General features: G+C 50.7%; 129 protein-coding genes across 129 annotated transcripts; 65 read left to right on the top strand and 64 right to left on the bottom strand.

Moving 5' to 3' along the window:
- Nucleotides 1–16,160: 16,160 nt before the first annotated feature.
- Nucleotides 16,161–19,625, top strand: KVR01_006895 (uncharacterized protein). Its single transcript, XM_044785937.1, has 5 exons — nt 16,161–17,369; nt 17,432–17,554; nt 17,615–17,662; nt 17,747–17,923; nt 18,014–19,625. Exons 1-5 carry the CDS (start codon nt 16,713–16,715, stop codon nt 18,554–18,556), a joined length of 1,548 nt encoding a protein of 515 aa, XP_044644326.1. The 5' UTR covers nt 16,161–16,712; the 3' UTR covers nt 18,557–19,625.
- A 4,075-nt stretch (nt 19,626–23,700) lies between these two features.
- KVR01_006725 (uncharacterized protein) lies at nt 23,701–24,755 on the bottom strand (the record flags this gene model as incomplete). Its single annotated transcript, XM_044781537.1, has 3 exons — nt 23,701–23,818; nt 24,050–24,214; nt 24,697–24,755. The coding sequence occupies 3 exons, from the start codon at nt 24,753–24,755 to the stop codon at nt 23,701–23,703; spliced, it is 342 nt and encodes a 113-aa protein (XP_044644156.1).
- A 263-nt stretch (nt 24,756–25,018) lies between these two features.
- Nucleotides 25,019–28,251, top strand: KVR01_006587 (Elongator subunit ELP2). The gene is made up of 2 exons (XM_044782556.1): nt 25,019–27,705; nt 27,836–28,251. Exons 1-2 carry the CDS (start codon nt 25,277–25,279, stop codon nt 27,969–27,971), a joined length of 2,565 nt encoding a protein of 854 aa, XP_044644018.1. The 5' UTR covers nt 25,019–25,276; the 3' UTR covers nt 27,972–28,251.
- Nucleotides 28,252–28,256: 5 nt separating this feature from the next.
- Nucleotides 28,257–29,646, bottom strand: KVR01_006798 (uncharacterized protein). Its single transcript, XM_044794429.1, has 2 exons — nt 29,067–29,646; nt 28,257–28,925 (listed from the first exon to the last, which is right to left on the bottom strand). The coding sequence occupies exons 1-2, from the start codon at nt 29,311–29,313 to the stop codon at nt 28,657–28,659; spliced, it is 516 nt and encodes a 171-aa protein (XP_044644229.1). The 5' UTR covers nt 29,314–29,646; the 3' UTR covers nt 28,257–28,656.
- Nucleotides 29,647–29,736: 90 nt separating this feature from the next.
- Nucleotides 29,737–30,779, top strand: KVR01_006977 (uncharacterized protein). The gene is made up of 2 exons (XM_044781919.1): nt 29,737–30,200; nt 30,283–30,779. The coding sequence occupies exons 1-2, from the start codon at nt 29,955–29,957 to the stop codon at nt 30,643–30,645; spliced, it is 609 nt and encodes a 202-aa protein (XP_044644408.1). The 5' UTR covers nt 29,737–29,954; the 3' UTR covers nt 30,646–30,779.
- Nucleotides 30,780–30,788: 9 nt separating this feature from the next.
- Nucleotides 30,789–33,655, bottom strand: KVR01_006745 (actin). Its single transcript, XM_044787367.1, has 8 exons — nt 33,369–33,655; nt 32,939–33,277; nt 32,711–32,741; nt 32,481–32,536; nt 32,343–32,373; nt 31,505–32,276; nt 31,203–31,434; nt 30,789–31,137 (listed from the first exon to the last, which is right to left on the bottom strand). Exons 2-7 carry the CDS (start codon nt 32,943–32,945, stop codon nt 31,204–31,206), a joined length of 1,128 nt encoding a protein of 375 aa, XP_044644176.1. The 5' UTR covers nt 32,946–33,277; nt 33,369–33,655; the 3' UTR covers nt 30,789–31,137; nt 31,203.
- Nucleotides 33,656–35,033: 1,378 nt separating this feature from the next.
- On the bottom strand, nt 35,034–38,097 carry KVR01_006600 (mitochondrial 54S ribosomal protein YmL7/YmL5). The gene is made up of 3 exons (XM_044783362.1): nt 37,744–38,097; nt 36,976–37,678; nt 35,034–36,897 (listed from the first exon to the last, which is right to left on the bottom strand). Exons 1-3 carry the CDS (start codon nt 38,004–38,006, stop codon nt 36,790–36,792), a joined length of 1,074 nt encoding a protein of 357 aa, XP_044644031.1. The 5' UTR covers nt 38,007–38,097; the 3' UTR covers nt 35,034–36,789.
- On the top strand, nt 35,654–36,424 carry KVR01_006962 (uncharacterized protein; the record flags this gene model as incomplete). The annotated part of the gene is made up of 1 exon (XM_044794844.1): nt 35,654–36,424. The coding sequence occupies one exon, from the start codon at nt 35,654–35,656 to the stop codon at nt 36,422–36,424; it is 771 nt and encodes a 256-aa protein (XP_044644393.1).
- Nucleotides 38,098–38,263: 166 nt separating the features above from the next.
- KVR01_006669 (uncharacterized protein) lies at nt 38,264–40,102 on the top strand (the record flags this gene model as incomplete). The annotated part of the gene is made up of 3 exons (XM_044784915.1): nt 38,264–39,233; nt 39,299–39,622; nt 39,740–40,102. Exons 1-3 carry the CDS (start codon nt 38,865–38,867, stop codon nt 40,100–40,102), a joined length of 1,056 nt encoding a protein of 351 aa, XP_044644100.1. The 5' UTR covers nt 38,264–38,864.
- A 70-nt stretch (nt 40,103–40,172) lies between these two features.
- Nucleotides 40,173–40,502, bottom strand: KVR01_007074 (uncharacterized protein; the record flags this gene model as incomplete). The annotated part of the gene is made up of 1 exon (XM_044788875.1): nt 40,173–40,502. The coding sequence occupies one exon, from the start codon at nt 40,500–40,502 to the stop codon at nt 40,173–40,175; it is 330 nt and encodes a 109-aa protein (XP_044644505.1).
- A 1,609-nt stretch (nt 40,503–42,111) lies between these two features.
- KVR01_006585 (exocyst subunit SEC8) lies at nt 42,112–45,867 on the bottom strand. Its single transcript, XM_044793943.1, has 2 exons — nt 43,005–45,867; nt 42,112–42,948 (listed from the first exon to the last, which is right to left on the bottom strand). Exons 1-2 carry the CDS (start codon nt 45,584–45,586, stop codon nt 42,282–42,284), a joined length of 3,249 nt encoding a protein of 1,082 aa, XP_044644016.1. The 5' UTR covers nt 45,587–45,867; the 3' UTR covers nt 42,112–42,281.
- A 343-nt stretch (nt 45,868–46,210) lies between these two features.
- Nucleotides 46,211–47,792, bottom strand: KVR01_006576 (uncharacterized protein; the record flags this gene model as incomplete). Its single annotated transcript, XM_044791395.1, has 2 exons — nt 46,211–47,550; nt 47,630–47,792. 2 exons carry the CDS (start codon nt 47,790–47,792, stop codon nt 46,211–46,213), a joined length of 1,503 nt encoding a protein of 500 aa, XP_044644007.1.
- A 3,494-nt stretch (nt 47,793–51,286) lies between these two features.
- KVR01_006516 (uncharacterized protein) lies at nt 51,287–52,414 on the top strand (the record flags this gene model as incomplete). The annotated part of the gene is made up of 2 exons (XM_044787600.1): nt 51,287–52,200; nt 52,321–52,414. 2 exons carry the CDS (start codon nt 51,287–51,289, stop codon nt 52,412–52,414), a joined length of 1,008 nt encoding a protein of 335 aa, XP_044643947.1.
- Nucleotides 52,415–52,611: 197 nt separating this feature from the next.
- Nucleotides 52,612–55,139, top strand: KVR01_006950 (decapping nuclease; the record flags this gene model as incomplete). The annotated part of the gene is made up of 6 exons (XM_044792266.1): nt 52,612–52,662; nt 53,600–53,842; nt 53,916–53,947; nt 54,180–54,451; nt 54,567–54,863; nt 54,943–55,139. The coding sequence occupies 6 exons, from the start codon at nt 52,612–52,614 to the stop codon at nt 55,137–55,139; spliced, it is 1,092 nt and encodes a 363-aa protein (XP_044644381.1).
- Nucleotides 55,140–55,871: 732 nt separating this feature from the next.
- Nucleotides 55,872–58,073, bottom strand: KVR01_007064 (uncharacterized protein; the record flags this gene model as incomplete). Its single annotated transcript, XM_044785508.1, has 3 exons — nt 55,872–57,632; nt 57,695–57,862; nt 57,954–58,073. 3 exons carry the CDS (start codon nt 58,071–58,073, stop codon nt 55,872–55,874), a joined length of 2,049 nt encoding a protein of 682 aa, XP_044644495.1.
- Nucleotides 58,074–63,294: 5,221 nt separating this feature from the next.
- KVR01_006719 (uncharacterized protein) lies at nt 63,295–68,436 on the top strand. Its single transcript, XM_044791072.1, has 2 exons — nt 63,295–64,131; nt 64,242–68,436. Exons 1-2 carry the CDS (start codon nt 64,057–64,059, stop codon nt 67,959–67,961), a joined length of 3,795 nt encoding a protein of 1,264 aa, XP_044644150.1. The 5' UTR covers nt 63,295–64,056; the 3' UTR covers nt 67,962–68,436.
- A 261-nt stretch (nt 68,437–68,697) lies between these two features.
- Nucleotides 68,698–73,057, bottom strand: KVR01_006572 (uncharacterized protein). The gene is made up of 4 exons (XM_044787733.1): nt 72,614–73,057; nt 71,547–72,559; nt 71,382–71,496; nt 68,698–71,323 (listed from the first exon to the last, which is right to left on the bottom strand). Exons 1-4 carry the CDS (start codon nt 72,666–72,668, stop codon nt 70,389–70,391), a joined length of 2,118 nt encoding a protein of 705 aa, XP_044644003.1. The 5' UTR covers nt 72,669–73,057; the 3' UTR covers nt 68,698–70,388.
- On the top strand, nt 69,089–69,925 carry KVR01_006581 (uncharacterized protein; the record flags this gene model as incomplete). Its single annotated transcript, XM_044789353.1, has 1 exon — nt 69,089–69,925. The coding sequence occupies one exon, from the start codon at nt 69,089–69,091 to the stop codon at nt 69,923–69,925; it is 837 nt and encodes a 278-aa protein (XP_044644012.1).
- Nucleotides 73,058–73,818: 761 nt separating the features above from the next.
- KVR01_007066 (uncharacterized protein) lies at nt 73,819–78,878 on the top strand. The gene is made up of 3 exons (XM_044788095.1): nt 73,819–76,662; nt 76,728–76,862; nt 76,928–78,878. The coding sequence occupies exons 1-3, from the start codon at nt 75,270–75,272 to the stop codon at nt 76,972–76,974; spliced, it is 1,575 nt and encodes a 524-aa protein (XP_044644497.1). The 5' UTR covers nt 73,819–75,269; the 3' UTR covers nt 76,975–78,878.
- A 147-nt stretch (nt 78,879–79,025) lies between these two features.
- Nucleotides 79,026–85,667, bottom strand: KVR01_006598 (uncharacterized protein). The gene is made up of 2 exons (XM_044794439.1): nt 85,121–85,667; nt 79,026–84,837 (listed from the first exon to the last, which is right to left on the bottom strand). Exon 2 carries the CDS (start codon nt 84,773–84,775, stop codon nt 79,787–79,789), a length of 4,989 nt encoding a protein of 1,662 aa, XP_044644029.1. The 5' UTR covers nt 84,776–84,837; nt 85,121–85,667; the 3' UTR covers nt 79,026–79,786.
- Nucleotides 85,668–86,448: 781 nt separating this feature from the next.
- On the top strand, nt 86,449–90,552 carry KVR01_007070 (importin-alpha export receptor). The gene is made up of 8 exons (XM_044781551.1): nt 86,449–86,664; nt 86,799–86,941; nt 87,016–87,183; nt 87,247–87,417; nt 87,472–88,781; nt 88,845–88,927; nt 88,980–89,283; nt 89,355–90,552. The coding sequence occupies exons 1-8, from the start codon at nt 86,595–86,597 to the stop codon at nt 89,980–89,982; spliced, it is 2,877 nt and encodes a 958-aa protein (XP_044644501.1). The 5' UTR covers nt 86,449–86,594; the 3' UTR covers nt 89,983–90,552.
- Nucleotides 90,553–90,828: 276 nt separating this feature from the next.
- KVR01_006651 (uncharacterized protein) lies at nt 90,829–93,336 on the bottom strand. Its single transcript, XM_044788904.1, has one exon. The coding sequence runs from the start codon at nt 93,289–93,291 to the stop codon at nt 92,041–92,043; it is 1,251 nt and encodes a 416-aa protein (XP_044644082.1). The 5' UTR covers nt 93,292–93,336; the 3' UTR covers nt 90,829–92,040.
- Nucleotides 93,337–101,346: 8,010 nt separating this feature from the next.
- On the top strand, nt 101,347–106,114 carry KVR01_006782 (uncharacterized protein). Its single transcript, XM_044790128.1, has 5 exons — nt 101,347–102,908; nt 103,638–103,847; nt 103,916–104,075; nt 104,199–104,701; nt 104,760–106,114. Exons 2-5 carry the CDS (start codon nt 103,685–103,687, stop codon nt 105,434–105,436), a joined length of 1,503 nt encoding a protein of 500 aa, XP_044644213.1. The 5' UTR covers nt 101,347–102,908; nt 103,638–103,684; the 3' UTR covers nt 105,437–106,114.
- A 376-nt stretch (nt 106,115–106,490) lies between these two features.
- Nucleotides 106,491–110,076, top strand: KVR01_006575 (uncharacterized protein). Its single transcript, XM_044787472.1, has one exon. It carries the CDS (start codon nt 107,133–107,135, stop codon nt 109,971–109,973), a length of 2,841 nt encoding a protein of 946 aa, XP_044644006.1. The 5' UTR covers nt 106,491–107,132; the 3' UTR covers nt 109,974–110,076.
- A 240-nt stretch (nt 110,077–110,316) lies between these two features.
- On the top strand, nt 110,317–113,431 carry KVR01_006711 (mannosyl-oligosaccharide glucosidase). Its single transcript, XM_044791879.1, has 3 exons — nt 110,317–110,713; nt 110,789–112,758; nt 112,865–113,431. Exons 1-3 carry the CDS (start codon nt 110,470–110,472, stop codon nt 113,108–113,110), a joined length of 2,460 nt encoding a protein of 819 aa, XP_044644142.1. The 5' UTR covers nt 110,317–110,469; the 3' UTR covers nt 113,111–113,431.
- Nucleotides 113,432–113,972: 541 nt separating this feature from the next.
- On the bottom strand, nt 113,973–117,400 carry KVR01_006965 (GTPase-activating protein GYP7). The gene is made up of 4 exons (XM_044791722.1): nt 117,007–117,400; nt 115,496–116,903; nt 114,853–115,434; nt 113,973–114,784 (listed from the first exon to the last, which is right to left on the bottom strand). Exons 1-4 carry the CDS (start codon nt 117,184–117,186, stop codon nt 114,366–114,368), a joined length of 2,589 nt encoding a protein of 862 aa, XP_044644396.1. The 5' UTR covers nt 117,187–117,400; the 3' UTR covers nt 113,973–114,365.
- Nucleotides 117,401–118,073: 673 nt separating this feature from the next.
- On the bottom strand, nt 118,074–118,862 carry KVR01_006705 (uncharacterized protein; the record flags this gene model as incomplete). The annotated part of the gene is made up of 1 exon (XM_044781327.1): nt 118,074–118,862. The coding sequence occupies one exon, from the start codon at nt 118,860–118,862 to the stop codon at nt 118,074–118,076; it is 789 nt and encodes a 262-aa protein (XP_044644136.1).
- Nucleotides 118,863–120,288: 1,426 nt separating this feature from the next.
- KVR01_006507 (uncharacterized protein) lies at nt 120,289–120,929 on the bottom strand (the record flags this gene model as incomplete). Its single annotated transcript, XM_044793984.1, has 4 exons — nt 120,289–120,368; nt 120,427–120,475; nt 120,537–120,735; nt 120,850–120,929. The coding sequence occupies 4 exons, from the start codon at nt 120,927–120,929 to the stop codon at nt 120,289–120,291; spliced, it is 408 nt and encodes a 135-aa protein (XP_044643938.1).
- A 398-nt stretch (nt 120,930–121,327) lies between these two features.
- On the bottom strand, nt 121,328–122,870 carry KVR01_006872 (ribosome biosynthesis protein MAK16). Its single transcript, XM_044793654.1, has 3 exons — nt 122,767–122,870; nt 122,426–122,705; nt 121,328–122,353 (listed from the first exon to the last, which is right to left on the bottom strand). Exons 1-3 carry the CDS (start codon nt 122,798–122,800, stop codon nt 121,684–121,686), a joined length of 984 nt encoding a protein of 327 aa, XP_044644303.1. The 5' UTR covers nt 122,801–122,870; the 3' UTR covers nt 121,328–121,683.
- Nucleotides 122,871–123,077: 207 nt separating this feature from the next.
- On the top strand, nt 123,078–126,338 carry KVR01_006495 (uncharacterized protein). Its single transcript, XM_044789241.1, has 2 exons — nt 123,078–124,967; nt 125,041–126,338. Exons 1-2 carry the CDS (start codon nt 123,229–123,231, stop codon nt 125,057–125,059), a joined length of 1,758 nt encoding a protein of 585 aa, XP_044643926.1. The 5' UTR covers nt 123,078–123,228; the 3' UTR covers nt 125,060–126,338.
- On the bottom strand, nt 125,555–125,728 carry KVR01_006689 (uncharacterized protein; the record flags this gene model as incomplete). The annotated part of the gene is made up of 1 exon (XM_044782443.1): nt 125,555–125,728. The coding sequence occupies one exon, from the start codon at nt 125,726–125,728 to the stop codon at nt 125,555–125,557; it is 174 nt and encodes a 57-aa protein (XP_044644120.1).
- A 4,667-nt stretch (nt 126,339–131,005) lies between the features above and the next one.
- On the bottom strand, nt 131,006–133,075 carry KVR01_006755 (uncharacterized protein). The gene is made up of 2 exons (XM_044792549.1): nt 132,068–133,075; nt 131,006–132,012 (listed from the first exon to the last, which is right to left on the bottom strand). Exons 1-2 carry the CDS (start codon nt 132,969–132,971, stop codon nt 131,561–131,563), a joined length of 1,356 nt encoding a protein of 451 aa, XP_044644186.1. The 5' UTR covers nt 132,972–133,075; the 3' UTR covers nt 131,006–131,560.
- A 2,124-nt stretch (nt 133,076–135,199) lies between these two features.
- KVR01_006665 (uncharacterized protein) lies at nt 135,200–138,872 on the bottom strand. The gene is made up of 3 exons (XM_044786623.1): nt 138,065–138,872; nt 137,834–137,998; nt 135,200–137,762 (listed from the first exon to the last, which is right to left on the bottom strand). The coding sequence occupies exons 1-3, from the start codon at nt 138,125–138,127 to the stop codon at nt 135,993–135,995; spliced, it is 1,998 nt and encodes a 665-aa protein (XP_044644096.1). The 5' UTR covers nt 138,128–138,872; the 3' UTR covers nt 135,200–135,992.
- A 7,064-nt stretch (nt 138,873–145,936) lies between these two features.
- Nucleotides 145,937–148,732, bottom strand: KVR01_007008 (uncharacterized protein). Its single transcript, XM_044794197.1, has 7 exons — nt 148,473–148,732; nt 148,016–148,398; nt 147,462–147,953; nt 147,128–147,405; nt 147,009–147,061; nt 146,787–146,947; nt 145,937–146,609 (listed from the first exon to the last, which is right to left on the bottom strand). Exons 2-7 carry the CDS (start codon nt 148,159–148,161, stop codon nt 146,300–146,302), a joined length of 1,440 nt encoding a protein of 479 aa, XP_044644439.1. The 5' UTR covers nt 148,162–148,398; nt 148,473–148,732; the 3' UTR covers nt 145,937–146,299.
- Nucleotides 148,733–150,006: 1,274 nt separating this feature from the next.
- Nucleotides 150,007–153,854, top strand: KVR01_006831 (uncharacterized protein). The gene is made up of 5 exons (XM_044790624.1): nt 150,007–151,805; nt 151,871–152,286; nt 152,345–152,825; nt 152,883–153,027; nt 153,081–153,854. The coding sequence occupies exons 1-5, from the start codon at nt 151,127–151,129 to the stop codon at nt 153,130–153,132; spliced, it is 1,773 nt and encodes a 590-aa protein (XP_044644262.1). The 5' UTR covers nt 150,007–151,126; the 3' UTR covers nt 153,133–153,854.
- Nucleotides 153,855–154,288: 434 nt separating this feature from the next.
- KVR01_006764 (dynamin-like GTPase VPS1) lies at nt 154,289–158,439 on the top strand. Its single transcript, XM_044782722.1, has 4 exons — nt 154,289–154,788; nt 154,929–155,063; nt 155,144–156,886; nt 156,970–158,439. The coding sequence occupies exons 1-4, from the start codon at nt 154,736–154,738 to the stop codon at nt 157,136–157,138; spliced, it is 2,100 nt and encodes a 699-aa protein (XP_044644195.1). The 5' UTR covers nt 154,289–154,735; the 3' UTR covers nt 157,139–158,439.
- Nucleotides 158,440–159,985: 1,546 nt separating this feature from the next.
- Nucleotides 159,986–163,553, top strand: KVR01_007015 (uncharacterized protein). The gene is made up of 3 exons (XM_044782517.1): nt 159,986–160,468; nt 160,525–162,540; nt 162,616–163,553. Exons 1-3 carry the CDS (start codon nt 160,150–160,152, stop codon nt 163,062–163,064), a joined length of 2,784 nt encoding a protein of 927 aa, XP_044644446.1. The 5' UTR covers nt 159,986–160,149; the 3' UTR covers nt 163,065–163,553.
- On the bottom strand, nt 163,351–165,820 carry KVR01_006539 (Zn(2+) transporter ZRG17). Its single transcript, XM_044793430.1, has 2 exons — nt 164,969–165,820; nt 163,351–164,883 (listed from the first exon to the last, which is right to left on the bottom strand). The coding sequence occupies exons 1-2, from the start codon at nt 165,341–165,343 to the stop codon at nt 163,663–163,665; spliced, it is 1,596 nt and encodes a 531-aa protein (XP_044643970.1). The 5' UTR covers nt 165,344–165,820; the 3' UTR covers nt 163,351–163,662.
- Nucleotides 165,821–166,385: 565 nt separating this feature from the next.
- KVR01_007062 (uncharacterized protein) lies at nt 166,386–167,537 on the top strand (the record flags this gene model as incomplete). Its single annotated transcript, XM_044785817.1, has 1 exon — nt 166,386–167,537. The coding sequence occupies one exon, from the start codon at nt 166,386–166,388 to the stop codon at nt 167,535–167,537; it is 1,152 nt and encodes a 383-aa protein (XP_044644493.1).
- A 2,272-nt stretch (nt 167,538–169,809) lies between these two features.
- Nucleotides 169,810–171,988, top strand: KVR01_006885 (uncharacterized protein; the record flags this gene model as incomplete). Its single annotated transcript, XM_044789646.1, has 2 exons — nt 169,810–170,070; nt 170,135–171,988. The coding sequence occupies 2 exons, from the start codon at nt 169,810–169,812 to the stop codon at nt 171,986–171,988; spliced, it is 2,115 nt and encodes a 704-aa protein (XP_044644316.1).
- Nucleotides 171,989–173,847: 1,859 nt separating this feature from the next.
- On the bottom strand, nt 173,848–175,707 carry KVR01_006557 (uncharacterized protein; the record flags this gene model as incomplete). The annotated part of the gene is made up of 5 exons (XM_044785467.1): nt 173,848–174,479; nt 174,567–174,732; nt 174,850–174,911; nt 175,225–175,465; nt 175,510–175,707. 5 exons carry the CDS (start codon nt 175,705–175,707, stop codon nt 173,848–173,850), a joined length of 1,299 nt encoding a protein of 432 aa, XP_044643988.1.
- A 1,858-nt stretch (nt 175,708–177,565) lies between these two features.
- KVR01_006560 (uncharacterized protein) lies at nt 177,566–179,823 on the bottom strand. Its single transcript, XM_044793963.1, has 6 exons — nt 179,727–179,823; nt 179,579–179,671; nt 179,450–179,519; nt 179,029–179,370; nt 178,247–178,976; nt 177,566–178,184 (listed from the first exon to the last, which is right to left on the bottom strand). The coding sequence occupies exons 1-6, from the start codon at nt 179,790–179,792 to the stop codon at nt 177,989–177,991; spliced, it is 1,497 nt and encodes a 498-aa protein (XP_044643991.1). The 5' UTR covers nt 179,793–179,823; the 3' UTR covers nt 177,566–177,988.
- A 244-nt stretch (nt 179,824–180,067) lies between these two features.
- On the bottom strand, nt 180,068–182,050 carry KVR01_007097 (uncharacterized protein). Its single transcript, XM_044783298.1, has 4 exons — nt 181,526–182,050; nt 181,227–181,470; nt 180,623–181,156; nt 180,068–180,561 (listed from the first exon to the last, which is right to left on the bottom strand). The coding sequence occupies exons 1-4, from the start codon at nt 181,791–181,793 to the stop codon at nt 180,528–180,530; spliced, it is 1,080 nt and encodes a 359-aa protein (XP_044644528.1). The 5' UTR covers nt 181,794–182,050; the 3' UTR covers nt 180,068–180,527.
- A 433-nt stretch (nt 182,051–182,483) lies between these two features.
- KVR01_007057 (uncharacterized protein) lies at nt 182,484–184,522 on the bottom strand. Its single transcript, XM_044786810.1, has 5 exons — nt 184,369–184,522; nt 184,292–184,313; nt 183,708–184,129; nt 182,979–183,629; nt 182,484–182,901 (listed from the first exon to the last, which is right to left on the bottom strand). The coding sequence occupies exons 1-5, from the start codon at nt 184,513–184,515 to the stop codon at nt 182,734–182,736; spliced, it is 1,410 nt and encodes a 469-aa protein (XP_044644488.1). The 5' UTR covers nt 184,516–184,522; the 3' UTR covers nt 182,484–182,733.
- A 3,635-nt stretch (nt 184,523–188,157) lies between these two features.
- On the top strand, nt 188,158–190,998 carry KVR01_006662 (uncharacterized protein). Its single transcript, XM_044789041.1, has 7 exons — nt 188,158–188,685; nt 188,812–189,057; nt 189,152–189,552; nt 189,615–189,687; nt 189,743–189,933; nt 189,999–190,301; nt 190,373–190,998. Exons 2-7 carry the CDS (start codon nt 188,850–188,852, stop codon nt 190,787–190,789), a joined length of 1,593 nt encoding a protein of 530 aa, XP_044644093.1. The 5' UTR covers nt 188,158–188,685; nt 188,812–188,849; the 3' UTR covers nt 190,790–190,998.
- A 1,300-nt stretch (nt 190,999–192,298) lies between these two features.
- KVR01_006694 (uncharacterized protein) lies at nt 192,299–193,675 on the top strand (the record flags this gene model as incomplete). Its single annotated transcript, XM_044792702.1, has 2 exons — nt 192,299–193,203; nt 193,309–193,675. 2 exons carry the CDS (start codon nt 192,299–192,301, stop codon nt 193,673–193,675), a joined length of 1,272 nt encoding a protein of 423 aa, XP_044644125.1.
- A 132-nt stretch (nt 193,676–193,807) lies between these two features.
- KVR01_007028 (uncharacterized protein) lies at nt 193,808–195,279 on the bottom strand. The gene is made up of 2 exons (XM_044783086.1): nt 195,175–195,279; nt 193,808–195,114 (listed from the first exon to the last, which is right to left on the bottom strand). The coding sequence occupies exon 2, from the start codon at nt 195,106–195,108 to the stop codon at nt 194,293–194,295; it is 816 nt and encodes a 271-aa protein (XP_044644459.1). The 5' UTR covers nt 195,109–195,114; nt 195,175–195,279; the 3' UTR covers nt 193,808–194,292.
- A 604-nt stretch (nt 195,280–195,883) lies between these two features.
- Nucleotides 195,884–197,357, top strand: KVR01_006736 (bifunctional triacylglycerol lipase/ester hydrolase). The gene is made up of 2 exons (XM_044789134.1): nt 195,884–196,906; nt 197,006–197,357. The coding sequence occupies exons 1-2, from the start codon at nt 195,928–195,930 to the stop codon at nt 197,074–197,076; spliced, it is 1,050 nt and encodes a 349-aa protein (XP_044644167.1). The 5' UTR covers nt 195,884–195,927; the 3' UTR covers nt 197,077–197,357.
- Nucleotides 197,358–197,570: 213 nt separating this feature from the next.
- Nucleotides 197,571–200,243, bottom strand: KVR01_006674 (uncharacterized protein). The gene is made up of 9 exons (XM_044794498.1): nt 199,690–200,243; nt 199,593–199,628; nt 199,486–199,535; nt 199,386–199,427; nt 199,202–199,334; nt 198,694–199,124; nt 198,342–198,637; nt 198,223–198,279; nt 197,571–198,160 (listed from the first exon to the last, which is right to left on the bottom strand). Exons 1-9 carry the CDS (start codon nt 199,972–199,974, stop codon nt 197,889–197,891), a joined length of 1,602 nt encoding a protein of 533 aa, XP_044644105.1. The 5' UTR covers nt 199,975–200,243; the 3' UTR covers nt 197,571–197,888.
- Nucleotides 200,244–202,128: 1,885 nt separating this feature from the next.
- Nucleotides 202,129–204,534, top strand: KVR01_006684 (uncharacterized protein; the record flags this gene model as incomplete). Its single annotated transcript, XM_044786055.1, has 4 exons — nt 202,129–202,731; nt 202,791–203,213; nt 203,874–204,044; nt 204,124–204,534. The coding sequence occupies 4 exons, from the start codon at nt 202,129–202,131 to the stop codon at nt 204,532–204,534; spliced, it is 1,608 nt and encodes a 535-aa protein (XP_044644115.1).
- Nucleotides 204,535–206,050: 1,516 nt separating this feature from the next.
- KVR01_006643 (uncharacterized protein) lies at nt 206,051–207,761 on the top strand (the record flags this gene model as incomplete). The annotated part of the gene is made up of 1 exon (XM_044786393.1): nt 206,051–207,761. The coding sequence occupies exon 1, from the start codon at nt 206,253–206,255 to the stop codon at nt 207,759–207,761; it is 1,509 nt and encodes a 502-aa protein (XP_044644074.1). The 5' UTR covers nt 206,051–206,252.
- Nucleotides 207,762–211,784: 4,023 nt separating this feature from the next.
- On the top strand, nt 211,785–213,180 carry KVR01_006905 (uncharacterized protein; the record flags this gene model as incomplete). Its single annotated transcript, XM_044791056.1, has 2 exons — nt 211,785–212,660; nt 212,752–213,180. 2 exons carry the CDS (start codon nt 211,785–211,787, stop codon nt 213,178–213,180), a joined length of 1,305 nt encoding a protein of 434 aa, XP_044644336.1.
- A 913-nt stretch (nt 213,181–214,093) lies between these two features.
- On the top strand, nt 214,094–216,418 carry KVR01_006543 (uncharacterized protein). The gene has a single exon (XM_044786532.1). It carries the CDS (start codon nt 214,531–214,533, stop codon nt 215,851–215,853), a length of 1,323 nt encoding a protein of 440 aa, XP_044643974.1. The 5' UTR covers nt 214,094–214,530; the 3' UTR covers nt 215,854–216,418.
- Nucleotides 216,419–216,928: 510 nt separating this feature from the next.
- On the top strand, nt 216,929–218,567 carry KVR01_006824 (uncharacterized protein). The gene is made up of 2 exons (XM_044786903.1): nt 216,929–217,083; nt 217,140–218,567. Exons 1-2 carry the CDS (start codon nt 216,973–216,975, stop codon nt 218,520–218,522), a joined length of 1,494 nt encoding a protein of 497 aa, XP_044644255.1. The 5' UTR covers nt 216,929–216,972; the 3' UTR covers nt 218,523–218,567.
- Nucleotides 218,568–219,218: 651 nt separating this feature from the next.
- Nucleotides 219,219–220,808, top strand: KVR01_006534 (uncharacterized protein). The gene has a single exon (XM_044789442.1). It carries the CDS (start codon nt 219,563–219,565, stop codon nt 220,757–220,759), a length of 1,197 nt encoding a protein of 398 aa, XP_044643965.1. The 5' UTR covers nt 219,219–219,562; the 3' UTR covers nt 220,760–220,808.
- A 4,647-nt stretch (nt 220,809–225,455) lies between these two features.
- Nucleotides 225,456–225,869, top strand: KVR01_007093 (uncharacterized protein; the record flags this gene model as incomplete). The annotated part of the gene is made up of 1 exon (XM_044787116.1): nt 225,456–225,869. The coding sequence occupies one exon, from the start codon at nt 225,456–225,458 to the stop codon at nt 225,867–225,869; it is 414 nt and encodes a 137-aa protein (XP_044644524.1).
- A 1,071-nt stretch (nt 225,870–226,940) lies between these two features.
- KVR01_006691 (uncharacterized protein) lies at nt 226,941–230,109 on the top strand (the record flags this gene model as incomplete). Its single annotated transcript, XM_044790244.1, has 10 exons — nt 226,941–227,008; nt 228,028–228,096; nt 228,176–228,260; nt 228,377–228,482; nt 228,557–228,629; nt 228,858–229,025; nt 229,149–229,242; nt 229,330–229,659; nt 229,759–229,921; nt 229,985–230,109. The coding sequence occupies 10 exons, from the start codon at nt 226,941–226,943 to the stop codon at nt 230,107–230,109; spliced, it is 1,281 nt and encodes a 426-aa protein (XP_044644122.1).
- A 134-nt stretch (nt 230,110–230,243) lies between these two features.
- Nucleotides 230,244–230,863, bottom strand: KVR01_006682 (uncharacterized protein; the record flags this gene model as incomplete). The annotated part of the gene is made up of 1 exon (XM_044791313.1): nt 230,244–230,863. The coding sequence occupies one exon, from the start codon at nt 230,861–230,863 to the stop codon at nt 230,258–230,260; it is 606 nt and encodes a 201-aa protein (XP_044644113.1). The 3' UTR covers nt 230,244–230,257.
- Nucleotides 230,864–232,231: 1,368 nt separating this feature from the next.
- Nucleotides 232,232–234,053, top strand: KVR01_007051 (uncharacterized protein; the record flags this gene model as incomplete). Its single annotated transcript, XM_044794545.1, has 6 exons — nt 232,232–232,323; nt 232,401–232,683; nt 232,747–232,927; nt 233,044–233,303; nt 233,378–233,594; nt 233,965–234,053. The coding sequence occupies 6 exons, from the start codon at nt 232,232–232,234 to the stop codon at nt 234,051–234,053; spliced, it is 1,122 nt and encodes a 373-aa protein (XP_044644482.1).
- Nucleotides 234,054–234,121: 68 nt separating this feature from the next.
- On the bottom strand, nt 234,122–236,768 carry KVR01_006887 (uncharacterized protein; the record flags this gene model as incomplete). Its single annotated transcript, XM_044793477.1, has 2 exons — nt 234,122–235,514; nt 235,675–236,768. The coding sequence occupies 2 exons, from the start codon at nt 236,766–236,768 to the stop codon at nt 234,122–234,124; spliced, it is 2,487 nt and encodes an 828-aa protein (XP_044644318.1).
- A 3,246-nt stretch (nt 236,769–240,014) lies between these two features.
- Nucleotides 240,015–241,501, top strand: KVR01_006984 (uncharacterized protein; the record flags this gene model as incomplete). Its single annotated transcript, XM_044786406.1, has 3 exons — nt 240,015–240,651; nt 240,721–240,790; nt 240,853–241,501. The coding sequence occupies 3 exons, from the start codon at nt 240,015–240,017 to the stop codon at nt 241,499–241,501; spliced, it is 1,356 nt and encodes a 451-aa protein (XP_044644415.1).
- Nucleotides 241,502–241,697: 196 nt separating this feature from the next.
- On the bottom strand, nt 241,698–243,400 carry KVR01_006679 (uncharacterized protein; the record flags this gene model as incomplete). The annotated part of the gene is made up of 2 exons (XM_044787515.1): nt 241,698–242,147; nt 242,216–243,400. The coding sequence occupies 2 exons, from the start codon at nt 243,398–243,400 to the stop codon at nt 241,698–241,700; spliced, it is 1,635 nt and encodes a 544-aa protein (XP_044644110.1).
- Nucleotides 243,401–244,199: 799 nt separating this feature from the next.
- KVR01_006698 (uncharacterized protein) lies at nt 244,200–245,900 on the top strand (the record flags this gene model as incomplete). Its single annotated transcript, XM_044785666.1, has 6 exons — nt 244,200–244,436; nt 244,499–244,625; nt 244,747–244,870; nt 244,954–245,414; nt 245,535–245,815; nt 245,874–245,900. 6 exons carry the CDS (start codon nt 244,200–244,202, stop codon nt 245,898–245,900), a joined length of 1,257 nt encoding a protein of 418 aa, XP_044644129.1.
- A 1,339-nt stretch (nt 245,901–247,239) lies between these two features.
- Nucleotides 247,240–248,633, top strand: KVR01_006983 (uncharacterized protein; the record flags this gene model as incomplete). Its single annotated transcript, XM_044792685.1, has 3 exons — nt 247,240–247,913; nt 247,973–248,124; nt 248,212–248,633. The coding sequence occupies 3 exons, from the start codon at nt 247,240–247,242 to the stop codon at nt 248,631–248,633; spliced, it is 1,248 nt and encodes a 415-aa protein (XP_044644414.1).
- Nucleotides 248,634–249,266: 633 nt separating this feature from the next.
- Nucleotides 249,267–251,137, bottom strand: KVR01_006761 (uncharacterized protein; the record flags this gene model as incomplete). The annotated part of the gene is made up of 5 exons (XM_044793866.1): nt 249,267–249,534; nt 249,641–249,871; nt 249,957–250,541; nt 250,651–250,865; nt 250,970–251,137. The coding sequence occupies 5 exons, from the start codon at nt 251,135–251,137 to the stop codon at nt 249,267–249,269; spliced, it is 1,467 nt and encodes a 488-aa protein (XP_044644192.1).
- Nucleotides 251,138–253,887: 2,750 nt separating this feature from the next.
- Nucleotides 253,888–256,592, top strand: KVR01_006859 (uncharacterized protein). The gene is made up of 6 exons (XM_044786131.1): nt 253,888–254,190; nt 254,260–254,543; nt 254,599–254,725; nt 254,788–255,240; nt 255,296–256,068; nt 256,130–256,592. Exons 1-6 carry the CDS (start codon nt 253,983–253,985, stop codon nt 256,166–256,168), a joined length of 1,884 nt encoding a protein of 627 aa, XP_044644290.1. The 5' UTR covers nt 253,888–253,982; the 3' UTR covers nt 256,169–256,592.
- On the bottom strand, nt 256,483–258,628 carry KVR01_006718 (uncharacterized protein; the record flags this gene model as incomplete). The annotated part of the gene is made up of 3 exons (XM_044791094.1): nt 256,483–257,629; nt 257,690–258,301; nt 258,375–258,628. 3 exons carry the CDS (start codon nt 258,626–258,628, stop codon nt 256,483–256,485), a joined length of 2,013 nt encoding a protein of 670 aa, XP_044644149.1.
- A 2,722-nt stretch (nt 258,629–261,350) lies between these two features.
- On the bottom strand, nt 261,351–262,166 carry KVR01_006717 (uncharacterized protein; the record flags this gene model as incomplete). The annotated part of the gene is made up of 1 exon (XM_044794018.1): nt 261,351–262,166. One exon carries the CDS (start codon nt 262,164–262,166, stop codon nt 261,351–261,353), a length of 816 nt encoding a protein of 271 aa, XP_044644148.1.
- A 2,365-nt stretch (nt 262,167–264,531) lies between these two features.
- KVR01_006578 (uncharacterized protein) lies at nt 264,532–265,711 on the bottom strand (the record flags this gene model as incomplete). The annotated part of the gene is made up of 2 exons (XM_044787275.1): nt 264,532–264,954; nt 265,031–265,711. 2 exons carry the CDS (start codon nt 265,709–265,711, stop codon nt 264,532–264,534), a joined length of 1,104 nt encoding a protein of 367 aa, XP_044644009.1.
- A 412-nt stretch (nt 265,712–266,123) lies between these two features.
- KVR01_006716 (uncharacterized protein) lies at nt 266,124–268,274 on the top strand. The gene is made up of 2 exons (XM_044787188.1): nt 266,124–267,196; nt 267,304–268,274. The coding sequence occupies exons 1-2, from the start codon at nt 266,534–266,536 to the stop codon at nt 267,613–267,615; spliced, it is 975 nt and encodes a 324-aa protein (XP_044644147.1). The 5' UTR covers nt 266,124–266,533; the 3' UTR covers nt 267,616–268,274.
- Nucleotides 268,142–269,566, bottom strand: KVR01_006898 (bifunctional thymidylate/uridylate kinase; the record flags this gene model as incomplete). The annotated part of the gene is made up of 2 exons (XM_044790281.1): nt 268,973–269,566; nt 268,142–268,692 (listed from the first exon to the last, which is right to left on the bottom strand). Exons 1-2 carry the CDS (start codon nt 269,184–269,186, stop codon nt 268,142–268,144), a joined length of 765 nt encoding a protein of 254 aa, XP_044644329.1. The 5' UTR covers nt 269,187–269,566.
- A 62-nt stretch (nt 269,567–269,628) lies between these two features.
- KVR01_006640 (uncharacterized protein) lies at nt 269,629–273,163 on the bottom strand. The gene is made up of 3 exons (XM_044787215.1): nt 272,299–273,163; nt 271,297–272,190; nt 269,629–271,159 (listed from the first exon to the last, which is right to left on the bottom strand). The coding sequence occupies exons 2-3, from the start codon at nt 271,379–271,381 to the stop codon at nt 269,991–269,993; spliced, it is 1,254 nt and encodes a 417-aa protein (XP_044644071.1). The 5' UTR covers nt 271,382–272,190; nt 272,299–273,163; the 3' UTR covers nt 269,629–269,990.
- A 5,112-nt stretch (nt 273,164–278,275) lies between these two features.
- Nucleotides 278,276–279,848, top strand: KVR01_007096 (uncharacterized protein). The gene is made up of 4 exons (XM_044782033.1): nt 278,276–278,525; nt 278,604–278,727; nt 278,801–279,596; nt 279,682–279,848. Exons 1-4 carry the CDS (start codon nt 278,292–278,294, stop codon nt 279,842–279,844), a joined length of 1,317 nt encoding a protein of 438 aa, XP_044644527.1. The 5' UTR covers nt 278,276–278,291; the 3' UTR covers nt 279,845–279,848.
- Nucleotides 279,849–288,413: 8,565 nt separating this feature from the next.
- KVR01_006727 (uncharacterized protein) lies at nt 288,414–289,439 on the top strand (the record flags this gene model as incomplete). The annotated part of the gene is made up of 3 exons (XM_044792785.1): nt 288,414–288,439; nt 288,511–288,653; nt 288,796–289,439. The coding sequence occupies 3 exons, from the start codon at nt 288,414–288,416 to the stop codon at nt 289,437–289,439; spliced, it is 813 nt and encodes a 270-aa protein (XP_044644158.1).
- Nucleotides 289,440–291,033: 1,594 nt separating this feature from the next.
- On the top strand, nt 291,034–292,179 carry KVR01_007044 (uncharacterized protein; the record flags this gene model as incomplete). The annotated part of the gene is made up of 3 exons (XM_044787714.1): nt 291,034–291,219; nt 291,299–291,562; nt 291,631–292,179. The coding sequence occupies 3 exons, from the start codon at nt 291,034–291,036 to the stop codon at nt 292,177–292,179; spliced, it is 999 nt and encodes a 332-aa protein (XP_044644475.1).
- Nucleotides 292,180–293,268: 1,089 nt separating this feature from the next.
- Nucleotides 293,269–294,468, top strand: KVR01_006546 (uncharacterized protein; the record flags this gene model as incomplete). Its single annotated transcript, XM_044793306.1, has 3 exons — nt 293,269–293,426; nt 293,504–293,681; nt 293,736–294,468. The coding sequence occupies 3 exons, from the start codon at nt 293,269–293,271 to the stop codon at nt 294,399–294,401; spliced, it is 1,002 nt and encodes a 333-aa protein (XP_044643977.1). The 3' UTR covers nt 294,402–294,468.
- Nucleotides 294,469–294,728: 260 nt separating this feature from the next.
- KVR01_006530 (uncharacterized protein) lies at nt 294,729–297,485 on the top strand. The gene is made up of 8 exons (XM_044785411.1): nt 294,729–294,952; nt 295,012–295,094; nt 295,205–295,923; nt 295,990–296,122; nt 296,194–296,412; nt 296,484–296,639; nt 296,716–296,920; nt 297,003–297,485. The coding sequence occupies exons 1-8, from the start codon at nt 294,866–294,868 to the stop codon at nt 297,432–297,434; spliced, it is 2,034 nt and encodes a 677-aa protein (XP_044643961.1). The 5' UTR covers nt 294,729–294,865; the 3' UTR covers nt 297,435–297,485.
- A 240-nt stretch (nt 297,486–297,725) lies between these two features.
- On the bottom strand, nt 297,726–299,120 carry KVR01_007007 (uncharacterized protein). Its single transcript, XM_044794058.1, has 2 exons — nt 298,846–299,120; nt 297,726–298,792 (listed from the first exon to the last, which is right to left on the bottom strand). The coding sequence occupies exons 1-2, from the start codon at nt 299,041–299,043 to the stop codon at nt 297,818–297,820; spliced, it is 1,173 nt and encodes a 390-aa protein (XP_044644438.1). The 5' UTR covers nt 299,044–299,120; the 3' UTR covers nt 297,726–297,817.
- Nucleotides 299,121–300,576: 1,456 nt separating this feature from the next.
- On the bottom strand, nt 300,577–301,961 carry KVR01_007052 (uncharacterized protein). The gene is made up of 3 exons (XM_044785459.1): nt 301,613–301,961; nt 301,330–301,532; nt 300,577–301,262 (listed from the first exon to the last, which is right to left on the bottom strand). Exons 1-3 carry the CDS (start codon nt 301,888–301,890, stop codon nt 300,595–300,597), a joined length of 1,149 nt encoding a protein of 382 aa, XP_044644483.1. The 5' UTR covers nt 301,891–301,961; the 3' UTR covers nt 300,577–300,594.
- Nucleotides 301,962–302,444: 483 nt separating this feature from the next.
- KVR01_006506 (uncharacterized protein) lies at nt 302,445–305,591 on the bottom strand. Its single transcript, XM_044790797.1, has 3 exons — nt 304,593–305,591; nt 304,367–304,539; nt 302,445–304,314 (listed from the first exon to the last, which is right to left on the bottom strand). The coding sequence occupies exons 1-3, from the start codon at nt 305,533–305,535 to the stop codon at nt 302,650–302,652; spliced, it is 2,781 nt and encodes a 926-aa protein (XP_044643937.1). The 5' UTR covers nt 305,536–305,591; the 3' UTR covers nt 302,445–302,649.
- Nucleotides 305,592–306,456: 865 nt separating this feature from the next.
- Nucleotides 306,457–307,291, top strand: KVR01_006785 (uncharacterized protein). Its single transcript, XM_044788293.1, has 2 exons — nt 306,457–306,821; nt 306,894–307,291. Exons 1-2 carry the CDS (start codon nt 306,729–306,731, stop codon nt 307,194–307,196), a joined length of 396 nt encoding a protein of 131 aa, XP_044644216.1. The 5' UTR covers nt 306,457–306,728; the 3' UTR covers nt 307,197–307,291.
- A 1,185-nt stretch (nt 307,292–308,476) lies between these two features.
- Nucleotides 308,477–309,901, bottom strand: KVR01_006765 (mitochondrial 54S ribosomal protein YmL2). Its single transcript, XM_044794575.1, has 2 exons — nt 309,614–309,901; nt 308,477–309,480 (listed from the first exon to the last, which is right to left on the bottom strand). The coding sequence occupies exons 1-2, from the start codon at nt 309,849–309,851 to the stop codon at nt 308,525–308,527; spliced, it is 1,194 nt and encodes a 397-aa protein (XP_044644196.1). The 5' UTR covers nt 309,852–309,901; the 3' UTR covers nt 308,477–308,524.
- A 156-nt stretch (nt 309,902–310,057) lies between these two features.
- Nucleotides 310,058–312,555, top strand: KVR01_006802 (uncharacterized protein). The gene is made up of 2 exons (XM_044792119.1): nt 310,058–310,401; nt 310,473–312,555. Exons 1-2 carry the CDS (start codon nt 310,212–310,214, stop codon nt 310,664–310,666), a joined length of 384 nt encoding a protein of 127 aa, XP_044644233.1. The 5' UTR covers nt 310,058–310,211; the 3' UTR covers nt 310,667–312,555.
- KVR01_006490 (uncharacterized protein) lies at nt 311,245–312,156 on the bottom strand (the record flags this gene model as incomplete). The annotated part of the gene is made up of 1 exon (XM_044791337.1): nt 311,245–312,156. The coding sequence occupies one exon, from the start codon at nt 312,154–312,156 to the stop codon at nt 311,245–311,247; it is 912 nt and encodes a 303-aa protein (XP_044643921.1).
- A 12,173-nt stretch (nt 312,556–324,728) lies between the features above and the next one.
- KVR01_007054 (uncharacterized protein) lies at nt 324,729–326,493 on the top strand (the record flags this gene model as incomplete). The annotated part of the gene is made up of 4 exons (XM_044787918.1): nt 324,729–324,821; nt 324,911–325,282; nt 325,929–326,011; nt 326,109–326,493. The coding sequence occupies 4 exons, from the start codon at nt 324,729–324,731 to the stop codon at nt 326,266–326,268; spliced, it is 708 nt and encodes a 235-aa protein (XP_044644485.1). The 3' UTR covers nt 326,269–326,493.
- Nucleotides 326,494–326,903: 410 nt separating this feature from the next.
- KVR01_006622 (uncharacterized protein) lies at nt 326,904–328,593 on the bottom strand (the record flags this gene model as incomplete). Its single annotated transcript, XM_044793006.1, has 2 exons — nt 326,904–327,697; nt 327,801–328,593. 2 exons carry the CDS (start codon nt 328,591–328,593, stop codon nt 326,904–326,906), a joined length of 1,587 nt encoding a protein of 528 aa, XP_044644053.1.
- Nucleotides 328,594–332,570: 3,977 nt separating this feature from the next.
- On the bottom strand, nt 332,571–334,235 carry KVR01_006586 (uncharacterized protein). The gene is made up of 3 exons (XM_044789343.1): nt 333,596–334,235; nt 333,174–333,521; nt 332,571–333,117 (listed from the first exon to the last, which is right to left on the bottom strand). The coding sequence occupies exons 1-3, from the start codon at nt 334,214–334,216 to the stop codon at nt 333,025–333,027; spliced, it is 1,062 nt and encodes a 353-aa protein (XP_044644017.1). The 5' UTR covers nt 334,217–334,235; the 3' UTR covers nt 332,571–333,024.
- A 359-nt stretch (nt 334,236–334,594) lies between these two features.
- KVR01_006835 (uncharacterized protein) lies at nt 334,595–336,547 on the bottom strand (the record flags this gene model as incomplete). Its single annotated transcript, XM_044783882.1, has 3 exons — nt 336,385–336,547; nt 335,868–336,324; nt 334,595–335,799 (listed from the first exon to the last, which is right to left on the bottom strand). Exons 2-3 carry the CDS (start codon nt 336,280–336,282, stop codon nt 334,595–334,597), a joined length of 1,620 nt encoding a protein of 539 aa, XP_044644266.1. The 5' UTR covers nt 336,283–336,324; nt 336,385–336,547.
- Nucleotides 336,548–343,877: 7,330 nt separating this feature from the next.
- Nucleotides 343,878–344,900, bottom strand: KVR01_006734 (uncharacterized protein; the record flags this gene model as incomplete). Its single annotated transcript, XM_044784824.1, has 2 exons — nt 343,878–343,934; nt 344,001–344,900. The coding sequence occupies 2 exons, from the start codon at nt 344,898–344,900 to the stop codon at nt 343,878–343,880; spliced, it is 957 nt and encodes a 318-aa protein (XP_044644165.1).
- A 1,102-nt stretch (nt 344,901–346,002) lies between these two features.
- On the bottom strand, nt 346,003–348,779 carry KVR01_006588 (uncharacterized protein; the record flags this gene model as incomplete). The annotated part of the gene is made up of 9 exons (XM_044782270.1): nt 346,003–346,139; nt 346,300–346,399; nt 346,499–346,605; nt 346,715–347,453; nt 347,525–348,006; nt 348,063–348,107; nt 348,202–348,285; nt 348,531–348,559; nt 348,718–348,779. The coding sequence occupies 9 exons, from the start codon at nt 348,777–348,779 to the stop codon at nt 346,003–346,005; spliced, it is 1,785 nt and encodes a 594-aa protein (XP_044644019.1).
- Nucleotides 348,780–350,768: 1,989 nt separating this feature from the next.
- Nucleotides 350,769–352,759, top strand: KVR01_006911 (uncharacterized protein; the record flags this gene model as incomplete). The annotated part of the gene is made up of 2 exons (XM_044781607.1): nt 350,769–352,253; nt 352,329–352,759. The coding sequence occupies 2 exons, from the start codon at nt 350,769–350,771 to the stop codon at nt 352,566–352,568; spliced, it is 1,725 nt and encodes a 574-aa protein (XP_044644342.1). The 3' UTR covers nt 352,569–352,759.
- Nucleotides 352,760–353,178: 419 nt separating this feature from the next.
- On the top strand, nt 353,179–354,369 carry KVR01_006858 (uncharacterized protein). The gene is made up of 3 exons (XM_044789039.1): nt 353,179–353,718; nt 353,795–354,144; nt 354,227–354,369. Exons 1-3 carry the CDS (start codon nt 353,308–353,310, stop codon nt 354,327–354,329), a joined length of 864 nt encoding a protein of 287 aa, XP_044644289.1. The 5' UTR covers nt 353,179–353,307; the 3' UTR covers nt 354,330–354,369.
- Nucleotides 354,370–355,509: 1,140 nt separating this feature from the next.
- On the top strand, nt 355,510–357,444 carry KVR01_006680 (uncharacterized protein; the record flags this gene model as incomplete). Its single annotated transcript, XM_044786549.1, has 5 exons — nt 355,510–355,660; nt 355,726–355,873; nt 355,945–356,059; nt 356,122–356,156; nt 356,217–357,444. The coding sequence occupies 5 exons, from the start codon at nt 355,510–355,512 to the stop codon at nt 357,442–357,444; spliced, it is 1,677 nt and encodes a 558-aa protein (XP_044644111.1).
- Nucleotides 357,445–358,641: 1,197 nt separating this feature from the next.
- KVR01_006616 (uncharacterized protein) lies at nt 358,642–359,930 on the top strand (the record flags this gene model as incomplete). Its single annotated transcript, XM_044789062.1, has 5 exons — nt 358,642–358,783; nt 358,839–358,944; nt 359,008–359,168; nt 359,352–359,546; nt 359,731–359,930. The coding sequence occupies 5 exons, from the start codon at nt 358,642–358,644 to the stop codon at nt 359,928–359,930; spliced, it is 804 nt and encodes a 267-aa protein (XP_044644047.1).
- Nucleotides 359,931–360,540: 610 nt separating this feature from the next.
- On the top strand, nt 360,541–362,045 carry KVR01_006580 (uncharacterized protein; the record flags this gene model as incomplete). Its single annotated transcript, XM_044791104.1, has 4 exons — nt 360,541–361,043; nt 361,105–361,364; nt 361,577–361,675; nt 361,879–362,045. 4 exons carry the CDS (start codon nt 360,541–360,543, stop codon nt 362,043–362,045), a joined length of 1,029 nt encoding a protein of 342 aa, XP_044644011.1.
- A 249-nt stretch (nt 362,046–362,294) lies between these two features.
- KVR01_006913 (uncharacterized protein) lies at nt 362,295–363,859 on the bottom strand (the record flags this gene model as incomplete). Its single annotated transcript, XM_044782406.1, has 1 exon — nt 362,295–363,859. Exon 1 carries the CDS (start codon nt 363,780–363,782, stop codon nt 362,295–362,297), a length of 1,488 nt encoding a protein of 495 aa, XP_044644344.1. The 5' UTR covers nt 363,783–363,859.
- A 515-nt stretch (nt 363,860–364,374) lies between these two features.
- KVR01_006853 (uncharacterized protein) lies at nt 364,375–365,333 on the bottom strand (the record flags this gene model as incomplete). Its single annotated transcript, XM_044788477.1, has 1 exon — nt 364,375–365,333. Exon 1 carries the CDS (start codon nt 365,287–365,289, stop codon nt 364,375–364,377), a length of 915 nt encoding a protein of 304 aa, XP_044644284.1. The 5' UTR covers nt 365,290–365,333.
- Nucleotides 365,334–367,032: 1,699 nt separating this feature from the next.
- Nucleotides 367,033–368,954, top strand: KVR01_006956 (uncharacterized protein; the record flags this gene model as incomplete). Its single annotated transcript, XM_044784236.1, has 4 exons — nt 367,033–367,247; nt 367,561–367,632; nt 367,689–368,049; nt 368,127–368,954. The coding sequence occupies 4 exons, from the start codon at nt 367,033–367,035 to the stop codon at nt 368,952–368,954; spliced, it is 1,476 nt and encodes a 491-aa protein (XP_044644387.1).
- Nucleotides 368,955–369,905: 951 nt separating this feature from the next.
- On the top strand, nt 369,906–370,462 carry KVR01_006724 (uncharacterized protein; the record flags this gene model as incomplete). Its single annotated transcript, XM_044785791.1, has 2 exons — nt 369,906–370,164; nt 370,227–370,462. The coding sequence occupies 2 exons, from the start codon at nt 369,906–369,908 to the stop codon at nt 370,460–370,462; spliced, it is 495 nt and encodes a 164-aa protein (XP_044644155.1).
- A 1,987-nt stretch (nt 370,463–372,449) lies between these two features.
- Nucleotides 372,450–372,982, top strand: KVR01_006584 (uncharacterized protein; the record flags this gene model as incomplete). Its single annotated transcript, XM_044785675.1, has 3 exons — nt 372,450–372,456; nt 372,562–372,672; nt 372,732–372,982. 3 exons carry the CDS (start codon nt 372,450–372,452, stop codon nt 372,980–372,982), a joined length of 369 nt encoding a protein of 122 aa, XP_044644015.1.
- Nucleotides 372,983–373,104: 122 nt separating this feature from the next.
- Nucleotides 373,105–374,247, bottom strand: KVR01_006981 (uncharacterized protein; the record flags this gene model as incomplete). Its single annotated transcript, XM_044787653.1, has 3 exons — nt 374,162–374,247; nt 373,232–374,104; nt 373,105–373,182 (listed from the first exon to the last, which is right to left on the bottom strand). Exons 1-3 carry the CDS (start codon nt 374,201–374,203, stop codon nt 373,105–373,107), a joined length of 993 nt encoding a protein of 330 aa, XP_044644412.1. The 5' UTR covers nt 374,204–374,247.
- A 1,385-nt stretch (nt 374,248–375,632) lies between these two features.
- Nucleotides 375,633–379,074, top strand: KVR01_006501 (uncharacterized protein). Its single transcript, XM_044783539.1, has 3 exons — nt 375,633–377,386; nt 377,445–377,846; nt 377,914–379,074. The coding sequence occupies exons 1-3, from the start codon at nt 376,544–376,546 to the stop codon at nt 378,850–378,852; spliced, it is 2,184 nt and encodes a 727-aa protein (XP_044643932.1). The 5' UTR covers nt 375,633–376,543; the 3' UTR covers nt 378,853–379,074.
- A 180-nt stretch (nt 379,075–379,254) lies between these two features.
- KVR01_006828 (uncharacterized protein) lies at nt 379,255–380,029 on the bottom strand (the record flags this gene model as incomplete). Its single annotated transcript, XM_044787429.1, has 2 exons — nt 379,255–379,496; nt 379,591–380,029. 2 exons carry the CDS (start codon nt 380,027–380,029, stop codon nt 379,255–379,257), a joined length of 681 nt encoding a protein of 226 aa, XP_044644259.1.
- Nucleotides 380,030–380,865: 836 nt separating this feature from the next.
- KVR01_006700 (uncharacterized protein) lies at nt 380,866–382,542 on the top strand. The gene has a single exon (XM_044790078.1). It carries the CDS (start codon nt 381,079–381,081, stop codon nt 382,111–382,113), a length of 1,035 nt encoding a protein of 344 aa, XP_044644131.1. The 5' UTR covers nt 380,866–381,078; the 3' UTR covers nt 382,114–382,542.
- A 2-nt stretch (nt 382,543–382,544) lies between these two features.
- Nucleotides 382,545–384,425, bottom strand: KVR01_006820 (uncharacterized protein; the record flags this gene model as incomplete). Its single annotated transcript, XM_044784471.1, has 4 exons — nt 382,545–382,865; nt 382,939–384,072; nt 384,160–384,309; nt 384,372–384,425. 4 exons carry the CDS (start codon nt 384,423–384,425, stop codon nt 382,584–382,586), a joined length of 1,620 nt encoding a protein of 539 aa, XP_044644251.1. The 3' UTR covers nt 382,545–382,583.
- A 917-nt stretch (nt 384,426–385,342) lies between these two features.
- On the bottom strand, nt 385,343–387,368 carry KVR01_006571 (uncharacterized protein; the record flags this gene model as incomplete). The annotated part of the gene is made up of 4 exons (XM_044788953.1): nt 387,187–387,368; nt 385,937–387,088; nt 385,524–385,863; nt 385,343–385,472 (listed from the first exon to the last, which is right to left on the bottom strand). Exons 1-4 carry the CDS (start codon nt 387,260–387,262, stop codon nt 385,343–385,345), a joined length of 1,698 nt encoding a protein of 565 aa, XP_044644002.1. The 5' UTR covers nt 387,263–387,368.
- A 5,481-nt stretch (nt 387,369–392,849) lies between these two features.
- Nucleotides 392,850–395,863, bottom strand: KVR01_006797 (adenosylmethionine decarboxylase SPE2). Its single transcript, XM_044790367.1, has one exon. It carries the CDS (start codon nt 395,297–395,299, stop codon nt 393,725–393,727), a length of 1,575 nt encoding a protein of 524 aa, XP_044644228.1. The 5' UTR covers nt 395,300–395,863; the 3' UTR covers nt 392,850–393,724.
- A 351-nt stretch (nt 395,864–396,214) lies between these two features.
- KVR01_007042 (uncharacterized protein) lies at nt 396,215–397,852 on the bottom strand. Its single transcript, XM_044787555.1, has 2 exons — nt 397,581–397,852; nt 396,215–397,489 (listed from the first exon to the last, which is right to left on the bottom strand). Exons 1-2 carry the CDS (start codon nt 397,635–397,637, stop codon nt 396,599–396,601), a joined length of 948 nt encoding a protein of 315 aa, XP_044644473.1. The 5' UTR covers nt 397,638–397,852; the 3' UTR covers nt 396,215–396,598.
- A 252-nt stretch (nt 397,853–398,104) lies between these two features.
- Nucleotides 398,105–401,861, top strand: KVR01_006805 (uncharacterized protein). Its single transcript, XM_044788116.1, has one exon. The coding sequence runs from the start codon at nt 398,762–398,764 to the stop codon at nt 401,627–401,629; it is 2,868 nt and encodes a 955-aa protein (XP_044644236.1). The 5' UTR covers nt 398,105–398,761; the 3' UTR covers nt 401,630–401,861.
- A 115-nt stretch (nt 401,862–401,976) lies between these two features.
- On the bottom strand, nt 401,977–404,465 carry KVR01_006978 (uncharacterized protein). Its single transcript, XM_044792039.1, has 3 exons — nt 403,943–404,465; nt 402,610–403,870; nt 401,977–402,528 (listed from the first exon to the last, which is right to left on the bottom strand). Exons 1-3 carry the CDS (start codon nt 404,220–404,222, stop codon nt 402,171–402,173), a joined length of 1,899 nt encoding a protein of 632 aa, XP_044644409.1. The 5' UTR covers nt 404,223–404,465; the 3' UTR covers nt 401,977–402,170.
- Nucleotides 404,466–405,854: 1,389 nt separating this feature from the next.
- Nucleotides 405,855–406,484, bottom strand: KVR01_006861 (uncharacterized protein; the record flags this gene model as incomplete). The annotated part of the gene is made up of 1 exon (XM_044790112.1): nt 405,855–406,484. One exon carries the CDS (start codon nt 406,482–406,484, stop codon nt 405,855–405,857), a length of 630 nt encoding a protein of 209 aa, XP_044644292.1.
- A 4,620-nt stretch (nt 406,485–411,104) lies between these two features.
- KVR01_006518 (uncharacterized protein) lies at nt 411,105–413,170 on the bottom strand. Its single transcript, XM_044783562.1, has 2 exons — nt 412,772–413,170; nt 411,105–412,565 (listed from the first exon to the last, which is right to left on the bottom strand). Exons 1-2 carry the CDS (start codon nt 412,956–412,958, stop codon nt 411,217–411,219), a joined length of 1,536 nt encoding a protein of 511 aa, XP_044643949.1. The 5' UTR covers nt 412,959–413,170; the 3' UTR covers nt 411,105–411,216.
- A 181-nt stretch (nt 413,171–413,351) lies between these two features.
- On the top strand, nt 413,352–416,211 carry KVR01_006704 (uncharacterized protein). Its single transcript, XM_044789906.1, has 3 exons — nt 413,352–413,664; nt 413,754–414,485; nt 414,542–416,211. Exons 2-3 carry the CDS (start codon nt 413,772–413,774, stop codon nt 415,916–415,918), a joined length of 2,091 nt encoding a protein of 696 aa, XP_044644135.1. The 5' UTR covers nt 413,352–413,664; nt 413,754–413,771; the 3' UTR covers nt 415,919–416,211.
- On the bottom strand, nt 416,189–419,346 carry KVR01_006886 (uncharacterized protein). Its single transcript, XM_044788092.1, has 3 exons — nt 418,669–419,346; nt 416,840–418,578; nt 416,189–416,683 (listed from the first exon to the last, which is right to left on the bottom strand). Exons 1-3 carry the CDS (start codon nt 418,920–418,922, stop codon nt 416,367–416,369), a joined length of 2,310 nt encoding a protein of 769 aa, XP_044644317.1. The 5' UTR covers nt 418,923–419,346; the 3' UTR covers nt 416,189–416,366.
- Nucleotides 419,347–420,186: 840 nt separating this feature from the next.
- Nucleotides 420,187–421,666, bottom strand: KVR01_006513 (uncharacterized protein; the record flags this gene model as incomplete). Its single annotated transcript, XM_044788650.1, has 4 exons — nt 420,187–420,620; nt 420,713–421,149; nt 421,353–421,493; nt 421,630–421,666. 4 exons carry the CDS (start codon nt 421,664–421,666, stop codon nt 420,318–420,320), a joined length of 918 nt encoding a protein of 305 aa, XP_044643944.1. The 3' UTR covers nt 420,187–420,317.
- Nucleotides 421,667–423,127: 1,461 nt separating this feature from the next.
- KVR01_006846 (uncharacterized protein) lies at nt 423,128–424,073 on the top strand (the record flags this gene model as incomplete). Its single annotated transcript, XM_044791029.1, has 3 exons — nt 423,128–423,424; nt 423,498–423,801; nt 423,856–424,073. The coding sequence occupies 3 exons, from the start codon at nt 423,128–423,130 to the stop codon at nt 424,071–424,073; spliced, it is 819 nt and encodes a 272-aa protein (XP_044644277.1).
- Nucleotides 424,074–426,800: 2,727 nt separating this feature from the next.
- KVR01_006946 (uncharacterized protein) lies at nt 426,801–428,055 on the top strand (the record flags this gene model as incomplete). Its single annotated transcript, XM_044782128.1, has 1 exon — nt 426,801–428,055. The coding sequence occupies exon 1, from the start codon at nt 426,877–426,879 to the stop codon at nt 428,053–428,055; it is 1,179 nt and encodes a 392-aa protein (XP_044644377.1). The 5' UTR covers nt 426,801–426,876.
- A 700-nt stretch (nt 428,056–428,755) lies between these two features.
- Nucleotides 428,756–430,370, top strand: KVR01_006570 (uncharacterized protein). The gene is made up of 3 exons (XM_044781507.1): nt 428,756–428,995; nt 429,106–429,669; nt 429,738–430,370. Exons 1-3 carry the CDS (start codon nt 428,842–428,844, stop codon nt 430,196–430,198), a joined length of 1,179 nt encoding a protein of 392 aa, XP_044644001.1. The 5' UTR covers nt 428,756–428,841; the 3' UTR covers nt 430,199–430,370.
- Nucleotides 430,371–432,398: 2,028 nt separating this feature from the next.
- On the bottom strand, nt 432,399–435,981 carry KVR01_006919 (uncharacterized protein). The gene is made up of 2 exons (XM_044791676.1): nt 433,193–435,981; nt 432,399–433,111 (listed from the first exon to the last, which is right to left on the bottom strand). Exons 1-2 carry the CDS (start codon nt 434,981–434,983, stop codon nt 432,647–432,649), a joined length of 2,256 nt encoding a protein of 751 aa, XP_044644350.1. The 5' UTR covers nt 434,984–435,981; the 3' UTR covers nt 432,399–432,646.
- Nucleotides 435,982–436,269: 288 nt separating this feature from the next.
- Nucleotides 436,270–437,317, bottom strand: KVR01_006929 (uncharacterized protein; the record flags this gene model as incomplete). Its single annotated transcript, XM_044794249.1, has 3 exons — nt 436,270–436,742; nt 436,836–436,955; nt 437,017–437,317. The coding sequence occupies 3 exons, from the start codon at nt 437,315–437,317 to the stop codon at nt 436,270–436,272; spliced, it is 894 nt and encodes a 297-aa protein (XP_044644360.1).
- A 730-nt stretch (nt 437,318–438,047) lies between these two features.
- On the top strand, nt 438,048–439,001 carry KVR01_006606 (uncharacterized protein; the record flags this gene model as incomplete). The annotated part of the gene is made up of 4 exons (XM_044787741.1): nt 438,048–438,099; nt 438,175–438,560; nt 438,643–438,810; nt 438,897–439,001. The coding sequence occupies 4 exons, from the start codon at nt 438,048–438,050 to the stop codon at nt 438,999–439,001; spliced, it is 711 nt and encodes a 236-aa protein (XP_044644037.1).
- A 1,116-nt stretch (nt 439,002–440,117) lies between these two features.
- Nucleotides 440,118–441,343, top strand: KVR01_007036 (uncharacterized protein). Its single transcript, XM_044786258.1, has 2 exons — nt 440,118–440,494; nt 440,590–441,343. Exons 1-2 carry the CDS (start codon nt 440,266–440,268, stop codon nt 441,219–441,221), a joined length of 861 nt encoding a protein of 286 aa, XP_044644467.1. The 5' UTR covers nt 440,118–440,265; the 3' UTR covers nt 441,222–441,343.
- Nucleotides 441,344–442,320: 977 nt separating this feature from the next.
- On the bottom strand, nt 442,321–445,027 carry KVR01_007091 (uncharacterized protein). The gene is made up of 4 exons (XM_044789222.1): nt 444,578–445,027; nt 444,381–444,509; nt 443,212–444,309; nt 442,321–443,156 (listed from the first exon to the last, which is right to left on the bottom strand). The coding sequence occupies exons 1-4, from the start codon at nt 444,614–444,616 to the stop codon at nt 443,076–443,078; spliced, it is 1,347 nt and encodes a 448-aa protein (XP_044644522.1). The 5' UTR covers nt 444,617–445,027; the 3' UTR covers nt 442,321–443,075.
- Nucleotides 445,028–448,566: 3,539 nt separating this feature from the next.
- KVR01_006667 (uncharacterized protein) lies at nt 448,567–450,811 on the top strand (the record flags this gene model as incomplete). Its single annotated transcript, XM_044785750.1, has 2 exons — nt 448,567–449,434; nt 449,511–450,811. The coding sequence occupies 2 exons, from the start codon at nt 448,567–448,569 to the stop codon at nt 450,809–450,811; spliced, it is 2,169 nt and encodes a 722-aa protein (XP_044644098.1).
- A 1,562-nt stretch (nt 450,812–452,373) lies between these two features.
- Nucleotides 452,374–453,831, top strand: KVR01_006954 (uncharacterized protein; the record flags this gene model as incomplete). Its single annotated transcript, XM_044785538.1, has 3 exons — nt 452,374–452,585; nt 452,716–452,845; nt 452,953–453,831. 3 exons carry the CDS (start codon nt 452,374–452,376, stop codon nt 453,829–453,831), a joined length of 1,221 nt encoding a protein of 406 aa, XP_044644385.1.
- A 1,172-nt stretch (nt 453,832–455,003) lies between these two features.
- On the top strand, nt 455,004–456,005 carry KVR01_006963 (uncharacterized protein; the record flags this gene model as incomplete). The annotated part of the gene is made up of 1 exon (XM_044781851.1): nt 455,004–456,005. One exon carries the CDS (start codon nt 455,004–455,006, stop codon nt 456,003–456,005), a length of 1,002 nt encoding a protein of 333 aa, XP_044644394.1.
- Nucleotides 456,006–456,243: 238 nt separating this feature from the next.
- Nucleotides 456,244–458,116, bottom strand: KVR01_007075 (uncharacterized protein). Its single transcript, XM_044789216.1, has 2 exons — nt 457,732–458,116; nt 456,244–457,656 (listed from the first exon to the last, which is right to left on the bottom strand). The coding sequence occupies exons 1-2, from the start codon at nt 458,038–458,040 to the stop codon at nt 456,334–456,336; spliced, it is 1,632 nt and encodes a 543-aa protein (XP_044644506.1). The 5' UTR covers nt 458,041–458,116; the 3' UTR covers nt 456,244–456,333.
- A 798-nt stretch (nt 458,117–458,914) lies between these two features.
- Nucleotides 458,915–459,415, bottom strand: KVR01_006829 (uncharacterized protein; the record flags this gene model as incomplete). Its single annotated transcript, XM_044792340.1, has 1 exon — nt 458,915–459,415. One exon carries the CDS (start codon nt 459,413–459,415, stop codon nt 458,915–458,917), a length of 501 nt encoding a protein of 166 aa, XP_044644260.1.
- Nucleotides 459,416–459,676: 261 nt separating this feature from the next.
- Nucleotides 459,677–461,685, bottom strand: KVR01_006535 (uncharacterized protein). The gene is made up of 3 exons (XM_044788255.1): nt 461,488–461,685; nt 460,933–461,417; nt 459,677–460,864 (listed from the first exon to the last, which is right to left on the bottom strand). Exons 1-3 carry the CDS (start codon nt 461,602–461,604, stop codon nt 459,859–459,861), a joined length of 1,608 nt encoding a protein of 535 aa, XP_044643966.1. The 5' UTR covers nt 461,605–461,685; the 3' UTR covers nt 459,677–459,858.
- Nucleotides 461,686–473,163: the final 11,478 nt, after the last annotated feature.

The raw sequence follows: 473,163 nt of genomic DNA, 5'->3' as shown, positions 1-473,163 counted from the left end.
AGACACTGTAAGTCTCAAAGGTGTTGTCAGAGCTGATGATTACAATGGAAGTCTTTATGGCTGCCGATTTGGGTAGCTGTGTTCCAAAAACTCAACCACAACGGCTCCGCTAGACATTCGGAGGCGAGCCTCTTGGATACTGGCATTTTGTTGTTCAGGGCAAGTGCTTAAGTGCCTCGTTCTCACGAGAAGGTCTCCTTGGTAGAGTCGGCATGCTTTCAGATTCAAAGCAGCGGCTTCCGAGTACACCATTCCTGAGAGTTCGTGCTGGTAATTGGTTCTGTTTCTGTTCCGTGTACATCCGAAGCCATATGCGGCGAATCCATACAGTGGTACATGACCATGTAAAATCCATGAAATTGTTCCACTACTGGTTTTTACTGACACAATAGCTATGGTGCCCTTTGTGAACACAGCACATACCAAGACAAGTTCCGAGTCGATTGTCTACATTAACCTTGTAGCCGAGTCACAAACTACACATGCAAATATCCAATACGTAAATATTAGAATGTAGTGTATTGCAACAGTTACTACTCCTGGTAACATTACAGGGGTCCTATTCCCAGTCCCTGAAGTCAAGTGGATACACATCACACGTACCTATCTGTTCATATAATTGTAAGTGAATTTCCGGTACAAAACCTAGCATCCCATTCTATACTATGTTTGGTTATTTTTCTGGCCACAATTTTGACCGTTAGTATCATATCAGCACTATATATTATACATGGGCTATGCTTCTGCCTCGTCTCTAACAGCTTCAGGCGCTCGTATCTGTCATGTCTTCATCATCATCATCACCACCACCACGACCATCCCCTGACATCCGAATCTTCGGCAAATAGGAACTGGAGCCTTTGACCATCCTCTTCCTCGGCCATGGTCTCTGGAGTGCGCCCGAGTCCAACAGAGTATGCGAATAAGTCTTGCAGTATTGGCCGCGGTGGATACGAGAGAACAGCAAACTTATCGCTCCCTAAAGGCGACGTCCAGCTGGCGTAGCTGCAGCGTGTCAGGTCGAGAACCCCTACCAAAGTGCTACGCACCGATCAGGGCGGTCGGGTCGATCGAGTCCCGCTCTCTTTGGTCATATACAAGAGTCTGGCGCCTAAAGGGCTCCTGCAGTGCATTTCTTGCTCTCAGCGAAAGTGAAGTTCCTGTGCGGGGATATTTCATAAAGAAAGGCCATAGTACCTAGTTATGAAAGCATGCCGCGGATAAGGCGCATAGATGATGGCCTTCTTGGTGAGTGGGCCAAGGTTCGTATCCCTACTCGTGGAGCTCCCTGTCAGCCAACGTTCCATCGACAAGTAGACAGATGTTGTTGATCTTCTCGGAGCGCAGACTGCGCCCCGTTGCTGGGTCCCTTCCGAACGCGTCAAATGCATAGTTTACCCAAAGGAACTCGGAGTTCTCGACGTTCTGTCTCTGCTTACCGGGCTCTGTCCCACCAAATATTCGATTCATCTCTAGAGCGCGGAACCTCTGAGAGGTCTGTCTCCGGTGCCTGGATATTTTGACCAGGCGGCTAACGTCTGGGGCCAGGCCCAGCGCAAACACCACTAGCTCATGTCGACCCTGTTCCCATCGTAGATCCCACGACAAGCGTTGATCTGGCCTGCCGTCTCGAGTGTAAATAAATCGCTGGTTACTGTGAGTGAATTTGTAGCTCTTGTCAAATCGCTTTCTTTTTCCACTCGGTGACCCTGGCAGGCACCCGGCCCTCTAGCCGTGCCTTACATGTCTTGCCTACAACGCTTTGGTGCTGGTCTATGACCGAGTCGCTCGTAGTGATCTGGGTGGACTTAGACTTAGGCGCCACTCGAGGGATGCGAAAACCAAGTTAATCGTCGAGGGGCCTCCGCTGCAGTAACGGGAGTAGATTAGCAGACGGACGACCAGCCTGGTCATGTCTCGTTATTATTATGTCCACAGCGTCTGCCTTCTCATTTTATGATGTTAGTAACGCCTCTATATTATTACATTTGCTGATTGTAGCCTCGCCGTATGACTGCTTCGCCGACTATTAGGTCATGGTTCCGTTTCTAATCCCCATTAATTGATGTATATGAGATGTATGTGGCGCCTTTACATTGTGGTAAACGCTCAAGATCGAGCGTTTAAAGAAATATAATACCAATAACAGTACAGAGAGAATACAATACCGCCGCCTATTAGCCCCTAGGCTCAGCCGTACCCTCGGGAGCGATGCCTCCCGAGGTCCTAGCCTTGTCTGTGCGGCACGAGGCTGAGGCCACGTGCCCACAGACGTATTGTATTATGTCTGTACTTTCATTGGCAATGTGCTTTTTTAAAAACATGAAGGCGGCATGCATATCCTCGGACGTATGCGGAATAGAAGCGAAACCAGTTGTTCCCGAACCACTTGAGCAGTCGTCTTGATTGCAGTAGGTGGCTCTATTACACCTTAATCGTCTTTTTATTGCAAGGTTTTATTCTACACAGACACTTGACCATCTTGAGGATTCTAGAGACACATTCCACTTGGTCTAGTATGTACATATTATTGGTATTCTGTAATCTGCCCTGATAAATTCAGTTAGTCCAGTCACGGGATAAATGGACGACGTGTGTGTGTGGGGGGGGATGAAATTTTTCATACTGAGACAGGTTTGTCCTCTTTATTGTTGATAAAAGAGACCACTCGGCTAAAAGACTATAATAACTAATTCAACAATTAGTTACAGCTTTAGCCACACTATATTTTTCCTTTATACTATATAACTATTTATTTCTTCCCTAGTTTAAAGTTTATATATAAAGTCTTTAATAGCTTTATATATATCCTTATAGTTTTCTTATAAAGGAACTTTAAATCTATTTCTTTATTATATTTTTTTATATTATTAAAGAGTTAATAGTTATTAATAATAAAAGTATAAATTTAAAGGAGAATAAACTTATTATATCTTTTTTTTATCTTTTTATAAATTACTTTTAAAACTTTTTTAAAAGTTTTAATATTTAATTATAAAAGTTTTAAAGATAATATATAATAATTTTTTTATTTTAAGTTCTTTTAAAGTTAATAATTATATATTTAAATAAAAGTTATAATATTAAACTTTATAAGTTTATTTAATAAAAGTTTTATTATAAAGTATATATATATATTTAAAAGAATAATTTTTAATTAAGTTTCTTTTAATATAATTTATTTATATAATAATTATTTTTAAATTTAATCTTATTATATAACTTTTTATAATAATTAAATTATAAGTTACTTTTATTTATAATTAATATTATTATTAAAATAATATTTTTAACTTTATTTATATATTATAAAGTTAAAGTTATAAATATTTATTATATTATAATTATTATTATTAATATTATATTTTTTTAAGTATTAAGTTTTAAGTATTTATTATAGGAATAGTAGGCTATAGTGGATTAACTATTATAAAGTTAGTAGGCCCGTGCTTATATATAAACTAAGCTTAATTAATAGGTTTAACTAACTTAACTAAGCGCTTTACCGCTTAATTAAATAGACCTTTAATTATTATTAATATATATTACTTTAATTAACTACTTTTTATATATAAGTTAAGCTAATTAATATTAATTAATTATTAATTAGCTTTTAATAGTAAGGTAAATTATTTAAGTTATTTAAGTATTAAGTTTAAAAAAAATAAATTAATAAGGTTATTTTATTATTATAATTTAAAGAAGATAAATTAATAATACTACTATTATTATTATAGTCTTTTTAAAAGGTAAGTTATTTAAGTTATTTAAGTGTAAATTTAATTATTAATTAAGTAAGACCCTTTTATTAAATAAGTTTTATAACTTTAATAATAATACTTTTTCTTTTATAATTAATAATTTAAGTTTATTTATTAAACTTTTAAACTAACTACCTATTAATTAATTTATTTAACTACCTATTAGTTAATTTATTTACCTACCCTTATATTATTTAAGTAAGTGATTTTTATATACTCTCTCTTTCTCTTTCTCTCTCTCTCTCTTTCTCTCTCTTATAATATTTAAGTAGAATACTTTAATATTATAGCTACTATAGTTCTAAGTCCTTTAAAGATAAAATTATTTATAACTATTATAAGTGTGTGCTAATAGTGTACCTACTTATATTACTTTAATAAAAAGAAGATATTTAAGTTAAAGAATAAGTTAAAGAAGTATATTAACAATATTTATAAGGAGGAATATATAGTTATTAAGTTTAATAATAATAAAGTTTAGTAATTTATTAGTAACTTTATTAGTAATTTATTTTAAGGTAATTTTAATAACTATTTTTAATATTTTTATAAGACCTTTAAGTATTAAAGTAACTACCTTAAATAAATTAAGTTAGAACTTTTTAAGGATTTTTATAATAACCTTTATTTAAATAGTGTTTATATTAGGTTAAGTAAGCTATTACTTAACGTTTACTTACTTTTATTTAAATACTCTATTTAAATAAAAGGAGATACTATAACTATTTATATAGTTAATTAAAATAAAACCTTTAATTAAGTATAAAATAAAGAATTAATAAAGTAAGTAATAACTTTTATAAATAAAGTAGTAATATATTTAATAAAGAGGATTATATTTATTAAATTAATTAAGTTATAAAAGAAAAGAAATTATTAAAGAATTAATTAAATTAATTAATAGTTATAGATTAATTAATAATTAATTATAATTAATAAGTAATTAATAATAATTTAATAAGTAATTAGTTAATTAATAATTTAAACTTAATTTTATTTATTAAAGTAATTTAAATTTAAGTAATTTAAATACTTTATAAAAATATTAATTTAAAGTGTTTTATAATATTTAAATTAAATGAATTATAATTATATATTTAGTAATAATTTTAAGTAATTAAAGCGATTTAATTAAAACTTACTTTATTAATAAATAAAGCTTTTAATTAATTAAAAGGAAAGAATAAAAGATTTTAATTTTAAAAATTAAAAGTTATTAATATAAAATAATAAACTATAGTAAATTAATTACTATAAGATTAGTAAGTTTATACTTATATATAAATTAAGTTTAATTAATAAATTTAATTAATCTAATTAAATACTTTATTATTTAATTAAGTAGACCTTTAACTATTATTAATATATACTATTTTAACTAACTACTTTTTATATATAAGCTAAGCTAATCGACACTTATTATTATATAAAGGCGCTATATATATCCTTAGATATATATAGAATAGAAGTGAAACTATATAAAACTATAACTATACAATTAGTTACTCCAGCAGTCTATAAGCCCATACCGTCACACACCTAGGCATCCCTAGACATTAGGCAATGTTACCGCCCACCACACTTAGTATAATCAGTGTTAGTATAGTGCGTGTAAATAAGCCCACTACACCCTATTTCACTAAAGGAATTTTAAGTTCCATTACATTACACTAAAGAGTTCAGTGCGTAAAGTACAGTGTACGGCAACACTGATATTGGGGGCTACAAGGTGTTTCGTCCACTCTGCAATTTCGATGTCACCTTTATGCGCACCAAGCATCTAAAACGCCTGGATCCACAGTGAGCAGTTTACACAGTAATAACACCGTCCATTTGAATGGGGCATGAACCAAAGATGTCCTCCCTAGGTGTTCTGACAATTAAACGCACACAACAGAGTCCGGAATACATATCGGGCCGCGAGTAACACAAGACACACAGTTCTGATGTATTTTCAAGTATTCTCTGGCTTATGGTAACAGGAAAAAACTCTCCGCCTTCATGATTCGAGGGTGCGGGATCAGCAGAGGAGCCCTTTGCGAACAGAAGATTGCGGGTCCACGTACGAGAGAGAGACAGAGAGATAGAATGAGCTTGGAATGCGCTGAATCCATGTGGATGAGTGAAAGAAAACCCAGAGAGTGTCTTTGTGGACTCCAAATTCGGGAGCAGTCACATTCCGAGCGGAGAGGTCGAATGTGTGTTGCCAGAACCGGCAATCTACTTACTTTTACGACAATATTTCATCTCTTATAGCTTTTCTGTGTGTGAAATTACTGCTCTTCACTGTCTACTATATAATCCAGAAAAATGAGTCCTCCACATTGCTGTTACAATAGGAACATCGGCGGCTCTTGTTGCAAACGTAGCTGTCAATCATCAGGACTCAAGCACTGTCCCACACTTTTTAACAGTTGCTTGATCTTTGTCATTCAAGACATCTGGGGTCCTCAAGAATAAGAGATCCAGGCCACAGAATCAGAATTAGAGCCTAGATTACATGATGTCAACTACTATCATCAGGAGATCATCGTATAAGTAGTTCAATGCGCACTCCCTCTAAAGCTTTATTGATTATCTTCTTGACTTCCTCGGCGGTACATAATGGATTCTTCCTGGAAATTCTACCTCATATCCAAAGTAAAATCTAATCATCGCCGTCAGATTCGGTAACGAAACCAATATCGATCACATCTAGGGCCGCAAGCGGCCTGGCTGAGTTGGGTACGACGCTGACAGCAAGACAAGGCTTCCAGACATTCTCAGTTACCTCCCACTAACACGTACGCCCGGGCGATGTGTCGCCTGTCCTGATACAATCATCTTATTCATGATTGCAGTGCGTACAACTTTAATGTACCCAGGTACTCATCTATGTGACAGAAAATAGACGCGATACCTAGGTACGAGCCGTACTGAGGCATACTCGCTCCCATGGATCCATCAGCAAGGCAAGCGAACCGCTGCGAGACCAAAACCGACCTGCCAAGATATCACATGGGCTAGAAAAACAGTAACATCTCTTCCGAAGCCAGCCGGCCGAGCATGGAACTCAGCCAGGTGGGATGTGAATTCCTGTCTCAGCATCTATACTTGACCATTTTAACAGTACCCGTCGTTGGGCGTTTGCTACTCACTGTATGAAGGCGCCGTGTATGGCTTCGGACGTATGCGGAATGGAAGCGAAACCAGTTAAAAATAGCCATCCATCCCCACTGATCTGTTTGACCATTGATTGCATCTGACTCAGTAGAACATGAAGTCTCTGCTTCCTGACGGCACCCTCCGCTGGGGAGACTTCAAACCTGGACCTCATAGCAGCCCTGATAATACTGGGCAAAACCCGAGCTATGGGCGCCTGAGAGGCTGAAGGATCCCCTACCGCTAATGCAACCTTGCACTCTGACTCTCTTGCAGCTTAACCAGTCTTGCGCGCCATGACCTCGAGCATGCCTTCCCTGGGCACGAGGGTTGAGATTGGTCAGTTCGGTTGCGATGGTCATGACATGACTCAAAACTGATTCCTCGGCGTTTAGTAGGTTAAAGCCTTTCAACTTGTAGGCAGCACAAGCTGCGGCTGGGCGGGGCCAGTCGCGAAATCGGATGATGCTTCCTTGGATACGGAATGTCCCTGCATACACTCGGTTTCGGGAAGCCAACCAGCAGACAGAAGAACATTAGTGCTGAGCTCTCGCCTGGGCACGACGGTCTTACGAAGCCGAACGACGATGCACTCGAGCTGCAATCGGCAGATGCCCCAGTAGATAGAACGGCCCAGTCTTCTCGGGTTGTCTCTGGAGTCTTTCACTGAAGCCCATCCCGATCGAAATGCCTCTAATAGACCCGAAGTGTACCCGTGAATCCGATCGCTGCCAGAATATTCAAATATACTCACCATCGAGTTCCCCCGAGCGACACACCTCTGAAATGTGCCCGCGGCACTCCGCGCAGGAAGGCGGCAACTCATGCAACATGCGCCAAGCACGGCACGAAGAAGCGTCGTAGGGCTGGGCGATCGCCCGGTACCGAGAGCTGCCAGTGAGAGGATGAGCCGCCTCGCTTGATCGCGCGTGGCTCTCTGTGTAACTAGGAGTTCGCCTTAGATTGGTGATGCGTATCTATCCTTGGAGGCGGCTGGTTCGCTCGAGGCGGGCCCTGAGGCTCCAATGCAGTCGGAATATGCGAACCATAGCTGTTTGGTCTCGGCCCGTGCCCGGGCGGCGGCGACATAGACCTACCGCGTATGATCCATCGGTGGCGCGGGGCGTCCCAGACTCCAGAGTCTCTCCTCCCATCGGGTCAAGACAAGCCGTGGCCAGAAGCATCCAGCGACCCTCGTTCCCCCACAGAGAGATAGCCGATACTGTTCGGACATGCAGTGCCGGAGATGGGCCTGGTGTACGCCTGTCATCTGAATCGAATACAGCAATCGGCACGCCATGCAGCTGCAGTCGACACGTTGACCGGGTCGATGTCGATATCACCTACAAGGTCTATCATAATCGACTCGTCAACATTGTGCTGCATCTCAGGGCTGGATCTCGCACCGATAAACCCCTCCAGAATCTCGGTGCTGCTCCGACGCTTGTCGAGCGCCTCACCGACAGTCCCACGCACCACGATGCACGTGTAATTGCGGAAGTGCTCCAGGCGCCCCCGCGGCTCCCATCGCGTGCAGGACAGCGCCAACTTGGCCGCGTGCGCACTGCATAACTCTCCTTTTGCCTGTATCACGAATGACGGCGGTAAGCGAGCGGCAGGCGCGGAAACGGCCCGGCCCCCCTCCCTCCCCTTTCAGCGGGCGAAGCTGATGCATATGTCGTTGCATCAGTGGTAGTGAGGCGATCGCGCCCTCAACACCGCCTTTGATAACCGCCACAGTATCGGTAGGAAACGCCTAGAGTACACGGAGGCGAGAATGTAGTGTGCACAGGCACACCTGCCCCAATGGCTCTTAGAGCCGGGAAGATCCGTAGTTGACGTGGCACCGCGGCTGTCCATCCTTTGCGGGGTTCCAGAACATCTTTGACAGGTTGGCGATGGGGCAAGGGTGACTCTCGCTGGCAGACTCAACGGCGGCAGGCCAGCTGAGATGTATAGGAAAGACCAACCAACTTGTGGTGGACGAGAACCAAAGCGAGATTCCAGCCTCAGTGCCTAGAGGAGTGGTCATCGTGACGGGCCCCAGGCTGCTCACACGGAAGCAAATTGTGCAGTAGATGCACAGCTGGTTGATTTGGCGGTGTAGTGGTGAAATTAGAATCTCCATCAGGATACCGCAAAGTACTGCATGCAAGTTTGACCCGTGAGCTCGTCAGTTTCGCAACTTCCCACGCCCTTGTGGGTTTTGATCCTTAGGCCTGCTGAAAAGGGTCGCAATGCCCGTTAGATCGACGGAGCCAGTCCAGGGGTTTCTCGGGCGGGAAGCATGCAGCTGCAGGCCGGACTGTCATTCCGCTCAGCCGGTTCTCCTTATCCAGGTCGCCATCTCACCGGTTGAGATCTCGCTAATCTGGTACTCGCTGCAAGGGCTGCTGCTACAGGCCGGCCCCGTCATCCTCAGCTAATAAGCAATCTGTGTTTGTGTTCGGCGACAAGGTCGGGAAGAGGTATTCGACCACCTTGGACGCGCCCTGATCGGTGACTCGAATCTTCTGGCTGGCTCAGGTGGCCCTGGCCAAGACTCTGAGGCTGCCGGGGATGTTGCTCAGTCGGTTCCAAGACCAGTCTCTGGCAAGTGTGGGAAGCCACGTTGATGTCGGTGTGCTTCAACGACAGTGTCTCTTCGCAGCCACTTTCTTGGGTGCCAATACGAGGCAACCCTCACGTAAGCCATGCTGCCTGATGAGTGTCAGAGGGGACCCATCGGCTTCCCTTTTGGCGTCGTGACGGGCTATGGTGAGGCTGTTGTGGAAGGCAGACCATCTCTTTGTGGAAAAGAGCCGCAGGAAATCGTACGTTGAGAATACGTCGATCGCCGACCTGTCTGCTTTGGGGACTGCAATCGAAGTACGGAGTACACACATGACTGCGCTACGGCCGCCGTCTTGGCAAAGCACGGTGGGAGACCCAGATCATGCCTGCACCTTCCGGAGGCGAGAACTGATGAATCTGAAAGCTGTACCGGATTGTGGATCCCGCGCAGGCACCCAGCCAGCCCAGCCCAGGGGAGAATTGAGAACTGACAGGAGCTTGTCAAAGTTTGGTTGCAATCGCGAGCGAGATTAGCGCTGGGACCAGGCCTGACCCACCTGCCCACCAGTGCAAGATGTTTACAATTTGATTAATGACCGATGCTGGCTGCCACGCTGCCCGATGCGTTCAATTGCCTGTGCTTGCCGGGGATCACACTCATCGACCTAGTTCGACAGGCTGACAGGTCGTCTCCGATCTGTCGTTATGCGGCCATGCACATGTCGTCCGCAAACACCAGCATGCAGGTTAAGAATCATTTCAATCGGTCACACCTTGTGGCGTGTCAGCTTCACACCGTTTGTGGTGTCCGAAGCTCGCGCGCAACGAGATTTGGGTTAATTGGCATGCTGGAATTCCCATGTGACCTTACAATCCCAAGCCTATGTGAGTCGGGTGCTGTGTGACGAGGGAGGCGCTGAATGTCTGTGCTCTGCTGTTGGATGACCTGACAAGTTCCCGGCTTCCCGCTGTTGGCGCCACAGCAGCCTCGGGGCGCTCGCGCACAGAACAACCCTGATGGAGAAATGAAACCTCAGCCAGCGCAGGGCAAGACGAAGCGGGTGAAGCGGGACGGGTCGTGGCGGGAGCCGCCGGGAGTTGCTCCTCAGCAAGGACAGCGAGAGCAACAGCCCGTTTGCCGGCAGGAAGAAGCACGACTGACACCCCGCCCAAATCCGGGCTGCAGAGAACAAAACGATCGCGTGCCCCCGGGCTTCCATTCCAATCTATCCGAGGCCACGGGGATGGATGGCTTTCTTCATCGTGATACACCTCGGCCGATACGTCGTTTTATCGCCCGATTGCATCGCGCGCTCGCAGTAAGTACAATGCATCAAGAGCATCTCGGCAGATCGAGACACAGCAGGCCGCATAGACAAGAATGCATTGTGCGGAGATGAATAGTGCACCCCTTCAGTGTCCTGCGCAGGGTCCGGAGATGCTACACCAGCACAAGAGTATCATCAGTCGAGCTGCCGCTCCCCTCGTTTCAGTTGGGCCATCATCACGAGGAGGGTTCTGGGCCCCCACGCGGTGTTTTCCAGTCGTTTAGTCATTGCTTTGATTCCCGTGACGCAGCTGCCGGGATGATAGCTCCAGGAGAACATTTCTTTATCGATATGGATGATACATTTACCGTGGTACCAGGCGTGTGGGCACTGGCTCCCGGTGGGCGTGGAGGCTGCCCGTGGGCGCAGGTTAACCCTCAACAGGGCGAGACCTTGATCAACCCAACCACGTGTGCGTGTGCTTCGGTGCGGAGGATTTCGGTGAGTGACGTTGCTCAAGGCGGCGGCGCCTTGTCCATGTAGCAACGGCGCCGTCGATGCTGGTCAACCGCCGTCTGGCGGGTTGGTGGAACCCAGCCAGCCAGCACTGGGCATTCTGGCTGCGGAGGATGCGGTATTAGTCGGAGGCGCCACAAGAGCCAGGCTGATGGGAGGGCAGGAGGGCTGATAGGCCTAGTTGGACCTTCAGAGGCTTGTCCCTGTTCATTCCGCTGCAGAGCACCCAATGAGATGGGGCCTTCCCGATCAGATCGTCCGATATTCCAGAACACCGGGAATGAGCGCAAACAAGGTTGCAAGGCGCCGAATTAGAGAGCTAGCCCTGCTGGGAAGCACGGTCGGGCGCATCCCACCACCCGCTATCAGGGTGTGCCGTAGCCAGCGGCCGCCAGAGAAATGCCGACTTTCACCCCCGGGCGTCTGCTGGTAATAACAGGGGACCACCACTTCAACAATCACATCACATCACGGCGGCACACGTCGTAGTTCCCTCGGGGCAGGCTCAAAATTCCCATTCAGGCGTGGAGCTCGCACCGGCCAGGGTTGTGGCAGAATTTTGATCCGGAATTCCTTTGAAGTCCAAATGGCACTGCGCGTGGTCTGGTCATGAGTATACTGGAGTACGACTAAAAAGGCGTTGGGTGTGTGTGCGCGCGCGCTCGCACCGACGCCTGCATGGCCCTATCAAAGTCCCAATCGCAAAGAAATCAAGCCAAGGTCTGAGTCTAGTTGAAGCGTGCGAGTCATAATTCTGTCGTTCTAGTAAGTCTCATGCCTAACGCAGTGAAACCGACACGAAAGACTGCTGAGTGTCTCGGGTTTGTGCCTCGTTGATCGCGCTTCACGGCCGTGTGACCATGACATAAGATCGAAACAATCTATTGACTGATATTTTCCTTCCGCAGATACTGGCTCGAGCGCGGACTCGTGGGATGCAGATACGGTATGAGCGTGGCAGCATCTGCTTGAGACAGTTTTGATAAGCAGGGCCAGAGACCAACCACACGGTGGCCGGGCCGCGGAAGGGCTGAGCCGGTCCCTGGTCACTCGCTGATGGGAGCACTGAGAAGAGCATGTCTATTGCTGTGTGTCTCTGCTGTTCCTTTTTCTCCGTTCGCATGCCGACGCAGTGACCCCGGCGGCGCTAGCTTGGCGGATGCAATGCGCCGAGGACTCCCCTATTGACGACTCTGATAATGGCTGCTCGAGGGGCCGTCCGTAGTATGCAGCCATTCGTCGCGCAGGCCGGTTTTCTTTTGATTTTCTTTTCTGATGGCATCGCGCGTAGGCCATGATTAGAGTCTGCAAAGGAAGTTGCTCCCTGCATCTTGACCGCAGCGTGTACCTGTGTCTGTATCTAGGTGGTGTGGACCGGAATACTGTCGACTGCGTCCGAGCCGGGGGAGCAGGACAAGGTATTTCCAGGGGTCATTACGGGGCGAGCCTGTCGCAACCCGGCCTGCATGTACATGATGCGCGTGGAAGTTCGCGTATCAAGCGAATGCTGTTTAAAAGGTGACAGGTCAACCGGGTGGAGATCTGGAATGCGGCGGGGAAGTGAAGAAGGACCCGGTGGATGCACGCGTGTACCACAAGATGATGCCGCAGCCCAGAGCGCGTGGAGGAGGCCGGCCAGGGCCCCGGCGACAAATTTCAAGAACCACAGCAGTTGTTTGAGGAGTAAAAACGGGGTGTTGTATGCGCATCGGGCATTCCGGAACGGACTGGTGCTTGCCGCGCGATGCAGGATGTCTGTCTGACGGGTGACTGACGAGTAACTGTTGCAACGACGAGCCCTAGGTACCATGAAGATGGGAGAAAATTAGCATGGGGCGCATCACGATGCGTAAAGTGACACGATGGTGCGCCCCCCAGCATGTGCTCGCCGCATCGAGTAATCGAGTGTCATTAGGCGATGCGCTTTCGGAGTCGAGCCTCAAAACAGGCCGGCGAAATCAAGACCAGCAACTCGTGAGTTATTCCTCCGACGGGCTGAGACTTGTGTGTCGTCCAGTGCGTACTCTCTACCGTGCGCGGATGGTTATTGTGAGAGGGCGAGCACAGGGCTTGTCGTCACAGGAAGCGCGCCAGACCCTGGGCGTCAGGTCAGGCTCGGGGACTACTCATCCCTTGCTTAATTTGACCAGCATAATACGAATGCCCGACTCAGCCTCAAACATCAAGATAGATCTAGTAGGTGGCCAAAGATGTCGTCCATTTGTGGAAACGAGCATGGGCCGGAGGATATTCCCGGGGTTCTTCCAGAGGCCAGGAGCAAGCGGAGAGGCGGCAGGAGTAGGACAAGAGGCGCGCCAGCAGAGAGACATGCAGCTCTAGACGCTGTACGCCCGAGCCCGTTTGAGCGCCGCCTGGGTCCGGAGCGGCACAGCGGCTAGCTGGAGGACGTTGAGGTGTCGTGAGATGCATTGTGCGACCTGGGCCGCCAGGCGGGGGCAACAAGAAGATGCTGTGGCTTGCTGTCAGTCGAGTCGGGGGTATGTGGTGATACTCTGCGCTGCGATGTTGTGAAACGGGCTGGCTCGGGATCGATTGCTGCGGTCCTGCTTCCCCATCCATGCCTCGTGCTGGTGATGGAGGACGGTAGAGACACCGGGCCGGCGCGCAAGACAGCTTGACCAGAGTCGAGATGCGATGAGTCGCGATGCGACGGCCGATGCGATGGCATGGTACTCCGTATGCGCTGCTATGCGCTGCGCTGCGCTGCGATGTGGTGATAGACAATACCAACCAGCCTCTCCACGAAGCCCTGTCGAGGGCTAATGCAAGCAATCTTAGAGTCCCCAGTCGCAGATGCCGCAATCACATTCGCTGGGAGGGGCATGGCGTCAGGGCGTACGGAGTACTGCGCTCTCTTGCCTCTGTACACGGTAGAGTCTACTGTGGGCGTTGTACTTGCAGGCTGCCTCGGAGTTGCAGGGCGACGTTTGTGGTCTAGGCTGCCGTCGCTGCCATGGTACTGCGTCGCTGTAGTGGGATGTGGTGACCTCCAGACCAAGGATTTGATGAGTGGGTGGATGTGAGGGCGAGCGAGGGTTGATTGCGAGAGAGAGAGACGAGCACGAGAGGGCAGGGGTGGTGAGAGGCGCAGATCAGTGGGGTGGATAACAGCAGCATGGGGAGCTGGAGGGAAGGAGGGGAGGAGGGAAGGAGGGGGGAGGGGGGAGGTGTGGGCATAGCGGGGACCGGGTACATAGTACATGCCTACAGTACAGGCTGCAGGCTGCAGTACCTACCCACCTTAGGTAGGTAGGCATGTACTACATAGTACTACATAGTAGAGCCCCAGCGGGAGGGAAGAAAAACACCATGGGCAAGGAACCCCAGTTGCGCGTGGAGCCGCGGTCGAGACATCGCGACTGTGGCACCCGCACTTCGCAAGCATCTGCAGTCTGGTCGAGTGCCCTCCACTTTAAGGCGTTTTAGCGCCTCCGAGAGACCCTTGTCGCCGAACCCAAGCGGCTGCCACACCTTTTTTTCTCGACGTCCTTCGCTGGTGCTGGCCGTGTTTGTTTGACCGGGCTGAGGGCATTTGGAGCGCTTCTCTGATGAGTGCCCCTGTCTGCTGTCCTCCCGTCTTCCTTTTTGACAGCTATCACACTGCCTGTCTGACCGTTTGACAGCGCCTGCCAACGCGGTCCTTGACGCTTGCCACGATCAGGGCCACTGCATTCTACCTGGCCTGGCCTGGTCTGGTCTCGACTGGGCTGTACATACACGACACCACGTCCGTCTGTCTGTCTGTCTACGTACAGACAGACCACAGTGTTGTGTCGGTACTGTGGTGGGCAGCTGGCTCTGCCGCTTCCCCCATGACGACAGCAGCGTCCATCTCTGTCTCAGTCCCGACTCGGCTCAGCTCTTGTCTCGACCGGGTGGAGTCTCCTCGATAGAGCTGCGGTGCTTCCATTCCAACCCCCCAAGGCTCGTGGCACGCTTCTCTCCCGCTTCTCTCTCGAGTCTCCTTCCTCATCCGCAATCCCTCATTCGTCATCAGCGCCAGCACATGTCTGCCTGTCGTCAATGCTCCGTGGCCCCAGGGCCCATGGTCCATGTTGAGCAACCCCCATGCTCGGTCATGGAAGGCCGGCTAGGCAGGGAAATCTCGCAGCTACCCAAGCTACACTAGATCATGCATCCTCGCGAGGGTCGAGGGTGCTCTGTGTGCCCTGTGCCCCTTGCCCCTGTGGCTCTGAGCAGCTCTGAGCGCAACCTGTCTGCCGAAGCCTTACCCTCAGCTCCATCGGGGCCACATCCCGGTCAGCCTTCACACCACATCGCCGCCTAGTTGAAACTATCCCTGCCCAACGATCAAGCCCGCCAGCCCGCCAGCCAGCCTGCCAGCCTGCCAGCCTGCCTGAGCTGCCCAGCGGCAGAGGGAGCACCAGTGGTGGGGGTGGCTATCCTCATCGCAGAAATACGGTGGCCATGTGTGTGATGGGTGGGCGCGCGTTGGGTGTCAGTGTGTGTGCGTGCTGCTGCTGCTGCCGCTGCTACGTACTCCTCCTGCTGTGTTTGCTCGAGGTACCCTCCGCCATGCCACAGTACAATGGTACTTGGACCCTTCCCAAGCCTCCACACAGTACTCCTTCTCCACACCCCGTCTACACTACTACCACCCTTCATGTACACATGTATGCATGCGCCTGTTTGTTTGTACTTGTGTGTCTGGGTCTATGTACAGCAGCAGAGAGACCAGGGGGGGAGGGGTGTGTTGCAGGGCAGGGGCCCGGGTGGTGGACTTTTTTGCCCAAGTGTGTGCAAGGTACTCGACCACCCCGGCCCCAGTGCCCATCGTCCAGGGCCCTGTGGGGAGCCCATATATCATCATGTATGTCTGGTCGCTTGTATCTAAGTACAGTAGAATATGTATGTGACAGACTTCCCAATCTCTCCTGCACGACCCAGAGATCTCGGAGTGCCATGCCATTTACTATCGCCCCGGATACCCAGATCTAAACCTCCCGCAGTGCCGCACCCTGGCTGCACATCACACACCCATCCACCCTCTGTTCCACCCTGACTATATCATCAAATACCTTCCTTCTCCTCCTCAGCCCCTCCCAGACATCATCAAGCCTCCCGTGTGTGCTTCTTCTTCTGCCCGCAACAGGACAATACACCACAGTCCCTCCTGCCCATCAACCTGCCCACGCTGCCTGTCAGCAACTCTCCTGCCAGCTCGGTATTTTCGTCCACATCGATATTCACATCTTCGTATTCGTCCCCACGCCTTCTCACACCCAAACCTGCCGCCCTCCCACTCCTGTGCGGTCTGCCTGACCCTCACACTGCCCCCTTCGCGGACAGACACGATCGAGTCGACACGACATACGGCACTGAACATACTGTCTTGCCAGCCAGCGGCCGGCCCGAGCAGCTGAGACTGTTTCTTGCAACCCGCGGCAAAGGTTCCTGCTCCATCAAAGCAGGATCCAGCCTCTCAGTAGCAATGGCACCATACCAACCACACCCTGCCTCCCACAGCTGGGACCAGCGCTGGCCTCAACACCAGGCTGGCTCAGACTACGTGATGATGAACGACATGGTGGGCTACGACACGAGGTCACTCCCGTCCTCGGCACCTCTCCAGCGGCCCATCATGGCTCCGCAGTACGTCATGGGAAACTCGTACGGAGACAGCCCAGTGACACCAATGTCGGCTTCAAACTATCCAGGCCACTCCCAGTTCGGAGACTACAGCTCCTACAGCCAGCCTTCGCCTTCATTGACCTCTCCTTTCCAGCAGCAACCCGACCGATTCGCGCACCGACCCATGGCACCGCCAACACCACCGCTTGACTCGGATAGCCATTCCATCTACTCAAGGGACGGCCAGACAGCATACAGCTCTAGAGACACAAGCCGGAGGTCTTCTACAAAGCCGGTGATCGTGGTCAAGCCGGAGGATGCCAATGCCTCGAGGACGCCAAAGACCATCGAGCCCTTCAAAAAGGAGGATGGCTCACTTCAATGGGAATCCAAGGAGAAGTTCGATTGCCTCCTGCGAATGATCCCCAAGGCTCTGAAATTGGAAGATCCCAAGGATCAGCAGCAGGTCCCAGAGCTCAGCAACGTCAACAACCCCACGAGCCTGCCAATGAAACAGGTACGAGATCACCCCAACCCGGTCGATAGCTCCTGGCTGGGTGCTGACCGTGAAATCACTAGGACCCCGGGGCCAAAGCGCCAGTGAAGAAGTACAAGTGCGATTTCTCAGGCTGCAATCGGAGCTTCGCTCAGAAGGCTCCTTGGAAAACACACATGGACACCCACAGGGGAGTCAAGTCACACGTGAGTTCAGTATCCGATGCCAGACTCCCAAGAACATCACCGCTAATTGGGCATCGATAGCAATGTGACGTATGTGGTATTTGGGTTTCCCAGGCAGGGAACCTCCAGGTATGTCCTTGAGCTACCCACTCTGCTGTGGCAACAAAAGCGCAGCGAAAATTGCAGGACACTCTATCTGACAATACCTTATAGACGCACAAGCGCTGCCACACGGACGAGAAGCCTTTTGCATGCGGAGTATGCGGGAAATTGTTCAAGCAAAGAGGGAATGTCAAGCCTCATATCGAGAATGTCCACGACAAGAAGAACAAATCAGTCTGCAACTTCCCTCGCTGCGGCAAGCACTTCACGACTATTGGGAACTTGAAGGTCGGTGCCACACCCTGCAAGGATGGGGCACATTCCCCTGATTTTGTAATCTTATGTCCGTGTCACTAATCATTGGATCATCTCGAGCAGAATCACATTGGCAAGGTTCACAAAGCAGTCCTCGAAGAATTGGTCTACAAAATTGAACGCAACGAAGAGCTTGAAGACAGCTGGAAAAAGCTTTTTCAGGAATACTGCGTGATATTCAAGAACAGCAACAAGGGCATCAAGGGCCGAGGCCACAGTAATGCAAAGACACTGAAGCAGGAACAGATATCGGTCAGGTCCAGGATCAATCCGAGACGAGAGGCGACTCAGCAGATGACGCCCGTGAGCCCTGAGCCAATTCATGTTGGCGATGTGGCTCACAGCAGGTCGCAATATTACGACCATCATCAGCCAGCTCAACAACCGTTTCATGGCCTCCCATTGCCCGCACAACAACAGGCCCAGCCGCAGTTCCATGGTCTGCCGCTTCCTGCTCAGCAGCAGCAGCAGCAGCAACAGCAGCAGCAACACTACCCGACTCCTCAGTACACACCCATGTCGACGCACCAGACGCAGAGCCCACCCTACCATACCCTACCTCAGCCTATGGGGAACAACATGGGATGGCCCACACAATATCAATAGACGTACAAGCCACCAGCCACAACGAGCTGGAACAAACAGACATCGCATTTCACCGGGCGTTCCTGAGTGGGCAAAGAACAGATACATGGACACGACGGTTTACACGGATTTACGGACATGAATGAAGAAAGGGTGCAATGTGCACCCGGATGATTTGACATCAACAACACAACAACAACAACAACGGCGTCGGGGAACGGGGTGGTGTAGATAAAAACCAAAACGGCACAAATCGGACAAAAGGGAACGGACCGGAACGCACACGTGCGAACCAAGGCATTACATACACTTCGGTGCTGGGCGTTTTACAACACGACTTATCAGAGTTATACCAGGAACGAGGGAAGATCCAAAAGTGAGTTGGGCAAAGGAAAACCATCAGGAACGGCATTTCACGCACAAGCCCCGGCTACTAGGCCTGGCCGGCGTAACAAAGTGGGGTCATCTTTTCCTTGTGCTCTGGAGCGGCTGCTTAACCATGATCTATCTCTCTACGCAACTTCTGTTTCTATTCTGCATCTTTCTTTTCTGCTATTCTTCCAACACATCCAAACAGCATGTACAACAGTGCTCAGCCCTCACACTGGAGGGGGAGCCTGCATTCAAACCATCATGTATACACCCTAGCAAGGCATTGTAGCCTCTTCTCAGTCACCTCACTTGGTCTGTCTCTTTTCTGTTTCTACTTTATTCTTTTGATCTGGGTTTCACATGTCTGTTTTTCCATATTCTTCTAACGACCTCTGGCGACTCGATACCAACATCATTATGACATGATTGCCATCTATATACAGCACATACATGTGGAAAGGGAGCGAGCGGGGTTTACACAAAAATCCGGAGTGGGAAAGGGGAAGGAAGGGGAGGCGTTAACCAAAGGATATTGCGCCGGTGCGTTCCCTTGGATGGATGTTGGCGGGGACGGAAACCCCGAGAGACACGCATCGTTGCGCGTCCCAGCTACTCTGTGGCAATGAGTATAGCGGGAAGCCGCGTTGTCAATACTGTGTAATGTATCATGTCATCAGAATTGACGAAGGGACCTCGAGTCCCAGACTATTGAGTCAAATGGCTTCCAGAAAGTTGATCTATGTGCAATCTAATTGAAACAAACATGAGAGGATCGTACTAAAGCGCCTGATACTAAGCCCCAATTCCAAGAACGGCATGTCTGAGAGATTTGGAGACCAAGACCAGCTTCATTCCTGCGATAAAAGGCGTCCAAGTGAGCCCCTCCCGTTGAAACATTTCTGTAGGGCTTTCCTGCAAATATCTATTGCTTCACTGGGATCCGCCCTTGAAGCACATGTGTCATCACTGCTAGATGCCAATTTCTGACAAGACCCCCGGGGCCAGGAGCTGGCGAGGTTACATGACGGGCTAACAGACGTCCAGAGTAATCTCACACAATCCTTTTCAGGGTTCAAATGGTCTGACTTAAGACGCCCAGCACTCAATAGACACGCTGCCATGGGGACCACCAACCACAGCCATCAGGATGTATGTCTCGCTCCTGTACTCCCGCCTACTACCAACATGGGAGTCTGCCACTAGATAAGGAGAAAGTGAGGACAGTGGACAAGGACAGTGGACAAGAACACAGCCAGCCCGCCAGGCAGCCCGCCAGGAGCCAGCCCAGCGCAGCCCAAGGCGCAAGATTACGTCTGAGAGACAGCATTTTGCATGGCCCCCAGGCAGCCCAAATCTGCCAATCTCAGATACGCGAGGTGTGGGGGACAAGTCGGCTGCGTCCGTGCAAGGTGACAGGTCGAAGGGTGTTTGCGCGGGTGGGTGTGGCAGTCCGTTGCTAGGTACGATACAGGCGACCGACACACACCTGGGCACACCCACACCCACACCCACACCCACACCCACACCCACACGAGGAAGGATTTCCCCGTCCTGTGCCTGTTGCTTCCCCGGTTTTCTGACCACCCACACCTTGGGCACCCGTCCAAGCCCCTCCCTAGCTGCCCAGCCCAGCAACCTAACACACCCAACACACACCCAACACGCCTCCCCACTACCTACCAACCTCTGCCACTTTTCATGTGGCTTTGACGTGCAATTACCGTGCAAGCAAGGCACACCGTTGCAAAAAAGCCAACCGGTGTGCCCTGTCCACTTTTCCTTGCCCCTGCGCGACGATGCGATTTGCGGGAAAAGATTCGTTTCCTTGTAACACAAATTCGGAATGATTTAGTGGTCTACCTATAGGTATGTTCGTGTGTGTACGTGCGCGCGTCCCCCATGTTGAGAGGACTTCTGGAGGGGAGCGGCGCCAAGATGGATTTGTGACGGCAACATCTAAGGTGCTGTCGATGGATTTCCCTATCCGATACCTCGAAAAAGGTCCCGGCGGAACTGCGGCAAGAAAAGGACTTTGGACAACACACACACACACACACACACACACACGCACACGCACTCGCACAAGACCCGCGTGCGGTGACACAAGCTATCGGCCCCGTATAGAGAGACCGTATACCACATTAGATCACACGTACTCAAGTACTTACCTTGTGCGTCTGGTTACCTCTTGGACGGGTGGTACGTGCCCAAGTGCGTGTGTTTGTACCACGCAACACAGGACATTCATTCTGTAGGGCCAGCTGGCCAAGATCGGCAAAGACGCCTGTCTGCAAGATTGATGTGCGATGAGGCAGGTAGGTGATATGATTGATAGCCACCAGGGGGGGAGGGTGTGTGTTTCCAAACGAGGCGCAACGGCATTGGCCGCTCAGCTCGTACAAGGAGACATCTGGACATAGTACTTGCAGTACCTCGAGTCTTTGCAAAAACAAGTACATGATACCTGTTCGCAGGAAAGTCGAAAGCAGCCAATAGACCAAGCCTGTCTGTCTTCCCTACTGCCGCCGCTGCTGCTGCCATATATGCTGTTTCGCTTGCCCGCCTAATCTGAACTCTGTGCATCAGGTAATGTACATCACTGACATGGGGGGAGGGGGCGGGGGCGGGTATCGAGGATAGAAATGAGCAAGAAACAAACAATAATTCTGCAAGCCTGTCATGTCGACATTGTAAGAGGAAGAGAAAGCAAAAAAAGGGGGGTGGCATGGGCTCTTCGAGAAGCCTGTCTCTCTCCCTCACCGCCCGTCAGGAACACATAGGCCAATGAATGGTGGCGGCGGAAGGGGAGGACAAAACGATTGTCCAAAACTGCAAGATCTGAAAAGCAAACTGCAGCAACAAGTTACCGTCATGCAATGCGGGCGCATCGCTGGTGAAAACGACAGCGCACACACACAGTTCGTGGCTGCGGCGGCCTGTCGTGAGGCCTACAGGGGCAGATACAAACCATGCGAGTCTCACCGCCGCGCTTGACAGAAGGCATTGTAGACAGTGTATTTACGTTTGTAACGTACGGATGTACTGGATGTATCTGCAAGATCAGTAGTCCCCGGGCCGGTTGGTACACATCGATTTTCAGGAACTTCAAACCGATCCCGCGGCAGTAATAGTGACAAGTCCAGGGCAGACAGGCAGTCCCCTGTCCAGGGGAGAGAATACGACAAAAGTTCAAAAATAGAACGCCAACCTGAAAGTCAGACATACATATCTACACACATACATACATACCATACATGAGGAGACCACCGGACTATCCCACAATATACATAGTCTATGTCCAACCTAACTAGGCCCAGACACACCCACAAGCCGGGGAATTAGTCAACCGCCACCGGGATAAAGACCTCGTCTATCTCGGAAAGGCGGATCAGTGTGGACACGAACAGCATGGCCGGGCCAGGCCGCGAGATTGAAGGAGGTCCCCCGGCAGCTGCAAAGCCCACGGACAATATGCTGCCCTGCCTGTATTGTATGTACTTGGGCAGGCCTTGGGCCGCATCAGCACCAAGCATGGCCCCACTCAAATTCCCCCTTGGGCCCTGGGCCCCAGCACTTACATATACATACATCAAATGACATATACACACACCCAAGCCCCACATATACACCACACAAAAACCCCGTGACCGCACAACGTCACGATACCTCCCCAGGCGCCCCGGTGACGGAGGGGTGGGCTGGGCTGGAACTTGGAACTGAAGCTGGCTGGGTCGATCCGGGGAATTTCACTTGATTCAGAGTCGACCGGTAACCTCCGCCCACGGCCCCCCTCCCCCGGTGGCCTGACCTGCATGCATGCAATGCAAAAAATCCAGACTAACACGCCCATCCGGGATCCCGGCCCCAACACAAGCCACGAGAAGAAGGGGAAAAAGGAAAAAAATCCCACACCCCCAACCCGCACGCCCCAGTTGCCGTCTCGTCCCCCGGGCGGGAGAGAGAGAGAGAGGTGTGTGTAATGATGATAGACCAATATGCTCTCGAGCCTCCTGCCCTGTCTCTCGGGGACCTGGCCTGGGTGCGGGGGACCTTCTGAGACGCGGGCTGGGGTGTGGTGGGTGGCCCACCCCCTTCGCGCGCCCAGATACGAAGAGATGACGGGCGAAACGCCCAACCCCCTCCCTCTTGCCCATCGTCAATCAGCCTTAGCCGCATCGGGGCCCTCCCCACCGGCCCGCACCCGTAGAGCCTAGGAGCTCCGTCGCCTTGCGTCAGATAACGGGGGAGGCAGATACCGCACGGCGGTCTCCAGCCCTCTATCTCGACGGCCGAGACAAAAATGGGGGCGGGAAGCTGAGGATACCCGTTCTCTCTGAGCAGCAGGCATCATCGCTGGGGCGGACTGAGCCATCCATTCGACGCCACGGCTTGTTGTTTCCGGTAGAAAACGGTTTGGTTGGGTTGCAGGGCCCAGAAAGTGAGAAGGAAGAAAGGGGGGGCGGTCGGGAAGCTTGTCTGCCCAAGCGAGCGTCGTTCCCAAGCGAGCGTCCCCATGTGCCCTGGCTGCCGTTTGACGAGATAGGCCAGCGAGAAGGAATGTAAATCACGATCCCCCGCGCAAAGCGTCGTACTTCCGGATCTGCCCCTCGGCCAAGCCAGGCCGGGATAGCCGTTCCCTCGCATCGGGACTCTCATTGTCTCCCACCTACGTACGCACCCACACGCGCCCACGCAGTACGCACACACACATTCTCTGTCTCTCTCGGTCTCCCTCCGTCTCTCCCACACACTCTCTGCGGAGGCTTGCGCCCGGGCTTGCTTCCACAGCACTTCTAGCCCCCGTGCAGGGTCGACACGAACAGGATGTTGTCACCGCTCTGGACCTCGTACGACTCCTCGCCCTCTAGCTCCCAGTCGGCGTCGTTGATCAGAACCAGGATTCCCGGGCGGCTGGAGGCGGGGAAGCCAAAACGGCTTGAGCGTCAGTTCCTCTCTCCCCCAGTGTGAGTGCATTGGAGGGTGTGGATGCATCATAAAAACGCCTTACAAGTGTAGAGTGGCGAAAACAAGGAGGGAAAATGAACGAGACACACAAACAAGCTGTCAGGGCAGCCAGCCAGCGAAAATCATGGCCGCTGAGAGACAGGGGACTGGAAAAGGGGTTCGCGCAGGAGTACGTACATGTGGTTATCTAGCACGAAGAGTTCTTTCCTGCTGTCCTTCATGACGTGCTGGCAGAGGTAGTCGATGAGATAGGCGATGGTGACAGGCTTGCTGTCCTTGTCATGGGCGGGGATGGCGAGCTTGTGTTGGCGTTGGTCCGAGAAGAGCATCTCGAGGCCGCCCCTGAGCCAGGTCAGTACAGGAACTATTCCCTCCTTCGCCCCTTTGCCCCTGAATTGGGTCTCTCTGCACGGCTTGGTGTGTCTGTTGTTCCTGTGTTTGCCACCCGGCCCCTGTTCATCACTGAGACGGTGACACCCCATGATCGAGGTGATCAGAAGATGCCGTACGATAGAATCGGGCAGTGGATTCATTCCCAATGAGACACCAGGGAACTGACCACCTTGGGTCGTCCCGATCATCTGTCTCCCCAGACACACATCTGATGGTCTGTGACCAAGGCCTCAATTTTCCCTTTTGTCGGTGTGTGTCATCCTTGGGGATTCGTGCCGTCGCCATGGAGAACAGCATATGATTGTGACATGTTCTTTTTGAAGTGCTCATGATTGGTGGCTCGTGCAATGGGTGCGTGCCCCAGGACGGCGAACCCGTTGGCGGATTGGCAATGAGCTAGGAATGACAGCGAAAGAGCAGCGGCAACTCACGAGAACTCAACGGTGATGGACACCATTGGGGTTTCCTTCTCAGCAGTCGCCTCGGCCATCGTGGACAGAGGCCAAGCAGTCGCCTTTGAATACGCAGTAGGTAGTCGTCTTGCGCAGGATGGTCGGTGCACAGTCTTTGTGCGGCTCTGCGGGCGTCAAGTGGTAGCGAAAGTTTATTTTTTGAGTCGGGCCAGGGCTCTGATGCACACTGTACATGGCTAGGTACACCACGGGCGATGAAGCTGGGGTGTTGTGCTGACAGGGAGCGGGCACAGTGCGGGTTGGAGGCACAGTGCCGTCAAAATTTGGAGTCCCGAACCATCGCCAACAGCCTCACTCACAAGGTCAAGCTGCAATGAGGATGGGGCATAGACAAAACACAATTGTCATACGAGAAATACTCACTGGCTGTATCTGAGATACCTCATTACAATCCATCCATGGTGCATCGCCACAAAAATAGCGACCGGAAATCCCTCTGCCTAGGCCCGGAACGACACTGCAGCATCGTCTCGAAAAAGAGTGCCCCACTGCCTGCGATTCCTGCCTTACACACACATCTTATCATGTTCCCGAGACCATGACTTATTACTCGATAGGCGCCAACCGCCAGACAGCAGCTTCAGACTGGGCTGACTGCTACGGCGGCGTCGTGGCATTCGGCGCAGACGTCAACCTCGCCCTATGGCGTCCCAAGGACCAAAGGGTCTGGCACCCCAGCACCCCCGGCCACAAGGAGCTGGTCAAGGCCGTCAAGTTCCTGCCCGCACGTGCAGACGACCAGTCCTCTTACATAGTCAGCGGTGGCGACGACAAGTGCGTCAAGCTGTGGAGGCTGGACCATGCCAGCGGGGAGGTTGACTGCGTCCAGACTGTTGAGGACCACACGGCCGCCGTGAACTGCATCGCGAGCTTGAAGCCGGGCTGGACTGGAGGAGCTGATACAGGGTCTCTGTTCGTCACTGGTGCGGCCGATGCCACAGTGAAGGTCTGGGCGTTCGACGGTATAGAGATCAGGGTCCTACAGACTATCAAACTGTCGCCCAGATACCTCCCCTTGGCCCTCGCCGTGAGCCCGCTGGGGAGCAGCGGCAGTACATACATGATCGCCTCCGCCGGGACCAAAGACACCATCCAGATCTTCACCGGCACATTCAGCCAGGACTGCTCCGACTTCCGTCTACAGGCGACCCTGTCCGGCCACGAGGGCTGGATACGCTCCCTCGATCTCACCCCCGAGGCCCCAGACAGCCCAGACGGCGACCTGCTCCTCGCCTCAGCCAGCCAGGACAAATATGTGCGTCTCTGGCGCGTCCACCAGGGCAGCGAGCTCCCGGCGCAGGCGGCCACCGCCTCAGACCCCACCGTCGGCGCATACCTCCCGGGGCGGTCGCCCAGCAACAAGGCCTACCGCTTCCAGGCCCAGGACGATTCTGACTACTCGGTCACGTTTGAGGCGCTGATGTTCAACCACGACGACTGGATCTACAGCGCGCGGTGGAACCGCAGCGACCAGGGTGTCCTGCGACTCCTATCCGCCTCGGCAGACAACTCCCTCGTGATCTGGGAGTGCGACGCCGAGTCGGGCATCTGGGTGCCGGACGTGCGGCTGGGCGAGATATCGCGCGAGAAGGGCGCCACCACGGCCACGGGGAGCATCGGCGGCTTCTGGACGGGCCTGTGGTCGCCGGACGGGCGCTCCATCCTCACCCTCGGGCGGACGGGCTCCTGGCGCCGCTGGGACTGGGACCCCCAGGGCGCCACCTGGGAACAAGGCGTCGCGGTGTCGGGCCACACCCGGGCCGTCACGGGGCTGGCGTGGTCCCCCTCGGGCGACTACCTGCTCTCCACGAGCTCAGACCAGACGACGCGCCTGCACGCGCGGTGGGCCGAGGACGGCCGCTGGTACGAGATGGCGCGCCCACAGATCCACGGCTACGACCTGAACTGCGTCGACGCGCTGGGCGAGTCGCTCTTCGTGTCTGGCGCCGACGAGAAGCTCATGCGCGTCTTCAAGAAGCCCAGGGCCGTGGCGAAGATGCTGCGCGCGGTGGCGGGCATCGGTGCCCAGGGCGAGGGGGCCGAGGAGGCAGACGACTCCACGCCCGAGGCGGCCAACATGCCAGTGCTGGGCCTGTCCAACAAGGCGACGGTCGAGGCCGACGACGACGACGCGGCCGCCGCCGCGGCAGCAGCCGTGAACCCGGAGCAAGACCGCAGCGCCGTCGACCCGGCGAGCATCGTGCGCCGGTCCGCGCTGGACGGGGGGCACCCGCCGCTGGAGGAGTCGCTGTCGCGGCACACGCTGTGGCCCGAGGTCGAGAAGCTGTACGGGCACGGCTACGAGATCAGCTGCCTGGCCGCGAGCCACGACGGGCGGCTCGTGGCGAGCGCCTGCCGCGCGTCGTCCCTCAACCACGCCGTCATCCGCATCTTCGAGACGGAGCGCTGGACGGAGCTGCGGCCGCCGCTCGCCTGCCACACCTCGACCGTCTTCCGGCTGCGGTTCAGCGCCGATGACAAGTTCCTGCTGAGCGTGGGCAAGGACAGGCGCTGGGCTGTCTTCAAAAGGAGGGATGGCGAGGAGCAGGCCGCGAAAGAGGGCGGGGCCGGCGGGGGCATGTCCTACGAGGAGCTCCAGAACGATGAGAAAGGGCACAAGAGAATGGTCCTTGACGCAGCTTGGGGTCCATTGATGCCGAACGTCCCAGGTCGGAGATTCTTTGCCACTGCTAGTAGGGACAAATCCTTCATCGTGTGGGCTACGGCAAAGAGCGGCAGTGGCTCTGCAGATGGTGAGGAAGGGTCGGACAGATTCCAAAAGTTGCAGAGCGTATCCCTGGAGGATCCCATCACAGCAATCGACTTCCTGCCCCGGCCGTACCAAGATAAATATGCCGTGCTAGCTGTCGGCACGGAGAAAGGACATGTCCGCACATATGTCTGGGACGTCCTTGAAGGCTCCGGGGTGCCATTTTCACCGCGATCCTCAGGCGAGCAATTGACTCTGTAAGTACCTTGCGCCCGGTCTGCGACACTTTTTCACACTGAGCCCCCCTTTACACACTAGTCTCTTGATTCCTTCTCCCCTGTCCTTCCGATTCTTTCAGTGGACGTTTACTGACACGCAAACCTGCAGAATTGAGCTCGCCAAGCCTATCCGGCAGCTCGCCTGGCGGCCAGGTCAGGAGGAGACGGCTGAGCTTGCCGTAGCCGGCGAGGACGGCTCGGTCAGGATATGTAGCATTGATATCAAAGTGCCGCAAGGGGCGTGAAAGCCCAGCAAGCAGGCTCTGTGTTTACATGTGTGGAATGGTTGTTCTGAGCCCTGGGCACGTCGGTAGCGCGTAGGGCGATGAAGGCCTGGCAAAGTCGGATAGAGAAATACCAGCACGGTGTTGAGGGTTAGCCGCACCAGTTGAGGACAGCAAGCACTTGTGGAAACAAGGCTATCTATCGCTTACAATACCCAGTGGGTTAGTGACCACAGTTGTCAGTGAGAACTTTGACGGCGAAGCTTATCCAAGGTTGCCGAGACACTCTGGAAAGCCCTGCAAGACCTGAGAACAAGAGCATTGTAGCTTTCCTTTCATAATGGTCCTGAGACCACAGTCTAAACATTAAGTAACGTATCTATATCATGACATGCTATGCTATGCAGAATTGCGATCTGCTCTAGCTGCAAATATTGTATTCGTGAGACATCAAGAAGAGGACTCACGGCTTGAACCCATCTCTAAGAGTATGTATACAAGTCCAAGACAGAGGATTCGACATGGGCAGGCCATGTTCTCTCGCACCAGCCCCGACCGTTCCCCTATCAGGTAATCACCATGAAGCCTAGGTGGTCCGTCGAGCCCCCTGGGGCAGACACCCCAGGCCATCCGCCGACCTAGTGCAGGACCCGGGGAAGGTGCCCCTTTTTCACGCAACTACCCAAACACAAGAAGCAAAGCCACCCTACAGCTCGGCCCTGGCTGCCCCGGCGCCCTCGGCAAACGCCTGTGCCATCTCGGTGGCGATGGCCTGGGCGACGGGCGTCGTGGTGGCAGCAGCCGCGGCACCGGCGGCCTTCTCGGCGAGGGAGCGGGCGGTCTCGCGGGCGGCCTCGACGGCCGAGTCGCCGTGGATGTAGAACCAGGCGCGGCCGGCGAGGAACATGATGTGGTGGGGCAGGTAGAGGATCGTGGCGATGGCGGTCAGGGAGAAGAGGAGGAAGACGAAGGACCCTGGTTCCCGGAGTGTGTGTGGTTAGCGTGGGGTGGACACATGGTAAATGGACGGGTTTGATGGACGGACGGCGAGTAGGAGGCCCGAGTAGGAAACAACACATCATCAGGTGATGGAGATGAAGGGGAAGGTGGACGTACAGAAGATGAACTTTTCCAGCGGCGTGAAGATGTAGACGCTAAACGTCACCTCCACTTGGTAGAGCTTCAACGAGAGCCACTTCGTGAGGGACTGGAAGGGCGAGGATGAGGAGGAAGATTGTGATGAGGCCATCGTCGTCGAGTTGGTGGCCTTGCGACTACCGATCTGCACAGTGCTTGCTGCGGATGTCGTTGGTCGAGAGGCAGTGGTGGTAGAGGATGAAGCAGGTTTGGGCTGTCGGGTCATGCGATTTGCGATGCGGCGGCGGTAGATAGAGGACAGTAAGTCGAGGGTGCAGTCGTCGAGTGAAGAGTCCTAGTAATTACACATCGTCGAGTTGTGGTTTGCAGCGGTCGAATGTCAAGATTGGAAAGCGGATCGACGATCGAAATGGTTGGCTGTTGGGATTCTAGTTATCGAATCGACCAGGGTAAAATCGCAGGACGACCGGTGACGAAGGAGATAGTCTAGAAGGAAAGTCTATTCAGTGCAGGTCGATGGATGGTGCATGGAAGTGAGAATAATCGCAAGCCTCGCATTGAGAGCAAAATGGCCCATCTGACCCTGGACCCGGCTCGATCCCAAATTCCAAGCACCCGACCCAGAGAGGGCTGCAATCAAAAGGGACGCGAGCCGGGGTGTCCGCGGCTGCTGCAAGCGCGACCCCTGTCCGTTTCCTCGCACCATCTGTCCGTACCACAATTACGTCTTCCGCCAGTTCTCAGAGTCCCCACCGTGCCGGGCCCGGCCCAGTCGCCGCGGCACACCCAGCACCACCCACACTCGCTGCCTCTGGCGGGCCCCAGTCACCGACCGCGAACACCAGCATAGCTGCATGGCACTACGATGCCTCCCAGGAGACAGAGACAGGACAGCCCAGCCAAGCAATGGGGTGGATGAAGGCTCTCGGCCCCGCCGGCTTCGCAGTACGCCGCAGCAGCCGCAGCAGCAGTAGCAGCCATGGCAGCCTCTTCTGCCCTCCATACATGATCGCTGCAGCTGCCGCCCCCTTCTCGACAACATGCCCGGCCAGCAAGGCCGCAACCCGGTACCCACCCCGGCCCAAACCGCCGCCCGAGCACGAGTTCACCGAGGTCTACCTCAAGGGCACCGGGCCAGGCGGCCAGAAGATTGTATGTCCTACCATGTATACCCATTGCAGTTCGCTACTCGGCTACCAACTCTAATACATCTCTTTGTTACAAAAAAAAACAGAACAAGACCAACTCGGCCGTCCAGCTCAAGCATATCCCCACCGGCATAGTCGTCAAGTGCCAGGACACGCGCTCCCGCGAGCAGAACCGCAAGCTGGCCCGCGAGCACCTGGCCGAGAAGATCGACGACCTGCTCAACGGTGACCAGAGCCGCTCGGCCATCGTGGCCAGGCTCAAGGCCAAGAAGAAGTCCAGCGCCGCCAAGAAGAGCAGGAGGAAGCATCGCGACGCTGCCGGAGGGGGAGAGCAAGCCGATGAAGGCCAGGTCGACGACGACGAGGCTCCGGATGGAGAAGAGGCGGGACTTGAGCCAATACCTGACCACCGCCCGAAAAAGGTCAAGATCCAGGAAATCAGGCTCTGATCGTGGTGGTGCCTATCTGTTTTGTGACCCATGATACTTAGTAGCATAGGAGTGGAGTACCAGAAATGTCAAATATAGAGAGAGGGCTTGTCTGTTCCCCACACTGCTTGCTTGTCACTTGTGCAAATGGTTTCCTCACAGGTGGGTAATCTTCACTGTATTGCTCTAAAAACACCTCGACCTCTGCTCATGGCACACCACGAAGGGACTATTTCAATCCATATGGGGCAGGAAAACAATAAAGGGGGTTTGATCAGCCTCGATTGTACGTTGTTGTTCGCCCCTCTATGCACAACCAATTAAGAAACCAAAGGCCATCGTTTTCCGCCACCGGGACAGCCGGGGCGCCACCCAACTGTCAACCATGACCAAAACTTTTCGTAAGCATGAGACGCTAGTAGCGCGCGAGCGCATCGTGGGCTCTGCATCTTGGCCGACCCGGTCGAGATCCTCACACGCTCGGCATCGGCTGGTCTTCGTTGTCTCGAGTTGCTGCCGCAGGTTGTTAGCCGCGTTGCGTGTGGCGAGGCGGACTGTCTGTGGCCAGTATAGCTTACCTTAGAAGCACTTGCGGTGAACGATCGAGGGACCGCTCTCGTCGTACTCCTGCTTGGAGATCCACATCTGCTGGAAGGTGGACAGGGAGGCCAGAATGGAACCACCGATCCAGACGGAGTACTTTCGCTCGGGGGGAGCGATGATCTTGACCTTCATGGAGGATGGCGCAAGAGCAGTGATCTCCTTCTGCATACGGTCGGACAGACCGGGGTACATGGTGGTACCACCAGACTAGGGGTGCGTGTTAGCACGTGCTTACGGGGCCCACAATTATTATCCAAAGGGGGGTCTCAAAACATACCATGACGATGTTGCCGTACAGGTCCTTACGGACATCGACATCACACTTCATGATGGAGTTGAAAGTGGTGACGTGGATGCCACCGCTCTCAAGACCCAGCACAGAAGGCTGGAACAGGGCCTCGGGGGCACGGAAACGCTCGTTTCCGATGGTGATGACCTGACCGTCGGGAAGCTCGTAGGACTTCTCGAGGCTGGAGGACTGGGCAGCGGTCTGGATCTCCTGCTCGAAGTCGAGGGCGACGTAGCAGAGCTTCTCCTTGATGTCACGGACGATTTCTCGCTCGGCGGTGGTGGAGAAGGAGTAGCCACGCTCGGCCAGGATCTTCATCAGGTAGTCGGTCAAGTCACGACCAGCCATGTCGACACGGGCAATGGCGTGGGGCAGGGCGAAACCCTCGTAGATGGGGACGACGTGGGTGACACCATCACCGGAGTCGAGCACGATACCGGTGGTACGACCGGAGGCGTACAGGGACAGGACGGCCTGGATGGAGACGTAGAAGGCGGGGGCGTTGAAGGTCTCGAAGACGATCTGGGTCATCTTCTCACGGTTGGACTTGGGGTTGATGGGGGCCTCAGTCAGCAGGACCGGGTGCTCCTCAGGAGCGACACGGAGCTCGTTGTAGAAGGTGTGGTGCCAGATCTTCTCCATGTCGTCCCAGTTGGTGACGACACCGTGCTCAATGGGGTATCGCAGGGTCAGGATACCACGCTTGGACTGAGCCTCATCACCGACATAGGAGTCCTTCTGGCCCATGCCAATCATGATACTGTGGGATTTCACATTAGAACCGATCGGGGTGGTTTTCAAGCTATTTTTCGAGGAGGATATTTACCCATGGTGGCGAGGACGACCGACAATGGAAGCTGGCGAGTTTGTTAGTTCATCGTTGGGTCTCGCCGGCGTGGGCAGCTGGGTAGCCGAGCATCGGGAGCGGCGCGCAGCCTGACAAGGGCGAGCGGGGTTGACTTACGGAAAACAGCTCGAGGAGCATCGTCACCGGCGAAACCGGCCTTGCACATACCCGAACTGCACTCAGGTTAGTCTGTCATGTTCTCGAAACTCGCCAGAGATCGATGCTGTAGATGCAATTGCGCTGGGACGATGGCGTCCACAGCTCGCACGCCCTCTTGGGAGATGTCGGTGAGAGGGCCATCAGCCGAGAGGGGGCGATTTTGGGGGTGGTTTGGCAGCCGGTCTTACCCATTGTCGATGACGAGAGCTGCAACTTCTTCTGCAGGTTGGGAAATAAATGTCAGCGATGATCAAGCAGATGAGAGTGGATTGCGGATTGCATCGTGATGGCCTCGACCAGCCACGGCCACTGCTGGTTGTGGTTGTGGCAGCAGCAGGGGCGGCGACAGTCGGGCGCTGGGTTGCGCAGTGCGCGGGCACGAGCAGGAGCAGGAGACAAAGACGTGGCCAACTTACCCTCCATGGTGACAGATTACGTAGTAAAAAGAGTGGTAGTGGGAATTAGGGACTCGAGATAAAGACGAGGAAGAAAGAAGGCAAATAAGAACCGGACGATGTGATGGTCGAACGGAGCACGAGTTGGTGGTGTCGAGGAGTGTTTATGTCGCTGACGACAGGAAGAGTTTGGGTGGCAGACGGTGGTGGTTGGGTTGATAAAGGGGGAGGTCCAGGTGCGAGTGAGAGCTAGGTGGCACTTTACGTTGAGATTTGAAGTGGGAAAGAAGCCATCGCACAGGCCGGGCCAGATTAAGTGGGGGTGGCCAGGAGGAAAGGTTGATGCGACCCTGTCAGTGGCTGCACTGCAATCAGCCAACCACTGGAACGGGGGACAAGTGGGCTCCGCCCTGGAGGAGTCTTGGGAGAGGAGGGGGGCAGGGGTACGTACCTTGAGTGAGTAGGGGTAGCAACCAACTCACCTCTGAAGCCACCTGCCGTGAGATCATTCTGTCTGGGGGATTATTACGCGCGGGCTGGACGGGCTGATGGGACCGGAAATGGGACCATTGTGCTCTTCACAGTCTGCTGAACCCTTTCGTGACTCGATCTGCAGGCCCCGTCAGGCGGGAGAGGGCGATGAGTTGTGTGCGCCGACGGAGCACGGCGTGCATCTCCTGCATGGACGCGGAGCTGTCACTACTCGCTGGCAAGGCTCTCGACGATTGTCGGTGTGGCTGGCTGTCAATCACTCATCTCTCTGCCAATCCGCCAGAACTAACACATGCCATGCCATACACACATACATGTACATGCTGTACATACTGCCTGCCTGGTCTGCGCGTATATACGTATGCGTACACGAACCAACAGCAGCCAGCCGTGTCCCACCCGGGACAAAGAGGCTGGTATGCACAAATCTATTTATTACAGCTGTGCTGCGGAACTTTGCTTGATATGTCTAGCTTCCACTGCTCTGCTCTGCTCTGCCCTGCCCTGCCCTGTCTCGCCCTGCCACAACAGTACGTCCGATGGCGATCTATCTGTGAGGCCTCATCGTTGATAATGGCCCGCCGCTTGTTTCGAGGGCATGGTGAAACAAGTCGCATGGTTCCGACCCTAATCGGTGTGAAACGGTAGAGGATACTGACGGACAAACATCATAGGATGAACACCTGCAGGCGAGAGAGAGAGAGAGAGACAGATCCCACCTTGCTGCTGCTATTGCTACTTCGACCCTGTCGTGCATGCACAAAATCCCGCCGGCCCAGTGCGGTACTTGGCTCACAGACGAGCTGTTCAGGACATTTGCAGGCATCTCGGCTCTGCCCTCATGGTGGGCGATGACGTACTGTCCTAGCTAATAAGCTTAAGGCTTATCTGTGCGTGGTGCACCTAGGATCAAGGCATGACGGTCCGTTTCGGCATGAACTCGTCGTCTGATGCCGAGAGCTCAGGCAGAGACGGATGGATGCCAAGCCTGAGTCGTCGTCAAGTGAGGCCGGGCTGAGTTGGGAGGATGAGGTTGATTGCGCAAGCAGAGGCGAGGCAGGCGAGGCGCCTCACTCCTGTTGTTGGCCGCCGCCGTAAGCGCCCTTTGGACATGGAGCACTCGGCATGTAGTTAAAAGGGCTAGAGTGCATGGTTCAAGGCTGTGTTCACAAGCTTACACAGTAGCAGGAGCAGGTCGAGTGGGCGGGGATGGCCAGGCTTAGGTCCGAAGCTCGACGGTATGTACGGCTGCCCGGTACTGTGGTACTCAGACTCGGACATGTCGATGCAGAGCCCATCGCCATATTCACGTGTCCCATACCGACGATGCCTCAACGGTGGTGCGACGCATGTGTCCCGGTCGCCAAAAAGGGGGCTGCTGCTGTTGGTTACTTGCTGCTTTGAGCAGGCCGATGGCGGGGCATCAATTTGGCGGGGTTCCCGAAGCTCCAGATTCGCTTCTAGAAAGAGGACCCCTGACTGGAACCGACAACGGGTGGTGATCAACGGTGGGCAGGGCCTGTGCAGGCCCGCGGGCCCGGCAGGATGAGCTGGCGGCAGCTGGACACAGGCGAGAACAGGCGAGGCGGACACCGTGAGATAGCCGCTAGCATTGTAGATGGTTGTAGATACCTGGGTACTGTGGTACAGTGCCAGTTCAGTCAGCCCGTTCTGGTTCATGAGCCTCCAATTCCGCGGCTGGGCTTGCGTCCCGCAGATCGCCATCACTGCGAGACCCGCGGTAATTATAGGCCAGTGCGTCTCCCCGTGGGAAAAGGAACCATTATAGCTTCCAGGCTTGTGCAATTGCATTCCCAGCGGCCAGCGTGGCTGGCAGGTCCTGGCTGGCAGGCTGGCAGGCAGGCTGGCAGGCTGGTCCGTGGCTTCCAAGGTTGCCGGTCCTTATTAGTTGACAGGAACGATGGGGACCCGCGCTAGTCCGTAACGGTGCAAGAATTTTCGAGAAGCTTCCCGAAAAAAGCAACAGTCGAAACATTTTGGGATAGCTCTACAATCCCGAGGTCACCACGAGCAAACTTTCACAGAAAACAAAATCGTGCCGATCCCCATAGCAGACCTTCCAATTTCCATTCCAATCTCTCGCAATAATTCAATCCATTCCTCGCCGGAACAAACACCCGCCGAAGAACACAATCTCGGTTCATCACAGGCCAGATCCAAAACAGCTCCGATCCGAACGAGACCAAGCCAGAACAAGCCGAGCCCAATTTACCACCCCTCACCATGGACAAGAATCTCAATGAGCTCCTCAGATGGAGCATCGAAGCACAGACCGCCGGGAACGCCAACTCGAATGGGACCCCTTCCACAACCGCAGTCAAGGCCATAGATGCGCCCGCCACCGCCGGGGAGAACACCACGGCGGCAGCAGCAGCGACGACAGCCAGCCAGGCCGCCCCCTCCACAGCATCACCAAATGGCCTGAACCCAGAGATTCTCGCCTCCCTGCTGGGTGGGCCCTCAGACGCAGACCTGATGAAGCAGTCCATGTCCGTCATCACCAACACCAAGGACCCGGAGGTGACGCTCGAGCACCGCCTGACAGCCTTTGACAACCTGGAGCAGCTGATCGAGTCGCTCGACAATGCCAACAACCTGGGGCCTCTGGGCTTGTGGGCGCCCCTGCTGTCGACCCTGTCCGACGCCGAGCCCGACGTCCGCCTGTACGCCGCCTGGGTCGCCGGCACCGCCGTGCAGAACAACGAGACGAGCCAGGAGCGCCTGCTGGCCATGGGCGGCCTCCCGCGCCTCGTGAAGCTGGCCGTGGCGCCCGAGGAGAGGGCTGACGTCCGCCGCAAGGCCGTCTACGCCCTCAGCTCTGCCACCCGGAACTACCAGCCCGCCATGGACGTCGTCGCTGCCGAGCTGGAGAAGGGCGGCCAAAGGCCCGCGGGCTCGGAAAAGGTCGACGCCACGAATATGGACGCTGTCGATGCGGTGATGGAGGGGCTGAAGGAGCTTGTCAAGAAGGACGCCGCGAAGGCTTCCGCCTAGGTATGAGTGGGACAAAAAAAGAAAAGGCACATTGGTCAGGGCGGATGGAAATCGCATTGGGACCCACGAGGCCATGCATAGACGGCGTTAGGGGCGTTGTGGCAGACATGAGACTGCAGGATCCTATATAGACATTGGGCATGGTTACAAGCTGCATCGGAGCCAGCTACATGATATTATGGAAATTGGGGAAATGAGACATGCCATTTTGATGCCATCCAGATGCCCCGGCCGTTTCTTCCACTTCTATGATATGTGACAGGAGGCTTTACAGTTTATGATACAGCGAAACGGCAGTTTTGCAGCATGGTCTCAAGCTCGACTTGCATATGCTCCATCCGAAATGACAATTAGGCTATCGCGCCTCATTTGAAGTTGCCGTGGAACGGTACTCCCAGCGCCTGCATGAGGAGGCGAGCGTGTCGGTCGGATCTGGCTGTGGTCTGGACATTGACTCGGCATCCGGGAATCATCTGGACACAAATACTAGTCAGCATAACTGGTCGCACCTGAGTTCCTCCCAGCGTTCCAGCAAACAGGAAGCGACTCACCTTTGCCGGGTAGGCGTCATAGTTGGCCTGGATCTCAGGGAACAGCGCAAACTGGTCGGGCTCAAACCCCCACGACAGGTTCCCCGACTCGTCGCCCGTCTTGCCATCGACGCCGGGCCACTCCTTGATCTTGGGGAAGACGAGGTGAACCATCTTGTCCATGAGCTCGTAGGCCTGCTCCCCCCACACGGTCACCTTGCAACCGGCCGTCTGGCCCTTGCTGACACCAAACTGCGAAACACCATGCTTGACGCGCGTGATCTCGGTGCGCCCGCCGCTGACAGCCTGCAGCGCCGCCCTCGCGGCAAGCAGGTACGACCCCTCCTTGGCGCCCTGCGGCACGTACGTCGACAGCGTGATGGCCAGCAGCCCCGGCACGTTCTTGAAGTCGATGTCCTTCTCCACCAGGCGCAGGGCGCCGGTGCTTCCACGGGGCCCCCGAAGCGGTCGGTTCTTGTGGTACGGCGATGAGTCGTCCCACTCCCGCAGCCGCTGGCCTACGGGGCCCTTTTCCGTGCCGGGCGGCGTGTGCTCGTACGTCAGCGTCAGCAGGTCCGGCGCGATCGTCGTCTGCCACGTCTCCTTGAGGCGGGGGAAGTAGAAGGGCCCTGCTTGGAAGTCGCGCGCGATGGGGTCGGAGGACGGGGGGGACTGGACGGGATGGAGGGCGCCACGGCGGAATTTGGGCGGGTGGTATTGGTATCTAGGAGGCGGAGGGCATTCGGGTTAGTGGGAGCGCGCAGAGGCCTGACGGCAACGCGGCCGTACCTGTTGCTAGGAAGCTGGTATTTCCTCTCCTCTGCTCGCTTCTTGGGGTTCTTGAACTCGTCTATTTGCTCTGGTGACGGGCCGGGGGCCAGTTGTGTGGAATCCGGCTCGAGGTCGCGGTATACTGCCGGTGTCTCGACCGGCGCCGCAGCCGCAGCTTCTGCCGAGTAACATCTCCGTGGACAGGCCGGCCTGGCTTGTCGTGATATCTGTGAGACCCGTAGTTGCCGCAGCGGGCGGACCGCTTCCCTCCAGCTCGCCATCTTGTCTGGTTTGTCGCGTTGCTCGGTTGGCTGGCGCAGCTATGCGGTGTCAACCGGTCGTCGAAGAAGCTCCAAAATTTTTGGAATACAGTAGTCGACTGCTCCCGCACGGGCCACATGCCAATGCCCCGACCCCTTCCACTTCAGAGCCCCTCGACATGCATGTCTGGCATTTTATTTAAGGTCTTAGCCAATTGTGAGGGTGTGATTTCAATGGGGAATTGATAGCATGGAATTAATCTCAAGATATCACCTCTTTTCAAACATTTCGATTGCAAATACAATTGTGTTTGTTTCCACATCATAACTACAAATTACCCAGCTACTCAATTGGTACTCATTAATGACAGGCACCTGGGCACACATATTTTTAATTACAGCTGAGATGCCTCCTGAAATCATTCTGAAACATAACAGACATTATAGTTCTTGTAAAGACGGTGGGTATATGCTACTGTTCCTGTATTAAAAGACCGTTCAATGCGTTTTTGATATCGCTTACCCTCATCTGACAGGGTCACAATCCAGAAAGTCCTCCCTGTACTCTTAAGGCTTTTCGTTTCAACAAAGCACGTGTGCACCTCTGACAAGAGTTGTGTGATCTAAAGGATCACCGTCCCCAGAACAGACACCCCAATTTTACCTCTTGAACAGGCGAACTTCCTAGACCGTACCTATACTTCGAAAATCCGTGGTGACCAATTCCTGGGTGCTTGCGTCCTCGTTTCCTCCGCACAGCTCTCGTTCACCACTTTCTTCCATCACTGCAGAACCACGTCATCACGCCTTCGACATCTCCATTCTGCTCTCAGTCCACTCACAGCATCTACTTTGCAACGTCGATCTCGAAACAATACCATGGTCAAGCAGATGCCACTGAGGTGGGAAGCTCGGCATCGCTCCGAGGCGCCGGATCCCCTGTATGTGACCGTTCCCCCTCCAGAGTTCATACACAAAAGTAGGGTAGATCAAGTCCTCGACGATGCCCACCAACAAGCACTCGACAGTGCGGTAATGAGCATTATCTCCACACCAATTGCGGAAGAGACATTTGCCCAGATCGTGGACGGGCTCCCCTTGAGAAGCGTGGCCTTGGGGACTCAGAACCGTCGGGTTATACGGGGGGACCCGATCGACAATCATCCTGATATGTGTCCTGGGGCATTGGAGAAGGCCAGAGAGTTCCAAATGAGGCTTAATACGAGGGGCCTGGAGGTTGCATCAGCCGTAAGTAATGAAGGATTAAGAATCAAGAATACTACAGACATGACTAGTGGCTGACTAGGTTCTAGGCCCTCCAGCAATATCAAAATACCCCTATCGGCTCTAAAGCCTCCAAGATGCCTTTCTTGGAGTTAGTAGCGGTGACTATACATAATATTGCCGTAGAGCTCTTCAAACTAGTTAACGGGGGCTTTCATAAAGATGTCATATGGCCTAGCGACGAAGCCTATCAAGAGCGAAATTGGTCGAGGTGGCCAACGCCTTTCTGCCTGCTTCACTATTCAAAACCAGAGCAGTACCCTGATGGAATTGCTGACTTGGCGGGATACTGGGCTGAAGACCGAATCTTTGGTGGAGTCGTGCTTTTTGGTCGAGGTACCAACGATACAGGCGTATGTTCCACTTCCAACCCCGCTACCCTTGTCCCAAGCAGATTGAGATTGAAATACGTCGTATATGAAGGATCATCCAGTCGAGAACTGATTTGCTTATATTGTTTTGTTTTCCAGTCTACTTACGATGGTATATGGTTCCATTCTCACCGGGACGACGTTACGAAGCGGATATATGCGCTTACAGAGCAGCAGACAGCGAACCTGCTGCAGTTCCTAGAGAAGGGGCAGATTAACGGGTCCGTATGCCCATTGCCAATCCTGGCAGACATCACGAACCGGCGGCGGGTGGATGAGGAGATTGCTATCCCGGAGTTCAACGTGTACCGGGACCGGTGGGAACGAACAGTTGACTACCGAAACTGGAATGACTATCGTTCCCAGCGACACCATTGCAGAAACGCCATAGACTGGCCGGAGATCCTGGACTATCAGGAGAAGCTAAGGCTAGAGGTTAATAGTGGATCGGACAGGAACTAAGACTTCCGGTCTGTGAAATTCCAAGATCAAATCCAAGGTGTTACGAGTACATCAGTGCCCATATTATCCTTCATTTCTGGCCCTTGACTACCTTCAGTTCCTCCGTCAGCTTCATGAAATCGTCCTCATCCGAGTATTTCCCCTCAATGTGCGCTTTTCCAACAATGGCACCCGCAGCGTCGGTCAGCTCGGCCAGCTTGTATCTCTTGACGAGCAAGGTCGTGACCAGGATGAGATTTTGCCACCTATCTGAGACATCACCTTCTCCAGTAGCAGGGTCCAAAACGCTGGAGAGAGTCCTCATGTTGACAGGGCGCTCTGCCTCGCACAGGAAGTCTCGTAGCGTGATGCCGCCATCCCTCCGAACCATCTGTACTGCCTTGACGATCTGTCCGACCATTCAAGATTATTTCTCATAAGCGAATCGGACGTCAGTAGGGGAGAAAATAGAAGACCTTTCAAATGAGATAACATAAAGCACCAACAAGTCGGAAACCCTAAACGAGTTGGACAATTCTAAGCACTAAGAGCACAACAACCCAAATTACAGCATCACAAGCTGCTCCTGCTGTACTTGTGACTCGAGATGATGAAAAAGAAAATGCTCAAATACCCGACCCTCTCTTTACTGCATCTTCCTGATATTCTCCTTTTCATCTCTGCAACATATCCACACAGCCTCTCGTCTTTTCGCCGATCTTCGTGCACACCAGGATCCCACATATTCTTCCCTCAAGTGCTCCCTCAGTACCCAGGTACCACGACTAGTATGCCACTTGGCTGTCTTTCCATCACAACCCTCCGCATTCCCCCGGCTCCCAGAGCCCTCACCACGCCTCAGAGCAATCGCACTCGACGTCTTCCCATCTGTCTCAGACCTACTGCGCCGTTGATACCACCCCACGGGAACCATGTAACTAGCTGCTCCGGGCAGGTTCACTGCCGCAGTGCTCGCGAAGTTGACGTTGTGGCCGGCAGTCATCACAGACAGATTTTCAAGGTGGGATAACTCCACTCCTTCGTCTCGTCCTCTATTCCCCTCCTTTCCCTCGAACACAGGCACCTTGGCATTGATGAAAACAAATATAAGCCCCCTCTGTCTTCGGGCATGGGCAACATGAAGCGCAAGGCGCACTGTGTGACAGACAACCTGTGGTAACGCCGAGTGATGGGTTTTTTTTCCTTCGAAGATTGTTCTCTCGCCCAGGTACCACCAGCTTTATGACGATGGAAAAACATGTTTCTCGGTTTTAGGGTCTCATGGGGTCACAAGATGCAGCCCGTACAATCCTCGACTCGGACCGGTCACGGTCTAGGGCGCGACGAGCTTTGAACCAGGAGGTGGTGGTGGGACCTAGTGTTCTTTGTTTGATATCAAATCCAGGGCCGGGTTCAAATAGCTAGCTAGTTCCCCCTACACACAATACAAGCGACCATTTCCACCATCACATCGTACGCTGCAAGCACTTGAGAGCATGACTTGGAGCACATGATATGTTAATCTTCTTCTGCGGGTCTCGTACCTGTGCTTTGTTGAGGATCGTGCCTATAGTCGCCTTGACTCAGATTATTTGTGTATTTAATCTGCCATCCTAGTCAGCGGCGCCGTCGGGAGCGATGCTTCCTAGCCTTGTCTGTGCGGCACGAGGCTGAGGCTACGTGCCCACAGACGTAGGTGTTGTATTCTCTCTGCACTGTTATTAGTATTGGATTTTTTAAACGCTGGGTCTTAAGCGTTTACCAGCGTATAAAGGCGCTATATACGTTTTATGTGTATGGGGATTAGAAATAAAACTACTTCAAACTATTCAATCTCCCTTCAGATTTGTCATTTGCTTCAGTTACACTTCGGCTGTGGGGGGAATGAGAGAACATCACAAGGCGGCTAATTGGCTTCGAGCGTCTGGCAACTCCGTCTCAACATGTCAAAACAACATTCACAGCACATATGCAGTACTAAGTAGGAGACCTGAGAACACTGCCCATCACCATCGGCGCCGCAGGTTGTCTGTCATATGCACTGTATATAACCGGGGGTGCCTAAATTGTAACTCCTCGCTCCGTCCTGCTCGAAAGACGCATTGCTATCCCATAGCCAGGATAGTCTATAGACCAAAAATAAGGTACCCCACCAAACCCAGACCCTTCTTTTCACGGTGCCACGTGCTCCCGAGACCATCTAGCTCTGCCACATGTGCTCGCTAAGCTCGAGCAACCGATCAGCCATGTTCCTCTTGGCAGCATTAACATTACCCCGTTCCGCACTCGCCAGCGACTCGCTGTAGCAAAGCTCGAGGAGAGACTTGAGTTCGTCATACGTGAACCGGTCCGGGTCCCGACCGATCGGCACGCTGTTCTCCTCGGCGGCCTTGGCGGCATCCTCCTTGGCCTTGGCGACGATGGCGTCGGCCCCGCCGTCGAAGAGAGCCCAGTAGTTCGCGGCGCGCGCCATGTCGACGCCGGCCTCGATGTTCTTGAGGTTCTGCTGCAGCACCAGGATGTTGAGCTGCATGCGCCCGGAGCCGCGGGCGTTGATGGGCGCCACCATGGACGCGTTGGCGATGAGGAAGGAGTTGATGAGCAGGCCCAGCCCCGTCCGGATGAAGGCGACCTCGCGCTCGCGCAGGAAGCGCACGATCGTCTCGTCGTAGGCGAGCAGCTCCGAGTTGAGGCTGAGGATCTGCGGGTCGGGCTCCTTGACGTCTTGGTCGAGGAGGTATGGCGCCGTCTTGGGGTCGAGGGCCACCCGCAGCGAGTAGGCGATGCGGCAGCGGACTTCCATGTGCAGGTTTAGAAGCGCAGTGGCGGCGAGTTCCTCGTAGGACGAGACGATGCCGTCGAAGGATCTGTGGATTACTGTTAGCGTTTCACGCTCAATGGAAACGTAGCGAGTCAGACTTACTGGACTGTCTCCAGTGTCATCGGAAGGAACACTGGTCCTTCCTCGGAGGTCGCCTTGTTCGGGTCATTCAAAAGAGTCCACCTCCGCTTGCCCGGCTTGGGTATACTGGAGCGATTTGAGTCCGTCTCATTTCGTGTGATGTGCCTCAGCGAAGACACCTTGACAGACAGCCACTTCATGCTGGTATACAGTAGACAAAGGGACGAGATGGTATCCCTATCCGATATGATGTCACTGAGCTGTAGTGGTTTCTCATTCGTCTCCGTGATCAGCAGTGCCACCTCCTTATCCAGAAGATCCTGGTCCAAGGTGTCGGCGGTCCAGAGCTTCTGAATGGTATCGTGGATCTCGCCACTCTCAGTTGCCATGATGGCTGACGAACGTAACGCCTGGGTTGCCGTGCCATCCTCCTGCGTTTTGGTGACCAGAGTCTTGTACCAGCCGAAGCACCGGTCATAATACCTCATCATCTGAGTGATGATCAACGCACTGAGAGCCTGGTCGTGTGGGATCGTATCAAGCATCCTGCAAAATGCCGTGACCACAGCAAAGAAGTCTGTGGCACCTTTGAACACCGGTTTCTTTGCGACCTGACTCCAATCTGAATCTTGCTGGAACGCATCTGCTTCGCCGAACACGGTATCGCTCAACTTGCCCAGTGTCTCGTCCAACTGCGGCTGGAAGACATTGACCAAGAAATTATCAAGGAAGGTTGTCAGAGTGCTCGTCGCCAGATCTGATCCCGGTGGTACAATGTTCTTGAGCCTGCCCAGGAAGACCAGAGTCGGCGGCAGCAGCAGACTCATGTTGAACACGTTCGGCTCAACCAGTGATTTGTACGTATCATTCTGTTCGCGGCCACCATATAATGGAACGGCGCTCTTTCTAGCATCGGTCTTCCCGGATTTCTTGTCGCCCTTGCCTTTGGCCAGACCACCGGTGAGGCCGGGAACCGCGTCCTCGATGGTTTCGTTGAGCTTGTCAAGCTCCGTTGTCAAATCCACAGCCTTCGGATCTCCCTCGGTGAACTTGAACAAGTGCTCCCTGTGAGCATCAATGACACCGTTCGTCGTGCCCGGTCTGGGTGTGTTGAACTGGTACAGGTCCGCGTCCGTGGTTACATAGTTGTGTAGTAGTGACCTGATCTCGTTCTGATATAAGTTCCACAGCTCTTTGAAGCTCCCAAGCAAGGCAGCGTTGTTTCCGCCGCCCTCCCGGCGGATTAGAGCCTTGATGGATTCGTGGAAAAGACGGTGACCCTCGGCTATTGCCTCGAACTTTCCGTACAGTGTCCAAAGCAGGTCGTATATCACATCTGCTCGCATTTGTGTTTCTCTGTTGTTGTAGATGTGCAGCCCACCTGTGCTCGACGACACTCCACGCAGTGAACTGGGGTGTTTGTGGTCAATCTCGTTGATCGTGTCATTAACAACGCTGAACAGCTCGACCGGCAGACGCTGCTTGATGGTGTCGACGGCAGTTTCGAGACGTCCCAGCTTGTTCAGCGCCTCAACCAACAATGCCACGTAGGAGAATGTGTCGGACTCGGGGTTCCTGCCAGGGTCCTCTTGTACGTGAGTATCGAAGTCCATGTTATTCAAGACCTCGAAGAATGGTACTACTGATCCTGAATCGGCAATGTCGTCGCGGAACGCGCCTTGGGTCTTGGCCAGGTTCTGCCATCTCTCCTGGCAGTATGGGGATTTCAGGTACAGGTGCTCATGCAGCTCCTCCACGAGAATGTCCATCAGTGCCGTCTCCTGGTTGGCCAAGTAGCTCCTGAGGTCGCTCAAGGCGGCAATGTCGTCCAGCTCTGGCTTCCTCAACCTTCGCAAGGCATTCTGCAGGACCTCGACTGCCGTGAGGAACCTCTTCTCCGATATCCTGGCCTCGAGCTGGTCGGGCACCTGTCTCAGCTCCTCGAGCTCGTTCAGTGTCTGCAGCAGCTCGTCGTACATCTGGCTCGTGTTGTAGAGCTTCTTGAGCTCGGGATCCGTCGTGCACAGGGCGACCTTGCTGGTTGCCAGGTTCTCCTTCAGCATGCGGACCTTCTTCTGGCTCTGCATGATGCTGCCCTGGATCTTGTGGAAGGTACCGATGGAGCTGTTGAAGCCCTGATGGTAGTCGTGGACGATGGCCTTGAGGGAGTCTTGTAGGTATTGGTGTGTCTGCTGGAAGTTCCTGTACTCGTGCGCCCTGCCCACCGAGCTGTTGTCGAGCAGCTGCAGGGCCAACTGCACGGGGATGCAGTCGGTCTGGCACATCTGCGGCCAGTCCTTCTGTATGATGCCCAGCACCTCGTTGATCTGTCTCTCTGCGTTGGTCCATTGCTCCTGCTGGGTGAGCTGCTGGGCCTGGAGCTGTGATCTCGAGGGAGGGGCGCGGAGGGAGGACGGGGAGGGAAACGCGCGTCCGCCCTGGGTCGGAGGGGGTGTCCTGTAGCGATCGCCGCCGCCGCCGCGGGAGTCTTCTCCGAAGGGGTCGTATTCTTGGCCGTTGCCATTCGATTGTCCGAAGTTTCCATAACCGTTGGTGTTGCCGCTGCGGCCGTACATGCCGGCGCCGCGAAAGCGGTTTGCCATGGCGCTGGCTGGTCGGGGAGGGGCAGGGAGGTGTCACTTGGGCCGAGGAAGCCAGGGGCTCGAAAGCTATCTGTCAAGGTTCCATGCGTATGGAAGCATCATCGGCAAGCAAGACAAGGATCGAAGCTGTCTGGTGGTCGTAGCGTGGAGCTTGTGATGTACGAAGCCACGAATATGGTCGCGAACTGGGGTTTGGAGTCGAGTTGTCAGGAGCAGATCAAGGTGGCCCTAGCAGATGCAGGCAGATAGTACCGAGCAGCGTTCCCCGGGTCCTGTCGTCACCCGCCTGCAGGTCTCACCCAGTCAGACCAGTTGACCAGGTAGGTCCTGCACCCCTAAAACGTCGGAAGGCGGCAAGCAACTTTAGCGACAAGTTTCAAAACCTGGCCGCATCACATTTCAGATCGGCAATGGCCCCGAGTGCAAACTGACCTGTGGTCTGCATGTTGGTTATTTCCCCTCATTGTAAGTACCAAACAGGAGCACTTCCAACACTTGTCAATATTCTTCCTTGTTCTACAATACTACTATATTCACTCGACTATCAATTATGTACAATTGAATCACACTAGTCGCCGCCTCGCACACATGCTGCACACTCTCTCAGCACACCCCGGCCTGAGACTAAGCATTCGACAGGACCACATTGCCAGGGTTCAGCTCCCGCAACCAAGGGCTCGTCAGGTCCGTGTAGAAACTTGCGCCCTGCACCGTGGTGGGCGCATCAGGAACAGTGACATTGCAGTTTTCCACAAAGCTGCCCGCCGCCTCGAGCTTATCCGAGACGTACTGGGCATAATCACTCAGGAGGCACGACCCGCCAGGGCCGTCCTGGCAAGACGGCAGGGTGTATACGGCGTCGTTAAGCCTGATGCGGACGTAGGTCGCATTTGATGAGGTGTTATTCCCGTACATGCTGCTGCCGGCGAGGCAGTTCAGCCTCTCGAAAGCGACCGTGCCTCGCATGGAGGTGTAATGGGAGGCGACGAAGAGGCGGTCTGGGTTCATCTCCGACCCGGATAGGGCGGGCTCGTCGTCGAACACGCCACTGGATGCGACCAGCTCGTTGAGCTGCCCATCGTTGAGGAACGTCGCCAGCAGGCTCGGGAGCGTGAAGCTTCCTCCGTCCTGGGCGGTGCCGTTGATGCCGGGCCCCTGTTCGAGCAGTCCGATCAGGGCGTTGAGGTAGGGCAGCATCATGGTCTGCTGGAGTTCGGTGCCCGGACCGACGCCGTAGTAGTATCGGAGGTCGTTGGCGTACTCGTACTGCTGCAGCTCCTCGTCGGTGAAGACGCCGCACCACGGGGACAGTCGGCCTGTGATCTGGCTCTCGAACCCGCAGAGGTAGGGGATCTGCGAGATGTCGTTGTCCTTGAACGTGAAGTTGCCCTCGATCAGGCCCTGCAGGCGTTCCTTGATGGGCGGGATGTACACGCCTGCCCATTCTGCGGCGTAGTCACCGCCTTCGTCGTCCTCGAAGTTGGGGCACTGGTCCGACGGCCCGAGCGAATTGCCAATGTTGCCGGTGTATCCCTTGGATGTCACCGAGATGACCTTGCCATAGGTGCTGGATGTGAAGCCGAGATAGCCCTGGACGAACATTTGGGCGGTCTGGAGCACTCTGGTGTAGTTGTTCGCCCAGACATAGAAGTCGTCGCCCTCGTTGTAGAGCTGCGGATATCTCGTGCGGAGTGTGTAACCCATGTCTTGTGCCTCCTTCGCACCGGTCGGCGACTCCATGGCGATCTGAAGTGCAGGGTTGGTCAACACGGTCCGCCACTCCTTCATGAACGATAGGCTGCCGCTTGGAGTATAGTTGCCGGACGAGAAGCGCTGCTGCATGTCGACCCATCCGGCGTATGCGCCAGTATCGGGGAAGCGGGAGCCATGGCGTGAGACATATGCAGCCTGGTCAACATAGCAGTTCTCTGGGACCTCGGAAGAGATGTTGTACACATTGGGCCCTGTTATTCCTGTGAGCATGCTGTCCTCGAGCCCGCCACACGTCTCCTGGCACATCCGTCGGCAAATGGGGGGTCTCACCAGCGAACCACGGGCTGTTGGCGCCCAGCCATTTGAGGGGCTCGGAGGCTGTCTCGCTTGCTGGGAGGTTGATGTCGTTGATGGGAGCCAACATCTGAGCCGCTGAGACAGAGCCCACCACCGCCAGGGCGGCGGCAGTCTTGACAGCTGATGAAGCAGGCATCGCAACTGTCATGTACTGTGCTCGGGGGGGAGTATGCCAAAGCAAGAGCAGCAGCGTTCGAGGTCAATTGAGCAAGTGGACCAGTAGGCGAGTCACGAAGCTGAGGTCTGCATTTCCAGGAGGTCTTTCGGAGGCGAGGACACTGGACTATATTTATTGTCTTCACCCATGATCGCCCTTAAACTCCACACTCCACATGACGTTGACAGGTACCGGCAAGGGTCAAGGGCAACTCGGAAGTCGGCGAGGGCTATCGCGGGCGAGGAGCCCGGATTGGGGATGGGGAGTCAACGCTATCATGTCCTCAAGACTTCTTGGGGAGGGTTGCAATCTCCTTGGCCACCGACTTCCCTAGCACGTGTGAGCACGTGTGAGCACGTGTGGAGGGAGTTGCTGGTGGTTTGCGGACGAGCCCGTTGGGACTGAATCAACTTGCAAGCACCGGAAATTGGATGGGTCCACTGATAGGATACCCCTGACCCATGCTTCCCCGTTTGGCCGGGTCCCCGGGTCCGGTCCGGTGAAGCTTGACCGAAATCGAGGTGAGGGAACGGATCGTCGCCGTGTTTAGTACTGTGTATTTATTAAATCTGCGAAGGATGGTCCAGCTGGCGATAGACGCAAGATATAAGTAGTCGCTACCACTTGCCGAGCAGGATTCTCGCAACCAGTGATGGTTCTCGTTTCTTTCAATCTCGGTATGTTTCGCTCCTAGTTGAGAACCATTTCAATCAGGTAGGTCTGCAACGCTAAAATTCAGGCCCTATAAGTAGGTCGTGCAAGGCCCTACAAACCCACATTTCCTTAGGTAGGTATCTGCGATCTCCGGGAATAAGAGTTGGGGAAAGGTTGGACTTTGATTGTTGGTGGCATACCTGGGTATCGAAGTGTCGAATTGGACTGTGTTAGAGAGAGTTGATTTATAGAATTAGGCGAAAGTCGAAGCGATGATCCCTGACCTGAATGCACGAAGTGTGTATAATAACATTGAAAGACCACTCGACGACCTGATGTGACCATCAAGTGTAACCGATGTGCACGGAAGATGGACGAAATGTTCTGCACGCTGTCAATCATTCCGGCCGACTTGCACTGCACAGCCCCCATTATAGGTTTTAAATTTGTTTTTAAATCCTCCGGTCCCATCATTGGACGATACCTGACTGAATCGAGATATTCCAGGCTGAATCTCAGCCTTACGTATATTTCCAGCCGGATTGAACGAGTCTCGTAGGTGGTCGGCGTTCTGTATCTGCCGCGCAGATTCTCTGGATCAACTGGGGGAGCCTAGGGTGTGTTGCCACCTGCCTTGCGTAGTGCACGGAGTGTATGCGGACGGCCTCTGAAATCGACTCCTTGCTATGAACTAGCCAGAGCTAGGGCTTATTCAAGTGCGAGCAGATGTTTCAGATCCACATTAACTCTAATGTCTTGGTAAGTGATATCTACTGTAGTATTTCAGTTTTCAACAGCCTCCAACATCTAACTCTTCGTCTCTCTGGTGCGGATTCCAAGGCGTACACTGGGCTTGGGGATGATAGCAGTCTTCCAACTGAAGGTCCTCTTCTCCCTGGCCGTATCCAGGGAAAATTCGTAATTCTCCAAGAGGGCGACGGTCAGCAGTCTCAGTATATCACTAGCAAAGAAACGTCCAGGACACGTTCGCCTCCCCATGCCCCAGACAGCGAGTTGCTGCTGATAGATGACATCTGGATCAATGAGTCTCGTCACAGGACTATCCTCTTTGTCCCGCTCTTCTGTCATTGGGTTAGGAGATTTTGATGTTGCCATAAATCAATAATTATCAAATACGTTCGGGTTGTGGAAGACCTTAGGGTAACTTTGAACGACACTGAGGGGCAGACATACCCACGATCCTCTTGGTACGACTGTTGTCCCCAAGACTCAAGTTTTGGATAGCCTTCCGTCGAACGACTATGCTATCCGCTGGATGTAGACACATGGACTCTTTGATGAAGCTGTTAAGCAGCGGTAGCTCATGTAGGCGGCTCACCCAGTCATTTGACTATTTTACCATGCGCATCTGTTCGCGAAGAAGGAGCGTATACTCGGGTTGATCCACAAGTGAGAAGATTATATGAACGAAAGACTTGGTGCATGATTATACTGGGGTTCGACTTAGAAACCCAACTATTGAAAGTTGATGGATATTATGTACCAAACCACAGCGCGAGAACTTCTTGGACCACCATCTTCGCGGTCCAATGCTCTTTCGTGGGAGCTAGGTCAAGGATCCACCGAATCACGCCCTTCTACAAAGTCAGAGCATCGTTAGAACTGAAATCTCTGTAGATCTTGACGTACCGGTTTCTCTACTCGGGTCTGGCTGACTGTGTCTGCTGCCATCGTTCTTTGATTCTGGGAAGGAGGTAACGGTCCAAGTCTTTTATAGCACGTCCACACTTGCTCGAGCACCTTATCACAATCGATGTAACAGTTATTGAGTCGAGAATGTTAATCACTTAATTTACAAATAATCGAAGACTGAAAATACGTTCACAGCACCAACCTTGTTAAGATCGTCCTAGTAGGTGTGTATTGAAGAATGTCCCCGGTATGGACATCAGACACGAGCATCGTTTGGATACTGAAAGGCTACATATGTAGCTCCCAAAACTCCTGCTCGTGATCGTACCCTGAGTGAGCAATCCAACGCCAGTCACACCCTTGGTGTATTCATCCCCCACCTCTTTTTCTTTCACATTCTCCAGATCATACCTACCCAAGTACCTAAGTAGGCAGTCGGGGTGCGGGTCTTCAAGCGGCATGGGAATGCCGCAAGAGGAGTCCTGACTCGTGACGATATTGGGCGATCGCACAGATAAGACTGGAGCCAGAGGCCACTGTTCCCACTTGCTATATCCATTTTCTTTGATTTTCACCAACAACACTCTGCTAGGCGCCCGATGGCGGTCTAGAGTTACATGGCCATTTGAACTGTCCCCATCGCAGCGGCAGAACGTTCAAGTCCCGTAGAATTGGGGTGCACGCGTACTCATCGCGTCCCTGTCGCTTCAAAGCACTGAGAACACCTGTTTGGCTGACTTTGAGCCGCAAAACCTCCGACACCATTCGTTCATGCCTGCCAGGCAAGTGCGACCTCGCAACCTCTTTGCAGAGTAATGTCTCCTCCAGTTCCTCGAATATTAATTGTGGATTCGTTTACCCTAGGTACCATTTAGTATATACTACCAACAGAGTGCCCAACGTGTAACATGTGGGCCTAAGTTTGCACATGTGAACCAACTTTTGGGATCCACAAGATTATATATAGCCAGGTCTTTGAATGAAGACTTGATGGCCAGCGCCCATGTCCTTCGACCCTTCAAAACGACCAGGCATGGTCATATTGCTGCTGCATCGCAGAACATCGACAGAAGTTGGCCTCGCCTTCCAAGGTTCTTACACACACATTCTTCTTCCAGGCCACCTTTTCTCATAGCGCTTCAGCATTCATTCCTCCTGCCAACAGAATGGCTGATTATACCAAGAAAATTTCTCTCAGTCCCGCCATTGTCACCGGCGGATGTGGATTTCTTGGGTCCCATCTAGTCGAGCAACTGCTCAAAGACCCCGAATGTCAAGTGCACATTCTTGACATCGAAACTGACCGCAATCGATTGCCTGGGGCTACTTATCACATTTGCGACATCACGTCCGTTGACGATGTGAAGTCTGCTTTTCTCGAGATAAAGCCCAAAGTCGTCTTCCACGTTGTGTCTCCCGATCCCCTGTCGCACGATCATGTGCGCTTCCAGCGCGTCAACGTCGATGGAACGCACAACCTTCTCCTGGCTGCCAGAGCCGCCCACACTCAAGCTTTTGTGTACACCTCTACTTCATCAGTCGTACATAACCACGTGGACAACATGCTGGATGCTGATGAAACATTACCTGTACTTCGATACCCGGCCCAGACGAACGTCTACACCTTGACCAAGGTCGCAGCAGAAGACAAAGTCCGGGAGGCTAACCGGGAAAATGGCGACGAATCTTTGTTGACGGCAATACTTCGGCCTGCTTCTACTTTCGGCGAACGAGATTACCTCAACTTCTGGTCTATCGTTACAAAGGCCAGGGCTGGACGAGCCAATGTCCAGATTGGTGATGGCAAAAACTTGTTTTCGTACACGTATGTGGGTAACCTCGTTGACGCGCACATCTTGGCAGCTGAAGCCCTCGTGCGTGCCTATGCGAAACCGCCACCGTCCCCCGAGTGGCGCGTTGATGGCGAGGCTTTCTTCATTACGAATGACGAGGATCACGACTGGCATTTCTGGGATTACCAGCGGGCTGCAGCTGCGGCTGTAGGGTACCCCGTGAAGAAGGAGGATATCAAAGTCATTCCTCTTACATTGGCTCTAGTCATGGGGTTTGTTGCTGAATGGTGGGTGTGGGCTATGTCTCTTGGGAGGAAGGAATCAGTGCTAAGTAGGCAGACTGTGCGCTACGCCTGCATTCATCGGACTCTAAGCTGCGGCAAGGCTAAAAGGGTTTTAGGATATAGCCCAAAGGTTTCCATGTCTGAAGCCATCAAGAGGACGGGAGAGTGGTTCATTGAAGAGGCAAAGAGGTCTGAAGAGACAAAGAAGCATGCTTGAAGCTGTGGTGCGTAGATCTCTTCGTGGCCGGATTGCAGAGACCATACCACACCTTAGACTAGATATCATATAATCTGAGGTTTCGTGTTCCGCTGTACAACAAGAGGCATGGCCACGAATGACGCAGTCTTGATCAGCTAGTCGAGGTTTGGTTCAAATAGAATTCACAGTGGTGACATTGATTCCACCGCGACTAAATGCTCAAGTGGGACATACAGTGGCTTAAAGCAGCTTGCTTGCCAGAATTTGTACAAATACACAGGGAACACCAATTCAGCTCGCATGAAGCCGACGTAACCTGACTGCACCTGTCTGCTGGGGAGGGATCTTTCCGCGTCGACAATTCTAGCAGGAGATCCCCACTTTAGCCCACTGAAGGATGCCCATCCGGGTCAAGCAATGATGGGTTGCGTTTCCCGAAATTCCACGATTTTTCAGCCGTTTAGGACCACTTCAGTTCGGCTGGTCTGGTAGGTCTACAACGTGAAATATTAGTAGGTCATTTGGGTCCTCTAGACATGTCGTTAGCTTTCTAGCCTCTTGTCTGTTATTTTACCTAACCCTAATCTGTAAGTACCTAATATAGCTAAAATGACCCAATGTATTACCTATTTAGGATTAGATTCATTTCTAATTGCCTTTGAGCTGCACCCCTGGAACTGCGGGATTCTCTCAGAATGGTGGCCAGACCCCACTATTTCACCGTCACTGCTCGCAACTGGTACGCGTTCGTTTATTATAGCTCCTATAGGCTGATACCCGGTGAGCCTGTCACACCTGGCATATACTTCAGTGACTCCCTGCAGGGCTGATCTGCAAAACTACAGTAGCCCTACCCCTAGAACGCACTGGCCACCGCTTAACTGCAGGCTCTCTAGGACCATCTGCATCTCAGGTCAACCCGACAACACGGTCGAGGGAGAGACCCTGGGCAAGCAGCATACAGTCTAATGCTTTGGCTCCTCACGAAACGACAAGCTCGCGGTGGATTATCGGACGGGGCATAACGTGGTCCCTTGAAAGGACTCAGGCATAGCAACTACACCATGGACCACTCCTTTTCAATACAGCCCATCGGCCGATTCGCAGGTCAGAGTGAGCCCGTCAAGAGACCAAAGGCAGGCGCACCGCATCTATCGCGTGATTCGCGTCTCAAAATGACCCGAGTTGCTAACACGACCCCAGGAATTCGCATGCTTCTCCTACGACGATCAGCATCAGTACCACTATGGAGACCGGTCGTTGAGATGGTATTACACACCACAGCTGGGAGCAGACCTGTCTCAGGGGTTCGACAAGTTCGTCAAGCACGATGACAGTGTTGCAGAACACCTGGATAGCCTGCTCAAGACCATCATGCACCACGAGAAGGAGACCAAGAAGAAGATCGACGCCAACGTCGTGACCTGGCGTGGAGTTCTCACCAAGGTCTGCCGGTCCTTGCTACTCTCGCCCAACATATACTATCACCACCCTGGATTACTGGCTAACAAGGCTACAGATAATGTCAAGTCCATTCGACGACCGTGATGGGTATGTACATGGTAGCTGACCATGGGATCCAGCCGGGCATGCCCTCCGCTGACAAGCTGGCAGGTTCGAGCTAAACGCTACACTTTATCAAGTGCGCCCACCTCTCACACACCTGCCCTTCAGGAGATAGACCACTATGCTAACCGGCTGTACGCAAAGGACTGCATGTACGCACACACAGCCCCAACGGGAAAGACGCGGCATGGCCTGACAAAGCTGACATGAAATCCAGCTTCATCGAGGAGAACCATGCTTATCGGATGCGCTCGCAGGCCGAGCAGGCGGCCCAGCCCTGGCACGGGCCCATACCCCAGGAGGTCATGCAGTTCTGGGGCTACAAGTTCGAGACCCTGGCGACGCTGCCCGCCCCATGGGGCGAGACCAGCCGTGACTATATCGAGGGCCGCGAACACGAGGTTGTCAACAACAAAGCGCAGTACTGCTCGGTTGTACGGACCGGCCTGGGCAAGACAGTGTTGTGTCTGGGCGGCGAGGTTGATGCTGGTGAGTTGCGTCTCGTCCCGTAAATCACCGAAACATGAAGACAAGAAGTCCTTCCCAAACCAGGTACCCGCGAGACCAAAGCTAATATATCCCCCTTATTCCCACCCGCATGCAGTCTGGGACTCCAAGCCTCCAAAGCCCGGCGACCCAATAAACTGGGTCGAGCTCAAGACATCTGCCGAGATGCGCGGCGCCCGCGACCACGACAACTTCGAGCGCAAGCTGCTGAAATTTTGGATCCAGTCATTTCTGCTGGGGGTCCCGCGCATCATCGTCGGGTTCCGTTCGCGCGACGGTATCCTGCAGCGCGTCGAGGATATGGATGTCGCTTCGATCCCGGACACTGTCGCGCGGCGGGGGCGGCAGTGGGACGGCAACATTTGCACCAACTTTGCGGCGTCATTCCTTGAGTGTGAGTATCCCTTGTGCTGGCAGGTAGACAGACGAAGTGCAAGTGAGAGCTGACCCGTGGCGCTTGTTTGTCTCTGCAGGGCTCCGGGCCAGGATCGACGACGAGGGCGTTTGGAGAATCCGTCGGCGTGCGAGGGACACTCACATTGAGGTGTACAAAACCACCGAGACTACGGGTCACGGGCGGCTTTTAACCGACGAGTTCATCAACCACCGCATCAAGCTCGCCCTACCACCTGCCCCGGATGATGACGATCCCGGCGCTGGGCCATCTTGAGGAGACGTGATTAGCACATTTGCCATGAGGGCTTGAAAGGGCCACAGCAAGGGAGGAGAGGACACGGCATCGGATTCAATGCAAGGTTACCATATTGATCTTGTTATTTGACCAGGTCGAACTATCTACCTAACCTAGGACGCCAGGCTACAACAAAAACGTGCGGAATGCCAGAAAGCTTGAACCTCGCGGGAGGGCCCACTGAGAGAAACCTGGCTTCTTGAGAAACTGGGAGCAGCGCAGACCAGACTTGAAGAAGCTGCGAAAGAAACCTTTGAACTTCGCGAAGGATGGCCGGCCTCTCAAATATAAAGAACCCCTCTCTCCCCTCTTCCCCTTTTCTTTTGCGTTCAATCCAAGAGCCCGCTGCTTTTGGTAACCCCTTGTAAATGCCAAAATGGTGGTACAGAACCGTACAATACAATTCCACGAGATCCCTCCCCCTCAACCCTCTTTACTGCTCATATGCTTGCGCGTCTCATCAACGAAACCAGAGAAAACGAAAACCAGGAACTCGAAATGCGTTTGCTGATGCGTTGCCAAATGCGTACACCTCCCAATCGATCCAAACGTCTAAAATGCACATCGGCATTCTCCGAGCAACCGGGCGCATGCGCACCACCGAACCCTCCCTGCGCTATGTGAGGGGAGAAGAAGAAAGTAGGAAAGAATGAACAAGAAACAAAATTGAACCGTCGTGCTCGAGGTTCCGACGTCCCTGACGCGCCCGCATCACGGCTCAGCAGCGATGCCGGGCCACCGGCCCTGGAGGTTCCGCACCCACCGGCCGTACAGCAGCTCCGACAGCTGCCTGCAGTGCTCCATGCCGGGCTGCGCCTCCCTACCGGGGAACCGGGCCTCGAGCGCCGCCTTCTCCAGGTCCTGCTGCCTCTCCTCGGACCTGGTGTTGTCGCCGTTGGCACCGTTCCTGGATGGGGTGGACGGCGGCTCGGACGAGTTGGAGGACGGCACCGCGCTGCCACGCCGCTTGCGGTTGGCCTTGGCCTGGAAATTGTCACCCTTGCCGTTGGCCCCGTTGGCGGCGCTGAAGAGCACCTTGGCGGGGCTCCCCGGCGCAGCGGCCTTGTTCATGTTGATGACCGTCCCGTGCGTGTACCCTTCGGGAACCTTGGCCGGGTCAACCACGGGGCTGCCGCCGCTGCTCCCCGGGCCCTTGGGGAGGAAGGCGTGGCTCAGCTTCTTGTCGTGCGCGACGGCCGACACCAGCCCCTGCATCAGGTGGTACCCGCCCTCCGGGTCGACCGAGTCGAGCAGCGCGAGGGCCTCAGACAGCTTGGCGAGGGCCTCGCGCTTCTGGAGCGCCGACGTCTGCGCGTGCAGCTCCGCCAGCGCGGGCTCCATGGCTTTCGTATAGAGACGGTGGCCCAGGATTGCCTCCTTGCTGGACAGGTCGCGGCTGTTGTTCGCCTTGGCCTCTGGATCGCGGTTCTCGGCGTTGGAGCCGTCTGACGTTCGGGAGGAGGCGCTGGGGTGGCTTGAGTCTGAGTCGTCCGAGGCTACGCGGCGGAATAGGCGCTGCGTCGAGCCTGTGTTGCCGAAGGACATGTCTGGCTGGAGAGGTCGTCGGCCGGCCACTGACGACCGCGGCGAGCCGTCCGGGTCGACGTGGAAGACTGAGTCCTGGTGTCGCCGGCGCCCGGTAGCGTTGTGCCTCACTGTGCCTCTCCGGACGGTGCTTGGTGCTGGGGAAGCCATTTGAAGAGGTCCTTCGTTAAGCTCCAATTTCCGCATCGCCTCGTCTGCGGAGAAGATGGACGAGTCCCGGTTCTTCGAGGTGGCCTTCTTTGGTGGTGGTGTTGGTGGTGGTTGAGCAACGGACCTGACGGTGTCGAAGGTCCATTCTTCGGTGTTGTCATTGGTGGACAGGCTCTGGAGGGTCTCCTGGTAGTAGACCGGGTGCAGCTTCCTGGTCTGGTTGGCATCGTAGATCCGCTTGCGCTCTACCAGCTCCTGCAGCGCTTCTACCTTGCCAGCCCCCGAGATGAATTTGTGCCTCAGCAGCTCCTTGGCAGTAGGTCGCTGCTCTGGCTCCTTGTTTAGACACCGTGCGACAAAGTCTTTGAAATATTTGCTGAAGTTGCCCTCCAGCCGTGGCGGTGTGTTCTTTGGAATGTGGAATAGAACCTTCATCGGGTGGATGTTGGCAAGAGGCGGCTCGCCATTGGCCATTTCCATTGCTGTGATGGCCAAGGACCAGATGTCTGCCTTGAAGTCATAGCCAGCCTGCTGGATCACCTCGGGCGCCATCCAGAAAGGGGTTCCGACGAAGGTGTTGCGTTGTGACTTTATGTTTGTGAGCTGGGCGGCAACACCAAAGTCTGCGAGCTTGACCTTGCCCGACTCGGCCAGCAACACATTGGCAGCCTTGATATCACGATGGATCTTGCCCTCGGCATGGAGGTACTCCAGGCCCAGCAGCAGCTCCCTGCAGATGATGGCAATGAGTGGTTCTGAGAAATTGCCGGGTTTGAGCTAGAAAAATGAATAAGTAAGTGGCGTTACATGTGATCGAAATGAGCGCGCCCAGTACTGACCAGATCAAGACAAGAGCCACCGCCCAGATACTCCATCACAATCCATAGTTTATGGCCCCTCAGGAAGCTTGCCTTGTACTGCGTGACGAAAGGGCTTGCACAGGTGCTAAGCACCGATATCTCCTGTTGGATCTCCTGTATGTCATCCTCGCTGGACTCGAGGTCGATCTGCATCCAAGTCTCAGTATTCGGGCTGGCTCGGCAAATTGGTGAATTGGCGAATTGACAAGGCTGTCTGTCTCGTCACTAAACGACTTACGTGCTTAATGGCCACTGTCTCGCCCGTGGCTCGCTCAATTCCCTTGTACACAACGCCAAAACTACCACGGCCAAGCTCCTCCAAGACCTGATAATGGCTGGCAATGTCGTCGCCGGCCATTTTGGCGAAATGAAGTCGAATGCACACGCGGGTGCTACCAGACTGTGTGGATTGTCTGGGGGAGGCGGTCAGAGAGCCGGATCAAGTGGAGTGGGTGGATGGGCCCTTTTGGGTGACGCTCGGCGGCAGCAACGTCGAAGCGCGCGGTTACAGCGGGCCACCACCAGGCGAGATGGTCTGGCGATGCAGTTGGAGAACTCCTTGGGGGGGAGGGAAAGGATATCTTGGACGACGGCGAGTGAGAGAGGACCGCAACAAATCAGCAACAGATAATAAGGATGCCTGAAAAGCAGAATGTAAAAAAAGGCTCCAGGTATGGCCGTCCCAATGGCTGTGGATTGTTCGTTATAGTAGCCAGTATGGGCAGTGCGGGTGGATTTCACAGGCTGGGGTTGGCCAGGCGACCCTCTGGGGTGGAGCTTGGGCCAGCTGGCCCAGCAGGCCTGGGACCAGGAGCCCTGCACACCGTACACCGTACAGTACTAGCGAACCAAATGAGCGCAGAGCGGAGGACCCTTGCCCTGGACCTGGGTGTCTGGAGATGAGAACGGAGACGTGCAAGCCCTGGATTCCTTCTGGGTTATAATTATCCTCATGGTGGACCTTTGGGCAACACGGAGAGGTGTTACTCTAGTGCAGGAGGGGGGAGAGGGAGGAAGAGGAGAAGGAGAAGCAAGATTGAGGCAACAGGCAGGACGGCAACGACGGCGACATATATATGCAGGCCTCTTGTTGCATAGATCGATCTATTAGGATGCGACCGTCCAAGTGCTAGCTGCATTCCAGCACAACATTTGAAGAGAGAGGATATGTCGCGGCCGCAGGTCGTGTGACCACCTTTGTTCCTGTCAGTCGGTCAGCCTGCCAGTCTATCTGTCAGATGTTTCCCTATTAGTGCGTACATAGGTACATATGTACTCAAGGGGACACAAGGCTAACGATCCGAGGACCCGGCAACCGTCCTCGTCCCTCGGCACGACAACTGGCCCATTGACAATGGCTACTGTGTAATCAGAGGTTGCCGGTCAGACCAGACCCAGGCAAGACAAGACAGTATGTCGGTGGATGGGAGAAGCTGACAGGGACTGTGTTTGGGAGTCAAACCATGTCAGATTGCAAATTGCAGAGTCAGGATGGCGTGGACAGCAAGTGGACACTGGACACACAGACCAGCACATCTCGGAAACGGTGAGAGGCGATCTAGATACGGATTCAAACTATAATGTCAGATCTCAGAATGCCATTACCACAAATAGAATCGAGCCAACAGCACAGCACAGGCAGAGTGCAGTCTACATCGGCTCATTTTTACAATCCCAATTGTCTTGACAAAGAGGCCCGAGCAAGCAAGTAAGCAAGCAGGCCGCATTGATGGGTGGCTGGACTCGATTAAGCTTGACTCTTAACCTTGACCTCGGAGAAATCCCTGCCCGGCAACAAAACGAGAGGGGCAGGAAAAGAAGGACAGAAAAGGAAAGAAGAAAGAAAAAGAAAAAGAGACCTGCAAGGGGAACCTTGGTCACGGTATCCAGTTACCGTGCAGCAACGGCAAACACCAGCAGCAACAGCCTGAACAGCTGATATCAACACCATCAACAACCCAAAACACGGTCCTGGAAGTGCACAAAGCCAATTGAAGCTTGACCCGATCAAGCTTGGTGCTCCTCCGTCACCGTAGCTCCAGGGGGGGTGACATCACGGCCGGGCTGCAGCCCCTCTATTTACCTGGGTCGGGCCTGTTTTGGAAATAAGCTGGCTGGGGCTCGGCTGGCAGGCAGGGGAATCCTCTTTTGCGTCGCGCCCAAACGTGTTGCCCAGACGACGCCTGATGGTCTGCTACGGGTACTCTTATATCCTCTACCACTAGTATCCCCTAGTGTAGCTAGGACCTTTTTATTTCTAAATAACTACTTATACTAAATAGGTATAATAAGAACTTAAAGGTAAGGTTAAAGGTTTTAATACTTAATTAATTAAAAATAAAGTTTCTAATATTATTATTTTAAATATTATTATTAACTTTTAAGTATTTATTTATTTATTAATTTAACTTATTAATATATTAAGTTTAAAAAAGTAATTAAAAGTATATTTATATAGTAAAATAAAAAAATTCCTTTTAAGCTCTTTCTTCTCTCTTAAATAATATTCCTATTTACTCTTTTATTTTTAAAATTTATAAAAAACTTACTAATATAGTAATTTTATTACTTAATTTATCTTAATTAATTTAATTATTTAACTTTAAGTTATAATAATATAAATTCTATACTCTATATAACTCTAACTTAATCTTTAATATTAAGGAATATTATTATTATTTTAATAGATTTAATAATTTATATAATTTTATTTTCTTAAATATAAAATATAAGTTTTTATTTTTATATATTAATAATATTTAGTATATTAATAAATATAAAAGGCTCTAATAATAGAAAGTCCTTTTATACTTTTTAATTTAAATATTACTTTTATACTTATTATAAAATAAAAGAATTAATAATTATAATTAATATATTATAAATATTAATTTATATACTATATAGTTTTAATATAAAAAATTATATTATAAAGGAGTTAAAAATAAAAATAATATTTATTATTAATAAATTATTAAAAATTAATTTAATTAATTAAAATTTTTAATAAAGCTAATTTAATAAAGTTAATAAAAAGTTAATTAATTAGTTAACTTAATAAATCTCTTTTAATTTTATAAGTTTTATAATAATAATTATAATATTAACTTTTATAACTTTTAAGTTTTAATAATAATATATAAAAATTAGCTTTTATTATTTTAAGTTAGTTTATAATTTAAATAAAAAAGTTAATAAAACTTTAAAGTAAATAAGGAATTAAAATACTTCCTTTAATAGTTTAATATTTTTAATAGTTATATTATTAATAATTAGAATTAAAGTAATTAAAAGATTATATTATATAAATAATAAAAGAATATAAATTATATAATAGAAGTTCTTATTATATAATAAGCTTATTAAAAGGATTAATAAGTCTTTTACCTATTAAAAGTCTAATATCTAATTAAATATTAAAGTCTAAAATACTTAAAAGCTTTTAATAAACCTTAATTTATTTAATAAGTTTATCTCTTTAAATAATAAAGGCCCTATAAGTTAGTTACTTATCTTCCTTTTAATAAAAATATAAACCTATTTAAATATACTTTAAAGTAATATAGTAACCTTATAATTATAAATATAATCTATTAAATTAATAAACTATTTTAATATTTATTTACTTTTTAATAATTAATAATAATAATAAATAATACTTTAAAGTATTTTTTAATTTAAAATTAATAAATATATTTAATTAAAACCTTATTAAATATTATATATAAGTTAATATTTAATTAGTAATTATATTAGATAATAATAGATAATTTAATAATTAAATAAAAGTAATTTATTAATTTTATTATTTAAAAGTTTTTATTTATTAATATATTTTTTATTAAAAGTATTAAAAGTTATTAATTTATTACTATCTTACTTTATTAAAGCTATTAAAAGCTATTAATACTTTAAAAAGTATTATATATTATAATTAATAAAGAAGAGTATTTAAAAGAGTATTAAAAATAGTTAAAGTAATTTTAAGTAAAATAAAGTTTAACTATATATATAAATAGTTAAAAATAAATTATTAAGTAACTATAATTAATAGGCTTTATAAATAAAGTTAGTTTACTTTTAATTAATAAAATAAAGGCTAACTTACTTTAAATTTACTATTTCTTTTCTTATTTATATACTTATGACTTCTTTTAGGGCTTTTATAAATACTTAAAGAGTTAAAACTTTAAGGTAATATTTTATTACTTAATCTTTATAAAAGTAATTTAATAATATCTTTATATAATATATTATTAATAAAAAAGATTAAATAGTATTAAAAGCTTAAATATTACTTAAAACTATATATTATTATTTTTACTTTAAAGCTTTAAAGTATTTATTATTAAACCTTTAATAGTAAATTATTAAATAAATTAATAAAATAAAATAATAAAAGGATTATAATAAACCTACTTTTATAAGGTTAATATTTAAACCTTTAAATACCTTTATAAAAATAATACTCTATAAGGACTATTTATATAAACCTTTAATAGAAGTATAACTTTAAAGGTAAATTAATTTCTTTATAAATTATATAATTATTTATTAAAATCTTTAAAAGAGAAATTAAATAGCTTTATAATAACTTTAAAAAGACCCTTTAATTAATAAAAGTTTTATTATTAAAGATTTCCTTTAATAAGAGTAATAATAAATAAATTATTAACTATTAACTTTAATAGTTAACATTAAATTAGGTAGGTTCTTTAAAAATACTTTCTTATTAACTTCTATTAAACTAATTTATAGAATAATTAATTTAACTACTTTAAATAGTTATAAAAGTACTTTTATAATACCTTATAAATATTAGAAGCTTATAATAATAGGGTTTATTTATAAAAACTCTTTTAGTAAAATTAATAAAAATAAAGATTTATAAGATTATTATAATTAATATATTAATTATTATATTTATTATTAAATTAAATATAATTATATATATATAACTAATTAATTTATAATTTTATATTTTAAAATTCTTACTATTAATACCTTATAATTAATTAGCTATAATACTCTTTATATTTATATTTTATAAGTAATTAATAACTTAATAAATTACTTATTAATCTTTAAAAGTAAGTAATATAGGTAATACCTATAATACCCTTTTAAAGGTAAATTAACCTTTAATACTCTTTTAATAATTAATTAATTAATAATAATTTAAATATATAAATTAAGTATATCCTTAATATAATAACTATATCTTTATTTTTTATATTATAAACTATTAATTATCTATAAGTTAACTTAATAATAATAATATTAATTTACTTTTTTTTATTAATAAATAAAAAGACTATATATAAACTTAATAATATACTTAAAGTTATATTTAATATAACCTTTTTTTAGCTATAATTAATCCTTAATAATAGTTATTAGGGAGAATATTAAGATAGACTTAATATTATAATAAGTATTATATATTTTATTTAGGGGGGTATGGCTAACTAGGGGCCCCTTATTGGGGTTATAGGAAAAGTGGGTAGTAGAGGATATAAGAAAGGTTGCCTACTATACCTCCTCTGTACCTCTCTACACCTCTCTGCACCTTTGAAGTTCTGGGGTTGATCTGTGACCCCGACCCACTGAGGCTGAACATCCACCCCAGACTGAAGGGAGCCACCAAGAGTGGGGCGCTAGACCGGGTAGTCACTTCCAAGGTTCCCAGGTTGTTTACTGGACCACCGCATCGCACCGCTCGCCGGCCAGCCAGCCAGTCTCTCAATCTGAATCTGTCGTGAGTCGTACAACACACGCCCACGACCACGCCCACACACCCACACCCACCCACACCCTCGCCCACCCTTTCTCTCACCCCTCCCTCCGGGACCCATGATATTCAATCTGCCACCCTCGTCCTTGATCCTGCCGCACCACCCGCCGTCTGCGAGCATCGCACAGGCGCAAGGTCGGCCATAGCTCCCAACAGTCCGTCCGCCTCACCACACACACACAACACCGGCGGCCACACCGCAACATGCCCATGAGTCCATGATAGCTATATCTCTATTATTCTGCTGAGCAGCCCACTGGCATTTGACCAAATACTCTTTTGCAAAACACGCCTGGCCGTTCGCTTTGCAGGCCATACACTCGCTCAACAACAACTCAGCTTAACTCAACCCAACCACACAGCGCAGCAGCGCAGCAGCGCAGCAGCGCGTATTGTACGCACCAGCACCAGCACCAGCACCGAACCGGGACCCAGACCAAGACCTGCGACCTCGACCTCGATCCGTCTCCAACCCGCGAACTAAGATGCTGCTGAGTCGGTTGAGTTCCTGTCACTAAACAGCTCGCTTCATTGCCCCACCGTCGAAATGGCGACTGCGCCTCCGGGCCTACCTCAGCGGTTTCCTTGCTGGTGCAGGGCGGTGTATTCTTACGGAGGAGAGGTGCGTTGAATACTGGCCCTGCAACATGTCCACCCTCCGGCTGCTTGGGACAGGACCGGTCTTGTTCCCGGGGGGATCCTCTGCTTCGTGCTGACGCACCATGTCTGTAGTCAAAACGAGATCTTGGTTTCATAGAGGGCGACCTGATCGAATGTCTCAATGCCGGCGACGGATCGTGGTGGACGGGCAGACTGCGCCGAGACAGGAGAATGGTCGGCCTCTTCCCGTCAAACTTCGTCGAGGTTCTCCCAGATGACTTCAGACCTGTCAGCAGGTCGACAAGCCCCATGCCCGTGCCCCAGAGCACTCCAAGTCCCAAGAACACCCCGCAGAAACAAAAGACCTTCCGAAAACCATTCGAGGCATATTCCAAAGCGCCACACTATACCGCCGCAAAGCAGCCCGAGACCTACAGACAGAGCCCCGTGAGGCCATCGCAGGACCTCTCCTCGGCACCACCGCCAGCAAGATCACCATTCAGGCAGTCCAATCGCAGTGTGCAGTCAGACATAGACAGGATACAGACACCGCCTCGAATCCGTGGCTATGGGTCTAGGCAGCCCTCACCAGCCCTCCTCGGACCTGCATTCGCGCCTGCACCCTCGCCTGTGCCTTCGTTCAATGGGCGTTTCCAACAACCACAGTTCACTAACCCCTTTGACGGCCAGGATGATGCCCCACCCCCGCCGCCTCCTCATCGACATGTCGGTGTCCAAAAGCACGGTCCCAGCCTTTCATATGACAGCCATATACAGCCAAGGCTTTCGGGAGAAGTTAGCAGGCATGGCTCAACCCTCTCGTACGACGCAAGGATACCAGCCGAGCTCAGAAGACATGGCTCCCGCGCCTCATATGACAGCCGAATGCAGCCCGAACTGAATCGGCATGGTTCTCACGCGTCTTACGATGACCGCGCCCATCAAGATATCAGCAGGCATAGTTCGCTTGCTTCTTATGACGACCGGGTCGGGTTTGAGCGGCGTGGGTCACATCTCTCGATGCACCAGCCAGCCCCGATGCAGCAGCCAATGTCAGGTTATCATACGCCCCGGGCGGCTTCTCCTTGCCCCCCCTCTCCTGGAGGATCCGGCGTTAACATGACCCCTTCCCCACTCAGAGAGGCCATGGACGGCGTGATGGAGCAACTGGACGCCCTTGGAACGCACGAGGCGGAGTCGCCCGAGGAACCAGCATTCGACCCGTGGTCCCCCGAGTCCTTCGACATGGTCAACCAGCAGTCACGACGGAAGCGGAGGGAGGCCACAAGACCCCAGACCTCCATCGGCATGGCCTTACATCCCGATTCCGGCTATGGTACTGGAAGCGGCGGTTCCTCCCGGGAGCCCACCTATCATGGCGGTTACCACCAAGATGGACACCTGCCCCAGCTGAGCAGCTACGTGGAGCGGATGGACGCACAGCTGCGCAACATGCACGCACGCAACCCGGAGACGGCCGATGAAGCTGATTTAGAGCCTCCTCCCCCACCTCCTAAGAGCCGGTTGGTCGAGAGACCCAAATCTTCCATGGACACTCGTGCTGACGGCCCGGAACGCAAGCTACGACACAAGAGATCAGCCAAGGAGGTCGGCAAGATGATCGGCCGGACATTTACCACCAAGACGAACTCGTCCTCAAGCACCCGCGCAACCGATAGCAGTACAGGCACACAGAGCACTAACAGGAGTCTGATGAGCGGGATCTCGGCTGGCGGTATCAGTGCTACCAGCGCTGGCAGTCTGGCGCGCAAGACTAGGGGTCGCGCCCAGAGTGCGTTAGGAATGCATGACCTGGGACTGGACCGACCAGAAACCCCATTCAGTGGGGTCACTTACCACAGTAGCCATGCCTCCGATGCTCAACGACCGAAATCCCAAGCGGCCTTCCTGGACGATCCGATGGGCAATGTCGGCGGCCTTGCTCCTCCAACCCCAAAGAAGAAGAACTTCCTGAAGAAGCTCATGGACTCGGCCAAGACGGGGGTGGCAAGCGGGCGGTCCAGTATCATGACAGGCGGTAGCAGCGCCGGCTCTTTACAATCGTCGCCAATGCCCCCAACAATGGCAGCATCATCAGCGGGGATCTCCTCGGTTGGCTTTTCTAGCCCCGCCGTCGCCAAGGATGCTTCCCGTGACATGGGACTGGCTTCTGGTACGGACTGGGTCCAGGTCCGGCGGGATGTCAACCGATCAAATACTCTGAGCCGAAATGAAAGAAACGAGCGCAAAGATAGGTGCATGATGCTTGACTTCCCGGCTCTCGACCCAGTGGACGAGCTGTACGGAAGTATAGAGGGTGATGAAGATGCGGATGGTCTACCTGTCCAGAGACCCATGGACTACTCGAGCATTAACTTCACGAACGTGGACAAGAACTCGCGTTTCATTAAGAGCCTGCCACCCATGACAACTGCGATCACGCTGTCTACGACCTATGTCTGCAGACCATACAGAAGCGACGTGCAGCGATTACGAGCCATCTTCACCTGGGTTGCCGAATTAGTTACCTGGGAGGAGGACTATGAGGGGGATGTTGACACACGTCGGGTCATTCAGACAAAGCGGGGGTGTGCAGAAGAATACGCGGTCCTAGTGATGGAGATGTGCGGTGCTGTTGGCCTGCACTGTGAGGTAGTGCGCGGTTACCTCAAGACGCCTGGCGAGATTCCAGAGACCAACATGCTACCCCGTCCGAACCACTGGTGGAACGCTGTGCTGCTCGATGGACACTGGCGCATCATGGACTGCTGCCTCGCGAGCCCTTCCAACCCGAAACGTGCTCTCTTCTCCAGCGTTGGTAGTGGCTCTGCCGACTTTTGGTACTTTCTGGCCCGGCCGTCGGAGATATGCTGGACCCATATGCCCGAACATCACGAGCAGCAGCACGTCTGTCCTCCCGTGGCCAATGAGGTTCTGCTCAATCTGCCGTGCGCCTGCCCGCCGTACTTTACCAACAGCTTGCAGATGTTCGACTACAACACGTCCCTCACCCGTATCGAGGACCTGGAAATGGTGCACATCAAGTTCAACGTTCCCGCCGATGTTGAGGTTGCTGCGGAGGTCGAGGTCCGCGCCCTTAGTAGGGACGAGGATGGAGACTTCTTCGAAAGCGGTGACTTGGTCAAGAAGCGTGCCCTGGCTCAGTGCGAATGGTTCAGCGGCTCGAAGCGCTACACCGTCAAGGCTCTGCTACCTGGCGACGAGGGCCATGGAACTCTCAAGATCTACGCGGGCAAGCGTGGTCTGATGCATAGCATCAAAGACATTCCGCACCCCATGGCATTTGCAATCCCCATCATCCACACCGGCGAGAACCCAGCCTATGAGTTTGTGCTGCGACATCCCACACCTCACGCACAGCGACACGATATCTACGTTGTCCAGCCCCAGTGTCAGCGCCTCGCGCTTAATAACACCTTTGTGTTTGCCATCCGGCAGCACCCCAGCTCGGCACCCGACACCCCGTCCTCCAACCTGGGCGGTGCTAGCCCCATCCCATTCGTGCGGCCGGGTTCAGCCATGAGCATCAGCGCGACGTCGAACCCGAGCAGTTACAGCGGCAGCGGGTCGGGCAGCAGCAAGCCGGCGAAACTGGCGATCCAGACGCCCGGCGGCAAGATCCTGCGGCTTATGAGGAAGGAGGAGCGCCGCCACGGCGGCGCCGGCATGGGATCCTCGGCACGCGGCCTGACCAGCGAGGAGGAGGTCGGCGACGGGGGTACGTGGGAGACTATCATCAAGTGTTCTGAGCGCGGCGTCTGGAGGGGTCTCGTCCTTGCAGACCGGATTGCGAAATGGTGCGTCTTTGCGGAGTGGCATTGCGTTGGATGATCTCGGTAATGAACTTGTGGGCGAATTTTCCACCCCATCTTGCTTGGTGTTTGGGAGGCAAGGAGTTTCAAAAACTCATAATATCTGGTATCTCTGTGGACTCGCACTCAATCGGCATGTCTCAAACGGAGTCTCTGGCTGGTACTATTTTCGGCTTGCATGTCAAAACGGCGTTTGTTCTTGTCGACATCATCAATCTTTGGAACATGGAGACGAGGCCTGGATGGTCTTGGTCATCGGAGAAGAGAGAGAAGCGCGCTTGGTCGCGTGTGTACGTGAAAGGAAAGGGAAGGAGTTCCAAGGATATTCTGATGCTGGAATTTGTGGTCCATCGGCCAGCCTGGTATAAGCGAAGTTTTGGCGTCTTTTTTTTTCAATAGGCCTCGAAAAAAAGGCAGCCTCTGGAAAACCAAGTGTACGAGATAGCGCCCGTTCTGTATGAGTATGGATAATGGCACAGTATCTGTTAAAACCATTCAATCACTTCATCGTGCCATTGCTGTCCGTGATATGTTGCCTGCCCAGGTGGTCAAATGAACATTCGGCTTCCGAGTTTCCTCGCCATTTCGCGGCCCGAGAAGGACCACAGCAGGACCAACTTAGAAGACATAGAAACAAGGGGTCACGAGTTGGCGGCCCTAACCCTTGGCTTACAACCTCACGCCATGGTGGATTTTGGGCACGATACCGGCAGAGGTGCAAGCTTCGGAGAATCGAAGTGTGCAAGTGATTTGTCATCGATCTTGACTTCTTCCTCTGGCGTTACTTTTCTCCTGTATGTGTGTACGGCCTCACCTGTACGGTAGATTCGTGCAGTTGATTCAATTGGTGAGCTCACACTGTTGATATTATTTTTTCAAGGGGACAACACCGTACCTATCTCCCGGTTTGTTCGCGCTCAGCCTTGACCAGTTTCGACTTCTCCATCGTCATAGACTGACTGACTCATTGGGAACTCGTACAGCCTCGGCATCATTGGAGCACATTCTCTTGGAGAGGAAGCATCACACAGCCCTGTTCCGTAGCACATCGGATCTGAACTCTTGGGAGACTTTGAGATCAACATCACTTTTGCCCTCACACAACCATCCCAACCCTTCCTTCCTTTGCACGCACAAGAAGAAACCATGGCCAAAGCCCCCTCCATCGAGGTAAACAACCTCACCTACTCCTTCGCCGACTCCTCCCTAGGCGTCCACGACATCACACTCTCCCTACCCCCACGGTCCCGCACGCTGCTGATCGGCGCCAACGGCGCGGGGAAAACGACCCTCCTCCGCCTCCTCGCGGGCAAGCGCCTCGCCCCCTCTGGCGCCATCTCGGTGTCGGGCGTGGACCCGTTCAAGGACGGGCTGGAGGGCGTGACGTACCTGGGGCTGGAGTGGGTGCTGAACCCAATCGTGCGCACCGACATCGGGGTGGTCGAGCTGCTGCGGTCCGTGGGCGGCGACCACTACCCGGAGCGGCGCGACGAGCTGGTGCGGGTGCTGGACATTGACGAGGCGTGGCGGATGAGCGCCGTGTCCGACGGCGAGAGGCGCAGGGTGCAGCTGGCCATGGGCCTGGTGCGGCCGTGGACCGTGCTGCTGCTCGACGAGATCACGGTCGACCTCGACGTCCTGTCGCGCGCCGAGTTCCTGGCGTGGCTCAAGGGGGAGACGGAGAGCCGCGAGTGCACCATCGTCTACGCGACGCACATCCTCGACAACCTCGCCGGCTGGCCGACGCACCTCGTCCACATGCACATGGGCGGCGTGAGGGAGTGGGACACCACCGACAAGTTCCTCAGCAGGCTCGAGGGGGACACGGGCAACTCGCGGCTCGGGGAGCTGGTCCTGGGCTGGCTGAGGGACGACCTCAAGGACAGGGGCCCGCGCAGCCAGAACCGGAGGGCGCCGGAGGGCAAGACTTATGGTATGGGGGGTGCCGAGCTGGGCGGATATGGGCTGGAGGCCAGGAAGTAGGAGAGAGGTGTGAGGAAGGGTGTGTGGACGTCACATTTCAACACAGCATGTTGCGCGGAGTTTGAAGACTCGTTTGGCACTTTGGCAATGGCGTGTTTAAAAGGGGGGTGGGGTTACCACGAAGCGCATTTAACATGGCGTTGGCAGACAGAGGGCAGGAATATGCCTTTCAACATGTGCTCGCGGAAGAGAGGGGGCTTCAACAGGTGGGCGGTCTTTGGTAAACGGGAGGTATGGTGAAATAGGCGTTGCGGCTGTTTCCATCGGATTATACCCCTCATCGGGTGGGTCAGAGAGACGGTGTACTTTAACATTACACGTTGGAATTGTAGATCAGACAGACTCGATTACAGATGAATAGACTCATCGCATGACATGGGAAGATAGTCTCGAACCACCAATCTACGTTGTCGTCTTATGTGGATATCCGAGCTCTCTCAAGTCGAGTGAATTGCATCTCATGTCAGCCCTTGGCCTTTGCGTCCAACAGGTTCCGCATGGTGCTGTACATCAGCTCCGAGATGCCCCCGAACCCCTCCGCCTCCAGGTGCCTCAGCACACCCAGTCGATAGTCCTGCCATGTAAGCTCGAGCCCACCCCTACGCGCGAGCTGACCGAGGCTCTTGGCCGTCACAGGCCCGGCGTGGCGGACGCGCAGCACAACGTCCTCGTCCTCTTTCTCCTCGAGCCGGCGCAGGTGGTCTGCGGCCTGCATGCACAGCAGCGGGCTGTAGCTCATGGTGAAGAGCGTAAGGAGGGCCATGTCGCCCGCGCCGGAGCCGGACGAGAGCCCTGCGACGTGGGCGGTCAGCGCGGACGCGGGCGAAGCGGACAACATGCAGCCCCTGGCATGGGCGTCACGCGTAGCAAACGCCTTGCCCCGCCACAGGCAGTTGCAGATGTCCATCAGGAAGCCGTTGAAGGTGTTGACCTGGGCCTTGTCGTACTGGGGGCCCAGCGCCTTGGCCGCGTTGGCCATGTACGTGGCAAAGGCCTGCTTGTAGGCGGCCAACACAGAGCAGAGCCGCGACTCGACCGCGAGCGACGTGGTGAACTGCAGCGTGTACACGAGCGGCACGGGCGGGATGGTGATCTGCAGGGACCGCAGGAGCGTGCCGTTGGAGTAGACGTGCGCGGCGCGCTCGTAGAAGTCAAGGACACTGAGGGCCGTGTGCGCCGTGGGCGAGGTCTGCAGGGCGGTTAGGGCGAGCTGGTTTGCGTGCGAGATGAGCCTGTCTATGGACTCGGATGCGTGTTTGGGGATGGAAGCCTCGGAGGCCAACAGGATGACGTTCCAGTGGCGGAGCATATTGGTGTATAGTGCCAGGAGGTCCAGTTGTGACGCAGCGGAGCCGTCTAGTATCGCCGTCTGTAGCGTGGACGCCATGAAGGAGAAGTCTGTGATGAGTTTTAGTACCGCTCACATGCTGGACCAGCAGGTTCCCATGTCAATTACCTTCAGGGCCCATCAGCGGCGCGTAGGCGAGAAGATCGTGTACTCGAACATCAGCCTTCAGGTGCAGGCGCAGTCCTATCATCTTGATGATGCCGGCGAAAAAGGGTGATATATCCTATGCGACTATCAGCTTCGGCTCAACCGGGACGCTGGAACAGTGCCGACCTTGGTCGCCCGTGCATATTCGAGAATAACTCTGAGCGTGTCCCCGACAGTTCGATCGTCCGCGTCACCGTTCAGAATCTCGGCGAGTTGCACGTCCATCCAAGCCGACGCCCTCCTGAGGTTCAAGTCCGGGCGGAGAATCATAAACTTCTGGAGGAGCGGGTCAACCAGGACAGCAACAAGGTGATCCGGCAGCTCAATCTTGTCGAGATTCGCGGCCAGGCTTTCTGCGCTGTCGATCTCCTCCAAGGTGACCGATTTCTCATGTGAATTAGATGTTTGCACGGGCGGAAGACCACCCAACCCGTTGCCCTTGGAGCCAGTCAGGAGTTGCTGGTTGATCTTGAAGCCATCTTTAGGGCCTTGGAGGTTACTCTGCTCTAGGTCGCGATGCATTTTCTGGATGACGGACAGCCTATCCCGCCACTCTGGGTCGGGGACTTTGAAAGGGGTCCCCTTTGCGGTATTGCCGACTATAATCTCGGGGTAGTAATTCCTGAAGACCCGCAGCAAGCCTTGCAAGTGCCGGTCGTTGCCAGCCTGCCTCGACAGGTTCAGCAGAGCTTGTATGCGGTAATGCTGGACATGCTTGCGCCTTGTGATAATTGCCAGGATGTGGAACAGCTGAGGCCTGGTGGCAGAAACATCCAGGAGGTTGAACAATACGCCGTATGCCCTGGACAGCACGGCCTGCGCCTTGAGGTCGAGAACATGGTAGACCTGGATGACCCAATTGAGCAGAGCACTCTGCAGGGTGAGAGATGGTCTGATCTCGCCAAGGCCTAGGCACCCGACTGTCCTGATGATAACATCTTCGGAGACTTTGCCGGTGGGGTAGAGATTCTTGATGATGGAGTTGAGGCTGGCCTGGTCCAGGTGGGAGGGCGAGACGACCAAGTCGATGAGGTCAAGGAGCTCATCTGGAAGCAAGCCTTGGCTGTACGCGACGGAAGCCAACTCTGCAACTTTTGGCTTGACGTCGACGACACGCCTCTTTGCAGGCACTTTAGAAGCTGGGCAGGGTTGTCAGCAATAGTCCGTATGCGCCGGCTGCTCCGAGCACATACCTTGGACGACATCATCAATAAGTGACCGTGTCCTGGTCTTGTATTCAGCATCCATGCTGGCTGGTGTTGGCGGAGCTCAGCCCCACTCAGAAGGCATGGGTGGTATTTGTGCTAATAATTGTCATGTTCTCATGTTCTCATGCTTGGTCGTGATTGCTTCCTGAGCGGGAGGCGCGACGAGACGCGCTGCGGCTTAGGGTCGCTTGACGCGTTTCGGCCGGCAGCACGGAGTAGGCGGACAAGGCGGAGGACAGGCGGGAGCTAGGCCGTGCACGGTTGCCAGAGGCCCCTAGTGCTCCGGCTGGGCGGCGCCTGCCAGATAAGGCAGGCAATGAAGTTGCCCGCATTATTCTTGTCTGGCTCACATCAACACCAACAACCAACCCATCATCACTGTCGACACAACTCAGCAGACTGCGGTCTGCCTGATCTCGACGTCTCCAAAGATGCAGACACACTGCCAAGGCCAGAAAGTGTTGATGGCCGTCGAAAGAAAGAGCCCGATCGAGGCACGGCAGAGGCGATCCCCCATCCCCCCATCCCCCCCCTGGCCAGCTCTGCCAGTGTCGCTTGTCCGGCGTTGCTGCCGTGTAACCCTCATCACTGCATCAGCATCCCCACTCCCTTGACTTCTTGACGACAGCCTGCCAGCCTGCCAGCCTGCCCGACCCTGTCTTCTTCTTGACGTGCCTGACGTCTGCTCTCCCACCCAAGCAGCAGCCGACGCACCCGCTTTCTTGCGTCTGACAAGTCGCGTGCGTCTCGTGCGTCTCGTGCGTGCGAGCCAACGCCGTTCGCCGTTCCACAGGATGGCTTGGATGGATATTACATTACAACTTGACTCTCACCGCGCACGTCCAGCGAGCAGGCTCGATAGCAAAAACTCGCTTATGCCGGCTGACCGTCTCACGGCGTCTCTTGTCTTGCTCTCCTCTCTTTGCCGGTCCCTGCTCGACTCGCTCTGACGGGACGCCCTGCTCGGAGCGAGGGCGAGTGCGACTGCTGTGCCTTGCCCTCCTCTGGGGGCGCCCGTGGGCCACTGTCGTGTGCAACCAGACCTCGCGGATTGAGTCAAGTCGCTGCGTTCGTCGGCTCCTCTCCGAACGCGCCCATGTCACGCATGCTATGAATAGACGACTCCCTTGGTCAGCGGCCCGCCCGCCTTGCACCATAGTTCGGTAGCTGGTTACACAGGCCGGGTTTCTGTGCGACCTCCTGCGCCAGTTGCCTCGTCGAGTCCACAGTCCAGATGCACTCAGCCCTCGGGTCATCTATTATCTATGTGCACAGCCGCCCCGACGACCTATGGTCTACTGTGCCATATTCCGTACGGGCAGACGGGCAGACAGGGCACTCGACGGCCGGCTGTGCAGGGCCATGCGGAATGTCTGGCAGGACCCGTCCGCCCGTCTCCTCTCCTACCCTGGACGACAAGGGCGCCGCCATTTCCGGTGCACAGGTCATGCAACCTCTCCAAGATGCAGCATCTGCACTGACATATCATCGAATCCTTCAGTGTAACTTGAGATGCTTTCAGGACGCCCAACTCGCTGAGCCGAGAACACACGCGCCAATGGGCTGCCCACACAGATGTGACCATCCTGCAGCCTCGCTGAGCACAGTCAGAACGGGAAGCTCACCCCTGGAGCCGAGACCTTCATTCCACAAGCTCCAGGCCTTGCTACAAGGGCGGCCTTCCAGCCAGCCATCAACTACGCAGCTTGGGGGCCTTTTTGCTGCAGGTCGGTCGACACAGATGCCCTTCAAGTGTGCCAGTGTCGTATGGGCATAACCCGGGGCCGCCCTACCTCGGATTTGTGCAGGCCGGCCGTTGGAACTGCCCGCCCTTGCAGGGCCGCTCTTCTCACCAAAGAAAGGCACCGCCCCGCCCTGCCATCCGTCATAACTCCGAGCTTACAGCGCGTACATTGGCCGTTTCCGTGCAGCGGTATATTCAGTGGCTCGTACGGGCAAGGTATCAGCAGGGCGGAGCCCTGGGTTGCACAATATTGTCCCAAACAGGATCTTGACACCTGCAGTTCTCCCAGGGTTGCAGTACTGACGCAGCCACCGAACCTGTTGGTCCGGGTGCGTCAACAGGCTTCCCTCGGCGCCTGTTGCCGCATATTCAACCGCACAACAGCCGTTTTTATACACCCATCAGCAGCACCCGTGGCGTGACGAGCAGCAGAGCAGTGCAACACACTTTATTTCGTCCCGTGTCATCTTTGCCAACTGTCGATTCGCCAGCCTCCGCCGCTCTGCTTCACAAGGAGCAGCCCCACAAACCGAGTGAGCCCGCGGCTGCACCGCCGGCCATCTCCTGAGCCTGCTGCGAATTTGGACCCTGAACATTCCAGAATTCCTCCATCCGCGGATCTGCGGCGACCAGTCTCACTCGGAACCCTTCTACGTGAGAGCGTGCGTGCATTAATTTCAATTCTCAACAATACGGGCCCAATTATCACAAGGTCTCGCTGACGTCGTGGTAACCAAGCCACCAGTCTCTGATAACCCTGAACTCATGGTCAGTTCCCACAACCGGGGGCTGTGGGCTGTCCAGGGCGCGCACTGCCGACTAACACGCCCGCTAGCATATATAACCAACCCCAAGTATCCGCTGCATCCCGCGGAACAATGACTACGGGTCTTGGAAATGATAACAGGATATGTCGCCGACACGCTTCCAGGCACGGATCAAATCAAAAGGCCTGGAGCGATGCTCATACAGGATGCTCCGTCCCCCCATATTCCTTTTTCAAACATTCTTGAGCATGGAGATATCGTCCTCCTGCTGACACCGGTCGTCCGCCCTGTCGATCAAGGCTCTACCGAGGACCCTTTCGAGCCTCTGGGAAGAGGATTGGCAAGGTACCACCCATGGATTCGACACGTCCCGTATACAGCAGCGGCTGGCATCACCAGCACCCATGTCGCCTTCATCAAGAGGGCCAAGATCGTGGTGTTTGTCATCACAGGACCCCCGGTCCCAGGGCAACCGTCGCAGGTGGCACTGTCTAGCATTGCGCAGGCGGCCGGAGATCGTCGTCCGCATGTGGTCGTCGCCTGTTGCGATGTACAGCAACTCGAATCCGCCACGACAATTTTCCCGACTATCGTGCAGCTGCCCGGCTACTCGCGACACGACCTGGATACTGGGGCAGACATTCTGTACCATGGACAGCCCAGGCACTCCGCCCCGCCGCCAGAAATTCCAAGCGTGCAGCCCAAGGATTTCACGCAGAGATGGGTCGTTAAGCCTTTCAACGTGGCGACGGATACGCAGGCGGTCTATGATCTTTGGTGCCAGAACATGCCGAAACAATTCGGCCTCGATCGGTATCGTCTCATGAACCTGTTGCAGCGTGATGGCTATGCAAAGCATTTGGTCGCACGTGGCTCGGAGACTGGGCCGGTTCTGGGGTTCTGCGCCACCTACATTACCTATTTGGATAGCAAAGGAGAAGCCCTGGTAGGGTCAATCGCTGCCATCGTCGTTGATTCTTCGCACCGCGGCCGGGGTATCGGCCGGATCCTACATGACACGGGTGTCAAGGAATTCTCGAGGACACGAGGCGTCAGCCGGCACCAGTTGGGAAGCACGTTCCCTCGGCTTCTGTACGGCCTGCCGGTCGATGACCCCTCTGAGGTGTGGTTTAGACGGCGCGGGTGGAACATGGATTGCACCGCGCCTGGCACTGGGCAGGAAGTCGCGGACTGGGTGCTCACGTTCAATGAGTGGCCAACTGGTGGGTTTCCACCCATTGGTGTCACTTTTCGGCCCTGCGGATTCATGGACTTCGACAGGGTTCTAGAGATCGTGGAGCAAGACTCGGATCGAAAAGGCAACATGGCCTGGTACGACCAGTATGCGAAGCTTGCTGAATCCATGTCTATGAGCGATATCATGGTAGGCTTCCGTGGCGATGAAATTGTCGCGACGGCCATAACATATGTTATGCGTTCTGAGAACCCGTCGGCGGACGACATACCTTGGGCTGGTACGATTTCAGAGGACACAGGGGGTGTTACGTGCATTTGTATTACTGGTACGTATCTTAACTTACTGACTAGGTCAGGGCGGCGGAAGACTGACATTCCTTAATCTACTTAGACAACGATGCATCGAGGAGCGACGCGATCATGGTCAGGCTCCTAGACGCGTGTGTTCAAGGGCTGCGGGAGAGGGGCATGGGGAGGATGTACATTGACGCAGCAAAGACAAAGAACGCCGGCTTTCAGTCAATAGGTACGCGACGCATGAGCTTCAACTGTCTATGCTTAGTCTTTGCACAATTGCTGACATTTCCCTAGGCTTCCAAAAGTGGGCCAGATACAGGGACATTTGGCGGGATGTATAATTCGCATTCACTTTGAATCCGCTAGATTGCGAAGTTGGGAAGTTAGGCATCATCTAAAACGACATCATATCAGCCAGTCATGGCAAGCACACAAGCTCATTGATTACGCAAACAGCCACGACAAGCTCCCAGCATTTACCCAGGCACCTGTCTGACCGTATCCCAAGAATGCAAGCACTCGAAAAGCGTGAGAGGACGAACCTGCGTGCACTGCTTCGCGCTCGCATATTGCAGCCTGGAACCGGCGCCTAGGCTTTCTCGCACACCGCAGTTTCTGATCTTGTGCCTAGATGATGGCGATGCCGACGGTGAACCCACGGAATGATACCCACATGAAGGACAACTCACACATAGATTGCAGCCTGACCACCCAAACGAGTCGCACAAGTGGTATTCAGTCCGACCCATCGTGGAGCTCTTGTGTGACGGTAACCCCAGGTCTCCCGGCGGATAGGCGGGCGAACAGGTTCAAGCTGCACGACCATGAGACCCATAGTAAGGATTCCAGACTGCAGGTGTTGGGCTCCCGCCCCCTATCCCGCCGCCAAAGCATGTTGAATCCTTCGTATGGCAGGATGAGCTCTTTTCCTTTGCCTTGACTTTCCTTATTCCTCTAGCAATGTGTCACCTGTCCTACTCGCATGCTGCCCGGGGTTCAAAGCCTACGCGACTCCTCATCTGGTCTGCCCTCCCCCGGCTGGTCCAACCCCCAATCAGGCCACGGGCCATTCCGGCTTGAAGGATCCGTCGTACATCGGGGCCGAATGCCGGGGTGTTGTTTTTCTGTACCATACGGCTGGTAGCTGGATTCATAAACAATGGTGTGCAAAAAGACCCGCCCCAATTGGCTTAATGTGTTGTTCTCAGCTCCCCCTGTCGTCGTCCCCTCCTCCGCCCTTTCCACCGTTCAAACTGCTGCCGCGAAGGCCCCTAGTGTGAGAGGATTGGCGGTGCATATCCATGCATGCATGGCGCTTTTGTGCCCGCGTGTGTCGCTTATATAATGAGGCTGGCAACTTACACATCACCGCGGGCCTCAGCGAGATGCCTAAAAATAAAAGCCAGCACACTCAAAGAGACACAAACGTACATGCCATAAAATGGCTTCTCCGTCCGTTCCCAGCCGCTCACTGACTGCCGCCGCGTGGGGGTATACTTTCACAATCTCCCCAGCTAGTGCCTTGTCTCAGACCGTGTACCGCGCGCCGCAAAAGTGCCCCAGGCGCGTCAGGAGGGCCGGTGCCGTATGTCCATGGAATAGACAAGAACCGTTAGTAAATCCTGTGCGACAGGCGCCAAGGGGGGCCGTCCCACCCAGACGGCGCCCGAAGAATCCTTCCCTTTTTGAGTCTGCATTGTCCGGCGGTCGGCACTGCCATGTGAGTGAGCATGGTCACACGATGGGGTGAACTAGTTTGGTTGACTACTTGACCCCCCCCCTCCCACCGAACTCGTGCATGGTAAGGAATGAGATGGGTTTATGGGGCAGGACGTCTATACAGTATACAGTCACGAGGAATGGGAGGAGAAAATAAAACAGAAAAGGATTCCAAAGACGGCCAGCCCTCTGTCACCACTGTGCTACGTCACACGATGCACCCGATTTGCCAAGGGATGGCCATACCGCCTTCGCAGCCCTTATGATAGCATGTGTTGCGTCGTACGGACCCCCGTCTCCCGCGCCTGTCGCGTCGATGCTTTACTTTTTCCTTTGCCATTTCCTTGTTCCTTTTGTTCCTGTCTGACCTCGCGTCCCCCGGAGGGGGGCTGTGTGACAAACGATAGATTGGGAACACCCATATCCACACGAAGGGGCGGGGAGGATCCAGCCCATACGACGAAGGAATGGCGGTATGCACCTGGGCAGGCGGTGGGAGACAGATGTGAGGCCACGCGGGTATGAGACGGGCAACGAAGGGAAAATACTGTTGAGGCCTGTCAGCACAGCAAGCAGCACGCACATGGAGATACCTAGGTAGATAGATGGATGGATGGATGGATTGTCTCTACCGGACACCTGCACAAATATGAATCCTCCGAACGGAGAAAGGCTTTTTGTACAACACCATTCAAGATCGTCAGTTTAGTGTGACCGCAAAGGAATCAATACGGTGGTGGGCTAGACCAATCCGTTCCCTTGGGGTGAGTGAGTGTGGGTGTAAGTCGTGTCATTGTCCGGGGTGTTCAGTGGGATCCCTCCGCACCACCACCACAGCTTACAATCGTCCGCATCCGACACGTGTTTGTTGTGCGATAATGGGCACGTACGCTTGGGTCTGTATCACACACAGACAAGAATACTTTTGGCACGAGCAAGGAGGAATAGCCGTTTGGGTCGGAGCGAAGTGATTCACATTGGCCCGTCTTTTCACCTTCTCCCGTCATGGCGCGACGAACTGACTGACTGCTCGCTCGCTCTGCCATTCCGGGCTGGTTACATCTCATACATGCTCTTCCACCACTCGCCCTGTCAAAGAACCATACACGAGGATATTGTAGAAGTGGTATGGTGGCCGTTGGGGGAAAATGATACTTGAGAAGTGAAAAGGAAAGCAACAACTTTTGTGGTATAGTGATCAAAAACAATTCCCTCACAATTCCCGAGACTCCTGCCTTCCAATTTCTGCGACGGCCGTTCCATCACGGCCGAAAGTGCCCTTCGTCATGCCCTCCGTCATGATCATCAAGATTCATCTCCGTTATTCCGTCCCAACCATACGCACCGATTGTCTCTTTTCTCATTGCCCCTTTCCGTAGACAGGTCAGACGCTGCTGTCCTTGATAGATAAAATCCACGAACTCGAGGCAGACCTTAAGCCCACTTCGAAAAGTCCAGACTCTCGACCAATGAGTCCAGGTTGAAAGCCTGCATCATCATCTCCGTGTCTGCCGTCGAGTTGCTCATGACCGAGCTGCGATGCGACTGCGAGTTCTGCTCGCTAGTGCTCGTCAGGAACGTCGCCACACTGGCCCGGCGTAGGTCACGCATGCTCAGTCCAGACATGCTGTCTCTGGCGACGCCGCTTGAGGGCCGGCTGTCAGTATTTGCCTGTCCCAGCTGCTGCTGCTGTTGTGCAGAGGCAAGCGCACTACTGAGCGACATTGGTGCCGGCGTGCTGACAGCCGATGCCTGAGGACTCGTGAGAGTCGACGGCGATGTTGCAGCTGAGGGCGCAAGTTTGGGTCCATACCGCTCACGCAAGCGACTTATCTCCCTCAGACGACTGCGCCAGGCGGATGGATAATCACCCTGATCGCGGTGGGCCCAGACGACAGAAAACACCGACGCATTGAGGGCGAGCAGGCGGACAAAATCTGGAAGTGCCTTCAGGCTGACCATCTTGGTTGCGGCACAAGGCGAGATTTCAGGGAACCCTTCCTTGCTCATGACTTGGACCTTAAAGAAAGGCGTGTAGCCTCCCGTGTTGAGTGCCTCTGCATTGTCTCCATCCTCTTGCTTCTGGGCGCTGTGCTCGCGAGTAGCGACAAATGATGCCCTTGACTCCGGTGTGATGACAATGTTGACATAGTTGAACTCGGACGGGAACGTGTCGAACTTGAAGGGCAGGCCAGAGTCGTTGAATATGATATTCACGAAGTCGTTGCCTATGTGCCTCTTCTTGCTGATGCATTGAGGGTCATGGTCCAAATTTGTAGGCATCTGCGTCGTGACATGGAAGATGATCTCTGTCACTCTGTCGCGCCAACAGAACGTGTATTGGCCGTCCGTGTCGTATTCGCGGTCGAGGCCTTGAGTATTGAAATCTGCGCCCTTCAACTTGGTGAGCGACCCGATTCCGTTCAAGAACTCCATGTAGTCTGCACTGCCTGACACGTTGGAGAGAATCTCAGTCTCCTTGGTTTGGTTCTCTCCTATGTAGATCACGCCCACCTTGTGGCCATCCACAGTGGAGAGACGGTCAAAGGTTCTGACGCTTCGGCCAATAGCCTCTTCATCTGGAAGGGGGAGTGGGCGCAGTGCCGGTTCATGACTTTGCGGCGTGGACGAGAGAAGATGAACAAGCAGATGGCTAGGGATAGTGCTATTCGTGGTTAGTGGGCCCGTATCTCTGCTGTCCCCGAACGTATTCGCTTGATGGGGAGGTGGAGGTTTGAAGTTCTCGCGGACAGTGAAGAAAGACGTGCCTGTCGGCTGCCTCTTAGTGACCTGTGCCCACGGGGTCGCCTTCGACTGTTTGATGGACACAAGACTGTTGGCGATGATCCACCGTCTCTCAGTGTACTCTGAGGCTTTCCTGTCAGAGAACCGGGGGTTTTCCGCTGACTCGTCTGCTTCTGCATATGCAACTCTCTGAACAAAGTCCATGGTTGTGAGCGCCTGCTCGTCGGAGACCGGATTGCCATCTGGGCCCTGAAACAGCCTTTTCGCTATCCACCCTACATGTTTCGCTCGATCACCCAGGCGCAGGGCTAGGAACCAGAAGACGATGACATGATACGCAAGTGCGTGCACATACTGCGGCAGCTCCTCGTTGTTGGTGGGCTGCCCTAGGATGTCGTACTCGTGAGTCGTGTTGATGGTAGCAGGCGCATTGTCACTTGCGGTGCTCGTTCGCACATACCGCTTCTTGTCGCGTACAGTGTCGAGATACCTGAAACACATACCAAAAACGACGCGAAACTCATCTTCAATGAAGTTGCTGTAGAGTGCTGGCATACGTGCGAGCCCAGCCAGAAACTCCAAAATGTGCATGGCCACATTGGCCTGCGTGATAACCGTTGACATCTTCTGCAGGATCGTCACGAGAGCTTTGGAAGTAGCAAGCGGGAGCTCGTGGCAGCAGATGGTCAGCGCATGGATACAGGTCTTGGCTGTAGAGTGCCCAATGCCCTGCATAAACGTTCTGACAAGATCGTCTTCGTCGCTTTTCTGAAAGTACTGGTGGTAACTCATAATAGTCGTGAGAATTTGGAAGATGCAGATGTTGACTTCGGGCCGGCGCAGCCCGGTCAGAGGCGGTGGATCCTGAAATAGGTTGTGCTTGCTCTGCTCGCACAACACTCGACGCGCCTCGCGTATTTGCGGGATGGCGCCTCTGAAGAACGCGTGGTTGCTCAGCTGAGACGGAAGGTGAACCAGGTTGAAGCTGTAAACTTCCCAATCACTCCCGTGAGTCAGATTATGGATGATGGCCTCTAGCCATGAGGCAACATCGATCGCACAAGATTCCTGTGCCGCTGTTTGCATTTCTTCCTCGCCTTCAACGCCGGACTCTGTCGTCTTCTCCATGTATGAAAAGAGAACAGGGCTGGCTATGGGAGAAGGTATTTCTGGTAGCACAGTAGAATCCGGTAGAGACCAAAGCTGCTGGTACTTTTGGCCATTTGGCTTGGTACCACTAGCTGACCGACTTGGGACCATCCTATCTTGAGCTGTAGAGCCAAACGAAACTCCTCGTGACGACCGCGATAAGCTTCCATGATCGCTCCTCAACCTGTGCGATGTGGCTGCGTCCTCTGCGACCTTTCTTGCTAGTGAGGCTTCCGTCCTGTGGAGAACACCAGCAAGACTTTCCGATTCAGTGAAGCATGTCAGGTATATACGATTTGCCCAGTCCGCTCTCAGTCGAAATAGCATCTTCATGGCCGTAATCCGAGCATCGGTCGACTGACCGAACTTTGCAATGTATACGAGGAGTTGAAAGGTCCTTGTTGCTTTTTGGCTATCCGTGTTCATGGTCTTCATAAACAGTAGAACATAACCTCGCGTAACCACATTAGCTGGGCTCTGGTCGGCAGCGCTTGCAACCTGGTCCGTTGTTGGAGGTTTCTCTTCCACAAATACCACCGGCGAGTTTATGCGATCGCTCGTGACGACTCCTTTGAGTGTCTCTACGATGTATTCGAAGAGAGATAAGTCGGCGGCCATTGCGACAGAAATCATGAACGAGACCGTCTCTTGAAGAACAACGGTATTTGCCTCGTCAGAAATGCCTGAGAGGATGCTCTTGACAATGTCGGGCACTGTATCCTCGTCAAGTTCATCCTCAACCAACTCCAGCATGTCGTAGACCTCGGTGATCCCCTGGAGAGCTGCGATACGGATTGCCGTGGAGCGATCGCGCTTTAGGTAGAACCACTCCAGAACCAAGTTGAGGTTCTGCTCCCAGTCCAGATCAGACGGATAACAGCATCGGAACTCTTTGAAATGTTCCAAGACGAGCTCTGCTGTGGAATCCGGGAGGACGTGAGGGATCCTCGCCATGAATGATATACACTCGTGCCTCTGTATGAAGTCTGAACCTCGCTGTCTGGAAAGCCCTTCCAGTCTCCGCAAGAGGGTCTCGAGCTCCTCCAGTATGGGGCCTCCTTTCTTCAAGTCCTGTACAGTGAGGCTGCTTGCAAGACTCGTTCTGGAGCTGTTTGGGGTGAGGCCGAAATTGACCCGACCGGCACACTTTTCAGCAACTTCCAGGACAGATGTCCAGTCCTCACCTTCGAGGAGCGGATTCAGTCTTTGTTCTCCGTCGTCGAACAGAGTGTTGATCAGCTTCAATACAGAGCCGGCTATCCGTGTGGAGGGTGACTTCTCGACAACATTGCTGCATCCGTCAATGAGTATGGCCAGTGGGATCGACGGGTAACCTTTCTCCGAAGACTTCCAGATCAACTTCTGGAGAACGGTCAGAGAGCCCCTGACTGCCCTACTCGTCTCTGACGTCTCCTGCCCGTTTCGGAGATATTCTCTGAGAATGTTGAGCAAGATCCGGACAGCCGCCTGGCCATTGTGCGACTTCAGCAGGTTGGACAGTGTGTGCCAGGAGGTCTTGGACAGCTTGTCGACGAGGCAGAAGATGGAGCTGAGGACTTCCACGCAACGACTCAAGCTCCGCTTGGGAACCGAGGCATACGTTATGATGGCATCAATCACCTCAATGCAAGATGTCAAATCGTCTTCCGTGCTCGTCTTCATGCAGATCTCGAGAAGTTTGTCGATCAAGCGTCCCAGAGTTTCGTCATCGGCGACCCTGAAGTTGAATTTGAGGACCTCGAGGATAAACGCGAACAACATGGAGAAACTCTTGTCCTCGCCCAAAGCAGCAACTGCTGGCGCAACGCCTTTCCCCTTGGCGCCCTTTCTCTCGCGCACTGCCTGCTGCCTCCGTGCCACCCTAACGGCATTGTAAGAGTCCTGCAGCCACGTTGTCAACAATGGGATGACGTCGTAATCGAAGCCGGAGAGATTGCGGCCATGGTTGGTCAGGTCGACCAGGGCGGCCAGCTGAAGATAGAAGTCGTCGGGGTTGGCGTGGAAAGACAGTGTCTGGAAGTATTCTTTTCGCTCGAGATCGGTCGAAGAGGGGTTGCGGACGCACTCGGTCAGGAGCTCCCAACCGGCTATCCTCGCGTGGCCGGGTTTCGATGGCTCTATCAAGTCTTTGCCAGCATCCCATATCTGTAGTACCGGGGCCAGGGGGTAGTCGGCAACGGACAGTCGCAGGGACTCGGCGGCCGCGATACGTTCGCTGAGAGAGCCATTCTTGAGCTTCTCCAGCGCCTCGCCGTGGTGGGGAGGCAGGCCGGTGGCAGCTAGCGAAACAGTATCGACTCGCTCGGAAGATAAATGGGCAGAAACGGTATCGGTGGACGAAGAGGGCACAGGCGGGACCTTGGAAAGCTTGGAGCCCCCAGTCAGGCCCTTGAAGACGCTGGCCAGGCCTCCGGCGCTCTTGTGCTCTGACGGCGGAGCCTGGTCATCGGCGGATGGAGGCATGGGGTCGCCAGGAGGGGCGTCAGGGGCATCAAAGCCCAAGGAGGCTGAGGCTATGCGTCGAAGCATGATATCAGTGTTGGGTCCATGGAAACAAGGCGCCGGTGGGGCGGGGAGATGGGCGAGCAAAACTGCAGAAACTGGAGGTTAAAAACATTCTGGACTGGGCAGCACGAGAACAGCCAAAGGAAGAGACTAGCAGTCGTCGGCGCCAGAGCATACATGCATGCAATCAGTCGTATACCACGACGTCGAGGTACTATCCCCAGCCAGGGTTCCGGCGCGAGGGCGGAAACAGGCAAAGGAGGCCCCACACAGATTTGATAGGAACAGGAACAGGAACAGGAACAGAACGGAACGGAACTGAAAAGAACAGGGCCAGGAGGGGAGTCGACAGTTGGTGATGGCACTCACAGACAAGCCCCTAGTCTATTCGCATCTACCGCTGTGATAAAGAGGGGCTTATGAAGTCAGGATCGTCATAGTGGCCATCAAGATATGTTTTGTCCGGTCAGGCTGGCCGCTGGACAGCCCGTCGAGTCGAGGCCGTCGAAAGTGCAGAGTTATGCACGTCGAGGGTCCAGCAAGGTTGAATCCAGGCAGGGCTCTGGCGCGGCGCGTTGTAAAATGGATGGGGAAAGAGAGCTAGGAACTAAGAGATAGACAATAGGGCCACCCGAAACCGAGATGCAGATGGAGATAGAGCTAGGAGCTATCGGATAGAAAGGGCGAAATGACTGCAACCATGTAGCTTCCACCACCACGCACGCACACTCTCCAGTCGCTCGCACTCCTCTCTCAGCCTGGGAGGACGGGGTCTGCCAGAGATATCTAGCGGCGACCGTGCCTGGGTCAGATGCTGTTGAGGTTGGCAGGATGTATGTAGACTTTTTTTTTTCTGACAAGGGTAATAAACTGGACGGCAACTGGCAGATGTCTGAGGGAGGTTGATTGGTATGCGCATGTCTCGAACTGCGGCCAGCTGGGTCTGGGTCTGGGTCTCGGGAACGGGGGACGCGAGGAAAAGGTACGCCGGCTGCACCGTGCACGGATCATGACCGTCAATCATGAGGTCGGCGGGGACCCACTCTGGCGCCGTTTTCGACGGGGCTTACTGGTTGCTTTCGCCGTCTGCCTGCCCGCCTCTGAGATTTATTGCGCGTCGGCACCGAAGATTTCGTCACATCATGCCATGCACTGTAGTAGATACACTACACTATATGCGCAATAAAAAGCCTGTTCCGCACCCAGCCAGGCGCTCCGTACTTTACGTACTGCATGTACTCCGTTCCTGAAAAGTTCATCGCAACCTCGAACCAGACCGGAGAAGGCTGTTTTGCTGCCGTCACTGTGAATTGCATTTGGAATCCGGTCAACTCCTGGCAAGACACAACACCAAGCACGGCAACACGGGCTCTGTGTCGATTCAGGGATGTTGAAGGGGAAAATCTGATCTGTATTGTGTAGCTAGCTGCTTAAGCAGCTATATAGGCATTTATTGTGCTATTATAGTATACAGCAGTCTCGCAGACCTGCTGTTCAGGGCACGTACTTGGGTACCTAGGTAGACTACTAAGTGCCTAGGTACTCTGGTACTTCAGGCACGGGATGTGGTGCGTGTAACAGGGTCAGGGATGCTCCAACGCCGCCCCTCGTCACTTGCCCCACTTCTGCTCGAACAAAGCTCGCCTGCCATTCAGCGCCACCAGGCGCCTAGCAACGGAACCACACCCCGGGAGCCCGTTTACTTTCGAGCTGCTGTACCGAGTTGCAAGGTTGCCTGCAACCAGACCTAGACCTGCAAAACTTCTTGTATGGACTGAACAGCAACAGCCCAACCAGCTGTCTCCCACATAGTTGATCTTAGTACAACAGGCTATTAATCAACATGGCGGCGGACATCGCAAGCATTGCTCAGTTGCTGGACGCAACTCTCGACTACAAGCAGCAACGCAAAGGTAGATCACCCCTCCAATCCGCTGCCGTGTGTTGATGTTTTGTTTGCACCATCTTGGGAAGGACGCCTGCCACACGCACGCACGCACGCACCCAAGACTCTACACGATGAGCTAACGTTTCTCTCTACCACCAGCCGAGTCCCTCCTCAAACAGGAAGAGAGCAAGCCGCAGTACTCGCTCCAGCTCCTCAAGATCGTTGCCGGCCCCAACTTCGCAACCACAACCCGCCTGGCCGCCGCCCTCGCCTTCAAGAACTACGTTCGCCTCAACTATGTGGTACGGCCCAGCCCCCGGCCCCCAAACCCCTTCAAAGAGACGCTGGGACACTTCTGACAGGTACGGGAATGCAGGACGAAGATGGACACCACAAGTTGCCCGCGGAGGAGGTCGCCACCATCAAGCAGGAGCTCGTCGGTCTCATGATCCTGTCGCCCCCGAACATCCAGACCCAGCTTGGCGAAGCCATCAGCGTTATAGCCGACTCCGACTTCTGGAAGAGGTGGGACACGCTTATACAGGTTCGTGAGGTTCTGGGTCGGCAAGTGAGCTGGACATCCCGAAACTAAGTTCGTGTCTTGTAGGACCTTGTCAGCCGAATCTCGCCAGACAACTTCAAGGTGACAAATGGAGTTTTGGAGGTTGCACATTCCATCTTCGTGAGGTGGCGGCCTTTGTTCCAGTCCAACGAACTTTACGAAGAGATCAACCATGTCGTCGAGCACTTTGGGGAGGCCTTTGTACGGCTTCTGGCGGTGAGTCCACCAGTGGCCCGGAGCTTGAAGTCGGGGTGCTGACAAGATCTTAAGATTGCCGACCAAAAGATTGAGGCCAACACAAACAACGCCGCGGAGCTCAAGGGTTGGTTCGAGACCCTGAGTCTGTTGGTCAAGATTCTCTACGACCTGACCTGTCACGATCTCGCTCCCGTCATCGAGCAAAACCTGGCGTCCATCTTTTCCCTGCTCGAAAAGTACCTGGCATACAAGAACCCCTTGTTCGACGGCGATGATGACGAGGCCACAGCCCTGGAAAATGCCAAGGCCGATATCTGCGAGGCTCTGACTCTATTCACGACCAAGTACGACGAGGACTTCAGTGGCTACTGCGAGCGATTCATCACATCAGTCTGGAACCTGTTGTCCAATCTTGGACCCGAGAAGAGATATGATCTCGTCGTCAGTAGAGCTCTCCAGTTCCTCACTGCTGTGGCATCAGGGTCCAAGCACGCTCAAGCCTTCAACGATGAGAACACCCTGGGTCAGATTGTGGAGAAGGTCATCCTCCCCAACGTCACGCTCCGCGAGTCGGATCTTGAGATGTTCGAGGACGAGCCGATCGAGTTCATTCGAAGGGACCTGGAGGGATCTGACACGGACTCGAGGAGGCGGGCGGCCACAGACTTCTTGAGGAAGCTGTTGGAGAAGTTCGAGGCCCTCGTGACGCAGGTTGTTTTCAGGTACATCGACCACTACCTAAAACAGGGCCAGACAGACTGGAAAGCCAAGGACACCGCAGTATACCTGTACCTGGCCATTGCCGCCAAGGGTGCTGTCACGGCTGCGCAAGGTGTCAAGACAGTCAACAGCCACGTCAACGTCGTTGAATTCTTCCAGAACCACATTGCTGCTGATCTTTTGAACGTGGATGGAGTTGCAGCAATCTCCAAGGTTGACGCCATCAAGTACCTACACAACTTCCGAAGTCAGTTGACAAAGGATCAGTGGCTGGCTGCGTTCCAGCCCTTGATCAAGAACCTGGCGTCCGAAGAGTACGTCGTCTACACTTACGCCGCTATTGCCGTCGAACGTGTCCTTTATCTCTCAAACGACGCTGGCGAGCACTTGTTCTCTAGGGCGGACATCGAACCAGTTGCAAAGGATCTACTTGACCATCTGTTCAACCTGGTCGAAAAGGACAAGACCCCGCCAAAGATGCAAGAGAACGAGTACCTCATGCAATGCATCATGAGGGTTCTGATCGTGATCAATACGGGTGTGCGGCCTATCATTGATGGTGTATTGGACCACCTCATCGCCATCATCAGCGTGATCAAGGCCAACCCTAGCAACCCGCGATTCTACTACTACCTCTTCGAGGCCATCGGAGCCCTGGTCAGGTGAGTGACGTGCAGGGGGCGAGAATCACTCCCGGAAGCAGCCAGACTGACATAACATGATAGGTTCTCCGACCCGAGTCAAGAGGCGAAGCTGCACGCACGTCTATGGGAACCTTTCTCCTTCATTCTAAATGAGGATGTGTCAGGTAAGCTGCGTGATTGAGATGCATCGCACCGATCTGTCTAACCACATCCTAGAATTTGTTCCCTACGTCTTCCAGATCTTTGCTGCCCTGCTCGAAGCCGCCCCGACGAGTCCACTGCCTGCGGATTTCAGCTCACTGCTCGGGCCTATTCTTGCGCCAACAGTGTGGGAGACTCGAGGCAATGTGCCTGGGTGCGCGCGTTTCCTATCGGCCATGGTCCCCAAGGCGAAACAAGCCATAGTGGAGTCCCAGCAGCTGGTGCAGATCCTGGGAGTATTCCAGCGCCTTTTGGCCAGCAAGAAGACCGAGGGCAATGCCTTTGACATCCTGGAGTCGGTTGTTGCCACCTTTGATGGGTAAGTCTTTTCAGGCGTGAACAGTGTGAGCCTTTCCTTTTGCCCTTCCATTTCACTAATTAATTATCTAGAGCTACACTGGATGCATACTTCCCTGACATCCTCACTCTCACTTTTACCAAGCTGCAGTCCAACCCCTCAGATTCATACAAACAACGGTTTGTCCGTTTCTACCACTTGGTGTCGGCGAACACAGCAGCCGGTATGGGTACCGACTACTTCATCAACCATTCCGAGAAGCTGCAGCCTGGGGTGTTTGCACAGCTTTACCCACCGGTCATCCTGCCAACCACAAAGCAATTTGCTCGTCCAGTCGACCGGAAGCTTGGTGTGATTTCGTACACGAAGACGCTGTGCGACTCGCAAGCATTCGCACAGAAATATATGAAGGGCTGGGCCAATACTGCGAACCACCTCCTGGAGCTCTTGCAGAACCCACCCAAGGTGGCCGGTGGCTTCGGAGATGAGATCATCACCGAGGCGGATGTAGACGACATTGGATTCGGAGTGGGATTCACGCCTCTCAACACGTGCAAGCGCGGCCCGCGCGATGACTTTCCGGAGATCGACAACGTCCAGGCCTGGGTCAGTGAGTATCTCAAGGCAGGCAACGCGCGCCAGGGTGGTGCTGTCCTCAAGTTCGTGCAGGAGCGCATGCAGCCGGACGCCCAGCAGGCAATTGCGCCGTACCTGCAGTAGGACAAGCAGGGTTACCAGGTGAAGCAGGTGCTCACAGCCATGCTGGACACCACGAGCAACCATTACTACTATGAAGATGACAAAATGGCGTTGGAGGAAATGTAATAAAAGACGTGGAACCGCGGACGAGGCGAGCGACTGCGCAGGTAGATTCCCCGTGGCAGCATTGGTGAGGGCCACACAGTCAAAACATTCACATTCGTCTAGAACTTGAACTGCTCCCCGTGGTGTGCTTCGCCCGAAGTAACGATACATATCCACGGTCTTAGGCTGTGCCGTGCTTCCTTTGGTGTCAGAAACCTGCGGCTTGGATGAAGATGAGATGTGATCACCGTATCAGTAAATGCGTACGAATCAGTCTGCGTCATAAGGCACTCGGCCCCCTGGTTGGGAGCTTGGAGTTACTTGTGTGATAAATGGGTCGGGTCAGTCGAGCTATGGTAGGCCGAGATGCCAGATATAGAGCCTGCCCGTCACAAACAGTCCCTTCCGCGCGGGAATGTTTGTGGCGTTAAAGAAAAGCCCATCCCTCACATTATAGGGATTCGAGCATTCAGTAAGGGGTTGTGCGGTAGGTATCTCATAGATGCTACAGCTAATGCAAACAAAAACATATGGACCGGATAGTCAAGCCGGAAAGCTGTCTTGTCTTTGTAGTGGCGGGTAGATGTAGTTTCAGCAGGGCAAGGGCCACCACCCACTTACACGTGTCGGAGCCAGGGCCTAAGCTTCTCGGATCAGGTTCTGGACCGATTCGGGGCCAGGAGGGAGCAGGACAGCAGGGTGTCTAGCTTGAGCTTCGCCCTCAAGGTTTCGGGGGCCAAGTCGAGAGAGCTAATGATGCCTGTGAGTGCATCACCTTTCCCTTGCCTCACACCGCAACGGCTGCCGGGAACCACTCATCCCTTCACGGATACACCTCCCCTACGCCCCTCCAAGCCAAGTCCCTGCCGCTATCGATCGGGTGGGGGATCGGGGGATCTCCGCGTACGGAGCATTTCACTCGTGCCCCATATGGTTGGTTCTTCTTCACATGTCTCGGAATCTACCATCTCACCTTGAGCAGCCCCCCAGCCTTGTCGCGAACACACTCTCATTCATGCTCACGCATTGCGGATAGACGGTGAAGGGGGGGGTGTGTCGAGGCACCTCTATGGCACCATGCAGCAGAGTCCCAGTCTGATTTGCCCCAATGCGCGCATGCGCATGGATGCGCTTCTGCATTGTACATGCAGGCATCGGAAGGCTCTGCGCTCGACTCTTGCTGCCCGTGCAGGGAAGCCTTGGTGACAACGGGAAGGCAAGTTGACCAGAAGTGGGCTGACGAGAGTGCAGGTCTTGCTGCTCGGCTGGTTTGAGCTCTGTAGCTTGTTTACGTCAAGAACCTAGGACCCGGGAGCCGGGTCCTAGGAAGGTTTTGGGACTATCTATTGTCCATCCGTATCCTCCTATAGCTTGCCCGTGCTTGCTGTCCCCTACCTAGTGGGATGTCCTGGACGGGCTGGATCTTTTCTTGTCTCACATCTGCCTGAGTGGTTCTCCCAGGACGGGTTTCCCTTTGATCACCCATCCCGTGCTTTCTCCTCTCTCGAACCACAGCTCCATCCTCAACACCTCTCACAACCATGGCCTCCTGTGCCTCATCTCGAGAGTCCGCCGTGTGCCAGTCCCGAGACCGACCTCCCTCGCCACGGCCGCCGAAACCTCCTCCACCTAGCCCGGCCCGGCGATTACAGTGGGTGGACTGGCCGACAATTGATGAACAAGGCTGAACAAGAATATACTCAAACATGCAAGCACTCCATGGCACGGGGTGAGCACCACCTCGTTCCATCTTCAAAATACGCCGCTGAGACCGACCACAGCAGCCCTTTTATTACCCATGGGCGATACAGCTAAGCGGCGAATGCCTCAATCACATTGTGTCACGGCGGATAGCGAGGGATATAGACTGCACTGGGGAGCCACATGAGAGTAAAGGCCCAGAAGATACAGTATAAAGGGTCAGGGATAGATGGGTCTTTCAAGGATACAGGCTGGCGTTTGTTTTCTGTCTATTCACAATTTAGAGCTTGTCGTCAGAACTAGACCGCCGTTCTGAACATCATACTGCCTCCCCTTCTCCCACCCAAGCCAGGCCCTGAGTGCCTCCTCTCCGCCGTCCCCCGGCGCCAGTGGCGTGCCCTCATACCCATCGCCAGGGACACCGGGGCCCTGTCCACGGCTAGCCGGGTCCGACGAGGATGGCCTCGCCCCGGAGTCGACAGCCAGGCACGGCGTGTCCCGCAGCGTGACGGCCGGCCTCTGGTCGCCCTCGCGCCCGTCCCCAGCCGTGGCGCCCTCGAGCTCGGCATAGTCCAGCACGGGCGTGCAGCACGCATCGGTGCCATCAAACACGGCCTCCCACTCGGACCTCGTCCGGCTCCCAAACGACCTCCCAAACACGGCCTTCATCTCGGGCCAGCAGTCCCTGTCGAGCCTCCTGTCCTCCCACCCTTGGCCCTCCAGGCCCAGGCCCTTGATCAGCTCGGCGTAGAACTGCGGCTCCAGCGCGCCGACGGCCATGTACCCCCCGTCGCGCGTCTGGTACGTGTCGTAGTAAGGACAGCCGCCGTCAAGGACGTTGGATCCCCGCGGGCCGTCGCCCATGGGCGTCCTGCGCGAGAGCCGCGGGAACGTGGCCAGGTAGCCGGCGCCGTCGACCATGTTGGCCTCGACGACCTGGCCGCGGCCGCCGTTGCGCGCCCTCGCCAGCAGCGCCATCAGGACCCCCTGGAAGAGCACCGCGCCGCCGCCGGCAAAGTCCCCCAGGATGTTGGTGGGCGGGGCCGGCCTCCTCGCCTGGTCCCCCGCGGGCGACGAGCCGTCGCCGCGGCCCCACCCCAGCATCCCCAGCACCCCGCTGACGGCGAGGTAGTTGATGTCGTGGCCCGCCATGGCCGCGTACCGCCCGTCGCGCCGGAACCCCGTCATGCGCGCGTACACCAGCCCCGGGTTCGCCGCGCACAGCTCCGCCGGGCCCAGGCCCAGCCGCTCCATGACCCCCGGCCGGAACGGCTCGATCACCACGTCGGCGGCGAGCGCGAGGCGCCGCGCCGCGGCCTTGCCCTCGCCGGTCCGCAGGTCTACTGCTACCGAGGCCTTGTGGCGCGTGAGGAGGTCTGCCGTGGGGCTGGACGACGCGGAGGGCCGGTCGACGCGGATGACGGACGCGCCTGCGTCAGCCAAAAGGAGGCCTGCGAAGGGTCCCGGCGCCAGGCCGGCGAACTCGAGGACCTTGATCCCCTGTAGGGGGGGTGGGCTGGCCATTTGTGGTTTGTGGGTGCTGAGAAGATGGTGGTGAATGGAGTTGTCACGTTGGTGGCATTGTCACCTGTGCAGTAAGTGTTTCTCTGTATAAGCCACGAGGAAGGTGATGGGGAGCATCCGGAAGGCCGGAACTCCATCTCAACCCCGCATGGAAGCTCCGAGGTGCCGAGGCTCCTTGGACCCGGGCGGGGCGCACGTGGCGGGGCCGGGGGGCCGTAGCGGGCCGTCCGACGGGGCCCGTCATTGTGGGCCGGTTGTCTTCACCACGGCACACTCATTCTCAAATCCTCTCACAGCCTTCACCCGACATCCCCTTCAGCCTCCAGTACAGGTCTCTATTCTTTTCGTCCCTCAAGTCCAAAAACAACCCCATTTAACAGATGACACACTACCGCGTACAAATAAGTACATCTATCTGTCCGATAGTCATTCTACTATCTCTTAATCCATAGCATTGTATTTACGTCTAATCAGCATGATTCTGCTATTTAAGGCAGCGTAATAATTGCTCGTGTAGCATAATTTCTTCTATGCACAAGAGTTATTCAGACACTCTACCTCTTGGATCTAATTTGAACATTGAGATCAGAGATTCGCACACCCATTTCTAAGTAAGCATACCACCCTAGCTTATCAGAGCCTGGAGAGGTACTAACTTATTCGTAGAACGCAAAGGAGGCAGTCCTCAAGCACATGTCATGCCTACCAGCCCTACTCACGGCCTTTCACTTTACTTTCAACCTCACCCCTTTCACCCTACTAACCCTTTCACCCTTTTTTCACTTTTGAAAAATATTACAAAAATAGAAAGTACTTAACTTTTAGGTACAAGACATCACGGGTGTGCAGGCTCTAAAACTAGGTCTGTAAATCTCTACTATCTAGAACTAGAAAAGTATAAATGATTTTAGTGTGGCAGTCCCTTTGTTGGCTTAGTCAGCAGGAAAGCACCCTCCTACATAGGCCGTTCAGCTCTCATAATCACAAAGAATCAACCACATTCAGCTTCACTTCTTCCAACTCTTATATATATAAACCTAGCTATTATTAACTATAAAAAATGTAAAAAAATCAACTTTTAACACAGATTTGAGGATGACCCGATTTGAACGGATAACCTTCTGGATACTCCAGAACTGGAATCAGATGCGCTAGCCGTTGCGCCACACCCCCATTTGACTGAAATATTTGCTCATTTTGCTCCACTATCAAGGAAGTAAGCTCTACTTCTCGTAAAATAAAGTAGTAAGTAGTTAGTCTCTCTAACTATCTAATATACTAGTTTTACTTAAAATTAATAAATATTTAAAAATATTTAAAATATTATTATATAAATTTAAAGTTTTTATTTTTATTTTTAAAAATTTTAAAAATAATATTTTAAAAATATATTAATAATAAAAATATAATATTATTATTAAATTTATATATTTAATATATTAAATTAAAGTTTTACTATATTTATTAAATTAATAAATTAAATTTTAAAATTAATAATTTAAATTTTAAGTTTTTTAAATATTAAATATATAAAATACTTTAATATATAGTTTTTAAAACTAATAGTCTTTAAAGGAATAATACTTCCTTTTTTAAATATAAGCTTCTAATTAATTAAGCTATTATAAAAGAAAGATAAGGTAAAAAGTAGGAGGGGGGAGGAGGGAAGATAGTATATCGGTAGGCGTAACTGCTAGCTACACGCTCTCTCATCCTACTAAAAGACTATATTAACCAATCTACCTAATTCGCTATTCCTAGCAGTATATAAGTACCATACCATCATTGATAGAGGAGGTGGGAGGTGGTGGGAGGTGGTAGGTGGTGGGAGGTGGTAGGTGGTGGGAGGTGGGAGGTGGGAGGTGGGAGGTGGGAGGTGGGAGGTGGGAGGTAGGAGGTGGGAGGTGGGAAGAGGGTGGTGGGAGGTGGGAGGTGGGAAGAGGGTGGTGGGAAGAGGGAGGAGGGAAGTGGGAGGAGGTAGGAGGATGTAGGAGGAGATAGGAGGTGGGAAGTGGGAGGAGGTAGGAGGATGTAGGAGGAGATAGGAGGTGGGAGGTGGGAGGAGGTGGGAAGACGGAGGAGGAGGGAAGAGGAAGGTATGTGGTTTCGCTTCTATTCCGTATACATCCGAGGACATACATGGCGCCTTCATATGGTGGTAAGCGCTCAAGATCCAGCGCTTGAAAGGACCCGATGTCGATGATGATAGTTATAATACGATAGGCGGACACCTAGTAAGCTGGAACAGATTCTAGGAGTGATCCGCTTCTAAACTCATGCTCAACTAGACAAAATTATAACCCGGGTATTGTCAATTCTATGGATGCACTTTCTCGAGATTCACTGCCAAGGTTCCCACAAACTTTGCTCTTGTGACTGCTCCACTGCTACATCATTGTTTCAAAAGGCTAGCATCCATTTCCTTATACCTTAACTTATAATAGTATAGGCTTATATAGTTTTACTTCTATTCTATATATATCTAAGAATATATATAATACTTTTATATAATAGTAAGTACTTAAAATTTAATATTTAAAAAGAATATAATATTAATAATAATAATTATAATATAATAAATATTTATAACTTTAACTTTATAATATATAAATAAAATCACAAAATATTATTTTAATAATAATATTAATTAAAATTATAAATAAAAATAATTTATAATTTAATTATTATAAAAGTTATATAATAAAATTAAGTTTTAAAATAATTATTATATAAATAAATTATATTAAAAAAGTTAAATTAAAAATTATTTCTTTATATATATATATATATATTATAATAAAACCTTTATTAAATAAATAAATATTATAATCTTTATTTAAATATATAATTATTAATTTTAAAAACTTAAAATAAAAAATAATTTATAATATATTATTTTAAAACTTTTATAATAAAATATTAAAACTTTTAAAAAAGTTTTAAAATAATTTATAAAAAATAAAGAAAAAATATAATAAATTTATTCTCTTTTAAGTTTATACTTTTATTACTAATAATTATTAACTTTTTAATAATATAAAAAATATAAAAAAAATAAAAGAAAAAGAATTAAATATTTTTCATAAAAAAACTATAAAAATATATATAAAACTATTAAAGACTTTATATATAAACTTTAAAGGGAAAAAATAAATAGCTAAATTAAAAGATAATTATATAGTATAAAGGAAAAATATAGTGTAGCTAAAGCTGTACGGGCTTATAACTATTGAATTCTAAGCCTGGGCAACTTGGCATTATAGTCTTTTGGCCGGGGTGTCTGAGCGGGCAGTGTGTAGATCCGTCTCAGAACCCAGCCGTAGATAGCTGAGTAGGGAGGTTAAAGCGATGTAATGTGAGCCCTCGAACGGCTTCATGAGAGGACATCCAAGGCAAAGAGTAGAACGGTGAAACCTCAGGCTACCAAGGTCTCAAAGCCTCAAGAGCTACGAATAAGGGTGGCTAGTGGCAGTGTATGTTATCACGACGACCCAATCTACTTGAGATGACGTTTCTGGGAATCTGAACATTTGAATTGTTGATCCCAAAGCATGATGCGCACGATTTAATGAGTAACGGCTGTGTAAGACGCTGTGTAGCTGGAGTCTACTTAAGTAGTGGCCTTTCCATACCTAGTGTTGTGCTCTTGGTAGATGGCTCTAGATGCCCTTGTAGCACATATCCCTCTAGACTACCGAGGAGGATGGTAGAGGAGTGTGACTTATCTAGAGCTTCTACACGACCATTCACAATGGTGCTCGGTCACAGGTATGCGAAGCGAGCTAACTTCAGATCTTCTGCCTTCCACTGATCTAAGTGGTAATATAGGTTCTGGCATGGAACTGATGACATGCATGTCAGTCCACAAGACCCCCGGAGACCACAGGACAATGGCCGCCAACAAGATCGTGCCAGAAATCCTGGCTTTCATATCGTGAGCAACCATAGAAACAAGACGAACAGCGGCCAAATGTTCGGGGCACCTCCCATGGACAACCCCGTCTCAGATATGCTCCTCTAGGGTGGCATAATAAGGGATACACCTCGCTACAGCAAAGCTCATAGGATGGTCTTACTACCCAAGTGGTATATCAAATATCTCCATATCCTGTGACCGAGTAGCAGTTGTCCGATTGAAGCTTCTCAAATCGTAGAAGCAGTTAGGCATGATGGATGAGCTTAAGACGTAGTGCATGGATATAAGTCTGTTTGAATGGACGAGTGATTTGATGTGGCTCTAATTTCATGCCCATGGCCTATGTGGTTACCTACGAAGTGAACCAGACATCCGCCCCTACGGCCGGCACAATTCAATACTATCCTAGCCGCCCATATTTCACTTGTCGCATCTGTGTGTGTGGTTTCGCTTCTATTCCGTATACATCTGAGGACATACATAGCGCCTTCATACGGTGGTAAGCACTCAAGACCCAGCGCTTGGAAAGAATGCGATGTCGATAACAATAGTTATAATACGATAGGTGCTTGTGGCCTCAGCCTTGCGACACACCAAGGGACTCTATACCCGGTACTACTGATGTGAATATTTCCATTCTCAGATCGATTTTGGACCTTGGAGTTTAGGAAAGCACGCGTGCACGAGCGCCTCGACGGCTAGGACCAGCGCTAAAGGGGACGAATACGTAATACAGGGCAAACGTAGGACTCCAGAGGTTTAATGAATCATTCTTGATGTCTTCATGGCTCACGGGGACCGGACAGGTCTAGTTGTTCTCAGAATTGCTTCCGTCTTGTAGTTCGTCACAAGTAAACCCCGAGCATCCAGAGCTGCTTTTTGAAACCCGAACGTTTGCTGCGATATCATCGTTTAAGTGTCCCCATGCTTGCATTCCCATGTCCTTTTCTTTTGTTGCCTGACATCAATGGCAGTGAAATAACCACCACGGCCCTAATAGGATTGATTGCCTTCTAGTGGTGATGTTTTGCGATGCGATCTTGAAGCTGTGGCTATAGCACAAAAAAGTGACCTCGAGCTCACACAATTAATTTCACCACGCCAGATCTTTGTCTACTGATCAAACATGAAGGGGAACAAGACGCATTGAGCAAACTGAGCCCACCTGTGACAAAAACTTAATCGTGTTGCCCCGGCTCACGACTCAAGGAAAGAGGCAGTGCATTGCGTCTACCCGCAACCGCACACCGCGGCAACACCGGGTGGTGAGTGAGCATTTTCCCACCCAACAGGCTCGGATACAACCAGCCGGCTTAGCACCAACAGACAAGCCTGCGCGGCCGGGAGATCCGAGCATGGGGCACCATCACAGGACACAGAAGGCACACATCAAGCCTCGGGTGAGGACGATGCCATCCGTGAAGCCCATCTCTCGCGTAGGGCACTTGACGAGTGCGAGATAATTATCCCGCCGGGGCGCGTGACTCGTGGCGAGCCATGGGGGCCAACAGACAACGCCAAGCTTTCCTGCCAGTCGAGCCAGCCTGCCAGCACGGGCAAAAGGAATGGCCGGCGATCTCAGCACTGGCGACGCCGAGTCCGGAACGGGGGCTGGCCTGGGCACCTGGGGGGGAGGGGGGAATAGGGCGGGCAGAGGCAGCCTTGCGCCCCGTGCTGTCGGCCCAGCCAGATGGGCGCTAACAATAAGACCGGACGAAGCAGATGCGGTCAATGTCGGCTGTGATCCTACGGGCGGTCTCAGCCGAGGGAGAAAGGGGGCAGACACTTTTAGATAGCAACCTTGGGAAGTAATTGTGTTATCGTTGGCCCTCGTTAGGGTGGCCGGGACATACATGGTGGGCGCGGTCATGTGTTGGGCGGGCTGCGCAAGCTACGGGATGCTCATTTCGGTGCAATATGAGGGCTCCTGGGCTTGGTGCGGTAAATGGGCGCATACGTACCCACCATTGTTCATCCCGAGGAGGGCATGCCATGCCGGGGCCCGCAGGCGGCTGCCGTCCACTTGTTGCATGATTTAGTCGGACGTGTGCCGGACCTCGGGAGAGTCAGCTGGCCATTATTAGCCTGGGAGGCATAGCATGACATATGGAAGTGGAATGGGGTGTTGGGAAAGAGAGAGAGAGAGAGAGAGACTAGAAAGATAGGCCTCCGTAAGACCAAAAGAAAAGTGGTCCGTCGAGTCAGGGGCCAAAGTGAGGGCTGTGTAGCGACATTGGCTGCCATCTTTAACCGGCTAGCTCCATTCTGGGAATGAGAATAGCATCAACTGAGTGCCGTAAATAGGTCGTGTTCGTTCTTGGGCGGCAAAACGGTCAATCATTCGGTGTTCCGTGTTGCCAAGAGGAGGAGAGGAAAGTGTGTGGTTGGACGGGCGATGATGAAAGGGGGCTCTCGGGAAGTCCCTCCCCTCCCAGACGTCGATAGTCCGTCAAACAATCAGTCATTCACTCAGCCTGACGATAAGAATGATGATGGCCAAAAGTACGGTACGGAGGAGAACGGAGTAGTACGGAGTACACTAATACATAGTAACGTGGGGCGTGCAGCGCACACGACGGCTGGACGGACGCACAGAGATGCTGAAGATCGGTCGTGAGCCGAGGAGGCAACTTTTAGGGTCCCTCGTCAGCCAGCAGGGGACACCCCACAGCCATCCCGGGCTCTGGGCAGGGGATCAAAAAGGGGAGCAGGCGTGGTGATTGGCCGTGTTGGCCCTATGAAACGCGTTCGCAAAGCTTGGCACAGCCTTCTGCCCATCCCACCTGGCCCGGGCTGGCTGGCTGGCTGTGCCGAGCTTGACAGTTGCCCCTTTCTCATCTTGGAGCCACCCCAAGGGTACGGTGTACCGTGGCCAGCCAACCAGCGTACGAGCTGACGCACATCATCCGAACTTGGGCCTGTCGCCCGCAATGCTATTGTCGAGCCTGTTTGCCTGTCAGGCCTGTCCTGTGCGCCTATCTCTGGCAGTCTGACTGTGCCCGACGGGATTGATATCACAGGTTCGTCTCGTGCTGGCCTGTCGGAGTCAACCATTCGTCGACATGGGTCTCAGCCTCTGGGGCACAGACAGCCCGCCCTCTGGCCTGTGTTTGCTAGGCGCCCGTCCATGTCTCTGAGACAAGACTACGGCATGTCTCCAGGAGATGCGGCGGGGTAAGAGGAGGTGAGCGAACATGAGATTGTGGTCAGACAGGCCGGGCACAGGCGTGCGGAATAGATGGAGGATGCGGCAGATGCGGCAGATTCGGTCCAAGATTGGGTACAGATTACCTCGAAAAATGATGGTCGTCGTCGCAAAATCCAGTCTTGCGATCCACCTCATCTGGTGATGAAGCACTGTGAACCGTAATAATAAACCGACCGGCGGATGCACCTCTGATTGTGCTCATCACTCTGCTGATCAGCGATTGTCAGCCGCCCAGTGCTGATGAGCGCCCAGGTCATTGCTCCCTTTGGCGGTGGGAATTTAGATCTTCGCGGCCGACCCCGCCAGCCCCCCCTTGACGAGACCTTTCCTCTCAGCCCAGGCACTGCCAGACTGCCGGAGCGTGCACATCATCCCTTTTCCTGCGGCACATCTGAGTCGCCGCACGCCCAATGGGAGCCCACGACGTCGCTGCTGCGCACCTCTGTACCTTTTCATGTGTGACAGCTGCTGTGCCGTACGGAGGGCAGGGAAGAGCAGGCTGGCAGGGCAGACCAAGGTGAGGAGATGAAGATCGTAGAAGCGTGCGTGGTTGGTCCTGCCTCGTTGCCTCGTCCTGTCAGGCATGTGCGACCGACCATGACTGCTACGTTTCGACTGCCCATCTGTTCGCTGCCCCTCAGCCCCTCAGCCCTTGTACAACTACAACATGTCCCTCCGCGCGCTTGTGTCGCAGCTGTGATACTTGCCAGGCAGGGTACAAGTCCATTGGCCCGTACTCAGTACTCCGTACTCCGTACCCCGTGGGCAGGACCAATTATTAACTCTATCTACCAAACCAAGCGGCTCAGGATCTTGCCCGACGAGCCTACCAGCCTGCCAGCCCGCCCGCCAGCCCAGCCCTGCCACTCTGCCCTGTCCCTGTCAATCAAGGGGTCTTTCCTACCACACTTCAGCCACACCTGCTTTAATGGTGCTTTAGCCCGCTACCCGCCCGACCTTCAAACACAACCACAGACTTCCTGACTTCTGAGCCACCCTGGAAGGGTACATCCCCAATCCCTGGGCAGGCCTTTAATTTACTTGGTGTAAACCAGTCGTCTAGTCTGCGATGCGTGGCATCACCACTCGATGCTATGCGATGCGATACGATGCGATGCGATACGATGTGATGCCCGATGGCAGATGGGCCACGACAGAAGCAGCAGCAACCCTCAACTCGAGATCTGTCCGGTCGTGTCCCCTTCGTGTGTCCCGCCCATCGTGTGTCAATCGTATTTGTCCAGTTTGACTGTACAACAACAACAACAACAACAACTAGCGGAATTGCTCCTTCCTCAGATCCTCAGCAAATGCCACGCCGTGAGTGGATGTGAGGGATGTGGGAGTGCAATGCCGTTTGAATGAATGCCCAGCAGAACTCGAAGCGGCAAACTGCCCGTCCCGGGATGGTCTACCGTGCTGATGGGTCCCGCTTGCTGCCCGGCCCTCCCATGCATCACCCACTCTGCCACTGCGGATCCCAGGTGCAACGTCCAGGTGCCAGGCCACCCAGGCCAGGGTGCGCTGTCCTCCTGTGAGGTGTGAATGGCAGGTGTTCGTCTCGTCTCCTTTACTCCCCACTGCACTACGCGAAACGGAATGAAAATCGCCCCATCCTGCGCCCCGTTGTTTCTGTTCCTGGGCCCTGCTAAAGTGTGTCTCTCCTGCCCTCCTTCCCTGACTTACACCCTTTACCTTCCTCCGTTTCCTGCCCTCACTTCCTCCCTTTTGGCATCTCCCTCTTGCCAAACTTTCTGGTTCAGTGGCAGCCCCCACCCCGACGGTCTCTACCTCTCCCATTCATTCCCTGCCCTGTCCCTACTCCACCCATCCACTCATTCAGTCTTGAATAAGTCGTGCCGCCCCCCTTTTCCTCCGAGACGCAGATTTGTTCTTCTCACCCACAACGCTCTCTACAACCGACCGGACGGACAACCGTGACACTCCTTTTTGTAAATTCAACCACTCTCCTTACTTGGCCCTTCCGAGCATCGTTCGTTTCTAAGTGTTGATCGCATCACTCAGTTGGGGGAAAGTTGAGGATCCTGCTCGAAACCAGTGTTTTGGTGGAAATCGCACATCGGACAAGAACTAGGACTTTGAACTTCGGAATTTCTGGAGGAACAAGGAATCTGCGACGACGCTTCAGCATCCTTACGACAACTGCCCATCGACGTGGTGTTGACGACATACAAGTGTTGGCGCAAAACGAGTTGATATCTACCTTACCCGCTCGCCACCCCTGACTTCCACTTTGGGAAGCAACAACCTACCCACCAGTCAGCTTTCGAAAAGGTACCGATCGAGCAATTCCCGACCGATTCTCGGATCGCATTCTTCAAAGGACCCCGTGGTTAACTTTTTTGGGTGGGATCTCAAGTATCGACAAGACATTCTATCATCGCGCTTTGGGGAGGCTGGACTACAACGGCTTTGTCTCAGACTCAGCCACCACCGCACAAGCGCCCGTCCTTGACAATCAGCACCATCGAGGTCAGTACTTGGCTTTATTGACGACTGCTGGACTGTTTCCAACCCCTGCTGTATTGTGGTCTGAGCTCCCATTTGAGTTTTGTACATTCGTGTTTGTGGTTGAAGGACAATTGTGAGCCATCGTGGTCTGGTGATCATGATGATCTGTGCCCCATGGGGCCACCAGGCTAGAAAGAATGCTTCAGGATGGAAAGGGAAGGAGGCTCTGGCTTGACAAACTTCTTATGCCCAAGTGGACTGGAGGAATATCGGGGAGCCCATTGTTCTCAAGCTATCAAGTGTTAGCCTTCCTGCTGTTGAGCTCTGCCCAGCTGGCAGCCTGGTTGTCGCACCCCGGGCAATGGCCCACCGAGCTTTCATCCACAAGCTTGGGAATCAAAACATCTGCAGCAACCGCTCCCCAGCAACACCCCATACCCTCGAGGATCAGCCCCGTCTTGTTGTTCACGATACACTTGGTTCTCGGGCCTGCGCCCCCGTCACATCTCCTAACACCAGTCAGGGCGCACTTGTCAAGTCGCCCCCAGGACTTTTGAGTCCAAACTACACCTTTCCATCCTCTTGGATCGCAGGTTCGTCAGCCATCTTGACGCAACAAGAGTCCCAGCAACCTTTTTGGAACACCATCACTATCCCCTTACTTGTTATGACTTGATTATCTTGGATCCTGTTTGAAAGCGAATTGTTAAAACTGTCATCGCAATACTGACCACGAGCAAGCGTTTGCAGGCTCACTCTCAAAACATCACACTCGAGTTCATCATCGCAAAGCCACCATGAACTCCAAGCAGGTCCTTGCACTTGTCGCCCTTATGGGCGGCGAGGCCCTTGCCTTTTGGCGCATGGAGTGCCGTGGCACCACTGCTCAGGCTCGTATCGATCCTCTGGTCAATCCAGGAACGATCGGCCACCACTCCCACCAGATCTTTGGCTCTGGCGGTGAGTTTCCATCTCCCATACTCCCCATGTGGCAACACGAATGACGGAGCTGACGAACCATGGCACAGGTTTTGGCGAAAGCGCCGATTACGCGGCTCTCTCTTCATCCAACTGCACCTCGTGCATTGCCACCCAGGACAAGTCTGCCTACTGGACCCCGATTCCCTACTTCAAGGACGAGGCTACTGGCGAGTATGAGGCCGTCGGTAATGTCGGCGGTATGCTTGCGTAAGTTGGACTCCTTACCTGCACCGTTTGTGCTGTCCGTCTGGCCCAGGCCGCAGCACTTCCGTCCACTGCTCGTCCTGCCTCGCAGGTTCTCTGATCTCGTGGCTGACCAAGACCTTGTAGGTACTACTTCTTGAACGGAGAGGACATCAAGGCTTTCCCCAAGGATTTCCGAATGATCGCTGGTGACACTGATCGCCGCAACTACTCGGTCGGCACTGGTGACTACGAGCAGCCCGACCCTGACAAGTCTCTTTGGCGTGCCCTGAACCAGGTCACCCAGACTGACCTGAGCCAACGTGCGCTTGGTTTCAACTGCCTCGACTACACCAAGGCTGCCGAAGGCTCTCTGTACCGTCACTTCCTGCCCTCCAAGGACTACATTGATGCCAACTGCCCCGATGGAATCCGCTTCGAGCTCATGTTCCCATCCTGCTGGGACGGTAAGAACATCGACTCTGACGACCACATGAGCCACGTGGCCTACCCGGACCTCGTTATGAACGGTGACTGTCCGGCGGGCTTCCCTGTGCGTTTGCCTGGTCTGTTCTACGAGACCATTTGGGACATGGCCAGCTTCAAGAACAGGAAGGGAAGTTTCATCATGTCCAACGGTGACCCTTACGGTACGTCCTAATCTCACAGCCGCCAAGGAGTTTAATAAAAACTGACCAACAAATGCAGGATTCGGCTACCACGGTGACTTCATCATGGGTTGGGAGGAGAACGACAGCTTCAAGCTTCAGGACGCAGTCGATCAGTGCACCTCAACTAGCGGTAGGGTGCAGGATTGCGCTCCTTTCAACCTGCAGGAGCTGGACCAGATGCAGTCTTGCAAGCTCGACCTCCTTGGCCAGCTGCTGAAGGAGGACGTTGTTGGACCGATCTCGGGCCTCCCCGGAGGCGTCAAGGTCTCCTGGGGCCCAGGTCCCGCAACCAGCGATGACGGTGACGACGACAGCGCTCCCAGCTCCGTTGCCCTCCCGACCCTCACCTACTCGGCTGGCTCCACCGCGTCGGTCAACGGCAGCTTTGTTCCAGGTAATGCCTTCAAAGCCCAGGCGACCCCCGCCAGCGCCCCTGCCCCCGTGGACGAGCCCGTCAAGGGAGCCGCCGTTGTCACCCCTGCGCCCCCTATGCCGTCCGACCCCACCGAGATCGTCCTGTCCACGGCCTACGAGACCACCACGCTTGCCGATGGGACCGTTTTGGTCAACGAGGTGGTCTACGAGGAGGTGATCGACTACGTCACCGTCGAGACGACCACCACCGTCTACGTGGAGCCCACCAACGTGCCTGAGGCCCGCCGCCGAAGTGCTCACGCTCACGCCCGCCGCCACGTTCACGGTCGCGTCCACTAAGCTTGGGCGAGCCGTCACTGGTCTGATGGACAACTGACCGTTTTGCAATCTTCCTGCATACTGCATACGAAGGAGCGTTTGTTTGGCCTTATTCTGTACACAAATCTGCCGTCGAGATGAACTCCCGATTTGAAATTCGATTCTTTTCCCCACTTCGTGATCTTTCCATACCAGTTCTTGTCTTTTTTTCCACAGGCCATTGACCGTGCCCTCGGCCGGATAGGCTTGGAGGCTCAGGCAGTTGCAGGCACTCATGCCAAGGTTCAACGGCAGGTGGATTTGTTCATCTCGTGGGGGGATCGATCAATGGAGGCTCTCAGAAAATCCATTTGGCAGAGTTCGCAAATTTTAACAACCAGTACCCACAGAGTAAGAAAAGCGGCCAGATGCCCCTTTGGTGCAAGTAGCATTGACTGCGAACCCAATGATGGTGGCAAACAGCGACAAAAAAAGACAATCTGCGAGGGGAGGTTCGTTCTGCTTTTTCCACAACTGGCGTTTCACGTTCAAAAGGCCTCAAGGCAAAGGGCGAGCATCCGTGGTCTGGTAGCATTTCTTGCATTGCACGACGACTTGATGAGATACCTCTGATACCTTTGATTCATAAAACGAGTCTGGCATTGCACTTCACATTCCTTCCTTATCAGTAGGTAGATCAATTGAAGCTGCATCCACACACAACTGGAAGAAGATAATTGCCATTTGTTTTAAAAGCAAGCAACTTAGCATAGGCTCGCTCCCTGAGGTGGTTCTGGCCTTGGTGCTCCGCCCTGAACCCTCGCCAGGGTCGACATGGGTTGGGGGGGGGGGCGGGTTGGTGGAGGAATTGGTGTTACACGGCCCAGGCTGAAAAGAGGCTGAAAGACTGACCAAGGCTCCAGATTGATCTACCGCATAGTGCTGACTTAAACGACCTTCATGGCCGGCCCAGTCCACCTGACAAACAGGGCAATCAGCCCAGCTTTCTCCCAGCACACATGGACAAATTGGACATGTGCGTGGCGGCGGCGGCGGGTGGGCGGTGGGCGGTGGGCGGCGACCGGTTTCTGGAACCGCAGCTACCTGGAGTGAGTGTCTGTCGGCCGCCCCAACGGGCCTGCGAGAGTGTCTCACCTTTGCTTGGAATGCGATCACCTCTGGCAACGGCTCCAAGCAACTCATTCCAGGCAGTCGTGGGAAGGCATGACGAATAGACAGGCGGAGAGATGTTGATCTTGTTGTCGCCCTCTATTTTGTTCCCGGCCACCCAAGGCGTGCATGTGCGCCTCTTCTGTCATCCATCCATCTCTCTTCCCTTCCTCTGCCTCTTGATTTTTGTGTTTCCCATCCACCTAATATACTATTGTTTCCTCTTATATTTCCCCCCTAATTACTATTGCTCACTTGACACCCTCTCTACTACCATCTATACCTTTACAAAAATAATAAGGGCCATCTTACTATATACCACGTTCATTTGTCTTGGTGGGGTAATCCGGCTTGTTCAGCTTTCAGCTTGGGATACTACTCTGCGGAATAGCCTCGCCTTGCTTACACCGGGAATGGCCTCGTGACTGGCCCACGCCGTCACGGCCACCTGCAACCAACCACAGCAGGGAGAATTAATCGCAACACACATAATTAACTTACCGTGGGCAGGATAATAGCCCATATGGGCGCCGGGCAAAACAAAAAGATCATTTAAACATAATTTGAAATGGCGGACATATCCGCCGCGGTGGAAGATATCAAGGACGGCATCACGGACGCGAGCAAGCGAGTGGCAGCGGCGCTCCCGCTGTGGGTCATCATCGTCATCGTCGTCGTCGGGACGGGGCTCCTCGCGCTGCTGGTTGGCCTGTGCTGCCTGTGCCTATGCCGGCGGCGCCGTCGGAGGAGGGTGGTGGCCGGAGGGGACACCACCGTCCACGGGTACTCGGACATGACTGCCGCGGCGCCGCCGTCCGAGGCCGGGGGCAGCCGCAGCAGCGAGGAAGGGGGAGGGCCGGGCGGCCGACACAAGCTTCGCAAGAGGCCGCCGTCCTCGGCCTCGTCGTCTTCCTCCTTTGGGAACGACCGCGACGGTGTTACGGTCACGGTTGACGACAGGGGCGTCGAGGTCGAGGAGGTCGAGGTGGGCCGCGGCGAGCCCGAGTTCCGCAACATGGCGATGGCGCCCGCGCGCAAGGCGGGCCTGCTGGCCATGCCGCCGCTCCTGACGGGGCTGAGGGCGAGCATCGTGTCGATGGGCGGCGGGGGCCGGAGGTCGGCCGGGCGGGGTGAAAGTGGCGGGCTGAATATCAGCCACGACGGCGCGACCAACAGCAACAACTGGCACCGCAGGCGGACATCCGAGGCGTGGATCGACGATGATGCGCTGCACGGGCCCGAGGTGAGCCCGACGAAGCGGTCATCGGCGGCGGCGAGGAGGAGCAGGACCAGGAGGAGGAGCAGGATCAAGTCGTGGGGTGCGTCGATCCGTGAGAGCTGGCCGCTCAAGACGCCGAGCCCTACCCTGCCGTTACTGCCGCACTTTGGCAGCTTCACCGGGGGCCAGGGGGCCGACGCCGGGCACGAGAGCTTTGCAATGTTCCAGTATGGCAAGGACTGCGACGCCGACGACGCCGCAGGCGACAGTTTCGTGCCCAACCTCCCGCCGCCGCTGGGTGCCGCCGCCAGGCAGCGCAACGGCCAGCTCTCGCCGCCCAGGCAGCTGCCCAAGCCGCCGAGCCAGGCCCTGCTGGCCGCCAACGCGAGCACCGCGGGCCTGAGGCCGGTGAGCAACCTGCCGGGCGTGGCAACGGCGAGCAACTCTCCCCGGGGCAGGGGCCTGAGCTACTACAAGTACGAGGACACCGACCAGCCGGTCAAGCATTCCGGGTCGCCGTCGCCGCGCTCGAGGGTGCAGCGAGGGGCCGGGGTGGGCACGGGCGTCGTCGGGCCCAGGGGCAGGGCAGCGCCGTCGGCCGACTCGACAATGACGCAGATCCTGAAGGACACGGAGAAGAGGCTCCAGGATGGGGTGGCAACGGGCGTTGCGATGCGCAACAGGCCCAGCAGCAGCCCGCCAAAGCGCCCGCCGCCTCCTCCGCTCGGGCTCGGGCCGGGCGCCGTGACCGTGGCCTTGGTCCGGTCCCGGTCCCGGTCGCGCACGCCGAGCCCTGCCAAGGCATCCGGCCGGGCGCACGGCGTGGCGCCCTCACACGCCCGGCAGGGCTCGCAGGCGTCGTTTGCGTCTGAGCCCGACAGCCTGTTCGGCGACCCGTCGCCGCCCTCGTCGCTGCCGTACCACGGCCTGACCAGCCCGAGCCGGTCGAAGCCCTCGCAGCAGTCGTCGCCGCACAGGAGACGGCCGTCCCTGGTCCCGTCCTTCACGAGCAGCGCCTCGTCGCTGTCGACGATCCACAGCGAGACGGAGGAGGCCATCACCCCGAACACCACGGCCCCGAACAGCAGCATACCTTTTGGGATGAACCAGATCGATGGCCTGGGCGACCCGTTCATGCCGTCCAAGAACTCGACGCCAGCCAGCAAGAAAGCCCCGGGCTCGGTGGGCAGGGACCCTGGGGAGAGGTCAGACAGCCCACTGTCGCCGGTGACTGGGAACATGCGGTCGCCCGACGCCACGCCGACTCGAGGGGGGAACCGCAACGTGGCGGCCACTCCGATATCAGGCCTGTCCCCGACCAAGGTCAGCGACAAGGGCACCCCCGTGCCGCTCTTCAAGCGCCTGAGCGACCTGGCACCGCCGTTCCGCAGCAGGGACGAGACGCCCGGCGTGGTGCGCCCCAGCCCCGCGCTGCGAAATGCCAATGCCAGGCTGTCGAGCGTGTATGACTTCTACGCCGACATGCCCGAGTCCTCGGGCCAGCAGAAGAACAGCCACAACCTCAACACGGACCCCACCAACAACCGGAGGAGGGCCGGCGGCGGCCAGGCGAGGATGGTCTCGTCGTCCGCGGCGTCCGTCTCATCATCGCTGTACTCGGACACGAGCGCCGCGGAGCGAGAGCGCGAGCGGCAGAACGCGGCCCTCAGCCGCATCAGCATGCTCCTGAACCAGGAGATCGGCCAGCAGCGGGACCCCAGCGGCGGCCAGCCCAAGCCCACGATGCGCGTCCCCTCCCAGAACTACCACGGAGGAGACGCCCGCGTGTCGGCGACGGTGGCGGCGGTGGCGGAGCTGCGGCGCATGAACAGCCAGGTCAGCGCGTACAGCACGGCGGCGGCGAGCGCATACAGCGACACGTCCTCGCTGGCGGCGGCGGCCAACATCCGGCCCGAGAGCGTGGTGCCGCCGCGGGGAGGGGCGGCGGCGGCGAGGAACTACCTCGCGCTGGGCAGCCCGGTCAAGAGCAGCCCGGACCGCGAGGTCAGGGGGAGGTATGAGCTGGGTTATGGGGAGGAGGAGGGGGATGATGCAGTCACGCCGACGAGGAATAACAACAGACGGGTCCTGGGGGTGAGTAGCGAGAGTGGCAGTGAGGACGGGGTGAGTCTGTATGATCAGGACGGGTTTTATATCACGCCCGCGCGGAGGCACGGGCTGAGGTCTTGACTTGTTTTCCATGACTTGGATAGCTATGAATAAAATAATACTAAATAATAAGTAGTTGAGTCCCTGTCACTGGCTTTGGCAGTTCGTGGATCATTGAGCTTGGGGTGAGCGTGAAGAGGCTGAGGAGACATGAGTTGAGGTCCGTTTTAGTCTTCCAGACGCCCAGGGTCTCAGGGTCCACTGTCCCCTGCAGGAAAAGGCTAGCGGGACGTGCGTGGGGAGCGGCAGGGGTTGGTTGCCACACCCCAGGTCGGGAGCATCCCAGCTAACAGTGCGTACAGTACGTGTGTACTTGTGTTGCTAAAGAACAGCTGGAGCTTCACGACTGGTTTGACAACAAGATGCTCGCTCACTCTTCTCACTCCACTCACTCACAACTCATCTAAACCTCTCACTCCTACACGACCTCATTTCCAACATTGCATGTCAAGGTCAAGACCATATGGCAAGTGAGAATTGAGCACCAATTACTGAAAGGAACCCCTCACAAAAGACCATGGCGAGCTTCCGCCCGCTGGCCGTCCTGGTCGGCGTGCTGCTGTCTCAGCTGCTATTTGCCTGTGTGGCTGCCAAGGATGAAGCTGTCCTCAGCGCCGAGATTGGCAGGCTGAACAACCAGAGCCTCCTCTGGGGGCCATACCGTTCAAATCTCTACTTTGGTGTCCGACCTCGCCTTCCTCACAGCCTGATGACCGCGCTCATGTGGTCCAACCTCGACACATTCAACGGGCCAAAGGACAGTCAGTCTCACCCCTCCTCCTGCCCCTTCACCCGCCACGAGTTGCAACACATATACTGAGTATTCCCACCGCCAGATCTCCGTTTCACATGTGAGCAGCACCAGGGCATGGACGGCTATGGCTGGGATGAGTATGACACTCGTCGCGGAGGTGTGCAGACCATCCACGATGCCGGGAATGGGATCGATATCACCACCTCTTTCGTCAAGGTCCCGGGCGGCGGAAACGGCGGGAGCTGGGCTGCGAGGGTCAAGGGTGTACCCCGACCTGGTGTGCCCGACAGCATCAGGACCCAGGTCCTCCTCTTTGTCTCCCAGGAAGGCCTGGGCAGTGAGTTGGAAATCGCAGCCGATGGTGATTCCAACGGTTTCGCCGGGCATGTCACCCTCAACGGTCGCTCCGACCCTCTTGGCGAATTCAAGCTCGTCATCACCCAAGGCACTGGCGAGCACCCTCAAGGAGGCTCCGACATCGATGATGAGACCGACTTCGACAAGACGGTTGTGCAATCTTTTACCCTCCCGCCAGAGTATCTGTGGCAGGGCAAGGGCGTTGCCCTACGTCAGTTTGGCGAGCGCATCCAGAGTGTCGTGGACAGCATCGATAGGGACGCCCCGCCCCCGCCGCACCACATGTACGCCCTGCAGAACAAGCCCGACGCCGGCAATGGCCACCTTGTCCAGAAGATCTTCGAGGGCCCCTTCGAGTTCGATATCCTCTTCTCCAGCAAGTCCGCAGGCAAGGACCTGACCAGCGAGGACCTGACCAGGGAGATCAAGGAGACCACCGAGTCTTTTGGACACCGCTTCACCAGCGTCTTCAAGCCGCAGGCCCCGTTCACCGCCGACAAGTACGCGAAATTTAGTAGGAGCATGTTCTCGAACCTGATCGGCGGCATCGGCTACTTCTACGGACAGCAGGTGACGGACCGCTCCTACGCGCCCGAGTACGAGGAGGACGATGAGGGCTTCTGGGAGGCCGCCGCAGAGGCGAGGGCACGCAAGGAGCAGAAGCTCGAGGGCCCGTACGAGCTGTTTACGAGCGTCCCCTCGCGCCCCTTCTTCCCGCGCGGCTTCCTGTGGGACGAGGGCTTCCACCTGCTGCAGATCGCGGACTGGGACATGGACCTGACCCTCGAGATCATCAAGAGCTGGTACAACCTCATCGATGACGATGGCTGGATCGGCCGCGAGATGATCCTCGGCGAGGAGGCCAGGAGCAAAGTGCCCGAGGAGTTCCAGGTGCAGTACCCGCACTATGCCAACCCGCCCACGCTCTTCTTCGTCATCGACGAGTTCATCTCCAAGCTGAAAAAGGTCGCCAACGGTAGCGCCACCTCTGAGAAGGAAACCCTCTCCCAGGACCAGACCCTCGGCACCGCCTACCTGGAGAACCAGAGCCTCGCCCTGGACTACCTCCGCCAGCTCTACCCTCTCCTGCGCCGCCAGTTCTTCTGGTTCAGGAAGACCCAGTACGGCGACATCAAGTCCTACGACCGCGAGGCCTACTCGTCCAAGGAGGCGTACCGGTGGAGGGGCAGGACCCCCCAACACATCCTCACGAGCGGCCTGGACGACTACCCCCGCCCGCAGCCACCCCACCCCGCCGAGCTGCACGTCGACCTGATGAGCTGGGTGGGCCTGATGAGCAAGTCGCTCATCAACGTCGCCGAGACGATCGGCATCGCCGAGGACGCCGACGAGTACAGGAAGATCCTCGACGCGATCGAGCACAACCTGGACGACCTGCACTGGTCCGAGGAGGAGGGCTGCTACTGCGACGCCACCATCAACGACTACGAGGAGAACGAGCTGGTCTGCCACAAGGGCTACGTCTCGCTCTTCCCGTTCCTGACCGGCATGCTGCCCGCCGACAGCCCCAAGGTCGGCAAGACCCTGGACCTCATCGGCGACGAGGAGGAGCTCTGGAGCCCCCACGGCATCCGCAGCCTGAGCAAGAAGTCCGAGTTCTACGGCACCGACGAGAACTACTGGCGCAGCCCTGTGTGGATGCCCATCAACTACCTGGTCGTCAAACAGCTCTACGTGAGTCCGCCAAAAAGGACCCTTTCCCCTTCATTTCCTGCACACGCCCCCCCCCCCCGACCCCCCCTCGGTTCTTTCTTACTAACATGGCATCGCACACCCGCAGGACGTGGCAAAGCAGGACGGCCCGCACCAGGCCAGGGCCGCGGACCTCTACAGCCGCCTGCGCAAGAACCTCGTCGAGACCGTCTACCAGAGCTGGCTCGACACCGGGTTCGCCTGGGAGCAGTACAACCCGGAGACGGGCGCGGGCCAGCGCACGCAGCACTTTACGGGCTGGACCAGCCTGGTCGTCAAGATCATGGCCATGGAGGACCTCTCGGGCTCCGGCCACGTGCGCGATGAGCTTTGAGGAGGGCGGCGGGGGGGGGGATGAGAAAGGCAACGCTTGTGCCTAGTATGTGTCGGGGTAGGGTATGGACCTGCCGGCAGGATATCAATCAGGGTTGGTTTGGAGGGTGGATCTCGCGCCCGCTCGGGAGACAGTCGATCGCTGTTGGACGACACGGTGCAGAGGGGAGAACAGGACAGGCGCATCTGCAGCGGGCGAGATGCCAGCGTGACATGTGACCCGAAAATAAAGGCTTCTGGGGCGTGGTTGTTGCCGCGCTTGACTGGAGGCAGACTTACAGAGCGCTATAGAGAAGAGGAAATGGTCATGATCTATCTCGAGTCTGACCGATTGCGGGACCGTGTTGCTGCTGGCAATTGCATATTCCCTATGATATCGTAGTCGCATCCCAAGACTGGAACCTATGAGCCACTGATCACTCGGTCTCCGTACCGATCACCCAGGGTCTCAAGCGGCATTCGGTAAAGCACGGAGCAACTGTTTACACAAAACCTTCATAGTCAGTCCAACTGACGCGACACCTCACCTCACCTCCTTAAAACCATATAAATACCGATGTTTCCCACTACCTATCTTATTTTCCTTGTCCATTCACGCCCTACCTTCGTCCATATATACATATATATATATATATATATATCCACCACCGGACTGGGGGGGGGGGGGGTTCATGCTCTCCACTCCGGCCGCACAGGCATTATTCAAAGGGTGTTGTTGCTGTGTTGAAAAAAAAGGTGAAGATATCTTTGTGATAGAAAATCCCAACGACCTACACAAAGGCATTGGGGCGAAATACTAGTTCTTGGAACCTCATCTCTCAAGGCGTTTCCCCTACGCATGAATAGAGAGAGGTGTGACACAGTAGATATCAACGTCGTTTCAATGTTTTCTATGGTGACGATAAAGAGAGACATCGGAGGCAGAAGGGCACACGGCTTTGGTGCCCACCAAACTCCACCAGTTTCCGCGATTGACCACGCCGATTCAGCCCTACAGATACTCCGAAGCGCCTAGCCGCAAAGGTCTTGGGATTGATGAGTGGGTAGGAGACAGAAAGGATACATGCATTTATTGTTCAGCAAGTGAATGGCCGGTACCTCCGCCATGATGCTCCGGTAACACCATCCCAGCCCAACGCCGACGCGACTTACTTGCTGCAGCATCCCCAAGTATGTATGTGTACACGTCAGAGACCAAATGCGCTCGTTTCTACTAATCCCAAAAAAAAAGCCAGGTAAAGAAGGCTGGCACATCCTTAACGCCCTGCAGGCTTCGACAGGATACCGTCGCCCTTCTGCGCGACCTCCTTCCTCGGGAGCACCACCACCTCCCTGCTCAGTAGCTTCCTCAGCTCTGGGGTGATGACCTTTTGGCGGCCGCCAGGGCTCTTTGGCGGCTCGGCCTGCTTGCCCTTGTTCCCTTGATCCTGCTGGTTACTACCGTTGCTGCCGGAGGGCGTGGTGGGTCGGTCGTTGGTATTGTTGCTGCTGTTGGTAGTCGAAGGTGATGGCCGGGGTGGGAATAATGATGGCGCAGCCGTGCTGAGGGTGAAGCGAGGGGCCGGGAAGTTGTTCTTCTTGTCAATGGCTTCGATGAGCCGCTTGAACTTCCTGAAGAGCGCTTCTGCGCGGATGAGTGTTGATTCGAGGTCGATGGTACCGGATAACTCGTTGACTACGGTGGTCAGGTTAGCAAGCAAATTTTCCTGGAACACCAAAAAAGGGCTAGATTTTGGAACATACCGTATTTCAACACCTCATCAAAGTGTTGGAGGTGCGTCAGGATCACGTCCCGATGTTTCTCCAGAATGGCCAGTGCCACGAACAAGTGGAAGCTGCTGGTCAGGTAGTCCGTCCACTGGGATTCCCACAGACGCAATATGTCCATCCAGGGGAACTCGCGCTTGTACCACACCAGTAGCATCCTGAAAAAGAAAAAGAAGTTGGTGCTGTCGGCCTTCTCGAGATGCTCCCACAGCTTGGGATCCATAAAGTGAACAAGCTGGTCGAGCGTGGTCAGCTGCGTGCGCATGCCGGACTGGTCGCGCAGGAAATTGCGTTCCATGCGGTCCATGAAGTGCTGAAAGGCCCAGAAGGCTATGGCATCGTCCTGGATTACGGCATAGATGGGCGCCAGCAGATCTGACATGCCCTGGACATAGCCGAGCTCCTTGTTGTACTCGTTGTAGGTGAGGAGGAGATCCTTCATCTGCTCCATGTGTACGTTGGTGCCGACTTCTGCAAAGGGGGAGTCAGGATCCGGGTGAGGAATGTTCTCGCCCGCAAAGATTGGGACATTACGGTCGGTGCGGTGGACATCCTTTTCTATCCACATGGTCAGCCAAGTCGATCAGAATGTGGACAGAATCTCCAGGGATGACCTTACCGATTCTCGCACGTTGTTCCCTCCACCATTCGCCTTCCTCTCCCTGGCCGCCGAGATCGACAAGTCTCTCCCACCACGAACCTTTGAGCTTCACATACGCATCCCTCAACGAGGCGATCTGGGCCTTGCGCTCGGCTGCAGTGCTATGCCAGTCGTGAACACCCAGGAGGAACAGCCATGCTTCCTTCCGTACGCCGTCCTCTGCATCCAGCCCGCCGTGAAACACCCGCTCCTTGACCTCATCCACTGTCACGGACAGCCTGCCCGTCCTCTCGTCGAAGAATGTTGCCCATTCCTTGGATGTGACAGGCTTCCTCCTCTCCTCCAACGAGAAGGAGCTCGTGCCCTCCAAAAGCTCGAACTCACCCACATCGGTGTCCTCCATTTCCATGACATCCTGTGCAGTCCATATCCTCTGGCGGCGATCCCGTTCGCTCTGTTCCGCTATGCCCATCGCCCATCGCGCCAGGTATATCCTCGCACTGTCAAATTCATCCTGCAGTGTCTTGACCTCGGGGTTGCGCAGCAGGCTCCTCACCTGCGGTGGAACCCGGGGATTGTCGAGTACGTCGTTGGCAGCATTCCGGGTGAAGGTGGTTACCTTGCTGAACTTTTCCATGATGTTCCATCCGGTTTCCTTGACAAATTTGGTGAAGGGGTCCATCTGCGCATCCCTGCTTGAGCCAGCAGCAGAGCCTGGCTTTGCCCCAGCAGCACCGCCCACTGTGATGCCACGGCTGCTATCACGGCGCCCGATAGAGGATGGCGTGCTGGCTGTGGGCTTGCCTCCAAAACCCTCGCTGTCTTCTGTTGAGGGTTCGACAAGGTAGATGTTGGGCTCGGCCTCGCTCCTTTCAATTTTGACATATCTCCTCAGCCACCTCAGGACCTCGTCACCACCCCAAAACATCTGACCGCTCTCCCCGAATGGATCAAACTTGTCCTTCATATGCTTCTTCTTCTGCAGTATCGTCGACTCACACTCGCTGTCGTGAAAGAACAGGGCCGGGAAACTGTCCCCAGCCCTGCTGTTGATTATGACTGACCCGAACCACCATCCTAGGCTTGGTGGGCGCACAAGCAAGCTGTAGATGGCGCTGACCGGGATAGCAAAGGAATAATGGCCGATGGAGCCACGGTGGGTGGTGACTGTCGGAGGGGGCGGGACGAGGTAGGACTGTTTAGGCGGGGAGTCGCCATCGGAGAGGTCGACCTTGACATAGGTGCTGGCAGCCTCGCCCAGCTGGGACTCGGGTAGCCATGCTAGCAAGAGGTCGGAAGAGGCTACTGTCTGGGAGTTTCGGGAGTCGGAAGAGGTGGGCCTGGCGCCGCGACCCGGCTTCTGCTGAAGGAGGGCTATGAAGCCGGGGATATTGTCCTTGGAGGAAGGAGTCGGGTGGATATAAACCTGCGTTGGGTGGTGAGCTCGACTGGTGCTGAGACACGATATACATGTGACAGATATGATAATGGCATGATGGGTTGTGTAGCATCAAGGAGCGAGGACTGACCTTGCTCTTGGAATAGAGGAGTTTCACGCCCCTCCCCGTCTCGGTATGTGTAATGGTATTGTATTCGCCCTCCTCATCATCGCTCATGGCGTAGAGGCTCCCCGGCGGTGAGACCTGCTGTGCCTGTGCTGGGTGTGTATCTCGAGCTTCTTGTGAGCGTGACAGCTCATCCGACGTCATCGTCCCGGATCCGACCTGAGAGGCCCGAGCAGGGGTGACGGATATTCAAGATCCGTGTGCTGAGGTTGTGGTCGGAGGAATCAGGCCTGGCAGTTGCAAATTTCCCCAGGTATCGACGTGTGAAATAGGATATCTTCGTAGGAGAATGACTTGTTAGGAAAGAAGGAAGGCGGATTAGAGACTACCTTTTCAATCATGTGGTGTCAGTCGGCGGGCGACAAAGCTGACGGAGGCCTGATGGATGCAAGAACCCCGCGACTTGCTCCACCCCGGTCGGTTTGGAGGGGCGAAGTGCTGCAAGCGGAACGCTAATCGCCCCGACCCCAGCTGTGCGCTTGCTTGTGATAGAGGCTACCTCTCCGTTCTTACCACAGCAGCCCCTGTTACCTGGGGGTACGGACGGGTCGTCGTCATCTGCCCTCTCTAGACTCTCCCAACTGGGCGTGATTAGGTTTCAGTGCCACGCTCTTGTTGTACGCAGCTCGTGCACGCCAGGATCATCCAGACCAGAAAATGGCTTCACTCGTCTTGCCGTCGGGCCAACACATCAGTGGGTCCGGGTAAGACCACGCGTACTCACTCGCACGAGAGAGAGATGTCTATTTTGTACTATAGAAACGCCTGGTTAATTATAATAACTGTCTGGATTTAGCACAACTAACTACACACAAGAAGGATGCACGTGTATCCCAAACTCCGGCCGCCTTCTCTATGTCTACCACAATTCGCAGATCCCAAAACTCCATGCATGCTGTTTCTGGAGGACCCAAGACGTGATTGATTATGTCTGTCCCATTCGTACGCAGACTCTCGGAGACGTCAAGACTGCCAGAGTGATGATGTCCGCGGGCCGCACTGTATAATTAATCGTCCGACATGCCCACCATCTATCTCATCCGTGGACCGCTGGGGAGCCCACCCATCCTTCTCGGCCCAGACGGCAGGCCACCGCCGCCAAACCTGTTGCCTCCTCCTCCGCCACTGCCACTGCCACTGCCAGAGTCAAACTGGCCGCCCGGTCCGTAGGGGTCATAATCGCCACTGCCCGAGTTCGCTGCAGACCCCCCTCTGCTTCGTGATAAGCCACCTCCCCCTTGCTGCGGCGGCGGCGCGAAGGGGCCCGTAGAGGACGAAGGCGACGTCGTCCTGGCACCACCCCCATACAGCCGCTGCCGCAGCCTGTCCTGCGCGCTCGACGCACCGCCTCCTCCCCCGCCGGCGCCCATGTCCACGCTGTTGCTCTGAACGCTGCCCGCCCTCTGGCTCGGCAACGGCCGTGCCTGGACTGGCGCGGGATCCGGCGTGGCGGCGTTTCGTGCGAAGGGGTTCCTGCTGCCCGCCGCACCGCCGGCGGCGCCCCTGCCCGCGCCGCGGTTCTGGTCCCACAGGCTGCTCAGCCCGCCCTGGGCGCCCCCTTGCTGTGGTGCGGCGCCATACCGGGACGCCGCTGGCCCGGAGTTCTGCTGGACGATGGGCGCGGGCGGGGGCGCCTTTGGGTCTGGTGGGAGCCAGTTGGGCAGCGGGCGGCCGTTCTCGGTGTAGTACTGCCGCAGGACGCGGCAGACGTGTGTGTCGTCGTCGGTGTCGCCGTCGGCCTCGGAGGCGAAGACTGAGCGCTGGAGGTTTGTGATGCGGGAGGTGGTGTTTGTGAGGATGTTGGAGTACCAGGACGCCATGTTTGCGGCTGGTTGCCCTCTTGTGTTTGTGTGCTGCTTCGGGAGGAGGCTCAGCTGGACTGCAGCAGGGGCTGCCTTGCGGTTGCTCGTCGACGACGACAGAGGGTGCGTGTGCTCCGTGCTTCTTTTCGCAGGTCGAGTCGGTGTGGAAGGAGGGTACAGGGCCCAAGTGGGATAACGATCGGCGCCGCCGTGAGCTGATGCGAGTTCGAGGGACTGTCTTTCGCCGTTGTGTTTGTTGCGGGGGATGTTTCTGCCAAGCAGACTGTTCGCTGAGACTTTTAGCTTTTGCACGTTGAACTGACAGTGCAGGGTAGCCTGATCCGTGGTCAGAAGTGGCCCGTGGATGTGCGAGTTGTGAGATTGGGTTTCGGGGGTTTGGGGTTTGAGGTTGGGCCTAAGTGCGGGCGGCGTTGTTCCTCTCAAGTTGTCCTGTCTCAGGTTGCGCTTTACACCGAACGGCTGGCCCCTCCAACGACTGGAGCTGGATGGACCAAGCTGAGCCCCTGTAATACAGAACCTGGGTTACCTAGGTAGCTTCGGCCCACCACAACACTCTCTATGCAACAACGCCCAATTTGACTTACGAAAACCCAATTGTGCCGCTGAACAGCCGGACTCACGATGTCCTTCGGAATAATACCTGAATATTACTTGCATCACACGCGTGCGCAGACTTTCTCAAAAAGGCTGGGAAAATGCGGACCTGAGATTCCAGCAGCGGGTTCAAAATGAAATGCCTCGCGTGCTCCCTCACGTGGCAAAACTTCTGCCAAACCACTGGCAGATTGAATCGGCAAAAGTTACTGTGCCACTACGTCCTTTGGGGGGATTGCCTACTGACCGCTCGCGGCAATCTCGAGCTGCGAATGGGTGGGATGAACGGGGGGATGTCCGGTCGAGGCACACAGCACGGGCGGAGTGATTTCAGTTGATACGTTCCAATGCACGACAGGCCTCGGATTCAAACACTCCGGTTGCGCAGATATTGTCTCTCGGTGGAACAAGCACGTGTGATACTTTCGATCTAGCTTGGAATCCCGTAGCCCGTGGGGCAGTGTCGTCGACGACACTTGTTGAAGGCAAGCGCGCGCCTGCCGAGATAAATCGTAAAGCGTCTTCGCGCGCAAGGCCGGGCGTGCAAGATAATCCAAGGCAGCTCGTTGTCGCCGGATCATGGTTCGGTGGGTGGTCGTCGTTCGGCCGCCGTTGTCAATCAGTTTTGTTCTCTGGGTATCATTGGTGCGATGGTCCCACAGAAATCTCTCAAGGCAGGGCGTGTAGGCTTGTGCGAATCGACGTTTACTCCATTTTCTTGTGTTGCCTGACCGTCAGGCCCATTCTGCTGGTTGAACCAAGATACGAAGCCATGCCAAAGCCAAGCCTATCAACGCCCAGTCATCATGCCCCCATGTTCGTGACCCGTTTATTTGTCCTTCTTCGCCTTCGCGCCCTTGACCTTCGCGGTGCCGCGCAGGGTCTTCATACGGTTCTTGCGCTGCTTGCCTGTGGTCATAGTCAATATCGGGTTCGGGGTGTTGTGACTCCATCGGCTGGTACGTACGCTGCTGGCGGGAAGCTCTCTCGGGCTTGACAGCGAGGCCGACACGGACCTGTGGGGATCGTTAGCATGGCTGCGGACAAGTGTACGGTCGGGATTGTCGTTGAACATACGAGACGGTGTCGTGGCTCGAACTTCTTCAGGGCCTCAACCGAGTCGTAGACGAGCGCAAAGCCGCTGGTCTTGCCACCACCGAAATGGGTCCTCAGGCCGAAGACGCTGACCTGCTCCTTGGAAGCCTTGTACAGCTGGGCAAGTCGCTCGCTGAGGTCGGACTTTGCGATGCCGGCGTGGCCAGGGTGAAGGATGTCACTGGATCGGTATGTTAGCATCGCTCACGGGCAAACAGGTCGCGCGAGGGTACTTGCACCACCATCTGCTTCTGTTTGGGCTGTTAGCATTTTTGCAACTCAATTCCAGACAAACGCGGGGGAAATACATACGCGGCCAAGCAGGGGGTTACGGATGAACCGCCGCGTACGGATCGTGATGGACGAGTCGGACATGTTGGCTGTGGTGTTGAGTGCTTTGGTTGAAGGGTGCAAGACTGGTTGGCTGGCACAATTGCGAAGGCACTCAAATCTTTTCGAACGCTCGCTCTGGTGGGGGCACGTGCTGCCGGCTGGGCACAGCTGGGGCCAGCTGGCGGAACGGCCCCTGCGGCGCTAGTCCGGCCTGCAGGTATCCAGGTATCTGTACGTACTAAACGTCAAGAGGTCTCTGTATAATACGTACCTAGGTATCTTACACCGGCCATTTAAAATCACTGTGCATGCATCAGAAGGACAATTAATTGATGGATCAGTCTGGACGCATTCTACCGCCTCTACATCCCTAGGGTAAGCAAGAATGACTTTTCAGAGACTCCACCTTCAAGAGGGCTATGAGATGTAGACAATTGTGATATCATGGAGATCATTAAATATTGAAATTGTACGCTGCATGCTGAGGGTATCTCACATGGCTTCCTCGCATCCATCCAGACCAGTTCAGCAGCCTCTCTGTTGCCACCCGATACTGACAATGACAGTGAAAAGCTTGAGGGGTCACCTCAAGGACATCGCGGGGAAATGACTCCATGGCTCTCCTCCCTCCGTCGTCTCAGCCCCGGGGAAATGACCAATGCAATGAACCGCCCCCCCTCCTCCGCCGTTCAAGGGGCCCGGGCCAAAAGAAGATCGAACACCAACCAGTTCAATTTCCCCAACTGCAAGACACGCCGATTTTCCTGTTCCTTTAACGCCTTGCCGGACTGTGCCACTAGAAAGCGAGCAACTTCTCTCTGCTCGTCTCCTCCTCCAGCTCCTGCTCCTTGGTCTTCTTCCTGCCCTTCAGGACCTTCTTGGCGGCCTTCTTGCGCTTGTCACCAGCCTTGGCCTTGCCTGCCTTGCCCGCTTCTTCCTCGCTGTCCTCCTCAGAGTCGTCCTCCTCGGAATCATCGTCGTCTTCGCTGGCCATCCAGTCTTCAAGATCGGCCAGGTCCTCGTCGCTCTCTTCGACATCACTGACATACTCGACGTTGCCCTCGAGCTCGTCATCCTCCTCCTCGACCTCCTTCTCGAAGTCTTCCTCCTCGTCATCCTCGACACCCTCGTCCAGGTCCTCGTCGCGGACGCCCTGGCCCTCCTTCTCGAGACCCTTGAGGACCTTCTCCCAAATCTTTTGTGACACATTCAAAGGTTGGTCGCCGTAGGCTCCCTGTCGTAGTCTCTCCAGAAGTTCCCTCTCGATGGTCTTCTCCAGCCTGGCAGCCGCCTCTGCTTTGCGCTCACGAGCGGTTTCACGGTGCTTAACCTTGGGTGCAAGCTTGGGCACAAGCTTCTCTCCAAGACGCTCTTCCTCGGCGGCCAGTTTTCGCATACGGGTCGCCACACGGTTGAGACGCCACACTCGTTGTTTGGCTTTTAGTCTGAGAAAATCCGGCCAGTACCTGCAGAGGGTGCAGAGTCAGTAACTGCACGACTTATTGCCTGCATCAAAGAGTCTTTGGAGGACTTCTTACATCAATTTCTCGTCAACCATCGCCAGCGCTTCCTGTGGGTTGGCCGGCAACCGTATCTTCTCCCACAAGCGGTTCGGCATGTGCGCACGTTCGACGGTCTTCATGTAAAGGTAGAGAACGTTGGGCTTGTCCGGGTGGGGCCTGACAGAGGCATATCGACTGTTCGCCAGAGGGCAGGATTGTCGGTTGCAGAGTCCGGTGACATTGTACTCGTTGCGGCAAAAGTTGGTCTGCTTCTGGTTGTTGGGCGTCCGTATCTTGAATGCGCAGAAATTTTGGTCTGCAAGCCAGTCAGCCGTCCGCTCTTGGTTCAATTCTATAGATGATCCATTTGTTCATACTGATGTATTGCCAAACAATCTCATCGGAAGCCATGGTGGGCGGCGATCACGGTGTCGTGACGTTTCTGTCCTTGAAGGGGCGGAGGGGGTGGGATGGATGCTCAAGAGAACGGAGGCGCTTCCCTGAGGAAAAAAAATGGTATCGATAAAGTCCCTTGCTATCGAATCCTACCTGCGGATTTGCAATTGTCGACCAATCAACTGCTGCGTGGTGGTGGTCTGTGGGCCCGTTACGGACCCCAGCTCCTGCACCTTTCAGTCCCTAGCTTCACTGTAAACTACACCCTATGCTTGCTTATTAGGCCCAACTGCACGTACTGTACCTTTCTCAGACCCTTTGGCTAAATCAGCTCAACGTCCAACCAACATTGTCTCGCGCCATCGACCAATCCACCCGTCTCCATTGCTCTGTTGACAGAGACGATAATCAGAAATCAATTCTCTCCCAACAGGAATTGGTCAATGTACCGGTATGGCCGCATAGCCACTATAATTCGGGCCTCTGCGAGGGGTCTCGAAGCGTCACATTTCACCACACCCGTGCGGCGTGCTGTCTTTGCTCGTCGACATGTACACATAAGCGTCCCACGGCGCTATCAAATTAAAGCCAATCGGCAGGAACATTCAAAGTGTGGCATCGATGTCATAGTGGGCTCTTCAAAGAATGACACTATCTACGCCCTGTCCTCGGCCCAGGGCAGGGCTGGCATAGCTGTCATCCGAGTCTCTGGACCCGCATGTCTGGACATTTACCAGAAACTATGCCCACGCATGCGGCTACCAAAGCCTCGGTATGCCACCGTCAGAACGCTCCATGATCCAGACCATCAAAACGCGACGAATGTCCTTGACTCAGGAGCCCTGGTCCTCTACTTCCCAGCCCCCAACACCGTCACTGGTGAGGATGTCCTCGAGCTTCACACCCATGGTGGGCCTGCCACCGTGAAAGCCGTGCTGGGTGCTATTCCACGATGTCAGTCGGTGTCAGACCCTATGACCAGCATCCGCTACGCCGAGCCTGGCGAGTTCACAAAGCGTGCCTTCCTTCACAATCGCCTGGACCTGTCGCAGGTTGAGTCTCTCAGTGATGTGCTGGATGCCGAAACAGAGCAGCAGCGCCGGGCTGCAGTGCGCGGGAATTCTGGTTCTCGCGGGAAAACCTACGACTCCTGGCGCGAGGAGCTTCTGCTCGCCAGGGGCGAGATCGAGGCGCTGATCGACTTCTCGGAAGACCAGCACTTTGACGAGTCGCCTCGGGAGCTGTTGCGGAACGTGACCGGGATGGTTCGGAGAATCCTTCGATCGATCGACATCCACGAGATGGCCGGGCAGAGGACGGAGCTTCTCAGGAAAGGAATCCGAATTGCGCTCCTGGGCCCGCCGAATGTGGGAAAGAGTTCGCTCATGAACCTGATTGTTGGGAGGGAGGCCTCGATCGTATCCCGCGAGGCAGGCACCACGCGAGACATCGTAGAAGCTAGCCTCGATATCGGCGGCTATCTCTGCACCTTTGCCGATACGGCGGGCATCAGGACTTCTGCGCTGTCGACCGACGGTGCCATCGGGCCAGTGGAAGAGGAGGGCATCCGCAGGGCGCGCGTCAAGGCCCTCGGCTCCGATGTCATCATTGTTCTCGCTTCGATTGAGAGACACATGGACGGCACGCATTACATCAACTACGATGCGGAGACATTGCAGCTGGCAGCCAAAGCTGAACAGCATATCATTGTGGTCAATAAAAGCGACTCGGTCAACAAGTCGATCTTAGACTCGCTTCTGAAGGACTTTGCCTCATCTATCCACACGCATGCTGGGACCCTAGCTGAGCCTCGCATTATCTCCTGCGCAAAGGCAAACGATCAGACCGAGTACCTGGACAAGAATGACCCTAGTGGCATTCACGCCCTCACTCAAACCCTCGTCCATCGGTTTGAGGACCTGACATCTCTGCCTGAAGATATGCAGGACCTACTGGGCGGGACAGAGCGGCAGCGACAACTCCTGGCGCAGTGCAGGCTACATTTGGAAGACTTCATGCTTCAAGCTGAGGCCGGAGGCCTGGAGTCGGATGACCTGGGTGACGAGCCTGATATCGTCCTTGCTGCTGAGCACTTACGTTACGCGGGAGATTTTCTGGCCAGGATCACCGGTCGTGGGGATGCCGGCGATGTGGAGGAGGTATTGGGGGTCATTTTTGAAAAGTACTTTATCCTTCTTCGTCTTTCGTTGACCTAACACTTGCGCGGTGACATTCTTTGCTGACTCGTCTGCCAGATTCTGTGTAGGAAAGTGAATTATGATTAAGACGCATGTCTTAACTATTCTAGTCTTGTCTAGAAGCCCCAACGCCGACCCAAGATATGAAACGATTGTGGTGCTCAGTGCATCCGACTCTATTCAACCAATCTCATGGGATGGTTTACATGACCAAGAAGTCCGGTTTTCTAGCCCTTCCGATTCTAATCGCCCGCCCAAAATCAAGGTGTAGTGAAGGGGTAGGGAACAGGTGTGTGTGTGTGTGTGTGTGTGTGCCGAGGGGATAGTATACAAGGGGAGAACCATAATTGGTTGCGAATGTGACAGGGATAGTGAAGTGACAACCGCAACGCCGATCTCAGTCTGAGCCTCTATATTCTACGGGGTGTTGGTATACAACAGCCAGTGCCGGATATCTGGGCCGATCCCGATCTGGGGATGCCCGTTCAGGGACAGAGCCGGCACTGGTCATGGTGACTCGTGAGGAGTCGCCAGTGAGGTGTGGGACTCGAGCCGGCAGAAGACATGCCAATTACTCGAAGTTGAGCGACCTCTTGTTGTCCTTGTCGTCATCGTCGGGCTTTGAGTTGTAGCCGGAGCGACCTTGGTTCTTGTCGTCATCATCGCCACCGTTGGGCTTGGAGTTGTAGCCGGAGCGGCCGTAGAGCATGGGGCGCTCGTTGGAGATCATGGAGAAGACAGCCATTGTATTGGTGGTGGGGTTTTGTATGAAGAGTATAAAGGTGGTGGTGATGGTGATGGTGGTTGGTTGAGAGTTGTTGGTGTGTTGTGTGTTTTGAATGGTTTGCTAGTGGGTGTGGTTGTGAGTGATGATGATGATGAGTTTGTTGACTGGATTTCAAGGCCAGGCGATGGGATCTTATATAGACGAGGGATATGGGATATGATGCTGCTGAGGTTGTATGCTCGCCTCACGGCATGGTAGGCCACACCAGACTGCGTTCTCAGTCAGATCCGAGCAGACTACATTCTCAGTCAGACCCTAACCGCCCGTCCCGTCTTCAGCCTCTTCCATCGATGGACCGGCACCACCATCATTCGCAGTAGGCGCATTCTCACAGCCTCTCACCCTTGCGAAGGATGACCTAAGGATTCAGGGTTTCTCGGATGCACAGGATGCGCCTCCCACGCCAGGGAATGACACCCACGGCGACGCTCTGGGCACACCCACTCGGGCCCCCTGCTGCCATGTGGTAGCTGACGGGCTCAGGCAGCGAAATTGGAGATGACAGATGCAACCTCAGGCCCCAGCCAATCCGGCTGAGACATTCGCCAAATGCCTGGCATGGAAGCCATGGAACACCCTACAATAATACATGGGGTCTATTTTGGGGGCCAAGGAAGGGGGCAGAACGGCGGGGCGACTTGGCTGCTTGGTCGTCTAGTCTATTCGTACCGTTGCAGTGGTACAGCAGCCACGATGATCGACACACGTAGGGCTGAGGACCTACAGCAGAGGCGCCCGCGCTGTCCGCTGTCCGCTGTTTCTGTTTCTGTTTCTGAGCTCCCCATCCCAGACCATCCCAGCACATAGGACTTTGCCCTCGGGATCTGACTTATCACCTCCCAGGCACACACATCACAGGACGAGACACTGGAAGACTTCCCTGCTCAACGCAGCAGCAGCCTGCATCAAGGTGGCTGACAAAGTGGACACGCGCCCAGTGTGAAGCGGAAATGAGGGTGTCGTTCCCAGGTCCTTTTGTCGCTATCACAACACGTCTATTGATGGGCCGGGTCGTTGTTTAGTCTCACACCGACACTGCCCTCCTATTTCCACCTACACCTTTGGAATTACCTAAGCCCTTCTTCCAGGGTCCAAGACTGGTTTCGAGCCGTTTTGTCATCATCACCATCACCGATGCGGAAGTTCGTCTCACCCAAACATGCAGGTCAGCAGAGTCACCGGTCCCAAAGGAGTCATTCCAAGGTTGCTACCGTGGCGTCGGTGTGAAACTGCTGCCAGATTGTCGGCCAATCCGCCGGTCAACAACAGCCACGGCGGATGGATCCGAACACAACGATGCCAGTATCAGAATGATTCACGACTCCCCAAGGGTTATCTCCCGGCCAGCTGGTTCCGTTGCTTACGCAGCACCTGCATCGGAGGCGGCGCATCGGGAGCGACCTCCACCTGGGCACCCCACGGCTCCGGACTCCTGGGCCCTGGCCTTGACCTCGACATCTTCACCGCAACGTGAGTTGAGAGACAACGGCCTTGGGAACAGGCACCCTTCGGCAACCGAAAGTGCAACGTTGACGATGAGGCTCTTTCGCACACCACATCTGCCTCATTGCAGCGTCCTGCCTCCATCCTACTGCTGTCTCTCGGACGAGTCTCGCATGCCAAAATGCAGCCCTACAGCCTTATCGTCATCAAAGGATCTCTCGCGCCGTAGATCCCCCAAGCTCTTGTCTCGGCCAGAACTGGAGCATGGCGCAGGGGCGGTGCGCTCATCTCAGCCTGCAGTGGCGTGGCTGCATCTCGAACGAGCACCACAACGTCCAGGCACGCACTATGGATTGCGCCCCCAGGTGGCCGTGGATGTCCCCCATCAACCTGCACGGCGGGTCATACTGCCGTCGTCACCCGCTGAAACCTTGAGGCTCTGCGAGCCGTATGCCGACAAATGATGAATCCCGTTGCAGTGTCAAATGTCACGATCCTGCAGCCCCGGACGTCAGGCTCCCACAGACAGCCCATGGGGTATGGTATGGGAGACACAACATGTCTTCTAATATGGCCTTTTGGTACCTCCGTCTAGGTCTCAGATTTTGAGGCAGAGTCCTCGGGGGGGGGGGGTCAACATAGCCGGTCCCACGGCGGCGGCTCTATCTACTGGATAGCCTCGCCCGAGGCTCGGTCGGACGAGGGCTTGTACACCGGGCCATGAGCTCATGTCTCACCCTCGCGTAGATTGCGGGTCCGCGATGCCGCGAACGACAGTTCGCCGACTCCTTGGCGACCCTGGAAGGCGGCCAGCGTCGCAGAGACACGCTAGCTGCCCTATGAGCATGCAGGCACACTGCGACGACGGTCAGAGTCCACACCGGTAGTTGAGGAAACAGTAATCACCACCACCCCAGGCTGCCAAAAACCACCCCGGTCCCAGGCTAAGTTAAGGATGTTAGTCATTCCGCGTCGGTGAACGTGGCACAGCCCCTCGAGGACCCCCGAAGGATATTTCCACCGTCTTACCTCGTCGGTGACGCGACGCCGGGACACCTCGAGGGAGACAGGCACACGAGCCAATTATATCCGATGCGCCGGGCGGCCTGGACACTGAGACCCCCCACGCGACAGCACTCCTTGCAGAATCTCCTATGCCTCATCTGCTCGCTGCATCTCACACCGCCGGTCAGATCCTGGGAGGACGTGTCGTTTCTCAGGTTTCCCAGGCCCTTTGTCACCACCACCATTACCACACATCACTACCATGGGCCATGCTTATTACAAACGGTGGTTCCCACCTGTGCCTGCGTCCCCCCCCCCCAACCCCCGCCTGCGATCAGGCAGCAAAGTTTGGAGTGGTTTGCGACCGGGGTGGGGGTTTGCGCGCATCTCCTGTTGCTAATTCGGTACCCTTCTCTCGAGGTGACCCCCTGTCGCAATGTGCGCCCTGCCAAGTATTTGTGGGACCGTGGGATACGCTTGTACGCCCATCAAGCCTGCGGTATCGAGCACACAACAGCAGCCGTGTGTCTGTGTCTGGGTCTGGGTCTGGGTCTGGGTCTGGGTCTGGGAAAGGGACCGTCGCGCCATCAATTTGACAAAGTCCCCATGACGAGACAACGACCTCTGTCGGCCGAAACCCACAGCCGCCTTCTCTTCGAGGCGTCACCTGGGGCTATTGAGTGGTAGCTCCCCTCTAACCTCCGCCCATGTGGCAGTGCCCCCGTCACCGGTTACGCATCGCGCTTACCTCATCTTTTTCTCGTTCATACGGTTCTTAGTGGCTTGCTCCCATGCCGAGACAGGCGTTGTTATGGCTGGGGCTGCGCCCCCTCTGGTCGTATTCGTCCTCTTTTTCTTAATTTACAATTGTCGCCTAAGTGGGCGTGCAGACACGCAGAGAAGGACGCTACTCGTTCGTCTTTGCTCGTAATGTGTGTACAGAGGGTACAGGGTACAGAGAAAGTTGAACCGACCCACAATGCCCCGTCGGTCACACTGCCCGTCCTTCCGCTGAGGAATTGGTGAAACCGCACTTGAGCACTTTCGTTCCGCTTTACTAGTACAGTAGATGCCCCAGTCAGTGTATTTGCCCATTGGAGTGGAGTCGGCGTGCCACGTGACGCCACTGTCGGTGGTCCTGAGGCCGGAGGAGGAGCCGCCGTGGTAGGAGATGAGGGTGCCGAGGTTATTCTTGGCCTCGCTCAGTGTGATGGTGACATTGTCCCAGCTGAAGGCGAGCAGCGTGCCGCGTGGAGCACTCTTTGGCACTGTAGATGATCTGTGGCTTTATTCCCTGGGCTGAGTAGACGGCGCATCGAGGCGCAACCGATCCGCCTCATGCATGGCTTTTTTTTGTCGGTTTGTCCGTGACCATAGACAGAGACAGCCTTGGTGTGTCAAATGGTACCTGTAGACCTTGGGGTCTTGGAGAGGAGAGAACTCACAGTCGGACAGCTCTGAGACCACCCTTGCCGTTCGAGGATACTTTCTGGTCGATCCTCTTGGTTTCCGCGTTGACGGCAACTGGACAGGATTAGCCGAGTTAGTAACAACAGCGGAACCTCCTAGAGCCCTCCCGGAGCCGCAGCCGGGCGGTGTCAGTGGCGAATTCACTCTCAAAGTCGAGCCTCGCATCCTTGGGCACGGCGACACAAGCGTCCTCTCGGGCGTATAGGTACTGGCGGTGACATACCACTCGGCGGCGGCGTCACACCCGCAAGACTTCCAGTCGGCTCACCACCTGGGCAGTTGAGCAAAGTCTGGACGAGATTCGCCTAGGACATATCTAGCACGATCCAAATAGCGACCCAGAGAGACTTGTCGAACGTGTCGTGGTCCTGGATGACGGCCGGCGCGGGGCTCAGCGAATATGTCGCTTTGGTGATGTAGGCGTTGCCGACCTAGGACCCCAGGTAGAATCTGTTGCCGAACCTGGCGGGTGTGGTGGGTAGCAGGCAGGCTGCAGCTTTGGAATAGAGCGCCGTCTAGGTGAAGGGGCTGCGTGATGGTGACATGGTAGTCATTGGATTGGAGCTTACGAGTCCCACGGGGTGTGAAGCGTGAAGCAATATGGAACAGGTAGTCACTGATGATTGATGAGAACCAGGAGGATAGTACTCAGGACGAGAACATACTCGTCAGAGAAGTATCATAATGCATGAGAGCCCTATAGTTCACCGGTATAGAAACCACACGATGGCAGCATAGACAGTGGGGCGGATGGGAACAGACAGACTGTAGAATACTATGAGGCCCGTACAAATACATCGTACTGAATCTCTCATATTCACAAAATAAAGCCATCGGCCCTCATGATGTGAAGGACTCTTTCCCTTCCGAATAACGAAGAGGGATGGAAGGATGCGACCTGTGGACTGAACATTATCATCATGAACACCCTGACTATGCACATGTGAGATCTCTGGGCCGACTTCAGGCCTCCCAAACCAACCAGCTTATACGGTTCTCTATTCTGACTAGAAAAAAAGTCATTGGGAACGCGGTAAGATGAAGTAATAGTGCGGCTAACGGGACCTGTCGCGGTGTGTGGGCTGGCGCCAGGGTCAAAAGCACTTGCGCAAGACCGTGGGCCCACAATTCGTGGCTCTTCAGCACTGTGCAAAGCAATGAGGAGATCTATGAATGCTGCCTGTCATTCTCACTATGTGAGGCCGTGTGGGTATCGCATGGCAAGGTTGAGCCTGCGTGCTCGGCACTTGCTGGGTTCAGGCTCTTCGGGGCGGTCGCCCTGCGGACCCAGAAGCGGGCGGCTACTTCCGTCTCATCGTCAGATGGTTGCCCGGTGGGTCTGGATTCTTACGACTTGTCGTCCTCGAGAAGTCCATGGGATGGATGTTGCGCGTGAAGGTCTGGATTATCATGGGATATGTGGCTCTTGGTATGGTTCTCGCTTCGTGGATTCCGGCGAGGGTCGTCTCTCTCTATATATGTACTGCATGCATGTATATCTATCTCCTCGAGTCCGCTGTTGAACTCGACCGATACAACTGTCTTTCACAGTGTCCAGTCGTCTATATCAACGATGACAGCATCAGCGCGCGGGTAATCAAGCGAGCAACTCCAAATCTCACATCTGAGGTGCTGACTCGTCACTCCTCGTCCTTCGTACGTCTACTCCGTGTGGCAACAGAGTGAGCGCGCTGGATGCCCTATGTGATGAATCTCATGTTGTTCTCGCGTAGACGGGCTATCCAGCGTCGCTCGGGATTCCGGCCCAGGATTCTCCATTAAACTTCTCCAGGCATCCGGGCTGCTAGGACACCGCCGGTGACAGGCCAGGTCGTCATGTCGTCAATCTCATGTCGCAGATGTTCCGTCATCTCACTCATCCAGCGCCCCGTCCGAGTAATACTCAAACGCAGCAGGGACCGGTGCCTCCTTGCCTTTACCATCGTCAGGATCCGCGACCTCATCCCCGCCACCAGGTGCCTCTCCGACGGGTGGTGGCGCGTCGATCTTGCCCACGGGCATGACAACCTCGGGGGCCATGGCACGGTCGCCCCTCAGAACGCGGGTCATCCATTGTGCCCACTCCCACGGCCTGTCACGGCCGCCAGGCAGGCTGTTGAAGTACTCCCAGCCCATGACGCCGCCGAAGCGGGCGTGCTGGCCGACCATGAGGGGGATGACGGAGGCGAGGATGTCAAAGGGGATGAAACCGCCGCCGTTATCGGGGTTAGTCACCAGGCCCACGACGACCTTTTCTGGTGCCCAGCCTTTCATGAGGAGCATCTCGTACATGATGGGATTGGAACAGTCGCCCCACCCACAGTCTGGTCATGGTCAGTGCTGTAAGGTAAGACAAGAGACGGACTGGGCCCAACTCACAAAACTGGCAATTATACCAGGCAATCTCGCGGCCCCTCATGACCTCCAGGGCCTCGTAGTCAAACCCACTGAGGTTGTTCCTGCTGTTCAACAGGGCCGCCGCAACAGGCGCGAAGGTGATGATGAAATCGGGCCCAAAATCCGCCCTGAGCCGATCGACCAGCCTGACCGCGGCGCCAAGGCCCATCTCCTCCTCGACGTCCAGGTCCAGCCCATCGAGGGCCCGCGCGCGCACGAGGTCCCGCAGCGGAGCATAATAGCGCTCGAAGACGGCGTCGTCGTCGCTGCCGAGGCGGTCGACTGCAAAGGTCCCCTTGGCGGCGCCGCCCAGCATGCCGAGGACGCGCACGCCGCTGGCCTGGAGGACGCGCATCTCAGCCCATAGCGTGTGGAAGCGCGGGTGCGAGGGCGGGTGGTCGTTCAGGGTGATGGCGTGCGGGTCGCCGTTGATGTGGATGGCGGCGAGGATGAGGTGGGTCAGGCGGATGCCCGGCTGGGTCAGGAGGGGGAGGGCCGAGATGGGCTTGCCATCGTGGGTGTGGTGGGTTTGATAGTAGGTTATGATGCGGGGCAGGGCTGGGGGTGGGGGCACGGGAGGCATGGTGGGATGGTGGCAGTCGAGATGACGAGGGTGAGGGTGAGGTTGGTGTTGAGAGTCGTGAGTGTGTCGTTGGTCATCTGCCAGTGCTTGGAGGTGGGGCGTCGGCGGCGCTGCGTGGGGAAAGAGCAGCCTCTTGAGGACGAAATACGGGTCGAGTGTGACAAGTGTCTTATAAACCACCAAAAGCCTCCATCTCTGCCTGGCCGCGATGAGAACGGATCTGAGGCTGGGCATCAAACGTGAAGAAGTGAGCTTGAAGGTGAGGCCCGCGGGTGAGATGCCAGGGACTCGCACCGCTGGCATACAAGTCGGCAGAGTGGGTCCATCTTACTGGAGTAGCTCGGCGCCCGGCGCAGCACCACTGCCTTCATCTAGGCAGTTTGATAGCTTGGTAAGGAGGATGCTGCGGAGGCTAATCATGTCCCTAATTGGAACCAGTTGCAATCGAATACATCTTTGATCAGTAGAGAGGGGTGATGGCTCTCCATATTAGAAATTCAGGACATGTCTCGATGACACGGCCGAGTGCGGTGGTTTCCGGCCAAGAGCACCGCAACACACAGTCCACATAACAACTAGAACAAGTCTAATTAAGAACATTACTATCAGTTAGTTTAGAGTTAAATTAATATTTATTAAAATATCTTTCTTTAAAAATTATAAGGAATCTAATATTCATTCCTAGTTATAATATAAAATTAAAGTAAGTTACTTAGATTTATTAAATCTTTTAAGGTATGAGTTAGCTATGTTGCTGTGCTTTAATACATTGTGGCTATCAACATGACTCTATAATAGAGCTGCACGACTGACTCTTCATGAAACAACTTGGTTGTATAGTGTAGTTGGTTATCACATCGGATTCTGATTCATTAGTCAGTATCCTTCCGGTGACCGCGGTTCGAATCCGCGTACGACCTCATCTTTTTGGGACCCTTTCAAGAGTTTTGACAGCTCTTTTGAGAGTGGAATGAACGTGAACAGAGCTGGTTTGACTTGGGGAAACCATTTTGTTTTTAAAACATTTTTTAGATTAGAGCCATGCTTATAGAACATTTCTAGATGTTATATGTCTCCTTTCCTCAATTCCTAGGTGGGCACAGTAAGGTGAGTTTAAGTGTGGGTGTGTGGGTAATTGGGGCTCTGCTGCACCTGTCGTGCGTAGCGCAGCCTGTGCACAACGCACGCCGGACCTGCCCCTCATAGTTCTGCCAAACGAACCTCAATTGCAATACTAGAACAGCTGTTGCGACGGCTCGGAGCTTCTAGACTGCTGGGAAATTTTCTGAGGGATTGGAGATTGGGTCTTTTGGCCCGGACGTATATGAGTGCGCAGTCCGTTTCAACTGCCTTGTGTTTACATCTCCCCTCGTAACACCTAGGACAATATCCCCTCTGAGGTTTGGACGTTCCGAGAGGCCATCCTACAGGAGGGTGGCCTATACAAAGCTACTTGGCTACCAGTATACATGCAAGGTTGTCTTTCCTATTGCAGAGTGTCTTGTGCAGGATTGTCCCGCCCGGGTATTGTGATATATTTTATGAAGTAGTCCCGTGCGAGTTCAGCAGATAGACGCCACGGCGTGGCCTCCATCCGGGCAGAGCTCGTCGGAATGACCAATGCAGTATGCAACGATGCATCACCTTCGGTCACAGTCTCAAGATCTCCAGATGATCGGCTTGTCTCCTCTCAAGCTTTGCCGTGGACGGAAGGACGCACACATGCAAGGTGACGAACTGACTGATGGCCAAGCACACGTTCCCGACGCAGGAAGGCGCGGCTAGGGTCCGCGGTCCCGATGTGCCCATGCGACGCAACAGTGTTGTGTGCATGCATGCAAACCTGATGCCTACTACTGTATATCTCCAGAGTCGTAGGCTGGTGGACCCTACTAGTACCTAGTTGCCTACCTAGGTAGGTAGGCCCGCTCAGGCCCTCGGCGCCCCCCGCGGCAGTCAGATTCCACGGGGACGGTGTGGCGCGTGGTGGCGTACCATCCATCCAACCATCCTTATTACCACGCTGCATGCATACACACTACCTGACTACACGCCCGCAATGCGCGTGCACGATGGATGGAACGGGCTTCTCGAGATCTGATCTCAGCGCATACTTTGGTACGGGGCCAAAGGGCCGCGCATCCAGTGGGATGTGTTTCATCTACATGTGTGAATTCTCGCAGTGGCGACCTGAGCGCTCCCATCTAGGTATTTTCCGGCGCCCTCCGCGCTGGGATCGGGATCTAGGATCTGGATTACACGTGCAGCAGCTAACATATAGTTTGGTCCTAGTATATGTGACGTGCACGTCTATGCGTGCGAGTTGGGAGTGGATGGGGTTTTGAGTTTGGGTGATTGGAGAAAGACATGTACAGTGCATTGTTTTGTACATACGATGTGGTTCATGCGAATGGAACCTGTTCGTCGCTGAGACAGCCTGCTCATCTGCAGCCCGTCTCGGCCTCACGAGGGTGAAACGGGTGGAAGGGAGGGGTTTAAGGCTCACGATGGATGACTGCGTGAGCACAGAGTCATAAACCAGCAACGCCCTGGAAGGCGAAGGAAAAGATGAAGATTATAGCTACAAAGAAGGTAAACCATGATATATACTCAGATATATAGGTGTGTATACAAGTGTATAGATGCAAACGTGCCCGCCTATACTCGCCATACAAAGGCTTTTTGGTTTTGTGTCGTTTTTCTTCCTATCTTGCAAGACGTCCCGGCCCCTGGTGCCTTTCCTGCGTCTCTGTCTCCCAGCCCCAGAACTCTTCAATGCAGAATAAGAAAATGTGTATATTTGATGCCTCTCTGTCTTCCCCACGTCTTGCCCATGGAGTAGGGGTGCGGGGAAGGTTATTTTTGTGGTTTTGAAATGACAGTTGCAGGCCGGCTCGGGATATCGGTGTGGGAAAGCATTTCGAACGCCATGGCTTATAATGTTTTGAATGTGATTGTGTGTTCTTGCACCACAAAGCTCCGGCCGTGACGAGAAAGATGATTGGATATGGGGTCATGACAGTCATGAATGAGTCTCTGATTGGAAAACAAAAGGTGAAGACAAGCATTACAATGATTGGTAAGTTCCGCGTGAAAGAAATGAAGCACGACCTGGAGTCGAGCAGTCAGCCGGGATGCGTCATGTCCCCTGGTGGTGGCGCAGGCCATATGCTGGCACGTTGTATGCCTGGCCTTAGGTGGTCGGATCGGGAGCCCCCCGGGCGATGATTCACTTGACGGAGCCTTGAACGTTTCGGCTCTGGCAACGCAACGGATATCGAGCCCACGGCGACATCGATACCCGTCGTTTTGGGCGTGATGTCATCACAGGAAGCCACCCTCGCCGCTGAGCACACCAACGCCGTTTCGCCAGCTGCTACAGGCCTGATCATGGGTAATGCGGTCCGCAGCACGATCCCTCTCGAACTCGGGTGATTTGAAGAGGGACGGCGGCCCACGAGGCTGCATTGGCGAACGAGTCGCACCAGCGGGCTGGGTGTCCGTCTCGCCACTGGGGTTGCCGTTGAGTAGTAGGCTACCGGTGCTGCTCAGCCTTCTGGTGAACTCGGTGAAGCTGAGCCTCTTGTTGCCGTTGCTCGCAGCCGATTGTCGCTTCTGCCCTTCGGCTGCCGGGGTCGTCCGGTACACAGCCGCTGCCGGGTTAAGTCCGCCTACGCTCTCCTGGACCGAGGTCCTGCGTGAGGTGACACTGCTCCTGCCGGGCGACACGTCGAGGGGTTGTTGGCTGACGCCTAGGCTCAAGCCGTCGAGGCCGCCTATCTGGGTTTGACTGTATGATCTCTGAGCAAAAACCGGTCTGTTGGAAGAGCCTCGACCAAGGTTGGACCCACTGTTCAAAGCCATCAACGCCTCGTTGTTGAAGGCGATGGGAGACCGAGGTCCCGTTGTGCCACGAGGGGACTGAGATTGAGGCGTTCGTCGCCCCGACACGTAGCCGAGTGTCCTTCGTGACTCCGCACGCTTTCTTGGTCGATCCTGCTCCACATCTTCCTCTCTCCCGTATCCAGAGTCACCATGAGTCGAGTCCGAGTCCGAGGCTTCCGAGTCGTCGTCTGACGAATCGTCCAGGTCCCAAGCACTTCGTAGATGAGACTGTTGCAAAGAGTGCGGTGGGGAATCCGGCGGTGAGGCCGGCCGCCTCATCATTGTCTGTGGCCTCTGTTCCCTATCCTTCCTCTGCTCGTCGGCCTGTTGCATCAACGCTTCAAAACGGGCAAGCGAACTCAGCTTCTCTTCGCCTGGGATCTGCTGGTCAGACCCCGGAATGCAGTGCAGTTGGAAAGCCCTGTCCAGGATCGTCTCTCGCGGGGCTGGCGGTGAACCAGATTCTATGGTGGCTGGTGGGGAAAAGGGAGGCATGGACCCCATGCTGTCGCGTACGTTTCGCACCGGGGAGCTCAGGGTCGAAGATCGCCCCTGCGCTGTTGTCCACCCCTCTATAAAGCCGCCATAATGCCCACCAGATGTCGCAGGTGAGGGCAAGTCTGATGGCATCACTGAAGCATAGGTGTGCGGCGCTAGCGGTGGCACGTTGATGCCCGCCAGTGACGAGATGTCACTGCGCCGGGATCGCAAACTCGGCGTGTCGGAGAAAGTAAGTGGTCTTTCCCGGCTCGATCCCGTTGTCGTAGACGACTTGTGCTGCAGCGATGACTTCGGGGCGCTGGGGGGCCTGTTTTGGTGATACTCGGACGCGTCGCGAGGCTGTCGTTGTGCGAATGGGCTGTTGAAGCTGTTGGAAGCCGGAGACATCGGGCTCATCGGGGTTATTTCAGGCATATTCGGTTGGATCATGGCTTGTATAGCCCTTGCCCAGTCGTGAAGGGTCTGTCCATCGCGGTTAACCTCTTCGGCTCGAAACCACAGCTGCATCGGGCCGGACTCTCGGCTCGCGGCAACGAGACCTGCTGCCCGGCTCGACCGACGCTTGCGAAGCTTGTCTGTTGCTGGATCAGGGACAATCGTGATGATGAGGGTCGGCAACACTGGGCCTTGCTTGCGATGCGCGGCCATCTGAACCTGGCATTGGGCGATGGTGCTGACGGCATATTGTTGCATAGGCTCTCGGTCATCCTAGGCCAGGAATCTGATCAGTCAAGCTTTCTCACGGTTGCAGGCGATTACACAAGTGTGGATGCTCTTACCGACGCCTTGTATATAGAAAGGTAGGTGTTGCCATCAAACGAAATATTACTCTGGCTCCGTGAAGATCCCCGGCCCTCCCTGCCGCGCGCGCTCGATTGGGATTGTGAGGGCGAGTCCTCTGGCTTGACCTCCCGCTGAGCGCCCCCAAGAACTATATAACGGGCCTGTTCTCTCGGTCAGATTAACAACAACGACAGCAGGGCTGAAGAGGGCGGAGGGGTGATGCACACCTTCCACAGCGCCCGTCCCAGGATTGTTCCCCTGTCGGGCGGGACAGTGAGATAACCTTCCATATTGTCTTGTTGTACAGACCGGTCGGATGTTGGTGTGGGTGAGCAACCTTGGCGGGTTCACCTTGAGAATCCTCAGATCCTCTGTGCAAGAGAGCTGCACAGTCCAAGGCAGGTTTGAGAAAAGGTTGCGGAGTAATGATCAGGCATTAACCGACACACATGATGAAGAAGAAATGCAGAGCAACTCAGGTAGGTACACGGGGCCAGGCCGGGATAAGGGTTGTAAGGTATGTGTTTCTCGCTCTTACTCGTCCTTGATTTTCTTCACATCCAGCAGAAGACAAGCACACCCTGCCCTTCACCGAGGAGCCGGTCAAGGCAGCGGAGGGGAGGGGAGTAAAATGGGTACGAACGGACGGATTCTTGGGAAGGTGAAGGGGTCACTGCCTGCCAGCAATGCAGCAGGGAAGAAGGATTACAGTCTTCTTCATCTGGATGCGGGAAGGGACAGGGACAAGCCTGGAAGAAATAACCCATGGGACGCAATCTAGACGAGACAATTGGCCGATGTGGTCATAAAAGGTGGCCTCCATGCATGTCGTCCGTTCATTGATCAAAGGGGCGGCTTGCAACCAGATCGTGCATGTGGGTACGATACAGATTAAACGAAGAAGTGGAAAGAAAAGGGACCGGGATGTTTGTAATAAAACAAGATGGATATTGACAGGCCTGAAACTGACCAGGGCAAGAACTCTCTGGCCAAGGGGCTGCAGTGTACTACTACGGAGTACCAGCGCGGTAGATTCCTCCTAGCGCACGGCTAGGACTTTTCTCTTCTGTGGCAGTCGCCGCGTGTCCGGTTTACTTTTGAGGCACACGCACATCATACATGGGTCAGATCCGGTTCTGGGTTGGGGGCGATGCCAATAACCCAGCGCAGGCCCGGAGCGAGCTCCCTCCTCAGATGCAGGTGGGTCCGCTCGATCAAGCGAATTGAATTCTGCAGTCGGCAGGGAGAAGTCGCCATCCAGGAACCATGGGATGCAGGGTCTGCCAATTTCCAGTTTTCCACTGGGCGGGAGAAGACCCCACAAGCTTCCATTGCCGATCAAAGACGCCTTTTGGCATTCTGCGGGAGGTCTAGGGAGTGAGAGCCATGTGCGCACCCGTCGTGGGCGTAAACGCATTGTTTCTGATTGTGCGCACACGGCTTGAAAAAAGCCGGACCGACGCCGCCTGTTGGAAAAGAAAAACCTCAGCGAGCATGCCTGAAAGGACGTTGCGGCCACAACATCCGACCCAGCGATCAAGTAAGGTCTGGATCACACCAGGCACGCTGGCACGCTAGGCTTGCGCCCTTGCAGGTGTGCTGGCGTTGTTGGGGGGTCAAAAGTGTGGACCAAGAAGGAGTCTCAAGGTCAGGTGAAGGTGAAGGTGACCAACCCCCCGCGGCCGGCTGCATGTGTGGCTTGACATGTTCTGACCGTCCCAGCCGTCGGGCTTCGCAGTTGCAATATGACCGGCCGGCTCGCTCTGTCATAGGGCTCGGATTGGTCAGATTTATCTGCTCTGCGGTTGCGTTGGAGCCCTTTGATGTAGGTACCAACGATTGCAATGCAACATGATCCCCTGCTCGCAAATGCAGTGTAACAGGAGGACGCAGGAGCTTGGATTTACTAGTCTGTCGGTGCGAGAGACGAGAGAGATCTACCACAGCATCCCGGGGAAGCTTGGAAACGCTTCCGCATTACTCCCGAAGCTGCTGCAAATTGTCAATGCAATCAGCGACAGAGCTCTCTTTCGAGCAACAATTATCTGTCACTGTTCCTGGGGGGAGGGGGGTTTGGAGGAGGAGGAGGAGGAGGAGGAACGCAGTCGACAGGGGTCAGCGGGCCTTGGCTGCTTTCTTTTCCCTTGTCCGTGTTGTTTCTTTTCGACTGCAAGCCCGAGGTCGCCTGGTCGCCTCGTCACGCTATGACTCTGGGGTCTCCGTCCTGCTTGCTGCATTCGTGAGACCCGATGGGTGGATTCCAGAGGCCCTTGTGCTCGGGCGTACTGTACTGGACTGTGATGTACTGTACTGCGCTTTGCTGCGCCGTGCTATGCCTCGATGGGCATTTATCGCGCGCATTGCGGCACGGATCGTCGTGAGTGAGTTGCAGTCGTGGGTTTGGACCATGTTACCCTGTTTGGGTGAAGAGTGGCGGATGTGGCTGAAAGTGCAGAGTCTGAGAGCATGTACTGTGCAACTGTGGTAGACTACCTACTTAGTCCCTGGGCATGGTGCGTGCCTGTCGTTTTACACGGCAACGTCCTGCGTGTATGGATGAAACGGAGATGCTGCGCATGCAGTTCGCAGCTCGACTGCATCCGCTGCAACGCGCGCCCGTTGCACTGCACGACACCAGCAGGGGGCACGCACAGGTTGTGGTTGCGATGCCGTGCAATTGCGCACCAGAGACTGGGTCTATGTAGAGTATACGGGTAAAATCCAGTGATGCTTGCTGTTGTTGCCGCCCGTCGGGTCGGCCACCGCGGCTAGTGCCGCCAACCGGCCCCATCGTCATTTGTCGGAAGATGATCGAGGATGTCGAGGTGTGGATTTGGAGACTGCTTGTCGTGTCGCATCGTAGAGTGATTGCGAGCGGGGAGGGTAAGGGTGGAAGAGGGTTAAGGTGAAGAGAGGGAGGGCAGGAGGGGGGAGTTTGCCTGCCGCCTGCCGCCTGCCCTGGTGTCTTCACGTCGGGCCTTGCCTCTTGCACCAGGTCTGCAAAGTGCGAAGGAGCAAGTCGCACCCTTGTGGCATTCCCGCACATGCCCCTTCCCGTCTGATGTCTTGACGCCTGGACGCCTGCTGCTCACTGTCAGGCAGTCCTGACTGTGTGGAGTCTGTGGACCCCTGCAGAATCATCGACGGGTCTACCCGAATCAGGCTAATAACACAATGCCAACTTCAATAACTTCAATAACGAGCACGTCGTCGATTCGTCAACTCGGCAAGCCGTCGAGTGGACCCAGAAGCAGCCGTCCTCTCTTACAATCTCCAGCCATTACCACCTCACCGCTTGACTGCAATCTTACTACAGACCATGGCCCAGCTGCTGCGTACTCTGCTTGTCTGCGTACTCGTAAATGCCCGAATCAGAAGCCCAGAGAAGATTCTATTCACGGACGGAGCTACGGGGCATACGGGGCACTATGGACGGCAGCTGGGCATCGCAAGCGTAGCCCCGAGCGATCTCAGCTGCCTGGCTGCAAGGTTCAAGCTGTCAACGCTGTCAACAACATGAGCTTTTCTCGCTTATCATCTACTGTGTGACAGGTTGTGTGTGTGACTGGCTGATCTGGGCTGGGCGTGCAGGCGTGCAGGCGTGCAGGCGTGCAGGCGTGGTGGCTTCAGCGATCGGTCCAGCTGTCAAACCGTCCGAACCCTTGCTCCCACTTGCTTTTTCTTCGGCACTTGACGGTTTTCAGCGTCTGACGGCCTCGACACTTGCTTTTGCATCATGCCGACTTTCAATATTTCAATTTTGGCCGCCTTTGCACCGACCGGCCCGATCGTTCGAGACCTGGCCCATCACAACGCCAGCACGCCGCCGAACCCAGCTTCCACCGTCACAGTACTTTTAGCATCCGGCAGCCATTCGGCCTGCGGAATTGACTGTGACCCTCCGGTGTGAGCATCGTTCCGCATCCGAGATGCGTGCACCTCCCAACTAAAATTAGGTGTAGACCAGATCCATTTGGGGTGTCCAGCCCGGCCGCGTCTTGCTCCATTTGATCAACACTCGAAGACTAGAGAACTCTGCTCGAGGCTCGCCTAACCCAAAACGCGCCCACCTACGAGCTGCAGGCAGCCACAAGACACCAGTGTCGATGCTAATGTCAGACATTCCTGACAGTCCCGTCCACCCAGTGCAGGCCAGGCCCCCAGGCCCAAGGCCCCATCTCGCAGCCTTGCAGCTCTCTGTCCCCATCCATCAGCCCCTGCATTAGGGACTGCTTCTGGGGACTGCTTCTGCGACGGGAGGGGAGGGCAGTGGACAGGGTGGGGAGGGTTCCTGACTCGAGTCACACCCACCCACCACTCCTTCACATAACAGCTCCCTGCCACCAGCCCAGCCGACCATGCTCGCCCATCTTCCGAGCGTTGGTTCCGACCGCGCCACGTGGTGTTTACCCGCCAGAATCACCCCCAACCTCGGGGTTCTGAATTGGCTTCGCTGAGCTCGCCGGTCTCGCGACTTCAGGCCTGAGGCTGCCTCGGTCCACGAGCCCCTGCGTCCTGGACGCTCAAGAGCCTGGAGGATTATGACAGCCCGGGCCGCATGCATTGATAGCCTCACACGTGCCTAGCCAGTGCCGTCGTGGCTCTGCTGGTTGGTGATCCTGTCTTGCCGTGCTATCCGACGACAAGTCGTGGCTGGCACACGTTAAGCCAGCAATACCGTCGTTGACTTGCAAATTCTTTTCCCCCTCCAAGACCTGACCCCTTGGTCCCTGGGCGATCGGCACGTCAACAGCATGTTTGGGATACTGGCGACACCCCGGTGCCTCCGAGGCCCTCTCCCCTCGGCCCGTTCGGACACTTTTCTACGGAGTTTACGACTCGCAGTGCCCCTACCTGCCAGGGCTTCCATACTACGGCTCTCGCTTTACGGAGTACTGCTCTATCGATGCGGGATCAAGCCGGAGCGATAGCTTCAAATCCCAGTGTCATTCCAATGGGGTTGAGCCCGCGATGTCCTCGACATCCGTCCGGCTCCGCCACTCAGGCTGCCACATGGACACACAGTACAGAAAGATATTTTCGAGTCCCAGGAGCAACCGGGGTCCTTGGCGATGGTCCCAGAGTGCTGGGATGCTGCCGAGGTCCCTTCAAGACAAAAAAAAAATTCCCGTCAGCTGTGCGCGCCTATGCAGCTGCACACATAGCGCAGGGGCTAAACACACAACTAGAACGGGTCCGTCAGAAGTGGGTTCGTCTCAAGAGAAACCTGCTTGCATGCGCCGCAAGCCCAATGTCGTCGTGTCTTACCCCGGATCGTACCAGCCATGTGGTTCAACGGGCGGGTTTTGCCTCGTATAGGTGAGACGGCCGGATTCGGAAGGCCTACCTACCAACGACATGATTTCTGTGGAAGCGAGGCGCGTGCACGCTGTGACAGTTGCGGAGAGCCAACAACCGAAAAACTTATCTCTAACCATGCGGACGTCATGTCCATACTCATGGTGACTCGTATCACGTCGGTACGCTTGTCTGCCCAAGGGCCCATCTTCACTCTCGGTGAGATCATCTCACTCTGCCACAAGCATCTCTTTTACGCACTTTCATCCACTTTTGCACTGTCCTCTCATCAGACCCTTGGAAGATCCCCAGTTTTATTTGCTCTTGGTGGCTCTAGCGTGTAGGCTTGCGCTGGGCATCTCTACCCAAAGGCTGAACCCGAGTCTCTGGGAAGCACGCACGGCAAGCAAGGGGACCCGCATGTCGCAAGGCAAGCTACAAAAGGACCACGATCGACAGGGTGAGGCAATCCGGGTTGTCGGTAATGTGAAATGACATGATCCACACCAACGGGTCCCGTGAGGTCCATTCTGCATTCGGCTCAGCGACACCCGGCTGGTCCAGGCAAGGATGGTCACGATCATGGAGGGCTTGACAGCTTGCTCTACGGCAGCACAGTATACGCGGAACTGGCCGTGCCACTCATCTCCTCGTCCAAGTCTGATGTGACCCATCCAGCGATGATCACCACCACGGGCTGACCTGCCTGCGCTGCCTGCGCGCCAGCTGAGACGAGATCACTACGAGATCACTACCTCCCTGTTCGCAGTGACGCATTTCCAACTTACAGATCAGACCCCTCGATCAATATCACATCGTACGCTGTCCAAAGGGGGCCCACCCGAAGAGAACGCCCCGGGCGCTCGAGCCCTTCGCATCCCAGGCAGCACTTTACGGTACCCGCCAGTCAGTCTCCTTCTTTCTGAGACGGGCCTTTGCTTGCTCAGCAACTCATTCAACCTGGCATGGCCACGAGTAATGGCAATAGCAGGGTGAAAAGCACTGCCTTCTCGGGAATAAGGGAGGGGCATGCCGTCAACTAGGCAGCAACACCAGCAAGGAGTGTCCATGACGTCTGCGTTTGCTGTTAATAGGATTTGTTCGAGCAGGGGGAGGGGAACAGGTCAAGTGACGAGAAGAAGCTGCTGGGATCCCGTCTGCCCCAGCTTTTTTGGGTCTCCTGTCTTACCGATTTTGCAAGGGTTGCATCCTTACAGCTGACCTGGATGAGATTCTTATATTCCTTCCAGCCCAGGTTTGCGCACCCCTGGTTCTCTGACGGGTCACACCTGTGGTTGTTATAAATGATATCTTATCGGGGTTATTGAGACCGACCACTCTCGGCTATGCACTAGAACGGGGTGTTGAGTGCTATCTGCTACCTCTATAAGGTAACTGTTGGTAGATAACGGCATTTTTTGTTATATGGTAGATTTTGGCGAGCTGTACCTAAGGCATATGGGCCAGAACAAGTGTCGGCGCCCCTGCGCAGATCATCAGAGTTGTTTCAGCCTGGAGTTCTGCTATCAGTTTCAGATGGACCATGTCTTTGTGATAACCACGAGGCTATCGTCTGTGGCGCATAGTGTTTACAATGGTTCATGGTAAGAGAGATGCGCTTTCGGGAATTATTCCGACAGAGCTGTTTGGGTCATGTCGCCGTCCCAAGGGTGTGGGTGGTGCTCCCCATGATACCTCCTGATCAACTTGTAATTTCAACCCGCCGTCCTGGTCGTGGTTCCACGAGTAGTCGATACTGTTTCATACTTCTGAAACATTTTCGGATAATTCCTCGTGTAGTGATGCCCTGGTGGTAGCATTCTCCCTCGGGATACCAGCTACCAGCAAGCAATGCTGGCTTCAACACCATGACGCTTGACTCCCTGTTGAAGCCAATCCATCGACTTTGCCAAATTACTTCCAGCGATCGATCCACTGAAGCCCGGATGTTCGTAACGAGATAAATGCCCTACTCACGTGCACCTGCATGTGTGAGAGGGTGAGATCTCAAATATGCGGTGTGACCGTATTGAACGTCGGCAGCGTGGTGGGCCTTTGAGAAAGCGAGAACTGAGCAAGGACGGGTTGCACTCAGGCATGCTTGTTTCGTCACGACGTCTTTGGGGGGGGGGGCAGAGGGGGGATGGAGGCATATGTGTCAAGGGGGCAATGTTGCTGCAGGATTGTGGTGATCCTTGCTAACCTTGACAGAGGTACCGGTAGCGCAGGGGGGAGGACGGAAGGAACACATATCTTATGGAAGGCTGAAGTCGTTTGCGAGGTTGATGCCGGTTTTGAGAGGTTTTGTTTCTGGCAACGCAGGATCTCCAGCCTGATGGTTGGATGGTCGAAAGAGCTAGACTTATGACTGCGTTGTAATCTCTGAAGGACACGCGAGGTCGACGGCCTTCGACAACTGTTTCAGGGGCATTTAGCGCGTGTAAAACTTGACAAACTAATCCAACAGGAAGCCTAGTTGCTGGAGTACTTCGTACGTTACACGATGCTAAATATCGCTCTGAGTCAACTTGCGCAGCGTCCATAGGGTTATTTGCATGCTGTAGCTAGGTATATATGTATATACCCATGATGATGCGTTGCATGGACGGGTCCGATGGCAAGGACAGCTTCAGAATGTTCTTCATCTATCGTGAGGATAGTTCAACATGTCTAGATGAGAATTGAAGTAGATCTAGTGTGCTTTTGGACGACAATAAGTATCGTAAATGATTGACGAGCTTAAAAAGATGCTTTCTAACCACGAGACGAAGTATGAGCTGTTCCATGTATCGAAAGTCAGATTGGGCGATACGTAGTCAAGATTGTCCTTTGTAAAATACAGAGAATGAGTCAAGTTTGGGAGAAGTAGGGGGACTAATAAGTAGATATCATCCCAGCCCTAATACCCACGGTGCCACCGGTCTGAAAAGTGCAAGCTCCATTGCTTTTGGCTACCGGTAAAAGAAGCACGAACTCGAGGACGAGGATGAATGGGAAAAGTTATGTACAAGATGGACCGCCGCGGATTGCCCAATATCCATCCCAAGGTTCTCAAGTCTCGAGAGGAGCGCCAGCATGAATGCCAGCTGTCTACTTCATCAGACCACAAGGGACAAGCAAGCCTAGCAACACCAGCAAAGCACACCCGCTCACACCTCCACGCCCTAACGAAAGTTATTCTCAAACCTCTTAAAGGTATACCCAATAAAAGGCAGCGTCATCTCGGGCGTCTCGTGCTGGTCGGGGGCCGCGGCGGCCTCGAGGCCCCCGCCGTCAATCTCCATCGCGTTGGCGGCCTGCTGCTCTAGGTCCTCGGTGGGGAAGTAGGCGGTGTCGATCTCGGACGACAGGCGCGGCTCGAACGGGGCGCGGAAGCGGCGGAGGTTGTCAAAGTCCACGCCGGCGAAGAAAGGGTGGCCCTTGAGCTCGTGGGCGCCGGCGCGGCCGAGGCGATTCTCGCTGTTGCAGACCAGGCTGTGTTTGAGGTTGCTTAGATAAATGCGCCTTTTCTCTTGTCCCTTCCATGCCGTGTCTTTTTTTTTCAAGACATGGATCGGGGTTTCGATTTGCAAATCAAATCTCGATGAAGAAAAGAAAAATGTCAAAAATGTATGGATGGATGCTATGTGCTGCGCATGTATGGGGACGTACCTCCGAATTAGATGCTCGGCGTAGTGGCCAACCCGAACGTCATCGGGGAAGTAGAGGCAGTGTTGCCAATTTACTATCTTGCGATAGACGTCACGTCGGTCCTCCGCACAGAATGGGGGCCATCCAACGAGACATTCGAACATGATTGTGCCGAGCGACCACTGCATTCAGGCCAGTTAGATTTGGTGCTGAGGCGGAGGGAAAGTGGACATATCCGCGTACCCAGTCACAGTCAAACGAGTACCCATTGCCTGTCAGGATCTCGGGCGCGATGTCTGCAACAAGATCAGTGATCCGTCAGCGGCGTTGGAATACGGACTCAGGGGCTATCTCTGTCTTACAGTCCGGCGTGCCAACAGCAGAGTAGGCCATCAGCCGGCGCGACTTGCGCCACTCGTTGATTTGTGCGCGGTTGCTAACGGTCAGGCTGATCTGATCGATGTTCACGGAGTATCGGTTGAAGTTCTGGGAATTCCGTGATGGACCATCTGCACCGCCGTTCAAGAGCTGATGATAGTAGTTGTTGTCATGTAGCTTCCGGAAGCCGGTGGAGAGGCCGAAGTCTGTGAGTTTGACGTGACCGCCCCGATCCAGCAGGATGTTGTCTGGCTTGATATCTCTGTCTCTAAAGTTAGCTGGTGAGAAGTATGACGTTCTGGCGGCTGGTGGATTTACCTATGGATAAATTCGAGTTTGTGAACAGCCTCGATAGCCATTATCATCTCAGCCACGTAAAATCGTGTGATATCCTCGCTGAAGATGTCATACTTTATCAACATAGTCATCAGGTCCCCTCCCTGGAGGAATTCCATCAACATGTACAGAAACCTGGTGTCCTGAAATGTCGTGTACAGCTTGACGACCCATGGACTGTCAGACTCTGCGAGTATGTCCCTCTCGGCACGCACCCGGGCGACCTGGTCTCCAGCAACCATCTGGGTTTTGACCAAGGACTTGAGGGCATAGATCTTGCCGTCCGTCTTCTTGCGGACCAGCTTGACCTCACCAAAGGCGCCCTTCCCAATGAGCTTGATGGTCTCATAGTCGTCAGCCTTATTGCGGGTCCTGAGAAACCGCAGGTACCTGGCCTCCTGCCTCCCTGCATTGATCCACGAGGTCTCGTGATTGCATCTCGGGTCTCTCAAGCGTTGCTCCAACTCATTCTGCCTGGGGGTGGCTTCAGCACGCCGATCGACCCAACAGCGCGGCTGGGGCTTGTGGGCACTTACCTTAGATTCCGCTCGCGAGCCCTCTTGACACTGTCCCTGAAGAAATCAGCGGCCAGCTGTGAGCATTTTGCCCTGTTCTGTCTCGCCCTCGGTCCGTAGAGGTGAGGGTTGCGCTCAGGCGCCGGGGCAAAACCCTCGGATAACATGGGTTCCGCGGCCCGCTGGGCCAAGGTGTAAGCCGGGTGCTACTATCAATGGTGTATTGTGTATTACATGTACACAGTGAAGAGGAATGGAGAGACTTGATCAATTACTGAAGTACTTAGGTGGGGCACCAGAGTAATGGGGGAAACAGCTGGTGAGATGGGCAAAACAGGCTGGCCTCGAACGAACAAGAGGCAATGCATAGCCGCCGGTTGCTATTGTCTCAGGTGCGCTGGCCCCTATCATTGGGCTTTCTTTAAGCCTCCAAGTCCGAGGGCGAGGACGGGCTGGAGAGGAGGAGGGGGTTCCCAACCTTTTCGCAACCCAACCTTGGAACCTTACGGGTGCTACGCGAGCAGCCGAGAGAGGCGAATCATGCGTCCAGCATCGCAGGCGCGCCACAGAGCGATGAGACAGGCAGCAGGCAGGCTTTCATGCCGCCCACGCCCAGCTGAGGTTGGATCCAATCGCCTGGGGCACGCCAGCTGGCTGTAACTCTAGCGTGCCTGGCCCGTCGCCAGCGCCCGGGTCGAGGGTGTTGAAACATTTGGAGACACGGACGAGGCCCGCAGCTGAGTACGGAGTTTGAGAAGAGACAAAGGATTATTACCTGGTGGGGGGCTGCAAAAGGCTGCCATATTAATGAGACTGAATGAACAAATACAACAGCTGGGGGGCGTTGGAATATACTCTCTCGGCTCTGCAACTCGGCACCTCACCCGATCCAAATTTATTGTGAGCCTGGTGAATTGGAAGACTCGACGGGATTGCCTCCAACACAACGGGAGCAGAAACGGTCCAGCAAGGCAAGTGAGAGTGTGTTACCCCTCCTCAGCCGCCGTTGGCGCCGGGCAACGCATTCATTATCTTAGTGAACGGTCCTGACGAGATATGAGCCGTCTTTTAGCTAGCTCGCACCGTTGGTGCTGCTCACATGTGACGCCATTGAGTAGATGGACTACCTAGTCCTGCTAGTAGGCACTCTGTGTAAGGCCAGGGGGAATCATTGCGGTCACACACAACGAACCCAACCTTTGAGAATATGCTTCGGGATCTTTTGAGGGACAGGTCTCGGTACTGTTGTTGTTGTACACGAATTCGACTAAGGGCCGGGCTGCTATGCTTCGTACGGAGTACTTACCTACAAGTACCTACCTACCTAGGTAGGTAGGTAGGTAGGTACCGTACCGCGCCCCTAGGGGTTTTTGAAAATCGTCCCCACCCTATTACGGTCTGGCGACGGCTATAACTCCCAACGGTCCTTCCTTCCCCAGTACCCTCTCTGAGTAAGAAGGAGGTCTTCGGGAAGAAGACCAGGTCTTCAGGAAGAAAACCAGGTCTTGAGAAGCCTGGTCTTTAGAATTCCCTAATGTTACCCTTTTGCTTCGGCGTAAAGACTGGCCGAGAGAGAATTCCTCTCCCATTCCTCTAGTAGTCTTCCCCTCTGGAATAGACCTCTGGCTGGCCCTCTGCTTGCTTGCTTGCCTGTCTGGCCGTCTGGTTGGGTTCCTTCCCCTTCTTTTCTAGGGCTCTGGGTGAAGGTCTTGAGGGGAAAGGGAAGGTCTTAAGAGGAAAGGGAGGGTTTTGAAGAATCCTTTGGTTTTGAAGAATTTCTAGTCTTAAAGAAAGATACTGATGTACCTTATAGCCGTCGCCGGAGAGTATTAGTAAGGAAACAGTTCTAAGGTACCAGGGACTGCCTAGGGTGCCGTTTTGAAGCGGAAGGGACGGTCTAGTAACCGTTTTCAAAAAACCCCTAGTGAGCGCTATGGTAGGTAGGTAGGGAATAATAAGGTGTCTTTCCCCACCACCGTCCCCAGTCCCAGCAGACAGGCCGCCTACCCCCAATCTTCTCCAAGCCCAACGAATCCCTGTCCAGAAGGTACTTGCCGGGTGGGTGCTCAGGTGTGTATCCCACCTTGTACAAGTTGCTTCTTTGACCACATGTGTCGGTCCCCCTCAACCAGACCATCACCTCTCCCGCAGCTGGCAGTGCTCCTGTGGTTGGACAACACCACACCACTACCAGTACCACCGCCACCACCACCACCACTACATGCATCAGCAGCAGCATAATCTGTTTTCCTCTTTCTGACGCTGTCGATAACAGGGAGCAAGCCAGGCCAGGGCAGGCCAAGCTAGGGACGATCAGCGGGAACGGGAGCAGCAACAAGCATCAGCCATGATAAGCAACCTCTGCTAGCAGCCTGCCGCACGTCCAGATGACCCACGCCCTGCGGTGCCGTCATCCAGGCCCTCCTGACCCTTCCTTCACTTAGACTCCGCCTGCACCATAAACCATCCAGACACGCAAACAACCACACGCCTAGCACCATCTTTCCCAGGACGACTTTCCCAGACACTCCCCCAAAGCCGGACGGAGAGACGGACGGAGAGAGACGGACGGACGGACGGACGGGCAGGCAGACCAACTGAGGAACAGCTCCGGAGACCCTGTTCTAGCAGCCAAACGACGCTCACCTGAACCAACACCCACCACCTACCTGCTTTAGGCCCCGACATCCCATCACCCACCTCCTTCGTTTCCGCCCCGTCAGCGGACGTACGCAGCGGGAGATAGAGACTCCTGCAGAAGACGCCGTGGCGGAACGAAGCCCTCGTTCAACCGCCCCCATATCCACCCCATCCAGCGCCGAAACCCCATCAACCACGACCCGCCCTCCATCTCCTCACAGCACTGACATCTCTACCTCACCCTCGACCCGAGCTGCGGCCTCCCAGCGCCACACCACCGACCCAGCCGTGAACACCCCCAGCCCAGACCCGACGAGGCACAGAGCTCGTGGCTCGACCGCAGACACCGCCGCCCGCCAGGTGCTCGGCCGGAGACGACGGGCCGAAGCCGACGACGGCTCCGCCCAGCCCCCCGAAGGGGCCTCGAGCTCCCCCGCCACGCACACCACCTCGAGCGACTCGCGGGCGTCCAAGCGTACGCGCACAGGCAGCATGTCAGCCGACGGCGATGGAGAGGCAAGTTCAAACGGGACAACCAGGGCGGTCACCACCGAACCTCGGGCACCACAACGATCCTTCCCTGTGCCCTCGACTAATGGAACACACAAGGCTGCTAGTTCTTCGGTAAATGGTTCTTCGGTGCAAAATGGGAAGGCCGCGGCCCGGGACCCCCCTCGCGACTACATCGGCCATGACCGGGAGGAGGTCACGCGCCTCATGATCCAGGCCCTCTCCGAGATGGGCTACCAGTCCGCTGCCGAGAATCTCAGCAGGGAGAGCGGCTACGAGCTCGAGAGCCCGACGGTCGCCGCCTTCAGGGCGTCGGTGCTGAGCGGGAAGTGGACCGAGGCAGAGCAGCTGCTGTTTGGCGCCGCGGCTGCTGGCGACGGTGCGAACCGGGCCGGGAACGGCCTGGTATTAGCAGAGGGGGTTGACCGTGACGATATGAGGTTCCGCATACGCCAACAAAAGTTCCTCGAGCTACTCGAGCAAGGGGACTACAGGCCCGCCCTGACGGTACTACGCAATGAACTGACACCTCTGAATCGCAACGGCGCCGAGTCGCTTTCGCCTCTTATCATGTGCAGAACACCAGAAGACGTCAAAACCAAGGCGGCTTGGGACGGAGCGCATGGTGAATCCAGGCACAACCTGCTGTCCCAACTATCCAGTATGAGCCAGACCCCTGGCCCGCTGTCATTCGGCTCCGGGGACTCCAGCTAACGCCTTCTACAGGATGCATATCACCATCAGTCATGTTACCAGAACACCGGTTGGCAGTGCTGTTGCAGCAATTCAAGGACCAACAAGCCGAAAGCTGTATATGGCACACAAGCTCATCCTCGCCATCTCTGTACTCGGACCATACGTGCGACCCCAGCCGCTTTCCCACCGAAGTCCTCATCGAACTCGTCGAGGCTCACGTGCAGAAGAAAGAGATCTGGCAGGTGCGCTTTTCCCACAATGGCAAGTTCCTGGCAGGTTGTGGCAGTGCTGGCACGGTTTATATCTGGAACACGGAAACACTTCAACTGGCTCTCGCCTTGACCGACCTGGGTGGTGCTGGCGTCGGCAACATAGCGTGGAGCCCGGACGACACCAAGATTGTGACATGTGGCCGGGACGGTTATGCTCGGATATGGGACATGACCGTGAGTGGATCCAACCCCGGCACTCAACCAACATTGTTACTGACATGTACGTCTATAGAATGGACAGGAGCTACAGCGACTCGAGCGATTCTCAGAGCCTATCAGCAGCTGCGTTTGGGCCCCTGATGGCCGCTCCTTTGTACTTGGTGCGTTCGACAGAGAGCGGTCCCTATGCACGTGGAACCTCAGAGGTGAAAAGCTGTATACTTGGAGCAAGAAGAACCGCACTGAGGACCTGGCCCTCTCGTCCGACGGCCGCTACCTCGTGGCTATGGACGACGAGGTCCACGTCCACGTGTACGACTTCCCCGCGAAGACCCTGAAATACGACATGCCGCTGCCTTGTAGGCCTACGTCAGTGAGCATTACCAAGGATTCCAAGTATCTTCTGGTCAACCTCCAGGACGGGGAGGCTAGGGTGTATGATATTGCCAGCAGGACGTGCGTGCAGAAGTACAAAGGCCACAGTGGTGGCGAATTCCTCATTAGAAGCAATCTGGGCGGCGCAAACGAGAATTTTGTCGTTAGTGGTTCTGAAGGTAAGGGTTTATCCGCCTCGTCCTGAAGGCGCCTCCTGGCTAACGGGCACAAAACAGATGGAAACGTGTACATCTGGCACAAGAACAGCGGACACGTAGTCGCAAAGCTGGATGGTCACCGACCTAGATGCAATGCCGTGGCGTGGAGCCCTACTAACACGTGCCTCCTCGCATCCTGTGGCGACGATGGTATTGTTAAATTGTAAGTCCTTGGTCCATGAGATTTACCCATGCATAGTGTCTGACATTTTTCAGATGGTCGAACAAGGCTCGAGTTCTTGAGCAGAGCGAGAAGCATGCCGAGTGAGAGCGAATGAACGAGGTAGAGGGCAGCTGTCGCCAGAAGTAGGATTTTGGCTGGCCCGCCCACCCCAGCCCATCCAGGGGGTCTCGAGGCCTCTACCCGGCCAGCGAATGGTACCGCTTCATGTCTAAGGACGGTGCATGGGTGGGATCCAGGCTGTCGTGATACCAGGCGCCCAACCCTGAGCTGGCATTCAGGCTCACAGATGAAGGCAGGCGCTGATTGCATTGGTCATTGGCCTTGTACATACAAGTGTCTAATCACATTAGTTAGGAGTTTATCTTTACCGGCGATCCCTTTCCGCCCGTGGCGTTCAGGAGGGCTGCACAGGGGGTTAATTAGGAACACGCGGGAACTAAGCGGCCACAGGAGTATAAGAGCCCCTGCTCCTTGGACAGATGGAAAGCCGTTGGCGAAAGTGGAATACAACCGGGCCAGGAGGATGAATTACCGCGGAGTCTCGGATCACAGAAGCTGGGTGGAGCAGCTAGAGTTCATCATTGTGATGGGAATGGAATGGAGGGAGGTCCACGTGGGATGGAAGGGGCTTCTATACCCATCGTGACTCACCGTCCCAAAGCCTGGGTGATCGAGGGGTTAAGGACCTCGATTGGGAAGTGGTCAAGTATAGACACATCGCAGCGTAGCCAGTTGTTTCACTGGTGAATCCCCAATCATAGAAGCATCGTGCATCAGATAACGAAATCTATTTACATGGACTGCAATGTTTACCCTGGCTGTAGACTCGACTGCGATCCAGGCATGTGACGAGTGGCAGCACGCAGTACGGTGTTTGTCGCACAGCGCATTACTATTACGGCGAGGAAGCAAACCCAAGTCAATAGGAGTACTATTACATACTTACACTTCACCCAGACGAACAAGTTACACAGTAGAGATGGACTGGGACAAATATTGGTCCATCTGACCCGAGACGGCCCTGGCCGCGTTACCCCTGGCAAGCAACAGGAGAAGCATGTGCCTGCTGCTGGCTGACTTTGGGGCCCCAGTTCGTTTTGTTGGAGACAGGCTGCCTCGACGCTTCAGCCACAGCACCTACCTGCCCGCCGTCTGCCCCCCCCTCAATTGTGGCCCCCAAGGGCCCGCCCAAGGTGGCTTTTCCTTCCTCACAACCCACGCTAACCCTGCAAGGTTGGCTCGGAAAGCCAGCAAAGCACCTGGGCAGGCCCGATACGCTACCTACGTACGTACAGCACCCTAGTACGTCAACATAGATCGCCTTGTGACTGACTGCCGGCCTGCTTGTGCTGCACCCTGGAAATCAAGACCAGCTTCCTTCATCAGCAAAATCCCCTCCTTGATGCGATCCCCTCTGCGACGGGCTCGTCTGTTGCTCTATTGCCGACTCGCACCTTTCTGAAACCCATCAGAGCTCTTGATAGTAGACGAGAAGATCTGCAAAGGAGAGCAAGGCCCCTCCTCCCTTGCGACGCCCACCGCCCCTTTGTGACGATACCCAACCGTCTTTGCGAAACCCAGCCCAGCCCAGCCCAACAACCACAACACACACATACAGCCTGTTCGATTCTGGCATCCCACCACCGCCGCCGGCTCGACATCGCCAACACCCGCCTCACCACCCAACATGTCTGGCAACTTCTCCCAGCCGGGCGGTATCTCTGACCCTGCGCTTATCACGTACGTGCCATCACCGCTATTACCCCCACCATCGTGGCAATCAGTGCGCCTCCTTTCCGGAGGGGTCTCAGCCTGAGTCACCCAGCGGACAAGCTTTCGCAGCAATGGGTTGGAATATAGATGCTGACAACCAGCCTCAGACTCGTCAACAAGCTTCAGGATGTTTTCACAACCGTCGGTGTCAACAACCCCATCGACCTCCCCCAAATAGTCGTCGTTGGCAGTCAGTCCAGCGGAAAGAGTTCCGTACTGGAGAACATCGTGGGAAGAGACTTGTAAGTCGGGCTCCCATATCACACACACAGCGTTGAGGCAAGGATGTCCCAGGAGACGCAGCTGACCCTCTGTCGCGCAGTCTGCCTCGAGGTTCAGGAATCGTGACGCGCCGACCTCTCGTCCTGCAACTCATCAACCGTCCTGCTACTGCCCAGACCAACGGCGAGAGTGAAGGCGTTGAGGGAACTACCGACAAGGCCGCCAACGTGGACGAATGGGGCGAGTTCCTGCACATACCAGGGCAGAAGTTCTACGATTTCAACAAGATACGAGATGAGATCAGCAAGGAGACCGAGGCAAAGGTCGGCCGCAACGCCGGCATCTCGCCAGCCCCTATCAACCTGCGCATCTACTCCCCCAACGTCCTGACCTTGACCCTCGTCGATCTGCCCGGTCTCACCCGGGTACCTGTTGGTGACCAGCCGCGCGACATCGAGAGACAGATCCGCGACATGATCGTCAAGTATATTGCCAAGTCGAACGCCATCATCCTGGCCGTCACGGCGGCAAACATCGATCTGGCCAACTCGGATGGCTTGAAGCTGGCACGTGAGGTCGACCCTGAGGGTCAGAGGACAATCGGTGTCTTGACCAAGGTTGATCTTATGGACGAGGGTACGGACGTGGTCGACATCCTGGCAGGGCGCATCATCCCGCTGCGCATGGGATACGTCCCGGTTGTGAACCGTGGCCAGAGGGATATCGACAACAAGAAGCCCATCCAGGCCGCGCTTGAGGCCGAGCGGGCATTCTTCGAGAACCACAAGGCCTATCGTAACAAGAGTTCTTACTGCGGCACACCATACCTGGCGCGGAAGCTGAACCTGATCCTGATGATGCACATCAAGCAGACGCTGCCAGACATCAAGGCCAGGATCTCGAGTTCCCTGCAGAAGTATACGTCCGAGCTGGAGAGCCTCGGGCCCTCGATGCTGGGAAACAGCGCCAACATCGTGCTCAACATCATCACCGAGTTCACAAACGAGTGGCGGACGGTGCTGGACGGAAACAACACCGAACTCTCCAGTACCGAGCTGTCGGGCGGTGCGAGAATTAGTTTTGTCTTCCACGAGCTGTACGCGAACGGTGTCAAGGCGGTGGACCCCTTTGACATGGTCAAGGACGTCGACATCCGCACCATCCTCTACAACTCGTCTGGATCATCCCCTGCCCTGTTTGTCGGCACCACCGCTTTTGAGCTCATCGTGAAGCAGCAGATCAAGCGCCTGGAGGAGCCCAGCCTGAAGTGCGTGTCGCTTGTCTACGACGAGCTGGTCCGCATCCTCACGCAACTGCTCAGCAAGGCGCTCTACCGCCGTTACCCATCGCTCAAGGAGAAGATGCACAACGTTGTGATTGGGTTCTTCAAGAAGGCAATGGAGCCGACCAACAAGCTGGTCAAGGACCTCGTGGCCATGGAGTCTATCTACGTCAACACCGGGCATCCAGATTTCCTCAACGGCCACCGCGCCATGGCCATCGTGAATGAGCGCCACAACCCCAAGCCTGTGCAGGTGGACCCAAAGACCGGCAAGGCCCTGTCGAGCACCCCTGTCCGGGCTGCCAGCCCGACCCTGGCAGAGTCCAACCTAGGCGGCGACGGCAACAGCGGCTTCTTTGGCAGCTTCTTCGCCGCCAAGAACAAGAAGAAGGCCGCCGCCATGGAGGCCCCACCACCGACACTCAAGGCCTCGGGCACGTTGAGCGAGCGCGAGAACATCGAGGTCGAGGTCATCAAGCTGCTTATCTCGTCGTACTACAACATCGTCAAGAGGACCATGATCGACATGGTTCCAAAGGCTATCATGCTCAACCTCGTAGCGTATGTATCTCTGAAATGTGCCCTGAGACAAAATGGACAACCAGCAATCTATTGGTTAGAAACGTGCTAACACCCACCTACAGGTTCACCAAGGATGAGATGCAGCGCGAGCTCCTCGAGAACATGTACCGGGCGGCGGAACTGGACGACCTCCTCAAGGAGAGCGACTACACGATCAGGCGGCGGAAGGAGTGCCAGCAAATGGTAGAGTCCCTGGCGCGCGCTAGTGAGATTGTCAGCCAAGTGCAGTAGACGAACACTCTCCATCTACCGTGTATGATGTGGTGGGCGTGCATCGGCTTCTCAAGAGTAGGCACGCACCGAGGGCGTTTAAATCCCCCCCTTGAAAATGTTCCTCTGAGCACGGGGCTGGTGGAGGCTTGGCTGTACTTCGTTGGCGGAGCCGAGTTTGGATGAACGATGCAACACGTAACATAAAAGAGAGAAACACCTTTGCACGGCGCAGCGGGCGGTTTGGTTCTCTGTGTTTTCCCAAAACAAGATTGGGCAACCGGGCTTGTCGCGTTCTTCATGGTTTCTCCCTCTTGTTCCGTGAAATTTAGACTGGGTCGGTGGGGTTTGGCTGCTGCTGCTGTTCACACACATGGAATATATGCGTTCACGAACGGAAATGCATGCATGATACGGCGGGGGTTCTTGGTCTGCTGCCCTTACATGTTATGATGGTTGACGCTGGGACGTGGTGTGGCGAGATTGGCGGTCGAAGAGGGCCGGCCGGTGAAGGTTTGAAGGAAGACTGGGACTTGGGACTTGGTGGTGCTTCGTTGAAGGTGTGCACATTTTTTTTTTAATAGACCAGGGCGTGTGCGGTGTGTGTCTGGGAGAGAAGAATCCACAAAGTACAATGAGGAGACGAAGGAGGCACGACGCAATGGAACACGAAGCGGATGCTATACCGAGCTGGCTCACACACTGGAGATGGGTGGATTGGGCAGACAGACATACAGAAGTTGTTCGACGGGAGGACTTCTGTTTGGTGTTGCTGGGTTTTGGCATCTCCAACAGAATGTACAGTGTTGTTATGTGTAGATAGACTGGATGACTGACTGGCTGACTCCGGTTTGATTCTCTTTCCTTCTTCGCCATGGCTCTCTGTGCGTGTGGTCGGTCCTTTGCCCGTGGATGCGAATCCGGGTCGCCATCTCCAAGCACCGTGTTGTGCCGTGCGGGTGTGCGAGACGGAGACAGTCGTGGCCCTGGGCCGTTCCTGCACCGCGTTCAAGCAGCAACAGGTCTTTCTTTCGTTGTAAGATGAGAAGGGATGGACCAGGTCAGCAACGGCCTAGAATGTACATCGGGGAGGACCATCGTTCGGAAGAAAGAGGGTGGCAGGCCCTGACTGGCGCTGTTGGTTTGCTTTTCTTTAGGCAGCGGATCCCGACCACATGCAGCTTTCTCTTCTCTCCTCCGTAGGTAGCATCGAGACATCCCCTAGCCTCGAGACATACTTCAATCTGGAAATTGGACACCCACGAATATGGCCTTGGTATTTGAAAGAAAAGAAATACTGCCACAGCCGCCGTAGCTGCTGCGGCTGTTCTGAGAACCTTGGGATTTAGTAGGAAGACATATAAGAAGTATTACCTACTTCTAGTAAGGCTAAGGAAGTCCTATGAAACTTTCTATTTCTTACTTAAACTTATTACTTTTAATTATATATATTTATATTTAAAAATAAGTTTTATTACTTATATTAAAACTAATATTAAAAAATATATTAAATTTTTAAATAATAAATAATATATAAATTATTTATTTAATTATTAATTAATTAAATATTTATTTTATTTAAAACTATAAATTTTAGCTACCTTTAGGTGCTGGTTTGTGTGTGATAAGATGAGAGCTGGCTTCTTCGGACTTAGTGACTAAGCTTTATAAAGTATTAATTCGGGCTCCGAAACAAGTCGAAAACGGCTACGGCCCCGAATCACGCTGTGATAGCTCAGTGGGCAAGTGATTTCGTTCCCTAACCACCAATTGGACCTTCAATTCTAACTAAATTAACAGTAGAGCATAAGATTGCAAATCTTGGGGTCCCGTGTTCGAACCACGGTCGCAGCTCACATTTTTCCTTTTTTACTCTATTTAATTAACCTTAGAAAGGTTATAATTATAAAATATATATAACTTAAACTTTTATTAACTTTTTATTTAAATTATTTATATTAAATATTTTAATATTTTTTTAATATTATATAAAATAAATATATATAAAAATATTATTATATTAAAATATTTTAAAATATATAATTAATCTTTAATTATTATTTATAGAATTACTTTTATTATATATTAAAAAATTCTTTTTAATTATTTATAACTTAAGTTAAATAATAAGTAAAGTATAAGAGTTAGAAGAAGCTTAACTATTATTTTATAAAGTATTCTAGATAGAAGCTTAAGTATAAGCTATAGTTAGGATAAGTAAGCATCTTAGCTAGATTAAACAGTGGACTTAATTTATACGGCCTGTCAGTGATAGATAGTAGGGTTAATATAAGAGCTAGGAGCCAATACCTAGACGCTAAGAAAGAGGGAGAGATGACCATAGTTGAGATACGGGGCCTTAAGATTCACAATGTTCTACTCTAAATCCTATGGTGAGAAAGGTGATGACAACAGCGACGCCGACCAGGAACATGCCCATTTGGACGAAGTCGAATAGCGTTGGATTTGAATGTGCGGCTAAAAGGGTTGCATGTAATGCAAGGCTGCTTGCTTGCATTGACGCGCGAGTTTCCTGGCAATTTGGCATGGCCGTTAGTCTCTCAAGACGCATACCACTGTCCTTACGTCCAACTGTGCAAAGCGACATCAAGGTGAGATATAAACATCGTGATTTTGCAAGTCAGTAAGAAGGGTCTCATCACTTCTTGTGGGGTAGGCAGTGCATGTGCAGTAGAACAAGTTGACGGTGAATAGCTGTGTTACCGGAAAAGGGAAATGGGGGTGCAATGCAGCGACGACACGACGGTGGGGTAATAAACAAGAGGCCAAGCTGTAGTGTACCTACTACTGTGTACCAAGCAGGTATTATGCGCCAGGTAGCTCCACACGCCACCCACCTGTGACCGCATTTGCTTGCACCCGATCATGCAACAACTTTACAACTCGGCAGACACGCATGCCATCCCTATTCCTCCAGACGAACCGAGTTGACAAGCCCACCCAAACTTCCGACGTACCCAGCTTTTTATGCCATCCCCAACCTCACTGCGATCACCTCAACCGCCACCGCCATGAGTGGACGGCTCCTGGCAGCGGGGATACTGCCCCTTGCCACGCGCCGCGCCGCGGCCTCCCTCCCTGAAGCCGCCGTTCGACACTACCACCGCTTCCGACTCCCTACCGGCGGCCTTCAACGCGCAGACAGAGCCATTCACGCCACCAGGCACCGCGTCTGGCCCCCTAGCAGTGCCTTCCACAATGCCGTCATCGTGCGGAACGCCTCCTTTGCGAGGCTCCTGCCCAGGCTGCTGGTCAAGTTCGTCAGGATACCGGCCATGTTTGGCGGTTTGATGATAGGCGGAGTCGCATGGGTGCAATACCAGGCCATACGTAAGATTCGACATCAGACCCGAGACTGGACGGTCTCGCTGCTAACGTGGCTACAGAGGTCAGCAACTCGGCATCGGAAATGTACAAGAACATGAAGGCGACAGCCGTCGATACCGCGTCGGACATATTTGGCGGCGCAAAGGACATCGCTAGCCAGATAGGAAGAGGCTGGGACAGCACAAAAGAGTCGGTGGAAATGCCAGAGTGGATGCAGAAGGTGCTTCGGCTGCAAGAGGATATCGGCACTGGCAAGGGGGGCCCAGACCCGGGAGAGGAGCCGCCAAAACAGAGCAGGTCTGGCAAGGTCATGACCGGTGCGGCGGCAGCAGGCGCATGGACCCAGATCGTCGACGACGACAGGGAAGCAGAAGAGATCGCCAACGACGACCAGATGATGGTCCTCACCAAGAAGATGATCGAGATCCGGAATATTCTCTCCAAAGTCGGCCAGTCCAGCGCCCTCACGCTGCCGTCTATCGTTGTCATCGGGTCACAATCCTCGGGGAAGAGCTCGGTCTTGGAGGCCATCGTGGGGCATGAGTTCCTGCCCAAGGGCTCAAATATGGTCACGAGGCGGCCGATCGAGCTGACCCTCATCAACACCCCCGATTCCAAATCCGAGTACGGCGAGTTCCCAGACCTCGGCCTGAAGACATCCGACTTTTCCTCCGTGCAACGCACTCTCACCGACCTCAACCTGGCTGTTCCAGACAGCGAATGTGTCTCGGACGACCCCATCAGGTTGAGCATCTACTCCCCCAGCGTGCCAGACCTGTCTCTGATCGACTTGCCCGGCTACATCCAGGTCGTCGGCCAGAACCAACCACTGGAACTCAAGTCCAAGATCGCAGAATTATGCGACAAGTACATCCAAGCACCCAATGTCATTCTCGCAATATCCGCCGCGGATGTCGACCTGGCCAACTCCACAGCATTGAGGGCAAGCAGGAGGGTAGACCCCAGGGGCGAGCGAACCATAGGCGTTGTCACCAAGATGGACCTGGTGGACCCTGTACGGGGCGCGGCCATACTGTCAGACAAGCAGTATCCCCTCAGGCTCGGGTATGTTGGCGTTGTCTCCCGAGCACCAGGCGTGAAGGCGCTGTTCAACAAGGGGTTCGGGAGCAACCTCACTACTACGATCGCCAAAAACGAGAATGCCTTCTTCTCGTCACATCCCCTGGAATTCGGCCCCGACAATGACCTCAGCCTGGGCACGCTGACGTTACGAAAAAAGCTGATGCACGTGCTTGAGCAAACCATGTCTGCTAGCCTGCAGAGCACGCACGATGCGATAAAACAGGAACTCGAGGAGGCTACCTACGAGTTCAAAGTCCAGTACAACGATCGGCCGCTTTCGGCAGAATCGTACCTGGCCGAAAGCCTGGATGCTTTCAAGCACTCTTTCAAGCAGTTCACAGAGGAATTTGGCCGGCCGCAAATGAAGGAGATCCTGAAGAAGGAGCTTGACCAGCGCGTCCTAGACCTGCTCGCTCTTCGCTACTGGAATAAGCCCATCACTGACCTATCACAACCGCCCCCCGAGGTTGACACTCTCGCGGACCTGCCCAAGGCCGATCCCAACAGCCCTTACTGGCACCGCCAGCTCGACGCCTCCACAGCCTCGCTGACGAAGCTCGGCGTAGGCCGTCTGGCTACCAGTGCCGTGGCCGCGACGATCCAGCAGCACATCGAGCAGCTGATTGCACAGTCGACATTCGCCAACCACCCTTTTGCGCGCGAGGCGATCACCAACGCCGCGTCGAGCATCCTGAATGAGAGGTTCTACAGCACGAGTGACCAGGTGGAGAACTGTATTAAGCCATACAAGTTCGAGATCGATGTCGAGGATAGAGAATGGACTGCTGGTCGGGAACACGTCAGCGGTGTGCTCAAGGGCGAGCTTGATGCGTGCCAGAACGCCCTGACGAACCTGGAGAAGGCGGTTGGCGGGCGGAGGAAGATGAAGGAGGTCATGGGCTTTGTAGACAAGTGCCGAAAAGGAGACATCATTGTCGAGGGCGATGGAAGGATCGGCGCAGGCGGGTTTAGCGCCGCATTGCTGGACAAGGGTAAGTCAACAAGCCCACCCTGGAGTAACGCTGAATTTCAGAGAAGCGATACAGGCTAACATACCTCACACACAGGCCGCGAGGCAGTCTTCCTGCGCGACCGCGCAGACATCATCAACATGCGGCTGCTGGCTGTCAAGTCGCGGCAGTGCAAGGATCTCAAGAACAAGTACTACTGCCCGGAGGTGTTCCTGGATGCGGCGGCGACCAAGCTGGCGCAGACGGCGGTGCTCTTCCTGAACGTGGAGCTGCTGTCCGAGTTCTACTACAACTTCCCGCGCGAGCTCGACGCCCGCCTCGGCCGCCACCTCTCGGACGACCAGATCGAGCGCTTCGCGAAGGAGGACCCCAAGATCAAGCGCCACCTCGAGGTCATCCGCCGCAAGGAGCTGCTGGAGCTCGTCCTCGACAAGATGGAGAGCCTCAGGCAGCTCGAGGGCCCCCGTGGGGCTGCTGGTGGGTTCGTTGGGTCCAAGGACAGGGAAGCGAGGAAGGAGAAGGGCGGCCGGTGGGGGTTGTTCTGATTGACCGACTCGTGACTAAATGATCGATTAGGACTCGGAACCCCGAGCGAGTACTGACCGGTCTCTCCGGGGTAGAAAGGATATGCCTGGTGTTGGGTCGTTGGGCGCCATGACTTATGATATATTCATCTCATCACATCAGTGGGGGGCTTTTGCGGGCAGGAGTTTCTGTGGCCGGTGGTCGTCGTTCATTGAAATTTGAATTGTTTAGGCTCCTCCTACCCAGCTTACTTTTACTTACATCACATGTATACACTTAAGCTATGAGCAAGTAGAAAGATAGCCAACCTCAAGGTCGTACATTCTGTCGCGTGGTCATCCATGCTTACGAATCTGTGGACTACAAGTACACGACTGTACTCTGGCAGGTCATGTCAAACATCAGATGTTTCCTTTCCGCTTCCGGGGGCACACTCGCTCGCTCGCTCGCTCGCGTTTCCTAGAAGCTGGACCAAGTTTGTCCATAAAGTCTATTCGGCCCATGGAGGGCAGCTTGTCATTCATGATGAGTCTCGTACAAATCTACCGCTTGCTACCGGAAAGTGTAGGTGAGAAAACAGAAAAACAAGAATAAGACTCGCTGCGCCTATCATGTCATTCACGTTGCATCCGTACTGGTCTGCAGCGTAACCTCCCACCGGAGCGCCCCTCCCTTGCCATACCCCTCGCCCAGCCTGTTCTGCACGATCCGGGCGACGCGCTGGCGCAGCTGGCTCAGGGCGGCATCGTCACAGCCGCGGTTCACGCACAGCTTGAGCGTGGCCATGCACAGGCCATAGTGGACCTGCCAGAACTGGGCCTCATCGACACGCGCCACGTTGGGCTCGGACTCGATCTCGCGCACGACGGCGTCCGCGTCGCTGCTGCTACCGCCAAGGGCCGAAGCCGTCGCCCCCACTGCCGCGGAAGAAGAAGAAGAAGAAGAAGAGGTGCTGGGCCGGTGCTGGCGGCCGTTGTACGACATGAGCAGCATGAAGCCCTGGGCCACGGCGAGGCGCATGCCCAGGACGAACATGGACACGGCGATTGCGACGCAGATGAGCTTGTCCAGCCAGGCGAAAGACCCCACCGGCAGCGCAGGGAGGAGCAGCATCAGGAAGCTGAAGAACAGGGTGAGGGAGTGGAAGGGGTTGGCGAGGATCTCGGGCAGGAAGGAGGAGAAGTAGCTGGGCCGCATGACGCGGCGGATGCGCGCGTGGTTCTTGAGCCCGTACGCCGACACGAGGGTGCTGAGCACGGCGGCCAGGGTGGCCAGGTCGACGGTGCCGGCGCTCACGGCGGCGTCGCCGTCGGCCCCGCCGTGGCCGTGGCCGTGGCCGTGGCTGTGGCCGTGGGGGTGGTGCGGCGCGTGCGACCCCATGCTCTCGAGGACGTGCTTGAAGTTGTGGCTCAGCAGGTCGAAGCCGCCGAAGACCAGGAAGACGCTCATGGCGAAGCCGGCCAGCACTTCGACGCGCTGCAGGCCGAAGGGGTGCCGTATGGAGCTGCGCCGCCACACCTCGAAGTTGCCCAGCACGTCGACGCACACGCAGATGGCGGCGGAGCCGACGTCGAAGAAGACCAGGTGCGACAGGGCCGTCATGGCGAGGGAGCCGCCCGCGCTGAAGAAGACATAGCCGGCCACGCAGGCGTGGCACATGCTCCAGTACAGCCGGGCCCGCTGGTCCTTGTGCATCGACCCCCAGGCCTCCTTGAGCGTGGGAACGGGGAGGGAGGCTGGGAGGACGGGCGGCGCCCGCGGCGGTGGTTCCTGGAAGATCTGGTGTTGGGCGCTTATGGAGGAGTGTTTGTAACGGTGACCACGACGCTGGCCAATATTCTGAGCGGCGCCATCAGGGTCAGCCGAGCTTGGCCTACACATTGGGCACATTTCCATGGGCCAATTAATATGGGGGGCAACATACCGACCTCACGGGCGAGGTGGACATGGACTGGGTCTGGAAGTTGAAGGGCCCCGGGGCCGTCGCCGCTGGGACGAGGCCATTCTCGGAGAGGGCCGACTCTGTGGACATGGTGCTGGCTGGTCGGCGAATGCTCCGTGGCGTGTCGGGGCTGAGGAAGGCGGCGCTGTTCCTGGGGGAGGGCAGCAGGCCGCCTATGTCATTCCAGTTGGCGGTGCTGCTGGTGGCGCTGGATCGCGAGAGGGGGCGGTCGAGGTCGGCGTCCAGGTCGATTTCGATATCGGCGTCGGGGTCGTCGTCGTCAGGGGGTGGCTCGACGAGAAGGGGAGGGGTTGGGGAGGGCGGCTGGGGGAGGGCTGACGACAGGCCAGGAGCCATGTGCCTGTCGAGGGGCGGCGAGGACGGCAGGGTGAAGGAGGAGAGGCACAGGCGGGATCTATTATCGCTTTGAGGGCGGTTGCGGTCGCGATCGGTCTGGGGATAGTGGGCCTTGGAAGAAGCAGCCCAACTGCTGGATCCAGCTTAGCGCATTGCAACCACACGGGCGGCGATCTGCAGGTCTGGTTGTTGGACGGCGGGAGGCTTTCAAGTTTCTGTGTTCTGGCTGTTGAAGATCTGGGTATATACGTGAATAGAAAAGAATGTCTGACGGGGCCTGGGGCGGCCTTGTCGTGAGGCTGGAAGGAGAGGCCATGTTAAACTCCCGTCTGCGCCCACCCATTCCACCCCGCGAACAGTGGGAATGCACTGGCATCATGATTGCCTCCCTCCCTGCACGCATTGACTTCACTTTCATTGCTGCTGGGCCAGCAGCCAGGTGCAAGGATTCAGGGGAAGTGGTCGCTAAGTCAGGGGTCCTGACAGGTCCTCTCGGCAGGCCTTATTGGTTCTGGACCAGCACGGAGTTCTAGTGCAGCTAGCCCTGCTAGCTGGGCTTACCGAAAGAGCACTTATCTAGGTATCTACGGAACGGTATTTTGGAACAGGTACGTACCTGGGTAGTCTACCTACCGAGTACCGCGCACTGCAAGCTAACAGTAGGTAGTCAAGTAGTCTACAATAAGTGCAGCACAGAGTCGCATCGACTTGCTGGTGTCCCTGGTCGCGGGTTTTCATCCAGGTCACACCCCATCAGGCACTCGAGATTAACCACCATGCTGCCAATTGCTCTGGCCGCAGATGCCCCTGGCATTTCCAACATCCTCCTCCAGAATTGACCACCTCCTGGATCTTCACATGTCCCCCATTCCAGACCAACAATGTGGGGCGGGAGCTGCCTACCCTTCTTACCCCATCTGAGTTCTGACATCTGACATCAGTGGTCGGCCTGTGGTCTGTGGCCTGTGGTCTGTGGCCTGTGGTCTCGAAGCTGTCTGCCAGTCCGGCCCGGGCGGACCATCTGCGCCGCCACCGAGCCATCATGGAACCGTTACCCTCCACCCAAGACACCCACCAAGGTGCTTCTGGTGCCACAGATCCGAGTCGCCCTGTCCACAGGCGCATGTCCTCTGGCGGCGGCCTCCTCTCCAAACTCTCCTTCATGCGAGCCCATTCCTCTTCTTCATCCGCCGCCGACACCCCAACCGAGCACGACGGCTCCCGCCCTGCCCAACCGCGCGACAAGGAGAACCGGACCCCTCCCGACCCCTCCGACTCCTCCAACATCTACATGCCCGTTCCGCGGCCGTCCTCCTCAATCGCGACCGCGTTGCAGCAGCAGAAGACAAGGCGACGCCGCGGCTCCCTCCGAAAGGTCGCCCTCCTCGGCCGCGGCGCCCAGCGCGAGCGGCGCGAGGCCCACCGCGCAAGCCTGAGCATCGATGTGAAGCAGGCCGAGACGTACAGCATGAGCACACCCACCGAAGAGGGCGGCGCCTTCGGGCTGGGGATATCCGACATAACGCCCCGGCCCTCCATGGACGGCTACGCCAGCCGCAACGCGCCCGCGCCCGCGCCCGCGCCCACGCCCACGCCCGCCGTGGAGGCCGCGACCAACCTGCTGCGCGGCGGCGCGGCGGCAGCATCCTCGGCCCTGCCAAAACCCAAGGTCGAGGTCGACGAGCCGACGCCCACGAGCCCCACCATGAGCTACACCACCACAGACGACGAGGACATGTTGCACATTGGGAGGAACGCGGGGGGTAGGAAGGGCCCCGAGCTGGCTAGCCTGAGCTCCGGGTCAGACGGTTATTTTGGCTCTCTGCCTCGCCGGCGGACAATCAGCCGCGCTCGGTCACCGCTGAGTCTGTCCGGGCTGGCATCTACACCACTTCTCCCTACGGATGACGACTGGGACTATTCGGAAACGGAGTGGTGGGGGTGGGTGATCCTCATCGTCACATGGGTGGTTTTTGTCATCGGCATGGGCTCATGCTTCAGTGTCTGGAGCTGGGCCTGGGATGTCGGCACGACGCCGTACGCGCCCCCCGAGCTCGAGGACGATCCCACGCTGCCGATTACGGGGTATTATCCTGCTTTGATCATCTTGACATGCGTGATGGCCTGGGTCTGGGTAGTGAGTGCGTGGGTCGGCATGAAATATTTTAGGCACGCAAAGATAAGTGGCGATTAGAGCCCTGTAGATACAAATCCTAATTTTTGTTATCCTTGAACTACGACAAGTGTCACCCTCTCCGGTTGCTTCGTGTGTGGGTACCCGCGATATTCCAAATTCTTTGCCCGTGAGGAATGTTGCTGAAAACGGCCCCGAAAGAAGCATGCCGCACCTGTAGCCGTCAAATGAAGACTTCGTAGGAGTGCATGCGTCTGCTGGTGACCCTCCGTATGGAAGTTTCGCAAAACACTTGATGAACTTCTACAATCCGCAGCTTGGATTTGAAACACATAGAAAGCAACGATGGTAGAGACGGCCTGTTACCGGAGGTATTGGTCGCCATGTGTGACGATCGGTCAGTATTCGAAGGAGTGGTTGGTTGCCTGAGCTGTGAGCGCCTTGTCCCCACACTCCCCCATGGCAATTCCCCCCCGAGAAGCTCCTCGAAGGAAATGAAATGTCATATTTGATCACTCCCTTGGTCTGACGGGTGCACAAGGCGAAGCTGAAGCCACTGCGTATCCTATGAGAAACACTCGGGCGCGGGAGAGACTTGTAAGATGATCCTGGGTCGTGCTGTCTATACTCTTTGTGGTTAGGCCGCGGTGCTACCCGCGCCATATGGAATATTCTGGATGGGCGGGCAATACCACAGGCAGTCTGCGCTGGGTAGACAAAGAAGACGTGGGCAATGAGCGGGTGGGGCCTGTGGTTGCTGTTGACCTTTGTGCCTACAGCCAACACAGAATCGAGGCCCTTTTGGCCCGTCGAATGAGGGGCAAGGGCTGCGCCGAGAAGCTTCTCCGTGGGGCGGCTGGGCGGCGTGCTGGTCCCTGCGCAAGGCTCACGAAGTTTCTGGCATACCTACGAGGCAGACAGACAGACGGACATGGAAACTACTGTGGATGCCTGGACCCCGTCACTACGAGCTAGCGGGAGTAGGGTGCACTCACAGCCATGAGCTCCGATAATGCCCATCAATCAGCCTGGCTGGCTTGGGTGTATGTGTGTGTGTGCGTGCAAATCCGAGATCAGTTCTTCGATGCGGGCGACCAATGACCGTCGTCTACGATTATTAGATGAAATGTGAGATAGACCAGACTCGGCAATGATGCATGGCTGTGGCTGCCATGGTCTTGTCAAAGAGCTGCTCAGCGATTACAACCGGCACTTGATGAGATGCATTGATGAAAGGTTCTGCCTGCCTGCCTGCCTCCTGCCTGCCCTGGTGACGAACAGGAGCTCTTCAGCCTCACTTCCCCAGATGGGCGGTTGCTAGGCAGAGGGGAGGTGGCACGGACCGGGCTGCGGCCCCTGACCCCGAGGTACCTAGCTACTGTGGGTTGCAGGTGAGGCTGGCCGCAGAGCTGCGAACGCAAACGGGCAGCTTCTGGCGCATTCTGAGCTCGTCGAGCAAGCCCCAGATCATTCCACATTGCCCATGGACAGTTGAAGGACCAATGAATCAGGAATAGACCCTCTTCCAGATCCGATCTGCCCCTCTTTTCGGATTTCAGGTCATTGCAGGACGAACGGCTGCGGCGAGCAAGGTGCATCGATATTTTGCATTTGCAGGGTCCCTCAAGTGCTCCAGAGCCTAGTGGGTCCACCGCCCCCCTGTCCAGCCAATCAAAAGGGGAAAGGCGCCATAGAAACTCGAAGAATTTCCATGGGCGAGGCGTCCATGTACGTATTTGTAGCTCCCCTCTGCCTGCGACTTCCGCAACAGCAACCTTTTCTTCCCAACCTCACAGATTCCACCACTTCCCATCTTCATCAACTGCCAAAAAACCTCTTCTCTCTTCCCTCTCAGACACCGCATCGTAAGATTCGCTCTGTCAAGATTTTCTTTCCCCTTCGCTTTCAGTGATACCCAAAGGTACGCAGACCAAATCCAAGACCCCACCACCACCCACCACCACCTGAATCAGCTCTACAATTCCCATCCCCCTCCTCAACCTGGCCTGCGCCTGTGCGACATCTCTCCAGCCTCCTATGCTGCGCAGAGAGTTGCAAGTGGTTATGGCGACAGGGCATCCGTGATTGGAAACGCATGTGCTCTTGTGTTCAATCGCAGGCAGCCAGCTAGGAGCGGCTTAGCAACTCAGCAAGGCTTCCGTTTGCTCTCGTTTCCATAGTGACCCACCAAATTCTACACCCTGCCACTGCCCCGGTCAATACCTACCTCTCACCTTGCACTTTTTCCTCGTCCGTCTTTGATTTGCAACAATCTTCAGCGAATGCTGACTTTGCGGCCTACAGTAATTGACGACGTTACGAAACCTTCAAGATGTCTGGCGAAACCTTCGAGTTCCAGGCTGAGATTTCTCAGCTGCTCTCGCTGATCATCAACACTGTCTACTCAAACAAGGAGATCTTCCTGCGAGAGCTTGTCTCCAACGCATCAGATGCCCTTGACAAGATCCGATACGAGGCCTTGTCCGACCCCAGCAAGCTGGACTCGGGCAAGGACCTCCGTGTCGACATCATTCCCGACAAGGAGAACAAGACCCTGACCATCCGTGACACTGGTATCGGCATGACCAAGGCTGTAAGTCATAGCCCCACCCGCTTAGACTGCCCCACCATCACAGGTGACTAACTGTTGCGCGCAGGACCTCGTCAACAACCTCGGCACAATCGCCCGCTCCGGCACAAAGCAGTTCATGGAGGCCCTCACCGCGGGTGCTGACATTTCCATGATTGGTCAGTTTGGTGTTGGTTTCTACTCCGCCTACCTGGTGGCCGACCGTGTCACGGTCGTCTCCAAGAACAACGACGACGAGCAGTACATCTGGGAGTCCAGCGCCGGTGGTACCTTCACCATCACCACCGACACCGAGGGTGAGCAGATTGGCCGCGGTACCAAGATCATCCTCCACCTGAAGGATGAGCAGGTCGACTACCTCAACGAGGCCAAGATCAAGGAGGTCATCAAGAAGCACTCCGAGTTCATCTCATACCCCATCTACCTCCACGTCACCAAGGAGGAGGAGAAGGAGGTCCCTGATGAGGAGGCCACTGAGACCACCGAGGAGGGTGACGACAAGAAGCCCAAGATCGAGGAGGTCGACGACGAGGAGGAGGACAAGGAGAAGAAGCCGAAGACCAAGAAGATCAAGGAGACCAAGATCGAGGAGGAGGAGCTGAACAAGCAGAAGCCCATCTGGACTCGCAACCCCTCTGACATCACCCAGGAGGAGTACGCCGCGTTCTACAAGTCCCTGTCCAACGACTGGGAGGACCACCTGGCTGTCAAGCACTTCTCCGTCGAGGGTCAGCTCGAGTTCCGCGCCATCCTGTTTGTGCCCAAGCGCGCCCCCTTCGACCTGTTCGAGACCAAGAAGACCAAGAACAACATCAAGCTCTACGTCCGCCGTGTCTTCATCACCGACGACGCCACCGAGCTCATTCCCGAGTGGCTGAGCTTCGTCAAGGGTGTTGTCGACTCTGAGGACCTGCCTCTCAACCTGTCTCGTGAGACCCTGCAGCAGAACAAGATCATGAAGGTCATCAAGAAGAACATTGTCAAGAAGGCCCTCGAGCTCTTCCAGGAGATCGCCGAGGACAAGGAGCAGTTCGACAAGTTCTACACTGCGTTCTCCAAGAACCTGAAGCTCGGAATCCACGAGGACTCCCAGAACCGCCAGATCCTGGCCAAGCTGCTCCGCTTCAACTCCACCAAGTCTGGTGACGAGCAGACCTCTCTGGCCGACTACGTCACTCGCATGCCCGAGCACCAGAAGAACATGTACTACATCACCGGCGAGTCCCTCGCCGCTGTTGCCAAGTCCCCCTTCCTTGACGCCCTCAAGGCCAAGGAGTTCGAGGTCCTGTTCCTCGTCGACCCCATTGACGAGTACGCCATGACCCAGCTTAAGGAGTTCGAAGGCAAGAAGCTCGTGGACATCACCAAGGACTTCGAGCTTGAGGAGACCGAGGAGGAGAAGGCCCAGCGTGAGAAGGAAGAGAAGGAGTACGAGGACCTTACCAAGGCTCTCAAGAACGTCCTCGGCGACAAGGTCGAGAAGGTCGTTGTCTCCCACAAGCTTGTTGGCTCCCCTTGCGCCATCCGCACTGGCCAGTTCGGTTGGTCCGCCAACATGGAGCGTATCATGAAGGCCCAGGCTCTCCGTGACACCTCCATGTCCAGCTACATGTCTTCCAAGAAGACCTTCGAGATCTCCCCCAAGAGCCCCATCGTCAAGGAGCTCAAGAAGAAGGTTGAGGCCGACGGTGAGAACGACAAGACCGTCAAGTCCATCGTCCAGCTCCTGTTCGAGACCTCCCTGCTGGTCTCTGGCTTCACCATTGACGAGCCCGCTGGCTTCGCCGAGCGTATCCACAAGCTCGTGTCTCTGGGTCTGAACCTGGATGACGAGCCCGAGGCTGCTGCCGATGCTCCTGCCGCCTCTGACTCCACGCCTGCCGCCGAGACCGGTGACAGCGCCATGGAGGAGGTTGACTAAATCAATCGATTACAGAGGGGGCACTCGGGAATGGCAGGACAGGCGATCGCATAAAAAGTGGTTACAGGAGTTTGGCACGGGTTTTCTTCGGGTTTTGACGCCTCACACTGGCAGGTAGCTACATGAGCGGTAATATCGTCCTTCAGCCTGGATGTACTGTAGTAGTATTTCAGAGAGGATAGGATTGCCTCTTTCCACCACAATCCTAGTAGACGATAATGAATTTGACGCTTTGAAGACAAATACAAATGCCTGTTCCTGCTGCCTGAGTGAAACGAAATGATCATGCCTGGCCAGGTTTGCCAAGCGATTTGAACCTCCCTGGGCTCCACTGCTCCTGAAATCTTAGAAACGGCAGTCCAAACCACCTCCAGAGTGGCTCACTAACTGTTGACACTACCTGATAGCACCTCGAATCTCATGACCAGTCTAATTTTCTGAAACAAGTCAGAGGAGAGGTGGTGCTGCTCATGGCTTCTCCCACATTCCCTGTTGGTTCTAGAAATCTTCAGCACTCTACAGCTTGTTCGCTGGGGCTGGAGAATCACTGTCCTTGAAGACTGTCTGAGAAATCATTCCAGACGCTTCAGTCTTCACGTTGCTATATTTTGTGGGATATCGGTTGGAGGGGGGTTATGTTCTTGTTCTATTAGTATCTAAAATTTATCTAAAATTTTAACTTCCTACGTGAACCTTTGTCTGGAGACCCTATGTGATCTCATCGTGCCTCGCGGCAACCTTGCATCACCTCGGGAGCGTGGACGGGTGTACAGTAAACCCATCCAGATATTTGCACGCTCGGCAGGGCCTACTGCGGTCAACGTTTGAATTTGGTATAAACCTTGGAACAGTTCTCCCGCTCATTCCGAAAGTTTGATCAAGGTAAGAGGAGCCAGACTGATGACGAATTCATTGCTCAAATGTTGGGAAAATGCTGCCTCGTAACGATACAACAGTGACTCCACGCACCATCATCAATTATAGACAACCAGCAGGCTCTTGTTTTCCGTGAAGGCGAGTGGGAGCCGCAAGGTCTTGCACCAGCGGAATGGAAACCCTTCAATGTCCACTCACCACTTAGGCAAATCCTTGGAAATGGCTGGCCAGTCAAGAAAAATGGCTTGTTGAGGATGAGACGCAAATCGAGACCCTGACTGACCGATGAGAGCAATAATTCTACTTTGGCATTAAGCATTGTAGACTACATATGTACCTACTTAAGAGGGCACGGGTAGTTGGTCTCTGATCGGGTGGTATGGTTCTCACAGTAGCCAGCAAGCCTGTTGAGGCTGAAAGAGGCTGCTGGCTCCAATGAATGATCGATTTGCTCTAGCTGCAAGATCATCTGTGTAATTGATGAAGTTGTACACCTGGGTTGATAGAGCTGGCTCTGTAGGATGGAGTGTTTCCTGTCCTTGAATGTTCTGATTGTGGTTCCGGCTCAAGAGAGAAAATTGAGAATACAAATATTCTACAACACATATAACAGGTCCAATATATTAGCCAATACTTGCTTCCTTCTGGTTGTGATCACTCTAAACCAAAGATGAAACAAATTACTAGATAACTAGGTACATGGGTGTGTTAATGTGGAGGGAGTTTTGATGAGACGATGCTCTACGAATGGTGGACGCCCGGGCGCTCGTGTGAGTTTTCTTTTCTGTAATGCCCTTTTCAACCGCATTTCTGTCTTGTCTTTTCTGCGCATGATCTCTGATACCCCCCTTTCTTTTGTTGGACGAGTTTGGTACTGCCTTCAGCCTGTCCCCAGTGAAGTTGGCCAGCCCTCCCCTACCTAGGTAGGGTAGGTACGTGACCAACAACCTTGGAAGACGGAGGTAGGAGAAGGCATCAGGTCTTTAGAACAGCAGAGAGCGCACCACTAACGGCACAGAAGTGCGGCCGGGCATGTGAATGGGACTGCTTGGTGGTGGCTCGGCCCAAGGAACAGCGTCGACCATGACAAATCCGTCATCCTCATTGATAGGAGCAGATCCGACATCCTGGACCATGATGAAGTCTTCCTCATCGTGAAGGTCGTGGGGGAGGGTATTCAGAACGACGAACCCGTCCTCTTCGCGGGAACCCAGTTGCAGGGTGCTGGTAGAGAAGGTGTCCGTCACAGACGGTCGGTCCACGGCAGGTATAACATCCTTGTGGGGACTGGGAACGCCGTGAATAGTGTTGCCGGCATCATCAGCGCTGGAGCTCCTTGCATTGCACATCGCGCGGCCGGCTTTGATGACCTTTACAGCGACCTCGTGCATCATTCCAAAGATATGCGTCACAGCCTGACGGGTGAACAACTGGGTTAGGCGGTGGCGGATGCTGGTGAAAGCCATTTGGAGACACATTTGCTGAGGTCTTCCATGGTTGGTGTTGGCGACGGGCTTGGTCTGTTCGTTTGGCTTGTTGGCAGTTGGATTGGGCAGGATCTTGGGGGAAGGCGCAGGAGGTGTGGGACTGGATTTGACGGCGCTGGTCTTGATACCTGTAGCGAGGAAGTGTTACCTAGGCAGAGCAAAGCTGGTGGAGCCCGTTTGTGGCCGAGCTGTGTTCACACAAGAAGTAGGCTTACCAGTACCACTCTTCTTGGGCTTGTAGGGAACGCGCTCGAGGTAGATATAGCCATCTTCGATATCCTCGCGCTCACGCACCTTTTTCATATTGAGTTGATACCCCAGCATGGTGTTGAAAGCTGTGGGTGCAGTGGTGATCGGGGTTCGAGTTTCAGAATGAGTGGCCTGGTACAACCTTTGAAGGCGGAAGGAGTGAGGTTGACTCTACACGCAAACAGCAATGCTGACTCCTGAAGCTGGGCAGCAGTCAAGAGATGATTTCCTCAAATAAGAGAGCAAGACAGGCGAGTAAGAACAGATGCTGATTTGGCTTCGTACAGTATTGATGACTGAGATGATGGGCGCTGACAACGAAAAGAAGTAATCGAGTGTGTGAACTTGAGAAGAAGGACGAAAAAACGGAGGGAGACCACCTGGGTTTATATATTTGTGCAGAGGATATTTCTGCCGTAGCGCTCGTGCGGATGATCTGTGACCGCTCCCTCAGTGAATGTGAGGTGATTCACATGTTGTGTGTTGAGGATCGAGTGACAAACGGAGTGTGCGAGCTTGCACCCAAACGAGTGACCGCTACCTTTGAGTTGTTCGCTACCTTTGAGTTGTTCGCTGCGCATCGCCCTATGAATGTATCTCCATTCCAAAGCTCTCGGCCTCCACTTCTCGACAAAATCGGCATCCCGATTTGTTGGAGCGAGAAACTGGCTGCCACAGAGGCCATAGCTGAAGCCTCGAAAACGTCGTGGATACAAGCTGGCATAGCAAAGATAAGAGATCCAAGGAAAGTGTTCCCGGTGCCGGTTACATCGACGATAGTTGAGTCATCTTCGTAAAAGGCTGGGAGCCAGTTATGGCGCCCGGGCATTGAAGTTGATAAAATGACCCGGGGAGGCATCAATTTCTACCGGCGCAGATGATGACAGTGCCTCTACCGCCTAGCCCAACACCGGATTCAAGAAGCTTTTCCGTGCCATATTCTAGAAACGTGCGGTTGATTCGCCCGTCTCTAGATACGGGTTCTGAATTTTCGAACAGTTCTAGAAACTCGAGATGGTTCGGCGAGTAGATATTCACCAGCTTCGCTGTGGCGAAATGCTGATTCCTAGCCGGTTTCGCTTCTATTCCGTATACGCCCGAGGACATACATGGCGCCTTCATACGGTGGCTGATTCCTAAGGCCTGACTAACAGGACCCTAGTAAAGGTTCCCAGACAAGAAGCGGACGGCTTTCTATGCCATCGCTCTGCCTGAGGCCGAGGAGTTGTTGGATTTGTTCTCGGGCGAGATCCGGACTCGCAAGGTGGAAAGCTGAGGAGCCCAGTAGAGAGGACGTAAGATCACTTGGCATGGGTTGAAGCCGCTCAGTTGTGTATTGAAACGTCATTTCTTAGGCAAGTCAACATTGAACTCACAGAAACGGTGTCGTCACTCAGGCTTGGCTTACTCCCGAATACATTATCTTCGCAAATTAGCAAGCAGCGGGTAGATTGGCTCGCAGTTCTCCTCGATAACACTAGGTCCATGCCCCAACTCCTGAATCCAGACAGTGTCGACTCGGGGAAGTCGTCACCGGCCATAATAACACAGCCGACCTCGTGTGACCGCTCCTCACCAGCCACCAGGCGTACACCCAGAATGCTAAAAGCACCGGGGCTTCCCTTCATGTCACGTAGAGTTGGCGCATGTGGGAAGCGGAGCTCGTCGAGGACGACCATACCAAGGGAAACGAAGCGAGGGGCCATAGTCTGGCAGTTCGCCTGAGGGCCAACGATATTTGGTGTGGTGTGATGCCCGAGGCAGAATGAGATGCACACTTGTCGCTTTGTGAAAGTTACACAAACGTTTTATCGTAAACATGACTAGAAATGCCAATAGTTGGGCTTGGTTGATGAGCATAAACGTGACTGTTAGTGGCAAGACGACGCTGGCCTTGAATATAGTAGGTCGAATGGACACTATAGGCAAGCAATCTGACGCAGCAAGCGTGCTGACGAAAAGTGTTTACCACAGTACGACCTGACTCGATACGGAAACAAATCGTCGGTAGCCTACTGGCAACTGCTCTTCATCCCAGTCATATACCGGACGTTCTCGTTTGTCGGGATAGTCACCGCCTGGCGGGCCAGTCAATCTATGGAGCTTTGTGATGGGATCCAACCTCTATCATCGGCCTATGGACAAATCGTGCTGCCGCATTCGGCCTCGCGACATTGGGCACGAGTGTATCAACAAATTCCATCGCAACGAGCAATGACCTTAGGTTTCTCATCCCACGGTGGCTGAATATCCGGAGAGGAGCGGGCTTGACTGCTTTGGTTGGAGGCTGGGCGACATGTCCTTGGAAAATACAAGCTAGTGCCAAGAGTCTAACTGCGTTTCTCGACGGGCACATTATTGTACTAGCCCCGGTGGTACCTAGGTAGCTATCATGGTAAATTGGATTCATGGTCGGCAACAGGAAGCCCTTGGGTTTCTAGACAAAGCTAACGGACGATGAGCGGCAGATCTGTGACTACTGGCTCATCCGTCATCGCCGACTCCACGTCCCCATGTTGTACCAGAACAACTGAACGGCATTTACCATTGCTCATGCGGCATCAATGGGCGAGCCTCAGTCACTTTGTTGGTAGTGGTTCCCGTCAACATTCCAGGCTTTATTTATGTGGTTTTGCTTCTATTCCGTATACGTCCGAGGATATATATGTTGCCTTTATATTGTAGTAAGCACTTAAAACTTAGTACTTAAAAAGAATATAATGCTAATAATAATAGTTATAATATAATAGGTATTTATAGCCTTAGCCTTATAATGTATAGATAAGGCTAAGGGGTACTGTTTTAATGACGATATTAACTAGAATTGTAGATAGAAGTAGCTTATGGACTAGTTACTATAAGGGAGTTATACGGTGAGACTAGGTCTAAAGATGGTCGCTATATAAATAAATCGCACAGAGGGAATCCCAGCTAAAAGGCTTTATTTATGTCATCGACAATAGTATCAATATCGCAAACTACTTATATTTCTAAAAGCGTTTCTTCTACCACCGCCTCTATCATCTTCAACAAATTGACAGGCTGGACACAGACAGCGCATCGTGATCGACAGCAACGTTCATATCGGGGGCCATATATCTGATGTCATCTCTGATCATGCCTCCGTACAAGACGCTTGTTGCCGAAAATGATGCTGGTGAAATCGAGAACACGGGCACCAATGACAACCAAGTTGAGAACAGGTTGGCTGTGGGAGAAAAGAACTGAATGGAGGCCTCAAATGATGAAGAGGTTTGAAGACCCAATAAGACAAGAGAGCCATAAATTGATCCACACATGGATCGGTGGCTCTGCCTGTCCGATATAAACCATGAAAGAATGAGTTGCCGGCTTATGACACAGCTGCGTGCACAAATCGCCCCCCAAATTAGACAGCGAATTGCCGTGGATGAAACTTGACCAGCAGATCGGGCTTCCTCCATAGACCGAATGATAAGCACGCGTGGTTCCAGTCCTCGATCTCTCGAGATACCAGCTCCATATCATAAGCAAAGATCATCTTTGCCAGAGTTATCCGAAGCTCAACATAAGCCAGGTTTATTCCTATACAGGCGCGTGGGCCACTGTCATATATTGAATGAATAAGCCAAAGCCAAAGTACGGGGCCTCATTAAGGACCACTTACCTAGAAAATGGCTGGAATGCCCTCTTATCGTCCCCGAACCCTTCACCGATCCACCTCTCCGGTTGGAACAAATCCGGGTTGACCCAATAGCGAGGGTCTCTGGCCAAAGGATAGTTCTCACAAGCAACAATGCAACCAGCAGGGACATACTGGCCGTCGATCATGGCGCCTGGGCAGACGCGGGGCAGTCCGTGGGCCACTGGAGGGAACAGCCGGAGGCCCTCTTCGATGACTCCGTGGAGATATTCACATCTTGCGGTGGCATCGCCCGTGATTTCATCCATCGACTTGAAGGTGCCCCGAATCTCGTCCGTCAGCTTCCGCAGGCAATCCTGGTTCTGGAGTAGGTACCACGTCGTCCCCGCAAGGGAAGTGGCCGTCGTTTCTGAGCCCGCAGCGAGCAGCACCTGCGCGTTACCCATGAGGTAGTTTTGGCTAATCTCCTTCTTCTTGATCAGGTGGCCAAAAAAGTCTACCCGTTTCAGGGAATCTCCCATCTCTATGCGTTTTTGGGCCTTCTCTCTCGACAGCATCAAGTACGCAGCAGAATGGTTTTGCCATTCCTGCATTGTTTTGCGGCCCAAGGAGAGACTGATGACGGGTTTCAGCCAAGGCCGCTTCTTGATGGCGCTGTCGACGCCCTCGATTACCAACGAGTCCATTACCAGCTTTACCCAATGATTTGAGCCGGTCTCCAGAGCACCAAAGGGCTCCCCGAAAGACAAATCACCTGGAACAAATGACTTAGTAAGATCTTCAGCAAACAATAATGTCAGACTCACCAATGATATCAAAGGTCAACCAATTGTATGCATCCGTAACATTGATTGGCTTGAGCCCGCCCGCGCCAAAGTTACCAAGCTGTTTGATGAACAGGTCGACGTATCCATGGACCACATCTTCCTGGTCTCGCAGAGCCCTGGCACTGAAAGCATGCGATAGGGCCTTTCGCTGCTCCGCGTGAACGACAGGATCCCTCACGGAGGATATCCGAGGCTCGTCATTGTCGTAGGTGTCGGACTTGAGGAACCTCTCCTTTCCTGTCGTTTTGTGGCCGTAGATATCGCGGTAGGCTTGAAGCGACGCGTAAGACAACTCGTTAGGTGCAATCCGTATGACATCACCTGGAGATTGTGTCTGGTCAGACGTGCTCTGCTCTGCATCATGAAGTGGGCAGACCGAACAACGGCACTGGCAACGCACCGTATTTCTCGTGTAACTCTTGTAAATAGAAGACGTTTTTCCCCGACATGAGGGATCTCCATTTCCACATCTACAGCATCATAGTCAATGGAAGCTGCCACGGCTTGGCCGTCTGGTTGAAGGACTGACCTCCGTCAGGGAAGCTGCCACGGGCCCTGGAAATTTGGCCAGAGGATGGAAGAAGCGTAGGTAGATACATTGCGCAATCAAAAAGAGTAGAGACTGTAGATGAATTCAGCATTTTCACGAGTCGAGGTGCGGGTGCGTCGAGACATACAGAGCCTAGCGCGAGCCAGCCGATAGCCGCTGGACTTAGGAATTGGAGGTGCTGCAGTTGGATCATTTTGGGCACTTGTGATGAAGTAAACAACGGGTTAATGCCTTGGCTGGTCAACCGCGGACTTGAATGATTATTATATACAACCAAGTACAGACGTACTCGTACTCGTACCCCGGACTTTTGGGTTGCTCAAGACGGCACCTCAATGGTGCGACCTTGTGCAGCCATCCCCGCATGCTGTGCACGCTTTTTCTGAGTTTCCCGAGTTTCCGTCTTTGGTTCATACAGTGGCACGGGGTTTCCCGGCCCCAGCTTAATAAGGTTGCGGAAGGGGGTGGCCAAGGTTCCATACCAGTTTTGAGCTAGCTGTTTTCGCGTTCGTATTTCGTATAACCACGTCCGAAGCCATATACGGCGCCGTCATACAGTGATAAGTATTGTTGAGCTAGACTTGATAATTTCGCAGGCATGCCGGCGGAGTTGCATGTGAGTCGGGTCTCGGGTAAATTGTCTCCTTTTCGTTTGCTTGTTTAGTTTGTGTGTTGGTGTGGACTCATCCTCCCGCCTTACTACTACTCCAGCTCTGGGCTTGCGACCTCCCCGCCACCAGCGACCCAACTCACTACTAGTCACCCGTACTCGGATCAATTGGTCCCTCAAAGACTTTACGGGTCTCCATCGCGTCTGTGGCCTCTTTCTGTTCAAGCACTCTCTTATGCTCGAAGCTGGGCCGGCGGAGCCAAATGTGCCCGCTGATGACGTAAACTCTTCAAAAGAACGCTCAGTGCACTCAAGATATCAGCTTGGGGGCTTTTGACCATATATAAAAACACTAAGAAATTTGTCAGCTGGAGCACATGATTCAAGGGCAAGGGCGATATTGTCCACCCTACATTTCTGCGGAGCCATCGACGCTGTTGTCCCGGAGCTCTTGTCGCACCTGTGCCAACAGGACTTGGATCTCTTCCTGAGACCATCCAAGACGAGACAGAGGCCGGAGGGCAAGGGCCTCGACGACCATTATGAAGTTCTGCTTGAGCAAGATACCAAGGTTCCGGGAGTGGCGCCCATTTGCCCACGTCCCAAGCGGCCATATAAACCGCTTCTCCTCGACATTTACAAAACCCCTCTCCGTCATGTGTCTTTTCATATCCATAAAGCCAGTGACACTGATGCCCTGGCTCTGTGCGCCTTGGACAATCAGATCGCAATATTTCTTAATTGCGCTCCTATTTGCGGCCTCGCCGTGGAACAAAGGCCTGTGGTTGAACTCCTGCATCTCGAGCCACCCGCCAGGCTCCAATGCCTGGTAGGCCTCGTTGGCGAGCGCGGCGTAGTTGCGCCAGCAGAGGACTGATGCGCGGGCGTGGATGAGGTCGAACCTGGTCCGGAAGTTCCACTGATCCTCCGCGTCGTCCACCTCGAAACTTATGGCTCCCACCCGTCAGAAAGCTGTGCATTGATTCGCTTTTCGGCGCGTAATATTGTTTGACATACCGACAGTTGACAGGGACGTATTGCGGTTGTATGGGGCTGAGATCCGTGCCTAACACGTCGCACATCGGAAATGCATCGGCAAAGTCGATCGCCCAGTTCCCCGTTCCTGTCATCAGGTCCAGGCATCTCCTCGGGTTCTCCCGCACTGGGGCTAGGAACAGCTTCCCGTGCGTCGTTTCTAGGTACAAGAGATGCTGCAGGTCAAGCCTCTCTTGTTCCCTGGTATCATTTGGGAGCAAGTATTCTTGATGGAGGCTTTAGTCAGCAGTCCTATTCAATTTGGGGTAACATCATCTTACTTGAGGCTTTGTAGCTGTGGTATGTCCTGCCGTTCTCCTCGATAAATGTGAAGAACTCGTCCGGCGCTGTCATTGTCGATAAGATGTCAGTCTCACTGGCGATTGCCGAGTCCGCGATGCTGTCCGAGTCGGAGGCGGCATCTGGGCCATCATCATGCGTTTCCGGAGCCAGTGGGCCGTGAGCCAGAGCTTCTCGGCCGGGGTTTTCTGCGGCTTCTGAGTCTTCTGGTGACGGCGCCTCGGAATCTCCGGAAAGGGGGTCGCTCATCGTAAGCAAAGGGGGGATACGCCTGGACGGCTACATCGACGGGGAATTCGACGTTGCAGCATGCCTTTAAGCTCTAGCAAGCCTTTGAGGCTGGGAAGGTTGCGGCCCTGGTTGTAACGACTTGGCTGGCTGAGGTGATGCAGGTGAACCATTGACAACGTGGGAATCAAACGATACACATAGCAAGAAATGCTGATGTGGGCCCGGCCCCTCTCCTAGCTCTTATTGGGCCAGGACGCGGCCCGAGGGAATCTGTTGGTTCTCCGCTCTCCCAGTTGCCAATATATCGATGCATGCCAAAGGCTTATAAAGCTCCGATATCATGCGCGGTCGCGGCCACCTGCAAAACACGTGGTATTGAACAGGGTCAGTGGAGAACACTTGCATCTGCTTTCCAATGGAAATGTCAGGCAATTTTAGGCATGGCTTGACAGGTGTCGCTGCCAACAAAAATTATATCCGGAAGTGAAACCCGTTGACTCGTGGGCGCGGCCCACACATCCCGATACGACGACCCATCACGGCCTTGCCGAATCCGGTCGCGATTGCTGACGATGGCTGAAAGATACGCTGGTGTTGCACGGCTACACCTGGTCGAATCACCACAGAAGACGCCCTTCCAATAAACTTTGCGCGACTTCAACGGTCGACTCGCACTTGTTTGTTTCGGCTGGCGAGAATGGAGAGCAGTTTCTAGTGTTGGTAATTCATCATTGCTGGAGCTCACATATCCGCCCAGCAGTAAACTCTAAACTCTACCTCGAGGTCTTGGGTATAATACACGTGATAACCGACCAAGAAAGAAATTGAGCAACAATGCAACGATGAAGCAGCATCGGAGCAGCTCACCAATTACCAGGATGCCCCTTCCGGTACCCAGACGTGCGAGTCGTGCATGTCCAACCATCCATTTCGTTGGAGGGCAGCACCTCAAATAGACTCAAAATAAACTTCCGGCCATGCAAACCCCCAACATCGTCAAGATGACAGCCTGCAAAATGCCCATCCGACTGGCCAATGGCGCTGACTCAGAGCCCGGGGTGCTTGCCGAGCCGTTCGTCCCATCGGAAGGCGCCGAAGCATTGACAGCCGATAGCGTGGTCGCGATCTCGAGAAGAAAAAGGCGTAAGAATAAAAGGGCAACCTGCTTTATGCTCGGGTAATGCTGCGGAGCGTGTTACTCACCAGGGGCCTCAGGCCGCCGTTGATGAACTCTGGAGACCTCCAGTCGGACCAGTCGTGATTCAACAAGCCCCAAGTCTCGTTGTAGTCCTGCTTGCCTTGGCGGACGTAGTAGCTGCCTGATATCGCCCAGATCATCCAGCCCTGGTCCGGCACCTGATCCCTGAGGAACGCCTGCACGCACTGGGCATACGTGTCGTTCTTCCAGGTCGTGGCATCGTTGGGGAAGCCGAATTCTGTCATCATGACGGGGAACCTGTTGGTCGCGTTATCTCTTACCGCTGAGTATCCGGCGTCGAAGAGGTTCTCGTTGTAGAGCGGACAGTTGTCCACGCTAAAGACAATGTTGTAGCTGTGCAGCTCTAGGACCAGCTTGTCATCGTACCCGGCGAAATCGGACCTGCTGAACGTCCGGTTGCTTGGCTCGAGGACTTCGCCGTTCACGATAGTGGAGAGGTCGACGTCTCCATTGATTCCCGATAGGAAAATGAGCACATCTGGATTAGCAGAGTTGACGGTTTTTGAGCCCTTCTTTACCTGGTCATACCAGACTTCCCACGTGTAGTTGAGGAGAGTTGGTGGCTGGGGCATGGAGAATGGTGGGCGCAGCTCGTTGTAGAGAGACATGGACATCAGATTCGTCCAGTTCCTGCCCTGCGTATGACTTAGTACCGATCAACGTACCTCAAATTCAGGTGGCAAGTACACGGGAATATCGGAGGGTGGGCCTACGTGTTCAGCCATGAAGGCAAGACCTCGCGTCCAATTTGCAGGAGAGAAATGTGTATCGCCCCACCAAGCATTTCCATCCCATGGAGAACAGCACCAAGACGCTTGAGAGATGTGGTTGTCCAGATGGACGTAAATATTCTGACGAGCACATTCCTCTGCGATGGCGTCGTAGACCTGGAGCCTTGTCGTATTCGAGGTGAATGAGGGATTGTTGGCGACCACTTGGTTGAGTATATGAGTACCGTTGTCCTGACCCAACGCGCTGATGAATGACTGCGAGATCGGGACGTCGGTCATGTTGTTCATGTAGATCTGATCGACCAGCTCGGTAGCATAGGTCAGCCGTATCGAGTTCATGCCCAAGCTTTTGATCTTGGACACAATGGTCTCGATCGATTGGTACTGCAAGCCCTCTGGTACCACTAATTGCGGCATTGGGCGTCAGCGGTCAAAGAATTCAAAGAGTAAGCTATGAGGTGGCTATAGCCTGTCTTCAAACATGCAGGCCCTAAAGTCCTCCTTGTACAGACTGAGAATGGGGTATTCAATTCTTGAAGGGGTGGGGATATCCGGAAGCTGCTCACTGGTCTCCCCGGCTCCAGGCCACTGCATCAATGGGGTCAGTCAGCATCAGGCAGGGTCAAGATGCGAGTCAACTTACGTTCACACCTGCATACGTGACCCGATTACCGCTCGCATCGAGAATTGAGGAGCCCTCGGTGACAAAGGGTCCGTTGGGCCATGATTGAGCTGCTGATACGGCGCACAGGATGGCTGCCAGCAACGGCCTGAACGCTCGTGGTGACATGATCGATGATGGAGTGAAGACCAATGGTCGATATCAAGCTAGAAGTCTTGGCTTGCAGTGCGGCACTGGCTAACCTTAAATACTGGGGTGGTGGCCGTGGCTTGCGGGGAACTGGGGAACTGGGGAACTGCAGCCGTGCGATCGCTCCTCGCTATGACGTCCCCAAGCAGGTGCATGGGCCACGGAACCTTGGAGTTTTGTGTTGTTGTGAATGGCCAAAGTCCTTGGCAAAAATTATCTGTAACTGTGGTTTATGAGATCGGATGACGGCACGGTCTACGGTACTTAAGTAAGTACTACGAGGTTCAACATGAGATTTTTCGTCATGCAGACTCTAGGAATCCACTAACCCAAAAGCCCTGAAAATGTGTCAAGTGCTACCGACATAGAGCCTCGACGGAACTAGCGCGAATAGAGCAAGCAGGTGCGGCCCAGCCCAGCACCCAAGACCTATCTATAGTGCGAAATAGTGGCCTCTCAGAAGCCAGCGATTTGGGCAAGATTGCAAGCCATAATGTAAAGAATTAAACGGCACGATATCAGTATTCTATCTCTTTTGACGCTGGATCTTCCAGCGTTTCTCACCCATTGTATGAATGGACTGTACGCCTTCAGCATTCATATGGGTTCAGAACGAAACCAGTCCGTTCCATGTTATTATTTGCAAAAACACACGAGCCGCGTTAGGGCATCCGCCGAAGCAGCCACATCGTCTATCCCACCCGATCTCCTATAAGACAGTCTTCTATTAGAGCCTCCTATAGTAGAACCTCCTTGAGACAACCTCCTACATCCTTGAAAAAAAAACCTCCTCGGGGTAGGTATAGATAGACGGTTGACGGAATAAATCCCGTTAAGCCACCTGGGAGCGGCAGGCAATCCATCAGGGCTCTGGTCTGATATCATACAAGTGGTAGTGTCACGCTGACGTTGTATATGATCGATAAATGCGGTTCAATATCCACGTTCTCGAAAGACTAAGTCATGGTGGGGAAAGGGCTGTAGTCTACCAACCGTCTGCGTCCCGCACATGGAATTGACCGAGAAGCTGGTCTCGATACAATAAACTCCAGTCATTACCTGCGTAGATTTTATCGCCCTATCGATGTCCAAAGGTATAATAAAGATCTTGGTTCTTGGGGACCCTCGGAGAGAACAAAATGCACTCACTGTCCGTGAAGATCGCGCTGAGTTCCGCTGGAAGTCAGAGATTCAGGCGCGGGTTTCACTCGTAGAATACCAGACTTGAAGAACACACGAGTAAAATGTGGTTCTCAATTGTAAGTTGACTAGTATTTACAAATGGAATGATCACCAAGAAGAAACGGCGCTGTAGCGGTTGTTGGACAGGGACGTTTGGACAATGTCTTGAACAGGATTTTCCATTTCTTTGTTTGTAACAGGGCTAATACGATTCAAAACGATACACCTTCTGAACTCCAAATAAATTTCTCATTGCCCCGAGGCTTCGTGAGAAGAGGCTGTGCTGAACTGTTTGAACCTCGATTACTCGGGAATTCGTCGACTTTTACTGCTCGTCGTTTATTGGTGAATTAGGCGAAGAAGTAGACAGAGGAGCAGCTGATAATCGAAAGAAGAATATGTGATTTCGAACCAGAGATACCCTAGGGTACTTTCTCATGCGACATGTGACAAATGTTCCCAAGGATTCACAGTAGCTTCTCAGATATGATCACCGCTGGAGATGTCTGGCTGCCATGTGCCTACGGGAATATTCACCGGATCTAGTTCTCTATATTGAAAACGGATACAAGTTGACCGCTCTTATGAAGCGTAAAGAAGACACTTAAAACATGTCTCTACACCATAATTATGCTTGATGTTACCCCCTTGGCCTGCTCACTTGGACATTCTGCCAAAAAGCACAAGCGGTTTGTCCAGATACATATTGACATACGACAACTTCGTACAATCTTGTCCGCCAACAAGCTCGGGATACCTGATCGGGACTCTGATCACCTGTCTCAACACACTGCAACCTCACCGCGCAGTTGGGGAACCTTCTGTTGGGTAACACCAGGCGGGCCGTCGCGGCGCCACTCAGTAAGTTATACCCCATGCATTGCGTGGAATGGTGGGTAGGATCGAAGAACAGCTTGAGAACATGTGGAGGGAGAAGTTGGGGGTAAAGAGTCATTTATGGGCCATCTGGAAGCACAAAGCTCATTGGGGTTTGTTATTTACGTCTTGGGTGCCACGGCTCAGGCTCGACAGTATTTGGCCACATCATGCTAGAGGCAAGTTTTGAATGGCAGCAACTGACAGGAGAAATAGAGCCACGATGCGCTTATTGATGTTTCCGCTCGAACATGAAATACGGAGACAGAACTGCAGGATGCACGGGCGACGCGAATGATCTAGGGTGGCAAGAACTGATGGCATATAACATTACGAGTCGCGGTATTGGCGTATTCTCCGCCTCCGGAAACGCGTACAGCGTGACAGGTATGAATGACTGGCTCACTTGTGGGCACAGCGCCGCCCAGTTCCTGTGGCGATGTGGCGGTTACGCCGGATAATTTTCAAGACTTCCCCGAAACTGTGCCTACTGAACTAGTATGGCCGGGTTAGCCACCTCTAACTGGGTTTAGTGCAAGGCAATACCAAGAGTAAAGACCAATACCAAGATCGAAATGTAACAAAGGAAGCAGATCTGGCGGCAGGCTTGTTGAAATGTCCCCACAAAAGGTAAGCCGGGAAAAAGTTCCGCTTGGAATGGGCCAGAGGGCAAGACGGATTGCGGGCTGAAGGCAGTGCTTGAGCCGAGGGACGACATCGTGAGGCCCCCACGACTTGCGCCGTGGGAGGAGATGAGATTTTGATGGACCGGAAGGGGTTCCGGAGACCCACGCGGCTGGCCCTCGGTTAATATGAATAAATTGGGTTGTCCTTGGCGTAGGACGCACGATGGTGTGTGGTACCATTCGGTGTGCATGACTGTGAAGGAAGAAGTTGCGGTGATCCGGCAGCATCCGAAGATTGTCCAGCCGCAGGGTGTCATGCAATATCGTATCTTGCATCAAAAAGCATCATCCCACTTCGGTCGAAAGCATGTGTCTGGGCCACATTGTCCCAGCGGTTGCGTCACATAGACGGGGACAAACACAGCTACAGCGGAACAAGAGGTCTGTCTCATAGCTGCGCCACGTTCTGATCCGGACCTGAATGTAGGTTCCCGCCCGAGACCCGAGAAGTATAAATGGAGAGAAGGGCAGAAGGTTGTTACTGTTCGCACCGCCTTTCCGTAGCTAAGGCGCCAAGTGGCAGCAATATTGCCAAATCAGCGTCAAGCACTCTTGTGGAAGCTTATTCCAACTAAGCAGTCCTAGACGACCTTGCTGTCACGAGGACTCTGGCCGTGCAGCTTTCTTGCATCCAAAATGATGGACAGGGGCAATTGTGCAAGCCTGAATACGACCCTGACAGTGCTGGGCGGCTATTTGTAGCTTAGTCTCTGGACCTTGGGGGCGGCTACATGCATCTAGTTCCTATCTTCCTCGGCGAGGCATCTCCGTGTGTCTGGATGTGGCCATGACCCCGGCCAACTAGCCCGGTATCGCCCCAGACCTTGAGAGCCTCATCAGACTTGTTAAGCTTAATTCATCATCTGGTCCTACCCAGTCCACACTACCTCTGGTCTAGCGCCCGTTGGAGGGGTGGCATGGTCAGCTTCAACGAGCTGCCCAGATTCACTCCTGCATGGCTTATTGTGCAAGTCTACGAGGTATTTCCGGAACCTGCTGGTGATCACAACCCCGGCATTGCCCAGCGGTCTCGCCTCGACCAAGATCTTCGTCCCGAGGATCTAGACAGATTCCTCCACGGCGCATGTCATTCCTATCAACAACAATGATCAGACTACTTGCTGCAGTAAGAAGCAAGTCTGGGAGATGCGTGCCGAGAAGCAGTGGCCAGACTTTCCAGCAGAACCCAGGAACACTCCGTGTGACCCCTAGAAAACACTAGCTTCCCTTTCCAACCACACTCCACGGCCCGTGAACCGTCATTACTTGTCTCATTTCAGGAAAGACTAGGGATGAAGGGTCACGATGATCCCGCCCCCGTGGGGCCCCGCGCGAAGACCTTGATAGCGCCGCCCTGAGCTCCGGGCCGTGGCAAGTTCACGAAGGCATTGGCATCTTAGGCTATGTGAGTTCTCCGGAATATACCTCCGCCTCTCAACTCGACATGTGGTGTCTCGAGATTCTTATAAAAGAGTGTTTGTCCAGCTCCAAATGTCCCAAGGGTCTTGTCAGTCTGATCACCAAGTTCCAGCTTCTACTCCTTGACCATCCTCACCCCAGCACTTCACCATGTACCGCGAACTTGCCGGTATCTCGGCCCTCGTGGCCACTGTCTCGGCTCAGGCAGCCTGTAGCCTGACGGCGGAGACTCATCCTTCCCTGACCTGGGCCAAGTGTGCAGCGGGCGGTACCTGCACCAACGTTCAGGGTTCAGTTACAATTGATGCGAACTGGAGATGGGTTCACAGTACCTCTGGGTATACCAACTGCTACACTGGTGAGCCATGAACAGCGTCTACACACTGTGGACTTCCCTGAGCCCGGAGGATGGTCTGAAGATACACAGGACCGACTGACCATGAATAATGCAGGAAACCAATGGAATGCAACCGTTTGCTCAGACAACAAAGCTTGCGCGGCCAACTGCTGTGTGGATGGATCAGACTACAGCGGCACATACGGCATCACCACGACAGGAAACGCCTTGAATCTCAAGTTCGTCACCAAGGGTTCCTCTACAAACATTGGCTCTCGGACCTATCTCATGGAGTCAGACACCAAGTACCAGATGTTCACACTACTCGGCAATGAATTCACCTTCGATGTTGATGTGAGCAACCTGCCTTGTGGCTTGAACGGTGCTCTGTACTTCGTGTCCATGGACCAAGATGGCGGTGCTTCTAAGTACCCCACCAACAAAGCCGGTGCTAAATATGGTACTGGGTACTGTGACTCTCAGTGCCCTCGGGACCTGAAGTTCATCAACGGTGAAGTGAGCTTGCTCTCGAAGCACCCTAATTTCCACGGGGGATACATTTTCTGACTTGAATCTAGGCCAATGCTGAGGGCTGGAGCGCGTCAACCAACGACCCCAATGCGGGCCATGGTAACTATGGCTCATGCTGCTGTTCGTGCATCCCCGTCTGTTGTCTATCGCAGTGTGGGCGACTAACTCGTACTAGCCGAGATGGATATCTGGGAGGCCAACTCGATTAGCACGGCATATACGCCGCATCCATGCGGAACAGTCGGGCAGGACCGATGCGAGGGTGATAACTGTGGAGGCACATTCGCCACCGACAGATATGCCGGAACCTGTGATCCCGATGGATGTGACTTCAACTCCTACCGTCAGCAGAACACCACCTTCTATGTAAGCCGATGCCCTTCACTGTCAAAGAAAATCGTAGAGTTTGTCACTAATTCGGAATATTGCAGGGCCCCGGCTCCGGATTCACCCTCGACACAAAGCAGAAGCTCACCGTGGTCACGCAGTTCCTCAAGGGCAGCGACGGCAACCTGGGCGAGATCAAGCGGTTTTACGTCCAGAATGGCAAGGTCTTTGAGAACTCGCAGTCCAACGTCGCCGGCAACCCGGGCAACTCTATCACCGCCGACTACTGCACTGCACAGAAGAAGGCTTTCGGCGATACCGACATCTTCGCCCAGAAGGGAGGTCTCGCCCAGATGGGCAAGGCCGTCGCAGCCCCCATGGTGCTCGTGCTCTCGGTCTGGGACGACGTAAGTATCCCGTTCTGAACATCCACTCCATCTTGCGCGGCGAATCGTAAGCTGACCAAATATGCCTTTAGCACGCGGTCAACATGCTCTGGCTTGACTCCACCTTCCCAGTCGACAAGGCCGGCTCCCCGGGTGCCGCCCGCGGCTCCTGCCCGACCACCTCCGGTGTCCCGGCTGAGATCGAGGCCTCGGCCCCCAACTCCAACGTGATTTACTCAAACATCAAGTTCGGACCGATTGGCTCGACCTTCAACGCCCCGGGTGGCGGCAGCGGCGGCTCCTCGTCCAGCACGACCAGGTCGTCCACCACAATCACCACCTCCACCCGGACCACCTCGACCGCTGCCAACCCGACCACCTCGTCGCCAGGTACCAACTGCGCGGCCAAGTGGGGCCAGTGCGGTGGACAGGACTGGAAGGGTGCTACCTGCTGTGCCTCTGGCAGCACTTGCCAGGTCAGCAACCAGTACTACTCTCAGTGCCTGTAAGCTGCAGGCCGGACAAGTGGTCAAGGCAGGAAAAGGATTCCCAAATTTCCATTCACTCGCACATAGGGCCTTGATAGAGGAAGACCGTAACCTGTTCTCCTTTGAAAACATGATAGGCGGGTTTGAGCATTAGTTAAAGACGGAATTCGGTCATTTACAAATAGGCGCCAACGTATATACTTCGCCATTTAAATTCTGGTAGATATTACAATTCATCATTTATCCATTGCTCACAAGTATCCACCCCTGGCATCAGACATATTGAATCCCATGCCTCTTCGTTCTGCTACTGTGAAAGTGCATAACCTATCCTATCTGTCATGGAATTAACCTATGATGCTAGATATGTAGAAAAGGAGGTGTCTCAAATTGGAAGATGCGCCATCCGGCCCCGTGTAATATCACTGGCTTTGGTATTGACAGTGTCGGTACTGGTCATTGGTACTGCTCGCTGAATTTACTGCTCCCCACAAGCGGCTGTCCCAGCCGCCACGGGTCCTCGGTATCTTAGAATTTTCCAACTGCATATTTATTCCTCGTAATGTAACCGGGTTGCTCCAGACAGTCACTGCTCGGAGAGCCTCTGCTGCCACTACGCCCATCGGTTTCTGCGAGTCACCGCCACAACCATTACCGTTTCAGCCACGAATCCCACCAATAGCATAAGTCGTGGGTTCGTTTTGAATCGTATGAACTCGTATGGTCCCTTGCGGCCACAGCCTCGTGCCGCACATACAAGGCGAGGGAGCATCGCCCCTCACTAATAGCATAACCACTTCTTCTCATTGCCTAGGATATCGTAGCTTGTTGGTTGAATTTATGTATGTAAGAGTCATGTTTGTGTGTGTAGGTTACTTGATCAGTTGGCGTGACGAGCGGCGGCTTCTCGAATCTCGTTGATACCATCTACCGAATCACTCTGGTAGATTACTTTTTGCCCGAGTGTGTGACTGCCATCAAGCGAATTCGATCTCGTAGTTAGTTTCCGAACAGTAACTGGTCCGAGTCGCAAGATTGGAATCTCATTCACAAGGCATAGCCATTGCATGCGTGCTCATTTTTAGGACGCGCAAAGGCGCGACAGAGTGTTTTCCCAGAAAACAAAGCATGCAGCTCTCCGATAACTTACCATTAACTTGAATCCGAATCCGTTCCTTCCAATTATGATGCGTATCAAAGGATATGGAAATGAACTCCATTTCATCGCAACTGAAAGCACATCATACAACACTGCCTTCCAACACTCGACATCTGTGTTGATACAGAGGTCGTCGGTACCCTTCAAGCCATCTGTCTGAACAAAGAAAAGGAAATTGCTACCACGAGCGGCTCGACTCATCCATCACGTCGCTCTGCAAAATGGACCTACGGGGCATACGCAGAGGGACTGCATCGCAAGTCTGCCCTGCTTGCAGAGTCTCTCGACCCTTGCAAGCCTTCATGCATGGAGAGGAGCGAGTCTACAAGGTGTGCACAAACTGTTTCACTTCCGGTCAAGCGTCTTGGGTCATGCCCAAGTGTTCTGCTACCCCTTTGCTGGTTTACATTCTGGCAGCAATTAGCTTCCTCGTCGTCGCTGTTGCGGCTGTTACCGTCATTCCCTTCCTGCTCTTCGGCGACTTCGAGTTCGGCAACTTCAATGTCAACGCGACGGCAGCCTTCTGGTCTCTTTTTGTTTTTCGCTACTTTCGACTTGCTGTCAACATTTTCAGTTATCTCATACTGTACAAACCGAGTCTCATACCGGCCAATCCGTCGCACACCTCGAGAGACGTGTCTGTACTCATTCCGACCATCGAGAACAACGAAGCATTCATCAACTGCGCGCGGTCTATCTGTGCAAACGACCCTGCCTACTTATTCATAATCACTGTAGGCAACGAGATGCGTGCCAGCATTGAAAACTCGATGCAACAACTTCGCATTGCATTTCCCACGGTTAACATACAGGTTCACAACACCGATGTTGCGAACAAGCGCCGCCAGATTGATACCGTCATTCCGTTGATCCAAACGCGACTGACAAGCATGGTAGATGCCAACGTCATCTGGGGCCCCCGATTTCTCAGATCAGCCCTGGCCCCACTCGAGGACCGCAACATTTGTCTCGTCGGCACCAACAAGCGTGTACGACGGGTCCGCCACGCCGGCTGGTTTGCCTCATTCTGGAACTTCATCGGCTGCCTGTATCTTGAGCGCCACAACTTCGAATGTCGGGCCCAGAACGCAATCAGCGGCGAGGTGTTTGTCATCTCCGGCCGCACCAACGTGATCCGCACGGCCATTATCCAAGACCCGAAATTCAGAACCGGTTACCTGAACGAGCGGTTTTTCCTGGGGAGATTTGGTCCTCTGGCGGCGGACGACGACAATTTCATCGTGCGTTGGATTCTGAAGCAGGGCGGCGGCATCAAGTTCCAATACGATGACGATGCCCGCATCGATATCGCCCCCATCGGCGAGTTCCCGCGCTTCTTGGGCCAGTGCCTCCGCTGGTCAAGGACGACATGGAGATCCAGTCCGGCCGCTCTCAAAATCCCACACGTATGGATCAGCCAACCATACTCTGTGTACTCGATTTACCTGACGTCCTTCTTCAACTTCGCCCTTCTCATTGATCCGGTGTTGGTGTACCTTTTGGGTCATACCGAATACGTACATGAGTCAAACTGGACATCGATGTGGCTGTTGGTCATCTGGATCCTCTGTACCAAGATGGTGAAGCTGATCACGTACTTTTACCGTGAGCGACGGGATCTGCTGTTCTTCCCATTCTACATCCTGTTCGCCTACTACCATAGCTGGATCAAACTGCGCGCCCTTCTGACATTCTGGGACGTGGCATGGACTGGCCGTAACATTGTTGTTGATAAGCCACTAGGATGATGGAGTTGAATGGTAGCAGCAGTCGAAGTTGCTAGGCTAGACCTCTCGTCAAGGACGTCTTGGAGCCATGGGAGGTACGCACAGGCAGACCCTTTGCACATGATGAAGACATCTGGAGGGACAGAGCTACAGTCGGGGATAGCCAATCAATGGCCAAATGACGTGCAATGTTCTTGTCTGATCGACCCCGTCTGTGCTCAAGTTGATCTCATCTGGGAAGAAGGGTCTCAGAAAGCAAAAGATTCCACCCTTCATTTGTACATACGTCAATGGATATGCGGTGCCTCTGAACATGTGATAAACGTGACAAGTAACGCTTGTGCATTAAACAGTAGTGTCATATCTGACCGCCAAGGTTCGCCGCAGTCCAAAGCTTTTTCCCAGGTACAGTAAAGGTAGTTTCCGTGTTTGAGCGGAATAATAAGTAGGTGAAATCCTTAGGTACTAGAGCTCCAGGGCTCTTTTCCGGTTTGGTAGGCCCAGGGGGGCTTTGCTTCCCAGGAGGACAGAGAAATAAGCGAGTGAAACCCAGGGCTTTTCTTCAGAGATTTTCAAAGTTTTTGATTTCCCATCAGTTTTCAAGAACAATTGGTTTTCGGAATTCTTGGGACACGAGCTTAATTGGTCTTGGGTGCTGTTGGCAGAATCTTGTCCAACACAGCGAAGACGGCTTCCGGACCTTTGTGGAGAGCTTGGCCATCAACAACCCGGGCTGGGCCACCGCTCTTCGACATGACGACGAGTTGTGGAACTCCCTGGATGCCCAGCTTGTCAAGGTCGCGCTGTGTGTGCTCGATACGTTGCAGCGCTCGAGCTTTGAGCGCCTCATCATTCACCAGTCTCTTTTCAAATTCAGACTGGTCGAGGCCAAGCCCTGACGCAGCGGCGACCTTTGCGACCTCGGCCGGTTTTGAAGTATCCCGTCCCTCCACGTAGCGGGCAATCTGAAGCTGATGGAGAAGACGTGGTTCCAGAGCTCGGTCGATCTCTGAGACGGCGACCAGTGCCAGCGTCGCGGGCCAGGAGTCGAAGATGCCGTTCGGAGCGAGCAAGACGCTTTTGCGGTATTCCTGGGTGAAGCGCTGTCCGGTCAGTTGCTGTATGGTCTGGTCGTTGCGCCAGGCCATATCCGCCATGGACGAGACGGGAAATCCGCTCGTGAACAAGCCTGACGGCCGCATGCGGAGCAAGTCTCGATACCGCGCGGCAAGGCCCTCGAGGGCTGGAGCGCTCGCATAGCACCAGCCGCAGAGCGGGTCGAAGAAGTAGTGAAGCTCAACGGCGTCCGCCATGTCGGCTGCTGAAGAGTAGTGGCGATTGCGAGAAACAGAGACAAGATTTCCCCAGGTACCTGAAGAGCGCGGGATAGAGGTCACGGTGTTCCACAAACGCGCCCTTATATTCACGAATGTCGGCAAGCCGCACTGACTCATACGTGGCTGTAATAAATGAGGTGAGAGGTGATTACGCACGCCAGTGGGGCTGCAGACTGGACGTACGACTTCAGGAGTGATGGATCCAGCAACGGCAGGTCAGAAAAATTCGGACATGGCTCATGCGACGGCGTCTCGTAATGCACCAAAATATGTAGTCGGGGGCTTGATCATCGACCGACGCCAAGAATGGTCCGAGTCCGACTCATTGGCCGGCGAGTGACGGGCGAACGGCCGCAAAATACCCTAGGGTGCCGACACGACCCACCTGGTGGACGGCAGCGCGCGGAAGCCCCTGCAGACGCGCGCGCTGTGTAGGTCCTTTTCAGCCTTATGTACTCCAGGGAGCCAATCTGTCCACCTTGTGCACCACAGCATCAATCAGTGCTTGATCAAGGGGCGGATGCGATCTAGACCGGTTGGGAATTCAACGTAGTAATTACCAGGGTAGTGCCACACCTTGAATGGGCGTCACATCGCCAATTTATTGAAAAGCTGTGACATTTGCCTCAAGTGCTGTCCTATCGCTGACGACCAGGGCAACTCGTCGTCCTTGCCGCACCTCAGGCAAGAAACTCAGAATGCGCATTTCAAACATTGCCCATTATCAGCCACATGCAGAAAGATCGAGCATGTGAGTTTGGACCCACTCGGAGCGTTTTCGTGTAAGTGAATGGTAAGGGGACATCTGAGAGGACGAGTTGTAGGGTTGAACCCTTGCCGAGGTTTGGATTTCCCAGACTACCGCAGATATCTGTCCGTCTCACCAGCTCTCCGTCGAAAGCTGAATTGCCAAACCAACCACAAGCCGGGTTTGAAATGGCCATCGAGGTCACCTTGCCGTCCCCCCACGCGGCGCAGGACGGGGCAAAGACCCGCGAGTGCCTCATCTACTTCCTCACCGGCAACCCCGGGCTCATTGACTACTACGAGCCCTTCCTGCGGTTCCTGCGCAGCCACCTGGACGCAATAGAGGCCAAGCGCCAGTACAAGGTAGCCTTCCACATCCACGGCCGCAACCTCGCAGGCTTCGACGACAACGACCATGACACCCCCTTCAACACGGGCTCCAACCCGCCGCACAACGTGGAGCACCAGCTGCAGACCTGCGCCAAGCACCTGGCCGCCGCCAACGCCGTCCCCGCCGGGAGGCCCCGGGCAGGCCAGCCCTTCGACGACGTCGTGCTGATGGGCCACTCCCTGGGGACATACCTGGCCCTGGAGCTGTTCCACCGGCACATGCACGACCCGAGCCTCAACCCGGACCTGCACCTGCGGTCGGGCGTCCTGCTCTTCGCCACCGTCGCCCACCTCGCCCGGTCGCCCAAGGGCGTGCAGCTCAACCTGCTGCGGCGGATCCCCGTCGTGGGCACGTACGCGCCGCTCGTCGCCAACAGGGTGACGTCCCTGCTGCCGCACGCGCTGCTGCGCTTCGTCACGTCGCGCCTGCTGGGCATGGACCCGCACGCCGCCGCCACGACGGTGCGGTTCCTGGCCAGCCGCGACGGGGTGCACCAGGCGCTGTACCTGGGCATGGACGAGATGACCTGCATCGCCGAGGAGGCCTGGGCCGAGGAGCTGTGGGAGATCGCCGACGAGGCTGTTGCGCACGGGACTGATGTGCCCAAGTTCTACATCTTCTTTGGGAAGAATGACCACTGGGTTGCGAACAAGACCCGGGATGAGTTCATCGTCCGGAGGGAGGAGCATGCTACGCGCCAAGACGCGCCGAAGCATAAGAGGGCCCGGACGAGGATCGAGATTGACGAGGGGAATTTGCCTCATGACTTTTGTATTAGTAAGTACTATTTCCTTCGGGCCCCGGCAGCTTTAACGCGGGCTATCTCCCATGGAGCGTCCGACCATTGTGTGGCCATTCTGCTAACCTCCACCCTAGCAACAAAAGACAGCGAGACGGTTGCTGAGAAGGTTGGCGTCTGGTTTGACGAGATTGCTGAGCACTTGTGATCGGTCTGGGTGACTGATGAACGGAAGGGCTGGAGCCCACACCTTTGGTTGGCGTTATGGTAGGCTATAGAAAGATACAAGGATTCCCGTACACAACAACTGCAATGTCATTCACAACCGCGATAATCTTTATTTGGGAAAGGGTTCAAGGGTGAGGGAACGGTATAGAGCTTTATATAATATACTGCGGAAACAACTCAGGCTTGGGCTCGGGGACGCTCGCATCAATTGGGATACTTTTGCGTGGAAGCGCAATACACCTCTACGAGAAAGTCCGGTGACGGCATGTAAAAGAGGACTCCTCAGAAAATTCTCTTCAATTGGGTAGCTCTCGCCATCCTACGAGCCCTCGGCGTCGTTATTCTGGCCCTGGCCTCCATAGTACCGGCTGTGCACTTGACATCTGAAACTGTGAGACCGAGTCCTGCGTGCCATCATCTTCGCAAGCAGTGGAGCCCGGCACAAACCCGGCCCTTCGCTGTAGAACACACTACCTCTGCTCGAGTGCCCACAACGCCGCCACAGTGTCTATTCCCCTAACTCTTATAAAGAGCAGCACTTATGTATATGTGGGATACTCATCGGATAAAATCAGTGGGGTCAACATCCTATGAGAAATCCTACAGGACAGCCTCTTAGATGATAATCTATTAGAGGAGAGCCTCGCAAGCTCCCTCAGAGCCACCTGACACAAGGCAATACACCAGAGGGAAGCAAGATGGAAGCGCTCTATTATGACATTATATAACATTTTGAAGATGTTGCAGTGTTACGGTAATAGTGCACGTGACATGTCTGCCGCTGGAGACTCGTCACAGTCCGTTGCTGGCACAGCTAAAGACACCTCCCGACGAGGGATCAAAGTCCAGCAATATGCTCTCGACACTGGCGTAGGTGCCGGGCCCCAGGAACAAGATGCCCGTGAGGATGATGAGGATGTTCAGGCCCGCCTCCGCGTAGCCCCAGATGCCGCGCTGCTTCATGAGCGCCAGGCTGCCGTCGACCTTGCGCATGCGGAAGTAGGCGACGCCCCAGAAGATGAAGCCGAAGAAGCTGTCGAACAAGGCGGACATGAGGGAGAGGACTGGCGTTTGAATGTCAGTACTGGTTTTCTTCTTGCGTCTGGGGAATCAGGGAAGATCTTACGGTCTGAGAAGAAGGGGATTATCTGCGAGATGATGAATGCGACGACCCAGGTGGCCACTTAACGTCTTGTTAGCATCTGATCTTCCTTGGTTCAGCGACAAGCAACTCTGTAGACTTACAAAGAATGGCGGCCCAGGTGGCCCAGCCGATGACGGTGTGCTCGTTCTTGTGGCGAGAGTTTTGGAAGATGCGGAAGAAGACAAATCGGGCCGAGACGGACGCGTACAGGACGCCGAGGAAGATCAGGGTCGGGATCATGAAGGAGAAGGAGACCTTTTTGTAGACATTCTCGAGAGAGCCAAATGCTGGCGCGGTCATGTACTGGTTGCCGGTGTAAACATAGATGATGGAACCGACGAGGCCAAACACGACGATCTCGGCGATTGTGCAGGCCCAAAGTGCCTTGGGGAAGTCTCTGCGGCTTGATGTCAGCTGTTTAAAGTCAAAATGTTTGGGGTGGATTTCCCATACCTTGGCTCCTTCATCTCCGCGATGAAACTGGGCAGAGTGATCTGGCCGATGAAGGTGTAGCTGATATTCAGGAAGGCGCTCATGCCAGCGACGAAAGTGGTCCCAGCAACCGGCAAGGCAGTCCAGAGAGGATCGCCTCCGACAGCATCCTTACCGGCAGCGGTGGTGTAGGAGGGCCGGGGATCGTACCCGGCCGGGTGTGGCTCGACTCCTGCGAAGATGGTGGCCAGCAGCACTGAGACGAAGGTGAAGGCTGCGGAAGCGGCGCCAAGCTTGGAGAGGGCCTCGAATGTTCGGGGCAGGCTGCAGATCCAGCAGAGGATGAACATAATGACCGAATAACTGACAGTCCGGCAGGCAACATTGTCATCGGCGGCGGTCATGGTGTTGAGGTACTTTGCGCCGACAAGCACGTGCAGCCCTTGGATGAACTGAGTGGGGTTTAGTTTTGAAACAAGGAGAACTGGCTCGGAGAGCACCGGCGCGGAGTTGGAAGTGAAGAGCCTACAGTGTTGTTGAGCAGGAACATGACAGCAGTGAACCACCATGCCCATTTTTGGTTCCAGAAAATCATCTGGCCGATATCACAAACATCACGAACCTCGGGATGGCGCAGACAAAATTCCCAGAGGATCAGAGACCTGTAGCGCTTGTCAGAAACTGGGGTGAATTCGTGGACGCAGACGACTTACGTATAGAGCACAAGCATAGACACCACGACGGTCAGGAGCAGGCTGGATGTAAGTCAGTAAGGGAAAGGCCTCGGTGGCTGCAGAGATCAAGGCAACTCACCCGGGGAAAAGTCCCAGTATGCTATACGACCAAGGAAAGCTCATGATGGCCTGTTACATGAGTCAGCAGGTGCGCGCGTGGGTGGGCGTATATGTAGAGCAGCATACCAGACATATATACTCTGAGAAGAGTAGGGCAGCAGTCTACGGACACAATTAGCAAAAAAGACGGGCGGATGAGGGCGGCTCGAGATCTCGGGCATACCATCTGCCAACTACAGCTCCGGTACTGGATGTCAGCGCCCTGCTCGGCCTCCTTCTGGCGGTGCAGGATGGCGCTGGCGCTGTCGTCGGAGTCGTCGGCGGCGAGGGTGATGCTGTCGAGGACGGGCCCGATGCGAGGGCCGACGGTGGTCTTGGGCCCGCCGAACCACTGGGCGAGGCCTTTCGGGGCGGCGGCCTCGACGTCGACGTCGGTCGGGTCGCCATGACCCTTGCGCTCGGGAGACAGGCCGCGGGGGGAGTCTTTTTCTGATAGTTTCCCCGACATGTTGGCGGTTGTGGTGGTGGTATAGGATATGCGAGGAAGAAGGAGGAAGAAGAAGAATAGGGCTAATAAGCACGAGTGCAGTCGATAAGTTTTAGGCCCGAATGAGAGAGGAGAAGCGGCACGGGGATGAGATGAGCATGCATGGACATGGGTGGTGGGATGGCGGTGGCACCAAGGATCTGGTAACTGCAGGAGGCAATGTGACGCTGGCTGGGGGTGAAGGTCAAAAGTAGACTACCACAGCAGTGGTATTGTCGATGGGATAAAATACTTGGTACGTAGGTAGAAAAAGAATGTGGGGGGGGGGGGGCCAGAGGGCGGTCTGTTTGTACGCTTGACGCTTGTTCCACGCTTGTGCGAGGCCATCCCAAAGCATCCATTTTCTTGTTGGAATCCGGGGGGCAGTTGAGAGGTATTGCACGATGCTGACCGCGATTGACCAGTCTGTCTGCCTGCCTGCCTGCTAAGGCTGTTTGGCCGTCAGGCTGTCTGTGCTAGTAGGAGCAAGTAGCTACTCGAGGACCTAGGTAGATCTGCACCACATGTTGGTGGCGAGGTACATGGGCTGTTCCTGGTATCTGCTAACAAAGTTGGACTTGGACCCCACTCGCCACCGAGCAATGTTCCGTCGCACTGGTTCAGCAAGAAGCCGTCGTGCTGGACTGGAGACGGACGAGAACCGGCGCGAGGAGACCCTTGCCCTGGCTAGAACCAATGCATGTAATGTCCATCATCCATGAATGAAAGACTGACGGATTGATTGATTGATTGACGTTGTGCAGCAGCAACAGCAGCAGTCAATCGGTCACAACAAAAAAACCAAGACGGCAATTCGACAGCCAAGAATGGCCATCTCAGACCAAGCTCCGTCAAGCTTTTCATCAGCGCGGAAGCGAGGAACACAACGTGCAGCCATTCTCTTGGCCCTCGACGCCGCCTGGAATGTGATTGATGATGGGGCGAGTGTGGAGGGGCAAGAGGGGGGACCAGGGCCCGCGCCGCTTGCTGACCTTGCTCCACAGGCTCCACCACCGAACCAGCTCCACCACTCCACACTCGCACACGCGCCAAGCCACACCAAAGGAGCGCCACACCAGGCCCTGCAGGCCTACCGGGACACCAGCGACCACTTCAAGTTGAGCTGACAACAGCCTACGGATAATCCCCGTGACGTCAAGGCAGAAGCGCCATCCCTCCCGGCTGCCCCCGAGGACTTTATATTAGCGGACCGTCGCACGCTGCACAGCCTGCCAGCCTGCCAGTCCTGCTGCAGCTGGTCGGCGGCCCCGTGCGCGGGTGTCGGCCTTGCGTCGTCCAACTTGCAGATTGCGTGCTTGAAAGACCGGTTCGGGCGGCCATCAATGCTGGGGCTTCATTTTAACAACCGACTGTTTGGGCCTGACTTCAAGTCAGTCCTATCGTCCAAGACAGGGTAACCCTTCCCGAATGCTCACGCACTTTCAGATGTCGCACGTGGCCAGTGATGATGTCTGGGCTCGTGGCACACAAGGACGACCAAGACTGCCCCTCCAAAAAGCACTGACTGTATTCGAGAAACCATATGCAATGATCAGTATCATACCACAGTACTTCACAATGGCAGCACCACTTGGGGGTACGAGCCCCTATTTCCGTGACTTTACTATACTGTGCGGCTGGAATCATTTGTCAAAGAAAGGTGTGCCTTAGCTAGGGCGTGACCAGGTCGAGACTCAGTCGCCAAAAGGATCATTACCTGAGGCAAAAAGCCAACAATAAACCCGGCTAGGACGCGGGACAGGGTGACACGACCACCTACCCTCGTCCTCTCTGGCCAACTGTCCCAGCGCGGGGAATACGTCGTGTAAACACTTTGATGAGAAATTAAATTCGTCGTCCAGATTACTGAGGAACTTTATGGCCATGTGTGTATATGTGTAGTTACCTAGGTATTCATGTGGTACTTTCTTTTAAAAGATCCGTTCCGATGGACCGGAACCGGACAAGGCTGCGGAGCTCCCTCTGCGTCTTTGTCAATCTACCATACATACCTGGGTAGCACTTCTTCAACCACACAGCGCGAGGAACCTGTTGACTTGGACAATCGGCCGTCGGCTCCACCACATGTGCATGATCACAACATTTGTTCGGTATTACGTCTGAAATTTGTCAACAATGGCAGCACCACAGAACAACTTGAACCTGGCGGCAATAGGAACGAAGGCCCACTTGCTCTCAGAATCGCAAGCATATTCCGCGCAAAAGTTCCACTATTATAGGAATGGGATTCCTGGCTACGAATTGACCTATTGGGATATCCAGAACGGGTTTCTCAATGGAGATCCTGTGCTGACCCAACGATGGAATGACATTCAAGCTCGAAACGGTTTAAATCCACCACCAGTTCCGGCCTTGGCTCGATTCCAATTCACCGCGAACCACAGGGACCGGCTTCGTACGATTGCCGTCAACAATCGGCTCCCCCTCAGGGCAATGGTTGCTCCGCCGAATGCCCCGATCGATCGTCGAGCACGCCAGACGGTGGCGCAAGAGTACACCACTCTCTACCCGCGGATGCGTGCTACTTTTCGCTACTTCAAGTGTCTTGGATGGGGAGGCGAAGGTATCACTTCTCTCTGGAGGTATTCGCCGGGGCCAGGCCAAAACCACATGGTGGTGATGAAGATGTCGACATCGGAAAAGACTATTCAGGTGCCTAACGCGAGGCGACGTGTTATTGACACAGAACATATTGACAAGGAGAGGAAAATGATATCCGTGAGTCAGGATTGAGTAGCAGATTAGCCCCAAATGCTGAAACAGTTGTTGCCCTTCAGCAACTCGGACGTGCCCCACATATAGTCCAGCGCTTCTACACGGCACATCATCCTAGAAATATAAATCCCAACAATGCCAGGCGGTCTGCTCGTCGAGCCCAGGCCGTGGCAATGATGGCCCAAGCAGTTGATAGTCAATACGGGTCTAGCTACTTCTTCATGGAATATTGCAAACTCGGCGATTTGGAGGCTCAACTTCGGAGAGCAGCCAGAGATGGGCCGAACGGGAGGGAGAGATATTTGCCAGAACCTGTCCTCTGGCGCTTCTTCGACTGTCTGGTCAAGGGTGCCATGGCGATGGAAGAGCCCCCAATGCAGAATACAGTCTCGCAGACTTTACCAACAGACTCGCGAGGAGATTTCCTCCCTGAGCAGATTACTGCCAACAACCAGGGACGTGAAGGCATAGTGCATATGGACCTAGTAAGTTGGGATTTGCGTCGATGTTTGCTAAGCAACAAAGTCTTATTTTACTCGACACTATGGATCACTCCCTTTTCCACTTCTGCTCCTGAAACACCAGCGAGCGCTCGTCATGCCCCGGAAATTCCGAACAAGGCTAATATGACATTTTAGGACACATCAAATGGTATGGCTCCATAATTCCTCACCAAAACTATGATTTGTCCGAGTCCCATCAATGATAGACATGATTACACCGTTCCCTAACAAGCACCTAGTCTTCATCTATGGCTATGATCCGCTGACTCTACCCACACCTCTCGTTCCTGGGCATCAAAACCTCCCTCGCTTACAGGCAAGCAATCTTCTCGGCCTTCCCCCGTTAATCTGAAGGGAAGATTCTAACCAAAGGTCATCCAGATTGCGGACTTTGGACTGGCCATGGACGAAGCCACGGTGTTCGAGTACGCGCGCCACCCAGCATTAGGACATCCATTCGCGCCTAACCCTTTAACGACTGATGAATATGATCGCCGCATCGAGAGGTGGAGCGCGAGACACCTGGGCAAATGGTTCAGCACACTTCCGGTAAGACAAGTACCGAGCCCTCTTTTTTTCTTTCTTTTTTTTTTTTTTTTTTCAGGACTGGCCCACGCGCTAATGTGGAAATTGCGCCTCTAGGAACAATTTGCCAAAGATTGGGATCTGGTTCCTCGCTATGAAGACCCTTCTGATACCCATTCCGCTTCGAACTGGCCGCCCCCCTGGATGCCGCCGTGGGGACCACCGCCGCCGATCACATCTGGTCCTGCGAGGTACTCTGCCGCGTCAAATGTGTGGCACATAGGACTGGTCTGCCATTCCCCTCCCTGATCAATCTCCTTGTTCGCGGGACTTGTTTCGCAGGGCTGACGTCGCACGAACAAACTAGATCATAAAAACTGCCTTGACACTGTTGGACCCGGACATGCCGCCCTACGCAGGGAGGATGACAAGCGCAGAGCCCCCAAATGTAACGCCTACTCAAGAGCGCTGGACATACGGGTGGTCGCTCCTGGACCCCCTCGAGCCGTGGGCTACCAATAATATGTACTCGCAGGCGCTGCGGGACGTCGTGGCGGAGTGTCTCATGGCAAAACAGGAACACCGCCCTACCCTGAACAATTTACAACAAAGGATTACCCAGCAGCTGGCCATGGCGGCTAACCAAGTGATCCCACAATACTGGACAAATACGTTCTTTCGTGAACCACGACGACCGAGGCAGCCGCCCCCCGACACAGCGGACGTCGACACTATAGATCCATTCTGGGACTATGAGAATGCCGAAGCCCTGCAATGATATGTGCCTGGAGGCTGGGGCGGCGCATCGCCAAAAGCAGGCAAGCAAGATAGGGTAGTAAAGCCGGAGGCTGGAGCAAATGGTTTATCGGTTATATTCTACGCCTTTCATTTATTGGGCATAAATAAGACGCTATAACGAGCAGTGTGTATATATGTATTGGAACAATTGATGAGCCTTTTGCACAATTGAAGTGTCTCAGCAAATTATAAGCCCGTAATGGCTTTGTGCCAACTTCCAATTTTCACAGTAGCATTTTCACAGTGGCAAAATCATGTCTTCGCCTTGTAATCGTGTCCATTCAAGAGAGGATAAACTATCATATTACCTATCTAGGTAAGTATCCAGATAGGTAGGTTGATAACCCGTGTGAGAGATGCGTGGGCCGTCGTAGCCACTCAAGCTGTTTTGAGAAGTCGCAGTACATAAGTGCTACTATCTCCACATGCGCAGTATGGAAACATGGCCTATGGTGTCCTTGGCTGTATGCACTGAAAACTGATAACGGAATGGGGTGGTGTGGCGCCCGGTAATACGAACACTGCCAGTGTCTGTGGCCTCTGAGTGGTGCCCCTCCTTTCCGAGTCTTGTGAAATAAGCGACATCAGCTTACCCGAGTCTTTGCTCACTTCCGGACCATCGCAACCCAGGGTTTCAAGAAGCATTTTTCTTCCAGACAGAAACGCCATAAAAGACACGAAAAGGAAAGCAAAATGAATGATGTTCGTGATCTTCCAGTCGAGCCCACCTTTGCGAACAATCGGTCACGCGGATCCTCGAGAAGCACGTCAACTGCGCCTTCCACTCCTGGCCCCGCAGCGAGACACAGGGGACTCTCGATATCGCTTACACCATGGGGTTCCAGACTGCCTGCGTACGAGCAGCGTGTCCTCAACTCACCCTATCTTTGCGAAGCATGTTCATCTATTCTCACCATTGATGGCTTGGAGATTAATAGACCGTACGCTCATCATAGCACCCTTCAAAGTCTTTTGACTGCACATCAAATGGGTTGCAATCTGTGCAGACTCTCTCTTTTCGAAGGGACGCGTATCAAATACTGGGTGGGCCTGGATGAAGGGGCGCTACCAAAAACCATGCCTGTGGACCGAGACCGCGAGATAGTCGAGAACACCTCCTCTCCAGTCGAAAATAAAAGGCGTAAAATTGAAGAGTATTGGGAGTTTAGCGATGACCGGGAGCCCTTGGTATCTTTCACAGGACTTTGGGTTTCGTCAAACGACACGGACAGCATGGTGGTCCGCGTGCGTCTGAACCCAGCTTATGGAGCATTTGTCCCGGTCGGCATGAAGCCTTACGAGAGGACCTTATGGGAGAGATGGGAATCGCTTGCGTTCAAGCTGTTAAGAGAAGGAGAGTGCGAAATCATCACTGCTCAAAGCACGTCCAGCCCGGTCTAGATACATTGACGTGCCGCCTACGGTATAGCTAACGTACTTACAGGACTATCTCAGTTGGGGATTGAGACAAGTCTTTCTTCAAATACTGGATCGATGGAAACGTGGTCGACTATTGCCACGTGGTTTCAGGAATGTACTGCTCATCATCGCTGCCTAGATCACATCAGGACAAGCTGGTACCCAACCCGTCTCGTCGAGCGCGTTTCCGACACTACATTCAGAGTTATACGCTCTGAGACGGCTAAGCCTGGGCAAGGTTATGTGACCTTGAGCCATCAGTGGGGAGGCGACGACTTCATGAAACTTACGCAAGATCAGGTCCCGGCTTTCGAAGAAGGCCTGCCAATCAACAAGCTGCGAAGAACATTCCAAGAGGCTTTAGTGGTTGCTCACAGAATGAGGATTCCCTACATTTGGATTGATTCACTATGTATCATCCAGTCGGGGGATGATGGCATGGATTGGGAGCGTGAATGTGCCACTATGGCCGATGTCTATTCCAATTCCATTTGCAACATTTCTGCCGACTGGGGCACCGAAGAAAATGGGCTTTTCTTTCAGAGAGATGTCTGTGAGACTTGGTGCGGATTCGAAATGCGACTGAAAAAGGGAGCGTCAGAAAAGCGCTCATATTGGCAGGAATGGCAGTCCTGCTATTTGTTGCGCGGATACAAATGGATTGACGATTTCCTCAGATCACCGTTGAATCACCGGGGCTGGGTTACGCAGGAGAGGCTTCTAGCCCCAAGGGTTCTGCATTTCACACCCCAGCAGGTGTCTTGGGAATGCACGAGAATGCTCAGATCAGAGAAGTGGCCAGCGCAGAATTTTCGTTCATCATCTTTACGCCGCCTAGCCAGAGAGGTGGATGCCTGCTGGGAGGAGCGGGAGCTTATGGAACGCCTCAAGCTTCACGACCCCGGCAAATCATGGAACCACAATAATCTTGTGGACTGGTGGCATGATCGAGTCAGCCACTACACGGCTTGTTCTTTTACCAAGGAGTCGGACAAGCTCGTCGCAATTGCTGGTATTGCGAAGAAGTTACAGCCCTTGGTGAAGGACCAATACGTCGCGGGTCTGTGGGCGAAGTCTTTGCCTCGGGCGTTGGCATGGCGAAGACTCCGGGAGTTCGATCGTACAACTCGGATCGTTGATCAAAAGAGTGTTTACTGTGCACCAACCTTTTCCTGGGCAGCCGCTGATGGATACGTAGAAGTACCCAGCTCCGCGGTCGCTAGACGTTTCAACTCTCTGGTATCCACCGAGTTCATCAGTTACCGCGAGAGGAACTCCTCCACGGAAGCCGGAGAGCAGCCCACAATGGATGACGAAATTTTGACCAAAGACGTGCTCGGCCTACCGAAGAGCCTCGAGGTGGAAATTCGGGCGCGCGGAATCTTACGATCATGTCGTCTGATCGCACCCGAGGAAACAGAGAACGCCTGGGGTCAGCGCGAAATAAGCCTATCCATTGACCTACAGCGCGGTTCCATCTGCCACAGGATGGATCTAGATTGCGATCGGGCTGCTGAATGGGAAGGTGTAGTCAATCATTGCCTGTACTATTATGCACCCATATGCTGGGAGTGCAGTATCGACCACTTCCCAACTCTCATAATCGAGCGAGGACTGTTGATGCGGTCTGTTGATGCTAGCATGGGTCGCTTTGAACGTGTTGGATATGTGTCGACCATGGATGCAGGTAAGGACTTCCAGGGGATTAAACAACTCGGAAACGAGAAGTATTTGCCGGCTTGGAGCTACGATGAAGTCATGAAGGAGCACACCTTTTACATAGTCTAAGCCGCCGGTGGATATTTGCTTTCAATCAACATGGAGTTTAGTTCTCCAGATACACATGTGTGTTGAACGGCAATCACTGGCCCCGGTTGGAATATTGTCATTTTGCCTTCTGCACGGTATATCCCAGAGATATATGTTGTATTCAGTGTTTGGTCTATAAGCTACAGTTTCTCTTTCAGCTTGTTGTGAGAATCTAAAACAATTTAAGGACGCCACCGAAGTAGTTATACCTTGGTAACGTCCGGCACCAACCGAAAATATTGAACAGTTGTTGGTACAGTCTACACAGCTATGACATCTGGACATCCAACGCAATTGGTAGAGGCTGTGCATTCAACACAGCCATTTCAAGTTGAGAAATTTGTCTATATACAAGGTTTTCAGTGTTATTCACTTTGGGCGGCATTCAACCCATGAAAACCAAGCTCGATGATGATATATTGCAAGTGCTTAGACAAGTGTCAGAGATCCGATGATATAGTAGTCGCCCGGAGATACTTACTCAATTTGTGTAGTAATTGAAACCACTCCCATCTTTCTATGTGAAATTACTGTAGTGAGTCTTATTTTTCTCGAAGGGCTGAATGACACTGGAGTGTAAAGAGGCACTGGACCAGGGGCTGGAGTGGGACGGTGCTGTGTTGTTCACTCTGGCCTCCAGTTCATTGCGCTTCCTCTCAGACACTTCTCGTTGCTTGCGGGCGTTTCTTCTCAGTCTTTTCATGTACTTACTGCCCCAATGAAGCCCTCCAGTGGGCCTCAAAGGAGGCATCTCTCCTTCCTCATGCCGGCGCTGCTTCTCTTGTAATGATGGTTGAGGCGTAGTTCGCTGCTGCGCTGGAACGAACCTTCGATCGCGTCGGATTCGCTTGACATGCGCGTCATGCTCAGTTTGCTCGGAGGGTATGATCTCTTGCAGCACCCGCTTGTCGTTCTGATTAGGTCCGCGTCGTATCATTGCCAAAAATCCATCCAGCTTTTTTTCCAGTCGTACCGCCTCGCGTGACTGTTCTGTGGTAGCCTGCTGGGGCACCGTGGTCTGGTGGGATGCCATGCATTCGTCCCACCAATCTGTCCCGGGGAATACCACTGCGTTTCTTGACATATTTGGTTGGTGGAGGAGAGCGCTTTGGAGATAGGATGAGATGAATTTGTGCCTTTACAAGCTACCTAAATTAGTAGAGCAGGTGCTGCTGATCACGGCCGCCAAATAGTGATTGGAAAGACGAGTCCTTTCAGCGATTCGCGGCAACGAACGGACCGGGTTGTATTGACAAACAAAGAGATGTTTAACAACGCTGAGATATTTCTCAAAATGTCTTTGATCTAGCTGACCGGAAATGAACCCATAGAGGGATAAGGCTCTGGGAGAATCTGTCCCTTCTCATCTCAGTTTTCACCAATCAATTGATCTCTTTCAAAGAACTACTAAGATGACCCTACCAAACTAACCTTAATTCCTCCCCGTCATCGACGATGGAGCAATAGAGCTTTGCGCCCTACGAGAATCCAGTGATATGCAATTACTATGTAATTCCTATGCATAAAATCACATTTATACCCTTGCACCATCTCAGGCTGGATGGCCCCGTCATTCCAACAGCCCTAAAGCCTTCCAAGGTTTCTGCTGGCATGGACACGTCAAGATTCGCCCACATGGTCCTAGAACTTTGCCGTTTTTCAAGGCTGGTTCGAGTCTCTCCAACCTTGGAACGAAGTCATCAAACCGGCTGGCCAAAACCACAGTAAACCTATTGCACATCTTTGCTCTTTTCAAGGTTTCCCCTTTCTTGTTGGTAGGCAAGCAAATATACAGCTTGACTTTCAACCGCTTTCAGCCTGTCTTTTCGTTGCCATCAGATGTGGAGACTATGTAGAAGTCGGACCTCTTTTTATCTATCTTTTCTTATTCTTTTCCTTAGCAAAAAGAAGGATCACGATGCTAAAATGTAATTCTAGAGCTTTTTTAAATCAAGAATAATACTCTTAGCAAATGCAAAATGGAGAATATAACTTGAGTTAATATATTAATAAAGCTTAATGCTAGGCTTTTCAGCGTTTATGAATGCGTCAAGGCACTGTGTACGCCTCTAGATGTATAGGCATTTAACACTAAAATATGGTTATTTATCAAGTTAAACTGACACTACTTCGTTTATAAGAATGAAACTTGTGAAAATAACAACTTCAAGGAAATATTTTGAGCTCAAGTGCTCCCAGGAGAAGTCAAGACAGGAATTGAACACCAGACGGGACCTAATCCGCAGCATGGGTGGAGTGGCAACGGCGCCGAGAACACTGCTAAGCTTTTTGGCGACATCGTCTTGGGATATCCCGAGATTGTCAAGAAAGATGCCAACCTTTCAACGTATATATACGCACGCACATAATGATCTGATTATTCAGCCACCTCGAGAGCACAAATACTTACGCAACTGTCGTAGGAGCATTTCTGCCAGCCTCCCACTGAGGACCTGATGTTCCCAAACCTGTCGCCCAGCGGAAAGGAGATACTAGGACTCTAGTCTCTTCCTAGAACGCTTTGGAGGCTTGTCGGACGAGGTATCCTTGACGATCCTGATTTCCCTTTTGTGGAAACTTGCTGTCAATATTGAAGTCCTGGTAATCGATAACCTCATCCAGAGTAGCCATATCACGTACTTCCTCCCGAGAGAGGGATACGATGCCTCGAAGGAGGCTCTATCTTCAACACGGTACTTTCTAAGGTTTGCGAAAAGCTTTTCTTATCGTCTGCCACGTATTGAGTTTTAAATGTACACAGGTAAGGTTTAGTGAAGGAATTAGTCCTCGGCTCACAGCCCTGAAAGCTTCACGAGCGGGCATGGCAAGCAGGGCTAAGCCCCTGAAAAATGTCAGGTAGCCGTGTCTTTCTTGTCAAGTTCATCAACGGGCCACCCTACTCGGACCAGACATCCATCAGGCCCATTCACACTGAACTCAAGTAAGCCCCACTCTTTCACCTCGGGTTTCTTTCCCGCTTCAATGATTTCTTCAGCAAACTCCACACCCAAGGACTCCACATCCTCAGAATACACGTAAATTCCGAAGGAGTTCTTGTTCGGCACCAGCCACCCTTCCTCGTCTTTTCCAAGCTGGCGTAGATGAATATCAGACCCGTTGGGGTGAGACAGAAGAAGGTACTGATCCCACTCATTAAGCTCGTCGGTGGTAGGAGCGGTAAAACCCAGACGGATGAAGAACTTAATGGCAGAGGCCATATCGGAACACGGTAGGATGGTGGTAATTCGCGGACGCGTTTTCATATTGAGGGATTCTTAGGGGCAAGTAACAATGCTTGGACGGACTCAGTCGAGATAGTGAATATTCCTCAGCGTCAGTGAAAGAACCACCGACTGAGTAGATGAATATAGACTTTGTACAGTTCAAGTTGTGAACGGAGGGGCGGTGGCAAATGTTAGCCGGGAAACCGTCGTGAGCCAGTTAGGTCTACCCCGAGAACAGCATCTCACGTGACTTCCCTAAGTATACATTCCTCAAACAGATATGTACTGTCGGTTCCTAACGGCGACTTGAATCAAACCAAGAAAGAAAACCAAATTTATTAAGGATAGGGCATCCATAGTTCTGGTTCAGACCTCTCTATCCTCCTCCTGGCAGCTGCCTGGCAGCCCTGGGGGCCAAACTCCAGGCTCGCATGAATGCTGCGCCGCTTGATACAACCCTGTGCTTATCAACGATCTTCAACCTATAACGTCGCAATGACATTCAGCTCCGCGTGATTGTGGATGGTGCCCGACTGGATAACCGCGTAAAGACAATAACTCGGGAAACCTGGTGTTCCAGGACAAGTCCCGAGGTCCGAAAATCCCCACAAGGCTCAGTACGAGTCCACGCCGCCGCCGTCCTGATACCACCTGCGCCAGTCAATCGCAGCCCCTATTCCAACTGGATCACTCGCTGTGGACTGGACACGGCTCGGAAAGCTTGTCAAAAGGTTCTTGTCAAAAGCTTGAGTACTACACCCGACTTGGCACACCCGACATGATCGCCACCACAGCGCAAAGAACTATCCGCATCGCCATCTCAGGCGGTGGTCTCGCCGGCGCGACCCTGTTCCACGCACTCCTTAAACACCCCCACCTGGACGTCCAGATCTTCGAGTCGGCTGAAGCATTCAAGGAAGCTGGCGCTGCGGTGGGTATCGCCCGCAATGCCCTCGCAGCCTTAGACCTAATCGGTCCCTCGGCGACCGCAAGCCTCCAGCGCGCTGGTGCGGTGCCTCAGAAGGGCGTGCGCTTCATGTTGGCCCAGGGCCCTGATGCCGGGGATGAAGGCGTCATGATCGACGAGATCGACGCCGAGATCCACCAGAAACAGGTCGTGAGCATCGTGCACCGTGCCGCATTCCTCAGGGAACTTCTCGCCGAGGTGCCTCCCAGCAGGATGCACGCGTCCAAGAAGCTCACGAGGGTCGACCGCCACGATGGCGCCGGACCCGGGGCACCCATGACGCTGCACTTTGCTGACGGGTCCACGCACGAGTGTGACGTCCTCATCGGAGCGGACGGTATCCACAGCGTCGTCCGGGGGATCGTTCTCGGCGACGGTGACCCGGCCGCGAGTGCGCGAAATACGGGCTGGTGGGCCATCATGGCCCTGGAACCTTTTGCCGCGGCGCAGGCGTGTCTCGGGGAGAGCCTCGTGAACGCGGAGGATCCGCGGCAGTATGGCTGGACCGGTGACGGGGCGTATCTCCTGCATGACGTGCTGAGCGACGGACGGCTAGTACAGATCATCGCCTGCGGCATGGACGAGGATGCTCGCGGCTCGGACCGTTGGCAGACCACTCTGAGCGCAGATGAGATCCGCGAGCACTTCCGGGGTTGGCCAGCACACCTGACGAATGCTGTTGAAAAGGTATGCTTGCAATGACTCTAGCCAACCTTTCCCAAGTCCATGCCAATTTCAGGCACATTTTCTTCTTGGAGGCAGCTTACAAGTCGCGCAGCTACTCTGTGACGAGCCGGAACAGCAGGCGCGGTACCTGTGGGAGCATCCACCAGCCAGCACATATGTCTCCGATTGCATTGCTGTGATGGGCGACGCCGCCCACGCTACCACTCCCTGGCAAGGCTCTGGAGCGGGCATGGCGATAGAAGACAGCTTGATACTATCTACTCTTCTCGGCCACGCAGAGACGGTTGCTCAGGCATTATTGGCTCTCAGGGTGTACGATCAGGTCCGCCGGCCGCGCACGCAGCAGGTTGTTGAGTCGAGCAGGGGGACAGGCATGATGCGGACTGGACTAGACAATGAAGTGGGTCTGGATGTCATGAAGTTCAGGCAAAGATTGCTTTCCAGGTGGGATTTCATCATCGACTTTGACAGCAAACAACATTGTACCGATGCATTGGCTATTATGAACGACCTTTCCTGAGAGAGTCAAAATAATTCTTGTGCCGGTCGAGAGAGATGTACAAGATAGTTTGCGCACCATCATGTGGTCCGATCTTCAATGGTGTTCTACCTTCCACTAGAACCATTTTCTTCTACCTTTAATTCTCTTCGCCCACTTACGGACCTCGTATATTTCTCCTTCACTACTTGACTACCTGGGTATAGACTTCTACTCGTTCCTAAAGTTCCTTTAAGATGAATCGTACAATTGGATTGTAAAATATTAGGTAAAACCTAAGACTTAAGATTCTGTATCATCATTTTCAGTAGGTAAGTTCTATCATAGTTCTGCAATTTGTTGTATACCTAGGTATCTGATGATGGCTCAACGCAATATTCCAGGGCTAGTAGCCTTGGATTCGACCTCGAATTCTCTGGTAGTGGTTGACGTCTGATTGTGAACGGTACTCTTTGATTGCCATGCATCATGGACTGGCACATGGAGCAGTCATGGCAAAGAAGAGGCATTGGGATATTAGATTCATAATACAATTCGGAGAGTCTCTAATGTCTAGGTCAGGACCTCGGGACAGTGCTAGTTGATGTTGACCAGAGGATGATGACTGGTCCAGGACGGCACTAACAATTTCGGGCGTGGGTGTCACCTAGTTCTGTTGCACCACTGGGCGCAAACACGACTATACCTCAACTCCATCAATTGATCACGAAAGCCCACGGCCATCGTCAAGGTCGAGCATTTCTACCCGAGGCACTGTGTCTGCCTCGAGCTAACACCTGTGGCTGCCACTTCGCCCCGGAGGCAACTTGAACGCGATGGCTGTGGCTGTGGCTGTGGCGTTCCCAGCGAGCAACACTTGAGCCACGCCCCAGCCTCACGACATGCCGGCCACCCCCAGCCCCACCCTTTTCCTCGATACTCGGCCGACAATGGTGTCATGACAGCCAGTCGTTTCCAAGGTCTATTCCTGACAGCGCGTGCGTGCGCCCCCGGTGGCCCATGCCAGTTGCAGATGGGGCCGCACGGCTGCAGCCTGCAGCACATTTCAGGGGGCCAGCAAGAGGGTCGGCCAGATCAAGTGAAGACACGCCCAGCGCGACACGACTTCCAAGGCTGGTTTCTGACGTCGAGGCCCACGTCGACGGCCTCGCTTCGCTGGCCTTGGTCACCACCAACCGCCCTCTGACCCACTCGCTGCTCTGCCGTTCCTGCCGTTCACTTGCTTCTTCCTGCTTTGCTGATTTACTACTTCACTTTCATCTGCTCTGCTCTGCTCTGCTCTGCTCTATTCTATTACATCCTCCAGTGTGCATCCTTATCGAAGCAGCTGACGAGTTCAATTGACCTCCTGACTTGGTTGGTCCAACCGCCATGCCCTTCGTAGCCAACACGCCCGAGTCCCTCGTCAAGCGGACCGACTCCAAGGATCCTAGCACCACATGTCGGGGCATCACCTCCAGCGGGCGGCCATGCAGGAATGCCCTCGCTCCCTCTGACAATCCCGCGCCCAAGTCTCGGAAGAAGTCTCGCGCCCTCCCCGACCCTTCCAACCCAGACAATTACTGCTGGCGCCATAAAGACCAAGCGACTGCCAGTACACCACCGCAGGCCAATGGACCGATCCCCGAGGGCCGGACGAGCGTCGATACCCTGACTGGCCGTCTCGGCCTCCTGTCGACCAACACTGCCCGCCCCGAGAAGCCTTCCCGACCGCACAACGGCTCTGGCTCCTTTACGCGGCCCTCGAAGCCATCCAAGGAGCTCTCCTTCTGTTGCTTCAGCATTCCTCTCGACTTCATCGAGGAAGAGCCAACACCCCCGCCTCGACCTCACTCCTATCCCGTCCAGCCCTCCGGGTCTCCGAAGCCTTCCAAGCCCTCCTCGAACCAGTACCTCGGTCCTACTTCCTCCAGACCCAACAAATCGAGCCGGCCGAGTCTTGCAAGTCAGACCCCCTCCGGAGGCTCTCAGACATCGCAATACCTGTCACTTATCCCCCAAGATGCCCCGCCACAGACGGCGTCCCAGCTGATGGGCGAGCTGGCAAAGCCACTGTCGGAGAGGGATGAGGCAGGCTACATCTACATCTTCTGGCTGCAGCCCGAATCAGAGCTCTCCTCGGCCCCGACGCAAAGGGCCCGTTCCTTCCTCGACGAGACCGCCCGCGCGCTCCCGGACACCGAGACCAACACCCGCTCCATCCTGGACCCGTCCGCGCTGGCCCGCCCCACCGGCCACGAGCGCCGGCCTAGCGACATCCTGCGCTCGTTTGCCGACCAGGCCGACGCCATCGGCACCCGCAGCCCCACCACGACCCGCAGCCGCGGGCTCAGCAGCGGCGACGACAGGAAGACGCTGCTGCTCAAGATCGGGCGCGCCAACAACGTCCAGCGCCGCATGAACGAGTGGAAGCGCCAGTGCGGCTACGACCTCTCGCTCATCCGGTACTACCCGTATGTCCAGACCGGGTCCGTCGTCGAGCCGCGCAAGATGCCGCACAGCCACAAGGTCGAGAAGCTCATCCACATGGAGCTCGAGGGCCTGGGCCTGCGTGTCGCGTCCAGGGGCCCGTGTGAGGCCTGCGGGAGGGAGCACAAGGAGTGGTTCGAGGTGGAGGCTTCTAAGAGCGGCGTCATGCGGGTTGATGAGGCCATCAAGCGGTGGAGCGATTGGGACGAGGGGAGAACGTCCTGAGGCATTAAACTTATGTTGGCTTGGCTTTGTTCGGACTCCACAGAACCTGGTGCTTTTTCCTTTTACTCTAGACTCGGATTGCATGCAGCGAGAGACTGACGGCATGTCATTGGGACTGGGCACGGCGTTCTGCATTTTCTGTTTGGCATAGCAACAGGCGCAACTAGCATGGGCTATCTATTAATATGTTCACTTTACTAGCCAACTTGGCAACTTTTCGATCTCCTTTCGATCTGCTTACCATTCTTGCGTGTCGGTGTCAGTTTGCACTCAGCTTTGCAACTTTTGATCACAGGATAACCACGGTTGTCCTGACGGGGTCCGTAAGGCTGGCTGACGGCGAGTCGTCCGTCAACTGGTGTCTTTACTAACAAACTAGAAACTCCCAAACATCCGCAAGGTTACAAATGATCCGGACAACGTTAGGTATAGGAAGGGACGGTTAGTACAAGTCTTATACAAACTGCCTATGTACCCGGTAGACGCGCAGATGGTGAAGCGCACGAGCAAAAGTTGCGACTTCTTCAACGTTTCCGAGTTGTGCTAGATGCAGTAGACTGGCCACTATGTACAAGCGCTTCTGAGTTCAATTTTACATGTAACAAGACAATGTTACGACTAAGAAATGCTGTGGATGGCATTAGCCCCATTGCCAGTGCTCTTCAGCCAGGACGTACGATGTGCTCCGTCTGGGCCAGCGAACTTAAGACAGACAGCCTCGCTGTCACTACGGAGTACCAAGGTTCATGAGTCACCGACTAATACATTATGAGTCGAAATGATCACCATATGAAGTATCCATCCACGGGAATACACTCATCCGGCAGCCCGCTCGAGTAAACATGTCAGCTACAGATGGTAACGGACACGCTGACGCGGGGTACCAACCCCCTGGCGGTCCTTTTGAGCTGCACACTTCGTAGCCTTGTATACTAGATCTGGTCAAGCTTGGGGTACTTGGACGAAGGCCTTTTGGTCTGACTAAGAACTACATTACGTACAGCATGACTGAGAATGCCATTTCGGTCTACGCCATAGGTACGATCCTCATGGATATATAACTGCTGTCGCGGAAGTGAAATATAGTCGTGATCCAGACAGTCTGCCTTCTATCTCAATATGGCGTTCAAGACGGCTGAGTTCGACCAATTGGTCGAGAGACTGATGGAGGAGTGGCATGTCCCGGGCCTGTCGATTGCAGTCGTCCAGGGCGATCAGATCGACGCGAAGGTGAGTTGATATTATTATTCGGGACGTCTATAATATAAACACTGAACAAACCTCAGGCCTACGGCTATGCCAAGTTCCCCCACGAAGAATGCACCACAGAGACCATCTTCGACCTTGCCAGCGTGTCCAAGTGCACCACGGCAGCCGCGGCCGCCCTCCTCGTCGACGACGACAAATACCCAGACATGCAGTGGCAGACCCCAGTCTCAAAGCTCATCCCGGAAGACTTCGTGCTGCCCACGCAGTCTCTCACGGAGCAGGTCACCCTCGAGGACATCCTCAGCCACCGCTCGGGGATCCCGACCCACGACGAGTCCTACATGGGCGTGACGGCCGCCCGGCCGGACGACGCCCGGTCCCTGACCCGCAACCTGCGCAACCTCGCCTTCGCCGCGCCCCTGCGCACCAAGCTGCTGTACTCCAACATCATGTTCAGCGTCGCCACGCACGTCGTCGAGACCGTGTCCGGGGAGGACTACACGTCGTTCCTGCACTCGCGCCTCTGGGGCCCGCTGGGCATGCACAACACCTACCAGGACCGGCCCGACGTGCGCCCCTCCGCCCGCGCGGCCCAGGGCCACCGCTGGGACGACACGGCGCAGACATATGTGCCCGTGCCCATCCTCGCGTCGCCCGAGGGCCGCGGCGCCGGGTGCGTGCTCACCTCCGCCGGGGACTACGCCCGCTTCGTGCGGTGCCTGGTCAACAAGGCCGCGCCGCTGTCCGAGGCCGCGCACGGGGCGCTCGTGCAGCCGCGCACCATCGACATGGTCGACGCCGAGGACGTGCTGCCCGGCGGCGAGGACGTGGCGCTGTACGCGCTGGGCCTGTACCGGTACACGTACCGCGGCAACACGGTGATGAAGCATGCGGGCGCCGTGCCGGGGTTCCGGACCGCGATGGCGTTCCTGCCGGGGAAGAAGTGGGGGGTTGTCATCTGCACGAATTCGAACCCGGGGGAGCATGTGCATGCGATCCTGGAGAATGTGCTCGTGGATGAGGTGTTGGGGGTGAGGGAGGACGAGAGGACGGACTGGGAGAAGGTGTTCAAGGAGATTTCAGCGAGGTATGACGAGGAGGATAGGAAAGACAAGGAGAAACCTGAGTTCACCGTGCCTGAGGACCCGGAGCCGCTGGGGGTGGCGATTCAAGGGCTTGCCGGGAGGTACTACAACAAGGGGTACAAGGAGCTTAGGTTGGAGATGAAGGAGGGCAAGGTGGTGGCGGACTGTACAGATCGATGCTTTCCGTTTGTGGTCACATTTGAGCATCTCTCGGGGAAGAGGTTTGTTGCTGATATGCACGACCTATGGGATGACTTTCATTTCTTCAAGAAGGCCGCGGTGAAGGTGGATGGGGAGGGTAAAGTTGTGGCTGTTGGCGTTCATTTTGAGACCGACCTCGAGGAGTTGATTTGGTTCGACAGAATCGAGGACTAGAAGCATAACAAATTATGCATAGGCTTTGCATCTACAGCCCCAAAAGAAGCACATATCAACCTCCGTTGCTCAAAGATCTCCACGATTTGAGTGTGCCAGCACACCTGTAACTATCTGCGCCCCGTGAAATGTCAGCCACATCTGGCTTCCCCAATTCCTTTTATTTATGCGCAACTACATGATCCAGGCGAATACCCGAGATTGTTGCTCTACCAACTCGATCATACCCTCTGGTAACGGGGTGGGCATAACAAACCTTTTTGGCTGGGTGCAGTTCTGGCTTCGGGACCGGAAAGCTTCCAAGATTGTCTAAGACGAAGTGGCTACAATGTTGAAACGGAATCGATTACTGGCTGTGTTATTTTTCTTTCATTCTTCTCAGCTTGGTAGCCTTTCAAAGTGACACATTTTTGGATCTCTAGGTCTGTGCAATTTACAAGATTGTTAATTCCCAATAATCTGAATGCTCTGGCCGCCCAGTAAAGTCCGAGTCTTCCTCTCTGCTTACTGCTTGCAGGTCTGGTAAAGCTTACCTAGGTATGCTAACAAGTAACCTAGGCTACCTAGATAGGGCATTAGTACATTGGTACATAAGTGCTAGCGGGCCTGCACGCCTACATTTCGATTGATCAGCAGCCGCCGAGGCGAGTCACTTCCCGAGTCAATGATAAGCAGTAGGCAACGTTAATGGTACAATGGCTATATGTGCTGAGTCCTGATCGCGATACGAGAGAGGACAAGGTTGACATCTTTCTTATCTACATCCCGTTTCGGCACGCCGAGATCCTACCACTAGCTGCCGTTGGCTGCATCGGACTGAGACCTTCGCCGTGATGGATCGGGCTCACGGCGAGAGGATTCACATTTTTACCTCATTGCCCAGCTAGATTGAGGCATTATATATTTCCTGAAAATAGCCTCAGCCCAGTCTGCTCTCGCTCAGCCAACAACTGAAATATTTCCCATTCCTGCCTTCCACTTCCCCCTCTTTGCAGGAGAGCAGAGCAGCTCCTGATACCCATAATTCGCCCTCTTCAATCATGGCTGCCGATCTCGAAAGACGCCTCCAGGAGCTGGTCGACATCAAGAAAATCCCCAACGCCATCCTCTACGCATGTGACGCCACAGGCGACTTCTCATATTACAGTGTGTTTGGTTCCTCATCTCCCGTCCCTGGCTCGCCGCCCCTCACGGAAGATGTCTACCTGTGGGCTGCCTCATCCACAAAGCTCTACGTCAGCATCGCTGTCATGAAGCTAGTTGAGGAGGGCCGCCTCAACCTCGACGACACAGTCGACGCCGTACTCCCTGAGCTTGCGGGGCTCAAGATCCTCACCAACAAGCAGCCGCCCTGGGAGTACAAGGACCCGGAGACCAAGATCACGTACCGCTCGCTCCTCGCGCACACGTCCGGGCTCACGTATTTCTTTCACCACCCGCACATGATCGCCTGGAAGATGCAGCACCCTACCACCGGCGGTGATGTCCCGAGTCGGTTCGGGTACCCGCTCAACTACGAGCCAGGGACGGGGTGGGAGTACTCGTGCGGCATCGACTGGGCTGGTCTGGCAGTTGAAAGGATCGCCGGCACAACTCTCTGCGAGTATCTACACCAGATTCTCGGGCCTGCCGGTGTGGCGCCCGAGGACATCACCTTTTATCCTCGGGACCTGCCCGCCTCCGAGCCTGTGGCGACCATGGCGCAGCGCGCAGAGGACGGCAGCGTCACGGCTGGCGACCAGGGGATCCCACCCCTGCCGGCCAAAGGTGAGAACTTCTGCTACGGTGGCCACGGCGGATTCGTGCGCCGCGGCGCGCCGATGAAGGTGCTGCGAAGTCTGCTGGCCGACGACGGCAAGATCTTGGGGACCGCGGCCGCGGCGGAGATGCTGAGGCCGCAGCTCAGCCCCTCGCAGAAGGACTCGATCAACAACGGCCTCATGTACACTGTCCCGGCGTTCGTGCGAACCGCGGCCCGCGAGGTGAAGAGGGGCACGATGGATCACTCGCTTTGCGGGAACGTGGATGTTGAGGGCCAGGCCTGGGGAAGAGGGAAAGGCACTGTCATGTGGGGCGGTGCGCCGAATATCAAATGGTTTCTTGACCGAGAGAAAGGCCTCTGCGGGTTCTTTGGAGCGGCGCTGCTGCCCAGTGGTGATCCGACTTATGTTGACATCGAGCTCGAGTTCGAGAAGGCGGTTTACGAGTTGGCTGGCAAGGTTGCCCCGGCGAGCTGAGCCTTGAGTTCAGGCAATAGATGGTTCTTCTGTTAGGAGCGGGGGTTTGTAACGGTTGAAAATAGAATGCTGCTTAGCACTTGAATACTTACTGGGACGAGCTCTGTAATTGGTATTGTGTTCTTTAAACGGCCGGTCTTGAGCGTTTATCACTGTATGAAGGCGCCACATACAGTTTATACGTATGGGAATTAAAAACGAAACCACTCTCCCAATTCCAGGTCGCTGAGCTCAAGTTCATGTGACTATCTACTCCTAAAGTATTTCGGCCAACAATATGGACACGAATATGCAGAAAGTCAGCCTCTGAAGTGGATGATGCACAACAAACGAGCCCATACATCCCCAGCCACCTTTTACTTGATACATAAGTGCTGTGATAGAAAGGAATGTTTTCTGTGCTTAGGACAGGGGGGGCTGGAAACGGGCTTGCATTGACCGCGAGTGGCCGTGGTTCCAATGTGGAGTGACTGTGCTCACCCATGAAAGTATACACGCTTTTCTCATCATCCTCCAGGTTTCTAATGATAGAAGCGGTATAGATAAACAACACTATATTCACAAAGACCGGGGAGCGGGTGAGGTAAGCACCAAGCGGCTCGGGCGATGCGGCGTGTACACGTTGTTACTGGAGTATCTAGGTACCTAGGTACATTGTAAAGACGCACAAGTCAACGGTCACTGAGATTTTAATGCGTTCTTAGTCGTGGTCAACAACATAATGTCGTTAACACTCGGGCCGCTCACTTTGGGTACCGAGCTATTTTCAAGTTTTCAGGCAGGAACGGGCCCATGATCTGTGGAGGGATCCTCGTCACTTTGGAAGTTTGCATATTGAGACACTTCATGCAACGGATTGAAAGCAAGAACTATACATGTACCCGGGGGTCAGACCTTCGGTTGCCCCCTACCCGTGGGCCTTGGCTTCTATTTACCCACTCCTGGCGGAGTGGGTGCCAAAAACCCGCAACGGCCAAAACCTCACAACACCCATACCCTAGCTATTTCTACTATTTTTACCTATAAAAAGTTACTTTTTAATTATATATATCTTCTTAAATAAAGGTTATATAACTATAAAATAAATACTTTTAAAATCCTTATTTTATAAAAATTAATAATAAAATATTTTTAAATTTTTAAAGTTAAAGTTTAAGATTTTAGTTTTTTTAGTTAAAAGTTTTTTAAAATTAATATATCTACTTAAATAAATTATATTATTAGAAAATAAAAATAGTAGAATATTTATAGAATTATTTACTTTATATAAATAATATTTTAAAATTAAAATTTAATTATAAAAAATAAAAATTAAAGTTTTAAAAAAATTTATAATATTAAAAATATTATAAAGAAATAAATTATAATAACCTTAATTTTAAAATAGATTTTTTAAAAATAATATTTATATAAAATAAATAATTTTATAAATATTCTTATATTTTTACTTTTTAATAATATAATTTATTTAAGTAAATATACTAATTTTAAAAAACCTTTAATTAAAAAAGCTAAAATTTTAAACCTTAACTTTAAAAATTTAAAAATATTTTATTATTAATCTTTATAAAATAAAGATTTAAAAAATACTTAAACTTTTTTTATATAAAATTTAATAAAGAAAGTATATTTAATTAAAAAATAGGTTTTTATAGGTAAAAATAGTAGAAATAGGTAGGTGTGGGTGTTGCGAGGTTTTGGCCGTTGCGGGTTTTTGGTACCCACTCTGCCAGGAGTGGGTAAATAGAAGCCAAGGCCCACGGGTACACCTCCCGGCGTAGGGGGTGCCAAAACCCCCGCACAGCCAAAACCCCCACACACTTAAGAAGAATAAAACACTATACTTAAATTAATCTAACTTATTTAAATAAAAATAGTATAATATAAAAAAAATATTTTTATAAATCTTATTTTTTAAAGAATTTAAATAAAATAGATATAAAATTTTAAAGTTAAAGTTTAACTAAATTTTATTACTTTTTTATATTTATATTATTATAAATATTAACTTTAATTAATTTTATATAAATATAAAAAATATATTATTATAATTTTTATAGAATAAAGAATATTTATAAAATAAAAAATAAAATTTAAAATTATAGTTTTATAATAAACTTTTAAAAAAATATATTATATTATTTTATATTTTACATTTATATATTATTTAATATTAAATTAAAATAAATAATTTAATATTAATATAAAATTATTTTATTATAATTTTTATAATATAATAAATATTTATAAAATAATTAAAAGATTTAAAATTAAAGTTTTATAATAAATCTTTAAAAAATATATTATATTATTTTATATATTTTTCTTATTTATTATTTAATATTAAATTAAAATAAATACTTTTAAAAATTAAAGTAATTTAAAAATAAACTTTATTTAAATTTAATTTTATTATATAACTTATAATATAACTTTAATAAATAAATATATTAATTTTAAATATATTTATTAATTAATTTAATTTTAAAGATTAATTTATTATATTTTATAATTTTAATTAATAAAATAAATATAAAATAATTAATATAAATATAAAAGTAATATTATATATATAAAAATATATTATATATATATATATATATATATATATATAAATATATTATATATATATAATTAAATTTATAAAATAATTTATAAAATAAAGTTCTATTATATTTATTTAATAAATAAATTAATTAGTAAATAAATAAATAAAAATTTATTAATTTATAAAATAATAAAATAAAATATTAATATTTAAATTATTAAATAAAATTATTAAATAGAATTATTAAATAGAATTAATAAATAAAATTAATAAATAAAGTTAATAAATAAAGTTAATAAATAAAATTAATAAATAAAATTATTATTTTATTTATTTTATTTATTTTCTTTACTTTATATACTTTATATAAGTTATAAAACCTAACTTTAAAATTTATTTTTTATTTTATAAATACTTTTTAGTTTTTTAAGAATTATAATAATATATTTTTTATATTTATATAAAATTAATTAAAATTAATATTTATAATAATATAAATATAAAAAAGTAATAAAATTTAATTAAACCCTAACCCTAGAATTTTATATCTATTTTATTTAAATTCTTTAAAAAATAAGGTTTATAAAAGTACTTTTTTTATATTATATTATTTTTATTTAAATAAGTTAGACTAATTTTAGTATAGTGTTTTATTCTTCTTAAGTGTGTGGGGGTTTTGGCCGTACGGGGGTTTTGGCACCCACTGCGCCAGCAGTGGGTTCCTCGGAGTGAGAGCGAACCCACGGGTAGCTAGAATTGTTGCATCAATGCCGCTTCCGGTGAAATTCAATGTTCGCTTTGTTCCGCCTCAAAGCATCCCAAAAATTCCAAGCATGATTACTGCAGATGAGGAAACTCCCTTGATAGTTTTACTCTTGTCCCGAGCTACATGTAACTATCAGACATGCTGTTGTTATGCCCAGAGCAAATCCCTAGCTTTCTATTTCAAGCCCTCATCCAATTTCGTCAAATGGGCGGAAACATCAATGACGTTCTAGTGAAAATATCCTATCTGGAATCCCGAATTCAAAAAGCGGCAACTCAGTTCAAACCTCATTCATCCATAGAAATCCTGAAAGATGTCTGGGCCTGTCAATGATGCGGAGAACCGTATCGTGGGTGTGCTGGTCGGGTCGGCCATTGCCGACGCGATCGGAATATACACAGACCAGCTCACCAAGAAAGAAGCCACAGATGCGTACGGGCGGCATGCCAGGATTTTCGCAAGCTACAAGGCTAATGAGCTCACGATTCATTACCCTGATGAACACCGGGCCCAGTACGGGGTAAGTTGTTCTACACACAGTGGCAGGTTCCCAGCGAATCCTCCCCTACGATACCTAGTTATGCGTCTTCTACAGCTGATCCGAAAAATAGGATGGCAACTGGTCGGAAATTACCGAAATGGCGCTGTGCACTCTTTTCAGTGAGGTGCACGACCAGGATAAGAGCACTCTTCCCGTTCGGCTTCGATATCTGTCCCGAAACGGCAATAGAGCGTATGGTCTGAAGCCTCTGCCCTTGGGGCAACCGATCACTGAGATAGTAGAAGCGGACGGCTATTTGAACGACCCCCAAAGTACCGCGCTGCAACAATGGACGACCTCGGGTGATCGCGAGCAAGATTACCACACTGGATCGAATGCGCCACTGATCAGGATTCATCCTTTCGCAGCCTGTAAGAAGCCTTTTCCCAGCCGACGCACACTTAAAGATATGAAATTCTTATAGTTCGCATAAATTCAAGAGCTAATATCATGTAAACTAGATGCCGCTGTCGAAAGCAATTTAGATTTATGTCTACAGCTTGCCGAACTTAATTGCCGTTTTACCCACGTGGACTCGCGTTGCATCATTTCTGTCGTGGTTGCCGCTGCGCTACTTCGCGGGTTAATACGCGGAGAAGTCCAGACCGAAAATCAAATCAACCCAGTCGTTCAAAAATGCAAAAGGTACATAGAATCTCAGGAATTGAGATACGGTATCCATGAAGATCAAGAAGGGCTGTATTGTGATATCAGTGATGAGTCCTGGGCTGAACTCAGCCGCCTCTTGACAATTCGATCACTGCCAGAGCTGGACCTCGAGAACAGCGGCGGAGAGGCATGGAAGTGCTTGAGCGCTGGAATCTTCTGTCTGAGAACTGCCATGACCAGTCTCGAGAGGCTGTCCGATCAGGCGCGCGAGGACAACCGGAAGGTCCTTTTCGCCGAAATCATCAACAGCGTTGCTCTTGAGGGTGGCGCAGCACAGGCCAACGCCGCGTTTGCAGGTGCCCTACTCGGTGCTTACCTCGGCTATGACGCCATTCCTGAGAAGGCGAGAAGGGGTCTCAGTCGTAGAAGGTTCCTCATGCGCAAGTCTCAGATTTTTTGCGAGGTCTTTGGTGTAATCTCGGGTGATCTGGATATGGTCGAAGAGGACTCCGAGATTGGAGCTGAGCCGGATGAAAGACACAGAACGGCCATCCAGAGGGCGATTCAGCGCGACCATGATTTTAGACTTGCCATGCTGATCAAGAGATGGGAGCGGAGGAGAGATAATATGCCAGCGAGCGCTTGAGTCGGATGACTGTTTATGAGTCACTCAAAGTTCCGCCAACGGGAACCTGAGCCAGCATCGTCGGTTGCTTATGAATCGCTGCTGTGTTCCATTCAGCTTTTGGTTAGGAGCCTGCTCAGACTTTTAGAAATATTCAGATGCAGTGCCAAAAGAAAGGTGTCTATCAAGATTTCGCATTAACAAGCACTTGATCTAAGTAGTGGAAGAAATACTAGGGTGGAGTCTTCTATGTGGCCACCCCCCGGCGCACTTTTAGGAAGCCATGTCCTAGACAACGGGTAAAGAAGTCTTATTTTGTTTTCCTGCCATTAAACTTGAATAATTGAGATGAGATTAGCACAGTAGCTCCTCAGATTATCTATACTCCTCAGATTATCTACATATGTATATCTACTAATTCACGTTGAGTCCCATGACACTTACTACTGCGTGGTTTCGCTTCTAGTTATTCCACATTCGTCCGAAGCCATGCAGTGGCAAACGCTGAAAGACCCATAGTTTAAAAATACTATAAACTGCCAATGATATTTGAAAAGTTGCGCGTTGAAGGCATTTCAGGATCCAACAAGCGTATTCTCTATGGTTCCAACCTGGCTTGTAGCAATCTTAATCACATCGCCTGTTTTCAACCAAGGCGGCGGCACCCGTCTGCTTGCAATGCCACTCGGCGTGCCGGTCATGATGACTGTCCCTTTGCGCAACGTGTACCCGTTACTCAAAAACTCGACGACTTTGAAAACGTCAAATACCATGTCGCTTGTGCTCGTGTGCTGCCTCTGCTCTCCGTTCACCCACAACGTCATGTCAATTTGCGACGGATCCACCCCAGGCGCATGCGCATTCAAAATTGTCGGTCCAATGGGCGCAAATGAATCAAAACCCTTGCCGTAGCAGTATTGGCCCCCCGAATGCGGTGGCCGCTGCCAGTGCCGGGACGACAGGTCGTTGCCGCCCGTATAACCCAAGATGTACTCCTTGGCCTCAGAGGCTCGTACATTCTTGCAGTCTTTGGCGATAATGAGGCACAGCTCGACCTCATAGTCCATCAGAAGGGCGTGCGCGGGGATCGTGATGGCATCAAAGGGGCCGGCGAGCGCATCGGCGGGCTTGACGAAGACGACGGGGCTTGGGGGGACTTCGTTCTTTGTCTCAATTATGTGTGCCAGATAGTTCATGCCGACGCAGGGGATCACGGGTGTTCTGTCGAGCGGCGCCAGAACCTAATATGACTGCGGTCTTAGAACACTAGGCAGATATCTGGGTACTTTTGTATCAGAAACGTACCTTTTTAATGGTTGCTGTCTTGCCAGTTACTGTCAGACCACCATCTAGGGGATGGCCGTCGAGAACCGCCGCGGTTGAACCAACAAGGCTGTCAAGTTTATCCGGCGATGCATCTCCCCACTGAATTTTGCCTGTCTCATCCTCAAAGCGGACTAGGTTGGTGAACGGTTGTCCCGCCATGATGAAAGAAGGACCAAATGCCTGGGGCTGTTAAGAGGAACGATCTACTACTGAAGGAGACAAATGAATTTCTCAATCAAGACCAGACATAATATACTCCTGCGTCTTTATAGTGCTACGAACCACTTGATTGCACCATTGAAATCTCATCGCAGTCCATCAAAATACACCCAAGCTCGTAGCCTAGGGTTGTGCGTGGGGGCAACTCAGGAACAATGGGGTACCGAGCCTGTTTGAACCTTGAGCCATGCAGCCACGAAATCGGGTCTACAGCGGGCTTAGATTACGGAGTACTGATAAGATCGTTGGAATGGGGATTTCATTGGCTGTTGGGGTTTCTGCAGCGCATAAAATAGGTACCCGGAATTCAATGAAATGCCGACGATACAAAGCAGTCAGGTCCACGATTTTGTCGCCGAGCTTTCATGATGATGTCTAAGACAGCTCGAGTGATCTTCTCACGTCATACAACAGGGCAGCAGCAAACTCACATTCAGTCTTTGGCGAGAATGGCGCGACTTCAGACAAGCGGCTCTAACAATGTGGCAGCTTTTGAGGGCTTCGACTTACCCAAGCCCGCGGCGAGGGTTTCCTCAACACGGCGAGATATATGGCATGTCTAGTGATCGAGCCCTTGTTGGTCACAGGGGAGAATAATTTAGAACTGAACTGAGGCTAACCTGTAGTTCTTCAGGTCCATTGTGAATGACGCTGCTGACTCTAGCCCTTGCCAACCCGTCATTAACTTGGGTCAAGGTTTCTTGTGAGACTTCCAAAATCGTGTTCGAATTCGAACATACTCCTCATAATTCCAAAAATTACTAACATCTTTCTCTTTTTAGCGGTTACAATCCTCCTCAGTTCGTAATTGATGCTGCCAAAAGCGTCTTTGACCGTGTTGATTGCAACCAATACGCCCCAACAAAGGCAAGAAACACAACCTCCCCAAATATCATAGGTCATGTACCTTGTTTAGGGCAAGGGAGCAAAACCTACGAACTTTGCAGACGAATATCTGACTTACGGCCAACTTCCTGTTTTAGGGCAGAATGAGTCTTAAGAAAGCCATCGCGGATATGTACTCGAAGCTCTTCGACCGTCCTATAAATCCAGAAACAGAAGTGACCATCACGACGGGTGCAAACGAAGGTGCGTAAGAGTGAATGCTCCAGCTACTTTAATTCCGGGACTAGGAGAAATCTCTAAGCTGAGAATGTCAACAGGAATGCTGAGTGCCTTTATGGCATTTCTTGATCAAGGGGATGAAGTCATCGTTTTCGAGCCCTTCTTCGACCAGTACGTTTGCGGGACATTCCTTCATTATTATGGACAGCTTGACTCTCTGTCAATAGGGCTGCCATGCGTTTTTCTCCATAAATGGCTGGACTTCACAATGAAAAGTGGTGGTTTCGCTCTTAATCCGTGTACACTCCGAAGGAGTACGGTCCCTTCATTCAGTTGTGAACGCTCAAAGAACCAGCCGTTAAAAGTACACAGTGCTCACAATGATTAATCTCGTTCTAGGTATATCAGCAACATCCAAATGCCGGGGGCAAAGGTCGTGTACGCCTCGCTTGTGCCTCCAAAAGTCGGCGGCAGAGAAAGGACATCGGCCCGGGATTGGACTGTGGATATAGATCAATTGAAGGGATTGATCACTCTAAACACGAAAATGATCGTTCTGAATTCTCCGTGAGTCTCACTTTTGCATCTTGACACCTTCCAAGGTTGGCCTTTGCGAGATTAGCCTCTGTGGCCAGAGAAGAAAGGCACTGGGTTGGGAAGAGAAAAGCTGACATGTACTTGTAACGGAAGACACAATCCCATCGGAAAAGTCTTCACGCGAAACGAGCTGCTTGCTATCGGAAACCTCTGTGTGAAGCACAATATCATCATGCTGTCCGATGAGGTGGGTTATCAACATACTTTCGCCCCGTGTAATCCGCATTGAGTGATATGACCAGCTGACACTTTCATCTAATCTCTGCGTTACAAGGTCTACGATAGTCTCATGTATGTCAAGGGGACACGACTCTCTACACTATCCCCTGAGATAGAGAGACTCACTCTCACGGTCGGATCCGCGGGAAAGATGCTCTACTGCACAGGTTGGCGTGTAGGATGGCTCATCGGGCCTCCGCATCTCATCCAGTACGTCGCGGCCGCCCATACACGCATCTGCTACAGCAGTGTAAGCCCGCTCCAGGAAGCTGTAGCAATTGCCTTCAAACAGGCAGATAGCCTTGGATTTTGGGAATCGAGTCGCCTGGAGATGCAGGGCAAGATGCGGCGGTTCAACGATGTTTGGGATGAGTTGGGGCTACCGGTGGGTTCTTCTTTTCTGCAGAAGGAAATGTCAGAGAGAAAATCATCGCAAGGTGACAGAGGCATGTTAAAGCTATGGAACTAATGCCAAAGACCGTAGTATTCCATCCCAGAAGGTGGCTATTTTGTTCTCGCCAACTTGAGCAAGGTCAAAATACCGGACGACTACAAGTTCCCTCCTCACATTTTGGAGAGACCCAGGGACTTCAAGCTCTTCTACTTTCTTGTCCAAGAACTGGGTATAGCGGCTGTTCCTCCTACAGGTATGTAACTCTGCGTTGTTCCAATGTGGTTGCTAGCTACCTAAGGCTGACTATTGACACCAGAGTTCTACATTGACGAGCATGCCCACATGGTGCATGATCATTTGCGGTTCGCAGTATGCAAGAATGACGAGGTATTGGAAGATGCAAAGGAACGACTCAGGGGTTTGAAGAAGTTCATTGTTTGAAGAAGTTCATGGCGGCGTGATGCGCAGTCTCGAACCGTGGCGGTTCTCAAATCGACATTCAAGTTATATTCGGTCCCCCACGAAAGAGTAATTGTCAAATAAAAGGTAAAGATGAGATTTTATTCGTGTAATGTCTCGACTCCAAGATTTACGTGACAGCGATATAGCCAGTTGCCCTTGACGTCCTAGGCCCGATGTTGGCCCTCTTCTTGAGCTCGAGAACGCTTTCGCCACTCTCCAAGCGCTGAATAAGCTTCTCAGGTACGAAATCGACCCCCATCGGATTCTCAATAAACGCCTCACTATTCATGAATTCCGTCGCCTCCTCCGCTGTGTCAAAATTGTCCACCTGTGTCTCGACCTCGTTGCCGTCCGGATCGGCGTAGTAAATGCTAGTCGTGGGCCCATGGTTGACGCACCACGAGGGCTTAATCCCCAGCTTGCGGCGCTGCACATACGCTGTCAGGAGCTCGTCGAGCGTATCGTAGGCAAATGAGACATGCGCAAGCCCGCACGAGTTTGTGGCATCGCCGCTGCGCGGGATGGTACCCGGACGGCCTGTGATGGCGATGCGGTGGTGCTCCTCATCATAGGTGATAAAGCTGAGCACTTCGTTGCCCCAGACTACACGCCCGCCGAGAAAAGATACGTACCAGTCGACCATAGGCTTGTATTTTTCGGGCTGGACGCGGAGGACAATGTGACACATCCTCTTAGGACTGAGGACGGTGCCGCTTGCTTCTTGGATGGCCATGCTTGTCTCTGGTTTAGATGAAAGAAATGGCGTCGCGAACTACCAGTCGGGAATCTAAACGGTTGTCTACGACCATTTTCAATGCTGAATTTGACCAGTGCGTGAGTGACCTCATCCTCCAGCTCCGCCCACCTGGTACCAAGGAAATAGCTGTGAGGCCCTTACGTTTTAAAGTATCTTCCTAATTAAATATCCCACTTATAATTATTAAGATAAGCTAGTTTCTTATAAAAGGATTTTTAATAACTTATTATTTTATTATTTTTTATTAAAGTAAAAATAAAATTTAAGAAAAAATAATTAATAAATAAAAAAATAAAAATTATTAAAAGCTTTTAATATATAATTAATAATTAAAATTCTATTAAGTTAGAGACTAAGGTATATACTCTTATTAGTAAGATATGTACTTATTTTCTATACTAGGGTTAGTGGATAGTAACAGCTAGGTCGGCGGACGTCAGTTGCTTATGCCTAGTCTACGTGCCTCATACATTTTCGGATAATTGGGGAACCGAGGAGAGGGATAGTAGTACTCGGCGACGACACGACAATTCGGAACCCCAAGAGCATCATGCGGGAACGCGGCACCTGGGGTCTCCCGACACTGCCGGTCTTGGCTCACAGGACCGGATGCCGCACTGCACAGTGTCCGGGTCTTAGTTACCCTAGCCTAACTCCTTCTAATCAGCTAGGATTAGAGTTAAGATAGGAAAATTAGTATAGGATATGCTTTTTATATTAACTATGTAGAAACTTTTAATCTTTTAACTAGTATAATATTAGTTTATAATAATAATTATTATTAGTAGTAGATTAATAAATTAGTTTTTTAATATATTAATAAATTTAATTAATAATTAATAAATATAATATTAAATATTAAATATTTAATAATAAAACTTAAATAGTTAAACTAATATAATAACTTAATTATATTTAATATTAAAATAGATTCCTTGGAAGAATTTAAGAGGATAGTACTTATAATACTTATAGCGTGAAGTTCTAGTGCTTAAGTGAGGCACGCACTTGTTTGACCAACTCTGCGCCGCTAGGGAGGCAAGTCGAATGTAGATCAGGGACGGCAAGGTCAAGCACTGTATGCATGCAGTAACAACGGTAGGGACTAACACCTGAAGGATGTCCCGCACATAAGGCAAGCTTCCTGTTCAGCCATAAATGGGGCAAGTAAACGGAATAGCAAGCAGCATTGGGGAAATGGCATTGACGTCAACAGTTGCCCAGGAACGTGACTATCCCTCTTGAGTTCATCCTTGTTTTCGGCTATTCATTCCCTCTCCTTGCCCTCCTCTCTTACTCTCCCAAGGTTGTTTTACCCTTCTGCTGGGACACCTGCCGATCAATATGACTGGACGAGTGGCATTCGTGACTGGAGCCAATGGCATTAGCGGAAACGCCATCATAGAGGAACTCATCCGTTCAAAGAAGGAGGAATGGTAGGCCGCCTGTTCCTCTCACAGTTCCCACGACCGCTGATACATGATCGTTAATACCTTCTGACAACTACACACAGGTCCAAAATCGTGGTCACGTCCAGGAAGCCCCTTTTGTACTGTTGGCAAGATCCTCGTATCGAGTTTGTTGCCGTGGACTTCTTGAAGCCACTGGACAGCATTATCAAGAAGCTCAGTCCAGTCTGCAAAGACGTCACGCATGCGTACTTCACGTCGTACGTCCACGTCGCCAGCTTCAACAGCCTTCGTGATGAAAATGTGCCACTCTTTGAGAATTTTCTGCAAGCGATAGATAATGTGGCACCCAAATTGCAGCGGGTATGCCTTCAAACGGGTAATAAGGTAAAACTCGTTTTATGGGTAAATATGCCAGGTACAGTTGAACGCTAACATCGGCCCACCCAGCATTATGGAGTTCACTTGGGCCCGGTCCCACTTCCGGTCAACGAGTCTCTTGGGCGGTTGGACAAGTCCGGCACAAACTTCTATTACGAGCAAGAAGACATCCTATTTGAGCTCGCGGCAAAGCGACCATGGTCCTACAATATCGTGCGACCTCATGCCATTGTGGGCTACGCTCCTGGAGGTGAGTACGCCCTTACTGTGTTAGCTACGAGTCTGAATGCTAGGGCGACACACGGAGGAAAGTAAAACCACGAAGAACAATAAGCCAGTACTGACATTTACGCTTCGCTCCAAAAGCAAATGGCATGTCTCAAGCGACCACTGCCGCCATCTACTTTCTGATCTGCCGGGAACTGGGCGAAGAGCCCAAGTTCCCAGGAAACAAGATAATCTACAACTCCCTGGATGACAGCTCTTCTGCAACCAGCCTGGCGGATCTGACATTATTCGTCACGACGGAGGAGCGAGCCAAGAACGAAGACTTCGTACACACCAACGGCGATGTCTATATGTGGCGTTATTTCTGGCCGTTTCTCGCCTCGTATTTTGGTCTAGAGGTAAAGCCTTCAGACCCTACACGTTTATCCACTCACTATGAAAGGAATGCTAACGAAAGTTAAATTGGAAAAAGGTCCCAACCACACAGTTCAGCACAGCTAAGGCCGCTACGGAGACCTATGAAAATGAAGTCCTTCTGGTCGAATGGGCCAAGGACAAGAGGCCTGTCTGGGACAGAATATGTGCTAAGTATGGCGGTAAGCCAGAGGCTTTCGACTGGGGCACATGGCAGTTCTTTGAGTGGTCCTTGGGTAAGAGGTGGCCCACGATTGCGAGCAATGCCAAAGCGCGCCGGTATGGCTGGAAGCGCATTGATAACACCCATGATGCGTGGATTGACACATTCAAGACGCTCTCAAACGTCGGTGTTATTCCGAGCCGGGGGGCCCTTCTGGCTTCTGGGAATGAGAACGCGGCAAACTAGGGCTGAATGCGGCGGACGGAGGTATTAGGCTGGTGAAGACTAAGAATACTGGCTAAGAGTGATTGTGAGACTATTGGCGTGTTGGTATTTTCTCTTAGGATTCTGATCTCATGTTGATGCGCAGCTGTGTATGATTCCGACTTTGTCGAACTAGTTAGTTATTGGCGGCGGATCTCAAGCTTGAGAGGAAGTGAATATGACATATTTTGTCTGCAATATTGTATTTGACCGCAGAGACTGGGTTCTTCCTCTCGTGAAACCGGTGGCACAGGTACAGTTCACATCACACGAGAACCTTCGCTTACATCTACTAAGCCCCAGGTGACAAATTGGCAGACGTATTGGGAGGTATGGGTTGAAATGTGGGCAGCGTTCATACCTAACACCCCTTGCCTATTGTACTATGTTACCCTGTCCCAGCCTAGTAGTACTCCAAGCCTGCTGCAGCGTCTCTAACTTGATCCGAACCCCAGTCGTAAACCATGTATTCCCCTCATCCGCATCAAGTAGTGCAATACACGCCCCCAGCACCCTCCCTGGCTCGCGGTCCACACGCATCGTCACCGCGCCCCCGTTCAGAAGCACCGGCAGGCCCTTCCCCTGGCGCAAGAACCGCTCCACCGCCGGATCCCCCGGCAGCACCGAGTCGATGGCGATGAGCACCTGCTTGCCGCGACCGCTGCTGTCCTTCTCACGCGATGGAGGCGACGACGGCGGCGGCGGCGATGACGAAGACGAGGAGGAGGAGCATTGCTGCATGCTTGCATAGGCCCACAGCACCAGTGCAGCGCGGTACACGGCCGCGCCCCACCAGGGCGGGCGCCTCGAGAGGGCCGTTTCGCGCACGAGTCGGAGGACCTGCCCAGCGTGGTAGAGGGCGTCGTGCGGCGCAAAGACGCACTGGGCGGCAATGTGGCGCTGGCGAGTACGGAGGGAGATGGCGTGATGGCCGCCGGCGCCGCTGCCGCCGATGTACTCGGCTTCATCGCTGCTGCTGCCGGCGGAGCAAGATGGGTCTTCGCCGCGGGCAAGGCCCTCGATGGCTTTGAGATCGGCGTACAGGTTTAGGCTGATGAGGTGGAACAGGAGGAAATTGGCGCTGGGAAGCACTTGGTCGGATTCTGACGGCGGCGGTGTGAGTGGCTGCCCGGGATCGGCTGTGACGGCGGGGGCCCGATGCTGGCACTGTTGTGCGAGGGCCCACCAGTTCTGTAGGAGGTTCTGCAGCTCCTCGAAGCGCAGGAGGGATGAGGTACGAGTGGTGGTCTTGAAGCTAGACGAGGCACGAATTTGCTTGTCGGGGACAGCGTCCAGTAGTTGGCTGTGGTGGAAAACAAGGCTTTGGATGGGGTACAGGAGTAGCCGCAGGCGGGTCGGCGTGAGGTGGTAGGAGTCTAGGTTGATCTCGTTGGCGAGGCAGAGCTGGAAAACCTGGCGGAGCGAGTATTGAGGTCGCGAGGCGTTCTCGCTGTGACAAAGAGCCCTCCATTCGTCGGCGCTCTTAGCAAGCCAGAGGGCGTCGATCTCGGGGAGGGGGGCGCGGAGCTCGGTGATGGCGAAGGTAGGGGGTTGATCGTAGAAGAGGCTAAGCTCTTGGTCAAGCATGACCCAATCGTATGCAAGTCTGCTCTTGGATGCTTTTGTTAGTGCTTGTGTAGACAATGTCGCACGGGACTTTATTGTCGGATCAAACTTCCCTTCGCCGGCCTTCCTGCTCAACCCATTTCCGCCACGCGGCGTGGACACTTGTGCGTCTATCAACGGCGACCGCATCCCAGAGAAGGTTCTGTGTCTTCTTTTGAAAGTACCCAGAGTTTCGAATCATCTACAGACTCAATGTGTCAGCTCAACTCCTCCCACACCTGCCGGTCCTCCTCGCAGGGGCAACACTGTACGATGTTGCAAGAAAAAAGAAAGAAAGAAAAGGAACACTGACCGCAATATACATGAAGCGGTGGCCCGCCCCGATATCCATCTGCCACTTTTCGCCGCCCCAGCATGACTGGATGGTTAGCAACAGACTGCACTGCAGGATCAATGGCACCGTCGAGTACTGATTGTCCTTCTCCACCAAATCCGTGAGCGCGATGCGACACACTTCGGCCAGCCCCGCGCCAAACCGCCTTGCCCTGGTCGCACGGTTGCATGACGCCCCAATGGCCATCATGAGCAGCAGCAACAGCACCGCGCCCTTCTCGTTGCCGCTGGCGCCGAGCAAGTCATTGGGGTCGAGAGTGTGCGTGGGCACAAGGGGGTAGAAGGGTTCCACGCAGCGAATGTAAGTCTCGAGGAAGATATCAAGGTCCGCAGTGGGCGGCAGCAGGATAAACCCCGACGAGCCGAACCATTCTGAGGCGTTGCGGTTTAAGGATGATGCCGAGGCCGAGGCCATCCCGTGCATCTCGAGGGCCCTGGGGAAGAAGGTCTGAGTGATGGCGGACAGCCGCTCTCGCGTGGACGCCGAGAGCGACACGTTGCTGCCCACAGGCTCGGTGCTGCCGCGCGTGGGCAGGCTCCAGGGGCCGGCCGAGTTGCGCAGCCTCGAGCTTTCTTCGAGGAAGGACAGGTGGGCGGTTGCGCGGCCGGGGGATACGGAAGACGGAGTGGGACAGCACTGGAACATGGTCCAGTGCTCAACGTCCTTGGGGAGGATCCAAAAGTCATCCTCGCCCGTCTCTCTCACGGTGAGGCGGGGATGTCGTGCTGTTGTGTCTGAGCCAGGGGGTGTATCAACTTCCACTGTTGGTGCATCCATGTGCGGCTCTGGCTGCGGCTCTGGCTGCGGCTGTGGCATAACAACACCCACTTTGCTTCCACTTGTGACAAGAGTTGCTGGTGGCTCCATGGTGAAAGGAGGTGAACAGGAAAAGGGCAGGAAGGCGCCAAAGACGCTAGAAGCTGGGTTAAACAAGTACTCAAAGTCCTCTGGCGGATCGCCAAAGTCCCATGATGGACCAAAGACGACAGGATCCCCGGCACCCGGGACAGAGTCCATCGGTGGGAAGATTTCTGGATCAACAGCTTCCTGCGGCCAGAGCATGGAGGCAGGCCGGGAAGGATCTGTCTGGTCGTGTTGCGAAGGGGCAAGAAGGGCCGTGGCCACGCTGGAAGGACTCGGGGCAGGATAACCTGCCACTACGCCTTGGGGGCTCCATGAAGAAGACGAGGCCGCGTTAACAGACGGTCCAAGCCCTGATGGTGGTCCTGATTCTTGCCCTGGTTCTTGTCCTGCATGTGGGTAGCCGTTGACAACGCTTCCCGCCGAGGACGGTGTATCCTTGACTCCACTACAGATTGAGTGAGTGCGGGCGGGCGAATTCGCTGCCGAGTTCGAGCGAGCATCCTCTGGCTGTGCTTCCGGCTGCCCTTGCCCCTGCCTCAGCTTAGGTCGTGGCCCCCGAGGACGAGTTGTGCGGGCTGCGCAGGTCAGACCCTTGGACCGGCAGCGCGTACATGGCTGTTTGGTGTCGTTGTCACACTTTGTCTTTGTGCGCGCACAGTTGGAGCAGGCCACAGTGCTGCGGACCTTGGTGAGAAGCGCGCGCGCGGACTCGCTGTCGTGCGTGCCGAGCCCAGTCGTGTTATTCTTCTGCGTGATATCGTTGGCATGGTGGGAGAGGAAGTGCTTCTTCATCAAGTCCCTGGCATATGGATTTCCAAGTTCAGCTGAGCGAGCACGAACGAAAACATTCAAGTGATTCCACACCACTCACTTACTTGCGTTTGAAGGTGATATTGCATATTGGGCAGTTGAACGGCCGGAGATCGCTATCTACAGTAAGGTGTGTTGGTTACTCGTTAAGGCACTCATCCCCACACCTACTAAGCAGGTATATTGTGATTGCGTTGCGGGTGGGGCCCTGGGGACCCGAGAATGGCAGATGTCAACGTACGGGTCAGCACATGTCGTTGCAGGTGCTCATTTCTTGCGAAACCCTGCCCGCAGTATGTGCAATAGATAGTCATGCTGCTGTGTATGGGAATAGCGGCCCAAGGTCGGGTGGTGCTACAGACAAACTTAAAGGGTGGAGAACCGACTCGCGCAGATGTTGCGAGGATGCCTTTAAGGCGCGTGTGCGACCTGGCGGGGTCGAATATCTGGGGTTAACAACCTGGGGTCGGAAATCCGGGGGTTGAAACTCTGGGGAATCTTATTTCCCGAGGACCAATCTAGCCCAATCTAGGCTTTCGTAGACCCACTGCGCGCGCTGTATGCTCGACATATGTACCAAAAGACCCACAGCCCCACCATTTGCATTGGCATGTAGGGCTGTTAGCTTGCTACCATAGCGCTCCCTAGGGTGTTTTTAAATATCGCATGTAGTATTATTCCTTATAAGAAGGGACCATTCTCTCCCTTTTTTAGGTCTCCTTATTATTTTTTTACTATTTTATTTATAAGAAGATAGTCCTTCTTATTATAATTTTTCTATAAAGTAATTATAGAAATTATAATATTAATATAATTTTTTAAAACTATATTATAAAAGATTTAAAAGTTATTTAAATTAATAAAATAACTTAAATAAATAAAGTATATAAATCTATTAATTAATCTTTAAAGTTATAATAAATATAACTTTATTAATTCTATAAGTAATTATTTTATACCTTTAATAATAAAATATATTATATAATAATTAAAAATGTAATTACTTTACTAATATATATATATATAAAGAGTTATAAATATATTTTATATTTTATATTTTATATTTATATATATATAATAGTTATAATTATAAATTATATATAATTTTAAATATTATAATTAAAAATATAAATAATTAATAAATAGTTTATATTTTAAAATATAATTTTATAAAATAAATTATTTTATAAATATATTAAACTTATTAAATATATTATTAAAATAGTTTAAATAATATTTTTATTATATAAAAGAATGAAAATTATAAGTATTTATAATAAAATATTATAAAACTTAATATATTTTTATATAATATTCAATAAATTCTACTTAAATTCTTTTTAAATTTTAATATAAATTAAAAAAGATAAGTTAATAATTTATAAACTATTTATATTTTTTAATTCTACTATTAAACTAAAAGTAAATAATTAAAGTTTTAAAAAATAAAATATAATATATTTTTAAAGATTAATTTAATTAAGTTTACTATATAAAACTTTTTATAATAACTTTAATAATTTACTATATTTATAATATTATTTATTATTAAAAGATACCTTTTATATTAATATATTAAACTATACTTAATTAGTTTAAACTAGTATTATTAGTTTTAATATAAATTAATCTTATTAATTAACTTAAAAGAAAGTATTCTCTTTAATATCTCTTTATAACGATAGAATATATACCTATTAAAAGTTAAAGCTATTATAAACTATAGGTTACCTAATCTTAATACTATTAAGCACTATATATAAGGTCGCTATATAACTTAAGTAAGTTAGTTAAAATAAGTATAAATAAAGCTATTATTCCTTTAAGGGATATATATAAGTTCTAACTCTATTTAAATAAACATTTATTTAATAAACTTAAGAGACTATTAGCTTTATAAATAAAACTACTTAAAAGTAATCAATCAACTTATTAAATTAAAAATAATTAAATAAAGTAACTATACTTTATTATTTAAGTTTATAGTTTTAATAACTCTATTATAAATAAAAAAGAAATAGTTATTAATAATTAAATTTATAATTATATAAAAATAAACCTTTATTTTAAAAGAAGTTATTAATATTTAAAATAATTAATATAGTTTTAAAGAAGTTAAGAGATTATAAGTTTAATTTAAAGGAAATTAAAATCTATAAGAATCTTAAACTTACACTTAAGGATTCTAATTTAATATTTATAAAAATAAAAATAAAAGTATTTATAAAACTTTTAAAAAAGCTTAAATTAAGTTAAAGATTAAACTAAATTATAATATAATAAAATAATTAAATTAAAATTAATTAGAAAATTATAATTATAAGTCTTTTAACCTTATACCTAGGAGGGAAGTTAATAACTTATACTAATTATTTTAAGAGACTTAAGGTGCGGTAGTGCTTAGAGTCTTCCGGGTACCGTGCTGGTGGCAGGCTCCTTGAGATAACACTGATACGGAATAGAAGTGGACCAGATAAATAAACACTACTTCTTGGTCCTGCCCCCATGTGTTTAATTCTAACGTATAGGTAGCACCAAAGGGCTGATGCTTATTACATGTCTCTGTCTGAGACTACAGCACGGTCGCTACTACAGCATCAACACTACTCAAGTACACTTGGCACGATATCGAGCATGGGAGAGGAACCTTTCGCTCGACCCGCCGCCGGCGTCTCCTTTGGGCGAGCCATGCGCAACACGCATTTTCTCATCGAACCGGCCTACGTCAACCTGAACCACGGCTCCTTCGGAAGCACAGTCCGCCCAGTGCGCGATGCCATGCGCGCCTACCAAGATGCCTCGGAGCAGGCGCCCGACCGGTACATCCGGTACGAGTACCCGCGCCTCCTCGACGCCTCGCGGCACGCCGCCGCGGCCCACCTGCGCGTGGACCCGGACGAGCTGGTGCTCGTCGCCAACGCCACGACGGCCGTCAACGCCGTGCTCCGCAACCTGGCCCCGCGGTGGGTCGCAGGGGATGTCGTTCTGTTCCTCGACACCGTGTATGGGGCCACACGGAAGACCATCGACTGGGTGGTCGACACGTCGCCGGCCGAGAGCGTGTGTGTTGACTTCTCGCTGCCGTCGGACTCGCACGCGGATATTCTGGACGCTTTCAGGGCGGCCTTTGCGCAGTGTGCGCGGCAGGGCAAGAGGGTACGCGTGGCGGTCCTGGAGACGATCCCGAGCTTGCCGGGCGTGAGGCTTCCCTTTGAGGAAATGAACCGCATTGCACAGGCTGAGGGCGCCTTGACCCTGGTGGATGGTGCTCGTAAGTAAAGTAACCAGCTGACTCGTTGCCGTTACGACTTCTGATGGGTCGGTTGTGTGCCCTTCGCAGACGCCATAGGGCATTTCCCATTCGACCTCAGCAGCCTCAGTCCAGACTTTTTCACGTCTAACTGCCACAAGTAGGTAGATAAGCGTACCTTTTCCTTTTCTCTTACTGGCCAGAATGCCAACACACGAATAGATGGCTCTACACCCCACGAGGCTGCGCAATTCTCTACGTCCCGCTCCGCAACCAGCACCTCATGCGCTCCTCCCTGCCCACGTCGCACTGGTATGAGCCCCTTTCCCACCCGCAAGGAGCAGGGCCGACGCCCAACCCCCTCCCACCATCTACCAAGAGCAACTTCGTCCAGCAGTTTGAGTTCGTGGGCACCGTTGACAACGCCTCGCTGCTGTGCGTCCCCGCCGCATTGCAATTCCGCCGTGACGTGTGCGGCGGCGAAGACGCCATCATGCGCTACTGCTGGGATCTCGCAGCACGAGGTGGCGCCCTGGCGGCGAGCATCCTGGGGACAGAGGTGATGGACGACGCAGGCGGCGGGCTGCGCCACCAGTGCGCCATGGTCATGGTCCGCATGCCTCTGGAAATGAAAAAGAACAATGCGGTAGATGGAGAGGGCAATGCCGCACCGCGGATCCAGAGCTGGATGAGCGAGGAGATGGTAAGCAAACATGGCACGTTCATCGCCATAGTCTTCTACCAAGGCCAGTGGTGGGCACGCTTCTCGGCGCAGATCTACCTTGAACTGAGTGATTTCGAGTGGGGAGCTGGTGTTCTGAAGCAGCTGTGTGCAGAAGCGGCTGTGGCATTTCCAGAACTAGTTATGTAGATGGTTCGGCTTGCATATGTATGTACTTATATGTCCTCGGACGTATACGGGATAGAAGCAAAACCGGCAGTTACAGCAGGTAAAACTATCGACGCCTGGCATAGACACACCAACTCTTCCCAACCTTAACTTTAACCTAGACCCGCACACGCACAGACACATGCATAGCTTAGCCCTTTGATTGAACATGGTTCACTTACTCTACTTTCTTTGCTCGTGGCGTAATGTGAAAAAACATGGCCTTGCCCTGCGGCGACATGACCCCGCGATCCTGCGCATACATCATAGCAGATGTGGTCCTTTCCGAGTCCAATCGCAACTCAAACCGGTTGTAAAGAGCACAAACCAGCAGCATAATGTCCATACGCGCCAGGTGCATGCCGATGCAGTTGCGCGGCCCCGTGCTGAAGGGCCGGAACGCCAGCTTCATGGCTTCGGTGGGCGCCGCCCAGCGCTCGGGCACGAAGACCTCGGGGTCTGGGAAGATGGCCGGGTCACGGTGCGTGGTGTAGGCCAGGTTGCAGACGCGCGTGCCGGCGGGGACGAAGTGGCCGCCGATCTGCTTGCCTGGGGAGATGCGTGGGAGGTTGACGGGGATGGGCCCGCGGAGGCGGAGGGTCTCGTCTAGGACTTGGTTGAGGTATGGCTTGATTCACAACATGAACACATTAGTCGATGGTTGCCTGCTTGCCACTGCGTGGATAGACGACGTACCAGGTGTTGGATGCTTTCAAAGCGGGGGATTGTCCCGGTGTCTGACGAGCAGGCCTCTCGGATCTCCTTGACCAGCTTCTCCTTGACGGCGGGATGCTTGTCAACCTCGTACAGAAAATATAGCGATGAGCTCAACGACGTCTCGCTGCCGGCCTGTATAAACACAATGGCATTCTCCATCAGCTCCAAGTCTGTCAGCGGCTGCGTGAGCCGGTGCTCATCCTGCTCAGTCTTTCCGAGTCCTTCGTTGTCCAGGTTCGTCTGTACACTCGTCTCCACGACACGCTTCAGCAACGACCCTTCCCTCACCATGTCCTTGGCCAGCCGTGCCCGGAACGCCTCAATCCGCTGCCGCGCAAACTCCACCATCCGCGGCCGTGCTCGCACTGCTTCCTGCACAAATCCGGCTGGCACCCACTCAATAAATGGCACCATGCCGACCAGCGCAGAGATGTTTTGTAGCTGGTCCGCCCACCGCGCCTCTTCGACAAGGTGCCCGCCCAGCGTGTCAAACGACTCGTCAAAGCTGAGCTCGCTGATGATGTCTACAAAGAGGCGCGAGAGGGGCTCGTAGAGATCTACCGGCTGAGAACCGCCGTCCCCGCCGTCCCCTTCGCCTCGCTCTGGCTGCTGTCGCTGCGCAGCCTCCAGCCTATCGAGACACCTGGCTATGATGGGGGCCACACGCCCCTGCATCTGGGAGACCTCGGCCAGCGAGAAGGCATGCGCAAACAGCCGCCGGATGCGCGCATGCTCGGCACGCTCAAAGCTGTTGAAGACATTGCGGGCGCCACACACGGTAAAGGGCCCGTAGAAGGCCGAGTCTTTTGGGCACGGGCGCGACGACTGGCCGTAGATGTCCTTGACGGACACCAGGTCGCTGAAGAGCAGCTCGTTGGGCCCGATGCGCACGGGGCCTGGGCCGTAGCGCTGGCTCCAGGCGTGGCGGGTGCGCGTCGACTCGCCCGCCAGAGAGGCGAGGATCGTGTTCCATTCGGTGAGCTTGCCAAGCCAAGGGCCCGGGTAGGCAGCAAGAGGATGGAAGTAGAGGCGGTAGATGACAAGGGAGGCGGTATAGAGAAGGGCAAGCCCGAAGATTGCGGCGACGACAGTGGTTGTCGTGATAGTGGTGAGGGCCAATTGGACCCTGACGGGCAAATCTGCTACATGCATCACGAGCGTCATGATGGACTCTGATCCGGAGCTCAGTGCGTATGGCAAAGTTGGCCCCCGTGTAGAACCACTGCAGTCACGGAGGGCATATCTTTTGAACTAACTAGGTTCCAACATCGTTCTCACCATCCCATTCTTACAGTGGCATTGCATGTAGTACTCAATTAACCTTTGCCTAGTTGTCTGCGGTCCTAGTTGCCGTGCAACTCTTGAGACTGGGGACGGCCGTCGAGAAACAACCACCAGGATGTGCCTGGCTTAGACCAGGCCACGCCACACACAGCAGGAGGTGGGGTTCCGCATCCTTGGGTAGCCTCCAAGTGAACCGAGACTAACACGCCGCAGACCTCGGGAGGCTTTGGGTGGGGTGCCGTAGCTGTCAGCTGTCCCAACTGTGCGTAAGCTGAATGCCGGGTTTCATGTTGGAGTCGTCCAATACACCCTGGTGCTCATTCGACACTTGCAAAACCGCGCCAATAACATACAATTATTAGTGAATACATAGTATACATATACACATTAAACTATTAAAAGAATTTATAATCTTTTTTAAATATATTTATATGTAAGCAACTTGAGTAAATGCTTATATATGTATGCATTATAAATTCCATTTTGAAAGTGTTAAATTTACATGTAAGTAGGACTGCTAAAAGGCCCATGCGGGGTCTCCTCAGTGATCTGTCTACGCACGGTAACCCTACCCTTCGAAGTACTTATATCACTGGAAGTGAGGTGGTCTCTCTTCAACATCCACTGACTAATCAACTGACCCAAGAAACCGGAAACACTCTGATTATCATCTCCTAACATGTCCAAAACATCGCTCGCGAATGGGAATGGGGTGTCGGACAAGTTGATCCTGCAGGCTCTCTCCGAGGTGAACGCGACAGCCCAGCAGTGGAGTAACGCCTCGAGTCAGGAGAAGAATGGCGACGACACCGAGGCTGCAGTGGCCAAGGCACGGTTTCAGCTGGCCAACCAGGTCTGGCGACTGTACTCGGCCATCAAGGGGCCTGCTGATATGGTCCATGACCACTTAGAAAGGGTATGTTGGTACAGTGCCTACGGGACGATATGATTTGGAAAGGTATCTGACCACAAGACTAGTTCACGTATACTGGCGCCGTGCGTACATTGCTGGCCGTGGGCGTGTTTGATGAGTTGCCCACGGATGGGAAGAGCAAATCCGCGCAACAACTCAGTGACAAGCTTGGAATTGAGAAATTATTGTTGAGTAAGTCCATTCATACTCTGCTGCGCATCAACGTCTGGTCGACAGGTTTCATTTTGGGAACCTTGTTTGGCGTGAATAGGGAGACAGTGACCCCAAGCTCATTCTTCCTGCTCATATAAAGTTCGCCTGATGAGAATCACCACGGCACTTGGTCTATTCGCCGAAGTCAACAAGGAGGAATACGCCCATACGGCTCTGTCGAAAGCCTATTTGGCCCCTGGGCTCAGAGGCTTTTTCCAAATGGCGTAAGGACTTCCTAACACAACCTTCTTGCTATTTGAATGCAGTGATGACCCTTGGCGCAAATGTTGACAAGAAAGAAAAAAAGCGTCGACGAGCACATGGCCGTCTCCGCCAATTTCCACGAATACTTTCAGCAAAATGGCTACAAGGTGCCCACCTCGCCCAACGACAACCCCTACACCTTCCACTTCAAGACCGGTGGGCTGCCCATCTTCGAATGGATGCAGAAATTTCCGGCGCGCATCGAGAGCTTTAACATGGCAATGACAACAGGCTCCAAGCAGGGCGACGCGTCCATCGCGCTGTTCCCTTGGCGCGAGGCCGTGAAGCGGAGCTCAAGCAACAGCACCACGGCCGAGACACCTCTGGTCATCGACGTCGGGGGTGGGCGCGGCCATGCGGCTCACCTGATTCGGCAGGAACTTGATGGCGTGCCCGGGCGCGTGATTGTGCAGGATCTACCTGGAACGATTGAGCAGGCACGGGATGAGTATCCCGACGTCGAGAAGCTAACGCACAATTTCTTTGAACCGCAGCCCGTGAAAGGTAAGATGAGATTATTCCTCCTCCCACAAATTCCGTCGTCACCTTTACCCGCTGCCATCCCGCTTCCCACACCCTGGCCTCCGACTCATCTGGCTAACAACTAACTCGCATGTGCACTAGGCGCTCTCGTCTATTTCATCCGCCGCGTCCTCCACGACTGGCCGGATGAGGTCTGTGTGGGCATCCTGAAAAACGTGGCGCTGGCCATGACTCCCGAGTCACGCATTGTCATCAACGAGTTCCTGGTCCCAGAAGTTGGCGCAGACGCTGAGACATGCTGGGTCGATCTGGTCATGCTGACCTTTGCCGGGATGGAGCGGACGGCGGCGCAGTTTGAGGCGATTCTTAATGCTGCGGGTCTGAAATTGACCAAGATCCATAGCAGCCCCAAGACACACTATGTGGGTTGTTTCATTCCCGTTATTTTTCTGCTCGTCCTATACTAATCACAAGCCGCAGGTCGCTGTTGAGGCACAGCTGAAGTAGATGCAATAGGCCTGGGATGTCACGGTGTGGGGAGTTCGAAATGGTCAAGCTACATCAGTAGGAAGTTGGCATCTACATGTACTGCCTAGGGTAGACAGACACAATTTACATCCAAACTTCACATAGTATAAAAATACACAGGAAAGAGTGTTAGCCTAGCCTGCTTAGAGTTCACTTTCAATCTTCCCTTGATAACTAATTAAATGCTATTATCACGGTCTGCTGTCTTTCCCTTAAAGGCGCACACGAGGCCAGGACGCCCTAACTACCTAGGTACGCCGCAAATACCCTTACTACACTCACGGTATAGGTCCGGCTTGCGTGCAAAACATATGAAGATCTGTCTGAGCATTAAACTCGCAATATTCGCACCTTAAAGTCGATTAATTAATTATTAGAAATGATATTTTCTATAGTATATAAACTTATATTTTTTAAATTATATTATTAATAATACTTAGTTAATATTAAAATTTAATAAAGCTTTAAAACTTTAAATAAAAAGTTTTAAATAATTTTAAATATAAAGTATATTTTTTAATTTATTTTATATAAAAAAGTATTACTAAAATTAATTAATTAATTAAAAGTTTAACTATTAGTTATTTAATATATAATAAAATATTAAAAGTGAAATATAAATTAAAAATAAGTTAAGTCTATTATAAGTATATTATTATAACTATTATAAATTCTTATAGAATATTAGTTACTTTCTTTCTTCTTAGGAGAGGAGATTTAATATTTCTCTAGAGGTCCCCTTAGAGGAGATATTACTTAGTATTCATTGTTAGTAGTAGCTTCTTCTCCTAACCTCAAAACATCTTCTTAATTACTAAGAAACATAAATTGAACCGCGTTGGTTCTGGGAACTCGGGTCGTGTCTGCCGCCCTACTCCCTGCCCTCCGATGTGCCTCGCGCTTCGGGGCTCGCCCCTTCGCCCCGGCCGGCCCTTTCGGTAAGTGGGAATGTAGATGTTTTGAGATATTGCTGGGAAGTGAAGCTGTCTTTGCCGCAATGCCGAAAAAAATTGCCAAGCAAGAGATTCTTCCTACAGGGTAGTGCCAAATTCCGGTTGCTGTCATAACACAATTGGCACCACGGCAAATTGCCCCGGGACCCCAAGCACTACGCAACTGGACATCCCGTGTGCCTCTCACTAGCAGCTGGTCGTGGCATGTGCATTAGCATAATATGCTTTAATGCACAGACATGGCCTATCGATCATTTGAAGCCTCAAACGGCAGCATATCTGGCAGACGTTCCTGTTGTCTACAGCTCTTTTCCAAGAAGAAAAAGAAAAATCAAAAATCAAAAAATTAGCCTAGTTGACCAAACATGTCGTCCCTCCGCAAGCAAGGGCCCCCCTTCCGCGCCGAGCACATCGGCTCCCTCCTGCGGCCCCACAAACTCCGCAACGCCATGCTCACGCCCGGGGAGATCAGCCAGGCTGATCTTGCCGAGCTCACCAGCACTTCTGTGGCTGACATTGTGGCCACGCAGTGCAAGCTAGGCTTCTGTGCGCCTACCGACGGCGAGTACCAGCGTATCATTTTCATCGGCAACTTCCACCTGGCCCTTGCCGGCTTCGAAGATGTCGTCGACCGGCCCATCCCGAAAGAGGCCTTCCGCACCTACCTGCCTGATGTCGCCGACTTTTTGCGACGCGGTGAGGGCATACCGTATACGACCATGTGCACGGGGCGGATCCGGCATGAGTTGGATCGGCCCATCTATGAGAAGGAGTTTGCCCATGTGCAGTCATTGGTGGAGGAGCTTGAGAAGAAAGGTGGAACTGGCCAGAGGGCCAAAATTGTGCCCAAAATCACTATCATCTCACCACTCTGGTATTACACTCTGTACCGGAAGGGTCACGCCTATCCTCAGGATGTCTATGCCAATGATGACGAGTATTTGGCGGACTTGTCCCGAGCCTTTAGGAAGGAGATTGATTTGCTCTACGGGATCGGGTGCCGAAACATCCAGGTTGATGACCCATACTTGACAGGCAAGTGATTGATGAACCGTGACTGCTCCCGTGAGGAGCACATGCAATTAGCAAAACTGACAGCAACAAAGGATTCTGCGATGAGCGAGTAATCTCCGGCTTCAGGGAAGATGGTGAAGAGCCGCTCGAGATTTTGTCAAAGTACTTACAATTTTACAACACTTGCCTTGAGGGAAAGCCGGCCGACTTGCATGTCGGCATGCATATGTGCAGAGGTGAGTCATAGGATTCTCCAACGACATCTTCAAATGAAGTGTGTGTCGATATTAGAAGCCGATGTGCCCATAACTGACAATACTCAGGAAACTACAAGAACTCACGCTACTTCACAATTGGGTCCTACAACCATATCGCCGAGACCTTGTTTGGAGAGTCCAAGGCCTTTGACACCTTTTACCTTGAGTACGATGACTCCCGCTCCGGCACCTTTGAGCCGTTGCGCCACCTGCCCAGAGACAAGAACGTCATCCTTGGCGTCGTGTCCACGAAGCACCCAGAACTGGAAGATCTGGACGAACTCAAGGCCCGCGTCTTGCAGGCGGCCAAGTACGTTGCTGAGGGGACGGGTCAGACGCTGGAGCAAGCGTTGCAGCAGCTTGGCGTAAGCCCACAGTGTGGGTTCGCCAGTCATGTGTTTGGGAATGCGGCGACTTGGGAGGATATGTTGGGGAAGCTGAGGCTCGTCCGCCAACTTGCTGATGATTTGTGGCCTGGACAGCTTTAAAGCTGGTTTCGCTTCTATTCCGTATACGTCCTTAAAAGAAGACGTCAGCGGGAAGAAATTTGGAATGGATTCAATCGCTCGCTCATAGGTGTATGGGAAATATTCTACGGCGTACATCAAGCAACTCCCTCTCCATCATCTAGGTTCTTGTACAGAGAAGCACTATTGCATTAAGTTTAGTTATCCACAACTGTGCGTGAAATCCATCCAATTCCACAGCATTTGACACTGATATCCAAGAATCACCGTAAGAAGGCGCCATGTATGTCCTCGGACGTATACGGAATAGAAGCGAAACCACCCAAAACCACATATCCAAGAATTTCTCTTGGTTGAGGATTCTCATAGACCAACTGTATCACGAAAGACCCGCCCCTGTCTGACTGACCGCAGATACTCCAACTACGACGAGTGATAAGAGTCCAGATCATGTAAAATTCGGCATTGGATACCTCACCCGAAGACGGGCTCCATAAACATGCAACAACACGACGAGAGCCGTCGCCGCGACAGAGACCAAGGCCTGTATACCATAGACCCACTTATACCCCATGGCCCTCGCCCCTTGATTGGACATAGAAAATATCAGCATTCCATTACTCATAACGTGAGAGAAGGCTGGAGGAGTGTTCATCACAGGCACTTACAAGGCTCTTGGTAGAAACCAATGGCAAAGCCACCAACAACGCGCCCAAAGTTGATCCACGCGGCGACCTCCGATGGGATACCAGGGTATGCATCAGTAACATAAGAAGTCCCAGCGACCGACGATAACATGATGCCAAAACTATAGATGCCCCATCCGAGAATGACTGCTGCGTGGGGAAGGTGGTCCTCCAAGGCGAAGCCCGTCAAAACAAGACCACAGACGTAGAAGGGCGCAGAGATATACAAAATATAACTGTCAGACATCAAAAGTGCCGAAGTCAGTAAGTGGAATCTATAAGACCAACGCATATTTACGAGACAGGCCAACTGGTGGTGGGCAAATGTAGGTAGAAACTCACAGGCGTGCTTCGGGCTCAAAGATGCCATTATGCGTCTTGATATACCAACGCTGTATCCAGTCGTTGAGATAGTGCCCCACTATCTCGGCCAGAATGATGCCCACTATCGGCGTGAAGTAAAGATAACCAAGCGAGGTAGAGCTAAATCCGTATCCTCCGAATTGCTCGGGGGTCGTAAACAAGAGCGCGGCGGACAGATTGATGCCAATTGCCCAGCCAAAGACCAGCATACTGTTTATAAGGGAGGTTAACATCCGCCGTCTGGCCACGAGTGGCTCCTCCGCGACGCTATCCATGACGGTGTCCAGTGACTTACTAGGAAACGCAAATTATGCCCAAGGCTGGCCGAGTGACTAGGAACGCGAATCGAGTGAAGGCCGTCTTGATAGTCGGGAAGTAGTCGGTGTGGTACTCGATAGACCAGATGCCCGTGACACGACGCATGCGAGCCAGAAAGTCCGCAGGCCGGGGGGGCTGATGCGAGAGGGGAACGTCCCGGTTATACCACGACTCATCAAGAAAGAGTATAATCAGTACAAGCTGCAGGCCCGCGATACCGCTAGTCAGCCACATGACATCTGGCCAATGACCTGTGGCCCCGAGCACAAAGTTTCCCAGGCAAGGGCCAAGATAGGGAGAGGTGACGTAGATGGTGGCCCAGATGCCAATCTTGCGGGCGCATTCGTGGAAGAAGAAGACGTCCTTGATGATACCGACCGATACGGTTTGCGCGGCGGTGATGAAGAAGCCGAGCAAGACGCGCAGGACAAACATGGGTGCGTAGTCGCGTACGAAGCAGCTGCCCAGGGCACAGGCGAATCCCAACACCGTCGACCAGAACATGACGGGGGCGCGGGCCCAGCCTGATGCCATGGGCACCCAAAACAAACCACCGAGACCCCTGAACGTAGCGAAAGCAAGAGATTGTCAGTAATGGGTCAACTGTTTATGTTGTTTGCTTTGTAATTTTTTACCGCAATGCAGGGGTCGGACAGAGTCGCGGAACCTACAATGCGAGGGTATTGATAGCATTGATCAGGTTGGCCGTGCTGTAAGAGACGTCCCATTCAATCGACTGTGCAAGTACAGGAGCATAGCCAGCGGCGGCGGTGAAGTCGGACACATTGGCCCCAAATGACGCAGTAAAGAGGACAAGGTGTTTTTTCCACCACGACCAATTCAATGGATCTTCGGACGAGTCGGTCGGCTGAGGCAGGAGGATCGTCTATGTCGGCAGGTAGCATTAGCAGTGTTATTTTCGCAGCTCAGCGCACCGTTGCCAAACGTGACGACCCACGAGAAAGCCACAGTATAAAATGCACAGCTTACCTTGCCATCCTTTGCCATCTTGAGCCCCTGGATGGAGGCATCAGCCTGCACCATGAATCCGCCACCGACATTTTTGTCATCGCGGGCAGGATCGAGGTACTCCGCCATCTCAACCTCTGGCTTTACTTCATCTCCATTTTGCGCCATCGGAGACTTGTTTTCAGTCATGACTGTCGGATGCTAGTACGAGTATCCGGGAAGTCTACTGTGGGACTCGAGGGTACGGTTTGCGAGAGTGTGTAAGAAAATTCCAGTTAGTCTGTCCCGTCCAAGTTCGCCGCCGACGTTGACAAGCGAGGCTGAACTGTGCGTGAAAGGACAAGTAGGAGACGAAGGCGTTGACAAGGTTTTGGGGAATAGATGGGGGCTTCAAGTGCCGGACTATGAGGAAACGTCGAAATAGATTCTCGGACTGATTCTGCTACCGGTACCCGAGAACATTCGTTCGCCCCAGGAGGGCAGCGAGCATCTGACTATCGCCAAGTACTTTCTCCAACGCCCAAGTGAGCCAAGGCTCGGGCACTTCAATGTTGAGCCACGTGTGTATTCATTGATACCTCGTATCTTTCCCTCTCAATCGCGGTCTCGTGAGTCGGCAAGGAGCGCGGGGGTCGGCAGCTTGGACTGTGGTATAGGATTTGGCAGTTATGCTGAGACCGGAACCCCGCCGCCTTCGAGGAGGCCTGAGGGGTGGCCCCCTGGCAAGCTCCATTGGTACCCCATGGTGGGGAGCCGAAATGAAACCATGCCTAAAGAACAAAGTACTCAAATTTCTAGTGTGTTGAAATACGAGTCTCGGTGCTCCCTTATGGGGGAGGGGAAGGGATGGTGCAGGGAGATGGTTAGGTGGGTTTAAGTGGTTTCGCTTCTATTCCGTATACGTCCGAGGACATACATGGCGTCTGCATACGGTGGCAACCATGGTAAATAAATAAAAAACCTTACATTCAACTTGAGTTATTCTGCAATTCGACGCGGGGACCGTCTTATTTGGCAGCAAACTAATAAGCTAGCTGCTACGAGATTCCAACAGCTCAGCAACAGGCAGCCGGTCATTAGGCTAGAAATTGACTGCCGCTGGCAGGAGCTGAGCTTGATACCCGGCCCGTGTGTGCTCATCCATTTCTGTGGTATTAGTCACCGGATCCTGGGGAAAGGTCACAGTTGCGTTAAGATGATTACCGTACCGGGGCCTGCAGGCAGCCCGCAAGGCAGCCCGCAAGGCTTGCCTCGTTTTTAAGACCTACACCCACCACAAGAGTTATCCCCTTCCACAAGATTCAGAGAATTAAGGTATAATAAAAGTACGTACCTAGAGGAAGGGGTAGCCAGGTACGAAGAGCCAGTCACGAAGAGCCAGTCACGAAGACCATAACTAGAGACAAGAACTCAACCAGACCAGAGACCACAGTCTTGACCACATATACACCTAGGTAGAGGTTCCTAAGGGAGGGATCAGAATAATTTCAGAAACAAAATCCTTCTCAGCTAGCCTTCACACCTAGGCAAGCAAAGCACTTTTAGATCACTAAAATCTCCTCAGTAACATTTACCTACCGGGGGGAGAGGGGTAAATTAAGTGAATAGTACTATTATTTTAGAATAATATAAACATTCTCTTAAAATATAAATATACTATTAATATAACTAAATAATATTTAAATAATATAACGCTTTTAAGTTTAATATAATTTACCTATTAATATACTATTAATATACTATTAATATACTATTAAAGGTTTAATATATAAATAAAAAACGAGTTTAATTCCTATTAGAATTAAGTTCTTTATTTCTTTTTTATCCCTAACTTAACTATTTATTAGTTAATTTTTAACTTAACTACTACTATATATTAAGTTTATAAAGCTATAGAGTTAACGAAATATAGAAATCCTATTTCCTTACTAACTTATAAAGTTTAAAACTAATAAATTTAAAGATTTTAATATAATATTAAAACTTAATATAATATTAACCCTTTAATAGATTTTACTTATAATAATATTTTATTAACCTTTTACTAATATTTAATTATAATATTTAGATCTTATTCAAATATTAATTTTTAATATAATTATATGCCTATTTTAGGGACCCCCCCTCCCCCTAGTAGGTATACCTTAATTCTCTAGCTCTTATAAAAGGGGATAACTCTTATGATAAGCGCAACTCTTGTGGTAGGCGCAAATCTCGCGGTACGCGTAACGCTCACAGAGGACCGCACCGCTTGCGGGTCCCCCCTACCTAGGTATTTACCAGTACGGTATCTTGAATGAGAGCGGGCTGGATCCCGCGTATGCCGGGCCAGAGAGGTGGTGATGATGATTATACGCGGATTATCATTGAGCTTTTGTGAGGTGCAGGCCAATGAACGGTAGGTCGTTTGTTAAGTAGTTGAATATACCGGGGAGCAAATCAAAGGATTTCTTGTAGGGTACCCAGGTAGGTAGTATGGTCGCACAGTAACACCTGATTAAAGATTGCAAATACAACAAAAGACCCACCTGACCCATGGCATGTTTACTTGTCAGGTAAATTTGAGGGGCAACTGCATGGAAACGAAGCTTGACCAGAACTGCCTATCTAAGTACCTAGGTACTTAAGTAGGTAATCGATCCGAGTGACTGACTGCCGCCGAGCTCCCTAAACCAAGAATGTAAGTATCATCGGGAAGTGTAGTCTCGTAGCCTACCTCTTTATTGTAACGTTGTTAGGTTTATTTCCTGACGGCCTGATGTGCCGGCTATGTCAGCTTACGGTCAACCTATAACTGCAGCCTTGAGCGCCCATCCTCGAACGGGATATGTAGCTCGATATGCATGAAGCTTGCGTAGCGTAAAATAGGCGAGCAAGGGATCCAATAGGCCTAGCTCAACCCACAGGTGCATCCACTTTGACCGTCTTACGATAATTCTCTACCTAATACCCTATACCACCTGCCGCCCATAGCTCATGAGTTCCGAGGCCGTCTTCCCAAAAAATTGAAAACCACGTGTAACAACTCTCCGATATGACGCTCCGGTTCAGCTCCCAGTATTACCTCTTGGGTTTCATCGTTGTTATTATCCAATTCGTACTGCGAGCCGAGGCAGCTCCCCGCCATGCTACAATAGTATCTCGCGACTTGATCAATGCCACCACAAAATATGATTTCATCATAGCCGGAGGAGGGATTGCAGGTCTGACGCTGGCAGACCGCTTAACGGAAGTGCCAGAAGGTACGGCGGCCGCCAAACAGTCTTGAGCGACCCTACACATAGATTCTAACCACGCTTCATTACTTCTAGTGGCTGTCTTGGTGGTGGAAGCTGGCCCATTGGATCACGGGGAGGACGCTGTCCTTGTGCCAGGGGCTTACAACCCCGCCCCATACTTCTGGCCAATGGTCTCTGTGCCTCAAACAGCGCTGAACAACACTGTCCATCTCGCAACATGTGCACGTGTTGTGGGAGGTGGAAGCACTATCAATGCGATGATCTTCTTGCGGGGTGATGTGGAGGATTATAACGGTTGGACCAAGCTCAGCAATGAGGGTTGGTCGTGGGACAGCCTGCTTCCATATTTCAAGAAGGCTAGTGAGACGCGTGGCGTAAGCCATGGATGTATTCACTGACATGTCCACATAGAGCGAGAACTTTACCGCGCCTGATCCGGCATTCGCAGCTGCGGGCAACATATCCTGGATCGATTCTGTTCATGGCTTTGGTGGCCCAGTACAAAACACATACCCGAATTACTTCTTTCCAGGAAGCGGTGAGAGTTTATTGTCTTGCATATCCGTGCTGTAACTTGGCCGAGTTTCTAACAACACCTAGGGAACTGGTGGGTGGCGGCAAATTCCTCGGGTGTCAACCCATGCCCCGACCCAAATGCTGGCGACGTCAAAGGAATCTTTTGGCTTCGATTGTCAGAAGATGCCGAGAAAAGACATAGAAACCACGCTCGGATCAACCATTATGAGCGAGTGATCTCTTCAAGGCCAAATTACCACCTTCTACCTGATACCACCGTCAGAAGGGTCCTATTTGAGGGCAACAAGACGACTGGGGTAGAACTCATGCCTACGACAGGAGGAGATTTGACTGTCATGAGTGCTTCCAAAGAAGTGATCCTCGCAGCAGGAGGTCTCCATACACCCCAGATTCTTCAACTCTCCGGAGTTGGCCCAGAGCCCCTCTTGAACTCCTTTGGCATCAACGTCGTTTCGGATCTGCCTGGAGTAGGACAGAATTTCCAGGATCAACCAACGATTACGATGTCATACAACTGCAAGTAGCCCAAGCTCATGTGGTACACTGAACCACAAAGCTGACACTCTGACAGTCACTGATAATTCGGAGCCGAACTGGAATACCTTGCTTGGAAATGCCACCTACGACGCCGAGCAGTTCGCGCTCTACAACAGTACCGGGCGGGGCCCGTACACAATCACGCGGACTCTGAGCACGAACTTCATATCCCTTCCATTGCAGAATCTTACTTCAAAAGCTAACGATATCATCGAGAACGCTCGTAGCCTCAGCGGGCAGGGTTCTTCCTTACCCCCAGATACCGACCCCACTGTGATTGCGGGATACATGAGGCAGCGAGAAATAATGCTCGATCAGCTTGACAACAAAGTATCCATCGGTGGGCTACACTGGGGCACCGCGAACACGGGCACACTGTACCTATTTAAGCCCTTCAGCCGCGGTACAGTCACTATTAACTCGACAGACCCCCTGGCAAACCCCCTTGTCGACTTCCGCGCGGCCACAGATCCGACCGACCTGGACGTGGCCGTGGCTCTTGTCCGTAAGGCACGAGAGATCATGGACGCGCCTTCCATGCGTGTGCTAGGGCCGATCGAGGTGGCCCCGTTCGGACAAGTCGTGCAGACTGACGAGGAGATCAGGGAGGCTGTCAGGCAGACTTTTAACCCTTCCAATGGGCACGAGTGTTGCACGGCAGCTATGATGCCCAAGGAACTTGGCGGTGTTGTCGATGACAAACTGAGGGTATATGGAATCGATGGTCTGCGGGTCGCAGATACTAGCTTTTGGCCAATGCCGCTGAACGGAGCCCCGAGTGCTACCGTGTACGCGTCGGCTGAGAAGGTGAGGCCCTTGCCCTTGTTATTAAGGTCCTAGATCTGGAGTCTAATCAGTGTGCTGAAAGCTTGCGGACATGGTCAAAGACGAGTATTACTCCGAGTAGTCTTTCAAAATAAGATACAGAACATTGGATATCTGAAGTCAAGATATGAAAATGTAATTGATATAGCATCAAGGCTAGCTGGCAGAACATGGATGTCCAAACATGACCTAATCTGAGGGCCTTTCCCCCATTTTCCTCGCCAAATCGAACTCGAATATTTCAGTTAAAGCGCCAGACAACGGAATGCTTATTCCTCACTGTATGAGAATGGAGATCTTCCCACACGACGGCCAATCTTGGACAGTTATTTTCAACTGATGGACCGTACATTGCACTTTAGTAATTAGGCGGTGGACGGTGTATGGAAGCTGCGTTCATATTAGAGTCAATCGAACATGGGAAAGGGGGTTTGGACGAATACTGACACATGCTGACACGAGCTTGCTCCTGCTTCCACTTCGCGGCTGGCTCAGCTCCGAGGAAAGGCTGGGAAGCATCCGCGCCATGTACCTCCGAAACATTCGATCGGGCCATGGCGTTCTTCCTGGCACGTCTCTTGCAACAAAGCCTAAACGATTAAATGAGCCATTGAACTCGAAGCCACGGCAGAACAGCGATACGTACCAAATGCCAAGAATCACTGCGGCGATGAACGCGCCGCCCAGGCCGGCGGACAGCCCGATAACCAGCTGCTTGAACTCCGGAGACCATTTGTTAACTTCGTCTTTGGCGTCATCAATGAGGCCGTTGGCGCCATCAATGATATCGTTGATGCCATCGCCTATGGTGTCGGTTGGAAGAGGAGGAATGAAGGAGACGGGACTGCCGATCGATTCCTTCACCCTCTGGACGGCGTCACCAAAGGACTGAAGGACGGCGGGTCTGCCAGCGGTCGCTGTGGCGGGGAATGTCGGCTCTTCCCCTGGAGCAACTGACACAATAGCTGTTGAGGTCGTGGTCACTTGGAACGTACTCTGCAGCGAGGCGGGACAGTTCCTCAGCTCAGGTTCCTGGCAGACCACGTTGGTGACGGTAACGACGCTTGTGACCTCGGTCGCGGTCCTGACTTGGCGCCCATCCAGCAGCGGCGGTGCTGTGTGTCTCGCTTCCACAGCTGCCGTCTTAGAAGCCGGGTCGATGGCGCATGCAGAGAAGAGTGTGGTGTAGTAGATCTGGATGCTTGTGTTGGGCGTGGGTCCCCATTTCTCATCTCTGAACTGGACGAAAGCTCCAGCCAAGGCACCGAGACCGAACTCATAAGTTTCGACCACGGGCATGAGACAGTCATCATCCTTATCTCTGGTCCCCAGTTCTAGGGGCTTTGGAGTGGTGATGTTCGTGGTGAAACGAGCCAGGTCTGCGTACACGGTGGCTGAGGACCCGGCGGCCAGCTTGATGAAGTCTTTACCCAGGTCTCGTGACATGTTTAGGCCTGCGGTGACACCCATTCGGATAGTCGCGTCGAATACAACGCCGCTTGATTCGATAGTGACTGGGAGAAACTCGAATGAACCATCCGTACTGGAGAATTGTCAGTCTTACGGTGAACAACTTTGAACGGGACAGGGGTGGTAAACTCACAGTTTGATGCTCGATACATCGCTGCCAAACATGGCAATCTCCATAGCAAGACCGTCGTCGAATTTAACATGCACACCTGCGGAAATGCTGGCTTTCGTGTTCAGTGTGACCAGCAATTCCAATGTGATGACAAGGCCGACAAGCTGATCGCCAATTTGAATTCCGGCTGGTTGTGAGAACTCTGGAGGATACAGATTGACCTTGTAGGTCTGTGCAGCGTCCAAACTAGCTTCAAGCTCTAGGTAAAGCTCCAGCTCATCAAATTCAAGTTTCAGTGTTGTCTCCGGGATATTAGTGAGATTCATCTCGAAGTCAACATCAATGGTCGGAAACGCGTAGACACTCCAGTCAATGTCAAGCTCATCAAAATCGCCAGTCTTGAAGAACGCTTTGATATTGTCCCCAACAGAGTCGGTGACATCATCGACGACGGATTCCGACCAATTTTTGAATTGATCCCAGACCTCAAGGGTGATGTTCTTAACCTGCGGCCAAAATTGATCGTGGAACTCATCCAAAGCGGCGGTGAAATTGAAGTGGCCATCGATGACCAGGCTTGCAGAAGCTGTGCCCTTGACGTAACAGGTGACACATGATATCGACAAAGACTCACTGCAAGGTTGAGAAGGGGAAAGGTCAGTGCTAAGATCCGGTATTTGCAAGGCGATCCAACGGACAAACTCACTAGGTGAAGAAGGTTGCGTCGTTCCACATCAGATCCAGAGATCCATTTGTCTTGAAAAGATCCTTGTGTCCATCGCGCTGTTGGAGGCTCGCGGCAACCAAGTCTCTTTGCAAGCCTTGTAAGGCTTCATTGCCGAACGAGGGCACACCGCGACGGGTTTCGAGAACCTGAACCGGCTCCGGGAAACCAGGACTCCCAGAGACAAGCTGGAAAGCAGCGGCCACCAACGCGGCACAACTCCGCCGAGGATTCATTCTGAAGATAGGTTCAAATGATGGCTATTTTCAACCGGGAGAAAGGAAAAGAGACTCGTCCAGGTCCACGAGATAAAACCGAGCTGGCGAGGGCCGCAACTCACGACGACATCGAGGAGCTTGCATCCTCGGACATATTATACTGGCACATTGGGACACTGCAGTGACGGGAGCGTGCACCGGCTCTGAAGCTGAGATGCGAGTTGGATGAGAAGTTGGACGTACGCATGAGGCGCAGCTGCGCGGGCTGGCTCCGTGGTGGGCGTGGTGCGGCACGGGATATGCTGTTGGTTCCAGAATGTCAGCACACACAAATCCATTGTCACATTCGACCACGTTCTCATCCCAGTACTCGAGGCCGTGCACTTCAGCCGGTCCAGATTTGAGGGTTATTTTTGCGTGCACCCTGGCTCCAACGCGTGATAAGTGACAGTGACATGGGCAATCCTATGGGGCGCGCACTGGACTTCTGAAGTGTTGTATGATATTGACTGTTCTGACGAAACGCCATGGTTGTTCAGCCAGAATACAAAAGCGGTGGAGGAATTCAATAGTGATTGACTCATATCAATGGCTTTCGCATTTTACTGTCTACTTGGAAGCATTTCCTTGTAGTATCCTGGTATCTACATATGTACCTAGGCAGCGGATCGATAGAGACTTTTCCAGCCGCAACCTACATTTATTTATTCTCTATTGTTTCCCTACCGGGCTGATGAAGCTGATACACCAAGTCGTAATTGTGAATGATCATCCCTCGGGTTTAAGTTTAATTGTTGCGCAGTGTGTAAACCGGGAATATCTGGGGCTCATCTAGCCCCGATCGAGACTTGCACTACTGTAGGCCAAGCACATAAAGTTCCTGTTGGTCTCTTCGAAGTTGCTGTGCCATACAGCCTTCTATTGTAGTTGCTTGGCGTTCAGGGCATCAGCCTGAAGCCCATGCCAGTGTGCGCCACGCCTTCGCCTCAGATGACCCGCACGTGCGGGCTACTCTGAAAAGATACGTGTTTTGTGTTTTGTTTTGGTTGGTGTCGCCGACCAGCAGCACCAACCGCAGCTCGTAGGATCGATCACCATGAAGCCTGGAGGCTCCACATGCTTGTCGGACATTTCAGCTCGGCGATGTTCACAGCCTTGAACGCCATGGAAATCCCATATAATATCCCGCATGAGTGTAGCTTAATAATAGAAAATAAAATTTTCGTGGTCAAGCATTGGACGAAACTCTGCCAACCAATATTTTAAGAATCAAGGAAATCATCAGGTAATTAAGCGACAGGCCCACGAAGCCCTTATGTCGTTGAGGGATAGACCTTGGTATGCCAAAAGCACGGCTGCGATCCCGACCAACACAGCTGACTGCATACTCACGTATGGTATATTCTGCAAGCATCCTCATCCCTGGACCAGAGACTGGGAAGGCTCGCCCTGGCAGCCCCGGCCACCATACGGAAAATTATGTGGCGCCAATCATCATCAGTAGAGCTTTCCTCAGTTCCCAACACGCTTATGTGTAAATATCCTGCCTTGTATCATTTGCTGCCCTACGTAAAATGTAACCAACTTCAGATGTGGCACACCGGCAGGTACTTATTTCTCCCGCAAGAAAGGCTGGCGGGAATGTGCCGGGATGATTCCTCACCGGTTCTAAACCACCGTGGAATTCCCAGGACGTTTCACGCCTGTGCCCGATTGTGGACGGTAGATACTTCTCAATTCGTCCACAATCTACTCACGTTTCCCAGGCATCTGAACACAATACACATGAAAATGAGCGGTCAGTGTCGGTCAAGTCTGCTGGACTCGGCCCGGTGAGTGACCGCGGTGTCAAAATTGGCAACGGTGGAAGACAAGGCTGGCTTCACTGGAGACACGCATTCTGGGATAGATTCGAGACCAAATCGCCAGGCATGGGTCGAGCTGAGCTTTCATCCAATACCCATCGACGGGCTGCAAAAAGCCAGCCACCCGAGAAACGTTGCATGAGTTGGCAATATGGGCGACCAACGAATAGCCTCAATGTATTAAAGTTCCAGTATGACTTATATGGAGGTGCAAATGTAGAGTTTGAAGCTAATGCCGGTTTCCTGCGACGCTGCACATCTGCTGTGACAGATCTCCGCCAGCCTGGCCAGCTCAACGACCCTCGAGGACAACACGTTTCCTCGTGACATTTGAAAAGCAGATGAGATCGTCTGTCGTAGCAGTCCAGCTCATTAAGTTTCAATTGCCGACTCTTTCCAGGTGCCTGCCGGGACCCCGGAGGAAGTGTTTCGATTACATTACGCATCATTGACCTGTTTTTGAATCGGCACATGTGCATTTCCTCCCGCCCAGAGGCACCGCAGTCACTGGGAGACGAGTTTGAAACTGTAGAAGAAGGCTGATGTCACAACCAAAATTCTGCACTCACGATTCAACAACCAGGGCTACTGTGTATGTGTATATTCTCGGTATTTGCTTTTCACGAAACAAAAAAGACGGCGCCCAAGAGCCGCAGGAGATATTATTAGAGCAACCCAGGGTCCACCGACACCTAGAAACACTTGTGAAGTTGAATCGGCGCCCCTCCCCTCTGTCCTTCACACCAATGCAGTGCCAGACCGCCGCTCAGACCCCATCACCATGCAGACCCCTTTCTGATCTACACGGAACCGAACCTTCCCCTTCCCAACTCAAACCCACAATTACATACACACCCCCAAGGCAAGCTCACCATTTAGAACAGGAAGGCGAGGAGGCCGAGCAGACCGGCCATGGGGACACCGTTCGCAACAGCGGCACCGGTGAACTGAGCCGGGCCGGAGGAAGTCGGGGATGCACCGCCGCTCCCGGTGTGAGTAGCGTTGCTGCCAGAGGAGCCACCGCCACCGGAGGAGCCACCGCCACCTGTAGCAGACGGGGTGGAAGCCGAGGAGGTGCGGGAAGGCGTCGAGCCGCCGGCCGCGGAGCTGCTGGGGGAGGAGCCGCCGCCGCCGCCGCCACCCCCGCTGGCGTTGGTGCAGTTGCCCTCGGCGAAGTTGGCCTGGTTCTGCTGGAGGGTATCGGTGAAGCCGGCGACCAGGTTCTGGGCGATGGACTGTGCCTCCTGGGGCACCTTGCTGACGATGGCGTCGATGAGGGCCTGGGAGTCGGTGGAGAGGCTCTTCGACTGGTCTAGGACGATGGTGCAGAGGCCGGCCTGCTCGATGGCCGACTTCTTGGACGACAGGTTGTCGACGAGCCCCTGGGCGCTGGACTGCAGGCCCTGCACGGTCGACTGCAGCGACACGGCGTCGGTGAGCGTGAGGTCGTCTGTGCCCTGCACCGTGGAGGTGCCCGACTTGATGGAGCTGGAGAGGTCGGTGGATGCCTGCGTCAGGCCGGTGGGGTCGCCGTTGAAGCTCTGAGCCGCGTCGTTGAGGGCCGTCAGCTTGCTGGAGACATCACTGATGACGCCCTGGATGGTGGCCAGGTCACGCTCGAGGACGACCCTCGGGAGGTTGGTGGCATATACGCCTGCGGCCAGGGCGGCGACGGTAAGTGAGTACTTCATAGTGATATATGTGAAGGGTTGACTTTCGTCGACAACGAGTGTTTGGGTTTGTCTGAAAATTTGTTGGTGATAAAGTTTATTGTAAAACAATTCGTCCCTCTGATTTATTCCGAATGGAAGACGAGGAACGAGACTGAAGGGGTACCGCGTCAGTTCATATAGACAAAGCAGATCTCATCACAAGCTTCTGGGTGTCAGTCCCTCGGCCGATACCCTCGTCGATTGCTCCGATGTGAGTGATGGGAATGGGGGAGGGCCCATCCCAGCCAGGCATCGTCTCACACTCACACCTCCGCCACCCTGGGCTTCCTGAAGAAGGCAATCCTTGAAACCTCAAAAGCAGGCGTCCAGATTTGGAGCATGTTTGGCCGTGGCCAAGGACCTTCCAGTCAAGCAACGGGGGTGCCAATCGAAATTTCCCCGAGCTTCTGGCCCATCCTCCTCAAGCCAACACGCCGAATGGGGGGGCAGGTAGAGCCGTGCCTGAGCTGACAGGTGACTACTGCACAGCCCATAGCAGGCTAGACATCCGGTGGCTGCATCGTCAACACGGGCCTGCCGGGCCATAGAGTGCCAGAGAAGGATGCAGAGCTCGACCCGGGGTACATGGTACGCGCCAAGAGGATGCCAGTGGGTGTGACGTTGTTAGGTAAGAGGTCGACAGCAGGATAATTAACTGTGGTCCGAGTGCACGTCCAGAGGGATGAACTCATGCGAGCATCAGAGAAGGGGTGACAGCATGTCATTCGATTCCAAGCCTTGCGCAGAGGTCCCTGCCTCGAGATGACGCCCAACGTTGCACAGCAAAGCAAATAAACATGGGCCGAAAGCATCCGCGCAGGGAGTCAGGGCTTGTGATCTGCCAATCGCTGTGCTGCGCTGCCCTCTGCGCTGGAAGAGGCCGAAACAAGGAGGAGAGGCTTAGCAGGCAAGCAGGTATTGCTATTGCTGTTGCTATTATTCCGGGCATCCAGGGCATCCAGGGCATCCTGTTGGTGCTGGGTAGACAGTAGACCGGGGATCTGCATTATATTAATGATGTGCCTGGTGTGGAGGGGAGAGCCGGGCACTCGTGGTTGGCCAGCACTGCGAGCCAGGCAAGCCAGGCAAGCCACGACAGCTTGCCAGTCGGCCCAGCCTCGTGCACAGCTGCGGTGGTTTTCCGGGGTGGGGGGTGATGCTTGAAACTGCGGTGCGCTTCACTTGCCGCATTCATGGGCGGCACTATAGGCGGCACTATAGTAGACTTCCACCCTGAGTCGATCCCCCGCAGTTGCAGTTGTGTTAGTCGCGCCCGCTTCCCGCTTTGGGTCTGTCATGCCCGTCCTCCCGTCCTGCCCGTGCTGGCAAGCTGGCCGTGCTGCCGCCATATTCCCGCCGTCATTCGCCATAAATAAAATGAAACGGGGGACAAGACTCGTCCCAGTCGAAAACCTGGGGCGCGCCAACCCGCCCTGCCCGCCAACTGCCCGCCCGTGTATCGCAGACTGCCATCATCGTCGTTGTGTGACACTGGCACGCAGGTCTCAAGATCTCGGAGCAGAGTTGCCCTTCTCCTCAGACGACCCAGATAAAATTGGACCCTCGCATGGGCTCGCCCGGTAAGGATTAGCAGAATGTGGATACGGAGGCAACTCTAATTGCACAACACCACTCCTTCAGGCCTCAGTTGGCCGTTGCCGAACACCACCCCTTGCAATGGCATGTGGACGTCTTTTCACCGAGGCACAGTCTGCCAGGCTGCCAGGCTGCCCAGTCTGTCCTGCTTCCCCACGAGCGGCTAGGTGCGCCAAGAACCTGGGGAATTGGGGTAGTGGCGACGTAGTGGAGGGTGGGAACGGAGCATTGTTGCTCGAGATGACGAATGCTCCCTTCTTTTGCACCATGCGATCAATCTCATCTCGGTGTGGTTGCGGGTGCACCGGTGCAGCAACCTCTACGCATTAGTCCCCGCCGTTGAAAGGAGAAGTAGAAGATCGAGCGGACACACGGCCTCGTATCTGCAGCTGATCGTCCGCGACCAATGTCGGCCGACCAAGATTTCGTCACTCAAGGCCAAACACTAGATGAATCCTTTGGAACGTGAACTGTCAGGTGATCTGATTACCTGCTAATAACTTGTTTGGAGTGATTCACTGGTGGATATCTTTCGGAGTTTGCAAGCCTCCGATGGGTATCAATATTGCTGGCTCTGCCCTGTTCGTCTCCCCGGGGCTCAGTCGGCTGGAAAGACGCGCCTTTGCGAGCTTTCCGAAATCAAAATGCAGGACCGTGTCCTGTAGCCCGCGCCAGGTCGCAGGGCTTGACTGTCACGCGAATGCGCAAGCAGAATGAAAGGCGCTTCCCGGTCGTTGAGCAAGCAGCTTTACTTGAACAAGCGACGGCCACGGGTCTTGACACCAAACCTCTCCACCCCACTGCTTTGCTGCAAGTGCCATAGGCCCAGTGCGCCAACATTGCCGCCCTCTGCCCCTTGCTTGTACCGTCTCCACGCCTCACGCACGTGGTCTGGTCGTAGGGCGCCCCGGGCCGGCTCCTTGGGTTTGACCTTGGGGTGCGTCGATCTGGGTCGACCGTCCTCGGGCTCATCCCAGTGTTCTTCCTCCTCATACGGCCATGGTGGGAAAGCCACGCCCTCCTCGGCTTGTGGCTCGCCCGACTTGTCTATCCACTCTGATTGCACCCTTCGTGATTCCTCGATGATGTCGCCGATGAAGACCTTGGCGACCGACTGCATTGCTTTGGTGACGTTGGCAGGTACCGATTGGGAGACAGCAGCGTTGACAATCTGTAGTAAACAAATAATCAACAATTGTTCTCACGAGGGCCGTTGTCAGGATGGAGATTGACGTCGAAATGCTTACCCTCTTGACCACGCTCTCGGTGAGCTTGGCAGCGTGCCACATCTCGTATCGCTCAGTCTGGTCCTTATCCATCTGCTGGACGAGCATGAACCGCAGCTTCTTCTCCTCCTCGCGTTCCTCCCTGCTCCTCTCAAATTGAGCGACTCCCATCTTGGTCTTGATGTCCTTGTCATCCTCTTCCTCATCATCCGCCCCGTCATCGCCAACTGCGCTCGCCGCGCCCCTGCCAGCCCCACTCCTACCGCTAGCCGTAGTCATGGCCCTGCCCCCGACAGCACTGGGTGTGCCCTCCTTTTCGGCAGCCTCGCGAGCCTTGTCGGCCTTGCTCTTGCGGCCGCGCTTCTTCTTGGCGGGCGCGCTGACCGAGACAGCAGAGCCGGAGACCATGCTGACATTGTCGTTGTCAAACCCGACGCTGGGGGATCTTGCGGCGAAAGGAGACTCGTCGGGAGGGAAGGAGGTTTGTCGAAGTGGATGGGCGGAGCCGACCGAGGTGACAGACATGGTAGAGGGCTTTCTTCGCTTTATGGAGGGTGATGGCCCGCCGTCGCCGGCCGAGCGCTTCTTTGACGAGCCTCCGCCATTTGCGAGGGTGTTGAGGGCGGGTAGCTGGGAATGCGATGGATATGGCGGAGAGTGTGCGGGAGGAGAGGTCTGGCTTTGATAGGGCGGCGAGCTCATCTTGACAACGTAGCGCGGGCGAGAGTGCGGCGCGTGCCGACCAAGTATCGGAGGGAGGACGAGACCTGTGGTCTGATGTGCGAGCAGCGCTTCAAGGTAAAGTGGCGTGGCGATGAAAGATGGTAGCGGCGGCTGGGCGGCTGAGGATGCCAGGAGTGACGTTGGCGATAAGATGTGGAAGTTGAGGAGCGTCGAGGAGACGACCGACGGCCCACCTGCTGCAGGTGGTCTGGTACTACGGAGGTACTACAGCAGCGCAAGCCGATGCCGACGGCAGGAAGTGGTAGGAGCTCCACCGGGGCCTGATAAGATAAGGATTTTTGGGCGGGCATGGCGGGCCTGGCTGGACTGGAGCTTTCCCCACTGCAGGAAGGACCCTGACAATTGACAAGCTACATTGTACCCCGAGGACGGCGGCCAGAGCCGGCCCACGCAGGCACGGGGTACTCGGCCGGCGAGAGTCATTGCCAGTCAGCCATCGCAGCAAATTTGCATGGGACTACGATGAATTAGACCCGTCTCCTCCTATCTTCGGGCACCTGTATCGGGGGCCGAACAATCCTTCGAGGTGGCCTCGACTCATTTCCATATTCCTCAATTGATCTTCCTGAGGCATCTTCAAATTGTCAATTGTCTCTGCCCCAAACAGATTGCCAATCGAAACATTAGCAAACGCTTGCCTGATTTCTTTATTCCCTTCCTGAGACCATCTCCGACCTGCTTGAGAACAAACACAACTAGCGAATATATATACATACGTCCCACACCGCCAGACGCAGGCAGAGGACCCGGAGGAACAGCCAGGCTTTCAACGGAACCCCAATGCCTTCTGCAGAGAAAATGGACACCGCAAGCATCACGAGCTCGTCGTCCGGCGGCCGGCGCAACGGCGAGGAGCGCCCCGGCAGCAAGAAGCGCAAGCACCACAAGGTCAACGGCACCCAAGAGAGGCGGGACAGCATCAGCGCCCCCGCGCGAGACCCCCGAGATATCCCCGACCGCCCCAAGAAGAAGAAGTCCAAGAAGTCCAGCACCACGGCGCACACCACCACCGCCGGCGCCGGCGGGCCCACCGCGACCACATCCCACCACAGCACAGGCGCCGCCGCCCCCGCCGCAGCTGGGACGGTGACGCGGTCGCCGAGCCCCGTGATCGACTTTGACGGGCTGTCGCGGCCCAGCTCGGGGACGCGCGAGCGGCTGGAGGAGACCAAGGAGCAGGCGGACAAGCGGCTGGCGCGCATGTGCGGCGCCGTCAGGACCATACTCGAGTGCGTGGGCGAGGACGCCGACCGCGAGGGCCTGCTGGCGACGCCCGAGCGCTACGCCAAGGCCATGCTCTTCTTCACCAAGGGCTACCAGCAGAACGTGCGCGACATTGTCAACGGCGCCATCTTCGAGGAGGGGCACAACGAGATGGTCATCGTCAAGGACATCGAGGTCTTCAGCATGTGCGAGCACCACCTCGTGCCCTTTACTGGCAAGGTAAGTCTGTGGCGAGAACCACCCGGGTTGCTGCGGACGGTGTACCTATGCGCACTCTCCCTCTCTTTTCCCGTATTGCGACGCAGGAACTAAAGCCCAATTGGTAGATGCACATCGGGTACATCCCCAACCAGTCCGTCATTGGCATCTCGAAACTGCCCCGGATCGCGGAGCTGTTCGCCCGCCGGCTGCAGATCCAGGAGCGCCTCACCAAGGAGGTTGCCAATGCCATCATGGAAGTCCTCAAGCCTCAGGGTGTCGCGGTCGTCATGGAGTCCAGCCACCTGTGCATGGTCATGAGGGGCGTCGAGAAGACCAGCACCAGCACCATCACGAGCTGTGTGCTGGGCTGCTTCGAGCGCAAGGAGAAGACGAGGAATGAGTTCCTGAACCTAATCAGCGTCAACCGCCGCGCCTGATGGCCCAGTCTCGCTTGTGGTGTTCAGCTAAGTGGTTAGGACGTGGCGATGGGGACGTTCTTTTCCCCTCGGTCACATCTTGTGGTACACCATGTGTGTACAAGGAGTGCCCTCATCGGAGAGGCTGGATGATCAACTCATTACAAGGAGCGGCAACGCCCCCAACACGCTCGCTGTGAGCCTCGTCGTGGAGCGTGTCTGGTATTGCATATGAATCTCGGCGTTTTGGGAGAATTTGGACAGGGCGGTAGATCGGGCTCAAAATGGCATTCATCATGCCCGCCAACGGTATTCAACATCGGAGCATTCATTTCGGAAAGGGGGGCGGCTAGCTGTGTGGCAAAGTTGGCGTTTGTGGCTTCAACTCCTCTATACTGAATCAAAAAGCATAATGTGACAATCGGGACTGCCATCTAGTCCCACCCATTAGTATCCCTCCCTGTATGCACCCTATACACGTATCGTGAAGCTGGTAAACTGACCCGCCCATACACTGCCCAATGGCAACAGAGCCATCTCGTTGCCATCATGACACCTTCCTGACTTCCCTCCCGGACTCCCCCTTCTCAACAGCCTCAACCCTCGGCCTGACAACGCCCAAGATCTCCTCAGCAACCTCCTCAACACTCCCCCCAGCATCAACAACAACCAAATCCTCCCTCTCCTCATCAAACGCCACCCCGCTGACCTCCCCCCTCTTGAGCCCCCAGAACAGCGCCTTGACCCGCCGCTGCATCTCCTCCGTCTCGTACCTCTCCTCGCCGAACCCGCCCCTCCGCCGAGCCGCCTCCTCGTCCAGGTCCAGGAAGACGACGGCGTCCGGGCGCGGCAGCCCGACCTCGGGCGCGCGGGCCCAGGGGAGGCCCAGGGAGGGGTTCCCCTTGGCGGCGCTGTAGACCATCCCGGAGTAGTAGTACCTGTCGCAGACGACCGTGACGCCCTGCGACAGGAGGGACGTGATGCTGGGCGCGGCCTCCCACCTGTTGGCGGTGAAGAGCAGGTGGATGGACTGGTCTGGGAGGGAGGCGGCGGAGGAGAGGTACTGGTTTATTATCTGGCCTGTCGGCGTTGTGCGGTCTGGGGCTTGGTGTTAGTGGGTTTGTTTGGTGACGTCTGGGATTATGGGGAAGGGGTGTGAGATAATTGGCATGTCTTCATGAAGACCAGGCCCGGGGGTGAGGAGATGATAGACCACCCACCGCTCACTTGAGCGACCTCCAAAGAAGGTAGTGATCCCCCCTGCTGCTGTTGATTCCGGCCGTCAATCCTACGAAGCCGCCCATCCCAAACCACGCACCGCTCGACCGTGAGCCCGTCCGTCCCCCACTAACAAGAAGAACCCAGGCAAAAAACTCACCAGGAAACCGCATGAGCTGCACCTTCCTCCCAGCCCCGGCGAGCCTGGTCTCAAGCAGCTTGACCTGCGTCGTCTTGCCGCTCCTGTCCAGGCCCTCGAGCACGATGAACGCACCACGCACCGCCGGCGCGCCTGGCGACGAGTTCGAGGCGGCGGCGGCGGCGGCGGCGGCGGGCCCAGCCGCGCCGGGTGCAGGATCGTTCGCCGCGGACATGCTAGCTAGGGTGTTGCTAGCGAGGCTTGGAGGAACAGCCTGAGAGGACAAGGAATATATAAAGCCTGTATTTAGTCTGATGTCGATAAGGCGAATTTGGGGGGCCGTCGAGTTAGAGTGGTTGGCCGATGTCCGTGGTCGTTGGCCGTCGCGTGTTAGTACGGTTCAGACGACGCGACCTTAATAGCTGGGTTCTCGACTCGCGGTGGGGCTCTTCTGTGTCGGAACGGTCCGCACGGGGATTCTACGTAGTGTCCGTTTGGAACTGTCACTGTTTTAAGAACGACGGCTTGCTTTAGATCCCCATATCTTTCCTGGGATAGCCTGAATGCTCTTGTGGTGCAATGGCGGACACCGTCATCTGGAGCGCCTGCCCGATGTCATGTGGGCAAATCCATGGGCATCGCAGCAACACAGCTGGCAGTATATCGGCGCAGCATTGTTTGAATCTGACCAAAATCTCTATTACCATTTACGGCAGCGCAAGCCCACTATGGGGGCTCTATCGAAGGAGCGTTTACTGGCGCAGGTCTGCGCCTCACCCACTCACTCATACGCCTTGAACCCGTTCCCTGACCATATCCTACCTAATCCGATCCAACCAGCCACCCTGACCCGACCATCCATACCCGAGGGAACCAGCAAAGAGCAACTCTTCCGAGTGAAGAGACACAAAATCAAACGCTTGAAATACCACCCGAGGAAACCATGTGCGCCAATGGCCTCTCCCTTGGCCTTGTCCGAGGCAACTCCTTGGAAAACAGTAACAAACGCAAGCAATGTACAGTCGAACGAAGCAAGCATTCAGCCCTCATCACCAAAATCGTCGCCCCTACTTGAAGCGGGAGACGCGGGCACTGGGCTGGGTGCGCCGTCGCCCTCCTCCTTGGCGCTAGAGCTCTCCCACAGGTCAAAGCTCTCGCCTGTGCCCTCCACGGGCTGAAGAGTTGCCAGCTTGACGGGCTCTTCCGCCTCCTCCGGCTCGGGGGCTTCATCAAGTGTGGCCTGGTTTCCGAGACTCGATGATCCCGAGTTCAGGCCCTCGCCCTGGGGTTTCTGTGTCTGCTCCCCATCAACGACTGTGCCATCGTCCTCGTCCTCCGGGACAATGAATACAGACGTCGGGTCGCAGCCCTCGGCGTAGAAGTCTTCCACGTTCAGATCGCCAAGGGCGGTGCGCGGTTTCTCATACTCCATTCCGCCCTCGCTCGTCGTCGTCGCTCTACGCACCGAGGTTTGGGAAACATCGTCTGCGGGTGGGACGTTCTCCTTGCCCCGGCCCTCGGCCTTCTCACGGCTCGCCTTGCGCTGGCACTCCTCATCGCTGCTGATATCAAGGCGACATGTGCTGTGCTGCAGGAGGTTGGTCATCTCCTGCTCCGGCGTGTCCTCGTGAATGTCGAACTCCCAAGACGATTTCACATTGGAGCCATAGAAATCGTCTGAGCTCGACAGTGACAGTGACGACTTGGCGGAGCGGGCATTGGTCTTCGCCGCATAGCTTGGCACTGTACCCTTAATGGCAGCCTCGAGGGAGAATGGTGTCGACGAGAGGCTGAATGCGGGCGGATCGATTCGGGTGAAGGTTCCGGTTCGGCGTCGGTTGAGGATGCCGATGCGCTTGTTACCGCGGGTCGGGGAGCGCCCTGCCGGGGCGGACATGGGGCTGCTGGTGCCGCGTGAGAGACTGCTCAGCTTCTTGGCTGGTGACTTCGGGTTTAGGATGGACCGCGGACGTGGCGATGCGCCTTTCATGGGGCTGTTGAACACCGTTGCAGAGATACCATCCTTGCTGCTATGCAGTGCCGAAGAAGATGATGACTTGGTGATGATCAACGAGGACGGCTTGAAGAAGTCCTTGCTGGATCCATCGGCCTTGGACCTCTTGGAGAACAGGAGTGCAGGGTCAACATTCTCGAAATCGTCAACGTTGAGGAAGTCAGCGACCTTGCGCTTCCCAGGAGATGACAGTGCTGCCGGGGCGTTAGCAATAGCCCATTTGCACCATACGCGACGCGGTAGGATGAGAAGAGCTCCGGTCGCAGGGCTCAATCCAAGCCAACGGGGCCGAGATGACGAAGACGCAGAGCGCGGATGGGGGACTACTCACATGCTTGCTGGTTCCTCGCGCTGGTCAAGCTCTGCAGTCGAGTCCCGTCAAGAGGCGCGAACGGCTGACGTGTGACGGCTGCCATCGTGCAAAGAGGGGGCCGTGGATGGCCGATAAACAAACAAACACGGTCGGGCAGGCCAGGCAGGCTTGAAGTCGGATGCCGGCGCCAAGTGGACAGACAATGCGATGGTGATGTCCAAGTTTCCGATCCCAGCTCAATGGCAGTGGAATAGGGTTTGGAGGTCGGAGCGTCAAGCTGCAGATTGGCCGATGTGATTGACAGGTCAGGACGGAGGGGCGGAATTGTGCTTCTCGCAGGCGGTGTGGAGCCAATGAGAGGGGATCAACTTCTGCCCGGTGAGGAAGCGACTCTCGGCCGGGATTGTGGAGCCGCGGACTACCAAGAGGTTTTCTTTCTACCCGGTGTCTTTTCGCACTAGGATTGAATGGACCAGACTGGAATAAGACTGAGAAACTGAGATTGGGAGAGAGAGGAAAAGAGGGGAAAGAGCCTCAGACAGGAGGAGAGTGGAAGGTGTGGGCGGGTATTGTCTTATTACACCAAGTTGCTGGCGTGCGGGCTGCCGTGTGGTACTCGAGAAGGGGTGGCGGTGGTGGTCGATCGGCGCGAGGTGACTGGAGAGGTCTCAAGAGGGGGGTGGCCGAAGTCAACGAGGCCAGGTGCGGTTAATGCTTCATGCGACGAGCAGCGCCAGCAGCCGGGACTAGTGGTACGGTGGTGTCGGGAAATTGGGAAATTGGGATTGGTACGAGGTGACAAGCAGGACGAGATGGTGTGCGACCAGTGGTCTTGGTCCCGTCTCGCAGGTGTTTAGGCGGGCGGCTGTCGAGGTTCGTGAAGCCTGATAGGGCGAGAGGCCAATCCTGCTTCTGATGCGCTGTTAGACCGGCATGTCCCTTGTCACTTTCTCGGGGCCGAGAAGCTGGTTCCAAAGGCTGGCTGGCTGGCAGGGCAGGGCAAGGCAGGGCAGAGCACACCACAGTCGTTTCTTTGGGATCGTGACCCAGGGCTCACGAATTCAATTGGCGATAAGGTTGGGCAGGGCAGGTTGGTTGGTGGGTTGGTCGGGGCAGTCGAGCTGAGAGGTGGTAGGGCAGAAGAAGGAAGAGTCGGGAGTGAGGGCTTGATTGGGTCGAAGCAGGTGTGACGGGAGGGAATCAAGGTAGCGCGACAAGGAGGAGGGAAGCTTGGGTGGGGGGTTTGGAGGATCGCCCTGCTGCTGCTGCTGCTGCTGCACCGAGACTTACCTTGCCTTTACCGAACAAGCAACTGGCAGACAGGCCAGTTGCAGCAGAAGTCTGGAGGAGTTCGGCGTGGAGTCCCCAGGACCTGGTATGAGCCGGGGTTTAAAGTGGAAGCAGGAAAGGCAATCCTGGCTGGTGCGGGAGTGGGTGTGGCAGCGGGTGTGGCAGTGTGGGTGACGCGAACTTTCGTGATTGAGCCGATCGCGTAAAGTGGAAAATCGACTAGCTGGCAGGTTCCAAAAACACCTGGACAGGCTGGACTAGGCCGCAGAAATTGGTCTGTTTTGGAATGGAACAAATGCAGCAAGAAGATAATCAGACAATAATGCAGGGAGGACGCCCCGGCGGCTGATCGGCTGCTCGACTGCTCAAACGGCTGGCGAGTTGGTGTCTGCGAGGTGAATGAGGGAGAGGCGCGGAAAGGAAGGAAGGTGAGGGGCAACCGCAGCCCAGAGGAGGATGATTATGATTGATGAAGCAAAGCCTCGCGTACACAAGTACTTGAGCATGTATGCCTTGCTTCTCTGCTTCTCTCAGCAGACAATGCTGACGACGGCAATACTATAGATCACCAAACCGAGGTCACCAGAGAAGAGGATGTAGTGTAGTATGTCTTGGGAAGATCACAGACTGGGAACGGCAGTCACCTACTCGTCGAGTTGTACTGGGCGGCCAGCTGGGCAGGTGGGCAGTGGGCTGGCGCAGCGAGCAGAAGCCAGCTGCAGGGGCAGACCAAATCAGACAGGCCACGGCCAAGGTGCAGCACGTCTGCAGCAGTGCATGCCCGCCAGAGGTGGGGATTGGCTGCGTTTCAAGTGGGCACATCCGTGAGCAGCCAATCATCACGTCTGATGCGGCCAAGGAGGTAGGGCGGGAGGTGTGGAGTCGCGCCGCACCGCGTCCGTGACATGACAGGTTCGCGCCACCGTGCCGTTTTCCCATGCCCAGAGTCCCAGACTGCCTGCCTTTACATAACCACTCACTCACTCACTCACTGCCTAACGTCATGGCAGGAGCAGGCACATGCTGGCCACAGTCACCGTACATCCCAAAATGCAAGTGACGTTCGGCACTCAGCTGCAGCAGTGGGGAATATGCGCTCCCCTCATACAGGTATCCGGTATCAAAAGTAGACAGATATGCAAGCAATAGACGTCAGAAGTGCATGAAAAGAAGAAAATGCATTTGTACTCCCTGGCTGCTCTTATGTGCCTACGCAAGATATTCATCGATCACTTATTCGGCTCTAGCTGGTCACTTGCATTTCCATGGATTTTCTGAAACCCACAACTAACCATATGTACCTTAACGTTTTCGGACAGGACCAGCATGAGCTGCTAACCAAACTGGGTGTACACACAGAGACATGTAGACTCTGTTGTCATTGCGAACTCCCCGTCTTTTGAATCACCAGCCGCATCGAGCTGTAAGCAGGCTGGCTTCGCAAAACGGATCGGTGGAATGTCAACGCTGGAGCTGAGGTGATCGATCCGCATGTCGTACAGCGGTTTCTTGCAGTTATCTGAACACTCTCTAGCTCGCATGCTCGGGGCCGTTACGCTGCTTAGAGGCTGTTGAGCCCGGTTCGGAAGCATGGTGGGAGCTGGTTGACAGTTGCACTCACGAGGATTGCGAGTGTTATCTAGCCATCGAACCGCGAGGGCGAAGTCAGCTTCCCGAGGTCAGTATCCGTAGCATTTAATTACTGACAGGTGAGGTATATGAAGTATTATTGGAAGGCTAAGGATTAAGTTAGAAACTAAGTAAGAATGGACATTAGTAAAGTTGTTTGATCACAAATAAGAACAGAATATTCGCGGAGATCTGGGTTAATTAATACCGGTGGTTCAACTATCGATCTAGGTGCGCAAAGTTAGCAATGATTGTAATTGGCCTTCTGATTTCAGTTTGAATGGCGAAAGGCAGATTTGAACAAGCATAGCAAGTAAGGCCGTGGGATATTACTCGGGAACAAACCGGTCACGCAACTGTCTCTGGGGCAAAGCCTGCCCCTCGGCTCGGCTTTAAGGTAAAGGGCTTCAGTTTGGTTTGGCGGTACCAGGAGCAGCACGAGCCGCTGCCCGGGCTTGCATCGTCAGAGCTGGCGTGGGGGAAGCAGGTCCAGATGAAGCGGGCTCATGATGAGAAGCGGGCTCCACGGCAGGCCCAGGAGCAGCAGGCCGGAGAGAAGCACTCGAGGGCCCCTGCCAAGCCCGAAATGGATCAGCCAGAACGTTGCGTGCCCGGCCTGCCTCGATCCTCGGTCGCCCACGAGGCAAGCCAGGTGGCTTCTTCTCCCATATCAAGGAGATGGCACGCTGCCGTTCCCTCTCCCTGATGCGCCAGCGGTACTCTCCTATCCCTTTGTGCCTCTCCACAAGGCCCTTTTTCAGCGCAGCTTTCAGGGTCGCGTAGATGTTGTTCGGAACGTTGTACCTCGTGCTCAGGTGACTGAGCCCCGGGTATTTGTCTTGGAGATATGCACGCACTTTCCTGACGCGCACCCAATCCCCTGCCGGGGGCGCCAGCAAGGCTTGCAGCACGAATGCCCTCATCGAGTATACATCCCCTAGGTCAGTGCCAGCCTGGGCGGGAGATGGCTGCTCTGCTGGAGATGTGCTCTGGACAAGAGCTGGAGACTGAGCGGGAGGAGGTGGAGTCTGAACTACGGTGATGGAGCTCTGACCACGGATAGGACTCTCAGGCTCGAAGGTGTGACGGGTGAGGGGAGGCTGCCAAATCAATTCACGTCTGGGGTTGGTTCCAAGCATGAATAGGACCTTTGCTGCCTCCAAGACTTCGGGGTCCCTAGAACCACTCATTTTGGAAGATACAGCTCAAGTGATCTAAAGGTACTCGTCTCGGCCTTTCAGTAAGGCTCTGAGTTTTGTGAGACTAGATGAGAGTTGAGTGTTTGACTCGGTTTGCGAACAATCGAGAGACGATAGGGTGATGGCGGAAATTGTCAAGTTTTTATGACTGACTCCGTCTTCCCGATATCGCGGTACCATACACATAGATTCTTTCAATCCTCCTGGGTGGATGACTTTGTCCTGCTCAAATCTGGCCCTCAATTTTGTTCGGGAGAGAACAAAAGCTTTGTACTATGGCGAGGACAGTAAACTCGCCTGTTAGATACAAAGCCTTTGTTGGACCTTAAATGTCCAGGCCAGCGCTTTCTGAAAGCTCCTTATAACACAGAAGTGTCTGACAACCTTATCTGCCAATGGTGAGACAAAAATCCCTAACCAGGCGACTCGAGTAATCATTTCCTTAGAGCTCTGCGTAGTTGATTGCCATATGAGAAAGATGTCCTCAATATCGAAGCTCTGGCCTAGAAGTACCTCGCATTACTTGGACTAAATGGTGTATAGAATAAGAGAACGGAAATTCGCATACCCTTAATTAGAAGGCGCGTACCTATTGCTAATTAAAAAGTATTCTATATAAGACAACTTCTCGAAAGGGTTGGCTAGGGTAAAGGGGGCGAGCCCTAAAGTATAAAGTATAGTAAAGAGCTATAAGTAGGGCTAATAGGTACAACCTAAGTTCCTAGAGGACCAACCTACCCTATTTATAATCCTTTATCATAAAGAAGTCTTATTTATTAAAGTTATAAAGACTTTAAGGTTCTATACTCTAATTAATTAAATAGTAGGGAGGATATACACCTTTTAATTAAGGGTACACGAATTTCCGTTCTCTAGAATAAATACTAAAATGTCAATTATATTTATAGTCATCGATTACACTATAGCTTTTCCAGTTCAGTATTTTCTTAGGCAGTAATTTATATTTTCGCAGTTTATGTGTGGGGACATTCCCTTCGTCGCAGTGACTAAATGGCGTATATGACTTTAGCTGGCTGGCTACCTCCATGTAAAAAATGCCGGCTTACTACGTATGGAGGAGATTCAAACATGCTATCCTTACATCTATCACTGGGGCTTCGAACTGGTCTCTATAACAATTTAAGCATTGACAGCATTTCTGGACTAACATCAAGGACAAGCTCTAATATATGACTAATTCAACAATTAATCTATTCAACTAAACTTCACTCTGTCGCAACTAACCGTCTGAGTTCAGCCTGAATGCCAACACGCAGAATATAGACCATCCCAGGCTGCACGAGGACTTCCCCAAGCTCTCACAAAGTGCTGCGGCGCGGTCTCGCCGCAGAACGGCCGGGCGTCGGAACCTTCCGGTGCTGCCCCTGTATAGGAAGCTTCGGCTTCCACGCGGCCGAGATGGCCTGCTGCCGCGCCCCCTCGGCTATGCGCCACCTGTGGTGCCCCCCTACCCCTCCGAGCGTGTCCTTTTCCACGAGACAGCAAGAATTGAGTGCCTTTAGGGTGTCGTTGAAGCTGGACCAGCGGTTGGGGTTGCGGGGCCCGAGTCCCTCGAGTCTGGGGTATCTGTTAGTGACGTATTCCAGCACCTCGCTGAGGAGCATCCACCTACCGGGGGCGACGGACAGGAGGGCCTGGAGGCAGAATGATTTGTGGGTGTATGGGTTGTTGCGGCGGGAATAAGTCGAGGCCTCGTTGTGAGATTTTGAGGCCGGGGGCTCCTCCTCTAATCCAGCAGGAGGCGGACAGTGGTACTCGGGCGTGTGGCGCGCAAAGGGAGACCGCCAGATAAACGCGGGGCTGGGGTCATCATATGGATGCTGTGAGGGATGCCGCCATATTTGATTTTCTTCCGCTCGAGTGAGGCTGGGTTCCCGTAAGAGCTGCTTGGCCCGCTCCACCCACTCGTCCTTGAGGTTCGGGTCGTGCAGCATCCGCGGGCGGTCGACAAAAAGATTAGGCGGGACCCTTTTTGGGTCGGGCCTCTTGTAGGGCTCGTAGCGCGTGACCACATGGCGACGTCTCTGTGTGTTTACACGGTCGTTACGAGCTACTTTGTGGCGGCTGACGTCCGAGTCCATCTTATGCCTGCGTTCCTCAGGGCGGGAATGCATGGTGACACAGTCGTCTTCTTCTATCTCTTGTCTTGGAGCTAAGGATATCTGAAAACTAAAGAGCTGGACGTTGTAGCGGGTTGCAACAAGAAATCCGAGACGGACGCGCAGTTGTTGCTCGTGGGCAATTGTCGGCGAGGGCTGTCTCGTGATATACGAAACACAAGTCATTGTTTTGTAATCTGATGAATAGCTTTGTTGTCTGCTTACAATCCCGCTCTTCTCTCGCACACAAAGGGGCCGCCATCGATTTCGCTGTCAGCCACAGTTACCTGCACGAACCTTGGAAGGCTTTGTCCTGTACTTGGGTGGGCAGCGAACTGTCTTGATGAAGACAAAGGGTGTGTCCTGCTCTGAAAATTGCAGGTCATCGCTTCCCAAAAAGATCCATGCAAGTGGCACAACATGGACTGCAGCTTCAAGAGATGCCAAGTGTGTCTGCCGGTGGTCAGACACATAAACCAGTATAGGATATTTAGGTAGTCCGCCAAGAGCTAGAAGAGGTCGTTTTGTCGCATAGTATACCCCAATTCCTGCCTGACCTTCTTGCCATAAGAATTCTAGGCACGAACGAGACTGGATCGGCGCATGTGATATCATTGATGTAGCTGCATATGTGAATACTACACCACCATCACGCGTGTAAGACGGCAGCTTACTAAGTGCAGGTGAGATTCCAAACACCCTATCTTGTATATAAAGGCTCAATATGGCATTCTTGGGATCCATAATACAGAGGACGATCTCATCTTATCCCACAATGTCCGGCCGGAATCTCCTCGAGTTGGGTGAGCAAGTCTCCCGCCTCACCCAGAAAATAGCACAAGACTTGCAGGGCCGGGGCCAAACAATCCCGTCCATCAGCGACACTTTAATTGATGGCACAGGACCCGTGGGCGACGCAGAGTCAGCGCTGAAGCTGGCAGAGGCGGCGCGGGAGCTCGTGGCCCTCGCCCTGGGCCCGCACCAGACGTTGGGTCTCATGGGACTTGCCGTGAGTGACAACAAACAACATGAACATCTGTGAACCAAAGCCATAAGGCGCAACCAGAGCGCTAATGGTGAGTCCTAGGTCCACGACGCCTCCAGCCTGGGCGTCATCGCCGAGTTCGACATAGCCCGCCTCGTACCCCTCGGCGGCGCGGCCACGTTCGCAGACCTCTCCAGAAAGACGGGCATCGATGAGGATAGGCTGAGCATGCGCCTCCCAGTCTCCCCGCGCTGGAAACCGTGGAATGTTGGAATATGTCTTGCTAACCCGCACAGCAGCCCGCATCCTCCGCCACGCAACAACAAACCACATCTTCACCGAGCCCACCCCGGGCTCCATCGCACATACAGCCCTCTCAGCCCACCTGCACACCTCCCCAGCAACAGTCGCCTTCCAGCGCACCTTGGCGACAGTCTTCAACCCGGCCAACGCGTGCCTCCCCTCGGCGCTGCGCCGCCACCCGGCCAGCACCTCCCTGACCCAGACGGCGCACAACGAGGCCCGCTGCACCGACCTGCCCTTCTACGCCTGGCTCGACGCCGCCGCCGCCGCCGCCGCGGGGGAGGGGGGCCGGATGATGAGCCTGCGCGCGGTGTTTGACGCCGGCATGGAGGGCATCAGCCGCGGCGGGCAGCGGCTCCAGTCCACAGACCTAAGAGCCTTCCCGTGGGCGGACGCACTCCCGCCTGACGCGACCGTCGTGGACGTCGGGGGGTCGAGGGGCCACTTTGTGCGCGACCTGCTGGCCCAGAACCCTGGGTTCCGGGTCGTGGTGCAGGACCTGCCGCAGGTTGTCGAGGGGCTTGAGGGGGAGGGAAAGGGGGAGGGAAAGGGTGGTGGCGAGGTGACGTACCAGGCGCACGACTTTTTCAATCCGCAGCCCGTCGTCGGTGCAGATGTGTACTTTCTGAGGCACGTTATGCACAACAACCCCGACGAGGAGTGCGTGTCCATCCTCCGCGCGCTGCTCCCCGCGCTGCGGACGGGGGCGCGGGTCCTGGTGAGCGAGTACGTCGTGCCGCCTGTTCAAGACCTTTCGGGGGCTGCTGGGCTGCTTGCCCAGAAGGCTATGCGGTGAGTACTTGGCGTGCTCCTTCCTGCTTGTGGGACATGATGTTTTCCCGCTGACATTTACATGTGTTTGTGTGACGTTGTATAGGCAGATGGACCTCATGACAATGGCCCTCTTCAACGCCAAGGAGCGCACACGGGACGAGTACATGACACTGTTTGGGCGCGCCAGCCCAAGACTTATACTAAGGGCCACGCACCAGGTGCCCGACGAACTCGGGAGTTGTATCTTCGAGGCGGTCTATGAATAAGAGGGGGTGAGGCTGTGACGGGCGCTGGAGGAACTGGGGCCTCTGGTTGTGCGAAGAGTTGGGCCATATGTGTACTTGGTCGGATATCGCAGTCGTTTTTATTACAAGCCTTGGGGAGGGGGGTAATTGTGGCAGACTGTCGAGATGGAGGAACGCCTGCAAATGACCATCCAGTCCCGGTCGAGCTGGACAACGCACTCGTACACACAAGTACAAAGTCCCCTCACAAATACATTCTCAGACATAGTCAACTGATGACCCTCACACCTGGTCCAACATTTTTGATACAAGAAGTATCTACTTCAAGCAGACAGAACTTTAGAACTGCATGACTCCTATAGCTCCCCCCTTTCCCATCCGACCAAACCCCTGGGAACTTGAGAACCTCGCCGAATCCGTGGCCATTCAGTCAGTAAGGAGGGAAAAAAAGCCTTAAACTCCACACAAAACCAACATCAAAGAAGAAAAGAAAAAGAAAAGAGAACGGATATTCACACAGAAAAAAACGGCTAGTACACAGATACAATATTTCCTTCTAAACTACAGCCAATCAGAGAGCTTTATTTAACCTCCCCTAACTATACACACCACCTAAACAAAGTACTTTTTACACCCCCCCCCAACCTAAGCCTACTAATTCTCCTTTACCCACTAAACAACACTCTCTCACTAACCTCACTAACAATAACAATATTAACACCTAAACTAACAACTAAAAAATCCTATATAAGGACTTATAAAATTAAAAAATAGTAAATTATTAAATTAAAAATAATAATAAATATTAAAGCTATAAACTAAATACCTATAAAATTAATTAATAAGTTTATATATTCTACTTATTTTATTAATCTAAATAGCCTTTATACTTTTTATAATATAAAATTATAACTTTATTACCTCCTCTATATTATTTTTTAAATAACTTTAATTTTAAATTAATAATTTTTATAAATAATTTAAACTTTTTTATTATAAATTGTAAAAACTATTTTAATTTAAAATTAATTAACTTTATAATTTAAAAATTATAAAAATATTTATTTTAATTAAACCTTTATTTTTAATTAACTAATTATAATAATCTATAAAACTATTAACTTTATAAATAAAAAATCTAAAAGACCTTAAATAAAAGATTAATACTTTTATAAATATTAAAAATAACAATAAAAATAATAATAAATTTAAAAATATTAATAATAAAAATAATAAAATTATCTTTTAAAATATTTTAATATTTAATTTATATTAATAAATTTAATTTAATATTAATTAATTTAAATAAATTCTATTTAATTTTAAAAGATTCTATTAATTTATTTAAACTAACTTTTACTTAAAAATAAGTAAACCTTTTATTTAATATAACTTTATAATTAATTAAATCTTTAAAAATAATATTAATATTAATATTAAAAATAATAAAATCTAAAAGTTAATTAATTATATTAATATATTTATAATTAAATAATATATAATTAATTCTTTTAAATTAGTTTTTATTAATAACTTAATATTTAAAAACCTTATTAATAAGATTAAATAGTTTAAAATAACTTATTTTATTTATATATTTTAAATCTCTTTAATAAAAAGGGTTAATAAATTTTTTATATTTTAATTAATTTTATAAATAATATTTCTTAAATTTATATAATAAAACTAAAAATAATATTTAATAAGTTTTATTTTTAAAATTATAAATTTAAACTTTCTTTATTTAAATTATTAAAATAATATTATTATTTTAAAAGTTAATACTAATTTATTCTATATTAAAAATAAATAAAATACTTTATTTAATTTATAAAAATTTTACTTTTATTTATAAATATTAAAAGTAATATATAAACTATTTTTATCTTTAACTATTTATAAAATTAATTTAAATTAATTATTAATAAATATAATAAACTTATTATAAATTTAAAAGTAAAAACTAAAACTATAATATTATTAAAAATATATAATTATTTTAATTTATTAAAATATAAAGAATTAAAATATAATTATTAACCTTTAATAATAATTAAATAAAGTTAATAAAACTAATTAAATTAATTTTATAAAAATAAATTTATAAAAAAGTTTATATACTTTAATTTAAAAATATTAAGTTATATATATAAACTATTAATTTTATTAATATTTAAAACTCTACCTTTATTTAATAAAAGTACTTTATTAAAATAAACCCTTTATTTACTTAATATAATAATAAAATTAAAAATAAATTAAACTTTAAAATATAAAAATACTAACTTTAAAATAAATTAAATATAAATATAAACTATTATTTTAATAAATATAGTAAAATAATAGTAATTAGAAATTAAATAGGTAATATTATTATTAATATTATAAAATCTTTTAAAGTTTAATTACTTTAATTATATTTTATAATAAAAACTTTCTTTATTTAATTAAAAATAAATATAATAACCTTAATAAAAAGTTATAAATAGAAATTAACTTTAATATTTTAATTATAAAATCTAATAATAAATTCTCTACTTTTTATAATAATTTTATTTAACTAACTAATATATATTAACTTTTAAAAATAAATAAAAATAAAATATATAAAAGTTTACTTTAACTTTTATCTATATAATCTTCTTTCTTTCTAAATTTAAAATATAAATATTACCTTTAAAAATTATTATATTTAAATATAAATAATTAATTAAAACTAATAACTTATTAATTAACTATATAAAATAAAACCCTTTAATAATAATATTAATAGTAATAAATAAAATAATAAATAAAACTTTAATTATAATAATTTAAATAATAAAGAAAGAAATAGAAATAATAATTATAATAATAATAACTTTAAATATAATATTAAAGATATTAATAACATTAATAAAAACTAAACTAATAATAATAACTCTTTTTCTACTTATAATTATATTAAATAAAATAACTTAATAAAAATAAATTAATTAAACTTTTATTAAAAGTATTTATTTTTATTATAAAGAAATAAAATATATAAATATTAACTATTTTAAAAACTTAAACTATTACTTTAATAATAATATTTATAATTATAATTATAAAATTAATTATTATAATTATATTATTTAAATTAAAATACTTTATAATAAACCTTTATTTAATTTAATTAAATTAAATAATCTATTTAATAAATAATTTAATTTAGAAAATTAATAATTTTAAAAGAAATAGACTTTTAAAAATATATATATATTTTTAAATAAAGTTTATATTAATAAAAGAAATTAAACTTATTTATAAATATTTTATATAACTATTTTATTTATATAGTTAATAAAAATCTATAAATAATACCTTATATAATAATTAATAATAAAAATAATATAAATATAAAAACTTATAAATATAAAAATAAATAAAATAATTTTTATTAATATAAACTTTATATTAAAATTAATTTAAATCTTTAATACTAAATATATTTTAAAATTCTAACTATATTTAATTAATAAATTTAAAAGTAAATATTTTAAAAATTAATATTACTTTAATTATTAACTTAATTATTAATAAATATTACTATCCCTAACTATTTATAATAATAATAAATATATATTATAAAATAATTATTAAATATTAATAAATATATAATTATAATATAATTCTTAATATTTAATATAAAAATAACCTTTAAAATAAAATATTTATTTTAATATCTCTACTCTTACCTTAAAAGAAACTATTAAAATTAATAATTAAAACTATATATAAAGGTTATAAAATTTAAAGTTACTATTTATAAATAGGGTACTCTATACTATTAAATAAATAATACTTAATAAAATCCTATTTAATTCTTCCTTTAATAAAACTTAAAAAATAAAAATACTCTATATAACTATCCCCTTTAACCCCTTTAATACCTATATTTATACTATCCTTTAAAAATAAAAACTTATTAATAATAATAATAAAACTATTAAAATAATTAGGATTATTTAAATAGTTATAATACTAATAATATATATATACTATATAAAAAAGTATTAATTAAATAAAATATTATAAAGTAAAAATTAATAAAGTTTAAATGAAAACTCTTTTACTTTAATTAATTATAAAAACTTACTTATTTTTATTATATCTTTTATAAAATTAATTAATATATTTATAATAAATAAACTAATATAATTAAAAATATATTTTATAATAATAAAAGTTATATTAAAAGCTTTAATAAAGGTATTAAAGTAATATTATTATTTATTATAAACTTTTAATAAAATAAATTTAAATTACTTAACCTTATATTAATTATATAATTTAAAAATTAAATTATTCTTTAAAATAAATCTTATATTTATAATTAAATATAAACCCTTTATAAGATATTACTTAAAAAATTAAAGTAATTAAAGTATATATTATTAAAACCTATAAAAAAGTTTATTAAACCTATAATTATACTTTAAATATTATCTATCCTTATAACTATTAAATCTAATAGTAGCTTTTAATTTTATATAAATTTTAAAAACTTAATATTATTATTAAAAATTATAAGCTAATCCTATTAATAAATAAAATTAATATTAAATTAACTTAATTAAATTAATATCTTTATAAAAATTAATATTTATTAAACTTTTATAAAATATATTTTATAAAAACTAATTATATAATAACCTTTTATATAAAATAAAAATTGTTTAAATATAAAATTATATTATTTAATTTATTTAATAGCCTATCTACTATTTAATAATATATTAATAATATACTTTAAAATACTTTAATTAATTTATTATATATATATTAATATATTATTATTTACTTTAAAATAAAAATAAATATATTTAATATATTACTATTATACTTAAATACTTATATAAAATAAACTTATAAATAAACTTAAAAATATAAATTTTATATTTAAAATATTAAATTCTTAAACTATATTATAAAAGTCAATAATATTTTTATAAACTTTAAAAATTAAAACTATTTATAATTAATAAATATTTATAATATTAAAAGGTATAAAATTCTTTTAATTTTTATAATTTTATTAAAAATTTATCTTTATATATAATAAAATTATTAAACTTTTAATATAGTTTATATATAAAAATAAAAGGTTTTAATAAACCTTAAAATATTAAGCTTCTTTTAATTACTTTAAAAGTATATAATTAATACCTTAATATTATTATATTTTAAACTTAAACTTTTATATATTTAAAAATAAATATATTTAATAATATTATAATTAATATTCTCTTTTAATAATATAATAATAATAAATAATATTTAGTTAAATATTTTTTAAAATAATATTAAATATATAAATAAACTACTTAATTTATAATAAAAACTTTTAATTATAATATATTTCTTAAAATTCTAAAAATTAAAATTAACTAACTTTTAATTTACTTTATTTAAAATTATTATTAACTATTATACCTTAAAGTTCTATAATATAAAGTATCTATTAAATTCCTAATAAATTAAATAAATAGATTTTTAACCTATTTTAATTTTAAATTATTATATTACTTAAATACTTAAAATATATTAACTAATATATTATTTTAATACTTTAAAGAGTTTAAAACTTAAAAGAATAATTAAATACTTATTAAACTATTTAAGTTTTTATAAAGTTAATAAAGATATTAAATTAAAAATATATAATATTTTTACTTTTAAATTAATAATTAATTAAACTTTATTTTATTTAATATTAAAAGTATATATTTAAACTTAAAATTAATATTTATAAATATAAAGAACTCTATTAATAATAATATAATTTAAAATAACTTTAACTATCTATTAATAATTATACCTTTTATTCTTTTAAATAATTTAAACTTAAATTATTAAATATTTTACTATATATTAATTATAATTACCTAACTTTTAAATATTATTATAACTTAATAAAATAAAATATAAATAGCTAAAAGTTTATTAATAACTAATATATTATCTTTTATAATAAATTAATAATTTTAAACTATAATAAACTTTATATTAAAATTATTAATAATATCTATTTTTATATTATAATTATATACTTAAAATAAAATAAAATTATTAAATTAATATAATATAAATATTAATAGTTTAATTTATAAATAAATATTATATAATTTATAAATAACTATTTATATTAATTCTTTAAATATCTTTATAATAAAATATTAAGTTTACTTAAACTATTATTTATACCCTATTAATTATAATAATATTTAATAATTAATTTTAAAAGTGTACTAAAAGATAAAATTAATTTAAATAACTTATTAATAATAATAAACTACCTATTTAAAACTATATAATATATCCCTTATATAAATACCTATATTATAATATAAATAGCCTATCTCTATTATAAAGGGCTTTTTATATATTTAATCTTTTAAATCTATTATTTTTAATTATAGCCCTTAATTTATCTTATTTTTATTAATAAACTCTATTATATTATAAATATTTAATAAAAGTTATTTATTATAAACTACTTTTAATTTTAAAGATAGACTAAAACCTCCTTTAATAAATTAATTAATACCTATATATATTTATAAACTACTATTAAAATAATTAAATTAAAGTAATATTAACTTTAAACTTTATTTAAACTTACCTATTATATAACTTTTTAATAAACTCTTACTTTTAAAATCTAAATAAAATTTACTTTTAATCTTCTTTTAATTAAAAATATTAAATATAATAATAAAATATTAGTTTTATATAAAAGTAACTATTATAAAATAAAATCTAATATATAACTTATATTTTATAAAGCTATATTAATAAAACTTAAAAATATATAATAAAATAAATAAATTAATACTATTATAAACCTAATTTTAATATTAATAACTATATTTTTATTATTAAAAATATAAATAATTAATTATTTATATAATAAACTTAAATACTCTCTTATTTAATAATTCTACTATATTATAAATAATAATTTTTATTACTCCTTTAAACTTAAAATTCCTTAATTTAATATAATTATAAAATATTTATATTTAATTAATTATAACTTAACCTATAAAACCTTTTAAAGTAACTCCTTTTAATCTAAAAGTAAAATTATTAATAAAAAATAAAAGGTAAATAAAATCTTAATATTTAAAATCTTATATAAAATATTATTCTATTAAATCTATTAAAAGGGTTAGAATCTAAATTTAAAATAATACCTAATTAATAACTTTAAATATATACTAATTATATTAAAGGTATACTATAATACTTACCTAATAATATTAAACCTTTATATTAATTATAAAATAATTATATATTTAATTATAAAAAAGTTTTAAATTATAATAATAATAATAAATTAATATAATCTAATTAATAATAATAATATATTAAATAAAAATATAAAATAAATATATTTTTAATTAAAGTATTTATAATAAATAAAAATATTATTTTATAATATATAATATAAAAAAGTAAATAATATTATTAATTATAATATACTTTATAATTAAAATAATTATAACTTTAATATTAAAAAGTATTAAAAGATAATATTATAATAAAATAATAATAAAATATAAATTACTTTATAAAATAAAAAATTAATTATAAAATATCTATTTAAAGTATTAATTATTTTAATTATTATATAATATAAAACTATTATAACTTAAAGTTTTAAAACCTTTAATATAATAATAAGTTTTAAAATTATTTTTATAAAGGTTTAAAAGTATTATTTAAATAATTACTAATAAAATTATAAATTTAACTTTAACTAATAGTATAATTAATTATTTTTTAAAAAGAGAAATTATTAAAGCTATAAACTAAATATTTATAAAACTAATTAATAAATTTATATACTCTACTTATTTTATTAATCTAAATAACCTTTATACCTCTTATAATATAAGATTATAGCTTTACTACCTCCCCTATATTATTCCTTAAGTAACTTGAATTTTAAATTAATAATTCTTTATAAATAATTTAAGCCTTCTTTTATTATAAGTTATAAGAACCGTCTTAATAAAAGAATTAAAAATTAAAAACTAATATAAATATATATAGTTAATAAGTATAAATTTTAGTTTTATAAAATAAATAGGTAATATAAATTAAAGTTGGCACACTAAGAGTATTTATACTTATATACCAACCGTTTTTTCCTGTGCGAATATCCGTTCTCAAAGAAAAAGGGGGGGTGGGGCGCTGTCATAGGTGAGTTGCCGAGAAAAGGTTAGCCAGTCCCTCTCTAAGGATCCAGTCACCATTTGGGTTTTCAGTTTCGTCCAGAAGACTCCTATGGTGCAAGGTCTCTTGCTCTGTTCTGTGCGTCCTAAATATGCTATTCTATGGGTTCCACTTTTTGTCGAAGTGACAACTGCCTTGGCACCGCATCCACTGCTGCAGCATCAGGCAGGCAGCCAACTGCAGCCTGGACGAAGAGAGCGAGATTTTTGTGACTAATTATTAACTAGCTAGCTACTCCCCTCAAAAGCCAGTTACTTATTGCCTCTGACATGAATATCTATCCGAAGCAGCTCTGTTGCAATTTGGAATCCCGAGGTTGGAAACCATGGCCCGGATATCACTAGAAGACAGGTCCGTCCAAACGAACCCAACAACTCTATCGCAATGGGACAAACTCAGCTCACAAGTATTGCTCAACCAAGCCATTTCTACCTCCCGAACTGGGCGTCATGGGACGCCCTCAAGACCCTGCACGAGTGGCACTTACGAAGAGGCGCCGCGGCGGACGCCCCGTACCCCAACAGGCACGCGTGGGAGAGCATCCTGCACGTGTACTTCCCAAGCCGTACGTTGCATCTATGTGCAGTCCCCTTACATCCCATATCAACAACGCCCGCCGGACCTCGGAGGGGAAAAAAAAGGTCAGGCGGGATGGATGAGTTCCGAACCACAGCGCTGGACCTAATGCCCCGCCCAATACCTACTAGACTACGACCAATCCCAGCTCGACATCCAACCAGACGGGACCGCACAGGGGATCAAGTACCTCCTCCTCAGGAAATTCTTCGACGCAGCATCATCACCCTCGGACGGCTATGGTACCGGGGAGGGCCTCACCCTCGAGCGCATCTCGGTGGACCTCCCGGCGCGGGTCAGACACCTCCGCGATATCCTCTGGGTCAAGTGCAACCCACCGAGCACCGACGGGACCCAGTGGGCCAGCGCGATGCGCACCACGGTGGCGTACCTGGGGCGGAGGCATCCCGCCCGCGCGATGTATCTCATCCTCGCCGTGGGGATGCACTGGCTGCCGTTTTACTGGGACCCGACGGACCCTAGGCCGGAGGGGCGAGGCCTAAGAATGGCAGAAGGGAATGACGAGGAGGGATGGTACGCGGTCACGCCCGAGGTCCACGCGCCGCCTGGTATCGACGCTGGGCATATCGACGGTGAGGGGATCGTCCACCTGGATCGGGCCAGGACCCTGGACTGCTTCAACGGTGCGGGGCCGTTCTTTGCTGATGAGAGGCCTAAGCTAACGTACCAGGAGGACCTGGACTTTTTAGAGGAGTTCCTTGGGGTGGTGGTGAGGCATGCTTATGCAGGTGAGCACGGGATGAGCTTCGGGTGACGGCCGTAGAATGTAGATAAGTTTGGTTTCAGTGTTTTCTGTACGACTTGCCTCACATCCATTACTAGTTCACAGTTGATCACCCTCTTCACAGCCGAGCAGCACAGAAACAAAGGAGGGCCATTTAGCTTCGAAAGAAACCAACATTACAGTGATAAAAAGAACACTTGAGTGAAACTAATCCGATTTGACAACCCATGCCTCTTACGACTACCAGTACTTAAGTACGTTACACGGTACAGTGCAAGGTTACCCTTGAGTGCAGCGCCTTAGACCGCTCGGCCAAGTTGCCTTATTCATTGATAAAGAGTATTTGTCCAGCTACATAAGCACAAGAGTATTGAATTACATGAAGCATTTTCTTAATTAATAATAATCTCCCTCGCGGCACAGAGGCCTGCTGTCACGGAGTCCACAGGACGGCGCTGATGGGCAGTAGTGTGTGGATGGGCGAATGGCCGCCGGGCTTTTTCTCTGTCTTGATTCGGAGATACGCGGCAGAGATCACATGCCTCATGAAGGGCGTGATGTTTATATGTACTTGAGTAGCATATGAAGGCGTGGTGGGTGGTGACCAACCTCCCTCCGCCGTTAGACTCCCCCGCCGGTAGAGGTACACCCCGTACTTACCAGTATTAGAATTGCACACGTGTAGAGACAGCTATTTAGGTATTTCTGATCGCCCGCTTCACCACCTGATAATTATCGTGCACATTTCACACTCGTCAACATGTCTCAGGCTGCCCAGGTGGCTATCGGCCTCGTGAAAGATGAAAGGAGGGGGACAGTTTGCTTACGCCGGGAGGAATGAGTTTCCCGTCGACGACCTCGCCGTCCTTGTTGATAACGCGCGAATTGGGGTGGGCGCATGGCCTGACATGTCTTCGTGTTGCTCGCTAGAGACAGATATTCGCAATGTTATCTACCAACGCGGGCATGCAATGTTCCCACCATGTTTGGTCTAGTTCGCGGAGGTTGTATTCCATGCGGGCCTGGCTAAGAGCACGTTGGCGTGTTGTCTTGGCACGTCAGTCGGCAGACGTACAGTAGGGCCGTCAATGCCGGATTTTGGGGCCAAAGCTGGTAGAATAGGCACACAATTCCCACGCAACGGTTGGCATGTAACATATTTCTTTCAAGGCTTATGCTCGTGCAGCATTGATCCCTTCTCCCGGTGGCTTGAGGATTAATCCATGACAAGGTCGTATTTTACAACGAGGATCGTGGTAGCCGGCTGATTGTTGACTGACTCGATTTAGAGGGCCAGGAATCCCTGGCTGATGCTACCCTCTAAAAGCCGTGGCATATTCCCACAAAGGAGAATCTGCGATGCCTTTAGTAGTGTGATATTGCCGTTTTGGGTACGGAGGTAACCACCGAGCCATCACTCATTACGGCCCCACGGGACCCAAACGCCAAATATTCCAATCATACGCTGTGCTTCATCGCTGGCTGGGACCGTTCAGTCCTTCGGGGGGACGGTCCAGTTTGAGTAGTGTCAATCCATATAAGTCCGCAGTTTCCAATTCTGCCGTTACACAGCCTCTGTGATTCACTCTATGCCATCAACCTTGAAAGTATCCATTCCACCAACATGCGACCTTCACTCTTCCTGTCTCTGACCGTTGCTGCTGTCGCGCAGGCGGCCGTTGTGTCTCGGGCAGCGGCTGCATCTGGGCTGAAGTGGCTGGGTGTCAGCGAGTCCGTTGCAGAATTCGGGACTGCCCTGCCGGGAACATGGGGCGTGGATTTCTATTTCCCCTCGACCACGACGATTGACGTACGATCATCCCAATGGCTTACCTCGATTTCCCCAATGCTACGTATGCGCGGATTCACTAACTGGAGACCTTCATCAGACCTTGATTAGCGAAGGGTATAACACCTTCCGAATTCCATTTCTACTCGAACGTATGGCTCGTGGGAGTATGACTGCTCAGCTGGACAGCGGGTACCTCAAGAACCTCACAGATGTTGTCACACACATCACTGGAAAGGGAAAGTTTGCTGTAGTAGACGTCCACAACTATGGCAGATACAACGGTGCAGTCATCACGGATACAGCTGGATTTGGTACCTTTTGGAAGAACCTTGCCACACAATTCAAGAGCAACGCCAATGTCGTAAGTAGCTCACTCGCCTTTGACTTTCAGATAACTAGTCCTAAGTTCTGACCGGACGGCCTCTTCAGATCTTCGATATCAATAATGAGTACCACGACATGGACCAGACGCTCGTGTTCAACCTCGATCAAGCCGCCATCACCGCCATACGTGCGTCCGGTGCGACCTCACAGTACATCTTCGCGCAAGGGAATTCGTGGTCGGGAGCTTGGACGTGGAACACAACCAACGACAACCTCAAGGGCCTGAAAGATCCCAATAATAAGCTCATCTACGAAATGCACCAGTACCTAGACTCGGATGGCTCTGGCACGAGCGGCAATTGCGTCTCAGCCACGGTCGGCGTTGACCGCATCATTGGTGCCACGAGCTGGCTCAGGGCTAACGGCAAGCTCGGCGTCCTGGGAGAATTCGCAGGGGGCCCTAACACCCAATGTCTCTCCGCTGTGACGGGACTTCTTGATCATCTCAAGGCCAACTCTGACGTTTGGCAAGGTGCAATTTGGTGGGCTGCAGGACCGTGGTGGCCTGCTTCCACATTCTCGAGCTTTGAGCCGCCCAGTGGTACCGCGTATCAGTACTACGACAGCCTGCTGAAGAAGTATGCCCCTGCTTAGGACCTCATTAGAGCGGCATCTTTCGACGGAAAAATGAAAGGAAGAGGGTATCACTACTATTTTAGTACCTAGGGAGCTTTTGAATGTACAATATTACAATTGGATATGCAGCTGTTTATGTCGTCATTTGGCCTCATAACCTTGGAAATGCCCGTCATCTATCCTGTACTCTCCTAGTATCTAGGTAGCAGGTGGTTTCATGGTCAATATTGAAGCCAGGCATTGCTCGAATGTCTTGAGAGATACGACCAATGCCAGTGGGCTGTCCGCGAGCAGACAATGTCGTACGGGGCACTGCCGAGACCACTGACATGGATCAATATTCATTTTCACGAGGAACCTGCTCTGCCGGACGTCTGAACCGCGTTCCCCTGACAACCTTGCCTGTTATCAGTGCTAGTTCCTCATTGACCCGTTGCTATCTTGCCACAACGTTCGCTACTAGTGTGAAAAAAAAAGGCTGTCTCATGCATTCAATATTCTTCAGTTTCACACCCGGGCATTCCAAAACTTACTGAATGAAAGCTGCGGTCGTTATGTTGTCCCGTGATGTGGAGAACATGCCCGCTAGTAGATAGGGTAATGCTCACCCGGCCGTGCCGCAATCCACTGCCCAGGTGTGTGCGGCCATTGTAAGTTGGCATGATCGTGATCTAGCTAGGCAAGTTGGCATGATCGTGATTTACATAGGCAAGTTAAACTTTCGGGAGCCCCAAGTACATACTAGTAGAGGGGTTAATAGGATGGATAATGCCCACCCGGTACAAATCTAGCGAAGCCCAGTGATCAAACGTCGAGGTAGTTTCGGTGGGAGTGCTTCACCAATTTCTAGACACGACGAAAGCGGCTTGGAATTCCGAAGATCTCTCGGTGCCAGATAGGATACTGGTGGCCCGTGAAAATCGATCCGAGCAAACCACATCGGTCTATTCGGGCAGCTCCAGAATAAAGTCATGGTACATTAAGAAGTGAAGTCTGCCCACAATATCGAACGAGTGTACTACACTACAGGCTCTCATTCACAACCTCACTGAAAGAACTCGATACGCGTTACTAAACTATTCAAGCCACCTGACAAGATAGATCGCCATGGCTCCCAAGCTTAAAGTCGCAGCTATTCAGGCTGAGCCCGTTTGGCAAGACCTCGAGGGTGGTGTCAATAAGTCGATTGCCCTGATCGAGGAAGCGGCCAGTCAGGGAGCCAATGTTATTGGATTCCCCGAGGTTTTCATTCCCGGTTATCCTTGGTGAGTAGCTGCACCACAAAGCCATATACTTGCTGGACACGTTGTTTAGGTGTTTGACTAATTACTTACGTCTAAAGGAGTATATGGGCGAGGTCTCCGACTGAAAATGCTGGCTTCATGGACGAGTATTTTCGCAACTCTCTGGTAAAGGAATCCGATGAAATGAAGCGGATCTGTGCCGCTGTTAAGGAAGCCGGTGTTTTTGTCGTCCTCGGATACAGCGAGCGGTACAAGAACACCTTGTATATCGCCCAGGCAAGTACTTCGGTCTTCAATCCCCAATCTACCAGGAGCTGACGCCTCAGCCAGTCTTTTATCGATGAAAACGGTGTCATCGTCCACCATCGGCGCAAGATCAAGCCCACTCATGTTGAGCGGGCATATTGGGGTGACGGCCAGGGAGAATCGCTGCAGACTGTAGCTCCCAGCTCAGCCCACCCAGACGTCAAGATCGGCGGGCTCAACTGCTGGGAACACACCCAGGTTCTTTTACGGTACTATGAGTACGAGCAGGACGTCGACCTGCACGTCTCCAGCTGGCCGGTCCTCTGGCCGCACCCAACTGATAAGACAGGCGCCCATGACCCGGACTGGCCAGGACACATCACGGACGTGATGAGCATGCGCTTCTCACAGATTGTGGCTCTTGAGGGGGCCTGCTTCGTGATGGTCTGCACGCAGGTGGTCAGCGAGGAGGGCAAGAAGAAGTGCAGGCTCGAGGACTTTGGGTACGCGACGTGCACTCTTGGGAGCGGCGGGGGGTTCAGTATGATATATTCACCCATGGGCGACGAGCTCGTCGAGCGTCCCCACCCCGGCAAGGAGTGCATCCTCTATGCCGATGTGGACCTCGCGGAGAAGGCCAAGGCGAAGCAGAACCTCGACATTGTTGGGCATTACTGCCGGCCGGACCAGCTGAGTCTGCGCGTCAACAAGTACCCTGCACGACCTGTGTTTTACGCGGCTGAGCCTTGATTGACGGGACGCTGGCGTGGCGGTAGTGTAAGATACCTATGTACCTAGCTTTTTTTGCTGTTTTTTTATTTCTTTCGATGTCTTCGCGTGCGGAACGGGACATTGCGAGCCGCGGTTGCAGCCGCGGTTACGGCGCCACTCAGCTGGGGTGATTTTCTCGATAGAGTTTATCTCTACGTCACGTCAAAGCTGAATAAACCCTTGCACACTCAAGTACCTAGCGCAGCTGAGAGATAGGGGCAGGAGTCGGGTGCGGGGTTCTCGTTTCGGTCCTAGCGACGGCGCCGCATTGACATATCTTCATCGGCTCCGCCGTTGCAAGGGGAGCACATGCACGTGTTCTCCATTTCGACGTCTTGTCAAGGTTTCACGAAATGGAAGTGCTCGGAATCTATGACGCTGACCCACGAGCTCCCAAATAACAAAGACGGAATACCACTATACTTCGACGTTGCATTCACGTCATGTCAGGCTCCGTGTCGCAGCCCGAGGCCAAAAAAAGGCAGCGGGTCTCGGTCGCGTGCCTCGCATGTCGGCATAAGCGCATGCGCGTGAGTCTAAAAAGCACTTGAGCCACACTTGTCCGGTCACTTCACTTACTCGGTGCTAGTGCGATGGACAGCAGCCTGTCTGCGGGTCATGTCTGAGTAGAGGGGTTGAGTGCATATTCCAGCACGCCGAGAACAAGCGCAGGTTAGCCTCATCCTCCCGGCGTCGTGAAGTGCACATCGCCTACACCTGTAGACGTGGGTGCGCATAGCTTGGGAAGGAACCTGACAGTTCGACTTCTGCCCGCATCCCAGACCACCCAGCAAGAAATACGTGGAATCCTTGCAGGCCCGCATTCGTCATCTAGAGGCCCAGGTCGTATCACTGGGCTCTAAGCCCGCGTACGGTTCCACCAAAATAGATTTGACCGCTGAGGATAACGAGCAAGACGACGAATCTGGCGGGGAGGACGACCAAGACCCCTTTTCAGATCTCACAGTCCGGGCTGGCCGTCTCAATGTCATTGATGACGGTCAGTTGCATTACTTCGGATCGCAGAGCTCCTACAACCTGGTCCGGGAACCCCTGCGCGATGCAGACCCTCAAGAACCATCTCATAAGGCACAGGTTGAAGGTCTTCTTGCCACTGCCCAGCTCGGGAAGACAGTCAGTATCTCCGATGAGCTTCAGGATCACCTACTCGACTTGTACTGGCGGTGGCAGAACCCTTGGAACTACGTGATCCACAAGGGCGCATTCTTGAAAAGCTTCAAAGGAGAAGATGATGGCAAAAACTGTTCACCTCTTCTTCTGTGTTCAATATTTGCAATAGCCGCGCGGTATTCTGACCGCCCCGAGCTACGCTCAATACAGGACGATCCAAATACTACTGGCGATGCATTCTGTGAACAGGCTAAGATACTGATGCTATATGAGACTGAGGCTCCCACTATCACGACTGTACAGGCCGCCTGTCTTCTGGCCTTGAGAATTATGTCTGACGGAAAGGAGGCTCTGGGGTGGTTGTATGCTGGTATGTGCGCAATTCCCTGGTATATCTTATGTTCTTTCGATCGCGGTCATCCTAACTACCATTCAGGAAATGCGACAAGAATGGCCCATAACCTTGGCCTTCATCTAGACTCTTCAAAATTGATCGCAACAGGTTCGTTGTCAGGAGAGGAAGTTGAAGCAAGAAAGGTGACATGGTGGGGTTGCTATGTCGTCGACAAGTAAGTGAACTGCGTGATGACGCGATCATCCATTAGCGAGGATTTGAGTATAAACCACTAACAACATGAAGGCTTTTCTCTTGCGGCCTAGGTCGCCCCAGTAGCACCCCCAAATCCAGCATCTCCTGCCCGAAGCCCAGCATAGACACCAACGAGGAATACAGGCCCTGGTTGCCGACGCCCGATGGATCGGCTTCAGAAAACTTCTTAGGGATGCACTCACATGTGTCGTCGACAGCCTGTCATGTCTCAGAGACCTATACCATTGCGTGTGAAGCGATGGACATCATGTAAGAGGCCATTGGCAGGCGGCTGTTCTGGCTCATCGTGTTCGCGGAGTTGGCTAATAGTAAAATACTAGCTACGCTGCTAACAGTACATTGTCGAACCGCGAGCTGGAGGACGTTATCAGCAAGGCAGATGTGGAATTGCGGACTCATTTTACAGCCTTACCAAGCTTTCTCCGGGTGTCGAATTCTCCCAAGGTGCCCATGCTTCCTCACGTTTGCATATTCCAGTCAGTTCCTCCTACCAACCCTTGCATCGACTCCGAGTCAAACCTTGAAGAAGGCTAACGGGGAACCTGGCAATAGTATTCAATATCATGCACACCTCATCCTCTTACACAGACCCATGATCCGTAACAGAGGACGAAAAAACTCGGCTAGCGTCGACACATCTACGAACGATGGAAGCAACAGGGGAGACGAGTACGAAAACCAGCATATGGCTACGTGCCGTCACTCGGCTACTGAGATCGCACGCTTGCTGCGCACATACAAGCAGCAATACACTCTGGTATGACATGGGTCCTCCTGGAGCAAATTATCAACCGCCGACACGACTTCTTACTTGGTTCTGTGCTAACCATGCTTGGCAGCGACGGATACCCATCGCAGCAGTCCACCTGTGTTTCTCAGCAGTCGTGATTCACCTGATGGATGCCCGGCCATCGAACCCGAACAGGTCACAGGCCATCAGGAACTTCCAGATCTGTGTGGATGCGCTGCGGGATCTCCGGACGGCATGGTGTGCATGGAGCGATCGAGCGCTGCGGGCTGTTCGGCTACTGGCCCGGGAGTGGTATCAGTGCGAAGACATCTCGGATCTACAAAATTGCGGCAGTCCTCGGAAGCCAGGTGATATGAAAGCTTCAGAGGTGGGAGTGGAATCCGAGGTTGGAGACCAGGGCGAGTCACTGGCGTTCTTGTTTGATGTTGGGACCCCACTTGCAAGCCAATATATGGATAGTCTGGTGACGGACTGGCTTATGGAAAGCGGGTACGACGTGTTCCCTACCATCGAGGAGTAAAAAGGTGTTACGAGGGGGCCATGAAATACAAAATATGAGAAGTGCCCGGAATGATCACATCTCGCGGACAACCCTACGCATGTGCAGTACCTCACAGGAATCCATCCATCGATACGAGCATTCCATGATTTAGAGAAGCAGAGTCGATAACAGCCCACACGATGTCTCAACGTGGGGATCTCGACTGCCTGGTTTTCGCTTCTATTTCGCATACGTCCTGGGACATACATGGCGCCTTCATATGGCAGTAAACGCTCAAGACCCAGCAATGAAATATAGAAAGCTTGGAATGTAGCAAATGTTATCTTTTATCTATGTCTATGAAAATACTGGGGACACGAACTACATGGCATTCCTTACCTTCTACTTTCTTTTCCTCCTTTTTAAAGAAGCGTTGCTGGTGTTCCAACGGGTTTGCGTGCCACCATCAGGAACATCGGTGTGAATAGCCTCTCCTTCCCTCCTAATACCAACGCCTCCGCCGCCTTTGACAAGCTATCACCGGTCTTCTTGGTTCCGGGAGGTGCCAGTCTCAATGTTTCGAGGGCAGCCATGAAGTTATGAGCCGCCCAGCGGCCCCATCGGGTCATCCTGACAGTCCCAACCAAATCACCTATAGTATTGGCATACCTCCAGCCGGCCCCATCAAGAGGCCAGTACCATGGTGCTGGGTCTGAGCCCTCTGCGCCCTCTTGGAAGCGCTCAGCGAGGTCCTCTGCCTCGATGAGCTCGAAACCCGCGGCTTTGATAGCACGAAGGGCCTCTTCCGCCTTGACCATATTGGCGATTCCATCTCCCTGTTCGATGTCGAGACGAATCTTACGATGGTGCAGATTTTCGTTGTCGTAAGCATCCGTCATAACCCACTCGTACACTCCAAACACCCCACCTGGCTTCAAGACCTTGTAAATCTGGCTATACACACCCTCGAGGCTCGGCGCATGAACCGTAGCCTCGATGGCATAAACAGCGTCGAAGGTGCCCTCATCAAACGGGAGGTCCATAAAGTCACCCTGGACGAAGCGGCAGTTGCCTGCCAGGCCGTCCTGCTCGGCATACCGCGCCGCGCGCTGCACCTGGTACTCGTTGATCGTGATGCCGGTGACGTACGCGCCCGTAAACTTTGCAATTTCTCTTGCGGGACCTCCCACACCACAGCCCACGTCCAACACCTTGTCGCCCTTGCGGATGCCAATGCTGTGTGCTAGGTAGTGTTCGTGCCGCGCGATCGCAGCGCGGAACGCCTCCCGAGGACCAAAGCGACAGAAGTGGAAGGACTGGCTCCACCCGTACTCGTAGAAGTCGGTCGCTAAGTTGTAATATTGGCGCGTCAGGCTGGCGTAATCTTTTGTGCGTGCCTGCCCACGATTTAGTATCACCGTCTGGATCTGTTTTGTTGGGGCAGACTCACGGCTCTGTCGGCATCCGTCTCGTTCTTGGCTTCCTTGTTGTCCCAGTGTTGGAAGTATTCGCTTACAGCCGCCTGCTGTGCTTCTTTATCCTTATTCAGCATGGCTGAGAAACCTTCGTGCGTTGTGGCTGTTTTCTTGTGCATAATGTTTTCGAAGGTCATGTCTTTCGCGAGGGCAACTTCTTGTCCGGGAGCCATTGTGTCGTCTATTTTTGCAGCTGGATTTTGCGCCGAGAGGGAAACAAATGTGTTTGATTGAAGAATGTGATGAAATTGATTTTACTGTCCTTGCAGGCAAATAATCACGGCTTATTTATGATATATTCCATCATGTCGTGAAACCGAATACAAAGCTGTTCGTGTAAGTCAACACGAATACGAATGATAGCTACCCTAGGGTAGTGTGCAATGCGAATACGAATGCGCGTGGTCGGGTTGATTGATTACACTTAAATCCTTCCAGAACTGGATTAAGCGATGGCTCGCATTTGACAGCCTGCAAATAATCAGGTGGATACCAACTTGGAACACTTTAGTCTGGATTTGATACCATGTAGTATGATCTCAGCGCTCTTGTTCAGCAAAGGCCGACCGGCCTTAGGCCAAGTTAGAAAGTAAAACGCTCAGGGCCTAACTTTGAACCATCCCTCGAAGCAGGCAAACGCCTCATGTTGATTGTATTCTGCGATAATATTAAACCCAATTTACGGAGGCAGAGTGCCTCGGCAGACAGCCATGTGTCAACGGCTCGGTCATTGTTGGGTGATTGCCCCAGGGTGACCTGAACGACACCTAGGTTGTTTAAAGCTGTGCTGGAAGATGCTAAAAGTTTATACGCTTTTCTCCTGACTTCAGGGGCAGGAAATACCCGTGCCTTATGATACTGGGAAATTCATAAGAGCAGCCCCTCTAGACACCAATGGCAACAATGTGACTAAAGAGCCTCTCACACTTTATATATATACTGCAATGGCGCCCTCAGGGGGTTTTTTATAGTTAGTTTAGAACATATAGTAATATAGTGTATTACAGTAATCCAATATATTATACTTCTTTTAGATATACTTTCCTTATAATTTAATAAGGAGAGTACCTTATTATAAGCCTACTTACTTTACTCCTTCCCTTTTTTATAATTGATAATAATGAGGACCTCTAAATATTTAAAATAAAGTAGTTTATTAGCTAAAGGGTAGAGAGAGGGTAGAGAGAGGGGGGGAGGGGAAGAAATACTATATAATAAAGGGGTATTATAGAGTGAAAGTTTAATAGTTAATCTTTATATTAAAGTAATTAAGAATATTTAGGATTCTTAAATATAAATACCTTTATTAGTAAATTAAATAGGAAGGTACTTTTAGAGGAATAAGTGTAATGTATTGAATTATTATAATACACTCTATTATTATAAGTTCCTGACCAACTATTTAGGGCCTAATTTACTGTAAGAAATGCCCTGCCAGCGCCATTGCAGTAGCTATAGCCAACAGCGCCAGGGACAGGGACGAGGAAAAAGTCATCTACATCGCTCTAATACAAATGCCTCTGGGTAATAGCCAAGAGTGCCCTCTATCTCGACTCTCCTTCCAGCTCCTAGAATAGAGCACGGAAAAGCTCAACGATCGAATGTGTGTTTGGTTCAGGTTGTTTATACAGGTATCCACTCATGCACCTTAGAATGCAAATAGAATGAAGCTTACAGTATGAGAAAGAAGACAATGAACCGGTCCTTATACTGATAGCTCCAATTTAGTGGCCAGCCGGCGCAGTACTCACAACGCTGCGGAATATCTGCTCCAGAACCTCGACACATGTCACCACGGTGTCGTGATCTGTCTCGCTGACCGTCGTGGTCGTAAAATCTAGGACATCCCGAAATTCATCGCCTCCACTTCCTCTCCAACAATCCTCCATGTACTTTTGACCTTTCTTTCCGATCATGTCATCAGTCTCGGCGAAGTAGGCGCTGATCCTCAGCCTTTGGCTATCGCCACAGCCTTGGTCTACTCGCCGGCTCCTCTCCAGTTCGGAGAGCTTCCTAACGAAGAGCGCGTAGTCATCGCACTCGCCCCAAAACCCAACAGGCCCCTTTCTGACACAATAAAGTGCCTCACTATCCGCGCCCACCAAGTTCTCACTGAGCATGGAGCTGGAAGCTACGTTTGGTAGCTCCTTCAGCAGCCCACTAGGCATACCATACTCAGCCTCTCTTCTCTGCTGGTCTCTCTCTGTCAGTGGTGACTTCCCTGAGCTAAGACCGCTGCTGGAGGGAAGTAGTTTCGTGGCTTTCGCAAACACTGCCTCAAAGTCCGATGCGACCTTGGGCATGCGATGCCATAATTGAAATATGCCGGCGGGCAGTCTCTGGACCATCTGCATGGTCATAACTTGCGAATGAGATGGATCGACCCATGGTGCTGTCATCGAATTATTAGCTATGCCCTGCCAGCTTTGATTGTTGACGATGGCGTGGGGAAAAAATACCTATTAGGGCAATAAATGGCCTATTCGGATCAAGGATGCCACGACAGCGAGTAAGAGTGTTCAGGAGATATATTGTGCCCGCACTGTGAGCGGCCAACGCGACATGATTTATCTGTAAATGTTCAAGGAGGCGGGGAACGACCTCGATCCAAGTATTCAATCGCTGTGCAAGTGGCACGTCAGTTGAATGGCCCATGCCTGGCCTGCGGCGACATATCCATTGGTTAGTCGATCTCGAGCACTGAACTGGGGAGTCATAATTATCACGAGAAGAGGGTGGTACCTATCCACCACCAGAACCCGAACTCCCAGCTTTTCCGCTATCGCATGCATCCAGACGCTCAGATAGCGCGTTCCGAACATTCCGGGAATGAAAAGCACCGCCGGCGGCTGGGTGACACCCCCGCCCTGATTCGGAGAGTGTCCCACGTCCGCGTAGCTGACTTGGAGCTCGCAGTGGTCCTCTGTGGCCGGGAGCACGAAGCGTCGGTGGAATCGCTCTTGTGCAACGTACTCCGCGGTGCTCGAGTGCCCGGCAGGTGCTGGAGTTGGCGCCGACATGGTCCTAAGGTGCAGTCGATGGGCCAGTGTCGGAGAGTGACGAGGCGATGTTTCTCGGCACTTGAAAGCGCTGGAGCCCGCTGAAAGAACTCGTCCACTATATAATAACAGGCAAAGGAACGTGCCCCCAGCCGGAGGAACGTGCTATCTCACAATGCAGCTTAGCGCTGACGGTCCCGCTTCCCACTTGCGCGACGAGCGACTGCGCCTGGCACAATGTGCGATGGTTGTTTTGGAAGAGGCCTGTTCACCTTGGGAACTAGACTAAAAGTTTGTGGAGAAATTGTCAGAATTGCTGTTTAGTAACGAAGCTGTTTCTAATGTAGTCGTGACTGTAAGGTCCTAAGGTCTTCAAGGCAAGATCCATAGAATGAGGGTTGGATGACTGTCGGGGTCGCTCGATCCGGTGCAAACAGACAACTCGATAAAACAGGACAAGAACCGGAAAAGACGAAATTGAGCACTACAGGCAATAGATACCATGCTTAGAGCGACGAGAACTCGCATTGCAGACCACATAACCTAAACCACATTAGAAATGCAGGACAGTTGACTTATACTGTGCAGACAGTGAGGATTGGATTTTACAGGAAGCTAGTTTCTACAGCTATTGCAACATGGCAGCTTGAGAATAAGAAGTGGTCATGCTAAGACCTATGAGGTGTTCGTCAAAATGCCGTGCCCCTGGCACCCGTTACAGCCCAAAGTAGGAGCGGCCAGTGTTCGCCATAATGCAAGTGTGTACTGCCGAAGCTGTGATCAAACCTCTTCCACCCAGCACACCTGCATCGTCGCCTCCTTATGCAGGACATTAGTGATGATACATTTCTTCTCGACGGAGATCGCACCGCCCTGACCGATCCTCGCCTCCACGTCGCCAGCCTTCATCTTCAGGACACCTCTGATGACCGAAACCGTGCATTTCCAGCCCTTTTCCGGCTCAATAGGGAGCTGATGAAGAGCTGCGATGCTCTTGATCAAGACCCTGTGGTTTGGGCTGAGCTGTTGGGCAGCTGCCACGCTGATTACCTCACGCCTGAGGAAAGATGTAGAAAATGCCATGGGCCTGCCGTCCACGACGAGTTTGCCCGGCGCGATCTCCCACTCATCAGCTGCTGCTGAGGGCCCGGGGAGCAGTGGTATACCAGAGGCTTTCGAAACTCCACTGCCGCCAGTTTGCAGCATTGCAGACATTTGCTGCATCTGGTGCCACAAGGCGGCCTGCTCCTCAGAAGGCAGTCTGCTAATGTCGCCAAACAAGCTGAACATTCTGCTTGCCAGCCGTGGGGTCGAGATATCCCCGCAAGATAGATTGGAGGCAGCTTCTGTAAACGCCTCCGTGTTTGATCCGGTAGAGGTGAGGGTGGCGTTCGAAGATCCATCATTCGACGCGTCTGGGCCGGCTGAGCGCAATCGTGACTCATCTGTGGTGTGGCTCTCAACAACACTGCTGCTATTGTGAACCTCGCTATCTGCCTTGGCGACACGGTTCGATCGCCGAAGAGGCTTTGTCTCTGCTTTCACCGGCGACACGTCCGGTGAATCCTGGAACTGACTCTGGCGGCTCGGCCCGTGAATCGCGAATGATGGAATCGGGACAGGGCTCTCTGAAATGGGTTTCTCAATTTTCTGGGCCTTGTATAGCGAATAGGGAGGGACAAATTGCCGGCTAGAGACTGCTGACCGAAGACTTTTGGAAGGGGGCGAATCATGTGAGCGCTCAATGACCGGTATTGCCCGTGGGACCGGCGGAACTGGGACAGGGATTGGAGTCTGCTTGGTCGTGGTCGACGAGTCCGGGAATTCGCAAGGTCTCGACGCCTGGAAGAAAAAACAATTCACACACTGTGACCCGTAAACCTCTTGAAGCTCCAGCATACCTGCAGCTTCTGGGGGTAGGATTTTGCAGTTGCGCCGCCGTTCCGGAATTTTCGAATCGCATGGTTTACAATGAGCGACAACACCGACGGCCTGTAATATGACACTCATCAGGGCCCGGTACAGCCTTTGGTGGGAGCCTTTTGTTCCCGCAAGCCACTCCATATCCATCTCGTTCCTCAGTGGCAAGGATATAGCTTGAATGAACGCCCTCTTCTCCAGACCATAGGTGATGGATGCGGCCCAAGACTTTGGAACTAAAGGAGCCACGTAAGCCCAGACTTTGGACTCAGCCATGGCGCGCTCAAGCTCAGAAGGGGCCGTGGCGGCGCTGTCTTGCTCGGTATCACCACTGGCAGAAGAGGACGTGCTGTCAAGCTGGGGATAGGGAATCCATTTCTCTTGTTCATCGCTGGCGAGGTGACGGGGATTTTGCGAGACCACAATAGACTCGAGATTAGAGGCGCCGCCCGCTCTTGAACGAATGTATTCTAGAGTTGCATCCCTGTCCAGATTGTCATTGAACTCGCTTCTTGCATGATGTGACTGTGATAAAGTCAGTAACTGCATTCCCAAAAGGGGCAGAAGGAGAAGTTGCCTTGAAGTGATTGTCCAGCTTCTCGAGGGTGTGGCAAAGATCCGGACAAGTCCGGACTGGACAGGGAAAACGACGAGGCTTCCGTCCCAATACAGATTTTGTTTTGTATCCGTCCGGAAATAGGGCGAATGGAAATAGGGCGAATTTTGGGGAATATGCACTCGAGATATTGTCTGAGAAATCTTAGCATCATGCTGGGTGTATATTACTGTGCATAGAGACTCACCTGGCAATTGATGGTAGTCCCTCCCAGATGGCGTCTTTCTGAAAAGACTCCTTTCGACTCCTTGCTCATCATTCAAGTCATCGTCCCGGATCTCCGACAAGTTCATAGTGCTGCCGCGAGCTCCCAGACGGGCGGTGCGTTGCCGCGTGGTCGGGATGGCATCGTCATCGCTGTCCTGCGCCTCCTCCCTTTCCTCAACATACGAATCGTCGTCACTCGAAGTGATTGCATGCGGAAGTTCTTTCGTCCCATTAAGACGAGAAACTGGAAGGGCCTCGTCGCGTCTTTCAGACTGCCAAACCTGCGGGCCAGTGGCGCCACGCCGGGTGTTGTGGGATCTGCCCTTGAGTTCCTGGTGGAACTTGGCATTATGACCGGGCTCCTCCGACGCTGCCAAAGAGTGAGGTGATGCCCGAGTTTCGTGCTTAGGTGTGGCAAAAGGTGAGATCCTATTCGAACGCGCGGGGATCGAGGATGCATCCGACGATGTGGTCGGCGAGGTTGGAATTTGAGTTGTTGGGCGGTGTTGGTTGGACTTGTGGTGGCCGTATCCGCTGGGTGTGGTACCCCAGGAGGCCCCTGTAGCCCCTGGAGGTCCTGAAAGCCTAGCCGCTGAGTCATTGCTGAAGGGGGGGTTGACAGGCCCGTGCATCCGCGGCGCAGACAGTGCTGGTCGCTCAGCCGAGCGTAATGAGAACTGAAGAGTATCGAGCTGGGGCTTGGGAGGCTGTGAAGTGCTCTTCCTCTTGGCCCTGTGAGATTCGAGCTTGGTACTGTTAGACGCGGTCTCATCATCGTGTTGTCCTGTGGCGCCGGCTGTTGTGAGCCTGCGCTTCGAGCTGAGGTTGTCCACCGTTTTCGACATGGACGCGTCGTCCAGGTCGCGTTTCCTGGTGTTGCGCCTGACCCTGCCCCCATCTCCACCAGCCTCACCTTGCATCATGGCTATCCTTGACGAGCCAGGGCGGACGTTGCTGACGGCTGGAGAGTGGGAAGATACGTTAGGCCTGCAGCTGGAAGCAAAGCATGAGGGTGCCCTTCCAGGGCAGCTTCAAGAAAAACACAGCCCTCTGGGGACTAGCTCCTGCTTTGAACGGTGGGGGGCACCGTGGCGGTTTCAGTTGGCCTATAAGATATGCTAACACAAACTTTTAAATTTAATAAGAAGTTATTATACTTTACTCTTACATAGTAATTATAAATAAGAGAGTAATTATAACTATAAATACTTTTTATAAATTAAAGAAATTCTCCACTGTTATATAGTGCTAAGGTAGTTTTGATAGCTACCCTGTTAGTAGGGACCCAGGTGAATTACTTACCTGGCAACTACTTGGGTGGGTACTTAAGTACCTAGGTGCCTAACTCAGTGGGCAGCTGCGCCCAAAGTCGTGCCACACCCGATTCTGAATTGCAGCCTTACATGCACTCTACAGCATTCTATTGAAACCTGTAACTAATTTCCAATCTTCTAAGTCCCTAGAGATAAGGGCTCCTCGACTCCACCAAATGGCGCCCGTTGGACGTAGACCTGTTCAGCCAGTTAAGGTGTTGTGAAAATGGGATCGATGCCAATACTGGTTGGTGGGCTAGCACACATGGTCTTAAACATCTATTTGCCAAACAAGACAAGCTACCTCTTCAAAGAAGGCAATGGTAGTTTCTAAGAGAAGATCAGAAAACAAACTTAAGTGGAAATGCTCCCCTTCTACCAGTACCTATGGCAGCTTGTGTCATCTGATAACCTCTGATTTAGTGATAAACCATGTGTTGGGTCAATTAGTTCACCTCTAAGGCTCAGTTCACGGTACCCTGAGACATCCGAGCAATACTGATCTCATCGAACGAGTTGTAGAGCAGCAGGGCCACAGATGCATGTTCAAGGCCACCAGTGATGGGCCAGACCCTCCAGTGTCGCCCCGGAGTCCATATGGTACCGGCATCTGGGAAGTTACCTAGGTATGGCCCTTAAGCCCAACACAGTAACCCAAGTGAGCTTGGGCGAAGGCCCAATCAATATTGAGGATGCTCGCGAGAATATCTGGGTGGTCGGAGACGGTGCCTGCTTGATACAAAATGCCCTGAATCAAGACAAACTGGTCCAGGCTTTCATTTCATCGGAGGATAAGTCAATCAATGCCTGACAGCTGGTCCCGACCTCTCTCAGCCGAGGACATCAGGAAGCTCTACCAAGACTGGCCGTCACACGTTTCCAGGGCTGTCAATGAGGTGAGTAACTTCATGGTCCCAACATGCTGAAGTTAATGGAATTTTGAAATGCTCAGCATTTACTCCGACCAGCCGGAACAGCCTGCTATTTACCTATGGGGATATTTGTCCACGCGAACCTACGTTTCGTGCCTACCTGCATTATCGGCGATGCTGTATACGCCACAACTCCTCGGCAAAGATTCTGGAGCTGGAATGTGCATTGAGGATGGCCTCATCACCTCTACGCTCTCGAGACGTGCTCAGAATCGCGAAAAGGCTTTGGTAGCGTTGAAGGCTTACCTCACCGTCGCCACCCACGCACCCAGCTCATCTTCGTTTCGAGCTGGGACACCGGTATGCCCGAGACAATACGTAGCGAGGAGACTGGATTAGATTTGTATCGTTTGAGGCACAATCTGCTGTCCCGATAGAATTTCATTATTGATTTTCTCAATGAGACGCAGGTCGCCGAGGCAGGGTAACGCGATGCAAAGGTGGCTGGTAAGGGCTGGCTTTGAAGTAAATGAGTACAGCCCGACTCCAGATGTCAGGAGCGTGTCAGTATTACCAATCTTCCTCATGAAGTGGTAGTAGATATCGCACTATTTTCTACGTCTATGCTAGACAATCGTCTTGACGCATGAGTTATGTAAGGAGCATTTGATCCAAGACGGCCTGTTTCTCGACCACAACTGTAATAATAGGACGACTTTAGTTCTGACTAAGGTGCCAGAAGTCACATATTCAGTGGCCACATTATGCTATGGTCGTCAGCTGGTGCCTCTGATTGGAGCTTGGCTCTTCGTGGACCTCCTGATTTCCGCCATGGTACTCATATGTTATATCATTGTGGTTCACACAGAAACCTTCAAGTTTTGCACGACTGATAGCAGTCCGTTGTCCTGTTGTCCAGATACCAGACCTATAATTACGCATGGATCTCGGTCAAGCCTGTGTGAGCGACCAGTGTCTGCTGGTACCTCTTCGACTACCCTATTGCGCTCACTGTCTTTGTCACGCCGAAAGCTGCTCGGACAAAGTCCATACGTTTGTGCGAGTTCTGTTCTTGAGATTCGGTAAAGACCTAGACAAATCAGCCACCTGTCTGATAACCCTGAATCGTCGCAAAATTGAGATTGAGATTTGCTGCGCGCCATGTTGTCTCAGTCCCTTTATCTATGCACAGGGCCCATTGCCTCTCATTGTCATTTACCCTCCATTCCATATCTGCCCAGGTGGCTGGACCTAGCATTCTTGGATATAAATGTCCCGATGCTTGCTTCACATTGTTTCGCCACATGATGTAGGGCGAGTTTCTGTGGCTCTTGATCTGAATTCAACTGGATGTTCTCGCTGTGCTGTAGGACATGCTGTAGGTTCTGAAGTCGGGAAATAAGCTTGCGGTAAGCTGATCGTCTTCTGGCTGTATCGTCAATGGCGCGAACAAGCTTCTTGAGGAGAGACGTCAGCGATGAAGCCCCCACAGAGAACCTAGAGCCCGAGTAGTGTGAAACTTTTGAAGCCAAGGTTGATCACGCCTGGATGAGATCAGTCAGGAGTAAGTCAACTCCTGACGCCGTGGTAAATAGGGCTTAGGTGGACTGGTGTAACCCGAGATGGGGAATTCCTAGGACCAACTTGGACTGAAGATGCTCAGCGTCTAATCAAGGGAGCTTCTAAATGTTTTTTGTATTGACAATCGCAGCTCAGTATCCTACAGTTCATGCATCGACCTTGTTCTTGGCCTTCTCCTCACCACCCTTCTCCCCTTCCTTCTGCGCGCGCCCCTGGCCCTTAGCCCTCTGCTTAGCAAGCATGCGCTGCCTCTTGGCCTCCTCAGCGATACGCTCCTTCTCCTTCTCGGCCTTGACGAGCTCGCGGTCCGCGGCGATCTTCTTGATCTCGTTCTCGCGGCGGGCCCGGCGGGCCCTGAACCGGGCCTTGCGGCCGCCCAGCTTCCAGGGGGGCGTGTACATGGTCCGCGACGCCAGCCGGCCGATGGCCGCGTTCGTCTCGGTGTAGGAGTAGCTGCGCGGGTTCAGGTGCAGCGTCCGCGTCCGCCGCCGCTCGAGCCACCGCTTCTGGATGAACGTCAGGGGGTGCACCAGCCGCCTCTGCTCCGACCGCGTGCGCTTCTGGGACTTGGCGGCCCCCGGCTCCGCCTGGCCCTTCTCCGCGCCCGTGACAGGCGTCATTTCCGTCTCGCCCGCGGCGGCGGCTGCCTGGGCCGCTGCTGCTTCCGCTCCAGGCGCGGGGTCCGACGCTGCCGCCTTCCTGGCCGCCTCCCTGGCCGCCTCCAGCTCGCGCGCCTTATCTCGTGACCACAGCCGCTGCTCGAGCTCCTTGATGTCATAGATTCCGGCCTGCCTCACGACTCTTCTTGGGATTCCGCTCGCTGAGATGGCGTCCTTCTTCTCGTGGACCTTGCGGGTCGTGGCCACCATGCCGAGCTTGCGCCGCCGGGGTGCGTCTTTCGGGTAGGGGAGGGTGTCGTCGCGGTTGAAGGCGACGCCGATATATTGGCGGGTCGGGTGTAGTTGAGGGTCGCGGTAGTACTTGACGTAGCCCTCGACGGCGGCGTGGATCGTGTGGTCACGGCCCTTGAGGGCGTTCTCGCCGGGGTGCCACATTGTGCCTCGTTGTTTGAAGATGATGTTCCCGGGGATGACATGTTGGTCTAACAGTAAGGTGAGAAGAAGAAGATGTCAGCTGATTGCTTCACGAGTCCCTCCTTTGAGGGCTCTCGGCGTGCCATGCGCGGTTGGGAGACGGCGTCGCATGGACAGCAGACACGGCAGACATGAACATACCACCGCTCTTCTTGGCACCCAGTTTCTTGGCTATCGTCTTCTTGTTTGGTATCCTGTATGCTCCCTGCGACTTGACACTGGCATACCTCCGCCCTTCGACGACGGCATCTTGTGCTTGCGCCGGTGTCGACTGGATTGCTGGCCGCGACGGCAGGGCGAATGTGGCGAGCGTCGGTCTGCAAGAGCCGGCCACAGCAACGGCCTGTATTGGCCGTTGCAATTGACCGAGCCGCATCATATCTGGGGGTCGCTGTGGGCTGTTGCGAGCTCCGTGCTGGGGTATTAAAGCTCCATCCGAGACGGCCTTCCATGCGCTCATCCAGAAAATTGCTAGCTGGACGTCGGGTGGCTTAGTCATCGTGAATTTGATAACGATAAGACAGCGGCAGGGGTCGGCTGGCCCGTGAATTTGGACAGCTTGGCCGCTAACCACCTAACCAGGGGCTCGACCGGGAGTGGGCGTTTATTGTAGCTTCACTGATTCAAACTCGAGGACAAGTCACTTCTTTGCGAATTTCGAATCAAAGCAAAAGGCGCTTGCGAGCTTGTCCGGTTTTGGTCTCTCCTTGACGTTTGAACTCTGGCTCCATAGAACACAATGCGTCAACAATTCCTCCTCTCGCTGCTCTTCGCCCTCCTGGGCACAGTCTCGGCGCAGTTCAACTTCTTCGAGCAGATGTTCGGGGGCCAGGGCGGTGGTGGCGGAGAAGGACATCACCACCAACACCACCAACAACAACAGAACGCGCCCTCCGATTCTGCTTGGTACAGGGCACAGGTTGACAGAGGTATTGCCGCCCGCATTTCCATCCCGGTAATTCATGCTGCAACCCCAAGGCTGACACTTGTCCCAACGCAGCGCACTGCGAAAACTACCTCTGCCCAGACACGCTGGCGTGCGTGCACTTCCCACACCACTGCCCCTGCGCATGGCCTAGCCACGAGGACAAGTTCGAGTTGGCAGACGGGCAGCGCATCTGTATTTCAAGGGGAGGGTTCAAGGCTGGGGAGGCGGCTAGGAAGGTCGAGCTGGCCAGGAAGGGATTGCTGTGAACCAAGGTGGCCTGCCTTGTCCATCAACGGAGCAGAGCATCCGTCACGGTCCGGTACGAGAAGCGAATATTTACAGACAAATCCAATTCAGCGAGATTAGAGAACACAATACGATATGCAGTCAAGAACGTCGCTGGAGGAAACATGCTCTTGTCAGAGATGTCATGGATTACTTGTGACCTGACTATGTCTTGATACCAAGTCCCAACTGCGCGATCCTGCAACATTCGTGGTATGTGCGACAAAAGGGAAACCAAAGAAGTGAGCTGCGACAAAAGTGATTATGACTCCTCGAAAACGCCCTTGACCAGTGTGTCCTGCTATGTTACCGCTGTGCCTCCCTTCCTCCCCTCCACTGCTCGGCCCCATTCTGTGACAAGCATGACAACACAAAGATGAAGTCAGCCGTAAAGACTGTGTCGCTGTGAAACGTTCGACAGCACTTTCGGTAGCGTCCACTTCAAGCCAGTAGAAAGATAGCCTTGGATCGCTGTTCTGGTATTGGAAAACCCGACAATCTCCAGTACCGTGATTCCAAAAGATGTCCAGTTTCCAGCTTCCCCATCGGCCTGCCCCGTCTACGCTGACGGGCCGTTAATATTAGACGGCAACGGAGGCATAGGCGGGACAGCAGCACCATTAGACGCGCCTCCCTCCTCGTCGCTATCATCCTCGTCTTCGGCTGCGAGGGTGTCGATCTCCTCGGGGTGGCCGAGGGTGTGGACGACCGAGGTCATCTTGTAGTGCTTCTTCCGCATCTCCTCGAAACGGCGGTGCTTCTCGGCCTCCTCGGGCGAGAGGCCCACCTCGTCCTGCGCGCCGGTGGCGCCGTCGATGTGCACGGCGCTGCCGCTGCCGCTGCGGTGCTGCTGCCGCTTCAGCTCGACCTCGTCGGCGGGCACATCCGGGACGGCCTCCTCCGGCTCACCCAGCGACAGGCCCGGGATGTCGTCCTCGTTCTGGGCCCGGCCGCTGGCGTGGTGGCTGCCCTCCTTGCGCTTCCTGCTGTTGATGGCGCCGGCGCCACCGGGGGCGGCGTTGATGTCGTCATCGTCGCTCGGGTCCTCGGCTGGGTCGTAGTGCTTCGCGTACGGCGTCTTGGGCTCCGTGATCTTCATGGTGCTGGTGCGCTCCTGCTCGGTGAGGTACAGGTTCGCCTCGTCCCACTTGATGCGCGGGTCGGCCTCCTCGGAGGGGTCGGTGACGGAGGGGGTGCGCGAGCTCTGGCGCCGCGAGCCAACGGGCCTGGCGGCGGAGGAGGAGCGGCGGTGGCCTGCGTTGATCTGGGTGTTTTGGATGGTGACCTCTTTCTCGCTCATGGGGTGGTCTTCAGTGGAGTCGATGGCATGGCTGTTTGAAGCGGCGGCGGTGGGGGAGATGGGCGGCGAGCGACCGTGGTAGGAGTTCTTGAGGATGCCCTTTGGGCGCTTGGCGTTGGGAGGAGGAGGGGAATGCGAGACGGCATCGGTGATCTCGACGACCTCAGCCATGGCTGCGTTTGGGGTTGAAATGCTTGTTTTGTGGTGCTCTGTGGGGAAAGAGTATGACGATGGAGAGAATGTGGCGGGCTCTTTCTGTTGTGCGATGTGCCGTGGGCGGTGTTTGGCGTATCGTGTGATGTTTTTGTTGTGTTGTTTTTGAAGTGATGTCAAAGGATAACAATGACGATGGCTGGATTGCCCCTGGGGGGGGTAAAGGTGGTGTGGGCTGGCCGGCCTGCTTGCGAGCTTGAACGGCAGGCCTAGATAGATACACAGTAGGTTCGGTGGGGTTCTTTTTGAAGTGGGGCTACACAGTAGGTGGTGCGGGGGACATCTAAAGGACCAGCTTCTTGGAACTCGCTCGAGCCCAAGCTTGTGGAACTCGGCGGGACTTATTGTGGTTCACAGTACCTGGGCAGTCACCTCACTCTCGGAATATGCCACTAGCGGGCCATGCCACAGTGATGGTCATATCATGGCCACCTGGGCAGAGAGCAACTGATTTACTCACGTCGATCTGGTGTGAGGCCTGGCGACCACACTGGTCATGGATTTTTCCTGCCCTCGAAGTTCCAGCGACGGATGTGGCCATGCTCGTCCTGATGTCAGTGTCAGCCGTCTCAAAGACATTGTCAGCCACAGGCAAGATTGAGGCGACATATCAGGAGACGGCAGCATGTGATGCCCAACCAGGGCTGCCCAGGACATGCATGCAGCAGCATGGGTGGTGGGCTACCGTGCAGCTGTGCAGCTGTGGTAGGTACTCCGTACTCATGCGGACCGGGTAGATGCCCACTCTCTTCCGCGAGCATATGATTTGATTCCTACTTCCCCGTAAAGTACGTGCAACAACCCTCGACACCACAACGGTTATTGCTCGTTGCACGTTGCACCCGTCTCAAATGGCGAGATGCGCCATTCGTAGATTGCCATGTAGGGGCTGTGAGCCTGTGAACTACTGCACATAGGGTGACATCCCCTGAGGTGCTAGGTCCTGCCGACCGGCTTACTGATGTCAACCCCAACTTCCGGCTTTGAAGCTAGGCGCGCCCACGTGAGGCTTTGACATCATGCTCGTGCACCACGGGCATACCAGCCTGCGTGTCTTAGACAACCCTTGGGAAGCTGCTGTGGTGTCCCTCCAACATGTTGCAATGCGTCCCAGCTAATCCAGCCTCTTGGAATTCTTCCGTCAGGTCTACCTCCCGCAAGCCGAGCACCTTATATTGTATCACTTGCCACACAGTGATTTGGCTCTCTGCCGGCAGCTCTAAACAAGTCCTGGTATCTGGTGAAGCCTTGCCCCCTTAGTTCTGCGCACCTCGAATACCGAGGTGTCGAGCTTTGTTTCGCAAGGTTCTTGCTCCAAGTAGTTATTCCACATGACTACCTGCCTAGGTAAAGGCTTAAGTAAGTTAGATGGTTTCCTTTCTTGATCAATAGGGTATACACCCTGAGACATGTGCTCCCTTTACACAGTTGGGGTTCAATGTTTTAAAGACCTGTGACGGTACGAGCTTACAGCTTCTAGATTCTGAGTTGAGGCAACCTGGAATTGTGGTCTTTTGGTCGGGCATCTGTGGCGTAGCAGCCCACGGGTCCGTCTCAAGACCAGTTGACCTAGCGTTTAAATTATACATGATTGAATGGATACCTTGGGAAATTCCACGAGCCACTAGAATGATCAAGAAGACAAAATAGGTTGCCTTGGTCCCATATTCCAGTCATTAGGTAAGCCATGAATAGCTTCACATATCGCTCCTCTGATCTCCATCCGACTTGCTGATATTAACCCCACCCCTGAATTGAATTCTCTCGCCATTAGTATTCCGTCTATGAGTTCACCTAGGATGGCTTTTCATTTTCTCAATAGTTCTATTGGCTGCCTGAGTGACAAAATAGAGTACCCAGACGTTCCACTCTTGTAGGATATAGGTCGATGATTCGAGAATGCACGCAATTCGATCTGCCGCATAACTCGCGTTCAGTCGGTCATGCCTGGGTCCATTATCGAACAGTAATTATTCCCGGGTCGCAATCTTCTCCACAATGAGCCTAGGCTTCTATGAGTTGTGCAATGATATCAGCTGCAATCCCAGTAAATGCTGACGCCAAGACGGCAGGCTTCCATGAACTTAACAGTCAGTCGCCTTCAAAGAACAAGGCCAGTATCGTCTTGCCGCAAGTTGCTACACGCCCACTTTCTCGATATGAGCTTGAGGCTGTCAATCAGGATACTACATAGGTACTTAGTGCATATGGTATCTACAGCAGAGTTCCGGGCACATATACAGTCCAGCTTCAGGAGTCAAAGTTTTCCTCTTTTAAAAAAAAGATCTACCCTAAATAATACCTTATTAAACCTAATAAAGAAAAAGTTTCTTCTATTATATATTAATATTATTAAAAAAGAGTATTTTTACTTAATTATATATTATTTAATATTTTAATAATACTTTTAATATTTATATTATTAAAATAATTTAAATTTATTAATTATCTTAATAGATTATTTAATTAAAAAATTATAATTTTTAAATCTTTTATTTAAAAAATTTAATAATATATAAATTTATATTATTATAATTATTTTTATTTTATTTTTATTACTTTTATTTTTATTACTTTTATTTTTATTATTTTTATTTTTATTATTTTTATTTTTATTATTTTAATTTTATTACTTTTATTTTTATTATTTTTATTTTTATTAATTTAATTTTTATTAATTTAATTTTTTTTTCCTTTTTTTTATTTAAAAATTAAGAAATAAAAAATAAAAAATAAAAATAAGAAATAAAAATAAAGAATAAAAATAAGGAATAAAAATAAGGAATAAAAATAAAGAATAAAAATAAGGAATAAAAATAAGGAATAAAAATAAAAGGTTAAGAGGCTAAGGGGTTAAGAGACTATAAGAAGGGAAGGCCTATTAACTGGCTATTAGTTGGTGGATAGCTACTGTTAAAGTCCTTTAGTTAAAGATCTTTAGAGACCTTTAATAAAGTTTATAATTATTATAGAGTAGGGTATCTCTAAGGTATATAAAGAGGTACCTAAATATAAAGCGCTAATATAAACTATAAATATTAATATTAATTTTTATATTTATTTAATAAGTATAGTATTAATATAGATCTATATTTTAATTAGGTATAGGAAATTACTACTAATATTTAAATTAATTATAAAGATTTTTTATTAATTTTAAAGATTCTTTATTATATTTTATAATTAATTTATTTAAGTATTTATCTATATACCTTTTAGGTTACCCTATCTAGCCTTTTTACCTTTATAGCCTTCTTACCCTTATAACCTTATAGCCTTTATAGCCTTATAGCTTCTATCTACCCCCTTATCTACCCTTTTATTTACCCTTTTATCTACCCTTTTATCTACTCTTTTATCTACTCTTTTATTTATCTTCTTATTTATCTTTTTATCTATTTTTTATATTTTTATTATTTTTATTATTTTTATTATTTTTATTATTTTTATTATTTTTATTATTTTTATTATTTTTATTATTCTTATTATTCTTATTATTCTTATTATTCTTATTATTCTTATTATTCTTATTATTTTATTATTCTTATTATTATTATTATTCTTATTATTCTTATTATTCTTATTATTCTTATTATTTTATTATTCTTATTATTCTTATTATATTATTATTTATAAATAGTTAAATAAATAATTAAATAAATAATTAAATAAATAATTAAATAAATAATTAAATAAATAAATAAATAAATAAATAAATAAATAAATAAATAAATAAATAAATAAATAAATAAATAAATAAATAAATAAATAAATAAATAAATAAATAAATAAATAAATAAATAAATAAATAAATAAATAAATAAATAAATAAATAAATAAATAAATAAATAAATAAATAAATAAATAAATAATTATAATAGCTAGGCGGAAGCTATAAAGAAGCACCCTAGAAGCACCCTAGCGCCTAGTTATACCCCTTTTTAGGGCTTATTAAAAGGTAAGTAAAGCCTATTTATCTCTTTTTAAAAAAAAGTAAGAATTAGTCTTATATTAGATTTAAATTTAATAAATCTTTAAACCTCTTTTAATTTATACTATTATATTTAATATTATAGTTTATTATAATTTTAATTCTTTTTTTTATACTATCTATAATACTATTAAAAATAGGTAATTAAAAAGGGAGGTTTTAAGTAAGTTTAGATAATAATAAGAGGAGTTTAGATACCCTTTTAATAAGTAATACCTTTATTTAAAAATAAAAGTAAAATTAAATCCTTTAATAAAGGATAAATACCCTTAAAATAGTTAGAATTATTTTAGAAATTAAGCTAAAGGATTTAAAGTTAACTAATATTACTCTACTATTTATAGTTTATACTTTATAGTAATATAATAATTAGATAATAGATTTTAAAAGTTTATATCTTTTAATTATAATCTTTTATAATAATAAAATAAAAGTAATTTATATATTTAATTATATTAATAAAAGTATTAAAATTATTAAAATATTTATATAAAATTTAAAAGAAAAAGATAAGTTTATATTTAATTATTATAAATAAAATAAATTTAAAACTTTTAATAATAACTTTAAGAAAACCCTTAAAGTATTTTTAAGATTATTTAGAATTTAATTAATTTTACTTATTAATAAGAAAATTAAAACCTTTAATTTTTATTAATATTTTAAAACCTTAAAGTTAAAATAAACGGTTAGGAGTAATAATTTTAAAGTTAAGTTCTTTTTCTTTAAGTTATAAAGTTAAATTTCTTTAAAAATTTAAATTAAATATACTCTAAATTTACTAAATATTAGGGATAAAATAGTTAAAATTATTTAAATAATTTAAATTAATATATTTAAATAAATTAAAAAGAGAAAGTATAAGGAATTAAAAATAAAATATAGGGGAGGTAATAAAACCTCTAATAAAAAAGAATAAAGGGAAGTTTTTTAAGATAATATTATAGCTTTTAAAGGAATTTAAAATTTATTATATATAAAAGATTAAGGTTAAAAATCTTAAAATAGGGCTTATATACCTAATTTAATTAAAATATTTAAAAAGTAATTTTAAAACTACTTTAAAACTTAATTTTTAATAATAATAAAAACTAATTATTTATTATTATTATAATAATATTTATTATTATACTTTAAATTACCTAATATTAATAAAAGTTATAATATTTATAAATTAAGTTTAAAGTTATAATAATTATTAATTAAAAGGTTATTAAGAGTAGAGTTAAGGTAGAAAAGTTAAGAATTATTTTAATTATTTATTAAAATAGGATTTAAAGTAAAAAGTTAAACTAATAACTAAAATTAAAGGAGAAGAAGGAAATAATAAAGATTTATAATACCTTTATAATTTTAAAAAAGTAATTATAATATAAGGTTAAAAGTATATTAAAATTAATTTTAATATTTAGGTTTAAGTAGATTTAATTAGTATTTTTTTATAAGAAAATTTAATTTAAAGGAATTAAAAAATCTTTAATATTTATTAAGGGATTAATTATATTTTAATATTTATTTATAAAGTTTTTAAATTCCTTTTTAATTAAGGATTATTTTAAAAATTAAAAAAGAAGATTTAAAATATTTTTATTATTAATTAAAAGTATTTTAAGTTTATTTTATTATTAAAAACTTTAAGTTTATAATATTTTTAAATAGAGTTAAAAAGTTATTTAAAGAATTAATAACTTTAATAAAATAACTTATATATTATTTAATAGATTATAAGATTTTTATAAGGAATTAAAGATAAAATATTTATTATTATATTATTTTTAATTAATAACCTTTTAGTTTAAATAATAAAGAGGAATAATAGGAGTTAAGGGGAATAAATAAAGAAGAAAAATTACTTTTTAATTTTTTTTAATTATATTTATAATTAAAGGGTTTAAAAAAGTTTTTTATAAAAGTTAAAGTAAAAGAGCTCCCCCTTTAAAGAAAGGTAGATTATATAATTAAATTAAAAAAAGGGATATTACTATTTTTTTTATTTTTTTATTTACTATTATTAAAAGAGTTAAAAATTTTAAAGGAGTAATTAAAAAAAGGTTTAAAAATTAAATAAATTACCCTTAATAAAAGTTTAATAAGGGCTTTAATTTTATTTACTTTTAAAAAAATAATATTTTTAACTTTATATTAATTATTGAACCTTTAATAAAATAATAATTAAAATTATTACTTTTTATTATTTATTTTAAAATTTTAAACTAACTATTAAATATAAAGTATTTTTAAAAATTAATTTAATAAATATTTACTATTAGATTTATATTTAAAAAAATAAATAAAAGATAGTATTTTATATATATTATAATTATTATAAATTTAAAGTAGTATTATTTAAATTAACTAATACCTTTATTATATTTTAATTATTTATTATAAAGGTTTTAAATAATTATATTAATATTTATATAATTATCTATTTAAATAATATTTTAATTTTTTAAAAATAAAAAGAATATAAGAAATATATTTAAATAATTATAAATTAATTATTATTAATTAAACTTTATAGAAATTTTAAAAGTATAATTTCTTTTAAAAGGAAATTAAATTTCTAGGATTTTTAATTAGAAAAAGGAATTTAAATAAATCCTAATTAAATTAAAATTATTTAAGAATAGTTTATCTTTATTACCTATTATAATATTTAAGTTTTCTTAAGTTTTTATAATTTTTATTAAAGGTTTATTAAGGAATATTTTAAGATTATTTAACCCTTTAATAAATAATTATTTAATATAAAATAAAATTAAAAGTTTAATAAAGTTAATTTATTTATACTTAAAAACTTAAAAGTTTAAAAACCTTTAAGAAATTTAAGGTTAAATTTTAATAAATATTTTTACTTTAATATTATAACTTAGTACTTTAAGTTTAAATTAAATATAATACTTTTAATAAAGTAACTATTTTAATAATTTTTAAAAGTATATTATTAAAAATATATTTTAATAATATTTTATTACCTTTTAATTAAAAAATTCTCTAATATAAAACTTAACTAGATAATTTATAATAAGGAATTAAATATTATTATTAATAGCTTTAAATATTAATAATAATACTTTAAAAAGCTTAAAAGTCTATTATTATTTTTAAATTATAATAACTTTTATAACTTTATAAAATAAAAAGAATTAATTTAAAAATAGATTTAATAATTAATATATTTAATTAAATTTAATTTTATTATTAAATATTATTTTAATAAAATAAATCTAGCTAATAGACCTTTAAGGAGACTTAATTATATATTAAAAGAAAAACCTTTAAATATAAATTAAATTCTAACTTTAAAATTAAAGATAATTATAATTATTAAAAGGATTTATAATTCTATTTAAAAATTAATAATAAGTTAAAATTTAAACTATAATTAAAAGTACTATAATATATAAAATTTTAAAAATAATTCCTTTTTAATAAAGTATTAACTTAAATTTATAGCTTTTTATAAAAGTAGTTTATAATAAAAGTTTAAATTTAAATATATATATTTAATATTAATATAATATATTTAAGGCTTTACTTTTATTAATAAACTTAATTTATAAAGCTTAAAGAAAACTTTATAATTTAAATTATAATTAAAAATATAATCTTTAAATAATATTATTTTAAATAGCTTTAATTATAAGATTTAAAATAAACTCCTTTATTAAAAGAAATATATATATATATTAAAATAAAAGGCTTTAAAATAAAAGATCTTATAAACTTATTATAATAATCTATTAAATAAATATTAAAAGTAAATTAAAATATAAACTCTCCTTAAAAATACTTTTAATAATTAAAATTAAAAACCTTTATAATAGAATATATATACTTTTATATAATATATTAATATATATTTACTTTATATTATTACTTATATAGAAAGCTTATTTTATTATTAATTTTATTAAAATCTATATAAAAACTTAATATAAATTTTATAATTAAACTTTTAACTATTATTATAAATAAAAGGAAGTAAATTTAATTTTAATAATTATAAATTATTTTATTAAAATAAGTTTTTCTTTTAATTTATATTATAATAAATATTATAAAACTTAATAAAATCTTTTATTAAAAATTAAATATAAATAAAAATTTTATAAAAATTATTATTAATAAAAGTATAATCTTTATTAATAGTTTTTAAAAAATACTATATAAATTAAATAATATAAAAACTATTATATTATTACTTACTATTTATAAAGTAATAAATAAATTAAAAATAAATTAAACCTTAAAGTAATACTTTAAGTTATTTATAACTAAAAATACTTAAAACTAACTAAAACTATTATATATTATATTTTTATATATAATTTAATACTAAATATAATAATTAAAATAAACTTATTTAAAACCCTATTAAAGTATAAACTATTTTTTATAATTCTATATAATTAATAACCTACTAAAAATAGTATATTATAAAAAAGATATTAATAATTAAAAATAATTAAAAAGCTTTAATAAATATAAATAAAATATAAAAACTAAAAATATATAATTAAAATTTAAACCTAAAATTATAATATATATTATTAATTTAAATAATTTAAGATTAATAAATAAGTATTCTTAATAACTAAATACCTTTATTTAAAAACTAAAAGCTAGCTTTATAAAAAGCTAATTTATTTAAAATTTAATTTAAGTTAGTAAGTAAACTTATAGCTTAATCCTTTTAAAAATACTTTTAAATATATAATATTTTTATATAAACTAATTAAAGTTATAAATAATAAAATTATTTAAAACTTACTAAAAGATATTATAAATCTATTTAATTTAAAAATAAATAAATTAAATAAAAGCTAAAAGAGATTTAAAACTATTAAGAAATTAAAAATACCCTTTACTATTTAATTAAGTAAAAGGGTTAACTAAATAAATATAATTTTTAAATACTAAAAGATAAAATATTTATAAATAAAACTATTTAAAAATATTATAAAAAAGAACTTTAATATTTTTAAAAGAATTTAAGAATAAGTAGATAAAGAGCTAAAAAGGGCTATTTAAATTATAATAAGTAAAAATAAATAAATAATAATTAAATAATAAAAATATATATTAATAAATAACTAATAATATAAATAATAATAAAGTAAATAATTAGTAAATAATCTATAAAGGCTTTATAATAAACTAATAAAAGTAAAATATAAATTTAATAAAAACTAATAAAGAGAATAAAGGCTAAATAAATAAGTTATAAAGGCCTAATAAAATACTTAAAGGATAAATATTAAAGAAATAAGTATTATTAATTAATAGTTAAAAAAGCTAACTAATTATAATATTAAAATTAAAAGGTTATTATAAAAATTAATATTAAATATATTAAAAATAAACTATTTTTAAATTATTTAAATTTATAATAAATTAAAATTTACTTTAAAAAGTAATATAAAAAGTATTATCTTTTATTTTAAAAATTTTAAAATTTTATATTTATAATTTTATTTACTAATTTATAATATATTTAATTAACTTTTAAGAAAGAGCTATTTTATTTTATAAATTATTTCTTAAAGTAATAGGAGATATCCTTAAAATTATAATTTAAAGGCTTTATTTATTATATTTATAACCTTTTAAAAACCTTTTAAATTAAAGTATATTAAGTTAAAATCTATTATTTATAAAATTAAATATATTATATTATAATAACTATTTATAAAATTCTTAAAAATTTTCTTATAAATATTATTTAAATTATTTTTAAGTTAAACTTTATTAATTAAAAAGGATATAAGGTAGCTATAACTTATATTTAAAAATATTAACCTTTATAATTTCTTTATTTTAAAATAAATTAATATTATCTTTTAAATAAATATTAAATAGTTTATATCTAGTATTAAAATTTATTACTTTTTTATTTCTTTTAAACTACCTTTAAACTTAAAGTTTTTACCTTTTTAAAATATTAAGTTACTATTAGAACTATTAATAAATATACCTATTAAAGTATTAATTAGTTAAATTTAAAAGTTATAAACTTATTTATTTAAACTAATAAAAATAGAGATTTTATATTATTTATAATTCCTTTTAAAAGGCCTTTATAAAATAAATATTAAAAATTAAACTAATAATTAAAAATCTCTTTAAAAATTAACTACTTTATAATTTAATAAAGAATATAGAGTAAATTTATTATAATATAAAGTAAGTAATATTTTATAATATATTAATTATAATAAAACCTTTTAAATTAATAATAATATAAAAGATATTCTTTTATAAAAAGGTTAGATATTTTTAACTTATTTTAAAAGGTATATATATATATATTATAAAATACTTAGAATTTAATTATTTAACTTTATATTTTATATTTTTTATAATTTAAATAAAAGTAGTTAAATAAATTAATATTTATAAAAACCCTTTTATATTTTTATAAAAGGAGTATAATATATTTCTTAACTTTAAAAGATAGTTAAAAGTTAAATAAGCTTTATAAAAATAGAGGAATTTTAAAAGTTTAAGAAATTTTTAATAAACCTTTCTTATTTAAGTCCTCTAATAAGGTAGTAATTTTTATAGCTATTTTTTAATAAGTTTAAAAGTTATATAAGGTAATTATAAGTTTTTATTTATTATTTTAATAAAAGATTTTTAAAACCTTATTATTATTAATATTTTTATTATAATAACTTAAAGAAAAGAGTTATTAATATTAAAAATAATAAAGTTAATATAATTACTATTAAAGCCCCTAAAAGTTAAACCTAATTTAATAAAATACCTATAAAAAAACTATTTTACTATTAAATAAAAACTAATAAAAATAATATATAAAGCTATTAAAAAAGAGGACTATTTATAGATATTATAATTACTATTAAAAAAGAAAAGAGTTATATAATAATAAAATCTATTAATTAAAAGTAGAATTATTAATTAAAACTTTTAATTAATAAAAACTATTAAAAAAGCCCTTAAAAACTATTTAATTTTAATTATTTAAATATATTAATAATATTTATAATAATTATAAAATAATAATAAAGAATATTAAATAATTAAAAAGGAAGCTAATTAAAGACTTAATAAAGTTAGTTATTAAATAAAAAAAAAAGTTAAAATAAAAGAGAGTAGTTACTTAAAAAAGACTAACTAATTTATACCCCTATAAAAATATAATAAAAACTATTAAAAGATTTAATAAATTATTAAAATTAATTAATAATAACTAATAAAAAGATTTTTAAAAATATAAATAAAGATAATTAATATTAATTAATAATAATAATTAAAAATAGCTTTTAAAAAAATATAATTATAATAATTAAATAAAAGCTATAAAGAAGTACTTTAAAAGCACTTTAACACCTAACTATACCCCTTTTTAAAGCTTATTAAAAGGTAAGTAAAGCCTATTTATCTCTTTTTAAAAAGAAGTAAGAATTAATTTTATATTAAACCTAAATTTAATAGACTTTTAAACCTCTTTTAACCTATATTATTATATTTAATATTATAGCCCACTATAATAGTTAAATAAATAGTTAAATAAAATAAAATTTATAAAATATATATAGTAAAAAATAAGTTAAAAACTAATATATATTAATTATTTATATTTTTAAATTCTTTTTTAAATTTAAATATAAATTTAATATTTTAAAAAAATAAAAATAAATTAATTAAAATATATTTAATTAAAAAATAAAGTAATAAAATATTAAATTCCTATTTAAGTATAAATTACTTATATATAAGATATAAGTAACTAGAGAAATAGGTAAAAGCTTTTGTAAAAATAGGAAATCTTTTACTCCTGAAGCTGAAGAGGCCCCGTAGTGGACCAAACAATGAAATTGTTGAATAAGACGTGTAACTTGGTCTCAGAGCCTAGGCTAGGGTATTTGTGAAGATCTATGACTTCAGGATGTGCAGCGTTTCTCCGCAGCACTTTTTCTTGACAAATGCCGGCCAGTGGCTCGCAGATGTGAGCACTAGCAAGCATTTTAGTGAGGTTGCAATGCATTCTCCCGCGCGATCCATAGGATTCATTGGTCCACCAAAGACGGAGAAATTGACCGCACGGTTTCTTAAATCTGGTTCTTAATAACCGTACCTTGCCCAGCTCTGTTGTGGCACTTGAAACTTTAGAAACGCTGGGGGTGTTCTCAACTTCCGACTCCATCTCGAAGCACTCTCGGCGGTTCGTGAACGCGTACCATGTCTTCTCCAACACGCGATGTTGAAGATGGGCGCCAGACGCCCCCGCCCGAAAAGGATATATTACATGTTGTTAACGGGGACGAAAAGGCAACCGCGCCGGCGCTGAAACTTGACAAGCATGGCCTCCCCTTGGTGCCTCAGCCTTCGGATCACAAAGATGACCCCTTGGTAAGTAAAAGTAGCGAATTTGTCGCAGTCTACCCGAAGTGCCATTGTATTTTTCCACGGGAGTTTCAAACCTCTCTGACTGCTATCACAGAATTGGTCTCCTGCGTTGAAACTGGCCGTGACCCTCCAGATCTCCTTCCTCGCTATGGTCGGACCTATGGCTTCGGCTGTCATAAATCCTGCTTTTGTACCTTTGGGGCGAGCTTTCGGGATTACACCTGTACAGGCATCTTATGAGCTGACAGTATACGTGAGTCAAACAGCCTCTGCCTCCTTCACTCATGAGTAGCAAAAACCACAAAGTATATCAAGGAAAGGGGCTGAGAGGCACCTCAATAGATCGTTTTTGGAGGGGTAGGACCGCTTCTGGTCGTACCATTTGCCAATATCTACGGACGACGCCCGATATATCTTGGAGGTAATCTCTTAGCCGCTATTGCGAATATTGTAGCGGGTAACTGCTCCACCTGGGGCGGTGTCCTCGCCACCCGCGCATTCTCAGGAATCGGAGCCGGCAGCACAATTGCTATAGGGGCCGCGACAATATGCGACCTATACTTTCTCCACCAGCGAGGGTTTTTCATGGGTATCTTCACCTTTTTCCTGACTAACGGACCACACATCGCTCCGCTGATTGGGGGCTTCACCGCTCAGAACTTGGGCTGGAGATACTGCTTCACCATACCGGCCTACATCCAATTTGCCCTCTTCGTCATCAACTTGTTCTGCTTGCCAGAGACAATTTACTCGCGACAGGCAGAGGATACACCATCTGATTATCAAGAGAGCTCCCGCGCGGATCTACTTTTGTTCAGACCCAAGCATTTGCCGCGGAATAGGGTCCGTCTGCTGGAGTTCACCAGGCCCTTCATGATGCTAAAGTACGCATGCATCGTGTTCCCGGCCTTGTACTATATGCTGGCTTTCTCCTTCGGAAGTGTGCTCTTCGCTGCCTCAGGCTCGGTCGTCTTTCGGAACTTCTACGATTTCAATCTCATCCAGACAGGTCTCATCCTCAGCATCCCGCTCTTGATCGGCTGCCTCATTGGTGAGGCCAACGCGGGCTGGTTCGTCGACTACTTGATATACAGGCACTCCCTCCGCCACGACGGGAAGCGCCCACCGGAGCCGAGGCTCGATGCACTGTGGCTTGCTTTGCTGTTGCCAATTGGCACGATCATCCAGGGAATTTGTATCAGCCACTCCGAAACGACTAGTTGGGTAGGAAATGCTTTTGGAATGGGAATCGCGAACTGCGGGCTGCAGGTCGCAACGACTGTGGTATATTCTTACACGACCGATGTACGTCCTCCAAGCCACCTTAAGTCGCTCTGCAACCACTAACCAGCCTTCATAGTGTTACAAAGCGCAGAGCGCTGAGATATCAACCCTTTTGAACCTCTTCCGGCATATATTCAGTGCTTTTCTGTCCTTCTATGCGTAAGTGAGCTCCTGTCTTTAAGTCTTTTTTTTTCTTCTCTTTTTTTGTTGCGGTCCTCGAGACGGTCGGGAATACACGCTGATGGATGTTTTGCAGAATCCCACTTGGAGAGAAGATCCAATTTCAATACGCCTGGCTGATATTCGCCCTTCTTACCGTGGCGTTAATGCTACCTATGGGAGTTTTGAGGGTGTACGGGGAAAAGATCCGCTCTTCGAGCTGGCAGAAACCACCAAACTTTCACAAAGACCTTTAGACGGTGAACCCTTTTTCCCCTTCCACGATTCTTTTGCTCTTGTGCCTGAATTCGAGCCAGTCAAAGTGTAACTATGATGGAGAACGGACCCAACTTGGAAACGGCAGTGCGGTCATCTGTACTCCGGGGCTTTCTTTTAAGTATATAGTTCCTTTCTGTGCTGTATTACACCTGCGCCGAGACCAAGCATGGTCCAGTAGAGCTATATTCTACCTCTTCTCGCTGCCGCTCCTCCCTCCCTCCTCATGTCTACTACCTTGGTAGTGTACTCACGGTGAGACAGACCGCTGGGCTCTCTCATTAATTGTATCTTCCTGCCCCTTCCTCTGGCCCAATCCCTCCGACCTCCTGCTTTAGATGGTACTGGATTTCAGGGACCCGGCCTATATACCTAGGTAGGTATGTGACAGACAAGAGCCAAGACGGATGCCCTGTGAGTCCTTTTTCACGGACCCTCTGTCGTTGCGTGGGGGAGAGCAGGACGTACGCCAGAAAAGGCCCCATTCCAACAGATCCACAAGCGGGTATCATGTTGTGGATTTCAGTGACCCTGTCGATAATCACAAGGTGGAACTCGCAAACGAGATGGACCTCGGGATCTGGTTACTTGTTTGCAAGTACACTTGCTTGTCGAGTTATGGTAACGCAGGCCATCCAAAGATGTTCCGCTCAAACCAAGTAGTATGAGGCAATTTCTGAAGTCTCAAGGTATCTCCTGAAAGTATCTCGCGTAGGTGGCTAATCGAGATTTGTTTCTGGCCCAGGGTGGTGCTTGGGCGATTTGAACAGTGCGAAACCACCGCGGCGGAGATGGCGGCACTCATGATGATCTTTGTTGGGCCCATCCGGTCCCAAAATGTATTCCACCAAGTGTTAGGTGGGAATGAATCCAGAACTGCTTCCTCATCACTTGCCTTGTCCGCACTCGGTGGGCTCAGAAGGTACACCACCTCAGGTCGAGTGGTGAGGTTATCCAAGGCCGTCCAGATCATCTCAGGACATCCGTCGAAGAGACCGGACAAATTAATGGTCGTCAAGCCCTTGAGGCGATCGCTGTGGAGTGTGAGTAGAATCGTGCCAATGGGAAGTACGCGGAATGGGTATAGATCCACGTGGTCGATGCCTTCAAGGAGACGGGCGAGCAATTCTGCGATCAGCTCTTGGTCTTCGAAGACCGCAAGTTCGTCGACTCTCTTAGCACATAGTGAGAGGAAGGACTGTAGGAATCCGCGGAAAAGCATCGGTTCATTTAGCAAATCAAGGTCATCGAGATGGCCAGTGAGGATCGCATCAAGAATCCTCTCCTGTGAAAGCTCGCTGAGGGATTTCGCTCCGCGACTGGAGGCCATGTCGCGGGAAGAGGCCGAGGCATCAATGGAGTATGCATCCAGCTGACCCATTGAATTCCACGCCTTAGCCGACCAGCAACCTGTGGAATGGTCAGCAATCAATTCCGCAAAGTTCAATTTTTCATGGCCTGAGCCGGATTATGGTGCTGACTGCCCAGGTGAATTTAGGACACTGTAACATACTTGCAAGAGCAGAGCTGTCGACAACAGGGAGCACGCGCAATGCTTCCGATGCCTCCACGCCTCGTGCCTCACTCTGAGACGAGACTGCTGTATCAGAACCGACGTCCAGGATTTGTAGCAAAGTATCGCACGATAGAGGCGTGTAGTCCGTGGTCTCCCACAGCGCGAGATCGTCCATGATGGTGTCATTTACAAGTCCATGCCACCACAAGCCACACTTGATACACTTCTTGTCCATGTTGAGGAAGCAGTAGCGGGGCTCGTCTGGATTTGTAATGTCGACGACGCCGACGGTAATGGCACTGTCAGTACCGCAATCCTCGTAAAGAGTATCACCGGTGGTTACTAATAGAGGACCAGCTTTGACGGCGTGGAACGGCGTCTCCAAGGAACAATCATAACCGTAGTGCCCTTGGTCCAAGCAGCAAGTCGCCATGCTGGAGACTAATGTGGCGGCGATGTACGGGAATCGGCAGTCGGCGTCTTTTCGATCGGTCGTTTGGTAGAAATCGTCAGCCGGAGTCGTAACGTCGGCGCCGCCAACATTGTAGTCGGCAGCGAATTTGAGCTCTTGCAAAATACCGGCTCGGTTGCTCTCATCAGAGAGAGCCCGCAAGGCTTTGAGACAAGGATTCAGAATGCTTTGCGCGCAAGGGCAGGACTGTATGACCGAGGCAAGTTGTTGATACGGGTGGCCGGGGCTGGGCTTCGCAATAACAACTAGCTGATAGGCTCCGGAGGACGCAGTTGTGCTGGAAAGCGCAGGGAGACTGGCAGACGCAGAGGCCGCCATTGTAAGAGGGTTCTTTGAGGATAGTGCTGGAAAATGGATGAGGAGGTATGAAACCTCAGATGCTGCTCGACGATCGTCGGTCAGGTGGGCTTGACTGTGTTCTTGTGCTGTGCTTGAAAACGGAGGGTCAATGGATGGAATTGAGTGTTGAAAAGGGTCCAAAATCTCTGTCCCTGTGAGAGGGAGATGAGAAAGACTTCACCATCGAGTCGGATTCACTGAAGCTAGAGTATCTCACAATGTAGACTTCAAGTAACATCATGCGGTTGTTGGCACACCGTACGGGCGAGGAACATCATTTTCAGTGAGACCGAGGATTCTAGAAAATGCTGAATTGTTACTATAGTAATTTTACCATGATTTAAAAGTGAATCGAGGGCTTTCAGGATGCCTACGCTATTCACGGATGGCGGTTGTGCCCCTTGCACAGCACTGAAGGTGACATCCGGTACAGATTTCTGAATCTGACAACTCACTCAAGATCTTCGAGGCGGAAGATCACGTTTCCTTAGTTAGACCGCATTGTAAAGACCGATTCATTGTATATTAATACCGGCTGGGCGTACACTTAAACATCATCGTTAGGCTACAGGACAACAGTTTGGGATTTTATGTATCGATGGGTGGGAGCTAGAATCCAGCGGAGTCATTGTTGGGTCTCTGCACAAACGAAGTGGTCACAAAAGTGATTGCAAGATGGATTTCAAGTGTACTAGGTTTGTATGTAGTGATTGTTTTCTGATCTTGCTCTGCAGTGTCCCGTTGAATTTTGCCGGCATGCGAAAGGTCTCGTTATCTGTGTCATTCTCTGAATGAGTTGTATACGCTTTGTCTTTATGGAATACTTGCTGAAGATGTGGTAGGCAAGATCTCTCATAGATGGAAATACTGTTTCAGAGCTCTCCGTGCACAAGAGCTCTGGGAGTTTTCGCGACATTGTGCATATATGAACAGCATCCACAACAATGGTTTGTTTAATCTGCTGAATCTTGATCGAGGCCGCCTGTCTGGCGGGATGGCTGATGTTGGAGGGAGACTTGTCGTCTCCGGGTTAGTCGGCGACAGAATGCACGCGTGGAGAAAAGTGTTGGCATTGTGGTCATTACGAAGGAAAACGTTGGAGTTTAAGCATTTAACACTGTATGAAAGAGCCACATATATATTTTTGTATGTTATTGATGTTATAAACAGAACCAGACTTCAGGACTCGAAGAAAAACAATGTGTATGCTCATTAACTGCACGTTGAAGTAGAGTCCAAGCCGTTAGATCTTGCCTCACCCAATCCGACTTGTCTTTTTGAATGCCCATCATTAGAATATCTGCCAGGCAAGCAGTGAGGATCGGTGGTAGAGATTGTTACATGTGTGTGCATGGCGTGCAATATAAGAGTCTTGGATCGGAGAAGGCACCAAGTTTGACATGATGATAAATCCGGATGCATCCCCAGCGAGGCCTCATGTTGAATTTACGGACCTTCGTTCCTGACTGGTGGTTCTGCGCCCTTATTCCTGTTTTGTGTCAAACCAACCAGCTTGTACCACAATACCCAAATTGTGAAAATAGCCAAAGTCAGAGGCACAGTCGTGGCAGCGAAACTTAGAAAGCCATGACATCGTTGAGGAAAGAAAGACTCCGTCGTCAGAGAAAGTAAAGAATGCCATACCAAAGAAATCTGATACAGCCGTCGCGGGTAAGAAAACCATTGTCAGAACGGCAATAATCTTCATGCTCGCACTGTCATCTTTCGTATCTCTTGCAATGTCAGTGCTCGTCTCGCTGTCCTGCTGAGTCACCAGATTGAATACCAGATTCATTGCAATATCCTTGCGGGATTTGTAACTCTGCAGCCATCTCTTCTGTGAATCGAGTGATTCTTACAGATAGTCGAGCGCATCACCGACGTTACTTGAGATGAAGCCGGGTCTTATTGTGATGTTGTCGAGTAGTGCAGCTCGACTACGACGGCTGTGTGCAACGACCATGGTACCCATTTCAGCACTTGCAGAAAGTGAGTCAGCATCTTGAGAAACTTGATGCAGCTTTTCCGTCATATTTTTAAGATTCTTCCTGTGAAAAGGCTCCCTAGAATATTCACCTACAACGTCCAATACGTCATATAAGCGATGTCTAAGATCCGTTATGGGTACTTTCGCTTCGATGAGGGATTCATGGCACAGTCTGAGTGACGTTAGTCCTGAGGGGGGTTAAAAAATGTTGCTCGTTAAGACGGTACCCTTTAGCCTTGTCTGTACGTCGTAAGGCTGAGGCTATAAGCACCTACCTACCGGGGGGAGGGGGGTAAATTGAGTGAATAGTACTATCATTTTAGAACAATATTAATATTCTCTTAAAATATAAACATACTATTAATATAACTATATAATATTTAAATAATATAATGCTTTTTAGTTTAATATAATTTACTTATTAAAATACTTTTAATATACTATTAAAGGTTTAATATATAAGTAAAAAGGGAGTTTAATTCCTATTAAAATTAAGTTTTTTTTAACTTATCCCTAACCTAACTATTTATTAGTTATTATTTAGCTTAATTATTACTATATATTAAGTTTATAAAGTTATAGAGTTAAAGAAATATAGAAATCTTATTTTCTTACTAACTTATAAAATTTAAAATTAATAGATTTAAAATTTTTAATATATATTAATATATACTAATATAGTATTAAAATCTAATATATAATTAACCCCTTAATAGATTTTATTTATAATAGTATTTTATTAACCTTTTACTAGTATTTAATTATAATATCTAAATTTTATTTAAATGTTAATTTTTAATATAATTTTACCCCTATGTTAGGGACCCCCCCTCCCCCTAGTAGGTATTATATTATAACTATCGTTATTAGTATTATATTCTTTCTAAGCGCTGGGTCTTGAGTGCTTACCATTGTATGAAGGCGCTATGTATGTCCTCGGATGTATACGGAATAGAAGTGAAACTATATAATTGCGGGGTTGAGGCTGGTTCGTCTCAAGGTTATAAATATATGTAGGTCTTCGCATATCCCAACTGTTTTGACTTATTTCCCGAGCGTGCCCAATCCGACTCAGGTGGGTCATTTTCTTCGCCATTCTGCTGCAAGTTTAAAGATGAAGAGGACTAAGATTGAAGTAGACATCTCTACAAACATTGAAGGCGTGCCCAACCGGCATTTCGTTCTTCGACTTTCGAAGAAGGGGCCTGAGGACATACTCAAAACTTACCATCGCTTGCTGGAAGAGATGCGAACAGTACAATCAAGGTTTAGCAACGTCAAGGCTTACAATTTTGCTCTCACTCTAAACTTTATGTGCTTGATTCCGAGGACTCATGCAAGAAAGAACGATGATGCAGGCGCAAACACAGCAGGAATGCTCGGTCTTGTATGGCTGCGTGACCAGGCTGAGAGGGACATGTGGACAAACTTGAATTACTCCTGTCACTTAAGTTATCTCGGCAGCCCGTTTGATACTTCTGAAACACTGACATCTGTATAAACACTATTATACCATGTATTTAGTGGTGGGAAATCTGTTTGCTACAGTGGGGTTGCAACCGTTGCAGAGTCTCTTGGAACTCCTTAACGTCCTGCTCAAGCTTATTGATGAAATCCCGGAGGATTGTCTTGTTTTTAGAGGATCTTATGACTTGATAAACCTGGGAAGCAGCGGCATTCTAGAGCTGCAAGCCGGATAGAGCATCAGGATGCCATGCAGGCTGACCAGACGTGGGAAAAGAAGGTCGAGCAGCTCCATCCACGCTGTGTCCGTGAATATTGAGCAGAGGATGGATGCTCTTCTGCTGCTTTTCTACCCCTGAGTACTTCTAAATTTATCATAGGACCGTAATCTTTATTTTCATCGGAGTTTGGGTCGACTGTAACACATGTGCATTCAACCCTACGACGTTGTGCTGTGCTTCGGCATCGTCTTTAATAGTTGCTTGCCCACTTTGTAGGCAATATGTCTTCTCGCAAGCCGAGATGGTAGGGATAAAGGTTGCAACGCACTTCTCAATACATGCCTTGTCCCGCAACTGGTTCTTGATCTGCATCATCGAAGCCCCAATACTTTCTCCATTTGAATCGGTACACACAGGCGTGCCAGTGGTTTCTTGGTTTGCAGAAATGAAATGCCTAACCACAGCATTCAATCACATCCTGTCTAGTCCTGAAATGTCAATTGTCTTTGGCAGCGATACATTGGTGGTTGCCAATTTCCGCTCGATCTCACCACCTGGGCACGGCGGCTGCGCGTGACTGCATCTCGTATTGCCGAGAGAAACTTGTGGCTGCGGCGAGTACCATTGGTATTGTTCCGCGTACCCAGTGTATCTCTTAGAGCCTCAAACTGCCCGGCATCCACGGAAACTCTGCCACGCACCAGAAAATGTTGATGCCTTAGTAATATTGTGTTAGGACTAAGAGTCGACCACTGACTTGGACAGGACGCTTGACCAGTCTTGCTTCATCATCCAGTCTCGCAACTCTGTCATAGGACAATCGATGCCGGCCTTATAATATCTTAGTTAGCCGCATGACCTTTTTGCCCTCATAGAAGCACTCTTACCTTTCTCAGATCTTCTGCCCTCACCAAACCCAGCGGGGCATACCCTGGATCAGACGTGTAATCGAACATGTCAGTTATCTCGCCTCCGAAGTCCTCGTCTCCACAGGCCTTCACCATGACCTGCCTCGGCACCTGGCGGTATTTGGCCGGCTTGCCAGTCGCCTCGCTCCAGGTGGCAATCCAATCGGCGAAGGTACACGTTGTGCCCTCGGCCAGATACTCCTTACCGCACCACAAGGACTGGTACACGGCGTAGACGAAATTGCCCATGTCTGCGACTGGATCTAGGTGCGGCACAAGTCTCCTTGGGTCGGTGCAGAAGCGCATTTCGAAACTCCCGTCCTCCACCTGAGGTGTGGAAGATACTCGTCAGCGTCCACTCACCACGATATCCCGAGCCTGCCAGAGGGGCAGAGACATACCTTGGCAAAATATGAGTCAGGCAAAATCCGATGACTTGTCATGAAGTATCCCGTTTGGACACAGCTCATCTTGACCGCCAGCCCCGGGTGCTTTTCCTTCACATAGTGAGGGAACACCTCAGCCTTCGCATCAAAGTGATACAGCTCCTCAAACCGACCTCCGCTGCACTGGCCAGAATGACTGAGCGTTGATGCGATAAACCCATTCGCATCTAGCGAGTCCACCGTCGCAGCAGCCGCATCAGCAATATTCCTCCCCTGCTCGAGCTCCATGCGACCCGCATACTCCCTCACGCCACGCAGCCCAAGCGCTTTGACCTGCTCGCGGCTCGCCTCGATCCTGTCAGGGAAGAATGGCTCCCAGTAGTTGGTGACGCTGAAGATGATGTTGGCTCCCCTGAACGCCTCCTTGAGAGATTCCACGTCATTCAGATCAGCGCGGACGACCTCCACGCCCAGGGCCGCTAGCTCTTTGGCGGCGCCGCTTCTGGTGTCCCGAGTCAGGCCACGGACGCGGAATCGATTGGAACCTTCGCGGAGGAAGCGCCGGGCTACGGAGCCGCCTTGATTGCCGGTCGCGCCGACCACGACCACGAGTTTTGGGCCTGTGGGGATAGACATGGTGGTTGTTTTGGAGAAGCGACTCGGACTGGTAATGAATCATCGAGAATTGACGGGGAAATGGGCGGGGATCGTTCTTGACCCTGTTGACAAGCCGCTATTCTACAATAGTCATCTTTACGGGACTCCACTCTGCATAAGTGGTCCTCCACGTCACTCCTTAGGTCTTGATTCTGCATGTCAGCAGTGGCAGTGTGGTTCGATACGGCAAGAGGGTATGTTGTCAAGCCATGTTCAATATTGTTACAAGATGTCGGCCAAATAACTACCCTGAAGTATATACAAAAATGTTTCGAGCCACGATTTGACCCTCAGATGGAATGTTTACTGTGGCTGTCTTCCCAGAGAATCGGAAGACAGCGTGGAGGTATTGATAAATCAGACACAGTTCCAGCTATCCGGCAGGGTTGGGTCCCCACTGCCCGAGTAAACGTTGCGCAGAGGATACTTGCAGTGTCTCCGCTGGAATGCAATCTCCCCAGAGTCCTTGGTCTGGTTCACAAAGGCTGTTCCCAGGATGCTCTCAGGAGCGTCGCCCTCTTCCACCCAGCGCACCATCGCCATCAGGACGTTTCCTTCTGGGTCAAGGGTATAGTTGGCAGCCGCCTTCTGTCCGATAAACGAGGCACCAATGCCGCCGGTGCAGTGACCCATGCCACTGATGCGGAAGAACCGGTAGAACTCATCCAGGGCAGACGAGGGGAGGTTCATGGTGCGCGAGACGTGGTCGTAGTACCGGGGGGAGTTGAAGCTGGAGATGATGGCATCGGCACCGCCGTGGTAGTGCAGGATCTTGGAGCCCCTGTCGCGCACGGCCGAGAGGTCGCCCTCCCAGGTCTCGATGTTTCCGATGTTCAGCGCGTGTGCGTAGGCATAGTCCTTGGGACCGAGAGTGGCCGCGTCCCAGTTCTTGTCGTTGTAGATGGCGTCCGCGAACCAGCCGGTCACGTACTGGAAGGGTTGGCCGTTGTAGTACAGGCGAGGAGCAAGATCCTCCGAGCCGGGTTGCATTGCCGGGTAGGTAATCTGCCCATCCTCGCCGTAGATCGGGGTGAAGATCTCCCTGACCGTGTTTGCTTGCTCCCCGGTCAGGCAGTTGGTGGTGTTGCCATCTGCGCAGATGAGGGCTTCAGGGCGGTAGTTGCAGAGAGACGGGTCCTCGAGGATACCGTCGACGTAGCCGTCGAGTCCATCGCATTGCTTCAGGATATCCTCATGGATGATCGACCACAGCTCCAATGGTACAAATGACGGCGAACCAACTGGGCCAGTCTTGACATAAAAGGAGCCAGACCACGAGGTCAGGTTGTTGAATGACAGGGCCGGGGCGCCGATGACCAGACCATCGAAGTCATCTGGGAAGGATTGGGCTTCCTTGAAACCTTGACGGCCACCCGTAGAACATCCGAGATAATAGGACTTGTCGTGCGGCTTCCCATAGAATGCCTCGGAGACCTCCTTGCCCACCACAACACCAGTGTGCATGGCGCGGTATGCGAAATCAAGCACGACTTCCTCGTTCTGGTAGAATGGGTCGCCCTTGTTACCGTCGTGGCCGTTGTTGGTGCCCACAGCTGCGAAACCTGCGAGGTGGATCTGTCAGCGTCCGACAGACGAAAGTCTAACTCTCTCAATGCACAATGCAACTCACCTAGTTCAGTGGTATATGCCAGATCCTCGTACTGGATACATCCTCCCAGGCCACCGTTACCGGTACTCAGGAAACGACCAGTCCACGCCTCGGCAGGGGGCAGCCACACTTCCATGCTGACGTTTGAACGCTCAGAAGTCTGCACGAACAACGCCACTCGGCAGACATCGACGTTGACGACCTGGGAGGACCGAGTGCAGGTAGGGTCAAGGTTGAGGGTGAGGTTCGTGCCGGCAGTAACAGGCACGGTGGACTGGACGGTGGCGTTGGGAATCGTGCCGGCGAGAGCATCCGCGAAGCTCGTGCATTGGGTCGTGAAGTCAGAGCTGTTCTGACCGTACACAGCCCGGGCAGCCAGAGAGGTCATCAGGGCTACGCCCTTGGACAAGGAGCCGAAGTGCTGTTGGGACTTCATCGTGTAGATCTCCCGTAGATCGGCTGTGTGATCGTGAGTTTGCTGCAGAAGCTTGGTATCTCTAAGTCAATGGCTACTGCATTTTGAGTTGGGATGACGCGCCTTAAAAACAGCGGTAACTCTAAGACTTTTTCCAGCCTCGGCCCCTTGATCGCAAGAGCTGACGTATGCCTCAATAAAAAATCGCCCCGGGTCGGCGCTTTTCCCCAGGGAAACAACTCCAAAATTTCGGGACCTAAATCGTTAAGGCAGGGGCCAGGGTTACTCCTCACAACTGGCCCTATTGAAACGAGTCGGGACGGTACTTGTGATTGGCAAGTGACAAGCCAGCTGAGGAGTATCCATGCAGAATACGCGTATGCCTCCTACCTGTCGTGGTATTTCTCTCCAGTCTCCCCACTCCCATAGTTGCCTCGAAATTGGCATAGCCACAAGCTGTGCTATTCAAGTAACCTTCTTCTCAGTTTCTTGTCCTTAAAAGGGCATGGCCGGGGATGACAAGGTACAGATTAAACCAGGTGACGATCAGGGGAAACAAATAACCGCCAAGAGCCATGGGGCCGGCCAGGTTGCCAGGGTACCAGGATCGACTCGTGAACTCCAAATTCAGGTACATGCCCCCGGGGCTGTCAATAACGAGATGATAAGGTTGCTGGCGGCAAATATCCAGATGCCCCTTCAGATTTAGCGCAGCCCTGTGACCCCGTGGGACCCCAGGTTGTAGCGGGAAAACCTCGGGGCCAACGTTGCAGCCAGTTTTTCTCTCACCACAGTGGGGAAGGCTAATAGCTGGGGTACATCTGGGGAAAAGTTTATGCATGAAATGCGGGGCAATTAGGGGGCGGCCGGAAAACGGACATGAATGGACGAACATGGCAGTCGTCGTCATGAGCACCTCCACGGATTACTATGCCCCTGCCGACTTCCGTGGATATGCATTCCACCGATAGCGTTGCTTGTCAAGGAATTTGTCACTAACATCACATGCGCGGCGCGTAAGTCTTTACCCACGTCAATGTCCATCATTCACAGCCGGAGTGGTGCCGAGCTTAATCGGTTGTTTGGAAACGAAACGAACAGAAATAAACAGAAATACACGTGAACTGCAGGGATTGTTGGATAAGCACAGCAGGGCACAATGCATGGGGCATTCTTCTTCTACCTTGGCATGCTTGGATTGAAGCACAGTCTCGCAGGCAAGAAGGGATGGGCCTTTCGCGTCTGTGTGGCTGTCCCGGGAAGAACCATGTCTGAAAAAGCGTTCAATGTTGGGCGTGCTAGGAAGCTAAAACCTACCACATCGCAGTTCAATCTGTATGGGTGACAATGCGGCTCACTTGGCAGCTGGCGCTGGGTGGTCTCTGAGTAAAGGGGTTGGGTAATTGATCAATGCCTTTCTATGGGCCGCAAGTTCTCCTGACCCGTTACTAAGTATACATATGCACGTCGGCACTGTTTGCCGTTTGAGGAAATGCGTACGCAACAGGGGCCTTGAGCATTGCTTGAAATTGATTCTGCCCACTGGCACCTCGAGTTGCTGTCCAGTTAAGCCTGGCATGACAAGATGAAAACAACCTTAATATCATTGCTTTCCATTTGCAATCTTCATGAGCCCCTGCCCAGGTGCCCAGGGTTCTCAACATCATGCCGTGAGCGGTCGCTTCGTCCAACACGGCTAACCAACCCGAAGTATTTCATGGCAGAATCGTTTTCACTAGATTTGCCCTCGTCTCCTTTTGCAGGAGGCCCTGCATATTTTGCTGTTCGAGGCATGCCATTCTGCTCCATCCCGGGTGCCTGGTCAACATGCTTGGGCTCAAACCATTTGTAACGCCCAATCGATTGGCGAAGCTGGCTCTTGAACGCCAGGGACAGAGCGATGAGGATGATCATTGCCGAAATGCAGACTGTTTCACCAGGAGCATCAGATTAATCTGGTATCCACAGGGCAGTATTATGCATACAACACTTACACATGTAAAGGCACTGCCGACCGAGGGACATCCAATCGGCGCCAGTCAGCGCATTGTTCATCCCGAAGAAAGACGTGAAGAAGCCCAAGGGTGTCTGGATTTCACTAGATTAGTTTCAACTCGCAAACTCGTCATCGTGGGCTTGCCTTACGAAGATAATTGTCATAATTGTGAACGCCATGATGGCCTTGCCCTGTTGGATGCTCTCCTGCGCATTGTCAAGTGCGACGTGGGCTGCGACTATGCTTGCCTGCTGTTGCTTGAGTGATAACAACTCTTGGAGCTGAGTTATTTTGTTAGTGGCTCACGTGTATTGCTAGCTGTCTTGAGATCCACCACTCACCTGCCGACAGGCCTGGAGGGCTGCTTTTTCCAAGTCCATGATCTCTTCTTTCCGATCTTCCACTTCCTCTATCAAGTCCTCCAAGAAGTCCATCTCTGCTGGTGAGACGGGCTTCTTTGTGAAGACTTGGAGCGATGACCCTTGATCTCTCGGCGGATCGGGCAGTTGTAAGGCTTTTCTGCGAGTCTTTGAGTTTCCGTTCATTTGCTCCAGACATTTGTGGAAGTTCTTGACGACTGCAAGCTGCTTGGAATAGATACTGATCATGATCTTCAGCTCTTCTGCAATATCTTGAGCTTCCCTTAGTAAGGCGCCTTCTAGGTCGATGTCCAGGTACTTCTGGCTTCGTCGCATGCGATCCGAGTCGCGGTGATCACGACTTTTAGTAAATCTATCAACGTTGAACCAGAACCACTTAAAGGCAATTGTGGTCCTATAGTTGACGTCACCAATAGTCTCTGTAAATATATCCATCACCTCTGGTCTAAGGTCCAAAGGTTTTGTCCGGTCGAAGAACACATTAGAGCATTGGTCGATAATTATGCATGCTGTGAATCGTCAGCCAGTCGTCTAATTCCACAGAACATTAGGCCCGACCAAATCGTGCTTACCGAGGTGTCGAGCTGACATAATTTTGCAGTCAAGCCGACCTAGCCGGTCTCGAAGGCTTTTATGTATCCCGGATGGGTCTGGCTTGTTGCGGCCCCATCTCTTCGGGAACGACGTGATGATGGTATCTGAACGCTATAGTTAGGCGTTGTGAAATAGAAACCTCGAAAGAAGCGGAGCAAACATGGACATACGGTCGTCCAAGATCCAGAGCCATAACTGATCGACCATTACGACACGGGCCAGGTTCCCCTGCGTTTTCGTCGCACGATATACGACTTGGTCCCTGTCTCGCTGCGAGGTATCCTTGAGGTGCAAGAAGTAAGATTGGTCCAGTGTGCGGCGAATGTGCAGCAAAGGCTCCCTCGCCCTGGCTTTTTTAGTGTCTCGTGTTAGCAGGTGGTGCTTCACCAGTCTTTCATCGAGTTCCATATCCATATCTTGCCACACCTGTGCCAATTTCATGAGATACCTTGCGAGCGCTTGTCGTGGTTGCCTGTTCTGAAGTCAGAATCGATTGCGTTGGTTTGCACGAGCCTTTTGTGATATCAATCAACTGACCTGTTGGGGTCATCCTTTTCGCTGTACTGACGTTCTTCCGTGCGCATTGTCTTGTCTATTTCTTGAAAAATTGTGGTTGCAGTACGGGGGAGAACCTGATTTTTTCTCAGCACCTCCTGCACGGTTCTTGTCATCCTCGCCCTCCGACTGGATGTTTCCCAATGCAGATACGGCATCTATGAGGAGTTAGTCAAAATTTCTCCCGTACCAGCATTTTCACCTCACAAATATTGCTAAATCTTTATGCGAGGCTTTTGCCTCCTCCTGCGGGTCTCCTTGTTGTCCTGGGACCGTCGAGTGTCGCCTCTGTTCGCCAAATAATGATTGCGTTTCTTCACCCAGTCAATATTTCGTCCGTCTCCTCTCTCCAGGCCATGGTATCGTCACTCATAGCATAGATCACATACCTCCTGGAATCACTGAACATCGCGGCCTCATATGTGTTGCGTGTATGGGGTTCCTCCCTAAGCCGCTGCCGTGCAACTGGCCCTTCCAGAACTCGCGTGATAGTGTCTGGTTAGTTCTCAACCTCTTTTCCGGCTGCAGTATCTTGTGCTCATCATGATATCTAGCCATAGCTTGCTGCTCGCATTTGGACGTTAGCTACGTAGCACCCGTGAGACCATACACACCTATATATGTAGGTAGTCGGAGCCAAACTTACCTCTATCCACTGCGCATCGTCAATGTTGTTGTTAGTCTCGGTCAAGTCTACTGGAGTGAAGACGATTTTACTTACCCCCATGTGATTTGCTGGTATGTGTATATACCGCAGGTACTGTTCTCCTGCCTGGATTGGCTTGAAAGGGTTGTGTTTTTCATCGTACAGAGCGTCATAGACCGATATTCTCTGGTTGGGAAAGTGCTCATACTTCGGGAATCTTTGCTGGTGATAATCCTTGCCTTTCCACTCGTCCCCATCTTTCTCGAAGAACATGAAGTACACATTCAAATCATGTGCAGGGTCGTCATTCTCGCACACCGGCCTCACACCTTTGCATGGTGGTCCACGGCAATCTATCGTCGGCTTGACAAGATGTTCCCGATTGGTCGATGAAAGCGGCGGCAGTCTCTTCTCCTCATCAGTGCAGCGATCTGCCTCCTTCCTCCATTTCCAAAAAAGCGCATTCAATTCCTTCAGAGGTCCGCTGCGGCTCGAACTTGGTTCAAGCCTATCGCGAGACTCGTTAATGCGATGCTCTTCATCCTCCAGTTTCTCCAACTTGACCCTCGCATCGTCCTTAAACAGGCTCTCTTTCTTCAGGCAACGAATATATGGTATCGCGTCTTCTGCCTTCATCCGATGATAGCTCTTCGTGATGCTTCGCTCGTCCCAATCGTCCGCAGTCTCGCCGACATATTTGATGCTAGTGCGTTCCGGTGCGTTGCCGTTCGTGGGCTCTGTGGTGGGAGACATGTCGACATATGCGTCTCAAGATGAGGGCCGGTGCCTTCGAAGGTGCCACCCAGATGATATAGCAACCTGGGGAGGGGATGCAGAGGCTTATGTACTACGCGGAACTCAGAGCCTCGTGCCACCGCACACCTCGCTCGTCCAGTAGATTAATCAGCATCCGCGCGGAACACATGCAAGATTGCTTCAGCCGTAAGTGGACGTCAGCCGCAATGTGGCTAGAAAATTTGTGTTTGTGTGTGTGTACGCATAGTTACATATCAATGTGGTGGTCATCAGCTGGCAAAACTACTACGTTCTGAGGTGGGGGCGGGAACAATATCGCGCTGGTTGATCAACGTTGCATTCTCCATTGCGCGAGCCTGCATATCGCTGCCCTTGGCGAATCAGCTTCGATGTGGACCCGGACACGACTGTTGGCGCTGTGCGATATTGAGCGGCTGCAGCAAACTGGCAACTGGTAACTGGGCAAGCTGGGCTGCTGGGAGGGACACAACCCAGCCACCTGCATGGGTGTCTACCACCTAAAACCACCCAAAAAATGACCTCTCAGTTCCTGCATTCGAGTGGAACACCAGTCGGGATTTTCATTGCGACAGTAATTTGTCATCACTTGAGCAGTGTCTGGTCCTGGCTGTCCTCGCCTTTAGGAATTGGATCATGTTCTCAACACGCAGACACTTTCCAGCGGAGCAAAAGCCCCTGTGACAGTCTTCGGGGGCTCAATTCATTTCGCAAGGTCCTGAAGCCTGACTTCTATGGAGATTCGATACCACGTTCTGGCACAATACAAATCAGTCTGTGAGGCTGCTCCCTGTGTACTGCAGCCCGTTGAAGATCCGCGTGTGCTCGCGTCCCAATATAGACAAAGTAATCGAGCCGCATCAAAACATGCAGGCTACGCCAAGGCTTAGGTTCCACTGACTGAGATCGCATGGTCACAAACTCTTCTGTCAATAATTACGCGTGTGTTCTGACCACACGCGACCTGAGTTGGCGGAGGTGCACAACTTTAGAAGGTTGGGCATGCCGGCCGAAGAGCTCCAGTGCTGCACCATGACGAACGTCTCTGCAAACCCAGCCCTTTTCGGGCGGCTATCACAGGAACCAAGCTCGAACTGGTTTGCTCTGCGATGATCAACAGAGATGCTTCTGACTGAGTCGGGATTGCCCACTTGAACTGCTCTTTGAATTCAATCCTGCAGGAATACTATCTCCACTTGGCTGCCTCGTCCGGGCCACTATCCCGCTTTGACACGTCGCTTTCGCGGCCGGAAGATTGCATGCCAGGGTAACAAGCTGGAAAGCGTCCTAATCGATCTGTGGCATACTTTACAGCATCGAACTGTAGAGCTCTTTGTGGCTTCATTGCTGTGAACGCTGTTATCTTCTCTGAGGATTTACCATGTCAGATAGTCGCACAAAAAGCCATTACGTCGTCCAAGAGACTGTGTTGGGCGGTGAAGCACTCTCCAGCTGAATACCAGAGGATGAGGTATCCAATAGAATTGGGCTTCACGCCTGCCTGTATTGGAAGTCGAGCAGCCGGGTACCTAGGTAATAACTTGTACATCATTGAGACCGATGAAAAACGCAGATATGGGGTACCTACCTAGGCATCTATCAACGATACAGCTGCGTTCAGTCTGATTTCGAACATGGCTTTCGATATTTCGGACATATGTGGAATAGAAACGAAACCAGTGAAGCTCAATAGGCGATCTTACTCTGACAAAGAACACAGTGCATACCGTAGGGTACACTCAGTACCCAGGTATGCAGTAGCAACACAACCAGTATCCAGGACGATGAGCGCCTCTATCCCTCCGACGGCAGGGCATTCAAGCTGCTCTCGGCAGTTCGTGTGACACAGTAGGCGCCTAGTTAGCTGGAAGCTTCGGGGCTCAAAGTTGGAGCAAGCCGCTTTATACACAAGATTCAGCTGGAAGGCTTGACTAGATTCGAGGCCAAACACAGCATGTCGAAAATATTAACCCAACAGCCAGTGGCACGTCACAGAAGCGAGGATCATACACCATATCAATTGATACGACCGTGAAAACTAGCCCCGAAATAAGGCAGCAGCTGGCTCTTGCGCCATGCTTGTATCACTGATGCGGGTTCTGATTTAAGTCACATGCGTAGTACTCGGATGACTTGGGCGGGTTGTAGAAGTCGTATTCCAGCCTTCGGGGGCGTTCTGGTGTTTCCAACCAATGCGAACTACATAATAGATTGGTCAGGCCATAGTTTTAAACAATTTGTTTCCTTCGTGTTATGCAGTGCGTGTCCAGGCGAGGCTAGTCGTGAAATAAGTGTCTCCGCAAGAGTATCAACCTTGGAAATGAGTGTCTTTTAGGTCGACTTGGTAACCGCAGAGAGGAGAAACGTCCGGCCTAGGTAATCTGAAGTGATTCAAGAGAGTCCGACACATAAAAGCCATAAAGATTAGATGTATCATGTAATGTATTCGTTGCCATGTTGTAGCACTTGTCATAAGAACCCGTCTTGGGGCTGACAGATGTTTATCCTGACCGTTCCGACCAAATAGCTGGACCATCATAAAGTAAAAAGGGAATACCGAGTCCACTTTCGTGAGCCTTCTAAATATTCTTCATGTATAAAACAAATAAATCAAATCGCTTTCTATCATGACCCAAATTCATCCATATTATTCCATTCATTTAGGTATCATCTACCACTTGATGACCTTCTGAGGGAAGTACTCATCTATGAGCTCCAGGTAGTATGGCTACAGGGCGAGGCAAGTCAGCAAGTGTTGCGACGATGGCGCAGAAAACGGGGACAGATGACTAACCTTGAGCTCCTCTACGCTGGGAATACCATCACTCTTGGAGTAAAGGTCATAAGGGTTGAAGGCCTTGACGGCCTTGAGCATCTCGTGGTCCTTCTCGCACATGAGCTCGCGGTACGCGCCCTCCTTGTGCCAGGGGTAGAAGCTGTGGTAGCGGATCATGGCGAGGGCCTCGTCGGGGAGGGTGCTCTGGTCCTTGACGACGTGGTAGAGGTACTCGTCGTGGCCCCAGCTGAGCATGACGTTGTCGAGGCCGACGCCGGGGGAGTAGATGCCGAACTTGGTGCCGTAGACCGGGTGGTCGTGGTCGGGGTTCTCCTTGAAGGTCTCGGGGTAGATGATGCGCTCGTCAAACGCGCAGCCCACGGGGAATGTGTCGCCGACGCAGTCCCACTGGCCCTGCGTGAAGCCGTCCCAGAACAGCATCAGCTTGCCCAGGTCGTGGATAAGGCCCGTCAGCTGCATCCAGCGGGGCTTGCCGTCCCGGCGCATCGCCTCGGCGCTCTGCAGGAGGTGGTTGATCTGGCCAAGCTCCGTGTCTGGGTCGCTCTCGTCGATAAGGGTGTCTAGCTTCTCCATGGCCTGCCAGATTGTCATCTCGGGCCGCACGCGGGACGAGCTGTTAAAACGGAGGCGGGCCTGTAGGTTGTAGGCCACTGTCTGCTTCTCGTGCTGCTCCTTGTAGAAGTTCTTCACCCTGTCGCATGCCGCCTCGTACTGCCTGAACTGAGTCTTATCCTTCTCGCTGTCGAACTTGGACTGCTCATCATAGTCTGCCAGCCTGTTGGCCATGTCCTTCTTGGCCTGATCCTTGAGAACGTTGACGGCATCGATGGCGTCCGAGGTCGCCTCCAGGGCGGCACCGTCCTTGACCTCGTAGTCCGTGATGGCGGCGGGAGCCATTTTGGAGGCTTGTTTGTGGGAGGGGAAAAGCTAAAAAAGGGGTTTCTGCGGTGAACTGGTGCTGTGTTCCGAGATCGTCCAGACGCAGGAGTTCAACGATTTTTTGAGTTGGAAAAAATCAGGTAGAATACCGATACCCAAAGTACCGAAGATACCAAGTGAAGATGGGTTTTAAATATCCAAATGAGCACAGGAGATGGAGTGTTCGGATAGTGTTCGGATACTCTCGCCCTCTCAGAGTTCGTGTATTTGACAGGCGGAGAAAGTTGCCTTCACAGACAAAACTGGAGACATCCCAAACCAGGCCAAGTTCGAGGACGAAACTTAAGCAGAAACACACCTTTCTGACAGGCGCGAGCTGTTAGACAGTACATTCCCGGCTGCCATCCCTTGGTTGTTCGATCCACCTTTCCCCCAACTCGCAAGCGGTCCACCCTCCCCGGCAGTCTCTTAGGATGGGAAATCCAGCTGCGTGGTTGACGTCGTACGTTTCCCGGGGAAAATGTCCATCAGTCTGATCTGGCCTTCCCCACAATTCGGATCTGGGCTGTCGTGCACGGTGGGAACGGTGGGAACGGCTGGACTAGGGTAGGGTGTCAATCGCCAATTTTGACCTCTTTTGGAGACGCAAGTCGGCCAATCCCTGCTGGCGTGGGCCTGCAGCGACCAATCAATCCTTAGTCGATTGACCAATTTGGCTGCCGATTCATAAAAGGTCAAAATCCCCGAAAGACTCCACACCTGGTCGTCACCGAACAAGACGACCGCAGGTTCTGCTGTTCCTGTCCATCGTCGTCGATCCTCCGCATTCTCCTTTCCTTCTTTCCTCCTATCTCTGGGCCCGGGATTTGACTCTGATGCAAGAGTTCAGGGTCCTGGGGGAATGGGGGCCAGGGCTTTCCTGTCGTCCGAGACGGACCGACGCACAATTCCTTGCTTGCCTCGTGCACACCGTGCCGGGAATTGTTACCCTCTTCTCGCTTGGCTGCAGCATTTCGTCACTCTGGCTATGTCAGCGCAAGGGCTACTGCGGCCTCTGAGTCTGCGATAGGTGCGACCACTGTTTAGCAAATCTTCCCCTGCCGTTCGGCCAGAGCTCTCTTCAGCCCGGTGTCCAGTCCCATGATTTCATCATCTGCTGCTGCACTGCCTCGGTAGGGCGTGCGTGGTCCTTCTCCGTCCTTTTGAGGAGATCCATACACGCCACCTGGTCCCGGCGGTCTTGAAATTGATCTCCAACTGCATGGGTTGTAAGTCAGTCACTTTTCTCGGATACTCTGTCTGTCCAACCGTCTCCTGTTTGGAGGTGACGTTGGATTATCGGATACTCTTCAGAAAGTCATGATGAAGCTTGGTCTGATTTTTATGTAGGGAGTCAAGGGGAGCGGCCAATACTAACAAGCTGCAATCGCCATGCAAGCCGTGAACATGCTTGGCGGCGTCCATTGATTGCACAGGCCAATCCCGCATACTTTGCGGACGAGGTCCTGAATGCGTTCCTGCGGAGAGAGGTTCGATGTGTCAGCCGGAAATCGTAGTCCGACAAGGCCGAGGTATCACTTGGCAAGGCACGCGCAGCGCGTGGTCACGTTACTCACATTATTTCTCTTGGCCGCTTCTTTCCTCTGTCCCCCAATGCGAGGGGTCTTTGGGTCGAAACTCACGAGGAATAGCTCCGCCAGCAAGTGATGTTGTACTCCAAGTGCTGCGTCATTTTGTCAGTATTATGCCACATCGAACAATTATCGGCCGATTCGGGGCCCGGAGGCCTACGATGCTCCCTCCGGATTGGGGGATATATCAGAAACACTCACCATGACAAGCACTCTGATACCAGACCTCTGGAAATACCTCGCCCTTCTCCGTGGCCGCCTCTCGTCGAAATATCGGCGTGAAGCTTGAGGGCAGACTTTCTGTCCATCCACGATTGTACTCGTCCAACTCAGCCCACCACTGCAGGCCGCCACACCTCGACACGGCAGCACCATCGCCGAAGCAAAAGTTCAGCACATCAGCGCAATGCACGCATGCCCTGTTTGCCCACCCATAGTCGTCGGTTGGCTGGAGTGAACGGTCCACCAGGGAGTGCACCAGGTTGATGCGCACCGGCTCTTGGTTCATCATCGCGCTATATATCTCTTGTCTGAGGCCTACCCAGAAGGCTGCGCCGCTAAGCGAGCCAGGCATGAGATAGCGAGCGCCCAAGGGCCCATCTCCACCCACACTGTGATGGACAAATGCTTGGATCCCGAGAAGGTAGCTGTGCGCATCGACGCCAGAGTGCTTCACTTCCATCTCTTCCCACATTCTGAGAATGATTGTGGCAGCAAAGAGATTCTCGTCCGACATTGTGTGGTGCTCGTGATTCAGGATCGGGATCAACGTGTTCAGGCACTCTTGGTGGTACCGGTCTGAGGCATATGGGTCGTAAGACTCCGTGTTATGAAGATGTTTGGCAGACAGAGCCAAGATGGCGTTCATCAGAATCTTGCAAGTTCCTGCCCGGGGCGGGACAACAGTCTCGAACGACTGGTTCGGATCGCACACGTCAAGCTGTTAGGCGCAAGATAAGACTCTTGTGTTAGCGCTGATTGAGGTACATGGCCAGGGGCCTGGGCACTCACGCATATTGACAGCCTCTGGATAAAGTGGCGGAACAACATGGCTTCTTCTCGACTCTCGAGAGGCCATATGTCTTTCTCACGGTATATCTGAGCTCGCATGGCCCGAACCTCGGGGTCTTCGGCCTCCATCTCGAATGGGATGACCATGGGGATGGGTGCCGGGATTGACTCGGAACCAGCGGCCAAGGTCAGGTTCTGAAATCCCGGCAAGGCTCTCGCAGGCGAGGCCAAGTGTTCATCTTGCATGATGAAGCGATCTGTCGGTGATTGCTGCCGGGCCACGGCCAAGGTTGGGACGGGCTGGCCATTGGTCGGGCGCCCCAGACCACAGCTGCCATCTGTAGCTGTGGTGGCCGTGGTTCCTGTTATGGCGGTGCCGGAGTCATCTGAGACCGAATCAGGCCAGTCATCTGGGAAAGCGTCCACGACAGGAGTTGCATCGCCATCACCTGAGGCAGCACCACTCTCGTCCACGAATCTCACTGCAGTGTTGTGTCAGTGTCACCGAGTACTTGGCGAAGTTGCACGCGTCACTCACATCTCTTGGGTGTTCTGATCCATCTCTGTGTCTTTGAGAATGGTCCTTCGAAGCAGGGTCAGCGTCCGTCACAGAGGCGAGAGAAGTCTGGGAGAGTCGAGATGCGAAAGACGAGATTCCCGAGGAGAGAAGATCTCACCATTTTTGACACGGAACTTGTACCCTCTGGTGCACTCTTTGTTGTTGGACGCACAGCGCCCGCAAATAGGAGTTACGCGGTCACCTGATTGAGGAAAAAAGCATCGATTGTCAGCCAAAAATCGATCCTCTGAGGGTTTTGCGTGGGCCTCGGCGGGGGGACGACAGCGTGTTCGGGGGGTGGGACGTGGTCCGGCGATGGCACCGAAAGTGATGGAATCCAGGCCCGGGATTCCACGTGCCCACCCCCGTAGCTGCATCGTCTTGCTCCGAGATTGGACCCCCCGGCCGAAGGCCAAGACACGGAATAATCCTGTGTGAGAAACTCACATTTGAGATGTTGATCTCGGCAGCTCTGGCTGGTCACAGGTGAGACAAGGATCCGATTAGCTTTGACGATCTATCCTGGAAAGCTAACTTGCATGTATAACAGCCTGGTAATACCGGCAGATTGGGACAAAAGCAACGACCGTCACCGAGAGATACGGGATAAAGGCAGATGCGGCTGAGAACTCACCATCCAATTGGGGCCACAAAACCTTGGGGCCGATTGGTGGTTTTTGGACTGGGAGAGGGCATCACTGAAATATGCTTGCAGCGATACGCAATTCTATACTCGAGCCGATGCACGGCAGATGCTCAGATTCGAACCGACAGAGCCCTACACGGCCCCCCCGACGAAGCTACTAGAACTCGACTGGATACACCGACCGAGGTGGGCTCATCTGAGAGACAGGCGAGGTGCGACAATGGCGGCAGCGACGACAGCGACGATTGGCGTGTTGGCGCATGCGAAGCGGCCCACGCAACGGAAAAACGAAGAGCAGGCCAGCGAGCGAGTCATGTCCCAAAAGAGGAGTGATTTCCGACGAGTCGAACGGACGAGACACCTTCAATTGACCGGCCGAGCGAGAAGGGGAAATAAAAGTGAACAATGGGCTGTAACAAGGGCTTGAAGGGTGTGTGAGGCTTGAAGGTGGCTCAGTGGGGAGGATGAAGGGGGTAAAAATCCACGAGACGGGGTGACCAGGGCCACAGGCGGACAGGCGGACAGGCTGCCGCTAGACCGCGGGACAGGGCAGGGCCAGGGCAGGGCCAGGGCCAACACGCCAGCAGACCAGCAGGAGCCAGGACAGGGCTCTTCCAAGTTGTTGCTCGGTGCCTGTATATTTGGTCTGGTTTCGGATCAGCAGCATCAGCAGGTCAACCCTATGTCATGTTTATGCGTAGGTGTGGTGTGTTCTGGTCTCTGGTCTTGCCTTACCGTCCTGCTGGGCCAGGGCACAGGTTGAAACGCATTACAAGGTCAAGGGACGAGTGCAGCACGACACGACACAACACAACACACGACACTACTGTGGTATACAGCTTCCAAGGTTGTGGTTACAGACACGATACACAAAAAGTTGGGGAATCTTGGAGGGCATGGGGGAAGGAGGGCAGGAAGGCGTCATGGTAAGTGTCGGTTCTCGCTCTCCCCCGCAACGGCGGGCCAATAATCCAAGCACCGCGCTTACCCCGCACTAGCCACCAAGCGAATCACTAGCCAGGGATTGTCAACCACCCACACGTGCCACCCGAGCTACCACCGCACGGCCCCCCCCCAGCGCCAGCAGTCCATCCCGACTTTTCAGCAACCCCACATCCGCATCCGCACCAAGGCAGGCAGTCAGCCACTACCTGCACAACACTGCCGTCGGGAAAAGCACACTTATCCAATCTCGAGCAAACCATAAGTACTTAAGTACGTCCTTGGCCTCTTGGGAATCCTGAGCTAGTTCCTGGGCGGGTGAGCTTACAAGAGCTTGTATGGACTGCCGACAGGTGCGGGGGCGGCCACCACCTGCCATGCTGCTGGGATGCAGGCTGCACATGCCCAAAAGGGCTGCACGCCTCTCTTAGCATGCAAACGGCGCAGACACACCATTGGACACAACGTTGATGAGCGACCATGAACCATCAGTTTGGGGCCGGTGGTGTTGGTGTCGAGCCTAGAGCCCAGACAGAGTTCTCGACTTTTTTGACTCGGGTGGGTTCGGTTCTTCCACCCAAAAATTAGTCACGCTCCCGCTGGACGACGCCGCTGATGCCCCACTTTGGCACTAGAACAATTCGATTCCGACTGGAAGGCTCCCGATGGCATTGGGCAGACGCTTCTAGGAGGGTGAGATAATTCTAGAACTCCAAGGACGAACCGACCATTGGGGGCTGCTTGCCAGTTGCTTGGTGAGACGATAAGAAGGCGCTTTCTCCCCGGCCTCGACACCTGCCGTCGCCAACTTTGTTGCTCGACAAACTCTTCAATCGCCAGAGACGGCTCAGAATCAGTCCACGGGCAGAAAAGTGGTTTCCACTCTTCGCCATTTTAGACGCGGCCTCGACCCAAAGCCCGTCAGTCAGCGCTCACCGCCCGCAATCCGCCTTATCAATCTCTGCCTGTCTGGCCTGGACTTTTCCCAAGCAAGCACCACGACAAGGACACGCACTGGCACGACACCACGGTCTTTGCGTCCCCAGAACTGCCAGCACTTCCATCGCAGTCTTCTCCGACACGACACGCCCGCCACAATGTCAAAGACGGACCAGGACGTCATCTCGTCCGGGCCACCCGTGCCCGCCGCGGGCCTGGACTACGACTCCGAGAAGAACGCCGAGGTCTACGACGTCAAGATGGACAAGATCCTCGATTTCGCCAAATCAGCCACCGCCAAGGAGCAGAAGATGACCCTGCTGCAAGGCATCAAGACCTATCCCAAGGCCATTCTGTGGAGCATGCTCATCTCAACCTGCATCGTCATGGAGGGCTACGACGTCTGCCTGATCAACAACTTCTACGCCTTCAACCAGTTCAACCGTAAGTACGGCGTCCGGCTCGACGACGGCACGTACCAGGTCCCTGCGGAGTGGCAGGCAGGCCTGTCCAACGGTGCCAACGTTGGCGAGCTGATCGGCTTGCTCATCAACGGTTTTGTTTCGGAACGCTTCGGTTACAGGTGGACCGTCATCGCATGCCTGGGCCTGATCTGCTGCTGGACCGCCCTGTTTTTCACTGCTCAGAATGTGCAGACTCTCCTGGCTGCCGAGATCCTCTGCGGTATCCCATGGGGTGTCTTCCAAACCCTGACCGTCACCTACGCGTCCGAGGTCTGCCCTGTCCCCATGCGAGGATACCTGACCACCTATGTGAACTTCTGCTGGGGCCTTGGCCAGGAGATCGGCATCGGTGTCATCATGGCCATGCTCAAGCGCAATGACGAGTGGGCCTATCGCATTCCTTACGCCCTGCAGTGGATGTGGCCTGTCCCGCTGGCCATTGGCATATTCTTTGCGCCGGAATCTCCATGGTGGCTCGTGCGCAAGGGACGCACCGAGGAGGCCAAGAAATCACTGCTGCGGCTCACCAGCAAATCCCATGAGAGCGACTTCGACGCCGACGAGACCATTGCCATGATGGTGCATACCACCGCTCTCGAAGAGAAGACAACCTCCGGTGCTAGCTATCTCGACTGCTTCAAGGGTCACGACCTGCGCCGAACAGAGATCGTTTGCATGGTCTGGGCCATCCAGAACCTCTCGGGCAACTCCTTCTCCAACTACTCGACATACTTCCTCGAATCGGCCGGTCTGGACGATACCTCGGCCTACGGTTTCGCCCTGGGTCAGTACGGGATGAACATGGTCGGCGTGTTCGGCGCCTGGGGTCTGATGACGCTCGGCATTGGTCGGCGTTCGCTGTATCTGTACGGCCTCTGCGGGCTCTGCATCATGCTCTTCGTCCTCGGCTTCCTCGGCCTCGTGCCTGCTGCCCACAGAACCGAAGCCTCGATTGCTACCGGCTCTATCATGCTCGGCTGGGCGCTGTGTTACCAGCTCACTGTCGGAACGGTCTGCTATTCTCTTGTGGCCGAGATGTCTTCCCGCCGCTTGCAGATCAAGACCGTCGTGCTGGGACGTGTGCTGTACATCATCGTCGGCATCATCTGCAGCGTGCTCACCCCTTACATGCTCAATCCGAGCGCCTGGAATTGGAGCAACTTTGCTGGATTCTTCTGGGTAAGCATTGTTATATCTTCTCTCCGCCACTCCCCTCATCCCTTCGCATGCAAGCCAGCTAACAAGTTCTCACAGGGTGGTATATGCTTCTGTTGCATCGTCTACACATACTTCCGCGTCCCTGAGCCCACCGGTCGCACGTTCGCCGAGCTGGACACGCTCTTCGAGCGGGGTGTGTCGGCACGTAAGTTCGCAACCGCCAAGATCGACGCGTTCGAGGAGAGCGTCGATGGTTCCGTCATGGACCATTACAAGGACGATATCGCGGCGTCCCATCGGGAACGGCAGAGCCAAGGGAGCCGCCGGTCGAAGTGAGCAGCAGCCGGCCGCCAAGCGGTTGACAAGAGCTGTCTCGGCAACTGGAGATTTGCAAAGCGGCCCAGGTGCACACGCCATTGGGCCTCAATGATATTCTAAGCATTTAATTCTGGCGATGAGCGTTATGTCTGATGACTCAAATATACATGTACATATTACGAGAAATAATGAGCACGTTTTCACCATCACTATCTGCTGCTTGTTCCACTTGGGGTGTGCTTCAGTCATCGGATCCAGCAGGGCAGAAAAGACCACATGCGAGTATAAGCTTGTATGTATCTATCGCAGGTCGTCGAGACCTGCTGCTACATGACATGCGACCCACGCCATCATTAGCCGGCTGTCAAGCACGATAGCACGCGCCGGTGCGTCAACCTCGGAGCAATGTTGTTTGGAATCGATGCATGGCTGACCCGGGCCCTGACTCCTGCTGATGTGATAAAGAAAAGGGATGAACTCGAGTCCTCCTCGATGGCCCAGACATGTGACTTCGCGTCGCGTTAGCGCCGCCCATTCGCTCGGCTTCGCGAACGCGGCGATCCTCCGCGTTTGAGGCTTGTGTAAGCCGCCGGGCAGACTCGGTGTCTCGGACTCCAAATCCACAACACGACGGTCCGTAGGAATAGACGCCAGCCACACCAGGCAGACCCTTTACGCAGAACCCTTATGCATAGATAAAGAGCACATTTAATTGGCGAGCTAGCGATCGACTGATCTCAATTTAATTCCAACACTCATGTCGCCCACACCATTTCGCCATCAACCACATGAAGTCCTATCGTCCAACTCTCACACCATGAGCCCCGTAACAGAACTCAAAGTGCACAGGGGTTGGCCCGGCCAGGGCACCTACGTCTGGTCCCCATTTGTCGTCAAACTCGAGGCCAGACTGCGATTTGCAAACGTGCCTTACACGACAGGAGCCGGCGGGCCTAGGGGTGCGCCGAAGGGCAAGATCCCGTACGTGGAGTTTCAACAGCCACAGGCCGGCGGGGGCACGGTACAAATGGGCGACTCGACCCTCATCGCCAGGCACCTTGTCGACGAGGGGGTCCTGCCCGACCTGAATGGGAAGCTGTCTCCCGAGGACCGCGCCAGGGACCTGGCCACTCGGGCGCTGCTGGAGGAGAAGCTGTGTTTCTATCATGTACGTTCCCATATTGCTGGCTGGAACCCCTCGCGGTTCTCGGGGTCATCTGCAGTGCTGACTTTTAGTCCTCCAGACGAGGGAGAGGTGGCTAGACCACTACTATATCATGCGCGACCACGCACTCTCTTCGATACCCTGGCCGATGCGCGTGCTCGTCGGCCAGATGGTATACCGCAGCCACAAGGCCATGCTCTACGGGCAGGGGACGCTTCGCCTCTCGGACGAGGAGGTCCGGACCGCGAAGACGGAAATCTGGGACACGATCAACGGTGTCTTGGTTGCTGTCCGATCGTCGCAGGATGCAGGGCCACCTGGTGACGCAGCCTCCAGAAACCGGCCATTCTGGTTTCTCGGCGGTGATGAGCCGACCGAGGTTGACACGACGCTTTTTGGGATGATTGTTTCTGTGTTGTCAGCCACCGCGTGAGTTCCACCCTTTCCCCCGGCCCGTTTGGTTCTAACCTCGGGGGCGCTCTTCGCTGTGACTGACTGTGGATTTGGGCAGAGGTCCCGAGTCACAAAGCATTGTCAGAGGATACCCGATGGTGGTTGAATATGCTGAGAGGATACATGCGACATATTTTCCAGACTATGAGAAGTGGCCCTGATCTTCCCACCTCTATCAACGCTTTCCGGACGAACGAATCGACGACACGACTTTCATGAGAGTGGAGTCTTTCTAGTACTATATTTCTTTAAATATTAAGTTTTAAGTATTTACTATTATATAAAGGTGCTATATATATTTTATATGTACGGGGATTAAAAAATGAGACTACTTGTTTATATCGCTAATCTAGTTATCCACAGCAAGGTCTCCATGGCCGACTCCAAACCGCACACCAGCGGCGACAAGACATGTGGATAATCAGTCTTGCGAGGAGCAGGTGACAATAACATCTTGCAGCATAGGAGTGGCGCGTCGAGACATTGCCTGGTGCATACACCAGCGTCAGAGGCCAGGAATAATATAGAGAGTAAGTCCAAAAGCATACTAGAAATAGTACCCTATCAAATGCACATCGAGCAGATGGATCCATGCTAGATGGGTCCGGATTGCTTTCTGGGCAAGCTCGGGGGACTGCGGCCCGAGTATTTGTTAGCTGCTAGAAATGTCATGGTCTGTTTGGCTTGAACTTCAGCCGTCGCGCGCGTCAACATGTCGATTTGAGACAGGTCGTGGAAAGGTTGTGTTTCCAGTGAGCCCTGGAGAGGATACCCAGATCCATCATTTGTTCCAGGTTCCAGGCGTCACATGTTGTGGAATTTTGCCTTGGACATTTCATCGTGCTCAACGTTCCTGTGTTTGAGTATCTTTATGATGGTGGTCTTCTTCCCCGCCGGAGACTCGCCGTATTCCGAGTCTCCCTTGGAAGCAGGCTTCTCCGCAGCGCTAGTTTCTGCATGTAGCTAGACTGGCCGACTTGAACCCACTAAACTGTGGGCTATCGTTGAATGGGTCTCGCCGTTGCAAATGACCTTATTGGCCGATCAACACCAAGACCTGCCATTCTAAATGTTGGCGCCGTGTGACCGTACCTAGGTAGCTATGCAGAATAGCGTGTTGGCGGGCAACGTGGAACTGGCGATGAACAGCCTAGATACACAGTAAACATGGGCTTGGCTTATCCCCTCTGTGCTAGGAGCAATTTCCTCGGCGTTTTTTGCCATAAACAGGGGGGGGGGGGATTCTGTATAAGAAGAACTTGAACCTCCTGCCTAACGTCCAATGGCATATTAACTTGTCCCTCCATCTTATGCAAGCGTCTCTGTCACCGTCCAATCACTATGCGACTCTCCATAATTGCCATGCTTTCCTTCGGCGGCCTTGGACTAACTGTCTCCGAAGGAAGGCCTGGCAACTCGGGTGGATCTATGTCAATAGGCAAGTTCGAAACTTGGTCCGAACCGTTGCCTCTCGGCCCGCCTTGCAACGTGCGTCAAAGCTAACAAGTGGACCCAAAGCCGCCCAGAGCTTATTTGACTACTCGATGCAAGTTTCAGATTTAAAGTTCGATGACTATTATAAGTTCATCTGGTATCACGAGAAGGGGGAATTCAGCACAAGGTTCACGGTCTGGTACTGCGCTGGGTTGCTGCACAGAAACCAGGGTGACGACGTCCAAAATGCCAAAGCGGCCCTTGCGCAGGTGTAAGTCAGCTTTGCCGGTTGAGTCTTTAGCCACCAAGCATATGCGACTTCAGGACTGACAGGGACCACAGGCTGCAAGCTCAAATGGATTCTGAGTTCGAGTCGGCTTGGTATGGGACTTACAAAGTGTCGCTCGACGCTCCTGAGCCCACGGAAAACTCGACTTACTGGCCGCCCGAGATATATGTAGGTGGTGCCCCATTAGAACTTATTGGACCACCATTGCAAGAAGCTAAACCAGTTCGCAGACGACTTACGATCCGAATTGGAGAGAGTTCATCGGGTAAGCAGGTGGCGCAGAATGCACCCTTATGGACGCCTAGCATATACTGACAAGGGCTAGAACCCAGCTGATCCAGATCGTTGAGCTTTTCTCAGGGCTCCTTGGCAAACAGCTTGTCACTCAGATCGAAGACTCGTTGGAGAATGCCGCGGTGGGTGCAATGCGGCGTAATGGCACCTACCCGTTGGACGACAACCTGATATTAGGATACTCGAATCCGGCGCTCATGCGCGCTCTTGTCGTGGGCTGGATCGGAGCTCGCCGAAATAATTCGACTTACATTGCCTACGCCGACGAGCAAGGAGACCTGCTCCTCGAGCTGTTCAAGGGAGACGGTTACAATACCCTGGGCGAGTATAATGCGCCAACTTATTACGGCATGGATACATGGGCGCTGGTTGCCAACATCGCCTACGGGCCGAAGGATGCGACCATGACAAAACATTCGGAGTATATTCTCACCGAGTTGTGGAAAGACATCGCAGACCATTACAACCCGCTTTTGCGGAACATGGTGGGGCCTTATGACCGCGCGTATACTAGGGACATGACTGGCCACTCTTCTGTCCTGTCGCTATGGTGGTGGAGCATGTTCGGTCGTGAGTACGGAGGGCAGCCGCCGCTCGGTGAGCCCGACCTGCTCTACGATGTGATGCAGGGTGCTGCAATCGCACTTGTCTCAGATACGGCGCTCAAGTACATCTCGGAGGACACTGCGGAGGCATTGAAGGCCACAGGGACCTGGCCAGGCGAGCGTTTTCTCAACAAGACTGTCCGAGAGTCCCTTGACACAGACGTGGTCCGAGTCGCCACGTCGTGGCTCTCGGCAGATGTGATGATTGGCGGTATAGTCCAGGCAGAGACGGAAAACCGTGGCAACCAGTTTGTTCCTGCAATAGTGCATTGGGCCTCGGACCCGAAAAGGACACCATCTCCCTACGTCGGCTTCTTCTCGCTGTACCCGACTGCCTCGACCATCGATGCTAGAGCTGGACCGAAGACGTTGACAGTGTCATATCCGAACCCGACACAGGAAGGCAGCGACATCTTCACATTTGCGGTGTCTGGCATCCCACCGAGCTTGGCGCTTACCGGGAAAAGGATCACAGGACTGGAGAATCTTCCGTGCTTGAGTGTCAACGTGTCCGCTCCGGGCTTAGAGGCGTTGCCCGTGACAGCGTCGACTAGCACACTGCAAGATCATTCCTATTATAATGTGTCCTATGTGGTCCCATCTGGCTTTGACGGAATACCACTGGTGCATCTGGAGTTTGAGTATACTTGCTGAGGATAGAAATATTCGGTCTCGATTATTGAGCGGCGGGGACAGTAAGGAGTGAGACTGAGATTGGCAACTTACATATGTATCTGGGGCAGAATGATCAGAAAGGGGCATTCCGAGTCGTCCCGGTGCTGTCGAGGCAGTGACCTACGATTGGCTCCGCTCGAAGTGCGGGATAATCGGCTATGTGCGATTGTTTGCTTATTAATCTGCATTGATCTACGGGTTTTCGAAGCCGATGCTCACCCCGGCCAAATATAGGTCTACCACTCGCCTTCTAGTTGATGGTATCATACCTGGGCATGTCGTCTACGACCGTGAAAATTCCCAAGACAGGAAACATGTTCTTGGCATAGGCTCAAGGCAGGCTTCCAGAGCAGAGGCCAAGGACCAGCAACCGGTGGTCGTTGATTAATGTCCTGCAAGGGTAGACACAATGAGGATTGGAATTTATGAGCGTCCACGCTCCACCATGATAAGGTATGGAATCTTGACGTCCTTTGAGGTTAGACACACCTTGGATTCGGAACTTATACAGTAAGCACCCGGGCGGGCCAGATTCCGCCACAAAACTACCGGTAAGTTGGGGCCTGATAAGGCGTGGAATCTTGATGTCCTTTAAGGTTAGATGCAACTTGGGATTGGAATCCCTACGGCCGTGATAACCAAGCTGAGGCCCGATGAAGGCGTGGAACCTTCATGTTGAAGGAGGTTGTCGTTGCCTCCGAAGATTTCGTCCTATGATCTATAGCACATGGCAATATATCACATAAACAGCATAGGGGTCGCCAAACGTTAGGTTTCTCTGGTTTACTGCGATAGTACTGTTCAATTCTGCCGTGTTCGATGATGCAATGACCCCCTGGTTTAGCGGCAGTTAAAACTCTATTGGGCCATGGACGCGAATCATCTCCCCAGCTTGGCGCAAGGTGCCGAATGGGAGGCGGAGATTATCCCGAACCGGAGCAGGGATGGGTAGCAATATCGGCCTCAAATACGTGCCTAGGTAGCGTTCCTCCGTCCTGCCTTGTGGAGACATCCAGCCTAGAAATGGCGTATCTGGACCGATAAAACCGCCTGTTCCCCTGGAGGATAAAAGTAAGTTTTTCTGTTCGGGAACTGATCAGTATTGTCTGAAATACTCGCATCTTTTTGCACACCTGGCCCTTGACCTGAGAACGAACCCGCAGAACATCACGCACCATGTTGACTCGTTTCCTCTTTTTGGCCCCGCTCTTGGCCTCGACCGCCCTCGGCAGGACTTCGGAACGTCCCATTGATGGCGACACGTCCATCATCGCGCACACGGGAGAACCTGTTGGTGCCGAGGAGGTCGTCGGTGGAAGTCAGTGCGGCCTCACCAACATGTCCGCGTACCTCACTGACCTGTGAAACTGTAGCAACATACTACATCACCAAACCAGGGGCCGATGCACCAGACACGAATGGCGCAGCGGTTCTCTACTTGACTGACGTGTTCGGAATTAACCTTACCGAGAACAAACTGTGAGCAAGCTCCAGGCCTTCTCTCCGAATACCCAGCACAGTTCGCGTAGCTAACTTTCTCAGTCTCTCGGACTCGTTTGCCCGTGCTGGTTTCGTCACCGTTGCTCCTGATCTCTTTCAAGGAAGTCCTGCACCATCGGACCTGAATGACCCTACCTTCAACACGACTGCGTTCCTTGCCGCACATGGTCCGAATGTCACCGACCCCATTGTCGAGGGTGCTAGTGAGTACTACCTGAAAAGAGCATGCCAATGTCACCCCCATTCTACCTTATTCATGTTTGCCAGCCAGATTTGGCCTCCGCGATCAGCTCCTCGGCTCAGGATCGGATTTCGGTTCAATCCGAGCACTTGAGTCGAGAGTGGCCCGGTCTTGGAAACTTGTAAACCACTGACAGCCAACTTAGTCAACTATTTGCGCAACACCCTCAACGTCAGCAGGGTTGCCGTGACGGGCTACTGCTTCGGCGGGCGCTACTCGTTCCGCTTCGTCGACGCCGCCAGAACGGTAAAGGCTGATGTAGCGTTCGCGGCCCATCCGAGTGCCTGGCAGGATGGAGAAGTCAGCGCGATTGGGGCCGCCACAGCGGTGGCTACTGCCGGTAAGCTTTCCCCTCACTTATACCTTGCCAAGGTTGAATGCCATGTCGCAATCTGTGAGACATCTCGAGGCGCACACTGTCCGTGATGACTCGTGCGAACTGTGTGACATACTCTTGGGAAAGCATATCACCCCAATTATATATGCAATGACGGAAGCTGACATGACCTTGTTTATTTTACCAGACCAGGACAGTCTCCTGCCAGCGTCCCTAAGGGCCCAACTCGAGGCTCTGCTGCTCAACATCAGCTCGCCTTATCAGGTGAACCTGTACAGTGGAGTTCAGCACGGGTTTGGAGTTCGTGCAAACGTTTCGGACCCGGTCCAGAAGTTCGCCAAAGAGTCTGCGTTTCTGCAGGCTGTTCGGTGGTTTAACAACTTCTAAAGGGCGGTATCTACATCACATACTGCCTGTGCTGTATAAACAGTATATAGGACGATGATTGCCTCTGCAAGGTTCCATTGTCGGCTGAGCTTCTAGGCCAGAAGCACGTACATAGCAGATCTGAGTACATATATAAGCGCACTTCAGTACAGTTGGGCTTCATTCGCAACAGTCGGGCGCGTGCCGCACTCGCTCAGGAAAGATTCGCCTCTTATTCATTTACACGATATTTTCCCGGTCGGTGTCATCTGTGCCACGATCGGATGTAACCCAACAATGATCTTGATACGTCCAAATTTGGGCGGGAGCCGAGTCAGGCTGCATATCTGGATGATCAGGCCGTTCCCTCACACCGGGCTACCCATGACGCAGTGATGTATGTCCAAGGTGTGATTTGTGATCGTCAAGAGTTAATGCATTTAAAGTTTTGATACCGAGAGTTACCCAGAGCCCCCAATTGGACGATTGCGCAGACGCACGGCCAACCTTAGAATGGAAGCTCTAGAACATCTGAAGCCTGCAACAGAAGCTCCCAGGTTTCCTCGATTCTAATCTTTTCTCTTACCCACCGTCACAGGGCTCAATATTTCCCACGCCGGCCCCAGAAGCGATGGGGTTGCTGACTGCGATGGAGGTGCTACTGAGGCGAGGAGTAGACACCACCAAGATGGGGGACACAAGACAAATGTCCTCCGGAGATCGTTTTCTTATTGCTTGTTTCCTCGGTGCCTCGATATGGAATGCAATAGGCATGTTTCCCATGATATTGCTTACGTTCAAGAGACTGTGGACGCTCTATTTCTGGGCAATGGCTTTATCGACCGTCGGGATTCTCGTTTGCTCGGCTTCACAGATCATCAGCGTCGCGACGCCTCAGGTGAACAGCATGGTCAATGGGGTCATGTCGTGCATTGGATGGGTCTTCATGGTCACCGGACAGTCACTTGTACTGTACTCCCGTCTTCACCTCTTGGCTATCAGACCGAAAGTGTTACGCCTGGTGCTTTGTATGATCATCGTCAACGGAATTACAATTCACATCACGGGAACTGTCCTCACAGTTGGCACCCGCTTGCGGCCCCCAATGTCGGTTCGTTTCACGCAAGTCTACAGGTCAGTACGCGAAGGATGGAAATAACGCCACAAATATATATTGACATCCGCCTGGGCACAGCGTCTTCGAGAGGATAAACATCACTATGTTCTTTACACAAGAAACAATCCTATCGGGGCTGTACCTCTGGAAGTCTCGCGACTTGCTTGGCCGCTACTCAAAACCCAAGGCAGCCGAGGAACCCAGTATTCGGCAATACGCAAGTCCTAGAGCAGGCAACTCGTTGCGAATCGTGAAGGACATTCTCACTCAACTGATAGTTGTGAACATATTTATCTTATTTCTGGACATAACATTGTTGGTCCTAGAGGTAAGTAGAGGTTGACTTGTTCTGATGGCTTTCAAAGGGTTCCCAACATGCACAAACTTCTGCTAACAAGGCCGAACCAGTATGCTGGATTGTATATGATTCAGCTTGGATACAAGATCTTTGTCTACAGCGTAAAGCTCCGTAAGTGACTTGCGGCTCTCAGCCTCGGAAGTTCATAAGTCCTACCTCATGAAGGATCCACGCACTCTGACACATGGACAGAATGCGAAATCACAATTCTGAATCGTCTGCTCGATTTTGCGAACCGCTCAAGACGGCTCAACACCGAATTTCAAATTGTGACAGATCTGCAAAGAGAATGTAAGTCCACGGGTAGCTTCTAGATACAATCTCTACCCCCTCAAGAACAAAAAGGCCCATTTCCTGCCCACCCTACCAGAGCTTCACGGGCTGCAGGTTTCAAGTCAAGCCATACCTAGGTAGACACCTTGTGGCCTGATCCTCGACGCGTTCCTCTCCGACCAAACTTTTGGTTCTTGAATGGCTGACTCCCAATGCTATAGGGGACTCAACCCTGGAGCGAGCATTCGGAACGCAGACGAGCGCAGAGATAGGCAACAACAGCTCTGCACAACAAAATCCCCGCTTCGGTACTAGGGAATCATCAGGCTCCCGTGTCAGTCAGGAGAAATGGATCGAGCGACAGGACATCAGCATCCCCGAGACATGATACCCGTCCCGAAATCACTAGTTGTCTGATACTGGCGCTTCATTCCAAAAGTCGAGCCTCTGCGCCAGAGACATTCCCTGGTATTCGTGACGCGTCACATAACATTGTATGGAGCAAGGAAAAAGCCTCTAGGATGGAGAATAATGCCAGGACATCTAAGAGACCCCAGAGAAACTCCTTTGCGTGTCCGACGGACCCCCCTCACAACCGCTGTGAGGAACAACCGATCAGGAGAATCAATCGCAGGGTTCATGCAGGCCGGCCCATAGCGCCAGCAAGCATTTGGAGTATCCGCCGTCGGATATCTGCCTGGACATCATGGTCCAACTGCCGGAGACGCGCGAGGGCTGCGAGCGCCTGGTCCTCGAGGTCTGGCGACGAGGATGAGAAAGAGAGCAACATGGTCAGCCAGTTGTGAAATCCCCGCTGCTCATGTTGCTGGAGCTGCGTGCTCGCACGATAGCCGACCAATATTATGTCGCTAAATATGGCTTCCACGTCGCCGCTGTCGTCGTTTTGTTCCACTCCGGTTGGTGCCCGGGCCGGAGGGGTTGAGATAAGGGCCCGAGGGTCAGAGTCAATTTCCCGAATCGGGTCATGGGAATTTTGAGTTTGTTCTTGATTCTGGGGGGGCGCGTTGCCTGGAGCACCGTTCGTAGCTGCATAGGGGATGCCCTCAGCTTGTGTACCGGTAGGGGCCACGCCTGCGGCAAAGTGGCACGAGGCTGGTCGGTAATTGCTTCGGATGCAGTTGCTGCAGCGACCGGCGACAAATTCGACGAGTTCTTGATACTCCGGGCCGGTCGCTTCGGGGGGAAGACCGGTGCAAGTCTTTCGCCTGTGCTCCCACTTCTTCCGGTTGTACGGACCACAGGCGTCACAATGGCCGACGACTCCAACGACTTGCAGGATGGAGCCCATGATGACATGATATCGTCGTTGATGTCTGTCTGCTTCCCGCATGGGCTTGTCATCGAGTTCGTTCTGCTTGGGGAGTCGGAGTATCTCCAACATGGCCTGTCGCTCGCGGTCACCTTTGCAGGTGAAGTTGACGAATTCGAGTTTGTCCACGATGAAGTCCCAGACATCGGAATTCTCCTGGGCTTTTCGAAGACGGTCTTCAAAGGTCAGGGCTTGATTTTTTGCACACGCAAGGGGCTCGTCGTCGGAGTCAGAGCTCTGGCTTTCTTCGTCATCGGACCGTGGAGGTTGTCTATGGGCGGGCCCAAACTGAGGAATGAATCTCGACGGCGGCTGTGGCACACCGGGGGCGACAGGCCTCGACACTTCCAATGGCAGACCCGATGTGCTGTCGGAGGCTTCACTGGTCGTATGGCTCAGGCTCTGTCTGACCTCAGTGGAGGGACGGAAATTAGCAAGCGGTGCTAGTGTTGTTGCGCTTAGCGAGGGTGACGCCGACTGCACAGCCGGTGTATCAAAGTTGGCCGGGGTGGGTTGGGAAAGCAGTCCTGGTCCGTACACGGGCCGAGAGAGAGAGACATGCTGGTGGAAAGGCGAGCTATAGCCCGCTGCAAGACTGGGTCTCATCGATCCACGAAAACTGGATGAAGTGCCAGAACGACGCATTGTAGGCGGGCCTCTGGCTTTCATAGCAGCCTTCTTGGCCGCGGTCGACTCGGCGGTGTTATCTCCATCAGCGCCACGCTTCCTCGACGCGGTGCCAGATGGTGGTTGAGGTGTGCCAGCAGCGATACTACTGGAATTTGGTGAGCACATCGCGAGGAAGCGTCATCAACCTCATGGTCTTCTCGGTGGAGTTGTGCACATGAAAGAAAGACGGGGACGAGAATGAGAATTTCAACATGCTACAACAGCACAAACTATGCAAACAGAAAGGGCGTGTGTACAGCAGGCATTCTCAAGGATCCTGAGGTTAGCTGCAGGACGCTCGGGCCTCACTGTGTCGATATTCAAATAACCAACAGGCCGTAGTGCACGTATTTTATATCATCTGAGACGCAGCGTCTTTGTTCCAAATTCTGAGACATTTTCGCGGTAGGGGTTTCTAGAATATGTGAGAAAAAAAACTGCACGGAGTTCTCGGCTCAACCTTCGTGGTCAACTAGGGCAGATCAGCTTCTGGGATACGGGTAATATTACGTATCTAAATCTGCGACTGGGTTGGTTCTTGATCCGCAGTCTTAACTAGTAGTGAATATTGAACGCTCGAAAACCATAAAACTGTGAACTTTTGCATTTGAACCTATACCCTAGTTGGCGAACCCAAGAGTGAGGTCCCATACTTGTTGCACTGCTTGGCCACTACTTGGCTTATATCACTCATGCACTTGACGTGTCCCACAAGACCTCATAATATCTCCTTCGGTTTGTACAAGACACGGTATTTAAGCAGGCGAGGGGTATCCGGGTCATGGCTTGGCAAGACAACTACATCGGCTTGATGAGCAAACGATTTGATCTTCCTCAGACTCTCCAATGCTAAGATGGGGTCGTCGTTGACACCGTCCGGCTCTTCCTTATCTAGGAGATCCAATCCGTAACTCGCGTCCCCAAGCAAGCAGTATGTCGTCGTGCTGCCGTCATCGTTATCGCCACGCACGACCAGCGAGATGTGACCCGGGACATGGCCAGGGGTGTGCACCGCAACGATCCTCTCATCAGCCGTGATTTTGCCTGACTTCTCCCAGGGACCAACGGCACTGCCCGAGAAATCGATGAGGGTCGGTTGGAATGCTTCAGGCCAGTGCTGCGGGACGCACCCCGACAATGTCGCGTGGACCGGGCTGTTGCCAAAAGCGGCCCAGTGCTCAGCGCTCACGAAGACGGGGACGTCCGGCGCGGCCATCCTCAGATCCTTAACCCCGCCTGCGTGATCGCCGTGGAGGTGGCTGAGGACGATTGCCTGAAGCTGGTCTGGCTCCACGCCCTGCTCTTTCAGCTGGTTGACGATCCCGTCCTCCGGGCGGATGTTGACGCTGCTGAACATTTTGGTGGGACTGTAGTACGGCAGATAGCCGGGGTCGTTGCAACATGGCGATTCTCCCGTGTCGAATAGGACCGGACCGTTAGGATGGGATATTAGGAAGACGCCGATAGGCATAGGGTCGGTCCATTGTTGAGTGGCGATGCAGCGGAGTCGGCGGAGGGCGACAAATTGGTCCCAGTAATTTTGCACGGGCTGACCTTTCATAGGCAGCTTGATTTGGACCGTTCCGGTGGAGATGAAGGTTAGGCCAACGCGTGCTTGATTGTTCGCGCTCATGATGGCTGCACGCCAGGAAAAGACTCGAGAAGCATCCACTGGCGGAGGTCAATCAGCAAAGATCATGTTCGTTCGATGGGGACTAGGGGGTGTGGGGTCATTCACAGCAGCCTGGGCCGTTGCCAGTGGTGCTTGATCCTCCGAAGCTGCCGTCTGCCGAGGCCCGTATTGTCCGCCTTAACATGGTCTGCAACCACGGAGACACGGCCTGAGATTCCTGTGTTGAATCTATGATACCGAATAAGACAAAACGTCTGAAAAAGAGTGAGTTTATCTCTACCTTGTTTTGCCGATTCATGGTTTTTCAAAGGGGACAAGATCAAGGGCACCTGGGCAGTGTCCGTGACTGGGAAGGCCGTCACGCGAACGGGAGTGTCAAAATCACGCGTCAGATAGTATTGGAAATTTGGTGTATTAGCAGTTCAAAGACAAAGGTATCAAAAAAAGGAGAAGGTGGCTTTCTCTAAAAGAGAGGTAGACTGGAACAGAGCGCCTGTAAATTACCTGGCATCCATAGCGATGTTCCCCATCCCTGGTATTCTACGCATCTTGGGTGAGCGTGGGCGAGCGATCACAGGCTCTTCAAATGGTACCATCTTTCCCCGTCCGGAGCCCCTCGTGATCCTAAACGGATCAAGTCAGAGGTGATCGGACAAGATGCTTTGTTTAGGGCTGCTACTGTATCGAGACAGTTGGCAGCCTGTGGAAACTTTTGTTAGTTTAAATAAAATTAATTCTGTCCGCACCTCGCCGAGCTTAACTAGAGGATATAGTATAGGCTAACATCCATTACAAAGCCTTTCTTTCCCCCGCCCATGCCTCAATACCAGTTTTGCACACCAACTCTTTCGCCATTGTCACAGAGCAATAGGCTTAGCACCAAGAGAAGAAAGCTGCAACAATTTCTCGAGATTTACCGTGGCTGACACTTACATACCGTGGCAGCCATTGAGCTCTGTACTATGGAGACCAAGGGCAATCGTGTAAAGCTGTGCTCACGTGACATCGGAATCGACATCACAAGCTTGAAGTATTATTTGAACGTGATAGCTTCTCATCTTTAGCAGCTGGAAATAGCTAATATAATAATCACTTGTATGGAAATACTAGGGAGATGGGCTTAAGGCCCCCCCCCCCCCCCAGGAGTTCTCACCCCAGCTTCGTGGCAGGACTCGGAAGGGATGTCAACTGGTGCGAAACTAACCACAAAGAGTGACCACACCGAGGTGAAGCATATGCCTGTAGGCAGACTGAATTTGCTTGACTAGAGATCACCTTATAGGGAGAATTGGTCTGAAATGTCGCCGCGTCATGGAGAGTGGGGTTTCAATGCCGCTGTGCAACATCATGAGATGAGATGAACTGATGGGCAACGCTAGCAGCTGGCATTCATCCCCCGGTGCCCAGGTAGTTCATCCGGTCAGCTTACTCTCTGGAGCTGAACCAATTGGAAAATGGCAGGTATTGAGGCATCAGGTAGCATTGCAGATTGTAACGCAAGGGATCAAGTGCGAGGAGACCTATCGCATTGATTGCTTGTGTCACTTGCTAATGCAGGCGGTATCGTCCTTCACCTTGTGGCGATTGCTGCGAAATCATTCGCCAGGGAACTGAGAAGTGGTGCCCCTAAAAGTCCCTGACGTCTTCCATAGGAGCCCCTATGGTATTTGAATCAGAGACCGCTTGATCTCCATCACGGAGCCTCTCATCCAAATTGAAACGGTCAATCATCGCCAAGTCAGCATGGCGACGCCCACTATAGGAGGGCCTTTGAATGTCAAGGGCAATGAGGCTGCTGCTACCGTTTCCGATGCTGCTCACACCTACCTCTCTGCCGGCAAGCAGCACGAGCTGAAAGTGAGCTTTGAGGAATATCTGCACTATTCCTCTATTACACGCGCCGAGGAGAAACTTGCGAATGAAGCATACAGGAGCGCACGAGGCCGATCGGGTTTCAAGTCCCTCTTGCTAGACCGATTTCAGACCTCCCAAACAGGTCATGAAGCCGGCCATGCAACGAATCCAAACGATAAAGACCCGAGTCACGAAATAGACGAGAAATCCGGTCAGAGAACATCAGCCACCAAGGGCTCGTCGCAGGCCAATGCAGATGCCCAAGAGCTGCACACGGCAAACAGGGCGCTTCGAACCGCCGGTTGGGGCAGCGTGTTCTACCTTATCACCACAGACATCTTGGGCCCATCAAACACCCCGTGAGGACAGACTCTTCACCCAAATCCATATCCCAACTCTTAAATAACAACCATCTAGATGGGCTTTTGCTCAAACAGGCTACGGTGCTGGCTTCGCGCTTTACGTGTCCTTTGGTCTTCTCTCCGCATAGTGAGTCATAATGGTGGTCGTCCGTGATTATGTCCGATTTCCTGACGAATAAGCAGTTCGGGATGGATCCTGTGGAAGATGTTCCTCGGTCTCGACTCGGACCGGTATCCCGTGCGCAACTACGCCGACCTCTTCTTCCGGTGCTTCGGACCCTCGTCCGGGTACTTTGTCCACGTCGCCCAGGCGGTCCAACTCTTGATGATCATCGCCTTCCTCATCTTGCTCAACGGCCAGGCCATCAGTCAGATCTCCCAGGTCAACGGCACGGGCCCAGGGCTCTGCTTCATCGTGTGCGTGCTCGTCTTCGCCCTGGCCGGCATGATCGTGGGCCAAATCCGCACGATGCAGCGCTTCTCGTGGCTAGCGAATTTCTCGGTCTGGATTAACCTGCTGAGCATGTTTATCGTTATGGGCCTGGTGGCGCACTCCCACCCAATTTCGGAGCTCTGTCAGCGTCTTTCGGGCCCGACTTTGGCATTCCCGCACCAATCCAGACGTTCGCCGGGACACCGCCTATCGGTCTTGCTACCGGTGGCTCCGGCTTTGTCGCTTCTGTCAACGGTGCTATGCAGGCAGTATTTGCCTATGGCGGCGCTATGCTGTTTCCAGCCTTCATGGCGGAGATGCGACACCCGATGGACTTCTGGAAGGGTATGATTTGCGCGCAAGCATTTCTTACATCTGTGTACTTGATCTTCGGTATGGTTGTATACCACTTCCAGGGACAGTTCACATTTATACCCATAGCTCAGGGAATTTCAGTGTACGGATGGCAGACTTGTCTGAACGTCCTTGGGATGATTGCTGGTCTGATAGCCACTGGTCTCTACAGTAACGTCGGGCTGAAGATTGCATACATTGAGGTACTGGAGCCGTTGAGCTTTCCCCCACTGACTTCATCTATGGGTAAGGTCTGGTGGGCATGCTTAATTCCAGTATACTGGGCTATTGGCTTTGTTCTTGCTGCGGCCATCCCACAGCTGGCCTCTATATCAGGCCTGTTCGGGGCATTGTTTGGGCTGGGTTTCACCTACATTCTTCCTGCTTGGGGTGCATTGGGTTACTTCATTCGTGAGGATGCCGTCGTCAAGGATGCCGAGGCTTTCGACGAGACGTCTCGTACCTTCACTCGCGTCGACCATGGCTGGAGAAGGCTGGCCCGGGGTTTTATGAAGCGTCCAGTCTTCCACACCTGGAACCTCATTTATCTTCTGGGCACGCTTGCAACTTGCGGGCTGGGATGTTACGCTTCTATCCTCCAGCTAATCGGTGCTTTCGAGTCAGGGGTTGCCACCAGCTTTAGTTGCTCAAGTCCTGTGTAAGGTCTTCTGGAATGGCTTTCGGGAGGTTTGGAAGGCTCGTGGATACAGAGATGGATACAGAGTTGATAGAAACAAAATTAAAGCAAGAGAGTCGTTCGTCTTTTTACCTTGTCGTCATTTTCAAGCTCATTGGGCGCGCGTAACCAGGTTTGGGCCCACACCAAACAGCCCCCAGCAAATTATCACCAGAAGCTTTTCTGACACTCGGAACGCTGTCGAAGATTGCAGAAAAAGTTTCAGTGCCCATGTTGCTCCTTATAAACAAAGAACACGTTCATAGGAGATAATTGGACATGGAGTCTCAACATGATCCGTCTCAGACGGCAAAAGTTTATGATCTCCGAGTCCTGCATCAATGATATGATCTCAAAGATCCATTTAATGTTGACACTACAGGTGTAGGTGATGAAAGGTTCCGATATGTTCCACACTGAGTGCTTGTATCCTTTAGCTGCGTTCTTGAGCCTCTGTGGCTAGCATTTGCCCCTCCCGGGTTCGCGGCTGCTTAATATGTAAGTACCTAGGTAGATGGCGAAAGTATCTGCCAGAATTATAGCCGACAGGCTTGTGTTATAAGAGGTCCATCCAATGGACTTATGAGCTTCAGTAACACCGCAGACTTCATTTATTACCTAGGCACGTGCGACACTACGTCGTCGGTATAGGCTGCCGAATACCACACGAACTGACCAATTGTGGTGATCGGCATGACAGCGCCTAAATATGCATTTGATCCGGCCTTCTGCCTGTCCCTCGACAACGGAACCAGCCCGAAGACCTTGGTCCGGCAGAACTCATCTTGTTATGATATATTTCGCGAGCGCCCGATTAAAATTGTACCAACCGCTGCACTGATCTTCGTAATTAATTTACAAGATTCAGTTACGAGAAGAAGCCCAGGCACGATTCTACTCATCCCTTTGATTCTGCTGAAGCCGCACAATTTCCAAGATGTATCTCATCAATAGGATCGCACAATCAATTCTATTTCTGGCGAGTGCACTGGCCAATGCCAGGCTGTTCGAACTGGGTCTGCCAGAAGAGATCAAGCCAGGCGAGAAATTCAATATCACGGTGAAACAAGCCATCGGAATACCCATGATCGAAGTTTCGATGTTGTTCGGAATCGACAGATACGACGCCGAGGCAAACATTGCGCCCGAGCCGGGAAACATGGGTGGGACCCTTTTGGGTTCGATCGATCTACGAGGCAAGTTTTCATAATGCCTTTACCACAGCTTTAGCAGACAAGACAGACTAAGCCGCCAGTAGCAATTCTAGGAGATGGAAGAGGCCAGAACGTCACGACACTAACTGGCATGACTGTGCCCGACAAGTTTCCGCTCGGTCCGGCCGCGATCCAAGCTGTGATTCTTTCTGTCCAAGGTCCTGTGAATTCTCCTACGATTGAGACCTGGTTCTGGAATGTCACAATATCCGACTCGACGAGCGATCAACTTGTGTCAGCCACGTATGCCGACACTAATAGCAGATACTGTCAAATATAGATGGGAAATTCAGGGTTTGAGGTTCACAAACTCGGATTGCAGGAATTCTTCCAGATTGTGTTCGATTTCGCCAGCTGCTCATCCACCGCATGGGTCCATATCTTGGTAATGAATGAATGAGATGGATGATGATTGTGAGTTGTATGGATTGAGGGTTCGTGGCCGCCTAGTTTCAGGAAGTCTGGTGCCATCAACTAGTCCAAGGCACTCATGATACGGGCCGATGATGAGACCATCGAAAATTGGCCAAATTCTGGTCGACTCGGGCACGGATGGACGGGCAAGAGATGTTCTATTCCTCTAAACACTTATTTTCTAATACTATGAAGATATATTTTACGGATATCCCTCACAGCGCAAAGGCATATAGCAGCACCCAGTGCCATGGAATAGCTAAATGCAACAGACAAATTCGCATGTAAGCTTTCTGACTACGAATTTTGGGCACGAATTATGCATATGGTAGCACCAAAAACAGCCTGCCATTTTAATCGGGTAACCGCGACACTTTCAATCGGTTGCAATATTTGATGCAGTGTCTGGATTGTAGGCGAAACCGTGCCCATTGGAGACATTAATCAACAAAAGAGCAAGATGTTACTGAATTGCGAATGACATTTTCTCATTTTGGGGCAAGATAGCCCAGCAAAACTTTCAACGTAATTCTGCATCCTTTCATAGATCCCGTCCCTATTGCACAATCCACAAACCTGCCCAGGTGCCGCAAAGACAGGTCGGGGAGGGGGGGTTATGCTCAAGATTCTTTGAACTCGAGCTCTGTGGCTCGGTCTACTTTCCAGGCGACCCTCGCGGAGCTTGAATAACTCGGTGTCTAGAAGTAGTTCATTTATGCAGCTACCCCTTGCACGGCTGCACCGTTCTTCGGACGTCCCGCGTGACGGAGGCCAATCATCCCTTCGGTTATGGCATGGTCGCCCATGCTCTCAACTCGGTATTCTTAAGTTCTCCTCACCATTCTGTATCTTTATGATTGCTGAAGTTTTAGCAATGTCGCAATGACGTGCCGGCGATCTATTGATAAGCCTTGAAGATTAGCTGTAAAGGATTCTTTACCGCAGGACTTCCTCGAAGCTGCCACCAATCCCGGGATTCATCGGATATCTTTGACGAACAATACAATAGTCTCCGGCATGTAAGAGTTTAAAATGAAATTCTAATGAAGTCGATGTTCCAATGAAGGGGAATAGCTCTGATTCTGGAAATCTTGTTGGGAGATATTTCGGTATAGGATAGCCGAAAACGCGGGTTTGTGCAATTAAGATCCACGTTGTTCGGATGATTTATGCACCGAATCAGAAAACGGCCACTCCGGGCAAATTCGCACCGCCTGAGCCTCACAAACGAAGCCACATCAAATGATGTCTACAAACACCTCATCCCGTATTCATTTGTTTCAACGTTGGCCAGCAAGGAGGGCCAGGAGTAGGAGGTTTCTACTTATAGTGAGCCCAAGACGGAGATTTCCTAAAAGGCGTGTATAACACCTGCCGCGTAAAGCGTCCAGCCTTGGCCATGACGTCTAATTCTTTACTTCAAACTTGAGGTCTATCGCATGGAAGCAGAGTGTTCTTAGAATGGGCCGCAGGCCATCTGGGTCGTTTGCAAATCAGGCTTGCCATGCCGACTCGCATAGCACGCAGGCGGTGCTTTATTTTATTGTGTATATATCGCATGGACCCCTTCTTCTGCTTTCAGTGAACCAGGTAGCTAGGTCTCAAGGCTGTACCGGTCTTCATCTAATCACCATCATTTGTTAAGTCACTGCTGTGACTCAAGGTGAAGTCCGAGCCTGTGGCCATTTACAGCTGCATTTTCACTACCTTACTTGCTACGTGCCACTCATTACCACCCGGATTGACTCCTCACCATCTACAATTCTGATAAATCTTCTTTAAGCCACCATTCCAATGAGAAGTATCTCGTAGTACAAGATTATGCCATCTATGCCGAGCACGCCACAGACATAATGACCAGCTTCGCGGTGTTGCTATTATTGACCATTTCCGCGTCCTGTCTACCTTTCTTTCAAGGGAATACTATCGAACTGACCACCGAATCTGCAATTTCGCACCGTCAAGTCGGAGAGGGCGTCAATGGCAACCAGACAGAAAGTTCCGGGTCGATAACAAACTCCGGTGGGCTTGGAGATGGAAACGGTGTAGGGTTTGCGGGCACTGGAAATGACATAGGTATGTTCTGTGAGCCTTCATATCGGATTTCTAGTGAGGACTGACGCCCACTACAAAAGACACCGGTGATGATTTCGATATAGGGGATGGCAATACAACCATGGGAGACGGTAATGTGATTGAGATAGGTGACCGTATCAACGACATCACAAATATCAATGTCGGGCCGGACGAACACGGCCGGCTGGGGAGCAAGACTTCCATTCCTATTCAGTTGAGTGGGACCGACCGAGGCGGCAATACGATGAATTTCAACATCAACCTCCGACTGCTTGTGGATGGCAAGGGCAACGTGGAGGTGAACGCGTGATTTGCCCTTGGGGTTTCTCGGAGATACGGGATTTTTGATACCACATTTTCTCAACAATTTTCAAATTTATTCAATGGCTCTCTGGGGGTTATGATAAGCATCAACCCTACTTGAATGCATTCTCAGGCGGTCAAAACGGAGGACCAATCCTCGCTTCTGATGTATTCCTCCATCGATGTCACGGGGATCTGAACATCGAGCTGCACTTGTTAGCTGAAATTCGTGAGCCCTGGACGACTTCGGTCTTACCTTGCGTGGATCCAATACGTCCGGATATCCCCCGTGGAAGCCAAACTCCTCGATGAAGAGAAAGCTATCTCCGATCTCCTGTGCCATATGCTCAGGGACGCCCTCAAACATATCCTCCATCGATGTCTGTCGATACGCAGTCTTCACACCTAATACATGTCCCCACGCCTCAGCGAACGCGGGGAAACTGACCCACTCAGACACACCAAGGAGATCCTTCCCAGGCGGGAGGTCGACCACCAGCGCCTTGACGAACGATCCGGTGTCTTTCTCCGGAACGACTTGTGGCATCTTGAACTCAGGAGACATCGGCCGTGTCATGATGAAACCGCCGTCAGCCTGCTTCTGCGGCGCCATCCTCGCGAGCTGCTTCCAGTTGGTCACGTAGGGGCCCACCAGGAGGGTGCTCATGCGGGCCGCAACCTCGGGGTGTCGGTCCCGCGTGAGGCGGACCATCTCGACCTTGGAGTTGAAGGGGTAGATCTTGGTGAACTTGCCGCGGCTCCACTTGCTCGCGTCGGGGAGGCTCGACATCACAAATCGGTCGAGCGTCTTGATCACGGAGGGGTCTGCGGCGGCGGCGGCGATGTTCATCCCTTGTTCGACCTCGCGGTCGCATGCGTATTGGCCGGGGTTATCGACAGAGGGGAGGCTGAAAGCGGCGAAGAAGTGCGTGAAGAAGTCGGTGTTGGAGAAGATGGCAGTGGCGCCGTCGAAGGCCCTGACGAGGGACTGCTTGTCGTCGAGGTCACCCTGGACAATCTCTATTCCCTCGGCCGCCAGGACTTGGGCGGCGTGCCCTGAGGGGTTGCGTGTGATGCCGCGGACATGCCAGTGGGGCAGTTGGGAGAATGTTCGGGCGACAGACCCTCCCTATCAACTGATCAGCAAATGTCCAACATTTAAGTGATGCGCGTTTGATAGAAACACCTGAGCGCCAGTCACTCCCACAACCACCATGAGCTCGGGCATTGTAGAGATTCTTTGTATTGTTGTTTAATTTATACTGTTTTCACCTGGGTATGCTTTAAAGCTAAATGGGTATACAGAGGTGCCGTGGCATTACATGTCAACGGTGTTCTTTATACAAAGCCTCATTTCTAACTACTAGTACTCTCTGGCACTCGCAGGTCGGTCTAATCATCCGCCCGCGATTGCTAATGTACCTAGGTACCTACCTGCCGACACGCGCAGGTTGTGGACTAGGCCTTGGCATTAGAAACACCGACATCTTTTTCGGAGCGGCTCCAGGGCTATTGTATCTTCGCACTTTTTGATGTGCCGAATCTGCCCGTCCAATAATGGGCAAACAGCACCTGGGAATCAATGCTTGGTCATCAGTTCTTGGTCTGGCAACACGACTTGAGGAGCTGAACAGTATAGCACGTTCCATATCCACTTTCATATGACAAGAACTTGGGTCGCAAGATGCTATTATGGTCAGCAAGAAGTGTGGTGTGAGTAGACGCTGCGATCCTACTGTGTGACCCGTATAATCGGGAAACAGCTTGCGGGTGTGGAAGTGTTGAGCAGAAAATTGAATGGAACTCCCGAGCAGCACAATTGCATGCAAGAGTAGTACGATGACGTGGTGCCTGCGGCCCGCCCCGGCTTGTAGTACATATGGCAGTAGACGTCTAGACGCCGTGGGCTGGTTGGTTACACGGGCTTGAATGGCGATCGATGCATGCCCTCTGGTGCTGGTGCGTAGGTGGCGCTCCTGGAACTCGACGCACATCCATCTCTTCTCAAGATGAACACTGCCCTAGACTGCTTGGCCTGGCTGCCTGGTACCCCCAGTACCCCTGCTGTTGCAGGGCTGGAGCGGGGCCCGATCGGTTGTAACGCTGCGGCAGCGTGGGCTGGCTGGCTGGCTGGGTGCTACTCGGCCGAGTGAGCCTGCCTGGCCTGCGTTTGCATTTTGCATCTGCAGAAAGGGGCTGAAAATGCCATGGCACAATGCCATGCCAAACCAACCAGGACTGGTATGGGATTTGGAACATCGAGATCCGAGATCCCGCATCCCAAATAATTAATCAAATCGAAAGTCTAGAGGGGAAAACCTACAGAATTATGCCGAGGATGATGTTGACGATGATGATGACCTCGCTGCAAGACGCCCGGCCGACAGTTGAGTGAATGGAACCCAAACGGCAGGTCGGGACAGACGAGCTGACGAGATCGAAACTCGCAAGGTGGATCCAACAAAGGAGAGAAAGCTCCTGCCCCGAGTGTTTGGTGAAGGAACCCATTCACGTCAGGGGCTGCCGCACGCTAGTTGGACAGGGGTGGGGCAGCAGCCGACGTCATGGCTACGACGACCACTTCCCGAGCGAGCACATGAAGCTTCTGTCTCTGTTTTTCGCATTCTAAAACCATCAAAGTCTACGGTGTCATATCTGTCCACCTCTGTGGTCTGCTGGTCTCTTTCCTAGCTTCCGCCCGGCACGCCCTCCTCCGCGGCTCCCCACCTCACGACACAGCTCAGCCCAGCCCAGCCCAGCCCAGCCCAGCCGCGCGATAGATAATACCCGCCTAGGTACTTCAGTAGTTGAGAGAGCAGCCGTGTGTGCACCTCGTGCGCCTCTCTAATGACGTCTGTCTCCCGTCCAATCTCGATCCAAACCTCTTGTCGCAAATTCCTCTGTCATTCCTGGCCTGCAATTTGCTTAATTGAGTGCACTCTGCGTCAGCCATTTGCTACTAGTATATGCTGCAGATGAATCGGGGCCTTTGTCCATCTCTCTGCCTCTGCCTCTGCCTCTCACTCTGCATGTGTTGTACCTGGGCCAACACGCTACTACGTGCCTATTGGTCTGGTACACAAGCAGCACATCGTCATACATCACTCTCACTGGTGACATTGTGTTGGTCTAGTCATCCATTCTCTCATCTTTCGTGGTCCCCGTCTCCCTCCCCTCCCCTTTCCCTCACCATCAGCTCGATCTCGACGTAGTTGTGGTTCTCCGCCATCATACCGGCCTTCTGCCGTACTCTCTTCACTTGATTCCCCCCTCTCTGTGTCCATCACACCGTCCTCCATTGGAGATCACAGCCCCATCCACCACCCGCGGCTACGGAGTACCTAGGTATTCACTCCGAGTCCAGCCTTGCGTACAGGGTCCTGAGAACTGCAAGTGAGCGGCTTCTTCCGTCACCAACCATCGGTCTACACAGGCCGTGACGTTCTTTGCCAGCCTTTGAGACCCCAGTACCTAACAAATATCTGACCCGTACCACCCACCCTACACTCTCTTGTCCTCCGCCCGCATATCACCTCGACCCCCTTGGCTCCAATCAGCACCTGACTGCATGTCCCTGTGGTCCCATACTCTGTCTAGAGCTGTTCCAAGCCGAGCTCTCATTCATCCTAGCTCCCGTCTGCTGCTTATATCCTCCTGCGGCTGCTATCGCGGATGCAGGACCTTCTTCTCCGAGACAGTCCTGCCGGCAACCAAGGACAGCACAAGCCCCTCAAACCCTTTCACCAAACGTCATATCGCCACCGTCAGCCCCACAATGCCTCAGCGCACTAGAAAGAGGTCTTCCGCACGTGTGGACGCAGCGGATAACAACCACCCAGCCCCTGCTGCCGACGTTGCAACCCCTCCTGAGGCTACCTCAAATGGTCCAAGAAGATCGTCTCGCCGCATACCCGCACCTCGGGACTCTCGACAGACTAAGGAGGACCGCACTGGCAACCCCAAGAAACGAGCCCGCGGTGTTGCAATGGATGTTGATGAGATGGCATCAACACACACAGAGCACATTGGGGATGTCGCGAAGCGCCTAGAGAATGGCAATGAGGGTGCCGCCTCAGCCCTACGCCATCTGGAGGAAATGGAGGCCTCGTTCAAAAATGACATCAAGAGACGAAGGCTGCAGATCAAGCAGAGTATCCCAAACGGGTCCAGTTCCGACCGATCGGCGCCTGCCCTGAAGCTTCGGGGTGCCGCTCCCTCGAGCCAGAGTGATGTCGTCCATCTGGACCGCATCCTGCTCACACCAGAGGAGGAAAAGGACCAATTTGTCACCGCGAGAGACGAAGAGAATTTGTCTGGCGATGAGCTTGTGGAGACGATCAAAGGGGCCAACCGCCCACCTGCCGTGAACAGTGACTATCTGCCGCTGCCGTGGAAAGGACGTTTAGGTTATGTCAGTCACCATGTCTCCAGAAGCTGTGCCAGTGCCCAAGTACTGATATGCCGCTTAGGCTTGCCTGAACACCTACCTTCGGACCGCCAAGCCCCCCGTCTTCAGCTCAAGGACATGCCGTATATCCTCCATCCTGGAACATAGGCATCCGCTAGCAGACCCGTCGCAGCCAGAGCATGCCACCAAGAATAGGCCGGATAAGACCAAGGCAGCCGACCTTGTGCTAGGCCAAAAGTATGTGGAGGGTCTTGGCTTAGCTAACGCAAGAGATATCGTCAAGATGCTTCGGTGGAACGAAAGGTACGGCATCAGGTTCATGAGGCTGAGCTCTGAGATGTTCCCATTTGCAAGTCATGAGGAGTACGGCTACAAGTTGGCCCCATTTGCATCTGAGGCCCTCGCCGAGGCTGGAAAGGTCGCTGCTGAGCTGGGACACCGTCTCACGACCCATCCTGGGCAGGTGAGAACTTGAAACCGTCACATATGCACTTGGACAAAGACTCTTTTTTATGGCTGACACAGAATAGTTCACTCAGCTTGGGTCGCCTCGAAAGCAGGTTGTGAGCAACGCGGTCCGGGATCTTGAGTACCACGACGAGCTGTTGTCTCTGTTGAAACTCCCTCCTCAGCAGAATAGGGACGCCATCATGATCCTCCACATGGGCGGAACATTCGCCGATGCAGGAGGCAAACCAGCGACCCTTGACCGCTTCCGCGAAAACTACGCCACCCTCTCAGACTCAATCAAACATCGCCTCGTACTAGAGAATGACGACGTGTCCTGGTCAGTCCACGACCTGCTGCCCATCTGCGAGGAGCTGAATATTCCCATGGTCCTCGACTACCACCACCACAATATCATTTTCGACGAGGACAAGCTCCGGGAAGGAACATACGATATTTCTCGGCCAGATATTATGGATCGAATCACCAGGACCTGGACCAGGAAAGGCATCACACAGAAGATGCATTATTCGGAGCCCTGCTACGGCGCCATTACTCCGCGCGACCGGAGGAAGCACAGCCCCCGCGTGGGGACATTACCACCTTGCCCCCCGGACATGGATCTCATGATCGAGGCCAAGGACAAGGAGCAGGCCGTGTTTGAGCTGATGCGCAGGTTCAAGCTTCCCGGGTTCGAGAAGATCGCGGACGTGGTGGCTCACGAGCGTGACGACCAGGACAGGCCGCCGCAGAAGGTGAAGGCACCAAAAAAGACCGCAACCAGGAAGAAGAAGCGCAAGGCTGGTGAAGAGGCTACCGAGGATGCCGAAGACACCGGCAATGGCAACGGGGAAGTGGTTGAAGAGGTGGTCCCCGCCCCCGACCCGGGCCTTACAGTGACACCCGAGGAGTTCGGAATGGGTGGGCCGCTAGGAAGGGTATACTGGCCGATTGGGTGTGAGGACTGGTTAAATCCCCGGAAGAAGGAGCGGAAGATTAAGCTGGATGACACTAAAGCTTGATTGATCAGATGGTCGAAAGGTCTCTGGGGATGAGTCATCTGCGATATGTGGCGCAGTGTTTTTCCCAGACGGCACTAAAGGCATGAAGATTGTTCAAGTGCATAGGTACAAGGGCGTGATAAGCGAGCGGACCTGTGTACTTGGTACCCTAGAAGAAGAAAAAAACGAAAGGTGAGGTGAGATCTATAGCTTCCAGCTGAATTAAAAAAAGAATGACTACAAGGGTACTCAATATGCGAGTAATCCTGCATGCTGTGCTCTCGTTACCGCTATACAATTAGAGCTAGAAATGCTCAGCCGATATTAGTCTGATATCAGCGGGATATACTGGGGTAACACTTGTCCGACTTTGCAAACCCTCTTTATGCTTAAGTCAAGGGGTCAGGAACGGGCACGTTATATCTATCCAATAGCCTTGGCAAGATCAGGCGCTATCATGACCATCGCGTACTGGCTCTCGCCAACAACCTTTTGCTCGTAGATTTCCTCGAATCCCAACGCCAGGTATAGCGGTCGTCCCTCGGGAGTCGCCCGCAGGCACACGTCCTTCCCCTGGCTCGCCGCCCGATCGAGGCCTTCCTTGGCCAGGAGCCTACCGATCCCCTGCCGCTGGTGCTTGGGGTCTATGACCAGGTAGTTCAGCTCTGTGTTGTGTGCGCGAAGGAGAGATTAGCCACCATCCCAGCCAGCCATTTTCTTTTTCTCTGGTTATGGAGAAGAAATATCGGATGGACTCACGTAACGACGCCGCCGCCCGCTCCGCCCCCAGAAACTCCTCAAACTTCTTCTCGAGCTCCTGGCCCTCGGTCCGCAGCATATCGAGCGCCGCCGAGTCCAGCCCGGCCGGGTTCGGCCCCAGGTCCCGGTCCATCTTGGCCTTCATCTCTTGGGGGTTTAGGCCGCTGCCCTTTGGGGCGGCCAGGTCGATCCACTGGGCCCAGCCGACGGTCTCGTCCCCCTGGCAGGCTACGATGGTCTCCCGGGCTGGGGAGTCGAGCCCTGCCGCTATGGTGTACTGGCGCCACGCGACCTCGTCCTGGTCGCCGGGGTTGCGCCTCAGGTGCTCGGGGAAGAGGAGCCGGCCCCATGGGCCTGGGGCAAATGCGTCTACCAGCATGCGCGTCATGCGCGGCAGGTCTGCTCTTGTGGCGCGGCGGAGGGTTGTGGTCGCAGACATGTTTATGCAGCCGGTGGACTGAGTCAGGCGGATACACAATGCTATGCTACTATGCAGCTTCGCTTGGAGGTCTACAGGTGCATCATACGGTGCCCAGGTGGTGCATTTAAAGCGGGAAGTTCTGGGACAGTCATAGATTCAAATATCTGTCGTTGATGTTGAGTCCTAGCGCATTCCTATCCAGTGAGTCACTGGGCTGACTGCATGTGGTTTCGTTTCTATTCCGTCCCTGGTATACGCCCAAGGCCATAAATACAAGCCCTAGAGCCGAGTTTACATGTCTCCTTCACGCTCGCCAGATTTGTAGGGGCGGTAATAAACACGGACACAACTCTGAACGATTGACGTGTCTGTCTTGCTTTCACAATAAGCGCAATGAGACCCCCTGCCCACATGCCAAGCAGTCACTAGCGTGGTGCATATGTCGTCCACGTTGGCCGCGAAGCTTGAATCCAAGGTTGCTGACTTCGATCTGCCTTGACCAATTGGCAATGGCATATGATCACCTAAGCCAACAGATGTCCGCAGTTCAGTCAGCATCAGATTGAAGCCATCACCGTGCACAGCGGACTGATTGTGTTACCGTTGATCCGGCGGAGTCCTGCGGTACGGGGACTCGGGTTGGTAGCATGGGATCTAATGGTGTCTTATCTCCGTGGATGGTTTTTAATACCGGTGCCCAGGTGGGTTTCTCCCGGGGCCGATGCGCGCGGTGGATTCCCGCGAGGCACTGAAGCAGATTTAGGCTTTTGCGTCCTTAAGTCCGGCATGGTCGAGCGGTAAGCCGCGAACTCTACTCATGACAGTACAGCGCATTGTGGCTCCACACCCGCAGCGGCAGTTCAACGGCCACTAGCATGCTTAAGACATGGTGACGAAATCGAGATCTTTAAGTATATAAGCCGTCGATGGCCAAACAAAGCTATCTTCCTGAGCCGAACAACTACCTCACCTTCTCATTACAGACTCATACATACGCTTCCTAAGCATATCCCCAGAGTTCTTCTTCAACTTGTTCACTCAAGTGTTCAAATTCCTCAGAGTGCATCATGGCTCCACCTCAACTCCCAACCCGCAAGCTGGGCAAGAATGGCCCGGAAATCACCGCCCTCGGATTCGGAACCATGGGCCTCTCAACCTTCTACGGCAAGGTCAAGCCAGACGAGGAGCGATATGCCGTGCTGGACCATGTCTACGAGTCCGGCTGTCTAAACTGGGACACAGCAGACATGTACGCTGACAGCGAGGACCTCCTGGGGCGCTGGTTCAAGCGCAACCCCGGCAAGCGGGAGAACATCTTCCTAGCCACCAAGTTCGCAAACTACCAGGACCCGGAAACGGGCGAGTTCAGTATCCGCAATGAGCCAGAGTACATCCAGCAGGCCATCGACAAGTCTCTCAAGCGCCTGGGTCTTCCCTACGTGGACCTGTACTACTGCCACCGGCTCGACGCCAACCAGCCCATCGAGACGACGGTCGCCGAGATGAAGAAGCTCCAGGATGCGGGCAAGGTCAAGTACCTGGGCCTCAGCGAGTGCAGCGCCGAAAGCCTGCGCAGGGCCTGCAAGGTCGCGCACATCGACGCGGTCCAGGTCGAGTACTCGCCCTTCTCGCTCGAGATCGAGTCCAAGGAAATCGACCTTCTCCGCGTGTGCCGCGAGCTCGGCGTCGCCACCGTTGCCTACTCGCCGCTGGGCCGCGGGTTCCTCACCGGCAGCATCCGTTCGCCCGATGACTTTGAGGACACGGACTTCCGCAAGTTTGCTGCGCCGAGGTTCTCCAAGGAGAACTTCCACAAGAACTTGGAGCTTGTCGACAGCCTCAAGTCCACGGCCGAGAGCAAGGGCTGCACTACCTCGCAGCTCGTGCTGGCTTGGTTGATGGCTCAGGGTGAGGATATCATTCCCATCCCAGGCACCACGCGCATCAAGAACTTTGACGAGAACATTGGCGCGCTGAAGGTTAAACTCTCCAAGGAGGAGGAGCAGAAGATCAGGGCGGCCATTGAGAAGGCTGAGGTCAAGGGTGGCAGATATCCTGACTTTATGGCAAATTCGCTTTATGTTACGACGAAGCCACTGTAAAGGGCTTTGTCAAGAGCAGGGGGCTTCCCCCGCTTATCATTCATAGCTAGGAAACCAGTCAATTTTCTCCATTCGATATGCCCTGCTCAGATTCGTGACAGGTTTCCACAGGACAAAAAGTGTGCCATGTCGCGGCTATACTTTATATTGTCAAAGTGTGGTTTGGGGCCTCTAATGGGCTGGATTTAAAGTTTCATTATAGTCATCCTGAAGTTTACGCAGCCTGACCCTTCAGTTATATGGTGGCATAGCGCCGCACACATTATTCTCTTGTCGACAGTAAGCGTGCAAGCGAAATTTAACCGCATGAATTAATCAACGCAGTTGGCAACCTGAAAGACCGATGATGTCGAAAATCATGATGAGCACACCCTGCAAAGCATGGTGAGCATCAATTGACTGTAGGGACCATGAAGGGATACAACGCAGCCGAGCCTCTTCCGTTATGAAGATGGTGGTAGTGGTGATTTTTATCGCCTTGCGGGAACTTGGGTGCTGCTGATCGTCTTCTCGTCCTCGACGACCTCAGAGATAGGTCGTTTCTCTGCAGAGACCTCGTGCTTCCGAACCTCAGCCATCGCCTTCTCCTGGATAGTTGTCTTGTAGCCTTTGAATTTCCATGCTGGCACCTTTTCCGCAAACAGCTCATCGATCTCTTCGAGCGTACGCCCTTTCAACTCGGGCATAAAAAGGTAGAAAAATATCATGCAAGCAAAGTTTGAGCCAGCCCACAAATAGCCATATTTGGCTCCCTATTTGCGAAGTCAGTTCCATTAATAAAGACAGGCAGGCAGACAGACAGAAACTGTGGCAGAGGATACTAACCCAATTTAGATTTTCGGGGTTTATGAAGTAAGGTGAGCAGAACCCTGTCAACCAAGCAAAGAAGTATCCCAGACTGATGGCCGAGCCTACCGACCAACTCCTCAGTCTCGTGCTGACCAATTCCGTGCTCACCGGATAGCTCGCATCTCCCACGAAAGCGTTATACGAGAACAGGTATAGCGCGAAGAAAGCAATCAGGCAATTCCTTCCTGTTTCGCTGCCCACAGGATTAACACTGCCCGCACCGATCGCCATTCCAAGCATGCACAGCCCCTGTATTGCCGCGCCCATTGTCAGAATCGTCCGGCGTCCTACCACATGGCGCATGAGGTAGATCCCGAAGTTGACTCCGACCAAGCCGAGACAGGTATTCATGATGGAGTATCTGAACGCCTCGGTGACGGTCAAGCCTGCGACGATGAGAAAATACGTGCTGTAACTGATGACGAACCACGAGCCCGACCCAACCTGGCTCATAATCACCCCGTAGCACAGCAACGTGCGTCGCAGGTCAGTCCCGCGGTACTGGTCAAGCGGTCCGATGGTGCTCGCGAGCTTCTTCTCCTCCTCAATACCCTGCCCCATCTCGACCCACTCCAGCTCTAGCTCCTCGGGCCGCAGCGACCCGCCCCTGAGCGACTCGAGGGCGCGCCTCGCCTGCTCCATCTTGCCGCGGTTGACCAGGTACCTCGGGGATTCGGGCACGAAGACGAGACCAACAGCCAGCACGACGGGGACGATGAACAAGATCCCGATCGGGATCTGGTAGCTCGCCTTGTCGAGACGGGACTGCGTCGCATTGGTCACCACCGCGCCAACGATGGATCCGATGTTGACCCATTCCGAGAACAGCGCCACCATTACCGCACGCAGGTGTGCCGGGCTCGCCTCGGCCGTGTATATATTGGAGAATGTGACCAGGAAGCCATTGCCAATGCCGAAAATTAGCCGCCCCACGTAGACGACCGCCTTGTCAGTCGTGTTAATCTGGATAGCGCAGCCAACCGCAGTCAGCAGGCAAGCCAGCCATAGGGCCGTCTTGCGCCCGAAGAAGTGGGCGAAGCTGCCTGCGGTCAGGGAGCTGAGGAAGGCACCGAGGGTTAGAAGGGAGCTTATCAGTTGTTGGAAGGTTCCCTAGCATTGTCAATTGCCAGTGATTAGTTTCGCCGTCTTGATGATGGTTTTGGGAGTGTGCGGGCTATCTGCAGGGAAACCACTTACACCAATGGCATAACCACCAGGTGCTTCAGGGTCTGGGTATCCAAAGACAACTAAGAAGCCGGGCATGGCTTGCAGGCTTCCAATGACAGCAGAATCCAGCCCATATTGCATATTAGCAATGGCCACAGTGGCACATATCAGGAGACATTTCTGACGAGTCCAGTTAATTAATCACGGGCAGCCTACACAACAATTGAATGAATGAGACCTACTCTGTTCGCCCATAGGGACGTCTCTGGCAGTTGGGCATCTGAGGACACTGGCATGGCTACATGTATCAACGCAATATGAGGTTCGCTCGAGACACACGAAGATGCGTGTCAGCTTACTTCTTGGTTTAAGGGGTCTATTATATAGTGGCCGCTCTCATTTCTGACTTCCGCGATCGTTACGGTGATCTACCCCAATACAACCATCGGTGGTGACTTGGCTGGCATTCTGACCATGTCTCCCCGCAAGCTGAGCCCCTGTCCTTGCAACAAGCATCCCGTTCTGCGGGTGATGCTCTCCTCTCTGCATCTTCCTGTTCTAGGCACAGGCAGTGCAAACTGGGACGGGGTTGATTCCCCGCATTTGCGGTAGTTCATACAGTCCAAAGATTCCAGACACTAGCACCAGTTTCCGAGGAACTGGGTCGTCCTATTTCTCAAGTGCGTGCTCCAACTCGAAATCCCTGGCCCGCGGCGAAGGTGTGGGGAATGGCACACTCGTCGGCGAGTATAAAGACAAGTTGGATTGTGTCAACTCATAAAAGCTACTAGGGTATTCAGCATCACTTTGAAAGGACTTACAGATGCGAAGATGTAGCATTTTGCTGGTGATTGGAATCGACATACATGCCCAGGTATGCAAGTGATTCAAATTGTGTGACAGCTCTAGGTGGCCTGTCTTCTCAAGACGAACAACACCAGTGGCGAAAGGCTGATAGGTATTGTACACGGATTCGTGCATGAGATCACAAGGCATCAATTGATATGTGACATTCATGAATCTGTGTCTTTCATCTTACGTATCATTGCGTCGACGAGAGATCTGTAACTTCTACTAGTCAGGTGCTAAGAGCTCAACTAATATCCATACTTTCAGGCACCAAATGCCTTTCTCACATGAGTCCTCGTCGTTGCTCTCCCATGTCTCGAGCCCCATCATCAGCTTCCCAGGCATGTATGCGGTGTGAAATAACCTAAATATCATTGCCCCAGCGCGGAGCGTTAAGGATGATGCCCATGAGCAGGCCGGAGATGAGACCAGCACAAGGCAGTGTGATGAACCACCCCATGTAAATCCAAGCAACCATCCTCCAGTTAATGCTCCTCCACGTTCCGTTACAAAAGCCGACGCCGACCGTGGCACCACATATGCACTGGGTTGTCGAAACAGGGAGTTTAAGCTTGGTGGCCATGATGATGGTGATGGCGGCGCCGAGCTCCATAGAGAAACCGCGGGATGGTGAGTGCAGCGTGATCTTGTTTCCGAGCGCACGCATAATGTTGTATCCGTACGTCCAAAGACCGACGACAATACCGGCACCACCAAATGCCAGGATCCATGTCGGCACGGGGACACTAGAGCTGATGTTGTTGGTTTGCCAGACGAAGTAGATCGTGGTGTAGGGGCCAATGGCGTTGGAAACGTCGTTTGCCCCATGTGCGAAGGATGCGGTCGAGGCGGTCAGGATTTGCAGGAATGAGTAGGTGTACTCAGCTGAAAAATGTCAGCATGTGAGCGTTTTCGCGACTGAAATTGAAAGTCACGAAACATAAAATAAAAGACTCACCCTCATTGTTGAAGTGTTCACCGGTGGCGTGTATGGCCTCAATGTCCCCCGAGAGGAAGTCCCTCTTGCCCTGGGCTGAGACCACCTCCTGTTCGACGCCATGCCAAAACCAATATTTGGCCCAGAAGAACATCACTGCTGGTGCGTACCAGGGACCAGATGGGGCCGCCAGCTTAGGATCAACCGGCTTGTCCTTCAGTGTATTATTTTCTTCTGGTCGCGGTGGAGGAGTAATATCTGAAGAGGAACTGCCCTTTTCCGCGGCGTCACCAGTTTCATTGCCGCTGAGCACACGCACAGGGTGTCTTTCGATGTCATCGGAGTTTCCTTCTGCCGCTCTCTTGGCCTCGAGCTCCTCCCTCGTCAGGTGACCCTCGTAGTAGTCTCGAATTCCAGCCTCGTGCACACCCTCAGGTCGGGCCGGTGGGTCGGGACGCCTGAGAAGTAAGGGGCCTTGAATGACCTGCCATCCCTTCAGTTGCCAGTCATCCTTCAGAATTTTGCGGTAAAGGTATGGGATGAAGAACACAGTGACGATAAGCGCAACCCCGGCACCCACACCCAAGATGGGTCCAGGAAGCTCTCGGTCTTCCAAGTCGATTCTTGCCGAGCCACCTTTCCATACAATAAGCATGGTGAGGAGGGCTGACGTGAGGAAGAAGTAGAACGGAACAGCGATGAGCGCATTCTTAACTGGGTTCTTCCGCCGCATGACCCCGTACTTGGTTGCGAGGAAGATGATGGATGCGAAGATACCGGCGATTCCCGGCGCGATGGCCCAAGCCGCAAAGACTTGGGAGACACCGCCCCATCCCCAGTTGACACCCTCAGAGCCAACAGCAGCGATGCCGACTCCGATCACACCGCCCATGATAGAGTGTGTTGTCGACACAGGCATAGTGAAGCGTGTCGCAATTGTAAGCCATACGGACGACCCGACGATGGCACAGACCATTGCCAGCATGAGGACTGAGGGGTCCCCTTCGAACAGAGTCGTGGAGATTACCTTTGTGCGTATCGTCTCCGTAACCTGGGCGCCGACAGCCATAGCGCCGGCAAACTCCATACAAGATGCGATTATCATGGCTTGTTTCAAGGTGAGGGATCGCGAGGCGACCGATGTCGCGAATGAGTTGGCAACATCATTGGCACCTATCCTATGCTGTCAGCAGCACGTCTCACGGGGCGAAGCCAGGAGGGCCACGGTAATGACCGTAGAAAATCATTTCCTAGGCCGGAGAAAAACGTACCGATGTTCCAGGCATCGAGGAACGAGAAAATGGTGCCAATGGCAAAAAGATAGTCAAACTGAGGAAGCGCAGCCATATTGCTTACCGAGGTACTTGAAATCCCTCACGGCGGTTGACAATCTGGCGTGCCTATTTGGACTCTGATGCTTTCGTACAGCATGCCATACAAGAGCGTGTCCGTGACCATATATACCGTCCCCCGTCTGCGGACAGGAAAATATGACAAACACCTCTCAACCAGGAGAGAAAAGCCCTGGGCCAATCAACAGAGCCACATCTTGCATGTGCGCGAGGATATTCCCTTTCCATAGCCCTGGGGGAATCTAGGAACGGCGTCTGGGGTCTTGGAAGCTATCTTGGTTGTGGGCCAACGGCACACACTAGAAAATCTTAGAGGACTCGGAAGGCTTGGAGCATTCTATCACCAGCTGAGCCGGTCGGATGCGCAAATACGTACTGCAAACCTGATACAGCTCTACAGCCTTGTCACATTTCGTCTGCAGCCGAACTAGACTTGCAGGCCAACCGCCAGACATCAAGCGTCCGCCGAGCAGCCAAGGCCCTCGGCGGGAACTGGCGGAAGCTGGGCGGGAGATGCCAAGTTCGGCCCAATAACCAGATTGACGGAGATGCAGGAGCCAATGGGTGTCCAGCACGAGAGCACGCGGCTTCGACAGTAGATATGAATGGAGGCTTGAGATCGTGGGTGGTACTGCAGCCTCAGCACACCTCTTTCAACAAAGCCTTGGCTCCGCTCTGAAGATGTTAGCCGTGGCGAGCCCGGGGTGGAATGCTCGCCCAACGTATGGGCTGATGGTCAGCCTCAGGATCATGGTAAGCGCACGAGCATACGCCACCAACAAAAGGTCAAAGTGGAGAAACTTGCACATGTGAAGATATTTGGTTCTGGCAGGTCAATTTCGATGCTCGGACCAAATGCTTGGACCGGCGAGGGTGGCCAAGCCATCGTTGGGCATTACTGTGCAGCGGTGATGAGGAATTCGGTTAACAATGATCTCTACTCAACCCAAGTACCTAGGTATGTCTTCCACGTATGAGACAACGTGACCCAATTGCTACTTTTCCCCAATTCTTCATATGCACGAGAGGGCCAGGGGCTTGAGGAAACGGCAAGGAAGACCAAGACGATATGGGCCCACCTGGGCAGTGGAGCGAGCAGACGAAGTTTTGATTCTGAGGGTATGAAGTAATAGTAGGGATGTAAGAAGATTCAAGGCTTGAACCAAGAATTAAGCGTATCTGTCATTACCCAGATCCACGGATCTCGGTGAGCATGTGTGGGGCTGGGGAGTGTACCTCCTGTGTTGATCACTTCCTCACTCTTCTGAGCCCCGGTTTTAGGTGACATATAATCACTTATCCTAGTGGTTTCATTTTTAATCCCCATATATATAAAATATATATAATACTTTTATATAATAGTAAATACTTAAAATTTAATATTTAAAGAAATATAGTATTATTAATAATAAAAAAAGAATATAATATATAAATATATAATTAAGTTTTATATTATATAAATAAAGTTAAAAAATATTATTTTTAATAATATTATATTAAAATTATTAATATAAATAGTTTAAAGGTTAATTTATTATAATATTAAAGTTAAAGTTAATAAAGTAATTATATAATAAAATTAAAATACTTTTAAAATAACTTTTATAAAAAAGAATTTTATAATATAAAATTTAATAAATTAATTCTTTTATTAATATATTTATTATATAATTATTTAAATTTATTTTTATTAAATAAATTAAATATATTATAGTTTTTATCTTAAATATATAATTATTAATAAAATAATAATATTATAATAATAAATTTATTTAAAAACTTTTTATATAAATTTTATAAAAATTAAAACTTTTAAAAAGTTAAATAAAGTTTATTTATTATATATTAAATAAATTCCTCCTAAATATAAAGTTAAAAGATTTATAATTATAATTTTATAATTAGTTTCTTATTTAATTATATTATATTATTATAACTTTATTTAATTTCTAACTTTATTTAAGTCTTTTTTAAACTTTTTTAATATTTTTCTTTTTAAGTAAATTAAATTTAAAAAGGAGCCTTTAAGCTTAAATTTAAAATTTTTATAGATTTTAATTTCCTTTAAATTAAATTTATAATCCTTTAGTTTTTTTAAAACTATATTAATTATTTTAAATATTAATAACTTTTTTTAAAAGTAAAAGTCTATCTTTATATAATTATAAATTTAGTTATTAATAGTTATTTTTTTTTTATAAAGCTATTAAAACTATAAACTTAAAGTAGTAATAGAATATAGTTACCTTATCTAAAGGTTATCTCTTAATTTAATAGATTATATAGTGAAGCTAGGGGCGAGGATTTCGTACTTGGGGCTGGGGGTCCTCTACCCCCGACTTTTATGGTTAACTATTTACTTATAATGAGTAAGAAAGAGGACAAAATAGTTACTTCTAGGTACTAATTAAATAAGAATAAGGAGGGATAAATTGCTAGTAAAGTCCTTTAGGGGAGAGGTACCTATTTATATAGTCTATGTCTAGGGCTGTTACTGATAGCTGCTGAGATAATAGTAGGCTAAGTGACTATTTTTAAGTGGTTTTACTTATAGAGTTAATAGTTTTTTAAGTTTATTAAATAGGTATTTATTTAAGTAGAGTTAGAATCTATATATATTCTTTAAGGGAATAGTAACTTTATTTTTATTTATTTTAATTAACTTATTTAAGTTATATAGTAACTTTATATATAGTGTTTAATAGTGTTAAAACTAGGTAGCTTATAGTTTATAATAGTTTTAACCTTTAATAGGTGTGGTAGAGAAGGTAGGGGTAGAGTTAGAATTAAAGTATAGTTAGATTTAATTATTAAGTTAGGTTATAGGTAGTTAGGCTAAAGGCTTTAGCCTTAGTTTAGAAAACCTATTAATTAATCTAATAATTAAGCTAGAAATCTAGTTAACTTACTTATACCCCTTTATACCTACTATAAATACTAGGTGGTAAGAAGAAGGTGTGATGTCTTTATTACTTTTAGTTAATTAGGAGGCTTTATTTATTAATAAAGCTATTTTTAACTAAATTATTAATTTACTTAGAATTATTATTAAATGTTTAATTATAATTTAATTAATTTAAGTACTTTAAAAACACTTAAAATTAATATTTTTATAAATTATTTAAATTATTTAAATTTTAATTCCTTTAATAGGTAAAATTAAGCCTTAATTTATTAATTATTAATTAATTATTATATAATTTCTATTAGTTAGTAGGTAGTTATTAGCTATTTATAAATATATATAAATTATTACTTTTAAGTAATTAAAGTTATAGAAGTTACTACTTTTATTATTTAATTAATTACTTAATTAATTAATTTTATTCTAATAGTTAGTTTAGTAAAAGTTAGTTTAATAATTATTTTAATAAGCTAATTAATAGTTTAATTAATAATTTAATTAATTACTTTAATAATTACTTTAATAGTTATTTTAATAATCACTCTAATAGTTACTTTAATAATTAGTTTTACTTCAATCATTTATATACCTTAGCTTTATATAATCCTTTTCTTTTAAGTATATAAATAATATATTTTAAGAGTCTATTATAAAGTTATATAACTAGTATATTTATTACTTAATTAGTATAAAGTTTAAATTTAAACTTATTTATTATATAAGTTATTTAATTAATAGTTACTTAATTAGTAAGTTTAAAGGATTGAATAGACTTAAAGAAGTATTAGTAGGTATATAAAAAAGGAGAGATATCCTTATTAATTTATCTTTAATAGGCTACTAAGTGTAAATAAGTAGTAATAATAGAGGTATTAGTGATTATTAGTAGCTATAAATGTTTAAATATATATAATTAAATAGGGTAGACTTTAATAAGTAGGTTTTATTATACTTTTTATAAGTTTAAAAGGTTGTTTATTAAAGGATTATTTATTAAGGGACTATTTGTTAAGGGCTTTATAATTATTGAAGGTTTAAGTTAAAGGTGGTGTAAAGAGTAGTTTTAATTAAAGTGTACTCTTTAATTTACTTTTAGAGGGTATTATAATTACTTTTAAGGGCTTAATTATACTATTAGATAATATTATAGTTATTTTTAAAGGTTTAATTATATAATTTAAGGTTATTAATTTATTATTAAAAGGTTTAATTTTTTTATTAAAGGTTATTAATTAAAGTAGTTTAAATAGTAGGTAATTATTTTATTTTAAGTTACTTTTTTATTTAATAATTAATTAGTTTCTTTATTTAAATATTATAAAAGAAGAGTAACTTATATAGTAAAGTCTTTATATTAAACTTTTAAATAAAAGGAATAGTTTATTTTATAGTTAAAAATATAGTAGTTTTTATTATTATTTAAGTAATAGTAACTATATTTAATATAAATAGTTTTAAAAGAGTTATTTTTAGAGTATTTATAGATTTAAAAGTCTTTTTAAAATCTTTATATAGTTAAAAGTTATATTTAATAAGGTTTTTAATAGTATTTTAATAGTTACTTAAGTAAATAAGCTTCTAGTTATAGGTGATAAGAGTTATTAGGTAGACTTTATATATTACTATTATTAAAGAGAGAGAAAGATTAAATTAATTAAAGTATCCTTTTAATTTAATTATAATAAGTAGTTATAAGTAAGTTAATAGTTAGTTATAACATTTAAGTAGTTATAAAAGTATAATTTTTAATAGGTAGTTATAAATATAGTTATAAATAAAGGTAGTTAATTATAATATTTATAAATTAGTAAATTTTAATTAAAAATTATTAAAATAAGTATAGTTAGAATGTTTAAAAAGAGAGTATTCTAATAGTTAATAAATTTTAAGAAATAACTATTATTTATAGTAGAGAAGGTAGGGGTAGAGTTAGAATTAAGGTGTAGTTAGGTTTAGTTATTAAATTAGGTTATAGGTAGCTAGGTTAAAGGCTTTAGCTTTAGTTTAGAAAACCTACTAACTAATTTAATGATTAAGTTAGAAATCTAGTTAGCTTATTTACACCCCTTTATACCTACTATAATAGGCTAATAGTGCTAGCTTAAATAGGTATAGCCTAGCGCACTAATATAAAAAGGTATCTTTTAATAATAAACGGTATTATAAATATAGATTATAAAGTTACTATAAAAAATCCTATATAATAAACTAAATTAAATTAATCTTTAAAAGATATATTATATTTTATTTCTTTAAGACTTTAATTATTTACTTTTAACTTAATAGTAGAATTAAAAAAATATAAATAGTTTATATATTAAATAAATATTATATAAAAAAGTAAAAATTTAAATATTTAAAAATTAAATCTTTTTTAAATATATTATTATATTATTAAAGATTTATTTATTTTTCTATAATATATATAAAATATAATAAAAAAAACTTTATAAAAAAAGTTAATAATTTTATATATAAATAAATTTAAGAGTATATATTTAGTAATTATTAATTTTATACTTAAAATATAAATTAATAATTAGTTTAAAATTTAAGATGATATTAAATAAATAAATAATTAAATAAAAAATATAATATAGTTAAAGTTAATTACTTGTTCTACTTAGTTTATTTATTGTAATACTTAAAGTAAGGAGGAAAGTGCAGTAAATACCAGTACAGGATCAAAAGTAGAATCAATTCAAATGTTTGCATCGACAGCGTCCCCATGTTTGCAGTGTTTGGCGTGAAATACAACAGCTGGTTTCCACTGTGTCTGGGATCCTTCCCTCATGTTCTGAGCTCTCCTCGTGCTTCTCGGATATCATGCATAAGTCAGGAATCAAGTATAACTCCGGCAAGGTAAATAACCCTGCATGCTACCCATATAACATGCACATGCGATCGCTAACACAACACGGATGAAGTGGCATTACCATGTGACAAATTTCCACAACAAGAGAAGAACCTGGTGTTCTCTTACCATAGATCGGACAGTACTAGCATTGGGATGTCGGGAAGACAATCTCAAGCTACCACGACTGCCTGTTCTGACACTGAACCTCTGCTGGCCACGCCTCCAGGAAAAGATCAGGTATCTAACTCTGGATCAGTCACGATGCTAACGCTTTCACTTCCTGAAAAGCTAGCAAGGATGCCATGGTCCCCAAACATCGGTCAGTTATACGCTCACGGTATGTCAGTGATTCCGAACACCATGTGTCACGCTCCGCACTGCAGAATACGAGACGAACCCGAAGGCACCAAGTCTTGAATTCAGGGACAAATAAGCCCTAGAGCGGTGGCTGTTGCAGAACCAGCATAATCAAAATCGTAATCCGTGGAATGCTCATTTCACCACATACTCACGTTAGTCATACTCAACAGCAAGAGACACCGAAGCGTGAGTCATGATCCTTAAGTATACCAGATTGCTACCCCAGGAAAAGGAAACCGACAGCCCCAATCACCTCTGAAATACAAAGGCCGCGATACCAAAGAACCAGTAATCCAGACTCATTGTCGCCTTAATGATCGTCTAGGAGCATCACACTAGAGCTCCATATGAACAGAAGAGCGAGGAGACTCCTCGCCGACCCGAGCACCACCGAACCCAACCCAGTCGTCCCGCTGGAAGAAACCAAACACAAGGTCGTAATCATCGAACTGGTGGACGATGCGGTCGACGCGCCTGTACCCGCAAATAGCCTCGCTTCGGTTCTTGCGCAGGCCGTAGGGGTCGGGGCCCCGGGCCGCGGACGCGCCCTTGGCCTCGAACAGCGTGACGATGAATCGGCCGGGCTTGAAGATGCCGACGACGTGCTCGATGATCTCGCCGGTCTCGCGCCCGTTCTGGCCCCCGGGGACGTTGGTCTCGAACGAGGCGAAGCTGCAGTTCGGCTCGGGCGTCACGTGCACGGTAAAGTAGTGCGTGGCTCCCGCGGTCCTCTTGACGACGTCGTGGACCTCTGCGTCGGCATCGACCGGGGCCGGGATGACGGCGTTGGCGGAGAAGCCACACGGGGAAAACAGGTAAGCGTCGACACGCGCGTCGGGGTACTTGGTGGTGGGGTAGACCTCGGACAGGCCGCAGTTCTGCGAGACGACTGTTCCGAGGGCGTGGCCCTCCGAGGTGAGCTGCTCGACCTCGGGGTTCGGAGCCTGGTCACCACCAGCGTTGACACCATTGGCAAACACGTCGAACGTCTCGTCGTTGTTGTTCTCGGGAGCGCCGCCACTCGAAGCTTCCTTCCTCGCCTCCTCAGCCTGCAGAGGAACCCGGTCGCGCGCGACCGCACTCGCGTGCGACAGGTAGAACTGCTTGGCATTCTCGGGGTCGAGGTCTGTCATGAGGATTTCCAGCGTCTCGTCCTGGTACTCGTCCCCGGCCCTGAGTTGGGGGAAAGAGGACATGATGCCCGTGGGAATCTTGGCGGGACGAGTAGGGCTGTTCTCCTTGCTGCTGCCCGGGGTACGCGGGGGAGTCAGCTGTGGGTCGGGGGTGGTGATGTAGAGGTACCAATGGTCCCCGTTCATCTTCCCCACAAGATAGGCGCTGCCTCCATCGAAGAGGTTGTCGAGGAACTTGACTTCGTCGTTCCAGCTGCGGTGGGGGCCGCGCTGCTTGTCCGGGAAGAGGAAGTTCTTGCGACTGTAGAAGACACGGTATGGGGAGGCCATGGCGGCCTCATCCTTGATGTCTGCGACGTTGTGGAAGGGGAAGCCAGCTTCGACAGCTGCGATGCGCAAGAGGCGCCTCAGTCCGAGGAGCAAGGTGGTGGTGCCGCAAGTCTTCAGGATCAGCTTGTGAGGGAAGACAAACATGCTGGACTCGGAGAGCAGGTAGGCGTCCATGTGCTCGGAGGAAACCACCGAGAGAACCTCGCAGTGGACGAGCTGAAGCATCTCCTTCCAGGTCTGGGAGGGGACAACCATCAGGCCATTCTCGTTGGCTCCAGCGGGAAGCGCTGAAGGACTGGGGGCGAACCAGACCTCCAGCAGCTTCTCCGGGCCTTCGAAGGCGTTGCTAGAGTCTAAATCGTCGGCGACATCATGATTGATAGTCAGATGCGGAGTAGCCTCCGATGTCGACAAGACAGAGCTGGTAGGGACCTCAATATCGACCATATCCGTCTATTCTCTGCGCAGGACAGCAGCAGCAACAGCAGCGAGAGCTGGGGCGGTCGGGGTTGGCTGGAGGTGGGAGGGTGGGAGGGCAAGGTCGGCAGGTCGAAGGAAGATGAGGTTCTTCCGCGGGACACTAACTGCCAACTCAAACAGACTTTGCGGCGTCCGTTTGAGAGGGTAGGCCCACAGGACGGTGGTTGCCTGAAAATGCTGGCGGACGCCAGCTATACGCGAGGTGTTTGTCGGAACGTCTCACGGAGGGGACGTTAGGGAGGTCGAGCGGGAAGAGGAAGAAGAAAGACCTGCGACGACGGAATGGTGGGCTGCTTTTGGTGTCGTGTGCCCCGTGGGTCACTTTTCCCGCCGACACCTGTGGTGGAGTATCGGTGTTTGGTGTAGCTCGCGCTGGTTGCGTGCGCGGCTGCAAGAACTCAGGAGACCAACAATACAATATACCGGGTTGTGATGGTGCGCACGTACGGCGTAAATGTCGCAGAGTCAGCAGTTTTGCGATCGCGATGCAGCTGTCGGATGCGCCAACGGCCAAGATTTATTTAGAAATTTTTGCGTCCTGCAGCCGTTGATGGTGGGGTTCTTGGGGCTGGTTGGGCTGTCAACGGCATGGCAACCCAATCATTACGTAGGTGGTGCAACTCCAGGAACCAGGGCCCAATGATAACCGACACTGCAGGCCCACTGCGAAACCTTAACAGCCCCCATGGGCAGAAACCTCATCGGTCAGAGGGGGCCAGCCCGGCCAGGGCAACCCTGGTGATCATCAGGGGAGGCCGTGCCCAATGACGAGGTACGGATATCGCATCAAAATGAGAGGACAACGGAAACATGTACAATCCACTTGCAAACGAACGAAGTTCAAGGCACTGATACACTGTGGGTTCTTACGAAATCGAATTCTTTCGGGGGCTTGAAGTCAGATCATTTCTCAGTTGCAGACGAATCGCGCTGCTTATATGAGTTGACGATGGGTGGTGGTGTTCCGGCGCGACCGGTCTTCCCTCGTCATGCTGGGAATGAAGTATCGACCTGCCAGAGGCCAGCGCCCAACGCTCGTGCTCCCATTGAGGTTGAGGTTACCTAATATGAAGTGGCATGGCCATTCAACCCTTGCAAATGCTTATAGAGGATGACTATGCGGGATGCGACGACATGGCTCTTGAGCACATCTATCCAAACCAGTGGCTGAGTAACTTCCTCAGCCGCCCAGATGCCCTTGGAGCAACTTTCTTTGCAGACTGGCTCCGGTTATCATCTTGGCCTTCTATTGGCAGCCCTTGTTCATCATGGGCCGCCAGCTGCCTTGAGCACGCCCGCTGTAATACCCGTAAATACCGAACTCAATGCACAGTCCTTATACTTCAGCGCCAGTGGATCATCGTCGTCACTGGGTTGTTCCTCATTTGGGACAGGGGGTGCCTCAGTTGTGCTCGACAAATCCCGGCCTTCGAGAACCGTGCCGTCAGGATACCAAGGCCTCTTGCCCGATGTGATGAGTTTGGTGAACTGCGGGTCGATAGGAATACTCCCCAGCAGCTCAGTCCCAAAGTCCTGCGCAAGCACCTGGCCGCCACCCTTGCTAAATATGTATGTGCATTCCGAGCAGTGCGGGCAGACGAAGCCACACATGTTCTCCACTATGCCAATGACACTCAGACCCGTCTTACGGCAAAAGTCCAGCTCTTTTCGCACCATGGCAGTGGACATGTCCTGTGGCATTGTCACCAACACCGCGCCGGTGAGCTGGTCGGTTCGCGTCAGCTTGAGGAGATGTTCGACGGCCGAGATATGTTCGTCGCTGGTGCCTGGCGGGGTATCGATGAGCAGGTAGTCCGTCTCGCCCCAGGAGACGTCGGTAAGGAACTGCTTGATCATGGCCGTCTTCTTCGGGCCCCGCCAGACAACTGAGTCGCCGCGCCTGACCAGGAACCCGAGGCTCATTATCCTGAGGGGACCGAGGTTCTTGGAGGGGTCGGCATCGTGGATCTTGACTGGTATCCAGCCGCTTGGGCCTTGTGTGATGCGTGCATTGTCTTCAACGCGGAACATGTGAGGGATGTTGGGCCCGGTGAGGTCGATATCGAGGACGCCTACCGAGTGGCCGGCCAGCGAGAGGGACAGGGCGAGTTGGGTTGTGACTGAGGATTTGCCGACCCCGCCTTTGCCGGAAAGGACCTGCGGGCGTAGCAGTCATGGTCAGCCAAATCGAGCGCAATTTGTGGCAATCAAATCGGGACAGGCGCATCGTGAAGGCTGCATCGCTTACCAGCACAATGTGCTTGACCTTGGAGAGGTTGGCGCTCGACATATCGGCGCTCGACATGTTGGTCGCCTTGCCGTGGCACGCTTTGGACGACTGACTGACTAGCCAAGATGCTCTCGGCAATCTGGTAAGACCAGCTCTATGAGAGATGTCCAATGCGCTTACAGAAAAGTCACAATAATGATTATGTGGGAAGCAGAGGTAGCCAAGATGAGAGACTGGTCAAGAAGGGCTGTGTTGTTGCCATGTCGCTCGCCTTCGAGCCAGTCCCGCGCCTGCATTTTGTCATCGACCAAAATTGATCGGAGCGAAATCGGCAACGAGCTGATAAAGCAGACGAACTGCACGACGGGTTGTTTGATAAGCATGTGCTTCGTCCGACAACCTGCATCGGTCAAAGCAGGCACGGACTGTCCCCCGTCTCGCCCGTCACAGATACTTTACCCCAGCATGGGCCACTCATACAAAGCCGAGTAGAAATACTTTTTACCCCTGATGCTCCTGATCCCCACCGCAGTGTCACCTTGCGGACTTGGCCAGACTTGCGGTGATGACCTAGGCCTATTCGCAGTTAGCAGTCCCTCTACTATGCTGCAGGGAGAAAAGACCATCCGATCCAAAAATGCCAATTGTCCATAACATTCGTTCGGATCCTTGATCAGACTGCCAGTGCATCATCACCCAGCTTCAGCATATCCATTTTAATCGTGTGGACTAACAGGTGTCAGCTCTCAATGCATGCCAGGTGCTCAGACCTTGGCGCCTGCTCGGGCAAACACTATAGTGCTCGCGGGCTTTAACTTTCTCCACTGACGCGACTCTCGGGGGTTGCAGACCGTCCCTCCCTCCCCAAGCCTTGGCTGTGCTCCAAACCTCAAATCTGCATCAACATCGAAACACCACCCTGCCCAGCCTTTGGCACCACATCTCCACCACTACTGTGTACTTTGGATACTTTCTGCCTTTGAACAGGGCTGAACATAAAGACGGCCAGTATACTCGAACGCGAGCGACCAAATACCCCCCCAGCGATCTCTCATCCTCGGCACTCTGACGAAGTTGCGATCAACCGCTTGACTCGGAGACCCCGGCTGGACGAGGTTCAAAGCCGCGCGGGGACCACCTACAGATTGCCAATGACCAGATTATAGTGCCCAGCAACATGAGAGAGAGTCCTCGGAAGCATGGAAGATCCATGGGGCTCGCCGTGGGCGACCGACACCAATACAAGCCTTGAGCCCACCATTCCTCGTTCCACTCTCGAACTCCCCAGCCGCACCCTCACAAGGCAGCGCTCCTTCTCCACAGCCTCGCCATGGGCCGTCGAAGACGATGCCCTCAACGACTGGGCATCGGCAGACCCAGGACTGGCATTGCCCACTCCGGCTGCCGCGTCAAGCTCAATATGGGGCGGATGGGGCAGTGAGAATGGGCCCAACTCAAGCCAGACACAACTGGCACATCCCCCAAGGGCACGGGAGGGAAGTCTAGGAATGCACAGTCCCTCCTGGCCCGCTGCCACCTCTCCGGGGCTTCCTCCAGCCAGGACTATATCGCGCAGGAGCAGTTCTCGATCACTTTTCCGGCAACCTTCTCCGGATCCGTGGGCTGTCGAGTTCCCAGAAAATCGATTGAGTCTGCCAACCCCGGCCCTGGTCTCAGCCGAGCAAGCTGCGTTCTCTACGCTAGACCGGCACGACGAGGAGGACGAAGAAGAGATCGCAAAAATCAGGGAGGAAGAGCAGGCTGTCGGTGCTGCACCAGACACAGGAACGGCTCAGAACGTCGAGACGACGCAGAACCAGGACAGTACTCGGGATGAAGAGGTAGACCCAGTCACAAAAACAGATGATGAAGTGTCTAAAGGAGAAGATGTGGAGGGAACAAATCCCAGATCTCCGAGTGATTCCCGGCATTCATCAGTGTCAGCAGGAAGCCACCACGATGATCGGCCAGACTCACCAATCACCTCCATGGACGAGGACGCGAAAGACCGCCCGAAAGCGTTGAGAAGACCGTCGGTCAAGGTCCAAGAGATGGTTGACAAGTTTGACGGGATGACCAAGCCAAAGGAAGGCGGACTTTCCGTGCCAGTTGCACCTGGTGGCAGAAAACGCAGCGCCAGTCGTGGTGGTGCCAGCATCCGCAGCACTAGGACCGAGGATATCAGCGAGTTTGGCGAATTCGAGGACGCAGAAACCTTCGATTCCGCCCCGCCTTCGAGGAAACCCTCAGTCGCTGGATCCTCTCGCCCGGGTTCGAGGGTTGGCCCTGCGGTATCTGCCTTGCAACCGTCATCACGAGGCTCCGGGCCGGCGAATTTGTCGACACCACGACCGATACCAGAGGAGAGGGCGAATTCATTCCAAGACTTGCGCACCAGGTTTGGCCCAGTCGCATTCACTGCGGAACTTGGCGGCATCGACAAGTTGTTCGATATTGCAAAGCTAGACGCAGAGCAGCCAAGTGCCAAAGACTACAGTCTCGATGCCGTCGATGGAATCATCAATGACAGTTTCTCATCCGTCTCCGAACGCAAAACCTGGTATCGGATTTCCCGCCCTGGGTCCATGCGAAGGCATAACTTGGGGGATGACGAGAATTATCGTCGCGTGACGTGGCCAGCCTCGAAGATGCGGGAGGAGACCAACCAGGTAGTGCGCCGGTGGATGGAAGAGGACTCGTTCTCGGGAGGTCGCCCGTCATTTGGAAACAATAGGCCTGTCAAAGGCGGAGCGTTCAACTGGGATGCGAAGGCAGAACCACTATCCATGGATCAGATCTTCGGCAAGAGGAAGAGTGCGCAGCCTCCTCCAAAACCCGCCTCCGCCACCGTGCCTCGTCCTCTATCTCTCCAGCCAAAGTCAGCCGCGACTCACGCTCGAAACCTGTCTGCTGGTGTCAAGAGTCTGCCTCCTCGGTCTCCAGGGGTGAGCAGCCTACCTCCTCCGTCGCCAATGAGCATCCCGGGACCACCGAAAAGTCCAGCTTTTGGCTGGAGCACCATGACCAATGGTTCAGTAACACCTGCGTCTTCCCGACCGCCGAGCATAGCCGCGAGGCAGTCACTCGATGTCCCTTCCTCAACATTGAACAGTACCGCCGGGATCACTACTAGCGCCGCTGAGCCAGAGAGCAGATCTTCTCTGCAGCTAGTAGCGCCATCGGTGAGCTCAAACGTCCTGGTAGAAGAGGACGAGGATGAGGAATGGGGTGAGATGGTAGCCTCCCCATCAGTGGCCTCCCCCATGGGTAGCAGTCGGCCTGTCAGCGGGGTTTTCGACATAGGGGTGAACAGCTCGGTTGGTGAGCTCGGCTTGAATGATGCCTCGTCACTGCCCTCCCAGGACACCGGTGCAACACTTGTTGGAGTTACCTCGAAGCTTGAGCAAGATGAGGCTGATAAACAGGCGGAGCAGCAGCCACCTCAACCGTCGGCCGCAATATGGGACTTCTCGGCTTTCGAGACGACATTGACTCCGTCATTTGCGCCCGTCACTCCAACTGAGCCCGCCATCCCCCCAACCACGACCTCCAAACCAGAATTCGACTTTGACTCGCCACTCCAGTCCCCTGCTTTGAGCGGGCCCTCAAGGACCGGGTCGCCAACCTCAGCCTTCCAGATGCCTACGCCGTCCACGCCGTCAGGCCAAATGCCGTCTTCAAGGACATCATCATCGGCTTCGTTTCAACTACCTGCACTGCCTACACCTCCTATTTCTGGCCAGTCAAAGCATACGCCGAAGTCTTCAACCAGCTCACAACCAGCCCTAGAGCCAGTGAGACCTATCTCACCCGCCGCATTTCAACTCTCCAAACCACCTTCTCCAAAGCACTCAACCCGACCTTCACTCAGCTTGGGCCGGCCCTCCCCGTTACAACATGTCATTACTCCCAAGGCTTCCTCGCCGAAGCCGATGAGCCCAACCATACAATCTGCTGCTATATTGCCGCCTGCGAAAAGCGTCAATTTTGCTGAGCCCGACGAGGAGAGTGCTGCTGTAGCACGCATCGTGGATGCATTACCTGACCTGTCATATATGTTTCGTTGACATTGCATGAAGTGGGCAAATCATCATCAATAATCACCAACTGGAGTTAGGCTGTGCCTTGTTGTTCGCATTGCCTGTGGCGTTTTGGGTTGGGTTTTCTTTTTGAAAACAAAAAGCGACTGAGGTCACTGAAGTTGGACAGTTAATGAATGCAATGCATCAACATGAAATACATGTGTAGTGTCACGGAATGAATAGATTAATAAGCGATTACTTTTTCGCATCGTTTCAACAACTGATACCTGAGTAGTGGCCCGGATAGCGGAAAACGTTGCTTGGGTATGACATTTAATATGGGCAAAAGGACATATTCTTCTGTTACAGCATCAAATCGCCACATCAGTAGCTCTGAAAGCAAACCCTTCCCATTCGTTCTGTCTAGTCCAGAGGATCTGCCCTCTAAGTCCCAATTCATCTCTTCTTTCTCATTAACCTTGGAAAACGTATCCCAGCCAAGGCATGAAATCTCTCAGGATCTGTTCTACGCCGCCATGACATCTGAACGAGACACACAAAAAACAATTAACCAGAAAAAGCACACTCAACGTGACTCTTCTCTCGTAGCACCGCCGTATCCCTCGACGCGGCCACCGTCATGTAGCAGAGCCCGACGCTCCTCATCTGCCATGTCTTCACCAAACCTCATACTCTTCCTGCTGCCGAACAGCCCGCTGCCGGCCTCCTGCGTCTTGATATACACAAAGCATGTCAAGGTCGCGCTTATCACGCTACCCGCCATGGCGAAGAAGAGATTGATCGGCACGGGGTTGTCGTGCAGCGGGCCGTGGGTGAGCGCGTCCAGTGCGGGCTGGATGAATTGGCCAAGTCCTGAGATGGCAGTGATGCTGCCGTAGATCCGTCCAAAGGTTGCGAAGCCGAAGACTTTGGTTGTGTAGTCCCTGTCAGAAAACAGACGGATGTCAGTTGATCATAAGCGTCTCCTTATCGATGGTGCTCAGAGTGACGGCGGTGGAACTCACGAGACTGCTGAGTAGTATAGCGGCCGGAAAATCACAAACGCAACAACGGTGGCATAACCCGCCCACAGCTCCGGGATCACATTGAGCATGCCTAGGACCAGTATAAGCACCGTCATCACGCCCTGCGTCCCCCACACGGGCACCTCATTAAGCAGGATGCCAATGAAAGGGGTGGTGATGACGCCCGCGACTGGCAGCGCGACGTCGAAGAACGAATTCACCTGGCCCGCAGGTCTCTCACCCCCGAGCATGTACCGGTACTGCGCGCGGACCGTCGCGATAAAGTAATTCATCCGCATCATCTGCAGCACCGTGAGCAGCAGGACCAGCCAGAACCACGGCGTCCGGACCTGGCGTGCGAACGGCAGGTCTCGCACCTCGGCGCCCTGCACGCCCGACACCTCCTGTCGCTCGCGTGCCGTGGCTCGATCAGCCGTCCGCTCCGCCTCGGTGCCCGCCACCGTCTCGATGGCCTCGAGCTGGGCCTCGCGCCTCGCCGCGCGGCGGTCCCGCGCCCGCAGGAGCTCCCGCGGCTGGCCTGCGTACACCTCGTCGTCGGAGTCGTGGACGTCGCGCGTCTCGTCCTGCGCGCGGTGGATGGCCACCTGGTACTCGCCGCGGGTGACGTAGCTCGTGGCCGGCATGATGGTGAACTCGCCGACCAGGATCAACAGCGGGATGGCGACGGCAAAGGCGGCGAAGAAGTAGGCCGGCTTGAGGGCGTGGTCCGTCGCCTCGTACGCGAGCCGGTAGAAGAGGTACACGGCGGCGCTGGCGTCGAAGGCGCCCGTGACAAGTGCTACGATCAGGCCCGAGTGCCGCGGGAAGGCGTGCGAGAGCTGGTACGAGCTGACGAAGAGGAACGTCCCGCCCAGCCCGAGGAGGAGGTTGCCCACGATGTAGCCGTCGAAGTGGCCCAGCCTCTCGCCTAGGTGGAAAGCAAAGGCCATGCAGCCACTGCCGAAGAAGAGGATGACTGCGGCGAGGACGTAACACATGCGCCGCCCATAGTTGTCGAGGACCCAGCCGCCTAGCATGTTGCTGATATTTAGTGTGATTGACGCGAGTATGAACATGAGGTTCAGACGCATGTCCTGCTCGGGGCAGGGTAGTTGGTCCTCATCTCCATCTGAGAGCGACCAGTCCGCTGGGCAGAGGCCTCGGTAGACCCCTTCCGCGATGAGAATCGGTTTGAGAGCCGCGAATCCGCAAACTATTCCCGATGCTAGGACGCAGCAGAGCACGGCCAAGGTCACCTGAGCTGTTCACAACTGTCAGTATACATGCTGAGTGAATCGCTCCCGAGCGGTGACCTTAACAAGTCATGACTTACCTGCTCTTTTCGCCGTGGACACCTCGTACGCCGCTTTGTTATCCGTGATCTCGGGCGGAAATGATTCATAGTGCTGGAGAGGTTTCTGCGCAAATGGGTCGTAGCTAATAGTTTGCCATATCTGGTCGTTTTTGGCCGGGTGTAGGGTGCTGTCGGAATCTCTCCTGTCATCATCGATGGTACTGTCGCCGGAGACGTATTCATTACGACTGTCCTGGACGCCGTATTCGGGTAGGCTGTCGATACCTTCCGGCGCCGTTCGACGTTGCGCCAAAGACATGGTTCACTGTGGCCAAGCCGTAACGAATAAGCTCGTGAAAATGAACCAGTTGCGATCCCCAATTGCGGTGTGCAAATAGATCATAAAGTGTTGCTTTCTGGAACACGTCAAATAGGGCGGAGCCTCGGAAATGCCCTGGGACACTGTCCAAGGCGTAGACACCACTTTTCAGTGGTCAACAAAGACTCCGTTTGCGACGAGAGGGACAAGGTCACTTTGGAAAGTACCTAGGGAAGAAACTTGAGTCGTCAACGTTATCTTTATGCAACGGGCCCATTTTTAACTTTGCTGTGATGGAGGGCGGCTTGCAGAATCGAGATGACAAGACTATGATGTGTGGAATCCCGGAACCCTGCTCCACCTGCTGCAACCGTGAGGACTGGAAATGTCTAGAACATCTTGGGGACCGACCAGCCAGCCAACCAACAGCCTCGGTGCCGACTTCCGACAGCAAGGCTTGTTGCAAGTACAGCCAGATACGTGTGCAATCCAGCTTCCAGTATCAAAATTTTCCACAGGGGGCTTTATCAAGCCCCGGTGAATTCACTTCGGCGAACATGGCAGCTGCAACCATACTGATTTAACTGGTCAGCCAATTGAAAGCCAGGGTGCTGCCCAGGTGGCCAACACTTGGGCACGTCGGGACCTGCAAGCAACATTATTTGTTGCATCGGCCTTTGCCACGAACGGGCCATTCCTGCCTTCCATAGGGGTGCCAGTCACGCCTGGCCTGTCTCGTAGGGATCACTTGCATCCAGAGTAGGTACCTTAAGTAGAAAAGCCGACACTGGAACACTAGCACCCGCCACTGGGGCTAAATGAACAAGACGGGATGGCAAAGAGCGGACGACGGCCTCGTTAAGTATGTGGAACGATAGTTGGAGACGCACAGAGGATGATCATAATGTATTTCTCATGATTCATTTCGCTTATGTGGTATTCGGATCCATCATTTTGAAATGCAACAAGCTGAGGTGTTGCATTCGAAAAGGTAAATGTGCAGGCTGTGGCAGTATACCTCGGAACCATGGAATGTCACTGCCAGTAGATCACGCGGTGTTCACTTTGAAAACACTGAAGTGTCAAATGTGATGATGGAAGACGTGACGCTTATATCCAGGTCGCACGATCAAGTCCATAAATCTAGGTCCACATCATGCCCTCTCCTTCCTCATAACCCAAATTCCCAAGGATCAATCGCCCAGAATTCGCTTCAAAAGACTACAGAAGGCTCGACCACGAAACTTAGCCCAAATATAAACACACTCCGAGGGAAAATCGATGACTTCCAAGGCCTAGCTGAAGCTTCCGAAAATGGACCAGGCCACCTCAATAATGCTGCATGAATACCTAGACAATAGCCTACTACATCTTGTGTCTATGCTGAAACGGAGAGATGAAGGAGAGGTGTATTACGAGCCAAGTCCGAATTTGGGAGTAAGGGAAAAGGATCAGATCTCATGGGCATTCATCTTCAGGAGCATGGTCAAGAACCTGTCCAAGTCGCAAAGGTTTATCACGATTCCAATTAGTACATAGGGGTCATTCACGAGTGGCACTTTCCGGGCCACGCAAGCTGTCTCGTTCTATGGTCATCAATCGTAAATTCATTGTTACCTACGTACGAAGCCATCAATTCTTGTCCGCTTCTGGAGGGAGAAAGCCCCTCGCCTTGAAAGCCCTTTCGAGAACTTCTCGAACGACCTTTTGCTTGCGTGCGTTGTACTGCATCACAGTCTCGCCAAGAAGTATGCTCTCTTCCATCGCCCGGCTCTTCGTTCGCGCATACAGATCCCTGTCGTCTTCGTTCGCAATGAGCCATTCTTTCATGATCTGATGTCTAACCAATTCCGCCGTTCCATGTGCGAACACATGCAAGTTGCAGTGGTAAGGCTTGTTGGTGTTGAAGAAACGGTGCTCATGCCATGTTGGCTCGCGCGTGAGGAATACGAAGCCAACAGACTCCAGGGCGGGAACGTAGGCGTCTTCAGCAGACGGATCTGGGAACGTTAGGTCAATGTCGATAACCGCCTTGGCGGGTAGGTTTGGCACAGCGGTCGAGCCGACGTGATTAATGCTCAAGGCAGCGGAGCCGAGGGCCTTATCGATGAGCGCTCTCAGGGTCTCGAAGTGTTGTGGCCAGGCAGGATTGGGGGCCTCAATCCTGAGAGGAAGTTTTTCGAATGGGCGTTTCCCTACGCGTTCGATTCTAGTTGGGTCGTAGTCATAGTGCTTCAGTATGTCTGGGATTGAAGGGGACATGATTACCAGTTAGAAGAATCACTGTGTAAATTAGGGTACGTTGCTTGAGGTGAGATTCAAATGAACATGATATTACTACTTAAGTAGCTTGGTTATCACATATGCTCACTTTGCAACTTCAAGTATAGTACGAGTGAAGTAATGTGCAACATCTAAGAGAGCTAATGGTGCTATTGGTCCAATTCCGGCGTGAGTCACTGGCCGACTCCTCCTGCAGCGGTACTTGGGTACCCGAAGTCTAATGCGGTGCTGATGCTTGTCCCACCAAATTTATGAAGCTATGGCGGCTGTGAAGTAACGGTAGCTAGATTCAGTATTATCAAAGTTAAGTTTGAACATATCAACAGTTCCCTTACAAAGTAGACATGAAACGTCCATCAAGCACCTGAGTGCACCAGATGATAATGAACGAGCATGAACTGGTCAGTATGAACCGCTAAGATCATCCTCAAATGATTCCTGCCTACATCAACTTCCCATAAAGTTCACCTTAGCATGTTAATGACTCTGTCAATCTCAACCTAGATAATTTCGAGTGGGTGTGCCTTGCCAATCGCCAAGAGTAGCAGAACATTGAACTGTTTCCAAGGTTGATTTGCCGCAGTTTGAAGCGTCCGTAACATTCAATGATTCTGGCAATACCAAGACAACACACGCAACCGCAGACCTCGGGACACACGTTGTGTATTCTGAAGTTATAATTATCTGTCACCCTATATCAAATGCGGAAGTACATGCTCCCTATGACTTCAAGCCGAGGGCTTGCACTGGAACATTGGGTCATGACTTTCACCACAGAGTGCCCGTGGGTAAGACCATCGTTTGTCCCATAAGTCTGGGGTGAATAAGAGTGAGCTGGGGGCAGCTATGGCTCGCGGGCCGAGAAGTGAATAAGTGCCTGAGATTGAAAAGGCGCTACACAGGTTGCATGTTGGCATATTACCTGACACGTTGAACTGGTACCAAGGCACTGCAATTTCGAAACACTCGCTGCTTATAGGTGGCGAAGGGGTTGAAGAGTAATAATAAAATGATATAAATCGCTTAACTACATGTAGTGAAATATCAAGATCACATTCATAATTGGTGATGTGAGTGGGGAACCCAAGCTGGAGCATCAGCCATTCTCTGAAGGTCTCCACGTATCTTGGTAACAACTCATCGTCATAAACGCATACTGCAAAATACTCCCCGCTATGAATGAAGATACATGGTCGTACATTGCCAGCGGAGATGTTCACTGTTTCAAGGTTACTTCCATGTTGCTCCCTGAATGTAAACATCCGCCTATATCAAAGTCCAGCAGCCTCGATGCCCGTAGTCAACGACTTGAATTGAGAGCCGGGATAGTAGAAGTGAATATTCACAGACTTGATCAAAACTTCCGAGAGCTTCATGGTTCCCTTCCCCTTGGCTGCTTCCCTCATACACTGCACAGCCTCAAGCATCGAAACGAGCTGCGTCGTCCAGATTCGAGACAAGCAAGCATCACAGTGCTGCCCAACAACTCTCAGCCAGGTGCTGCGCAAGAACAAGACCAAGAAGCCAAGTAAAATCAAGGTAAGCTGGACATGATGGATACGAGCAAGAGTAGTGTTGAGAACAAACGCCAAACTCCTCACCTCTTCAGAGACATCTGGAGAGCACAATCCTTCCTAATAGCCCCTGACCGTTCCGCGCGCCCACTCATAAGCTTCTCCACCACCACTCAGCACACAAACCTCTCAAATTCTATCTGTTATTAATTCGTTGACAAACTGAAACAGTCAAGATGTGCCTCCGATACCAACAGAAGTGGATCGGATGCGGCTGTTTCGTGGTCAAGCCCACGCGTGGTGTGTTGGTTCAGCAATTCAAGTGGGAGAAGTGCGAGCGTGGTTTCGTGCTCGATGATAATGGCCAAGGGGTTCTGACGGAGCCTTGGTGTATCTGGGATGGTCGGAACGACAAGGGAATCTGCGAGGATTGGAAGCCTGCTTCCAAGGTCGTCTATATCCTTGGACGTTGCCCCCGTCACAAACCCACTCGCCGACACAGCATCTAGGCTTTGGTATTTTGTTCTTTTCGTATGTAAGTACCCGAGTCTAGGAAGCACTCTAGAGAACTCTTGGTGGATTTACACGGCAGGAAGACCCGTACTGACATCAACTAGGATCCGGGCCTCAGGGCCAGCTACATCAACCGACGCTTCTTCCGTTACCTATCGTCGACTAGTACCGGCTGGCTACAGAATACTATTGAATGATGGGAGTTTGGGGCGTAAATATGGGCAGTAGCATAATAATTCGGATCAACAACAATGCCCGCACTGGAAACCACGCCACATGCGGTTGTGTAGCGCCAGAAGAGATAAATCACAAATCTGATCAATGTCCGTAGTCGACCGTACATATGTACTGAGTGTGTATCACCTGGGCAGCGCTGAATGCTTGCTCTCTGATTAATTCAACCGTTACTCTACCAGACTGGACAGGATGAAAGACCGTCCGCCTTTGGGATGCATAGGGATTAAGAACGAAACCACTTACCAACCTGACGTAGATAAACATATGAAACAGCTACTCTGAGAATGTAATCACATACCTGCTCAGAGGCTACCGACTCTTCAGTACCTTTGGCTTGACGAAACTCCGGGCATAACATTTAGCCTGGGTTTGAGCGAGAACAGAATTCCCGGGGCCTCAACTACTTAATCATCATCTGCATATGTCCAGTCTCTATAAATGTCGTCTACATCATTCGTGTGAGATTTACTCATCCGAAGCTTAAAGAACGCAAAGAACATGCAAGACAAGTTTCCATACTAATTTGCTAAATTCGATACCGCTTCTGAAATAAGGACGCTGTCGTCTCGAGGAACTTCGAAGGAGTCCAAAAGAGTCCAACTCGTAGTGCTCAATGGTCGCCCCACACAACTGACCATCCATGGATCCCGTATGAAAAGAGCTTAGTTCCCAACGCCAGAAAACATGATGCCTAGAACATGTACGAGGGCTGGTTCGCCTTGTAAATTTGAACAATTTGTGTGGCGTTTTGCTAGCTACTTGATCAACGAGGGAGCGGGAGGGAGCGGTGGAGCGTGGTAGAGACCTGAGATAGACAGCTCAGGTTATCCTTGGAATCTGGAGCTGCAGGGTCGGTATACCTGCTTCACCTGTGGATCTGCCTCAGGAGCTCGTCTCGCATGAACCGAAGATGAGTGTCGTTAGGTGGAAGGTGTGTTGTGCAGGTAGACTTAGCCGGCTCGTCTCTCGCAGAGGGGATCCTTCAAAACCTAGCAACAACAACAACGAGACACGAATACAACAACAATTATCAGAACGTACATTCACTACTCCTATCGAATATGAGCAAGGTTCGGCTCTCCCTTTAAACCACAGACGGCAGTAGTAGGTAGATCTAAGAAAGTTCCATATCTGTTGAAGAGTAGTTATATCTTACAGTGACCATTGATTTATTCTTTTCAATATCTAGCCCTATTTTGCAACTCCCAATGTTTAATTCGTTCAAAAAGCTCCCGCCGTCCCTTCAAACAGGTCATCTGTTATCTCGCTCAGCCAAATCGAGCCAACCATCGTGCATTCACCATGTTGAGACTTTAGCACGAGGCCGTCCTTCTGATTCTCGCCAGCGTCGCCTCGCTTGCGATGGCAGCTCCGATACCGCAATCTGTCCCCGCAAAGAGCAACAGCGGAGGGAGGGCGAGTCGTTCTTGGTGGCGCCCCTGCAGCCCCATTTAAGAGCATTTAGTTCGTGATGAAAAACCGCACAGGAAACACCACGACAATATAAGTAGCTATTTGATGCTTGAGCGCTAATGGTGTGGGTCTCCAGATTTGCCGACTACCTCTTTTCACCATGAATTTAATTCAGGGGATGTGACGCTGGAACATCCGACTTTGTGATGCCTTGGTAATCTCGAGGAGCGATCGGATTCACCAGCCTCTAAGCACAAAGGTCATCGAGAAAGCTGAATAACTATAGCTTATAAAGTACTACTTTAAGTATAAATAAGGAAGGTTTAATAATATATATAGTTATAAGTATAAGAAACATTAAAGTAAGGAGAGTAAGTAATAAAAATAGTTAAAATAAGTTTAAGTAAAGTAAAAATACTTATATATTAATTCTTATAATAATACTTTTTAACTTTATTTATATATTATAAAGCTAAGGCTATAAGCACCTATTATATTATAATAATTATTAATAATATTATATTCTTTTTAAATATTAGGTTTTAAATGCTTACTATTATATAAAGGCGCTATATATATCCTTGAATGTATATAGAATAGAAGCGAAACTATATTAATTCTTATATATTACTAGGAATGCTTTATTCTTCAAGTTAGGAAACTATTCAAGCCTTTTAGCTGTAGAGCATATGACTAGCAGTTACGCCTCCCGTTGCAAATAGCATACTTCAATTAGCTAGGGGTACTTATTACCCTATAGCTGATTTTTACCCTGAGAATAACCGATTTCTCAACATAGGAGACGATGATGAAAGAGGCTGTGATGTAACAGAATGCGATGTCAAGTGGTATTGGCATGTAGAATGTAGAATTCTATTGCTCAAAACCTTTAAAGATTGGCATTACCAGTTTTTAGCAGTCTGCAAAACAATGACACGTGTGCCTTCGGGCGTATACGGAATAGAAGCGACATCAGCCAGGTAAGGAGGTGATACTAGCTAGCTAACTTCAAATGACAGTGGTTCCGCCTATGCTCACTCCGTGCCCTCATCCTCATCCTCGTCCTCGCTGTCGCCAAACTGCTCATCCATCACATCGTCATCTTCGCCTTCATCTTCGCTGTCTTGCTGTGCATATGCCTTTGTCCAACGCATCATCGTCCAGATGCGGTCGGCAAGCTCATCAGTGCTAGTATCATCGATCTTAATGCTGGTGGAAAAGGAAAACTCCTTTTGGTTGTGCTTGTCAAGGAAGATGATGGGGATAAGGTTGCCTGGTGGACCCTCCGTGACGCGATCCAGTTCCAGTTTCTTCAGCTTGGGACCGGTAACATTAAGACTGCGAATCAATCTCGACCACTCACAGCTCGTCCTGTCCTCGTCCTCGTCCTGATCAGGCGTGCTTGCAGTAAAATACAGTCGCACGTCCCTCATCACAATGTGCTCGAGATCCGCAAACTTCATGAGCAGCCCACGAATGATGACCAAGCTTATCGTGACATTCCCCAGGTCCAGCCTCCGCAAGGGCAGTGCAACAGGAACTGGATTGCCTTGGCCCCACGGCGCGTCCGGTGGAGCATTGAAATCAGACCTCAACGATAGCCATGCCATCAACTTTGAGCCAGGGGAAGAGACTAACTCATCGTGAAGAGGGAAGTTCAGCCTGAGCCACGACACATTTGGTGTCAGCGCAAGGAAACGACGAAGGTACTCCGTGGAAGGGTCGAGCCATGCATGGTTGGACATGTTGAGAAAATTGGCTGGGAACCCAGACCCAGTTAAGCCCCGTGCATCCAGGTCAAGGTGTAGCTTGGTGAGAGCAGGAAGGCCGTTGGTGAGTAGGGTCCCCGGGATCCAAAAAGTGCTGAAAGCGTCGTCCTGGAGACAGATTTTCCGATTGCGAAGGATAACCTCCAGATTCCTCACGGCACTTGAGGATCGGGCAACCGCAGCAAGCACTACAGTGAACACTGTGTCCACGAAATTTGTCCTCGGACCGCTCAAGCCGACCAACCATGGGGTCTCACGAGGCCACTGCTGGTACCGGGATGAGCCGTAGCTCCGCCAGCGTGGTACTTCTCGGCCTGCAACTACATCTCGGTAGCGTGTGCTGGACTCAAAATCGCGGATGTCGATGGTGTGGAGCCTGGGAAGATTGGAGAGGGCCGTTGACAAAATATCAGCTGCGCCACCCCCATAAAGAAGGGCCTTCTGGGCGCAGTATGCATCCCGCCATCGACTGAATTCGGCGAAGGAACCCACAGACGGCCGGCGGTGGCAGGCTTGCAGCTCATCCAGACCGATGACGAGGTGGGTCATAACCTGGGACAGGGCAGCGTGTTGTGAGATGTCGACCAGAGTCTGGAGGGAGAACTGATCGATCACTGTGAATGTCAGGTCAGTGGGTGGATTCTGGCAGTCTGAATCATGGTGAAGCAGGATGCCTCCCTGTGAGACTGTCTTGTAAGAGGACATCCCACAATTGGCATTCCAATAGGAGGTTGTCCCAAAGGAGGCCGTCCCAGAGGGGTTTGTCCCATCGGATGGACACCGCGGGGGAGTTCTTGGATATGGGAAGGGGATTACTTACTGAACTGCCTCTTCTTGAAGAAACACTCGGACCAGTACTTGAAGGATTTGGCCTCGAGATCCTTGCAGGTCAGTCGTAAGGCGTTGAAATCCTGCGTGGGCAGCCATGCCGCAATGTTGTCCACAAGCTCTCTTGGAAGCAGCATGAGGCGGGAGTGCTGAGGTGTGTCGTGGACGAGGGTCGTCATCTTGACCGAGGGCAGTAGTGTCTGCAGCTTCGAGTATGGTGTTTGTTGTTTGTGGAGAGGAGAGATCAAATGTGGGGAGTAAAAGGGGGTAAAGTTGTGGTTTCTCGCTTCACCCAGCCTCGGGGCAGGACTGGCCAGGCTGCAGCATCAAAATGGCAGGCAAGAGGCAGGAGATGTTGGATGAAGCACGTGAGAACGTGACGCGATGCGGCACAGCACTGGCTTGTTGCCCAGGCAGGGGGTGGAGGTTTACTGGGGCAAGGGAGCTGTTGCCTGCTGCAGCCTGAGGTTAACGCCCAAAACGGAAAGGGTCGGGGACAAAGCCTCCCTCACTTATTAGTTGCAGGCAGGAACACGCTCATTGAGCATGCACGTCAACATCCCGTGTCGGTAATTTCTCTGTCTCTTCCACCATCTCATTTGAAGTGGTCATCCCCTTCTGCATCTCGACCTCGACCTCGGCAGCCTTGACCTCGACCTCCTTCGCCAATCCCTTCGACTCTGTCTTGCATCGGGGACCCCAGGGCCCTCCGTTTGCCAAGCTTCACCAACACTACTCCGTACTTTTGTTTTGGGACGGGACCACTGCAGCTGCCCCAGCAACAACCGTCCTCCCTCTCCCATTGTCAATCGGATCAATCAACCCGCCCTGTCCAGTCATCACTCCACCATTCATCTACCCATTGGACATTTACATTTCCTCAAAGTCTGTACCCAGAATCCTGCCCCATTTTCCCATGGCTCTTTTTGGTCGGGCGGACGTTGCATGATTGGCCTTGCTGACTCATCTCACAGCTGCAGTGACCGACCAACATGCCCCCAAAGGCCAAGAAGGCTGCGGCCTCCGCGCCGCCAGCGGGTGGAGCACCACTTGATGGCTGTGTGATCGCTTTTAGTGGAAGGTTCACCGGCTACAAGCAAAGTGGATTGGAGTCCAAATGTACCATTTTGGGAGGACAACCTGCAAAGTCGGTTGTTGAAGGCACCACTCATGTTGTCACTACCCAGGCCGACTACGACAAATTGTGCACCAAGGTCTTCCAGGCCAAGGACCGTGGAGGCATCTTCATCGTCAGCCTTGACTGGCTCCTTGACTCTGAGGACTCGAACACGAGGCAACCAGAGGCCCAGTACCTCTTCGATGCCCAACAGAGTGGCAACACCAATGGCAGCACGAACGGCAACAATAACACCGTGCCTACATCGAAGCATCCCACACCCACAAACCCTCAGCCCGTTCCTGTTCCTGCCCAGAACAATCCTTCCATCAAGAGGCAGGCGTCTGCGTCCCCCGAACCCAAGCCCAATGCCAAGAAGACAAAGCTCGACCAAGTTGCGAAAAATGGCAAGGCTGCTGCCATAGGCAAGGAGCAGATTGCCAAGTCGTGGGATGTTCAGGTGCCTGTTGACGAGGGCTGCTCTCTCATTGGATACGGAGTACACATCGACGATGATAGTGTCATCTGGGATGCCTCTCTCAACCAGACCAATGCAGGGGCAAACAACAACAAATTCTACCGAATTCAGGTACGCACTCAAGAAGTATCATTCGCTCTTAGCGGCCATCAACTAACTTTGTGTAGGTCCTAGTCTCCGCTGGAGATGCCAAGACCTGGACTAGATGGGGGCGCGTTGGTGAGCGTGGCGCGAACAAGGTTCTTGGAGGCGGCTCCCTACAGGATGCCAAGAAGCAATTCGAAAAGAAATTCAGGGACAAGACCGGCCTCCTGTGGGCAAATCGAATGGACGACCCATTGCCTGGGAAATATGTCTTCCTCGAGAAGAGCTACCAACCGGATTCTGACTCGGAGGAAGATGGCACCGAGCCGTCTGATGGCACGAAACTGCCACAAGCAGGACCACCGCCTTGCACCCTGGAGCCTGCAGTGCAAGACCTCATGAAACTCATTTTTAATGAGAGGTACTTTGCTGCCGCAATGACTGATATGAACTACGATCTTGACAAACTTCCGCTGGGAAAGCTCAGCAAGGCCACGATCATGCGTGGCTTCCAGACCCTGAAAGACTTGTCGGCTCTCCTCGATGGCTCTGCCGCACCTGCAGCTGCTGGAATCCCTCTATCTGTTGAAGACCTCTCAAACAGGTTTTATTCACTGATACCGCACAACTTCGGTCGCAACCGCCCGCCGATCATCAACAATCAAGCCACGGTCAAGCGGGAGATAGAGCTTCTCGAGACATTGGCAGACATGAAAGATGCCAGCAATATCCTCAAGGCGGAAATTGATGAGCGCAACAGTCTGCATCCCCTGGACAGACAGTATCGAGGCCTCGGAATGGAGGAGATTTCGGAGCTTGAGCGTAGCTCGGCCGAGTTCACCCTCCTCAAGGACTACCTCATAAACACCCGAGGTCAGACCCATGGGGTTACCTACAAACAAGTCGAGAGCATCTTTCGCATAGAGCGCAAGGGCGAGAAGGATCGCTTCATTTCTGACAAGATTTCCGACCGTCGTCTGCTATGGCACGGCTCCCGTGCCACCAATTTCGGCGGAATCCTCAGCCAGGGCCTCCGAATCGCACCTCCCGAGGCGCCAGTATCCGGATACATGTTCGACAAGGGAATTTATCTTGCAGACATGAGCAGCAAGAGCATCAATTATTGCTGTCCCTACATTTCTGACAATACCGCGCTTCTCCTGCTTTGCGAGGCCGAGCTTGGAAAGCCCATGCAAGAGCTGACTAACTTTCAGTATGACGCAGCGGCCCTCGCCAAGGAGAAGGGGTTGTTGTCGACCTTTGGCAAGGGAGCAACGGGACCGAAAGTGTGGAAAGATGCGGAGTGTGTCCATCCATCCCTCAAGGGCATCACGATGCCCGACACGACCAGAAAACCCCCCGGTCCGACAGGGGTCAATGGTGGTTTGCTATACAACGAGTATATCGCGTACGATGTCTCGCAGGTACGCCTTCGCTACCTGTTCCGAGTCAAGGTTTGAGAGGAGGTCTTTTATACCAGTCGGGACATCATTTCACGCCTGCAATGCAGGGTCTGCAGTACAGGGCATCTTGCCCACTGCTATTTCACAATTGGCGGGGGAAGATAGGGGCTCTGGGTTTCGGAGGCAAGACAAAAATCTCACATGGTGTCAGCACCAGGAACGCGATGGCAGAAAGTGCCTTTGCTGCTTCTTACATGGCCTCTTTTTTTTGGAACTCGCATATGGCAGCACGTATTTCTCCCTTTCCTTAGCTGAACAGGGCATAGTGGAGCTAATTTTGAGTCTATTATCATACTTTATGCTGTTGACGGAGTGAAGTTCCCAGTCTCCATGACTGTTGACCAGCGACAGTTCCCCTACTCCGTTCGGTTCCCCGTGCCGAGTGTCTTGGTGCAATGTGACCATGCACGTACGAGCAATGCCAACCTCGCCGACGCAGCCCTCATCAAGCCTCAGGCACCTGCAAGAAGCCGTCAAAGTAAGTGTCCAGCCACCGCGCCGCCTCGCGGCCCGTCTCGATGGCGTCCTCGGACCCGCCGCCGGGGCTCAGGTCCCATCGCCGCACGGCGCCGACGTAGCCGTCCGGGCGGACGTTGACGATGGCGACCTCGCCGTCCTGCAGAGGGGCGCCCAGGTACTTCTCGGTGCAGGTCAGGCCGCGCGTGTCGAGGTCCGGCCTGTCGTCCAGGTAGATTGTCCAGGGGGAGCGGGCCAGGATCGCGGGGAGGTCTGAGATTTCGAAGAGGTGCTTTGATGTTGATGCTAGACAGGGAGGGGTAGAACAGGTTAGCAGGGGTGTCGGGCTTGAGACATCCCGACTACCATGGTGGTGGCGATGTTCGGGGTGGGGGGGGGGGGGGGCAGGATCGGATGGGATGAAGCAAGCACATATGCGTGGGATGGGAAGAAGGAACTTACTGATCAGCGCAAAGGCGAACAACTGGCTCACGGCGATATACCTCTCGGGCCGCTTGAAGATGTCCTCGTGGCTGGGGACCCGCGGCCGCTCGAGGTAGCTCTTGCCGGCGGCCGCGGACAGGCGGCTCATGAGGCTCTCGGGCTCGGCGATGGCGCCGCACAGCGAGACCAGGAAGGCGGCGGCCGAGGCCGACAGGATGTCCGGGATGAAGAAGTACAGCCTGAACTGGCCCAGGACGGGTATGTCGAGCTGGACGTCGACGGGGTTGGCGTCGATGTACCGCGACACCTTGCCGGGGGTCAGCGTGCACCCGGGCCTGGCGCCGAGCTGCGGCAGGCCCGGAACGCCGGCGCCGGCGGCCGCGTCGTCCACGGCGCCGCCGCCCTTGGCGCCGTCCTGGCCGTCGGCCCTGAAGCCCTGCGGCACGAGGTTGAGCGGGTTGGGGGCGTACTCGCAGCCGACGCCCGAGATGAAGCGCACGTTCTTGCGGAAGTTGTCGAAGAGGGCGGCCGGGTTGCCGCGCGACATCTCCTGGGCGTGCTTGAAGTCGAAGGCGACCAGGTCGCGGGCGATCTTCTGGCGCTCCCACGAGTACGACTCGAGCAGGACCGAGGGCTTCGCCAGGCCCCGGATGGCCAGGTTCAGCTTCCACGCCAGGTTCCAGCTGTCGTGCAGCGCCGTGTTCATGCCCTGCGCCGCCTTGGGCGAGTGCGTGTGCGCCGCGTCGCCGGCGATGAAGATCCTGTGCTCGTCCTCTCCTTCCTCCTGGGCGGCGGCGGCGGCGGTGTTTGCTGCTGCTGCTGCTGCTGCTTGGTTGACGGTGGCCGGGGTCGGGGTCTGCTGTCTGGCCGTGGCCTCTGGCGCGGTGGGCACGGGGCAGGAGAACCTGGGGGCCACGCGCTGCGAGACGCGGTACTGGCCGAACCACTCGACGCGCTTCCAGCGGATGCGGTACTGGCCCTTGCCGTCGGACCCGATGATCTGGGCGGCGCGGCGCATGATGGCGGCCTGGACGCGGGCCGGGTTGGAGTCGGCGGCGGCCATGTCGGTGTCGGGCCTCATCTCGATGTACAGGCGGGTCATGTCCCTCTCGCGCGGGATGATGAGGACGCTGCCGTACTGCTCGGAGAAGACGACGCACTTGGTCCATATGTCGGGGAAGTTGGTGTCGACCTCGCCGTCCAGGACGCCCCAGACGGACATCTCGTCCGGGTCGTCCCTGGCGGAGGGGTCGGAGGGCCCGACGATCATCCTGCGCACGCGCGAGTGGGCGCCGTCGCAGCCGACGAGGTAGGTGGTGTCGAAGGCGCGCAGGTCGCGGGTGACGTTGAAGGCGGACCTGACCTCCATGGTGCCGTCGTCCTTGACGCTGACCGAGTCGAGGCGGTGGCAGCGGCGCACCGAGATGCCGCGCCTGGCGAGGTCGTCGACAAAGACCTTCTCGACCATGCCCTGGTGGCCGATGAGCAGGAAGGGGTCGACGAGGTCGACGATGAAGGCCGGGTAGTGCACCTCCCTGGCGAGGCGGCGCAGCTCGTGGTCGCCGGACGACGACAGCGACTGCCACATGGTGATGTCGTAGATCTTGACGGCCTGCTGGAGCAGCGTGTCGGCCAGGCCCAGCATGCGCAGGGTCTCGATGGTCTTGGGCTGCAGCCCGTCGGCGCGGCCGACGGGGGTCTGGTCGGAGCGCTCGTCGAGGATGAGCGGTCTGATGCCGAGGCGGGCGAGGACCAGGCTTTGTTTGTGTGCATGTCAGCATGTGTGAGCAGCGAGTGAGCAGCTGGGTGAGATGGATGAGAGTGATGAGAGTGATGAGTGTCCGTACCCGAGCATGAGGCCGGCGGGCCCGGCGCCGATGATGCACACGTCGTGGTGCTCCGACTTGGGCTGGTGCCTCGTGAGCAGCGGCATGATGTTGACGGGGGCATTCTCGTTGATGGGCTCGGGCCGCGGGGTGGTGGTGGTGGTGTCGTCGTCGCGGTCGTTGTCGTTGTCGTTGCCGTTGACGAGGGTGTCGGTGTCCATGTCCACGTCGCCGTCGCTGCTCCCGCCCAGGGGGCTCGGGGCACCGTTAGGCATGTTGACTTCTCACGAGGCCCCTCATAGGGCAGCTGCTTATGCTCGTGCTCGTGCTCGTGCTTCTGCTCCAGCTCCAGCTTCTGCTCCTGCTCCAGCTCCTGCTCCTGCTCTCTTCTTCTTCTTCTTCTTCTTTTTCTGTCTTGTGCGGGACAGGGCACTGAGACGATGACGACGACGATGATGCAGATGCAGATGTGGATGGACGATGGGCAAATGCAGGTCTATCCGAGAAGCTTCGACCAGCAAGCAGGTCAGATTTTCGCGTGCATGCTCTCTGCAGCCAGTTGACCGTGTCACAGTGGAGACCTGTAGCATGTGCGCAGCGCGCAGTGCGGAGACCCTGTCCCTGTGCCGTTCTCTCAACTGAGTGCACATGTGCTGTGCGTGTGCTTGATGCTGCCCCGTCGCTGCCCCGTCGCTGCCCGTCAGCCTTCGTGGAGGGGCAGGTAGTAGGCAGGATCCGCCGCCTTGCCCCTTGTCGGAAGCTACCGATGACTGCGGGACGGGCCTACGGTGGCAGCTAGTGTGGGCACCTCTCCAGCCGCCCTGCCGCCTCCCTCCTTCCCCCCCTCCCCCAAAACCCCCCACGAAAAGCATTGCTGATCGCTCGTGGCGTGCATGGCTTCTATGGTAGGATCGTCCACCGAAATCATGCAACTGCCATGTCAGCTGGTACAAGTATTTTGGCAGTCATCACTTGAGAATATGGCCACCAAACATATGTACAGTATATTAACCTCTCAAGGTATATATATACTGACATCCTTCATCTATCATTACCTACGGCAACTCCGAGGGAGTAAAACCATCAGGAAAGGAAAAGGGAAGGAAAAAAAGTAAACAACAGCCAGAGTGACATGCGAGGACCATTACTCGGGGTGCCACCACCACCAAGTGATTCCATGACAAGTCTCACAGGGCAGAGCTGCTACAACAACGGCAGCGATGTCTGATGTCCCAGCCAGTCATACGATCATGACTCACCTGACGCCTCCCTTCTACCGGCGCATTATCGCTCTGGCACTACTATTTCATCATCCTGCCTCGCTAGCACATTCCCCGGGTAGCACCCTCTGCAGTGCCCATGTGCTGCCCGACCTGCTGCCCTGCCGCTTCCGCTCCACGGCCGCCAATCGGCACCTCTCCGAGCCCGTTGCCCTGAACCCGAGCCCGTTCTAGACCACCGGTGCTGAAAGTCTGCGGTATTGTGTCACGTTTGAAGGGTCGACATGAACCACTTGCGGCAACGGAAATCAGGATTCTGTCAAGACAACGCCAGATGGATTCCTCTACTCAAGAGTCAAGTGCTTCTGGGAGACTGGGCTATTCAGTCCCAGGTCCATTCAAGCCCATCCTTCAAGCTCACCAGGGCCCCGGTCTCTATCCGTACGGCTCTCAACAATCACGGCACTTTCCGTCCCCACCAAGTAAGCCCCCGGTGCAGTCCGGGCAGGGTCCCACGATGGGCCGCGCTCGTACGTTCCAAGAGTGCGAGTTGTTGGGACCACCACCCAGGTCAAAGGCGAGGTCCAGCGCCCCGCCGTACTCGCAGTACTCGGTCAGGCTTATCGCCGCCAGGCAGCACCGGTAGTCGTAGGTGTCGCGCATGTCGAACATGTCCCTGGGGCCGAGGTACGTCATCTGCGCCATGACTGCGTACGTGCCGTTGCTGTAGTCATCGGGCTGGCAGTGAGTGTACTGTAATGATGGTTACACTTAGTAAAGAGGATGCAGATCAGATGGAAGGCGTAGTAGGTTGCCGGTCATATGAGCACATCACTGGCACTTACAGGTATGCCACGGGTCAAGATCGTAGCACTGTTTCTCCGGCACAGGGCTGAAATAGTGTCAGATAGCGCCTTCTGTGCAGTCGGCTCGTCCGGCGACGCAAGCGCGATCCATGGGATCCAGGCGGACGTGTCGTTGTCGGGGATGGAAGTGTGGTTCGAACTGTGGAAGCAGCCACCGGTGTCCTTGGTCCGGCGATGCATCACCGGGCTGGATTCGACTGCAACGCGGCCGGCCGAGTCGGGGGCGGACATCACGGAGTGCTGGAAGCCAGAGGGTGTGGCCACGCCCACGAGGGCTGTGGCCAGGATGATGGCTGTGGCTTGGATCAGAGGCGTGGTATTCGCCATGTTGACCATCACGGCCATGAGGATGGTGACAACAGCCATGAAGCAGCGCATCGTGTATTTCTGTGCAGTTTGGGGTCGAAGGAGGATTTCTTCCTTTGGAAGATCAGTGGATTCCTCTTTGTCTCAAGTGTATGTGGATGGAAGTGGCCGTGATGAAAACGCAAGATGGCGTTAGCAGCGAAAAGGATGGTCTTGTCTGCGTGCCCAGTCTTGAGGTTATGGTCTCAGGTAGAAGGTTCCGAGTGTGACTGGACGGGATTCATAGCTTCCCCATGGTTTCTGGTGCACTTACCTCCGGAGGATGATTGTGAACCTACAGGAAGGGATTCAAAGGCGCGGTGTATGGAGGTGAGAAGGTTACGGGCTCCAGGGGCAACTTTATCCAGGCGTTTGGGCAGGCCCCTGCAATATTCTGTGCCTTCCAAAACAGCCGCTACGGGGCGGAGAAAGATTCCTTGCCACAATTCGAGCTGAAGTGCGTAGAGAAGGCTCACTTCAAATGCTGGCCATTGAGTCCAAGGACTTTTATGACCTGATGTCGCCAATTGCACTTGTGAAAATGGGCCGACCTCGGGAGTCACTCATGTTCATCCCTCGAACAGTCATACTGTCAATGAAGAAGGAGTCGTGCCCCTTTCCCGCTTTCCTTCACCCAAGTTGTGATTCAAACCCTTACAGTCTTTAGTCAGGGCTGCATGTGGGAGGTATGCATACCGAAGTTCGAGTAGAACTCTCTCTTTCTAATAGCCTTTCAGGGGCAATCTCACATCTTAAAAAACTTTTTATTATAACTGGCGATAACCTGTGGTCAAAACAACGATTAATATACATCCCTCAGGCAAAAGAATCCACGTTCGTAGTTCCGAATACTACCTACCTTAGAGAGACTAGACATTTGTATAACAAGCAGGACAAGACAACGACACTATATTCAAATGGCTGATCAGACTTTTTCACTGGAGTTTCTCGGACGTAAAATCTATTCACAGAGATGACTTCTGTCAGACAAGGAGAAATAAGTGATGCTCCAGGGTTCAATCTCCTAGGTCTTAACAGCCATGCAGTATCACCACAACATCACTAGACCTCTACTAAGTTACCTAGGTATGTTATGTCATACTAGTAAAGCCTTCATTCCTTGTCTATCTCTCTAGTTCGTTGGAAGTCATCAAAAATACCCTCTTAATGGAGTGGGCGCTAACAGGTTATCCTCTATAAGGTTGCAAGGCCATCATCCTACATGTCATTTGGATGTAATTACGACATCTTGGGGTTGATTGAGATAGATGCCGTTGTTGCTTGAGGGACATCGTAACGGTTTCCTCGTTCACAATGACGAACCACTCGCTGTTTCAATTTTTGTTTCTGCTTGTCTCCCATCACTCGATGCTTCGGCTATCCCGAGGTCGCCATTACACTGTCAGCGACAGTATGAACTTGGCTTCTGAGCGCTTATCACTGTATGAAGGTGCCAAAAACGATTTGTATGTATGGCGATTAGAAACGAAACCACGGGGGTTAGAAACGAAACCACCTGAGCAGTTAGCCTACTGGACTGTACGCGTGTATGGCACCTGCATTTGCTATCTTTATCACAGTCATGGTGGGGACCACTTTTTTCCTGTAACGATGGTACCACTCACATGTTTTGGATTGTTTTGCACCGGCTGCATTGCAAATCGTACTAGCAGAGAAGACACAACCACCCCACAGGAAAAAAGGTGGCTGCCAAGGAGGGCTCGGTCCCATCTAGCGACTCGGGGGAGTTCGCCGAGCGGGACCACGTGGTAACATCGTGCCGAATTTCAACCGCAGTTTTGGACTTCACAGCCATTATTACTGCGTCATAGAGTCATCTCGTTCGTGTCTGATGGGCACTCATGATCTAATTCATGTTGAAAGAGGGCAACAGGTCATCGCCGGCTACTACCTAGGTGCCTTTGGTAATGCTGATAAATAAACCACGTTGGGCACATCATGTGCTAGCTGTCTGTTGACAGTTTTTGCGATGTTCTTTTGTCAATCCCAGACGACCTATTCGATACAAATGCCTAGACAGTTGATATTATGAAATCACTCAGCAACTGGCAGCCGGAATACAGTGGCCCCCGCGCCAGAAGCGGCCACATCAGCCCCCTCTCCGCTCATCTGACAGCGGCATCAGGGGAGTTCGTCGGAACTTTTTTGTTTCTATGGATCGGCTACTCCGGTCAGACCGTTGTTTTCAGCCGGGCCTCAGCTCAGGCGATGGAGGGCGGCCTTGGCAGCGAGACTGTCGTCTTCACAGCGCTGGTCTATGGCCTTTCGCTGCTAGTCAACGCATGGGCGTTTTACCGGATATCGGGCGGGCTGTTCAACCCAGCCGTAAGTGGAAGAACAAAAGAAAAAGTCTACATCTCGATCTAGCGCGCACCCCACTATTGCTAACCCAGCATAGGTGTCGCTGGGCCTGACCTTATCTGGCCAAGTGCCCTGGTTGCGCACAGTCTTCTTGGTTCCTGCGCAGATCCTCGCATCGGTGTGCGCGGGAGGGCTCGTCGGCGCGATGTTCGGGGCTGATCTATCGAAAGTAAACACTATACTCGCTCCTGGCATATCGGCCGCGCAGGGGCTTTTCATCGAGATGTTCATGACCGCGCAGCTGGTCTTTGTCATCCTCATGCTAGCCGCCGAAAAGTCGAGGGACACCTTTATTGCACCTCTTGGGATTGGCCTGGCTCTTTTCATGGCAGAATTGACTGGTAGGTGAAAGCTCTGCAACTGAGTGTAATGCTTGACGCTTACCTTCATTCCAGGTGTTTACTATACCGGAGGGTCCCTCAACCCGGCGCGCAGCTTCGGGTGTGCTGTCGCAGGTAGAAGCTTCCCCAGCTATCATTGGATATACTGGATTGGGCCAGCGCTAGGAGCGGTGCTGGCTGCTCTCTACTATCGTTTCGTTAAGTGGGCACATTATGAGGAGGCAAATCCAGGGCAGGATAGTGACGGGACCCATGAGCAGGAGGTAGCGTAGGATGCTGTGCAACCACATGTATATATGTTTGTCTATCCCTGCCCAAATTATCAGACCTTATCCTCCAATAACATTTGAACAGCTAGGTAAGCTGAGCACGCAGTGGGGTGATCTTCATTCCCAGCCTCTGATCGGCATGGGTGTAATCGAGAGCTTGCGCAACATCACGAGCGGTGGAAATTCTGTGCAACAGTCTGTATTTTTCATCTTTTGCCACTGGAAAGCCCATGATATTTAATTCTTCTTATTTGGTTTTGCGTGTGCGGAAAGCTTGAGAGCGAATACGAGTCTGCCTTTCCAAGCGTGTTTCCCAAGATAATCAACCTCATGTCGGATGTCCGATGAACTCCATGCCAAACGCATTGTAGTTCTTCCAGATCGCCCAATCGTCCATGATTATTGGCGTTCATCCTACCTCCCGGTAGTGAACAAAGCTCCTAGCCGTTGTGAAGTCTAATCTGACCTCATAACTTGAAGACCCCACCTTAAGGTTCAAATGTTATTTTATTGAGCCCATGCTTCCCGAGGTCATCATCAGCTGCTATGATGTTCACAATCCAAGCTCCAGGGCTGCCGAACCTGTGTTAATGCGTACTTTACCCAGCTCGACTAGGTATAGTTCAGATTTGATAATCAGGCGACTCGTCAGGACATTGAAATCAGCGGGGAACAGTACTGAGCACACAGTGAAGCAAGATGTTCTAGTGGCCTTCTGAATGAGTACCCTTTTGGGAGATAGGGGCGAATGGTGGGGATAGCTTCGCGTTGACCGTGAAACTGCGTAATTCGATCTGGAAACATGCCGAGGTGCAGTTCAGGCCGGGCTGCCTCGTCATGGGATCGTTCATCCGTTGGGCATAGCTTCCGCTTCAGTCGGACGTGGCCTCGACAAACCATCCCTTCTGAGGTTGGTCAAAGCCCTGTGCAACTGGGGTTCGACTCAGGTCAAAGGGGAAGTGGGAAGTCGACGAATTAGATTTTCGGACGGCCCGGTGAAATATCTATCCTCAGTATATGAATCCGCGCGCCCGCCAGATCGGATGATTAAATTTTGGCGGCGGCGGCCTGTCTTTGCTTCTTCCGGATGGCTGAATCTCCAGCAACCATATGGGAACGGAATAGTATGAAAAGCGAGCAGCCACGCATGAGTCCAATCAAAATTAGCTCAGCGCCGCCTTTGTCTGCCATACCTAGGTAGCACAAAGAACCCGGGGCGTCGGACAGGTCGCACTGCACTTCTTGGCCGGGTGACAGATGGCAATATTAATAACCATTCATACCTAGGCAGTTGCGGGCCGCCCATTGGGTTGTTTGGGAAGGGGTCGGAGAGAGATGATCCTGCGGGTCCTTTTCTTGTTGCAGACCGGCTGCAAATGCAACCACCAAATCACGCTCGTTTCAGTGTCCTACTCGTCAGAACCGACATAAGCGAGAGGGGTCTCCCAAGGAGCTCATGGTCTCAACTCGCACAATCAATTGCGGGGGATTGTTTTCGAACCAGTCATCTCAGGCTCTGACGGCCCCAGGCGGCCAATGCCATGATATGAGCAAGACAAGCCACACGCCGAGCACGTCCACGCAAGGTCGACGGAAAGTGGGAGCTTGTCGAGCCGGTCGATCACACCTCGCCTCTTCAGCCTTTCTATTCGGCACCTGGCCGTCTGCCAGCGTCAACTAGCTACCCTAGGGTACCTAGGTAGTGTGGTGCCAGCCCTAGCGGCTGGGCCGTCTCGACCTTGGTCTGTTTTCAGCCTCAAAGGCACAAGTTTTGTGGCTCGGGTCTGGACCATCTTGGTGAGCGGTTCCCAAGGTTGGGCCCGGCTCTCTGAAATGGCGCTTGTTGGGTAGAGATCTAGATAGATCCAGACCGGTGCCACTTTCAGATGAAATGACTCTGCTCAAACTCCTCAGCTTGGCACCCTCAGGGCCTCGTCTCGAGCAACACTGCAGGTCAGGTTCTAAAGTTGAGAAAATGACAACCCCGCAGAGGATTCTGTTGTGCTCGTGGGGGTAGCACTGCTTCGAGCTTGCTGACAATTCCCCTTACTTGGCACCAGTTAACCTGTAAGCCGCAGGGGGCGCAACGCGTCGTGGATAATGACGCTGCACGCCTATCACCGCCGGTCTGGGGTAATTGTACACGGTATCGAGATGCGCGGCAGACGCGCAACACAGCGCTACGCCAGTCAGAAGCGGCATCGGGAGAGCGACAGAAACCCGTGCGAGGCGCGGGGGACATGTCCCACCCCATCTGTGCATTTTACTCGCTCGCAAGCACTATTGGGACTAGCAGGATGGGACCAGGGCCACGCCAGTCCAGCTCTGCTGTGAGCCATTCAACCTGGGGCACACCCGCCCTCCGCCCCTCGATCCAGGGGCGAGATGCACACTCGGTGTCAGCCACGGCCGGCTGACCTGGCCAGGACCATCCTCAGAACAGCCGAATGTCCCGCATTGCAACCATCCGGATCCTGACTGGCGGCACAGGCCACTGGTTTAAGGCTGATTAGCACAAATTATGCGTGGCCCCTATCCCATTGGTCTGGCCCCACACCTGTCTCTCGGTCACGACCGCACGTTGAAGGAGTGATGTGACTTGATGGCAACATCCTTGTCAGAGCCCCCTGTCATCCTTTGGGTTACATTCCATGTGCCATATAGATCCTCCTTCATCCTGCCACTGCGGTGTTTTTATAACCTGGGCCCCATCATCTCTATCTTCTTCTAATTTGAGTCGAAGATATACCCAGTGAATATCCTTTCACACCACTCCTTGTCCTAGTATCTTGGTTGAAGTATCAATATGGCACAATCAACATCCTCAACCGGCCTGGTGCTCATCACCGGCGCCACTGGCCATGTGGGCTTCAGAACACTTGTTCATGCCCTCAGGACCGGTCTCGCTGTTCGCGTTGCAGTGAGATCAGAAACCAAGGCAACACAGCTGATGAAGCGGTTGTCTCTGAAAACAACCAGCAAGCAACGCCAAAGGGTCACCCTCGCCATCGTCCCTGATATCACAGCAGAGGGAGCCTACGATGAAGCAATGCACGACGTGACCCAAGTCATCCACGTTGCCTCTCCCCTGGTCACTGGCTCCCAGAAGCCACCCATTGAGAGCGAACAAGCCGAGGACTTCTTCATTGGACCAGCAGTCCGCGGCACACGGAGCCTCCTCGAGGCAGCAGATGCATGTGGCACCGTCAGGAGGGTCGTCATCACCTCTTCCATCGTGGCCCTCATCCCGGTGTTGCAGATGGAGGGCACCGAGCCCAGGCCCAAGGGCGTCCCCGTCAGGCCGACAGACCGTGTCCCTTTCACGCCGGGCCCATATCACTCCGAGTTCGCCGCCTACGCCAACTCAAAAATAGCTGCCCTCGCCGCCGCCGAAACATGGTGCGAGGAGGTGCGGCCCGCCTTCGACGTCGTCCACCTGCACCCGTCTTTTGTGCTGGGGAGGAACGACATGGCCGCCACCACGGCAGAGTGCATGAAGGGCACCAATGCAATGGTGCTTGCCATGCTCCTGGGCAAGCGGTTTGGCCCCTTCGCAGGCGCGACCGTGCACGTCGACGATGTGGCAAGGTGCCATGTCACCGCTGCCGTCGACACGGTCAATGTCCCTGGCAACGAGAGCTACATACTCAGTCAGGGTTCGAGGTGGAACGACGCGAAGGATATGGCGGCTAAGTTGTTCCCTGTTGCCGAGAAGACCAGGCTCCTGGTAAAGAGCGGGAATGTCGGCACCACCAAGATTGACATCGATGCGAGCTTGGCTGAGGACACCTTTGGGTTGCGGTTCAAGGGCTTCAGCGACCAAGTAGAGAGCCTCGTCGGTCAATTCCTGGAGTTGAAGACCAACACTAAGCAAAGCGAACTAAAAAAGCTTACGGGAAAGGGGGGGATGAAGAAGACAGACGTGGAAGTCAAGGTATATCCTGTTGACATGCCGAGCCTGTGTCATACAGCTATCGTGTGTTGATCCAACCACGCAGCTGAAGCAAATGGATCCATCATTCATGGATTGGTTTAATAGCGAGCATTATATAGCATTGCATGGGGCCGAATAGCCCCAAAGGAGCCCTCTTTTACGGAATACCATTCGCTTCCGAGAATCATTTGAACGATACCACACTATAGCGCTTGCTGTGAAATGTCTCATCAGTTGATCAACAAAAAATTCTCTGCATTTGAAATGTAAGGTATGACACATGCGAGCCAATCTTGCGCAATTTGACCATCACTCTTTTGTAATAAGTGGTATCTGTCCATGATAAATACCTAGGGTATATAGGTAGAGATTTAGAATGGAGCAATCGGCCTATCCCGGCAAACAGTAAATGAGAAACCCAGACTGCTTAAAACTGATTGCTCATATGCGCTGTACACTAGACCTACCGTGCACACTCAAAATTTTCGCTCGGCAAAGCGGGATCATATCTTCTTTGGGGTCTTGCACAAATGCCTGTTGGTTCAATGTTGTGCATTGAGCCCCCGGTCTGCTGTAGCGAGCCTCTGTCGGGCCAATGTGCTCAGCAAATTCTTATGGGTCCTGTACCTTGCCGTCCACGGGTCCCATCGCCGGCGCCCAGAGTGGACCCGCGCATACCCAGTCGCCATGGAGAAGAGATAAAACGGACGCGCAGCCCCTTGATTCAATGACTAGTGTCCTCGGGTTCCATCTTTTCGCTTGTATTCGCTCAACTCGTTGCTTTGGATCACTTGCTCTTCACACTCCGGCCTCAGGTAGGACCGGGCTTCTTCGAGAATGTCCGTCTCGCCTTTCGTGCTCCGTTCGGGTTACGTCGAATTGGCGAAGATCGTCCATTCGACGTGTGGGTCCCTTACCACGTGCTTTCTATTCACGAGACTATGGGCAAGGGCTCAGTACTATCATGGACTCTGGCGAGATGACTATATTCGTGAGTATCACCACCTTTCTCTAGCAACCCCCACCCCCCCAACCCCCAAAAAACAAGAGCGAAAAAGAGATAAAACTCGTAATTGCATTCCACTGATCATGATGTCTCAGTAATTGCGGCTTGGGTATGCCTCTTGTTGTCAAACGGATTCGGCGCAGCCGGGCCTGCTTATGGCTTCAACGTTCTTGATGGTAGCCCCCGCGGCCAAGCAATCCACTTCACCGCCGTCAGCTTCATGTATGGCTCGATCGCCTTGGGCAAGACAGCCTTCGCCATCACTCTGCTTCGATTGACCTCAGGATGGAAAAGCAAGGGGCTCCTGTGGGTGGTCATGGTGCTGACCAATACTTTCAATCTCGCCATGTTCATCTTGACCTGGCTAGATATATGCGACACCCGTTTCGACCTCGCGCATCTGCCTGGTCGGTGCATCCCAATGTCGGTTGCTACTTGGCTCCATATGGGAGGCACCCTCAACTCCTTGGTCTGCGATATCATCCTCACTTGTTACCCGTGGTGGATCATCAGCCAGGTTGCATACATCCCTGCGCGTGAGAAGTGGGCGGTCGCCGGGTCCATGGGTCTCGTGGGCGTCGCCATACTGGTAGAAATCGCAAAAATCGTCATATTCACCATGATCCCGTCCCACAAACACGGAGAGGTGGACTACACCTGTAAGCCCCCCAGTCCATGACAACGATCCTCCCTCGAGCTCTGGCCGACACCCGCTGACCTTTCACAGATGGTGTCGTGGCGGTGTGCTGCTTGCACCAGGCCGAAGCTGCCGTCTTCATCATAGCCCAGACGATCCCCGTCATCCGTGTCATGTTCCAATCCGAGAATGCCTCGTATAGGCCCGGCAGCCCGAGCAGGGCGGCGTCGACCAAGTCAAAGACGGCCGGGCCGAATGAAGAAGCCACCGGGCCGGTCGAGCTCGTTCAGCTCCCCAGCGGTCGGATCGTCGCTGCCGACTCCGAAGAAGCCATCAGAGCCTCGCACACCCAGGAGGTCCCCAAGGACGCAGGTGCGCAGGCGGCGCAGCCGCTGCCGGGTGTCACGGTGACCTCTCCGCCCCAGCAGAGAGCAAGCCAGGGGACTCGCAGAGCCGACGATGAGGTTCATAGAATCTGGCAAGAAATGGGTCTTTCGATGAGGGCCTGGTCGAAGTCGCCGTCGCCCCCTCCGGAGGGGGCGCGCCTCTAGGATCAGCCTGTTTGTGCCCTTGGGTGAAGGACGTCGCGGGAACGTTTGTGTTCTTCAACTTTTGCGGATAAAATCACGTATATACCAAAGAACCTCATAGTAATATTTGATAGGAGGGCATGTTTCTATATCTGACATCCTCGACTTAACTGGCCTCTTGAGCTTAATTGAAGGTCTTGAGTTTCCAATCTAGACTACAATTCGAGCATGTTTGCGATGCACAGCAAAGTTGTTTGGTCCGTCTTCCATCCCAGACACCGAATCCGAACCCACAACACGCAGTTCGACAAGCTAGCTCCATGTGCTGCCCCTTGAGCTGACCTCGCACTATCGATCGCGCCATGAATACACCCGAATCCATGCCGCATTTCATGTGTAGCATTCTACAGTCCTTATTGGGTCCCGACCGTAGCTTGTGGAGGTGGTCTCATTGTACATCCAGGCCCCCTCCCCCGGGCAGTGCTCATCGAACTTGGGGTTGAGATCGAAGAACCTCACTGCAGCACACGATGCCACCGACCCGTACGTGCATGCGTAGATCATGGTATTCCCCTCGGTACCTACCGTAGGGTTGTGGTAATCTGTGTATAGTCCGAGGTCGGAAAGACATATCTCGTCCATCTCTGCCATCAAGTGAGCATGTTTTCCCCACTTATTCCAAGTTCGAATGCATACACCAAGTGTGCATGCATGGGAGGTTGGGGTATTTTGGACAACGACCTGCCCAGGCTATACAGATTTCCATCTCGTGCCCCCCCCCCCCCACAGACCGTCAATTGGACTGGTGGGGCTCATGCTCGGATAAATAGAACGGTGTAGAATCTTGGGCTGGGAAATGCTTGACCTACTTGCTGCAGCGGGGGCTAAATTGACCTCAAAGCTCTCTTCCAAAAGGTGGCCAGTGCACACTATGTCCCCATTAACAAACTCCGATTCATCCAGGTGAAGGCTGGGTCTGGAAGTCGTGGCATCCTTGACAGGTGTAGCATGCGAGCGTAAAGAGATCAGGGTGCCAAGTAGTAGCTGAATATAAAAAGCATTCATGTTTGCGAAGCAACAGATGAACATGGCCCAGATGAGCACAACTAGGGAGACCCAAGTGGAATGATTGCAGTCGTTGCTGTTTTCTCTTGTATTGGCCTTTGAGATGCAGTGAGGAGCAAGATCTCATGGGCCATTGTGCCGAGGTCTTGAATATTTGTATGGCACAACATGCATATGAGCAGGCGTGCTGTTCTCTTACGTACTTAAGCATGTTGTTCTACAGTAATGCAGCCACTACATTCTTCTCACCAAGGCGCCTTTCCTCCACCACAGGTAGGACCAACCGCGAACAAGTCTGCTCCAGTTTCTTCAAGACTTAGGTATGCGCAGTGTGGTGAACACAATTTGAGCAACATAGCATGTTGAAGGGTCTTCCTGTCGTGTAACTCTATCTCTGTCAAACGGAGAATGTCTCAGACACCATGTCGTGCATTGAAGACATGGGGTCTCGCTTGAGGCCGAATAGTGTTTCACAAAGGAGATGTGGATGATGACACCGCAAGTCACGAGATTGGTGGTTCTAAAGTTGCCCACCAGGTGAAGCTTGCCCGGTTACGCCCCGGGCCACTCTTTAACACTGTCATTCAAGTGAAAAAGACCTTTCTTGAGGAGTCAACCACTTAAAACAAAACCCTTCGGAGGCGAGTGTTCACTATAAATATAGCAAACTATCAGAGCCTCATATCAGAAGCCACGGAACTGGTAAGAAACAACGATTATAACGAGAAAGGTATTTTCAGTGCACTAGTTTTCCAATCACTTCCAGTCCCAAATATCAGAGACACACACGTATCTATATATCTAATAGTACTCAATAAAGGCACCGAAATGTTGACCCGTTCAATAGGGCATGCGTAGATGTCACCATTATGTGGGTCAGTCTCGCCATACACACGCGAAACCCCTTACCCGCAACGACCGCAGCCATCTGTCTCTAATCCGCAGCGCACACTATTGCTAACAGTAGTCCTCGCTTGGAGACAATATCATCACAGAGGCCTTCCTCGATTGTGGGCTCTCGCGGGGCTGCACTTGTGATTGACACCCGCGTTGCCCAGACAATCAGGCAGGGCAAAGGGGCATGTATGGATAACTAGGGACGGTCAATGTAGGGGTTGCAGTGCTAATTCACGTCTCCTGCAGGAACTAGTAAAGGTGTCTGTGGAGCCGCCATTTGCGTGATTTCCTCGATCGGGTATCGGTGTCGAATTGGATGCGGTAGGCTTATATACGCGACGCCACCCACCACCCAGAATTACAACATACTACTATATACATGCCCGAGCTTCTGCAACTCTAACCTGTTCTCATATTTTTTGCGGAACCTTTTCAAGACATCTGGCAATCAATTGATGCCACCTGTACGACCCAATTCCCTTTGGCAGCTGAAATTACATCCCATTACTACATCAGCCCGCCGTTCGACCAGTCTCCGGTGTACCAGCTCGACGAATCCATCGCAAAGGGCTCCAGGCCGCCCATTCCGAAATTCGACCCGTCCAAGGCTCCCTCGAACGCGTTGCTGAGATTGGGCGTTACACCGGTCATCATGTTCGCTTGGGCGACGGGCATTGACTCGTCCTCGCGGAGCACTGCCGGCGTTGGTGGTTGCATCGGTGCTTGTGGTTGCGATACATCGGTTGCCATTGTTTGGCCGGGTGATTCGACCTGAGTCGGCAGATTCTGTGGTATTGATGGGTTGCAGAGCTGGTGGGCGACGTCGGCTTCCTGGAGGGCGTCTCGTTGGAGCATCGGGTCGACCGCCAACGGGTCATGATTGGTGGGTGTCATGGACACAGGCGAGGTGACGTTGCTCGGAAGCGTCGGTCTCACCCATCCGCTCTCGATGAGTTTCTCGAGAGCTTCGGCCTGTGTGCCGATCCTTCGGTCAGTCGTCTGGGAAAAGTTTGAACCACATGGGCTCCCATTTGAGGATGGGGTTGGACTCACAATGGCAACAGCAGCGGGGCCTGGGGCGGATTGCTTGACAACCTTCAGGCAAGTCGCTGCCATCTCTGTTACACTTGCGTGTGAAAGGCCGTACTCGTCCCCACAGGACGCCAGCGTGTAGTACAGCGTGTTGGCACATTGGTAACCCAGCACGGGCAGGTCAAGGTCCGACACAGGGACACCCTTCTGTAATACCATGTCGAGCATTTCGGCCATGGCCTTGGCGTGCTCAAAACACTGCCGTTGGCAATACTTGACAAAAGCGGGATCTAATCTGGAGATGGATTCCTTGGACAGGCTGTCCCTCCTCCCTACCAGCGCAATCCGGTACAGGTCACAATGGCATTGCTCCCACCACAGATGCGTCATCAGGTAAACACAAAGCCGCGGGTGGTATGCCCGCAGTCGAAGGTTGGCCTCGTTCCATTTAAACTGTGGGGGCAAGCGACCCTCAAATGCATTGAGATCGTCCTGAAGCTCCTCACACTTGCGAGGCAGCGCTTTCAAGTCCAGACTGCCAGCCCTTGGAAGGACAAGTGTTTTTGTGAAGGCCAGTATCTTGCTGCGTATCCACTGGATGCGGATGTGGAGGGCCAGAAACCCAACCTTGTCAGTCAGTGGAGGCAAACTGCCATCCGGCTGGCGCGGTGGCGGGATTAGCGATTCTGTGTCTTCTGGGAGATCGTATTCGAAGTTCCGCTCATTACACGGCAACTTGATGTCTAGACACTGCGGCCGGTGCGCCCACAGGGTGTAGTCGGGGTGGCCAGCTGCCATCCCAATATCGATCATAAAGAGGGACCACATCAGACGTCGCCGGGACTCTTGGGCCAAGAAGCAGAGCCTGGGGTTCTCGTGGTTGAGCTGCAAGGCAGCGGCGAATCGAGATGCCAGACCCGTGAGCATGAAAGCGTCTGAGAAACGACGACAAAAGATCCGATGCTTGATGATGAGGACCAAGGCCTGGATCTTGAGCACTGTGGGTCTCCCGAGGTCACGCTGGATGAGGCCCTCGGCGGCAGCAATACACCTGTTGCCGTACTCACGGGCGCCGGGGCCAAGGTCGGTGAGGATGGAGGTGATTCCAATCAAGGATAATAAAAGCGGCCGGTCCATGGAACCCGAGTGGTAGCGCTGCATGAGTGATGCCTGGTGCAGAAAGGAAAACAAGGCGATATGGTGGACGTGGCGGAAGAACTTTTCGAAGGTGCGGATGATGAGAGACTCCTCGGGGGGCGGGAGATGGCGGAGATCGGCGAGGCCATTGGTTTCAAGATGGTCGGAGGCGCTGCGGCTCTGGTCTGAGAGGTAGTCGTCCCTCGCCGAGCCGGCGGAGGCGAGCATACCGGAGGCGGCGTCCCCAATGAGAGAGTCGCGGCCATGCTGAGAGGAGGAGGCGCCGGGGGTTGTGCTGAGGCGCGAGCGCTTGGAGGGACGGTAGACACACTCGAGGCTGTGAGCGCGACACCTGTCGCACTTGGGCATGGTGCCGCTGCATTTTGCCTTTCTGGAGTGGCAGCTCTGGCAGGCCTGGCGGACGCGGCGGCGAGGGGGGTGAGAGGCGACGGCGTGGATGGTGAGGGCGTCGCTCGCCGAGGTGCCGTCGCTATTCATGCCTGGGGCGCTGAGGGCTGTGGTGGGGTGAGTAGGGATGGAGTCGTCATAGGAGCAGGTGAAGCCGAGGCGCATGCAGTTGTTGCAGACGTCGCGTTGCCCATCGCAGCGGACCTTGCGGGCGCGACAGGTCACGCACGTGTTAGAGGGCTTTTTTGACGGATTGGAAGTGATCATGGATCATGAGTGTTGGGGCGGATGTCGGCAGTGATCTTCGGGTCGGGGCTGGAGGTGAGATTTCAGCGTGCGGTCGAGGCTGGTTGGTGGCTGATGCTGGCTGATGGGGAGCCCTTCATGGAGTGACGTCTCTCGAGGGGCCGCCGCTCAACGGAGGCGGGCTGGGCTGGGCGGGCCTACACTAGGCTCGCGGGGCAGTGGGAACCGAACCGGCGAGTCAACGGCAGGGCGGGTGAACCTGTGGATGGTGGGGCAACCTTAGTAATAGCAGGCGTCGCGTAATTTTTGCAAAGCAAGACAGCCAGACAGTCGACGGCCTCGGCCTGTTTGAGGCAACACTGCATGCAATGCAGTAGTCAGATCAGGTCAAGTGATCTGGCCCTGGGCTCTGCTTCTCAAGCAGGAGTTGTGTCCCGTCCCGTCGTCTCTTCCTGCAGCGACCTTGTGCACCTCATGAGGGAAGATGATGGACTCGGGCGGGTGCGGACAAGGCTCGGGCTCAGGCTGGAGCTGTGGTGACGGCGGGGATGGCGAGGGGCGTTTGGCTTTGACTACTTTGGTGGGTGGGGCAGCAACGCGATCCTTGATCCATGGAACTGTCGTCGAACAGCACTTGAATTCTGTGATGAACACGTTCTCTGTATAGACTACGCAGTAATGCGACGTCGTTCCGAGTCCGAGTCTGGTGCTGATGGGCTGGATGGTTGAGAGAGACGTGACGTGACTCGGGCGCGATGCGCAAGGTCACTACTCACTCGCAGCTTCGACGACGGCTGTCAATGGCAATGGCAATGGATCGTGCTGTGAGTATAGTGAGTGCTGTGGACGGAATGGCATTGATGGTGACGAGGGATGGATTGACTCCTTCTGTCTGTAGCGATGCGGCTGCCGTTCAGGGTTCCCCATCTTTTGCTTCGATGGGGCTCTTTCCTCCTGGCGCCCGTCTCGAGGCCAGCAAGCAAAATGTACTGTACACATACAGCTGTCTGTACAGAGCACACCACCTACCGAGTAGCGTGCCGTAGCCTACCTAAACGAGGCATGTGGGGTAACGTTAAGTAAGACCTTCTTCCCCTCCCCTCTGCCCCTTCCCCTGCTGTCAATGCCAAGACTAGCAGCTGGCTGGCTGGCTGGCTGGCATGCAGCCATGCGACTCCCAACCTTGGCACTCTCTCTGGGTGCGTTGGCAGCCGGTCACCTCACTTGCACCACAGCTTGCATCATCTTGTTAATTACTGACCAGTCGTGCACTAACTACCTAGGACTAGGTATGCTGATATCACCCCCTACTCTCTAGCCACAGCCAACAGGTTGTCCAGCATCTCCTCCAGATATCCCGCCATGATGGAGATGTGTCCCTCGCCCTCGACAAGACGCGCCTTCACCTTGTCCTTTGGGAGGTGGTCGGCCTGCCACTGGCCGTGCGCCAGAGGCACCATCTTGTCCTCGCTGCCCTGGTAGAGGAACACGGGCACCTTGATCTCGTCAAGTTCGAATCCCCACGGCTGTATGAAGGCGAGGTCATCGTCCACCCACCCATCACACGAAACCCGCAAGGCCTCGCGCATCGTCCTGACAATGTCGCTGCCCGTGTTCTCGTCCTCCAGCATCGCCTTCTTGTCCACTTCGGGCAGCAACGTCGACAGCAGCGCCTTCGTCAGCCCCTCCGCGTCCGCCGCCAGCAACCCGGGCCTCTCAGCCTGGCAGAACTTTTGGATTTCTTCCTCCCCCTTGAGTGCGGCCGCCCACTCGTCAACATCTGGAAGCGAGTTCTGTCAGAATATCCAAACACGTATACTGTATGTCTGGGACTCAATCCCTTTTTTTTTTTTTTTTTTTTTTTGTGACTTACTGCCCTGTCCCTGACCAGCGAGGAAGTCGAGGCCGTCTGCGTTGTATGGTCCTACGCCAGCCACAACTAAAGATGCCACGCACCCTGGGAGCCGGGCCGCGCAGGCCAGAGAGTGCGGTCCTGGTTTGGGGAAAATATCAGCACCAATTGGTCTTGGTTCTGCCGTACGCAGGATACTCACCACCACCGCTTTTCCCACCGACAATGCACTTCTTCACGCCAAGGTGTTCAAGCAGTTCGTGGATGTCCGCCACAGCGTCCACGACCTGCCGGCCTAGCTTCCGTGACGAGCCGCCATAACCCGCCCTCGAGAGTGTGATAAGCTTGATGCCCTTCCTCTCGCATGTGCTGCTTAACTTGGACCCGACCGTGTACGACCCAGGCGTGCCGTGGATGAACACGAGCGGGAAGCCGTCCTGTGCCCCAGAGACGAGGTAGTCGGTTTTGCGCCCATCGGCATGGGTAAGGACTTGTGCTGTCATCTTGTGTGCAGTCAGGTGTGTGTTTTTGGGCGGGATCATTACCTCTGATATTCAAGCTCGAGCAATCTTACGAATGACGTGAGTAGTTGGAATCACAATAGATGCCCCGCGATTCTGACTCACTCATGAGACTAGGCATGGGTGTTATTGATGTGGGTAACCGTCAGCATGCATTAACACGGCGCACGCGGCATATGCTCGGCAAAATGTTAACAAGACTCACTTCTTGACACGCCTGATGCAATTGCAGTTCCAATTCATTCCGGACAACACTTCGTATCTGTCTGTCCGTGTAATACAATTCGAGAACCAGCTTCATCAATAGACTTTCAGGGTAACTGTTTGTCCAAACCACGGCGCGCGGTGCAAACACTGAGATGTTCCCGCCCGAGAAGATTGGCACCCTAACCGGTGCTCCGGCGTACCCGAAATTGAGTGCTTCGCTATCACAGCTCGAAGAGAGCATCTCAACCCGACCAGTCCTTCATGATATAGATTTACTAAGTAGGTATTCTATCATCCACAACACAGAATCCAGCATCGAATAGCCTACCACTGACCCTCTGGCTGGTTCCAAGAACATGGTTTGACAGATAAAATCAATGTCTCGTCTGTTGCCGATTTCCAGTAAAGGGCGGCCAACATCAAGTAGCGATTATGCAAGCTACTTAAAATTACCAGCCCTGATTGCAACGCACTTATCGAAAATGCTTGCTTTTGCTGCTTGCCTATGCCAAGCACGGGCCAGCCAGCTGCCGACGAACCCGGTTTATTGGCAACAGGTTCGCTGCTGCAGCTATCCCTAGGTCTCAAACATCCTCTCTCCCCCTCCTGCCTGACCAGGTGCTCATCTACAGCGTCCATCCTGCTCAAGCACGTAGCCCCATCCACTCAACACGAGGAAATCGACATCTTGGCGGACTCTCTCGGGCTGTTCAATCACGAATACTTCCTCAATTGGGATGAGCTGCCGGATGAGGCCGAGTACATGGGCCAGGCGATGGAATACTGTTTCCTGGCAGAGATCAAACAGTCCGATGGCTTCGGGCGGTATCGGTGCATCGTGGAGGACCGCGAGGGCAGCGAGTGCGTCGTGGCGTTCTACCCGGACAGCTACGAGGGCGGGGGCTTTGACTTCAAGAAGCTGAAGAGGGGCCATACACTGGCGATACACGGTGCTCGGCAGCACGAATTTCTCGATCAGACCATGGGCGTCAGGGTCGAGAAAATGGAGTTTGTCACCGTGAGTACAGTCGACCAAGGGATCCGGGGACTACGGGAAGCGACAGACGCACGCGCGGAGAGGCTGACCCCGGACAACAAAGGTCGTCCCTGCCAGCCTGCAGGCACTGGAAGAAGTTGGCCCTGAGGAGGAGGAATACTCGGTGGCCGGGGTCGAGAAACAGTGGAAGTGCCACGGCTGTGATGCCAGCAAGCCAGTGGCTCAGATGAGTCGCTGTGGACGGTGCTTGACTTATGCGTACTGCAGCAAGGTAAGTATGCGTGGCCCCAACGTGGCTCCATGGAGCCCGGGCAATATACATGCATGCCTCGATGCATGATGTTAACAAGGGAATAGGAATGCCAGGCGAAAGGTTGGACTGAGAGGAAGCACAAGACCTCATGCAAGGTGCTACGTGCGCGGCACGATCTTATGTATTTTACGTCATATACAAGGGAGTGATCGCCTGCCCGATCCCACACCGTCCTCTGTTCTCCCGACGTCAAATGGCTGTTCGTTTCGGCCCTTGGCCGTTTCGGTCGTGCGTACTGAACCAGTTGACGTGTGAGCACGTGGTGTATCAATAGGCTTGCCTGTCTCGTCTGTGGTATCAATTCACTTGCAGGCAATAAGCTAGAGGCCAGGTAAAAATCAGCGCGCAGAGAAGTCGCCAGACGATAGGTGAAGGAAGAAGCAGAAGTTAGCTTTGCTTTCATTGATCGCATTTTATGCTCAGACGCCTGGATTCAACTACTCCGTCTCGGTGCAGGCTCGCCCCATACATATGTAACAATCCGTTGGCTGGAACATAGACCAATTGGACTACCACCACCCGGGGCCCGCGCAGCTGAGCGATTTATTCCAGAGTGCCCGGGAGACTCACCGCTCCTCGTTTCCAGTAGTGTATTCCAGGAGATTAGCGACGCCCGGGCGGATAATTGAATGCGGCGGTGCTGCACCAACAAGTCCGTAATTACCACAACTCTCTGTAAAGTTAGTCAGGCAAAAGCGCCGCGGTCACGCTACTCAGCTAGCGATATGAAACAAATAACAAGTCACTAAACAGGAGGCTAACGTAATCTGCGGCATGGGTAGAAGCGGCCAGAATGTGTTGGTCGAGTCAACGTGAAATGGATACCGGCCGAGTGCCTGTGTTGAGCCACTCGGAGGATTTCCCTGCGGAGCACCACATATCATTTTAAAATGAGCCTAACATCCCACAGTGGTCTACCTTCCCCCTGATCCTCCGCCCACAGCGCGAGATGCGTGAAAGATGCGTTCCCGCTATTCCATACCAAGCTTTCCGCTCCGGTGAAGTGATTTGCAAATTTACCTTCCATGATCAGGGGTGGGAGTGGATTCTCTCCAGGCCCACTCCCACTCAGCCTTGCCAATTGTGTGCTCCACCCCATGGCACCGGGTATCTTGCCGAACAGACTTCACTCACCTGAGCTGTGCGCCATCGGGAATGGCGGATGAGGGCATCCCCGGCCGTAGAGCAGCCTGGCATTTATCTAAATATAAAGATAGTAAGTGCTTCCCCCCTTGGGTGGGATTCCCTTCCTTCCAGGCCAGCCAGCAACCCTCATTCTTACACTCTTTCGCTTAAAATACAACGAGCATTGATTGCTTATTTGACACTCTTTTCAACCAGTTTGAAGACTTTCCGAAGCTTCCGAAACCCTTTTGTTGTACTTCTTGAAGAAGCCCTGCCTGCCCAGCCACAATGTCTGCTCTCAACGCCACCTACCCAATCACAAACACCACGGTCCCCGTCTCCACGGGTAACGGAGGCGTTGCCGCCCTCTATGAACGGTGCGGCGGCGGCAGTGACTGGACTGGTCCAACCGAGTGTGCGCCTGGCTCCTACTGCAAGGTGCAGAACCCCTACTACAACCAGTGTGTTTCTGTCGAGGACGGCGAGTACCCCGGCGCGTCTGCCACAGGCTCGAATGGTAAGTTCAAACGAGAATAATAGATGGACTCCCGTCCTCAACCTCGGACACCTCGCATTTGTTTCATGTACTAATTCGTGCAACCGAAAAAATAGTCGACTACATAAACACCCTCATCGCCTCAGGCGTCGCTTCCGCCCGGCCTACCACGCTGGTGACGATCACCGCTACCTCGGCAGCGGCCCCCACCCCTACGGCGGGAGACGACGGCGATGACTACTGCGAGGACGAGACGTCGACCTCCTCCGCTGCCGCCGCCGCAGCTACCCCTACCGTGGCGGCGGGCGACGACGGTGATGACTACTGCGAGGACGAGACGCCGACCTCCTCCGCCGCTGCCGCAGCTACTACTCCTACCGAGGCGGCGGGAGACGACAGCGATGACTACTGCGAGGACGAGACACCGAGCTCCGTCACCGCCAACGTCGCCGCAGCCGCGCCCACCAGCGCGGCCCAGGACGATGCTGATGACTACTGCGACGAGGAGCCAACAGCCGCTTCTGCCGCCGCCGCCGCCACGCCCACGGCGGCGGCTGCTGATGACGACTACTGCGAGGACGAGGCTGTGACTCCCACCGCCGCTGCTGCCACGCCCACCAGTGCGGCGCAGGAGGACGGTGATGACTACTGCGATGGCGAGGAGACGGTCACCGTCACCGTCGCGCCCCAGCCCACTGCTTCTGCTGCGGCCGTAGCTTCCGGGGAGGACGACTACTGCGAGGAGTAAATTCGCTCGCGCTGTCCGGACTGACACCCGTGGTGGTCTCGTACCTAGGTAAATAGTAGCACGGGCAAAGGCTTCCGACGAAGCCCTGGCCAGGGGTGGGTGATTGGAAGCGGAGGCGTACTTCTTGCACATAAAATTCTCTTCTCTTCTTGTATATAAACTTGAGTGTGTAAACTGTGGGTCTTGGTCACAAGGTCCGGCGCGTGCTCGTTTCACCTGAGCAGCCGGCCTTTCCTTCTCGCAACATTGAATCTACGCGGATTGGGACTCCGGCACCTGGGATCCGTAAAGTGCCGATGGCTTGCAGTGGAGACTAGCAGCCCTGGATCACAAATGCATTGACATCCGCGAGTACACTGAGCCGTTTTTTGTGATTAGGACAGGTGGCTGTTGTGCAAGAAAAGCTGTGTCTGCTTGTCCTGACACTATGTGGTCTCAGCCTGCGTGTCTTTGTGATGAAAAGGCCGATATCCTACGACATCCCGGGGTAGGGGTTATTACTCACGAAGCCTATCGAATTTTCATCAATGCGTGGTCATCTGGAGGTAGAAAGCCTGCGGAGTGATTTATTGCGAGCAACGCACGTTGTTCATGACTTCTAAGTAACGGTCAACACGGGTGAAGTCTTTAAACCACAATTGTACGGTATGTGCACGTTTTGAATCCTGTAAGCGGAAAAGTATTACCGCTCCTCCAGTTCACACGGTAGATATTGCTCTCCTTTCACCCAGCGGTACTTCAACCGCCCGGACAAATAAACCGCGATAAGAATAAACCGTTCATCAATTTTGAACCGTAGATAAGCCGTTTAGAAGAGAAGGAACGGTTGTCAACTGACGTAAACAGTTGGTGAACATGGGTTACGGCTTACTCCTTCCAAACGGAAGTTATACCGCTCCCGAAACCACGTTACGACGGTGTTTAGAACGTCATAAACATTCACATGCTTCGCAAGAAGGTCAAACAAACGCTACCCATGACCGTTGGTCTCCGACTAGAACAAGTCTTCGAGATTGTCCGAGCTTTACAAGGCTTACTAGCGGTCAGGCGCATGACTGTGCTGTAAGATGGCTGGATTTGGCTGGTATGCGAAAATGGAGCCAGATAATGTCCTTGCGCGTGGGAATTCCCAGACCGGACTTGCGAATATCACTGGTTGCTGTGGGATAATACGAGAAGTCTGCAAATTTACCAACGGCTCTCAAGCGCCAGCTGGCCTGTGAGACCCCCAACCTAGCATGCTATCTGCCGCCTCAGCGCATTGCTTCTTTGCTGGATTTGGCAATTAACCATAAGATAGAGTTGAAAGGACAGTTCGGAAGAGAGAACCCCAGCAGGACGGCCCTTTGGCAGGCACAGGCTCAGCATGAACGGAACAATGGTGACTCGGGCCCGCTGAAATTACCATTGAAAGAACTTTTGTCCTGGAGAAGCCAGGGACTGAATCAAATGACTGCCCCGGAGCAGTAAATCGTGGTTCTTAAAATTTCTAAAGTGCATTTTCATGAATGGTCTCGCACAGTGGCTCCAAATTCATCATCGTAATTTGTGTCCATGCTAAAGTGTTTTATGTCTCAACAAAACGCTGTCCTCTTGACTGGGCTTGAACGATGTTGCTTCCCACAAGCAGAATACCCCGTCCGGATATCTGCCCGAAAAGTCCATCCACATTCGGCGGTACCGACCGAGTACGTGGACATGACCAGCCGTATTAACTGAGGAGGGATTCTATACCGACTGCCAGGACAGAGTGTGATGATCCGGCTTGCTTGTTGTGTAATACAAGCTGGAGCCCTCAACCCAGTGCTCCTCAATGTTTGTGTGAGAGGTTTGCGAAACAACTTCAAATATCCTCTAAACGACATCCGGCAACCTCACCGCGATGTCACCAGATTGTGTGATGTATCTGACCCATGGCAAGGACGGGTATTGAAGCTATTAGCCTGGTTAGCTGGGTCCTGAGACCAGACGGCTTACTGGGGGTCCTGACCTTTGGTTCCGTGATCTTCAGATAGCGCACTTGGATTCCACTCGTCGTGAAGTAGGGTATCTCAAACTTGACCTGGATCGGCCTCTTCGCACCCTTGCCTGGTCCCCCCACACCACCCATACTTCCTCCGAAGCCACCTGTCATTCCACCACCGTGCTCGTCATCACCACGCACGCTTGGGAGGCCTAGCTCCGCCCGCATGAGGAATTCCTTAGCGCCTCCGAACTGCTTGATCTTCCAGACGATGGCGGCCTGTTCTGGCGCGTAGTGTACACTGCCGATATTTGTTCGGAACCGCGGCGAGTCGGCATCTTCTGGCACAGGCACAATGATCTCGACGTTGTTTGCTGTGCTGCGTCGCTTGAACTGTGCTCGTGTCTTGACCATGTATTCTACACGGCTTCCCGAGTGACTTTCGACCACACACTCGACCCAGATCAGAGGCTTGACCTGGGTGTTGAGGCGGTAGGACATGAGCTCGAATTCGCCGTCCGGTGGTATAAAGGAGATGGTGCGGTCGTTCTCAAATCGTGATAGCCGGACGCACTGGTGGAATTTGACGTCCTCCATCTCGATTGCCTTGCCTCGCGTGGTCCGACCTGTTGTCTCGAACATGACCTTGTCGTTGAGCCCCAATCGCAGTTCAGGCATGCCGGACAGGTAACACTTCATCTTGATGGCGCCAAGAATCTCGGAGCGCAGCACGTTGCCGTTAGCGGAGACGAGGAGGTTGAGGCTCTCGACGACGTCGAGGAACACCTCGTTCTTGCGGTACCGGATTCCTTCGGATCTCCATGACACGGCGTTCGTAACGGCAATGGGCGGTCGTGCTTGTATCTCCAGCTTGTGGGATTCTTGGGTGATGTATTCTTGGAGAATCTTGGACTCAGTCGTCTGAGGATAGCCGAAGTCCATCATCTCGTCGAGGAGCTCGTATATGATGACGAAGTTGTCGCGGATCGACTCCTCCTCCAGGGCCTTGAAGTACTCCGTGAAGACATCGACGAGCTTGTGAAGGAATAGGAGTATCTCGGCGGCGTTCGTGTTTCGTTTTGTCAGTGCGAGGAGGTAGAGGTTGTTGTGGCGGATGTAGAGGTACTACGAAGCATGGATAGCGGTCAGTCGCATGTTGGGGGACAGCTAGCAGATGACAAGTGGCGGCAGCATACGTTGATTCCCTCATGCGAGAAGCAGGGCGGTACTGCTGATGACTCCTCTTCGGCTTCGCTGAGCAGGACAGGGAACTTCTCCACGGCGGACATGGGGATATCTCCTCTGTAGTTGCGGGCGAGGAGGGTCTGCGAGGCATGGCTATCAGCTCCAAGACATTGACTCAGGACAAGTACCGAGGCTCTTCTGAACGGACCTTGCCCTTCAAGTCGAGGAAGAAAATGGCAGAAGCCATGATGGAAGCTGGCGTTGGTGTTGTCGAGGGTGTTGGGGCGTTTGTCGTCGAGACGGACGTCGGACAAGGCAGGGAGAGGGAGGGGCACGAGATGCAGCAATGGAAACGGCGCGCTGGCCAGGAAGAGCAGGCTGCTACCGAGGCCTATTTCATGCGGTGCATAGGAGATCTGAACAGGTGGTCGCAGGTCTGAAACTGAAAGCAGCAAGCTCGGGACCTGTCGTCAATGGCGATGGACACTGGTGCCAATGTTGATTGCGAGTGGATTTCAAGATCGATATCGCGAAAGCTAGCTTGCTTGGTACGGACCTCTAGGCAAGGCCAGCCAAGCCTTCTCTCAGGGGACGGGACGACTTGCAGCCAGGCACGGTCCAAGGAGGTCCAGTCCAGACAACTGTCCACGTCTAGCCTCACCTCGATGGTGCACGGGCCAAGGAAGCTGGCGGGTCGGAGGAAGGAGCGACCGTTCCGTGACGCACGTGCCACATTTCTCCCAGCAGTGGGGAGTGGGAGACATCAAAAAGAAATTTTGGCTGCCCGTTTCCTTGGACTTGCTTCCTCTTCCTTTCTCAACGCCCCCTCTTGACAGTGCAGCCCATCACATTGCGACACGCCAGATTCGGGCGTCTTGTTCGATATCAACTGTGCCGACGTTGGTGAATTCTGCGATTATGGGGGCGGAGAAGGATGGATTTCCTGCGGTGCCATTAAGAACTGCCCAAACATAAATTACTACCGTGGTTTGGGCGGTGTCAGAGGCACCGAACATTTTCACCTCACGTCTCCAACACGCTGGGACTGAGTAGCTGCGGCCTGAGGCATAAGACTGGCAGCAGCAGCAGAGCAGCAGCAGCGTTGCAGCACTCCGGCTCAACGAACAAGCGAGCGGCCCGAGAGAATAGGGTGGGCTAGGCTGGGCTGGGCTGGGGCTGGGCTTGGGTGACAGTGCAGTTCGCGTGGTTGGTGCCAGGCAGGCGGTGAAGTGCTGCACAGGCTGTTGGCTGATGACGATGTTCTCTCGCCGTTGCGTCGCACAGCATCTTCTCCTGTGGTCACGGGTCACCCGTCACACGCAAGTAGATCTATTTCCCAGACTGGGCCGACCCGAGTGCCAAAGAGGGAAGATGATGATGGGACGGGCAAGAGTTGACCAGTGCTGCCAGTCTGCCAGTCTGTCGTCAGCCCGTCAAGCTTCTCCTGCCTCTTGCTTGAGCGCCACCGAACCCGAACCTGGGCCCAAGTGCAGCGAGATTGACGTGCAAAGGGTCGCCTTTTGCATTTAGCCTGCTGGGTGGCCCGCCTAGCTGGGACAATGGGCATCTAGCACATCACATGAACCATGTTTCAGGCGTCATCGTGGGGTTCCCAATCCCCGGCTACCAGCCCGTCTGCCAGCAGTCCGAACCCAGCGCCCGATGCAGTAGTACTTTGCGGAGTGCAGTAGGCCGAATATGAGCGCACTGTTAGCTCCGCAGTCTGTTCGCAGCAACGGCGTGCCCAACCATCACAAGCTGCCCACTGCCCTAGGGGCGGAGGCCATTGGACAAGCTCTGGCAGCTGGCAGGTCGCGACACGAGCATGGGCGCGGGTGCGTGCGTGAGCAACGGGCACGCAATCTCGACAGATGCTGTGTTCAAAGCTCCAGATCTTGGTGACCCAGGCTCTGGTTCAGACCCCGGAGCCGAAGTTCAGCCCGAGTGGTCCCAAGCCCCAACCGTCCCAGCAGGTGGAGTTGGAGGGGGGTCGAGAAGGACACCAGAGAAGAATTGCTTGTGACACGCCTGCAAAATCATATGCAAGTCGGCAAGGGGCCCTCCGATTCGGTTCAGGAGCCAACAGGGCGCACCCAATAAGCTCTGCAGCCGGTGAGACAGGGTCGTCCTTGACGGGCGGCTCCCGATGAGCATGTGATGACAGAGGGGCGGGCCACTTTTGGCTCTGGAAGGATTCACTTTTGCTGCCACCGCAGGCCAGGGTGCCGGTCTTTTGTTTCGGAGGATGGAGAGAGGGGGGTCTGCATGTACCAGGTCAGCCACCACAGCCTGGGGAAAGCCCCCTCTTCCCACCCCCGGCGGGACATGTGCTGACATGTGCGTGGCTGCCAGTCCATTCCACCTCGCCCCCCAAACCCTCCCTCAGCCCTCATCCAGCCCTCCCGTCGCAACAATCACGTCCAATCCATCGTCCCTTTCTCCCCCCCCCCCCTGCGGTAAGGCAAGGGCTCCGACTTTGTCGCCACGCAGGGACAACGTAGCAGCCGTCGGGATTTTCTGGTGTATCTATTGCTTTTTGCCAGGCTCTAGGCTCTGGATTTGCACCGTCAATGCGAACACAGAGTTGGAGATATCCGTTCCGTTCCGTGCACAATCCTTGTGCGACGTGTAATAATAAACTCCAGCAGCAAGCATGTGATTGCGCTTGTGTAGTACCATGTGCTTGCGGGCACAGGACAAGTCACGGGCTCGTGGAATTGGGACAGATGCTGGTCATTCACCGTGGGGCTATGTCGGCAAAGCCTCGGTCCTAAGAGGGAAAGGAAAAAAATTCTGGAAATCGTCATGCGCTTGCTGGTGCTGTTTGCCTGCAGCGTCTTGTCAGGGCAGGAGGAGGAGAAAAGCAGGTGCCAAAGCTGGGCCCTCCATGAGTGCCATGGCAGCCATGCCAACGGTGAGTCGCTGAGAAGAAAACGAAACCCCACCCAGTACCCAGTCGGAAATTGGAAATGACGGTGCTGGCTGGCTGGCTGGCGGGCTGGGAGGAGGAACTATTGCATCCCGTCTCTTTTTTCTGTCGTCCATCTGTAGTCTAGTGTGGGGAACCAGGGAAGAGTCGACTGAAGTGTTTTGTCTTCAGCCCACTCTGCAGGGGCGTGTCGCATCAATTGGCCTTGGAAGGGCCTGGGCAGGGAGAGAGGGCGATCAGAAAAGCAGCAGAGGCAGACTGCCGCGGCCGCTCACATGATGGCAGGATGGATGGACCTACTCCATACTGATCGACTGATCAACTAGTCTCCTTGATGTCAAACTGCGACGCCGACGAGGAACAGACATAGGTTGCTGACTGCTGCTCAAACATTATAATAAGCCTTGACATATATTTCCTGATCAACCCGCGACCTGGGAAATACGTCGAGCCATTGCCACGGAAATAAACTCTGCCTTCTCCCTCCTTCCCCTTGCAAGTCCTGTGGTAATCCTATAGTACGTAATAAGCGTCGAGCGTCGAGCGTCGAACTAACTCCAGCACATGGTTGGGTTCCTCGGCTCCGTACAGACCCCCCCTGCCCAGCATAACCTTGCTCGCCTTGCTCGGCATCGGCTCCTCGTGGGAGGAAGGAAGGCAGGGCACCACCAGTCTGCCAGTCTTCCCAGTCTTCCCAGTCCCAGGCCTCTCCTGACAAACCCCTCTGGACCTTTTTTGGGCCCGGCTATCTCCAGAAATCCTTCCCTTGCCTCCTGGGCCCTGTCTGGTGCGTGTCTTGCCTGACCTTTACTTTTTAGGCCGACTGCTGTGCGTGTGTGTGCGTGCGGTGTGCCCTGCATCTGCTGCATCTGCTGCCTCTGCTGCAAGCCATCTCCCCCCTCGGTCAGTTTGTTCTCGCCGTCTCCCCACTGTCACACTACGTGCACGCACTATATCCTCCTCACCACGCTGGTCTGACCTGGTCTGACCCCGTCAGGTCTTTGCTCTGCTCCTACACAGTACATTGTTCGTCGACCTAGGCAATCCTCGAGTCAGTGCATTGCGCTGCCTCGGTCCCGTCCATCCTGACCGAGCGCGCCTGTCATCTTGAAATGACGACTTAGTCGTGACCAGAAAACCCCCTCTTGGCGGACTGTTCCTGGCCTAACCTGAATCAACGGGCCCGACCTCGCATTTCGCTGGGCTCGGCTGCTTCGTTGCAACTGCCCGCACCAGCTGAAGCACGGGCGATCCAAGAGGCGGCCAAAATGGAAATGCAAATGGAAATGCAAATGGAGCAGCAGCAGCAGCAGCAACACCAACAACCCTCTCTTCACCACCAGCCTCAAGGTCAGGCTCAAGCCCACACTCAGCAGGGCCAGACCACCCAGGCGCGGAGTCAAGATCACATGCGGCTCCCACCGCCGGTTGATTTTGACTTTAACGGAATCGGCAACGGCAACCCATCGCATGGCGCCACAGACCCAATATTCCACAAGTCGCTTCAGCAATTGCAGCCGACCCCCGATAAAGCGCATTCCTCCTCCTTGACGCTCTCTCCGCCCTACACGAACCCCAGCGCAAGCCCATTCTACCCCCCAGGCGCCACCGACAGCAGTAATCACCATCCTACCCGCCATTCCAAGTCTTCCTCCTTGTCTCCCCGACCTCCAAGCCAACTACCGGCCTACTCGCCGCCATCGTACGCTTTCGCACAGCAGAATCACGACCCGGCGACCTTGGACTTCCCCCAGGCGCCTTCCAACGAGCTCGCACCCCTTCAGTTAAATCCTACCAGCGACCACGGCGTGAACTCTCTGCCCTCGCTGGCCTACCTGACCGGCCCGCCCACGTCTGCTTCCCTCAGATTCTCATCATCGACAGGGGGGAGCGACACGTCATTCTCGCCTCCCGCGCGATCTCGGCCGTGGCCCTCGGGGAACCCATATTCGGTGTACTACACAGGGAATAATGCGCAGTCGGGTGGCTCGCCCGCCAAGATGGATCTCGATAGCTTGAGCAGTGGCACGAGGGGGCCCTTGAGCCCGGAGCCCGTAGGAGGCCGAGCAAGCAGTGTCAGTCTGGACGATCCGGACGTGCGAATGGCAGCGGAAGCCCTTGGGGATCTGAAGGCTGGTGAGTGCATCAACATTCGTCCCATCTTCCCCAACCTCTCGGTAGGAATCCTATCTCTAACAAGCCGTGCCTCAAGATTTCGTCTCTTCTCCCCAGAACAAGAATACACCCATGCCCAACTCGCCCTCGAATATGTTTGGCACTCCTGGCCCTCCCGAGCCGCTCTTATCGCTTGTCATGACGTCGGGCTCCGTGCTCGCGAAACCAATCGAGGGCACCGTTTCTGCCTACAACACGACCAAGAACTTCTCTCCTGGGTTCATAAAAACACCTGTTGATTATATCGAGGGCGTCGTCGGGTCGGGTCTTCACCTCACGGGTATCGAAGGTGGCGTGAGGTGGTTCTTCCGCGGAAAGGGGCGCCACCAGTCGTCGTCTGACCTTGAGAGCGGCGAGAAAAGCCACAAGCGGCGGAAGGTGGGCAGCAGGGGCAACTCAACCTCTGCCCCGCGGCGTGACTCCGCGAACGGTGCAGATGCGCAAGGGCAAATGGATCCTTACGGCTTCACCACCAAGGACCGAAGGCTCTCCATGAGCACCGTCGACACACTGCCAGCATACGACGACGCCCGGAGCCCGGCATATACGGAAGATGCAGGCACAGTGCAAAATGACAAGTCAGAACGGACAGGTTCAAGACCGTCGTCTACGACCCCAACGGCGTGGCAATCTCGGCTCATCATGTCGACGTCTGGCCTCAGCATTGCGATGAGCGAGGAAAGCCTGCGCAGCCTCAAGTACTGTCTGGGTTGGTTGCGATGGGCCAACGACCACATCGGCAGGGTGATCAGCGCTCTGAAAGACGCATTAGACAGGTATGAAAGCCATCCTCAACTCGAGGACCACGCAATGACCGACGCGGCCGGCACGTCGGTGGTACGGGACGACGAGCAGGCTCGGCGCGAAATCGGGGCACGGATCGATGCCCTGCGGTCAGAAGTTCTCAAGACCCTGCAAGGTGTTATTGAGACTGTGTCCAAGTACGCAGGCGGCGCTCTCCCGGACAACGCACGAGCGCTAGTTCGGAGACACCTCACCTCGCTGCCACAGCGGTTTCGCATTGCAACACAAGAGTCGGGCAGCAATGCCAACAGTAACCAGGCCTCATCTTCCGAGGAGGGTAAGGAGCAGGAGGTCCGAGATGGGGCCCAGCGGGTGCTAGTCCTGGCCAAGGAGGGGCTGGACATGATGGCACAGGTGAGCGGCGTGCTCGATGGCACAATTGTCAGCGCCGAGGAGTGGTGTGACCGACTCGGCAAGAAGAGGAGGGGAGAGCAACAGCCAGAGAAGCGTCCTGGGGATGAGCACAATCAACCCCAGCAGCAACAGCAGCCACAGACTGTTCCATTTGCTGGAGTTGACGTCAAGATGGGCTAGGTGCTGCCTCAACAGACCCCCTGCTATAAGAATTACGAACGTTATACCGCGATGATTTCAAAGCGACCTGGCTGCATATATGACGACTGAAGTCTTTTCACTTACGGACATACCCTTAATTTGGTCTTTTCATCTTTACGAGATATCACCTATCGAGCGAAGAAAAGGGGAAGAGGGGAGTGAGGCAAAGACAAAACACATCGCAAACCAAAAAGACGAAAAAGAAGTCTTCTGCCTTTGGTTTAGGGATCAGGGACGCTGTTGTTCCCAGGAATGAAGCGGAAATATATGGGGTGCATGCATGGAAGGGATTGGCGGTTGTGGATACAATATGCGAGACCGTTCAAGTGGCAAACCGGGAGCATGAGATACAGCGCGCCCTGGAGATACCAGTACCGCAAGGCGTGTGTCTTTATGCGTGTCACTGTTGTTTATATCGACCGAACCAAGACGCCATGCACTAGCTTTTTCTCCTCTTTTTTGTCAATCACACGTGTGGTACTAGCCCTCTTGGCTAGAACAAGCTTCCTGCCCACCCGGTTATCAACTACATCGACCTTGGGACGTGTGAACCATCCAACCATCGTAGGGCTGTGGAACGCTAGGGACTGGTGGTCCGACGTCCATGCTATCTTGTGCGACAAAGACGTCAGTGGCCAACTCAAGGGACCGTTGCGTATGGCCGGTGCCGGTGCCGCCGAGGAAGCGGTGCATATTCTTCGGATCCGGATGCAACAGCCAACCCCGTCCTACCTCTGGCGCACTGCAGTCACTATTCGTCCGCCGCACGCCTTCCTCCCGAGAGTCGGACGCGTCTGCATCCCATGATTAAGAAGAGGGAATACCCACACCCGCTGCTAGGTTGATCTTGACACGAGCTTACAATCGGGGAAAATCTGGCTTGCCCAGATCTTAGTCCCCGAATGCTCCGGCAAGGCAGTCGGGACAGTACCCCCCAGTCGGGGCCTATTCCGAAGCGTCTCCCGCCCAGTACACGACACAGGCGGCGGAGCAGAGCGTGGCGATCTCAATGAGCCAGTGACCTCCTGTCGGCCCTTCCAGCCTCGGAAGGAGGCCGACTCGCCGAACAAATGGCTTGCCCCTGACCCTGACCCGAGCAAATGTGCCAAGCTTTGTGTGCCGCTTGTGGAGCTCCTAGTTTCTATAAGATACACAATGTTTCGCATGTTTCGCCGCGCGCACGACTCAGAGGAGCATGCAAACTTAGTAGGGTCTCTCCTGGCTGCTCCCAATATAGGGCCGTTGTCCCTGCATTGCCCAGCACCCCAAACAAACCTGCAAATATAGACATCTAGTCAGTTGATCTAAATGACTTGGCCGTCGTGGATATAGAGAGCGTCAGCGCCTGTGGGGACCGGATATCCTGCCAGTGGAGAGTCCACGGTGTATGTCATTCAATATAAAAGCGAGGGCAGTGATGCGCACGATGTCTTCATCATGGCCTGCTCCTCACCCCGTTCCCACCCGGCCTCGCCTTCGTTTCTCTAGCAGCCCAGTCAAGCACGGCCCAGTCCCTCGTTTTGCAGACAGACTCTTTTGAGATGCACTTCACCATGAAGACCTTTGGCGCGGCCCTGGCCCTGGCTGGTGCCTCACAGGCCGGGCCTGTTCTCGTTAAGAGACAGGATGTGGGCTTCGGCCGTTTCAACGCTTCGATCGAGGACTTTGGCGAGCACGCACACAGCGTTGCTCTGTCTCGGTTGGCTGCCAACTCCACGTGCACGGCTGATAAGATCTCAGTTCGGAAGTCATGGTAAGTTTCTCAACCTCGGTTTCCAGCCTCGGCAGGGAACAGGGGCAAAGGAGTGTTTGGTACCAGACATCTGGATCGACCCCGTCGATCCTGGAATAAGAAAAATTTAGAGTTAACGAGACACATGCAGGCACAATCTGAACCCTGAAGAGCGCGTGGCATACACGGATGCTGTTCTGTGCCTGCAGAGCAAGGAAGCCAAGACGCCATCCAACCTTGCCGAAGGTGCCAAGACACGTTTCGACGACTGGATTGTGACGGTATGCATGAATAGCCTTCCCTGACAGCATGGTCTCACATATAACCGGGACAATGTGCCTCCAATAGAGAAGCGCGCGCTCTTGCTGACCTTCTTCGTACGCACTAGCACATCAATCAGACATTCACCATCCACCAGACCGCCAACTTCCTTGGCTGGCACCGCTGGTTCATCTGGGAGCATGAGCAGGCCCTGCGCAACGAGTGCGGGTACGAGGGCACCCTCCCTTACTGGGACTGGGCGCGCACCGCCGAGGAAGGGCTCGCCAACAGCCCTCTCTTCGACGGCAGCGCAACCTCGCTGAGCGGCGACGGCGCCCCGCTGAACTACACGGCGGATGACAAGGTCGTCATCAACGCCCAGTTCGGCGCCGCCATAGTAAACCTGCCCCCCGGTACCGGCGGCGGGTGTGTCACCTCGGGCCCCTTTGTCAACTACACCGTCAACCTGGGCCCCAGCGGCCTGGCGACCCTCAACGGCGCCACCGACAACTCAAGCTTCCCCTACAAGCACAACCCCCGCTGCCTCAAGCGCAGCCTGACGGACTACGCCAACCAGCGCTTCGCCAACTCCTCCAGCGTCCTCTCCCTGCTGCGCGAGCCCCAGGACATCTACTCCTTCGAGCTGATGATGCAGGGCGACCCGCGGTACCCGGAGCTCGGCGTCCACGGCGGCGGCCACTTCTCCATCGGCGGCGACCCCGGCCGCGACGTGTTCGTGAGCCCCGGCGACCCGGCCTTCTACCTGCACCACGCCGAGATCGACCGCGTCTGGTGGCTGTGGCAGATGCAGGACCCGGAGACCCGCATCGCCGACTGGACGAGTGCTGTCAACGGCCCCTTGACGATGGCGAACATGACAGCGCCGTTCGGGAACGGCACCGCTCAGGATGTCCAGGAGCTGGGCTTCATCGCTGAGGGCAGGACCCACCTGCTCGGCGAGCTGCTCGACGCCTCTGCTAACGACTTCTGCTACGTCTACGTGTAGACGGCGCATGACTTTTACCTTCGTGTTGATATTACTGTAGTATTACTTTTGTTACGATCCGCTGGTTTGAGATGCTGTACATATATTGATTAATGATTTTACGTGGACTTGAGGCATGCACATAGCTGAAGCTAAGATGAGCGCAATAGAGTCTAGACACATGTATACTAGTATGATGAATCATAGTTCCGTCCATTTCCTCATCATCTCCAAGACCTCCCCTCCCCTCTTGTTTTGTTCTCCTTCTGAAAAGAAGTAGGGGGAAAGGACAGGGGAGAATGCCCTGCATGTCAGTCCATCTGATATACAGTTTGTGAATCATTCAATATTCATGAACATCCAGAAATTCCATATCGCTCTGCAAACCGCACATCCGATATGAAGTGAAAGCCGACACTGCTGGTAAATCCACCTGAGCCCCAGAACCGGCTGCCTCTAGGTTTGCGTCCGTTTATCTTCTGGCTTCACCTTAAGCTTCGAATTGCACATTTTTTGACAGTCCTTCTTGCGGCGATTTTGTATCAATATCCTTTTCGGATCAGCTACGTTGGGGTCTGTGCTCGGCCCTGAGTTCAACGGGCGCACCACGTTCCACCGGACCCATGATAATACTCCCAACAAGTGAGATCTTGTCTTCCGTGCCTAGTCAAAGGGCGAATACCACCTTGGATCGAGAAGCAAGGGCTACAAGTATGATTCGATAACTTTAAACCATGCCAATTGCTGCGCAGAGTGTAGTATTGCCTCGCGGGATCCGTCCATTGGGAATTGGAAGCGTCAGTAGAACGGTTAGCGGATGCACATGTTTATGTTGGAGTCCCCAATTGAGGGACTCTATTTCGTTCAGGTCTGGCTGCGAAAACAGGATCAAACTTCTCGCATAAACTCATTTGAGTGGAAATAGAATCCATCTTTGTCTTCGGAGACTTACCAGCAGTATCTCAGAGTAAACTTAATGCATATGTCGGGATCGGGACAATGCCGGAAACTTTCGCTGGACTAGCACCCGAACACGAACCTCTGCCCCACATCTACAGTCAAGCCGTGGTGTTGACTGAGTTCATAATCCCCTTTCCCGCCCCATCTAGGTCTACTTCTGGCCCACTGCACCGTTGTGGTTTGGATTTTGCAGGCACACAGACACGCAAAATAAAAAAAAGATAATCGCAACAATGGCGAAAGTTATGAGAACCTGGCAATACTCTGCCATCCAAGGCAACCTAGAAGACTGCTTGACCCTCAAAGACGACGCCCCCGTTCCGGACGTTGCTTCCTTGGCCAAGGACGAGCTCCTCGTCGAAGTCATCAGCGCCTCGCTTAATCCAGTCGACTACAAGATCCCAGAGGCGCCACTCTTCGGCCGCCTCCTGATAGCGCGCCCCGCGACTCCTGGAATGGACCTCTGCGGCCGCGTTGTCGGCAAACATCCATCAAACACCTCCTTCGCAGAGGGTCAGCTCATTTTCGGCGGCTATGCTATGAGCAATCAGAGGGGTACCCTCAGCCAATATTGCATCATCTCCTCGGCGAACGTCATACCATTGCCAGAGGGGATCAGCCCGGACGACGCGGCGGCGGTAGGCACAGCTGCCACCACGGGTTACCAGTCAATTATGCCTAGCACCCTCCAACCAGGCGCGAAGGTCTTCATCAACGGCGGAAGTGGTGGGACGGGGACCTGGGCCATACAGTTTGCCAAGGCCTTGGGTGCCGAGGTCGTCACGACGTGCTCGACTGCAAACGTCGAGCTTTGTCGGGGGCTTGGTGCCGACGAGGTGATCGACTATAGGAAAACAGACGTGGTGGCGGGCCTCAAGGCCCGAGGGAAAATCTTCGATCTGGTGGTCGATAACGTCGGCAACACCACAGAGCTGTATGACAACAGTCAACAGTATCTGAAACCCGGGGGCACATTCGTTTCGGTTGGTGTCGGTCCGGGTATGTCGGTCACAGGCACCTTCTCCACCCTGTTCAAGCAGATGCGCTCGGGATTCTACTTTGTGCAGCAGAAGAACGACCCGAAGTTCTTCGAGCAAATTGCACAGTGGATGGTGGAGGGGAAGGCGCGAGCAGTCATTGACTCTACATTTCCGTTTGATCAAGTGAAAGAAGCTTACAGAAAGCTGAGGGAAGGAAGAACCAAGGGAAAGATTGTTGTTCATGTAAAAGGCTAGCCACTTTTTTGTAATTGGTTAAGTGTCCTTTGGAGTCCTTTCCCGACGCCCAAGTATTAGTTACGATGTTGCGAATTTTGTCTCAGTGGGCTCATTCAGTTGAGCATACGTGGGTGTTGTTATAGTTGTAAACAGATATTATTATTAGACCCAATAGGAAAGATGGGGTATGAGCTTGAAGTATTGTTGTTTCTAATGCAAAATACCGGATTTTGGTCTATCTCACGATGCAAAAAGAACCAAAGGCACACATGGTCCATACTACTAGTATATCCATACTACTAGTATAACCATGAGTCCTCTGAGATCCTCGGCTTGTGCTAAAAGCTCAGAGGCGATATCTGAACCCAGGCGTCTGCCAGTCTGTGACATCTTCGTAGTCTTCACTCCTCAGCTCAACCTCATTCACAGCATTTGCATCACCAGCGATGTCCACAACCTTACCACCACCCACTGCTCCAGCGGAACCAGCACTCCCCTCGAAACCCTCTCGCCTTGTTCTCCTCGCATTCTCCCAAGACAGATAAGTCCGCAGGCCAAGTGCTAGCGCGACGACCAGGGCGTAGCAGATCATGATAGTCTTGAAGGCGGTGTTATAAGTTGGCGCCTCAGAAGACTTGAAGAAGTGTGGGCCCGCGATGTTACCAGCACAGTAGCCGAGGAAGAGAAGCGACGTCATGGTCATCTTCTTAGTCACACCGCGATAGTTTGCCTGTACGAGCGACAGCGCGAGGGGCATGGCCGACGGGCCTGTCGAGAGCAAGAAGTAGCCGAATAACTGGACACCGCTCGAGACGCGCTCGCGCGAGTAGATGAGGGCGGAGCCAGTGATGCACGGGAGCACGACACAGGCGACGAGCAGGCAGTTGGCCTGCCGGAAGCGCCCCGCCAACCAGCCGGTGAACATGATGACACCGCCTGAGATGAGCGAGTATGGGATGTTGATCAGTGTACTTTGAAGACTCGTGAAGCCGAAAGATTTGATAACCAGGTTGGCGAAGTTCTGGGTCCCGCCGTTGGGGATCTGCGTCGTCAGCTCGAGGGCCAGGATGAACCACGTCTTGGGGTCAATCAAGCACTCCTGCACCTGGGACCAGTTCCAGGCTGTCTTCTCCGTGCGGCCTGTCCCAGCGACGATGATCCTGTCCGTCGCGAACTGCTTCTCCTCCTCGGACAGGAACTTGGCGGTGGAGATGCTGTCAGGAAGGGCGAGCCACAGGATGAAGCCCCAGAGGAAAGTGGCCACTCCTAGGATGATGAACATCCACCGCCATGGGCCGACAGAGTCGTCGATATGTCCTACGCCGAAGGCGAAGATAGACGCTATCATGCCGCCGATGGAATTACCTGAGAACCAGATGCCAGTCCGGAACGGGATTTCGTCACGGGTGTACCATGAAGTAGTGATGAACATGAATGCCGGCGTGATGGTTGCTTCCGCGACACCGAGCAGGAAACGGACGGCCAGCAATCCGCCGTAATTGGAGCAAGCTGCAGTTATGCCGACGACGACGCCCCAGAATAGCGTGTTGGCTGTCATGTACCGCGCAACGGGGAGACGGGCTATGAGCAGTGTGGTGGGATATGTCCAGGCGAAGTAGCCGAAATAGAAGACTGAGGACACCCAGCTGTAGTCTTCTCCCTCGAGATTCTGTAGGCCGATGTCAGTTGAGTGCCGACAACGCAGCCAGGCGCAATTACTGGTATGAAGAGCCAGTGGACGCACCGTGTCTTTTTTTAACCCGAACACTGAGGCACTCGACAAGATCGTCTTGTCCATGAAGTTGAGCCCATAAGTCACGAATAGCAGCGGGATCAACCTCATGTCGATTTTGCGGAGAACCTGCTTGGCCAGGGGATTGGCATCCTCACCGTTGTGGCTGCGGCCCGGCTGGCTGACCATCATGTCTGGGGGCTGCGACGGCTCGTCGTCGTCTTCACTCGCCAGTGGCTCGTACGTGGGTTCAGGTTCCCGGCGTTTATTTAGCCAAAGCACGGGGGAATACACGAGAGAAAACCTTTCAGGAGCCGCCATGATCCAAGGATAAGCCCTTTGCCGGCCCGGGCTGCTGTTATCTTTTTTGGATCGGTCGCGGCTCCGTGATATCGGAGGTCTTATCACTTGGGGCACCCACAGTTTGGATTTGGCCAGGTATTTCGCTTGCAACAGGCGTCGGTGCCTGGGGTCCGGAAGTCGGTCTTGCCTCTGCCGCCCAGGCTCCAAGTCTGGCTGTGGCGGCCGCTAATCAGCGCCGTATTGGTGGGACTGATGAATCCGGGGAGCCTGTAGCGTACCCGACCTGCAGTCCCCACCTTCGTTTGCTTATTATGAGAACGATATCTGTGGTACCGAATCACCCAGAGCTTATCTTGAACTGCCGTTACCCAATTGTTGGTTACCAAGCTATTATGTGACATGCTTTGGCCCCAGGCATATCAGGCCAGTACCTACCTAGGTACTCAAGATCTAGCCATGAAGAAGACGATGTAATGACTGTGTAATGGATCAGCCGCAGTTATCCTTGACTAGCTGTGCAGTCATAGTAAATTTCAACGGGGAAGGAAGAAGGAGCAGGGGGAAAATGGCCTGGGGGAGATTTCGATGGTGAAAAACTGGTGAAATGAGTAGCAATTCATGAGCTCCCGTTTTGCTTGGGTCGGCTTTAGGTATTTCAAACGCTGGGTCTTGAGCGTTTACCACTGTATGAAGGCGCCACATACATTTTACATGTATGGGGATTAAAAACGAAACCACTCAAATGTTTGAGGGCATAACAATCAACCAGCCTTGCGGAAGAGGATTGAAGGATTATTGCAGTCTGCGTCCGGTGACACAACAGCTATGTACATGAGACAGCCTCGGTAGTAAACACTTCGAAAATGGCAACACAAATGCATGCTGACAACGTTCATTCCGACTTGTGGAGATCTTTCCTCATAACGCCCTTCAGACTCTCCTCCGAGATAGTAATATACTTGTCCGGCGACACGCTGTCCTCGAAAGGCACCCTCAACCACTCGTCAGCCTGCACGATCTTGCCTTCCCTCAACTTCAAGTCGATGACGCCTGAGTACTGGAATGGCAATCCGGTAGCCTTGCGCCGTCCCAGGTCGTTGACAAACACGCCCTTGTTGACCGTCCTGAAGCTGCAGTACCCATTCCCTTGGTCATCGAGCTCGGCCCAGTAGACGGGATACTGCTTGTCCAGCCAGACCTCAAAGTTGTCGTGGGCCCCATTCCAGTGCTTGTGGTGGCGTTCAAGGTATGGAAAGGGAACGTGGATCTGCGCGCCGTGGTCTGTCATGAAAGAGTCCTTGGAGAAGAGTGCAAGGAGCTCTGTCGGGTCCCTTGAAGCCCAGGCTTTGCAGTAGACTTCTGGGAGGTCTTTGAGATCTGTTTTTCCACTCATGATGTTGGTGCGTAAAGTCTGTCCTTGGAATCGTTTGGTGACAATAATTCTCTTTGGATCAAGTAGAAAGCGTGTGTGCTAACAATTGGAAATGTTTGGTATGCGGTATCCGGCAGTATTTATAAATGACGATGGAGAGGTCGGATGCGAGCTTGGGGGAGCTCCGTTGTCAACCATCAGGTGAAACCGGACTCGACTGAGTTTACCTACTAGGTAGACGGTTCGCAGCCAAAGCGATGACCATGAGTTCATTTTCCCCCCTCCGCCTGCCTAAAGTGATTACCCCAAATTCAGAATGTAAATGACATATGCATTTCTCGTCAGGCTGGCATTTAGTTAAGCATTTTCTTGCTCGGGAAGTCGAGCCACACATGTAGGCAGCTAGCGCAACCATCTCTAACCACCGAGATGCTGGCAAAAAGCCTTTTGACGCCATCACTATGCTACTTGCGCAGCGCAATTCTGACTGGAAATCCATCAGCTGGATGAGCTCCTCCGCCTCCAAGCTCGGCCTGGTAAACGCGTTCCCCATTTGCCGTCTTCATGCCTGTCCGAGGATGCATCCGGTCCCACTCGTCGTATGCAGGAGTGATATCAAACATTCTTGCCGTCATGACAAGCACAACCCGGAGTTCCAACTGCGCAAGCGTCTGGCCAATGCATGCGCGGGCGCCCCATTCAAAGGCCCTCCAGGAGCCCTTCTTCGGGTAAAGCGGATCCCCGGGACTGGCGAGCCAGCGTTCGGGTATGAATTCCTCAGGTCTTATGAAGACATCAGGGCGGTGGTGCATCACGAGACTGAGCGTCCATATATGACAGCCTTCAGTCGGGTACTGTCGCCCCTGCTCATCTGTGAGGATAAGATCCGGACGGCCCTCGCGCAGGCTTGCTGCAGGGGGGAATATGCGAAGGACCTCTTTGGTGACAGCCAATGTGTAAGGTATCTCGTTGAGGAGCGTCGGATCGCTAGCGATCATACTGGAGCAATGTTCAGTTGAGAAATCTGGGCCAAACACTTTGTCATGCTCAGCGCGGACCATGGCGAGGACCTCGGGGTGGCGGGAGAGCAACAGGTAACAGTACAGCAGCGTGCTACTCGTTGTGTCGTGACCGGCAAAGAGGAACATGCGGAGCTGTGGCTTCACAACTTCTTTGAAGGTTTTCTCTGACATCTGTCCCGCACCCAATTCTTTTTCCATCGCCAGAGAAATGACTGACTTGGACGGCGACGACATCGACCCCGCCAGAGCACGCTCTTTAAAGCGCTTCTCAATTTCCACATCAAGATACCGGTTCATCCGATAGCTATTGTATTTCTGGATGAATGGACGTATGGTCAACCAGCGGCGGAATGGGTTGTAAGTCGTGGCGAAAGGTGTCCACAAAACCTGTCTCCGAAGGCATTCGGCGAGCGCACTACCTTGCGTCTGGTAACGGAGTCGTGCATCTCTAACACAGTCAAAGTTAGCCGACGACTTCCAGTGAGACGAGAGCAGCATAAGAGCAGCTCAACTTACAGCGTCGCCCGACCGATGATGTCGAATGTCAGCCGCAATGTATATTCTTCCAATGGAAATACCTGATCCTGGCCCGCAAGCTTTCGAAGCAAGTCACAGAAGACAGCGACCTCCTCAGCCATGGCGGGAGCAAGTCCCGTAATATAACCGGGGGCAAATCCCTGATTGAAGAGACCGCGCCACTTCTTCCATGTTGCCCCGTGCATTGTCATCAGCGATGGACCACCGTTAATGACTTCCAGGGTGCTACACATGGCCTCGGGCTTATCGAGAAAAGCATTCTCAACCTGTGACGCCACGAAGGGATCGGTAACTACCATGAGAGTTGAGTTGAAAGGCCACAAGTTGAGGTAGAAGATCCCTTCAGGGAACTGTCTAGCCATTAACTGGACGACAAGGTGTATCGTCGAGTTTCGCGGGAGGGCTTGGATGCACTCTTTCAGCGCGATGAAGTGGCCGAAGACAGGGTGATACGTTGGCATTGGCTTCAAATTCAAGATTAGCAAGGTTCAGCCTCAGGTCGAAGCTCTCGGCGAAGGCTCGGTGTGGACCCACGGCGTTGGCTGCTTGCAGCTTTCGAACATGTTGGCGATTGGCGTTGAGTCTCGCGAGGAAAATGAACAGCGCAGCAATTGCTGCAGCCAAAAAGGCAGACGGGCTTATATTGGCCATGATATCTCCTCCACTTGGCTTAAGTCTCTACTGTGCAGGCACAGGACAGTACGTGGTTGGATGGCTCTTCCTCGAATATAACGAGGAAACAGATGAGCGTGAAGGGGAATGGAATGGTGGAAGGATTGATCCATGGTCAGCACTTGCAAATGGCGTTGGTTAGTTGCCTCTTATCCCAACGCCAACAACGTGATTGGTTGCAACTATAGCGCACCGAAAGTGGGGACGCTTTCAAGGCTCTCATCTCTAGCTAAAGTACCTAGGTAAGTAACCAAATGAGACCGCACAACTTTCAAGAGGTACTGTACAAGCAGACCAACATGTCCACTATGACATGCAACAGTAGGCAGTTATTCACACTGTAGAACCCTTTCCTTTACATTACTGGTGTCTCATCACCTACACATCGTTAGGGCTGTATCTGTGCTGCCGGGTACTTCGAAGCAGGCTGTAAGGGTTTCGACAGAAAACCGGCGATATGCGTGTGTCGAAAGTTCCGCTTCAAACTTGCATCCTCCGCGACTGACACAACCCCGCCAGCCAAGGATTTACTTTGTAGCAGAAGAAGTTGTGTAACCACACATGTTCAATGTCACGCTCGGGGTGTGTTGGTTCCTTGCCATCAAACCCAGCCATGGCAGCCGGCACCCGAGATGAAATGAATGGCCTGCAGGGGGCCGAGCCCATGGTCTTCATGAGCGGCGCCATCAAGGCGACAGAGGCCTCACCGAGGTAGACCCATGCGCGAACACCATGAACTCTTGCCCCATATCTGGACCCCAATGTGACTCTTGGGGATATTTCCGCTCCACTTCTAACTACCTACCTAGGCAGGTAGTAAGTACCTTTGAGATAAGGCTCTAGGTATAACAGAATTGAAACTCCGCACGCGGGCCAATATAAATCGCTTCGATATACCTCATACCTACCTCTAGGTACTTAACAATTATCTGTTAGCCAAGCCTTACCTCCTTGTCTTTCTATGTCGTATACATATGCACCTACTAGTAGGTATGTAGTATTATTAGCAGCAAAACTTTCAGCCGAAAAACACACGCCGCTGCCTTGCACATTACAAATTGGTCGAAGTGAACCTATGGTGACACCGAGAATTGTTACTACCCATGCGCTGAGCGGCCGTATCATCGCTTTGCCCGTACCGTTATATCAGTCTGACAGTACATCCCATCTATCACACACATTTGCATGCTGAAGAAGTATCATTATAGTTTGGTTTTTTCTGGACTTGGTTGAATACAGAGCTTCCACTCAGAGTGCATTAGACACATCCATCCCTCATCATGGACCCCTCACAGGTCCCGAGTGCTCAGCACATCCCTGGGCGTCAAGAAGTAATTGATCATGCAGCCACCATCGATAAGAAAAGTTTCACTGTATGAACTCCCTGATCGTGGTTCGTTTTAGATTTTGCTGACGTCAGTACTAGATATCAATTAGTGTTCTCTTTGGCATCGCTATTTTCGGATCTCTCGTACGTCTGGTGATTCGTGTCTTCGGTCGCAAACATATCCGATGGGATGACGGCCTGGTGGCGGTTGCTACCGCCACGCTGATCGCAACTTTCTGTGTGTGTATTCGGCTCAAAGATAGCCTATATATTATCGCGGCCATAAACAAAGGGCTAGCGATCCCACTTCGAGAGGAGATTTATATGCTCCAGGGTTCCGGCAAGTGGTCTGCAGTTTTTGGCGCCATGAACCATACTACCATCTATATGGTAAAGCTGTCCTTCTTGAACTTCTTCCACACCTTGATTCGGGCACAGTCACGACACATCTGGAGGTACTACTGGCTCTTGGTTGGCTCTGTCATCCTATGTTGGCTATTCTCAGCTTTGTGTCCAATTATTGTCTGCCCGCATCTTGGTACAGATCCAGGTAAACCTCAAGTGCTTTTTTGTTCACCGCCTGTCACTGAAGAGCTGACTTTTAAACAGCCAAATGCCTCGAGAATCCCAATCAACATGCTAAAAGCCTAACGATCGCCATTCTGAATGCTTGCGTCGATATTGTCACCGACGCCTTCAGTATGTGTTTGCGAAAAGAATCAGGGACTAAATCTGTGAACTGACTTTGCTCTCCAGTTGTTTCAATTCCGATTCTCATTCTGAGACGAACAATGTTGCCAATAGTTCGCAAAATCACACTTGCAAGCTTCTGTTGTCTCTCTGTCGCAATGATCATCTGCGCCTTCATTCGGCTTGGTGGCGTCGTAGCCGGTACTAAGCCCGGCAACCACGGTGCTGCGCCGGTGTGGGATACGTATTGGTGTATTGCCGAAGCTTGTATTGCGGTGGCGATGACTTCAGTCACTGTCATCCGCAGTGCCTTCATCACTCAACATGTCCGAGAAGACAGAGGTCACCAGGCCAGCATTCTACTCAACTTCGGCCGCCGTCTGCTTTCAACACTGCGTCTCCGGGGCTCCTCAGAAAGTAGCAGACGCAGCCCGCCAAGAGCCTCGGATGACCACGATGCTGGTCCAAATACTCTAAATCTGCCCAGAATTGGCACCCAGCATTTGACAAGAGTCACATTCAATGATGTCTGGTCATCCATTGGAGCTGGGAAGAGACAGAGCGGCGATCAATCCGACATACTAAAGTCTGTAGACACGCCATTCATTCTTCACGATCTGGACTATCATCGAATTAGGAAAGCTGAGATGTCCAGGCCATCAACCGTCACGGACTCGAAGACCTGAGGGCCTTGTAAGGTAACATTCACCGAAATTGAGCCCTGTGCCGATGACGCTTTACGTGGAAACGGGGGCTATCGGGTCAGTGCTCCGGCCATGTTCTGGGCCCTTGAAAGCAGTAGATCGTGCGAATGGGGCTAGAAGAGCGCGCCGTTCCTTGTTGATTTCATTTGAAGCACCGACAAATGTAAAGAGATTTGTAGGGTAGGGCTGGTGGAGTTAAGAGTGCAAACCTACTTGAACCCCTCTGGTCGTGTAGAAAGATCTGATGGCAACTATAATAAAGCTGCTATTATTGATTTAAATAGCTTTAGTTATATTATATTTTTTATTTAACTATTTATCTATTTATTATCTTCTTAACTTTTAAATTAATTATTAGTTTATACTTTAAGTATAAAGTTAATAATTACTTAATATATACTCTTAAACTTATTTATATATAGTAGAGTTATTAGCTTTTTTTCTAAAGCTTTTTTTTTATTATATTTCTTATATATTATATAAAAGTAAATAAATCTTTAATAATAAAGTAATATACTTAAAGAAGAAAAATTTAATTTTAAAATATTTAAATTTTTACTTTCTTTATATAATATTTATTTAATATATAATAAATAAACTTTACTTAACTTTTAAAAGGTTTTAATCTTTTATAAAAGTTATATAAAAACTTTTCTTAAATAAATTTATTATTATAATATTATTATTTTATAAATTATATATTTAAAATAAAAATTATAATATATTTAATTTATTTAATAAAAAATAGATTTAAATAATTATATAATAAGTATATTAATAAAAAAAACTAACTTATTAAGTTTTATATTATAAAATTCTTTTTTTTATAAAAGTTATTTTAAAACTATTTTAATTTTATTATATAATTACTTTATTAACTTTTTAATATAATATTATTAAAAATAATATTAAGTTAATAAGGGCCTTTACACCCATAAATACCCTATATAAAAAAATATTTACCTACCCCTTTTTTAGGTAGTTAGAAGAATTCAATCCTTTTTCATTTCTCTTTTAAACACGTCTAAATTAAAAGATTTTTACTATTTCCCTTTATTCCATATAGGCGCTTCCTTAGGCCTATAATTAGGCGCTTAACTAGCCCACTTATACTCTAATTTATTAGTAAACAATTATAAAAAAACCTTTTATATAAAAAGAAAATCTAGTTTATATATATATTTATATTTAATAGCTATATTTACCAAACATTCCAACTATTAAAAATGGGTTTCTAATTATAGGTCTTTTAATAGCTATTAATAAAAAGCCTACTTTTATAACCTAATTATATATATAGCTTTATTTATATATGCCAAGAAAATTAAAATAAGTTTTTTAAAAACTTAAAAATAATTGCCAACTAAAAATAGTAATTACTATTTTAATATAAAAAAAAATAATTTATTAATATAAAAAGATATTTAAAATACTAAAAAACTTTAAGGTGTTTTTAAATAGAAATTTAATAAACCTTAAAAAAAAGGTAAAGTAATTTTTTACCCATTTTAGTATAAGATAATTAAGGGGTAAAACTTTTATTAAAAGATTTAAAAATAATAATATTTAAGTAATAAAAGCTTATAATATATTTTATAAGTATAAAATATTAAAATTATAAACTTAATTAAAATGCTAACTTTATTTTATTTATATAAAATTATTAAGTAAATTAACTAATATAAAATTTATTTTAAATAAATTTATTTGCTTTTATTTTATTAATAAATAAGCTATTATATAAATATTTATATATATATATATAATTTAATATTTAAAAGGTTAAAATTAATATAGGTAATTTAATTTCTTTTTTTAAAACACTATTAGTAATTTTTTATTTATAATAATAATAGATTTAGGCTAAAGCTTATTAAGGCTATTTAAATAATTAATACCTTTAATTTTAATACCTTTAATATTATTAATATTAGAAAATAGCCGTTAATAAAATAACTTTAATAATAGCAATTTATTATAGCCTATATTGCAACTATTTAAGTAAGTGCCTATTATAAGGGCGTAATAATCTTTATTTATTTAAGTAAATTTTTATAGTTTTAAACTTAAATCCTTTATAGGCAAAAATATTATAAACTACTTAAAATGTTTTAATAATACTTGCCTTTTTTTAAATATATTATTTAAACTAGCTTTAAATATATTAAAAAATTTAGTAGTCTTTTTAAAAATAGCTGCTAAAATTAATCTTTATATAACTAATATAAACGGCTAGGTAAATTAAAAAATTTAACTAAAAAATATATTTTAAAATAAAAATATTAGCTAATAATATACTTTTAATTAATAACTTAAATAATTTATATTAAATTACTTTATTATTAATATTAATTCCCTATAATATATAATTTATAGCTATAATTAATTGCTTTATAAATTTAACCAAATAAATAAAAAGCTAGTTAGGGACTTTTAGGAAAAGCTTTTCTTTTATATTATAAAATAACTAGCTTTAAATTATAATATTAAAATAAAGTATTTTTAAAAAAAATAGTTATAGCTAATAGAATATTTATAAAATATAATAAAAACATATAAAATAAAATTTAATAAAATTAAAAGGCTATTAAATATAAGGTTAAAATAAATATTAAAATTATTTAATAATTATATAATTATAATAAGTTTATATCCTTTATATTTTAAGTAATGCCTATTAATATAGTTAATAAAAATATTTATAGATATTAAAGTATATTAGAATTTATAATAATAAAGCTTATAAGTTTAAACTAGCTTTAATAAGCTAATTAACTAATATTTGGCTAGCTATAATAATAAAATAAGAATATACTACTTTTAATAGTAATTTTATAAATATTAAATTTCTTAAAAATCCTAATAAGTTTTAAAAATTAAGGATTTAATTAAATAATTTAAAAGATAAAAATAGCTATATTTAAATAGTAAGTAAAAACAAGTTAAATAATTTATATTAAAATAAAATATATATAGTATTATAAAGTATAATATTAACTAAAAGCGCTTTTAAAATAAGTAAAAATTATAAAAATAAAAATTTAATAACTATTAATAATATAAGTATTTTATATAAGCTAGTATAAAAAGTAATAAAAATTTAGCTATAATTTAAAAAAGTTTAAAATTATAAAAATAATTTAAATAATACTAATAGCTAAACTAACTTATAAATTAATATATTATAAAAATGGTATAAAAATAAATTATTATAATTGCCTAAATACTAATTATTTTATTATAAAATATTTAATATTAAAACTAATAAAAATAAAAAGATTTTATATTATAAAAACCATTTAAAAATTAATTTTAGTTTGGATTAAAAATAAAATATAATAAAAATTATAAAACCTTTAATTTTTATATAATTAACTACTATAAGTTAATAAAAGAAATTATTACTTACACTTATAAAATTTTTAAATATCTTTTTAATAAGGATATTAATAAAGCTTAGATATTTAAATATATAAATTTAGTTAAAAAAATAAAATTTATAAAAAAATGCAAGTTTAACTATTAATAAAATACTTTATAAATTTTAAAAGCTTTTATTTTAACCTATAATATAATTTAAAATAAGTTGGCTTAATTATAATAGCTAATTTAAAAAAAAGAAATTTAATATTTTAGTAAAATATTTATATCTAAGCAAAAAAGCTGGGCAGGTAATAATATTATATTTATTAATTAATTAACTAGAAATTAATATTAATAGGGTAAAAAGGAGAAGCTAGAAAGCTACTTTTTTTATTTTATATAGTAAAGAACCTAAAAAGAAATATTTATAAGTGTTAAACCCTAAAAAAGTTTGCCTAATAATTTTTATAAATTTAAATAAATTTATATAACTTAAAAATACTTAAACTATTAAACTAAAAGCTAATTTTATAAAATTAAAAAAGCTAAAGGCTAAAACTAAATAATTAAATTTTATATTAATTTTAGAATTAGTTATTTTATAATTTTAAAATACTTAAAGGTTTTATATAAAATAAACTTATTATAATTTATTTAAAATTAAATAATTATATTATTAAATATATTTAAATAGTTTAAAATAAAATAAAAAATAATATATATAAATAAAAAATTGGCAGCTAGTACTAGCTAGAAAATAGCTTATATAGCTTTATTTATTTTTTATTTTCTAATAACGTAAAATATAATTATAATTAAAATCCTAAATATATAAAAAGTATTTAATTTTTTTAAAAAATAAGGGCTTTTTAATTTTTTTTAAGTTAATATTTTTTTTATAAATAATAAGCCTAATAATAAAGTTGCTAATAATAAAATTGCCAAGCTTAATATTATAATAAACTAAATGCTAAATAAATATATAACTTAAACTAACCTATTATTTATATAGTTTAATGGCTTAAAAATATAAATATTTTAAGTACTAATTAATATTAGCGCAATAATAAATATTATTAATACCTTTATATATAATAAATTTTATTACCTTATATTTCTTTTTTCTTTTAGTTACTTTTAATAGTATATTAATTAATATAATTAAGATAATAAAAATAAATATATATATAATTAAATATTAAAATTATATACTTTTTTATAGTTAATTAAAAAGAGTTAATTATAAAGTTTTACTAGGAATATCTTTTTAATTAAATTAAAATAATATTTATTTATTTTTAAAAGGGTAAAATAAAGGTAAGTTTTAAATTTAGTAAAGTTTAACTTATAGCTATAATTGGTTTAAGTTAATTTATAAAATAATTTAAATAGTTAAAAACTAATTATTAATTTTAAGTTAGGAAAATTGGTAGTTAATAATAAAAAAGTTTTTAGTTGGGTTATTAAAATTTTAAAAAAAAAAATATATTTGTTCTTTCTTTTTTATATTTAATATTCTTGTTTTATTAAATAGCTTTATTTTTATTAAAATAAAGTTAATAATTATATGTAAAAAAGTTTGGCAATAATAAGAAAAATATAAATATAGTTATTATTAACCTATATATTAATAAGCTTTTTATATATAATAGCAGCTATATAGTAAAGGGTTTAAATATTTTTTAATTAGTAAATATAATATATAAGGTAGTTAAAAGGAAAATTAAGCCTATTAATAAATTTAAAATAAATAAATTAATATTTAAAAGAATAATTTATTAAAAATAAAAAGCTTAAAAAGTATAAGCTATATAATTAAATATACTAGTAATAAAGTATAATTAATAAATTAAGTTTTATTTTATAAAATGGCTATTAAGCTTTTAGCTTATAAATAAATAATAAAATATTTTATTTAAAATAAATTATAATAATTTTATAAAGGCTAAAAAGAATATATTTTAATACCTATTTATTAATTAAGAAGAAGCTTTGGCCTAAAATTGGTCCTATTTTAATAAAATTATTTTAAAAGTTGTACCTAAATAGAAAATTAGGATTATTTTTTATAAACTATTTTAATTTTAAAGTATTTTAATACCCTATGCTTTTTAAAATAAAGTTATTAAAATGCTTAAAGAGTAGCTATAAAAAGAAATACTTAAAGAGTTTAAATTATTATATAAAAATAAATAATTTTTAATTATAAAAAAATAAAAGCTTAAATTAATTAATAATATATAAAAGTATAATTAGTTTATAATTAAGAATATATTTATTTTACTTTTAATTAATTAATTTTCTAAGGAGTTTAATATATATTAAATTTTATTACTTTTAAATATTTTTAAAATATAATTAAATTAAATTAAAAAAAAGTAACTAAAATATAATAACCTTTTAATACCTTTAGGGCTATTTAAAATAATAATATTACTAATAGAAGCTATAAATTTAATGGCCTAATTTTTATATATTATTATATAATTTTTATTTAATTTTATTTTATAAATTTATTAAGCTTTTATAAATAATATTATTATTAAAAACCCATTATAATATATTATAATAAAAAGTTTTAAAACTTTTTAAAGTTTAATATTTTATTATTAAGCATTTTATAAATTTTAATAAAGTTCTTTTAATATAGAACTTATAGGAGTAATAATATTTATATTTAAATTAAAGTAGTATAAAAATAAGTTAATATTATTAAATATTTATATAAAATAAATGGCTATATACCTTAAAATAAAAATATATAAAATTTAAAAATAAACTTATTATATAAGTTTAAAAATATTAAATTTTTTGGAAATAGCTAGCTATTATAATTATTAAATTTAAAAATTTATATAAATTATATAACTATTATTTAACTTATAAAAAAAAACACCCTTTTACTAAATAGAATTAAAATAAGGTATAATAGAAAAGCTAACTAAAAGCTTTTATTAAAACTTATTTTATTAATTTTAATTATAATAAAATTGCAAAAAAATTATTTTAATAATAGATATAAATTTTATAAAATAAAGAGTAGTTTTAATATAAAAAGTTTTTAGCTATTAAAAGCTAGTTTAATATAAAAGTAAAGTTTAAATAATAATAAAAACGAAATATAATATAATAAAAGAAAATATTAAAAGTACTTTATTTAATAAAAAATAAAAATTACCTTTTAATTATTAATTTATATTAAAAATAAATATAAAAGTATTAATAAACTAAATTAATAAAGGAATATTAAATATGCTTAATACCTAATTATAAAGTAAATAATAATTATTAAACTTTTAACTTTAAAATATAATATATTTTTGTTTAAAAATTTAATAGTAAATATACTTTTATAACTACTAGCCTTAAAATAATTTAATTATAATTTTAATAGAAATTTAAATAACTAGTATAATGTATAAATTAATGCTATTAATTTTAAATAAATTAAAAGCTATTTCTTAATAACTACTATAAATAAATAATAATTTTTAACTAATATGTAAATTTTCTTTTATATAGTATTATTTCTTATAGTTTACTTTAATTATAGCTAATAAATTTAAAGCTAAAATATTAAAATATTAAATAATTAATAGTTTTTATAAAAGAAAAAAAAAAGAAAATGGCTAAGGTAATAAATAGTAGATAATTTAGCTTTATAAAATAAATTATTTAAAACTATTATATATTTTATAAATATAAAAGTAGAAATATAATTATATATAGAATTTAATATTATTATTATTAAAAAAAAATGTATATTAAAATTTAAAAAGTTGTTTTTAGTTATTTATAATATATATAGTTTAATCTAAAAATATATAGCTAGAAAATTATATTATTAATATTTAGCTAATTATTTTTTATTATTAGAATTAATATTTAATATTTACCTTTATATAAAGGAAACTAATATTTTATAAAGGCAAGATGCAACCTTTTAGATTTTCTATTTGGCCAACTACTTAAAGTTACAACTATACTTAAATTAAAGAAATTTTTTATTAAGGAAATTCTTTTTAAAAAAGGCTATTCTTTTAAAATAATAACTAATAATAAGCCCAAAAATTAATGCAAATTTAAGGTATATTTTTAAATACTTAATATCCTTTATATTTAAGTTTTAAAATATAATTTATAAGCTTAAGAAATTATTAAAAACGGCTATTATAATATTATTTAAATATTAAAAAAACTTTTAAATTAAAAAAAAAACTAAATTTATTATTTTAAGCTTGCCCTTTTATAAATAAAACTTTTATATAATATTTTATAAATATATACTATTTTATTTTATTTATAAATAAAATTTAATTATTTCTATTAAAATAAAATCTTATATAAAAGTTCTCTTTTAGAATTTAAATTAATTTATAAAAAAGCTTTTAATTTAAACTAAATATATTTAAAAATAAAGTAAAAATATTTAAAAGCAATTAAAGCTATTAAACTCTTTTATTAATATAAAGCTAAAAAAAAATATTATATATTACTAAAAAAACAATATTTAACTAAAAATATAATTTTTATTTATAATTATATATAAAAATAAATTATTTAATAAAAGCAAAATAGCCTATTAATAAAAAATTTATTTATTATTTATAAAGCCCTTAATAATAATATATATTATTTATAAACCTTAAATAAAATGGTTTTATAAAGAATATTTATAATAAAAACTTAAAACTATTTATTAAAAATAAAAACTAAATATATAATATCTATTTATATTTATACCTTAAAAAATATTAATAAAAATTTAAATAAAATCCTTTTTTAAATAAAAATTTAATTACCTAAAACCACTTTACCTTTATTAAAACTATAAAATAACCCTTTTAAATTCTAAAATTTAATTTACCATTTAAATAAAACTCTTTAAATAACTCTAAACTATTTATATACTTTTAATACCTTTTATTATTAAATAATAAAATTTTAATTTAAAATTATTAACCCCATTTTATTTTTATAACTAATAAATTATTTAATTACTTATTTCTAATATAAAAAAGCTAAATAAAATAAAACTTATTAATAACCATAATATATTAAAATTTTATTAAAAAAATCTTTAATAATCCCCCATTTAATTATTTTTATATTTTATTAAGCCTTTAACCTAATAAAAAAAAATATAAATTATATTTATTTATTTATTTATTTTAATTTTCCTTTTCTTATATTATAATATTATATTTATATACCCTTTATTTAATATAATATATTTATTTTATTTAATTTTATTAATAATTTTAAAACTTATAAAATTTTATTATAATATATAAAAACTTTAACTTTTAATAATATTTTACCTTATTTAAATTTAACATTTATTTATTTACTTATTAATCTTAATTTTATTTTTATTATTTCCTTTATTATTTTTACTCTCTTTATTATACTTTTAAAATTTATTAAACTCCTCTTATTACTCTTTTATTATTT

The sequence above is a fragment of the Diaporthe batatas genome (genome assembly GCF_019321695.1).
Source record: "Diaporthe batatas strain CRI 302-4 chromosome Unknown Contig00007, whole genome shotgun sequence".
Lineage (NCBI taxonomy): Eukaryota > Fungi > Ascomycota > Sordariomycetes > Diaporthales > Diaporthaceae > Diaporthe > Diaporthe batatas.
The sequence above is the reverse complement of the archived record's forward strand: the minus strand, read 5'-3'. Positions and strand labels throughout refer to the sequence as shown.

Bases quoted from the DNA above. Each gene is read 5' to 3' on its own strand.
- KVR01_006572 (XM_044787733.1), bottom strand. From the start codon at position 72,668: ATGGATGCTGAATACAAGACCAGGACACGGTCACTTATTGATGATGTC. The intron at 71,497-71,546 runs GTCGGCACTGTT...ATAGTCGCATAG, and splicing joins AATATGCACGGGCGACCAAG to GATATATCACCCTTTTTCGC. The intron at 71,324-71,381 runs GTAATTGACATG...AACTCATCACAG, and splicing joins GCCGCTGATGGGCCCTGAAG to ACTTCTCCTTCATGGCGTCC.
- KVR01_006785 (XM_044788293.1), top strand. From the start codon at position 306,729: ATGCCTGACAGCTGGTCCCGACCTCTCTCAGCCGAGGACATCAGGAAG. The intron at 306,822-306,893 runs GTGAGTAACTTC...TACTCCGACCAG, and splicing joins TTTCCAGGGCTGTCAATGAG to CCGGAACAGCCTGCTATTTA.
- KVR01_007057 (XM_044786810.1), bottom strand. From the start codon at position 184,515: ATGTCACCACGAGCGTTCAGGCCGTTGCTGGCAGCCATCCTGTGCGCC. The intron at 183,630-183,707 runs GTAGGCCCACCC...AGTCATACGCAG, and splicing joins TTGCCTTCATGGCTGAACAC to GGCAGGAACTGGACGAATCT. The intron at 182,902-182,978 runs GTGAGTAACACG...TTTCTTCTCGAG, and splicing joins ACGGCGGCCTGAGGCCCCTG to ATCGCGACCACGCTATCGGC.
- KVR01_007097 (XM_044783298.1), bottom strand. From the start codon at position 181,793: ATGAGCGACCCCCTTTCCGGAGATTCCGAGGCGCCGTCACCAGAAGAC. The intron at 181,471-181,525 runs GTAAGATGATGT...GCCTCCATCAAG, and splicing joins CCACAGCTACAAAGCCTCAA to AATACTTGCTCCCAAATGAT. The intron at 180,562-180,622 runs GTAGGGTGGACA...CAAATTTCTTAG, and splicing joins GTCGATGGCTCCGCAGAAAT to TGTTTTTATATATGGTCAAA.
- KVR01_006535 (XM_044788255.1), bottom strand. From the start codon at position 461,604: ATGGCCAATATAAGCCCGTCTGCCTTTTTGGCTGCAGCAATTGCTGCG. The intron at 461,418-461,487 runs GTGGGTCCACAC...TTGAATTTGAAG, and splicing joins AGCTGCAAGCAGCCAACGCC to CCAATGCCAACGTATCACCC. The intron at 460,865-460,932 runs GTAAGTTGAGCT...TGACTGTGTTAG, and splicing joins ATCATCGGTCGGGCGACGCT to AGATGCACGACTCCGTTACC.
- KVR01_006797 (XM_044790367.1), bottom strand. From the start codon at position 395,299: ATGGTCGATATTGAGGTCCCTACCAGCTCTGTCTTGTCGACATCGGAG.
- KVR01_006640 (XM_044787215.1), bottom strand. From the start codon at position 271,381: ATGGCAGCCGTCACACGTCAGCCGTTCGCGCCTCTTGACGGGACTCGA. The intron at 271,160-271,296 runs GTGAGTAGTCCC...ACGCCCCGGCAG, and splicing joins CGCGAGGAACCAGCAAGCAT to CACTGTCATCTCCTGGGAAG.
- KVR01_006802 (XM_044792119.1), top strand. From the start codon at position 310,212: ATGCGTCAACAATTCCTCCTCTCGCTGCTCTTCGCCCTCCTGGGCACA. The intron at 310,402-310,472 runs GTATTGCCGCCC...GTCCCAACGCAG, and splicing joins CAGGGCACAGGTTGACAGAG to CGCACTGCGAAAACTACCTC.
- KVR01_006543 (XM_044786532.1), top strand. From the start codon at position 214,531: ATGCCCTTCGTAGCCAACACGCCCGAGTCCCTCGTCAAGCGGACCGAC.
- KVR01_007007 (XM_044794058.1), bottom strand. From the start codon at position 299,043: ATGGCTCCCGGACAAGAAGTTGCCCTCGCGAAAGACATGACCTTCGAA. The intron at 298,793-298,845 runs GTGAGTCTGCCC...AATCGTGGGCAG, and splicing joins AGACGGATGCCGACAGAGCC to GCACGCACAAAAGATTACGC.
- KVR01_006745 (XM_044787367.1), bottom strand. The intron at 32,374-32,480 runs GTAAGTCAACCC...CAAACTCGCCAG, and splicing joins TGCTCCTCGAGCTGTTTTCC to CTTCCATTGTCGGTCGTCCT. The intron at 32,277-32,342 runs GTAAATATCCTC...GAAATCCCACAG, and splicing joins GGTCGTCCTCGCCACCATGG to TATCATGATTGGCATGGGCC.
- KVR01_006977 (XM_044781919.1), top strand. From the start codon at position 29,955: ATGGGGTGGATGAAGGCTCTCGGCCCCGCCGGCTTCGCAGTACGCCGC. The intron at 30,201-30,282 runs GTATGTCCTACC...AAAAAAAAACAG, and splicing joins GGCCAGGCGGCCAGAAGATT to AACAAGACCAACTCGGCCGT.
- KVR01_006570 (XM_044781507.1), top strand. From the start codon at position 428,842: ATGTCCGTCTCGCCTTTCGTGCTCCGTTCGGGTTACGTCGAATTGGCG. The intron at 428,996-429,105 runs GTGAGTATCACC...ATGATGTCTCAG, and splicing joins CTGGCGAGATGACTATATTC to TAATTGCGGCTTGGGTATGC. The intron at 429,670-429,737 runs GTAAGCCCCCCA...GACCTTTCACAG, and splicing joins CGGAGAGGTGGACTACACCT to ATGGTGTCGTGGCGGTGTGC.
- KVR01_006736 (XM_044789134.1), top strand. From the start codon at position 195,928: ATGGCCATCGAGGTCACCTTGCCGTCCCCCCACGCGGCGCAGGACGGG. The intron at 196,907-197,005 runs GTAAGTACTATT...CCTCCACCCTAG, and splicing joins GCCTCATGACTTTTGTATTA to CAACAAAAGACAGCGAGACG.
- KVR01_006662 (XM_044789041.1), top strand. From the start codon at position 188,850: ATGTACCGCGAACTTGCCGGTATCTCGGCCCTCGTGGCCACTGTCTCG. The intron at 189,688-189,742 runs GTTCGTGCATCC...AACTCGTACTAG, and splicing joins TAACTATGGCTCATGCTGCT to CCGAGATGGATATCTGGGAG. The intron at 189,934-189,998 runs GTAAGCCGATGC...GGAATATTGCAG, and splicing joins AGCAGAACACCACCTTCTAT to GGCCCCGGCTCCGGATTCAC.
- KVR01_006965 (XM_044791722.1), bottom strand. From the start codon at position 117,186: ATGACGTCGGATGAGCTGTCACGCTCACAAGAAGCTCGAGATACACAC. The intron at 116,904-117,006 runs GTCAGTCCTCGC...CACCCAACGCAG, and splicing joins TCCTCTATTCCAAGAGCAAG to GTTTATATCCACCCGACTCC. The intron at 115,435-115,495 runs GTAAGGTCATCC...CCATGTGGATAG, and splicing joins GGAACAACGTGCGAGAATCG to AAAAGGATGTCCACCGCACC.
- KVR01_007091 (XM_044789222.1), bottom strand. From the start codon at position 444,616: ATGGCTTCTGCCATTTTCTTCCTCGACTTGAAGGGCAAG. The intron at 444,510-444,577 runs GTCCGTTCAGAA...CATGCCTCGCAG, and splicing joins TCCTCGACTTGAAGGGCAAG to ACCCTCCTCGCCCGCAACTA. The intron at 444,310-444,380 runs GTATGCTGCCGC...CATGCTTCGTAG, and splicing joins TCTCGCATGAGGGAATCAAC to TACCTCTACATCCGCCACAA.
- KVR01_006501 (XM_044783539.1), top strand. From the start codon at position 376,544: ATGTCCCTGTGGTCCCATACTCTGTCTAGAGCTGTTCCAAGCCGAGCT. The intron at 377,387-377,444 runs GTCAGTCACCAT...TATGCCGCTTAG, and splicing joins GGAAAGGACGTTTAGGTTAT to GCTTGCCTGAACACCTACCT. The intron at 377,847-377,913 runs GTGAGAACTTGA...GACACAGAATAG, and splicing joins TCACGACCCATCCTGGGCAG to TTCACTCAGCTTGGGTCGCC.
- KVR01_006704 (XM_044789906.1), top strand. From the start codon at position 413,772: ATGCCCCCAAAGGCCAAGAAGGCTGCGGCCTCCGCGCCGCCAGCGGGT. The intron at 414,486-414,541 runs GTACGCACTCAA...AACTTTGTGTAG, and splicing joins ACAAATTCTACCGAATTCAG to GTCCTAGTCTCCGCTGGAGA.
- KVR01_006978 (XM_044792039.1), bottom strand. From the start codon at position 404,222: ATGTCTTTGGCGCAACGTCGAACGGCGCCGGAAGGTATCGACAGCCTA. The intron at 403,871-403,942 runs GTAAGTCATGAC...AGTTGTGAACAG, and splicing joins GTCCACGGCGAAAAGAGCAG to CTCAGGTGACCTTGGCCGTG. The intron at 402,529-402,609 runs GTGAGTTCCACC...GTTTTCTGACAG, and splicing joins CTATACTACTCAGCAGTCTC to GGACTACACAACCAAAGTCT.
- KVR01_006798 (XM_044794429.1), bottom strand. From the start codon at position 29,313: ATGACCCGACAGCCCAAACCTGCTTCATCCTCTACCACCACTGCCTCT. The intron at 28,926-29,066 runs GTACGTCCACCT...TCCGGGAACCAG, and splicing joins GCTGGAAAAGTTCATCTTCT to GGTCCTTCGTCTTCCTCCTC.
- KVR01_006886 (XM_044788092.1), bottom strand. From the start codon at position 418,922: ATGCCTAACGGTGCCCCGAGCCCCCTGGGCGGGAGCAGCGACGGCGAC. The intron at 418,579-418,668 runs GTACGGACACTC...ACACAAACAAAG, and splicing joins CCCGCCGGCCTCATGCTCGG to CCTGGTCCTCGCCCGCCTCG. The intron at 416,684-416,839 runs GTAAGTTCCTTC...CTCCCTGTCTAG, and splicing joins GTTCGCCTTTGCGCTGATCA to CATCAACATCAAAGCACCTC.
- KVR01_006805 (XM_044788116.1), top strand. From the start codon at position 398,762: ATGGAAGATCCATGGGGCTCGCCGTGGGCGACCGACACCAATACAAGC.
- KVR01_006518 (XM_044783562.1), bottom strand. From the start codon at position 412,958: ATGACGACCCTCGTCCACGACACACCTCAGCACTCCCGCCTCATGCTG. The intron at 412,566-412,771 runs GTAAGTAATCCC...TGACATTCACAG, and splicing joins CTTCAAGAAGAGGCAGTTCA to TGATCGATCAGTTCTCCCTC.
- KVR01_006716 (XM_044787188.1), top strand. From the start codon at position 266,534: ATGCCTTCTGCAGAGAAAATGGACACCGCAAGCATCACGAGCTCGTCG. The intron at 267,197-267,303 runs GTAAGTCTGTGG...CCCAATTGGTAG, and splicing joins TCGTGCCCTTTACTGGCAAG to ATGCACATCGGGTACATCCC.
- KVR01_006534 (XM_044789442.1), top strand. From the start codon at position 219,563: ATGGCTGCCGATCTCGAAAGACGCCTCCAGGAGCTGGTCGACATCAAG.
- KVR01_007096 (XM_044782033.1), top strand. From the start codon at position 278,292: ATGTCCGGCCGGAATCTCCTCGAGTTGGGTGAGCAAGTCTCCCGCCTC. The intron at 278,526-278,603 runs GTGAGTGACAAC...GGTGAGTCCTAG, and splicing joins TGGGTCTCATGGGACTTGCC to GTCCACGACGCCTCCAGCCT. The intron at 279,597-279,681 runs GTGAGTACTTGG...GACGTTGTATAG, and splicing joins CTTGCCCAGAAGGCTATGCG to GCAGATGGACCTCATGACAA.
- KVR01_006831 (XM_044790624.1), top strand. From the start codon at position 151,127: ATGTCAGCCGACGGCGATGGAGAGGCAAGTTCAAACGGGACAACCAGG. The intron at 152,287-152,344 runs GTGAGTGGATCC...GTACGTCTATAG, and splicing joins CTCGGATATGGGACATGACC to AATGGACAGGAGCTACAGCG. The intron at 153,028-153,080 runs GTAAGTCCTTGG...GACATTTTTCAG, and splicing joins GACGATGGTATTGTTAAATT to ATGGTCGAACAAGGCTCGAG.
- KVR01_006530 (XM_044785411.1), top strand. From the start codon at position 294,866: ATGTCAGGCTCCGTGTCGCAGCCCGAGGCCAAAAAAAGGCAGCGGGTC. The intron at 296,640-296,715 runs GTCAGTTCCTCC...ACCTGGCAATAG, and splicing joins CCTCACGTTTGCATATTCCA to TATTCAATATCATGCACACC. The intron at 296,921-297,002 runs GTATGACATGGG...CATGCTTGGCAG, and splicing joins ACAAGCAGCAATACACTCTG to CGACGGATACCCATCGCAGC.
- KVR01_006919 (XM_044791676.1), bottom strand. From the start codon at position 434,983: ATGATCACTTCCAATCCGTCAAAAAAGCCCTCTAACACGTGCGTGACC. The intron at 433,112-433,192 runs GTGAGTCCAACC...ATCGGCACACAG, and splicing joins GCCCCGCTGCTGTTGCCATT to GCCGAAGCTCTCGAGAAACT.
- KVR01_006539 (XM_044793430.1), bottom strand. From the start codon at position 165,343: ATGGCTCCTGGCCTGTCGTCAGCCCTCCCCCAGCCGCCCTCCCCAACC. The intron at 164,884-164,968 runs GTATGTTGCCCC...GGCGCCGCTCAG, and splicing joins CCACCTCGCCCGTGAGGTCG to AATATTGGCCAGCGTCGTGG.
- KVR01_007028 (XM_044783086.1), bottom strand. From the start codon at position 195,108: ATGAGTCAGTGCGGCTTGCCGACATTCGTGAATATAAGGGCGCGTTTG.
- KVR01_006755 (XM_044792549.1), bottom strand. From the start codon at position 132,971: ATGCCAGCGGTGCGAGTCCCTGGCATCTCACCCGCGGGCCTCACCTTC. The intron at 132,013-132,067 runs GTGAGTTGGGCC...GACCATGACCAG, and splicing joins CTGGTATAATTGCCAGTTTT to ACTGTGGGTGGGGCGACTGT.
- KVR01_007070 (XM_044781551.1), top strand. From the start codon at position 86,595: ATGGCGGCGGACATCGCAAGCATTGCTCAGTTGCTGGACGCAACTCTC. The intron at 88,782-88,844 runs GTGAGTGACGTG...ATAACATGATAG, and splicing joins GCCATCGGAGCCCTGGTCAG to GTTCTCCGACCCGAGTCAAG. The intron at 88,928-88,979 runs GTAAGCTGCGTG...ACCACATCCTAG, and splicing joins TCTAAATGAGGATGTGTCAG to AATTTGTTCCCTACGTCTTC.
- KVR01_006764 (XM_044782722.1), top strand. From the start codon at position 154,736: ATGTCTGGCAACTTCTCCCAGCCGGGCGGTATCTCTGACCCTGCGCTT. The intron at 155,064-155,143 runs GTAAGTCGGGCT...TCTGTCGCGCAG, and splicing joins AACATCGTGGGAAGAGACTT to TCTGCCTCGAGGTTCAGGAA. The intron at 156,887-156,969 runs GTATGTATCTCT...ACCCACCTACAG, and splicing joins ATCATGCTCAACCTCGTAGC to GTTCACCAAGGATGAGATGC.
- KVR01_006598 (XM_044794439.1), bottom strand. From the start codon at position 84,775: ATGCTTCGACGCATAGCCTCAGCCTCCTTGGGCTTTGATGCCCCTGAC.
- KVR01_006719 (XM_044791072.1), top strand. From the start codon at position 64,057: ATGGCGACTGCGCCTCCGGGCCTACCTCAGCGGTTTCCTTGCTGGTGC. The intron at 64,132-64,241 runs GTGCGTTGAATA...CCATGTCTGTAG, and splicing joins TGTATTCTTACGGAGGAGAG to TCAAAACGAGATCTTGGTTT.
- KVR01_006674 (XM_044794498.1), bottom strand. From the start codon at position 199,974: ATGTCGGGGAAACTATCAGAAAAAGACTCCCCCCGCGGCCTGTCTCCC. The intron at 199,629-199,689 runs GTATGCCCGAGA...TTGTGTCCGTAG, and splicing joins GGAGCTGTAGTTGGCAGATG to ACTGCTGCCCTACTCTTCTC. The intron at 198,161-198,222 runs GTAAGATCTTCC...TTCAAACGCCAG, and splicing joins AATCCCCTTCTTCTCAGACC to TCCTCTCCCTCATGTCCGCC.
- KVR01_007015 (XM_044782517.1), top strand. From the start codon at position 160,150: ATGAGTGGACGGCTCCTGGCAGCGGGGATACTGCCCCTTGCCACGCGC. The intron at 160,469-160,524 runs GTAAGATTCGAC...ACGTGGCTACAG, and splicing joins GGTGCAATACCAGGCCATAC to AGGTCAGCAACTCGGCATCG. The intron at 162,541-162,615 runs GTAAGTCAACAA...CCTCACACACAG, and splicing joins CGCCGCATTGCTGGACAAGG to GCCGCGAGGCAGTCTTCCTG.
- KVR01_006700 (XM_044790078.1), top strand. From the start codon at position 381,079: ATGGCTCCACCTCAACTCCCAACCCGCAAGCTGGGCAAGAATGGCCCG.
- KVR01_007052 (XM_044785459.1), bottom strand. From the start codon at position 301,890: ATGTCGGCGCCAACTCCAGCACCTGCCGGGCACTCGAGCACCGCGGAG. The intron at 301,533-301,612 runs GTACCACCCTCT...ATGTCGCCGCAG, and splicing joins CGGGTTCTGGTGGTGGATAG to GCCAGGCATGGGCCATTCAA. The intron at 301,263-301,329 runs GTATTTTTTCCC...ATTCGATGACAG, and splicing joins GCCATTTATTGCCCTAATAG to CACCATGGGTCGATCCATCT.
- KVR01_006600 (XM_044783362.1), bottom strand. From the start codon at position 38,006: ATGGCGAGCTGGAGGGAAGCGGTCCGCCCGCTGCGGCAACTACGGGTC. The intron at 37,679-37,743 runs GTACGGCCGCGT...TCCGCCTCCTAG, and splicing joins TACCAGCTTCCTAGCAACAG to ATACCAATACCACCCGCCCA. The intron at 36,898-36,975 runs GTGAGTCGCTTC...ATTTGTGTCCAG, and splicing joins ATGACGCCTACCCGGCAAAG to ATGATTCCCGGATGCCGAGT.
- KVR01_006824 (XM_044786903.1), top strand. From the start codon at position 216,973: ATGGCGTTCAAGACGGCTGAGTTCGACCAATTGGTCGAGAGACTGATG. The intron at 217,084-217,139 runs GTGAGTTGATAT...AACAAACCTCAG, and splicing joins GCGATCAGATCGACGCGAAG to GCCTACGGCTATGCCAAGTT.
- KVR01_006495 (XM_044789241.1), top strand. From the start codon at position 123,229: ATGTACCGGTATGGCCGCATAGCCACTATAATTCGGGCCTCTGCGAGG.
- KVR01_006895 (XM_044785937.1), top strand. From the start codon at position 16,713: ATGGCACCATACCAACCACACCCTGCCTCCCACAGCTGGGACCAGCGC. The intron at 17,663-17,746 runs GTATGTCCTTGA...AATACCTTATAG, and splicing joins CCCAGGCAGGGAACCTCCAG to ACGCACAAGCGCTGCCACAC. The intron at 17,924-18,013 runs GTCGGTGCCACA...CATCTCGAGCAG, and splicing joins CGACTATTGGGAACTTGAAG to AATCACATTGGCAAGGTTCA.
- KVR01_006586 (XM_044789343.1), bottom strand. From the start codon at position 334,216: ATGTCTATCCCCACAGGCCCAAAACTCGTGGTCGTGGTCGGCGCGACC. The intron at 333,522-333,595 runs GTATGTCTCTGC...TCCACACCTCAG, and splicing joins CTGACTCATATTTTGCCAAG to GTGGAGGACGGGAGTTTCGA. The intron at 333,118-333,173 runs GTAAGAGTGCTT...AGATATTATAAG, and splicing joins GGGCAGAAGATCTGAGAAAG to GCCGGCATCGATTGTCCTAT.
- KVR01_006587 (XM_044782556.1), top strand. From the start codon at position 25,277: ATGACTTATTACTCGATAGGCGCCAACCGCCAGACAGCAGCTTCAGAC. The intron at 27,706-27,835 runs GTAAGTACCTTG...GCAAACCTGCAG, and splicing joins TCAGGCGAGCAATTGACTCT to AATTGAGCTCGCCAAGCCTA.
- KVR01_007008 (XM_044794197.1), bottom strand. From the start codon at position 148,161: ATGTTATCCGAGGGTTTTGCCCCGGCGCCTGAGCGCAACCCTCACCTC. The intron at 147,406-147,461 runs GTAAATCCACCA...CTTTAGAGACAG, and splicing joins AAACTCGAATTTATCCATAG to AGATATCAAGCCAGACAACA. The intron at 146,610-146,786 runs GTACGTCCCCAT...CCTCAAACACAG, and splicing joins GCCGAGCATCTAATTCGGAG to CCTGGTCTGCAACAGCGAGA.
- KVR01_006859 (XM_044786131.1), top strand. From the start codon at position 253,983: ATGACGCTCCGGTTCAGCTCCCAGTATTACCTCTTGGGTTTCATCGTT. The intron at 254,544-254,598 runs GCTAGTGAGACG...ATGTCCACATAG, and splicing joins TGCTTCCATATTTCAAGAAG to AGCGAGAACTTTACCGCGCC. The intron at 254,726-254,787 runs GTGAGAGTTTAT...AACAACACCTAG, and splicing joins TTACTTCTTTCCAGGAAGCG to GGAACTGGTGGGTGGCGGCA.
- KVR01_006765 (XM_044794575.1), bottom strand. From the start codon at position 309,851: ATGATGCGGCTCGGTCAATTGCAACGGCCAATACAGGCCGTTGCTGTG. The intron at 309,481-309,613 runs GTATGTTCATGT...CCTTACTGTTAG, and splicing joins GGGTGCCAAGAAGAGCGGTG to ACCAACATGTCATCCCCGGG.
- KVR01_007036 (XM_044786258.1), top strand. From the start codon at position 440,266: ATGTCTGCTCTCAACGCCACCTACCCAATCACAAACACCACGGTCCCC. The intron at 440,495-440,589 runs GTAAGTTCAAAC...CCGAAAAAATAG, and splicing joins GTCTGCCACAGGCTCGAATG to TCGACTACATAAACACCCTC.
- KVR01_006585 (XM_044793943.1), bottom strand. From the start codon at position 45,586: ATGGCAAACCGCTTTCGCGGCGCCGGCATGTACGGCCGCAGCGGCAAC. The intron at 42,949-43,004 runs GTAAGTCTGACT...AGTAATCCACAG, and splicing joins ATGACACTGGAGACAGTCCA to ATCCTTCGACGGCATCGTCT.
- KVR01_006560 (XM_044793963.1), bottom strand. From the start codon at position 179,792: ATGATCCAACTGCAGCACCTCCAATTCCTAAGTCCAGCGGCTATCGGC. The intron at 178,977-179,028 runs GTGAGTCTGACA...CATTTGTTCCAG, and splicing joins GTTGACCTTTGATATCATTG to GTGATTTGTCTTTCGGGGAG. The intron at 178,185-178,246 runs GTAAGTGGTCCT...AATATATGACAG, and splicing joins GCATTCCAGCCATTTTCTAG to TGGCCCACGCGCCTGTATAG.
- KVR01_006711 (XM_044791879.1), top strand. From the start codon at position 110,470: ATGGCGAGCTTCCGCCCGCTGGCCGTCCTGGTCGGCGTGCTGCTGTCT. The intron at 110,714-110,788 runs GTCAGTCTCACC...TCCCACCGCCAG, and splicing joins ATTCAACGGGCCAAAGGACA to ATCTCCGTTTCACATGTGAG. The intron at 112,759-112,864 runs GTGAGTCCGCCA...GCACACCCGCAG, and splicing joins TGGTCGTCAAACAGCTCTAC to GACGTGGCAAAGCAGGACGG.
- KVR01_007042 (XM_044787555.1), bottom strand. From the start codon at position 397,637: ATGTCGAGCGCCGATATGTCGAGCGCCAACCTCTCCAAGGTCAAGCAC. The intron at 397,490-397,580 runs GTAAGCGATGCA...CTACGCCCGCAG, and splicing joins AGGTCAAGCACATTGTGCTG to GTCCTTTCCGGCAAAGGCGG.
- KVR01_006575 (XM_044787472.1), top strand. From the start codon at position 107,133: ATGGCGGACATATCCGCCGCGGTGGAAGATATCAAGGACGGCATCACG.
- KVR01_006872 (XM_044793654.1), bottom strand. From the start codon at position 122,800: ATGGCTTCCGATGAGATTGTTTGGCAATACATCA. The intron at 122,706-122,766 runs GTATGAACAAAT...ACTGGCTTGCAG, and splicing joins GATTGTTTGGCAATACATCA to ACCAAAATTTCTGCGCATTC. The intron at 122,354-122,425 runs GTAAGAAGTCCT...CACCCTCTGCAG, and splicing joins ATGGTTGACGAGAAATTGAT to GTACTGGCCGGATTTTCTCA.
- KVR01_006651 (XM_044788904.1), bottom strand. From the start codon at position 93,291: ATGGCCAGCCCACCCCCCCTACAGGGGATCAAGGTCCTCGAGTTCGCC.
- KVR01_007066 (XM_044788095.1), top strand. From the start codon at position 75,270: ATGATAACAGGATATGTCGCCGACACGCTTCCAGGCACGGATCAAATC. The intron at 76,663-76,727 runs GTACGTATCTTA...TAATCTACTTAG, and splicing joins TACGTGCATTTGTATTACTG to ACAACGATGCATCGAGGAGC. The intron at 76,863-76,927 runs GTACGCGACGCA...ACATTTCCCTAG, and splicing joins CGCCGGCTTTCAGTCAATAG to GCTTCCAAAAGTGGGCCAGA.
- KVR01_006665 (XM_044786623.1), bottom strand. From the start codon at position 138,127: ATGGAAGGTTATCTCACTGTCCCGCCCGACAGGGGAACAATCCTGGGA. The intron at 137,999-138,064 runs GTGTGCATCACC...CCGAGAGAACAG, and splicing joins TGGGACGGGCGCTGTGGAAG to GCCCGTTATATAGTTCTTGG. The intron at 137,763-137,833 runs GTAAGAGCATCC...TTCCTGGCCTAG, and splicing joins TTTCTATATACAAGGCGTCG to GATGACCGAGAGCCTATGCA.
- KVR01_006506 (XM_044790797.1), bottom strand. From the start codon at position 305,535: ATGATGCAAGGTGAGGCTGGTGGAGATGGGGGCAGGGTCAGGCGCAAC. The intron at 304,540-304,592 runs GTGAGTCTCTAT...AAGATTTCTCAG, and splicing joins GGACTACCATCAATTGCCAG to ACAATATCTCGAGTGCATAT. The intron at 304,315-304,366 runs GCAACTTCTCCT...ACTTTATCACAG, and splicing joins AGCTGGACAATCACTTCAAG to TCACATCATGCAAGAAGCGA.
- KVR01_006858 (XM_044789039.1), top strand. From the start codon at position 353,308: ATGTCGCCCACACCATTTCGCCATCAACCACATGAAGTCCTATCGTCC. The intron at 353,719-353,794 runs GTACGTTCCCAT...TTAGTCCTCCAG, and splicing joins AGAAGCTGTGTTTCTATCAT to ACGAGGGAGAGGTGGCTAGA. The intron at 354,145-354,226 runs GTGAGTTCCACC...GGATTTGGGCAG, and splicing joins TCTGTGTTGTCAGCCACCGC to AGGTCCCGAGTCACAAAGCA.
- KVR01_006782 (XM_044790128.1), top strand. From the start codon at position 103,685: ATGAACTCCAAGCAGGTCCTTGCACTTGTCGCCCTTATGGGCGGCGAG. The intron at 103,848-103,915 runs GTGAGTTTCCAT...ACCATGGCACAG, and splicing joins CCAGATCTTTGGCTCTGGCG to GTTTTGGCGAAAGCGCCGAT. The intron at 104,702-104,759 runs GTACGTCCTAAT...CAACAAATGCAG, and splicing joins GTCCAACGGTGACCCTTACG to GATTCGGCTACCACGGTGAC.
- KVR01_007075 (XM_044789216.1), bottom strand. From the start codon at position 458,040: ATGGCGGCTCCTGAAAGGTTTTCTCTCGTGTATTCCCCCGTGCTTTGG. The intron at 457,657-457,731 runs GTGCGTCCACTG...ATCGGCCTACAG, and splicing joins TCGGGTTAAAAAAAGACACG to AATCTCGAGGGAGAAGACTA.